Source organism: Psittacula echo (assembly GCF_963264785.1).
Source record: "Psittacula echo genome assembly, chromosome: 4".
NCBI lineage: Eukaryota > Metazoa > Chordata > Aves > Psittaciformes > Psittacidae > Psittacula > Psittacula echo.
In genome coordinates, this window is record NC_137738.1 from 105,194,038 (window position 1) to 105,734,506 (window position 540,469).

The 540,469-nt window shown below is 41.2% G+C and overlaps 4 protein-coding genes across 4 annotated transcripts; 1 reads left to right on the forward strand and 3 right to left on the reverse strand.

Annotated features, from left to right (window-relative positions):
* Positions 1–197,818: 197,818 nt before the first annotated feature.
* On the reverse strand, positions 197,819–449,573 carry PKHD1 (PKHD1 ciliary IPT domain containing fibrocystin/polyductin; the record flags this gene model as incomplete). Its single annotated transcript, XM_080615087.1, has 65 exons — positions 197,819–198,165; positions 202,351–202,470; positions 203,638–203,793; positions 207,671–207,778; positions 211,145–211,232; positions 212,296–212,431; positions 224,058–225,063; positions 260,906–261,066; positions 264,166–264,328; positions 265,459–266,337; positions 266,658–266,810; positions 268,593–268,747; positions 269,586–269,673; positions 271,606–271,719; positions 281,049–281,186; positions 288,572–288,691; positions 290,935–291,000; positions 300,227–300,422; positions 300,887–301,064; positions 311,384–311,630; positions 313,311–313,446; positions 317,638–317,772; positions 319,585–319,684; positions 320,899–321,011; positions 325,338–325,471; positions 327,949–328,074; positions 329,108–329,302; positions 330,892–331,049; positions 331,989–332,196; positions 346,823–347,035; positions 359,980–360,130; positions 383,629–383,779; positions 394,235–394,448; positions 402,149–402,292; positions 402,461–404,074; positions 406,679–406,746; positions 408,116–408,311; positions 412,741–412,876; positions 413,471–413,601; positions 416,700–416,975; positions 417,452–417,557; positions 418,706–418,828; positions 419,807–419,991; positions 421,300–421,454; positions 423,359–423,497; positions 423,794–423,966; positions 424,944–425,074; positions 426,074–426,216; positions 428,265–428,358; positions 429,358–429,447; positions 430,206–430,481; positions 431,339–431,453; positions 432,307–432,442; positions 433,533–433,628; positions 433,912–434,013; positions 435,850–435,920; positions 436,498–436,537; positions 437,543–437,607; positions 438,530–438,604; positions 440,810–440,888; positions 442,245–442,302; positions 444,695–444,794; positions 445,715–445,859; positions 447,818–447,895; positions 449,522–449,573. The coding sequence occupies 65 exons, from the start codon at positions 449,571–449,573 to the stop codon at positions 197,819–197,821; spliced, it is 12,045 nt and encodes a 4,014-aa protein (XP_080471213.1).
* Positions 449,574–496,140: 46,567 nt separating this feature from the next.
* Positions 496,141–498,183, forward strand: IL17A (interleukin 17A; the record flags this gene model as incomplete). The annotated part of the gene is made up of 3 exons (XM_080616375.1): positions 496,141–496,167; positions 496,725–496,969; positions 497,687–498,183. The coding sequence occupies 3 exons, from the start codon at positions 496,141–496,143 to the stop codon at positions 497,922–497,924; spliced, it is 510 nt and encodes a 169-aa protein (XP_080472501.1). The 3' UTR covers positions 497,925–498,183.
* A 6,868-nt stretch (positions 498,184–505,051) lies between these two features.
* LOC308220368 (interleukin-17F-like) lies at positions 505,052–506,856 on the reverse strand (the record flags this gene model as incomplete). Its single annotated transcript, XM_080616292.1, has 3 exons — positions 505,052–505,289; positions 505,860–506,104; positions 506,830–506,856. 3 exons carry the CDS (start codon positions 506,854–506,856, stop codon positions 505,052–505,054), a joined length of 510 nt encoding a protein of 169 aa, XP_080472418.1.
* A 7,755-nt stretch (positions 506,857–514,611) lies between these two features.
* On the reverse strand, positions 514,612–523,061 carry MCM3 (minichromosome maintenance complex component 3). Its single transcript, XM_080614816.1, has 17 exons — positions 522,960–523,061; positions 522,609–522,721; positions 521,915–522,123; positions 521,521–521,651; positions 520,817–521,055; positions 520,322–520,430; positions 519,454–519,607; positions 518,821–518,952; positions 518,167–518,375; positions 517,493–517,667; positions 517,173–517,299; positions 516,710–516,860; positions 516,401–516,541; positions 516,100–516,203; positions 515,662–515,744; positions 515,247–515,322; positions 514,612–515,011 (listed from the first exon to the last, which is right to left on the reverse strand). Exons 1-17 carry the CDS (start codon positions 523,035–523,037, stop codon positions 514,813–514,815), a joined length of 2,430 nt encoding a protein of 809 aa, XP_080470942.1. The 5' UTR covers positions 523,038–523,061; the 3' UTR covers positions 514,612–514,812.
* Between the last annotated feature and the right edge of the window lie 17,408 nt (positions 523,062–540,469).

A 540,469-nucleotide genomic window follows, 5' to 3' on the forward strand; every position in this document is an offset into this window, starting at 1 on the left:
TTATAGCTGAAAATAGGGACTTATAATGAAAATGCTGACACAACCTTAACTATAGAGGTGCTAGCAGACAATGCTATAATAAAGAATGTGGGAAATATTTTATACTTCAAGGGAATTACATGTTCAGCCATCTTTAGGGTTTATGGACCAGGAAGGGTAAGGATTAGGTGTACTTAACAAGTATAAAAGACCCATGACTCACGACTACTAGAAGGTACAAATGAATTACAAAAGCTGAGAGAAAGATTTGTAATCACATAGCATAGGTAAAATATTTTTTATTTGGGGGTAGATAAGGATCAGGTAAATGAAAAGATACACACTCTAGATTCCATTGATTTGTTTTTTGAAGAAATTGTGAAAGTTGAGTTAAATCTATTGTTCTAACTTGCCTGCTATTCATTTGTGCATTTCTTTATGCCATAGAAATATGACTTCAGTATGTGCTGATATAAAAGTTAGCATTTGTAGGAGAGCAGGACCATTTGTAGGAGGATACGACCAATTAGGTCAATGAGTAGACTCTTACTTTTGCAGACACTTCTGCAGGAGATTTCAGGAGAGTTTAGGTTTATAAAGACCCCTAAGAGTACCTTTCCCTACCTTTACCCACCAGAAATGCCTACAATAGCCTCTTTGTTCAGTTAAGTGATGACTAAAACGCCTTGTGCACTGTGAATCATTAGATTCCTCTTTCTGCTCTTGGTTTCTTGATCAATAATGGCTTGTGATTATATGGTCAGACACTGCAGCAGGAACAGCTTCTAAAACCATGGGTCTGCTTGCATTGGCATTATATAGAGCAGAAGATAATGTTCTAGGTTTGAAAAATAACTGAAGTGGGAAATGCTTGCATTGACCCCAGCCCAGAACTTTGAATAAATTGCTGAAGAGAATTTTAACAGGCATACAGACTGTTGAAACAGCTAGTTTTGGACACTTTAAAGGTGAACATCCAAGTCAGAATGGGAGATAATTTTTGATCATCAGGGAGAAATACACACCATTAGAAGAAAACACATTTTACCTTAGATATTACTTCCCAGTGAAGCAAAATACCTTGTGCCTGTTTCTCTCTGTTTATTAGAAAGGAAGGTGGTGATAACACCTTGGATTTGTAGATGCCTAAGGTACAATGGGTTCACCCAGTCCCTTGGTGCCCTAGTTGGTCAACTGTCATTGACAGTTACAATAATATTCATGGCGTCTGTCCCACAAGCTCAGGCTTTGCAGTCAACATCCCACCGCAAACAGCATTTACCTGGGTAGCAATGATGTTGGTAATCCCCACAGGGAGGCCAGAGGAAGGAGGAACTGTCCTGCTCTGCCGTTAACAGCAGGTCCCTCTGGAGCGTTTTTCTAGGGAGAGGGATGAGGGAGATAGCATGGTTATTTATCATGCCTGCTCCTGTCCAAACTCTCTCAAATGTTTCAAAATGCTTATTATTAGGGTTTCCAAGAATCTGTCCTAGTATATGGAGCAGGTGTTTTCAGAGCTCTTTATCTGACATCTGCCTTTCTGAAGCAGACACAATAATTCCTCATACTAAGCAAAACTCAAAACAAAACACCACCCTTCTACCCATTTTATCTTAAACTGTTAACAAACTTTTAAAACTTGGCTAAATCTTAGGTTCCTAAGATCATTCATGAGTCCACCTGGAGCCTTACTTCAAATATATACGACATCAAGTCTGGCAGAATGTTCACCCCCTCTTTCTTATCTGTTTCCACCATCTTATTTCTTACTTTCATCAGTCTTGGCTATAAGAAATGTGGTAGATCATGAGGAACAAACTTCAAGCTATCAAGAAAAGAGACTTAATGCATTGCTTTTTCCACAGAAAAGACAGAAGTCTATTCAGAGCCTGTTGTTTAGGGAACTCTCACAATGAAGGAGGCAATCAAGTAGGACCACAGATTTGACTGTAAAATGGATCTTGGCCTCTGAAAGCCAACAAAGAACAGTGTCATCAAATATAATGCATCTAGAATTTTATTTAAGTATTTTATTCTTTCTAATTTCTGTGATATTTAGGGAATCCTATTGCCATTCAATATTTTTTAGCCTTACTCCTTTCATCTCCAAATGATTAAAAGCTCCTTCACTCTCATAGTAAAACAGCTACAGTGCAAAATGATGAATATTCACTTTCATATCAGAAGTCCGTATGAGTACTGAGATAAATAAATACTTTTCAGTATGTATTGGTGTTAGGTAATAGCACGACATCTTAAGACACTTAAAATAATGTGACACCAATTTATTACCATTAGAAATAAAGCCTTTGGAAAAGACCTTAAGCATTATGTTAGCATTGATATGTCAATCCCTTATTTGAAGGATGGCAAGTCTGAATCCCAGCACAGCCTTAATTAACAGAAAATAATTAGCATCATTTTCCCAGCTGTGAATTTGAGATTTTTTTTTTTTCCAAGAGAATCCATTGATTGATAATTAAGGAGGAGTTAGTTGTAATAAAACTCCCAATATTGCAATTTCTAATTGGCCTTTAAGGACATTTTACAGTTACAGTTACTTTGTTCCAGGCATTTTCTGGCTTTTTTTTTTTTTAACCAGCTTTAATAAGGAATCCTTTCTCAGTGAAGTAAAAAGGATGCAGATGAGTATAAAAAGCCACCATAATGTTCCATCTATGAATTTAAAACTTCACATATAATGCAGTCCATTTGATTTGTTTGGGTAATAATTAGTGTTAAGTGAACGTAAAAAGCTTTGAAGTTTGCTTTGAATAACCTAAGATTTATCCAAGCACTTGAGTCTTTGATTAAACTACATTATCACAGAGATTTATGTAAATACTTAACTTGATGAACAGTAAATGCTCCTCTTGGCTTTAGTGGGATGGATCATCATATGTATAGTTAAGCAGATATATGTATATCCTTCAAGGAATGCTGCCCTAGGCTGGAAATCTTATAGGAATGGATTCAGTTCAGGACATGTCTGCTTGTTTCATATTTCCAGCCAGTCCCCAACTACTGCTAGTACAACGTCCCCCAAGGCACTAAAATTTTCTTTTAGTAATCCTACAAGTAGAATTGATTTAAAAGCATACATTTAATGATTTTGTAATATTTGTACATTGACATAATTTTTAATTCTTATCCTGAGCTATCTTAAAATTTCAAATGTTGGATGAAAACAATATGAAGCCTTTTTATCATTTTGTCCATTTCTTTCCTTTCCCTCATTTCTCTTCATTCTCCTACATGCAAAGAAAGCTGGAACAACTGATGTAAGAGAAAAGAAAAAAAGAGGAGGAAAAAAAAACCTTATCTATTTAAATACAAAACAATTATAAAAAATAGATTTACTTTTATACAAAGACTATTTCCCAAGAAAAATATTTGTGAATAAGGTGTTTCAAAGGTCTTTATGTACCAGCAAATCAGTAAGTTCAATTGAACATGCAAGTGCAATGCTTTTCATAAAAGAAACTTTCATATTTGACAGCATAGCTGAGATCAAAACTGGTCATTAATGTTGTGAAAGTAGGTATGAATAATCAAGCATGGACCTGCATTGGTGTCATTAGTGATAACTACACAATGATGTAAGCTTGTCCAGGCTCAGGGAAATAATAAATAGTTTGTTAATTTTGTTATTATTATTGGCAAAAAAGCCCCATAACAAGGACTTCTGCTGTTGTTTCCACTGGTTATTGCCTGTCCCTTTCTTGTCATGTTCATGTGTAATTTTTTTTGTATGTCTGTGGCAGTGAAGAAATGTTCCTGTGTGATCAAAATGTCCTGATAAACAGACCAGCTCAGTTTCTCCATCTTGGGAACACTATGAGGCTGTGTTTCTGCTACTGTGAGGAGGATGACAGATCACTTAGCTGTGACTGCCTTGCATCTTGGCTGGACTAATGTGGTTTTCTCTCTTTGGAGATCATCCAGCAAAGCTATATGCTGATGACAAATTTATTTCCAGTGCCTCCACCACATTTTGTTAACACTAGCTGAAATGTCCTTTCCCATTTCATTCATACAGGTCACTGAACTGATTTGCAGTGCAAAACAACCTGGAGAGTTTCACACTGTTACTGCTTGTGCTCAAGACAACTTGGTTCTCCCTATCTCACCATGCTTAACCATCACTTCAGCCACTAGGAGTACAAGAGTTACCAGAAGTCCATGGGCCACCTTAACCAGTAGTTAAGCTGCTATACTTGCTGACACCAAATAATTCAAAATAATGGTGTATATAGACGTGAAAAACATAACGTATGTTTACAGATTATTTACACACATATAATAGGGACATTTATTCCTGGCACTTGCATTATTCCCTAAAACTGGAAAGATTGTATCTCTTATGGGGTTTTGTTTCATGTCTAAGATAGTCATATTGATATGCAGTATACTTGACTGCCTAGGCCATCAGACTGCTGGAAATAGCAAAACCTTGAGCTCCACATCCTATTTTGGCCAGTGGCACCATCTTTGAAAGCCTGACTGGCTACTGCCACCACCAAGGTGGGGGCAGGGGGGGAGATGAGGGAGCAGGAGGCTGCAGCTACTGCTTATAGAGAGGGCTCACACTGAAACAGCAGTGTCCACCTTTCTCCTCACATCTCCCTGGAGGCAACACAGGCATCAGCTGAAGGCATATGTACATTTGCATTCACATGCATGCATCGTCTGGGCACACAGCTGGGATAAATCAGTGTATCACTATGGATGGTAATAGAGTGTGGCTGCCTTTTGCTGCTAAGTAGATGGATCTGTAAGTATCACACAGGGATTCTTGTGGATCTTTTAGGAGAGAAGTCATTTCAGCTGATCTCAGCCTTCTAAGACAGAACTGTCAGGTCTGAGCTAGCCTCGACTCCTCAAGTCAAAGAGGGAGCTGAGCATGCTGTTGAGCTATTTGTTGTACTTATTTTAAACCTATTTTAAAATCAAACCAAAAAACTCTATCACAATTTTCTGAGCTAAAATTTCCCACATATTGGGAAATATTTTGAAAAATATTTTCAATTATGTCTCAGAATTCCTTTCTTCAGTAGATTTAGCACTTACTCTTTTCCCAATACATTTACATTTTCTCTAACCTTAACCAAATCACCATTAGCCTCCCTAGGTCATATTAAATCCTGTAGTAAGGGAAACTTAAACCTGACTATCAGCAACTCTAAGAATCACTTTTATCAGCCCATTTATGATTTCTGTCCAGTGTAGAAAGACTTCTTAAAATGTATAGTTTCAGTGAAATCAGGGTGGGAGGAAATTTCAGCATATTGCTTAGGTCATTCTCTTGCCCCAAAATAGGATCAGCTACAATTAAATGATTCTTGTTAGATGCTCATCAAACTTGTTCTTAAAAACTTGTTAAGCTTCAGCCATCCCTCCAGAAAATCTGTTTCAGGCCCTATTGATGCTGCAGTTCGCATACTTTATCTGAGACCTTTTCCAAAACTTCCTGGCTGTTTTTTCTCTTAGTTTCCCACTCCCCAGAAAATATGTACTACATTTCATTTCCCTCATTTGCAACAATCCTTTTACACATTTAAAGACTGTTGCCATATCTCTTCATAAATTTGTAGTTTATTTTAGACTAAATAAATTGAATGAATAACTTCCCATAAAAGAATAGCACTGCCTGCAGTGGAGAGATTGATAAGGAATGGACAAACAGAAGTGTGTACAAGGTGCTGCATACCAAAGGAGAAGAGCCATTTAGGATCCAAAACATATACTGGCTGGGGTGACCTTATTGATTCTGAAAAGACAGCATCAGCTTTTACAGGGAGCTGCTCAGAAAAAGGAGTAAGATCTTGGATAATTTGGATATGATGTTTGGAATCTGTCTATATTGACATATTACATTTTAATATATTATACATGCCAGTAGATTTCATACTGAGAGGGGTAGGAAAGAAACCTACTATAGGAAAACTGATACATTAGCATGAGGTATAATTAAAATTCTGAAGCTTTCATCTTAATGACATTTCTCAAAATATGATCAACACTTGCAAGCATAGGTGCCAAAAATTAGGCTCTGATGTTAATATTTAGACAATAAATATGAGGCTTGGCTTCTGAAAGAGGATATTTTTTGACAGTTCCATTCAAATGAGCTGGGAATCATTTTTTAAATCAGTCCATAGGCTAAGGAAGCCAAATACAAGCTGAAGCGGTAGATCCTACTTTTAAGAATCTTGTTTTTGAGTAGTAGAATATGGGCTGCCTAGATGGAAGTGTGTAACCTTTGACAGCAGTACCCTTTCAACACATTTAAGTATAGATTTTTTAAGCATTAAGAATTTATTTTTTTACTTAAACCACACTGAAAAAAATGAGCATAAGTAGGTATATTCAGGCATTCCTTCTTTCTTTATATATAATTCTTTTTAGTATGTTGTACAATGGAAACGGCTGAGTGAGATCAAATAACATCTTACAGATTTAAACAGCGTCTCATTCCTCCACTCTGTTCTTCTGTTTTCATGCCAATGTTGCTGTCCTGAACTGAAATCATGTATGTGAATGGAGGGCTAGATGTCAGGGTGTTAGCTCAGAGCCATTTCACTTGACTGTGTAGTGATGCTGCATGTACCATTCATAAAGCAGTTGCATCTTATTCTGAGAAACTCCAAGAATATGAAAATAAGGAGCTTCAACTCTGTGGGCTGAAGGAGTAATGAATCTCACCTGGGGTCACTGCTCTGCTGGAACCCAGAGTAAGTTCAAATAACAACTGATCAGCACAAACCAAAGCACATCATAGGCCAAGGAAAGAGAAAGGTTCACAAGAAGAACAGGGCTCTGCAAATTATGTCTTTCTTACAGAATTAGTTGGAAACTCGAAGCCTAATAAAAATGGCACATTTGCTCTGTGGCTTTTTGGCTTGTGGAGGAAATTTTGCTAGCTGATCCACTAGCATTAAAATGAGGGATGGGCTATAGCCCTCATCTCCTTTATTCCATGCCTGGATTTTACTAAGTAGTATTGTTTAAAATCTTGGGAAAATCCTGATGTCAAAAACAAATTTTCCATTAGCCTTAGTCTTCTTGAGATTTTTAAGTAGATCTTTATTTTCCCCTTACAGAAAATTCTTGCTTTTTGCTGGCCAGCTGTTCAGGAGATTGTGATTTAAAATCCTACTTGGTAGCAGGATCATAGGAGTAAGCCAAAGTACATTTGTTTTTCAGATATTTTTTTCCCCATGGAGTGTTCCTCTGTCGTGGGGTTGTGCAGCTTTGAGACCTTCAGTTGCTGCAGAGGTAAGGTCCATGCAGAAATATAAACCTTACTTGGCAAATGCAAATATTGCTGGAGCAGAAAATATGGTCATTCATTTAACTTTATGCTGCATGATGGCTCAGATTTAGTAATGATGCTGTGAAATGCAAATATGGGTAGCAAAGGACAATGGATTGTTACATGACCTTAGTGAGGAGTGATATGAAAATTTGTAAGAAGCAAAGCCCAAAACTTTGTCTTCAGCAAATATGCTGTTTTACAGCCATTAAGGAATTGAACCCTAAAAAAAATATATTAATTACATGAACCCACATAAATAAATTGTAGTAAAAAAGGCAGTGAACCCATAGGGGTGGACCCTTAGACACTGATTAAATATAACAATTAAGCCTGAACCTATTGCCAAAATAAAAAGGTTCAGATGTCATTTTGAAGAAGTTTAAACGATTTTTATTAATGATCCCCTCACTGCTTACCCTTCAGGTTTCCAACAGCAATTTCTTTTAATCATGTACTTAATATACTCCAAGGTGTTGAATTCCGTGTCAGCTGTAAACATACAGCTAAACATTTACATGTAGGCTTTCTTCAGCTCCTCACAATCAATTCAAGGAGTGAACAATGAAGCAGCACTACTGTGCAAGATCCAAATTGTGCTGCTGGCAAGAAGATTCTCAAATAACTGTGGATCTCCTGGGAGAAGGAATATTATACTATGGAATAGAGAGTATTTGCCAAAGAGCAAGCTGGTCTGTAGGCTTTTTTAGCTCTTTCATTCTATTTATTTATTTGTTTTTACTGTCACTGATGTCATCTGAAGCCAAGAAATACAATAAGGTTAAATCTATTGCAGGAAATTATTTTGATCCACCAATTAAATGAACAAGTTCACCTTGCCTGTCATATGCCATCAAACATCGGTATGAGCATTTGGTGCAATCAATCTATTACACATCAATTTTATGGCTGTATAATGAGGTTTAATTGCTGCTTTATTAGTCTGACTAATATTAAGTGTCAGTAATTGCTTTGCATTCGGCTTGGATTTCTCATTTAAATTACGCATCCAATATTTAACCATAAATGTAGACCTTCTTTTTGTCTAATTATATTTTGCTTTAATCTTTGTGGTACAAGAAAAGCCCATTTGGAGTGATTTTCCTCCTTTTTATGAGTTCTCTGGCCCTGAGGAACAGAGGCTGCAAAAAAAAAATGTTGTTCTTGGTAAATGCACAGGCTTTTGGCATTTGGAAAATGAACTTTGAATTTCCTTCTGACAGAAATATAATATTGTTTCTGTGTACTAATGAGTGAATTGCTAAGGTGTATAAACTCATTTGTAGTCACACTGAAGTCTACTGGACTAGTCATACACTTTAAGTTATGCATATCTTTGGGTGAATGGTAGGGCTAATGCATGCTACCCCGGAGCACACATGTGAAACAAGACTGGCAAGATGCAGGGTGCATTTTGACTGGCAAGCCACAGACCAAATGTTATTGCTATCTGGGATTTTAGTGCACTATTAAAGTCATAGGCTCAGATGCTCAGACACAGAGCTTTAGGAGGCAAGAACTGAGGCTGAATAAATTACTTGGTGCAATCAATGAGGAAACCTTTTGCAGAGCCAGTCTTGTTCGGTGACTTCCTTGCATTCACAAGGACTATATTCAGGTGATGAGTTGCTGGATTGTTCAAGTAGGTAGCAGTTTTATCATTTCACTTGGCTTCTTCTGATTTCCCTTTTTTGTTTGAAACAGACTCTGTCTGATTTTGCAGGGTTGAGCTCAGCTCACTGAATAGACATGCCAGTTGCCATTAATATCATCTGATGCTCCAGTGACAGCTGGCTAATATCACCCTGCGAGCACCTCATGAGCTAAAACCAATCTGTATTTTGGGAAAAAAAGTGTGGTGCTGGGGTGTGTCATGTGTCTGGTTCGTGTAACATTGGGCTGCTGAAATTCTGATTAGAAAAACATAGCAAATGATTCAGTAATATTTTATTACAGTTCTCTTCCTGGATCCATGAAAGAGACAATATATCTAGAGACCCTGTGAGAGTCAAATATCCATCACTGTACATCTACTGGACATCAAACAAATGACTGAAAACATCATAAAATCCTAAAATCATTTAGGTTGGAAAGGACTTTAAAGATCATCTATTTCTAAGCCCTCTGACATGTGCAAGGACACCTTCTACTACACCAGGTTGCTCCAAGCCCATCCAACCTGGCCTTGAACTCTTGGATTGAGCATCCACAGCTTCTCTGGGCAATCTGTTCCAGTGCCTCCCAGGAAAGAACTTCTTCCTTACATCTAATCTAAATCTACTGTATTTCAGTATAAAGCCATTCCCCTTGGACTTATCCCTACATGCCCTTGTAGGAAGTCCCTCTCCAGATTTCTTGAAGGCCCACTTTAGGTACTGGAAGGCTGCTTTAAGGTATTCTTTGGTGGTTAGTTTGGTGGTGGTAACTCCTTTTTTTTTTTTTTCTTGTCAAGAACAATAATTTTGGGCATAATAAAAAAAATTATCTAGCACAGAATAGGTTTTAGAAGAGATTTCTTTCTGGAAGAGACTTCACTCATGTTGTCTATTCAGTTTTTCTTGAGTAATGTACTCATTACAGTTAAGAAGAGGTAAGAACATGGAGACTTTCTGAAGCTGCGACTCAAACCTACCACCTACCTGGCAGGAATCCAGGCCACAGCCTTTCAGCACTATTAATATTAGTGTCAACCCTCAGCTGAACATGAGATCAGAAATGCCTATTCTATGAAAAAAGCAGCCAATCAAAGCTCTCATACCTTGCCTGACTCTCTAACCCAGGCCCTGAAGTACCTTTCTATCAAACAGGGTCCTTACTCTGTAATGATGGGGCCACCCACATTTGCCATCATAATGTAATATTTTACTATATGCATGAAGAAGCAAGAGACCTGGGCTTTGGAACAGCTTTAGCCTGAATAGTTGGAAGCAATCTATTTGCACATCCCAAGAGAATACTATATCTACTATCTTACAGGGCATTTTGTGTGAGTGTACAGTCAAGAATGTAAGATCATGGAACCAGGCAGACAACAGGCAAGAGAGAACCTGCCTTGTGCCTTTTCTACAGCATTTGCTTAGGTGAGGGGACACCTGGTGTTTTTATCCCCAGCCCAGAGACTGTTTATTTTCCTTATTCAAAGACTGATATAAGGTAAAACACATCCATATTCCAGGGAGCAGGTGGGACCTTGTGTGTGAGATCTGGTAGCTAAAGAAACTGGAGGCTAAGAAGGGGCAAGGACTTTGGTTTTTTACCGAGGGAAGTCATCTAACCTCTAGGTCTTGGTACTAAAAAAGATGGATGCTGCCATTGCAATATTTTTTTTCCTAATTTGCTATAAATAACCAATACTTTTTCATTAGATATGGTTCTAAGAAGGCATGATTTTGAGCAGCCATTGGCACCTCCTCACTTCTACTGGTTTCCTATGCAGTCATGACAAACATGGTTATCTTGAGGAGCCTTGAAATTTTCCAAGATTTCAGAGGCACTTTCTTCTCCCCAGCTGACATCATAAAAACCACAGACACTTAGCCCTGCATTCCCTTCCTTCCCCTTTCCCTCTCATCCATTAGTGGAAATGGTAATTACTGTACACTATGATGTTCACCTGCACCAGCAGCCTTGACAGCAGTGTTTCAGAGCTGTGTGGGACTGTTTGCATCATTTTGTGCTCAGTTACCTAATATTGAAAGGCTTCACCACAACAATGAAGAATTACAGTGTACAGCTGAGTTGACCTGAAAATTACGGAATAGTGTTTCAACAGGGCTGACACAAGTAAAATCTACATTTTTCTTACTGTTTCTGAGTGGTAGGGCAGCCGATCAGGCTTGACCTGCTGAGAGAGAAAATGCGATTTTTACACATCACTGTTCAGAGCCAAACTGCATTTTTAAGTGTGGCTGTCAGTCTTTTCATTGTGTTAAATCCTTGCCCGTGATGATTCTTTCTCATCCACACTGACTCTCAGTGCTGAGGTCAGGAGTGAGGTCCCCCTCCTCCCTGGCAAGTTGGCAGGACGTATACGTGCAAGGAACTAATCTACCTTCCCTGGAAGCAGTGAGCTGAGGTTTTCAGTCAGAAGCAAAAGGTCAAAACAAAGGTCTGAGATTACAGATAGAGAAACATTTTCAGCCCTTTGTTGATTCTGTTGCTGTTTTAATTTTATTTGCTAGGAATTGCCAGACTATTGAAGTCCAGCCCAGGCCAGCTCTATAGCAGTAAAGATCCCTTGTTAGGCAGGTGAGAACCTGCTTCTACCTTAGATCACAGCTGCACCTTGGACTTTGGAGCTTGGACCTCCAACGTTTTTTGCAGGGTTAAACTCTTCTCACACATCCTTCTCAAATTAACCAGGATGATTTTTCTTTTTCCCAAAATGTAGATTATTATTTCTGCTGAAAACCCCAAACATAAGTAAATAAACCTTTGGCTAAGAAGAATCCCTCAACTACCTCACAAAGGCACCATCCTCCAATTAAAATCTCCTATGATGTGCATCACAAAATGTCTAAAGACTGCGTGATGTGTGAAGTCTAAAGACAACAAAAAATCTGTGGCAGGGCTGAGAGACAGCTTCATAGATTATGCTGGAGACCATGTCAAAATCTGCATTTATCTGAGATTAAGGAAAAGAACTTTATGTATATATAAATATATATATATATAATGGGGGCTTATAAGAAACATAGACTTTTTACCAAGGCCTTGTAGGGATAGAACAAGGGGGAATGGCTTCAAACTCAGAGTGTAGATTTAGACTAGATATAAGGCAGAAATTCTTTACTGTGAGGGTTGTGAGGCGTTGGAATAGGTTGCTCAGAGACGCTGTGGATGTCCCAGGATGCCCTTGAAGTGTTCAAGGCCAGGTTAGATGGGGCTTTGAGCAATGTGATCTAGTGGTGGATGTACCTGCCTGTGGCAGGGATGTTGGAACTAGATAAGCTTTAAGGTTCCTTCCAATCCAAACCATTCTACAGTTCTACAGTGGGGGTCTTACAAGAGCAAAGTAGAACGGAACAATCACCTCCACCAGTGTGCAAGCCACAATCCTTCTGGTGAAGCCCATGATATAGTTAGCTTTCTGGGCTGTAAGCACACACTGCCAGATCATGTTGAGCTTGCCAACTGACATCCAACAGTTCTTCCAAACTTCCCCATTCCCAGCCAAGTCTTCAGCCCAGGCCAATTAGCATTTTCCCAAACAGTTCCCAGTCATGGTCTAGAACTAGCAAGAGCCATTCATTCCTTATTCATTCCCATAAATGAATTTGGATATGAACAGCTTGTTTTGGAAGCTAAGAGAACTATGGAAGTGGTCAAACCACATCAGGTGGGTTTACTGCTGGATAACATGCCTGTGCAGTGATTCTGCAACAGCAGCAGATGTAGTTGAAGGAAAAAAGAACTATCTTTGAAATCTAGAGAGGAAAAGCCTCCATGCGCATGGCCAGATTCTCAGATGGTGTAGATTAGTATCAGAGTTGTGCTGGTTTATCTGCATCCTTAGAAACAAACAACTGGACAAATATGGAAAGCTTATTGTTGTCTTAATTTCACCTCTTCTTTTCTTCCTTCCCTTTCCTCCCCTCCATGTCTGAAAGTCTTTACCACTGCACAGTGAAAGCAAATAAACAAGGAAGGTTAAAATCTAAAACCACTCATCCAAGTTAATTAAGTTCAGCCAGCCTCAACTACATCATCTGGTAAGATCTGGCAAGTTATGTGCATGTATATGTGTGTATGTGCGTACATGAATGCCTGTGTATCTCTTCCTCTATTCAGAAAGAATCCTCAAAAAGTGTACCTATTTTAGAATACATTATTTCCATGTCTGGCTGTGAGGGGTTTTGATTTTTTTCTCTTTTTTTATTTTCCTTGTCTGTTTCTGTTCTTACAGCTGCTTTCATATTTTTCTCCAACTTCCCATTATTACATTTTCCTCCTTTTATTTATGATGCCTGATTCCCAGTGTACATTATTGCTGCTGTGTTGTTACTTTATTAAATACCATACAGATACTAGAGTGAGAGTGAGTTTTTATGTCCCACACATGGTGTGTCGTAATTGTGGCATTTTTACTTTCCATTAGGAAATATCTCCAGGAGGGGACGATGGGGACTCAGTTCATTACTTCTATGAACCAAAGAAAAAAACCCAGACAAGGTTGATGAGTTGTTAAGTAGTCTTTAAAGAAGTTCTTAAATCAAGATTAGATGTCTTTCCTAAAAAACGTCCTTTTTTCAACAGAAGTTACAGGCCTGATAGAGGGATCACTGGTGAATCCTGTGTATTGCAGTATGGAAAAAGTCAAACTACATTAAAATAATGTCCTTTCTGGCCTTCAATTTTATGAGAATGTAATTAGAGGATTTAGCCAGAGGTTTAGCTAGCTAGACAAAGACAATGTAAAACTATAAACATTTTCATAATGAAAACCAGTATTTACTTATTAAAATCTTGGTCTAAAAGAAACGACAAAAGACTCAGGACAAAGTGAGCACAGAGAGAACATAAGAAATATTTTTCTAGTCCTGTAGTCTTTCTTCCTAGAATTTGTCCAAGAGATTTTTAAGAACCCCTTCTTCTATGCCATCTTTGAGTATTTTGAAATTTTAAAGTGTTTTATATCCACAATCCCCCTTACCAGGGAAGGATTGCTCCTACCTCACCTCTACTGTCTTTATAGACAATTCCATGCAGTGTTCCTCTGCTCAGCCTAAGTCTAAGCAGTGAGCAGGCTTCAGAGTCTTTCAGCTACACCAGTGCTGGTGTCCCGGCATTACTAGAAAAATAGGAATGGCAATAAACAGGGCTGATTCTTCTCTGGGTATTCATTTTCCCATGATGATAGCTGGACTGAAAAGGCAGATGGGTGCCAGGAGAGCAGACTGTTTCAGGGCATAAAATGGCCATCACCCAGATTATTTCATGTATGCCAGAGCACTGGCAAGGCAGAGCCTCTTCTGGGAAGCAGCTCCTCACTGAGTTTTGACCACTGCCCCTGACCACCTTCCCTCGGGACCAGTTTGTATCTTAAGACTTTTTCATGGGTCTCTGTCCCAACTCTGTCTCTCTCCCTTCTGCAATAGAAAAGTTTCCGCTTTGGTCTGATCTGACTTTTGTCTTTCCTGCTTAAAATTCTGACAGTGCTTGAATACTCATGATATTCATGGCAGGGAACAATACCTATATCTTCTTGTCAAGGTGGGATAGTCCACTGTCTCCCATAAACCCCCAAACTACAATTTCAGAGACATAAGAAATTCTAATACAAATCTTGGAACACATACAAAAAAGCAAAATGAAATAAGCAATAAAAATATTAACTGAGCAATCAGGTTGACCTTTCTGGCTCCAGTGACATGAAATGGATCTGCAATGAGAAAGGAGTGGTACCAGTTGAACAGTTTGCTTAATTTATTTACATTTTTTTCGTATGCATAGAGCCTTCACTGTAATTATTGCTGTCTCTCTGTGTGAGAGATGAAAAAAAAAGGCAGGAAAGGACAGACAATGACAATCAGATATGTGTCTGCTTCCCTTCTTGCTCACCCTATGTTGTGTGATGCCTCTTTATTTAGAGAGGGACAGATAATAATATTGGATATATTTAGAAAGGGAGAGATAATATTGGAGGAAAAACTAACAAGCATACACACACAAAAAGATCAGAAATAAGGATTCAAAACACTGATCTCTAGAGACCAGCTTAGTCTGTTTTGGAGCTATCAACACAATAGACAAGGCAGGATGACGGGAATTTGTGTTTGTGTGTGTGTAGACTGGATTTGCTTGAAACAAGTGAGGTGCTTTGAAGTTCTTCAAGTGATTATTTAACAAAGTGACTTTGTATCTCTCATTTAATGGCTGGAACAACAAGATGAGGTTTTCTACTTTCTTGTAGCAGATTGTAATTTTGATTGACCTAGTAGAATCTCCAAATTTTACACACCTGGCCCAAAGGAAAGAAAGAAGGATACCAAACTTTGGTATTCCCAAAACAGTTCAGAGAGAAAAATAGATCTTTGCATTGCACTGAGAAGGGCCAGAAACCAGAAATGAATATGCAATTGCTAAGTCAAATTGCTTTCAACACCTATGTATCTCTGACGGTCTCCACTGACTCCTATGTGTCAGAATACAATTTCAACTATGCTGTATTTAGCCAATCAAAACCAATCATTTCTTTTTGAACCATTTCAGCCACCCTTATAGAATACTATATGTGCAACTGACTGTAGAATCTCTTTTATTTATTTCATTTCCTTTTTTTTCTCCTTCAGTCTCCCCTCTCCCATAGATACATTCCCTCCAAGTGTAATTCAGGCTTTAAATACTTTAAACACCTCAGAAAGTCACTTTCTACAACCTGTATCAAAACAAAGGACTTCTGTGATTCAGCAGGGGTAACTGAACCAGGGAAAGCTAACATCATCACAATTTCAGTGAAAAACAGGTCCCCTATTTTCCAACTCATATCTTCTATCATTCTGTGTTTCTTGCAATGTCTGTGCTTTTAATAGAGATGCACCTGTGTTTGATGTGTTCCCAGAGCTGTGGGTCTGATAACTGATGCATTTTATGAAAGCCATGGTCTGGTATTTGCTCAAATAGGACAAAATAAAGTTACAGATGCAGGGTCAAGAGATAAGTTTTTTGGTTTAAGCAAAAATCTACCAAAGACCCCAAAGCAGACAACAATGCAAGCCCCAGAGCCCGCTGAAATGATGGAGAACGAATCCAGTCCCTGTAAAATTGTGCAAACTACTTAGAGTGGTGGTAATATTTGCTGTGTTATTGTCAGCCCTTTCGCCAGTTATCAGCACCAGAACTGCAGCTGTCTGCTGAATAACACATTTGTTTATATAGTAGAATACTTGTGTGTGCAGCAAACTCCTTGGGGGTATAAACAATGTGTTTCTGAAGAAGGCCAGTGTCATTAGAATAATCAAGACTTGTAGTATGATAAACAGAGTCACAAACAGAAAGTGCTACATAGACTCTTGAGTGTGGTATCTCATTCAGTGTCAAGTCCCGAGGATGATCTGTTCAAACAGCATTTCCTGTGGCGCAGACACAGGTTGCTACATGCTTTACAGAGGAACCAAGGGGGAGACATAGTCATGGTGCATTTTTGATGAGACCTAATCAGCAGCATGCTGGCGTATAGTAGAAATCTCCTTTTCATTTCAAAAGGCCCAAATCCTTTTATCTGTGCAAACCATGTGAAATCTATGAGAATGGAAGAATGTCCACTTTGTTTACCAGTAAAACCAGACCAAGAACAAATTCCTTTTGTAATATACTGATATTTTCCTCAGAGTCTGTATCAAGGATACTGTCCCCTCTCAGCTACTTTATATGAGTTGTGTCTACAGCAGTCAAGTCTATGACCATCTCGTGTTGGCCAGCCATACTGAAAAGCATTTTCAGCATTGCAAATGTTGTTTCTGTGGTCCTGTGACAGTTATTAATTTTGTGAGTGTCTTTTTGAGTACAAAGGGTGCAAAATAGCATTGCAGCTCTGTGCAGAAGTGTTCTTTTATATTGTAGTTTACTGCCATGAAAAATCGTTGCAGAATACTGAGCTTGTCCTAAAGGCATTTGGAAGTGTTTGACAGTGCAAATCCTCAGGGTGTGGTGTTGGGAAAACTCTCTTGGGTTGGAGCAAAAAAGCAGCAGCTTCTGTAGTGGACCCTGGAAAGCATTTTCTTTTCATCTGTGAATTTACCATGGTTTGCTTAATGAAGGGAGCCTAAGAGTGATGAAGATGCACAAATTCAGTGAACGCAATCTGGAATTGCCCCAATGTAACAGGGCCGTCAAACTCTTAAAGATTTCCATTGGAAAATCAAGTCTTATAGACTTCCCTTGGAGCTGGAGTATGAGGTATATGATGAAATTAGGCATATCCCTGCCCATGATAGGGGGGTTGGAACTAGGTGATCTTAAGGTCCTTTCCAACCCTAACTATTCCATAATTCTATGATTCTATATCCCTGGCAGTGTTCAAAGCCAGGTTGAACAGAGTCTTGGGTGATATGGTTTAGTGTGTGGTGTCCCTGCCCATGGCAGGGGAGTTGGAACTAGATGATCTTAAAGTCTTTTCCAACCCGAACTATTCTATGATTCTATCTTCAGAAGAGACTACATGGGATTTAGCCCTGATGAAAAGCAGAACATATATAGAAATCTCAATGAAAAAATGAAATTTAAAAAAAATGCATGGAATCCTAAGTTGATTCATGAGCAAAAAGAGAGAAACAATGGTAAAAGGAAAGTTACAGTCATGAGAAGGTAGTAAAGTTCCAGTAGAAGGGCAGAGACATATTGAATCTGTGCCTTGGTAACAGCCACAAAGATGAGTTGTGTATCAATTTCAGTCTTATTCTTTCAATACCATAGAGCAAATATTGCTTCCTACTCCACCAACTATATCAAGTGATATTAATTGTTAACATACTGTCATGAAATACTTTCCATGAGAACAGAGAACTGAAAAGGTTAATCATGACAATGTCATTTTATTAATTTATAAATAGTAAGACCCCAGTTGGTCAGCAGAAACCAAGTGTCTGAATTTTACACACACATTTCTTTGGTGCTGATTACTTGGTATGCTGATAAGATTACTGCAACCATAATGAGTGGGCAAAAAGGAAGAAAGGAAGAAAACCAGATATAAAATTAGTAAAATCCTGCCTAGAGCTTTTGACTTCTTGACTTTATTCTCCTTTTCACAACACTATGACCAATGACAGAAGTCCTCCGAAGCCTGATAATTTTGTTTTATTCCTTCTGTCCAGTTTTTCTACTTCACTGAACTGAGGTTCTTCCTTTGAAGGTTAAAGATCTCTCCTTAAGTGTATTGCATCTGTTCACTTGTAGAAACACCATGTTCTCAAAAATCATGTGCAGCTATTTAACTTTTGCCTGTCTCCTGCTCCTAGTCTCTCACTATTCCTTTACTCCTGTCCTTTCCACTGCCCATCCAGAAAACAAAGGCAGCTATCAAAGACTGTAGAAATTCTGGCAGGAATGAGTTCAGATGAATGGGGTAGTTGGTCTGCTGTCTTTAGTAAAAGATATAGCCATACAAAATAGAACAAAAACTTTGTCTAATTCATGATTCCTTCTCCGAAACCATCCAAGACCTGACGCCTGTATAAAAGACACAGAGTCCAGTGGACTGTGCAAAGTATTTGACACTGATTTGCACAACATCCATGTTTTGAAACTGAAGAGACGTTGATTTGATGGGTAGACCACTAGGTGGATAAGGATTTGGCTAGATGGTTGCACTCAAAGAGCTGTGGTCTATGACTCGATGCCAGGTGGGAGACCAGTGACAAGTGGCATTCCTCTGGGGTCAGTGTTGAGATTGGTGCTGTTTAACACCTTTGATGGTGACATGGGCAGTGAGATTGAGTGTGCACTCAGCAAATTTGCTGATGACACCAAGCCATGCGCTTCAGTTGACGGGCTGGAGGGAAAGGAGATGCCATCCAGAGGGCATATGGTAGGCTGGAGAGGCAGGCCAATGCAAACTTAAGAAAGTTCAACAAGGCAAGGTCCTGCACCTGGTTTGGGGTAATCCCAAGCACAAATATAGCTTGGATGGAGAACAGACTCAGACAAATGAAATTGTTTCCTAGTCTTGAAATGTGCAAGCACATGAAACCAAAAGGAACCACCTAATTTGACTTCCCAAAATATGTAGCCTGGGGAATTCCATCTAGTACTTCCTAGAGGGAATGCATCTTGTCAGAAGATGTTTCATTTGGATCTTTGCTCTGCCTGAATAACAAGATTTGCCAGAAATAATGGATAAAATAAGAGTCATTGTGAAGGCATGAGGAGTTTTGGAGTTTTTTCCCATCCTATATATAGCTAGCTTTGTTCTGGACAAAATATATCACCTTGTGCCTTAGATTCCACGTCTCTTAGAACGATATGATATTCATCTGGTTTAAAGTACTCATATCCTCCCCAAATTGTTGTTATGTATGTACAAAGTAGGAAACATGTGTAAGCAAACTCTTATAATAAGTAAGCAATAAAACATAAGAAGAGTTTCAAAGTGACGAATGGGGAAAACAAGGAAAGTTTGGATCCCTCTCATTCACATTAACCAGTGTTAAAACAACTAAACAGACATTTTAGTTGAACAGATGCTGCATCACCTTCTGTCCATTAAAGCTATACAGCCAAATAAGTTTGTGCTGACCTAAATTCCCCTCATCCTGTCACCAGCTCCTTGTATTATTGACACAAGATGGTTCTCACACTTTCCACAACTTCGCTCTTCCCATCTTTCCATCACTGGTGGTAAGTCATTTGCTGCACAGATGTTTCTCCCAAGCCATTGCAAGGTTATTTTTCAAGTGACTTCTTCCAGCAGATGTTCCTCAGTTCCCAGGTGTATGCGTTGCCCTCTCCACTGAGCCGAAACTCAGCAATGCACTTGACATATTGTAGTGCCGCTGTCTCTTTGAGCTGGAGGGTCTGCAACATTGCACATCATTGACATCTCTGCTCATGCCAGGCTGCTTGGTGACAGTTTCCCTCAGCAGCAGGCCGCCTGCTCTTCTCCTTGCTGGTTCTTCATGTTACAAACTCACTACCTGGGTTGCTCAAAGCAGCTTTCTGTGGTGCCTGAAATGAACTTATATAATTGCAGTGGTGTGTGTGCCCAAAACAAGAATTAACTTCACCTATTATTCAAGCAGCCAAGTCCTATTTCTCTGTAGAATCAGAGAGGAAAGCCAGATGTGATTGCTAAAGGACATCTATAAAGTAGCATTTTGAAGACCTTCTTCCCAATACCTGGGGAGTCAAGATCATGTAAGCAGGCACAGGAGGAAAGCTGTTTAAATCATGGAGCTCCTTCCCTCAAAGTCCAGAATTTAAGTCCGCCTTAGGTTCTGTGATAGACGACTGAATACAGGTATTTGGCCCCGTTTTCCCTTGCCATTGCAGCTTTCCTGTACAGTTCAGATGCTTTCCTAGCTTTCATCTTTTGGCATTAATTTAACTTTTTTTTTAAAAAACATCTCAGTGGTGCAGACTGTCTCACAATGATAGCCCTGTTTGGTTCAGCTAATATCTGGGCTAGCTTTAGCCTCAGGCTATGGAACAACTCCTTGGAAGCCTTCTGTGAGACAAAATGATAAGTAGAATCTTTAATTATTATTATTTTTAAATGGATACTATATATTGAACTCAAAGAAACAGCAACCTGTATTTAATTAGAGAGAAAAGGAAACCTGAAAAGACATATCCTCTCTCTACCTCTTCCCTTAATTTCTCCCATCTGAACTTTTTTCCCAGGCTTTCTCATTCAGGTGTCCATGGGCAGAAAAAAAAATGGAGCCAAATCCTCAAAGTGACTCTCTGTAGATGGGCAATATCTGGCCATAATAGGAACATGACTACAGTTAATGGGTGCTGTCTATTAGCACTCAGTTGAAGTAGGTAATCATAGGAACATAGTTTTGCTACTAATTGTATCTAAGTCAGGAAAGACAAACTGATTCCTGCAGATACATAAGGGCAAAGTGCCTGTCTGCTTGGAGTGCTTTACCAAAAGGTGAAGTCCTGTCCCCACCATTCTGCTGTCTTCAGCCGGAACAGCAAGCTGTTTCTTCATGGTCTTTTTCCAGTTCTCTATCTTATATTGCCCCCTTCATTCCTTCTGTTACTGTTGAACATACAGCTCTTTCCTCATTTCTGGACCAACAACATTCAGTATTTTAGCTCCTCACTGCTGAGCCACAGCAGAAGAGAAAGGAACTTGAGAGTTTATTGCCATGCAAGCTTGCAGAAGTGGGACCAAGATAAATCTCCTGCCAGACATCTTGGCTACATTTCTGCTAGTAAGCTAAGCAAGTGTCACGATCAGCTCTGTCCCTGAGGCCAGCTGGCACAGTCTGGCCATTTCCTTAGTATTAAACAACCTTACCTCCAAAATAAAATATCCTGTTCCAACTTGCCTGCTGGGGACACTGCCTGGTGCATGCTGGTTCTGGAGCTGTGTCTGGGAGTTGTCTGGGGCAGCACTAGCTAGCCTGGATAAACAACATGCCAGAAACTCTATGAGTAGTCCAGAGAATGTCAAATTCCAGTGTTTGCTTCTGTGCAATGGTACTGGTTTGTTTACTAGCACAGGCAAAGCCCGTGCATATATGCATATACACAGATATACACATACACATGTGCATGCATGTATGTATTAGCAGGTAAGCATATGTTATTTCCTAAGCAAGTATCTCCATATTATCATCCTCTTCCCACCAGCTTGTTGATGTCACACTGCTTGAATATGGGTGAGAAGCTTCTTTTATAGGCAGGTTTTGCATATTGTTTTATACTTGATTTCATTGACGCTGATAACTTTTTAATTCACAATATTGGTGTCTACTGTTTTACACAGGTCCATTTTACATCTTTATGTATCATCATGGGGGCTAAAAGAATGAATGGGTTTTGGAAGTCAGCAAGAACTAGGATAGCCTGAATACTAGCACTCCACCATGAACTGCAACCTGATCTCTCTGGAGCGAATGCAGGTGAGGAAAGGTAATTAACACCTGAGCAGATATATGCAGGCAGATGCAAGCTTGCATTTTAAGCTGGTTAGACATAAGCCAGCTGCTGCCCATAGTCTGATCTCAGATCATGGTGGTGTCTGATGGACGAAAAACTCAAACTGAGTACAGACATGAGTCTTTACCCCTTATCATCTGTATTGGCACACTTAGCACAGCTGTCATAGCTTTGATCCAAGGTAACCAACACACTCATTGCCTGATCATGCTTCAAGGCCAGCATGAAAGAGGGATTTATACCAGTGAACTACTCTTTTTTGGTGTGGTAAAACACAGGTGCAAACAGTGTCATGTGTCACATTTAAACCCAGCTGGCAACTAAATACCACATAGCTGCTTGCTCACCCCTGCTTCCCCGCCATTCCTTCCTAACCTTCATCCCAAGCAGGATATGAGGAAGAATTGAAGGAATGGACCAAAACCAGGATGTCATGTCATTTAGCTTCAGAACAACTAAGGAATGATTCTACTTATTCATTAGTGTAGATATCCCTTAAATACAGGCATGTACTGTTCTGTTTGGATCTCCCAGTCACATGCTCCTATCCACCTTGAGTCAGGTAATCCAACTGTGTGGTTGGGTGGTCTGGCTGAAAACTATTCCAAGGCAAGAAATTTACCAACTTTTATCAACCAATGACACTTGTTCACTGCCTTTTTTCAGTGCAAGAAGAGAGAGTAGGTCTGTACAAACAGGACTAGAGGAGAGAAGAGTACAGCATCACTCTGTACTTGAATTAGTTTAATCTATCCTGGAGCTGGTGCCTGACTGGAAGAACTGAACCCCCAGAAAGATGCCCTGGGAAGTTGTGTTTACTGAATCAGCCAGTGGTTTTAGGAAGGATAAATCCCCTTTGGACTCTGTGAGAGACTGATCTGAAATCAGACTCCACTGTCCATTGTCTCCAAGACTGGTCTCCAAGATTGGCCTGAGAAGCTGAGATGGAAATCCATCTGTCTTTTGTCTCAGAGATGGGTGGGAGGAGTTGAGAGAAGACTCCAATGTCCATTGCCTGGGAGAAGGGTGTGAGGAGCTGAACTGGGACTCCACCATCCATTGCCTGAGAGATGAGTAGGAAACAGCTGAGATAAGACTCTTCCATCCATTACCTTGAGGATTGGTGTGAGGTATTATCCCAAGAATTGCTGCAGACAAGTGTGTCAAAGAGCTGGCTGCAAGACCATGGAAACTGGTCCACCAGGAACGTGTAATACATGATGTGATGAGCAGAGGTACTCCCCCCGACTCTTTACAAAAGGGGGAAAGATGATCACCAAGAGACACACCACCAAAAGGGACATTGCCAGGGAGCCATTGCCATGAGGATGACTCCAGAAAGACACCTCTGTGAGCACACTCTCTGCCGATGACTATGGACCCTCCGTGAGACATCACCATGAGGGCAACTCCATGAGACACACTCCATGGGGTACCTTCAAGGGGACTCCAGAAGGACACCTCCACGAGGACACCCACTGCTGACGGACTCTTGGGAGCACTCTGCTCAGATACCGACTATAAACCCTGAAGAACTCCCACCACCAATGACAACGACAACCGATCCCCAGAACACTGGTGGATCCACGGTGGTGACTATCTCTTTCTCTCTCTGCACCCCGAATTCTTACTTCATTTTCTACCTTTTTTCCAATCTGTCCTATTGCTATCCCCTTTATTACAATAATTACCCTTTTTTACAATAACTGTCTTTTTGTAATTTGTAATAAACAAATTATCCAATTACAGTACTTGACCTTGTTTATGTCTTAATTTCACTCTTGGGATCATGAATTGAAACAGGGTCTGGCACTGTTTTTTTTTTCCAGTCGGACCGTGACAGACTTTTTCTGTCAGGCCCAATAAAGTCCCATGCATTTGTGTAACCAGATATGCACAGTTCTCTGTCTTAGCTAAACTGCCTTGCCCTTAAACATAAACGGCTTCATTACCGCAAGGATTATATTGTTCCAAGGTTTTAAGATCTAATTGTGTATAACTTCCAACTCTGCTGTACATACAAAGAGAGAGATATAAAAAAATAATAACTTTAGTAACGTATTCAAGTTCTACTCTCACAAATACACCAAAATGTGCCAATTTTAAGATATTTTGATGTTGTATTTAAAAATGTAAATATACATCACAAGTGTTTAAAAAAACAGGGCCAAAATCTTTCTTTAAGCAAACTGTCTGCCACTGAAAAGACGTTAAGAGAATTATGGGCAAATGGGTGTAATTTGAAATGGAGAGTTTGAGTCCTTTGGTTTGTCATATTTTAATGGAAATAATATTAAAATATAGCCAAATGAAAAGCTCTAGGTGTTCTAAGAAAGCATTGTGCTCACTGGAAAAGAAAAAGAAGGGAAAAGAGTAGAACAGATAACTACTAGAAGCAAAGAATGTCATTGCTATTTTACTATCACTATTATTATTATTAATTACAAATCTTATTAGTAATTAATAGCAAACATATACAAATATGAAATCAAGTTAGTGCAGTCAAAATATCACAGCAGGAAAACCAGCCTTATTTTTAAACCATTACACAAATACATCTGTAGTGTCCCCACTTGTTCCCGTGCCAATCACTTTCGGAAATAAATAAATAAATAGATTCATATATTCATAGATTTTTAGAGCCAGAAGAGGCCATTGCAACCATCCTGGTTGAGTCGTTCCTGAAGACAGGCCTTATAATTTTATTCTTATGTCTGGACCATAACTCTTCTGAGCTACACTGTACCTTTCAAGTTGCATGTATTTTCAATTTAAACATTTTTAGACAGTCCATTATATTCCTGGGTGAGTTGATTTGATAGTTAATTACTATCTCTTTTAAGGGTTTTGTTGTTGTTTCCAGACTGAAATCATCTAGATCCAATTCCAGGTCATGGGATTTTGAGTAGCCTTTTTCTGCCAAATCACAGAGCCCCGAGACTTCTATAAATAAGTGATGATGTCCATTTGTAAAAGCTTTGGCCTTCTTCTCTAGTTCATAAATCACAAAAATTTTTTGACCAGGTTCACTCAACCTTTTGATTTTACAACATCCAACACTCTTAGGCATCAAAGAAGTCAACATTCCAAAGCATCTCACCTGTACCTTAGCCCTGAAATCACATGGCGTTTAGTTTGCTGTCTGCCCACAAAGTTTGTTAAGCACTTTGAGAGCTTTGGATGAAAGCCATCTCATAAATGCACATTATAGTGCTGTCATTATTATTGTCTTGTTATTCTGTGTTCTTTACAAAATTGTTTCAGCCTGCTATAGCTCTTGTAGTTTAATTTCTTGTCTTTAAACTAAAAGGCCCATTGAATAAAAGAAGTAAGTATGAGCACATTAAAAATAGTCTGAGTTTTCTGTATTATCACTATTATTACTGAAAGTTCATAGCTTACTCCTTATGACTCCAACTCATCATGAGTGCCAAGAATGTGCAGCAACAACAGACAGCATGTGAGTAAAGCGGGACTTGCAATACCACTCGCTGAGCAAAAATATCATAGAATCATAGAATCATAGAATAGTTAGGGTTGGAAGGGACCTTAAGATCATCTAGTTCCAACTCCCCTGCCATGGGCAGGGACACCTCACACTAAACCATGTCACCCATGCCTCATCCAACCTGGCCTTGAACACCGCCAAGGATGGAGCATTCACAACCTCCCTGGGCAACACATTCCAGTGCCTCACCACCCTCTCAGTAAAGAATTTCTTCCTTAGATCCAATCTAAACTTCCCCTGTTTAAGTTTGAGCCCGTTACCCCTTGTCCTGTCACTACGGTCCCTGATGAATAGTCCATCCCCAGCATCCTTGTGGGCCCCCTTCAGATACTGGAAGGCTGCTAGGAGGTCTCCACGCAGCCTTCTCTTCTCCAGGCTGAACAGCCCCAACTTTCTCAGCCTGTCTTCATACGGGAGGTGCTCCAGTCCCCTGATCATCCTCGTGGTCCACCCATCAAATTTATGTCTCTCCAGTTTAAAGACAAAGATGTCATGTGGGACAGTGTCGAACGCTTTGCACAAGTCCAGGTAGATGACATCAGCTACTCTACCCCTGTCCATCAGTTCCACAGCCCCATCATAGAAGGCCACCAAATTGGTCAGGCAGGATTTCCCCTTAGTGAAGCCATGCTGGCTTTCAGCAACCACCTCCTTGTTTTTCATGTGCCTTAGCATAAAGAAAAAGCAATTGTTAGGTGGTGGCCTGATCGTACTGAGTGGGTTGTTGTACTTCAGAATTTACTAGGTTTTGCACATGTGTGCTTAGGAAAGAGAAACATCCCATCTCCAGTTCTTGCTGACCCCAGAGCTGTAAGGAATAGAGAGCACAAGGTAGAGACATCCACATTAGATCCAGAAGTGCTGCCCTGTGAGAACTGGATGCACCGAGGTTGGCACCACCATGACTGCAAGGGCATACCGCAGGCAGGATCATACTGGGCAGGGTAAACAGGGACTGCAGCTTTTAGCTGATAGCTCTGGCATGACTTCATGAAAGGCAGCAAAGTGTGAAAGGTCTGAGGCATTCCCTGCAGTGTGTAGTTCTTCTCTGGTTACTGTGAACTCAGAAGTTGCACTGTATTCTAACTCTTACAGAAAGGGAAGCCAAGGCAAGATTTTCCTAATCATTGATAGCTGAAGTGCAGGCTCCCCTTCACACATTTCCAGATACTTTTTCAGACCAGCAATACTGCTTGTGCAGTCAAGGTGAAAGCTCTGTTTGGTTTCAAACCCAGCTCTTCTCCAGGCTGGCTCTGATCTAGTTGTCATGCGTCAGAATAAGAGCTAAAAATGAATGTGCATCCATGGCCACAAGACAAACTTTCACCACCAGCTGGTCACAAGGTCAGACCCACGAAGGCACAGGTCCCATATGAGGAGAAAAAGTACTTTTGTTCAAAATAACACAACAACCCAGTGGCAGACATGGGAATAGAGCTTGTGTTTTCTGAACCTTTGCCTAGTACACACAGACCACAAATAGGAAATGTTTAGATATTGAAAAAAAGTTTCTCTCTGAAGGCTCATATGGAAGGAGAAATTCCCTTTACCATCAGTTCTTTTTCATCTTTCCCCTAAAATAAAGGGAAAGCAAATGGTATGTAGCCAGCTTGAGCCTGATCCACACCACATGAATTAAAAAGCATGTATACACTTTTGCAGACTGACAATTGTTGATACGAATTTCAGCACATCTGTAAAATCCACATAGAAGTACAGTTAGCGATGGAAAGATGCTTAAAGCTGCAACCTGAGCCTTACTTGGATGGTCTGATTATATCATAATACCAACAGTTCCTGAGCATGAACAACACTGAAATACACCATTTACACCCCTGAATCAAAATATGGCCCCTCACATAAATTTGCTCTAGGTCACCCAATTCTCAACCAGTTCCCAAAGACTGTGAATTAACGTAGTTCAACAACTTTATTTCAAAGAGTTGGTATCAGGGTCAGTGAATACGGTTTGACAGAGTATAGCTGGTCAGTGGAGGTCTTTTTCTGGCCTTTGTGAGCAAAAATTCCCCAGCATTGCCACCATAGAAAAGATTAATTTTCTCCAACTTTAGTAATTAAAATGTTAGATATTTCATTGAAGTCAGTCATCCGGAGATAAGGTGAACATCCTCACAAGGGTTGTTTGCTCATCCTAAAATAAATTTCTGAAAATGATAAGGTAAAACAGTTTCTGGAGAAACATTTCTTTTGCCTTTTATATAGAAGGAGCCTAATTAAAGAGTCTAATTTAGCCCAAATGGCTAAACTGGCAGAAATGAATCTCATATCTAACTCTGTACCTTCAATGGTTACTTAAATCTCTGTATGCGACCTCACCAAAAGCTTCAGATCAAGCTGATTTCATTCACCAGAGAGGACCAGTAGTATTAATAATCATTAGTGTTATTATTACGTGTTATATAATAATAACAACAGTGATAACAAATTATTAGGGGACCATTGTTAGAAGCTGGTGAAAAAATGTGTTAATAACAATAAAAAAAATACAAGAATTATATTACAGGAGGAAAACTCATTTGAAAAGCAACTCAGTGCAGCTAAACAAAAAAGGCTTAAAAGATTCAGGCTGGCCCCAGTGCAAATTATGTGATAACATCTTATGATTACTTTGTGTCTGACACAGTTTTAGCCTGGGATACAATCTGTCATTCTGGATTGCTACTGTGTGTTCTACACCAGGGAAAAATACATATCAGTAAAATTTACCATCTGTGTAGTTATGTGACTATATAAATTTCAATCTGAGCATATTTGTTAGTTTTAATTCCCAGACACTCTATTTCTCACTAAGGCTGTTATTCATGTTAGCTTTTATTGTATAAGCCATACACTGTCCTTAGGGTTCCTCTTCAGATGTTGGAAAAAAACTGAAACCTGTATTATTCACGAACTTCAGGTCAGGGAGAGCAATGCTTTTACCTAAATGCCTTTCTTAAAGTCCATCCCTACAATTAAAATTGACATGGAGAGGTTAAGAATCACCAGCAGTTATGGTGGGTTAAAGCTTAACTGGTAATCACCCCCTCCCTGCCTCCCTCTCATTTTGTCATACTTTCTGTTGGGTTGCCACTCTGTAAACATAATTTGATTAATCTTACCCATGCTCTAATGCCTACCTGTGAAGATACACAGGCTGCAACATGAGGAATGTGGAAAAGTCAGTGGAGGTTTAATTGAATTAATCTCTGTGTTCTACATACACACTGGCAACTTTCATGACAGCTTAGTTAATACGATAATACACAACAAAGGTATCTGGTATTCAGCAGGGTCCCACACCTTAGCTAGGGGGGATACACCTGGGAAGGCTTCAGTATGCAACAGAATAACAGGCAGCTGACAACAACCCTGCTCTGATATTGTCACAAATTGCTGTATCTGAAGAGCGTTATTTGATGAAACACATACCCCATTTTTAGTGGCTCAAAGGAATGACTTTCAGCTACAGGGTTCTGCCAGACATGAGCTCTGAAGAGCACCTTGTTTCTTTCCCTAGGAAAAGCAAAATCACACTAAGAGATGGTCTGAACGTGTTGGCAAAATTTCTGTGAAAGGAAGGGTGACTGAGGTAAAGAGCAATACTGAACAATGACAGCATGATTCCGCGAAAAACACCTGTCCCACTGGTTCCCAGGGAGCAACATGGATGTGGCTATACTGGATGGAGAAGGGAATCCCTTCAGGACTCAACATGGCCTTTGTTTCTCACTGTCAGACAGGAAGAAAAAAGCCTGGTATATATGTACGTATAATATTTAATTCTGTTCAACAACTTTGTTGGTGACATGGACAGTGGGATTGAGTGTGCCCTCAGCAAGTTTGCTGATGACACCAAGCTGTGTGGTTCGGTTGATATGCCGGAGGGAAGGGCTGCCATCCAGAGGGACCTCGACACGCTTGTGAGGTGGGCTGATGCCAACCTTATGAAGTTTAACCATGCCAAGTGCAAGGTCCTACACCTGGGTGAGAGCAATCCCAGGCACAGCTACAGGTTGGGCAGAGAAAAGATTCAGAGCAGCCCTGCGGAGAAGGACTTGGGGGTGTTGGTCAGTGAGAAAATGAACATGAGCCGGCAGTGTGCGCTTGCAGCCCAGAAAGCCAACCGTATCCTGGGCTGCATCAAAAGGATCGTGACCAGCAGGTTGAAGGAGGTGATCCTGTCCCTCTACTCTGCTCTCGTGAGACCTCACTTGGAGTATTGTGTGCAGTTCTGGTGTCCTCAACATAAAAAGGACATGGAACTGTTGGAACAAGTCCAGAGGAAGCCACAAGGATGATCAGGGGACTGGAGTACCTCCCGTATGAAGATAGGCTGAGAAAGTTGGGTCTGTTCAGCCTGGAGAAGAGAAGGCTGCGTGGAGACCTAGCAGCCTTCCAGTGTCTGAAGGGGGCTTAAAGGGATGCTGGGGAGGGACTCTTCATTACAGGCTGTAGTGATAAGTCAAGGGGTAACGGGTTGAAACAAACAAGGCAAGTTTAGACTGGATCTAAGGAGGAAGTTCTTTACTGAGAGGGTGGTGAGGCACTGGAATGGGTTGCCCAGGGAAGTTGTGAATACTCCATCCTTGGCAGTGCTCAAGGCCAGCTAGGACAGAGCCTTGGGTGACATGGTTTAGTGTGAGGTGTCCCTGCCCATGGCAGGGGAGTTGGAACTAGATGATCTTAAGGTCCTTTCCAACCCTAGCTATTCTATGATTTTATGACTCTATAATATATATATGCACACACATAATATATATACAGTGTTACATATATATGCACACATATATGTATAGTATTACTGTAGACATGAGCTAGGTAGACGGAAGCCCTTGCCACAAGAACAGCTCTGTCCCATGGTGTGACAACAATTGCACTTTATCTTGCTCTTAGGACATCTTAAACTCTGCTATATCCCCCCTTAAAGCCAACTCCTAATGAAAACATATCCATGCTAGCCTTGCCCTTTCCAACACTCATGAGAGTATACCTACACAGTTCAGATTTTCTAAAGTCGTCTCATTTTCTAAAGGCATGGAACTCAATTTCAGATTAAGTCTGCCATTTGACTGATTTAACTGTCTGTCTCTGATCCATTGAAATGGATTGGCTCATTTTATTTTAAAAAGTACTGACTTCATCGAACATAGTGTCCAGTTTTATTCCAGTCCATTTCAGACCTACCTGAAGAGCTTGATATGCAGACTAATATAAGTGACCTGATCTCCTTGTCTCAGATGCATTATAGATTTCAGTTTCTCAGATTCTGATGAAGCTCATGTTCCTCTGTCTTGAAAAGATTCCCTAAATGATTTTGTCTTCTACAGGCACCAGTGATTACAATGCACTACAGCCAGAGAAGCCAGAGAGGTTGAGATTCATCTCACTTCTGGAAATTTAAATATTGCATATATAGAGAGCAATTATGGTCTTTCTATTTGTTCAACAATCATTTGGATGCGTTAGAACATCTGCTGTCAACTATAGGATGAGACTATGGGAGACTTCATGCTTCTGGACCAGGCACTGGAGGCTAGATGTTGTACCACCTTCTAGAGGTACCTGTCTTCCTCCTTTGATTATAGTCTAAGATGCACAGCCAAGCTGTGCAACTTTAATTCCTTTCTGTTACCTTTTGTACCTGAATGAGGCAATTATCTCTTGATACTAGTTCCCACAACCCAGAAGCATTCCCACAGTGGGTACTACAATGAAAGTAAAATCTCCTATTTTAATTTCCAATACCATCAGTTCTGGTGGCCAGTGATCCAGACAGTAGCTATAAAAAGAGTTGAAATACAATTAATATCTAAGCACAGCTGTGTCTTTATGATGTTGTGTAAGCACTTTCTTAAAGATGAATGAGGAAAAAAACCTACATTAAAATCAGACCTCTCTCTGTTTCTGGGCCATGTTCCTCTCTCAGAATCAGTGAAACTGATTGGGTACTTTAATGGGAAATTAACTCACAAGTTAACCAGTGTCAGGACCAGTTCTTTGGCCCTGAATACACCTGTTAGCTCTTTGCCGTACATACCATTGATTTCTCTTGATCTCTCAAAGAAGATGATCACATGCATACACTTGCCAAAAAAAGAGTACCTTTCTTGCGTTAATTCCCAGACAGTGTCCAGAAATGGTTTAGAAGAAGGTCAATAGCATGGGCCAAAAGCAGAATAGGCACTGTACTCCAGTTTAACAACAAGAATGACTAAGATCCTTTTCACATGTTTATTTAGTAACATGTTTTTACTTCCTAGTGTAGACGTGGCTGTACATTCACTATCGTAATCAGACCTATTTATTACTATGTGGCATGACTGCATATAATTGGCAGGTCATGTAGGTCTCAACCTCATCAGAGCAGTTGTTATAACACTACTTAAGTGCAGGTTGTCATACCCTGTAAGGCAACAAATATCTTCTAGCCCAGAAAAGACATCAACCTTCTTTCAACCCTGGGCCCTTTCTACTTTCTCAGCTTTTGTGAACCTCTTGTGGTCTCTGGTTTCATGTCCTTTGGGATTTTCTTAATCTTTTCTCTAGCAGTTCTCCAGTTCCTGCCTCAGAGGTTTCTGTAATAACTTCTTACCTGAGATTGCTTGTTTTGTTGTTGTTGCTGTTGAACGCAAACCAATACAGACTAAACCAGAGAGTTGTGCTATCAGCATAATGTAACCCAGGTAGAATATCAATCATAAATTTATAACAATTTAGATTGGAAGTAAATTCTGGATATCATATAGTCCAACAAATCATCAAAACAAGTCTAACCAGTTCAGGTTGTTCTGGGTCATGACCACTTCTTGTGTCTCAGCTAGTTTTTTACCCAGACTAATTCTGGTAGGTATTCTGTCTTTGAGTTTCAACACAAGGGCACGTGAGGCATTTGCTCTATGACAGGAATTTGATAAAGTTGCTGAATTAGTAACTGTCATGGTTTAAGCCCAGGCCGTAAATTAGAACCACGCAGTCTACTTTCCCCCCACACACCCTTTCTTCTCCTTCCTGGAGGGATGGGGAGGAGAATCGAAAGAATGCAGCTCCCACGGATTGAGATAAAAACAGTCCAGTAAGTAAGGTATAACACAAATCACTACTGCTACCACCAATAATAATAATGATAAGAGAAATAACAAGGGAAGAGAATACGATACCACCCGCCAAAAATGAGCCCGACAGAGAAGAGAACGTGCATTTCCGGGTAACTCCCAGTTACATCCCCGGGCATGACGTACTGTGGTATGGAATACCTCTTTGGCTAGTTTGGGTCAGGTGTCCTGTCCCTGCTTCCTCCCAGCTTCCTCTCCTCCCTGGCAGAACACGAGACTCACAAAGTCCTTGATCAGAGTAAACATTCTGACCAGCAACTGAAAACATCAGTTTTATCAGTATTATTCCCAGGCCAAAAGTCAAAATCACAGCGCTGCACCAGCTACTAAGAAGGAAAAAAAGTGACTGCTGCTGCTGAACCCAGGACAGTAACACTGATCAACTTTCAGACAGAGGACAGCATTTGCTGACCAGTGAATCACAATTAGTTTGAGATTGCCTATTAATCTTACATATAAATTTGAATATATGTGGTTTGGAAGACAGCTTTACTGCACTGTGAATCAAGGCTGCACCTACAATTTAGAAAAGGGGCAGTGGTGTGTAGAAAATGGCTGGCAACAGGCTTCAGAGCATGAGACAACCACTTTCAGCACCTGCATTCCCAGGCCTGGGTCTCTATTAACCCAAGGGTTTTGATCTTCTGAGCATGACAGGAGGTGTCCATTTTCACTCTTCCCCTGAAGAAAACTGACTCAAGAACACTGGTTTTATACGGGTGAATGAGGGGTATTTTGTTGTATTTTGTTGGGGTTTTTTTTTATTTGTTTGGTTGTGGGGTTTTTTTTATTGACCTCTTAACCTGTACACTAATTGCAGGGGCAGAGAGACAAATTTCATAGAAACGTGACTTTGGATAGAAATCCTAAACCAAACTACAGAAGAAGTAATAACTTTGAGTTTACAGACAACCAGAAATTATGTGCACATTGCACTTTTGGAAAATATATTACATGTGGGATAGCTTGTGTCCCTAGGGTGAGCGTTCTGCTGCTTTCGTGACCCATAACTCAAGAGTGTGGCAGGCATTAGCACTTTACAAAACATCTTCATTCTTCAAGGCTGAAACAGAACCCGCAGCACACAGAGTATCTTACTTATTCAGCACTGATTTGAGTCATTGTATTTTAAACACTAACTTTATGTGGTCAGTATCCCAGATAGATGAAGGGGAAAAAAAAGAGGCAGAGAAAGTGTATCTAATTTTTTATTAAATACATTACTGTTGCTGTCTGACTTGTTGTACTGTAACGGGAAATTACACACCATAAAACAGTGAGAAGAATGGATCTGATGCATAATACAGGAGCCTGCCTGGAGAAGAATGCATATCGCATGAAACTGTAAATACATGCATACAAATTCATACACGTTTGCACTTTGGGAAAACAGATTTTTGCACCATGTCTCTTGAATCATAGAATCATAGAATCATAGAATAGTTAGGGTTGGAAAGGACCTTAAGATCATCTAGTTCCAACCCCCCTGCCAGGGGCAGGGACACCTCACACTAAACCATGTCACCCAAGGCCTCATCCAACCTGGCCTTGAACACCGCCAAGGATGGAGCATTCACAACCTCCCTGGGCAACCCATTCCAGTGCCTCACCACCCTCTCAGTAAAGAATTTCTTCCTTAGATCCAGTCTAAACTTCCCCTGTTTAAGTTTGAACCCGTTACCCCGTGTCCTGTCACTACAGTCCCTGATGAAGAGTCCATCCCCAGCATCCTTGTGGGCCCCCTTCAGATACTGGAAGGCTGCTAGGTCTCCACGCAGCCTTCTCTTCTCCAGGCTGAACAGACCCAACTTTCTCAGCCTGTCTTCATACGGGAGGTGCTCCAGTCCCCTGATCATCCTTGTGGCCCTCCTCTGGACTTGTTCCAACAGTTCCATGTCCTTTTCATGTTGAGGACACCAGAACTGCACACAGTACTCCAAGGGAGTCTCAGGAGAGCAGAGTAGAGGGACAGGATCACCTCCTTCGACCTGCTGATCACGATCCTTTTGATGCAGCCCAGGATACGGTTGGCTTTCTGGGCTGCGAGCGCACACTTAATCTGGCTCATGTTCATTTTTTCATCGACCAACACCCCCAAGTCCTTCTCTGCAGGGCTGCTCTGAATCTCTTCTCTGCCCAACCTGTAGCCGTGCCTGGGATTGCTCTGACCCAGGTGTAGGACCTTGCACTTGGCATGGTTAAACTTCATAAGGTTGGCATCAGCCCACCTCACAAGCGTGTCGAGGTCCCTCTGGATGGCATCCCTTCCCTCCAGCGTATCAACCGAACCACACAGCTTGGTGTCGTTGGCAAACTTGCTGAGGGCGCACTCAATCCCATGTCCATGTCACCGACAAAGATGTTGAACAAGACCTGCCCCAACACCAATCCCTGAGGGACACCAGTCATTACCGGTCTCCAGCCGGACATAGAGCCATTGACCACAACTCTTTGCGTGCGGCCATCCAGCCAGTTCTTTATCCAGTGAGTGGTCCACCCATCAAATTGATGTCTCTCCAGTTTAGAGACAAGGATGTCATGTGGGACAGTGTTGAAGGCTTTGCACAAGTCCAGGTAGATGACGTCAACTGCTTTGCCCCTGTCCATCAGTTTCGTAGCTCCATCATAGAAGGCCACCAAATTGGTCAGGCAGGATTTCCCCTTAGTGAAGCCATGCTGGCTGTCACCAAGCACCCTGTTGCTTTTTATGTGCCTTAGCATGTGTTCTGGAGAATCTGCTCCAAGAGTCTGCCAGGCACAGAGGTGAGACTGACTCATCTGTAATTCCCCGGGTCATCCATTTTCCCCTTCTTGAAAATGGGGGTTATATTTCCCTTCTTCCAGTTGTTGGGAACTTCACCCAACTGCCATGATTTTTCAAATATGAATCAAAAGAGGGAAATGCATTGATATGTCTTTTTTTATTTGCCCTATTCTCTCCTTTGCCAATATCAGAGGGCATCCCCTAGTCTTTTTTATCACAGTCACTAAAACATTAAAAAAGAACTGGTTTCTGTTGATACATAGAAATACCCTGAAACTTCTCTTGTTCCAGGGAAATAAGTAGGTTGGGCTTTAGCATCTAATGCTACTTCCCTGACATTTCTGTTTTAGGCCAAGATGCCAGAAAAACAACAGTACTTCAAAGAAACTCTGTATTAGTTTAAGTTCTGAGCGAAAGTAAGTCATTTTTGGTTCAAACATCAAACAGTCTTAGGATGATCACTCTCTATAAAACATAAATGATAGCTTTCCTCAGAATTTTCAGAATTGGACCTGGAAGAAAGTTTTTAATCAAAACTTCTTTGAAAAAAATGAAGACTCTCAGTGAATAATGAAATATTTCATACTTTTGTTTTGTTTGTTTTTCACACTGGTAAGGCAGAAATCTTACCTTTCAGATACACTGAAAATATATGACCCTTATTCATTTATTTATTCTTTATTTAGAAGACTCTTCAATTTAAGATAATACATATTTTATTTTTTTACAATTTTAAAATGAATATAATTTTCAGAAGTGAAATTAAAGCTTTCTTATTTGAGTTGAACAATTCAGTTTATTCAACTTCACTTAAAGTGAATCTTCCCTTTTTATTTTGCCAGAATGTTATTTTCCTCAGGTAACACCCTTTATACATATATCAGCAAACTGCAAAAATCCACTGCTTGTCCACTCCTAAACTATTTGCCACTTTAGACTTTATATATTTGCTTTTCTACTTTTCAATACCTTTCAATTATTGAATCATTTATCAAATTATTTCCATTATTGAATTGTTGGATTCTTTTAAATTCTTTTCCATTATTAAATTTAATCCTGTACACTTGAAGACCCTGTGACTTCCCTGACACGACTAGGAAATGTAAGAAAATTCAGTGTTTTGGTACTTGAAATGTCCTTTTGCATAGGTGCATCATAGTTTATCTAGCAAATCAAGGTATCTCAGATTGGTGTCAGCAATGAACACCAAGGTGTCTGCAAATGACAAAAGGCTGCTTTTTTTTCCCTTGTGAATTTTTTAAAAGGATTTTTACTTCTTAAGTGTTATCAGGTTTTAGATAAAAAAAAAAACCAAAATAAACCAAAGCAAAAACAACAAAAGAGAAACAACAAAACAAGCTTGTTTTGACAGTGGAAAACAACACTTTTTTTTTTATTCAATGAGGTGCATATTTTCCATAAATATTCTCACTTTGAACAAGGAGCTGATTTCCATTCAAAGCTGTTTAAAGGGAAAACGTTCAGAGCAGTCTAAGCAGCTTTAGATGACTGCGTTTCACTGATGGTTGAAGTGAAAGCTTAAGAGACATCATGTTCATAAAGCTTTACAGGATCCTTTGCTAAGGCAGCTGCTTGCTAAATATTAGATGCTAATGTTTAACATTATTTTGTCTTTGCTTTTTTCCTTTCTTTGTTATAAATCAGAACCATATACAAGAAATGCACTCATATATTTGCAAACTGCTTGGTTTAATTCATGCTGGGATTGTGCAGCAATAGAATAGCTCAGTTTAGCTATTAAGAGATATACATGAGCTGAATATATCAGTTATGACATTGTCATATCAACAACAATCAAGGGACAGCAGGGTAAAGGATTTTTAATTTTAACTGATTAATTTTAATAGTGTGCAGAGTCCCATTATTCCTTATACTACCTGTCTTCCCTGCCCTTAATCCCACAAGCACTAAAGTTCGTATCTAGCTTCACTCACAGAGGCAGAATAGCTGGGACTAAGAAGAGAGAGCAGGGTTTCCTGCCCAGAAAAGCTTAGCACAAGCTCAAATGGTTTGTTGAAGAAAAGTCAAACAGCCTTATTCTTAATTTTCTGTTCTGGTAGAATAAATTTGCTGGGATATAGATTTTTAGAATAATTTCGTAGTCACAGTGTCAATGCCTCCTGGATTCTACATTGATATCACTAATCATAATGATAATTTTATTGCAGTGAAATTAACTGTCTAGCATTGCAAAAGAACAAGCTACAGTAAATCGTATGTAAGGTATAAATGAAGTGTAAGAAGTATGTTATCACATTCTCTCCACTAATAGCTCTGGATGGATGCATTATGCTGAATCCTATTAAAACTTCAGTTTTCAAAACCTGAACTGAGAGAAAAACCCACATTTTTTGCTCCTGTACTCTTCTTTAGCACCAGTTTCTGGAACCGGCTTGTTTTACCAATGAACCATTTTGTCTGTCAGCTTAGATTAGGTCAAATTAGTTCTCATTTCAATAACTGACAAAGATCATCTTTGACAACACCAGTGATCTCACATGTCCTGGCAAGGGCACATATTCAAAGTATATTAAAAAGAAAGAAAAATTTTATAAATTGCAAGGAATGTAATTATCAAGGTAACAGTTTGGTTCTTTTTCGGATATACGAAGTCCTGAATGAGATTTTTTTTGTTTTCATCTATACTTTATAATTGGTCTTGAAAATAGATAGATAGACAGACTGATGGACAGAAAAAGCAGGTAGGCAGGCAAGCAATAAAGTAAACAGGAAAACAAGTAATAAATTCATTAACTTCTGTCTCAATTGTCCTATATGTTAAGGACTGGAACTGCTTTAAAATCTGCTCTCACTTTTACTAACACAACATTCAGGCATTGTTTTCATGAGAAAATCTGTCTCTTTAGGCACCTCCAAACTCAATCCCACCACATGGTGGAACAAGACACAGCCTGGAAGTTACGTATGTATATAGGTATTTTCCTTTCTTGGGAAATTTATTATTGATAGAATACACATTCTTTAAGTTGAGCACCTGATTTTCTTTACTGAACCAGAACTGTGAGAGGTTTTTGCAAGGTGAAGCCCATTCTTATGTACATGAGAAATTCCCTGCTGGAGAGCTCCAAAGAAGTTTGTGTCATGTCTGTGGTACAAAAGCCTTTGTACAGGACCCATTCATGAGGGGTAAATGTCATTTCCAATAGAGTAAATTGTTCAAGAAGGCAGAGGAATGCCTATCATTTCTGTTTCTCCTGACTAGAGCTGACATTCATCTGGTGGTGTCAGGGATGGTTTAAGGATAGTGAAATGCATCTTCTGTTCTCCCATCATTCAAACAATCAAAATGCCTGTTAATCCTTTAACCAAGAAGATACTTCATAGCGAACATGATAGAAGCCCTCAAAAATACGAGATTTTAAGATGGATATACTTATCTCTCAATAAAAATCCACTTTTGTTTGTTTTCACTACTGAAAAAACTTACATCTCCAAAATTTTTAATGACTGGTAACGTTCAATTCCTTATCTTTTTGTGTCCCTACACCCACATACCCCATCTCATTGTTTAAGGATATGTGATGGGATTGCTACTTTCACCACTAGGACATGGCTATCTCGGGGTGTTCAACAAACTCTTTAACATGTACAAATCTGCCAGAGAAAGAAATTATATCTAACAAGCTTCAGATTCAGTTATATATAAGTACTTTTTGGGGAGTTATCTTCTCTTGGTTTTCTCTGAAATCTGGAAATGGAATTATGAAATATTTTAAATATAGCTCAGAAATGTTGTTACGTTGATTAAAGGCTAATTATTTTTAAAGGAGAATTAAAGATATGGATCTACTTGCATGAATGTATGTAAGCTTTATAGTAGTTTTGTACTAGGCAGTGCATAATGCAAAATGTAATAAAAGTCCAGAATGGCTGTGAAGAGATTAGTCCACTTTGCGCAGAAGATCAGGTTTGCATGGGTTGATTTAGCAGTGCCTTTCTAGTTTAATCATGTCATTTATTCCTGGCACCCCAGACTAATAATCTCCTGTGTCTGATCTCTAGTTCACATATAATTGTCATATATCCAAGCATGCAGCTTGACAATTCTCTGCTCATGAGCTTGGATCTTTAATATTCCAGAACTGGGTATAAAGATATCATGTACTCTGCTCAGTACATAGCATAGCTCATGCTGATGGAGATTTTGTTTCTCACAATGTTGGAACAAGCATGCAAGACAAAGGTACAAGATGCTTTACCACCTCACACATGCCATTCATTATTACAAGAACAATTCTGTAAAAACCCTGCAGAAGGGGTTGCAGTGTAAGGGGTTTCACATTCTTTTTAATCTTTGTTCGCTTGCCACTTGCATGGCATGTGAGCATTGTCATGCATCTGGAGCATCAAATTGTGACTGCACACCCAGCCTAACTCCCAGTGAACATATTAGTAGTACTTGAGGAAGAGATTAAATAGAAATCCTACCATTGATTTCAGCTACAGCATGGCCATGTCAGTGATGCGTGGGGTGGAAAATTTCACCCTATAGATGTCAGCTATATGTCTAGTCTAGATGAGTTGCATAATCTTCATCTACAGCTAATGGAGAAGGATGGGTAACTCCTGGAATACTTAGTCCCTCCTGTCTTAGATATTTGTCATAAGAATGAGTTGACTCACCCTCTGAAAGTGCCAATATTGATAGTGTAAGGATGATCTATAAAGAACATGTAAATGCTGCATGAGTAATACCAAGTCAGGTGAATCCACTCTTCCAAATCTTATTCTACATCCCCAGCCTCAATTTCTTCAACAAAAAATGCAATATCATCTTCACGTGAAAAATGAGGCTAAGAATAAAAAAATTGCATTAATAAAAGTCACCAGGTGAGGCTTAGCAGATGGTGATGGGAACTGGAAAGAATGAATAAACTTTGTGTTCAATGTAAGTAGTGAGAAAGAAATTTTGATTTCTGGTGTCACAGCTGTTCACTGGATTTCTCGAATCCATATCTATAATAAAACAAAACCAGTCTTAATTAAAAATGTCTAGTGATGAATTCATCATAACACTTGCTATGTTATTGCAGTGATTAACTACTTCATCTCTTACAAGTAACATCTTGTAACATCTCTTTAAATTTACTATGAATTTACCTAGGTTTGGCTTTTTATTATTTATACCTGTATCTTCCAATATTGCATGTTGTCTTGACATGTAAATTATTAATTAGGCTAAATGACTTATCAGAGTTTGATACATTTGAAGATCCATTTCCTTTCCCCAATTAACCCATTAACCCCTCAACTATCATTTCATTAAGTAAATAGGAGAGCTGTGTAAACCGGTTAATATTTATTAACAGTTTTATGCCAATTAGTAAGGAATGTATTTTTCCTAGGCAAGGGCCAAACAGCCCTCCAGTCTTTTTTGTATACACTTGTTTTCTTTTAATTTGGCTAAGTGAAAGTAGCAGGTGTTGAAGGCTAAGTGCTGTATGCAATCTGAGGTTGTTCAAGTTTACTTATTAGGTGAGCACTTTAGATGAAAATTCTCACTGGAAGGCAGAATTCCTTCATTTTGGTCAGTCTATAAGATGTCTCTTTGCTAATAATATACTTGCTGAACTTTGCTGCAGAAGTGCATATCAACAACATATTTTTATCCCACATGGGCACACTTTGAAACAACAATCTTCACAATAAAGGCACGTACACAAAATATTGCATTAAAAGGCTCACTGCCTCAGACAAAGATCAAATAAAACTTGGTTGGTTGATCTGTCCATGCCTATAGGGTATTAGTGATTATAATATTGAGCTTTAATGGACTATGGACCCAATTTACATAACATTTACATGTTATCTACATACTCTTTATGGAATGAAACCCAGTGATTCAGACACAAAAAATATCTAAGACATGCAGATGCACTCTTCAGACTGATTTCTTTTTTGCTCTCCAACTTGAAGCTTAAAGTTTTGACTTTACCTGTTCCCACTGGAACCCAAAAGCAGAGTATAATGATCACTGCTGCACCACTGCCAGTACTCACCATGGAAAAATGGCCATTAAATACTCAGTGAATCAAAAAAGCATTACAATTTCAAGAAAATTACTTTTCAAGTAAAGATGTAAATTCAATACAACAGTCCCTTTTTTCAGAAATTTCTACTTTTCTGTGTTTTCTACCTGGAAAATCCATAGCATGGCCAGAAACAGAGGGTTTTTAAGTCTGTTCACAATGCTCCTGCACTTTTGTTCTGCATTTAGGGAAAGTGGAGGATTGAACTGTGGTACAACCACAGTGCAAAACAACAGGCTTTCTGCATGGTAGCTGCTAATCAAAGCTAATATTTAGGATTTTCTGTTCAAGAAAGAAATGCAAGGAAACCCTTTATTAATTGGAAGAAAATGCCCAGATCTTCTAAAGTGAGAAGATGCTCCAGTAATGTCTCAGTGGTTGTTGAGTTGGCTGTCCTGGCCCCTGGAGGCCTGAACCATGAAAGGAATCCACAGAAGCCACACAGAAGCTATGCAAGGTTATTGTGACTCCTTTGAGCTAAAAATACAATGGGGCAGTGACCTCGGGGCAGTGACCTCAGGGCAGTGACTGATTTTTATGTTTTAATCAACCTGTGTATCCATCATAGCTCTGGTAATAATTGTAAAGTAAAATTTTCAAGGCCACAGGGATACAATATTAAGCAGGACACCTCTTATGCCAAGGATGAAGGTTCATTTATTATACAATAAACACAAAATCAAAATAATTTTAGAATTCAGATAGGAACTGTGAGATTTGGATTCTAGGTCTTCCTGATCTGTGTTTGGGACTAGTACATTTTATATACTACCTGAAACACTGCATGACTTCTTTTGGAAAAGGAAGAAAAGAGAAAAGAGAAAGTAAACAGGAAAAAAAAATATAAAAGAAGAAAAAGATAGAAAAGAAGGGAAAAGAACAAAAAAACCATAAAAAAAAAAAAATTAGAACCAGTGGTTTGGACCTTCTGCTAGTCCTAGACAAGAAGCTAAGGAAGAGAGTCAAAAGCACAGCATATAAAGACTTCTTGCAAAACACCCACGAGGCACCAAGTACAAGACAGTGGTTTCAGACTCCAGCGCAGGTGTGACTCAGACTGACATAAACCTGAATGCCAGAAGTCACTCTAAGGTTTGCAGTTTTTTTTCCACAATAACTAACTTCTCACTCAACTCAGCCTTGTGACTTTCTATCCTAAATCTGGGAGAGAAGTAGTTTGATGCAGAGCTGAGATCTGGTTTTGTGCAATAGACATTAGCAGAATTAAGACTATGAAGAGAGCAAGCATGTTAAGAGCCCTGATTATGTAGAGGAGGTAGTGCTGACAGATTGCCCTGTTCTCCTATGATGCCTCACAAAAAAGACAGAAGAATAGGCTAGATGGGTTTTTGGTCTGACCATGTACAGCAGATTTTTGTTCTGATATTCTTATGACAATTTAAAGGAAGGAAGGCAAAGCAATACCTTGGATGTGAAGCAAAATCCACCATTTGCCTCAGAGAGTTGGCCAGATATTCTCCTTCCATATTTTATAGCAATAGTTGGCACAGGATGTCTGTCCAGTTCTAAACCCAAAGTTTTGGGTTGTATTCCTAGTTTTGCTCTCTCTCACTCTGAAAGCTAAAGACAAACTTGGCGCATTCTGTTGACTGAAGGTCACTATACGAGACTACTCCAATTCATTTGAGACATCTGTGACACTGCAGGAAATCTGCCTGCAAGTCAAGGTTCCCTTGTGAGCTGTGGTGAAACCCCAATTTTGACAACAAAAGATCTATGAAAAGTAATCTCAGTGTTGTATTATACAGGTAAGAGTATATCCATCTATTATGGATATTACTTCATATACCTTCATATATATGCTCAATTAATATCATATATTTCTTCATATATCTTTCGTCATGGTTCCTGTAATGGTTTATGTCAGGGAAGTAAAACACAGCTCCAAGCTTGAGAACATACAGCAGGAAAAAAGACCTCTTTATAAAACCAAGCATGCAGGAACATCTTTGAGGAGAGGAGGCCGTCATCAGAGGAGCAGGGGTATTTGAGGAAGTTGTAGTAGTTACACATGGCATAGCTTCTTGGGAAAAGGACAGCTGTGACTTGAAAACATGCTGAGAGAGGATTGTAACAGACAAGTCAAAAGCTAGCTGAGTTCTAGGAGCCAGATCAGCCTAAGCAGTCTGGATCATCTCTAGCACAACTATAGAAAAGAGGTGAAAACAAAAGAAGACGAAGATGAGAACTGCTTGTGTAAGCAAATGGCAATTGATTCCATTCCATGTTATCAGGGCTTCATCTTACAGTCTTCTGGAAGTGAAACAGGAGCATTTTATCTGTGTAATGGGACCAGCAGAGCAGAGGAGCCTAATACTTCACTACCAGGATAGCAACAACATGCACACCTAGTGCAGCTGTCATGGGTATGGCTCATAGTGCGACAAGAGTGGGAAGATGCCAGAGGCTCCTGGGAGTTTGGAGCTTGGATTTTAGCTGGTGTTGCTGTTTAAGCCCTGTTGGCAAGTCAGCCATGCAGTTTCTACTCCCCCCCCCGCCATCCGGGGGGATGGGGAGGAGAATCGAAAGAATGTAACTCCCACGGGCTGAGATAAGAACAGTCCAGTAACTAAGGTATAACACAAATCACTACTGCTACCACCAATAATAATAATGATAAGAGAAATAACAAGGGAAGAGAATACGATACCACCCGCCGAAACGAGCCCGACCAAGCAGAGAATGTCCTTCTGGGGACCTCCCAGTTACATCCCAGGCATGACGTGCTGTGGTATGGAATACCTCTTTGGGATCAGGTGTTCTGTCCCTGCTTCCTCCCGGCTTCCCCTCCTCCCTGGCAGAGCATGAGACTCACAAAGTCCTTGGTCAGACCAAACATCGGTGTTATCAGCTCTGTTCCCAGGCCAAAAGTCAAAAACAAAGCGCTGCACCAGCTACTACGAAGGAGAAAAAACGACTGCTACTGCTAAACCCAGGACATCTGGGAAGGCATGCTGTTAAGAAGAAGAGCATACACAATGCTCTCTGCATTTAATCTTGGAAATGTAGTTATATTGTCTGCAGGAAGATGGGAAAAGGATGGAGTTTGGTGAATCAACTTGGAAGACCCATATGGCCTGCTTCTTTATGATGGGTATCTTTGTATTGCAGGAATGTGTTTATATCTTCCAGTCAGCTGTCATGAATTAACACATTCATTAGGCTGTCAAATGACACAGATGGATAATTCGCCTCACATCTACTCTTTCCACAAACACATGGATAGCAGGATACGGCATCTATACAGACAGAATTGAGTTGGTGGTGTATATATGTAGGATCTACAGACCTGTGCATAAACATAGCATGCAGATCTCTGCATGAACACAAATCCTTTCAAGTGAAGGGTCTGCATTATTTGTATTCTGTGTTATACATGGTGGAAGTTTATCTGCAGTCATAATGACAAAAAAAAAAAACCAAACAACTACAAACCCAAACCCCAAAAACCTACAACAGAACTGATCAAATAAATAACCAGTCTTAAATGCTGCAGGTTAGTGCATTAGAATGATGGACATAGCATACTATACAGCATCTGGGAGGGTCAAATGAGCTGCATGGGAGCTGAAATGGGGTAAAAGAGGTTTCAGCACATCTAAGAAGCAGTCCTAGCAGAAGAATAGGCTGGCTTGAGCCAAAGATGCATGGAGCAAGCAGCTTTTGACTAGATGAGTTTATAAGACGAGGATCAACTCAAGGGGAATAAGGAGAGTCTTACTAAAAACTAAGACATTTGAGGAAAGTGATCATACTTCATACTTTACAGTTAGGACAACAAAGATAAAGTGATAACTAATGATGCAACCTTGACCCAAACTATCACACAGAATGTCAGTGACAAGAGAGGCCACTGAAAGCAAAAGCTGTTGGATATGGTCTCCTTTTACACATATTGACACTAGATTTAGGTAGAAAGTATTTTGTTCATAGAGTTCATAGCTGAGAAGATGGGCAGAAAGATGGTGCTGAATCATAAGATGAGTTCAGACAGGGATGGTGGAAGAGACAAGATTTGTGGGTAATTCAGGATGTTTTGATAACCACTAAACAAGAGGAGTGCAAGAGGCTGGGCAGATGCCTGTGAAACTATAAAAACAAGGTAAAAGAAGAGATTCTTTGTTGGAAAAGTGAGTTGAAAAACAAGTCTTCTGAACAAGAGAACCGTGGAAAGAAACGGTCTGAACAACAGGTGGAAATCAAAAATAAAGAGAACAATTCTGCCTTACAAAAGAAGATTATGAGACACTGGAAAAAATCCTAAGAAGAAATGAAGCTGGTGTGCAGCTGGTTGTGAGAGAACAGAAAATGGAAAGTTCTACAGACAGAAGGAGAAACAGAAAAGACAGAATGAGGTTCACAGAGTTCATGTAGCTCTGCAAAGATGTGTTTTGCTGTGCATGTTTGCTGGGGAGAACTGTAAGACCTATCACAGGAATGAGTAGAGAGAAAAAACCCTGTGTCTTCTGCCAGGAAAAAAGCACACAACGTGTAAAAAATAAACTGTATGAGACGAGTAACTCAGTTATCTCTTCCCCAGTGAGTTCCTGGGCATTCTGCTTTTCCCAGCTGGGGAAAATGAGGCACATTAGTTAATGTGTGGCTGGTCTTGCAGTAGACTAGGGACAGAAGTATGAGTAAAACAACCCTCGTCTAACTTTGGGCAAATAACTCTCTCCAATGACTGTCGAATAGACCATGCTTTCTATGACAAATGTTTGAGTTCTGTCATGTTTTGAATACTGATGCCAACGCTCTATTACTGCTATTGATGTATGGTGGGGTTATTTTGGCAACACAGCCACAAGTTGTTAACTCTGAAAACCTGATTGACATATTCATCTAAATAATTTGCACACCAATAAACCTTTGTACTTTTTTGGAGGGAGAATATAAATTATCCCCTGTACTGTGAACAGCAGATCTGCAAAGATGTTCACTGCTGCTAACAGACTTGTTTCGCTTTAAAAACCAGACCCCTTGATGCAGATTTCAAAGAGCTTTCTTGTAAAATCCTGCTTGACCTTGTTGCATTGTCAACAGCAAACAACTTTTATGTACAATCTCTGGTGACTTCCTTTTTATTTATTTATTTTTTTTTTTTAACATCAGTAAGTAATGATACAAAAGGATTTCTGATAACATAATTTTTTTGACTGGCAGCAAAATAGCTGCCACTTCACTCCACTGTCTATATAATGGGTTTATTTTCTTGTAATATTTTTCTTTCTTTTCTTCTTTATAGAAAGGGTTGGTTTTAATCTTCTTTTAACTGGGAAACATACTCAACCCCTTTTTGCATTTGCTTAGCCTCCACTTAATAATTCTTCTGTTAGCAGGCAAGCAAGAGAGGAATAAAAAGGCTGCTATGGTTCTTCCTATAAAGAAAGAATGTGTGTTTAGTAGTTAGAGCAGGAATTTAAAAGAGCAGGCTCTTGGGGTCCAATCCATTCTACTGTGAGTTAGGGGACTTCTTTTCATTCACTTTGATTATGATTAGAGCTGAGCATTTGTATTTCTGTGATGACTAGCAACACCAACCCATTCAGTTTGGTGTCTTTCAAGAGAAAAGAAATGCAGTGCATGAATCAAATCCCTTACTCCACCAGTGCTTAATGTATGGGTCTGTCAGGTACAGCAGTGAAGTGCAGAGTATTTAAGCTGAACTAAGATCAGTGAAATTGTACATGTGGGACTCTGCTTAGGTGAGCTGCACATCTGTTCCTCTATCTTGTGCTACCTTGCAATTACTTGGTTAAAAATCTGTCTTCTCTTTTCCCCTTCAAATTAAGACAGATTCTTCTCTGTTCATTTCGTTACTGTGCTGTCTAGCCATAGCAAGTCTCCTCATATACCTTCACGTAGCACTTTGCCTTAGTGGTGCAAGTTTGGTAAATAACTCCACTGCATCTGAAGATATCTGCTATCTCCCCCCAAAGAGGTAAAGAAGTTAGACAAAGAGGTGTTAGAGGTGTTAAGTGCAGAAAATTCCTCATGTAGGAATTGTTCTTTATAACACAACACCTGTGATAGGTCAAATTGAAGGTCCAGCCAATATATTCTCCTGCCTCTGACAGTAGCATAAAATATATGCCTGTGGAGGAATAATAGCACTGAACATACCTGATAATTCCTTCCCATATTTCCCTAATTTCTGGCATTTCCAAGTCACCTGACAATCAGTCTATAACAACTTCAAGAGTCAGTTTGTAGTTTCCATATATTTATTAATTTTCAATGCCTTTGTTCTCCATAGGCATTTCTGATCTCCCCTTGTAGTTCCAGTGAGTTGGGATAAGCCTTGTCACTTGTTCCTCAAATGAGAAATCCTGATGCAATTGAGGTTCGAGAGTCCTGTGAAGTCTGAGAAAAGCTCTTCTATGAAATTTCCAGTCTTGGTTTGACTTGCCATTCTTCTCTAGAGGGTACTGCACCCAGGATTGAAATATATAGATGCAGAATCAATACTTCCACCATTCTCTGTCATGACTTCTTTAATTTTCCTTCCTTTCCTAACTGTCTTCTTGCCCAAGCCCTTCTCTCAATGAAGTGGCTTCATTTTTAGGGTAACTTATTACACATTTTTGGTGGTGACAGTTTGTTTTCTATAATGCAGAGCACTATTAACACTCAATTTTCAAGCCTGTCCACAACAGTGATTTCTGTATTCCCCTGAAAAAGTAGACAACAATGGTTCAAAATTCCTAAAGCCATAAACAGCCAAAGGATTGAACCTAGATCTTGGTACATCAGTTCCAAGGATTAAATTCCTCTGGTCATCTACCGAGTAGAAGAACTAGACCCTAAGCAGGGTATGCCCTTGCAGGGATGTAGATGGACAGTGATTTTGATTTAAAAGTCATGATTTGGCTTAGTGTAGGATGTTGATGCAACTGCTTTCATCCCTTTCCTGTTTTTCCCAAACAGGGAGCAAATACTGCCCAGCCAAGATCCACCACTACAAGAATCTGCTGAAGGTCTTTTCCTTTGTGCCATAAATGCTATTAAATGTTTCTTTTTACATATTCTACACTTTTTAAAGCAACTCATCATTAAAACAATATGATTTGGAGGGGAGGGGACAACTGACCCCAAATGACGAATCATTCCATGTAGAAAGGGCCACAGTCCTGTTAATTCAAATGACATTTTGACAGTAGCATGCTGTCAGCCCAATGATTTGACCTATACAACAACCTCTAATTATTACTAATTAAAGAATTAATTATTCATGGCAGCACGTGCTATTAGCATAGCAGAGATGTGTTGGAATATGAGTTATGTGCGGTTTATGAATCTTCAGAAAATAGATTCTTTAATAAATTAATAAAGGGGCTCTGGGGTTTCATTAAAAGGTGGCTGGAGGGGTTGCAAGCCAGTTTCCAAGGAGACCACAGGTGGTTTGCTTGGATTTTTTTTTAGTTAAACTTGTTTGGGCCAGATGATTTCCCTTCCCCCCTCCCCCTCTCGCCCTGTCCTCACTGCTCTTTCCTCAGGCAGAGAAGAGAACATTTTAATGAAACCCCTGTTGTCCTCATATCGCTTTGATCCCCGTGTGGTCTCCAGTCTCCACGTTGGCCAGTTGGAGGATGATGTGGTTGGTTTTTTTCTGTTCTTTTTTTTTCCCTTTCCTTTTTTTGATTGAAAGCTCCAACCAGCTTTGCCATGAATAAACAACAGAAAGGATAAAAGCACATGGTTAAAGGAAAACAGAACAAACAAAGGAGGAAATAAAGGAAAATGCATAAATTCAGATGAGACCATCAGGATGTGAGCGGAGTTAATTACCCTGTTCTCTGTCTTAAGAGCAGATTTGGTAGTTGTTCTTATTACTATTTTTATATCCATGTTTGTTTCTAATATGATATTTCTTATTCTTTAGATTGTTCATAGATTTTATTTTTATAAAAAAATTAAGGGGGAGAAAATTCTTCATTTTTTTAATTCTTTTTTCCTTCTGTCTTGACTAATGTTTCGCAACATTTGTTTACTCTAATAATGCAGAGGGTGATATTAATACCTTCTAGTACTGCTAACTTAACAGTGATATAAATAGCAATAACAATGTTTCCAAGTTTGTGCTCCAACTTCCATATCACATAAAAATTCCATTTTAGGTTAAGGGAAACCTCAACAAAATAGCAGCTACATTAAAAAAATAAAATTAAATGTCCCTGCTTCATTTTCTGAGGGATTGCCTTCCAGCCAGTCTCACCAGTGAAGGGCATACCCACCAAGTGGAATGCTCCTTGCTCTTACACAAATTTCACCAGAATCACACTGCAGTCAGGGGCCAAACACATCCATTGTCTTGAAGGGATCAAGGATCCATAAGGATGATAGTGAGGAAGGATTAATTTCCTCTGTTGCTGCTCACCTCAGTGACAGGAGGAGGACACACTGCTGGAGGTAATCCTTTCTACCTATCTGAGACATTGATGTTACCAGAGGACTTACCTCCATAGGCTATGGGGGAAGCCTGGTCTTGGGTACACAACCTTTCAACCAGATGCAAGAGGATCCTCACACCTTGCACCTTCAGATTCTTGCAGGAAGCCCATCTCTTCTCATTAAGTTACAATACAGCTTTCAGAAAGACACATACATATTTTACTTTCAGATCTCGATGATGAGTTTATTTGAATTCTTGGCAAGCTGTTCTAATGACTGGTTACTGGGGGTGTTATGTGTTCATGTGTTAATTTATGTTGATGTATCTTTTGGGGCAGTGACTACATAGTACATCTATATACAGCATCTAAAGCAATAAGGATTCTATCTCAGGTGAAGTGGTTGCTCTAATGATACATCTGTTGACTTTGTGAGCATTTTTACTTATTTTACCATAGCACTTAGAGACTCTAATAAGGAACAGAGGTTTCACTTTGCTATGTGTGGTATGTACATATAAATGGTATCACATTACAACATTGAAGCAGTTGTACAAACTTGATCTGTCTGTGTCTGTCTTGCAAATTGACAAGCAGAGCCCATTCCTGTTGAAGACAGATCTTTCAAAGACTGGATGATACCAAGCAGTTAGCCTAGTACATCAGAAAATGTCAGCTTCACGAGCCTAAAAGTCTAGATAAATTTTTGTGCTTGGAAAAAGCTGATTATCAAAAATAATTTCCCACAGAAATATATCATACGTCATGCTGCATATTTTCAGACAACTTGTCTAGCAACGAGTTCTGTGGTCAAATTAGACAGTCAGAATGTATTCAGGTTATGGTATCAATATCACAGTAATAATAACAATACCAATAATACCAATATCACAGTAATAATACCAATAACCCAAATCATCTGGGACATTCTGGTTTAATTGAATAAGAACAAAAGCATTCATCTACTGCCCACTTCCCAGATGAGCATATGAGGCATTAGAGAATTTTCCCCTGAGAAAAAAAAAAAAAAAAAGTAAAAACTTTTGATTTCAAATGAAAACACATGCTGAAATTTCCATTTTAAAATATGCAGGATAATTCTTGTTTTCCTATATGGATTAAGTCCCTGTCCTGAACAAGATATCTGCCTGGGATGCTTTATAGTAATTTTGCTCTTGGCAAGTTTAGAAATAAGCTCAGGACATAATTCAGAATTAAGTTGCTAATCCAAATTGGGATTTAAAATATAAAAAATCTCAGTTTAACTCAGACATGGAAGATGCTGCTACACTGATCACTGAAAGTTTTAATGAAGTCTAAGGAAAATTGACTCAGAAGATTCACAGAAAATCTAGCCAATTTTATTTAAATACCTGAAAAATAATTTATATGCTTAACTTCAGGCTCAAAGGTTTGAAAACCTAATTGGCTTAGCCAATATTACACAGAAAACTAGCATTGCTCCTTTCTGTCTGTAACACTTAACTAGAGCCAAAGCATGGGGTGATATACTTTTGCTATAGATTTTAATTGTTGGCCAGCTCTGCTGCTTCAGGACAGAGAACCAGCCCTGGGTCCCTCTAGTTCATTGACTTACCTCTAAACACAAAGTTCAGCATGCTGCATGCCAATAAGAGATTCCTGCAATACCTTTACGTAGTGTCATTCTTCATCTTTATGTAGACAGAAACAAATTGATTGAAACAAAACTTTTTGACTGAAGAAGGTGATTTAAAAATGTATTTTTTTGAAGGAAAGTGATTTGAATGATTCTAACTTTTATTTTACATGAATGAGATATTTAAAGAATTTCACAATTTTGCAAATATTATTCCATAAAAAAGTATTTATAGGAAATTTTTTTTTATACCAAACCTGAGAATAAATGGGGTTTAATTCCATTAAAGCAATACACATACAGTTCTGTACTTCTGCGTAAATATGCGCACACAACAAACCTATACATGGGGATATAGGCATATGAATAGGTATATGTATGCTCATATTTTGACATGTCAAAAAATAATATCAAAAATTATTTTGAAGAGTAATACCAAAATTTTTTTCCTCAGTCATTGGACCAGTGAAGCATTTCAGCTTTTTCTGAGTGACTGAACAATATTCCTTTCCTTCATTAATTTCTTCACTTGCCTTTGAAATACCTTAACCACCTGCCAATGAACCTCTTACAAACTCTTGGGAGTAAATTCCGTGTTGTATGATGGTTGTTCTGCTCCAGATGTTTCCTAATCTTTTCAACCTTTGCGGCTGAGAAGGATCTCAGGAATTTTCAGGCCAATATTTGGAATTTTCACAGTGATATTTACTCCCTCAGTATATTTTCCTGTATCCTCCAGATTTGTGCCCTAGCAGTATTTATTTCTGGTTTCACCAGATATTTTTGATCAAGTTTCTTTAACGGAATGCTTCCTTGTGCCTCTCATGCTTTGCTGATCAGTTTGCAGTTAAAGGTTTGCATATTAGGAGCCTTTTCCCCTGTGTTTTGAACATTTTTCCCTGAAATTGTTCATTTTTATTTTGTATTTTTATTTTAATTTTACTTTTTATTTTAAATGCTATTACAGCCGGATGAAAGCTCTATTTTTATTTACTGAAGAGATTTGATATTCTGATATTTGGCTTCACTAGCCTTGACATCTCAAAACTTTTTATAGAATTTTTCTCTGTCCAATTCATCTGCCCCAAAGGTCTCAAGTGATCTGCAGGTTCAGCTGTGGAGAGAGATCAGCTATGTCTTAGCTTTGACTGAAAAACAATTGTCCAGGCAGTTCTATCAATGTTATTATGGTGGTACTCATTTAACAATGATCTGGACCGGAACATAAAATCAGGAGAAATAAATGGATATCCAAACACTGAAGTTAATTACTAGCAGAAATGAATGTTTACTAATATATATTATAGGAGCAGTTTTCACTCTAGGAAAATATTATCAGACCCTATGGGCATCCATTCCCTGCTTTTTTTTTTTTTTTTTTTTTTTTTTTTTAATGAGCTCAGGAAAGATTAAAGCCCTAATTAAACACATATTTTATTTCTGTATTTAGGGTTTTGTTTTGTTTTTTAAACTGCATCCTTTTAATGTAAAACCGACATTCTGGCATTGCTCATATGCCCAGAAGAATTAGATAATCAACAACAGTTTATAATAACAGTGTGCCAGAACAGAGTATGAAGTTCAATAAAGACGGTGTATTTTCCTTCACATGCTTAGGAGAGATCAGATTTTCTTCTGGGTTTGAAACTTTATTTTGCAAGCCAGGCTCAGTACTGAAAATGTGCTACAATTCAAATCCATTTATTTGAACTGCAGTCAAAGTTGGGGGCTGTTGTGCCAGAAGGTGACAGACACAAATTAAAATAAAAAATAAAAAATAATTAATGTCTCTAATTTGGGCAGGATAGTGACTCCACATATAGAAAACTATATTCAAACTAATTATTGAACTGAGACTCAACTCTCCTAACTCCCGACATCTGCAGTTTCGGTGCTGACCTGGTGTCGTGGTTTAAGCCAGTCGACAAGTCAGCCACGCAGTTTCTACTCCCCTCCCTCCCCACCCCAAGAGTGATGGGGAGGAGAATTGAAAGAATGTAACTCCCACGGGTTGGGATAAAAAGAGTCCAGTAACTAAGGTATAACACAAATCACTACTGCTACCACCAATAATAATAATGATAAGAGAAATAACAAGGGAAGAGAATACGATACCACCCGCCAAAAACGAGCCCGACAGAGAAGAGAACGTGCATTTCCGGGTAACTCCCAGTTACCTCCCTGGGCATGACGTGCTGTGGTATGGAATACGTCTTTGGCTAGTTTGGGTCAGGTGTCCTGTCCCTGCTTCCTCCCGGCTTCTCCCTGGCAGAGCATGAGACTCACAAAGTCCTTGATCAGAGTAAACATTCTGACCAGCAACTGAAAACATCAGTTTTATCAGTATTATTCCCAGGCCGAAAGTCAAAACCACAGTGCTGCACCAGCTACTAAGAAGGAAAAAACCTGACTGCTGCTGCTGAACCCAGGACACATGGGTATTTTAGATCCCAGGTTTAGTATAAGAGTGAATTAATTCAGTCAACAAGGTGTGAAAAGTGATGTGATAAATCCTGAAAGAATATGCTTTTGAACAGCTGAGTTGCTCTTCAGAACCTGCAAAATCTGTTACCTCAGTCTCCACTTGCAGCAGTTGGGTACCCAGCATGCATTGAAACACTTGTAGTTAATTAGAATTACGATACTAGTAACCAACACCTTCAGCGCAGACTTGGTACTTGAAGTGAGTTAAAAGGAGACTGTGGTAAATAGCTGAGAAATAAAAGCCTATTTCTGTGGTTGATGGAGTTAGCTAAAGTTCATCACATTCTTCCTATCCCAAATACCATTGTATCGTATTCACACGTAGGTAGAATAGATGTCAGGAATTAATGGCATACTTATACCATTAAAACGATGGATAAATGTGTTTGGTCTATGTATAAGGAATAGAAAAGTTGCCTGTAAATATGCAACAGTGAGGAATAAGATCTTCTTAACTGAAATAATCATACTGTCACCAAAACAATACTGTTTACCCTAGTGATGTATGTTTCTAAAATTTAGTGGGGTGAGATTCTGGAGCAGCCTGACCTTACACAGAAATCCAGTGGACCACACATGAAAATGCTGCCCAGCAGTAGCAGTGGATGAAATGTGATGAACAGCATGGTCTGTTCTGGGTATGTGAGCCTAAATAAGAGTTGGTGCTAATAATGTGTCCTGGGGTGAACTACTACTGTTTATTATGCATATTATTCCTAGTGGTGTGGTGACTGATCAAGAAAGGGTCCTTTTTTCTCCTTGCTATGTGTAAAAAAAAAAATTACCGCAACTTTCCCAAAGACTTTCCAACCTACAAAGTTTTAACTCCCATTATCTGCAGTGGATGACCTTGTTTGTAATTAAGAAAGCCAAACAATCTCTTTCTATAAATTAAGGCAGCGCACAGTATATATTTGAAAGAACATCAATGCATGGAAATTATCTACCCTGCAATTCAAATGTGGTAGTTTTTAAGAGGGTCTCAGAATTTCTGTAAGGAATTTCCAGAAAGGTGACAAGACCCCACCTTTTCATTGAATTATTATGAAAGAATACAGAATTTATACCTGTATAAAATTATACAGGAGAGATCCATGAGGTTATAAAATAATTCTTCAATGGACCCCTCCTTACTAGTACATTATGCAGACAATGTCACAGGCAAGAGATCTAAACCACAAAAAGTACTTTTACTAAAACTAAAAGTTTTACTGAAAGATAAAAGTATTGAAAGTAATCAGAAATATTTCCCTATCTCTGCAAATAATTTAAACTGCTGTTAGTGGAAGCACCTTTGTCGCTGAATCAGCAGACCAGCTACATCACACAGTAATAATCCAGTCTTCTGTGTAGAGCACTAAAACCACTGGGGACACAGATCACCAGGTTTATATTAGGATAGCTCAACTGACCCTAGTGCTGTGCATAGGTGACACACTAGATGAACATTCAGAGCCTTATACCTGGTAACAAGGATCCGAGACTGTTCTTGCTGACTTGACTGCAAATCCTGTCTAATTCAGCAGGTTTAAATCTAGATTAGCTCTGTGTAAAATGAGATCCAAATTGACTGTGACTGAGGGATTTACTTCATGTTCCAATTGAGTTGGATTTAACCACAATGCCTCTGGTTTTTAAGATATTAATGAAAATGAAAAGAACAGATTCTTGCTGTTCTTAACTGCAGCCACTAATGATAACTGCTATGTAGAGATGTGCCAGGACTGAGCTTCTGTGATGTAACATGACAGTTATTTTTAATCTACTTAATATTTGTGGTTTATTCCTGTTGCTACAGGACAAGGATGCTTAAGGTTTTCTTTGTACTTCATTGCCTTACTGACAACCTCCTTCGCCAGGATACAAGTTAATTTAGTTCACCTGGATCACAAATATTGTCCTCAACAGGTACAAGACTGAATGGAAACTCATCTGAAAGTTGACATTGTGACTATCATTGCATTGAGGATACTATTTCTACATGAAAATTATCTGTCCAGACCTTTGTCTTTCCATCCATAGGGATGACCCACGGAATTACAGACCAGTCAGTCTCACCACCATGCCTGGCAAAATCTTGGAGCAGATTCTCCTGGAAGGCATGCTAAGGCACATGAAAATCAACAAGGTGCTTGGTGGTGTTGGTAGATGAGAAAATGAAAACGAACCGGATTCAGTGTGCGCTCGCAGCCCAGAAAGCCAACTGTATCCTGGGCTGCATCAAAAGGAGCGTGACCAGCAGGTTGAAGGAGGTGATCCTGCCTCCCTACTCTGCTCTCGTGAGACCTCACTTGGAGTATTATGTACAGTTCTTGTGTCCTCAACATAAAAGGGACATGGAACTGATGGAACAAGTCCAGAGGAGGGCCACGAGGATGATCAGGGGACTGGAGCGCATCCTGTATGAAGATAGGCTGAGAAAGTTGGGTCTGTTCAGCCTGGAGAAGAGAAGGCTGTGTGAAGACCTCCTAGCAGTCTTCCAGTATCTGAAGGGGGCCTACAAGGATGCTGGGGAGGGACTCTTCATTATGGACTGTAGGAATAGGACAAGAGGTAATGGGTTAAAACTTAAACAGGCAAGTTTAGACTGGATCTAAGGAGGAAGTTCTTTACTGAGAGGGTGGTGAGGCACTGGAATGGGTTGCCCAGGGAAGTTGTGAATACTCCATCCTTGGCAGTGCTCAAGGCCAGCTAGGACAGAGCCTTGGGTGACATGGTTTAGTGTGAGGTGTCCCTGCCCATGGCAGGGGAGTTGGAACTAGATGATCTTAATGTCCTTTCCAACCCTAACTATTCTATGATCCATATGATGTTTTTTCCTATCCAGAGCAATTTCCTCAGAGCAACCCAAGCATGTGCTGCTCATTGGTGGTCAAAACTTCAAAAGGTCTTGACTCTCTGTAGAAGGTACTGGTGATGTTCAGTCAAAAAAGGAATTTTAAGTCAAATACCTTGCTTTTCTTTTTAAATTAAAATAAAGCTTGTAGCCTGTTAACTATGAGCTTCCCTATGAGATCCTACAGAGGAAGTTCAGGGAGTTTGAAACAACTGAGAGTTTATTTAATTTGTCTCTCTGTGGCTACCTTTCACCTGAACCCAGTGAACTCTGTAGGCAGAGAACATAGTAGCATGAGTGCTTGGCTGGGCATGTGTGAAAGAAATGGGAAAGGCAAAGGACAAGGGCAAAGAGAACAACATAGCAAGAAGATCAGAGGAATGCAAATACAAAAGAAAACAGTTGGAATTTACTTTGGTGCTGCACAGAAATGAACATAACTTACTGAAAAGACTTTGTTGCCTTTGCTGTTAGATATATGAAGGAACATATGCAAACTGTACCTCAGTCTCCTGAACTAGTAACTGAAGGTAAGAACTTTTTTTATTTATTGTTTGTTTTTTTTTTTAAATAAAGTGACTTTTAAGGTTACAGGTGTAAATCATTATTACTATTCCCATTAATAAACCATAAGGAAGACTGTTTAAGCCTCAGACATGCAGAATATCTCTAGACACAAAGTGAGATGACCCAGAGACATTTGCCCTGATTCTTAGAAAGCTTCCTTGGGTCCTGGAACTGGATGAGATGGATTCTGATCAAGCTATTTATTTCAGATGAAGAGGATGAAATATTTTTCTAGACAGATTATAATACTAAGAGGGTGATGCTGTTGGTGATACCTGAATATGCTCCAGCAGATATCTGCAGGCTTTGTACTGTATGCACAGATTCTCACGGGAGTCAGATCAGAATTAATCTGAGTGTGTCACTTTTCTCTATTCCCATCTTTGCTTTCACACACTCTGCAGTTCTCTTCTGTTCAGACTTAAAGGATTTGACAGCAAATATTTCTCACTTGAGCTGGTGAAATCATAGAATCATAGAATAATTTAAGCTGAAAAAGATCACAGATTCCAAATTCTTGGATTTGTCTCAGATTTTTACTTGCAAACGCTGGGTACTCATAGTAATAATTATTATGATTTTCATTTACTCATCCCTGTGTTATTGTTAGCACTAAGTTTTAGGCGATTTCTCTAATCTCCTGAAATCTTTTTCATGACCACCATTCATTTCACCAAGTGTTCTTGCAGGAAACGGAAGGTATGGATAAGGCAAGAAGTATTTATAAATACTTTTTTTATAATTCTTTCATAACTTAATGGGAAACTCCCCATTCCCACTGAGGGATTTGGATCAGATTTTTAAACCTGACCTTCCTCTATGTTTAATTTTGCTTTCCTTCCATCACCCCCGCACTAATCCTGGTGGCTGATCCCTCCTTTTGTCATGCTGCCATAGGTTTATGGAATCATTAGATATGCCCAAAATACTTCTCTCTCCCACCTTCCAATAATCTTAAACATTGATAGGATTTCACACAAGCTTTTCCAAGAGATGTCTTCAAATGGTGCTGGATTTCAGACATGCTGTGAAGGCTTTTTCCTGCCTTTTAGGGTGGAACACACTCAATCCATCTTATTTTTTATGATGCACTGTTGTCCCTTTCAAATCCTGCTGAAGAATCTCAATGCATTGCACAGCTCCCCTGAATGAGTCTGTTGTCTGAGGGCTAGAGACAATGGGCCTTATTTAATGAGATTAGTTACAATAGGAAAAACAGCTAAGAAAGAGAAAAAGGCAGTTATAGCAATTGGGCTGACTGTTAAACCATGTTAAACCATTCTTTTATGCAAATTTGGCACCAGCCATACCTTTTCCTGGACATTTGCCAATATGCTTGACAGTTTAAACTCTGTCGTTGATTTTTTTGTTACAATTTCCGCTCGACTTTACAGTTGCATGGCCTATGGTGTAATTCATTTCCGCTGTGAAAATGCTCCAGTATATTAACACTTCTTCCTGCTTGTAACTTGATCAAAGACAGCGTATCTGCTTTAATTACTCTGAAGGGCAATTTTTTTTTCTTTTTTAAAGTAATATGGATTTATTTCAAGCTGTGTCCCCATTGAAAATTGGAACCTTGTTTTCAGCAGAGAACCAACAGCAATTCCACTTACAGAATATGTACAGCTCTCACACATCACAAAAATATCCTGGTGTTCTCTTCAAGGACACAAGCACCTTTCAGAAGGTGACTTCTGTTCTGTTACGCCTAAGCAGCTGTCTGTGTTTAGGGTTGGATGGGTAAAGCAATATTTATACATAACAGTCTGGGGATTGGCAATGGGAATGGTTGCAGCTAACCTCTTTCCTTTTCCTCAGTTTTCTTGGTGAAAACAGGCTACAGCTTTTAAGGCACTATGAGAAGCTCAGTAGTCAAGTGCCTATTTTTTGAACCTAGACCTGGACAGACTGAGAACCATAAGCAATGATTTCTGGGTTCATTTGATGTCTCAGGATAGCAGATACTAAATTCAGCTAAAGAAGATGAACCAAACAAAGAATGCTAGATATGAAAAATCCAAATTTTAGCAGTTCCAAGATGTTTGCATATTTCTACAGCTTAAGATAGAGTTTTAATGATAGCATGTTGTAGTTTAATTTCCACAGAAAACAACTTAAATTGTTTCTCAGGCCAGGTAATCACCTAAGGTTTAAACCCTAGAAACAGAAATAAAATCTAAGTCATATCGCTCCACCATATAATTTATCAATGAACCTTGTAGTTTCTTTTTCCTTCCTCCTCTCTGCATAAATCTTTTGTCATCTGCCAGCATAAATCTATCAACAGGATTCAAACCTCAGCTCACATTGACAGAGGTAGCTAATAGCAAGAGTTGGCTAGTATTCTCTAATACCACATCAAAAGCACCCTACTAAGGTGCTCATAAGGTTTTCCCCTGTCTCCATGAACTTTACAGACTGCCAGGCCTAGGCTGCCCAGCTCTGAGACAAGAAACTGTGAAAGGCAGACAAACATCTACAGTTTTCTAGGAGACATGAGGGGCTGAATCATGCTGAGTTCAGACTAAACCACTAGATAATTGCACTGTCTTATTACTGAGCAGTTTCCTAAAACTCGTAGATTGGCCAAATCTGGGAAGTTTTTCACATGAACAGTATCCCTGACCTTGTTTTAGGTGATTCCTCAAGCAGGACTAATGTTGTTTTGACAATTCTTTCATGTTATTCTTTGAAATTGTAAGACCGTTTAGTAGAAACATTTCAAAAGATTAAAAAAAAAAAAAAAAATCAAAACCCACCACCCCTGAAAAAAACCAAACCAAAATGAAAAAAAAAACAAAAACCCAAATGGCTGCATGTAAACTCTGGAAAAAGAATTTTTCTAGCCAAATGGCTCAGTTTGCCAAAATTATAAAGAAGTAGTAGTAGATTTTTATACTAGGAGGCAATCTGATACAATTTGCAGCTATGCTTATCTGACAAAATAAAAACTAATTCTCTGATTCTGACTCACCCACATAGCAGTACCTCACTTCCAAGTATTGGTGTGATTTGAGAGGAGGGGACAGTCAGAATTAGGTCTGACTGGTCATAGGTGGGGAATCTGCCCCCAAAGAAATAAGTATCTTAACCTAAGTCCTTTGGTCAATTAAGCTGTGTTACAGACTTCAGTATGTTGTTTTATTCTTGCTTTTATGGGTGGTATTAAATTGTATGATCACTCTATAACTTGACAACAGCACAATTTAAATCCAGAAATAAAGGAAAAGACCAGATATGTTATAACTGAGAATTAATTCAGAAAAATAAACAAAATGGCAATGTGAAGAATAATTTGCCAAACAGAAAGCCCTGAAAACGTCTGTAATACAGATATGATAACTATTATCTGTGTTAAATAGGCTGCAGCTGATCCTCCAAGCCATACTGCTTTTACAGTGTTTGATAGTAACTCTTAACAGCTATATTAAAACATAGTGTTTCATAGGCATTAATCAGTATTACAGGATCGAAGTTCAAGAGGGGGCAAACAGTAAAGACTACTGCAAGTAGAAAGATTCACATTGGCCATTAGGCATCCTAAGTAAAAATCACAGCTAACTCTTCATTGACTTTATGCAGAATTGACTTCTGGTAGTCCCTGATGGTCAAGGGATGAAATCCTTAACCATCTTTTGAATGCTGGTGCAGTAATAATGCCTGAATAATTGTCAGGTGCTATGGTAGAAATTCTAAATACAGTATTATGTTCCTAACTTGCTTAGACTCTTCTAAAACCTTCTAAAAATTCTCAAACATATTCATTGCAATGTTGTGGGCAAATCTCAATTCAGCAACTGAGTGAAATGCACCTATAATGTAGACACAGAAGTTAGACAGAAGCCTGGGATGACAGCACATTTATGAATTGAATTTAAATCACAGTAAGCCATATTTGCACACTGCAAACTACAGGTTAAACGTGCTGCAGTGAATAAAAGCATCCTGTCACCACTAGAACTGGTCTGATGGTTGATGGTAAGAGTGTGCAGTGACTGAAGGGAAAAAATAGGATTAATGGGATCTAAATATTGAAGGAATTCAGACTTAGGTCAAGGAGGCAAACCTTACGTTGCTTAAGATTTGTGTTAAGGGATGAAATGACTTCAAGAAATAATCAAGAGGACTTCTAAGAGGAAACAATTCACAGGAATTGGTTGTGAAGTATATATAGTCAAGCTCAGGACTGAAAAGGACAAACATTTCACTTCTGGATATAAGGTTTCTAAAACTAAAAATCTCAACATTTTGTTCAAAAAGTGTGCCCCTGAAATGAACTTTGGGACTGGATTCCTCAGCTCTTGCAATGAAGATCAGTCACAGTGGTATCAACAGTTAAGAAGCCTCTTAATGCAGTTTGGTTAGTGTGCATGAATAAGCAGTCCATACTATTATTTGTCAAAGCAGAGATGATGAATCCAAATTTTCCTATTGGAAATAGTTCTTGGCATTTGTTAAGACAAAATTCATATGGAAATCTTTGGAAGAATGTTAGGTGAGAGAACAAAACCAGACATGGCTTAGGCCTATATACAATTGAATTCCATAGCATGGGACTTAACCTGATATTGTCTAGTGCCTTTAGTAAAATTGTAGTCTTGGGGAACTAGTAGATGTCACACAAAATCTGTTCATTTGCAAGACATCCTTATGACTGCAAAGCAGGTGAGACACTGGGTATAAATAAAATTTACCTGTTTTTCTCTGCAGTCATCATGTAAATATGAAAGAGGAGTTAATAGTATAGTTCCATAAGGATATTAATTCTGCGTAGTAAACTTGTTCTATTGCATTGTTATTTTTATTTTATATCTCCCTTTATTGTTTTACAGCATTTTTTGTTGGCAGCTTTAGAAAGCACCCATCAAAGAGGAGTTTGCATTACAGAAAGAGTCACTCTTGTCTTTGATGCAAATAAAGAACTTGCACACACAAAGTGGAAGGTTTTATCAGTGCATCATCATGAGAAATGTACATTTCTGAGCTTGCCCCTGAAATCTCACTTTGCTGCAGGGATAGCAATTTTGGTTAGCTTCAGGGAGATGGGGAGGCAGTTATTTTTCCCACTGCTGTTAAGCATCTGCCTGCGGTCAGGTGAAAGGGAAGAGCATGAATTTACGCTTCCGGTTCATTTCAACAGAAATAATGAAACTGTCAACAAGTAATGAAAATGAAGAAATTCTGAGCAGGGCTATTTGTTCTCATCAAACCTCATCACTTTATTCAATCAGTAAAATAAGAACTGATAGAAAAAGAAGGTGGTTAGAAACAGTTTGAGAGTATATGAAAATACATGAGTGAATCCCAATATGTACTATATTTAGAAATCAAATTTGTGACTACATCCCAAAAATACACAAACTTTGACTTGTGGTGCCTCTTTTCCTCTGTTATATATTTGGCAACTACATTCTGTTTATAATTGTAACTTAAATAATTCTTTACATGATTTAGTTGAGTCTCTAACATAATTCTATTGATCTTCCATTTGCTATTTTTATATATTAACAGAGCAAGCTATTTCATCAGTCATTTGCCAGTTGTGGGGGTTTTTTTATATTTCTTTCATACTTTCAGTACAAGGCACCCAAACCAGCTTTAAGTTTGGTTAATGGGCCTCACCTTTCCTAATATGTTAAACTCAGGGCTTCACTCTCCGTAACTTTACTCAGTCCTGTAAGACAGTTACTGTCTTTTTCTAATTCCCTGTTTGTATTTATTTTCCATTTATTAAATACTCATTTTAAGACCTCAGCATATATTTTACTATGTGCCCATTTGCTCATCCTAGCTTTAGCAGAAGTAATGGTAGACCCCAAAGCTATGCACCTGCACAAATCTACATAAGATTGCCATCTCTACCAGATTTTTAAAACTTCAATAATTATCTGAATTAAGTGATGAACTTTCCAGCTGTGATTCTTTTCAGACTGGACCTCATTAACGCATTTTAATGAGTTCTGAACTCACTCCTCATTTCAAATCTAGATTTTAAGAGAAATCTGAGAGGTTTTATTTTCTTGTAATGCTGAGTCACTGAAGGGAAAGCTGAGAATTACTGAAAAAGAATGCACTCTTCTGAACAACACACAGTTTTGATACACAGACTTTTCAGGAACTAGAACCAGTAAGAATGAGAATAGTTTCAGTGGGATCTGACTTAAACCTTGAGTGTTTGCTTTCCTCTTTTCTTTTTTTTTTTATTCCCCCAGACATAAAATCTTACATTTCAATTCCAAAGCCCCAGTCTTCAGCTTTATCAATACAATTAATTGCTCAGATTCTTTTCCATAAGAAAGTCTCATGTTTCCTGAATTGCTGGAAAAAGAACACATTTTCAAATATATTTGTTCAGAGGCTGCAAAACAAAAGAAGATATAGTAAAAAAAACCCCAACCCAAATGATACTAGTGTCTTTACATTGTGGAGTTGGAAATTACAAGGCTGTGCACTTTTGTCCAGGGTAGCTGTCTGAGCTTTAAAGAGCTAAAATGCTGAATCCTCCATTTTCACGAAGAATGTAAAGCATTCTGAAGCTAAGGCAGGACAGTGGCAGTCATGTCAGCTGCCAGTGCCGTGAGTCTGTGCCTGAAAACCCATTATGGAAATCAGTCCCAGTAAATTATCTGCTTTGACTTTTCCCATTTCATACAAAGTAACTGTTCATTGTCCAACTAATAAAAGAGAAAGATATTTAGAAAGCCCTTAATAACCAGTAATTAGCTTTCTATTTCCTGTTATAAAAATTGAACACACTAAAGAACTGAGTCATTTGTATCATTTTCAAGGAAGGAATTGTCATTTCTCTCATAGATCCTCCCACAGAGTTATACTTAATTTCAGCATCTAGATTCTAACTGATGGCCAGGATTATCATCATGGAAGCGAAGAGGATGAGTTCCATGCAGACCAAAAACCAAAACAAAAGCCAGTCTAAGTAAAATGTGGAAACAAGATAATTCCTCCAAGAGGAATCTATCCACCCTCAACGTTGGCAGGCAAGCAAATCATTAATAACAACAACAAGGGAGCATTCATTGTTGTACAGCAATGTAGTTTAGTGGCTCTGTGCTGCATGGTGGGAGAGACTAATGCTGAAAAAAACAGAACACTTCTAATATTTCCTTTCTGCATAGTAGAAAGCATCTGAAATTAATGAGTCTTATTAATGTAAATTGCGCCACACTGTCAGACATAAATATCCCAATACCAAAGGGGCCCATTACCATTAACATCAGAAATGATCAACAAATAAAACTGTTAATGTCACAATATTTACTGGACAAATTGACTACACTCCAAGATAGGCTTATGATTGTGTCTTGCTGTTCGATTTCATTTCCCTGCAAGATGCACTAATGCATGTTGTTATGTGCAGCTGTGGTCGCTTTCCATGAAAAAATATCTGTTTTCTATTGGGAGGTGTAGAGCTCAACTTAATCACTATTATTTTCTCCCCCTTGTGAAAATTGAGCAGTTTGGTCTCTTCCAAACTGATATAGGAAAGCCTTAGATTTTTATTAGAAAGGATAGAAAAAAGCTTGAAGGTTGGTTCTCAGGAGAAAAAAACCAAAACAAAACACCAGACTAATGATTTAAGTCAATCACAAACAGATGTTCTCCTAGAGAGCTAATAAATTTTTTTCTTTCTTTTTTTTTCCATCAGAAATGCAAAGCACAGCAGCCTTTGAGCAAAATATCAGAATTTTCAGCTGACATTTACTCAAAATTTGAACTTTTAGAAGACACAAGATTTGCAACAAGAATGTTACAGTTTATCACCAGTAAAAAACACAGAAATAATTCACCAAATATGACATGAACAAGACAATGAAAAAGCTCATGCAAATATGTTTCAAATTCTGTGAAAATAAGAAAGGCATCAACTTTAAATTTTAAAAGTTTTGTGTAAATTTTTCTCTCATTTCAAACTGCTGAATTTGAGTATTCAGAATATTCTTCAAAAGTTCAAGATCTAATTCTATCTAACAAGAATGTCATGAGAGAGTAGGGACTGTTTCTGTCTTCAGCGTGTGTATAGCACTTAGTTATGTGGAGTCTTGGTTTATGTCTGAAGACTTTAAGCGCTCCTACTGTAAATATGTTAATGGAGTTTACAGAAGTACCACTGTGATCTGTGTAAGCGATTATGGAAGTGATATGGTAGAAATTAAAGAATGAAGAGGAAAAATATAATTTGTGCGTTCTAGTTAATTCTTTCCAGTGGGTTAACTTTGAAGGGTGATTCTTATTCAAACAATGCAGTCCTCTGATGTTCCCTAAATGGGCCGCTGACTATAAAATAAGGCAAGTGGTACTTGTTCTGCTTTACTGGTAAATTTAGATAGTTTTCCATATGGGGTTCTGACTGACATGAATCAAAATTTACTGCTTAACTATTATCTGGCACCATACAGGGAAACTAAGGTAGTAAATTCCCCTATAAGGCAGACCTTATTGCACTTATGCAGTTTGGTAAGAAGCACTGATCTACCAAAGTCTGGCTTTAGAGACCTAATACCCATTGACTTTCATAGGGCTTTGGATGTTCTAGCCTCCTTTAGCAAGCTCCAAGTCTGTGAATGAGAGTCATACCTTAATTTTATTGTTGAAATGCCAGGCATACAATCTAAGCAAGTCATCTGGGCTCACTTAATGGGTGGCTCCCTGAATTTTCTTCTGAAGCCTGCCTCTCTCTTTTCATTGTAGCAGCTATGAGTTAATATTGCATTAATCCTAAATATAATATCAGTATTGCAGCATCGCTATGGACCCCAAATTTTTGACCTTCTAATTATTTTTAAGAAAAAAATCCAGTTAAAAAATCCCAAGATAAAGGCAGCAGGCAAGCGGAAAACTCATGGTTTTTCTGATCTTCAGGTCAATACATACTTCTTGTTCGTCATAAATTCAAGAAACTTAGTTTTCAACAAGATACATCTGTGTAAAGGGTAAATAGATGCCATAGAACTAATTCAGCCCCATAGACTGCATATTTAAACTGAGCCAGGAACAATTCTTGGATTCAGACTACCGGGCACTGCAGTGCTTTTATCCATACAGCCATTACCTATCACCCTCAAAGTCAAGCTACCTGATTGGGAGTGTTCCAGTGCAGTTGCCCTAATCATTCATGTGAGTTTTTTGAGAAGATATAGCTAGGCACAATCCAGTGGCTGTGTTAATTTAATGGTAGGAACTACACTGTGCCGTTGACCTGCTGTTCCAGGTTTACTAGTTCAAAGACAGCCACAGTGTGTAAGGCAACATCAAATGACTCATCTGTAGCAGCAGAATCAAGGAAGTCATGACACAGTTATTAACACAGTGATCCACAGCCAGGGGTGAAAGGATTGTTTGGCAGACCCTTGCCAAAACAACAAGGTGTTCCCAGACATCATCTTATCCAAGTTTGATTGCACACTACAAATATTGCCTTTTCCAGTCTGTGGGTCTTACTGCAATTCATACTACTAATAATAATAATTATATTTTTCTGGCATTTTTATCCACCTCATCTTAACAACTTAGTCACTTCATTTGTGTGTCTGCTATATGGTGTAATTACTGAAGGTCACAGCAAAAGCCTGAAGCAGAAGAAACAGCTAATTCAACTAGTGGGACCTCCAATTGACATCAGTTGACCTACTTTTCTTGAAGTAAATGAAGCCAGGAACAGTTGAGGGTTTAGCTCAGTTTTCCTAATTATTTTTGCTTTAATCATAACTTTATTCTTCTTTAAGGACCACCACAGCTAGAAGCTGCACAAGAAATAACAATAACTCCTCCAAGCAATGATTGTAATAAAATAGTTGGTACCTGCTCTGCTTATTTATAAGACTACTGACTAACTCATGCAAGAATGACACTATATTGACTTGATCTGGTTGGGGAGTAGGCAGGCATGAATTGATACATGCTGTCCTAAATTTAGCCAGCATAGTAGAAGCACTGGCTTTCTCCAGATAATTCTGCTAGCCAAACTTGATAGCATGAAAGAGTATCAGTACACAAGGCAGATAACTCAGGTTTGGTAGTTCATGACAACATGGCCATTGAGACCAGAGACATAAATACTTTCAAAAGCAGCTAGAAAACCATGAAAGAAAAGTTAATTCCAACTTAAGAAAAATAAAGACACAGGTTGGACTTCTAGCTTGTAAAGTTTTTAAGACTTATGTTCCTGGAAGTTGAAAAGATAAACTCAGGAAATAAATAGAATTTAAGCTTTTACCTGCTTTGTAATTTTCACCTGAGGACCCATTACAGGTACTCCAAAACTGAGCATGCTGTCAATGGACATTTAGCTCTGACTTTATTATTGTTCTTAGTAAAGCACTCTTTACCCTTAACATGAAGAGCGCTGTCTGTGCTTTCTGGCTGGCTTCCATATCTTCAGTTGAACAAGCTCTTTCCGGTTTTTTTTTTGCATTTTTTTTTCCTTCTTTTTTCTTCTTTTTTGACATTTGCCCCACAGAAATACCCATATTCCCATCATAGAATCATAGAATGGTCAGGGTTGGAAAGGATCTTAAGATCATCTAGTTCCAACCCCCCTGCCAGGGGCAGGGACACCTCACACTAAACCATGTCACCCAAGGCCTCATCCAACCTGGCCTTGAACACCGCCAAGGATGGAGCATTCACAACCTCCCTGGGCAACCCATTCCAGTGCCTCACCACCCTCTCAGTAAAGAATTTCTTCCTTATATCCAATCTAAACTTCCCCTGTTTAAGTTTTAACCCATTACCTCTTGTCCTATTCCTACAGTCTGTAATGAAGAGTTCCTCCCCAGCATCCTTGTAGGCCCCCTTCAGATACTGGAAGACTGCTAGGAGGTCTTCATGCAGCCTTCTCTTCTCCAGGCTGAACAGCCCCAACTTTCTCAGCCTCTCTCTTTACTTTTGCTGTATCCTGCTTTCTAGTAAAAGACTAGATATGTTTATGTACATATATATGTGTGCGTGCATACTTATATATACATATATATTTACTGTGCTTAATTCTTTGCAATTAAGCTTGGCGACAATTGTTTTTGTGCATTAGTCATAATCACTTTTTAAGCAGCAAAGCCTATTATTGCTGTAGTGAGTGTTTCAGATGCCCTGCAGATTTGAGTAATTTTGGGTATTGCAGCTGTTTGTGGTAAAAAGATTTTACAATGCCTATAAAATTTTGCCTCATGACATGTTCAGCAAGTGTATCTGTGGCACTGTGTAGCAGTTTCAGTACTTTTATTAAATACTGGATACCATCACTTTACACAGTTTTTAAACAATACCTATTCTTAGAAACAGAGGTTAGAAGGTCTAGAGTCTGGGGTGAGATCTTGTAAGAAACAAATGGTTTCTGCCCAGCTAATCCAGTCAGCACACTTTATCATTTTCTTAGGTTTGGGATATGTGAAATTGGCTCATTTGCCTTCAAATGACTTGTGTGTTCCTGAATACAAAATGTTAATGGTGCAAAAACACCACAGTATTGCATAATGAACTATTTAAGGATATTTGTAAAATTGGTTCAGTTATACAAATACATGTCACTGGAAAATTAGAGGGGAGTGACCTATTTTGCTGAATCCTGGGGTTTCTCTTTCTGTCATGAGACAGGGTTAAAACATTCAAATGTCTTTCTTCTCATCTGTCTGAATATTATTTGCCTGGATGTCAGCTAGGCACTCAAGAGTGCTTTCACAGTCAATAAGAAGAGATCCTCTGAAACAGTGACTTGTCTCATACTAATATAGGTCTCTACAGTGAGACATGTGAAGAGCTCTCAGGAGGTATTAGTTTCTCTCTACAGGTACAAAAAATGTCAACCTTGAAAACACTAGATCTAAGCATCAAATATGTAGCTGTTTAACATGAAAAGGAGATGAATTCTACCATTTTCTATCCTTATCTGAGTCAGCTGGACCAAGAAATAAAGACAGTTGTATCACATATTTTCTTATCTGTCATGCTTCTATTTCCCCCAAAGAAGTCTTTTAAGTAAGTTGGAAAACTGGCCAATATTTTTTTCTTCACGTGCTATTGCTGCAGAAGCCTAGAGGCCTAAAAGGCACCAGTAACTGCTTTTGTAGCAGTATTCAGAGTCATCATCTAATATATTTTTAGCATGTGTTTGTTTTGGTGGGTTTTTTTGGGGGGCAGGGAGGTCTCTTTTCTTTTTTTTCTCATCCAAGGCTTCAGTAACAGGGTTATATAGTTCCTAGATCAATGCTGAGTAACATCACACCAACTCAAGGACTGAACTGAGAGATTTTGCTTTTGTCTGCAAAAAAAGCAATATAATCCTGTCTTCATTCAGCTAATCACAAGAAAAGCACTATTCACATCCTAATCTTTTGTGCAAAAACGCTAGAGGTAAATGCTGTTGTTTCTGTTGCTAAAGTACCTGTTGGCTAAACCAACAAATGAAAATCATGATCCATCCACACAATGTCTCTAAGAAAAAGGAGAAGCTAAATTAGCTGGATGCATTGCTTGGCATGATTTTATCTATCACTTTGAATTGTCATGATACAAAATATCATGTTGCAATTGTGAGCGTACATCACTTTTATACAATCAAAGAAACTTTCCTTCTGTTCACTCCCTATTTGCAGCTCATAGACAAGCCAACTTTAAGATATAAAGGCAGGATTTGCAATAGCAAATTTTGAGTGATTTAGAAGTGATTGAGTTCATGGCTCTTATTAAATCTCCCATCCCTTGGTGAAGACAAGAGATGGCTAACAGAAGCATGCTCTGATCATACCAGATGTGATGAGGACTCTGTTTTTAGAGATCATTCAACATTACATCCTAAATAAACCCACAGGTACAATTATTTAAAAGAAACATGTTACAATCACAGTCAATTTGTTTCAGTTAAGATGGGATAGAAACATTTTCTGCAATGAACTTGAACCTCCACAAGACAGTTCCACTTTCTTCTTCAGAGCACATTCCCTTTGAATATCCTTCTCCACCCCTCACCTCCAACTAGAAGGATTTGGTTTTCTGAAAAGCCCCTCTTCCATTGTACTTTTACAAGCACTTGGGAAGGCATAGATCACAGTATCAGAAAACTTAATTTCCTTCTTTCCTGGCTTCATAATGCCTTGCTGGCTGCTGGAAAAGAGTGAAAACTAACTCCCGTTTCCCAAATCGCAACCAATTTCCCCTATAAGATGAAAAAGTGTTACATAGGTGAAAAAGTGAAAAAGCATTAAAAATAATCTTTTTTTTGTGATAGTTCAAGCTTTGATGAATTTACACTCACCAGTGACAGAGATCACATTAAAAACCTCTCATCTACCACCCATTTCTACATTACCCTAATTTAGATCCCCTGGAGTTTAATGAAAGTTTAAAGATCACTAACTACAAGCTCTGTTTCTTCTTGCTATCAACATATCTTTTCCCTTTTCTGGATCAGTGGTGTTCAAAATGCTAAGGTCTCCGAAAACCAAAAAGGATTAATCGTAAGCCTAATATCCACGTCTCATGGACCCATTCTCTCTCTATCCTGTTGTATGACCCCATGGCTCCTTCCTGCTGCCCTTGAAGATGGGTGACAGAAAATGAGGAAAATTCTCATTCCTGGCCTCAGTGGTAGGGCATGTAGGCATGTTTTGAGGCTCCACCAGCAGCGAGCCAGCAGTGTTATGCAACAAACTTTGCAGACCACTGCTTTGCTGGGGATTTAAGAGAAACAACACCATGTGCAGTGCTGTCAACACCTTGGCAATATCAGCCTTTCCTCAATTACTTTTGCTTACAAATTACTCCTAATTTTGTTCTTTAAAGCTAGTTAAGAACAAGTGCTGGTAGGATTGATGGGGAGCTAACTGCATGATTAAGTAATTACATTTTTAAAGCTTGCCTTACACTATGACTAATGATTTGTCACACAGTAGCAGAAACCCAACATAATGAATGAGAAATGTTTAAAGGTAGTTCTTCCAACTCTTTTATCATACCATGCCTGGTGCCATATAAGCACATGATTCTCAAATAAAGAAAATCTATCATATAATTTCACCATTTCTAAGCAATTTGTTAGACCTTTGATCACAGGTATTCACATTTATTATATGATTTGTCCTATGATCAAAATTCATTTGTTTTAGAAAATAGTGAATTGATTTTGGATAAAATAGTTTTCTGTCAGAAAAGGTGGTTCCACTAAATTCTAAGATGCTGTTGATGCACATTGACTCAATAGAATACAGCATGCCAATAATAATTTGAAACATTATTTTTCAATAATTTCAAAGTTCGCAGTTTTGGTGATCTACTTCAATTTGTCATTCATTTGAAAGGCTTTTCAGGCTGCGTAAATTTGAAGTTTTAATAAGATTGTTTTAATTTTTCTGAAATAAAATGCTTCGGTAATTCTACCTTCTAAGACATTTCTGAAATTCTGGCTTTTTTTCCCCTCAATTGAAACAAATGAATATAAAGTATCAGTGCTTAGATGCAAATTTTTCAGGTTGTGATCAGCCCTAATCATGATCTGATTTGATGGCCAGCTGAATTAATTTGTTGAGATGTTAACTATTATTTACAATGTGGGAACATTTGGATGCTTCAAATGCAATTGTGGCACAACTGAATGAGGCACTGCACAATTGCTATGCAATGAGCCCTAAGAGCCAGAGCCCTAAGAAATTGGTGGCAATACTTTTACAGACTTCTGTAGACTTTGAATCTGACTCACAAGGGAAGTGGATCTCTGACATACAGTGACAGCAGTGAAAGAAGTTAAAGGGATTTACTCAAAGTCAGAAAAATATTCTGGTTGCTATGCCAGTTCTGTCCTTGTTAGAAAATATTAATTCTAATAGTCTCTGCTGTTTTAGTATATGGACCAGTATTATGGACTAATTAAAATTGAGTTTGTTGGTTTGTTTGTTTGTTTTTTTAAACCACATCAAATTATTACAGACATTGTAACTAAGCCAACAGAATAAGCAATTTACTATTAAAGGCTGTCTCTAGTCTGTATTTTCACTCATCAACTGTAATTTGTCCTAGGGGTTGTCTGTTTGCTCAGAAAAGCAATAATAAGTAGCTATTCTTGAAATGAAAGAACAATATGGGAATCTACTTCAGGGCTACTCCAGTCACAGGGAAATGAAAGATTTCAGAATCCACTAAGCTTTAGAGCTTAAAGAAACATATTTGGTGCTGTAGCTAAATCCAGAAGTACGGAAGAGGTTGGAGTCCTGTTTCTTGCATCAAAGATTGTGCATCATGCTCCTCACTTCTCATTATCTTCATGTCAATCCTGTCATCCAACCTGGAACAGAGAAAGACAGTAGTAAGTTCACAATTAGTCTGCAGTCTCTTGATCTCTGGTGTCTTTAGCATCTGTCCAACATCACTACTCTTGGTCATGCTCACTGCTGAATAATTTATGACAACATGAAGAGTTTTATGGCTCTATTGTAATATCAATGTGGTAAAACCATTTCTACTCTACTCTTAGGTTATTTTCATAAAACACAGACCGAAGGTATGTATTTTAGAGGAGATTTGATTCCACTTTGAAAAGTACAAAGAAGAGATTGCTACTGACCCAGAGAGTTGATGAGCTACACAAGCACGTCAGAAAGAGTAACAGATATGAAGTGATTGTACAATGTAACAAGAAGCGATGCAAATCTCAGATGTCTTAGTACATAGGTTTATTTTTTATCCTCAAAAAATTATGCCTTGAAAATATTCACTCCTTGCTGTGAAAAGACAGCTGACTGATCATCCTTGTAGGAGGAGTAATTAGCAATTTGCAGCAGTCATACAGGTCTTCTTTAATGGTGCCAGTAGACTGAATAAAAACTGAGTCTTAAAATAGTTTATTCAACCTAACCATTCTAGCCAGAAGACAGCATGCCAAAAAACCCCTAACAAATAGAATTGCTAATAATATTGCAAAACCCCATAAAAACTGCTTTGGATGTTGAGCCAAAATGGATGTACATGTATTTTGTTTTTGTTTTTTCCCTTGTCTGTTTTAAAAATTTTCTTTTTCCTAATGGTTACTCTTCCAAGCACAAAGGACAACTAAACTGACATCAAGTAAAGTTAGTACTCTCCTGTCATTTCTCTGGACATCATCTGTGACAGTTCTGCTTGCGGTGATTCAGTCCCTCACACGTCACTGTTTTCATGTCAGCTCCTGGTTTCATGTTGCAGAAATCCCTTCTGTCAGCTCCCATTCAGTTTGATAGGTCATGCTTACACCTGCAAGCTGGGGCAGTGCCTCTCTGACAGGATCTGTCACAGCACAGCAGTCACCATGCTCAGCCAAACAGCAACTTCACTCAGCTGCAAGTTTGTTAGGATGACTTTTAGGATTTGAGGATTTCTTTCTTTCTTTTTATTTTATCTTTTTTTTTCCTTTTCCCCCTTTTTTTTTTTTTTTTTTTTTTCCTCTGCCTCCTCTCTGCCAGACACATATTCTGGGAACTACAAGAGAAATGACAGCTCTCATCAATGGGGAGAAACCAGAGACTTTCCTGGCAAAGTCTGGCCCAGATGATGGCTTATTTTCCCTTCCTTGGTTTGCGCTAAGCCTATTATCGGATGTCATGACAGCTAAAGATTCCTTGGGTGTGCGAATCTCATGAATCATTTGAATACATGTCCCTGTATTCCTAAGCTATGCAGCTTAAAGAATCATTAAAATTAGAGATGCCAAAAGCCTTTGAGGTCATCTGTTCCTTGAATTCCTAGCATCTCAGGTTTGCTCTCTCTATGCACTGAACAGGTCCAAAGCTACATAAATTAGAGGAAATGAAAGAGGCCTGAGATCCAGGACTTGTGTAATCTTATGTTCTGTTGCATGACTTTCTATAACCCACTTAGCCTTTTCAACTTTTGTTCATGTAAAGCCATTTTATTAAAGAAAATAATTTGTTTCTTGGTATGTCATGCACTATGACTAGCATATAGTTATTAATTATTGCCCCTTTATGGAGTTAAATCTTTATTTTACCACAAATAAATACATATTTCAGCTTTTCACAGTCAAATGGCCAAGTTGAGCGTGCTCACAGAGGACTTAATAAGCTTTGTCCATCATGCCGCTCAGCTGAGATAAGGCGCACAAGAAGAGCAACACATCTAGGGCTCTTTTCTCTATATCCCCAGCATTAATATGTAACATTAGCAAAACTTGAATGAAGGAACAATGTTTAAATTCCACAGACGAATTTGAAAATTTGAGATGGGCTTTCCTGAAATAAACCAGAGTTTCTTCTTGTATTCTATGGCAGGACAATTTCAGGTAATTTAAGTTGGGCAAAACAGGTACTGAGACTAAAAAGGAGAAAGAGACAGAAGATTTAGAGTTGCAGTTAATCAGTGAAAAAGACACTGGTTTTCTCTAGAAGTTTAAAGACAGTAGTGCTTTTGTAGTAAACAGTTGTGCTTTAAGGTCTAGTAGCCTATTTGTGCTGTGGATACTTGTCTGATAATTTGTGGTGAACTTTCATTGCCAGTGCTGTAATAAACTCTTTCATTAAGGTCAAGCAAATCACCAGAAATATGGTTACATCACATGTGACAGAACATGTAGGTGAATATGAGAAAACTAGAGTAGTCTGTTTCTATAATCTTTAACTGCATGGTCTTGGTATCGTAGAGCTGCACCGAGAATAACTGACTCTAGGAGACACACACTGGTGAGTGTTGTACTTCTAGAGTCAAGGTTAATAATTTTGCATGACCATCACCATGCTCTTATTCAAAGCAAGTGTGAATCTGTCCTCATTCCATATATACCTGTATCTCAAGATACAGAGAGGGCTCTCCAGTTGCGTCCCCAGTAAAGTCTTCTTTCATATTTCTTCTTCCATTCCTCCCCACATTTCTTGAAACACATTTCTTCATCTGTCTCCTTCCATCTCCTCTGCACCTCCTTTGCATATTCATTTTGTTCGTTCTTCCAGTTCATTTCTGGATTGTGAATCATCTGGGGCAAAGATTCTCCCTTTCCTTATACCATCAATGCAGAGATAACTGGGAGAGGTGGTGTGAAGTCTGAACTATAACTATTGCCTGCTTATAAACTGCCTAAAATTGTCATTGCATCCTCCTACCCCAATTGCAAAGACTTTTGAATCAAATTGCTGTGTTCTATGTATGTGTTTGCAATTATTCTGTTTACACATCGTTTTCCAGGGGCTTCACAGCAAATTAGCTCTTTTGCAAACACTCTTCAGTCTATCACAGCACCCTCAGTGCAAAGATTAGCAATAGCAAGCTGAATTAAACTATCTTTTAAATTTTATCTAGTACCCTTACTTAAAACACACAAAAATGTCAGGGAAAATCAATTGCATGTGGGAGATGGGGTAAGGCAAAAAAACTGAACTGAGTTAAACCTCTGTTGCTTCTGCTCAATGAAGACATAGCTTTCCTGTATGTCTCAACATTGCTTGGTAGACTGCAAAGCCACACTTTGTAGGGGAATCTTAGCATTGCAGTATTATAAAAATACAAAACCACATACTAGCTAAACACCTCAAGAAGCGATGCACAGTGAGGGGGAAATAACATTTGCCTTTCACTGGGAATGTTAGCTTCCAGAAAAGAAATAATTCTTTAGGCTTTTACCAAGTGAATTTTCCATTTCAGTGTATAATTTCTTTATTTAGCATTACACCGATTATCCATACTTAGACTAATGATCAAATAGCTCTCAAGTCCAAGATAGTCCGCTAAGGCAGCCCGCAGGATTTTTCTTTTCCTTTTCAGTCCTTTTTTCCCCCCTTTTATTCCAAATTTTTAGGGTGATTATAGGGTGTGTAAGATTGTTAAAGGATTGGCAGCATGCACAAAACTCAAATCCTTTATCCAGAGGCTAGAGGAAATGTGAATTGCCAACATGCAACTCCTTCATTGTCCCACCAATGTCCTGAATTAACGGAGGAACCACGCTCTTGCTCCATTGAGGGAAGAAAACAGGCCCTCTTCTTCTCAAGGACCTTGCCGAACAAAACGCTTACGCAGTATCTCACTCTCAGGATAAGAACAATTAAGCACACATTGAAACTCAAAATATTTGATTAATATTTATCAACCTTAGCGTTAGAGAAGCAAAAAGCTACAGTAAGAAAGGGATTTGGTGGTTTTTTTGGAAAGGATGTGGATATTCCTTATATGCAGACTAAATTGGAAAGAAGGCTGCTACTTATTCATCTGAGAAGTTTCTGAGCTTCAAGTCAAAACACAAATCAGGAACCTTCTGTTCAACACTGTCCCGCACGACATCCTTGTCTCTAAATTGGAGAGACATCAATTTGATGGGTGGACCACTCAGTGGATAAAGAACTGGACAGATGACAGCACGCAAAGAGTTGTGGTCAATGGCTCAATGTCCATCTGGAGACCAGTAACAAGTGATGTCCCTCAGGGATCGGTGTTGGGACCAGTCTTGTTCAACATCTTTGTCGGTGACATGGACAGTGGGATTGAGTGCGCCCGCAGCAAGTTTGCCGATGACACCAAGCTGTGTGGTTCGGTTGATACGCCGGAGGGAAGGGCTGCCATTCAGAGGGACCTTGACACGCTTGTGAGATGGGCAGATGCCAACCTTATGAAGTTTAACCATGCCAAGTGCAAGGTCCTACACCTGGGTCGGAGCAATCCCAAGCACAGCTACAGGTTGGGCAGAGAAGAGATTCAGAGCAGCCCTGCAGAGAAGGACTTGGGGGTGTTGGTCGATGAAAAAATGAACATGAGCTGGATTCAATGTGTGCTTGCAGCCCAGAAATCCAACCGTATCCTGGGCTGCCTCAAAAGGATCGTGACCAGCAGGTTGAAGGAGGTGATCCTGCCCCTCTACTCTGCTCTCATGAGACCTCACTTGGAGTATTGTGTGCAGTTCTGGTGTCCTCAACATAAAAAGGATATGGAACTAATGGAACAAGTCCAGAGGAGGCCACGAGGATGATCAGGGGACTGGAGCACCTCCCGTATGAAGACAGGCTGAGAAAGTTGCGTCTGTTCAGCCTGGAGAAGAGAAGGCTGCATGGAGACCTCCTAGCAGCCTTCCAGTATCTGAAGAGGGCCTACAAGGATGCTGGGGAGGGACTCTTCATCAGGGACTGCAGTGATAGGACAAGGGGTAATGGGTTAAAACTTAAACAGGCAAGTTTAGACTGGATCTAAGGAGAAAGTTCTTTACTGTGACAGTTGTGAGGCACTGGAATGGATTGCCCAGGGAAGCTGCAAATGCTCCATCCCTGGTGATGCTCAAGGCCAGCTAGGACAGAGCCTTGGGTGACATAATTTAATGTGAGGTGTCCCTGCCCATGGCAGGGGCGTTGGAACTAGATGATCTTAAGGTCCTTCCAAACCCTAACTATTCTATGATTCTACGGTTCTATGATCCTGTTTCCTAATAAGAGGTGATATTGAGACAGAGCAGAAGAACCACTGAGAAATTTAGGATTTCTTATTCCTTTCCCCTTAAGACCACATTCACATTTATTTTTCATGGGCAAAGAATCAGGATGACACTAGTTCATTAGTGGTGCTTAAATAAATGCAGCTTGTGCAACTGAAAAACAAGCTTCCTAGAATCACCATGGGAGTGGATTCCACCATCCATTGTCTGGAGACCAAAGAGTTATTTAGTCTCCAGAGTTCCTGAATCTTTTGTCTGCTGGCCACCAAGACAGGTGATAAACAATAGGTTTTATTTTTAATGTGGTGCCCACCCTTAAAAACTTAACAGGTTACAGTCATTTTTATTTTCATTTTTTTACTTATATTTAAATAAAAATGCAAAATCAGGAGAAAGCCCCAAGTTAACTGACTAGAGATCACAGATATACCTGTAGTCTTACACAGCAGAATTATTGCTCTCTATTCAACTTTTCGAAGTCTTCCTTCTCTCATTGATACATCCAGAAGTGACTCTAAATGCCTGAAAAAAATCCTTATAATTGAGGAACCCCTGGGTTTAGGTCTTTATTTTGTAGATTTCTCCTGGCATTTATAATCTCATTCCGTTAGCTCCAAAGATATTTACAAACAGTTTAGCACTCCAGTCACCTATACAAATCCTTAATTGCTCCCCTGAAATATTTTTAGTCACATCTCCAAAAAGGGAAGCCTGAGTGGGTCTGTAAGTAGCTTGAAAATGTTTCTTATGAAGTCTAAATTTTTGTATTTATGACTGAAGAGTCTGAAAATTCAAACTCATGAATACCTGAAGACAGAAAGCAAGGCAATATCTCAGGGAGTTTCCACTTTTTTTTTGGATCATACTGTGTGTAGTTCTGGTTTGTCCATTTTCTTTTCCTGTCACCTTCTATGTCTTCTCCATTTTCAGTTTGAGTGATAACTGAAAGAGAAGAATGGAATGAAAAATTGAAAAATCAGAGAAAATTAATTTTTTTTAGCTAATAGATAAAGACACACATTGAACTTCTCCAAGGAAACCTAAAAATTGGATCAGAAGCAATATTAAGAATTTCAACCAGCAGCCAACTGTTCTGTGCTCTGTCCCCATAAAGCAATCTGAACAGACAGACTAAATTTTAAGCCACTGTTCATTGATGTTTTCAGACTACACAACTTTTCCAAAGCTAATCTGAACTTCCACTCATTTAGATGCAAGGTACCAAATGGAGAAACTTTTTCATAGAGCAGTTAGAATATGTTTGTGCTGAAGCTCTTTTTGGAGAAGAAAGAGTTTTACAAAAGAATGGTGAAAAAAAGGGGTTTTTAAATGAAAACCAAATACTCCAGAGTCATCATTATACTTCAGACTCCTCCTGAGTCATGTAGCTCAGCAGCTGCTCATCTAAGTCATCTACAGCGACTAAGGATGACTCATATGCTACTTTCCCTGAACCACCTGGAAACAGCAATCCATTGCAACCCTAAGCAATACGCCTTAGATGTCTATTTAAAAGCACAGAAATTAGTTCCTCATAGAATCATAGAATAGTTAGGGTTGGAAAGGACCTGAAGATCATCTAGTTCCAACTCCCCTGCCATGGGCAGGGATGCCTTGCATTAGATCATGTTGTCCAAGGCTCTGTTCCACCTGGCCTTGAGCACTGCCTATCCAAACTAATGCCCTAAACTTCCTAGGAATTGGTGCCTCTTGCTCTGACTCACATGAGTATTATTCTCCTTTCCAGTTATTAGATACATGTTTTTTTTTAAAGTGCCCTGTGCTCTTTCTAGGGCACAGTTGCAACACCAACAGTTTTCCTGGCAGTCCTGAATCCTGTACTTTCCTCCCTCAACCCGCTTGCCCCTCCTGGCTTAAGTGCAATAGTGTCAACTGCTCTGTGGATGTGGAGGGAAGCAGGTGGTGCCAGTGGTGACATAGGGAAGCGCCATCCTGTAGGGTTCCTGCTGCTCTGCTTAAAAACCCGTTGTTGCCTGAAAAGTAACCCCTCCAGCAAGGGTCTGATTCCACTTGTGAGCAGGAACCGTGCCATTCTACCAGATGGGCTCCAGCGAAAACAGCCAAGAAAACATGTATATTCATAAAAAAAGAAAAAAAAAAAAGGAAACAAAACTTAAAAAAAATGAGTACTGAGGGCATGAATAGCAGCCAAAAACATCAACATCCCTCCGTGTCTTCTTTTGAATGTACAAATCCATGGTTAAGGAGATGTGTGGGCGCTGAGCTGAATTCATTAAAAGAAATTAAAACAAAATGCCTGGCCACGTAGAAAGAGATTTCAGGGCATCAGGAAATGGGCATGTTGCCCTGAGAGAGAGGAAAAGTGAAAGAGAAAAGTAATATTCTGGAAAAGCTGAGCCAGAAAAACTCATGGAGTCTGTCTGGTAATTCCCACAGTGTGGGACTCATCTGGGTGTTCAGTTCATGTGTTAGATTTGGGGGCTGGGAAGAAGGGTAGGTGCAGTGCCCTGTCTCCTGGACTATTTTTTCCAGTTCAAGCTATTTCTCTTTCAATAGGCCAAAATTGCAAGCAAAATAAAGAAACCCAAGAATTTTAGGCTGGTCTAATGTTTAGGAGTCACTGAGGTATGTCATGTAGCAAGTCAGTGTTGTGTCCTGCAGGTCCCAGGGACATAAGCCCTGGAGGATTTTAGGCAGAGAACTGCAAGAGGTCTCCAGTCAAAAGATCAAGGAGAACTGATGAGGTTGAACTGAGAACATTAAAAAAGGGTGTGAACGTAGATAAGGAACCCATCTCACCTGGAAGACTTGCTGGGAAGCTCTTCCTATCACCATGTAGTCACAACAGGACAGCCAACGGTAGGCCTAGGTACAAGAAAACCAGGAATGTGCTGAGGCTACTGGCATGGAAAACAACCAGGGGAATACTTTACTTAAGTCACAAACCTTGAAAACCAGGCTGATTACTGCTGAGATGAAACCTAAAGAATTTCTCTTGCACATCCAGCAGCAGAAGCAGCAAATGAGCCTACTCCTCTCTTTTCCTTACCAGTTACACATCAAGAACAGGAAACTTTAAACTGGATTTTGGTCTGCCCTTTATCCCCTTGAAAGGGTAAAACCTCTCAGAGGGGTGGTATGTCCCTCATAACCAGCAGACAGAGGTCTCACCTTTGCCTGATTTGGAGCTTGGAACTGCACTCAGCTTTTCTACTTCCTTGAAGACTTCATTCTTCCTGGAACAACAGAATGGGGTGAGATGGGCCTCTGCTTTTGAAGCTCTTCCAGTTCTTACAAAACAGTTAACAAAGGAAGGCCTGCAAGCCAGATCTCTCACAGGACTGTGTTAATGTAAGAGCTGTGGATTTATATTCCTCAGATTAATTCATATTTTATTGCCTTATGAAAAGCTGAACAGCCTCACCCTGAAATAGGAATGAATGCTTCATTATAAGATAACATGGATCAGTTCCGAAAGTGGTAGGATCTAAGCCTTTACATAGGTAAAAGCTTAGAATATAACACCATGTGGTTGTCAAAGGAAATTAGGAGTCAACAGGAAAGTTAGAAGAATATGAGGTGTGTACTGAGCTCATGAGCTCTATGCTAAAGATAGAAATATTTGTTCAGTATGATTTCAAGCTCCTACGAGCTTAAATCTAAAATTAGAATCTATGTTCTCATGAAAACACTACTAGATACTAACAAACTTATCAATACCTCTGAAAATCTCATACTAAAAAACTTGAATAAGATCATATTTGAAATCTCCTTGAAATTATAGTAGAGTATTATGGGTGCAGGCTAATATAGAATCATAGAATAGTTAGGGTTGGAAAGGACCTTAAGATCATCTAGCTCTAACCCCCCTGCCATGGGCAGGGACACCTCATGCTAAACCATGCCACCCAAGGCTCTATCCAATCTGGCCTTGAACACCACCAGGGATGGAGCATTCACAACTTCCTTGGACAACCCATTCCAGTGCCTCACCACCCTTACAGTAAAGAACTTCTTCCTTATATCCAAACTAAACTTCCCCTGTTTAAGTTTTAACCCATTACCACTTGTCCTGTCACTACAGTCCCTAGTGAAGAGTCCCTCTCCAGCCACTTTGGTTTCAAAATCAACTCATAGCATACCTGTAGCATTTTATTTGGCATATCTTTTCTGTACTGCTTTGAAACCATTACAGAAATTAGTATGGAAAGCTATGCAAGGCGATGCTATTCCACCATTTAGCACTGCTGATTATTTGTCACAACCAAGTGACAATGTTGGTACTGCTTTTTGTACCTGTCAAAGCATCAGAAAACCCCATCCAAAATATATGAAATCTGTGAAGATAAATTTGATCAGGTCTTAAGTGTTCAGTGATAATGAACAACTAAAACCACAGGAATATAAACAAAAAATGCCTAGTCGACTGTGAAGCCTCTGGGTTTTTCTGTAGTCATGATCTCTTCCCATGACATTACATGTTACATTAAATCTATCCAACAATTTTGGCACATGTCCTGCTGTGAGGTAAATCACTCTTCCAAAAAGTGGTTTCAGAGAACAAAAATCACACCCACACCTAATCAGCTGGGAGATGCTTTGATGCAGAGAAAACGTGGTGGAAAAAATGTAGGAAAAAGACTTGGTAATAGGGTCTTCCCAGTGCTCTGCTGAGGTTCCAGGCTGTCAAAGCTACTCTGTGTTCAGCAAAAATCTGTTAAGTTCTCCAAGTCTTTGATCTTTAACCTGTGTGCAGCCATATCAGTGCAAATCCTTGTCCTTTTCTCCCAATAAGCCCCAAATCTACTATCATTCACGGTGCCAGAAGTTAATGCAATGCAGCAGCTATTGTTTTTGTTGTTGTTATTATTATCATTATTATTCCTCACATCTTTTCCCACCCTACCTTCACTTCTCCTAATTAATAACAATAATTATAACAACAAAAGTAATAATAATAATAACAATAATAGTGATGATAATAATAATACATAAATTTGGATTCCGCCCTTTCTAATTACAAATCACCACCTGTGGTAAAATTATTGAAAAACAGATGAGCACTTCATTCCAGCAATAGCCTTAAAACAAGCAGCAGTTCCAACTGCCAGTGTGATGTATAGACACAGCGCAGGGCAGATGAGGGATTAATTAGGTCTGTCCCTGCACATTGCCAGGGGAGCACTTCTGTAGAGGTGATTGAAAACTAGAAAGAGTGGCATTAGTCTTCATTGTTGGTTAAAGGCAACAAAAATAAAGATGCAATTGGGTTGACAAAGCTTCCAGGTATGTGGCTGAGTCATTTGGAGGTGTCAAAATGATCAAACTATAATTAATTAGCTAAAATGCTATATTTAATTCCTCAACTTTAATGAAGATTTCTGCAGCCGAAAACAAACACCACCACCATTTGTTTCTGAAGGGAAGGGGTGGAATTCACTAAGGGGATGATGCCAAAGTTTAATGGCGCCTTTATAATCAAGCCCATGTTCTTAATCTTATTGCCATTTTCTGTACATAGAAACCCAATGCTGTTGTTTGAATTCATATTAGGAATGCAATTATGAGCTCAGAAGTGACTGGGATACCAAAATGCTTATTATTTTCAAGGAATAAAACAGAATACAGCCAAGAGACTGTTAATATTTCCTAACATTGGTCTCCCGGGTTGACACGTTAAGGGCACAGGAGACCTCAGTGGCAGATAATCTAAATCTGTATCTCAGGAATTTAATGCAGCTTGTTCCAAAGGAAAGAAATTTGAGATTTATGAGTAAAGAACTGAAAGCATAAAATGTGAGTTTTGATCCGAGTTCTACCACAGTCTCTGAGACTGCGGAGAGTCCCAACCTTGGGATTTAGGCTGAGGAAAGATGTGCATGAAACTCAGACAGTTCTTTCTGAGTACCTGTCCTGGTACTGTAAGTACCAGGATACACCTATCCTGGAGTGTGAGAGGTTTGTTTCTCTTTAGGTTTATCACCTCTCATCACAATCTAAAATGCACCCTAATCCTACCATGTACTTGGACCTGCAGCGACTTACCCCAAATTGTTCCATGGCATATGTCCCATGCCACCACATCAAAGTGGACATCAAGAGCTCTGGAATATGCAATCTCCTATCCCATGCACATTCGAACACATACGCACACATGTGCTGATGCAGCTATGCACTTCTTAAATTGGAAACCACTTTTTCTAAGATACTGTATTGTTCACACACAGGTTTTACACAGGGATGGCTGTTCTCAGATGACTTTATATTGAAAGATGCTTTCTGTTTACCCTTTTTGTTAAACAGGGATGTGTTCTTGGTGGTCCTGTGCATGTAGATGACAAATTTTTCAAGATGGTGAGCGCCTATGTAATAGGCAAACACACATCACCTTTCATGAACAGTTACCAGCAGCTTTTGTAACAACATTGATAGAATCAGAAATAAGAGCTGAAGAAGTTTGTGCTTGGTGCATGTATGATAATAGTACAAATGGCTTTAATCAGTAAAAAACATCACCTAATGATACATATTCTGCACAAAGGCAAAATATGTGTGCATATGTGCATGCATGCTAGCATGTGTGCATAAAATTTCTGATATCTGCAAAAAACTGGTTGTGTTATAGTGTTTTACCCTCTGTTCACACTGTATTGGTAGCTACAGAAGGTGAGGGGCACATGGACAGGAGGACCAAGATAGCCTTATCAGTGTGTTAGGCATTAGAGTGTATTTTAAAATGTCTCCTCTCCAACAGTCTGTGGCTGGGATAAATGGTATTGCACAATCTGCATAACATTGTGATGTCCAACAACCCATTTCTGCTTCTTGGCATTCCCAAACCTTTGTAAACCAGAAGGGTGAGAAGATGCTTTCCCCCACAGAGGAATTTACTGGATTAGCTGACAGTCGAGGTCTTAGCAGGAAGGCCGGTTAATGCATTGTTTCAGCTACAATGTAAAATGTAAGCAATGTTTCACTCTTACTCGACAGCTGTTACCTCTACCATAAGCTGTTAAAACTCTCTCATTATTCCATGCAACCAGGCCAGGCCTATTTCCTGTGCAGTTGTCATCTCCTTAATATATTATGACATTACAAACTTTATTAGTACATTTGCAATGCCTTTTTATTTTTTATTAGCTAATGGGCTGCTTTCATATGCTGTATTTTCTTAGTCTTTCAGAGCTCAGCCTATAAAATGGCCAAACGTGATCCCATCTGGAAGCCATTAAAGATCAATAGACACAGAATATGAAGAAGAAAGAATGGGAAAAAAAAAAATCTACTATGAAAACAATTGTGAACAAAAACCTGTCAGCTTCTGTTTTTAAATTCGAGTATGCTAAAGCACATCACACTTCCAACGTGACAAAAAGGACCATGGTCTTGTTAACAACATGAACAAATAAGTAGTTTAAAAGAATCATAAATATGACTAAAGCTGACAGTTTCCTTGATTCTTCGGGAAAATGGGAACCTTTCTAGCACTCATCATATTCTGTTGATTGCTGGGCTCTTTGTGGGGAAGCAGCTCAGAGGAAGACTGCTTCTGTGCCAGAAATATGAGTTGTCATGACGTGTCCCACTGCAGCTTTCATGGCTGTGTCAAAACATCTGCAGATGTTAGCATGGCAGGATTGTGTCGTAATAAGGAACCTTCATTGTGAAGTGCAGATTATGGCAGCCAGACTTATTAAGCCCTATATGGCCCCAAAGAGTATTAATTTTGCATCTGCTACTAGGAAGAAAATTAACTATCCCAGCTGAAAACAGGACAAGTGCTTAACTATTCTGGCAAATGTGCAGATCTGCAAAGGTTTGAAGTACTCCTGCACCAGATGAGGTGTTTGGCTCCACAGGCACTCCTGAGGCAGGCGCCATACAGAAAGCTACAGAAGATTTGAGGTTTTGCAGGAGCAAAAGGGATTGTGAACACGAGTCCTCTATGTGCTCATCTCTGAGCCAGTGCAAAAGTCAGTTTTAAGTGTGGCACCCAAAAAGAAGATGTGCTCAACAGCTGGCATTTGCCTGTGGCATGGACACAGCGTTTCACCATTCATGACGAAGGCTGTGTTTGTTCTGGGCATGTCTCAATAACTGGTGCCTGGGGTCTTTAAACAGGGAAAGCAGATGCAACCGTGCTTACCTGGTCTGTGCTTGTTCCCCTCTGACTTCAGATGCCTACAGTGTAGACAGCTGTGTCTGCTTTAATCACTTTATAGCTACAGAGAGAAGCAGACACTTCCAGGGCTTGACCCATCTGACCTGCTTTAGCACTGTGCCTCAGGATGAGAGGAACTGCATCCTGGAAGGACCCTTTTCCCTCCTGCATCTCTAAAGGCAATTCAGATGGTTAAGTCAGATGCAAATGTCTGCACCCAGGGCCTGTGTGGTCAGTGGCTACAGCTATACTAGTAAACTAAATGGTGCTAGATTCTGGACCAATGTTCACCATCTAGCTCTGATCACGATTCATTTCTTTTAACTTTTAGAGGAATGTGACTTCTTCCAAACTACCTGTTGGAACTGGTCTTCAGACAGACAGCAGAAGCCTAAATCTGCTCCTAAATCTTTGAGTCTGTGTGAGAGCTAAGAAATTTGCCCAGTTTCGCACTTACTCTCTTGCAGAAATGCTTGCTCTAGAATTTCGTTTTGGTGAAGATTGTGGGGACGTTTAGAGTAATTCATTTCAGCATTGAGAAGAGGAGACTCTGGGGGATTTTGTCTGTGTGTATAGCTACACAATGTGGGTGAATATATCATTCAGTATGTATCAGAATGTATCAGTATCATAGAATCATAGATTCTTAGAATCATAGAATAATAGAATCACAGAATCATAGAATGCCTTTTGGTTGGAAAGGACCTTAAAGCTCATGTAGTTCCACCTCCCTGCCCCGGACAGGGACACCTTCTGCTAGACCAGGTTGCTCCAAGCCTTGTTCAACCTGGCCTTCAACACTGCCAGGGATGGGGCAGCCACAGCTTCTCTGGGCAACTGTACCAGGGCCTCACCACCATCATAGTAAAGATTTTTTTCCTAATGTCTGATTTCTTAGGGTTGCTCTTCCCAACAAAGCCAGACTCTTCTCAGAGGTAGCCAGTGAAAAGACAGGAGACAATGGCCACAAACTGAAATATAGAAAATTTTGCTTAAACATTAAAAACATCCTTTATACTGTTAGGCTGACGAAGCACTGGAACAGGTTGCGTAGAGTGGTTGTGGAGCCTTCATCACTTTAAAAAAATCGGAATCCTGGTCCTGGGAAACCTATTTGAATTGCTGAGGTGAGTAGCTCGAGAGAGGACGCCTTCAACACCGGAGCAGGGAGGAGATCAGTGTCCAGGAGCCTCTACTCAGAGCGGCCAGAGCCACCGAGGGAGCCTCAGGTCCTCGATAGGCCTTGCCCAGGAGCCGGCAGCTCAGCTGACGCGAGCAGCTGACTCACAGGGGGCGGAGCCATGAGGAGCGGCACCAGCCCTGACTGGTTAAAAACCTGCCCCTGGGAGCGGGACGAACAGAGCGGGTCGAGGCCGTTTGTGTAGGCAGGCGAGCGGAATGGTGACTACTCGCCATGTGACCAGGGCCCGGTCTGAGAGCTCTGCTCTGGCTGCCCCGGCAGTGGCCACCGTAGGCACCCAGACAGAGCCCATGAGAGGGGAGGCTGCAGTGCCGTGCTCAGAGTGTAGATAGTGCCTGCACTGGTCTCCTGAGGGAACGATGCCAAATGGGCAGGGCTGCACTCGGTGCTCCCTGGTGGAGGTCCTCCTGCAGCAGGTGGCTGAGCTGCGGGATGCTGTGAATAGGCTGCAAGATGTCAGGGAAGCTGAGAGGCAGCAGGACTGCTTGCTCCAGGCCCAAACTGTGCAGGGGCCTCAGGCGTCCCCTGCAGCTCATGGGGCAGAGGAGGAGGCTGTCAAAACAGGAAGCTGGGAAATAGTAACAACAAAAAACAACAAAAAAAAAGAGGAAGAGGACAATTAAAAGCAAGGGGCTTCCTCCTAAAGCTGTTGTCCCCACCCAGAACCGCTTTGCTGTCCTGCAGGGTGCTAAGAAGGAAGGGCACTTGCACCAGAAACAACCTGATGGTGCACCGGTAAAGAAGATCACTACTGGTGCTGCCAGGAAAAAGCGGCAGGTCATAGTGGTAGGGGACTCAAATTTGAAAGGGACAGAAGCACTCATCTGTCGGCCTGACCAGATCTTGAGGGAGGTGTGTTGCCTACCTGGGGCACGGATCAGGGATGTTGCAGAGAGGCTGCCTGCTCTAGTGAGTCCCACGGACTATTACCCACTTCTGGTGATCCATGTGGGTGCTAGTGATGTAGATAGCAGTAGGCTGGAGAACATAAAGAAGGACTGCAGAGCCCTGGGAGAAGTGGTTAGGGGCTCTGGAGCTCAGATTGTCTTTTTATCAATCCTCCAGGATACAGGGGGATACCTTAAAAAAGCTAGGAGGATTGGCCAGGTTAATAAATGGTTAAAAGGATGGTGTCATAGTCAGGGGTTTGGGTGTTTTGAATACGGGACCCAAGTTAGTAGGCCAGGTCTACTGGGGGCTGGTAGAGCTGCTCTGGCAAAGAAGAGGAAGAGTGGTTTTGGTAGGAGGCTTGCCAGGCTGGTCAAGGTTGCTTTAAACTAGATGTGTTGGAGGAGGGGAGCATTATTCCATTCCAACACACCCAGTCAGTTGCCAGCACCTACAATAAATGCTCAGAGCGATGCAGAGATATTCCAGCTGCTCCAGCCAATGAGCCGGCTTCATTTGGAGCTCGACTCAGATGCCTCTATACAAACGCCCGTAGCATGGGAAGCAAACAAGAGGAATTAGAGATGTGTGCGTGACTACGGCAGTATGATATAGTAGGCATCACAGAAACATGGTGGGATGGCTCCTATGACTAGAGTGTTGGAATGGAAGGTTACAGGCTCTGTAGAAAAGACAGGCCTGGCAGGCGGGGAGGGGGAGTTGCTATTTATGTTAAGGATAGGCTGGAGAGTATGGAACTCTGTCTGGGAACAGGTGAGCAGTCAACAGAGAGTTTGTGGGTCAATGTTAAAGGGAGAACAGCGATGGGGGACATTATTGTGGGGATCTGTTACAGACCACCTGATCAAGAGGAATCTGTGGCTGAAGTGCTCTATAGGCAGATAGGAACAGCCTCATGCTCACAGGCCCTTGTTCTCATGGGGGACTTCAACCACCCTGACATCTGCTGGAGTGAAGGTATGGTCCGGCACAAGCAATCCAGGAGGTTCCTCGATTGTGTGGAAGACAACTTCCTTCTGCAAGTAATGGAGGAGCCGACAAGGAGAGGTGCCATGCTTGACCTCGTGCTCACCAGCAGGGAAGGGCTGGTTGCAAATGTGACGCTCCAGGGCAGCCTTGGTTGCAGTGACCACAAGATGGTCGAAGTTGAGATCTTTGGGACAGTGAGAAGAGCGTGCAGCAAGCTCGCTGCCCTGGACTTCAAGAGAGCAGACTTTGGCCTCTTCAGGAGCCTGCATAGTAAAGTTCCATGGGATATAGCCCTAGAGGGCAGGGGGGCCCAAGACTCTTGGTTGTTATTCAAGGATCACCTTCTCCAAGCTCAGGAGTGTTGCATCCCAACTAGAAGGAAGTGCAGCAAGAGGGCCAGGAGACCTCCTTGGATGGATAAGGAGCTGCTCAGGAAAACTCAAAGGAAAAAAGAGGCTTATAGAAGGTGGAAGCGGGGACAGGTGGCCTGGGAAGAATACAGGGATGCTGTCCGGGAAGCTAGGGACCAGGTGAGGAAGGCTAAGGCCCAGTAAGAATTGAACTTGGCTAGGGATGTTAAGGATAATAGGAAGGGATTCTATAGGTACGTAGCGAGTAAAAGACAGACTGGGGACAACGTAGGCCCCCTTCGGAAGATATCGGGAGAACTGGCTACCCAGAATTTGGAGAAAGCTGAGGTTCTTAACGACTTTTTTGCCTCGGTCTTCCCTGGCAAAGTCTCTGACTGCACCACCCAAGTCTTGGAAGGTGAACGCAGGGACTGTGAGAATGAGGACCCTAGGCCCACTGTAGGAGAGGATCTGGTTTGAGACCATCTTAAAAACCTAAACGTACACAAGCCCATGGGACCTGACGAAACCCATCTGCGGTCCTGAAGGAGCTGATGAATGAAGTTGCTAAGCCACTGGCCATCATATTTGAAAAGTCATGGCAGTTAGGTGAAGTTCCCGATGACTGGAAAAAGGCAAATATAACCCCCATTTTTAAGAAGGGAAAAATGGATGACCCAGGGAATTACAGACCAGTCAGTCTCACCTCTGTGCCTGGCAAACTCTTGAAGCAGATTCTCCAGAAGACATGCTAAGGTACATGAAAAACAAGGAGGTGGTTGGTGACAGCCAGCATGGCTTCACTAAGGGGAAATCCTGCCTGACCAATTTGGTGGCCTTCTATGATGGAGCTACGAAACTGATGGACAGAGGCAGAGCAGTTGACGTCATCTACCTGGACTTGTGCAAAGCGTTCGACACTGTCCCACATGACATCCTTGTCTCTAAATTGGAGAGACATCAATTTGATGGGTGGACCACTCAGTGGATAAAGAACTGGCTGGATGGCCGCACGCAAAGAGTTGTGGTCAATGGCTCTATGTCCGGCTGGAGACTGGTAACGAGTGGTGTCCCTCAGGGATCAGTGTTGGGACCGGTCTTGTTCAACATCTTTGTCGGTGACATGGACAGTGGGATTGAGTGCGCCCGCAGCAAGTTTGCCGATGACACCAAGCTGTGTGATTCAGTTGATATGCCAGAGGGAAGGGCTGCCATCCAGAGGGACCTCGACATGCTTGTGAGGTGGGCTGATGCCAACCTTATGAAGTTTAACCATGCCAAGTGCAAGGTCCTACACCTGGGTCGGAGCAATCCCAGGCACAGCTACAGGTTGGGCAGAGAAGAGATTCAGAGCAGCCCTGCAGAGAAGGACTTGGGGGTGTTGGTCGATGAAAAAATGAACATGAGCTGGATTCAGTGTGCGCTCGCAGACCAGAAAGCCAATGGTATCCTGGGCCGCATCAAAAGGATCGTGACCAGCAGGTTGAAGGAGGTGATCCTGCCCCTCTACTCTGCTCTCGTGAGACCTCACGTGGAGTACTGTGTGCAGTTCTGGTGTCCTCAACATAAAAAGGACATGGAACTGTTGGAACAAGTCCAGAGGAGGGCCACGAGGATGATCAGGGGACTGGAGTACCTCCCGTATGAAGATAGGCTGAGAAAGTTGCGTCTGTTCAGCCTGGAGAAGAGAAGGCTGTGTGGAGACCTCATAGCTGCCTTCCGGTATCTGAAGGGGGCCTACAAGGATGCCTCTTCATCAGGGACTGTAGTGACAGGACACGGGGTAACGGGTTCAAACTTAAACAGGGGAAGTTTAGATTGGATCTAAGGAAGAAATTCTTTACTGAGAGGGTGGTGAGGCACTGGAATGGGTTGCCCAGGGAGGTTGTGAATGCTCCATCCTTGGCTGTGTTCAAGGCCAGGTTGGATGAGGCCTTGGGTGACATGGTTTAGTGTGGGGTGTCCCTGCCCATGTCAGGGGGGTTGGAACTAGATGATCTCAAGGTCCTTTCCAACCCTAACTGTTCTATGATTCTATTCTATGATTCTATTCTAGCTGATCTTGCTCTGAGCAGAAGAGTTGTCCCAGATAATACCCAGAGGTGTGTTCCCACCTCAGACTCTAGTTGTCTCATTTCCTTCTAAAGTGACAAATGGGATCTGATCTCCTAGTGTTGTACTTGAGCTATTGTGCTGTCTGAGGCAGCTTTCTCTCTGCTGTTGCAGCTTGAGCATTTCATTTTCACAGGAGATATGATTCTGTCCAAACAGAGTGTGCAAATAACTCTATTCTTCAGTGTTTGAGGGGTGTACCTGAAGGACAGCTTCAGTCCCAGCACCCAGGAGTACTTAAGTACTTTATATGAAACAAAATAGATTTGATGAAAGCTGTAGTCCGAGCGTCTCCATGGTGTATTCACTAGAGCACCTTGTTAGAGCTGAGAGTTTTCGTTTATATCTCTCTTCTGACTTCATGACATAAGAGAACTAGAACTAGGACCGCAGCATCTTGAATTTATGTTTTCAGAAACTGAATATCCAGATAATATTTTTTAATAGAAACTTTAAACTTTTATTGAAAATGTTTAAAAAGAAATACAATTTTTTAAAATTGGATATCTAGAGAAAAAAATAAATAAAAAAAAGCTTTAGATCAACTTGATACAAGTTTTTCTTTTTTAGTTTTGGTTAGATGGCAAAGCTGAAAAATCAGATTTAAAAGAGTCTTACTCCTGAGTCCTAACCTTGTGCCTTGTCTACTGTGATATAGTATAGAGGAATTTTGTGCTACTGCTGCTGCTATTCATATTGTTCCTCTTTTGATTGACAACTCTGGGGAGAGCTTTCAGCAGTTTTAGATCTACTTTGGGGAAAAAAATACAAACTAATAGAATGCAGCTCATCTTTTCCTCAGGCTTTGGATGCACCCACATGTTCTAAAAAAATTTCACTCTCACTAACTGAAAATATCCCCTTTAAACATATTGCTTAATAATATTAATGATAGCAACAATTCTTATCATAATAAGTAATAATAACAGCAATAATAATAAATAATACCAATAATAGAAGAAAAACCCCCTAAAATTATATATATACAGTTTGATATTTGCAGGAAAAGGGTGCTTTCTATTTTACCATTGCTAGTAAGAAAAAGGAACGAGAGGTCTAAATAACCACCCTGACCAATTCTTCAAGATTTTAGCTAAAGGAAAACCATCTCTGCACTAGACACAGAAGATAACTTAGTTAAGACATTTTGAAATGAGTAAGAAAGACAGAGTGTAGTGTGCATTAAAAATCATACCATCTACTCAGGAAAACCAGAGATTCAAAGGAACATGATATGGCAGAATTATTCAGCAACAGAAAAGAAAAGCGAGAGGTTTTTGTGGTGGTGCTTTGGTACCAAAGCAATGGGCACTATGGCAGGAAAAGCACGTAACTATTGGATTTTGCAGCAGACTGCATGACAGCTGAGGTCACCAAAATGTCAAAGTAAAAGGAATCTTTTGAGAGGATTTGTGATTTGCCAGCACCAGGAGAAGCAATGCACAGTTTAAAAATACTGCCCCTCAATGGGAGAAAATGTATTTCTATTAAGGGACCAGAATTGTGCTACGCCTGTTGGAATTTTTGCTTGTGCACAGGAATTTAGCTCCAGGTTCATGTCTGTCACTAAAATTGACAACTGCCTATGGCTCTCTACAATTGAAACGTAGATCTTAAATTTCACATCATTATCCAAATAAAATATATCTGCCAAGGGGGACTGGTATTACACAGTTAGAGAACTGTGATACCAGTTGTCTGATTAACATATTGAGAGGAATATAAGAATTTCTCACCTATTTTCCAGAGGGAGACTAACTGGGGAGCTTGTGGTAAAGAGACTAATTGAACATCCTCCCTCTGCTAACTATGTAGATGCCCAGAAATATGTCTGCTCTATGCAAGCAGGTTTTCCCTCTGCATATTACATTTGCTTTTTAGGACAGTCAGGAGGAAAATAATTAATTTTTTTTTTTTCCACTTCATTTATTAAGAAGTTAGCCAAATTTTCATGTTCAAAAGTGTATTAATTTCCATGTTCAAAAGTGTATTAGTTTCCATAGAAGGCTTTCTTATGGTTATATAACATATAACATGCAAAGAAACTGTCTTAAACAGAGAAATAGCTTTCGGAAGCAAGAAGCTCTTTTTCAACAGATATCAATGAGGCAGAGGTCAGAGAAAATCTGGTCAAGCTTCATTCAGATCCTGAAATATTAATAGCTGAGTCAGATGTGAATTTACACATTACAGGCAGAGTCCAGTTCAGAACTGCATCCACATGTCATAAGTGACTGAGGTCAGGATTTTGGATCAGTTCATCAAAGCAGCTGCCACTGAGGATGCTCAGAATGAAATCTGTGTCTGAAGTTGTTTCAGGGTTTGTTTCTGAAATGTTTGTGACATATCAGAGATGCTCTTTCATCTCCTTTGTTTTCCCTGGGCTTAAGAAATACCAAATTGGGACTGAGGACTCAGACACAGAACAGTGTTGCTGTAAGTCAGCTGAGCCACAGTAGGAGTTTCTATGCACATTCTTAGCCCATGACATATTTGACCTAACGAGAATCATATTACCTTCCAGTGAAATAAGTTTAAACTGGCATAAATTACCTGCATAATTGCCACAGATGAAGAACGTGCCTACAGTCAGTTGACACTGACAAGTTGATGTGCCATCCCCTGTATCTCACCCTGTGGCCAAATGGACCCATTCCAAGTTTATTCTACCTATGACAGTAAATAGAATTTGACCTATATCCAGGTCTGTGCAGGTATAACTCATCTGCCTGCAGCCATCTAAAAAGTACACTTGCAGCCACAGACAGACTGTAGCCAGTAGGTCAAAAGAAAGGATTATTTCCCACCACTTGGCTCTCATGCACTGCATCTAAATAGTATGTCCAAAGACTGAAAACTGAAGAAAGTCCAAGAAAGGCTGTTAATGCGGTTAACAGAGCTGGAACATGCAAAGATGTTTGAAGAGATGCTGAGGGAACTGTGTTCAGCTTGGATAGCAGAAAGCTAAATGGGACTCTAAGTGATGTTTTCAACTACCTGATGTGGAGTTTTCAAGGAATTAGGACCTTCACACACACCCCACACCCCAACCCCCCCTTCGAGGTGCATAAGATTTTCCTTCTTCCCTTTTTTTGAAGACAGGAGTGACATTTGCTTGGTCCTCAGGAACCTTTCCCAGCCGCTGCCACCTTTCAAAGGTAAATGCAAGTGTCCTTGAAATTACCTTGTCCAACTACACTCATGGATGCATCTCACCAGGTCTTACGGGTGTGCTTGACCAGTCCGTTTAAATGGTCCCTAACCCTCTCCTCTTCTGCCAAAGGTGAGCCTTCCTTGCTATGGAATTTTCCCCTGGTGTTGGAGACCTGGGATTCATGAAGGCCAGTCTTTGTAGTAAAGACAAATTAAGAAGGTATTGAGTACCTCATCTTTTCCTGTGTTGTCACCAGGTCCCCTGCCCCATTCATCATCAAACCAACATTCTCCCTGGTCTTCCTTTTGCTGCGTATGTGCTTGTAGAAATTTTTCTTTCACTTCACATCATACATGACATTCAACTCTAGGTAGGGTTTTGCTTTATTATCCCTGAGCTTGCACTTGGATAGTGTCTCTTGTCCTGAGTTGCCTGACTCTGCTTCCATCTCTTGCATGCTTGTTTTTCGTGCTTGAGTTTTCAGAAGCTCCTCGATCATCCATGCATGCCTCTTTCCACCTTTAGAATAGAATAGACTATTTCAGTTGGAAGGGACCTTCAAAGGTCATCTGGTCCACCTGCCTGGCCACTTTCAGGGCTGCCCAAACTTACAGCATGCTGTTAAGGGCATTGCCTCTCAAACACTGACAGGCTTGAGATATCATCCACCTCTCTAGGAAGCCTGTTCCAGACTTTGACCACCCTCTTGATAAAGAAATGCTTCCTAATATCCATTTTAAACCTCCTGTAGCACAACATTGAACCATTCTCACATGGATCCCAGACAGAAGAGCTCAGCACCTTCTTCCTCACTTCCCCTCATCACAAAGCTGTAGAAAGCAATGAGGTCATCCCTCAGCCGTTTTTAGATTAGACAAACCCAAAGTCTGTAGCTGCTCCTCACAGAACATTACACTGTCTGCCTTTTAGAGAGATGCTACAAATTGGACATGGTTCAGTGAAAAGTCTTACAATGAGATATTTAAGAGGCTCATTTTGTCTAATTGTCCGCAAAGAAGTTTGCAATGATTTTCTTTTAGAATCTGTGTTTCTTAAATAAAATATTAAGTATTAACCAAACCTTTTATTTAACTAAGAAAAATACTAGAGGGATCTGGTAGTAAGATACTGGAGTTAGACAAGGGAAAAGAAAAAAAGAGAGCACCAGTGCTTAACACAGCCAAGACACAACACCAAACATCAAAAAGGGGGCATGAATGCCTCCATTTTTGATATTTTCATATAGAGAAAGAATGGCTTACCAAGGGATATGGTTTAGCCAGAAATAGATAATTAGCTCAAAACAGATGTTAATAGGTAAAACTTTATCACCTGTTTTACACAGAAAATTAGATTCAACAATCAAATGGTTTTTTCCTGGCTATAAAAATATGTGATTACTTCCAGAGTCAGAGCATTGTTTATATAAGAGGAATTTCATGTTGTTTGCAGTGGAAAAAATGGAAAAGGAGCAGCCACAGGAAAATCTGCCATTAGAGAATCTTCAATAAAGAGCTACTCATGTCCTGCAGGAGGCCATGAATACTCTGGGAAATGGAATCTCTGTTATTATATACCTAAGCAGCACCTATCACCATGTTTCCTGAGACCTTGCAGATCTCAAAAATAAACATAATTCCTAATTTCTAGTGATGCCAGAAGTCCTTGTCAGGCCCTTGTGTTATTCTCATTTGGTTACTTTCCACGGAAATATTTCATTTCAAACACACAAGAAGATGTGAATGTCTTGCAGATTTGTGGAAAAAAAGAGTTTAGTAGTGTGATGTATTCTGCACATTAATGCTATAAATGACAGCTTTGTGATTTCTATTGGTCGTTTGGGTCTTGCTTATTTTTTTAAGCCCTCACTAGAAAAAGAAAGGGGAAAGAAGAGAAGATAAAAAAAAAGGCAAAAAGCAAAGAAAGAAAATGTTCTGTTATGCTAAACCCTTTTTCATGATAATTTAGTCTCAGAAAGAGCCATTTCCAGTCACAGGCACAGCAAATACTGAATCACTATCAGATCTTGATTCAATGCCATTTATCTTCTGCACCAGAAGGAGATGACTTTGGTTAGACACGTACAGTGTCAAAATCCTTAACAAATTATTCTGATCTTTTTTATCTCTTGAATAGCTTATTCTGCAGACATGAATGAGGATTTTTTCCCCTCAGTTGTAAGAATGAAATGATTTTCAACCTGCAAATTATTTCAGGCTTGGTAAAGGCACAGAGACTGTGATGTGCTGTTAATGTGCCAATATTTGACATCTCCCCTCATTTTAGAGTACTTTACAGCAGATATTTTCTTTTTTTTTTTTTTTAACTGCAGAATGGAATCACAGAAGAGATTTAGATTAGATAGAAGAAAGAACTTCTTTACTGTGAGACACTGGAACAGTTTATCTGAAGAAGCTGTGGCTGCCCCATCCCTGGAAGTGTTGAAAGCCAGGTTGCACAGGGATTTGAACAGCCTGGTGTAATGGAAGGTGTCCCTGCCCACGGTAGGGGGGTTTGAATTAGACGAGCTTTAAGTTCCTTTCCAACCCAAGCCATTCTATGATTCTATGAATATGGGCTTGCAATTAGTAACAAAATTATGTAGTTGATAGATCAGAGATTCATAATGTATAGTATGTAACAAAAATGTGTAGTAGCATACAAACATCCATAAAGGAGAAAAATGACATCCTGAAAAAATGTGGATTCTGTGCCACATCACAGGCCAACAACATGCCAAGACCAGAAAGTAAAGCTTAGACTTTTCTAGTTTTAGGTATCTATCTCCAATGTAGATGTGCATCTTCTACATATAAGTGAAACATCACTGATTCCCATTGTAATTAAAGCAGAAAACCAGACTGCAACTATACCTCATGTGAAAGTATATATCTGAAATAGGTTTTGCTTTTTGTCTACTGTCTTTCAACTTTGTATGGTAGTATCTTCTTGAGTGTATGCAGAAATGCAGCATAGCTTCACCAGTGTTCTGATCTGTGGCTCACATGGAAACTCAGAAACCCCAGAATCAACATTTACATTTACCAGATGATGGTAATCTGGCCCATTTCCTTCCTTGCCTGTTCTCTCTCTGAGGCATCGCTACATTCCAGCACAGACCAGTGCATTTCAGGCGTTGAACTTTCCCAGGAAAGTAAGAAGCACCTCATTGCCCTTCATAGGAGATACCTGAAAATTACATAGCATTTTCGCATTTGCAGGTGAAAACTATTCCATGCCACTTATGTGGTAAATTCTTACCATTTTTAGTCCCAGTGATTAGTTTTCCAAAGGTTTTTAGATCTGGTCTTCAAAAGATCAGTCAGCCAGGGTGGAGAAAAACTTACGAACGACATGAGCAATCATGCCAATCAGAGCAAAGAGGCTACAAATGATTATCAGGAAGAATTGTAGTTGGCAAATACTGAATGTTTTATCTTTTTCTGAGAAACCAGGATCAGTGTGAGACTGATGCATGAGCAGCAATGTTCGATGCTTTTTCCCATTTCCCTTGTGTAATCCAGTCTTCTGGAAGTTGGCTTCTATTGAAATGACAGGGGAAAAGTATCCTGCAACTCAGATGCTGCATTATATTACCTCTTACTTTAGAAAGAAAATGAATTTGCTGTTAGGGGCCAAAATGTTTATCTCAGCTAGAAAACACTTTTTCTTAGATTTTCCTCTAAGCCAGGTTCTCAGCTGGTATAAATCTGAGCAGCTCTGTTTAAATTAATAGAGTTACACAGATTTACATGATCCAGCTGCTTGATTTCAGCTAAATGGCTCCTGTCAGAAGGCAGTTTTCGGTATAAGAGCATAAATCCTTGACCCACACTGAGTCAAGTAGAGAAAAATCAATAGCAATCATCCTTCTTTTTATTTTTCTTTTCTTTTTTTTTTTTTTCTCATTTCATAAACCAGGAAGTCAGAAAAAAAGAATCAAATAAGATCTGCAATTAAACATATATAGTCCACAAGGAGATTTACAAAAAGAAATGAGTGAAATGGATAGAAAGAGAAACAAAGCACGTATTGAAAGTGTCCTCTATTTGCTGAATGCAGCCTTTGTGGAGACTGATGGATCAGAAAAAAACCTGGAAGCTGCAGTGTTCTGTTTATCCAAAAATAAAATATTGCATAGGTCAAGCAAGCACAATGCAATCCTCTCTCTCTTTCACTGTGTATCAGCTCTGACCTGAAAAGACAACTCTCTAATATGCTGAAAGCTTTTCAGGTTCCCATTCCGGGCAGGGACTGACAGCTTTCCCAAGCTATGCCAGAAATAAGACAGATTTACAAAAATTAATCAAGATCCAATTTAGCAGGAGCTTGAGCACACATGTAGCTCCTTTTATCCTTAAAGCTAGACACTCACTTATATAGCTTACTAAATTAGTGTGAATTGAAAAAAATGAAAAATAAAATAAAATCCCAAACTGAGAGACATCCTGTGGGAGAAACTTTCCAGTTACATTATGCAGAAATGTACCCAAAATTAATCCGAACCATTTTCATTTTCTCCCTTCCCTTTTATTATTCTATAAAAATTAGGAAAATTGCACCTTCAATAGTGTAGAAAAAGCTCAAACTGAAGTTTAAAGCCACTGACAACCAGCACAGTGATCATTTTCATTAAGAAAGATGTATGTGTATGTATGTATTTGGTGAAACATAGCAAACGTTGGCACCAAACAAAATCATTTTTAACTCATAACAAATTTCCAAGTAATTTATAACTTTCTGATGGCAAAAATCACATTGCTCAGGAAAGCTTGCTGAGACGATCATACTAATTTTTCTTGGATATGTTTACAGTTATCTTGCCAGAACATACGGTTTTTCATTCATTCTTGTGTGATCAAACTCAGTTTCAATCTGACCTTCAAAATAACAGGCTAATATCCTTTTCATTCAGAAGTGTAAAACCTCTGATCTTCCTGAAAACTGGCAAGCATACAGAATACTACCAACAGGTGAATCTCAAAAGTTTCTGAAGCTCTTTTGGGTAAATGTTCAAAAAATATATGATTCATATAAAAATTAAATACAAACCCACTGGTGAGCTCAACAGTGCCAATATATCAGTGTAGGGGCTAACTGTGGGAAGAGGGACATGGCTGATATTATCCCAGCTATCCAAGCTGTTCTCTTGGGTTTGAAAAATGACCCACTGGGTTGTAAAAGGGCCTGAGGTCCTTACTAGCTTCTTGTACTTATGTATCTGCTGCTCTGATTTAAAAAAAAAAACAAGCACAAAACCAGAAAGCACGTGAAAATAACAAAAATAACAAGAATAGATTGGTTGTGTTTACCTTGCACCGTGTTTTATTAAAGAATAAAGGTTAAAAAAAAAAAGCAGTGTTGTTGAAGTAATTTCTATACTTATTTTGGTTTTCTTTTGACCAACTTTATACAGACCTTACACTTGTCTCAGTTCTTCTTCCACTAGGCAAATCTCAAATATCTTCACACAGATTGAAAAAAAACCCCAAACCAACAACCAAACCAAACTATATGTTTAAGTAACAAAAAAAGCTTGGCTAGTTCTTAGTATTTTTAATTTAATTGTCTGGGATTGCTCTTTTCTCTCTGGCAATGTGGGTGCATCCTCTAATGCATGCTATGGCTCTGAGGCACATTTGCATATTCTTGATCTGTGTTTTACAAAAGATATTGTGATATGGTCAATGCTTCAGCTGGAGTAGTGAACCCCCCAAAACATACAAGAATCTTCATAAAATGCATTTCTGAAATAATTGCAAGAAGAAAAACAAAGAAAAAAAGAGGGAAACCTAAACCATAAGGAACATAAATCTTCAGCTAATTTTCTCCCCAGAGCGTCCCAGCTTCCTTCATGTCCAAGTTTTCTGTTTCTTTGAATGGGAGCTGCTTCACACCGTGCATTGTTGCATTTTGACAGGTACTAAGAAACCCAGGTGCCAAAACACTTATTGAAATATTCAAATTAATTACCATAAAATATCAGATTAACATCTCTATGGGTGCCTGATCTTGAACAGAAAGGATTTTTCCTACTTAAGCTTTTGAATGTTGAACTTGCATCCCACAGCCATGAAGAGTAGCCCAGAGACAGCTCTACAACAGGACAAAGGCATCATCCTCTGTCCCACAAACATTTAAAATGAGAATAATGCATCTATTCTTGGTTTTGTGTTCCCTAAAATACATAGACAGAAATTGCAAAATAAACAAAGCAAAGCAAAAAAATTCAGTAATAAAAGGAAGATTTATATATATATATATATATATATATATAAAAAGGTCAAAACTTCGTGGGTGCAAAATGATGAACTCTAAGATCTCTCTACCACCTCAGATTGCCCCAGAAAACAAGACGCAGAGATGTGCACTCATGCACAAAGGATGGAAACTCTTTGGATTTGATCCCGCTCCTAATGACTGGAGTTTCTTTCCTCTGACCGCACAGGATGGGGCCCCTTCATTATGTTTCAACCAGCCGATAATTAGCAAGTTTTGCAACAATCATGTCAGATGAGCAGCCTGGGGAAGGGAAAGGAATCTATTATGTAGCTGGGGCCTTCTGTCTGCCCGATCTTTTAAGCAGATTGAAGTGGGGCGGCCGTCTCACACAACCGCCCCAGGTAAACTGGCGCGGGGCTCCTGGGGGTTATCAAACCGGCCAGGGCTTTCAGGCAGAGCAAAGCCTTCCGCTGGGGAAGGTCCTCCCAAGTGCTGGCACCGCATCTCCAGGATTATCCCCACTGCACTAACATATCATCTGGCTTTAAACTTCACCCCCTCTGGCAAAGTATATACTCAAAATGCTGCTTCCCCCTCCCTATCTCCTCCCCAACCCTCCTTATCCTTTAGTCCCGTCTTCCCTCTGTTCCCAAGCAGCCACAGGCTGCGGCCGGCACCGCTGCCAAGCACCGGGCTGGATTAGCTGCAAGCCAATAGCTGGGGGTCAGGATTAAGAGGCCAGCATGCACTTTAATACAAGCTGCCTATAATTAATGGCATTATTAATAGCTTGACTGAAAAATTCATTAAAAAATCCATTAAAAATAAATACCCTTTTACAAAAGGCATTGCCTTGGGTAAGAAAAACAGAAAAAAAGATAAAGGAAAATTGATTGGTGGTTTTCAGTTCACAGAAAGACAGACCATAGTTCAAGCTGATTAAAAATGAACATTTTAGATTAAGCACCATTGCCAAAATATTCTCTGTAGTTACCCAATATGAAAATATTATGAGATGTCACGTTTTACATTTTTTATATGTGAAAGTTTCAGCATTAGACACATCCACCATGCACACACGCACTCAGATGCACATACGTATATCTGCCCAAGCTCATACTTGCAGGTAACTTCTTTCCCAAGATATTTTTTTTCCCTCAGGAGCAGCAGGACTCTTCCTGCATCAGAGGTCAACTGTAAGTGATATACTCCAAGACTGTACTGCAGAGTGTTTTCAAATGCTGCAGAGCTCCCCACCAGCATATATCTTCACCTCTCCCTTTCCAGGACTAATTGTTGCACCTAAAAAAAAAACCGAGGAAAAAGATATCAAACATATAAAATATAAATTGGGTGTCCTTTTCATCCAGGTGTGGGCTTCTTTTCAGTGCTCATCAGCGTTTTGAGTATACAGACCAAGGAAGAAAAAAAGTAGATAAAACTGATTCTCATTTGTCCTAAGGCCTTTTGACACCTCTCTGGTAGTGCAAAAGGCCATTATAGTGGGCAAAAGCATAATTTATCCCATTTTTAAACTCCACTTTACACTGTCTTAGTGGTGTAAAGCAGACTCAGACTTAAATGAGGGATGGATCCAGAAAAGCCTTGAACTTTGCTTCCAAAACCTCCTTCTCTGAAGTTCTGGGTGAGACTACAGAATGACCATTATCCTGCATTATTTTTGTTACCACCAGCACTGAAACTTGACATCTTGTATATAGTCTCAGTGCAGACAATCTAGCTCTTCACCTATATAGGTGAAGACCATGCTTGGAAATCAACATGGATCATTTTTAAAATACTGGCTTCTCTGCCTTTTTATAACCTTCAGTTTATTTACACTGTTAAAAACAGCAGGATAATGTGCAAAGGCTTATACCAGAGTTAGGATCCAAATAGTAATTGACAGTCATCAAGTGAAAAAAGTGTGAAAAAAAGAGTGAAAAAAGAAGCTCTGACAAATTAGCCTACTAATCCCTAAGAACCACAGCTTTGTTTAAAATGACCAAATCATCACAAGGTACAGCAGGGTCCCCTTTCCTTCTCCCTAAATAGGAGCTGGTTCAGGATGTAAAACCCAATTATTCTTCTTCTGCTAACCTTGCTGATGCTCCCAGCATCACTGCTCCGCAGTTGGCATTACTTCTGCCAGCTGATAACACAAAAAGCTCACTTTCCATCACTGTTACACCGAAGACACAGACAGTGACTCTATTAGTGTCTCAGTTGCTGATGCTATCTGTTGGATATCCAGTGTGGAGTATCAGTGAACTCTCTCACACTTCATCCCAGGAAGGCAGAAATATTACTCCTTGGCTCCACATTCCTTCTTGGCTCCTTGTGTTGCCAGCTGTTATGTTTAATGGCCATCAAACTGTTTGTGCCTCTGAATTAAAAGTCTCCTGGAGGCTATGTTAGAGCCCGCCTTTTCTCTAGAGAAACATAACGATTCTGGCTTAGATTGCCTTTGCACTGTCTAACGAATATGGCTAAGTTGTTTTTGAGGCTGCAGCAGTGTCTTGCCCTTAACTACATGTAACAAGCAGCAAAAATTTCATTTGAGGACTAAACTTTCCCAGAAGATATTGTAACAGATATATGTTTTAAGATCCCATAACTGGTCTACTGTTTGTGGTTGAGTCAGTTTGGTTCTTTGATAGATGCTGGTTTTTACACTACTAGAGATATGTGAGAACAGCATGGAGTGGTGACTGGCAAAATCCCTGCCTTCCACACATCCCTCCCTCCCCCAATTATATTTTTAGCATTATTAAATGCATTAGGTGGAATCCCTCAGAAACGGGTGCTCAGGAACTATGGCCACACTCCTCATTCCTAAGCAAGAAAAAAAAAAGAAAGTCACAAAATGGAATGCTTTCCATGTTTTGCGTGCAACTTTGCACATTTGAAATCACAAAACTTTCATAAACAATTCATTAAAGAGGAAAAAAAGGTGAGGAAATCTATTGAAATCTGAATGTTTGACAAGAATGAATCTATTTATTTTAGAAATTTTGTTTTTCAAAATAAAAAATACTCAAGTCAACTTTAAAATTACCAATGTTAAACCTTTCCAATTTCAATTTTCACATTGTATTTTCTAGTGAACTAAAAGAGATTGTCTATTTTTTCATCTAAATATTGGAAACTAATCTATAACTTAGAATTGCCATCCCTTGTTTTTTAACATAAATGTTTCAAAAACCTACCTATCAGTTACCTGTTGTTATATTTGGTTTCATTTAACATATTGGTCTCCCAGGTAATTTAGAAAGTGAACTTAACCTGAGGATGAAATTCTCCTTTCTGCAACAGACCAACACAAATCCTGTTCATTCCCAGTAGAAGGTGATCAAGCTGATTTTGTTTTGGTAGTACAAACTAAACAAAAAACTTCTCTTGGCAGTGAGGTGCAACCTCCTCTAATAGTAGATAATTAGGCACCTGCTAAAAGGCCATGACCACATCATGCAGTTTTAGAGAAGAGAATGGCACTTAGCAAAAGGACAGTGCTAATTTAAAATCAGTTCTGTACACTGACATCAGTAAAACCTGGTAGCAATTCTTTTATCCTAAAAAGGGGTACTGGATATTTTCTAAATCAAAAAGTTGCAGACCAATAGTCTGCCTAAAAGCTACCTTTCAGAAATCATAAGCTCCTAATTCATTACGGGCATATGACGAAGAGTGTTTCCACTGAACCATGCCTATGCTGATCGATGTTCCTCTGTCATCTCAGTACATCTGTGCTTACTGAATCCAGTCACATTTAAAACTAGCTCCAGTACTGCATGATGTTGCAGATCTTCTGGATTTTGCCCATAATCTTTCACTCATTCTGGCAACCTTATTTTATCAGACGTTAGGTGTGAGATTCATTTGGCTGAAGGGGAATATTTGCAGTTTAAATTTCTATAGTAAGATTAGTCACAGAAAGCCTGCCACACTGTCAAAAGGGGAAAAAAATACTCCAGGATTGTGAATTATATAATCCTGAAGTAGATATCTAAAATTACAAAGTTAATTACCTTCTGAAGGAGGCTATTTCTACCCATTAAACATAGCAAGATTTCAGAGTGATTAGCTCTGATCAGCTGAATGTAGTGTTACATCTTAAATTAAATTAATCCAACTTTACCTAAAAAAAAATTAAAAATATCTGTATTACGAGAATTAATCTAAATTATGGTTGATTGTATGGAGGGAAACATATAGTTATATACCTTTACATGGAGATTTTTCATAAACTAGAAATTATCACTGGTAGAAATTAAATGTCATTAGAAGGTTTGCCTTGTATTTGCATTAATTTTTGTGCTGTGTGATATGAGATTAAGGGGAGTAACACAAATGCCTATATTTAGGCCATCAATTCAGTTAGCAGTCCAGTAAAGTATCTGCAACATCGACACAATCTCAGGTCTCTAGTACAGGCTTTATCACAGAAGGATGTAGGATGTACTAGAGACCTGAGTCTAGAAACCGGCCTGTCACCAAAGTGCTGAAGCATTTACACACAAGCCTGAATATCATAATTCAGTTAGGGTTCATATGAAAAAAATATCTCTGAAGAAGTGTGATTTAGACAATGAAAATGAGTGGGCAGAATTCCAAGTTTGGGTAACTATCATATCCAGTATATCTCAGGCTGTGAGTGTCTTAGAAGTGATCATCTCACAGAAGGCACCACTAAAATTAGCCTCATTGGCAAAAGGATACATCATATACACAACCAAAGGTGAAGCATTTGCTTCATTGCTGTTAGGGCCTGAGGGCACAATCCAATAAAAAGTGTGTAACCGTGAAAAGCGCTAGGTACCGGAAGAGATTATTACTGATAATATGGAAAGCAAATAATATCTAAGTTTCAAGACAGGATTTGAAAAGTTTTCAAGAGGGGTCATCTGGCACGGGTAATCTCTATGCAGCAGTCTGAACATGACAGCCAGGAAACTCTTCTCAGGTCTATGTCCATGATGAGCGCTTGAAATTACATCTTGAAGTAAGAGGGAGAAACTTGATCTCCTTTGTTTATCACAAAGAAATGATTTAATAAGGATCTGTGAGCTCATACAAAGGAAAATGGGCCATGTTTCATCTGCCACCAGGAAGAAGAGCAAAATAAAAATTATACCTAAGGGAGATTGTTACCGACAAAGACTACATAAGATGGAACTTAGCAAAATGAGGCCAATTGGTGCAGCACCTGCTAGACTGAGTTTTGGCTAAAGTTTCACGCCTTTGCTTTTCTTTAGCAGCCTGTGTCTGGCTAAGCCCCTCACTGAAGTAAATATGACAAAGGTTTCTCCAAACAAACTGGTGCTCATTTCTCTATCTCATACTCCAGTACAACTGGTAGAAAGAAGCCGGAGAAAAGGGATTGCTACAGGTCAGGTCCATGCCAGAGGAGAGAGTCAGGCTGTAGAGCTCGGCTACTCTTTCTAGCCCTTCCTAGCACTTCACAAGATAGCTTCATCCCATGCTGCTACAAAGAACATGACCCAGACAAAAAGACGCTATTGGTTCTGTATAGAGCAGAAGTCACTGAAAAAAATTCTGCAGCCCATATAATAGACAGGCTGGTGAAGAATTTGGTGTGATGTCTTGTCTCTCGACTTTAACATTTTGTGAAAATCTGTCATATCACTTCTCTCTGATCAAGGTGTACTGTACATGAACTAAATCACCCTCATCCACAAAATGACAGAATAGATCCCAGTCTGGCTGATTTTCAGGTGATTTTTCTCAAGACAGGATAATTCCCCAAATTGAATTTTTAATTTTTTTAGAAGGAACAAGAAACATGTTGACTCTTGTTAACACTTATTTTGACCCAGACAAGAGCATTTCATTCCTGTCTTCTTTTTCTGGTTAGTTAACATGTACTAAAAATATTCTTTCTTTATTTATTTTAATCTAGAAACCAAATTGCCTTTCCAAAGCTATATTTCTTGATGCTTTGAAAATATAATAATAAAATATAACTCCACTAACATAATTACTGATTTACATGTGTATTTGTAAATTGCCCCATGACACCAAACTGAACTTTCTCAGATTCCTGATTACCACAGAAAGTTAGAACCATAGAATAATAGAACAGTGAGGGTTGGAAAGGGCCTTAAGGTCATCTAATTCCAACCCCCCTGCCATGGGCAGCTCTGACCATTATGTGTTGGCAATGTTCTTCACTGGATGTTATATGAAGAGGAGTTGAAAAAACACATTTTAAGCAATGTTCCTCATATGTACCAATTCATAAAGATATTTTGTCCCATGCTCTCCACTTAAGCGAGTTGTGATATGCATGTCCCTTCTCTCATCACCAAAGACCGTTCTTAGACTGAGACATTAAATTATCTTACTACTGGAAGCTAATTCATACATTGTTCCCACTTCATCCTCCTCCAACAAGTACATTTTGTGTTTTACCCTTTCAGGGCACACCTAAGTGTTTGAGAAACATCACACTAAGCAGAAGTCCAAGTTCACATTAGCTCCTTCTTCAAGCCTAGAGATGTAATGAGTAAGGTGGGGACTCTCATAGTGTTACCCACTGGCTATATAACTTTCAGTTTGCGCACACAAGTTTGATATTTTTCCAGAGTCAGATAGCATCTCAAAAAGGTTTCTTTTATCTTTAACCTTGTTAAAACAAGATGTCTGGGTGGTAATATTTCCGTTCTCTCTCAGCCCACAGACTCTGAACAATAATACACTTCACATGGGTTAATTGAACTGAGATAACTGTGTCATAACTAAGCCAAAATTCTGGAAAACACATAAATCAGCAAGAGGATCATCAGCTCATCAAAGCTTTTCCTTTGCCAATGCAACAAATACAGTTGCAGTATATAACCATGTAGACACTATGAGCAGGGTTTCCTTGCAGGGAAGTGCTTCTGAACTATTTTTATGATAATCAGCTTTTTTTTTTTTTTTCAAAACAAAGCACTACTCCCGTGTACTGAGAAAAAATGGGTAATTTGATTAACCTGTACTTTAAAACTCCTCTGCTTAAAAATTCCCCTGCTTTAAAATTCCCATTAACTGGAGCATTCACTACTTTTGCCTGGGAATTATTGCACAGCTGTGTAGTTCTCCAGTTAAATGCTATTTCAATTCTTCAGCTTCACTTGTTATCCTAGTGCATCTCAAGAAAACTTCTTGTCATTTCCTAAATATTCACTGTTCAAGCCTTGACATTTACACTCTTCAAATATTTGCATACTGTTATTATGCTTCTGTTAACCATCTATGAGCAAAGCTATATTTATTCTACCCTTGTACTCAGTTCTAATAATTCAACCCTCCCCATCTTTGATCTTTTTGTTCTTCTTCTTGGACTAATTCTTGCATATTGTCAGCACCTTTTTATTTTAATGATGTCAACAATAAAAAGTTATCCTGGGTGAACTTAGTAGAATTGATCTAGAGGTATGTACTGCCTTCCTAAACTGTGATATAACATGCTCCTGAATGCAAACTTTAGGATTGCATCAAATTCCTTCATATTTCTGTCTTCCAACACAGTAGTATTCTGGTTTGCAAAACACAGAACTTCTTCACAGGGCAGTTGAGTAATATAAGGTTGCTTAGAGCTGGGGCTAAATGCACAAATCCTGAGCTATTTATCACTCAGCTGGTTTTCCTATGTGTTGGACTTTTCTCTATGTAGATAGCAGCTCTGTGAATTCTGAAAATATGACATTTCATTGCAAAATAAAAAGAATGCAAGGAAGAAAATGCAAGGTTGCTTATGGAGGATATGCTTCATTTAATCTAGTGGTGTTAGCAGAAATGTCCATCGTGTTAAGATATTAGCTAGAACATGGAAATGAAAGTCATGTCAATGCCTTATTTTTCCATTATACAATCTCTCTTGGATATTAACAGGACACCTTTCCTCTTTATGGCTAGGTCTATGACATTTGAGGATTCCTATATGGCTATGCTAAATTCATGACTTTTCTAATTAGAACAATAGAAATTTAACTAAGCACATTATTTCCGTAAGTAACAACATTTTTATTCCAAGATGAATATTCCTCTCAGCTATTTGCCCAACCACTTTGTAGTCTGCTCTATTCAGACCTACTTCAGCAACTGAGACACATTAGTGTAACTGCATGTGTGCTATTCTTTATGCAAAAGATATCTATGAGTATTAACTAAATTTGCAAGAGGAATTAGGATCTGTAATAAATGCTTTAGCAAAGAGGCTTTTGGGAATAAAAAATATATCTTCAGGCAAAATTCTCATAAACTAGACATCATCTTTGATTTACAGTTTATGGTATTTTCTTCCCTGCATCCAATATTCCCAGCTTCAGGGCTCCTGTTCTGTTTGTTGTGATTGACTGTATAGGGTAAAGGGGGCAGTTCTGTAGGCTAAAGTTAAGTCAATGCAATCATGAACTTTGGAAAATAAAGAACATGTTCAACTTCAGTTTGTACAAGCTAGGTCACTCAGGCTGAAATTCCTTGGATTTGCTCGCTTGTAAGGAGCTTCCAGTTCTTAATACACAAATAGTGCTCTAGCTATGACTGATTCAGTGGCAGAATATAGTAATTGGGTTGAAAAAGCAAAATGTGGCCATATGTGGGCAGAGTGAGAACGACCACTCCTGAAGTTCTTGTCCATCTCTGCTTTCATAGATTCATAGTGTAAGAGGCCAGAGGGACCATTATAATTCTCTTGAATTACTTCCTGCATAATAAGTTGAATATTATGATCTCCTCTGTCCTTAAAGTCTTTAGATCATTTTGTCCTATACCTTGGCTGTTGAAGAATTATCCCCAACAGGACTTTTTCCTTTTTCTTTTACTCAGCTTGAAATGACCATATTAATGGAGATTCCACCAGTGACAGGTTGTTTGAAAGTTACTTTAGAACTCTTTTTTCCTTTCTGATAGTCAGCTTATACGTTCTTTTAGTTAATTTAATTCCATTGCTCATGGCAATGTCCACACCCTAAATAATTCTTCACCCTTCTTGGCGTTTAAACCCTTCAAATTACTGTAGGCAATCTTTCTGTTTCTTTTTAATCATTTCTTAGTGAAGCTACATGGATATTAGTTTTTTGGATCTGTCCTTATAAGTCAGTCCTCCTCAGCTTCTTGATTATGTCTTAGCCTTGGTCTTCACTATTATACTGGAACAGCATCAGTTCTCTTCCTGCATTAACCCATCCAGACCAAGCAGAGTGTAGGCAAAATCCTAAACTTGCCAAGTCTGTAAAAACTGCCACTAACTTTACTAGATGTTGGAGCAGGACTTACAATACGTGTGGTTCCTTTTAGTGAATGATGAATAAGAATGAAATCTCTTTAAAGATATCTTTTGCTATGTTCTGACATAAGCAACTCACGACCACATGGATCTCAAGCAGTTTTGCCTTCTGAGTCTCACTTTCCACACAATCTTTGTGCATTATTTGATTGTTTCTGAGTACTTTATGTTGAGTTTTTCAGATTGAATTTTATTTCACATTCTTGACAGTGCAATTCTCTGTGTGCACCTCTGTATTATTTCTTTTTCCCCTAAGGTGGCTTATACATTCCTGGTATGGTCTCACTAAGATGGGTCTTTATTGTGTCCCTCAGTTTTTAATGAAGTGTCCTCATTTCAAAGAGATAGCAGTTGAGTATATATTGCAAATGCAATTATAGTATGCTATTTACAATAGCCTTCTTCCAGGGCATTAATGAGAACTTCCAACTTTTATTTTGCTATGTGGTAAAAGCAAATGGATCTCACTGGGACAGCTACGCAGTCCTCCACATTATTCAAAGAATCTCCAGTTTTCATTAACTTCTTGCTGTGGATTTTCATTACATTTTCAGTCAATGCAATAGTGTTATTATTCAAGTCAGTGTAAATTAATGCATTGAACTAGATTTTGAGTCTAACACTTTCCAATTACATATACTACACTGATATATAAAATACATGTTACGGTCACATCATTGTATTTCTGTACCTTACCATCCACACACGGCATACATATACCTGGATATAAAAATATATTATTTCTATCTTAGGAAATGAACATATGTGTTTATGTATGTATGTGTAAGGTTAAACCACTCTCCATGCTTGGGTAGATCTACACAGAGTAGGGCAATAAGTAGAGCTGTTAAATAGCCTGTTGCCTGGAGAATGTGTATAAAGAACTTCAACTTTAGTCATTCAATATAAAAAGGAGATTAAAAATCAAGTTGGCAAACTCAAAACCAGTGAAAAGGTGTATAATTATATCATTGAATTTATGTCCAAGAGAACTCTCAAAACTAAAATCTTAACTAATTTAGAAACGTCGTTACTGGATGCAATGTTGAGTATTCAGAGGTAAAATACTGATTGTGAACAGACTTTTGCAAGGGTAGAAAATTACATCAGTTAGGGCTTAAACACTGTTTCTGTAAAAATGAGGATACAGAAGGGATACATGGTTGCCATTGCCAGCTCATCATCAATTTAAGTGCCCAAAAATTCATAGATACTGTCATCTGAAATTTTGTCCTCTATCAAAGAGATTCTTAAGAGAGTGGTAAATATAGGATCAATGGAAACACTGTGTTCCTATGGAGTGGAATTGCTCCTTCAATTGTAAGAATTTATTTGTTGTACTGGAATACGCATCCCCAAAATAACCTTTGTTATTGCACCATTGTAAGGTAAGATATTACCATCTCTCTTCCTTTACATTGGTTCCTTCAGATTGGTGTCCTCAGGAAATGAAGCTCCTGTGAAGCATCTACCAATGTGTATTAAAATTCAAACTTTATCTAGGTACCTACCTGTCTGTCTGTGCATTTCCTAATTACCCTCACAAGATACAAATCTGTAAAAGCAGACTTGACTGTGGCTGCTTGCCCCTTGTTTTTTGTAGATAAGGAGGAACTGTTGTACAGGATTAGCTAATTTGTCCAAAATCAGAGAGGAAGTCTGTGCTGGAGCTTGAAACAGCTTGCAGGTCAAAACCAATTTTCTCTCCCTGTGTGGACAGAGAGAAATTAAGTCAGAGGGAAGAAAAATTACGGTAATGCAGCAAAGTTAAGTTGAAATAAAACTTTAACCCTTGCTGCCTTTGGCTACTAATCACTAGACAAGGACCATTTGCCAGGAGTAGGCATAGCTGCATTTCTTTGTGTTTTAATGAACATATGCAGGGAGCTGAGAGAATTACAGGATGAAAAACAGTTTAACATTTTAATACATGCGAGATGGATATTGCTAATTATGACAGCACACAAAGCTCCCCAAATAATCTTTGGTACTGCCTACACTCCAAACAGTTTTCTAGCACAGAGGCCAGATGGCATGGAAAATCTTGCACCAAAAATATTTAATCCTCTGACCCTGTGAAACAGGGTGACCACAGCCAGAATTCCCATGGGAAGGGTCCATGACCAGTTTCACTTCCTGAGTCAGGCCCAGAAGTTCTGGGGGCAGTTCTAGATGTCTAGGAGATACTCTAAAGATTTAACAGTATAGAAAACTAAGTTCCAGTGTCAGGCGGTGTTATTAAGTGCTTGATTTACCAGTGTAGTTCTGATCTCCTGCGTCTAGGCTGGGTTGTTTTTTTCCTAAAGAGTAATCTTATTCATAGCACAAAGCTTGATTATATATTTTTAAGGGTAATTATATTGGTTATAAATTATAGTTTTGTAAAAAAAGACGAAAAAACAGAGAAACTGAAGAAGTGATGACAAAATGTGTCAAAACATGCTATTTTAACATTAGTGAAGGCAAATGTGTGTTTTCCTGTTCAAAGCAAGTCCTCATTTTAAAGTGGACTTAATTTAATATAAAACAGGAGACATAAACTTAAATGCAAAATTATTTGCATTTGTGAAAACCTGATTGTTAGGCTTTGATTTAATTTGATTGAATGCTAGTCTGATTTTTCTGTTGTTTTGTGAAAAAATAGAGGGAAGATTGTCCTATAAGAAGGTAAGATAACATGGTGTGTTGTTCCCCCATCTCTCCCCCCCCACAATCCTTTCTCTGAAATGCTTTTAGAACAGAATGTGACACATAAAAAATACCCCTGTAAGGAAATCAAATATTACTTTAAATGATTGTGGAAATTAATAACAAAGATGTGAAGGTGGGATTTTCAGAAACACCTATGTGTCTTGGGAGCACAAGTCTCAAGTAAAGTCATGTGTTTTTATCTATGAACGTGTATTGCCCAAAGTTACTTAACAGAAGAGTGAAATATTAGGACTCCAGTGTACATATAGCTTTATATTGTCTTTAATCTATCATTTCTCTGACCTGCTGTCTCTTAATGTTCTTGTACACCAGCTTTGTTCTTATTCAGGGGAATTTATATTTCTATTTATGTTTCTGCATAATCTGCTTGCCACCCACTGCAAACCCATCACAGACCACAGACTCTACACACTGACCTGGCATTTACTTCAGCCCACAGATTCTTAATGTGATCCATAAAAGACATTTGGCATTGCTCTGCCTTGCCAAATCCACCTCAGGGTTAAGCTTCATATGTTCTCTTTTGCATCAGTTCCTTTAAAGATGGTACTTTCTTTAATGAGCTGTCAGAGCTAAGCATTTCTCTGCACTTAAACGGTACTACACTTTCCTTGAATATTTTTGTGCTAATAATTACTGAACAGCTAGGCACACCACAACACTGTCCCCATCTGCAAACTGTGAGTTAATGAAAGGTAAGGTGCTTGGGAAGCTCAGAGTACCAGAGACATCGGGTCATCTTTAACGTGACCGTTTAATGCAGAGCACATAAAAGTGAGGATTTGTTATACCACATTGAACCGACGACCCCTCAAGTACCTCTGGCAACACTCTGGTTTTGATCATTAGGTAAAAGGCAAGGAAAGCCGTAAAGATGTCCTACATGTTGAATACCCACATTAAGTTAGCATTTCTTTCACCCTTGCCCAAGGAAAGGAAACAAAGAGAATTTTTCATATTTTCTTTTGTTGTTAGTTTTATTATCTTACTGGGGGTGAGACGTGATTTTTAGAGCTTCCAAGTAAACTTGGATGCCAGTTCATGAACCAAAGTTCCTACTTCAGTGCCTGATTTTAGCTATGCAGAATGCTATGCATTCACTTGATTTTGAAGCAAGTCAGTTTCCAAGTTCTTGTATTCCTTCAAACCAAAAATTCAGACAAAAACCAGGTTCTTAAGAAAGTATGACTTCATTGTCCTGAATACTTTGCTTACTTAAAGGATTTGGTCTGAAAAGTACAAAAACATGTGACTGAGAAGTAAGAATTGATAAAAAGTTACAGAAAGAAACCCACACACTTTAAACTGGCCTGATGCTGTACTACTCTGTTCTGCAAAATGTCTGACTCCTCTGCTAGATTAAAAAAGAAAAAGTGTCTTCATACAGGTCTAATATATAGGAACATCTCAATCCAAAAGTAGACTCAGCAGTGACATTCCAATCCAGTCCACAGCAAATTCCACAAAACAATATATTGCTAATGATGAAACGTATTCATGAATCATTCCAAATGTGAAAACATAGCACCTTAATACCTTCCTTTAGTGAAAAAAGGGCAAATATGTTGTTAAAAAATAAGTTATAATTTCATGAGCTTATGTTTCATTTAAGTTCTTTTATCAGCCTTCATATTTGGTTGTCAGTGTGTTCTCTTACAGCTTTTTTGAAATATCAGTCTTCAGTCAGCCAGTTCTACCTTGCACTACTCTCTGGTTTGTTCTTAAAATATGTAAAAACAGAACTCAGAAATATCAATATTATGAGACAAAAAAACCTCAAACAAAACCAAATTATGTAATGAAGTTAACAATGACTTCTTTAGAAGAGCATTCTGCTTTTTTTTCTTTTTAAAAAAGGCAGCAAACTCTATGCTGCTACTGGCTCTGATGAATCTTGTAGAAAACTAGCCATCTTCAACTGTGTCATTGCTCTTGAATAAAACCACCTGGGAATCTCTGTTGCATTGGCACCACATAGCTCATGTTGATGCAGCTGAATTGTCTTGCCCTCACAAAACATGGATCACCACATGCAAACTCCTCCTTGGAAATGGTCTTTAGCACTCCCTAACCCTCCAAAAGCTGCACTCGATAATTCTGTGACTGGTAATGGGTATCCCAACTCCAAACAAAGGGGAAATGCTGCTCCATGCCATGTCCTTGTGTCCTGGGTTCAGTAGCAGTAGTCAGTTTTTCTCCTTCTTAGTAGCTTTTGCAGCACTGTGTTTTTGACTTTCGGCCTGGGAACAGAGCTGATAACACTGATGTTTAGACTGACCAAGGACTTTGTGAGTCTCATGCTCTGCCAGGGAGGAGGAGAAGCTGGGAGGAAGCAGGGACAGGACACCTGACCCAAACTAGCCAAAGAGGTATTCCATACCACAGCACGTCATGCCCAGGAGGTAGAACTGAGAGTCCCCGGAAGGGCTGGATCATGGCAGGGTGGGGGCGAGGTACCGGTTGGTGAGCGGTTGTATTCTCTTGCTTGTTATTTCCTTTATCATTATTACTATTAGTGGTAGCAGTAGTGATTTGTGTTATACCTTAGTTATTAAAGTGTTCTTATCTCAACCCGTGGGAGCTGCATTCTTTTGATTCTCCTCCCCGTCCCTCCAGGAGTGGGGGGAAGAAAGGTGGGGGGGGGGAGGGGAAGTGGACTGCGTGGTTCTGATTTACGGCCTGGGCTTAAACCACGACACCTTGTCAGAGGGTCAAAAGGATTATATTAGAAGAAGAGGGGCTTACAGACAGATGAATAAAGAGACAATGCAATTACTTCATCCTTGTTTCCTTAGGAAGCCAGAGCAGTAACTAGTTTTTCCAAGTTAATAAAAGAGAATATACTTCTAAAAAAGTCTAGACTAATTTTTTTCACAATGGCATAAGGAACGGGCAGCAGATTATTCACAACTTTCCTTGATCAATACCAGATATCTCTCAAATTTTACCAAAGAATAAGATTTCTGAAAGTTTGAATTCAGTGAAAGGTTTGGCTTTGAAGTTAACTCAGGCAATTCACAGCTTAGAACTTGTGTTTAAAATACAGCTCTAATATAATTTTTTCCTCAAGTTCCTAAAGTGTTCACCATCAGATAGTATCTCATTTGGCTAGGGTGTTGTGAGGCCAGAATTACATCAAGCACCCAGGAGAGCTGTAAGACCTACTAGAATAAAAAACACCCCAAACATGAAAACACCTTTCCTAAAAATTTACTCCAACTTCTTTTAACACTGTCACATTTTTGGGGTCTTCCAAATCAGGTTTCTGTCATTTAACTGCCTTCTTAAGGCTGTCTCCAAATGTCTTCATGGTTTTCCTTCCCATATGGGATCTCAAGGCTCCACAACAGGGATTTTGTACAAGACATTTTATGTTTCTCTGTGCTTCAGTTCCCTGTTATCCAAATACCAGCTTTAGTTGTACATTGTAACTTTTTCTTTCTTCAAAAGGTACAGAAAAAAAAATCCCTTAAAGTTGCTTTACAATATGCAACAGATTTCATAAACTATTCGGATAATACCATCCATGAGGATTTCAATAAGATTGCTACTACAAGTCAGCAATTTAAGAAGAAGGTAGCTTTTGATATCAAGGTTTGTTTATATTTCAGGAAAAAAAAAGAGAACCAGCTCTAATCATACTTTATCTGCTTTTTCTTTTTAAGCTGCTGTCTTTTGCTTAGAGAGATCATTTTTACAAAGAGTTTTTACAGTAGACCCACTAGGCATTATTAGAATCAAACAGATGATATTCCTCCTTAGGGCTAAAGAAATGGAGATAAGAGAAGTAAATACAATATTCAAGGTAATTTTTAATAAAACTGAAAGTGGAAAAAAAAAAAAAAAGTCTGTGCTTTCTTTAAATTTAGATGATTCTCTTGATCCTGAGAATAAATGTAACAATTTTCCAACCAAACTAATTTTCCAAAGCAGGGAGGATAGAAACAGTAGTTTTATAATAGCATATGTTTGCAAGTTTAACCACAAAGAAATAGCCATTTTCTTTTTCATGCAGAAGTTGATATGAAAAGAGGGTAGATATTACGAATTATTATGGTTGGTTGAAGAATTTATTTTGAAAATGCTTCAGAGTGAAGATTAGTGTTTTTGAGTAGGTGAGCATTTTTTCCAAGAAGTGTTTACTTTTTTTCAGAGCAGTGGATTGAATGATGCAAAGTATCCTTATTTTTTAATATACAAATACAGTTATTTTCTTTTTGCCCAAGTTGGTGCATACTTACACAGGTATGTACATGTATCTGTTAAGATCTCAAAAATATTAACTAAGACAAAAAATATAATAATTCAGTCTGCTGAATTGCTTTAATACATAGATCTATCCCAGCTCCTAACTTATGTGGTTATTGATCAAAATGTAGGCCAAATCTTCTCCTACATATTCAGAATGCTAAATAAAATCATAAGTCTTCAACCCCTCTAAAACTAACTGTGAGAAATAAAAATACTAAGGTTTCCAGGAATGAATATGTATGGATCAGTTAGTTGAACTTTTCACTTTAGGAGCTTCAAATTATTTCTTCTTTCCTTTAACATAAATTATTTCAAAGGTAAAACCTGAAAATCTCTGCTGACCAAAACACCTTTTTTTTTTTTTTTTAAATAATATCCAAGTAGGTTATTTTTGTGCTTCCTGACATCTCCACTTTCTTTTCCTTTTCCCTTTAATATTAAACTAGCTTAAATATGTTCTTTCTTGAGAAAACCTGTGGCTTCAAAAACTGTCATCTTCTAGCCAACCCTTTCCAAATACTTCATTGAAAAATTTCAAAACTCTTCTGTTTTTTCATTGCTCTGCTATGCTAATGCCTCACTCCGCTGTAATCATGACACAGAGTCAGTTTTTCTCAGTATAGGCACAAAGCCTACGGGAATGTGCACGTGTTAGGTCCTTGCAGCCTTTTTAAGCTGCAAGTGGCACCATTAACCTCAATAAGACTATTCACTGGCATGTGCCACAGTACCCACTGCTTCTGGCCCTGTTTTCCAGCCTAATCTTTTCCTAGTAAGAGAAAAATTTTGCTAATAATTTCACTAATATAGGAGCCAACATCAAAAAACCCTCTCCCTGCCTAAAGTTTGGCATGTACATGCCAGCTGAGTAGCCTGAGATCACTATTTCTCTTACCTTAATAATCAGCTGTGAGAACGAGAGCTACTTCTGAGGGCCATTCAACCTGCTCCCTGCTATACCTTTACTTTCTGTGACTATAGAGAACAGCTAGCTTAGATTGGATATTTAACTTCTGTCTAGCTAACACTAAAAGGATTAATCCTGCATTCCTTTTTTATCCCGGTTTGAGTCTGAACTCAAGCTTGGAGAAGCCAACAGAGCTCTTCCGCTGACACCCACAGGCTTTGCCTTGCATTTTCCCACAGCAGTCACCATTAAAACAAAAGATCAATACTTAAAAAGCTTCTTTATTTGCCACTGTCACTTTAGATGCAGCTTTCCCTGTATAAAAAGAGGAAATGCCAAAACTGTCACAGTAAATGTAATTACCAAGGTCTGGTAAATGTTTGTGGCTTGGGCTTTTTTCTGTTTGTTTGTTTTCTTTGACAAGCAGCATGCAGCTTTCAAATCTACTCCTCCAGTGAAAGCTTTATGTATTAGAAGAATCATGAGTGAGAAGACCCCTTAAAAAGAGATGATCTGACAATAAAGGAGAAGTTAAGTGACACCAAACTCTCCTTGTCTCACATGCACATTCACACACGGAGTCCCATCTGCTTGCTCCCGATAACTCATTTGCACAGGGCACGACGAATGGCTCGTTTTTGAGCAGTCAGAATCAGCTGCAGCACACGTGCCTCTTCCCCTCTAATTCCTTATTGTTATTCCATGAACTCCGGTGGCCCCAAGCAGCAGGAGACAGGGACACATGTAACAGCTCTCACCCTCTGGCCCAGATACCAATCCCCTTTTTGTTAGGCTACAAGCACTTCCCTGGACTCTCATTCACTACTGCAGAGCTGTTTGGAGCATTCGACTGACACTCACATGGAGCTCATTTTCTGTCCCTTTTAGCAATGCCCCTACTCAGGAGGATAAAACATTCACAGACCATCCAGGCTTTCAATGAATAAACCTGTAGCAAAGCTCCCCCAAAACCAAAAAAACCCCTAGCAAATCCTTCTTTGTACTAGAGGTGCAGCAATGGGGAGCCAAGCAAGCATTTTTTCCCAAGTAACAAGGAGGTACTACCCACACTTGGCTTATCTGTGCAGTGATTTGCATATATAACTCTCCGTGAAGAAGAGGTATCCGCTCTCCTTGACCTCAGTAAATCAAAAGCAGACAGGTCACAACTTTAACTTATTTCTTTGGATACCAATCCACCAACATACAGAATTGTATAAAACACATGCATAATACATAATACAGATCTGGTGCAGACCATCTGACTTCTTTTAACCCCCTGGTTCTGTATTTTAATGGTACTGAATTTAGACCTGTCATTTCATTTTCTTTTCGTGTCTGTTCAATATATTTGGCTAGAGTTTGTTCTTTGCATTTCCAATGAGGTCAGTAAGTAACTCAATGTTTACACAGATGTTTTACGGAGTAGAATCTGTCATTAATATTCAAATTGCATATGTGCGTCTGCTGTGGTGTATATATTTATAGCTGGATTGGTATAGGTATATGGAGGTATATGGAAATATACATATTATATGCACATAGACACACAGATGTAAGATTTGAGGTGATTGGGAAGGTATCCTTCTCCTTATCATGTATGGTTACTATAATTTACTATAAATAGTCATATGGTGATATGATGTTTCTTCTGCTCAAATAGGTGTAAATATCCTTGAGCAGCTCCAGACTTCTGAGTTAGTTGAGACCAGAGCTGGTTTTGAGTGTCAGCATTAGGAACCTGCTTTCTCGTCTGACTGAAGTCAAGTGCAGCTTGGCACAAAGTAAATTTAATAATTTTTTTCAAATTACTTTGACCGTGTTTACCAAATCTGCAAACAGATCAAAGATGAAGAACCAATGGTGTGACTGCATATGTCATACCTTTGTAATATGTTTTTGGAAAGCCTGAAAGAAAAAACCCGCATTTCTTTAAAGCAAATCTTTCAGGTTTTGACATTTTATTTTGGGATATCTTGGAATATCTTGGAATCCAGTCATCAGTTTCAGGTGTCTAGAATATGAAAGAGGTAGGGTGTCCTCACATCTGTGTGAAATGCAATTAGCCCTAAACCCACCTGAAGAAAAAGCTAAAATGAAATATTTAAGCCTCATATTTTTGCACAGAAATGATGTTCTGAAGAGATATACATCAGGGCTATGTCTATGGTCATAGATAAGGTATGTGTGAATCTCGTTTTACCAGATTGCATACATGCTGGCTGTTCTCCACAGATTCATGGATTCACAGAGTCACAGAATGGTTGAAGGGACCACAGGAACTCATCTAGTCCAACCTCCTTGCTCAAGCAGGGCCACCTAGTGCCCATTACTCAGGATTGTGTCTAGATGGTTCTTCAAAATCTCCAGGGAAGGAGACTCCACAACTTCTCTGGGCAAACACTTTCCCCCTCACTTTGCCTCACTCCTCCTCCCCAGAAGACCCCACAGGAAGGCACTGTACATCCTGGCTGTATAGCTCCTAGCCCATGCAATCCTATCTAGCTTTTATCTTGCTAACTCAGGAGTGCAGACGGAAGAAAAGTTTTTATGCTGAGGATAGAACATTTTCAGCATGAATGTCTTAGCTCCAGCCCTTGCTTCCAGCATTGTTTCTCTGTTACGTGAAATAACTTGTTTACTGCAAAATAAAGTCCTTTGAACAGAGACTGGGGCCCACACTCACCTCATGTGAGTACTAACTGCTAAACTCATGAGATTGTACTTCTCTGCATGGAAGTCTGCATTTTACTATTTCTATCCTTCAGCACTATCATGAAGCTTTACCAAACTTATTGCAGGTGGATGATGCTAAATTAATTAATGAACTAAAACTGATGGTTGCTAAGATGCACATGGCTTCATGACCTAATTCTGCATGCAGCTTGCAAGCAGGATGTATTGCTGGCTACTAATGCATATACTGTTTGTGTGGAGAAAGACTGATTTCCCTAAGCTTAAACCAACCAGGAGAAAAACTGTGTGGGAGAGAGAAAAGTGATCTTCTGGCATCTCTCAATGTTGTTTACTAAACATGCCACAAAATTAAGCACTCTCAAAGTCACAAAATAAATCTTATTCAGGCGAAAATAGTAAATGAACCCTGGTTTAAAGACAAGAGAAAATGGTTATCTTTAATATTTAAAGACAAGAAACAAGGTAGAGTAAATGCAGAGCTGGGAAAACTGTTAGCGGGGAGGGAGAACAAGAAGATAGGAAATTGCTTGTATCAATATAGTACCCATGGCCAATGGGACTAAAGAAGATCACAATTATTTAAAATTATCAACAACAAAATAAAGAACCCAATCAATGAAAACCTTTGCTAATGAAGAAGCTGCTAAAATGTGACTGCTACCTACGTAAGATAAGGAGAGAGCATAGCCCTGCAAATTTGGCATGGCTGTAAGAATCCACAGCACTCCTTCATCTTCAGCTGAATGTTTGGTTTTAATCCCTGTCTCAGGAAAAATAAAGCAGAACAGAAAGGTTATAAACAGAGCAAACAAATATAGCTACAAATTAAAATATATATATATATTTGGTATATAAGGGAGGTAAATCAGATGCTTATATTTATCTTCTCCTTTAGAAGAAAAAAAGCCGAACTGAGACTTTCCAAGGGATTTTAAAGGCAAAATTGTTTAATTGCCAAAAGAAGGCATTTTATATGCAATTAATTCATGGCATTTGATGTCGCGTTTTATTACAGCAGCAAAATGCCTATCAATATCTTAACATATGTAAGGATAAAATGAGGATATTCTGTGTTAAATAGAAGCTCAAAAGGTATTGAGATGCAGTTTGACTTCACTCACATGAACACTGCTTATGTCAGGTTTGTATTGACAGCAATCCCAACAGCCATTATCAGCTTTATTCACCAGTAATTAGATGATTAGGATGAATTCTTAATACTTACTATTTACTTGGCTATCACAATCCTATTTTTCTTTTTTTCATTTTTTTTTCCCCAAGTGCCTACCATATTAAAAATGTACACATCCTTTCTTTGTTTTCAACTTGCATGTTTTAATTTAAAAATGTCACTTATACATTGTTCTACACAGAATAATCTCTGCAAAGTGCTGTGTGATGGTGTTCAAGCTAGATCTTCCATGGCATCTCCTTCATTAAAGGCCCTTGCAAACAGGTTAGAGGATCACCTCTGAGAAACAACATAGGTAAAGCTGATCCTGCCCTAGGGCTGGGGCATGGAAGAGGTGACCTTTTGAGGTCCCCTTCAGCCTTACAAGTCTATGTTTCATTATTCTGATACAGCAAATTGCTGTGCCCCATTAAAATGAATGCACTGATATAAAACACATTTATGGAAGTCCCAGGAGAGCTCATTAGAGTGAGGTGAGATTGTGTTCTAACCCTCTATTTTTTTCTAAATGTAGAAACCAACCAAAAAGTAACATGTAACCAAGAGGCAAATAAACAAATAGCCCATACTTATTGGAATTAAATCACCTTAAAATCATCTACTTTGGGATATCCTTCTGAACCATCTTACTTTGGCTTCAGTTGGAGTCTGGCCATTGGAGAAGATGTACCTGATGTGGCTGAGTTTCTAATTGACATTGGAGTTTTACTTCTACAACTCAGAGCTCATTCTCCGTTTCTGTAGGATCAAATTCTGAAAACCTAATGTGTGTTTGTAGTTTAAACTACCTGTTAGAATGCAAATGAGACAAGCCAGGCTACCACATTCTTAGTACTTTACCTGGAGGGATTCCTGCAAAGTAACAGCAGAACTGAACTTTGAGCATCCACAGAGAAGTGGGGAGAGTTGGGATTGAGCATGGGAGTAGAAGAGTCAGTGGAGGAAGGGTCTGAGTCCACCACAAACTACGCAGCCTGGGGAAATTAAAATTAGTTAAGTTCTACTATAACTGCACATTCAAAAGGAAAAAAACAGAAAGGCTGTGTTATATTCACTGTGTAGTTTTAGTTTCAGCAGGGGGCTGAAGTAAGCCTCTCAATGAAAGAGATGGCTGGGTTTAGTTACAAGAGCCCTTTGAAGTTTAAGGATGATCATATTTTCTAAACTTTTTTTTCCTAGACACTGATAAAAACTATAGAGAGCAAACCTCCAGCACTGCTCTGTGTAGCTAGTAGCTAGATAAAGACACATAGATCAGTGAATGTGGGTCAAAAATAAAGAAAACTGTCCAGACTGACTGGACATGCACTGAGGAAGGCTCATTGCTGCAGGCAGTCACCAGGAAGGGGTTACTAGGAGAGGAAATATGGATTGATCATTTACAGAATTGTCAGTTTGCAGCTAAAATTGTAGGGAAAGAACAGTTTCTCTTTGTGACTGGAAAAGAAAAGTTATATGAATACTTTGTGTAAGTAATGAAAAAATATTTAAAAGTTACTGTCTAATTTAAAATGCCATATGTATGTACACATGCATGTATGTATGTGTTTCATTTCTCAGACCAAGCTCAGATCAATTAGCTGTTACCAGGTGTTGGTGGTGCTAATTTGATTCAATCTATTGCAGCTAATGGGACTGTTCATGATACTAAGCTTCTCATCAACAGGTAGGGTCATATTTTCCAGCAGCCTCAGGCATAGCTAACAACTAATAAGATACCTATTTTCTTCACATTTTTTTATACATTAAAATGAATAAATGTTTCAATTACAAAATAGAGAGTGGCTTTTCCCTCCTCTGTTAGCAATTATTTTTTCAGCCTTCAGTCTTTCTTTCTTTTCCCCATTATTTTTCCCCAGTTCTATAACTGCTCTATAGTTCAAATGTGATATTATGGGTGGACTTGCTTCTCTTTCATTAGTGGCATCCAGCAGGTGTTCTAGGAGGTGACCTATAATCCTTTGGGAATGAAAGACTAATTCTTGAAGATTTGTGAAAGCAACAGAAGATTTCAACTTCTGCTAGTAGGCTTACTTTCACTGTGCAAGAATTGCATGTCCACCATAGAAATTCTAGGTGCCCACAAACTTACACAGGAATGCTGAAATCCTTCTCTTTAGATAAATATTTAGCTGTGGATGTTGTAGAGTTCATTTGTCCTCTGTTCCCTGCCCCACAGAATAGACACTTCAACACTTCTTTGTTCAGCAACAGTTGGGTCATAATACCCAAATAGTTTCAAACCAGGTAGGATATGACATGTAGAGACTAACAGTGGAAAATGATCCAGGTTATAGAGGCTAAAATTTAAAATTTCTAGCTAAAGCTAAAGGCCCAAACAAGAAGACCTCAGAAAAACTATTATCTCTTAGGCAAGGTAGAGGTCTTGGCTGTGCAATGACTGGACCTAGACACCAGTATCATTTATTTTCCTGGGACAGAGACAGCAAGTGAGCAAACCTCAAAACTGTTCCTCACCAGAACATCAGTTCATTTTTACAATGATTTCATTCTTTGTCCCACTGCCTAAGATCTGCATATGAGCCCTCTGAGCAGCTTTGACTTCACCTTTTGATTAAAATATTGCTTCTCCAATGGCAATGTTCTCTTGAAAAATGCAGCCAGTACTTGGTGGGAAGGAAAGGAGAGCATGTTGGGGAAAACCTGGATAAAAGGAATCTGATCATTTATGAATTTCTCGATCACAAAAATCTCCTACTAATTATCTGCTACCCATTTTAATACACTAGAGAGGACAACTGTACTTTTGGGAAGCAGTCTTAGCTGCGCAGATAGTGACCCTGAATCCTCACCTACCTCACTCATCCTGCATAAGGATCATTTCTTCCAGCGCCAAATACAAGATTAGGCCCAAAGTTAATGAAATTGCCAAGCAAAATCTAGAAATGGAGTATAAGAGATGAACAGCATAAGACAAAACAGAAGAGAATTACATTTAGATGATATGTGAAGTGAAATAAGAGGGTATTTGAGAAGAAAGAAGGACAAAGTGCCATCACAAATACAGAAACTGAGGAAAAGAAAAAACATATCAAAGTTAGGACAGGGCAAAACCAGAAAGGAAAAGATCAGGAAGCTTTTCTCTGTTTCAGATCCACTTCTTTTATTTGTCAGAGGGACTTCTGATTTCCATTGACATGAAAAGCAAAGCCTGGGAGATTCATTCCATCTCATTACAAGCACAATTAGATACTTCTCTCATATTAACCTCATATTTTCTATAGTCATGGATCATTCTAAGAAGACTTTATGCCATTCATACAGTAGAATTAGAAATATGTAATTTGAATAATGGAGAGTCAAGCTTGCCTTTCAAGCATCTCCCATTATTTTGGAATAAGAATTCATGAGCATTGTAATTTCTCTTAATAATATTATTCAGAACCTATTTTTGTTTTCTTATCAAAGCTATTTAAAATCATGAACTTCACTGCATAATAATTTACTTCATAGCACTTTTATTTCACCTTTAAGGTTTTTATTATTAATGAGAATGTATTTTTTTATAGCACAGAATGCGGATACTTATAAAGATTGTAGGAAAGTGTCATTTGATCATCTAATGACCTCTGGTGGATGAATCTAATTGACTCAAAAACACATAATGTTTCACACTGTTTTTAACTTGTACTGATTGCTTTACTACTGGGCTGTGCAGAGACAGCTTCTCCATGCTGAAGAAATATTCAGACTTTAAAAATAATCCTGTCCCAAGCCAGGAAGGAAAGTCACATGTCTCAAAGTGTCTCAGGAGCTGAAAACAATAAAGCCCTCTAATAATAAATACACATCAATTCTAATTTTGTGATCTTCTTGTGATCCCAAGGGCTCTTTCTTTTGTGCGTTTGGTACAACGCACACAAAAAGCAGATTTCTGGCCTATGTTGCTGATCCTTTTTGTTTCCCATGCACACCTCTCTAGCTCTAATTTTACACTACACACTGAGAAGCTGAATACCTATCCACCTTCCCCTACTAGAAACATTCTAAGTACCTCTTTTCAGAATACAATCAGTTGAATTTCACTCAAATGAAAGCATGCTTTTCCTGCAAACTCTGGATGGTCTCTGTTTCCCCTGGAAGGCAAAAACTTGCTAAACAAAGTAAAGGGTACCTCAGTGATGTTAAATCTTCACGAGAAATATTTTTAGGTGAGATGCATGGATGAGAGTGAAATAGTTAAATAAGTCTTAGCCTGTAAATCAGTATGCAGAATAAGACCCTGTTTATGAGACATGCACTTGGACTGAGGTTTTAGAAGCAAAACCTAGTAAGAATTAATGCTCTGCTGATGGAGTGTCTTCAGGTCTTTTCACAGACCTTTTTTATCTCTAATTCTTGTGGGGGACACAAGATATAATTTCCATTAAAATAGTATAAATCCAGAGAAGAGTGTGAATTTACACCAGTGTAATGGGGATTACAGTCAGACCCATGGTTATGTGGTTACTTCCATGTGGGCACAAGAGAGAGAACAGTTTAGCAGTGCGTATTGGTTACACCATGGGATAATAAGGAAACCCATGAGAGAGATTCTTGCAAAACTACACTACAAAACATGTGAGCACCTATCACTACTCAAAAGGAAGCAAATTAATGAAAGAAAAATAAATCAAGAAGAAATCCTTCCCAGTTACACTTTGTTTGCCACATATTTGTGGAGGCTGCAAAAGCTTTTTGATAGTCTCAGGTGTTCCTAAAAAGTAGTGATATAAACAATAAGAAAATTAAAAAAAAAAAAGAAAGGCAAAAGTGTGGTCCTGCTTTGTGTTTATAACAAGATTCCTTTATTTCATTCAGTCTGTCAGAGTTTCTTAAAAGGCTATAAAAATAAATCACTAACTTAAATGAGTTTTTATTTTTAACCGCGAAAGCATGTAAAGTGAGACTGTACCCATCTCTTCCAGTAGTCATGTTTTATTAATCTTTATTCCCTTCTGTGTTTCTATGAAATACATTTTTTTACCTGAGTGTCAGTTATGCTTACAAGAGGTGTTGTTAAGGTGCAAATACTGGTAGATGCTGTGTAAGTTTGCTGCTCATGTTGCAACCTAGAGGGTAACAGAACAGATGGGCCTGAAAAGCTTCTGTATCTTCTAGAGAGCTTCTTCACTTAATGCAGAGACCTTTCGTTCAAGGACTCCATATAAGTCAGTACCCAAAAGCCATGTAGAATGATCTGAAGTATGGGTGTCTGTTCTGCTAGCTCTGCCATTAAAGGTCTTCTTAAATGCTATTTTCACTTCTCTTTAATCCCTAGTATAAACCTGGACTTATCAGCCTGAACTGCAAAGGCAATGGAGGTTTTTACTCTGCCTGAGCTGCACTTTCCCTCTATTCTCTGGGTCTGTTATAGTCATTCTACAAACTGAGATTCATTCTAGCTATATCTGTCTCTAAATAGACGGACATCCTGCGCAGAGCAAATCTTTCCCTCATCTAAATTACTTGTCTCCCTTTTGCCTCTGTTCCTTATTTTTATTCCCACACGCAACCCTGGCACCAGCATAAGACTCTCTTGGACAGAAAACAAAATCCTTTAACAATTCCCCACCCTAGAAGCCTTGCTGGGGAGGAAATGGGAAACCTCTTCCCCTTCACTCTTGCTACTAGTAGCTGAATCAATGGAGGTCATTATATTCCTTGCTCAAGAAGTCAAGGGGTCATGAAAGAGCAGCTTTGTTGAGGAGTTGCTCCAGCCTGATATTATGGATTTGAACAATGAAAACAGACCTGAATTGTGAGAACCCATGTGAGATTATTTAAGGCAAGATAAAGTCATTTCAATAATTGCTATTGCAAGTGGGATTTGGATCATGAAGGGCACCCCTCTACTTAGAACTCTGGATAGGATTAGTGTGCTGAGCAGGAGGAGAGAGAAGAAGGAGCAGAAACCAGACTAAAACAGAGCTGCCAGAGCTCTGGGTGATGAAAATTGACCTCTGTGGGTCTAGATGAATCACCAGGTGACAGAGTTTGGGTCCTCCAAAAGTCCCCTCATATCAAACGCCAAGACTGATGAGAAAGAGAAGACTTAAGATGAGTTTTTTACTGACTCCAGGAAACTTCTAACTTGTCCTGGGGAAATGCTGATCCCTTACACCAGGGCAGTCACTCTTGGGGCATTAGAAGAAATTGTGGTTCCTTCCTGCCTTCTTTCCTGCCTTCCTGCCTACTTTCCTGCCTTCCTGCCTTCCTCTTCCTTCCTGCCTTCCTGCCTTCCTGCCTGCCTTCCTGCCTTCCTTCCTGCCTTCCTGCCTTCCTCTTCCTTCCTGCCTTTTTGCCTGCCTTAATTTTTTTTCAATTCTGTCTTTTATTAAAATTAGAATCAGCTTAAACTCCAAGCCAGGAAGGGGAAATATTTTCTTCCTTCCATTTGAACCCTCAGAACTGAACATTTAGAAAATTTGGGGGTTTTGCAAGTTTCAGTGGGAAAAGTAAGCATGTTGAAAGGAATCTTCCCAGGTATAGCTCCAGATTGAGTCACTGACATCTTCATCTGGAAAACAAGTGGATTCATTCTCATAACTTTCTTTTTGTTTCCGTTATACAGAGGAAGGCACGCCTGGATTCATCCCATATTTCTTTTGGTATCAAACAAAATCAACCTTCACCATGGAGCCCATGTTGGTGCCTTATTCTCTCCGTTTACTAACATTTGAGTTGTTAAGTTTCTGTTTAATATGACCACTTAAGATGCTCAAAATTAAATTATACAACCCAAACCAGGGAAGGAGGAAGGGTGCACTCTCCTCTTTAGACATAGAGCAGCAGCTTGTCAGATATGTGTGTCACAGACGAACCTTGGTGTGTGACCACAACCTGGGGCAGATGCAAAGCAAAGCATTGCTAGACCGTGATGGTGTAGCACACATGCTTTCAGTTCCTGACATTTAGCTGAAAAATAGGGATCCATTTGGCCATGGCAAGCCCGGTCGTATGGCAAAGCCCTGTGTCAACATGTGACCAAATAGTTTTAATAGATCTAAGACATTTTCTACATGACCTAGAGGAAGTTACCTTGATTTTGTTAAAGTGATTGCTAAACTCATGAGGGAAACATCAAATTATGAAGGTGTTTGATGAGGGTATCCTTCCACTATTTGGTTTTTGTAATGGGATGTTGTACAGTGGTTAGGTATATATAAAATTATTTGGAAGCTCTGGACAGATTTTGTTATACAAGATATTCAAGCACCCAAAATCATAAATTAGTCACTGAGATACTTTGAAAATCCCATTAGATCTCTGATTTAAATCTTTAGGCATCTCATTACCTTTAAAAATGTTGTCCCTTGTGCCAGTGAGAATTGGATCTTTTGCATATTAGCCTCTGTTCCACAAAATGTGCAAAAGTTGCACTCATTTTATTGTATTGAGGGGATAAAATACATAAAATTTGAAAGACATCAGCTGTCAATTCAATCTCAATCACAAAACAACAACACAATCACTGTCCTTTTGTTTGCTTGTTTCACTTTCTAAAATTCCTGTAGTTATATGCAATTACCTATTATGCTGGAAATTGGCTCTCCTAGACAAAGAATCTGATTTTTTTTTTTAACTTTACAAAATCTGCAATTTAAAAAAGTGAGCAGTTTGAGTGTGGAGAAAAATGAGGCTACAGCTGTAGGATTTTGTTATGCTTTTAGTATCAAATCACAAAACCCATTACATTATTTATCCTACAGGCAGGCCTTGTGCTGCAAACACTGAATACAATTGCATATCCTAGGAAAAGCAATGTGTGCTTTTTAATTACCCTGATTTAAACAACCCTTAATTTCATTAGCTTTTTTTTAATATGGGAAATCAAAACAGTTTATTTTAAAGCATGGATATGAACCACCGATTTTTTAAAAATCCTAAAGACTGTGCATTACGCTATACATGTACATATGCCTATGCATATGCATACACGCACACACACATAAACCAAAAGTGTATGATTTATATTAAACATGCACGTGAACATGTGCACACACACAAACAGGAAAATAGCTTTTTTTTTCCTATCACTGTAGCATCCAAACCTCAAAAAACAGGGGTCCATATGAATCAAGGGCTTTCAAAAACTAAATCCCAGTAAAGTCATACTTCTGTCCTGTGTTTGAAATATCTTGGTTTTGTCATAAGCTATAATTCAAACTACTGAGTCGTAAAATTAATCCTTTTTTTTCAGCGATTTTTTTTTAATGTTGCTTTACTTCAGCTATTAAAAAACTGAGCAAGCTGTAGGCGGGAGGATAAGTTTCAGTGTGCATCTGTGGGATGTAGAAGAGCACACATTTCATTCTCATTAACTTCAGGTTTATCACAAGAAAAATATCTTTGTATAATGGTATTATACCATGTTGCATATTCAGAACTCTTAAACCTGAACTGTATTTAGGAGCAAACAGCCAAGCCGGGAGATAAATTCTTTAATATGTGCATGGCTATGCGTATGAAACTGGTGTGTGGTTAGTGTGCCTTGCCTGTCGAACATGTGTAAGGATGTGTATAGGATACTGTTGTAGCTACAACACTATGGTTGCATGTCCTTCATATTATCTACCATTAAGCTCTAACCTGTATATCTTTTGGAAAGAAAACATGCATTCTCAGACACGGACACTGAAACATATAAAATACTGAGGAAGAAAAGTTGCTGATGATGGCTGTGATCGATGACAAACAGATTATTTAGTTGATATAAGCCACTTCAAGGTTTGATCCTACACAAAGCAGGTTTGGCCATTGCTTTCAGCAGAGCCTAAGTTAAGTATCTGCTTATTTAAGCCAGCTTTCCCCATAGTGCTGGGCCACTTCAGAATTGCTCTCCTTTGTGGAAGACTCTCCTAATTTGAGATCCCCTGTAGTCAAAACATTAAATACTAGCGGCACTTGTCGGAGACATACAAGTCTTGTCAGTTTTGCAGAAAGGAAAAAAAGCCAGGTAGAGTATTTTGTATGTTTTAGCCTGGTTTAATCTCACTCAGATAATCTGACCTCTCAGGATGTTTATTTTGTTTTAACACAACAGTGTGTTTGTCCAGGATTCTAGGTAATATGGAAGCTATTGGCAGGGCAAACATAGGTTGCAACAGAGATGTGAGCTTTGTCCTTCATGCTTTCAAAGGGTTAAAACTGGAAAAAAAAAAAAAAAAAAGAGAAAAAGGCAAAAAAGGGGGAGAGGAAAAGAAAAAATAAAAGGTTAGTGTTTTCTGTCCATTAAAGAGAGTATTCTGCTCTGAAACCAAATTGGTCATGCATTCTTCCTGTGTTTCCTGGCAGAGAGGAGACTGACTGCAGCACCTGCCTTCCCTGAGCACCCGTCCCACTCCCTCACTGCCCTTACCCTGCTGGATCTGTCACTTATTACCCCACTCACTTACGGGACCAAAGGACCTTTGAGACGCTGATTTTCCTTAGTTAGCTCCATATGAAATTCCTCCTGGAGCGTAGCTGGAAGTTGTTGGTTCTATTTTTTTTTCTCCTTTTTCTTTTTTTCCTGTCTTGCTTTTTTTTTTTTTTTTTTTTTTTTTGGTGCTCATTTTGGGTGAAGGATCTGGATACCATACAATTTTTAAGGGGGAAATGGACAGTGCTCTGTTTTATTTTTCTCCCTCACATTCTCTTTCAGTAAATGCTATCAAAATTTTTAAAAAGAATTGTTTTCCTTTGCTGAAGAGGTGTGCTTGAATTTTTTTTCTTAAATGCCATTAAAAAATTCTCTCTAGCAGTTTCTCTTTAACACTTTGGATTACCTGGTTTTCAGCTTCCTTCCACAGATTTATCTCCAGTTTTAATTTCTTAGCTCAGCCATTGCATCTGGGAAGTGAAAGGTTAACAGAATTATCCATTTTCTTACACAGGAGAAGACACTTCCACTAAAAATGGTATTTCTTTAATTTGGTCTCAAATTTAAGGAGGAAAAAAACCCTGTTAACATCAAAAATTTCTGTCTGATATATGCACTGGCAGGAATATTTTAGAAAGCCAATGATTTTCTCCAAAACAAATGTACCAAAAACTTCCACTTCAAAATGAAAGTGTTTCCTTTTCTGTGATTTTCCTTACTGAATTGTTACAATCTGCAAAACAAAAAGAAAAAGGCAACTTCTAAAACATTTTTTAGAAATCATTGATTCATTTATGAAACCTTAGTATGTTTTATTCCCTTTCACTTTTATGCAGAAGCAATTTATTGGGACTGAATCCATTCCCCAAGCATCTATCCAATGAAAGATCCACATTCCATGGACTGAACGCTCCTATAATGCAGCAGAAGAAAGATGAAAGGTCTCAGCTGGCAGTAGGTGTCCTATTTTTCCCATGCCACTGATCACTCTAGGACAGTTTTTAGGGAAGTAGGCTGTAAGATCTGAAAGTGACATGGATTAGGTGGTATGGATTGCATGGTAAAAGGATTTCAAGAATACAAAACCCAGTGTGACCCATCCTGGTGTGCTTGTGCCATGCGAGTGGCCAGACTAACAAGTGGGAATGGCTCTGAGCAATGATGTCAGCTCAGAGAAAAATGATTACCAACAAAACCAGGCTGGACTGACTGTCCCTTGTTTCCTATTCCTGCTAAAGACACTCTCATCCTTTCCTTACCCCAGTCTATTCTCATTGCAACAGGACTAGATTAATCCATCTCCTAGCAGAGGCAGGTGGGTTTATGCACATTTATGGACAACTTGTGGAAAAAAACCCATATGCCATTTCCTCTAAATGATGAAAACTCTTTTTATGTCAATGGCCATGTAAAGTTGAAAGGAAAGAAACCAGGAAGAGGCTCTGACCACATTAGTATTGATGGCACATTTCAATGTTGCTTTTTCTTCTTTTAAAATGGGAAAAAAAGCACATTTTCAAATTCAACTTAAGCATGTCAGAAATAACTGAAAGAAGTGTAATAAATCAAGGCAATTTGGATAATTTTAATGAAAGATAAGTGAAAGGACAGATTTATCCCATTCTCATAATATTTGTGGTCTATTAGGGCTAGCAAAATGTTTTTGACACCAATAGCTGAAAAGTACTGCAGGAGTATTTTTTGGTGTCTCAGTGGAAGAGGGCTGAAGGATTTCAGCTCTTTACCAGGAGAAACAGGGGAATCGAAAGCTGGCTGCAGGTGGATCCTATTAACCTTGTAATAACACATGTCAACAAGCAGTGATTCTGAGAATTTTGAAGATTTATCCAGTGTCTCAGCTTCCATTTTGCACTGCGTACACGTGCTGTGGTTGTATCTCCTGAGCAATGAAAGCAGCTTGGGACAGGCATTCTCTCTATATCAAGTTGTTACATCCTCTTATACATAAAATTGCCAGGTCTCTGACAGGCTCATATTGTAGTGAAACAAAAGAAAAAAGTTAAATCATTAATTTAAATTTTCCTCTTAATAAGTGACTTAAAAGGAAAACATGGTTTTGTTGTCCTCTGGAATATAACTCTTCGGGTATCACCTATGGCCTTTTATCTGCATGCATTTTCTTGGTTATTTTTTTCCAATGAAGCATGAGTGCACACATGCCACGAACCCTACCAAAGTTATTTAATTTGAGGGCTTGAGGGGCACTTTCTCTGAGACCCAGTTGTGTCCAGTTTGGTGCTGCCAAGCCTTGGCAATCTGTTTAGATCAATGAAAGGTGCTCCTTGTAACCAAATCCTCTTTCCTGGCAGTAACTCATTCTCCACCTCCAGAACCATCTCCAGGAACACACTGAAAGATAGATGGTTCTTAAATAATTTTGTCCTTGCTGCTCAGATTGATATCTATGAATAGATGTTCATTATAAGGAAAGCATTATAAGGAAAGTTGAAATGCAGATGGTATAGAAAAAGCCTGTGCAGGTTCAGTCTGGGTTGCCTTTTATAATACTTAACACTGTTTTCACTGAAATGCTGGGTCTATAGGAATACACTGTAAGGTTTTAAACAGAACACCCCTACCCCCTTGTGGCACAATGATATTTCTGGAATGGAAATAAACCCATGTAAAAATTGTTATCAAAAACACCTTAATCAGGTGACGAAGCAACTCTGGACAGCTGTTTCATTCCCTGTTCACACTGAGCTCTTTAGGGCTTAGCCCAACTATTCATGCAGTGTCCTACAGTAAGAATTTAGAACTATGCTAAAGAAATCAAATCAGCAAAAACAATAGATGAAAACTGAAGAGCTGGTACTATTTTGTCTTTTGTCCACTTGTTTGTTTTCCTCTCTATTGTGTTTTAAATGTCAATCCTTGACACTGAACCAGCTCAGCTTTTGCCCATGTATTATGCAGAGGGTTATGGTGCATCATGTTTCCAGGGCATGACATGTGGTGGAAGGTTGGTTCAGGATGAATTCAGATGGCTGACACTTTCACACACAGCAAGGTCAATAAAAAATCGTCTCAAACAGATTTCAGCACAGATGCCAAAACTGGCCAGATTAGAGTACTCCTTTCTTTATGCAATGGCAGAGTTACTTTATCTGCTTGTAAGTGAAGCAGCACTATTCCATTAGTAGCATAAACACAGTGGAGTAAAGATACTATTAAACATGAAGAAGTATCTCAAAAAAAAAAAAGTCTGATCACAAATTTTTATTCTCAGTTGTTACTTGACTACACACATTGAATAAGAAGCTCATGGAGAGAACTTTTTTATGAGTTTGAAACTAGTTAGAGGCGCTTTTCTTATATCCACCGATATCGATACAAGAAAATTATTAGATTAGAGCTGAATACATCCATTGTCAAGACTGAACTCAACAGTAACAAATAATTTAGGACACCTCCATGGCTTGTTTCTGATTTTATAGAGGTACTTTTGACTTTCAGAGCAGTATAAATCTGTATTTCATCAGCTACAGGGGAAGCTGTGGATGGGTTCTCTGAACTTGTGGAAATGATCACCCAAAACACTAACTCTTATCATTCACATGCTTTTGTACAATATTTCCTTATCAAAGAATTTGATGCTTGTCGGTTTGGTTTCTGGTTTGGTTTGGGTTTTTTGTTTATTTAAACATCACCTAATGTGTATTTGGTACTAATGAGAGCCTGGGAGTAAGCTCAAATAGCAATTAGATAACAGTCTTGGCAGCTCTGGTTCATTTCCAGATTTCATGCTATACGTGTGCAGTGTCTTTCAAAATCCCCCTGTCCAAAGTATCATGGAAACTCAGTCATATTTTATAAGAATAAATTGTTTGGCTTTTTCATTTGCAGATAAAAGATTGAAGACATAATTTTTACATGGAGTACCCTAAAGGCTCAGAAACCAGAAGGCAAATAGAATGAACCTAGAATGTACTCCTTTATTAAGGATCATGTTTGCTAAAATAGTCTCATGCTTTTTGAGGCCTGACTCATAAGAATGCTTGAACTTCAAGATATTGCAGTCTACTTGCCATCCTCAAGGCCTTCTTTCAAGAAGGATGATTTTTGATTTTGCGATGCATCTGTTTATACAAGTAACAGCCGCTGCATATATGGTACTTTGCCCGAGTGAACACAGCTTGGAGGAATTGATATGAACAGCAACTTTGACTTCTTCATCTTTCTTATTTTAATGTCCAGGAGTTAAGAATAAATGTAGGTCTCACTGGGAACAGTAATATCCTTCTATTCTCGTAGAATACAGCATACATCAAAACATCATCTGAGATATTTTTCTTTCCTGTCTTATTACTAACCCATGACAGTCATTTTTGGGTACTTTCAGTCATGCAATTAAAGCATTAGTTAGATTTTTTTCATTTTCTTTAAAATTACACAAAGAACATTTAAATCTTCCTTCAAAAAGCTATCTGAAAATTGAATAAGAGAAAAAAACAGATTTTCTGCTTATGCAGGTATGTTGGGATTGTTTAGATAGGTAAATGTTGTTTATTCCAAGAATATGGATGAAAAACCAGTCACAGGTAGTGATTGGGGTATCTGATGGCATTTTCTCATACAGTTGCTGGTCCCATGTACTGCAAAGCTCTATGTGCAGTTGCAGCACACATAAAACTATTCCCTTTCTGGGGAGAAAAAAGAAACAAACACCAAATGTCATTGCACAGTTTTTGAGCCTGCACATCATGTAGGACAAGAATAGATGGTTTCCACAATAGGGCAGAGCTGGAACATCAGCAGTCATTCATTCCTGATTTCTGGATGGGTGAGGTAGTTTTCTGGCGTTTGAAGTCCCATCAGACGCATTGCACTGTTAGAGTACTGTCAGCACTGTCACATCCCAGCCTTGGAGACCAAGCCTGTCTTGGGTTTGGATTAAACAGGACAGCAGAAAAGAGAGAAAACAAAGCAAATCTATTTCTTGTAACATTTATTCTTTTCATATGCACATAAATAAAAATAACACCTAGAAAAGGCAGATGCATTCTTTCTTTCTTGCCTGAATAGGTGACTGGAGAGGTGACAGAGGTGTGAAGAGGTTTATCATAAATGTACACAAATGACTAAGCATATTTGTGCTTTCCTTCAGAACAGAATTACTAAAATATAAGCAAACTCTTATTTAACTTGTGGGCACCTCTCCAAGCTGACTTACCCGCATTATGTTACCTCCTTTACGCTGCTATGTAACACAGCTCATTACTTTTCAAAGCTGGAATCACTCTGACTTCTGCTGGACTTATTTGGTGGCTTCAGATACATAAGATATATGCAGTATATAGAATCAGAATGAATGTTAACATGGGCTCTAAACCATTAAGCTAATGTTAAAAAATCCCTTCAAAGAGAAGACATTAAACCACAAGTTCTGTTTGTTAAGATCCCTGGTCTTGCCCACCTAATCCCTGAGATTTTCAGCATGTCAATCTTTTCAAAACCTGTTTCACCCCATTCAGGTAACTTCATTTGTCTTGTTTTCACTGCTCAGAATCTGAGCAGCCAAAGTAGGTACCAGAGCCATGTGCTTTCAGCTTAAATAGTCATGCTTATTTCCTAAATGCTCAATGGCTGTTTAAAGGGAATAGCCTAAAGTCCAGCTATGTTATTCTTTAAATCCTTATGAGGCAGCAGCATGCAAGCATGCAACTTTGTTATTAATTTTCAGAAAAAGAAAAGGGTTAATTTAATGCAATAATTTATTTTATTTGGATCTAGTTAACATGTCGCTATTTGAAACATTGCACTGCACTATTAAACAGATACTCCAGAGGTGATTGAATTGCACTGATGAATGACTTGACATTTTAATATATTGGGTAAAAAGCTTTCCTTTTCTTTTTTTTAGTATGAGAGATGCGATGGCAAAGTAAACACAAGAATCTGGTTCAGTGATGAGGATGTAGGTAAATCAAAATTTTCTAATATTGTTTGAGAGCATGTCTCTCACTAATTTAAAAAAAAAAATCTCTAGGTGTAGTTTCTTAAATTAAACTTAATGATAGTATGCATCAGTTAAGATCTATTAGATCCAGAAGACATTAAAACATTTATTAAAATGATGGGTTTCATGCTTGCACTGCTTATAAAGTTTAAACATAATTTTTCCAATTAACCTGTCCCCTTTCTTAGCAACACAGAAGCATTTAATAACAAAGATAATGAGAAGTTTCTTTGAAGTAGTCACAGGAATGTTCACATCAGTTATTTTGACATGTAAATAGCACCTCCTGTTCCTCTTCATACCCTGTGTGACCCATAGTCATGATGTCTGGGACTGTGAAGTTGTCATATCCACTGATTCAACCCCAATGAGTGGAAGGGCCATAAGAAAAGACAAAAAAAAGATTTCAGACAGTACTCCTGCCTCTTCATTTGCTAGAAATGCTCTGCCACTCCTTCATTTAAGTAGTAGTATGCTGGCAAAGGACTTAATGTGTTAAATGAGTGTAAGCTGCTCATGACAGAGCTTCACTTTCACTGCAGGTTGCTCAAAGAGCATTTGGTGTAATGGATCCCAACCTTAGTCTGGGCTTCACAATCTGCCAAAAAAACCAAAAAACAGCATGAGCTGAGATCCTTGGCACTTCTGACAAGTGGTGTGAGAAGCTAAACACCAGAACCCTGACCAAATTACAGCTGCTTGTATTAACATCCTTCCAGCCTCTGTGAGGTGGGAGAGTTGCAAGTTTTATCACTGTCTTGGGTTCTGTATTTCCTAGCCAAGCCTTTAAGAGAAATCCCCCCTGAGCTCACATCAGCAGTTCAGTAGCAAACAAGAGTTAGTTTGCAAAAAAGAAAAGAAAAGAAAACAAAACAAAAACAAACAAGCAAAAAAAAAAAAAAAAAAAAAAAAAAGAAAAAATCTGGAAGGTTTGAAAACGTTTTAACTTTTTTAGGGCATAAACCAACTTCTAGTTCATTAGATTTCATCCATTGAGGCACAACAGTGAGAAAGTATGTATATGGAAAGCACTGTTCACATAGCACTATGTATTTGTATATATACATGCAGTATGTAGAATCAGAATGAATGCTAACAAGGAGTAGGTTTGAGGAGAGATGCAAGAGAGAGCAAAACATGGTTGTTGAAAGGTGGAGAAAAATGTGGAGAGGAAGCTTGAGAAGGCAGAAAGCAAGCTGCAAGGTCTGGACAAATAGTCAAAGAAGAAGCTGAACATTGCGGAGCTGAGGATGTGGAGAAAACAGGATTAATTCAAGGAAGGAAAGTGTAGTGGGCAGAAAAGGTGGCAGCAGTTATAAGGTATTGAGGCAGGGACATGGGGGTAGGACATGGGGAAAGGTTAGGACCAGGTGAGGTAGGGGAATGCAAAGGGAGCAATGCAGGTGTGGAAAAACCAGCAAGATCTGAGGAAGAGGAATAGTTAATGAAAGACAAGGAAGAAGAGAGAAGAAGCTGTAGAGATATCAGCAATGAGGCTTTTTCTGCAGAAGATGGGACTACTCATGCTGCCTGATCAGTTTCTTCACTTTCCTTCTCTAAAAGGTCCAATTTAAGCCACAGTTGTTTAATAGATACAGAGAAAGCAGACTGTAGTCTTATCTAGTATATCATAATTGCAAACTTTGCTTCAATCAAAGCAATATCCAAAGAGTACCTCATCTAATTCAAACACGGCAATGAACAAAGAATCTCAGGAGAACCAAGACTGCAGTACCTAAAATTAAGTCTAACTGCAGTTGAATAGAAGACCATTGTACGTCTAGTCTAATCTAGTCTAATCTAGTCTGTTCTGTATTTCATATGCCTCACACAGGTCACTCATACTCACCCAATTTAAAAAGTTGCAGATTGGAAGAGATGGAAAGGGGCTATTGTAGCTAATAAGGAGAATGGAAACTCTGACACATGTGAAGAGATAAGAAGAGCAGGACTCTATTAGTTTTACACAAAAGGCTTTGAAGGAATAAGTTTACAGAGGAGGCAAGATAATAAGCAGGCAGAAAGGAGAAAAGCTTTTTAAACTTCAGAAAGCTGGCAAAGCAACAACTGCTTGCAAACAAGTGAATAGTAATTTTAAGCTGGAAATTAGGTTTCCAACCACCAGAGAAATTAAACTCTGGAACAGCATTTCAATAAGATCACTAGGACACAACAAATCTAGCCAGCTTAAAGATGAGACTTGATAAATTTAGAAAAGGCACCTTATGGTATGCTTGTCTATGTTAGAGGGTGACCTAGACTCAGTGATCCAAGCAATCCATTCCAATCCTATGTTCTCTTTATTTACACTTTTTCTGTCTTGACAGAAAAAATAGCAGCGAGTGAATACATACAATTATATCAAAAGGAACCGAATGCATAAGTCAAAGGAACCAAATGCATAAGTCAAAGTTGCCCTGAGGTGGTTTTAACTTGAGCAACTAACTTTTGAAGGGCCCAGCTCTTCTGTTGTTGCTGTTGCGGAATTCTTGCTGACATCCTTAGGAGGCCCATGTGTGGACAGATTGCTGAGTATGAAGTGGAAATTGGCAGAATGGATCAGAGAGGAGAATATAGCCCTCAGCAAATCTCTTTGCATCTTGCTGACCTTGGCAAGTGTACAGCTATTTTTCCCAAGTAAGATAAGATGCTTTTTAACCATCTTCTTCAGTAAAAAAGGCAGAAAGATGGGAACATGTCTTCAGAGACTTCCAATCTCTTCATTGCTTGCACATATTTATAGACTATTTTCATTTAAGACAGCACAGAAAACAGAAAAAAGGATTCTATTCTTGGCTCTGGGTGGCTGTGGGTAAGATATTTTGTGATGTAAATACTAGAAAGGACAATTAAGGTCAGTGTTCTGCTAGCCCTGCTGCTCATCAACAGGGAAGAACTGGTGGTGAGTATGGCCATAGATGGTAGTTTAGACATGGTGAGGCTGCAGGATCTGGAGGAAGGCTTGAGAGTTAGAACAGAGAGTTCCTGAGTTAGAACAGTGGACTTCAGGAGAACAGACTAGGTCAGTAGAAAGTGCTATGCAGACTCCCCTGAAAACAGCTAGGAAAGGGGGAGGTGCTGTGCAGAGCTGACATACTTTTAAAGAAAACTTACCAAAGAGCAGCAGAATAAATGTTGTTTGTGCAAAAACCAGCAAGAACTCCACCAGGTCTGCTTGTCTAATCAAGAAACTTCTTGATGAACTAAAATGTTGAAAGGGAGCATACACAAATTGAAAATAAGGAAGAGAAACAAAGGAAGAGCATAAAAGCTTTGCTTATGCTCTAAGGATGAAAGAAAAAGACCAAAGCTTAGCTGGCACTAAGAGAAGAATAATAGCAGCAAGAAGGGAATTCACAGGTGTGCCAGTAGTAGAAGGAAGTTCAGAGAAAATGCAAGTCTACTGCTGGAAGCAACCTAAACAACTGGAAACAACTCCAGGCAACAGATGACTTCCATCAGAAGCGTGGAAAAGGCTGAAGTGCACAATGCCTCCTCTGTATCAGCTTTCACAAGCAAAGACTTCAGACAACTGTGTATTGACATGGCTTGGAAGGGAGAAGGGGAGCCAGGAGTGAGGAAGAAGTATCAAAGAGTGATACAAGGTGCTACTTAGAAGACCTTGATGCTATCAAATCCAGTGGGCCAGATAGGATACACTTGAGCATATAAAAAGTGTTAGCTGATGTGGCTGAGTAAGGCCTCTGTCTCACATTTATGAATAATTGTGACTATTAAGAGGAGGTGTTGGTGACTGAAAAAGGCTAATGTTTTCCCCATCCTCAGGAAAGGCACAAAGGAGGAGCTGAAGAACCATGAGCTAGTCAGGCCAGTCAGGTTGTAGGCTGATATGAACTGGAGTAATCTGAAGGTCAGTACTAGAATTTATATTACTCTCTACAGCTTGCTGAGGAGAGGACATGGAGAGGGAGGTGGTATCTGATGATAGGATGCTTAGGAGTAGTTCAAAGCTGAATATTGCAAAGCATTTATTTACCAAGAAACACTGGAACTACAGTTGATGACCCAAGCCTGTCAGTTTTTAAGTAGCATTTAGACAGTGCCCTTAATAACATTCTCAAACTTTTGATCAGCCATGAAGTCGTCAAGCACTTGAACTAGATGATCATTGCAGATCCCTTCCAACTGAAATATTCTATTCTGTTCTGTTCCATTCTGATCTCGTCTGGTCTGGTCTCATCTGGTCTAGACTAGTCTCGTCTAGTCTAGTCTAGTGTTTGCAATATTGCGCTTCTGGTGAGAGTATGGACCTCCAGACATCTCTGCCAGTCATCTCCTCTGTGATTCTGAGATCCCTCTGTACCACAGTTTCCATGTCTCTAAAATAGTGATAAAATGCTTATCTTCTTTGGAAAATAGTTCAATAGCTACTAATGGGAAAAGACAAGTAAGTGGAAGACATTAATATTAAAATAACCAGCTACATGTATCAATATAGCTAAACTCAATGACAATTTTTAATTCAATATATACCTGTATTTTTTTCACCATAAAATGTGTTTTTAATGAAAATGTTTCAGGCTGAAATGTGGAAATTTAGACTTAAAGGGTGGGAAACATGATATCTTGGCGATTTCAACCCCAGCAGATTTTAAATGGGAAATTTGTCCAAAATAATAGCAATTAAAAGAGGTCCATCCTAGATTTCCTTTACATTCAGTAAAGAAAGAGATTCTGCTAGGGTGTAATTCATCTGACCTATTTTAGACATCTACTCTAAGCTGAGATGAATCACTTCTACTAATGCCAATTGCTTTACAATGACTATAAAAGGAGTCAAGGGTGATCAGCTCCTGTGAAGAAGTCTACATTTAGCTGCTTACATCTTACCAAAACAGAAACATTCTAACTCATTACTAATGGTTGTTTCCATTTTGGCTATTATATATAGCAAAGTATTGTTAAGTTTTATGGAATATGAGTCCTGACATTTGCTTCGTGGCGCTCTGAAAACTGGACATTGTTCCAAAATCATTAAAGCATGCAACCACTGAGATTTGGGGCTGCCTCAAGTAATCACCACATACTGAAGAAGAACAAGAATATTACAGAAGCCATGCAGACCTTACTTTGAGGAAAGGATTGGATCAGATGACTTCCAGAGACCCTTTCTAATCTAGATTATTCATTATTCCATGATTCTGTGATTAGCCTTCATGAATTTGTTTTTTTTGGGTGGGCTTTGTTTGTTTGTTATAAATTATTTATACTTTAAGCTTCCACAATATTGCAATGCAATGACTTATGCAATGTGATTATGTTTTATGAAAAGCAAACAAAAGAAACCAAAAGAAGTGCAATGTTCTGTTTATTTTAAATCTGTTGTCTGACCATTTAATTGAACTCCTGCTGTCTGAGTTGGTTACTGCACCGCTTCAACGATGAGGTAGGTTATACAGTATATGCTAGTGTTGCTGGCATTGACTGTTGCTAGGGAAGTTAGTTTGGCACAGTTTTCTTAAACAAGAAAATACTTAGTTTTCTGAACTTTTCTTGCACTGTATTTACAGAAAAGGACAAAAATCTCAACAACAGCAAGAAAAATAATAGAATAAGAAAAAATAGTTTCCCCAAAAGTGGTTTGGATCAACCAAAGTAGTTTACTTAAATTTCACATTTTTTACAGTACATACACTATTTTAATGGATATTTCTAAACGACACCTGGAACTTTCTTTTAAAGCACTTTGAAACAGGAGGAATTTGCAATCAGAAAGGTAGAATCAACAATTTTTGGAAATTGAAACTTTGTCGAAAACGTAATATTCTTATCTTAAGGAATTTATGTTATATAATAAAAAACCAAAGCAAAACAAAACCAAACAAAACCTAACAAATGCAAATAATAATAATAATAGTAATAATAATAAATAAACTGTCCAGAAATTGCTAGTTTGCTCTAGTTGCTAGGTATAAAAATCCAGCACAATTCATTAAGATATTTCTCCTTACTAAAGTCTTCACGCAGTTTAGATTTCATTTTGGTGTGCAGAAAATCCATTTTAAAAAATACTTAAAAAAAAAAGAAAAAAAAATAAAGAATTGTCTTATCAAAACTAGAGGAAACATATCCCTAATGAAGATCTTATTACATTGAGAAAAGTCTTCTGGAGGAGAGTGGCTGAGCAGGGAGCTGTGCAGCAGCCAGCTACAGAGAAACCAAATTAACGCTAATTATATTACAGCTTGCTGTTGTGCGATCAGTGTGACTTCATCAAAGGAACTAGGCAGCGGTGTCACTAGGTGGCACAGTTCTGACACATTTACAGATCATTACCCAGCGCTAATGTTACTTCGCAGGGCGCAGGGCTGGGGGAACAAGGAGGTCTCTGAACATCGCTCAGCTATATGTGATCTGTGAATGGAAACTGCTTATCGCCTCCTGACGAGTAAGAGATCCAAGCTGAGCTCTGTCAGCCGGGCTTGAAATTAACAGCAAGAAGTTGAGCGTTTTGGTGGTTAAATCTAAACGCAGCTGGGAGATAAAGGGGGAAAAAAGGTATAGTATTCAGTAAACACTTGATGACTTTCTAAGTCCTCAACGGTCAGCTTGAGTCAGGTGGTCTGTTGGACAGTTATGGCTCGGAAACGTTGATTTCTTCAGACAGCAAAAGGGTGGACCTCTGCCATCCGTCTTTGACTTGAAAACCCATTTGTCAAAGTCAACTATTACACCTCATTCATCAGATAACAAGCAAAGTGTGAGCTCCCACTTCTGGCTCCATCACCTACCCTTCTCCTTGGTGCTACCACATCACCCAAACCCCGCTGCCAGATATAAAACAGAAGGATAGGAGGTGGCTGCTCCTGAAGGCTCTACAGCCACTTCAGATTTCCTGACAGCCCTGCTTGAAAAACAGCCTGAATGCAGTTTCAGTTACTCATAATTATTTACACCAACCTTGCAAGAAAATACTTCTTGCCCTCCTCCCCACATTTTCTTTGTTTGCTTGCAGACCTTCCATACAGAACTGAGTCTCAAGAGCCTCAATTTTTCTATTTTTGACAGCTTGAGTACATAACATGCTTGAATGTATTCAGTACCAGGATGAAGTTATAATAAATATGTTTTTAAAAGATTGAAAAGGGACAGATAAAAATAACAGAACACTAAAATGGTTTTCCAGTCACCACACCTGATTTACCAATCTGTTGGCCACTCTTTATGTAAAAGGATAAGTTTCTCAAGATTTTATCAAAGTCTGATGAATGATTAATAGCAGGAATAAGTGTTCTATGGATTTAAGACTTCTGAGTTATAAATGGCTATAAGTGCACTAATAGAGGATAATAGAGAGAATGGTATGCCCATTGTTTACCCACTGGGCATGGCAAAGATGGGTTAATCTTTAATAAAGGTGATCTATAATTAGCGGTGACCCTTTACAAAGGATGTGTCTTTGACATGAAGGTATTTCTATGGAAATCTGTGCAGTTACCTTCTAGAATCCTCTCAAGAAACGAGGGGATATTTCTCCCAAGTACTGACATAGTTGCAGATAGCAAATTCTATTTCCAGCAGCAAGAAAACCATTGTAGTGCTTTGGCTCTCAGCCAGGACTGCCAGCAAAAACAGGAACATGTTTGGGTTTTGGTTTTTTTTCCTAAAGAAACCATATTTTTGTTAAATAACTTTCCAGGAGGTGACTGGCAGATTTTAAGGGGCTGATGGCTCCAGCTGCCAACTTACTTTTAAAGTTCCTTAATAACTGGTGCTTTGCCCAGGGCTGTTATCCAGTTAACAGGAATTTATACTGAAGGTTTGTTATGTAATGACTATGCTCATGACCATTATATGGTATCAAACCTACAACCTGGAGACCTAAAGGCATAAAGGGAAAAAAACTTCAGGATTTGATTCCACAAGAGTGCCTAATTTAGGGCTGTATATTTCCCATATGGATGCTCAGATGCCTCCAAATGGCAACCCAGAAAGCATTTATGCTTAGTATGTGAGATATGAACTGCAGGTGAGGGTGTGTTTTACTCCAGAGACTAAAGGTCAGTTCATCTTCAGATTGGTATTATTCAAACCACATCTCCTGTGAATGTGCTGTAATCTGGAGGCCCTTGAATACTCTTTTAGGGAATATAAATCATCCCACCAATTGAAACTAGACCAAAGTATGGCCAAGAGACAGTGTGTCATGGATGAAGTTCATCTGTTTACACTTGGGTTTGTTGCAGACAGAGCTCTACATATGTCTGTCTGTTGAGAGGTGTAATAATTCTGGGGTATGTTCTTCTGAAGAAGAAAGGGTCATCTGAAGAAGAAAGAAATGCACCTGAAGAGTAGCCACTCTTCTCCAAAGACAGTCTAGACAACAAGCTCGAATGCAGATGTCTTCTCCAGAGTTAGAGGTGATGACATTTATATAGAAACGTAGCTGGATGTGATGATAAATCCATGTATACACGTTGTGTTAGATAGTCCTGAGAATGCAAATAATTTGTGGGGCAGAATTAAAGGATCGTCTGTACCACCTGAATGCTCTAACTATGGCCTGATACTCTGGTGTTGATTGTGGGTGCCAGCCATAAATCACTCATGTGGCCTTAAGCTACTACACAGGTTCATTTCTCTAGTGCTGCTAATTCAGGGTTTGACAGTGAATGGAGAATGTCTGGGTATTTTTTCTTAGCTTTGGGAGATCAATAACTGCATGAGAAATCATGGATCAGCAGCCAAGTTTGGAAACAGAAATCTCAAAATTAACCCCTATCCCAAATCTCTGACAGATTTTTAACGAGATTTCATTATTATAATGTAAATGTGTGCTCTATATACATACACATGTTACTTACTCTGTGTGTGTGTGTGCTTGCTCACGCATATGCAGGCATGCGTCTATGTATATTAAATACATAAAAATAGATTATAAAAATACATAGAAATTTATATATAAATTTGAGGTCGGACCCATCTGTTTCATTTATTCTGATGCAGCTCCAAGCACAACAGGGTTTCAGGTCATTAGCGTTTACATATGATCACAGTACAAATATTAAATACTAATAATGACTGAGTCTTTCAGACAACTGAACAGTGTTAATATCAGAACCTTTTATTTAAACATTCAAAGTAATTGTTTTTATCCTTTACACAAGCACAAGGATTTGTTTTAATTCAGGTCTCTCTTGTAACTGGCTCTCTCTTCACATTCTTCCCTACCTGTCTTCGAGTTGTTTTTTTTTTTTTTTTTGTTCTCTCTTCTCTTAATCAAAATTAGAAAGAGATTGTGTGCGTCTGTTAAAAAAAGAGGGGTTTGGCTAAAAATAGTTCCCCAATCCAGGATATATTACAGCAAACTGCTTTTGCCTCTGGATGTTAGTGGAGTTTCCTTTGTTGTCTTCTTTGATTGTTTCATTTATATGGCAGGTTAGACAACAGCAGACTCCTGTTATTGCCTTTTCTCAGCGGTGATTCTCTCTTTCTTTATTTTTTTTTAAGGCTTGGAGCCCCTGAGGACAGTCACTCCCTAACCACAGCTGGTGACAGGAGGAGGGTTTTTGTGCGTTCAATACTTAGAGCTGAGAGCTGACTGGTGAGAAGATTAACAGCAACGCTATTAAGTGGGATACACTGCCTCCATTTTTAAATTGCCTAGGCCTTTAATAAAAGGAGAGAGAGGGAAAGGGAGACAGAGAGAAGTCTTAACAGTATAACATCTTCTGTATGTTCACAATCCATTTCGCCAGATGCTAAATTACTTTCTTTCCCTTCCCCCCTCCATGCACCCGCCCCACTTTCTCTGCGTCTGGTGTCTAATGCAGCGTCTTATTGCTCGGAAAGGAGTCCTTGGATCAAATTGCAGAAGTGCTCCGTTACAAGGGAAGATTAGTGACCCAGGCTTCTGCAATAGAGTGTGCCTACGTGAATCCCAATTTCTCAGTCCTTGGGCTGTTTTTGAAAGTTTTTTTTCCAGGAACTTTGCATCATTAGCTACTTTCTGACCTTCCATTAGTCTTCTGGCTAGTAATGTCAGAGCAGGAAATGAGGATGAGCAGATCTCTTAAGATGGAAAGGAAGAATTTGAGAAACTAAATTTTTTCAGGGCAGTCAAATAAATTACTCAGGAATATAGATGGGAAGCTGGCTCCCAAGACTCAAGTTAGAATATGGAAAGGACTGGAAAAGGTCACTTCTCTTTTACTGGGCACAGAGTAGTGATCTATGCCTCTGAACACTTGTGTTTTCTAAATCTAACATTTGCCTTTATGCATCTGCTATTCTGACAGGGTTATGCGCTATTTTTGAGTTGGTCAGATGCCTAGAAATCAGGAATTCTGGTGTTAAGGAAATCTGGGGAAAGAGGAGCTGATTCCCCGCCCTGCCACAGGCTCTGTGAGCAACCTTAGAGGTCGAATATCAAGAGATGCATGACTCTCACCTTGGTACAGGTCATTTCTGGTTTTTAAATTCTGGAATACCATGAATAATCTTCCGACTACATTCATACTAAATGGTTCCTGAGCATTCCCCTGTACACTAGACCTTGGTCAGTTGTATTGCTAAATTGTTATGCTTCCTCCAGTATGCCTCTGAATGCTCAGGCACAGCTTGGAGGTTATCACAAATCTGGGACAATTTCCAGAAGGCAGTCTGATGATAGTCATCTTCCACCACTTCAAGCTTTCAAAATCTACTTTACTGCCTAAGAAATTAAAACTTTTGTAATGTAAATCCTTACTGACTGCATAGGTAAAGCTAGCAGTGAAGCTCAGATTATCTGCAACAAGACCTTAGGAATTATAACTTGCCTGGCACAGACTGTCAGACATAACTAGCTTTTAGGTGAGAGGAAAAACCCAAGTCATGCCTAACACCTGCTGCTCCTTTTCTGTGTGACTGTGTTGTATTAGAAGCAAGAACTAAGCTGTTGATTAGACTTAATAATGACAACAGCAATCCAGAAAGTAATTTTGCTCATATTGTCCATCATTTAATACTGTCCAATTTGGATGCCTTTTCTCATACTTTTCTCAGGCTTCCCAGCCCTTGGATCATCTTTGGAGCCCTTTCCCAGTCTGTACATGTTATTTTTGTAGAGTAGAGACCAAAACTGAACACATTATTCCAAGTGTGACTAGCACTGAGTAAAGCGGGATAATGACATCTTTACCTCTACTGCCTTGTTGATGTTCCATCAGCATCCTGTTGGTTTTATTTACCACAGGCGCACACTGTTCACTCCTATTGAGCTTATGTCCTCCAGGACCCTGAGGTCCCTTTCCATGGAGGCTCTCCCCAGTCGGGTAGATCCCAGCCTGTGTTGCCCTCCTGGACTATGTTTTTCTAGGTGCAAGACCTTACACTTGTTTTTGTTAGCCCATTCTATGGTTGAACTCCATAAGATTCTTGTTAGCCCACTCTTCCAGCCTGTCCAGGTCTTTCTGCAGGGTGTCTCTGCCTTCCAAAGTGTCCACTTCCCCAATCAGTTTGGTATCATCAGCAAATTTTATCAGGGTAAGCTTGATCCCATCATCCATATCACTTATGAAGACATCAAACAGCACTGGGACAAATGTCAGTCTGTGGGGGACCCCATAAGTGACTGGTTGCCAGTTCATGAGTTCTCTTGTCCACTGCACAAACCACTCATCAAGACTGCAACATGACAGTTTCTCTAGTAGGAGGTTGTGGGAAACTGTATCAAAAGCCTTGAAGAAATCCAGGTAGACTAGATATACCTATATTTTCTCACTTGTTTTATCCATTATTTTCAGTGATGGATATTCCACAGCTTCACCAGGTGCTCTCTTCCATTCAGAACGATTTTGAGTTTGTTTTTCGAAGGACGAAGGGAGGTCACTGTTAAATGTAAGTTTCCTCGTAAAACATTGAGTGCGCAATTTCTTTCTCATGGCCTATAGAATAAAACAAACTACTTTTTAAAAATTACGGAGCTGTTAAAAAAAAAAAAAAAGTTCTAAGTAAAATTAATGTTTTTGAAGGAAGCATATAGATTTTTCTTGGTGTTACTCCATTTCAGAATGTTTCCACCACAAAAATTTGAATGAAAAAGGTTTATTTTGTTTTCTTCATCTTCATTGTTTTAATGACAACTGGAAAATGGAAAGAGAGATTACTATACTTATATATATACCAGCATTTGCACACAGGAAAAAAAACTCAACCAACCAACCAACCAAAACAAAAATAACAAAAAACCCCAAACAACCAAAAAAGAAGAAACAAAACAATAACAACCCAAAAAAAACCCCAAACCACACAGGATATCTGAAGTGAAAATTTCAAAGGGGGATATTCCATAAAAACCCATTCCTCTTTTCTTGCTGTTTTTACTACAAACCAATGTGCAGTCACACCCCAGCCCTGCAAGTACTGACATATATACCTGGTTTCAGAAAAGATGGAGATCTTGTTCTTGAAAAGGATGACTCAGGCATGCAATAAAGTAAGTTCAAAAGTCTAAGCAGCATCAAAACCCCAAGCAGTTACATTCTGGCATCTCTTTAGGACCAAATTTCATCATATTCACTTCCATTTATTAAGTGCTTTGCTCAGGAAGAAATATTACAGGTATTCTAGTCAAGTCTAGTCTTATCATGGTGTATTTGAAAGCCTTCCAGTACTCCTTAGTGCAATATGAATAACATCAATCAATTTTTAGTCTCTCAGCATGCCTCTTTTGGAAGAAACATGAGTGTGGAGTGTGTTTTGTTTTGTAATTTTCAAATAACACTACACACATGTGCATGTGCACATACGTACAGGTTTGTGTTAGAGAACATAAAGCAGAGACCTGCAGTGCTGATCTGAATGGAAGAAAGTGAAGTTTAGGGTGACCCTGGGTATCTTTGGGAGTCCAGTCCAGATTTTGAGGGCTGCACCCTTAGAGCTCAGCTTCCACTAGAGTAAATATAATCTTTAAAGAAGATACAAAGAAAAGCTCTTATGTTATAGTAGCTGATGTGATAGTAGAAGGAATTAAGACGCTAGATTCAAACCACAACCCATGACTGTGCTGAGCCATTTTTATGCTGTTGGACATCACTTTGCTCAAAGTGGGGAATAGCAAGGAGCTTCACAGAAGATTTTTGTAAAATGATGCCATGGTATCAAGGATTACCCTGTGAAGTATTATAAAAATAGTCTGATTTAGAAATACTTTGATGACTTTAATTTCACTGTTTCCTTGCTTAGGTGCCTCATTTTGCAGCCTGTAAATATGACGCCTTATGTCTCTTTGTGTTCTCTTATGTGAAGAGGGTTTGGTATTCAGTACCAACGTGATTGTGTGTCTGTGTCTATTTAGAAGAGAAAGGAAGAGAGCAAAACAGTAGTTAATTTTAAAAAGAAGTCTATTTTTTTTCCTGAATCTGATCCCGTATTTTCTGCAGGAAGAATCAAAAACTATTCCTACCGGCAATAATGACCAACATAAAGCATAACGCTGTTCAGGTCTTGGTTCAGGAGATGGATAATTGCCAAATTCTATCCTGGGTCAAGCAGCAGCCCAAGGTCTAATGTCAGAGTCTATGTACTGGAGAGCCAGCCTTGTCTCAAGACTAAGTTTAGAGAAAGTTTTTAACACATGGGGGAAATTAAAAGGAACCACTGAGATCACTGAGTTTACTTCTGTGAAACTACAAAAGGAGTATGGAAAGCTAAATGATCCATTTATTGTTCTTCCCACTTGACAGACATAAAACACTTTACAGAAAGCCTGTAAGAAACTATAACTTTCTACAGTACAGAAAAAAAAGCAGGAGACAAGTCATGGCTGATAGCCTGAAGTATCAGTTCATTTCTTAGCTGAGATTTCAAATGGCAGTAAGCTTGAGGGGAAGTTCTCCAAGGAGCACAGACATATACACACACTGTCTCACAGAAATGGCCACATCAAGTGACCAGATGAAGAGCTGCAACCAACCAAACTTTCTTTCAACATCATCTTTCTTTGAAGGTTTCTGATATGTAGATATACAGTTCTACTGCAGTTTGCTGGAACGTGGTGCCTGGGGATAAAATTCACACAGACCACTGCTGAATGCACTGTTGATATTGTGAAAACAGGTGGAAAATTTGGGACCTCCTGGGAATTATATGGGTGACCCTTTGCATCTAAGTGTGGGTCCTGGTAACCTGTGGCCAGCCTGCAGTGGAAAGAAGTCAAATCCTTGTGTGTAAAGAGCTGCAGTAGAGAACAGCATGGACAGAAGCAGGCCACTACAGGCTAGAACAGTCCTGGGAGAGTGATCTAATAAAGCTGTACTGTCTTGGCACCTATATCTTAATATGAAAGGGGTAGGAGACCCCTTTTCCCACCATAAGTGCAAATACTGTCAGAAAAAGGAAGACTTACTCAGGTATCCAAGACAATTTGTAGGATACATCGTTTCATATGGTAGATGCTGGGATATTGCCCCTGAGCACCATCTTTTAGTCCATGTCTGAAGTTAAAATCTGGACCATAATAGCAAGTTTATATCTTTAAAGCATCATGTATCATTAGTGAAAACGAACAGCATAGCTTTAAAAAACAAAGGGAAAAAGGGAAAAGAGTCTTCTGACAAAGTCACTTCTCAGAGGACTCAGCAGGATCTGATGAAGCCCTGCTTGTTTTAAATGACAAAAGTTGGGGGAGCTATCAGCCAGAAACACTCCTCACACTGGCAACCAGGTTCAAGCCTGTTACCCCTTCCTCATTGCAGAGCCTTTGTCCTCTTCCCAGAAGCCTGCCTGCAGGCAACATTCAGCTTTCTAATAAAGCAGCTCCTTTGTCAATGACAGTAATGATTATCTCCTACAGCTGCCCGTGGTGTTGCATTTTGTAACACAATTTGGCCGCCTTTGGCCCCGGTTAGTTCTATTTAACGTACTGCAGGGGGTTCACTGTTTGATCTCTAATTGATATAATTGACTGGGAATAATCAGGCCAGCTTTATAGATTTTTATTGATAGCTAATTTTCCTTCATCCATTGTTTAATTTGATAAGACTATAACCTAATTTATTGCCACTCTGATAGGGATCCATTACCCTTTTGACAAATGCTTCTGGGGCCCACTTGTCAGCAACTGATTTGAAAGAGCTGTTAAGCCTACAGAGCCCATCATTAGTTAATGGCAGTTTAGAAAGCTAATGGCATTATAAATTAAGATCTATAAGTACATGGAAATTACAGTTGTTCAGCAAGACACCACTATATTATTAAACAAACATAATGCTGTACCTTTGGTTAATGCACACAGAGGGAGCTTCCAAGTGAGTTACAGAGCTGAATAAAGCCAGGTGATTAGCAAAGGAAGAGCCCTTCTCTGGTGCTGGAATTGCCAGACTAATTCCTAAAGGATCTTTGCAAGAAAAGAAAGAAGCCAGCACTGCTTTATTTTGCTGTATAAGCAACCCGAGGCTCCAGAACACCCCTGCACAAAACAATACCCCTCTCGCTTCCTTGGGTTTTGATCTGCTCCAACAACACTTTCAAATGCATAATACAAAATCAGCAAAGGAGAGGCTCCTGGATTTATCCCAAAGAAAAAGAAAAACAAATATAGTATCTCTCGATACTTCTGCATAGCTTCTTCTTAATTCCTCACAAGGCTTGATTGGCACTGAGTGATGTTTGATCACTTTGGGCCAAAGCAGGCTGATGTGCATGTTGACGTTTTTCCCACTGAGGCATTGTGATCTAATGAATACAGCAAAGAACAGGATGTCAGAAAGCCTGGAGTCAGCTTTGGCTTCACGACTGACTAGGTATAGGACATCGAAATAATGACTTAATCTCCTATACCTTTTTGCAAGTTCTCTCTCTCACAGTTGCCTAGGTTGAGGGTTAGGCAGTTGGGAGCAAGTCTGTCTTATTCTGGGTTTACTACAGATCAACCTCAGTCATTTGTCTATACCTTGATGCAAAATAAATAACTAGTGCTGGCGCAAGCATGGGGCAGAAGGGATAATACAGATGAAGAACCATAACAAATTCAGCAATAATCTAAGATCTGAGTGAATTGCAGAACATACTCACCTTCCCACTGATCACCGAGGATGTCTATGCCAAATGCATTGCTCACTTAGGTGAGTCACTGAGTGTTCTCATGAACTCTGTTTATCCAGACTTTGGTGTCCAGTGGATAGTTTGTCTACTCAGAGTAGAAATGGACAGCTGAGGATGTCACATACCTAAAAAGCTTCCTGCCTTCTGACAGGGTTTGAGCTTTTCACCATGGGTATATCTGATCTTGTCTTGAAGTAGACCCTCCCTTGAAGTTGATCCTGGATGACTTTAGTTTTTATCCCAGTGTATTCATCTTAACTAACACCAGCTTTACTTTGCTTAATATGTGTGATGTAAACAGTAGAAGCTCATGAATGAATCCAATGTCCTTTCTTTGGGGAGAGCAACCTCTGTCAAATGAACGGGATAGACAGCTGAAGGCTGCTAGCAGCTTCTACCATTCACTTTCAATCTGCAACTGTGATGACTGCAGAGGAGCTACACCAGCAGGGGACTGGTCCCAAGACCTGCTGCTTAAGTCCCACTTTGGTGCTAATTGGATGCAGTGGGCTTTTTTAAGTCTTAAATCTCTTTTCACGCTAGCTCAATTCTGATGAAAGTCTAACGACCTATTTAGAATAACCCTCTAATTTTCAGAAAGAACCAGGATCTGTTGCTTCAGCACAATTCTTGCACTGATCACCCTTGCCTTCTGTCATTACAACCTCATTCAGACATGACTGGTAGGTAAATCCTGGTGATCTAAATACTAACTTCTGATGTATTGAGGCCCTTATGACTATATAATTTCATTTTTAAGACAACGAAGACAAGACAAACTACTAAACTTGTCAACAGCTCGTCCATATTGACACCAAGTTTGGCTGATTTACAGATAATCAGCTTATTGGGTAGAAAGACTATTGGGAATTTTAGTTGTTTCCTTAATGAAACAACAGCTCTTCAACCAGAAGTTATTTACAGTGGACATACTCCTAGCAATAAGGATGAAATATTCTGATTCTCTTTGTCTTTGCACAAGGTTGTGTTATGTCGAAGTGCTGACCCAGAAATAAAATTTATTTCCAAAGTTCAGCTTACATTACTCAAAATTAAGAGTAAACTCTAGAGGCGGAAGGAAAACAGGCAATGTTAGTAATTAATTAGTAATTAATCTGGACAAACATGATTGCATTTGTAGATTGAAACAATCCATGCTGTAGTCCTACCACCCATGATGTAGCCCTGTCAAGAAGGATTTCACTTTGGCCTAGTTTGTTCCCATTCCTATGCATAGTTAGAAAATATCAGGTGCAATTGTAAAGTTTATCTTCTGGTTTAATTTCATTTGAAAGTAATCCTGTTTGTATGCTCTGAGACCAAATAAACCAACAAATTGTGTTGAACTGGAGTGCATTAAATGGAGATGATCAAGAGAGTCACAGCAAAAGGGCACTCCAAATTCCCAGACAAAAATTTCTAATATATGTTGTAATTTTAGGCTCTGCCAGATAGTCATCTGATTTAAAATTACCCTCTTGAAGAGGTTTATTTTTTCCCATTGACTATAGGAAGAGCTTAGATAACTGAATCAGGCTTAGGCATGTAATTCTTTGACACTTGTATTGTAGCAGATAAATGTTCTGATTTATCTGGTAGCAACAATAGACTCAGAGGACTGCAGCACCTCTGTTATGGAGACAAGCTGAGAGAGCTGGGCTTATTCAGCCTGGAGAAGAGAAGGCTCCCAAGAGACCTTAGAGCAACCTTACAGTATCTAAAGGGGGCAGCAAGTAGAAACGGGCAGGTTGAGACAAGGCTTCGGGAAACCTGATCTAGCTCATTGAAGGGGGGGTGGACTAGACGATCTTTAAAGGTCCCTTCCAAACACACTATTCTATGATTCCACGATTCTGTGATAATTGCTTCTCTTATTAATGCCACCACAGTAAAGTACAAACCCAAGGAACCTCCACCTCTTTGCTTCTCCTGGACTTGAGACAATGAATTTGGCCCCAAGACAGTGAAAATGTGACTGTCTATTTGTTCCCCACTGAAACAGAGTGAAGGCAAGAGCCACAGGGAGAAGCAGGGAATGGCAGTGGAAAGAGGAACTAAACTGCCTGTTCAATTGAAATAAAGCAGGCAAGATTATGAGACTCATGTACAATTCTCCATGGTCCCTAAAGTCTCTTGCGAAAAGGTAGAAATGAACTAATTTATTAGTAAAATCACATCAGGGGCAGTAATTTCATGTTAGTGAATTTACATGTAATAACATTAGATTTCCAGCCCTCCATATCAGCACACTGTGGCCCTCTTGGATGATGAATTAGCTGCCTAAAGAAAGATGATGGTTTGATTGTTTTCACAGTGAACGGATCAGCATTTTAATTTCTTGCTTCTGTGTTTATTGCTTATTTGGCCCCTTGCTCAGCTTGTAAAAACTTGGCTAAATGGAAATGAATAAATGTAATTACTGCGGGTGACAGTGGTAATCTGTGTGGGTTTTTCATATTGCCTTTGCCAACGTTAATCTAATCACTAGAGAATATGTGTCACTGCACAAATACACTGACAGAAAGCAGAGTCCTCCATCAGTGCCAAAGATATGGAGACTTGAAGGAGTTTCTGCTCCTGGAGGTCTGATGCTGGGACAATGCCTTAGTGCACTGTCTTATAGATGATGCTTATCGTCACCTTTATATACTATATAAACTGCCCAGGAGAAACAGCAGAGATACAAACCAGTGCTGGAACTGAATGCAAGTTTTTCCCAAGCATTATTGTCTTTCGGATATCTTTAAGAGTCTTGACAGTGGCTATGTGTGTTATGGTCAACCCTCAGATGATATATGTCCCCTACTCCTCTGCCCCTAAGCTCTGCCAGGTGTAAGCCTGTCTTATCCTATGTATGGGTGGCATAGGCTTTGATGGAGCTGTATCTCTAAGAATGGACCACTAGGGTTTTTTTCACTGCAGCATGTAAAAAAATGTACATCAAAATAACAGACATGTGGCCTGAGGGTTTTTTGGGCAGTGCTCTGAAGAAACAGATCCGCTGCCTGCCAAAGTGTGTAGATGTGAATTTGAGGAGATATCATCTCTGTGTTATTAATGGGCAACAGAAATTCAGAGGGTTTATTTGATTTTCCAGATATCACACGAAGTAGGATTCAGCTCCAGGTCCAAACACATACATTTGAATACATATCCACTTGAATAGGTGTATAGATATGAATCTTCCATTCTAGTCAATGAAAATCACAGAGGATTCAGCTGCCTGTATAGTCACTTATATAGATACTTACTCTTAGTGCTATTTAAATGTCCAAGAGGTTTCTTCACGGGCCTGGCAGACATAACACAAGACTTCAGGAATACTTACACTCTTCTGATGAGACAGCTAGAAGTCAGGAATGACAACCCCCACCTACACTTAAGCAACAAAGACCAGAGGGTTATTTAGCTTCCCAAAAGTAGATGTCTATTTTGGGATAAGCTGAAGTGCTCTCTCAGTTTCACAACTTGGATCCCCATTGACTATAATGAGTGCATACACGTCAGCTGTCCCCCGTTGGCCATTTGAGATACCTCAGAGTACTCCAGCTGGCCTCTAGCTGACAGTCCTAAGTTGCTGAGGGCTCCTATAATTTTATTCCCAGGTGGATATCTTTTATGTTCCAGGCAGTCTCAAATGGCATCAGATGTCTAGATTTGGGCAACTGCGTCTATCAGTGCTTCTATCAATACTTTAATTTCTAATACCTTCACTGGATCTGAATCATGCCTAATAAGTCTAGATTGAAACTGAGATACAAAAGATGTCCTGACTCCCAGCCATGAACTCTAACTGAGTTAGGGTTAAACTTTACTCTCTTGATTGCCAATAATCTTTATTCCTGAGCCTCCTGAGTTGATTGTGCTTACATTAGGTGGAGTCAGAAACATCATAAACAGGAAATCTTTATCTAAGCTAAACCAAAAAAGTCTGAAGATTTTGTTCATATGCTGCTGAAACTGCATCTGGAGAAAATTCATATATGTACAGAAACTTACACTTGGGAGTATGCAAGAACTCATGTACTTGAACATGTGCAGGTTACCGTACAAATGTGTGTCAGGTCTGGTGTGCTTCAAGGGCTGCTAAAGAGATCTCTAATTCCACAGTTTAATAATTTTGCTGAAACTTTAGTACTACCCCACAAAATAAAAAAATACCAAAAGAAAAAGAAAAAGAAAAGAAAAAGAAAGAAAAAGAAAAAGAAAAAAAGTTGGAAAAGGCATTTGCACAGAAATCCGCAGGTCTCTTAGGCATACTTTTCACCAGCTGATTGGAGTTTTTATTTATTATTGGATGTTTGAGGCAACTCAGAGTCAATTCCTGAGGGAGAAGATAAGCGAGAAGAGGAGAATACCAGGCCCATGAATCCTCCATAAATTGTTATTTTAGCTGTTCATATATTTTATTCATGTTGCACAGGGGAAGTAAGGAAGGCTGAAGAAGATCCCACATTAATTTATTCCTCAGTGGCAAACCTTTGTGAAGGTTTCATGGCCTGAGGGTTGAACTAGGATCCAGCATGGCTAAAAGGAAAAGTTGAACAGCTTAAGTTAATGCTTTGGTTTAATCCTGGTAGGCAGCTAAGCCCCACACAGCTGCACGCTCACTCACACTCAGTGGGATGAGAAAACTAGTTGAGACAGAGACAGTCAAAAGCGAAGACTGTGCTTGCAACCAAAGCAAAACAAGGAATTCATTCACTGCTTCCCATCAGCAGGTAGATGTTCAGCCATTGCCATGAAAACAGGGCTCCATGGTGTGCAAAGTTTACTTGGAAAGACAAACATTGTAACTGAACATCCCCCAGCTCTCCAGCTTTTATTGCTGAGCATGACTATATGCGGTATGGAATGTCTCTTTGGTCTGTTGGTCTCAGCTGTGAAAGTTGTCTTCCCTCTCATCTCCTTGTGCACCCTCAGCCGACTAACTCGTGGGGCAGTCTGAGAAGCAGAAAAGGCCTTGATGCTGTGTAAGCGCTGCTCAGCAGTAACTAAAACATCCAAAACATGGTACCACACTAGTTACTATGAAGATACTAGTTACTATGAAGATACTAGTTACTATGAAGATAATTAACCCTATGTCAGCCAAACCCAGTACAGCTAAGAAGCTATCCTGTCTGAATGCTAACAAACTCATGTCACTTCATCTCTGAGGATTTCTCAGGTGCATGTTAAGTCACCTGAGAAGCTTTGGTTACCTGTCAGCTGTAGGAAGCGGCTGAATGTCCAAACAGCAAGTGCTTTCGTCTGTGGTTATTTTTTGGATAGACTTAACACTCTGTGTGTCCAATAGAGAAGTAGATGGAAGGAAGGTCTCTTGCACGGAAAAGAGAAAGACCCAAATATGTTCATGGGCATTTGCAGTGTGCCAACCAGAGGATTTATGGGGGTTGAACGGAAAAGAAACAGTATTGGTCGTGTGAATGCAACCTCAAAACCTTTTTCCTGAGCAAAAAAATGCTCAGGAAGCATCAGGAAGTTTCATGCTATGCATAATTCCTCTGTCCCATCATCATAAATGCTGATAATGTCTTCAGTGTTGTCCAAAAAATTGTATGAAAACGGGGTGTGTGACCAGGGAGATTATAATTAGTAAAGTCACAAAAAGAAAGAGAATTCTGGCACTTATTGCAAGTGTAATACCAATTCAAAACCCAAGAGTGGTTTGGTGAAGCAGTTCTGTGAGTTAATGATACACGATGTTCTTAATAACTCTTTCATCTCACTTAAGCAAGATGAATAATACGTTATTAAAACTCATTCATAGGAACATGAACTGTGACTGGTCCTTCCCTTGGTGCAAGAGGAGGCAGGGAGTCAAACTTAAATGTAATAAGTCTTTGACATCCCTAATATATACAATTTGCTATTCCATCTCCTATTCTCTGAATTGTACACACATATACAAAACACAAACAAAATAATACTCCATCTCAATCTCAGTTGGAGAACTGAGGCACAAATGCCGTATCTGTACCAGTAAATTAAACATTTCCTGGACACACTCTGCCCTGAACCCATCTGGCATTGCCCGGATGTGACTCTGCAATTAAACTCTCTTAGCCTTCAGAATAAGGTCATCACAGCCAAACTGCCCACTGGGAATGGTCGATAGCTCATGGTGACTCCTAAAATACATCCAGGAATTGGCTAGGAAGGGCCCAGTTCACTTGCCTAAGCTACACTAACAGCAGTTCCAATACCACCATGGTGATGGCCACTACCGATGAATTCAGGTATATGAGATGATTTCTTCACTGCCAAATAAGAGGAATCAACAACAGTTCTAGGAACTCTTCAGGAATAGTTTTATCCATTAGACTACCTACTTTTACTAAAGTTCAGTCTTCTTGTCTTTACCTCTTCTCTGTTGCACCTGATATCTACAACTATGCGTCCCCTAACCACCCTTTCTAAATACAGCCATTTGTACACTTCTGCCACTCTCTTGGTTTGTTTTCTCTAGGTCAGCGCTGGCTGGAAGAAGCTCCAAATACAGAAGCTGTCTTCAGTATCACCACTTTGGACCTTTCTGAACATATTACTCAGATTCCCAGGCTGCACTTTCTAGTGCTTTAAGACCATCAAGTGGTGCTTCAGCTGTGCTCAAGATCATTCCATATAACCGCTAAGGGTTATACTGCCACTTAATCTCTTCCCCAGATCTTTTGCTGTACCTTTTATACTCACTTGGATTTGTTTGACTTACTTAGACTCTTGTGCTTACTTCTTGCTGTTCTACACACAGTCTATGCACTAATTTAAGTAAATCAATTAGAAACCAATTTAGTTAAATCAGCACTAACCTCTTTGGTAGAACCAGATGGAGAATACCTTTAATTGATTTAATGTGAGTCAGGGTTTTTTAAGTTGATATGCCTTATTTTCTTGTTGAAGTGTCTCAGTAATACCTCTCCATCAACATGAGCATGGTCTCTTACATCTATGAAAGGGGGAATTTGCCCATGAAAATATGGGTCCTTTCATGTTCCCAAGGTATTTGAGTAAGGCTTTGGTTATCTCTTTTGCTCTTCCCACTTCTGGTAAGTAGCTGCCTTCTATGTTTAAAATAGTCCATTTTTTTTTTTTAATATAATAATTCATTTGATGAGGTGAGAGCAGCAGAAGGCTCTGGAGAATTGTAGTGGAATAGAAAGCCAACACTACAAATACAGTGCATGTCACTGGTGACTTGGAAGCTGTAACTATCCTTTGAAGAAAAAAGGCTTGGAAAATGAGTCCACTTCACACTTCCACATTTTACAGATCCTTAGATTAGCCAGGTGGAAAAGAAACCCTAACACTGAATATACAGCAAGGTTGAGATGTTCTCCTGAGCAGAAGCTGAGAGATACTGGCGTGGAAAAGGAATCCACCACGCTGCTCATGTCCCATTTGTGGGCAGAGATCTTTGTATTCCATGGTCTGTCCTTCATGGATACAATATTAGTGTTTACAAAAAGACAGTCAACAAAATAACCTCAAATTAATTGAAGGTGGTGCTTTAAACTGCATTCAGTTGGACATAATCTAAAGGAGCCTAAACTCTGTCTTGTTTCATCCAGTGTTATACTGAATGAAGCAAAACTGAATTAAAGCTGCTTTAATTCTGAATGGGAGAGTCCATACGGCTTTTTAATTTAGTTGAACTAATCCACTTCAAAAATTAATTCAGATTAATTTTCCTCAGTATCCCTGAGCAGATCTGCAAAACTGCCTGAGGGATTTGGGAGCAATTTCCCTGTATATGGAAATTGAACGAAATCGGCTCCAGTCCAATGGCAACTCCACAATAGTTCCTTGTGTGAGAACTGTTGTTCTAGAATTAAATAAAGACTCATTTAAGATTATCTGTTGTGCTCTATGCTCTCATCCTGTCTTCCTTCACAATAATTTCCTTAATCCCAACGACATGAGAACTGAACCATGAGATATTTAAATCCCATCCTGAATTCTCATCCACAAAATTAAACTACAACATGGAATAGCAATTTAGGTTCTATTTATTTTTATGGGAAGCATTCCTTTCAAAATGAAAATAGATACACCTTCACCTTATTCTGAAGAGCTTTGAATTGCAGTATATCTGAGGCTAATTGGAACCCTTTAAACCAGCCAGAGTCAAACTGAAACCCTTCAGTTTAGCGAACATTGAACTAAATGTAGTAAGGTAAATATGTGTTAAAAAAAATAGAAAGAAATCAAACTGACTTGTAGAAGTTGGAGTACTCTGTTTTTTATTAGTGCGAGAGAGAATTTGGACATATTCTCCAAAGAAGTAGTTAATTGAAGCATCATTTTCTTTGTATATAAAGTTGCAGTTAAGTCCATGTTTTTATGTCAATTACATTTCTTCCTGATTTCTTGAACTTTTTATTTTTTTTTTATTTTTTTTCTGTTTTTAGAGATAATGATTAGGAACTCTGGAAACTTCTGTGCCTTTTTTGAATCTTAAAGTGGCAAAAGGTTTCCGCTTCATTTTACTCAGGATATAAAGAATTGATTCTTTTTGAGAAAACACAGCTATTTAAACTTTTGGGGATAGACTTAGACAGTGGCCTATAAAAATCCTACAGCATGTGGAAAACAACGTTCAGTATTTTGTATAACATGGTACTGTAACTTATGAACTCATGATAGCATTCTCACTTTGAGGCAGCCAGTTTCAGAAAATCAATAATCATGCAGTAGCTCTTGCAGAAGAACTTGCAGGCACAAACCAGACTTTTTGCCAAGGGGGAAACAGATTTTACTGCTGAATTTCTTCATTAAAAACAGTGACTTTGGGTTATAGTCTTTAGTGAATGAGGTGAAAGTATTTCTGCATTTTCTTAGTTTTTCCTTTCTCTTAGCATCTTTATATTTCTTTGTGCATTGTATATAATGCTCATATGTAAAATATACAGGTTTCAGATACCTCTTGCAAGCTGGCTAAGAAAAAGCAGCAAGTTCTACTTAGATCGTATGGACGGGCAGTTGTGAGAGAGACTGTGCAGAAGGGAGCTTGTTACAGCAAATAAGCAGATATTAGAATATAAATTCTTCTAATCTATTAATTATCTCTTTTTGAGATCTAGCTGCTAAAGCTGTGGGTGGAAAAATGTCCCATTTTTGTTTAATGTCCTGTTTGTGGCAGCAGTTACAGTACATTTAATACATCAAAATACAGCAAAAGGGCCTGTTCTGGCCAGGTAGCTACATCATGTTATGTACAGGCAGAGAGGTGATCTTGGGTGATGATCTCCCAAAGGGTGATGCCTTGGCTGTGGCTTCATCAGTTCAGTTTACACAGTAAAACAGGGAAAGGAGGGAAAAAACAAACACCAAAAACTGTGTCCCAAGAGCACTGTGAGACAAAACTGTGTATGAGAGCAAGAGCTGGCAAAGCTGTGCAAATAAAAAATAAAGTTGAGAGACCAGTCTGGTCTATGTGGCTGGGGAAAGTGGCAGTGAAAATGCAGAGAGAGAAAGGGAGGGAGGCACAGATGGGGACAGGGATCGCTGGGTTTAGTGATTAAAGAGGAAAACTGAAAGTTTGCTGCTTCCTAAGTCATTTGCTGTTGGATGCCTCTTGAGGATGAAGAGGAAGAGAACAGAGAAAAGAGACTGGAGGAGAACAAGAACATCTGAGGAGGAATGGCACAGTTTTCCAATAAGAACCGAATCATTAAATACTCTTCTTTTATCTCTATTTCAGGCAGAAAAAAGGAACTCACCAAGCATAAGTAAAAGCTCCCTTCCTCCTCCCTGTTTTTCTTGAGAGGTCATTCTAGAATTCATACTTAGCTGTAGATTTCAGGTGTTTCCGGTTTTAGGTGTCCAACTCAGGATCACTCTCAAGAATGGTTACCTTTTCTAGGATTTTTTGTGGACACCCACTCTAGAAATGCAGCATCTTTAAGTTAGATATGCATATATTTACTGAACCTGAGGAAGTTCCTGAAAATAATGAAGAGGGGGAGAGAAACATTTTACTAGGGCCTGTAGTCATAGGGATACTGGCTTTAAACTGAAAGATGCTAGTTTTATATTGGACATAAAGAAGACATTCTCTATGATGAGGTTAGACACTGGTACAGATTTCCCAGAGAAGCTGTGGCTGTTCCATCCCTGGCAGTGTTCAAGGCCAGGTTGCTTTTAGCAACTTCGTTTAGTAGAAGGTGCCCCTGCCTGTGGCAGGGGGTTGGAACTAGATGAGCTTTAAAGGTCCCTTCCAAGCTAAGCCGTTCTGTGATTCTATGATCTATAATATAGACTTAACACAATTTGACTTAAAAGAAGTAATTAGTTACTGCATGTCCCTCCTACTAAATTTAGAGTCAGACATTTCACTATTTCCTTTTGATTTATTGGCCTCGTTCATTTTTAAAGGAGACTAGCAGTCCAGTTATTTTTATTTTTTTTTTTCTGGTATAAAGGGATCTTTCATCAGTATCTCCTCTCTGAGACCTGCGACTTTCCTATCCACGAGCTATACTGGATGGAGTGGGGATGAAGAGGGAATGTGGAGGAACAAACAGATAATCTTGTACTGCAGGCACAATTACGAGAAAGTCTACCCCATTTTATGGATTAGGACTGGATCCTGATGCTTAATTGTACTGCTGATAAAACTTCCTGTACGGTAATGGTTTCAAACTGAAAAAGGGTACATATAGATTAGATATCAGGAAAAAAATTCTTCACTGTGAGGGTGGTGAGATATTGGAACAAGTTTCCCAGAGAAGCTCTAGATGCCCCATTCCTGGAAGTGTTGAAAGCCAAGTTGGATGGGGTTTGAGGAACCTGATCTAGTGGAAGGTGTCCCTGCCCATGGCAGGAGCGTTGGAACCAGATGATCTTTAAGGTCCCTTCCAAACTATTCTAGGATTTTGTGATTCTATAATGTTTAAACGATGTCTAATGACAGTTTCTGCCTTGTAGGGGTAAGAGTTTGTATGCTGAGGGAATTACTGGAGCTCTGGAAGAGAGAATGGGAAGGTATTTTGTATCTGCGAGTTGCAAATCCTTTTGCATAGCAAACACTCAGCACAAGCTGTGTAAACGCACTTTTCTTAAACAAACATTCTGGAAAGCAAAGAGTTTCCAACATTTTCAGGAAGCCCCCAAGCTCTCATTGCCAGCTAGCAAAGCTGGATTGTCTCCCTTACAGGCAGCAGTAAAGTTCCTTGGAAGAAAAGGAGTAGAGAAGTAAACAAAACAGACAAACCCCAAAGTCCCCAAGGGAATGAACAGAAATAAACATAGTCAATGTGGAAATCTGTGTTGATTCCTGCCATCAGATTCTCACTCTATTTGACCTCAGGAACAGCACTGACATGTACCAGAGGGCAGAGAGCAGGAAAAAAAGGTAGGGCACGTGACGTGCAGCAGGGACAACTGATGTGTTTTTAAGAATCACTGTGCCTTGAAGTTGTTAATATAAACCACCTTCTAGTAGTTATACTTAGCTATTATTTAGATAAGCAATAGGAGTGGAATTTCTTCCAGTTTGTAAAGCTTCTAGTAAACCAAGAGCTTAAGGGAGCATTCACACTTTTTTATTCAGTGACTTTAACTACCCCTATTAAATTGCTAGACAACTATGGCCCCAGATTGCAGATTATTCCCGAACTTTGATAGAACCAACAAATTAAGACTCAGAATAATGTCATCAAACTTTGTCTGACTTAAACTCAGAAATCTGATCCAGGTTAGTTCCCAAAGGGGACAGAGATATCTCCAGGCAGTTTATCACCTGTGACTGGCATTTGTCTTGGGAGAGGAAGCTTGGTATCAGAAGCAACTGTAGTTGCCATTATCTGCTTTTTATCTGATTGCATGGAGCTATTCTTCCCCACCATCCCTTTCCCTCTTCCCTTCCCAGCTATTTCACTTTGTACAGCCTCATTAATACATGTCATCATTGCTTATTGAATTCAGATTGCTCTCTCCTCCCTCTCTTATTCCATGTGGCATCTCCCACATTTGCAGATGATGGACTGCCATTTGCCACCCCTTTGCTTTTCCAGGAAAGGAGTTTGCAGTGCAATTAGAGATGCAGCTAGTCCTGTAATTTCCAGTGAAAGAGAGGAAAGGACATCTAACTTCATTTTGAAAGCTAGCATGTCTGTAGTTGCAAACCAAAATACTTATTTTTTCTAGATTTTTGTTATCCAAAGGTCAGGAAATGTGTCTGTCCAGCTTTACCAAGAACATATATGAAAGTTTCCAATGCCAAAGTGTGGGTCAAGGCACATAGGCATTCTCGGGTCTTAAACAAGCAGCTAAATGGATGAACTGAGAAGAAGAGCATCATCTGTCCCATTAGCCATCAGCTGCTTATTGCCCTAGGCAAAGACAACATACTGGGGGACTTTGTTATATTTTCTTTTTCACTTGGCTAGTTCTGTTTGAGTCAGTGGTTCAGACTAATTGCTAGAAAATAAATAATAAAATATGTAAGAACCTCAGCAGGACTGAATCTTTTTTTGCATAGAGAAAGAACCAGTTCAGATCTCACCGCAGAGCCAGGAAATTTAGCGATAAAGTTAACAAGAATTACAAAAAATGCACTTAACTTCGCTCTGTTTTTATTCACTTGCTCAATGTCTGGACATCCTGACAATTCTAACTTCAATTTCAAAGCACACAAGGTGATCGTGGTTGGTGTGCTGGCTTAAGCTTCATTTCTTTTTTTTTCCACAAGTGGTAGGGCATTACTGAGATGGTAAAAGAACTAAAGATATTCAGACCTAAATTATCCCCACTGGAATGAGCAATGGCTTTAAACTTGACTAGGTTTAGTTTGTGCTTAAAATAAGACCAAATTTCTCTTTCAGCATCCCCTTACGGTCAATGGAAAGAACCAGTCTAACCTATCTTTGATATGTATTTTAAAAGGGGCTCAGTCATCTTCTCCAGTACCTTTACTTCTCATTATTGATTTTAGAAGAAACCTCAGAGATTAAAATTCTACCACCACAATTATCCGGTTTTAAATTAGGTAAAGAAATCTATGTGTTCAGAATTTAAGGAGGACAATGTTCTAAAGTAATATTTTAATGCTTGAGGCATTGTTTTGAGCCTGATGCCCATTAACATCTGAAACAGTGGGACTCACTTACCATCACTCTAATGCAGGCAGCTATGGCTGAGCAGGGCAGCCAAGGCTCTCTTCATACTCATTGCAGAAAAAATGTGTGGTTCATCTGATGTATTTTAGAAGTATTTTAGTATAGAACAAAATGTAAACTCGTCCTTCTCTCCATTGACTTTCAAGACAGTTGGGATATAGCTACAAATGTCCAATATGCAGAAACATACCTTGTAGGTAGATGAATTCCACCTAATGGCATTGTTTATGACTTAGTTTCTTTCTACCTTAAAGCTTGTGGTGGAACTCCAAGAGTGGGAATTCAGGTTGAATTCACGTTTGATCTTCTGTTCCCCAGAAGTTAGGAAAAATCTTTATTGCTGTCTATGATGCACCCATAAAAGTATCATTAGAACAGAAAAAAAACAAAAAAAAAGCCCCAAAAAACCAAAGTTCTTCTCCACTGTTCCAACTAGCTCCAATTAAAGTATTATTTGAACTTCTTTTTTTTTTTTTTTTTTTTTTTTTTGACAGCTGCCACATTTGACTTGTATCTGAAATACCATTAAATAAGATGCTCTTGGCACCATTACGGTAGTTTCAAAGATATTGCTATAAGAGCTCCTGAGTTTGTCTGGTAAACGTCATAGCACAACGTCTCTCTGTTTTCATCCCTGTTCAAACTTTCTAGAAGTCTGTAATGAATAGGCAATGGAATAAGTTCAGGCAAATGCTGGTTATTGAAGTTTCTGGAGAAGTTAGCAATGGTGTTATAGAAAGTGTCAGAAATAAGAGCTTTGGGAAATTTTCACCAGGACATATTTATCATTTGATGTGTGGAAAAGGAGCTTAATCTATATGTTGGGGTAGGTTTTTTGTTTTTTTTTGTTTTTTTTCTTTTTTTTTTCACAGAATGCGACATATTTAAGAGAAAATATAATTAAATAAAAGTTCAGTAAATAATGAAGTAACTAATGTTATTTTCCTTTCACTTTATGATGTTGGGCTACATTCAGTACCTGTTGTTTTTGCTGAGCACCTAAAATGTGTAGGTGGATGTTCAACGTTGCTTAAATAATGAAAGTAACTCTTTTACTTGTGCCTGTGCTAGATCTCTCTCAGCAGAATCTTATGCTTCTCCTCAATTACCCTTGATTTCTAAGCATGGAATAAGTAGCTTATATTGCTATAGACATCAGTTCTAGAGACTAAATTAAAAATTGAATGTTTGTGATATCTCATTGCTTACCTGACTGATACAAAAGTAGGCAGTATACCAGTATGTACCTGAAGCTGTTGATCTCTTTCAAGCATAGGTGTAATTAAGGGCTAGACCCTACCATGATAAAAGCAGCAAGAATAAGAATAATGAGGGTGTTGATTTGGGTGTCTAAGACAAGCACCACCTGATTACCAGTCTCTGTTTTACTAAATGTGTTAGTATCAAGCTGCTTACCAAGAAATGGCTGATGTTTTCAGCAGGAATATTACATGAAGGAAGATTAACAGACATTTGAGGGAATTAACAATATCATTGGAAATTGGTCATTAAATGGAACTGAGAGCTAGTAATGAAAGTTTACTTTCCAGAACTTGCTTATGAGGATGTCAACATTGGTTTTGCTTTATTAATGACTGTATTTAGCATCCTTTCATTCCTGGAACTAGAATTTTTTTTTTTGTTTTTGGCATTCATATCCAGGACAATATTCATAACATTGGTAGGCTAATTTATTTCTTTTTCCCATTGTATTAAACCAATTAAAAGTCTATTTTATTTTTTCCCAGAAACACAATTTAAGTGAACAGTTTTTCAACACTCCCTCACATCAAAACTATTCAGTACCCAGAAATGAGTAGATTAAAAAAACTGCAAACCAAGATTCTAGCTTTGGAAAAAAATTGCATATGGCCTGAATGCCATGAGTAGTATATATTTTGGGTCATGAGAGCTGAAAATAAGGCAAATAAATCTCTCTTCCCAAACTAAGAATGGTTTGTCAGTCTTATCTGAATCAGAATTGTTTTATTACTCAAATATGATGGACTTCAGATAATGATATTAACAACTTCAAAAAATGTTTATGGGAGTCTCATGATACTCAGTAAATGTATATTCTCCATGACTTTTTAACTCAATTTATTTTGTTTCTTAATCTTATTTGCATGCTCCTGAATCAAAATTAGATCATACTTAGAGGGCTAGAGACTAGCAAGTGTTGCCTTTACACAAAGCTCCTCTCCAATAGAGACCAAAGTTCATTATATTTCCATTAATATATATTTCAATGAAAAATTAAAATCTTTAAAATGTATATTCATTTTCTTTAAGAATAAGAAAGATATATGTAAAAAATATAAATATGGGGGAAAGGTGGGGAGAAGGATGCAGAGAGAGGTGAACATCCACATGTAGATCATTCATTTTTTAAAATGGGTGATTCCACTTTTAACATCTTTTTAATCATCTCATTTGAGGTCCAATTTTCAGCTGAATCATTCAAATCTGGATTTATACATGAGAAGACAATGCACTGGAGATGAGGATGATTGTAAAAGTTGCAAGCCCTTGTATTTGACCACAACTCCATTTTCTGAAGCCACGAGTTATCAAAAAACCCACAGAATTGTCTGATCAGCAAAGCTTTTCATCCATGTTTGGTACAAGAGAGCTTCAAGTGGAGACAGGGAAGTGTCAAGAGACAGTGAGACATTTTTTGGCTATTGAGGCTGTATTTCCACTAGTAAACTAGTTTAGTTGTTTGACTGGTATCCCATGTAGTCACCCTAGATTCCAGTTATAGTCACTGACAGAAGTGCTGTCAGATAGCAATTTAGCCCAGGCTAGGTGTGCATCACTCTCCAGAGAAACCTATCTCTTTCTATGGATTATGGAGAGAGCCTAGGGCAACTACACATCTAACACAGGAGCCGCAGTTAAGCTAAATGAGGACCATGATAGCTTTGCATGCCAGCAAGCTACAGTCTTTGAGGGCTTAGTCCTGCCACTGTCATCAGAATCAATTATATTCCTGAATAAATCAATTAAATGCTGCTTAACCCCAACACAAAGAAAGAAAAAGGTCCTTTGTGAGAAAGAGACTGGAATTAAATTTTTTGCTATAGGAAAATCATGGCTGAACTCCAAGACAGTTTAGAAGTCTGATTTGTTTTTCCTCGCATGTACTTCTGGTACATTTATCTGCTTATTTGTCTAACTAATGTGGTGTCAGTGAGAGATGCTGGATTGATGCCTTGGGGAGAACAAAGTCTTTTATTTGTCCCCAGGCATGCTATACCCGTGATCCACAATCACATGTCTTCCCTCTGACCTGAAAGGACCACCTTTAAGGGTGAAAACATAGTTTAGTTTCCCGGGCCTCTAAAGCTTGCCCTTACCTCTGGATCTACCAGCAAGGGACAGGGGTCATTAACGCTTATTTTTATAGACAAGGGCACACTGTCAAGAGTTTCATTTCACATCCAAAGCTTGCTCATAAATTTTGTTGGCCTTGAAATCTCACAACATGAGGCTTGCTGTTTTTTTTCTTTAAGGCAACTTCTGGCTAAGCTAGCAGTAGTGTTTCTCTGAGTCTTTTCTGACCCTATTTCAATTCAGGAAATTATAAAGGTCATGAAAATAATAATAAAAACCCCATAAAATATTAATGTCAAGAATGCTAATACTCACTCCACATCTCTCTCTAGATCTTATTTCCTCCTACAATTGAGTGCAGACCTCAGTCAAAAAGTTATTATATGCTGTACTTTGCTTTTATCTAGACTCATTCTAGAAGAGCTTTATTTTTCTCCCCAGTTCACTGTCTGAAAGGTGGTTGGCTAAAGCTACCCACTTCTGAGTGTTTACCCTCATCCTCTCTATCACTTGTGGTAGTGGAAATCTCATGTAACATTCTTTAACTTCAACAGATTATTTTCAGGCAAAGTTTAACTCTTTACAAACCCCATGGTTCCCTACCAAGGCCTTGAAAAGGCTTCTGCAAGAAAGAGAGAGAGCAAGGGTGGAGAAAGAGAAGGGAAGAAAGGCAAAGCAAGGAGGAGAAAGAGAGAAAGGAAGATAAACAAGCTTCTCAAACCATGTTTGATGAATTTTAAGATTGTTTTTTCCTTTTTAATTTTCTTCATCATTGGCTAAAGATGTTTGAAACATGAAATATTGAATTAGTCTGAAGTACCTATGGTTACAATGCTCTTCTGAAAGTGGATCCCAGGCTCTTCTTTATAAATTGGCTTGATAGAGGGCTTTGATCCTGAGATTTTGAGAGTCCCCATTTCATCTGAAGAACAAACTCCCAACAGTTGGAAGCAGGAGCAGAGCCATGTTTTTTCTTGAATGAAAACAGCCTATGCTCCACCAGTGTGGATTACCCTCTTCTGGCACGTCTTCTTCAAAGGAGGGGAGGCTGCTTTGAAAACAGTATCCCAAATGTCATGCTGGTTAAGAGACAAACACATTCACTATGGGTCTTTTTCAGTAGTTTGGGTTTCTGAGGAATTTTGGATTTTAAACTTGTGCTAGTTCCAGCTCTCTCTGTATGAACGGGTCAGAGGGTTTAGATATCTAGATCTGCTGGAGCAGTCTCAGCAGCATCTCATTATTAAAACTGCAAAAGCAGAGCTGCTGTGCTTTCCCCTCTTCATGTACTCCTTTATTGAATGTGTCAGTAAGCATCTCCCACTTTAATATTTGATAAATATAAAGAGATAGGAGTGCTACAAAATACTCACTACCACACATTAACAAGTCTGGGGCATCATCCTCAAATTATCACAGTGTGCCCTCCCTCCACCTTTTCTCTTTCCACTCCCTTCCCAAAAAATGAACCAGGATATTTGTTACAGGAAATTGATGTTATTGCAGTTGTTATTATTATTGTTATTTCTTCCCCCCTCCCTCCACCCAATCAGAAGTGCACAGCAAAACGATGTTGAATGTTTTCCTGGAAAGACAACATTTAGGGTGCTCTGACACCAGTGCTGCATTTTTAATACCCAACCCTCTGAAAGTGTTATCATTAAAACTTCATGGCTATAATTTTATTTATTTATTTATTTATTTATTTATTAGTAGCAACACCACCTCTCCACTTGGCAGCGCTTCCTGCCTTTCCGACTTCAGCAGCGCCTGACCCCATTTCAGTCAATTTTCCATATCCTGCCTGTCTTGTATCCTCTGAGGGAACACACTGATGCTGTGTTTATGCTAATTTTATGCTCTCTGAGTTGTGTCTGTTATTCAAAGCAGTTGAAGCAGTTATTGCCAGTAATCTTATTTCTGCGAGAGCCCCCGGGGCAAAGCAAGCCTTGGAGCCGGTCCTGCAGACCGTGTCAGAGCCATCACAGCCTGCTGGTAAATGGCAGCTCTTTCCTGCAGAATCTGATATCGGTTACTTCACAAACACAGTAATAAAATGAAACAAATCAGATTTTCAAGTAAATAAACCAGACTTCAATGGCAGCAACAATGGTCAGGACAAGAGGATTTTAATAAGTGATGCTATACAGGGGAAAATATTGGAGTGCTGTATCCCTTCTTCTTCCTGCTCTTCCCCTGCTGCAACCCAAAATTAACTGCCTCAACCCTTCACAGACTGAAAGCAAAATAACAACAAAAATACTACCAGGATGGGGTCTGCTTTCCTGGTTGGTATAAAAGGGCATTCACTGATGGCATGTATGGAAATTCCCCCGTGAAGGTGCTCTAAGCTATTGCGTTGACTACAGAAGGAGGACATGAATTGTTATTCCTGTTCTACTCTGTAATATCCATGAGAAATTACACAAAAAAATCTGGGTTAAGGGACGGGCAGATGGTAAGCACCAAGAGAAGGGTGCTGATCTTTTGTTTGGAAGAGCTGAGCCTGATTCACAGTTTTGCCATCATTTTCTTGAACACCTTAGACAGTGTAATTAAAAGATGAAGTGATCATCACCTCTTCAGTAAGTCTTTAAAGCAAACTCACCTCCTTCCTTGGTGTCCTCCTAAAAAACAAATATTCAGAAGACAGAAAAGGTGTTTTATCCCAAAATAGCATTTAGAGAAAAACCTGAATTTCTGCATTTTAAAATAGTTTTCCCTTGGAAAGTATTTAAAATTTTGTCAGAAAGCCAACAGTTAAAAAAAAAATACTGAATTTTGGCCAATTTTCAGTTGCTAAAAATGCAAACCATTTTTCTCATAAGAAACATTTCCTACAGAAAACTCCAATTTAAGACACATTTTTCAACAAGTAGACATTTCAAATGGTACATTTTCATGTTTTTTCTACTGCCATCAACAGCACTCAGCTTTTATTGTGATGCTTAAGGCCATGTTTTCAGCATACTGTGCTCTTTAAAAACTTGCCCAGTTACATTGAGTCTTCTATAGCAGCAGGAGCTCCCATATATAAATTTATATATGTATATATACATGTTCATAAATAAAATATAAAATCCTAGATTTAGTCTCTCTGTACTGTAGTTTCTTGTCTGTCAAAACCAATTAATAATGCTTCTATTTTATTACTCAAATTATTTTAAAACTTTTCTAAAAGTCTCTGTCTTCTATTCTGTATGCTGAATTTCCTGAACAGCAGAAGTTTTCCTGTGATACCACTTTCCTCATATTTTGTAAACCTGATATAAGGATCTGGAACTTTACTTCTTTCTTTGAAATCATACAAGACCAATGGAACCATCCAGATCACCCACACCCTCCTGGAACAAGCTTAGTGATATATCTAATGGTAAATTAAATATGACCTGACCGTTTACTGTCCCTGAAGCCAATACACAATGTTTGGCAACATCCATTATAAAAGTTCTTGGATTCCAAAGCAGAGTGTGGCCCCACACAAAGTGTATGTTGGAAATGACTCCTGGTCCAGGAATTGTTGCTATCATCTCTTGTGAGCCAAAACCACTCTAACAATTTACTATTACCACCAGTGGTGTAGGTCTGGGAATGTTTTTCTGGAACAATTTTATTTTATAACACACACATAGCCTATGCTTTTTGGTCTTCTCTGATCCAAAGATGCGCAGAATTTACAAGGGTATTTTTTCTCATTTCAATTATATTTGGCATGGTTTAGTGTGGGGTGTCCCTGCCCATGGCAGGGGGTTGGAACTAGATGATCTGAAGGTCCTTTCCAACCCTAACTATTCTATGATTCTATGATATTTGGATCTAGCTCCAATGAAGGCAATAAGCTTCAGCAGTGGCAGTGCAACCCAAAGTGGAAATCAGAAGAGTTACTCAGAGCAGTGACACTGAGGGCAGATTCAGCTCAACTTCTGTAAGTTCTGTTCATCCGTATATTAAACTAGTTAAAGTTCAAGACCTTGATTTAGCACTAATCTAAATAGACTAGAAAAAAAACCCAAAAGACTTTGGCCAAATGCCTAAAACAGGTGAAGTCCAGGAGAGCTTTTTCTTCACTTCTCTGTCCAGGATTTCACCACCACTCCCCTAAGTTGCCTATTTAGCTGCCTCGTGAGTCTGACACCATTGCCAGTGTGGTACAGTTGCACTAGAAAACCTGACAGACCCAATGAATGCTACGTACTTTCCTCCTAGGGGAAAGGCTAGTTTGTACAATGTGCCACAGAGATGCCAAAACTAGCACCGGAATTAAACACACTGTTGGTATTCACATTCTAAAGCAGATTGCAGGACAAATTGCAACATATTAATAGAGCCACACTATCTGCTAAAAACATATATTTGCTGCTAACATGGACAGCACTGTTTCATTCAGGAGACAAAATTTTTTTATCCGTAAGCTGTTCCTATCGTAAATGGCAAATAAGTAAAAGCAATAGAACATTTCTTACAGGGGTTGAAATAAGTGGGATTTTTTTTCCCACTGAATTATTTTCTGTGCAGGCTTTCTATTTTTATCCCACACTCATTTTACATCTCTCCCAGTGGAAGGCTGATGACCTCAAAAAAGAAGAACTTTCTATAATATGTTGAATTTTCTTACACTTTTTTAAAGCATGAACATCAACTGAGTTTTATTCCTTAAGAACAAAAATGTTTAGAAAAATGGTTTTTTTTGAAAACATTGCCAAATGAAAATCATATCACTCCTTTAAGGTGAAAAGAGATGCAGACAGTATTCTGCCTAAATCTGGACAGGTGATCCTTGCAATAGTTGCAGTTGGCATGGAGGTTTTTCTGCATTCATGAAAAAAGGTCAATTGATTGGATTGTTCTATAGACTTCTTACTTCAGGAAAGTATTCAGAATATATGTATGTATAGATAAATCTATATTAAAAGTAATATATTTGACTCCATCAATGTTATTCCTTTTGAGGTAAAATAAAAAAGTTATCCTGACTTTGATAATAGCAGAATCAGGTCACATTTTTACATTAATCTCCTTCACATCATTCTGGAAGGAGGAGATGTCTGAGAATGGAATGCAGAAAAGAAGAAAAAGCCTTCCAATTTTTTTTTCTTTAATAACATCTACATATGTAAATACAAATGTAAATACAAATACAGTCTAGGCATGTAAAGCTTTGACAACATTTTCAAGTATCCATTGGCAGGAAACTACCTTTTAGTATTAACAGCAACTCACTAGATTTATGATTTCCAAAGAAACAAGATTTTCTGTTTCTTTACATGTTTGTTTTACGTGCTTGGAAGCATTTTAGGCTAGGAAGATGAGTGCATGTTGTGTATTTGATCCATCAGGCTGCAGTTTCCAGGTGTGTATCTTTCTTCTACTAATTGCAACTAAGGTGTCCTGTTGTGCAGTATTGAGGAGGATGGTGACTGGGCACCTGTCAGGTGATAACAGCACAAGAGGTTGTTTTGAAAAGTTGGCATCAAAGCTGAAGGAAGTATCTGCAAATATCTGAAGAGCTATATATGAGATACACTATATCATGAAGCTATAGAATGGAACTGAAGGGTTTTTTTCTGCTAACAAACTGAACACGGTAGAGCTGGACTTCATTGAATTTATTTTCTAGAAGGTGAAAATCCAAGACTGTGGAAACTATCTGACGATGTGTGTTAAATTTAGCATTTTTTTACAAACAGTTAAAAGGGGAGAAACAGTATTCCACAGTGATTTTTTATTATTATTTTTACGTTTTTCAGAATAGATTTAGAGATTTAGGCATTCTAAACAAAAAAAAAAAAAAGAGGGAACTACAAGGATGGAGCATTCACAACCTCCCTGGGCAACCCATTCCAATGCCTCACCACTCTTACAGTAAAGAATTTCTTCCTTATATCCAATCTAAACTTCCCCTGTTTAAGTTTTAACCCGTTACCCCTTGTCCTGTCACTACAATCCCTGATGAATAGTCCATCCCCAGCATCCTTGTAAGCTCCCTTCAGATGCTGGAAGGCTGCTATGAGGTCTCCATGCAGCCTTCTCTTCTTCAGGCTGAACAGCCCCAACTTTCTCAGCCTATCTTCATAAGGGAGGTGCTCCAGTCCCCTGATCATCCTTGTGGCCCTCCTCTGGACTTGTTCCAACAGTTCCGTGTCCTTTTTATGTTGAGGACACCAGAACTGCACACAATACTCCAAGTGAGGTCTCAGGAGAGAAGAGTAGAGGGGCAGGATCGCCTCCTTCAACCTGCTGGTCATGATCCTTTTGATGTAGCCCAGGATACAGTTGGCTTTCTGGGCTGCGAGCGCACACTGAAGCCAGCTCATGTTCATTTTCTCATCGACCAACACCCCCAAGTCCTTCTCTGCAGGGCTGCTCTGAATCTCCTCTCTGCCCAACCTGTAGCCGTGCCTGGGATTGCTCCGACCCAGGTGTAGGACCTTGCACTTGGCATGGTTAAACTTCATAAGGTTGGCATCAGCTCACCTCACAAGCGTGTCAAGGTCCCTCTGGATAGCAGCCCTTCCCTCTACCGTATCAACCGAACCACACAGCTTGGTGTCATCGGCAAACTTGCTGAGGGCGCACTCAATCCCACTGTCCCTGTCACCAACAAAGATGTTGAACAAGACCGGTCCCAACACCAATCCCTGAGGGACACCACTCATTACCAGTCTCCAGACGGACATTGAGCCATTGACCACAACTCTTTGCGTGCGGCCATCCAGCCAGTTCTTTATCCACCGAGTGGTCCACCCATCAAATTGATGTCTCTCCAATTTAGAGACAAGGATGTCATGTGGGACAGTGTCGAACGCTTTGCACAAGTCCAGGTAGATGACGTCAACTGCTCTGCCTCTGTCCATCAGTTTCGTAGCTCCATCATAGAAGGCCACCAAATTGGTCAGGCAGGATTTCCCCTTAGTGAAGCCATGCTGGCTGTCACCAACCACCTCCTTGTTTTTCATGTACCTTAGCATGTCTTCTGGAGAATCTGCTTCAAGAGTTTGCCAGGCACAGAGGTGAGACTGACTGGTCTGTAATTCCCTGGGTCATCCATTTTTCCCTTCTTAAAAATGGGGGTTATATTTGCCTTTTTCCAGTCATCGGGAACTTCACCCGACTGCCATGATTTTTCAAATATGATGGCCAGTGGCTTAGCAACTTCATCAGCCAGCTCCTTCAGGACCCACGGATGGATTTCATCAGGTCCCATGGGCTTGTGTACGTTTAGGTTTTTAAGATGGTCTCAAACCAGATCCTCTCCTACAGTGGGCCTAGGGTCCTCATTCTCACAGTCCCTGCATTCGCCTTCCAAGACTTCGGTGGTGCAGTCAGAGACTTTGCCAGTGAAGACCGAGGCAAAGAAGTCGTTAAGAACCTCAGCCTTCTCCAAATCCTGGGTAGCCAGTTCTCCCGATATGTTCCGGAGGGGGCCTACATTGTCCCTACTCTGTCTTTTATTCACTATGAACCTATAGAATCCCTTCCTGCTATCCTTAACATCCCTAGCCAAGTTCAATTCTTACTGGGCCTTAGCCTTCCTCACCTGGTCCCTAGCTTCCCGGACAACATCCCTGTATTCTTCCCACACCACCTGTCCCTGCTTCCACCTTCTATAAGCTTCTTTTTTCCTTTGAGTTTTCCTGAGCAGCTCCTTATCCATCCAAGGAGGTCTCCTGGCCCTCTTGCCTCACTTCCTTCTAGTTGGGATGCAACACTCCTCAGCTTGGAGAAGGTGATCCTTGAATAACAACCTTGGGTCTTGGGCCCCCCTGCCCTCTAGGGCTGTATCCCATGGAACCCTACTAAGCAGGCTCCTGAAGAGGCCAAAGTCTGCTCTCTTGAAGTCCAGGGCAGCGAGCTTGCTGCACGCTCTTCTCACTGTCCTGAGGATCTCGAATTCGACCATCTCGTGATCACTGCAACCAAGGCTGACCTGGAGCATCACATTTGCAACCAGCCCTTTCCGGCTGATGAGCACAAGGTCAAGCATGGCACCTCTCCTTGTCAGCTCCCCTATTACTTGCAGAAGGAAGTTGTCTTCCACACAATCGAGGAACTTCCTGGATTGCTTGTGCCGGGCCATACCTTCACTCCAGCAGATGTCAGGGTGGTTGAAGTCCCCCATGAGAACAAGGGCCTGCAAGCGTGAGGCTGTTCCTATCTGCCTATAGAGCACTTCATCCATCGATTCCTCTTGATCAGGCGGTGTGTAACAGATCCCCACAGTAATGTCCCCCATCGCTGTTCTCCCTTTAACTTTGTCCCACAAACTCTCTGTTGACTGCTCACCTGTCCGCAGACAGAGTTCCATACTCTCCAGCCTATCCTTAACATAAATAGCAACTCCCACTCCCCGCCTGCCAGGCCTGTCTTTTCTACAGAGCCTGTAACCTTCCATTCCAACACTCTAGTCATAGGAGCCATCCCACCATGTTTCTGTGATGCCTACTATATCATACTGCCGTAGTCGTGCACACATCTCTAATTCCTCTTGTTTGTTTCCCATGCTACGGGCGTTTGTATAGAGGCATCTGAGCCAAGCTCCAAATGAAGCCGGCTCATTGGCTGGAGCGGCTGGAATATCTCTGCATCGCTCCGAGCATTTATTGTAGGTGCTGGCAACTGACTGGGTGTGTTGGAATGGAACGATGCCTCCCTCCCCCAACATATCTAGTTTAAAGCAACCTTGACCAGCCTGGCAAGCCTCCTACCAAAACCACCCTTCCTCTTCTTTGCCAGAGCAGCTCTACCAGCCCCCAGTAGACCTGGCCTACTAACTTGGGTGCCATGTTCAAGACACCCAAACCCCTGACTATGACACCACCCTTTTAACCATTTATTAACTTGGCCAATCCTCCTAGCTTTTTTAAGGTCTCCTCCTGTATCCTGGAGAATTGATGAAAAGACAATCTGAGGTCCAGAGCCCCTAACCACCTCTCCCAGGGCTCTGTAGTCCTTCTTTATGTTCTCCAGCCTACTGCTATCTACATCACTAGCACCCACATGGATCACCAGAAGTGGGTAATAGTCTATGGGTCTCACTAGAGCAGACAGCCTCTCTGCAGCATCCCTGATCCGTGCCCCAGGTAGGCAACACACCTCCCTCGAGATCTGGTCAGGCCGACAGATGAGTGCTTCTGTCCCTTTCAAAGTAGAGTCCCCTACCACTATGACCTGCCGCTTTTTCCTGGCAGCACCAGTAGAGATCTTTACTGGCGCACCAGCCGGTTGTTTCTGGTGCAAGTGCCCTTCCTTCTTAGCACCCTGCAGGACAGCAAAGTGGTTCTGGGTGGGGACAACAGCTTTAGGAGGAAGCCCCTTGCTTTTAATTGTCCTCTTCCTCTTTTTTTTTGTTGTTTTTTGTTGTTACTATTTCCCAGCTTCCTGGGTTGACAGCCTCCTCCTCTGCCCCATGAGCTGCAGGGGACGCCTGAGGCCCCTGCACAGTTTGGGCCTGGAGGAGGCAGTCCTACTTCCTCTCAGCTTCCCTGACATCTTGCAGCCTATTCACAGCATCCCGCAGCTCAGCCACCTGCTGCAAGAGGACCTCCACCAGGGAGCACCGAGTGCAGCCCTGCCCATTTGGCACCGTTCCCTCAGGAGACCAGTGCAGGCACTCTCTACACTCTGAGCACGGCACTGCAGCCTCCCCTCTCATCGGCTCTGTCTGGGTGCCTACGGTGGCCACTGCCGGGGCAGCCAGAGCAGAGCTCCCAGACCGGGCCCTGGTCACATGGCGAGTAGTCACCATTCCGCTCGCCTGCCTACACAAACTGCCTCGACCCGCCCTGTTCGTCCCGCTCCCAGGGGCAGGTTTTTAACCAGTCAGGGCTGGTGCCGCTCCTCGTGGCTCCGCCCCCTGTGAGTCAGCTGCTCGCGTCAGCTGAGCTGCCGGCTCCTGGGCAAGGCCTGTCGAGGACCTGAGGCTCCCTCGGTGAAGCTAGATGATCTTAAGGTCCTTTCCAACCCTAACTATTCTATGATTCTATAATTCTAATTGATTTTAATTTTTTTTTGCTACATGTCGCTTATAGAGCATTCACCCAAGAATTCAGTAGGTCAAAACTGCAGTTGTAACACAAAGCTTGGGAAGGATCCATATAACCTAGAAAAGCGCTCCAACCAGCACCAGGGAATAAATCTCAATGAACCAGGGTTAACTGGGCCACATCCAACAGCTGTTGGGATAGTGTCTAAGCCATAAGGCTACTCAGGATTTCTCTTTTTTTGTTCCAAATAGTGCTTAACAGCACCAAGAAAGAGAAATGAAAAGATGAAGTCATATTTAGAAGTTTAGCATCCCTAAATTTCCTCTGTAGCTAATGGAGAGAAATAGGTATCACTTCAGCTCCAGTGTAAAATAAGCAAGGTGGGATATGAAATCTCCTGGGGACCTCCTATGTAGCATCTTCATGCTTCAACCCCAACTTGGGATGTGGAATAATGCAATCTGTCCTCTGCTTGATGCTAACCCAAACCTCCCTTTTCCTTTCAAGACAAAAAATGAGCTTTGTCATTTCAAAGAAAAATAGTCTAATTTTCATATTACTGCTCAGTTCCTTGTTGCATCAAAGATATTACCTTATTTAAAACAGATTATTTAAATTACATATTTTCCTTTTTTCATTTAACTCCTTTTATTGCATTATTTATTTCCATAGCAGAAAGGAGGGTTTTGAATGTATCAGTTATTTCTCATTACAGAGAATTATATGCTACATAACACAGTGAAAGGCCAGTCAGCTTCACTACTTTCAAGAATTAGTCTCTTTAGAGCATAGATTCCTTGTTCTGAAGATATTAAAGCCAGTGTTCTTTCACAAACTTTCTCTTCCATCCATTGTGCATGTCCTGTCTTAACCTAAGGTTTTACAATCAGAACAAAGAGGTTGAATTTTACCTCCAATGCAACCAATATTACAATAAAAGAGAGGTAAAAAATAATACCCTGGAAATCTTATCTCATCCTTTCACATAGAGTCTGGATGAATGTTCCTAGGTTACTCTAAGGGCCTCAATTCTTCCCATTGCAGAGACATCAGCAAGACTATTGTTTATTTATGAATGAACATGGGAGTTTTAAAAATCAGCTTTCACCTGATTTGTTGATCCAAATAGCACCATATCCTCACTCAGCAACAAGAAGAAAATGAAAAATGCAAAAGATAAACAACCCACTCCTATGCTGGACTATTGCTAATGTTAAGACATGTTAATTACAAAGAAGGTCAGAGATATTTTTATAGCCAAATATAATGAAGATAGATGCACCATTTTTCACACTGTCCTCCTCTCCAAAGCATTTGGTTTTTGCCCTAGACTAAACGCTACTAGTTATATGATTTTCAAATATTGTTTCCTTCCTGTTTCTCTTAATTTTGCTGGAGGTGCAGTGTTCCAAGTGGAGGGCTGAATTCTTAAAAAGAAATCACATCATTTATTTCGTTCTGATGAAGCAGAGTACACACATGCACACACACACACATATGCACATGTGCACATAGACACACTATTTTAAGTCCCAAATATTGTATTGAAGCACTTCTCCCTCACATATAGGCTTGGGAAGAATTTAGTGCTAAATAAATGCTGCCTCAAACCAGGCAAGATAAAACATAAATCATTGCATTAAAACCCTCTAACAAGTCTATCTGCTTTTTGAAATGACTGGGAGATGAAAGAGAGGAGTCTCATTTAAGAAGGCCCAGCGGAACAGTTCTGCATTTATATAGCTGTTATCAAAAGCAATTCATTTGGAGATCAAATAGACTGACAGATAGGACAAGCAGGGGATCACTACTGCCTTCAGGCAGCCAAAAGCAAGGATGGTTTCCCAGTACCATCGCTAATATTGGGTCTAGTCAATGCTCATGTCTATTATGGCTCGCAGTAACAGCCAGCTGAATGTTAATATACACTTCTTAGACTACAATTCAATGCCAAGTTGTAGCTGAGGGAGTAAATAGTGCACATCCCTTTCTCTTTTTTTTTTTTTCTGTTTTCTTTTTATTGTAGGAATATCTCCTTTTGTAATCATTGTGTGTCTGATATGTATTTACTTCTTAAAAAGTCAATACTGTTGAAGACAAAAGGAAGGAAAGAAAATGGACTTTCCAGTGTCCTGTTAGCAATATGCTGTGGCATCTGCATCAACAGTACCTCTTTTGTGTGCTGGAGACATGCTGCTGCATGTTCAGATAAAGCTCAATGCTGTTTGCTCCTTTCAAAATAAAAAGCAATGCATCAGCCCATGGCTGGCTGCAATTTCTCCAGTGCAAACAATTCAGATTTTTCATAAGGAAAACTTATTTTTTGCTCTTCAGAAACACTCTCCAATACCACTGGGATAAACCTAAAGACTTATTCTGACCTTAACCATGTAAAATATGTTTGTAGTGCTAAATAAGAGTGATCCCTTCTTTTGAGATCAGGTAGCCCAAAACTGGCTTGTGTTTTCGCAGATTAGGACAAAACTTCTCAAAATGAAACTATTTAATCCACACTACATCACAGTTATGACTTCTCAGAATCCCTTGAGATATCTCTATACCCCTAAAATATGATTATTATTTTCAGGGGTGGGGTTCTATGGGGGTTTGTTTATGTGAGGTCTGCCTTATGGCCAGAGTGATTTTTTTATTGCATCACACTGAGAATATATGCCTTGAGGTGTAGCGTGGCAGAAATTTAGGATGCTGCAGAGTTTAAATTCCACTAAAGATACTGTTAGCAGATTCTTCCCAAACAAAATTGACCATAATTCTACCCTAAGCATAGAATCATAGAATGAACTAGGTCGGAAAACATCTTGAAGATCATCAAGTCCAACCTCTACCCCAGGACTACCAAGACCACCACTAAACCATGTCACTTAGGGCCTCATCTACATAGTTTTTGAACACTTCCAGGGATGGTGATTTCACCACTTCCCTGGGCAGCCTCTTCCAATGCCTGACCACCCTTTCGGTGAATAAATTTTTACTAATATCTAGTCTAAATCTCCCCTGGCTCAGATTGAGGCCATTTCCTCTTGTCCTATCACTTGTTACCTGGGAGAAGAGACCAGCCACCTGCTCACTCCATTATGATATATCTGAACAAAGGATTTAGGAACCACATGAACTGGACTTCTTAATGCTTATAGAAATTAGTACTCTGGGATGCAATTACTTGACTGAGTAAAATAACAGATCAGCACAAATGCAAAAATTTGAAGTCTGGCATGAGAATGAATAGAGAATATAGGGCTGACACAATCCTTTTCTATATTTTATGATTTGTTTTGTTTTAATTTTACAGTCAGATGCAGCCATCACTGTATGGAAAGCACTGGAGACTTGTTCAAGTGGTAATTCAATGGGTGTTGTATGAGGAAAGCAAGAAAGAGTAAGCTAGACAATTTTTCTAAGTCAAAAGGTTACTTGGAATTGTGGAAGGAGAAGGAGAAGACCAATTAATCAAAAGTAAGATAAAAAGGTGGGGTTGAAAATATGTGAAATGGAGTACAACAGGTAAAAGCAGAAGGTAACACACCAATGCAGGATTTAGGGCTTGGTATTAAAGTTTATACACATTCCTTACAGGCACTGAACCACCATTAAAAATTTGTCTCTTAAGTCTTACAAAATATCCTGCTTCTAGTGTGTAGTCCGCTTTTCTTCAGTGCAGAACTACAAACTGAGTAAATGAACTTACCCTGGAAAGGGATGCACAGAGGGCGAAGGAGGAACAAGGTCCACAGGGAATGACCATTCACTATCTCTTCAAGTAAAAAGACTAAGAGGCATAAAATAAACAGCTCAAGAGAAAGATTTAAATATTCAAAAGGATTCTTTCTTCAAAGAATACATCAGTGAACTGATGTATTCATTGCTGCATGATGATAAGAAGACATTTAAAACCTACATGGATTAAAACAAAAAATTAAATAAATTAGGAAAAATAAATGGCAAGAAATCATCAAGGAATGCTAAATAGAAATGGGCTTCCTCTGAGCTGCAAGTTACAGAAGAGCAGGAGAATATGCCAGGGAAATATCAATCTTTGTTCTCCTGCTTCTCCTGTTATGTCCTTGGCTCTCAGGCCACTAATAGTCATTAAGCTAAATGGATCTTTGATGTGAAACAGCCAAGTTTTTCTTATGTCCTCATCACATCACAAGACATCTCTTTCCAGTTCTCTGTTGGGTCTTACTCTTTGTTTCATAGCCCAGCGGCCCTGCAGATAGTTTTCCTGCAGAGTTCTTTATCTGATGACCTGAGAACCTATTCACGGGTTAGGAAAAAACCCACTGCCAAAAAAACAAAGCCATGGTTCTTCCAGCTCCATCATAAGGAAATGCAGCACAACACTTAAACACCAAACAAGATGGGATGAAACACTAATTATAGTAAGACTTTACAAAAAAGGCTATCTACAGCTGTGAGAATCCAGGCCTCAAAGCTAGTCTCTCATGGAACAAAAGTAAGTTGTCAGATTTGAATAATTTCTCTGCGTATAGATAAATCTTCGCATTTCTGTGTCTACCTACCCCCCCTCTTCCTCCTCCCCCTCTCTTCAGTTTTGCAAACAAGAAAAGAAACACTAGGAGCTATTTCACTGGATAACCATGCAAATGAAACAGGAGATTTAAATGTCTTAGCAAGGAGATCAGAGACACAGTCGGAAACAGCTGTAAGGGGTATTGGAATGATTATAAGGGAATAGGATGGGTGCATTATTTGGCTTGGTGACTTCATTAGTGATATTTGGCATCAGATGCTCAGCTGGTGTAAATCAGAAGAGCTCCTCTGTGCCTGCTTACCCCTCTGAGGGTTCACTTATTTGTCCTGAATATGGATTTCTGTATTCTTCTATTTTATTTTGCTCCACTGCAGTGGTCTCCAGGCAGCAGGTTGAAAATACGAATTTAAACCATGAGAAGATATGGGGGGTTGGAACTACATGATCTTAAGGTCCTTTCCAACACTAACTATTCTATGATTCTATGATATTTTGTTAGAACAAAACTCAGGTTGTATCTGTTGCATTGAAGATTTTGAGGTCTTATTAGACACAAAATCTTTAGTTTTGATTCTGCTTCTCACCAATAGATGAAGTTTAGAGATACAGGACCTGTACATAGAGTAAATCCTCAAAAAATCCAGTCTCTTGTCACTTCAAATAATTCTTGAAAATCTATCAATTTTTCTTTATTTTTATCTTTTTAGATATATTTTTAGATATTTTTATAACAGACATGGATGTATTGCTCTGCACCAGAAGCTCAAGACTTGTCTGTACTTTCACTGTTTTAAAATGGAAGAATCTCTTGCAAAAAGTAGAAACATGATTCCTCCTGAAAGAAATTCTCCTTTGATGTATTGTTTGTACAATTCACAAAGTCCCCCTTGCTTTTGAAACTATACCATTGAGTCCTTTTTGGGGGGGGTGGGGGGGTGGAGAAGTGAAGAGGGGGAAGATGGGGAGAAATAAGCAATCATTTAAGATATCACGCCTGACAATATGTCAAGAAATTCAATCGTTTCTGTGGTTGGAGGTGTATCTACAGGTGGAATGGATAAGGAAGAAAGATAAACCACTTCTTTTCATTCACCCAGTGGACACACAAACTTAAGACTAATTAGTGAAAGCAATAGCACCTGCATTCAGTAGAAAAGATGTCAGTGGGAAGGCTTCTAGCAATAGCAGCAAACTTCTAATACTTTTTGTAAAGGCAGATGTCCCCATCTTTCCCAGTCAAGCCAAGAGTCTGTGTACCAGACAGTCCATTGATTCCTCTCCCTACTCGTTTGAGTGGAAAGCTATCTAACAGAGAGTAAAAAATGTTGTTAATAAAGTCCTGGAAAACAAACATTAGCTATTTAATTTTCCATAAAAGAAAGAAAAGAAAAAAAAAGAAAAAACAAAACCCCAGGAACAATTTTGGTCATCCTCATTTGGGATTCTGTCATGGAACACCAGTATCTTCCATAATTATTCTGGTTATCAGGGCAAAGTCAGAAAGGAAAGGTCATAGAATAATAGAATGTTTAGGTTGAAAAGACCTTTCAGATCATCAAGCCCAATCGTTAACTGAGCACTGCCAAGTCCACCGCTAAACCATGTCCCCAAGTCCCTCATCTACAAATCTTTTAAATGCATACAGAGATGGTGATTCCACCACTTCCTTGCACAGCCTGTTCTGGTGCTTGACAACCCTTTCAGTGAAAAAAGTTTTCCTAATGTCCAGTCTAAACCTTCCCTCACACAACTTGAGGCCATTTCCTTTCATCTTATCACTTGTTACTTGGGAGAAGGGACTGACATTCACCCTAATGTCTACAACCTCCTTCTACAACCTCAGTTCTCTCAGCTGCTCATCATAAGATTAGTTCTCTAGACCCCTCACTAGCTATATAGAAAGAAAAATAACTGCAAACCTTTCTCCTAAAGGGAGTTTTAAACAATGTGGATGCTAATCAGAAAGACAAAAACTCTGGTTAATGCCCTGAAACCCATAACTGCTGGGTTTTTTCTGCCCCTCTTCTGTGTGCCTATGAGCAAACTGATGCACTTCATCTCTGCTTGCATTACCGACACCAAACCATGGGGCTGTCTTGATTTTTATCTGTGAAGTAATGTGGATATTCTTGTTTGGAAAACACTTTAGAAAAGCAGAGTTGTGCTGTCAGCACAGAGAGATTGTACAGGGCAGCGTTAAAGCTGTTTGTGGCCAGCAGAACTTAGTACAGACAGCAGAAGGTTTGGCTGTATGGGATGAATGGTCTTGTTCCTGGTGAACTTTCAAAGTCATGAGTTCATGGAGGTGCAAGTTCAAGAAGCATCACTGCAAAGGTCAATATAATTGCACACCAAATGGGGCAAAACCCTGACCAGAATGTGTAAGCAAAAGGTATATAAAGCATGCAGTCCTCAGAATGATGGTGTTATTAGAAGATCTTTCATGGATAAAATGTAGGAACTCTCATTAGTCCAAACTGAACCTACATTCACTGTTGCAAAGTGCAGAGGAGTCTTTCATGTGGTGCCAGAAAAGCAAAATTTTATCTCTGTAAATACTTTGGTCAGCCACCCCATGAGCACATACCAGTAAGTCCTTTTAATGAACCAGTGTCCATTGTGTGTACAGAAAATGTCCACATTTTAAGCCCTCAGTGCTTTCGTTTCACAAAACACTGTTCACAAGATAACCGCAGGCTGGAGCCATGAATCCATTTTGCCTTATTTACATGAATTTTCCACAGCGTCCTTCACTAGGTATCATATTCAGCACTTCCCAAAGGAAATTATGTGTATAAAATTCATGAGAAATCCTGCTTTCTCTAGAGTATCAGTAGACATCTCTCTATTATGCAACCCAGGAACATTATAAAACAATAAATAAACCTTGAGATGAAGGATATTTGCCTCACTGAACCAAACATCCTGAGAGGTGTGGAATGTATATATGCAGTGGTATTAAAGGAGAGTCTTGGGGATTTTATTTGTGAAATATCCATGGTGATTAATATCAGAGCAGTATTGGCTTAGCCTCTGCAGCAATCTTAATGCAAGAATATGATTCTAATCTGTAATCATCCTTGTAATATGCCTATTTTATTAAGCAATATTAATGAGCATTATATATGTCATATCTTGGTAGAGCATAGGAGGAATTTGATGCCTTAATGCAATGAGTATTTCCAATTTTTGTGCATTTGAACAGAGTAGGGATGAAGCTCATCTGAAAAGTAATTTTATGTCTGAGCTCGGGCTTTCCAGTCTGCCCATTATAATACTCAGTGCAGAGTACATAGTTCTTATAAACTTTACAAAAGTGAAAGGTTGTTTGAAGCTGCATTTTTTGAGTTACTAAAGTGTGTTTGGTATCACAGGTTTTATTTCACAACTGTTTGTACTCCATAGATCTGGGAAGGAGCTAACCTAATGGATGGTGTTGAAAGAGAGCTTGTATAAACATAAGCAATATATTAACCACATTTACGTTTCAGACCTTGTCTAAACCTGCATGTCCAGAGAATGGACTTGGATGGGCTTTGAAGTCAGCCCAAAAGACACAGGTGGCTACTGCTACACCCATTACTTATCATTTCTTCAGAGACAGCACTGAAAAATGCACTGAAAACATTTCTCACATTGAGAGGAACAATGTGAGGAGCAAGCCCTAAGATTCATAAGAAAAACATGCCTTAGCTTCCTAATAAATCATTCAGAACTTTCCAAGATTGTTTACCAGAGCTTTGTAAGATGACATAATCAGGCAGGAAGGACTTGATTATATGGGAATCTTCTTAGTATTAGAGGGTTGGAAGATCTCTGCGTAGATAAAAAGGACTGGAAAGTGCTATCAGAAGTGGTCCTTGCTACCCTGCTTTCTTTCCTGGGCTCTCTTCAGGGATCACATTGTTCTCTTCTGTCAAGGTTAATGGTGAGTGCAAAGATGAGTTCAGAGACCTTTGGAGAGTGTTTCCAAAGGAGGGAAGGACATTTTTAAACAAAAGCATTTAGTCTTCTAGTCAAAAACTGTGGCAAAGATCTCCCACAATCACTAAACTATTTGCTGATATCCCCACTTTTAACATCCCAGCATTTCCACTCTAAATTTGCCCAGCTTTTGTATTTTGTCTACGCAATAAAAATGCTGTTTTCAAAATTCTGTTTTACCTACAGGTATTTTTGCACTCTGACCATGTCATAAGAGTAGCACTTGCAGAGGTGTTTTATTCCACTGTAAGACTAAGATAAAAGTAGCAGATGCAAGGTGGACCGTCTTTTCACATACCCATTAGTGGCTACAGAGAAAGACTGGATGACCAGTTTACGCTGTTCTCTAAATTTTCAGCTGGCTTTAAATACCAGCTTTTTTTGCTAGACGAAATGCTTTCCCTGTTTGTGTTTACTTTGTGATCCCTCTACAAAATTATAAACAGCTTCTTGAACTGTAGAGATCAAAAACAGAAGCAGTAACAGTACTAGAATAAAAGCAAATTCTTCTTATTTAAAAGCTTTATGTCTATGCAGCAAAATAGCATTAGCTCTTTTGTAAAGGCCTTTATCCTGACAAAAATCATCTTTAGTTGTTATCTATCATGACGACAAGCTGTTTTCAGTCACCAGCTGTCAGAATATACACTCTGCCTTGTAAATACAGCCATATCCTTAAGTATATTTTTTCTGTTGTTGCAATAAAATGTACCTCGTTTGTCTGAATATGGTTGATCCACTGATCACACAACATAAAGGATCTGTCCTCTGAATCATCCACTGAATCTCCATCTCATTAACCAATTGGCTGAATAGCAAGTTTTAGGTGATCTTTGTGTTTATAGATAGAACACCGATAAAATGGCATCAGGACAAAACCTGATCCCTCTGTGACCAGACTAGAAACAGTCCTGCTCAGCAGTGACCTCTATAAATGCATTTTGAGGCTTTCAGCCTGTTTTTAATCCACTTAAGGTGCACCACATTAATTTTGTGCTTTTTTTTTTCTAGTTTTATAATCCAAGTATCCTGATGTACCAAGTCAACATGCCTTACAGATACCTATTGCTTGAATACTGCTATCTTTATTAACTGAATTTGTAATCTCATCAGAAAAAAAAAGCTATCAGTTTAGTTTGACAGGAACTATTTTCCATAAGCCTGTGTTGACTGTCATTCACTAGATGTCCCTTCTTTATTTCTGAGGATGGAGGACTCTAGGGTACAAGGCAAAACAGTTTGCAACAGAGTATACATCAGCAGCTTCAAATTCAAGCACCAATTGTCAGCTTGTCTCCCGCAGACTACGGCAGTCTGAAATGGCCCTGAAGTTATTTTATGCTTTGCTCTCTCCAGATCATGACTGTCCTGTCTAGAAATCCAAGGAGGCCTTTCTCAGTTTCTATATAAATAATTCTTTCATACAGCCAACATTATTAGTCATAGTGTGCAATTGGTTCTGTATTAGAATAGTAAAGAAGCCCACTGGCAGTGTGAAATGACTGATCTCCGATGTGGATGTATCTAGAGCGCCAAGTCCCAACAGCCATCTACCTTGAGGCATGGGAGAATTTAAGTTGGTGAGGCGGAGGAGGGATTGGTGATATTAGAGAAGCTGACAATTTGTGTGACATGACAGCTCTTCGGCATGGACTGCACTTTTCCTTTTTTTCTTTAACACTCAGCACCTTGCAAGTGAAACCATTTTAAGTGTACTTCTATTTCTATTTCTATATCTATTTCTATTTCTAATTTCTAATTCTAATTCTATCTCTATATTCCTAACACTATCACTATTACTATTATTACTATTATTACTTTTTTGTTTCAAGGGTGGTTTCAATGGCTAGGATTGAACTGCGCTTGGAAAATAATTAATTAGAAACAGCCTCAGTACTGAGGACCCTGAAGCCTGAGTGGGCAAAGGGGACTGAGGTATGGAGAAAAGCTATATTAGTATTCTCATTTTACACGTGGGGAGCTGAGGGGCAGAGACATTAAATGAGCGGCCTAAGGTCAGACAGGGGAATTCGTGGCAGGATGCAGATTTGAACTGAGGACAGCTGATATCCAACCCAATGCATAAGCTGAAAGTCTTGCCCTGAATTACTGTTTCAGTGTTGCCTGTCTCCATTTTCCTCTCTGAAACAGGCTTAGATAACAAAAATGGCGTAGTGAATTTATCCAAGGACAGATAACCAAGGGAAATGGGTGGTTTTTTCTGATTTCTTTTCCTCTTGTTTCTAGTGTAAGCTTTAGTGAGTTGCTTAACTCTTCCCTGCTTCGTGTCCTCTATCCCAGATTCATGGACAATGGCATGGTTTTTTCCTCCAGAAGGGGTTAGGAAAAACAGTAATTGGGGCTGGCAGGAGTCTACGATTTCTTTTTAAAGGGAAAACCTGAATTAAAAAAAAAAAAAAAAAGAAAAATTATGAAAGCATTTTTTTTTTAATTATTACTTCTTTTTATTTTTTTTCCCCCCAGAGTTTTCAGGGACTGCACAGACTCTCGGCCTCATTGAAATGAAGCGGTGAAGACAATTCTTGTGGGACCTGCAAGATGGGAGCTTTGACTGACCTTGCAGTTAACTCCCAACACTATGAAACGCCGAAGCCCTGAATCTTTGTAACCTTTTACAGGCTGCCTCAGGTGGGGAAACCAGGCAACCCCAGTACCCATACCTCCAAGCTAAGCTGTTACTGGATGAATTAGTGCTAAAAGGAGTAATTATAGAGCAGTGAACTACTTTCAGAAGGAAAAATTGCCACAGAACTTCTACTTTTGCAGTATTTGCACATTCCATGGTATTTTTTCTTTCAGAAAAAGACTCACGATGAGTTGGGAACTGGCCAGTTAAAGACACCACTGGAAGTAGGAAGTGCATAGCCAGATTAAGCTGAAATGCCTTCTTGATGAGGCTAGAAGTCAGTCGTCTCATCTAAGTTATTCAGGTAACACCTGCAGAGAGACAGGCTTTTCCACAAGGTGATTCAGCCTGTCCTGTGACAGCTATATATGAAAAGCGAAGGATAGAACACTTCTGAGTGTGTATTAACTCCAAGCAAGGGAGAATTAGATTAGACTAGATACCTAAAATTTAATAATTGGGGGTAATGAGTGAAGATGAAAGGTAGGCAGTCTGGGTTTTTCTCCTCCATTGAGCATCTCAGAGAGAAATGTTCCAGTGCTTGCAGTATTACACATAAAGATGAAGAGTTTGTGAACCAGTGACTGATAAAAATATTCTCCGGAACCACCTCTTAGGAGTAAAGGAAAATCTGTCTTGTGTTCAGGGTTTATCTTTTATATGTTTTATCTCCATCCTAATTTCGACCTCTACACAGCCTGGATAAAGAGATATTAATTTCTTCACATGTTTACCAAAAGAAACAGATTATTTTATTCTCTCTCTGTGAAGATTAGTGAAGTCAAATCAACCATAATTGTTCTCAGCAACAAGAATTCTTGATTTAAAAGCTTCATTTTCTGACAATTTAACCTCTCACAGTGGACCAAGACTCACATCCTTACAGAAAGAGAGGCATTGGAACCCACAGCAAAGAACTTCCGATGCCATTCGCTTGGGAATCATGTTTCAGGCTTCAGCTCATCATATAATTTACCATGCAATTTTAGATTAAACAAGTGGACACTGAATCGTCATTGGACTAGTAAGCTACTAAGCCCAGTGGTGGACATGAAGATAAAAAGTCCCGATGGGCAAGTCTTAAAAGGGAGTCACAATTTATGCTTCAGCTAATCATTGCTGTGTCTGAAAACAAGAAGAAAGCATGAGGCATAACAGAATGAAATGTAGCATCCTTCTCCCTGCAAAGCACATCTTTTCTCTGGGATTAAAATAGGGTTTGCATTTTAAATTTTCATTTACTAAACAGAAAAATATTTTACTAGGAGGGAATGGTATTAAGGAGAAATGATTCTTTGTGTGCCCTCAGGCCTGGTGAAGACAGGATTTGATTTGCTGTGTTAGGCTGGAATCTGGATTGATACACAGAGATGAGAAGGTGTTTAATAAAATTTACATTTCATTTTCTCACTTGACACCAGTCTCCTGTCACTCACTGAATGAAGGGAATAAGACAAATAACTTTTGTCAGCACCTAGACATGGAGAGACAGTCGAGAGGGGGAGGGAGAGCAAGGGTGGGATATTTTTAGCATCATTCCCTTTGACGGCTGTGAGACTTGGCGTGTCGAGCATCAGCTTCATCTTTAATGTACATCAGAACAGAGAGGTTTGTCAGGAGGGAAAGCACAAATTAATCCAACCAAGCCTAGCCTGTCCCTGAGTATGGACAAATGACCTGCTGTAAAATGAATGCGATGACCTACACCCTAAGCAGCAGAGCATTTCAACGCATTCTCCGTGCTCGGCTTGCATGTAGCTCCTATCTCTGACAAACAGCCTGATCTGGCTTGAGTCGACCTTCCATGGTGCTGCTGCAGAGATTCTTTTACACACCACTCTCCTGGCTATGTCACTTGTTTCTGTTCTTCTTTTGTTAGTGATCCGAAATTAAAGTGGCTGGGTTTAGCATTAAACCTTTTCATCCCTCATTTTTTGCACCTGAATTTGGTTTCTAATCAAGGACCAAAGGTCACTGTCCCAGTCAGCGTCTACTTGCAGAAGGTTTAAGAGCAAAAATCCAAAGACAGGAAGGTCTTTTGCAGGAGGACTGAGAATATATTCTCCTTCTCTTCTTTTCCTGTAGGGTATTATCGCTTACCTGTTCAGCTGAATTTTAAGTCAGATCCCTGCATCCCACAGGACTCCACAGAACCTGAAAAGTGATAAATAATATGTGGGACATCTGTAAAAGCAAGGTGAATAAGCATTACTCTGTATTTGTCATGCAAAAAAACCTGGAAAATATCAGACAGAGAACTTTAAGTAAAAGCAGAAGTAACTTATATTTTCGCATAGTATATAGATTATTCAGTATAACATAGTATTAATGTTCAGGATTGACACATCCATCCAATGGCCATTAGGAGCAATCACCATTCCCAGAAGTCTCTCTTAAAATAAATTCCAGGAAAGGATCATTTCATATTTGCCTTTTCCTTATATTCTTCCCAAAGTATCCAGCATCACGGCCTTCAGTATGAGGGTCTGGTCTAACACAACATGAAAGCTATTCAGAGGTTTAGCTGGCTTATGTGCAATCTTCTGCCATGGCCTTTGTTCATAACTGCAAATTGAACCAGGTTCATCAGTAGTAGGGAATATTTTTCATTTAAGAGCAAAAAGCTTTGAATTGAAACTTCTGAGGCAAAGCTGACACTATGCTGGGAGTGTTTTAGGAGAAAATGATTCACTGAGCTGGAGACCAAGAGATAGGAACAGAAGCTCAAATAAGTGTCAGATTTTTCTTTAACATTGTCTTCTAGTATTGTTTTTGTGTTGTTCCAGAATGTTCACCTTGAGCATAAAGCTAAGGACAAAGAACAATGTATAATGTTTTATTTTTCAATCATTTGAGGAGTGTTCTATTTGTTGGGGTTTTTTTCTTCTTTCCTTCTTCCCTGCTCTTTTTCTCCTCTTTTTTGTTCAGAATGTGAGAGAAAAGAGGAGAGCATGAATACATCCCGAAACAATCCTCATTAAAATGACACTTCCAGTTTAAAAAATAATACTTTCTCTCTTTCTGTTTTCCTTATTGTAAAACTCACTAATGGAATGATTACCTTTGCTCCCTTTTGTTCTTTGGAAATTGAAAATTTTGAAATGCCTTGGTGAGAGAGTAGCAGACTGTTGGTAGCTTCTTGGCATCTCCAGACCTGCAGACACACAGAGGTCTGAGCTAGTGAAGGCTCAAAGGTGCTTCCTAAGTTGACCTCAGGTTGTTCCTCACTGCAGCCTATGGCGTCACATATGTGAAACCTTGTATTTCAAATAGCACTGCCTCCTGTCTCTACACCACAAAAGCACACCATATGTACCATAGAAATTCCTGTGCAGACACCATGAGCTGGTGTGTCGTGGAATCTTGGAATGATCCTGTTGTGTATCTGGCTTTTACTCTTACAATCGCCTTAGTAATGTTGATCAAAAAATCATCACCCAACACTTCCTACATTTTAGTAGGTACAAAGCTGGAATAATTGAAAGTCCTAGAAAATGCATAATGCAAAATGCATAATGCACGATGAAAAAAAACCCAAAACTAATCTGAAATCCCTATGAATCTGTATAATAAGTAACCATAATCACCTTTGGAGTGTTGCATCAAGCAGCTTTCCTTATCCAGTGAGGGTTTTCTCTCAGTCCCTAGTCCACTGAAGATTTTTTTGGAGTGTAATTTCTCTCTCAATAAGGCTATTCGTTGCAGAATCAGAAGCTCAGAGAAAAGCTTTCTGACCGGACACTTGCCTCCTTTATTTGCCATTTATACCTCTTATCTTAAAGAAATAAATGCCATAATAAACGTCATAATAAATAGGGATTGGGAGTTATACCATATAGAGATGATGAAAGGGTTTATAATCTCATTGCTGTTATTTGGTTTTTCTTTTTTTTTTTTTTTTTTTTTTTTAATTTTGTCTTAGGCACACAATTCCTTCAGCCCAGACTGTAATTAATTTTTCTACACCACCAGTTATCTCTGCTCCCTAACCAGGCTTGTCATTTTAATTTTTCACAGGCTTTCTTTTTTTCTATCCATGTGCCTGTTCCTGTATCTTCTTGAAGTCTCATCAACTCTGGCCCAAAGCCTTAGGCAAATTTGTCTGTAATGCACTCCTCTACTTCAGACATTAGAGAAAAAAAATACCACTTCCACAAAATGGTGGGGGAAAAAAAACAAAAAGAAAGAGGAATAATTCTGACCATATGTTGTGCAGGAATTCAGACAAGCCTGGACAGGTTGGTTAAAAATAAGGTATCCTTTCTGCGACACATTTATATCAATAAAGAAACCCAAGAGCTATTGGAGGGCAGGTCACAGAAAAAAGTTAGCATGTGGAAACCCCAAATCCAGCAGACAATGAAATTTTTGCCAAACTTGTTAAATTTCTCTGACATTTAACATGACTGTCAAGAAAGACTTTGGGTCTCAGAGGATGGATCTACACAAGCAGATGCAGAGATTTTCCATTAGTTTTGCCTGCACTTTGAAAGCTTCCTTGATATTCCATGTGGGGAAGTTAGCACTTTGCTAAGCCCAAGTAAATTTGCTGAAAGGGCTTCATGTCCCCCAAAGAGCTACCCTGAGCGTGGGCTGCGCTAGAGCATGAGTCTATGCTACAACACGCTTATAGGCTCCTTGAAAAAAACTGAGCTGAAATCCTGCTGCTGTCTTTTTATGTGTCCTTGCAGAAGCTAAACTTTGACAGTATTAAAAAGTGAACTCTATTCAGCTGACTGCTCTGCTGCTGAGCCAGAATTCAGGCTGCTCAAGTCTACCAAGGTACACCATCCCTCATGGGTAACCCACACATCACTATGTGAGTTCTTAGAATAGAATTGTTTAAGTTGCAAAAGATCTTTGAGATTATCGAGTCCAATTGTTAACTCAGCCCAACCCTAAATTGTTAACAAGCCCAACCCTAAATCGTGTCCCAAAATGCCACTTCTACAAGTTTTTTAAATACCTTCAGTGATGGTGACTCCACCACTTCCCTGGGAATCTTTGTTCTAGTGCTTGACTACCCATTTGGTGAAGAAATTTTTCATAATATCTGATCTAAAACTCTCTTGGCACAACTGGTGGCCATTTCGTCTTGTCTTATTGCTTGTTACTTGGGAAAAGAGACCAACAACCACCTTAGCTCCTTTCAGGTAGTTGTACAGAGTGATAGGGTCTCTTCTGAGCCTCCTGTTCACCGGGCTAAACAACTCCAGTTCCTCTGGCTTCCTCTTGCTCCTTCCACTCCATCCCTACCTGCCCTTAATCTGACTTTTGGAATGTGTAATGTCTTCCTGTCAAGGAGTATTTCAGTGTACAAATTTACCCATGAAACACCCATGTATAGCTAGAAACCACTGTTGTCCTAATTGTAGTGCAGGGATTAAGGAGAACTCAACAATACAAAGACTAAGGGTCTTGACTTGGGCTTGGATGTGATAGTTTCACTTACTAGGAGTAGAACTACTGAAGGGGAGATCAGGGGATGGAGGAATTGTATTTATTCAGAAAGGAAAAGGTCTTCTACCATGTGAAAGCATCTAAATTTGGATATCAGCTGTGGAGGAAAGGAAGGGTCTCCAAATCATTTAACCAAACCTGGATGTGTCTGAAAGGTATATCTATTTATTTGGACCCTGAATCATGAGCCTTAGGGATGATTGACATAATAGAGTATTTTGGCCTCCGCAGAAAATACTGTAAGAAATTGTTTTTCCGTATGATGGAAGAGGTCAGGAAGGCTGATCTCTTGCACTTCTTAATAATATAAGACCCTTATCCTCAACTATCTGAAGCCAGAAAAGCTCCTCTGCCATCAGCCAGAAGCCCATCTAAGCATGGAATCAGTCTGATTTCACCTGAATATGATGATTAGAAATGCAATATAGTGCAGGAACTAATGCTGATGAATCTATTTTTGTGCCTAAAAAACTCTATAGCTCACTGACCAGAATCTGCACCTTAGTTCCTTCAGCTTGAAGTGAACTGGTTTATGGTTGTTTCTTCGTTCTTGTTTTCTTTCTTTAAAAAATAAATAATAAATAAGAATAAAAATCAAAGTTTCTTACCTTCTCTTCCACTGCTGATCTGGCCAGAAACCTCATTTTTCTGCTTAACTATTTTTAATGTAGAGGGGTGTAAATTTTATGTTGTGCCACCAGGACACCTTGCAACCAGAATTTTATGGTACACTGAGGGCATAATAAAGTTCCTCATCTTCCAGCTCAGTAAAACAGAGCACAGAGGAATTCTCTGAGCAACTCAAAAACATCAGCATTATTAATATAATTCATAAAAAAGTAGTGTTCATAACAAACCAGTGATATAAGGGTGCTAGAAAAGAATGCCATGGTGAAGATTTAACTCGTCAAAATGCTTTAATTAAAAAACAAAGAAAAAACCAACAAACAACACATTTAACTAGGGAGGAATGAAAGGCACTTAAATCATAATGAAATGGAAGTTGATGTTTCTGAGTTTTTTTCTCAGAAAAAGGAAAATATTTATGGACATAATAAGGCTCTTCAACTGAAACTAAAGGCATGACTGAAAAAATGGGAAAATTCCTATGTATTTGTTTATATGCATGCATACCAATCAGCATTGCTTTAGACACTAAGACTACAGTAGTGCTAATATATAAAAGTATCAGAAATCTGATCATCTGCACTGTTGAATTGTTTAGGCTAATCCTTGGATGCTTTTGAATGTAATTTTGAAGCTGACCTAGATAACCAGCTAGCACTCCCCAGAAAACTCTTGGAGAGCATTGTAGAGGTGTCAAAAGGCCTCTTCTCAACAGACAGTTTGGATAGACACACACTGTTTCGGAAACTAAGAAAGGTAAACATCATAGATATGGCCAGAGTCTCCCAGTTGGCTGCAGATCCAGGTAAACCGTTCATTTGTACGTGTGGCCATCTGGCTCCCCATGCTAATATGTGTATGTTTGATTGTGACTACAGAGACAAAAGACTCAGCTTCATATTTACTGCAAGCCAGGCAAAACTTGCCTTGTCAGTGGCCCACCACCTCACGCCACTTCTCTTACACCTCCGCTGCTACTACAGTAACATGTTCTCCAATATCATTCTGACATTCGGGCATCCTTTCAGACACCTCCCTTTTGTTGTAACCAGCTGAAGTCTGGAGAACATCCTTCTGGCTGGAGCATCCCAGGACAGTTGTCTGTGGAATTTCCAGACAGTCACCAGATGTTACTCCACACAGCTGCTGGCAACTGTCACTTTTCCTGTCTGAAGAAAAGGTATCCTTGTCCACTGTCTTACACTGGACAGTGCTCATCTTTCTCACTGGCTTGGCTTCACAGGGCTGCAGGTTCAGCTCCTTCAGTTGTCCTGTGGCATGTCCCACTGCTCCAGTTCCTTCCATATCTGTGAAGGCAAGCTTGTTTAAAATTTGCTTTACAATAATTGTAAGATGTTACTTTCATGTTCCTTCTATGTCTTTACTGTGTGTTAAAGACATGAATGATAAAGCAGTCATTGCTGGACAAATAATTGTAACTGTTCACAAATTTTGGTTTGACAGAAATAAGTTGGTAAAACCAAACAACCATCAGCTGTTTCCACAAATAAATATAGAGCAACCAAAACATCTGATTTGTTCTTATTGACACAATCTTATTGATACACTAACAGTTCCTAGAGCACATTCCAATGGTCAAAAAATATGTCAGAAAATGCTTAGTAATAAAGTATATAGAATACATCTGGTTAATAAGCTATGTATTGCTAAAACTGATAATAATTTTGATATTAAGCTGTAAAAAAAATACTACCTATAAAATACATCAACCCTCTATGAATCAGGCTGTAATATAAAGTAGAACTTTTAATTTCCAACATTTAAATCCTACTCAAGGCAGAGCCTGTAACTTGCAATGCTGTTTAAAAAATGATGTTGAAAAAAATGCAGAAAAGGCAAAATATATGCTATACATTTTTCATGTGGGAACAAAAAATGTTTACATCTTAATAAACCAAACAGTTATCAGCCACACTTGTGGTGTAACAGCAGATGGCTTCTGAGTTGACAGGGTGAGCTATCACTTCAGTGCAAGATTGGCAGCCTACTTCATCTGGATGCTGAATACGTTTGTAAAATTCTTGCAAATCTCTCCCTTCCCCCTCAAAATAAAATGAAATCAGATCAGACCCAAACTTTTTATACTGGTTCCAAATCCAGAACTAGTCCTAGTCCATGTATCTCATTGTGAACATCATTTTTTCTAGTCTATTCAACGGCATATATCACAGATCCTTAGCACAAATGATCCCAGAAAATGTGCTGTTACCACTCCTGATTTTTTGTGTTTGTCCTTGAATTTTGACCCCTAGCAATCTGTGACATTCAACCCCGTAATTGCTGAGACTGTCTGCTTAGAGTCATTCTCTTCTCCCTTTTCTGAAATCTTTAACTGGAACTCTATTTGCTGGAATAATTTTCATAGAATCATAGAATACCTTAAACTGGAAGGGACTCAGTGGATCCCAGTGGATCATGGAGTCCAACTCCCTGCATCTCACAAAAGATACCTAAAATTAAATCATATGACTAAGAGCATCATCCAGATGCTCCTTGAACTCCTTGAACCCTGACAGGCATGTCAATGGCTTCATGCTTGCACTCAATTTTCCTGTTAAGGAGTGTTAGCTTTTTTTCAACTTGTACACTCACTGCTTTCAATTTCAGGATTGTACCTCTTGAAAATCCACTGGAAAGCTGTCAGTAAATTTTCAGGGGTCACACATGTTTCTGCATGTAATAGTTTTCCTTCTTAATATTGCTTTAACATTAGGTAGTTGGCTGTTTTAAAGTACAAATTACATACATCAGTAGGTTCAATTTTCTTCTTTATACACATAAATAAGATAATCAGGTCATGACCCCTATACCAAAGCTTCATGTTAGTTCTTGATATATACTGATACCCTCTTCATCTTCAAAGGTGCCATTTTCAACTGTGAAAATAGGTCTTTTCAAGCCAGTTTGAAATAATGGAGGAGGCTAAAAGTTTTCTGGATATAAGCAGTTTAAAGGATGAAATACTGCCTTAAGATTTATATGACATAGTAATCTAAAATATCCTGATTTTTAAAAAATTTAATACAAGCTACTCAATATCATTGAGGCAAACAATTAACTGGATTAAGTGCCAGCTAGCAGACAGAGCTGAGGCAGTAATTATATATGTGAAATAATTCTCAGAGGTGGCGATATGTGGCAGTACCAGACACTACTACTGAAATGGAAGTTATGCAGTGTTTCCATCAGTGGAATTTTTTGGAATTAAAATTAAAATTGATTCTGTTGAAATTTTGTAAAAGGTAGAAAAAATGGCAAGCCTGTAGAAAGGAAAAAGGAGGAGATGCTCTGAGCAACATAGGAGCAAGGGCCGCGGACCTTATTTGCAGAGTAGGTGAATCTCTTCAGAAATACAACAGTGATTTCTTGGTGGTGGTGGCCTAGGAGTTCAGGATAAGATCAATCAGGTAGAGTACCTGAAACGACTAGAGATTAAAGGTAGGAAACTTAAGCTGTTAGTGAATACAACTTTTAAATAGTGAAGGTGATGAACCATCAGAATAAATTTCAGAAAGAAAAAGAAACAGTGTGTTCCTCCACCTCCAGGTGCCATTCTGTTAACCATGAGTTAGTTAATCAAAAGTTATTTAATTCAAGAGGGAGATAATTGTATATAGCTGAGGAGTTTTTTTTTATTACAGGAAGGTCAGACAAGGCAGTATCTTGACCCCTTCTCACATGCAATACTGTAAATCTACACATGCAGCTTTCTTCCTCAACTCTATCCCCAGCTACTTGTTCTGGGACAACAGCCAGGGCCCCTACATCCGTTGGACTTCATACTGTATAAGCACTACCAAGCAGAAAATCCTTCTAGCAAGTCTGGCTGTGGTGATTAATAATAACAACTCCAAACACTTAATTGTATTAGAAAAGTGGAATTTCTTTGGGGGTGAACTGCTATAAAGCATAAACTAAACAAAAAGACTGCAGCTTTGATTTCCTCTCTCTCTCTCTCCAAAACCAACAGCACTTTAAATAAGAATAAATCAAACATTAGACTTTTCCAAGTCATATGTATTAAATTCACTTAAGATATTGTTACCCTTGTTTAGATTTGAACATATAGGGAGAATCTTTTTGTCTTGCAAATATTCCTAGAAGACTTTAAGTGGCTGGATTGCCTTTTCTGACAAAAAAAATCTTTCTATGAATTATTTACATGACGGCTCCAATCAACGCTATACCTGTCAGCCTCCCCAGCCAAAATGAAAGTTCACTATGTAAAGGTGCCAAGGGAGAATGGCAGCCTCCCACTGCGAGTTTATAGACAGAACTAAGTCAGCGCGCATTATGTGTCAGAGCCGACATCAGACAGAATCAGATCCTTTGATCTCAGACCTCCACAGGAAGCTTAGATCTCAGACAAATTAGATAAAAAATGAATTTATAGCAGATATGTATCCTAAGGCACACAGCTGAATGCTGTGTTTTGGAGAAGTACAGCAAATATCAAAACACATAAACTGCAGAATTTCCTCTCTCATTCTCCCTCTCCTTCTGCTTTTGTGATAGATGCTAATTAAAAGGAGATAAAAACTCCAGCTTGCCTCTTCCTGCCTCTTATGTAATCCACAGGTTTCGAGAAGGAGGAGGGAAAAGGAATTCCCAAAACAGAGTAAATGGGTGGTTCAGTGGGGTTATCTGAATGCCCTTAGATCTGTGCTGCTGGCAGGTGAGACAAAAAACCCCAACTACTATAAGAACATTTCACATTTGCAGAAATGGAAGCCAGTGCTTTCTGCTGCCAGTCACAGAGCCCCGATGCTGTCTGCTTTTCCGTGACCTCAGAAGAAGTCATGTTTGATCATCACATGATGAAAAGACAAGTCTCGAGGAGGTATACTGAAGAGAGGAGTTTCTGGCAGGACCCTGGGGAGTATAGGGTGACAGGGAGCAAGGTGGGTAGGAATGGAGTTGCTTTGAGATGCTGGCATGGACTCACTGCTCAGAAAGGATGACATGACAGTCCAGGGAGTGGTGGAGGTAACAGATATAGTACAAATGAGCCCTGAGTGTTTTGTTCTACCTCCATCGCAGTCCTGCTGAAGTCCTCCACAGCCTGCAAACTTGTGCAGAGTTTTTTGAGCACTGCACAGGTATTGCTGCAGCACTCGGAGACCTGGGCAGGAAGGAACACTGTTGCTCCAGGTATTTGGGGACACTTTGTGAACGTTGGTCCCTGCCTTGCTCCAATGCCACTAGGTGAAATCACTGACTCTTTAAAACTAAGGGGGATTGTGCAACTGCCTTCAATGGAGCTAGAATTTCACACAATATATATAAAAAAAGAGGTAAAATGGCAAATAGAAAAATACCAGGGAGGAGAAGGAGAAGGCAATAAAATGACAGATCTTCTGAAAACTGTGCCATTGGTCCTGTACAAACCTATAATTTGGTAAGAGACCTAAACCAGTTCTTTGTAAACTCAACGTTCATGAATTTGGATTACAGTCAAACTGCAGTCTCACCTGCTGCTACAGGCACACCAGTTTTATTTTCTCCTTGATTGCAGCAGGTCTGGATGTGACCTGCATGAGTCTGTGCCTGTTTATGGGGTCCCTTGGTCCTGGCCTGTTCAATCCTTGTTTCTGTAATGAAATATACAGTCACATGACTCAATCCATCCTCTGCTCAGCAGCAATTATTAATTCAAGCAACAATATATTGTTGGTGAATTAAAAGATAATCTAGAAGTATTCTTTCTACCCAAAAGAAGTGGTGAGTGCTGTTCTATGTTCATACCACCTTCTGTTTTGCCATCAGGGTCCCACCTCTTTTCTTCAGTTAGAACGTTTCCTTATGTTGTCACCATGTTCAGTAATGCTGAAAATTCAGACCTTGTTTCAGCTAGTGCTTATGGTGCAGTTCAGGAGAAAGACCCTTTAGCCTGGATTTGCAAAAGTACTTAAAAGCAAAAGTTTGGAGAAACTAATGAGAAGGTCTTGAAAGAAGTGGGAGATATCTTATTAACCAAGATGTGCATTTACTCCTCCACTGCGGGTTACCTGTGTATTTGGCTAGGTCCTGACTTCAGATACTGTATCTGAAAGGCAAATTTATTGGTAACTTTCAACATATCTAGCAGTTTCAGGTGACTGTTTGTCAATCAAGCCACCAAGTTATGGTCACATCCTTTTATCTTCAGTTGTTCTCTTACACAAATAGCTTTTTGTCTTCCGTAGTGGGAAAGCCTTCTTGAGGTAGCTTTGTTTGGTTTAAGATCAATGCTAAAAAGAAATCAACCTTAAGGTAAATTAGTAGCACTGAGGATTTGCTGGGGTGAGAACTCCAGAGAAGCCGTAGCTCTCCCATTACCATTTTGACTCACATGATGCTTGATAGTCTCATGTGAACATGGCTGTGCTGCAGTGTCTGTGGCATTCTCACTGCATCTGTGCCTGGTCCTTGGTCAGCACCAAGGCTGCATAACCTAACCACAGTTATATTTTGCTATGTCATCCTTCATCAGGAAAATGCAGTGGTTGAATAGATCATTGAAATCATAGCAATTGCTTGTCTGCACTATGGAAATCAGATTTTCATCAGGTTTCACATACCACTGAATTTTTTTCCAGCCAGGACTCAGGCATCTGTTGTAGGCACAAAACTGTATAACCGTGAACTACAAACTATTCTGCTAATTACTGTACTTCTCAGAGCTTTCTCTGAATGCCATTGTCTGAATACTGTTGTGGATTTTTAAAATAAAATAGGGGGTCTACAAGTATAAGTTTTAGCAGGTATTTCCAACTTACTGTTGCCTTTGCTCTTCTTGAACCAGCAGAATGCAATAGTGAGGATGAATGCAGATGCTGCTGAACTCAGTATGACAACGAGGATCATGCTGGCCTTCACTCCCATGGGGACCGGGAAGATGGTAAATGGCTGAGACAGCACAGTAAACTTAGCCCCTGAGAATTTAAAGCAGTCAGAGTTTATTGAGTTTATTACAAAGGTAAGACCACTGGTTTAATGGCTAACGCACCAGATTATAGACTTTCAACAGTGATGCTGCTGTTAAAAATTCATGCAGGAACAACCCATAAGCCCATCTATCTCCACATCAACATTAGCTAACATTTATTTAGGACTGAGCACCAAGACAAACCAAATATGTAACAATACTTCTCCAATGCAACTTTCAAGCTTTCAGTGCTTCCTGAAACAGAGGCAGCCTCTTTGTGTTTAACAATCCTCAATATTTCTTTCATGAATCTGTATAGCTGACTACAAAACCTAGAAGATACAGTCACAAAACATTTATTTCTGAGGCCAAACAGATCAGGCCCAGAAAGAAAACATGCACATTCTGCATAACAAGACAGAAAAATTGGTTGTGACAAGAAATGTGGTAAGTCATACAGTTTTTACAGGATGTACCCAATTCTTATCAATGTAGGTATGGGAGACTTAGAAACATTCATTAACATTAACCTTAAGTCCATGATGCAGAAAACTCCCAGTGGTGTTACTAATATTTTCCACCAAGTCAATAATGAGCATTATAAATAAAAGATGTCAGTGTCCTTGCTGTTACTATGGCAAATATTTAGCCTCTTGATGAGCACAAACTTGCTCTTCACCCAGAGATTCTAAAGTTTTCTGTAAATGAAGTCAGAATTAAGCCAGCCACCCCTCACAGTTTTTGTTGCTGAGTTCATTTGGTCTCAGCACCTGAGCATCAAGGACTGGAAGATGTATAATATTGCCCTTTTTTAAATGAGAAATATGGATAGTGTTTTTCCTTGAATCTCTTTCAAAACACATTTTTAATGGAGATGTGCCTGGGAAGGACAGGAGTTTAACAAAACTGGCCCTGGCACTCTCTATAAACCAGTTTGAAAGACGTGGATTAGCACAACAACTCATTGCCTGTCTTAAAACCTGACTCATTACAGGTCTTAACCCCACGATTCTAATAATTTTGCTGGATGAGTTTTAAATAATTAAAAATTTAAATTTAAATTTAAATTTAAAAAAATTTAAAATATTTAAAAATAAACAACTTTTACTTGTTTCAGTTCCACTTTTAATAAAAATCTAAAAGCTTTTTTTTTTCGTCAATTTATTAAAATAATCAGAAACAAGGTCAGATGGAGGCTTGGTGACTAGGGTAAGTACCTGTAAGTACTTTTATCTGAAACTAATTAGATTTGTGTCAATGTTGTCCACTTGAACAAAGCAGAGCTTCATCAGGACAATGTGGGAGGCATGTTCCAATTGGGAAAAATTTGCCTGCTGGTACAAACACATTCGAACTTCAGCTGAGAGAAGTAATCTCGCAGATATCAAAGATTCTACACAGACAGGTGCTTAAAGGTGCTTTGCACTACTCTAATATTTTGTGAGTAGACTGCTGTTGGCTTAAATGGAAAGCGGATGTATCGAGCCCATTGGGATCCATATCAGTTGTGTGAATATTACTCTAACAAGATGCAAGACTATGCAGCGGTGCTATGAATAGTTTACTCCCCCTAATAACTACCAGTAAAACATGGGATTATTGCTTTCAATGTCAACTGGATCTTCTGAGCTGCCTTCAAATAGCAAACTATGGCAGGGTACACAAAGAAACCTGGTAATGAAGACATATCCCAAACATTTATTATCTGATTATTTAATTATTATTTATCTCAAACAATAAGCAAGTATCTTTGGTAAGAGTCTAGCAGTATAAAACCTTTTATACTGTCTCCAGTATGGTTCCAATTACAAACAATCAAAAGGTGTACTTTTGTAGTGCATATCAAAAGTGTACGATACTCTTTTTTACACAGGTGATACCTGCACAGATGCATTAGCCATCCATATTGCTAGGTGTAAACATCTCTTTCCAATACTCTGACTAAATGTTTCAGAAAAGGGACCTCCATTTTACCTTTTTTCAGAGGAAAAATTTTGTGACTTCCCTGAAATAGCTTTCAAAACACATTTCATTATGCTATACTTCCCACTAGAGAGTCAGATCTCATGAGGCGCTGACTTTCCGTCACTCTCACTGAAGTGAAGGCAATGGGAGCTACAGGTGTTTGTCAGTACACACTCTAAAAGTAGACATATGTGTCCCCTTTAAAGGCCTACCTTCAAGTACTCCCTGCACCCTCATTCTCTCTTTGAAAAGCCATTGGCAACACTTCATATCGATTATCCACTTTTGACTAAGAGGAGCAAAAGTTTCTCACCAAAAATTCCCTGGATCTTCATTTAATCCTGTGATAGGAAGGGATTTCTTGTGTTATAAATCCTATCCCATGCTATTATGTGTACCATTCTGTACAATATCCATACATTCATAAATATATTGATTTCCATCCAAACTCAGTTTTAGCTGTTCTCAGTATTTCCTATTATTAAGATAGGTTGTTCAGAAAAATGTAGTCTAAAAGTTAGTAACCTTTTAAATTTTTTGCTTAGATGTTTTCATTAGCTGTTTCAGCTTGGCCACTTCATCAGTCGGATGTATTTGTACTCTTGTTTTTTTCCTGGCTGAAACAAGCCATGCTATCTTGCAGTTTTCATATTAAAAATGGTCAGGCTATACCTACTCCATTTTGAGATCGTCTCTGGAAGCGCATAAACAAAATTATGTTCAATGCTGCAAAGGAGTACTTATCAGGGCTTTATGCAGTGGCACACATGCTGCCTTACTTGGAAATATTTCTATCTGTCCTTCCTAAGCTTCTTTCCACCTGGTGGATCTCAATTTATATATATATGAAGATATCATCTCTATCTCAATCTATATCTATCTATATCTGTATCTATAGCTCTATCTATTTATACCTATGTCTACATCTATGTGTATACCTATATATATCATCTATATCCATACATATATCCATATATGTATGTATGCATGTATGCAATACCAGAATAGTGACTTTAAACATCATTTAACAATAGCTATATCTTAATTTGTCTTTGGACTACATGCCAGACAGCAAATACCTGCTTCTCCTTTGACTTGCCTCAGTAGTCATTCTGAAACAAGAAAACAATAATTGAACACCTACGTCGCTTCAGAGCCAGATTTGTAGATAAATTCAGGCCCCCAAACAGTTGTGCAGGTGCTTCTCTTGGGCAGATGCCCGGAGGCTTTTGCAAGCCAGACTTCACATGGTGCCTTATCCCCAAGGTGCTGTGCCCCCTCAGCTGGTATTTCTAAGAGGTTATAAGCATACCTGCCTCTTCACTACTACTGGGGTTGCCCACAGAACTCATGCAAACTGCATGATCCTGGAGGTTCCAATGTCTTCTCTGTAAACTGACAGGATACCCATAGCAGAGCCCAGTCCTGAAGGTGTGCTCTGAGTGTATGCATGTAATCTGTTGCACCCATAAAAATGACCAGGTGCAGATAAACAGCTGGTGAAAGGAACTATGAAAATAACTGGAGCACAGATGGAGCATTTCTGAATACAAACAGGGAAAAAAGGACTCGATAGGAAAAAGTTTGCTCTGGTGGCTTAGCAGACCTTAAGTACCTGATTCCTACATGGTATACACAGCTAAGGAATCCAGAGAGAATGAGGCACCTTTCTTTAACACTACTCTGTGCTAACTCATCTTGATTTTAGGAATCTTGCATGAATAGCTCAGGAGCCACTCAGCTCTCTTGCTGCCTAGGTAATGACAGCTTGGGTGCGTGAGTGAAATCAGGGTGTTTAGAGGATTGGCATTGTGCCACTCATTCAAACAAAGCCTAACTCTCTTTTTATACATTCAGATGACCTGTAAGGTTTTGGGTTTAGTTACCAAACCTAAAAACATGCAGAAAATGGCGCTTACCTGGGGGTGATGTGACAGTGAACACCAGTTTCCAGTTTGTTCCTGAGCTGGAGACAGCCAGACTGGAAAAGCTTGCACATCCATCTATGACCTCCACTTCAGTGAGTCCTGTAGAGCAAGAAAAATTTTACATCCAGATAAGTACCACCTGAGCCCCTCTGAGAATCCCTGTGACTTTAAGGGGACTTTGGAAAACCTAAATATAGTGTCTTTCCTAATTGTAAATATTTGTTTAACCCCAGAAATTTTCCATAGGATCAGGTCTTCACAGGTACTTGGACATCAAATCCGTGATGAGTTGGAGAAGTTTGGCTTCTGAATCTTGCTGAATCTTCATGCTCATTGTGAAACGGCATTTACTGTAAAATGAATATGGATGTTAAGCGAATCAAGCATAGGTAAAAGGAGCTACACAGATGCACTAGGAAGTTCCAGATGCTCATCATTTTGATTTAACTCATGTCTTGTGTGACTGAGTTGCTAAGGTTAGGAGGGTATTAGTGAGAGACTGAGTATTTTCTGTCCTAAAGGGATGGTCTCAAGGAGACAGACACTGCAGCTAAGGGAAAAGAACTGACTGGTTTAACTAGTTTATGATTTGTAGGTGTTTCACTTCATCATTTGGGCATATTCCTTCCTGTCCTACTGTTAAATTGTTTTGAACTTTTCTACAGCTTTGTCAGACAATTTGAAAGGGATTTGGCCATGAAAAAGGTCTGGTGGCTACCCTGTGATTGTACAGGAAACACTTTCAGATAGAAACCTGGCAGGAGAAAGCCTCATGAGGAGGATTAAGATGAAACTTGGGAGAGCTAGTTTCTCTATTACTTTACCTCTAGTTTCTCTATCAGTTTACCTCCTTCTCTAAGGTATCAGGGAATGCATTGTGACCCAACATTTACGCCTGTTATAGTTGCTATCCTTGTAGGATTTTTTGTTGTTGTTGTTTTTAATTTATTATTTTCTTTGCAATTGGATCTCCATTTTAGTGTGTGTATCTGTGAGAACCAGCCAAGTCCTGGCCTTGGAGCAACACTGACAAGGTCTGGACTTCATTCAGGCTCTTGGGGTGAGAGAGGTAAAATCCTGAAGACTGACAAATTTCAAAATGTTGGTTCAGGTGGGGGTGAAAAGTCAAAACTTCCTTAGGATGCTGGACTTGCTGCTGTGATCACAAGCACAGACTTTCACCTGCTCAAACACAACAAGTAATAACTGTATGCTTTATGAAGCAGGTGGGTTTACATTTTATTGCAATTAAGCAGCACAGGTAAAAATACATAATGTCTGAATGTGAGGAGAACATTACCACTCTGCCATTCCTGTGTCCAGTATATTGAGCAAGGTGTTGTAGTAGCAAACATCTTTGTGAGACATTTTGCAATCACAGATGCGTAGAAGTGCTCAGCAAGCGGGGACAAGGATTTTGATGGTAGGCATACTGCAGGACAATTTTTCTCTGCTTGTATCCCATTTCTCCTACCAACACCCATATGATACATACTAAACCGTGCCAGGGTCAGTTCTTTGGCATTGAAGAACTACGTGCCCTGGCCAAACCTCTTAAACTCTTACAGACTCCAAACAGAGATGCTGCAGTGCAAACTGCCTACTGAGATTACTTCCTTGTTGTGTTGGTTTCTGAACTGTGGCCAGAGACAAGGTCCTGGGCAAAAGCTTGTCACATTTTAAAGATTTGGCAACAGTAATAATAAAGCTTCCCAACTCCATGATTGGATACTATTGAGTTTACTAATATCCCAGTTAGTTTTGACTACATATATATGTTCTATTTTTGTTCAGCTTCTAGCACACCAAATCCCCAACTTCATTGTGAGTCTCCAGGACCAGCTGTGATGTGTAAGTAAGCTGTAATTTATCTTGTGAATAGACTTGGTGGAGATGTGGCAATCTAGATTTCTTTAATTGCTCTAGCCTGATCCTGGCTCATCTACTTACCTACTATTTTTATGATCCTCCTTATGACACAGTCTGCCCAGACTACCAAGAGTTTTCTTGGCTCTGATTCTCACTGTAACACTGCTTTTACAGAGGGTCTTGTGAGCTGTGTTTGAATACTTTATAATTGCCATTTCTAGTCTATGATGAAGCCTGGAGTACTGTACTGTACTTCTCAACAGAGTCTATCTCAGCTTTCGGTCACATATGCTTTAAAGCTCAGAATATTATAGATATATATGGGAGCCTTCAAAAAGATCTCTCAGGCAAGCTGGTATTTAACATAGAAGCAAGCTAATTTGGAGCTAAACTACTTTCCATGAGGCAGTTTGGCTGCTGTCAGATGAAGCAGCCTTAGTGTGCTAGACAGGACCCATTTCGATTAAATGCTGCTTTCATGTGCTTCAAAAGACGAGTGCAATAAGGACGTTTGTCAAAGGAAAAACTGCAAGAAACTATTACATAGAGAACATCTGTACTGCATAGTTCTTTCTTGCTGGAGTTTATTGACTATTAATTTGATGCATGTATCTTTTAAAGAACGTGAAGTGCATTTCTCTTCTGTGACTTTTCTTTCTCACCCCCTTCCTTTTTGTCCTTCTCCTTTTCTTTCCCTTCCTTCCTTCCTTCCTTCCTTCCTTCCTTCCTTCCTTCCTTCCTTCCTTCCTTCCTTCCTTCCTTCCTTCCTTCCTTCCTTCCTTCCTTCCTTCCTTCCTTCCTTCCTTTCTTCCTTCCTTCCCTCCCTCCCTTCCTCCTTCTTTCCTTCCTTCCTTCCCTCCCTCCCTCCCTCCTTCCTTCCTTCCTTCCTTCCTTCCTTCCTTCCTTCCTTCCTTCCTTCATTCATTCCTTCCTTCCTTTTAGCAATGAAAATTAAGATTATATAATTGATATAATTTCCATTTTCTAGTTTACAAGCTTATGATCATCCACAGGTTTTTTGGTTCAGCACTGAACTTAAACAAGGTTCTGTACCTAAGCATGTTCATAGCCTCAATAACCTTAAGGGAAATACTCACATGCTTAGAGTTAGAGTTCAGGTCTTTTGATAAATGAGGACCAGAATGGAAATATTTAGATCCCTTGTGAAAAACATTTCCATTTTAAAGTATGCTAATTACAAACAATAGGCAGTTGTTTGTCTGTACTTGGCCAGATCCTTTGCTAGCACAAAGAGGTTGTCATTGACACTAAGGAAATTGCCCCAGTTAACATAGCTGAAAATCATGTATTAGGTTTTCTAATTCTTCATTCTTTTCTTTTTTGACCCAAGACATGTATTTTCAAGATAAACTACTGGATATACTCCCTTTAAGTTGCCAGAGCATGAAAATACTTTGCATAAGCTGCTCTCTCTCTAATTTATGACTGTTCACCAAACTCCTACTGCAACCTTTTTTTCAGCCTGAAGACTAGCTTTCAAACCCAGTATTTCCCAGAGAGAACTCTTAAATATATCACCACCATTCTGCATATCTGCTTTGCCATAAAACTTTCTATAAGAAAACACATCCAAACCTCTTAGCACAGCTTTGGAGAAGCCCTTGAGGTGAGCTGATACAACCCAGGGTTCTGAGGGAGGTCCCAGTTTGTCAACTTTTAGACCCTGGAAGGAAAAACAGAAGAATTAAGGTCTAGTAGAAAACACAAGACATGTCTGAGAAAGCGTATGAAAGTCAAAGGAAGATTCAATTGCCTAAATTTAAGTTTCGTATGACATCCAGCAGAGTTGGCTTGTGGAAAGGTCTTATCTTTCTACAGGAGCTGGAGGCCAACTAGCGTATTCCTCACCCTACAACACAGCAAGATGCCTGTGTGTAGGGAACTGAAGTGAAATAGAAAGAAACTGAAAGTCTTATGCCTCACAGTTGTAAAATCAGTCTCATGACTAATGGATATATAGAGCTGTTTTTATTGTAAAGAAACATTGCACCCAGTAATAGCATGCATGAAGCTGTCCATGCTTGGATTTGACACCAGGCTTCTGAGTCACAACTGGAAAAATATTGTATCTGGGGCTAGTTATTCTGTGGCTATGCATTTGCCTGTCCAGCAAAATGGGAATGATTCCATTATAGAAAATAGTTGGAAAACAGGAAAGAGGACATGAAAATATAAAGAAAATAGAACCATAGCATGAAGACATGCTATGCAGATTTCACCTTACTCTGGTGACTAAATCTAGTCCAACAACCCATCACAATCTAAAGACTCACTAGACCTAGTCTGCTGCTTCCAGGACTCATGTTAGTGCCTCTGGCAGTGCTAGATCACATTACATTGAAGTCCGAGCTTGTTTTAAACATGGTGATCTCTACACAGCACTGCTCTACATGGTGCGGACTTGTCAGAGCAGACCAGGATACCCCATTATATCTGACATTGACAGCCTTCGTGATTGTGTTGCTGTTCCCATATTCCTCAGTTATATCCTCTAACCTTTAGGAGCAGAAATCAAAAAACTGCACATAATTTTTTCTACAACACAGATACAGCATTCACAGATAAAAGCTGAAAAATGCAAACAGTGTCCATCCTGGAAGATGCCAATAGCTAGTTATTTATAAAACTATCTCCCACCGTATTTAGGTCCATCTCATAGCTTTGGGATTGCTTGGAAATGGCAAAATCATACTGAATTAAGAGAATCACAGAGGAGCAAATCCTACCTTCCTATCCAGGAAAATGATTTTTGGCTGTACAGGAAGCTGCTTCTCTACTTCTCCATCTGAGGGCTGCACCTGAACAGAGATGTTGTAAGGTCTCACGTACAAGCATGTTTCCGGATGCTGTCTGCTGCCATTTCTTTACATGCAAAGGAATGTGGAAAAAACACAAAATCAGAAAATTAATGCTATGAAAACACCCAATGCTAGTCCCAGAGGTAATTCATATCTTACCTAGGAACAACATGCTACTTTCTGTTCACAGGATTTTCTACCTTAGCAATGCAACTTAGTGTTTGTTATGAATAGGAAGGAGCACTATACTGAAGGACTGTTGATTTACCTTATAACAGCATTTTGATTCCTTGGGTGAGCACAGTATGCATGGAATTATGAAACAAGCATCACTTCTAAGCAGAGACCAGGACCAAAGTAATAAAAAATAGTTTTGTTTTAATCCACAGTTTACAAATGGAAAAGTGAGAAATTAACATAATGAATTATGTCCCTGGTGTCATATTGAGTATGTATGTGTCAGAGAAAGGGATTTAATGGATACATAAATCCAATGCTATACCCCCAAAGTCTTCATTGCAGTGAACTAATAACAGTGGAAGCTACAAATGCTTCCTGTTCAGCAGAAAGATTTCCAATTGAACACCTTTGAGCTCCTCTAAGAAATTCAGTTCCTCTACACAACCACAGCCCTTACAGGGCTTTATTGCATTTCCTTATCCTGCCATATCTGGGTTCTTACCATTAATTATCTGCAAAGTCTGCGTACTGAAATATAGAAATGCATAGACACTCCATTTAAAGACATCAGGTTTTCCAAGACTGAAATTTAAATTAGAACAACCCCTGGAGAGGGGTTTTGCATTTGAATCAAGAACCAACACTTTATTCTGAGCCACTATAATTTCATTACCTCTCACAGTGCTTTGTGTCATTTAGTATCTCATATATATATATATATATATATAAAATTTATATATATATAAAAGCCTCTAATCTGCAATTGCGGTGAAGCAGCTGGGGGGTTGGCATTGTGTTGAAATGAAAATAGAAAAGCTATTCGTGCATCTCTAGTCTTAGCTTTAAGGTGTTTACAAGCAAGATATGTGGAGCATAAGTTTACCTTGGTCTAACTCAGTTTTTTGGTTTAAGTTTTGGGTTTGTTGACATTTTTTTATAGATGCTACTATGCATGACAAACCTGAAACTGTTTATACTGCAGCTGCTGGGAAATACTGGTCTGAACCACAGACACTGGGAAGGTCAACTAAGGTTTTAAGGATACCTACAGTCTCAAGAGCTAGCTCAAAGATTTGAGCTTCAGTTCTTATCCTGCTTCTTTTTCTTTTTTGTGAGTGGGAATGTGATGATGATGAAAGGGTGATGAGGGACTGGAGCACCTCCTGTATGAAGACAGGCTAAGAAAACTGGGGCTGTTCAGCCTGGAGAAGAGAAGGCTGCGTGGACTGCATAGCAGCCTTCCAATATCTGAAGGGGGCCTACAAGGCGTCCCTGCCCATGCAGGAGGGCTGGAACTAAATGATATTAAGGTCCTTTCCAATCCTGACCATTCTATGATTCTATGAAAAGGCAGTGTTATGTTTAAAGTTCATGTCAAAGGCATCAATTCATTCATCGGTTCTCTTATCTACCTCCTTCCACAGACGTGCATTCAGCATTGTGATTGAAACTCACTGCAGGAACAACACACCATATCACTCATGTTTTCATGACAGATATCTGCACTTCATGCAAGCTCCACACTCCAGCTGAGTCCAGACAAGTCTGGTGATTCTTGGTATGGCTTCTGAAAACCCAACGTATTTTTTCTTCTATTCCAGCTTATTTAAAACTGACAATAAACAGGAAAAATGTTGACATTGAAATGCCCTAGCTCCACACCCCAAGCTCTTAATGGTAAAACCATGCTCATCTTACACATAAAGGAAGGACAAAATGTGGTTGTAGCAAAACTTAGTTCCCACTCCCTAGAGTGAGTAATAGCAAAGAAAATAAAGCAAAAATACACATGAATGCTTAAAAATTAATGTCTGTTTGCAAGTAATTTGTATCCAGCTAACACAGCACAAGACATGGTGTTTCCCTGCCCATGGCAGGGTGGGTGGAACTAGATGATCTTTAGGTCCTTTCCAACCCTAAGCATTTCTGTGAGCCCGTATCTCACGTGGTCCAACCTGACTCTTGCTGTAAGGGAGTCCCTGCCTTAGGGTACAACCCTGCACACAGTGAGTTATGTTCCTGCAAGTGAGTGTCAGTGTAGAGGAGGAGGAGAAAGGAGCAGCCTGCTGCTCCCCTGATGATTTGTGCTGGAAGGGAAATAGGCTTTCCTGGCGTAGCTTTGCTGCTGGGAGGTGGGGACATTGCCATACCTTTAGCCTAGCAAGGACAGGAGCAAAGAGAGCTGCCTTCCTCCTGATGGGCATGAAGAGCATGCTGTTTTGTCACTACCCTGAAGTCTCATGCTGAGAAGGAGCAGGCTGGTTTGCAATTCCCTGCTGACAGTGCTCAATGGGAAACAGCTCTTTTGCTCAGTGCCTTGCAGCTCTTCTAAATGTGGGCACAGCAGGATGCTCATGATACCTTAGTCAACAGGGACACCAGGGATCCCAGATCCTTTCACCATCAGTGCCAACACATGTCTGCTGAACACACTGAGGCTCTGCAGGAGAACAAGTGTCTGCTCTTTAGTAGCAAGGAAGTCAGTGGTTGTAGAAAGTAAAGGTTTATGGCACGTATTAAGGTGTGATTGAGAAACTAGGTGGAAAGATTTGGGAAGGAAGAAAGTTTCCCTGAAATCAACGAGAGCTTGTCATTTTAAATATAATTAAAATAATATCTATAATAATGACAATAAGAAAAACAAAACTACCACCACCAATAACAATAATAGCAATTATTATGATTTGACTTCGAGTGAAAAGAGAGCAGACTGAGAGCTTGGGTCAAGGGTCTATTAAAGCTGATGGATATGTCTGTACTAGAAAACTAAATGCTGCCAAAAAACAAGCCTTGGCACTGATACTTGATCACTACTACTTGTTAAACTGTCAGCCCATCACAAGCTGTGGTCCAGGACCAGTAGCAAAATATAGGACAGCTCCCAAATGGTCTGGTAACTAACAAGAGTCAGAGAATATTCTCACTTGGCAGTTTCAATGAGGCCCGCCTGAAATGGTGGGTTAGATAATTTAATTTGGACACAGGCTGATTCGTATCAGCTGGTCTTGGTGCCAGAGAACAGTTCTAATTTATTTAAATTCCCAATAAACATAGACAATGAAATTAATTGCACAGTTGTCTGGGTATGTCTGCAATGCTAGTTTTGTAACATCAGTATATCCTCGGAATGGGAAGGAGATTTGGAACAATCTGGGGAACAAATAATAAGTCAAAAAGCATCCTGGTTAAGCTTAAGAGTTTTTTTGTTCGTTCTTGAAAAGGTGGTGATTGCTGGTGAAGAGAAGAAAAACTATAAGAAAGAAGATGCTCTAGTGAAGACAGGAGATAGGTATCGTGAGAACTTGTGTAAGGCAAAGTAGGCACAGATCTACTGAAAGGCTGTGAGGAATTTAACATTTTTGCATATGAAATGCATTTTCATGTCATATGGTGATGAAGTTAGCCAGACACCAGGTATCTGTGCCCTCTCAGCTGCACTGTTAGAGCTTTGTCTCCCTCTGCAGATCTTATCATTAAAGTAATAAAGACAGCGACAGAGAGACATGAACATTGAGAAGATGGTGAGGAGTTTGAAGTCATTCCTACTTTAAGCAAAAAAGCTGTGTGAAGGTTGACTTTCATTGCCCATGTTTTCCTATATTATAGAAAGAAATCAAAACTAGAGGAAATAAACTTCGGCGGAAAATAGACTGCACCTTTCCTTGACAATAGACACACAATAAATACTTAATACTGATCATATCTGTTTATGAGGACTAAACCAATGGACTCAACAGGACCCATGTTGTCAGACATTATTGATGTCTCCCTTCTTTCATATAGGTTGAGTCAATAAGACCAAAATTCAGAAATCTAGGAACCTAAACAAAAATTCTAGCTAGCTTCAGCAGAGAGCTTTGAACGAAGCCGTGCGTCCACTGCCCTGAAGGTATGGTGCCGTGATGGCAGAAAGCTAAGAAGAGAAGACCTAGTAGTGTGGAGAAGTAGCATGGGGGGCCTAGGTTGACTGTGAAGTGAGATAAAAAACAAATAACTAAATTGCCTCTGTGGGCAAGGCTGGATAAGAGGAGTATGCTTCTTTATCTAATCATTGTGAGGATTTCCTTTCATAAAGCAAAGATGCTTTAGTTAGAAGCTGGATATTCTGTGGCTGTTGTGGCATTATGTGAGTTGGTTAGACTGAAAAAGTTCTGAAAAAGGTCCAATTCATACTGTCTTGGAAAATATATTTGCTAAAATAACCAGTCTTTTTGATCGGCTTCTTCTGGCATTAGCTTTTGGGGGTGCTACCACCATCAGATCTCCATTTCTGTCTGCTAGAGACCATCCAAACTCCAAATGGCTTTCAATCTTGCTTTCCCTATTTCTCCCAATACTCCATCATTTTACAAATCAGTAAATATAGCCACAGAGCAGCAACATAGCAGTCCAGGAACACACAGACGTGTCTTCCCCATAAGAGCAGTATTCTCCTCCTGCTTAGACAACCTTTCCTTTTCAGTCCAAGTGGCACCAAAACCTGAAAGCAAGCAGCTGCCTGGTGGGTGCAGCTGGTGGAGTCCAGATTCCTGCAGTCTGGACTGCTAAGACGCCTTTAAAAAGGAGAAACAGGAGACTGGAGGGACTTAATGGATCCACTGAAAAGTGAGGTGGGATCACCAGGAGCCTTTAGAAGGAGAGGGACAGAGTAGATGCATCAGATATGAAACATCCTCTGAATTCATTAGTGATTTCCATTAATTGCTGTAGATGAATGGACATACCCCTACTTACAGAGCTGCCTGCTAGTGGCAAGGAGCTAAGCCAGGCCTCCTCCATAACACACTTCCAAAGTTTACTGTCAGAGAAATGCCTTTTATTAAATGTAAACAGCATCCCGCCGGAGGCCAGAGCTTTGCTGCTGCTGTGTATCCCAAGGTAATACCACTTTAAGCTCCACATAAACTCTTAAACAGTTTCTATCCTAAAACCAGACCGTAGGTGGTACAGTTTTTTACGATATGTTATAATAGTGCAATAAATCTGTTAGCTTAAAATCGAATCTCCGTGGCCTTTTAGAGAAATCATCATTAAATGCAAGGCCCTGTTAATGATGCCATCCCAGTGAAATTGTTTAATCTGCTAGGGGGGTGGAAGGTCACCAAATGAATTTTTTATAATACATCAACTTGACACGCAATAGGGAAAACTGTAATAGATAAAAGCAAAGGAAAAGGGCACTGTCTTCTTCTGATAGGTCAATAGCAGCCAAGAGAGTCACTCATCCACTTTTCCTTCACTACCGTGCTCCTTTTCCATTTAATATGGACACCCAATTAATACCTCAGCACCATAGACAACCTCATTTTAGGTGAATTATAGCAATTTCTTCCCCCTGCTCCGAAATGAAAGTGATCACAATACATCATAGCATTGTGCGAATTAACGTTAATTGATTCGAGTTACCAAGCATTGATGGGCCACTTCTATAATCTGGTCCTTATTGGGAGCTGGAAGGGATGGAGGGAAGATTAGATTGCATCCTCCGTTGCTTTGACGACGGCGGTCACCTGATGGCTTGTTAGACAGTTGTACGCTTCTATTGCCGGCCCCAGTGGGGTCGTCAGTAAACTGGAGTGATGTCCAAACATCATTACACGCTGCTCCGATATTAAAGCAAAGGGATTAGCACCTTATTGCAAGCAACCTGGATTTGTCATTGTGCTGTCGTTATCCAATTTCGAGATGATAATGTGACTGTGGCCTGCGGGCACAAGGTCCTACAGCCAAACCAAGGTGTGTGTGTGTATATATATATGTACACACATACACACATATACATATATATATGTGCACACATCCCCACAAAGACCTGGCACCCCAAGCCTTTTAACTCTTTGCTCACCAAATTCCTGCTAACAGCACATGTGGAAGAATTTTTTTTCCTTTTCCCATCCAACACACAGCAGAGTGTGATGTGACAGCAAAGTGGGCTGACCTGGGAGCTGACATGGCCGTCACTCACTTGAATGTGACGCTTGACAAGCAGTGCTGATAGAGGTGACACAGCTTACATGTTAAGTAAGGCAGAGTGAGGATCGGTCCCTCGGTGATGTGGCTGTGTCAACTCCACTCTGCTGTGTGCACTCATCGTGCAAATCATCGTTTTCACTGCAGGACCCATTAATTGTTAAGGGGGGAAAAGAATCCATATGTGACATGAGCAAGGCAGGTTTTATTTGACAGCACTGGGACCAGATCTCTTTCCAGTGCCTGAGAAATACGATGGGTACACTCTTGGATTTCCTGCATGTGTTTAAATAGCCATAACTTCTCAGGGAATAACAGAGAATTAGAAAAAGCTCCTCTTAGGCTGATCTTTTTTAATTTTAAACTGAGATTTAGTAGCACAAGCTCTTCAATTTCTAAAACTCACACTGGTGTTGGGAATATATGGCAATATATCCCTCCTTCCTCCCATAGAGACCTGCAAAGTCCCACACTCCTTTTTCCGAGTCTCTCCTACCCTCTCCATCTTCCTCCTCCTCTGTTCTCTCCTGCTATCCTTTCACCTTTGCTACCTCCTGCTCCCTTGTTGTTTCTGGAAGCTGTAGTTTCTACCATGATTACAGCGTGAGTAGGACTTCTAGTTGCCTGAATCTTGTAGTTCATGGTGTCACCTTTAAGTGGGGTTGACAAATTTTTTAGATAGGTTTACCATGTCCAGTAGATACTTACAGAAATTTAGTTCAAATCTAAGGTTCAAAGGTGAAATGTAACTTGGGGGATTGCTAGTTGGTGATAGACTCTTTAACCCCTAAACTGCCAGAAGGATTCCAATACAGGACATCCATGGTGAAAAAATATTATCTGATCTGCGGTGGCAATGTGAAGCTCCACCGCCATTGTCTAGAAGGGTATTTTGGAGATTTGTCTGAAAACTTACAAGGGAAATACTGGTTTCACACAAGGATCATATCTAAAGCAGCATGCTACTTTTTTTGTTAGCTCTGGAGTTTCACCTTTTCCATATGTTCACTTCAGGGGTGTGTGACAGACAAAACACTCATAGAGCCACAAGTGCTGCAAAAACTTCAGCTCTGAAGTCAGGATTCTATCACTCTGCCTTTGTATACCCATTGGAGAAAAATTTTGACCCCTACGCAGGAAGAAAGTTGTCAGCTCCCTTTTTTAAAACCCTGTGCAGTTTCATAGAGCAGCCTGCTTGAAATCTGCACAAAAGTTACCAAACCTTGGGTTTAGGATGTGTCAGAATTAGTCTAATTTGGACCTCTAAACCTGCCTGCCTGTTTATATGCCTTGTGACATAGTGAATTAGTAGTAACTTCTAATTTAGCCCTCTGCATGGGTATTGCTGGCTGTATGAGAAGTTCTTTGAGGATTGGCTTCACTTTTATTGTTTGCTGTGAGTCTCAAACACCATCATTTCCTGTGCACACAGTTTTTCACATGCTATCGTAAACCTAACTTTTAATAAAGAAAGATTAATGCCTACAAATTTTAGATTGTAGCAGGTTAAAGGTCCATCAAGAAGGAGCAAAGTACCCTGCTTTAGTGTGGGGATATGGACTAAATGGCTTCTGGATGATTGTCCAGCTATATATTTCTGATTTTGTATAAAGCCACCTGCACAAACACACAAAAAACATTTGCTGTTGTGATGTCTTGTTCTTTCTCTTTTATATTTATATTGATATTAGGGAAATTTTTCAAACAAGGTATTTCTATCTGTAAATGCATCTCAGTGTATATTAATACACAGACATTCACAGGAAGATAAAACTATGTCATAGTCATCTCTCTGATTCTCCAGCTCTGCAAGACTATAGCAGTCATAGCAATCACCTCCGTCTTTCCTTGACAAACCAATGAGCCATGCTTGAAGTGGCCCTAACAAAGGAGTTCAATTAAAATAATGTAAAAAAGTGTTTCACATTATAACCCACAAGTCATTTCTTTAAAGGTTTGTCAATGTGATATACAGACTTAATGCCTAGTTACCCTACCACAGCAAGGATTCCAAGGCTCCATTCAGCCCCACTGTCCCAGGCTGCAAAGATGAGCACCCAGTCTCTACTGATATAAGATTTTTCAGTTGTTGCCTTGATACAAGTGCAGCCACTAGTCTGAAACCATGGAGAGACTGGCCTGGCAGGAGTGCAGGTTCTGTGTATGTCTGACAGCCTGATTGGATTTTGCGTGACTCTGGGGTGAAAATATTTCTCTCTCCCTTCCACAGAAAAATACACTGGGATACTTAGCCTGACTTGTAATCCCAGCCCCATTATCCTTGCCTGTGCTAGCATGTACTGCCTAAAGAGAGACAGATAGATAGCGGGGATTCTACATGTCCCAACAGGAAAACTCTGATTTCATTTCACAAATTATCTGTGGCCTTATTGCATCAGAAATGTCAGCCATGAGTAATTCCAGAAAAGCTATGACTGATGGGGAGCAATAAATAGCACTGCACAGGAGCCCAGGCAGCCAAGGGTGGGAGCTCTGAGCTGGTCCTATGATCTGGTGATGTTACTATTCTTTCCAATATACATCCCAGGTCTTCCCTACTGAGAAAGTGAATCTACGGCTTTAAGCTAGCGCTGCTCTTGTCCCTACAATAAAGCAGCCTCCTTCCTAGAAACCTCTCCTGATCCCTGCTGTTCTGGTTTCACAAAGCATGCTCAGATGGGAAGACAAACCACAGCTGGGAGAGCAGTCTCCAGTGTGGAGATGTTATTTGTGCCTGAAAAAAAGGCAACCACAAAGTTTCTCCCCTGGCATGCAGAAAAAGGGGGCCCTCTCCTTTAAGTGATCTCTGCTTTTCCCCCTCTGTGATGTGACACTAATGCATTCAGGAATCTATAGGCATTTAGTAGGGTTCTGGTGAACTTACTCTAAAAAATCTATACCTTCTTCCATTCCTGCCATGTAGCTGTTGTTGCTTTGCTTGTTCTGCTCATCAATGATGAACACACTGAATGAGTGGTCTCGTACCTGTCACATTCTGCAGGCTACAGCATATCTTGGGATGGCATACAGAAGGGATAACATTTCCTATTACAGGCTGTAAAACTTACCACAATATTTTTTTGCTGTCCTATTTTGTAGTGTCCTACATTGTAACACAAATACCCCCAACTGGCAATAGCAATGTTAATTGCGCTGGTAAAAAATATTGTATATCTATGTTCAGAGTTTGGATCTTGGAAACAATTTCCCACAGTGCTTAATATAACACCACTTAAAAAAAACCCAAAAAACAAAAAACAATGCCAACAAACCAAAACCAAACAGCAAACCAAATATTCCTATGATCACAGACCAGTGTCCATTTGTGGCTGCTTCACTACGATAAACTACATAGTGCTTAATAAAAAAGTTAAGCGCATGAGTAGTAGTTTGTATAGCTAGCAGCCAACAGACATCAGGATGGTACAGGGGTCAGTGGCAAATGGTAGAGGATATGGTATTAATTAAAGAAAGTAAGTAAGTCTTAGACAAATCCAATTTCTTTCTTGTATAGATGGAATATGCTTATACTTGGGTAATGCCCAGTAGTGCACAACATCAAAAAATAACATTATGTAATATCAAGAGACTACACAATAAGGTTGCCAAACATCAAATCCCTTGTCCCCTATTAAAAACAGATGGGACATTACCTTTTTCATATTTCCCATATGCTTTTAATACAGATTCAGGATCTGAGGCTGAAATACATTGCTGTCTGCTCCCTTCCCAGCCTGGTTCTCACAGCCTTCTCTGCAGATAAGGGCTGTCATCTGGGCCATTGCAGAGTGGCTGCAAGAGGCTGAAAGGAGCAAGATGGGGGCAAAGGAAGAAGGAACAGAAAGGATTGTTGCTGCTGTGGAAGAGAGGAGAAAAATGACCCCTGAAAGGTCAGTCTGGTACGGAATATCAATTTAAAAATAGTATGTACAAAACTGACCAAGAACTAGGTAACTGGCAGAGCTCAAATGCAGCTCCCATTGGGAAATTATTATTAAGTAAAGGAGCGTCCTAAAATTTATAAAGACACTGCTGATAAAATGCATGGAAGGATTGGTGGGCTGATAAATTTTGAAAAGACAGATTGTTATGTGTGTAGGATCTGGGAAAAAAAATTATGTGGATTTGGTCCTAGAAAGCTAAAACTGGAAAGAACTAGGGAATACAGTGAATAAACAGACAACCATGAGATCTATTTCTCTGGAAAAATGGGCTTATGGAATCAATGAATTCTGCCAGTAGAAAACGGGGATTTAATAATACTTTTGTATATAGCACTGATGTAGAATCATATAATCATAGCATACCTTGTTGGAAGGAACCTCAAGGATCATCTGGTCCAATCTTTCTTGGCGAAAGCATGGTCTAGACAAGATAGCCCAACACCCTATCCAGCTGAATCTCAAATGTCTAGTGTTGGGGAATCAACCATGGAGGAAAACTGTGGGCTTTTCAGACATGCACAATTCAAAAAGGATTCCAAAAACAGAGACAGAGGAGGGAAGAAACACTCACCAGAAATTAAACCTTTCAATTTATTAAAAAGCAGACAGCCGTGATTTGATAACTCTGGAGGAGGAGGAAGAGTCAATGCCCAGAAACTTGCTGATGTAACAGTGAAAGAAAGAAGAAACTCTCATGGGAATCTAGAGAGACAGGCTGACAAGAGAAAGCAGGCAAGTACTTGTGACTGCAAAACCAGGGATAGCACCCAAAATCTAGATACACATTCCAGTAGCATTAGATGTGTTGAGATCTCATATAGAATCATAGAATCATAGAATAGTTAGGGTTGGAAAGGACCTTAAGTTCATCAAGTTCCAACCCTCATGCCATGGGCAGGGACACCTCACACTAAACCTTGTTGCCCACTGCTCTGTCCAACCTGGCCTTGAACACCGCCAGGGATGGTGCATTCACAACTTCCCTGGACAACCCCAAGGTCTTCAAAACCAGATGGTTGTCTAGAATTTTAGTCAAAAAAGAAAGGTCAATGCTGAGGTATCAAAGCGAAGAGCAGTGACCCATATCATGTAAGAGATTGAGGTATAAATTAAACAGTCTTTTCTGGCTTTAAATTTTAAAGCAATATAAATCAAGGTTTAGACCTACAAGTTAGTGAAGGCAGCAACCCCTCTTTAATAATGCATCTCTAGTGCTACATCAATTTATAAGCATTCATAGATTTGTTTTAAATATAAAAGTTATAGTCTGAACTTCTTTAGAAACATTGACTTTACCTAATACTTTATAGTTTCAAGATAGACTTCTAGGAACTCTGTTCCTTGTTTAAAGAATCTTGGACATCTCTGCAGCACAGAGGCTCATTGGCACCAATGGAACAACAGGATAATTCACATTCGGGACTCCAGCTAGTACTTGGACATAGCTCTGTCATGGAAACTTTATGTGTTTCAGCATGCTTAGTCATATTTCAATTAATGGAGAACTTACTTCCCATCTTAATAAGCATATCAAGTGGTTATATTGATTCACAACCACTTAAATCTTTATCTTCTGATGCTTCATCTGATACTTGCCTATTGGTAGGTTCTGCTGGAAACAGTAAGGCAGGCTGAGTCACCATTAATGTGTCAATTGGCAAGTCAAGGCCTCTCTGAAGGTCTCCAGTCTGATGAGAGTTGATAATTGTTCTGGCCAAACCCTTTAAGCTGTCACTGGTCAACTCATTTCTCGGATGGGCTGGTGGGTCACCAAGTTCAATGATCAGCACTCTTGATGGACCAGCCTCATCAGATGGCTGCAGATCTTGGGTGCTCATTGGTCTTCTTCCCACTTTCTGTGAGCCATACCTACCATGAAGGGCTGTGCAAAATGCCATGTTAGGGCAGTGATATTTCTTTTTGTTGACATTGGCTGAGATTACCTTCAACATGCTTTCACCTCCCAGGAAATAGTGGATTACTCTGACCTGATAGTGATCAACCTTCAAGAAATCAGCTAATCGATGTATTACATTCGACTCACCCTCTTCCCCAGCAGCCTCGGTTATGGTGAAAGCCAAAAGAAGGGAAAAGCCAGCAACTACTTCTACAGGTTCTTTCTCATGGAGAAGAACATAAAGAAGATTGTCCTCAAAGCTAAAGTAATTGGCTCCTGCTCCTTCATTCAGTGAAAAAGAAGATGGTGTTGGAGAAACGTATTTCCCTTGAACGAAAACACGAAGACTGAGTGGTTCATTGTAGAATATAGCTAGGGGCAGTCTGCTTGCATTTTGGCCACTCAGGAGGTAGAGTCTGAAAGTCAGAGGTTCTAGGTTTGGGAAGCAAACTGTAGTGAGTTTGGTGGATGGCAACACAGAAAAGAAAGTAGAATGATGCTCTGTAGGATAACACAATGTATATGAAGTCACATCACTGAAGGTATCCATAAAGCTGCCAGTCACTGCTACCACTGGAAACAGTCTCTGGCTCACCATTCTTGGGTCCACGTTTTCTAGAATGACAAATGCGTGATCTGCCTGTTTGCAGTAGTAGCTTTGTGCTGAGGATTTGAAGATGCACTTACTGTCATCTCTGTAAATTCCTGGAAGAGAATAGAAGGAGATTATGAATGAAAAAATAGTAATTACTTGTTTCAGACATCATCTCAATATTTTGTGTTATGGCTGCTTATTTTCCCATCCAATGCTCAAGTCATATTTGTTGGTGCTAAAGTGTATAGATGGAAAATAACCCTGGACAATAAGGGACACTAAATAGGTAGAAATTTCATTTACCTCAAGGTGTTCTTAAACAGAAAATAGTTAAAGTCTGCTAACAAATGACAGAGAAGCATCATGTACACTTAACTTGTTCTTTCTAGATATCAAATTATGGCCTCTGTTGAAAAAGCAGGCAGACTAGATTGACCTTTGGTCTGACCCAGAACTATCTTCCTAGTATGCCCTTGTGTCTTCTATATTCTCCTTGTTCTCCACTTATAGCAGGATAATAAATCAAGGCATGATTGTAATTCTTCAGAAAAATAATTTAACTCTACATGAAACCTTCTCATCCCACTCACAGTGATTGTATTTCTAACAAAAAAGCTAGACAGGACCATAACATCATTAATCTACTGCAGCAGTGAACCACCTCACCTAGTTTTAAAACTAGAAGAAGGATCAGATTAAGACACCTGCAAACAGCAAAAACCCTTACTTGAGCTCCAAGTGTCTAGGTTCCCATTGTGATCAGTGAAGATCTGACACAGGCCGGTATGTACTATTGAGATTGAGGTAGGATCCTGTCACTTAAACACACGTACATAATATCACCTGGACTTCTTTGGGTAGCTACAAGGGCTTCAGGTGTAACACACCATTCGTGGGAATGCAAAAGCCACTTTAGATAACGCTTTAGGTATTATCACACTGAATATAATAGGAGCTAAGACACTTCTGTGTATGTGAGAATTTGCTACCAAATCCCATCCCAGGTGTCTGTTGTGAAAAGCCAAGAGGATCCTTTTCTGAAAGGCTCTGTACAGAAGAGGTGTAATCCATACAGTCTTCTGAAGGTATGCTCCATCTGACCAAATATAGGCTTTAAGATGAGAGAAACAGGGCCTTGGGCTGTAATGATGAGATCATCACTGATTATAAAGAGAGAATAAAAGTAAATGAGTTCAGATACAGGCACTAAAAACATTTCTGCCTGGAACATCTTAGGAAAAGGTCTGGGATTCTGTTTTTCCTTCCTCTCTTCAAAATAAAATCAAAGGAGGAATTTGCTGCTGTTGCCAGCTATAATCATTCCCTCACCTAGCCTGCTTTTCCCTAGCTATCTGTGCTCATGAACGTGTTAGGTAGAGTATGGCCAATGTCTAAACTAACTCTGTGTTTTCAGCAGCTTTGGGAATGTGCATGCAGATCAGAAATTCCTGACACTAATGATAAAAAGAGGGACTGCAACATCCTTGAGAGTCACAAACTTTTGGATGAATAAAAGGGTATTCCCCTTTTCAAGGAAACGTGAAACTCACTCCTAGAAGGAAATAACAGACTCCTGGGAAAGAACTATGAGAAATCATTGTGGGCTTTGCTTATAGTTACACCTCAATGCCTGGATCCTGTAGACATTTAATCTATTATTTGAGGGGGATTCCTCATATGTAAACCGTGGTCTGTGAGCATTTCCCAGAATAAGCTTTTGCTCTGCAAGTCACCAAGGAAAGCAATGAAATTAGATAAATGTCAAGCTATGTTCAGGGAGGACATCCAAGTGAGATAGGATCTGTGCAAAAGCCCCTATTTTTAGACACCAGCTTAACATTTTCTTTCCATTTTTCTTGCCTTTCCTTTTTATTTTTGCTTTATCAGTGTACATGTTTTGCTATCGGCATGTGCTCAGGGAAAGGGAGAGAGGGAGAGGGAACTCCATTGAGAAGCAGAAGGGGAAATGCTGCACTTGGAGATGTTCGGTGTTGTCCTGAGGCACTGGGAAGATGCACCCTGCAGCAGGCAGCCAGCCCACAAAGGCTGACAGATCTCATTGTCTGCTCTACCAGAAACTCCCCACAGGCCACCCCCCCCACACCCCCCCGGTGACATTTCCCTTGTCTATAAATGGGATTTGCTGATATTTTGTGGTTTCCCAGGACTTTTTGTGTCCTGCCTGTCTTGCAAGGTGAGTTTCCTTGGTTTCCTGCATGCGCACACGTGCGCGCCCATGCACACACACGCATCGTTGATTCTCTCTTTCCAAATGGCCTTATCTGCCAGTCACAATTTCTGCAGCCTACAATTTCGATCACTTTTAAATGAAACCCATGCTGCCCTTGGTAATCATAATGTCATTTACAATTTACCACAAAACACCTTTATTCAGTTAGTAGCACATTGGAGAAAGAGAACTCCATATGAACTCGCCACTGAAGCCCTAATCTGATTATTTCCTCATGAAAATCCAAGCAGGGGTGCTTGTAAAAGGGGTCTGAGAATAGAAGGAAAAAGTGAGTCCTGGCCACAGCTGACTCTCATAATCAATGCGAATAGATAAGTGACGCGGCGTGTCAGGGCCAGCAGCTAATCTGCCCCAGGGCTTTCCTCTAAAAAAGGCCAGAGTGGACAGGACTTAATAAATACTGAGTGACCACTGAATATTGAGCTGACACGTGCTATTTACATTGGCGATGAACAATAACAGTGATAAATTCCAGAAGCACCCCACTGCAATGGGTGAAATTGGATTAAACAGGTTATATTTATATGTGTGTCTGTGTGTTTGCACATATATGTGTGTGAAAGGAAGAAAAAAATAATGAGGAAAAAAGAAAAAGAAACCTGCATCTGTAGGTCAACCACAGACCCTACAGATGGGTGTGAAAGACAGAGAAGATGTTCATATCTGTAGCAATATGTGCATGATGAGACTGAACATCACCTGAGCAGAAGAAGAGGGCATGTGTGCACTGGGTGCATGCATGGGCAAGCGAGCCATGTGTGTGTGTTCTGCTCAGTGCAAGAAAAGCAGAGAAATAGTATGTGGAGAGTATGTGTATTCACCCTCTACAGCTGTTTCCTCAGCCTCTGAAAGCATACTTTGCTTTCTGCAGATTCCCTTATCACCAAGTCAAGTTTATTATTTAATTATATACATGCACGCACGCACATAGATACACAAACATATATATCTATATGAGATTTTAGCACTCAGGTTGCTTCTAGGGCTCCTGACAAATATTAACTTTGTGTCAATATTTGTCCTTCCTGTCGTGAAATGAGGATTTTCCACCTCATTTCACATTTGAAAAGAAAAATATGCCGAGGGGGTCCTCTTTGCTTACGAAAAAACCCACCAACAACAGCAACATCTCATATCTTTTATTTAGAAAAATGGAGCAGGAGAGAGAAGGAGGGAAGAGTATTTTTAAAATAGATGTTTTGACTTAAAGGCACACAGAGTCCTTTGCAAGTCTCCTGCCTTTTCCCTAGTTCCCTAATGCCAAATAAATAAATAAATAAATAAGAAATAAATTCTACATTTAAAATTGAATGAAATACATCAACATTAATGATTTTCCCCTTCAGGTTAACACCACCATTTGTTTCAATAATTTTTACCCATTTCGTGATAGATTTCACAATTCATGGTACAAGGAAAAATATAGTCTTTTTTTGACAGAAACAAAACGCAATGTCAGTTTTTTATCAAAATAAAATAAATCTCCTGCAATTTTCTTTCCATCCAATTGGATTTGTTTCTCAGTGATTTCTAATTTAACTACAACTATAGTTACAAAAATACAAAAGCAGGTAGGGGAGGAAGGGGGAGTGGAGAGATAAATGGGACACTGTTTGGAAATTGCAATTCGTTGGCCTTGGGCTGGTCAGCACATATCTTTGCTGAGGGGGAAATATTCATCAGCATTAACTGTTCTTTTTGACCTGCTGACATTCAAATGTGGGGGGGGTGGAAAAAAGGCCCAGCAAGGACCTTAGAAATCTAGCAAAGGTAAATTATTCTGAGGTCAGTTGCTTTTTTCTATACAGAAGGTTTTTAATTTCTTGAGTTAAGATTTTCAGCCCTGATTCTCCTGTTTAATGCCTGGCACAGGGTCCTCATGCCAACACACTTGTTCTTTGAAAGCAACAGCTCTGCAGATGCTGATCGTGTAAATCTTTAAGTAGGTAAGTGAAAAGAAGCCCATCAGCTTCAGCAGATGCTGGAACAAGGCATCCCCCATCATTTTGAGAAATCCCACTGACTATAAATTAGGGATATCACTCAGTTGAGTTTATCACTGTTCCCCTGGGGGGAAAAACACACAGGTATGCAATGTCAAGTCATTTGTTTATGTTGGGTTTCTTGCAAGTTATGTGTTGCAAACATGCATAAGAATTCATGGTGGCATGTGTGTTTGCTTGTGTATTTGTGTATGTATGTGCTGGTTTTCTACATAGTAGATGATATGGGACTAAGTTTTGGATTTGTGCTGGAAACTGTTAAATGTTTTAACTGTTGCTGAATAATGCTTACACAGATTCAAGGCCTTTTCTGCTCCTCACATGGCCCCACCAGCAAGTAGTCTAGAGGTGCACAAGGAGGTAGGAGGAGACACAGATGGGACAGATGACCTCAACTGACCAAAGGGATATTCCATAACATGTAGCATCATGCTCCGTATATAAAGCTGGGAGAAGGAGGAGGAAGCAGGGCGGGGAGGATGTTTGGAGTGATGGCATTTGTCTTCCCAAGTAACCGTTACATGTGATGGAGCCCTGCTCTCCTGGAGATGGATGTGATGGCATACTTTGCTTGTGCGTTCAGCCTTTGCTTTACCTGTTAAACAACCTTTATCTCAACCCATGAATTTTCTCATTTTTGCCCTTCAGTTTCCCCCATCCCACTGGGGTGGGGAATGAGCGAGAAGCTGTGTGAGGCTGAGATGCCAGCTGGGATTAAACCACAACAACATACATGTGTGAGGTACACACACATAAATATATCCTCTTAGCGGGGACCACGTAAACAAAAATTGAGTGATTGCTTTAGGCTGTTAATTCTTCTTTTTTTCAAGAAAAAGATTTTAGAAGGAAATGAGTCTCATAATATCACACTGTGTGGGTTTTTATGCTCTCCTGTTTATCGTTCCTTCGTAAAAAATCTTTGAACCCTCTGGCCAATTTCAGTCACATTTGTGGACTCAAAGATACTATGTTCCTACAAGTTTGTAAAAGTAGGTGCCCAAGTAAAGAAACAACAGTTATTAGTTCTTGCACTGAAAGAAAATGTGTGGTATAAGCTCACCCCTACTATGCATCACAGGATCTCCATATGCCCTTTCACATACGAATCCACAGATAAACAGGTGTAGTACTTGAAATATCAGTTCTTCTGTTGTTTACATGCACTGATATAGCCACACACATTGCTAATATTTATTCACTGTGAAATCAAGCATTATTTGCATCTTTCAATTGATTGTATATTTTTATGCTAGCAACAGCCTTTCAGAGCTCCCCCATGCTTAAGAAAGAAGGCACATATTTTACAGATGGTAGTATATTTTTTCAAGTTAGGAACAAAAAATTGCAGATTTCTAGGTCCCAAAGACTATAGTAATTACTCATTCTTGACCTTAATAAATAAGTGCACAAGTAAAGGCTTAACAAGGGAGACCAGAAGCCCTCTGAGACCAGAATACTCTCCAACAATGATCAAAGAGTCATCTAGAAAGAGTATAGGGACAAAGCATACATATAACGATGTTCACCCAAAATGCTGTTCAAGCTTTCAGTGACTCACAGGTCAGGAACCACTTGAGTCAGAGACATCATCTTTGGTCTTTGCTTTTGAGAGAAAATATCAAGCCTGTCGCACAAAACTGTGAAAAACCAGGGAGGAGAATAACCTAACAAGGACAATATACCTTGAGCACTCTCAGAGGAGGTGGGTCAGTAAATCTGAAGTGCCCTTTAGTGAGGCTTCCCAGCCCAGGCCTTTTGTCATGGTTCAATTAAGGGATGATATTTTAGTCAAACTGATATGCAATGTAAAGGGGCAGAGTCTTTCCTGACACAGTTCCAGTCAGTCTCTCTGGCCAAGGAATGATCAAACTACCACTGCCACCCAAAAACAGAACAGCAATTTCATCAGATGCCAGATCTAAAATGAATGTGGCCATGCCATGCACTGCTCTGAGCTGTGGATATAATGAGTTTTGAATGGGAAGTCCCGGACACAATAAATCTGTGCCATATGTGACTATTTCCTGTGTCAGTTCCTTTCTCATAACCAGTGGAGGCTTTGCCCTCCCCCTTACTTTCCCTTTCATGACCCCACACCAGGGCTCTGAAATCTTACAGGGTTGCTTATGGGCCCCAGGCCTTTCCACAGCGGTTGCATAAATAAATGGGTTTGACAGCAAACATCGCAACGGTTAGCAGTAATGTGTGTTCCACACAAGTGGTTGTGCTACTCACTAGAGAAAATGGGGAGGAAAGAGCTTATTTTGTTACCACAAACAAAAGTATGTTCTCTGACAAGTGGTGAAAGAATTAGTCAAATAAACTTGAACTCTATTAAGACCATCACTACCAGGTTTTGTTATGGACGGGAAGGTTCTCAGCTTTTTACCTCCTTGGCCTGCAGTCACTGCAAAGACAAATCATCCTTTTCTTCTGCAAAAATAAAGTCAGGGGACAAAATGAAATGCTCCAAAATAAAATTTGCAAGGAACTTCACTTTACTATTACTATTATTATTATCATTTCTTTCTAGTGAGAACAGTTCTTTGGTCCTGGGAATAGACTAGCAAAGAGACTGAACAATTTTCCATTAGAAGTGCGCCAGAGGAAAATGCCAAATACCTGCAGATTTTAGAAGTATTCATGTTAGAATTAAGCTTAAAAATTACAATCGCTTCCTTTTTTTCTTTTTTTCCTTTATATTCTCTCTCTCTTTCTTTTTCCCTTTTTCTTTCCTTTCTCTTTCTTTCCTTCATCAGGTAAGTTATAAAAAATGTTGAAGTCTTATTTGTACCTGCCTTGGCTGAAGGCACAGGCTTAGAGCCTTTGCTCATGACAGAAAGGTTTGAAAGCATAAGATTCCCTGTGACATTATTAGAGTGATTTTCAGCAATATTAGTCCTGTATGGGCTATGGAGTTGAATCTTAAAGCAGAAGGATTTCATTACAGGTACAGACAGCTATATTATGCCATGACATATTTATGACAATGAACAGTAATGGGAGGCAAGTATTTTAAGCCTTAGAAGTCAAAATTAATCTGAAAGCATAGCGCAGAATCTGAATACCTATGAAAACATATTGAATAGCTAAAATTTGAGATACAAAGGCTACAGTCATTATCTGAGCAGATAGAATGGGATTCATCACATTAATTTTAGCTGCTTAAATGTTAAGCATCTAGTCTAAGCTAATTGTCTAGTCTAAGCTGTTCATCTAGACAATAATCATTAGAGAGAGAGAAGAGACTTTTAGAGGACCATTCATTCCCACATTTCCTTGGATGGATTTTATGACTTCTGGAGGTATCTGTCTCAAGTGGCTATATGGGAAACCTGGAAAGCTAATTTGGATGCAAGGCCTGTATTTAGACAGCTGAAGTTAAGTGAAATGACCCCAACTCCTAATGATGTAGCTAACGAGGATGCAGAACAGCTATGGTAATAGGTGCTTCTATTCTGAAATAAGTGGGAAATGACAGCTCTGAATAAGTGGGAAATGACAGCTCTGTACTCACCTTTCAAGTAACCATCTTGTCCAGCTGTGAACAAGGGGAAAGACCGAAAGAAGGGAGGTGAAGCTACTACCATGTTAATCTAGAAAATAAGAAAGACGATTCCCCTATCCCTGACAGACATGTAAAAAGGCTGCAAAAAAATTTTTAGAAAGACCAAATTCTGCATTTGGCTTTTGTAGCTATGATGGCTAAGCCCCTGGATCCAGATACTCCCAGCTGTGCCTGGTGCAGTGACCCTGCAAACCACAGCTGTCTGCTCCTGAGCAGCACAGCTCTCATACGAAACAGAGGGGACACTGAGCAGAACGCCTTGGAAAGCCAGAAATAAGAAGTTTATTGCAAAAGAGACATATGAGCAAACACAGTGAGAGTCTAAACCTCTAATTTCTAACCTCAGGAACCAACACAGGTGCAGAGATAGAAGTAGGCTGATTTCAAATACCACTTAAAAGAAAATGTGTCTGTAGGCATAGTCCTAAAATACCACACCTACATCAATCTTCAGGAAAAGTAGGTCAGAAGGGATTTCCATATGTCATTTATTCCAACCTCTTGCTCAGAGAAAGGCTAACTACAAAGTTAGATAGAGCTTCTGAGGGCTTTATAAAATATCATAGTATATCTACATTTTACGTTTCTGTATGTTTACTATGACAAAACTCCCAGTTTACAGTACATTTAGAGAAGCTGCCAGGTTGAAAATTACTTGAAGAAGATCTGTGATCCTAATGATATTTCCATACATAACACACTTGGAAGATGGTTTGAAGAATTTTGAGGCTTACTTTTGTAAATAGTTACACTTGTGTGTGCTTGTTTAGTCCATGGCCTGTTTCATTGTCCCATCAAAGTCCTATGGACAACTCCAACAGGGGAGAGTAGGTTTGGAGTTGGTGTATCTCTTGTACTTTACTGGATAGTGCTCTTCATCTTCATATAAACATGAATGAACTCAGGAGTCACACTGATCTTACTTGTGTGGTTTGGTGCCCACAGAGAGAAAGAATAACTACATTGGTGGAACATTGCAAACACCCATGCGATCCAGACTGTCCTGCTCTAACTAATAGGCATCACTCCCTTTGCATTTAACTCAAGACTTATAGTGAGCTGTTTGTTTGAAAATTCAGATAGCCCTTCGAGTCATTTTGATCAGGGAGTATATTTAAAACTCATTGTGCCTAATGTTGTCTTTCTACAATTGAGAAGTAATCAGGAAAGACATGAAAATAAATAGACAAGTGAGAGGCAAAATGAAATATGAAGTGGCTAGAAAGGAGTCTGCTCTCTAATGTATTTTTTCAGCTTATTATTGTAAAAGCCCAGAGCAAAAGAATAGCTTTGAAGAGTCTTTTGTTAATAGTGGAAAGGTTGTCTTTTTATTTTTCTTAACTTTTTATTTATTAACCATGCTGCACAGGCTACTTCCATAAATGATGGCTGGGTTTCAGGTTACAGGGACTTGTTTAGTCTGAAAACATCCCATCCTGCAATGGGAAACAGAAAAGAGAAGTAGAGGCCCATCATATGGTGCTTGAAGGGACTAAAACCAAAGCCTATTTGTTCTCTGCTTTTCTCTGTAATTTCTGGTGGTTGAGCTTGCAAAGGTTTGAATGTCTCAGTTTGGATGGTTAAAATGCATTCCCAGCAGGCCACTTCCTCAGGTGGTCTATTTGATGACAGCTTGCTGCTTAGACCAATATAAAACAGCTGATGCTTTGACCTTATCTGAGAATAAGATTATAAAGTTGCATTCCTACATGGGGCAGTCCTCCAGACTGATGTGAAAAAATTAAAGAAAAAGAGTTCTTGAGGGTTCATACCTTATACTCAAGCCCTAAAACATGACATTCAATAACATTTTTGAGATTCCTAATTTTGGGGTACTATGCGTCTATTAATCATTGCCCTGAATATGTGCTTAAGTATACAAATACTCAACTGTTACAAAACTTCATTCAAAGCTGTCATGTGGGAGTACACTAGCTGTGCTTGGGAAACCAGACAGGTGCATTAAACAGATTTGTTTTTCTGAGACTTTTTAGTATTTTATCACAAGGATAAAAAAGTACTGGAACAGAATTAAGATAGGCAGAGCAATATAGTATTTCCAAAGGCTGCTTAACATAGGCATCCACAATATTAAAGGGTGTCCTTCACTCATAATAGTCTATATTATCCAACTTTTATGAAGAGAATTGCCAATATGGATAATTTGGGGTCTGGTTGTTTTGGAATAACACCAGCATTGCGAGAGAGATACATTAGAGTACAAGCACAATTTTTAGTTGTTTATTCCATGGCATCAAAAATATCAGAATTTATTTCATTTAGCAGGCATACTAATAGAAAAGCTTAGCTGACGGCCTTTCAGAAGGAACCTGCACGAGCCTTTCTGCTGGTCTGGGCCATCAGAGAACAACTTCCAGCTCCCAGGATGCCATGAAGAGTCATGGCAGTTTGAAGATCCTACAAAGAGCCCATCTGGCAGGGTCTGCTCAGTTTCCCCATGCTTTATCTGGCAGTCGAAGGGGACACCAGGCTGAAGCCTTGTAGGTCGTGTTTGTATCCCACTAACATGGAAAGGCTAATTCCAAAGTCAAAGTACTCTAAGTACTGAGTACTAAGTAGTAAATATTAAGCACTAGGGCTAATCCAGCAGGTAGAAAATTGGTCCAGTTCTAAATTTAAGTGGCCTCATCAAGACATCTGGATTATGGCCATTCTCCAAGAAAGCCACATAAATTCTGTTTATGTATGACTTCCCAGGTGAAGAGCTTTCAGCAGAGATCTCACTTTCTAACCCTCATCTGCCCAAAAAGGCAGTACGTTATGTCAAGCACATGATGTAGGTTGTCAAAAATTCATTCACCTTTTCTTGAATGTTTCCCTGAGATCCCAAAAGAGTTAATAATCCTGTCTGCACTGCAGGCAGCAACCTGAATATCCAACCAGAAGGATGTGTTGTGGAAAGGATCCCTGTACTGCCAAGGACACTGAGGGGAGGAGAAACAGGAGGGAATCTTGACATATTGGTTAATTTTGCTCTCAGTGGCTCACAAGGAACAGGACCTCAGACACAGAGGCTTCAGAAAGTAAAGATCTGAATTTAATAAAGCTGTCTGGAGGGGTAGGAGACAGAGAAAAGAAGATCATGGAGATAAGAGAGGCAGAGATAGGAAGAGAGGAAAAGAAAGACTGTTATAGCTGACTGGAAAAGAAAGACTGTTATAGCTGACTGGTGATGGCTGTGCCCTTTCAGACTCAAGTGGGGAGGAGTGAAATATTTGTTAAAGAGGTGGGACACTGGCTCATTATGAAAGTAATAAGAAAATAAGAATATTTTATGCTTAGAACTTATAAGTCCATGCCACTGTAATGAGGATAGGCAAGAAGAGAGGAAAGACAACGATAACGGCAAGTTGCTGCAAGGCAATTAATACAGCTGCTTGATTTCATTGCAATTTCGGGGGATATTGGAGTGACCCTTTAAATTCAGACCAGCTACACCTATGTAAGCAGAATTAGGCACCTGCATAGGAAAATAGCTCTTTCAAGGTGACAATAAATTCCACATATTAGCAAAATGAGACGGTCTGTTTCATTCACCACTTTTGCAACCTTTCTCCCATTTCTGCTTGGAGAATAAAAGTTAATTGAGGGTCAATAGGGAGGAGGAGGCTCATCTAATTACCACTGACACTGATAGCCATCTCTGCCAAGCTACCAAGTTGACTTCTTTATGGAGAGCAAATGCACTCCCGAAGTGCCCATCTAAGGATGTTGGGTTTTTTTCTTTACTTTTCTTCAGATTCTGATTTTTTAGGAAAAACAAAACAAAACAAAACAATAAAAACAACTCAAAAGACACTAGAGGGAAAATAAATGCAGATACATTTTTAATGAATACTTTTCATTTTCAGATCATGGTGGACACTTCAGTGCCAGGCACTGGTATTGCAAGGGGAATTTATCTAATCAGTCCTCCATGTCCCTGCTTCATTGACATAATGTGGTCCTGCCGATTAAAGGACTGGAATCATAGCTCTGCATTTTCCTTCTCTTTCATACTGAAATTATTGATGTGCTTTGTACAATGTGTAATTGCCATTATTGTACATGTGCCTAGAGCATGTGCAGAGCTGAAATTGAAATAAATAAGGAAACAAAAATCATACATTAGGATGTCTCTGATGGTGTGGGTGGGTGGGGGTTGGTGCCATGACATCACAAGCTTAAAACAGGATTTGATACTGCTGTGACTGGTTTTGATAGAGTGAGATTCGATAAGAATAGAAGAAAGGCTGCTGTGATGCTCTGGTCTGACCTCTTCTTTTTATATAGCACAGACCTTCAGTAAATACCCAAATCAAAGTATACCTCTTTCAGCATCCTGGGTCCAAGTGTCACCATCCAGGGACTTTAGAGAGCAGTCCTGATTTACATCACCTGAGGATCTTGCCTCATATCACACATTCTCTTCTGCTCTCTCTCTTTCTGTTTCTTTCATACACATGCAGTAGATTTGTTCTTTACATTTAATTTATGCAAGTGAGGCACAGAATACATTTCACTAACACCAATTAGATACGCACTAATTTCTTCTCTGTGAAATAGCAGTAAGTAATTAATCAGAATTTTGATCACAACTCAGTTGGCAATTCTAATTGCACTTGCCATTTTCACAGCAAATGCAGAATCATTATCTTTTTCGCTTAGGCTTCTCTTCCTAATCATCCCTGGTGCTAGAAGCAAAACATTTCCAAGAACTAGATATTGTATCTATCAGCCAGCAGCCTTAATACCTTTGGACTGAGAGTTAGTGGGTTCAGTCCATGGCTGTGTTTTATTTCAAGCTTCATCATAATTTTAAAGTGAAAAGCTAGTGGCAGGCTGGCTCCTTGCCTGGGGGAGGGGGGATTCTGCCTCATAAAATTATGAGAAAGGATAAAAGTGAGCAGCTCTCTCCATTAAAAACCTTCTGGGAGAGCACTAAAGATGCCTGACCTTTGCACAAGCATCCAGCAGGCATCTATGGGATGTATGGACGTTGATCAGATCTGTATCATCAAAGCCTGCATCTCATCTCTGTGGCACCACACCCACATTTTAACTCCAGGCATTACCAGCCACCTGGGTACTGAATAGGATAACCAGGGGAGATCAGTACCGTGTTTGACTGAAACAGTGTTTACATGACCATTTAGTGATCATTCTGCTGATCCATGCAAACTGGCAGTGCTGGTCTGGAGCAAGAATGGCTTAAGACCATCTGCCTGGAAAGTGTTACGGATAAGGGTCTATAGAGACTGGACTTCCCTTTGCTGTGCTCTGAAACAGCTGACAGTGAGATACTCCTCAGATGGCTTTGAGTTGAAAGAGAACAGGAAGAGGAAAGGAGAATTACCATTTAGGAACTGAACCCCGTGGGGAGCTGAGGATGTACCTACACTAGGTCCAGCCTTCAAATCCAGAGTGACGCGTCACCTTCCCATGCTGCTGGAAGAAAGGTTTCCAAGGACCTGATAGCTACAGTCTGGTTTAATAATCAGATTCTTCATATAATTCAGGCCCAGATGGTTAATATTTTCCTAGGTAATCTGAAACCACAGACAGTAAGTTTGGGAATAAGCACCAAACTGAAATATCAAATCTGTCCACTTAATATCTAGTGAAAAGAGGTTTACAAGTGATAATATGCTCCACTTTATGTAAAAAATCTCTGCACAGAATATGGTGTGAACTTGAATATCTCTAATTCTACCCTTACATACAATTTGAGCAAGCAGTATCAATGAAGACTTATTTTAACAGCTTTTCAAGCATCTCCTGTACTCCCCAAATCTGTTTCTTCCTTGTCCTAACCAACAGAAATCAGGATAAGAACAGGAAGGCATCACTCAACCCTTTCTTTTGTTTTGTTTTGTTTTGCTTTGCTTTTGGTTAGTGCTCTCATTTTTAGACCATATCTGTGAGATCAATAGCAAGGATTTGAGGGGAACTGCAACTGCAACCTGTCAGACTCCTACTCGCAGATGCCAAACCTCTCCCATTAGGAACGGACAATCACTCTCAACATCAGTGATGCCAATGGGGACTGAAGAGGAATAAAACATCTCAAAACCTAGCTATGAATATTACAGCCAGGAGCAACAATGTCTGAGATTTTTGGTGGGTTGGCTTGCTTTCTTTCATAGAAAACTGAAAAATACATGCAGAATGAAGGTCTGAACTGCCATAAAGACATTTCTTCTTATGAGGTCGTGGTAGGAATGGCATGTTAAGCATGCTACTCATGCTGGAAACTCTCAGAAGCTTTAACCATATATTTTCCAGTCTCACCCCTATTTTCTGGGACACAAATGCTTTCCATTAGCCTTAAAAAGAGGTACAATGAGGCTATGTCTACACTTGTGAAGCCTTATGCCTTAGCCCTAGTACTCAGTCATACATATTTTATATTCCTAGAACAATGCTTGGCATGTTTTTTTTGTCTAGGTCAACTAACTGACTGAAACAGTGTCTAGGAGCTGTGTGAGGGTTAGGGTGATTTGTGACCATCCCCGTTTGGATGCAACCAGTCTGGTCTGGAGGATAAGGGATTTTTAATAATTATGCATGTGGCCATACTGAGAGTGAGCTCCAGGGCCTTAAAACTGGTTCTGATTCTTTGCAGTTCACCAGCACAAAGGTAGTCAGAAGGTTTGAGGTCTTTGCAGCAGCATAGTGCAGAACATTGCCACCATACTCCCCACTGTTTTTATAAGACATAGAACCACTGAATCATAGAATGGTTTGAGTAGGAAGGGCACTTAAAGACCATCTTGTTCCACCCTTCTGCTATGGGACAACTTCCAATAGACCAGGTTACTCAAAGTGCCATCCCTATCCTTGAACGCTGCCAGGGATGGGGCAGCCACAGCTTCTCTGGGAAACCTGTGCCAGTGCCTCACCAGCCTCACATTAAAGAACTTATGCCTCCAAGAACAATTTCTTGCTAGTATCTAATCTAAATCTACCCTCTTTCACATATCCCACTTCAAGCAGCTCAGGAGCATAGGAGGCGCTGGTAGAGTTAAAAATGAGGTAGCCACCAGCAGGTTTTTCCTAACCAACTATCCATATTCCTATGGAGTCAGAAATTGCTGTGCTATCTAAACATATCAGACAGAGCCTAAAAGGCAGAAAAAAAAAAAAAATCAAAAAATTAACACATAAGCTGCAAAAGAGAAAGATGCCTTTTAATTGACTACAATCAGGTCGCTTAATCGTCTCAAAGTGGGAAAAAAAATCCCCAAGCTAACCAGCAGCTCTTGGAATCTGAGTATCTTTGAAGATCGAGAAAACTGACACAGCACAGATTTATGAAGACAGCATATCATGTCCCAGATCAGCTACAGCAGCCAAAAGAAAAATAAGAGTTTTAAAACCAGAGGCAGTGGGATGCAATCAGACTAGTACAAAAATCATTGACTTCAACACAGATATATAAGTAATGGATGGTCCTGAAGAAACATTCTGGCTACATCTTCACTAGTAAATTGAATGTGCCCAGGAGGATTCCCAGACACCGAGGCCAACTGACATGGTCTGACTGCATTCATCTATTAAACTATCTCAGCTTTCAAAACAGGATGGATTTATCCAACAGACCAACTGGGAATGTTCCTTGGCACACATTAACTCCCAAACTGCGCCCAAGAATTGTTTGGGAGAGCATTAATTGGCCCAGAACAAAAGCATGCCAGGGGCTGTTGCAACCATTTTTGCAGAGCAGAGGATTGTGTTTCCATGTCTGTGCCCTGGCACCACTTTATTTATTTTAACATGGGCATAAACACCTATCCACATTAACATCTGCCCCTGGGGATGCTGCCTTGACCACAAATTTAGCTGTGAAATTTAACAGAGGACACAGACCATGTAAGTTAAGGAGATATCTCGAGTATAAGTAAATGAGCAAGGAAACCTGCAGCCAGTATTAATTCTGGGTCCCTCTGAGAGAAGAGTTCACAACCAGAGGCAAAGATCAAGCAGACATTGTTCGAAATATTTGGCCTTCTTCTGGCACTGTTGGAGGTTGCCGATTTTTTTTCACATTTAGATCTTTTTAATTTCTTATGTGGTTGTGGCAAACAAACTATTACCATTCACTTAGCAGTTTACATGACTGGAGATGACATTTTCTTGCACTAGAAAAATACTTTAAGTGGAGAAAAGCAATTCAAGGTGATTATTAAAACTGTTATTAGTGAGGCAGGAAATAAAATTGAGGGGAAGAGAAAGAAGGGGGAATCTTGTCACCTCCTAGTTGTTATCTCCCTGCTGGAAATGAGCAATAGATTGACAGCAGCTAAAAAGAGACAAGCTTACCTACTGCACCTTAATTAATACAGGGAGGGTGGATTTGGGAGGATTGGAGTCACCATGGAAGCAAACCTGGGAATAATTTCCTGTGTCTACTCAGCTAGTGTCTCTTTGGGTTGATGCAGCTGGAGTCAGCTCTGGTCTTCAATAATCAGTTGTAATCTTTGAGTTCAATGAGGTTAAGGTCTCATATAAGTATGGGAAATACTCTGATGCATGGAGACATCAAACAAGCCCCCTCCTCAACTCATCATGCATGGACATCCCTCTAATCAAGATGCTCTGGGAATCAGTGGGTGAAACGTGTATGCGTAAATTCTCACAAAACCAAAATAGCTGTGGAAATGCTTACAGACATGTTGAGTAAATACAGGAGCAAGAGTCGGATGAGGTGAGGAGCTGCTATAGCACCAGGATCCTGCCACTACTGGGTTTTGGAGGGAACAGTATGTTGCTTACCCTTACCTTGGATGAGAACTATGAACCTCACTAAAACATCTTGCTCTTTCTTTTAACTATATGGCATGGTGTGCACAGAAAAATTTGCTCTGAGTACAGGCTCAGAGACATTCTGAGCTGATCCACAGCAGCCATCAATGCCAGGAGGAATTAGAAGACTCACTGGGGCTGTTTGTAAATGCACCTACAGAAAGCAAGAACAAGATCCTTAAGTCAGCCTTTTTAGTAGGACCATGAACACCACCTCAGCCAACATACATCTGTGCATGACAACACAAGGGACAGGGCAGGAACACATCTCCCAGTCAAGATGGAGACAGAGATGATGGAAGAGACAGACTCTGCTGCCCAGCCTGAGATATGCCCTTTCAAGGACCAGGGACACATCTTGGCCCTTGAAACACAGGGACATATCTTGGCCCTGTGTTTCAATCTCCCTTCCTCTTGAGATGCTCCACTGGTGGCTATTTTGCTGCTGTACATAGGAACCTATTGCACATACACAACTGAAAAGACTGAAATTATTGTGACCTTTCATTTGAGACTTCATTTGCATCTTCTGCCTGCTTCCATGGTGCTCATGGACTTGCCTTTTGAGGGACAGTCACCTAGATCAGGCTGATCAGGTGATAATCCATTTTCAGGTGACTTGGGAGCAATACTTACATCTGAAAAGTGAGTGGAGGGCTGAGCAGATGCTTCATAGCCTGAAGATACTAGGAAATGCAGGAGAATAGCCAGCATCAGACAGGGTTACTCCTGAATGGGGTGTTGTTACAAATAGCAATTTGCCTGGAGGCCCATCCAGTTGAATTAGGGAAAAAAAGAACCCTTAATGAACTTAAGAGAGGGCTGATGTAGGGCAATGTGACCTTTTCTCTATGTCACATGCCACACGGATTTTAGCCTCCTTCTGATGCTTTGTCACCGCCAGTCTTTTTTAGATCACTGGATTGCAGAGAGCTGATGGTGACCAAAGGGACTGTGGCAGTAGAAGAAAAGAAAGAGATGGCTTGACTATTTCAGTGGTCTGTACACCAAAGACAGCAGAATCCCATCATGCCTCTACCATCTATTACCTTGGAATGTAAACATATATATATGTATGCGTACTTTAATTCAGATATTACAAAGGCATGACATCTTGTGTGCATTCAGTTAAAACACACGCTTAAAGTAATTTTGGCAATATTTCACAGAAAAACTAAGAATGGTATCAGTTTAGAAAATGGCAAATGGAATTATTTAATGCTGCTGAATTTCTGCATAGATGTGATTGATAGCAACAGAAGGAGCTTTCTGCAGTTTCCACCAATCAACTCAACGCATTGATGCAGTTTCACAATTTACTTAAAATTTGTCATTGAATAAGCCTGCCTCAGTGATGGGAGGGAAACTGTAGTTAACAGCCTCAGTGAAGGCTGATGACAGTAAAAAGACATTGGGTGAATAAAATAAAGGCTTACAGCAAGGAACCTCCGTTCCCTTTGCATGCAGTCCATATGCATACTCCCTGATACAGACGACCTCTTACTGGGAGTCCTGCAGATTCAGGAAGACATAACTAAACTTACATGCCTCTAACCCACTATGAGATTTCCCTCTCATATGTATAGAGTTAAGACAGTCATATTGCTGGGACTGCTAGACTCTCTGTAGTTTGGAACAGGCTGAAAACCTCCTGCTCCAGCTGAGAGAAATCAACACCTTGCAAGGGAAATTTATGCATCTTAGATACCTCTTCCAATGCCTGACTACCCTTTCAGTGAAAACTTTTTCCTAAATCCAACCTAAACCTCCCCTGGTGCAGCTTGTGGCCATTACCTCTTGTCCTATCACTTGTTGCGGGAAGAGACTGATCCCCACCTGATTACAGCCTCCTTTTAAGTAGTTGTAGAGAGCAATAAGGTCCCACCTGAGCCTTCTCTTCTCCAGGCTAAACAACCCCAGTTCCCTCAGCTGTTTGTCATAAGATTTGTTCTCCAAACCCTTCACTGGCTTCATTGCCTTTGTCTGGACCTGCTCCAGCACCTCAATATCTCTCTTGCAGTGAAGGACCCAAAACTGAACACAGTATTCGAGATGAGGCTTCACCAGTGCCAAGTACAGGAGGATTATTATTTTCCTGTACTACCAAACTATTTCTGATACAGGCCAGGATGCTGTTGGCCTTCTTGGCTGCCTGGATACACTGCTGGTTCACATAGCTCTGTAGCTTTTCATGGGGTTGTTGTGGCCTAGCTGCAGGATCCAGCATTTTGCCTTGTTGAACCTTATACCACTGGCCACAGCCCATTGATCAGCCTGTCCAGATCCCTCCGCAGAGCCTTCCTACTTGTTGTCAACTGCAAACGTACTGAGGGTGCACAGGATACATCTTTTTAGCATGCCACAAGGTCTCCCTCAAGACCTAACCCATAGCCCACACCAACAGTGAACTGGAAATTACAGATCCCAGAAACAAGGGGAAAACAACTTTCATAGCACACATGCTGCAGTGAGCCTTGGTCTGCCTGAAAGGAGGTGGACACCTGAACTGGCTGTCCATGGGTGACTGCAGATATTTCTACACTGCCATCATCTGCCTGTGTGGTCTTTGTGAGGTTGAAGTTTGGATGGATCTGGGAGCTCACCAGGCTCTGAGTTTCTCCACAGGTCCTTCTTTGAGAGCTGTGTCAACACAGACATTGAGTTCAGAGGTGCAGGGTTTCATCTCTGAATTAGAGAATTTTTTTGACTCTGCTGTTGAAAAAGAAAATACGTGGAAAAAACACTTCTCACATGCCACTGGATAACATTGGTAAAGAAAGACATGTTAGTGTTATACCCACATATAGCTTATGTAGAGCTAAAACCTCAGAACGGCTTGAAAAATGCTTGTCCGTGTTCCATTAAATCACTGTGGTTTAAAGTATTAAAGGTTGGTTTTGAAACTTCTTTCAATGAAATCTATGTTTTTATCTCAGTGAAAACACTTCCATCTTACTAAACAAACACAATGTGATCATCAGTGTACCTCAGAAAATCCTCTTACATCTCTATCCCACAGTTTAGATTAAAGCTTTTATAGCTTGACTTCAGAATTCAACCACAAGATCAGCTCTGTTTACCTCTGCCTGAGCCTTTGCAGTGCTAATATATTATTTCTGTAACATGAAGAGCAAAGAAAAGGAATATAACATGTTCTTGCAGCAACACGTTAATTTTTATTTAACCTTCTGGTGCTTGACATTGCAGGCACTAACACTTTGGCTGTTTAAAGAGAAAAAACAAGTAAGCAAGCAACAAACCCTTAATCAAGCCAAAAGCCTCCTGAAAGTGCTGGCTGCATTTTTTTCTTGCAACACAAAACATTCCCTTGTCAGTCCTGTTGGCAAGGTAGGGTTGTGCCCTGTCAATGCCAAGATGAGCCCTATTGGAACCTATTAATCGTGAAACAGCTAACCTGTGAAAGGGGTCTGAAGCTGAATTATGAGGATTTTTATGCTGAGAGCACTAGAGGGTGGAAAGGAAAGCCCTATGTCCAAGACCAGACCATCCACAGTAAGGTTTTTGTCTCTCATGGGCTTACTTGAAACCTACAGACCTGGCTGTGCCTCGCTTCCCCTCCCACCCTTTGTTTTACCCATTTAGGGCTGTAAAATCTTTGCAAAAGGATAATCTCTGATTGTTTGGTGGTGCCTAGGATCTCCAGTCCCATTTGCTACAGTATGATATGTCTTAAACATCTGCAAATACACAGAGACTGCTGGTGGTAGTAAGATAAGGAGGAACTTGCTCTTGCAGTTCAAGCAATCCAGCATTAAGTTTGTTCATCTGGTGATACAATCCACTTTTATTTCTCACTTCAAAGTTTTTTTTTTCTCCTAGACCCTCCATCACACTTCCACTAACATGTTCAAGCACTCAGACACATTTAACTTGTGGGAGCAAGCTTCTTTGCACAGAAAACTCTCAGACACAATGGTGATAGCAGAAACCTCATGAACTAAACCAAACTATGTATTGCCATTTAATCTTAGGCCTCATCTTTTTCCTTTGCAGATCCCAGACACCTTCCCCAGACACTCCAAGTCAGAGACGGAGTTTTCTAGAGAGACACAAAGATTGGGTGTCTGGTGTCCAGCTCCTAACAAAGTTATTTAAGATTTAGACATATCCTTTCCAAGGGAACAATCATACAGTCTTTTGCCAGCAGACCCAAGGTCACCCTGGTTTCACTTCTAGATGACCACAACTGAAGCAACTGAGCTTAGCCTGGCACCAATTCCTAGTGAATAGGTCACACTGAGATAAAGTCACGAAATAGCTGAGAAGGCCTGTCCTAATGCTCACTGTAGACTCAGAGCACAGGCAAAGCCACCACGTGCTCCTTGCAAAAGGTCACAATGACAACTTTGAGGGGGAATCTTGGCTGCCTTTCAGTTAGCTCTGTTGGGTTATTTTGGATTTTTTAATTATTTTTTTTTCCTTCTCCTCCAAACTCTAGAAACTCCTAAAGAAAGGCACCTGAAAAAAGAGACTTTGCTTTTTGAAAGACCTTCAGCACATCTGCCTCGCACTGGAGCTACACGAAAGGCAATATTATTTTCCTAAGTAGCCCCCAAACTGTGAATATAAAAGCATGCAAATTCAACACCCACAAAAAAGAGGAATAAGATAATAACCCCGGACAATGAGAAAATTACACAAGTTCACTTTCCATGTCAGCATGCATTTCCCTTTAAGAATTTCCATTTCCCTTTAAGCAATTCTATTATTCACACATAGCATTTCTAATCATTCTTTCAAGTGTTTCTATGTAAGTTATCAGGGTTTAATGAATGCCAGAATAAGCACTAGAGGGAAAATCCACATAACTGGACAGTAACCCAAAGGTTTTAACAAGACCTCTACATTTTTCTTTTCTTATACAATTTTTATTCAAGCATTTTCTGCTTTGATCAGAAAGATGGCTTTTTTATTGGTATTATTATTGACTTTTTCCCACCCACCCTCTTCTATAACCCACCTTCCCATAACTTGTGAGCCCTCCAGGGTTGCAGTGAAGCATTATTAGTTACAAAGGGCTTCTCTGGAAATATAATCTACAAGTAAAATCGGTCAAAGTAAACAAGTTAGCTTCTATTCTGCCTTCTACTGAACCCATACTCAGTTTGCAGAGAGAACAGTAAAAACCCCCTGCAAACATCCAATATTAATACATGAATATGTTAGAGAACAAGACTGGCTTGTTTAGTCTGCCATTCATAGAGGTATTATTCACTATTAATAGCAATTCTCAAGAATGACCTTGTGCCTACAAGCTGTCAATCACACAGATTCTGGGACTCCTTGTTACTAGGGGTTAGAATGGCTAAAGGAGTGGATGAGACAAGATACATCAACAAATAGCACAGGAATTGGATCTACTTTTAGGTCAAACTGTCCTTGAATTGCTGCTTTGGAAGATGTGGATAAGAGAAAAAAATGCCCCGTCCCTGGAAGGCCAGGTTGGAGAGGGCTATGAGCAACCTGGTCTAGTAGAAAGTGACCCAGCCTGTGGCAGGGAGGTTGGAACTGGGTGAGCTTTAAGGTCCCTTCCAACCCAAACCATTCTGTGACTCTATGATTCTATAATAAATGCTTAATATCATTTCCAAAGCAACCACCACCTTCAACAAGACACTAGAACATGCTAAAATTTGATCCTGATTTTGAAGCCAGTCTTGGAGTTTTGTAGGACTCCTGTTTGCACGACACTTGTAAGCAGCACTGCACTTGTACTTGAGCTCTGGCTGGTTTTGGGTTCTTTTTTGTGGAGTGCTATACAGGGATTCACATAGTCAGAGCATTTCTCCAGAGACCTTTAGACTTCTAAAGAGCAAGGAATGCTTTATGTGTGGTCACTGACTTTCTCTGAGCTTCCTTCTTACTTCAGACACAAATTTGAGTGACTGACAAAGATATTGACTCCTTAAGCCCTAAAGAGTCAAAAGAGAAAGCAGGTGGCCCTCACTGCATGAAAATGCAAATCTGCCACCTGAAGCAGGCTGCACATGGAGCTGGACAAAGTAGTTTCTCTAAAGCTGACTTGGATGTCATACACTGTGGTTTTGAACAGTAAGGGAGACATCACAGAATTTTCCTGCACTTAAAAAATGTATCTTATTGGTTCTACTTACACCTCTAATGATTTATAATAACTTGTAACATTTAGAGTCAGAAGGCTGGAAAAGTCCCCAACAAGTGACACAGCCTATTCGTCTGCCCCACAGCAAACTATGCTCTACCAGGTTTCATTCCTGACAGGTCCTGCTGTTGTGTTGTATCTCGCTTCTCATCTCCCTTTCCAGAGATGGAAAGAAGACAGCTGTGCCCATCTCCTAAGGCACAGAGATGTTACAGCCCAGCCCTGCTCCAGTGTGGGGTATGTTTTTAACTTTGGTCACTCCTCAGAGTGATTTGTCACAAGGTGCACCAAATCAGTATCAGAGGTCCAAGAAGAGCGAAGAACTCTCCTCAGGTATTAAGGAAATTATTTTTACTAAGTATATTCTCCAACTGAATATTTATCCAGTAGAGCTGTACCCTCTGCTTCTTTCACTTTTATTTTGGTACCACCTTGAACCCATTTGGCACCTTTGATCAGCTAGCGCTATAATCTAAGGGAAAAATATAGTGTTCTTGCAATATGGACCTTATAGGGATGAAACTTCATTTTCAGTCCAGTAACTGTTGTATCTTCAGTGAGCATGGGAAAAAACCAATAAGGCAGCAGACTTACTCTAGTTTTGCAATGTGTTTATTAATTTCAGAGAAAACACCGCAGGAACAAAGTTTATTAGTGAGTAGGAGGATGTTTCATGAACAGAGCCCAACTGAAAATAATCAGCTCCCTTTAATTAATTGCATACAGTTTTATTGCATAACTGATGGTTTTAAATGTTGGCCAATTAGCTTGTCAAACACCAAAGTTAAATTTTCTGTTGGTTTCTCAAGTAAGGTCTATGCCAAAGTTTTAATTCAACTTGCCTTACCCAAGCAACCAGAAAATAGGGCCTCTTGAAACTGAAATTAATGGCAGTTACCCAGAACTGTAAAAAAGAATAGAAAAGACAAAGGAAAAAACAGGGACTCAGAAATGCCGGAGAGGGCCAACATCTGACTCAGGTCTATGACTGCCATTCTGGGGTAGATTACAGTTGCAAGTTTACCTGGTCTTGACAACCTGTTTTCTAAGACAGGTTAAGTTACTGCTGCGAATTTAATGTGCCTACAACATATAAGAAAGAAGGATAAAAAGCCAACAACATACCTTTGAAAAAAAATATTGTTCCAGAACAGCTTATGAGGCTTCAGTATGACAGTTGCCTCACTAGCTGTGTGTCTCTTTTCCCAGCAACTGGAGAATGCAGGACAATTTTTTAATATATATATTTATATATGAAAATGAATATAAAGTTTCATATGGTAAGTTAACAACAATGTTCTTGGTATAATCTTAGACTAAGTATTCAACGTATCTATCCCAGATACAAATCTTTATTTTCCAGTCTCTTAAATGCAATGCCAGTGAGTTGACTTTTTTCCAAAGCACTGATCTATTTCTACAAAAATGCATTAGAAAATTAATATGTTCTTTTACCTAATTATTTATCTAATAATTATATTAATAGTCATGATACATACCCTGAGAACCCCAAGGTGTTAATTGTGTCAGCTACATGTGCTTTGAACTTGGTAATGACATTCATAAATATCAAATATATGCTTTACAAATGAAGATCATGCATGTTTTGGCTCAGTAATTGCTTTTGGATGTACCAAACTCTTGGTCCAAGCATAGTCAACATTTGCAGTTTCATTAGGTAAAATACTCTGTCCTGAGTGCACTATAGATGAAACTGAGATTAATGGTTTCTGCACTTACTACTATTTTTGGTGTGCATATCACCCAGACCACATCTACACCAGTAATCCAAATAGTGTTAGAGTGGGATCTCACACACTGGGTCATGATCACCCATAGACTTTAACCATTAGTTTAACAGTTAACTTTGTATTTCCCGGAGAAGTTTTGATCGCTGCAACAAACACTTTCCAGCACGGTGCTCAGGCATGGCTGGATCCAGGCAAGAGGGAAGATACTATGGGGACATGAACAAAGTCATAGGGCAAATGCTTTAGTTTAAAAGACTTGGTTAGAGTTGCTCTGTTACTCAGATGGGTTTCAGTAACAAGCTGTGATACAAGGCCTTCCTTTCTTCTCCTCTAGTCCTTTTTCATCCCACACGTTTCAGTTTCTCTAGGAGATAAGATGGAGCTTTTTTATATAAACATGTGGTACTACACAGCCCTGAGCCATCTCTGGAGCACTTATATTTTGGGCCAAATGAATCAAACCTGCTTGCTTGTTGGTATGATCATGTACTGCAAGATTGTAAGAAACGAAAAGCACAAATAAGAGAGAAAGGATAACTAAGGTCATGCAGGCAGACATCTAAGTAAGCGTTTGCCTACTTTAGTAATACTACATGGACACTGTTAATTACTGCTATGTATTTTTTGCCAGTGTTTCATATGAGCCTCACACTAGTTTGGGATCACATAATACAAGATGCTACATAGAGACTTCTTTAGTCCCAACACTGAAACATCAAGAGCCATCACAGACCAATGAATGGAGGAAAGCAAAAATAATTAACCTCGTTTCACAGGATAATCAAGTGACTTCTTCAAAGTCACAGGAGAAGGTTTTAGCAGAGTTCTGCAGTCACACCTGCTGAGTGATTCTGCAGCAGCAGCCTATGTTTCCCTGTCTCTCACAATAAATCACTTGTCACATGCTGATGGGCAAACCTTCTGGCTCCTGTGATGCAAGTCTGCCAGCAGTAAAACCTCTAGCACAGCATGTTGTAAACTAAGAGGACACTTAAACTGCCCTAAACAGTTAGACCTGAGATTGCTCTGCCCACAGTTCAGACTAGAAGGACTACGACTAACTTGAAGCGCAACCACATTAGTATGGAAAAGTGCCCATCCTGGCCAGTCCTACCCTTATGTGTTTCTGTGACACAGCTTCAGGTTCAGAGCTGGCTCATGTCCTGCCAGTCCAGACCACTGACAAAGTGTGAGTTTGCTTGGAAGATGTCATGTCAACACAGCAATGTCCCCATGAGAACTCGCCTTTCAGTCGTGCTTTCACATCACCGTCTGCAAGCCACAAGTCGATAGTTTCCCGCATTTCTCATGGTTCTGTTACAGCACTGAACCAGCATGGTAAAAATAAAGATGCTTTATCTGAAACATCCACGAAGGAAATCCTGTGTCTCTGATGAACCTGACTTCCTCAACTTCCTGTTTGCTGCACAGCTGTCTGCATTGGACGGGTCTCAGGGACATTTTTTTGGCATATTTGTGTGCCTCAGTTGGAAGCCAGGCTCCTTGAGTTAGAACATAAGGGTCTATAATCTTCGAAAAAAAAAGAAACCACAGTGAAAGCAGAAAGAATGAAAAGAAAACAAACCAATAAAGAATCTATCCTGTCATAACATTTGAGGTTCTGGTATTTGCTGCCCTTGGAGTAGGTTCAAAATAAATGAGGGAAATGTGTATTTCATTAGATGTTAATATTTTGAAGATAAGAGGCAAAAATGATGAAATGCTTCCAAGCAGAGTTGTGAGGACAGGGCCTGCATGTGTGTGTATAAACACACATGCTTGCAGACACACAAACATACAGTCATGATTCTCTCTGATTCAGAATCCTGGTACTACATAGGAAGAATTACAGTAGAAGGTTAAAAAAAAGGACTTATTTTTCCAGACCATTACTCATCATGTGCATGATAAGGGCTTTTGCTCTTCTCATTCTCCATCTCTTTCCAAAACTGCAATTGAATCCTTTGATAAGGTTTTTGGGTGTGTTTTTCAGCAAATGAGACTTGATCTTGTAAGTGATTGATCTTGTAAGTGATTGATCTTGATTGATTGATCAAGTGATCTTGAGACTTGATCTTGTAAGTCATTGAGACATATACAGGCATGTATAAAAAATATCTCAATCCTACACAAAGTAAACTGGGCTAGGTGCCTTAATAAGAAAACCCTGGTTAATCAAAAATCTAACCAACATGTTTCCAGTTGACGGCATACTTGTTGATGGTTAAACTTTGAGGTCTCTTTTCCATTCACCACAGATGACTGTGTAATCACTTGGCTCCTAACTGACCTAGCCTGTAAAGTTAGGACATAACACGTTTGCCTCCTAGGCACACAGCGCCTTGGGGAGCAACAGTCATGAAGTGCCCAGAATTCTTTTGCTAATTAGCAGATGCAATGCAAGGGAACTAAAAGATGGGATTTAGGGATCCAAATATTCAAGTATTTTGAAGACAGCTGAAAGGAGGAGAGCATTTGATGTCTGTGCTTCAAACAACATTGCAGAACAGGCACTGAAATTTTCACAAGCGATAGCCAAAGCTATCTTTTACAGCACATCAGAAGATGAGTCTCTGCAGTTTATTCTAATAGGCAGTTCTGCTCACAGTTTTTCATGGGGGCTGTGGATAGAAACATTTCACTGGCCTTAGAGTTGTTTCCCAGCTAACCTTCAATACTTTACTACAAGCCCACAGGTTCTAGAGTTGAGAGATTTCTTTTCTAGCACACACCAATTTAAAAGCTTAATTTTGTTCTTTGCAGCTGGACCTTATCTGAGCAAAGTTGCAGACAAAATCTTACCCCAGACATAAATCTAGCACAGGAAAAGAAATGCACCAAATGTAGCAAATAACATAAAATAATACAGTAGTAAATATATATATGTGTGTTTTTATATATATATGTAAAAGTAGAAGCAAGTGAAAACCAAGGATGATGATGTAACATGTTACAATACAAGCCATCAGACTGTGGCTTGCATGAAATTCAGTAGTATATGTAGATAAAAGCCACTGATCAAAGGTAACCTCTTGCTAGGTGGGCAACACCTGCCAAAGAATTGATTAAATGCCATGTTCTATGTTTCAGGTGGGGCTATAAGGCAGCAAGGAGGCAGTGTGACTGCTGAGTGGGAAAACTGTGGAGATAAGAGGCCTGTCATTAGACCCCTGATTTGTGGAGAATGTGGTAAATTGTATCAGAAAGGAAGAAGGAAGTGACAGTGTCAGAGTTTTAGTTTGGAGACAGAAGGATCTTGGAGGTTCTGGGAGATAGAGGAGATAAGGGGTCCTGGCTTGTGGAATTAGAAATGTGCCTGTTTGGGCTGGGGATCTTGGACAGGTCAGGCAGAATGAAAAAGTAGAGAAGGAACAGAGATGAGGTTGTGGATCTTGGGGACCACTGATGATGTGAAGGCTAACTTAGTGTCAAGCGATTTTGACCTTCTTGTGCTAGACCTTGGGCTTCATTGGAACTGTCCCCACTTCTATCCCCTCTTTTTGTGAAGTATGTAACACACTACTTGACATGCAAATCCATGCAAATATGCTGGATTCAAGGAGAATCAGTGTGTTGTGTGAAGCAAGCATTACCAAAGCCACCCTTTCAGCATCGGATATCTTCAACACAACATCCTACCTAAGTGTCTCCTCTTTTCCTTATACTGGAGATTATTAATCGATAAATCCCTCACCTTCAGAAATACTGTCCGCTCAGTATCAACATCTAATGAATGAACAGAAAATGTTATAATCCCACTTTTATAACATCAGATAGAATGGGAGACTATCAGATTTATGTCAGTATAATTTGTCATAAATATTTCTCAATTATTCACAGTGGTTGAAGCTAACAGAAAATTTATTCTGGAAGTTGGGTTTCTATGTTGTTATTGAAAGAAAACTGGGCTTTGCTTAAAATCAGGCTGTGTACACCCACCCCCTCCATCCCCCAAAAAAAGAGGAAAACAAAAATTGTTTTGGATTAAATATTTTAAGCCTTTAACACTTCTTTCTATTTCTTTTTTCTTTTTTTTTTTTTTTTTTTTTTTTTTTCCCCATGGAAAAAAAGTATTCCCAGGAAACTCTAGTAGGAAAGCAGGTTCTGTCTGCTTTTATTCACCAATATTTTCCAGAAGAAAAGAAGCATTTATCATTCACATGGCTTGCTAGTTTTCTTCCTCAAGTTAGACCTCTGATTAAGGAAAAAAAAAACCAAACCCTTGGGTTTTTGGGGTTTTGATCTGATATCATCAGAGAAAATCTGAACATCTTAAATGTTCTAATTCTATATTTTCGTGGTTTTGTAGTTACTCAGTAATGTAGAATCATAGAATCTTAAGATCATCAAGTCCAACCTTAAACCTAATCCTGCTAAGTGCCACTAAACCATGTCTCTAAGTAAGTGACACATCTACAAGTCTTAATGCTACAGCAGAGGACAACCAGGAGCTGGAGAAACCAGTTTCAGGCAAAGTGGAACCAGAGCTATCCTACAGAGCTGTGGCTGGATTTCCCGGTGCATACCAATGCGCAAAAGTTTTTCCTTTAGTTGGGAAAAAAAGTTGGAGTTTCTCTCCAGGGAGCATTTCTTGGTATCCAAGAAATGGATACCAAGGGGTATCCCCCTTTTGTGGGGTAGTGTTTTCTTCCCAAACCCCATTTTTTTTTAACCTGTAGGAGTCTATTATCTTCAAGGACTTATCCATCTACTAGTTTTGATTGAAAGTGAAAATGGGTTAAAAGTTACTGGCACACACATACATACACACATACATTGCATGACTACATGAATCTCATGCTTAGAGAAAGCCAACTTTTCTTTAGAAAGAGAGAAAAAAATGATATATTAACATTGCCTGTGTTTGCCAGGTTAGCTGATACCCTCTTCTGAAAAACTCAGGAATGTGATCCAGTTATGCCAATCCAGTAGATCTCTGTGGTGTTCATTCAGAATTTTGGCCCCAGGCTGTCCAACACACTCTAAAATGGATAAGAAAGATGCTTTGCTATCCACAGGCCTTGATCAATCCCACAAAGAGAGGAAAAAGAGAGAGATATCCCTTGGTGTTGTGCCTGCTTCTCTTTCAAATGGAATTAATGGTGGTTTAATGGGGTATGAAAGGATGTTTTACTGGAAACAATGAGGAACAATTGTCTAGCTCACGTTTCATTTCACAGGTCATTATTGCATTAAGAAGTAAATCGACCAAGTCCGGTAAATAACAGTCTGTGTTTTGCCCAGAGCTTCAAACCAACAATCTTAGCAGTCACCAACTAATATCTTTGTCGTTTTTAACCCTTGCAGGGATCTGCTGGGGGCTAAACAATTACAGTCTTCACCCACCCCTAGCAGGTAAGCATTATTCATTTTATTTCTCATCCTTTCTTCCTGCAAACCCCACGAGGCTGGGTTTTTGCATCGTTGTTTTGTTTATTAGCCAACCTAGCCAACTGTGTGTCTGGTGGCCTTGAAAAACAACACATATTTTAGTGACTGCTGCAGGCGTCTTTAAACAGGCTGCTTCCTCTGCAAAACTAATTGTTGCAAAATGCAGCGCTTCCCCTGTAAAGCTCTGCAAACTAACACTCAGCAGTTTGGTTGGCTTATGGATATGCCTCTCAGATCTAAGGAAAATAATATAGTTATACTTGCAGGATGCAATTCACATATTCTATGATTCTATGATTTCTTTTTTTAATTGCATAAACACAGCCGTCTTGCCTCCTTAAAGGTACCAGCCATCAAGCTTAGAGAGGCTGTATGTCATATGCTGCTCTCCTCAGCTGTCCCTGACTCTTTTTGAAGCAGCTGCAAACTTTTTTTCCCGTTTCTTCTGAAGCCTTCTGGGTTGACTATTAATATCAGCAGTTTCTTTTAGAAGGTACCAGAAAGGTTTCTGGATGGTATCTAGTAATAATAAAAACCAGCTACTGACTCAGATTTGTGGGCATCACTGAAGCAGGAATGATAAATAAGACTAATACAGTCCCCAGGAGAAAAAGGCATGTTGTCTGAGCTACTGAGCTGTAATGAGAGGTTCCAGGCAAAGAACCTGTCTCAGTTTTTGTTCCTTGGTGCTGTAAACTCCACTCAGACCCTGTACACTGTTTTCTGTGGGATTAGCCTCTACATACTGCACAACCTTTCAAGTGCTCTAGTAATCCAGAAGAACAGGCACACTGGCTGAGAGTGATCAAGTGCATGGGTTGGGAAAGAATCTCCCTGCACTAATTACCTCCCTAGTAGTCACTCTTTGTCTTCATCAGCAGTATTTAGAAAGTCCTAATTACCAGACCTTCCTACCACATCATCCAAAACTTTGAATCCACAAATCACTGTCAGACCTCAAAGATTCCTTCAGATCACTGAGCATCCTTACAGAATTTTGAAAATGGGTCCAGAAAAGGCCTTCTGAACTTATTTGATCTGTTCCCTCCCTCACCTTGGGAAAAGACCAGCTCCATCTGGATCAGCTAAGGATGTTTGCATAACTTTTACTGATAATGACACTACAACCCACTCAGGCAAGTTATTACAGTGTTTTGTTTTCTTTATTGTAACCTTTCCTCCCTTAATTTAAAATTATCTTGATGACATTTTAGTCTATTTTTTTTTGATCCTATAGACTTTGGGAGTGATTTATTTTTATCTTCTCCAAAGCAGTTTTCCTTATTTTGAAGGTAGTTCTTAATTCTCTCATCCATTTCTTCTCTTCAAAACCGAGCCGCCCAAGTTTCAGCCGTTTTTCATAGCTCCAGTTTTCCAGATGCCTAATAATTCTTCTCACCTTTAACTGTCAGACTACTAAATCAATCCATGAGTCATGTGTGCATTGGTTATTCAGACTATATGTACCACCAATGGCTTATAAATCACAACTTCAGAACCACCACCCTGAAATACTAACCTCATCATGTCAATGATAAAAAAGCTGATGTTCAAGTCACAGACAATATTTATATACAGAAAGGTAGACAGGTGGATATCAGATCCATAACTAAACTCCTAAATGAAGATGATGTGGTGTTTGGGGGCTTCTGAGCTATTTTTTAACTCACAGGGAAACAAATGGACTCTCTGAGACATCACAAACTCTAAAAATGGTGTCATTTTCCAAAATAACTTTTTAAATATAACAGTTTGGTTTTGAAAGTGACAGGCATCAAAAAAATCATCCCAACTTTGTTCTTGGCTTTGGCCTCAGTTAAGGTCTGCTGAAACCTTTATCAGGGATGTGTTTTCAGGAAATTTAAATAAAAGTTACAGGCATTTTCTGATCATATTACGTTTGAGTTTTATAAAACAATAACTTGGTAACAGTTCTTTTAATGTTCTCCATTGTACCTTTAACTCATTTTACATGGAACATTTATTGCAGAAAAAGCAAATTTTTATCTGCGAACAAACACAACAACAAACTTCAGAGGAAAACAATAAATGTTTCATGCCAATATTGCATCTGTTTTATTCCTTGCAAATCTACCAAACCTGAATTCTCTTCTCAATCAGCTTTAATTACTACACAGTTATACATAGCAGGTGTGGTTAATCATAGTCCTTGAAATATTAAATATATATGGTGCAACATTTTTAAACAGCTTACTGCTAAATTATTCTCACAGCTTGTGTGTCAACACTGTACACTTCCACAACTATTAATTGCTAAGTTTATTCAATAATAAAAATTATCAGAAGAAAGCAGATTGCACAAATATCTGTGATCCACATCCCTGGGAATTTAAAACTATTTAGACTTAGATATGACAGGTTATTGTTCTGGCCAATTTGAAGCCATTCTTAAAGAGAAAGAAAAAGAATGTGAATGACTCACTTCTGGATTTGCACACTGGGGGTTGGATCTCTGACTTCATGAATATAAACACGCAAAGGTACCTATCCTGAAGAATTTAATATTGACTGGGATGCCAGCCTGCTTTCATGCTCTAATACCTTGCTATATGTAATTCTCATAGTCTAATGCTTAGCTACAAATATCAGCTGAGATTAAAGGCCTATATAGAAAGTTGCAACATTTTGGGTTTGCTTGGAAAGTGAGTCATATTCTCCCCTCTAACAAGGGGAAAAACAGTTCTGCAAGTATAGATACTGACAGACAGATTTTTCTGATGGCCATTTCCTTTCTTCATTCCCCTCCCCAAGTTCCCATTTCTCTGGCTATAGCTCCATTGTAATATCTCTCCTACAAGGCAGGATAAAAGAAGAAAAATGTTCTTAAGTTACTGGTCCTCTGCTACATGTCCTCCAAGGGAAGACAATAAACTTCAATGTCTCTGGGAGCTGGCTGTTGTCAGATTACAGACATGAGGCAGTATGATAACAGTCCTATAAATATTGCAGATAGCCAGCAAATGGTTGGAATTTTAACTACAGCATCATGGTTGTATCAGCTTTTCTTTGTGGAGAAGGGATTTTAAACTGGACACACATCAACTGAGCACACAAACTTCTGACTTACCCGTCATTCCTCAGCTAGAAATGCTCATGTTTATAGTTAATTCTGCTGTATAGCTTGTGGTGCTGGTGTTTCCTGTATCATGGTACCATTTAATGCTTCAGGCCTGGCCCCAAGCTCTTTTGTAGGAGGTTTGGTGTAGAGATGAGTTTTGGGAGAAAAACATTTTGTCATCCAAAAATGGCAGCTCAAAGAGATTAAAATAATTACAAAATCATGTTAAACTCATTAAATTGTTTTGGATAATTTGAAAAATGATACTGTAAAAGCGTCTCATAAATTATTTAGGGGGGTTGTTGGAAAACACTTCACTCTAAACTTTTGCAGTATTAGATTTAAAACAAAAAAAAAAGGAAAAAACACTCTTGGATTAAAAAAATAATTATGCTTTGTTTGACTCAAAACAACTGTTGTTGTTACTCCTTTTAATTTTACCAGAAATAATGACAACAAAAATCTTGGATCAGTTCCCTCCTGGTTTTGTTTTTTTTTTTTTTTTTTTTTTTTTTGTTTTCTGAATTCTGTGGTTTATCCAGAAAACTAAAACTACAAGTTTTACATTAACAACTCTGCTTCTACAGAAAGCCACAATAAAAAAAAAACCAGGGCTATGACCCAAAGAGCTAACACAGCAGGTGAAAGATCAGGTACACAGAAAAACAAAAGAAAACAAAAGGGAGTACATGGTTAAATATACATTGCCTGTCTCACTACTGGCCATCTACAATGGGCAGAACTCAGGAAGCCAAATGGTCTTTCCTTGCTTTCTGCATACACGCACACTTATATCTACACAAATTAGTTATTATATATGTTCTATATTGATTGCATCTTCAATAAAAGACATCAGGAGAATTAATATCATACTGACTGATCCCTTGTGCTCCAGTTATGGCTCTCACAGCCTCTTCCTTATAGCATTCTTCTGAGGAAACATCTTCCTGGCTTTTGTGTCCCTGAAGTATATTGAGTGTTTCTGTTTGCTCCCCCTTGAAGTCGCTAAGATATCTGGAAATGGCTGAGAGTCAATAATTTCAAGCTGATTGTCTCAACTGAAAGCTCAAAGGGAATGCATATATGCATCTGGATAAAAGTGCAATTAAGAGGATGTGGAAAGCCAGAGCTTTTGACTTGAAGAAACTTGTGCCCCTGAACTGGGGAAGTGGCAAGGATATTGTGTAGCTACCTGAAAAGTCTGTCTCCTGTTTCTGTGGTTACTCAGGCTAGCAAAACACTAAACAGTGCATTGCAGTGCTCTGACAAAGCTGCTGGAAGCAGTTAGAATTACTCAGGTTTAATAAGGTATCAGGTGAATATGTGGATGTGAGGCTCAGTGGGTGGGTCTTGACCACCCAGATAATTTAAGTACTGAATGTTCATCTGGATTCAGGAAAACCAGAACTTCAAGGGTCAAATTCTGCTCAATAGCATCATAACACCACCATCTTCATTAGCCTTGGAACACTGTTGCACCAAAGGGAAATCTGGCCCCACAGGAGACCTGTGGGTGCAGGTAAGTAGAGCATTTTCTCTTATTCATCTAGCATGGGAGCCTGTATTGAGTTGTGCAAAATAGTGCTACAACCTTCATGAAGGAGAAGGAGGGGGTAGAGAATAGAAGATGACGACCATGAATTCACCTCAGCATCAAGCTGTGCCTTTCCAAATGTCAACCTTGAGAGGAACGGAACCGTAAGTCAAAATGCGAAATACAGAGGAATTTAACACATCATTGTGAAGGGAGGGGGAAAATATCCCCATTCATATTTGGGCATCAAGAAGAAAACACAGCAATTTTGTTATAGCCTCAGAGGTAGGCAGCATTTACCATATGCTGTTGCCTCCATTACACAAGGAGATAAACCTTGCGGAGTGCAGGTTGATCTGTCAGTGACTTTAGATGGTGGAGATTCCTGGTGTGCCTATGACTGTGTACCAGGGCGTGCTTAAAGTTGTGCAGATCTAAATAAAACCCAGATTCTGTATGCAAAAGTAAGCATGCATTAATATGGAGGTGCTAAGTGGTAATACTGATGGGGTATATGCGCTTGCATGTGGTTCATAATCGGGGGAGAAAAGGTAGAGTAAAACTGAGTGTGTTTGTATCTAGACAACACATTAATCAGCCCTGTAAGCAGCCAGTTAGAGTGGGATCCTTAGAGGAAAAGCCTTACACATTAGACATTTTGTTTAAAGATTAAAGAAGTTCTCATGTTTAATCAGTTTTACAGCGGGATGGAAAACAGGATTAATTACAGTCCCTTCCATCAGTCTCCCATACCACTGGAGTCACAAATGATGCACCTTTTCAGCAAAATGGCCACAATCAGCAGCAGGCACGGGAAAAGCTAATTGTAATTAAAGAGTTTATTTGGAATCAGAGAGCAGAGTTTTAATCAGGATGAGAACGGAGCCTTGCTGTGTGAACCTTCAGAAAGTGGTTGCTGAGCAGAATGGGCCTTTTTAAAACAGAGAGAGGGGCCTTTAAACTTCTGGAGTGGGTTTTCAGCTTGATTATCTCCTCAGTGGGATATGGATGAAAATCCTTGCTGAGCAAATTATTGTTATAATTTTGCATTTATGTAGCATTTACGCGTCACGTCTTAATGCTCTCAGAGGACTTTGCAAAGGGCAGGTAAGTTCTATTCTGGTCTTAAAATGAATTAATTAAACTGTAAAGAGGCAAAGGAGGTTGGGATGATGCCAGGTGACATGATTCTGCAAGAAGGCAGAAAGGCATTATTGGATACAGAACTGTGCAATGAGGTCTCCCAAACTTCTAGACTGTAATTCTCTACACCCATCCTGGAAAGGCATCACACAATCTGGGACCACCATCTTCTCGACCTCAATTGTAAAAAAAGGTCTTAGTGAAAGGCTGGGGTAAAATCACATCTCATGGGTGAAATGTATGCCTGACTTTGCAAGCACTCCAGAGAACACAGACACTTACCAGCTTGCAAGTAGAACTGTGTCCATTCAAATTCTGAGGTTGGGAAAACAGCAACAGGTGGTTCTAGATTCAGGACACTTCCATCTAAATCTTTGAAAAGGGCTTTCCTTGAGCCTCTGCATCTTTTTTCAGGGAACATGGTATCTTCAGAGGTCTGTACACTGACAAGTAGGAGAAGTAATGTTATTATGAAGAGAGTAAGGGAAAAATATTGCGCTGTTGTTTGCAATTTATTTATGCTGGCAACAAACACTTCCACAATATATTGATATTTACAAGGTGAATTCACCTGCCCGAGAAAAGAAAAAAATGGAAAATAAGTGAAAATAGCTGAAACTTAAGCATATCAGTTGAGATCTAGCAAGGTCTGTAAAGAAATTCTGTAGCAATATTTACATTTTGGCATGTTTGTATCCGAACTGACAAAACCCCCCTCCAAACAAATTAACATCATCTTTCTCCAAATGTTGTCTGAATTTGAACAGAAAAAAATCATCTCTTCCCAGTATAACTTCTATCCACAAATCTCCTCCTTCCTGGGGTTTGTCTTGGCCAGCATGGACTGTCTTGGTCCTTAGAGCCAGCTATACTGTAGCAGTTTGAGTACCTTTAGTTCCTTCTTGGCTTTCTTGATTCTAGGAACTGCAGTTATGCATCCATCAATATCCGTATGCCATTAATTTTTTACCTGTAGCAGATGAAACCTGTAGTTGCTGACTGAAGCAGAAATGTCTATTGGCTGCTGTCTCACCAAGTGACCAGAAATATCTCTGCTGCAGTATGTAGTACTGATATGGCACAGGCATTGCTCTTCACATCCACAAGGTGATAGATAGTTTACTTTGACAGAATGGTTTGTACATAGTATTTTGTTAAAAAGCATTGGCTACTCAGCAGTACCTGTTTGTCTTGTTCCTACCACTGCACTCCAGAACAAGGGAGCCCTCTAAAGGGCTAGAAAATTGCACCTTCCGATGGGCAGCTAATCTTATGCAGGAGAAAGCATGAAGCAAGGTGAAATGGCAGACAGTATAAGAGAAGGAGCCGGCAGGAAAGGCACAAATTAAGGCTTGGAGACTCCTGGAACAAGCAGGAAGATTTACAGTCAGGCCGCAGAGGGCCCATCTATCCAAATTAAACAGTTTCAGAGCCCATTCTTTTCCTACATCAACTTGTACAGTCTGTCCATGTCTATAGAGCTAAATTCCCTTAACATTCAAAACAGGATGGTCACATCTGTGACCATCAGTTTGGAAAAGTTCTTGAGCTGAGTTCCCAAACTATGGCATTAATTGGGTCCATGCTAGCTGGCTCATGACAAAGCCAAGCCAAAGGCCATGCTAAGAGTTAAACAGGTTTGTTAGAGGGGAACTCACCTTACCTGAGACATATATATGACAGTTGAAATGAATCATTTCCTAGTCGATGGTCTCTATCAACTACAGAATAAGTTTAGTGTCTTTAGATTACTTGCCTAATTTTTGGATCACTGAAGTTTATTGATCTGAATCACTTGTTGGAGATCTCAAGTACTTTTAACTATATTTTGACTAAAAGTTTAACACAGCTTAAAGGAATTTGCCAACTGATCATATCACTTTTATCACAAAATATAATGAGATAAGATGGCTTGCAATCCAGCAAAGTCCATGGACAAGTTTAAATCTTGAAGAAAACTTAGAATTTCTTGGGCTTCAGTTGGAAAACACCAATTATTGGTATTTTGAATACAGCAAACAGATATAGGCAGAGATTTACAGCTACCGCAGAGAAACAAATGGGCTAATGCCCCAAATCAACACAACTCAAAAGAGGCAGAGAACAAAGATAGATCCTCTAATCCTGACAGCCAATTCTTGAACATCTCTCAGAAGATCCAGCATTTCAGAAGTTTAGGTCTACCAATGGGACAAGCAAAGTATTTCATGGTCCTGCTATATTCCCTGATGTTTCTATTTCGCCTCTTGCTCTAAGGCAATCCTCATCTTCTCTTTGACAAGATATATCCATCAAGGTATCCCTTCAGGATGTGGAAGCAGAACAATGTAGCCCCAGTCTGGATCAAGCTCAGCAGTTGCAAAGGTGGATTAAATAAATGCATGCAGATAATGCATGAGGAGCACCAAGAGGTGTAACCACCCTCAGAGGTTTACCAGACTACGGAGAAAACATTCAGTAATTCATGTGCATTCATCATGTTTGAAAATCACCAGCTCTTGCAATGGACTGCGTATTCAGCAGCTCACTAATAGCATAATATCGTGGGATGGATACAAGAGTGAAACATAATGGGAGCTGACAAGCTGGACAGGTCTCAGAAATCTACACACAAACTAATGCCCAGAGCAAAAAGCAAAAATATAGAATAAAATAAAAAATCTGGCAGAAGGCTGGAGGGGCTCTAAACATTGCATTGTGGGACACCTCCAATTATTTTTGACTGGCAAGTGGAGTCCTTGCTGGATTTTTTTATACTTCAAGGCTTTCCTGACATAGCCTCTCTATTGGGTTCAGTAGTTGTAATAAATAAATAGGCATGTGGTTTCCATTGTATGTGGTATGTTTAAACTGCTGCAACCAGCAGTGACTTAAGGTAACAGATGAAGCTCTCCCCTCCCTCCTCCATGTTCCTCCACACACAGATGATATTCTCTCTAGGCATGAGCAGTTCTGGCAGTCTTTTGACATCTCACAGCCTGCCTGGTACTGATCAACATTTCTGATGTGATATTGCAGGCAAAAATCAAGTTCCAATGCCCCAATCAAAAGGACATTCCCTGTCTCAGGGTTTTTTGCTGGAGGTCCTGACATTTTCTGAAGCCTAAAGCTGAGAAGTCAGAGATGCTCAGGATGTCGTTTTAAGAAATGGGATGTGTGAGCGTTTTTTTGCCAGACAAATGTCAGTAAAAGAGGAAATCCAAGAGGAATAGTCTGGAGATGCACCTTGATGGAATCTGAACCTCAATTTTAAAAAAAAAAAAAAAAAAAAAAAAGCCCTAAAATAAGCGAGGGACTTGTTTGTTTGTTGTCTGGATTCAAGTTTTTCTGTATGTGTTTGTTTGATGTCTGAGCTTGTTCATTTTTGCCAGACAGGAGCAGAGACAAAGAATGGGACTGCTCTGCTGCTAGGCATCCAGTCTAAACAAATTGCTTATACTCTTTTTAAAACAATACAAAAACAGATGTTAGGGTAGTCCCAAAACTGTTGGTGATTTTTTGCATAAACCATTGAAAAAATAATTAAAAATTAAGCATGTTACCTTGTTGGATGAAAGTAAAACTTGTCCTTCTCATTGACATGTAACATCTTTGATGTCTCTGCAGTGATAAGCGGCATGATGCCTAAATGGTCAGCACTTGACATGATGCAGACATCCCTGTCTTCACTGTAGCAGCTCTTTGTAAAACCAGTAAAGGTGACTTCTGCAGGGATTAAGAGAAAATCAAGTAAGGAAAATGGTTACAGGAGTGCCAGAACTAGAGAGAGAAAGGCTTTTTTCTGTTACATTTTCCATGTTAAGTTGCTCCCATGTGTATGCCTTTGTACAAATAATTTTAAATCAGACTAATTGCATTCATCATAGATCTTCAGTTAGCTTTAAAATATTACATAGCTAAGGTATATTTTAAATTAACACAAACCAAGTCATGCCAATATGAATTTAAATCAAAGGAAATAGTAACTGAGAAAGTAAAAAAAGCAAGGGCTGAATTAGTAAGAACCAGCTTACTTGGATGGTTTATCCACTTGCCAGATCTTAATATAAAGATGAGCTGGTGACATGTGCTTGGATCTGTCACTGAACTCTTCTGCAGCTACAAAATCCATGTTTTGCCACAAATTTTCTATGAGACCCTGAGCAAGTCTATTTGTCTTTCCTGTCTCTCTTATTCTTCAGCAAAAAGAGGATAATGTATTTTCTTACAAAAATATGTAACAGGGATAAATAAACCTGTAAGTTATTTAGATCCCACCACAGCAAACAGCTATCTAGGTTCTAAGTGCAAAAATTATTCTGGGGACTGTAAAATTCATTTGAACTAAAGATGCGGAATACATACATAACTAACTTTTATTCCTCTTGTGCAATGCCTTATAACAATAAAAGCCATAACTGTTTCTGTGCAGCTGTAGTCATTATGTTCTACGCAAATTCTATACAAAGTGTGCTATTCACATCTCAAGCTCAGTATCTTCATTTAGCTAGAGGTAACTGTAGATCAGAGAGATGAATCAAGTGGAAAAATAGCACAGAAGGCAGGCGTGTTTGAGGTAGAATATTACACATTATTTTATACATTAATAGAAATACATTAGCAAATGACATAATTATACTGCAGTAGATTCAGGAAGTCAAAAAACCAAACAATACATTTTGTTGTTGTTGAACTGTATAAAAGTGAAGAACAATTCAGTTATAAATGTCACTGAATCTTGGATTTCCCCACTTTCCCGTTTGTGGGTGTGGAAGCTGCAACTTCAATTGGAAAAATGTAATTAGTCAGGAAAAACAGTGACAGAATAATCTGGCCAGTGGATACAGAAGACCAACCTTCCAGCTTCATGAGTCCCAGGACTTTTGTACAATTCCCAGTTTTGTGCCATGGGTTATCTGGCCTTTGGCTAGGAACAGTGGTGAATGTAGGCCATAAAATCCCAACACGGCCTCTTAGAGGGTAAGATGGTGGTCGATCTTTGGCTGTTTGAATGGCTGAATGAGGTTTGATCCTGTCTCTGATGCAGTCAAAAGTTGAGCTTGTTGCGACAATGATGGAGTTTCTGAGTTCTATGAATCTTTTTCCTGTCTGGCATTGCTTGGCGTACAGACAATACACTACTGCCATGAGTCCCACAGTGTTGTCCACCAGCACTATATTGTCAATGATGACGCTGCTTCCAAGGTGGAACATGATACCGTAGTCATAATTCTTATAGGATAGAAAACCTGTGATTCTAGTGCAGGTCTGAAATCCATCTCCTTGGTACAGATGAATGCCATGGAGACTTGAATGGGCCACATTTTCACTGTAATACCCTCCATCTAGCAAACACTCTTGCCCCCTAATATGGAAGCCAATTCTCTCAGATCCTGCCACAACATTGCCACAGAGGGAGACACCAATGGCAAGGTTCGTCTTGATGCCAGCAACCCAGTTTAATGAGTCTTCTGGCTGCCTGCTCAGAATGACAAGGTTTCTGATAAGAGAATGATTTTGCCCTTCCAAATCGATGCCAGGTCCAACTGTGTTAAACACCGTATTATCACGTAACAAGATCCAGTTGCTCATAACTGCTTTAATGCCAGCTCCGCAGCTACCATTAATGCTGGATGACATGACCGAGGACTCTTGGGATATATTCCTGAATTCAATAGCAGAAAGTTGAGGAGGCCCAAAGTTCAAAAATTCAATATTTAAGAGCTGAAGGATACCTGAAATGAGATAACTATAATGAAATAAAAGCTTATAAAATCACATAAGAACCAGCAAGAATGACACCCATTTAATCAGCTTTCAGGCATATAATAACAGGCAATATTTGTCAGTGTATTGCTAGCAATTAGTGGGGTTTTTTTATAAATATGTATAAATCTATAGTAAAAAACAACTACGCACAGAACCTAAAATAAATATTTAATTACTTATGCTTAAAACTACTGCATAGCAGATGCAAATGGATACACCTGTTTCTAGACCATACTTTCTTGGGCAGAACTGATCTGGTCAATGAGGGCAGATGAATCTCAACTACCTTCAAACTCTGTCCCACTGGAGTCTGTAAAACGTCCCACCAGAATCCTCCCCGTGCAAGCCACATCAGACTTGATCTGTACATTCCGTGTTAGGAGTCCAACCTCTGCAGCCAAAGGGATGCGTCTACTGTCTTCTGTGTCATGGGAATGCCCTGGGGAGTTTCAAGAAAGGAAATGTGACAAGTGTCTATCATACCTATAAACCAGTGCTTTGAGGGACATAAAGCCTGACAGCTTATGCACAGCTTCTATGCAGAATCTGCACTGACATTCAGGTGTGTTTTTCTTCCAGCAGAATTTACATGCATCAACACAAAAACAGAAAGGCCACCTGCCCATCAAATATTCACTATGCACTTATATTTTACCAACATATTTCATTTTTAGAAAAAGAAGGTGCTAAACATTTTCCCTGCAGTATGCCAAATCAACGAACAGCTTCACACTTCATTTTTTTCTAAGTTATATGTGCTGGAGCTATTCTTCAGTACACTGTAGAGTTGGTTTCCGTGAATGACAATGCTTAAACCCAATTTGCTACAGAGTCTTGGTTGTGTGTGTTTTCTAAATAAAGGCTTTCTAAATGAGACTTTTGAGAAGGTTTACGCAGATGTCTAGATTTGAATCAATTTCAGGTGACTTTAGATTTCTACAGCCATGATTTAGCTACCCAAACTGGTTTTATGTACAATGGAGAGCATTAGGCAATTCTCAAGTGTAATTTGTTATCTATTTTATACATCTGCTTAGGGGGAGATGAAATAGAAGTGAACTGTATGTATTTTTCTGCTTTAATTACCAAGGGAGCTGAGAATGACTAGCTCATGTGCAAACACATACTGTAGATATCACATTTGCCCAGGTGAATTGCAGTAATTTATGTAGCTCTTAATTCTCCCATCAGATCTTTTCTATGCAGTTACATCTAACAACTGGTGCAGTAATTAATGTTATGCAGTCGTTTCATCTCAGGATACACTTATATCTGTTCTCTGGCTCCAAGACTGACTGGCAGGTTTCATTCTTTCCTTTCTATCTTTTTTATTTTTTTTTTTTAATGCAATTTTCATACAAAACTGTGAAAAGGAGGCTACTATCAACTAAAACTATGGATAACTGCAGAATAGTGCTCAGTGCCAAGTGAACTTTCATTTGCAGGTAAAGCCATTTAAAATACACGATAGCTCTGAACTTGTTTATCCATCATACTAAATTCTGTGCTACTACCTTGAATAAAGACTAAATGAAAAAAAAAATTGCTATGCATAACAAAAATCCTGAGTTTTGAGCTTCTGAATTTGACCTGTTAATAAAATTCTTCTATTTTTTTTAATAGATGGTAAGAGATTTACTTTATAGGTTTAAATAAAATTAAATAAATTATCAACAGTGCATCTCTCTTTCCACTGAAACACAGATTCCGTGTAATCTACAGAGGAAATAAAGCTATATACAAATTTTATGTTTAGTTATATATTAGATTACAGATACATTAGTTTCATGCCATGGAACTGAAACTCACTGAATTTAATTATTTTGATTTTTTTTTAAAAAAAGGATTTGTTTCAGTTTTTCAGTTTTTGCCACAGAACAAAAAATATGCAAATGGCCTAAGAAAACCTGCACTTTCTTCCCCCTTTAAAATCTGTGACATTCTCTCTATGTTAATCAGTTTACTTAAAACATGAAACACCAGGACGTTTTCCAAAAATATTCAGCACTATATTCATTCTATTTCCAGAAATTCATGTTAACATCAGCCATTCGGTGAAATTTTGAACATCATGTTTTCAGTATCAAAATGATGAGAAAAAGGCATACGGAGAAAGAAATTTAGAGACCTCAATAAAGTAAAATTGATCTTGTTGCAATATGAAATGGAAAGTAAATGCTTCAGAAAAAAGCTCTTTCAAATGGAAAGAAAGATTCCTTACCTATATGTCTGTGTAGAAGGCGTTCATTAATTTTTATGTTATGACCATTTACTTCTTTAAGTGTAACGACTTCAGCTTGGTGGGCTTCGTAGGAGGAAGAACTGATCACAATAGCTCCACCATGACTCCAGTCTACTTTGTCCTCCACAAAAATTCTGTAATGCCAAATTACTAAGTTAATGTAATTACATTTCTGAGAGTTATGTTAGATTTCCTTGAAAAACTTCACAACAGCATTGCCTAGGCAGATCTCAGATAGAATCCACAGACTATGCTCTAAGAAAAACAGCTTTAGGGCTTTCTTCAAAAGCAGATGTCTAACATATGTGGGAGGAAATTAATCCTGAAATGTCTATTTCACACCATTGATTAACAAGGTATACAGTCCCAGTACAGAGTTGCATGGCCCAAGTAAGTTGCATACCAGAGATGTGTCAGACCATTTTTGGTGCTAGGAATATCCTACAGAGCTGAAAGTCAGCTTTGGACTTTCTTTGGACAACAAAATGTAAGTGTTCACTTGTAGGGTTTTGTGTGTGTATGTGTGCCCTTGGCATTTAAGCTTCCACTATAGTTTATCGGTACAGCTAGTAGTGGGTGGAAGGCAATTCATCTCTCTCCGAATTTGGCACGTAGAGCAATATTTGATTCCCTAAAGAAAAGTACCTCTTGCTATGTAAAGTGTTCCAGGATATCTAAGACATTACTTTGTAGACGTGATAGGAAGGAAGAAGGAGGGAGAAAGGGAGAGAAAAAATGAGGGGAGGGAGGAAGGGAGGAAGGAACGGAGAGAGGCAGTCAGGCAGGCAGGAAATCTCAAATTAATTCTTCTTTAGAATTAAAGTTAATCTAAAAATAGTATTATTTTCTTGCAAGAAGTAATATAGCTGTTCTTTTAAAAAGAAAAGAGTAATGCAACTCATAGGAACATGCTAGTAATACGGTCAGGAGCCAAAACTTAATATTTGGAGGTATATTTGGGAAAAATACCACCTTTCATTGCCAGGAGCAACATTAGTTCCAAGATGTGTCCAAGATGTCTTAGGATAAGCACTATAAATTTGCACCTGTCCATAAACCCCTGGAAAAAGCAGAAGCAGAAGTTCAAATTTTAGGGGAGAGACTTGAGAAGAACTGAACTAATAATTAAATACAAGGGAATCTTTATATTTATTAAAGCATGCTTCTATATTTTATGAAAAGTGTAAGAACAGCACATAGCCTCCACCTGAAAAATAAAGTGAACTAGAAATGAACCATTAATAAAATAAAATTACCATCACATGTAAAAACAAGAAAGAGGATTGTACCATAGAAATCTCATTAACTCAAATTAGAATTACAAAGGTATCAACCTGAAAAAAATCTACAGAATTAGAAAAATTCAGTAAAAACTCCAGGAACAAAAGATACCAAAATTTACTCATTTATATTTCTTATCTGTGGAAAAAACCAAACAAACAAAAAAAAAACCAACCAAAAAAACCCCACCATTTTTTTCTGGAAAGGAAATCCAAAACCATGGCAAAAAGTTAAGGTACATAAAATTTTCATACAGATACTCCAAGAAGATTACATTTGAAACATAAAAAAAATCTGATTTCCTGCATTGAAATGTTTTGTTCCAATTTGCTGACCTGATCTGAAATCTTTTCATTTGTGTCAGTTCAGCATTTGTCCTACATCTCTAATAGTAGAGGAGTTGTGCTTCAAATGTTTAGCGAACCTGTTTTACTGCTTGGGCTAATCTCCGCAGACAGCTTTTTTCCATGATGTACTGTGCAACTATATTCCAAAAAAAGACTGCAGCAAGCACAGGTAATGCAACCCTGACTATCCCACCAAAACAGACTTTCAAAATAGCTTCCATGATATTGCATTTGCTGTGGTTTAAAATGATAGCATGAATAGTTGTGAAGTCTCACATGATAGTATGATAAGCTGCAGCAATGCATCTATTTTCTTTTCTAGACACTAAAATCATAGGAAGTTAAATAGCTAGCCACTGTTATACTTGAACTCCTCAGTAATCTAGACTTTAAAACCCCTTCAAAATCCATTTCCTCTGTCAGTTAGGTGTCTGTCTTGCTTTCCAAACATTACGCTTAGTTATTTGCTAGAAGTTTGTAATTGTTTGATCAATGTGTGCAATAGTTTCTCAATGTCATCATCAGAAATTAATTTGGAATTTTTAATTATTTATTCATATTTTTCTCTAAATTTCTTTAATATTCTACAAATCTTGCCCAGGCAATTTCTCTTGCTAGAATTCTGAGTTTCTACTGTCTTTACAAGAGTTCCTCAGTGAATAAAACCCTGCAATACTCACCTAGTGTTTAAAACATTTTAAAACATGCAAACCCAAAAAAGTTAACTTATTTCTTTAACCTTAACTATATAAGAACAAGTACAAGTTAACATAAACCTTCTTCTGCCAGTTTTTCTGTGTGTTTAAGTGCTTGGAAATATTTAAATGTGTACATTTGGGTCCATGTGGTAGGTCTTGGATGCAATTACTCTCACTTAAGACAGGCATTTAAAAACAGTTATGTAAGTTTAAGCTCATCATGCTAGCCTTGAAATTTGAGGGTAATTTTTTTCATCCTAAGAGAGACCAAAGATGACTGAGATCAAAGCAATATGCATTTCTCTCCACTTAGCAAGGTCATCTTAGTTTTAATACTTTCAACTTTGACAGCTATCTTCTACAAATCTCAAGTCTCCAACCAACAAAAACCCTTGCACATGCGTCTTTTAAGTCATCTCCAGTTTCTTATATAAAGACCTCAGGATTTGACATCTAGTTTCTCACTTCTGTCAAATTTTGCCTAAACAAAGTCCTCCACAGAAAATCCAGGACTTGACCTGGTGAAAGTTAAAATTTTTAGATCAAAAAAAGTGTGTACTTTTATTAGATGTTTTCCTATATGACACTGCAACAGGCTTAACAGTGGTAGATTTGGCTGTTGCCTAAGACTGGTTTCCTGTGAAAAGCTGAACTCATGTTACATACCAATACTCCCCGGGTGGACATTTATTTCCTCTAGCTGATCACAGTAAATCCCTTCAGATGCTCGAAGAAGGACCAGCAGCTTTAAATCCCTTTCTAAGGGATGATGAATAGAACCTGCAACAAAGACAGAACAGCAACAACTCACCAGAAAGATATCAATGTCTTTTGTAATGCTGAAATTCAGAGGTAACTGGGGTGCATGAATCCAAATGTAGGGGTCTAAATTTCTCTCCTCAGCCTATTTTTGCCTTTCTGGTCCTTTACCATTTCACCAGGTCCCATGTAATGTGTTCTTCAACCAGGCTGAATAAAACAGTTGTTCCTACCAATTGAAATATTGAGGGAAAAGAGTAAGGGAGAAGAAAATGCCCAAGAATTTTTGGTGTGTGATGGTGTGCTCTTATCTTGTGGTGGCAAGTCTGTATAGTGAACTGTATTCCAAATTTGACTTTATTTGTTTCACCAAGAGTAGTTTACAGCTTCAGGAGAAAATGTCCCAGCACTAAACAGACACTAAGGAGGATAAAGTAGGACAGCTTTTGCCCTGGAGAAATGTATGTGGAGTCCAGTAAAAGAGTTCAGCGTTCCTTTAAAATTAGAGATTAAATCAATTATGCAACAGAAAACTGCAGCAGATGTAGAACTAAAAAATATATACATATCTCTACAAAATTAGTTGGCCTGTCACATTCTTTTACTATTTAAAAATTACTAGTTTGGAAAGGAAAGCTGATTTTGTATCCTAAAGAAATATTTCTCTTTAAAAGCATTTTTAAATAAGTGAAATAAGTAAAAAATGTACTGTTCCCCACCAGTGTCTGACAATATCTGTGGATATTTAGATTCTCTTTACAGCTTTTTAAATGGGTAAAAGACAAGCAGTACAGGATTTGCATACTCTCCATTTAATATATCTCACACCAGTGAGCTCATATCTTCTCTGGGGACATGAAGGGAATTCAGTCTTGCAGTGTCCATCATCCATCCAAACCATGTTTGACTTTCTTTTTTAAACTCTCATAACTGTGGTTTGAACACAAAAAAAACAGGAACTGGGCTGTCACCAAATACTGCTTTCACAAAGCAAAACTAGTAATAAGCACTTTCACCACTGATGCACTAGGTTAAACAAATATCCACTGAAAGTAACAGAACTATGTAGACATTTGTGTCTATTTTTGTGTATAGAGTGACTGTTTTCCTCCTTCACTGTCACAGCAAGTTATGATTTAAAATATTCAGCCTGAATATACCTTTCACAATCCTTGGGTCAACCTTCTCCCCTAAGATAAAGTTATTAGCTACAGTGAAGACTAAAGAAAGACAACAAAAAACTCTGGAGACCTTTATACTGAATTTACAATGTTATTCACAATTACCAGTTCCTAATCATGATGATGTCTCTTCCAGTATCTGAAGGGGGCCTACAAGGATGCTGGGGATGGACTCTTCATCAGGGACTGTAGTGACAGGACAAAGGGTAACGGGTTAAAACTTAAACAGGGTAAGTTTAGATTGGATATAAGGAAAAAGTTCTTTACTGTAAGGGTGGTGAGGCACTGGAATGGGTTGCCCAGGGAGGTTATGAATGCTCCATCCCTGGTGGTGTTCAAGGCCAGGTTGGATGAGGCCTTGGGTGTCATGGTTTAGTGTGAGGTGTCCCTGCCCATGGCAGGGGGGTTGGAACTAGATGATCTTAAGGTCCTTTCCAACCCTAACTATTCTATGATTCTATGATTATTATTAATTATCATTATGAATTACTGTTGGTGTTATTATTGGTATTATTGTTCTACTCCTGGTTACAAAGCATTTACTGTTTCTTCTAGTTAAATCAATTATAAATAGTTATGTGGTTTATTGAATTCTCAGCTCATTTTTAAAACCATTTTTAAGTAGGTTTTCAGGCGTAACAGTCACAGACAATTGCTTGGAAATGTGAATTCTAAAGGTTTGAACTGGACACCATCACTCTTTTAAGAGACTTATATCTGCAATTAGATAAAAATTTGTGATTTTTAATGATAAAAAGCATGATAATAGGTTAAGGAATATTACCCTCATTAAAGAAAAAACAAACACACAAACACAAAATGCAATCAGAGTGACAAAAAAAAAGAAATTATAATAAAACTGTTCTTAATATCTCATCACCATATTAAATTTTTACAAAAGAAATAAAAAAGTGGGAAGATAATGCTCACAGAAATGTTTCAGTGGCTGGAAAATGCAAATGGTATATGACACAAAAGAACATGGGAGGTATCTATAAGCAAAAAAAATTGACTTGTTTGAAGTATATTTAGAACAAAAATAATCTGAATACCTGCGTATTTCCATAAATAGTTCCATGGATTTAAATCAATAGATTTCAGTAGCTTCAACACAACCGCTACAAAAGAAGTGGCCCAGAAAATCATTGGACTATTAAGGTGGACTTTTCAGCAAGTTTGAGATTGCTCACGATGTCTCAGAGCACTTGAAGTAAGCTAATATTGTGCCAATATTTCAAACAAAGATAAAAGTAAAAGCCCCAGGTAATCACAGGCCTGTCAAATTGACACTGATTCTAGGGGAAAAATAAATAAAAATTGAATGTCCAACTCTGAACATAATTAATAAATCATTAAAGGTGGATGATATAATTAATGCCAATCAACCTGGATTTATAGAAAAAAAGGTCCTGTGAAACTTTCTTGTTATCATCTTCTAATGAGATTACAGGTTTAGTTTATAAAGATAATAGCTTTGATATAATATAATTGGCTTCTCCAAGGCACTTGACTTAGTAGCACCAAACTTTCTGATTAATGAACTACACTGGTACAGCACGAACATGGCACACATTAATTTACAGACTGACTTATTAAAATGGGGGCATTGATTCATATAGGTCTGGTCTTGGAAGCTCCGTGGTATGCAACATTTTATGAATGACCCAAAGCAGTGTAAAGATACTGAAAGTAATTGAGAAGCTGACAGAAATGGGCAAAAACCAATTAAAGTCATGGGCCAGCAAAATCAGAAATGATTTGAATGTGAAGAATTAGGAAAGAAAGTGAAGAATATTCAAAATATAAGATGGCAGGTCTTGAGAAGGTATTGTGATTGGATGGAGAGCAAAGGGATAGAAAGGGAAAAGCAAAGTAAGGTCTGAGATACACACTTTGGCTTACTCTAAATACAACCCTACAGAACGGTTCATCAGAACTGAGCATGGTTTAAGCCCAGGCTGTAAATTAGAACCACACAGTCCACTTCCTCCCCCACCTTTTCTTCCCCCCGCTCCTGGAGGGATGGGTAGGAGAATCAAAAGAATGCAACTCCCACGGGTTGAGATAAGAACAGTTTAGTAACTAAGGTATAACACAAATCACTACTGCTACCACCAATAATAATAATGATAAAGGAAATAACAAGGGAAGAGAATACAACACCTCACCAACTGATACCTTGCCCCCACCCAGCAGTGATCTAGCCCTTCCGGGAGCTCTCAGTTCTACATCCTGGGCATGACGTGCTGTGGTATGGAATACCTCTTTGGTTAGTTTTGGTCAGGTGTCCTGTCTCTGCTTCCTCCCAGCTTCCCCTCCTCCCTGGCAGAACATGAGGCTCACAAAGTCCTTGGTCAGAGTAAACATTCTGACCAGCAACTGGAAACATCGGTTTTATCAGTACTGTCCCCAGGCTGAAAGTCAAAAAACACAGCACTGCACCAGCTACTAAGTAGAAAAAATGACTGCTGCTGTTAAACCAGGACAAAGATATGGAAATGACAGCTACCTCAGCTTACTCATAGAGAAATCCAAAATAGTTAATGTACCCAAGTCACTGCGGCTGGATAAGTTTTATCACCTTACAAAGTAACTGGTATATAAAATCACAGCTCTTGCAATAAGCAGTTTTGTTTAAACTACTAAGTTGCCATAAACACTGGAATAATAATCCCTGCAACACATATGTGAAGAATATGGGCTTTAAGTGCCTGTCTTTGAACTTCAGATGTGAAAACTTCAGGTTATTTGCCTCACTTTATTGAGCTGAACAGTCCTACATAAGATCACATCAAACTGTCCAGTCACCGATCCTTCATGGGACATGCAGAAATGGAACCCAGTTCATACTCCTACTGCAACTGGAAAGCTTATCAAATTGATGAGCAACTTGGTTGATCATAAGGTGAGATAATACAGCGCTGCTGGTGGAGAACCAGAAAATAAAAAGTAATTGCAGCTAGTAAACTAGAAGCTGGCACAAGAGTCTGGTGAGATGTGCAGAAAATAGAAACAGCTTCCTCAAACGCATGTTCTTCCAACTGGAAAGTTTATCTGGAATTTGAAGGACCTGCTTATTTATCCAGATACAACACGTATCTGCCAGTCTGAGCACTGCTCCTGAGCAGTGGTTTGCCCACTCTGGGTATTTCAGGGGTTCCTTCAGTGCACACACAGGTCAACCTGTTGGTGCATATGCAGCAACTCTGTAACTTCGTACAAGCTGGGCTCTCTGCACAGGCACTGCACAGTCAGTTTGTGCCTTCACTGTCTGTCTGATGATATATGTCACATCAAATAGCCTCACTGCAGATGCATGACCTTCTACAAGGGATATCTAAAGCTGGTCTTCTTCCAGGGAGTGCTGGCACCACAACAAATGCACTACACAGTGCAAAAAAAAAAAAAAAAAAATTATAACCTCATGCATAAGAAACAACCTGTGCTATTAGTATAAGTCACCACTGATTACATACTTTACTGAAGAAGTGTGAGGTCCAGCTCTCTGGACTGAAACACATCTGTTAGCATAGTGGTTGCAACTGGTTCATAATCCTTCATCAGGTCTAAGCTCTGGGAAGCATAAACCCTACTGTGCAAAAATAGGAAAATAAAAACAAGGGAGAGAACAGAGAGGTATTATTTTTTCTATCCAGATTTTCACTTGTTCTGTACTACAGGCTATTTTACTGTTTCCATTGTTTTCATATTTTAGTTTTATTCCAGATGTCCTTCCTCACAGATTTTTGTTATGTTTTATTTTTCCATAGCAAAACTCATTCATTTTTTTTCCTAGAATAGTGGGTGTTTACTCCCTTCTAGCCTTTCCTTTCTTTACAACATGACACTGCAACAGCTATTGCATATAAGAGTAAGGATAAGATCCCTTTCCTTCAGTTGTCAAATAGACTTTGCTAAGTATCTTGTCATGACCACGTCCAATATCAGCTCTGTGTTTTCTGCATCCAAGATTATTTTGAAAACCGTGGTATATTGTCACCAGAAAGTCTGAGGAGTTTTTATTCGTGTCTATACACAGCTTGATAGTCACTTCGTGTTGGTTCTCCTTCCTGAGCTTTTCCTTCAGGTATTCAGACTGCACTCTGCAAAGAAGCCTGTAAAAGCAGCTTGTAAACAAGGAGACATCACATGGGTTGCTCCTTACAGGTGATGCTGCCAAATGAACAGAAGAGATGACAGACAGATAGCTGTGGAGTAGGAACCAGCAGCCAGAAGGGAATCAGCAGCCAGAAGTGAAAGATGAATATCCAAGGAATAAGAAGGAAGACACACAGGATAGGATTCAGCTGCCTAAATATAGATGTCTAATGCCATCTAAGAGTCGTAATGCCCTCAAAACCACTATGTGAAGTTGGCAGATATAACGAAGTGATCAATGACAGAAGAGGGGCTTTTGAAGCAGAAGCTGGAGACCAGGTGGGACACCTGAGGATGCCCAAAAGTGATGCAAAATCCTTATACTGACACAACTGAACCATGTTTCCAGGGAGATTCATATCCTTACTTTTAGATTTCTTAATGCAGATGTTTCCATGTTCTCTGGCTGTCTGAGTTAACAGAAACCAGACTGTAATTTGCTCTAGATCCCTGTATTGGCAAGTCCCACTTACTGCAATGACTCCACTGACTGTACTAACTAGATCTCTACCAAAATATCTAACTCATAAGCCAATGACCACATATTACACCTAAATCTGAGTGTCTTAAACATGTGAATCCCTTCCTTAAATAGTACAATCAATTCAAAGATAAGTAGCTTGGAAAAGGTAAAAGTAGAGCAGACAGAGGCTGAGTGATTTACTGAAGAGGAAGCAGATGGTGCAATGAACTTTTCCAACCACTTTTTCTGTGATGAGGGATGAAAAATTGATCTCAATACATAAACAGTACTCCATCTTCATACAGGTTGAATAGCTGTGAAGGGGTGCTATGTGACTGCAAGAACAGACTCAGCTCAGAGCTGAAGAAGATGGGATTCACACAATAGATGTACTGGAGAAGCTGGAAAAGATAGTTCATGAAACTCACTTGTGCCCTAGTTGTTGTTTAAGGCTGAGCACTAATCATCTTTAACACACAGCCATTTTATGAAGTACAGTGATTTATCCTTTGGGAAGCCAATATGGGGGTTCTTACTAGTACTGAGAAGAAGGGGACTGAATGTATTAAATGTATCTTACCACCAGCAACATAAGAGACATCAGAAATATCTGGGGTTTCATCTTCAGACAATCAAGCCTTGAGCTAATGAAGACCTTAGGCGTCTTGCCTCAAATGAGTGACACGACTGACAAGCAGCCATCACAAGATATGTAAAAGTAAAAAAAAAAGAATGTGACAAGTTGAGACTAAAAAGAGAAATCCTATCTGGATAATTACTGGATGAGTTCTATATAAAAAGCAAAAAGAGCCTGCCAGTAGAGACAAGCTGAGTACAGTGAAGTTCAGGATGAATCCAACAGAACAATTTGTGTAAAACAAACTTCAGCGTATTCTGCAGACTTATCAGGAGCTGAGGACTTTGTCCAACATTGGAACAGACACTTTTTGTGCATATCATCTGCGTTTTAATGCTGACTTATGGGTTAAAATGAATGGAACCATCCTAACTGAGAAGTGAAAAAAAACTCTTGAGATGTTGATCTCAAAATTTCTTTTCTTATTCTGACACAGGTGTGCTAGTGATATTTAACAAATCACTTAATCTTCCTGAACCTCAATCTTTCCCCTACAAATTGGAAAAATAGCTAATTTTTTTTTACAGCATAGTAACACATGGAGGTAGAAGTACATGGATTCTAAAATGCTATTGCAAATATCACCATCAAAGAACAGACTTTGAAATTTTAAGTGAAAAAGAGAAGGTTCTTATCTGGAAGCTAAGATTACCAGAGAAGAAGTAATCAGAAAGTCTTCCTGGGTCCAAAAACACTGAAGTGCTAGATGCACCTGGACAAATTACTGTGGGGATAGACTCATACATTTTACTCCTGGGTTGTCCAAAGGCTCTGACAGAGTTCTTGCAACCCTCTTTAATCATCTCACATCTTCCAGTGATTCTGTTGATCTCAACTCACACTAGTTTGTGATCATACTTTAAAACAGAAAGTGATGACAAGCCCTGGAGGATCAGAGGTGTCCCAAGAATTCTGGCCTCCCAACAGTCACTTCATTTTTTCATTTCAGTTTCCCTGCAAATTATTATTTTAATAAAAATTATTTAGGTTCTTGTTGATGTTTCATAACTCAAATTTTACACGGATTTTTCCCCCCATTGTTATGTGTTTCTCATCATCACTCAGTTCCTATATACTTATAGTCTTCTTTAACTATCTGACTTTTTTCTTCAGGTAAGATACAAGTGTTATGAAGGACACCAAAGTCCAAGTAAGATTTGTTTCTAAAACTTATTATTGTTCTCTAGCAGTTTAAATGAACAAAATACCCAGGTCAACCAGAAAGTTTTGGAACTCGGCCACTAAATTAGAAGCAACAGCATTTGACCAAAGATTACTATGCTGAAAACAAGGCATGGAAAACTTAAACAAAGCAGGACCTGGGGATTTGTCTCACATGATATCAACCTCAGATCCTGCTCAGGCAATGTTGAGTACTGATGTCCACATTTATTAAATCTGTTTACTAAACTGTCTCATTATCTATTTTGTGTCAGGATTTCTTTGGGGTGTGGTAGAATTGGACAGATGGGCTTCAAAACCTTCCTTCAGGCACAGAACAGTCAGGATTGGACAGATGGGCTCCAAGAAGTTACCTTTAGGCCTTGAACACATGGGAAGAGAAAGAGGAAGGGAAAAAAGGCATGCGCTCCATGTTTTATAAGCAAGCATAGAAACCAGTATAAGATATGGGAAACTTGCAGAGTCTTCCCCCACCTATCATCTCACAGCTGAAACAAGAGCAAGAATAGCTCTCCAGAAGATGCTGGACTAAAATCCAACAGCTGCAAATACCTGTTTAGCTTTTAATATCATTACTACTCACAGATGTGCTGGAGGGGAATTTGTACAGCAAAGAAGTGCCTCAATGTTTTTTTAATAAGTGTTTTTAGCAATGAACACATGCTTTTTCTTAAAACTAATATGAAACCATATTTAAACTACAAAAGAGTGTAAGAAAGAAATGACTGACTCTTTTAAGTATATATATAAACCTCCTAGATTAGGGCTTTTTTTTCAAGGAAAAACACAAGACAGAAAAATAACTCTTTTGGCCAGTACTGTATTAACTAAACAGTCCCCTGAGATTAACAACAAACAAATATTGGAGCAGACTTCCTCAGGAGGTGATTACACAAACAAATTCTCTTTTTAAAGTTCATGAAACCAATCTCGAGAAAGGTCAAGCAGTGATCAACAATGTGATCCCAGTGTCCTAAGAATTCCTGTAAGTAAATACAATGCTTGGCTTTAGGAACCTTGGTATTTAAGGGGAATTATGTGAGTAATTACTTCTGTGTGGAAAAACACTGATCCTATCCTTTGCAAATAATGTGGAACAGCCCCAGTGACACTGGGGACTCCAAAACCACTAGAAACAGCGGCAAGGCAGCATCTCCCTGAAGTCTTGGTGCTCATCTGTATGGAGGGATGGGAGGAACAAATGTGCTGAATCCAGCTGTGCTAGTTCCATGCCACAGCGGGATTTCCAGGCACTCTAGAGGTTCTTCATGACTCTGTTTATGTTGGCTTTAAATACTTCTGTGTCACCTAGAAAGTGTCTTACCAATGCCCACAGACACCAGGCACTGCCTTGAACACTAAGGTAGATCCTGCCTTGAGGAATTTCTGTCTCATAAAGCAACCCTACATGAAGTAGGGAGGACTTTTATACGTATCACATACAATCTCAGTTGCAATGAAATCAGGATTACTGCCATTAGCTTCAGTGGGGTGAAGATAGCAGTATTTGCAATATGTTGCTATTAAATTAACAGATAATTAACTCCAGTGGATAATCACTGTGCTTAATATGGATTCCAGGTGTCCACATTGCAGATATCCAAATAGCTATAGGACGTTAGATGGCCAACTTGTTTATAATAATAACACCACACAGTCTTTCTTCCCAGTTTTGCTGTCTATCAAGAACAGAGATAAACCCCAATCATCTGAAAGACAAGCAACTCACCCACTTTCAGTGTTCCTCCAGCCACCACGATACAGGCTGCACTCAGGACATTGCTGGAGTTGCTGGGGAACTCAAGAGTTCCCAGGATGTAGAGGCCTCTCAGAGGAGGAAGAGCCATATCCACCAGGATGGTCCGGTCTGAGAAACAAAGCAAAAGGTTGTTTAGAATGATGGCAGCCTAACAACACTACCTGCCATAAAGTGTGTCATTAAAGGTGAAGAATGTTAGGTTTGCTTGAGTTTTGCTTTATTTAGATTGCTTTTGCTTAGAACTCCTGGAGCAGGGCTTGTGTGTTTGTGCAGAACCCACAACCAGAGATTCATCTACAGCTGAGGCTCCATAGTGCAGCTGTGATCTGATAAATTAATAATAACATCATATTTACAATATCATTGCATGCTTAGGCCTCATCAAATGTTGCTTAAACCTTTAAGCATGCATGTGAAAGACAGCATGTTAGAGATGTGTTAATCTTGCTAGGTGAATCTGGCTCTGTTTGTGAAAGTAAATCTTGATCACCCATTGTAATGGACTAGGACTAAGTTAAGCTGTGTCCAGACAGCATTTTACCCTCATGGCACTGAAGAGAACAAGACTGATGAAAGAGAAAAATATCCAACAGTATAAAATAGGTGCTCTATGGCATAAAGAGCCTGCAAGTCCCCACCTTGTTAACAGCAGCGATCAGGGTGACAAGCTGAATAAGCCAGGGTGATAACCTACCTTCAATGGCATCCAGTCACTGCTCGTCCTTCTCTCTAATTTGGCTTTACTCTCTCAGATCTTGAGCATAAAAGGTATAAAAGCCCACCTTTTCCTCACCAACCAAGGAGAAAGCTTTCCTTACATCAACACAAACTGCAGGAAGCCAGACTTTTTCAATTCTGTATTCATGAAACTACTCAGTCCCTACTAATAAATTATTAGTTAAAATGATCAGGAAAGCACCATTCCCTCAGATCCTTAAGGACAAAACAAAGAGCATATTTTTACATTGCAGAGCAGTAGGGACTGATGTTGACTGAGACAATGACAGTGTCACTGCCACCTCCTAAAGCTGCAAGTCCTGTGAACCTTTTAAACACCACTTAAGCTTTCCAAGTAGGACATGAGCAAGGATGTAAATGGTGTATCCTTTAGAGGCTGGCCACTGAGCAGAGATGAATTCCACCCTGAGGGCCCATCTAATGTTCTTTGATGTCACTAGGAGCTTTTCAGTTGATTGCACTGGAAAGCATCTCAAGCCCTTAAATTGTGGTTTCCACCTCCTTTCACTATTGACAAGAGTAACGATTTCCAAGTATAATTCATCTCTGAGTCAATGAATGTCCCTGGAAGAAGAAAAACCAAGGTATTTCTTTGACAAGGGGTTCAATGAGATGATCTAATTGTGACTTTCATAGAAGTATCTTGCAGAAAATAAGTCTTCAACATAATGACAGCTGCCAAATCCTACCCAGAGATTTGCTGTGACTTTCATTGATCTTATGTGCATTCCATCCCTGGGAGTGTTCAAGGCCAAGTTGGACAGGGCTTTGAGCAACCTGGTCTAGTGGAAGGTGTTCCTGCCCATGGCAGGGCTTCAGAACTAGATGAGCTTTAAGTTCCCTTCCAACCCAAACCATCCTATGATTCTATGATTCATTGAGAGGCATAGATATTCAAAACAGGAGAGATTAAGGAACAGACATATTTTCCAATGGATTTTGACAAAGTGATTATAATGAGCCACTTGGTGTGGAACACAGGAAGAGGCAAGAAGTGTCTTGAGAAGTGGACCAGCTTCTTCACAGTTTCACTTCTGCATATAACCATTAGCAACTGCTTTGGATGAAGACACAAATGACCATAAAATAGGTAGCACAGGGAAATCCCTTTCCCCAAAACATGCAATTAGGGGCAGACTTAAACCTTTTAGCACAAAGGTTGAAGAATTTTTCCAAGCCCTGTTTTCAGGAAACATAACCAAAACCTGCATGAAGTACACTCAGAAGCGGACTGCAAAAAGTGTGAATAGGCTTTCTGTAATAATAGTATTTCCTAGTTTTTGGCCCTTTGGTTTTGCAGCCCTGAAGTTGCACAGCTTCAAGAGGGAAGAAACTTCTATAGGATGTGGGGTCCCAGGTCTGTTTGCAGATTTGTTTGTCTCTTCTACATGCAAGTTCCCACTCTATCCCTTTTATTCAATCCTCCCACCTCTTCCTTTCCCATTTTTGTTTTCTTCTTTCACTTTGGATATCAGCAAGGGACACCCTGAAAACCTCTGTTCTCAATGATTACATTAAATACTGCATAAGTCCATCATTATTCTGAACACCTCATCTTAAAAGAAATTCCCTGCTTCCTTGGACTGAACATCTTTCAAGCATGCAAAATTTTCATGGCATTCAGATGTAATAAGTCTCTACAAAACAAGTGCAGTATTTTTTCTGCCTAAATCTTAGACTGTTAGCACTTGATACATTTCTACAGGAATGAAGAAACTCTTGTCTATAATCTTTTTACAGGGCAGGTATAGTCCTATGCCCTGCAGAGCTGAGAAGTGAAAGCACAGTGTGTGAGGATATGAAACAGAGAAGAGAATAAGGGGGAAGATGTTGTTAAAATGATATCTCTCCAACAGAAGGGGAATCTAGTTTGTGAAATCACAGCTCAAGAATGTGGCAAAAAGCTGCAGTTGACAAAGGCCATAAGTATATTCATCAAACACAGACTGAAACATTTTTACAAGGAAAAGAAGTGCTCCTAGGCATACCATTTATATGTCAAGTTTCAGTCTAGAACAGATATTTTTGCTGAGTTACACATCTTTCTAAAGAAGGTTTTATAAGGGAAATGCTGACTGCTCTATAACTGTAGCATCATGTATGTGAGCCTTGAAACACAGGAGTGAAAAATTCCCCCATTCAGAGGTATCTCTGCAAACCTATACGTTCCTCAGTTTAAAAGAACACCACTCTGGGGTGTGATGCTTGGGGTGGAAAGTCCTTGGAGGGTAAAATGTTGCTCTGTAGAAATAACAGAGCGCTCACTTTGAGATAAAAAACATCCTTCCACACTTGAGGAGAAAAGCAAACAGATTCAAAGGAGACTAACTTACACGGTCCTTACAGAATACACTTATTTATGTAGTAGAGGGAGATGACGACTAAGTGGTTAAAATCATAAACTTTAGGTCACTGAGCTCAAGGGATCTACCTTCAGAGAAAGACAAACTGGAGTTGTTTTCTCCCATGAAGACATTAATAAAATGGTAAGAAACTGCTTTCAGCAAGCCATAGTTTGAGCCTGAAAACAGGGCTATGTTTCATTATATGTATACTTTTTTCAGACAAAAGCTCACAGGTATGCCACAGTCGTAATGTTCAGATGTACAATACTGAGAAGTCGCTAATGACTCCAGCAATGACACAAAATGCCTTTGATCAACTGCATCACTATATAAAACACCATAGCATGCCATTGAATGGAAATCAGGCACAACAGAAGAGCTATTATACAAGATACAGTACTCCAGCATTCATCTCTTCAAACAGAAAAAGTTCAAAGAAAATCAAAATCAGAAAATGGATAACAGAGTGAATTCCACCACTGAGAGGAAAAAAAAGAAAGAAAAAAAAAGAAGAGAGAAATTGCCAGAGGCTACATGATATCATATCAATACCCTTCAAAACAGCATTCCATTGCCTGGAATTATAACACATTCTCCTTCCATGCAGAGCACGCTGCATCAGAAGTGTGTCACACTGAAAACCATAAACCAAAGCCCTGAAAATCTGAGGGCTTGGGAAGCTAATGCCAGTGCTGGCCCCCAGAACAGCATGACTAAACTCATCCAGCTTGTTTTTCAAGGTGGTATGACTACTGAAGCCTGGTGCATGTGAGAGGTCCTTGTGGACCTGTGGCTGTGGCTGTGGCTGCGGAGGATGAATCTCCAGAGTTAAAAGCACAGCTTGCTGCAGCCTGATCTAAAGATTTCCAGCTGGGGCTGGAAGAGACATATCTGCTCACTGAGGGGACTTGTAACACACCAACACTAAAAGTCACTCTAACATGAGGGACCCACCTTTGTTGCAAGTGAAATTAATTCTTGTACAAAGAAGCTTATGAACTCCTGAAGTCTCACCAATGCTTTCAAAACAGGGCAAAAAATGGAATAACTTAGTACACAACCCCATTTTTCAGGCCCTCAAAAATGTACCCTCTAGACGTCAAGCAGACACCAAGCAGCGATACAAAAACCTGATTTTTAATATGAATATTTTGCTAATAGAGATGTTTTCTAGATTTTCCCAAGTCCAAACAATAATGAAGCCAATAAGTGATGCAAATTTGCAAAATACTTTGTTAAGTAAGCACAATGAAGACTTCATTAGCTAAGTTTAGGCAGTGCCCTTGTTCTTCAGTGGAGTCTAGGAATCTTGTTTGTTCAGAGACTTCAACAGTGTCAGGCCTGGAAAAAGTCTTGCCCTGCACTTCGTCATACTAGAAATGAATATTAAACATTTATTGTTTGGGTTTTTATAACACTCTAAACATGGTTTTTAAGATCTGAAAGGACTTACCTAGTAATGCACAGCATACCAGAAAGAGGTCCATGGGTTAGCTTTCAACCTGAAAATCATCATGGCTGGCTCCCAGGGGAGAGTTGTAAGTAATCAAAGGATAGTGAAACGTGGGACACAGCAGCATCTTGCCAGGGGTGAATGACAAAAACTTATTTGGGTGTGTACAGCAGCACAATTTGGGGTGCTTTGGAGAATGTTTGTTCTCATGAGAGCAAACTCTCACTTCTCTGTAGCCATATGGGTTCATTCTGAGTTTAGCAGGATATGCACATCCAGTGGAAATGGGAAGGGAAACATCTATAAAATGGTACAATTAAATGTGAATTTAAAAAATGCTGATTTCATTTTAGATTTGGGGGGTTGACTTTCCTGTAACTGAAAACTCACAAATACACTTGTGGCAGCAAAGCAAAGTATGACAAATGTACAGAAAATTCATCTTGCCTAACTATATTTTAAGTGCCTTCATTTGAGCAACAAATCCAGTGCCATTATCACACCAATGATAACTGACTCCAATTTAAGACCCTGCATTCTGTTGACTCCCTCTGCCAATAAGTGTTTCAACACCTTCAAGCCAGCACAAATGAAGAAGGAAAGTAAAAAGCAAGCAGAGGGGCAATGATCAGAAAAGAAAGGCATGCAACAGAGCAGTGCTCACAAAACAGATTTGGTGATAGATTATTTGTGTTCATATTCTTAGGCTAAAATTGAAGGGGAATTCCAGAAATACACTGAAGAGGTGAACAGTTTCTGCACACCAACTAAACACATGTATCTACTCTAGTGATGGGACTGAAGAGATTTTTACCATTGATAGGAAAAAGACATTCACAGAGTACAGCTCTCCATCTGTCCTAGCAGGCAGTGCCTTTTCACTTATCATTTGCCTCTTTTCTTTTCACCCATTAAGTATTTTGTTGTGGTTGTGCTATTCAGTAAATATCCCCTGAAGAGTAGAGACAGGTCTTTTTGTACACTGGGGAGCACCTTGTTCTATGCAGCTGAACATGGTGATTTATTGTGAGGGTGGTGAGGCCCTGGCACAGGTTGCCCAGAGAAGCTGTGGTTGCCCCATCCCTGACAGTGTTCAAGGCCAGGTTGTATGGGGCTTTGAGCAACCTGGTCTGGGGAACATACCCCTGTCAATGGCAGGGGGTTGGAACTAGATGAGCTTTAAGGTCCCTTCCAACTCAAGCTGTTCTATAATTCAGGACTGGGAAATCCCAGGGTTTCATTCTGCTACTCAGGTGCCAACTTGAGTTCTAGTTTTGGGCCAGCTTTATTGTTCTGGCCTCTCAATTCCTTATAGGCAGAGAACATTCCTGTCCATGGTAAAACACAGATTATGTCTAATGTTTAACCAGTAGGCACCAGCATGCTAGAGAGAATCCCTATACCACACCCAGCAGCACAGTGCAGACATTCCCCAGTTAGCTGACCAAACTAGCACTGCTTTAAGCTTGTGAGATGTTAGTTCTGACCGCAAAGGCTGTGAGGTTATGTTGCACAGTGCCAGGCCTGAGCTAATGAGTTTTGCCTCTCAGGAGAACTAATTAGTTCTGGTATACCAGCATGCTTCTGCAGCTGTATTGTTTCTTGTTGTAGAACTAGATCACCTGGGCTGGGCTGTGAGCAGCAATATGCAATAGTTCAGGCACAGTTTACTCATGTATGTAGTATGCCCTGGAACTCTACGTAATACCACCAGTGAAGAGCAACCCAGTTAATATTAGATGGCCACATTTGGTCAACTCAGTAACTCTTCCAGCTCTACTAAGTGTAATGGTGTGCAACAGGTTAAGATGCCTAAAGGTACGTGCTTATTGTTACTTCAGATACTCATAGGACACAGGAAATACAGAAGATAAGCAAACTCCTGGAGAGACATTTCTGTGCCTTCTCTGGCCTCTGAATGTGCTAACACTTAAGCACGTTTATGAATTATATCTTGTGAGATGGTGAAACTGGAATTCTTAATTTAAAATGAAATTATACATATATATTACTTTTAATGACAGGACAGAGAAGTCCTACCCCTGACTGAGACTCCATGCCTAAATGCCAACACAAAGCAACAGAAACTTCCTTCCACAAAGCCAAAAACATGTGGAAAAGAGACAGACAGGGAGCAGCATTATCGACATATCCAGAAGCAGAGCTGTAGTAGGTAGAGAGGTTTACTTGGTTTCAAACAAATTAAAAGGAGCCAGCACGAGGTCCTAGAGAAAGTGAGGTACATACCACATGGTATTCATAAGGTCATAAAATAATTATGCCTAGAAGGGACCCGTTGCAGTCCAGCTTCATGATCAGAGCAGGGTCAGCTATTACATAAAATGCTTACCACAAGTTTTCTACTCATCGCAAGTTGCCTAATATATTTTCTAGAATTCAGAAGGCTGTTCACGCAATAAGGTCATAAGCTGAGCTAGGATTTAAATCTATATAGCTCAAGTCTGAGGTTGAAATACAGGCATAGGCTAAAATATCTAGGAGGCATCCATGGCAAATGGCTTTGAGAGATTACCATTGATAGCTGGAATTGCAACAGGAAAATAAAATGGAAGGTACAATTGTGGAAATGTAAAATATGGCTCTTGCACTAAACACACAGAGGTGGGTCAAGAGATGAGCTCTTTGTGAGCTGTGATTCTGGGTCTTGCAGATTCTCTGCTCCTGGAATAAAGTCCCTGCATATCCTTAATCTTGAATATCAGCATGAGTGTGTGTGTTTGTATGTATATGTAAATGGAATGATTATTCTCCTTCAAAAATCACACTTTTGTACTGCAGTCAATATTGCAATGTGGCAAGGAACAAATGTGGTGTCCTGCACACACTGGAATGGACACTAGTGCCAAGAAGCCCATGTTGCAAAACAAATGTCTATTCTAATGTAGACAGGCCCCAGCACCTCTACAGAAATTAAACACCTTTCCTTCCTTTCTTACTAGGTAAGATGATGACATCTTCCCCAGGGCCTGGGATGCTATAGTTGGATCCACCCCAGCCTTTTTTCACATCATTCCATGTCTCTGGGTGTGACCATTTCAAGACAGCATCAGAAGGAACTACAAAACAGGACATAAATAAAGAGAATTATCATTTTCAGTAGCTAGAAGAATTACCATTTCTTTGATAGTCAAGCATCTGTGACATTAACATCCTCCTTTTGTCACTGATGAAGCAACACTAACTGCTCTTTGTTATCTTCCATGCTTAAAGAATCTGCCTGATGGGAAAAAAAGGTCTCTCTCAGGACCACATTTTCAGAGTTAAAGCACAGTGAGATAACTGAAAAAGAGATTCAAACTCTTTGGGACCCATTGTCCTGGGTTCAGCAGCAGCAGTCAGTTTTTCTTCTTCTTAGTAGCTGGTGCAGCGCTGTGGTTTTGACTTTCGGCTTGGGAAAAATATTGATAAAGCTGATGTTTTCAGTTGCTGGTCAGAATGTTTACCCTGAGCAAGGACTTTGTGAGTCTCATGCTCTGCCAGGGAGGAGGAGAAGCTGGGAGGAAGCAGGGACAGGACACCTGACCCAAACTAGCCAAAGAGGTATTCCATACCACAGCATGTCATGCCCAGGATGTAGAACTGAGAGTCCCCGGAAGGGCTGGATCATGGCAGGGTGGGGGTGAGGTACCGGTTGGTGAGCGGTTGTATTCTCTTGCTTGTTATTTCCTTTATCATTATTACTATTAGTGGTAGCAGTAGTGATTTGTGTTATACCTTAGTTATTAAACTGTTCTTATCTCAACCCGTGGGAGTTGCATTCTTTTGATTCTCCTCCCTGTCCCTCCAGAAGCGGAGGGAAGAAAGGTGGGGGGGGAAGTGGACTGCGTGGTTCTGATTTACGGCCTGGGCTTAAACCACTACACCCATCAAAAGCAAAGCAGATCTTCAGGTTTCTCATACTTAGCTTATGTTATGCTTTGTGAATATGTTTGACAAGCAACTGCTTAATGATTTTTATTTATGCTATAGAAAACTCTGAGCACTTCAGGCACAAAATTAAGATGAACAAATGAAAATAAAAGCCAGTCACCTGTGCTTGGTAACTGACTTTTATGATCACCTGGCAAAATGGCAACTGACCATACCAGAAAGTGCCAACTTTTCTCATGCATTTTTTTTCCCCTTCAGTGCTCTGGAAAGCAAGATTCCCAGGGTATGGGAATTTCCATGCTTTCCTGAAGTATGAAAGCCTTTAAAAAATGAGTGGTCAACTCTTACAAGCAAGTTAGCCCTCAGAAAAGCAGAAGTCTTCCCATTGCAAGGGTTAATTAAGACATGTTGGAAAAGCAGCTTGACACATGGCAACTCCTGGTCATTCTCCAAAGATTCATTTTTCAGCTCAATCCAAAAAGAAAATTCTGAGCCTTAACATCAGAAAAATATTGGGAGAAATTTAGTTTCAAAAATGTAGGTGTTTAACTTGCAGTTGTATTTTAGACAGGTAATGACCTGGTCTTCATAAACCGATTGCTTAAGTTTGTTCTGCTACCAAGAGTGGAAGAAAAGCCTTCAAGAGGAAATCCTGTTCACTAAGTTTAGTAAGCTCAAAACTAATGCAGGCAGGGCCTCCCTCTGGAGGCCTCTACAAGCACCTACTTCTGTCCTACTACTAAAGGAAATTCTGGCATTTCTTTTCTTGAGGAGGGCTTCATTAGGTATTGAAAACACAGGAGCAAGCTCATGCCTAAGTGTTAGGGACTAGAGTCAGCTCAGTACCATTGTGGAGCAGAAAAACCCTCCATTGCCAGCACAGGAAAACACAGAGATAAAAAACCCAAGTGTAGCTTAAGGATGGGTCTGTCTTTTCGTTATGTGTTTGTTCAGTGGAAACACTCTGCAAAAGGTACGTAAACCCTATTGACACATGAATTATTATTGTTGTTCATATGCAGCAAGGCAGGTATAAAACTAAGACCAAACATTGGAGATCTCCCTTGTTTTTGGTGTATTTTTCTTCCTGATTCGCCATGTAACTGTGCAGTAATGTCAGACTATTACACTAAGATCACTATAGAGCACTAAACTACACAATAGTCTTACATTCTCCATGACCTTTCTGATCTGCTATGGTATTTCTTAGCAAAAGTTTATAGTCTTTTATACTGTGGAATCACACATTTATCTTGAGCAATGGTAGGTATTGCTCAATGAAATGCTTACATGAATGACAAGAACCTGTGCTGGGTTGATAGATGTATGAAATATGAAGTGAAAAATAACAATCTATTTCTGAAAAAGTAATAAAAAAGAAATGGTGTGAGTCCCAGACCAAGCCTTTCAGACACAGACTGTCACGCACCTGGGGTAGGTAAAGCCACACTTTCCTTCTGTTTCAGTGTGACCTGAATTAAGTCAGCTCCTGTAACTGAACACAGAGAATTTTAGGGAGTTAGAGCAAGGCCTTACAAATAAACATACACACAAAAAATCATAGTAAATCAATTGCTACACATGATTTTCTAATGACATTTTACATTTCTAATAAGCGTATTTTTTAAGAACAACTATACATGGTTTCTAAGCATTTTTGTCTTTTTTGTACTTTGAGAAAGGATTAAGCAAACCTACTTTAATTTACAGATATGGAGGGTCTCAAGACAACTCATTAGAAACAGCTAAAAGAAAACATTCAACAATCAGAAATTCTAGGCTGGAACACAAATCTCATTTATCCCACTATAAATCCACAGCAGTTCTACTAAAACAAGTGATATCACACCATTGAATGCATAATGTATTAACTGGCTCAAACAGCAAATTACTGCTTTTGTTTTGTAGTTTGGTTCTGATTTTTTTTCCCAAAAAGATCTGGTATCTGAAAGAGATGCTTTAATTAGTCAGACTTATAGACTGAAGACAGGGACCCTGTGTTCTCCACTGTGAAAAGAGGTCAGAAGCAATTATCACAGTTGTAACCTTTGTGCCAATATATTGTCAGCAGGAGAAGGGCCAGCATAATGCAAATCTAAGAGGAGCAGGAAAAAACTGCTTCAGACCCAGCTAAAAGGCAACTCCTCTTCCTCTCCAGTGGCATATAAAGGCACTTCCTTTCAGTCACCAGACTGGAACAACAGTAGGTTAAAATAGAAACACTCTGACAAACAAACAAATCTGTCCACTGGTGAACCCCTTATGATGATCCAAAAATGTAACTGGAATATGTTTTGGGTGTATAGGAATAGTATAAATGAAGCCATTGTCAGAACTTTCCTGAGTTCCAGAACATGCCAGGAACTTTCCCACATGTGTATCAACCCACTGATGGGATTTCATGCCATATTATAATTTACTTACTTTATCTTTAAACAAGTCTCTGTACTTTTAAATTGTGAAACCATCCTTCCCTACCTCCCTTTTTTTCTCCCAGTGCAACTGAGCAAATTTAAAATAACTGAGGTTCATTAATTTTAAGTGTTCAATAAATTAGTATGAATAATCAAAAAACTTGATTCTTTCTGATAATTACTATTTGATGTCAGTTAAAAGCACTCGATTGAGTTAGCAGCATATGCTCCTATGCCAAATGAGGTTTCCATAATTAAAGAGAAACTGATTCCATGAGGTTTTTCTTATGTCTGATTAATTAGTCATCAGGTGTCTCAGCCCTGTTCTTCAGCGGCACCTTCTCTCCCAACGGTAGCTGCGGTCTGATACATATATCAGTCAAGCCAATATGCCCCAAATCATCCCATAGAGCTCAAACTGAACAGCATCATGTCTTTGAATGGCCGCAAGGTGAACCTCTGAGGAGAAAGAATGACATGAAGATGCTATTTTAAAGTCTTTGACACAGAGTTCATGTGGCTTTTAGACAATACTCTTGTATGGGTACTTTATGATTATGGTGGCCTTCCTTCTCACTTATGGCAGGGCAAAACAGGAGTCAAAGGTGTCACATCAGTCTAGGAAAAGTGAGAGAATGGAGCCCTGACACTGACCTTTTTCCTAATAAATATATTTTGTCAGGTTTGTGGGGTTTTTTTGCAGGCACTACAGAGCAATCATCTAATTAAGAATGTTTGTATTGTTCAGAGAACAGCTATTCTAATTAAATCCTGAAGAGACATAAAAATTGATCAATATGCTATATAGACCTCATAAAGGGGTTCAGTCCCCTTACAGAGTGAAGAAAGGAAACATTAGGACTTAACTTAGTACAGTCATGTCCAGAGTCAGGGTAAGGATAAAAGTTTTTCATATCTGAAGTGTCAAATAATTGCCAGAGCATGGCAATTCAAACCATTATAAGTAATTTATACTCTCCAACAAGTGCAGGAATTGGGGCCTGAATTCTCCACAGCCCTGCAACTTTCACAATTATTTATTTCCATGAGTGTAAAGTTAAACGGTTTTGAATCAGTAGCATTTGGTTGCAATTTCCCAGAAATACTCCAAAAAGCTGATCAAAGCAGGAGGGTTAGAGGCCTTGAGAATAATCAAGATTACAGAGACATAGTCCTTCTGATTTTTTTGTTTTGCTGCCGAGTATGTTATCATTGTTTCCGTACAGGACAGGAAGAGATATAGGCAATACAGACAAAGGATGTCATTAGTAAACATTGAATTAAGGTGACTCTTCACAAAACGTAGTTACAAGGCTCCAGGGTTTAGTTGTATAAAACCTTTTATAAGGCTCATCAATTTTCTGTCTTATTACAGCTCTTGCTGGATGTTTGGGCTGTGAATCATAAATATCAGACTTCTTGACAATAGTACTGGTAACTTTCTTCTGATTCAGGGCTCCTTGAGTGAACATGAAGGAGGAGCAACTTAATCTTTTATCAGCTTTGCAGTGACTGGGAATTTTGCCTGTGGATATTAGGAAGGGCTGAAACTAGGATAAATGGCTCCAATAGCCTGACATACAAATAACAAGCAACTCCATGCTATTTAACATCAATTGGGCTAACATACATCACAGGGAAATCAAAACTTTTAGACAGCACAATCAACAACACAGTGAGATACACCTCTGGAAACTTGGAGAACCTAGGGTAGGTTATTTTGTCATCCTCTACCAGAATCTGTTACAGGTGCTACCAAGAAATAAGGTATTATGGGGACACTGCAGTGAGAAGAGATGTAAAAAGAAAAAGATTTGAGCTAATAGACACAGATTCTTGCTTACAGCTGATTAATATTTGCAGAAGCAGAGGTGAAGGCATGAAATTCTTCCTGCAGAGATCACATAGTTGAAAGACCATTGCTGACAGGATTTTAAGGTTATTTATAGAATCATAGAATACTTAGGGTTGGAAAGGACCTAAGATCATCTAGTTTCAATCCCCCTGCCATGGGCAGGGACACCTCACACTAAACCATGTCACCCAAGGCTCTGTCCAACCTGGCCTTGAACACTGCCAGGGATGGAGCATTCACAACTTTCCTGGGCAAACCATTCCAATGCCTCACCACCCTAACAGGAAAGAACTGCTTCCTTATATCCAATCTAAACTTCCCCTGTTTAAGTTTTAACCTGTTACCCCTTGTCCTATCACTACAGTCCCTAATGAAGAGTGCCTCCACAGCATCCTTGTAGGCCCCCTTCAGATACTGGAAGGCTGCTATGAGGTCTCCACGCAGCCGTCTCTTCTCCAGGCTGAACAGTCCCAACTTTCTCAGCCTGTCTTCATACGGGAGGTGCTCCAGTCCCCTGATCATCCTCGTGGCCTCCTCTGGACTTGTTCCAACAGTTCCATGTCCTTTTCATGTTGAGGACACCAGAACTGCACACAATACTCCAAGTGAGTCTCACAAGAACAGACTAGAGGGGCAGGATCACCTCCTTCGACCTGCTGGTCACGCTCCTCTTGATGCAGCCCAGGATATCGTTGGCTTTCTGGGCTGCGAGCGCACACTGAAGCCAGCTCATGTTCATTTTCTCATCGACCAACACCCCCAAGTCCTTCTCTGCAGGGCTGCTCTGAATCTCTTCTCTGCCCAACCTGTAGCTGTACCTGGGATTGCTCTGACCCAGGTGTAGGACTTTGCACTTGGCATGGTTAAACTTCATAAGGTTGGCATCAGCCCACCTCACAAGCGTGTCAAGGTCCCTCTGGATGGCAGCCCTTCCCTCCAGCGTATCAACCGAACCACACAGCTTGGTGTCATCGGCAAACTTGCTGAGGGCGCACTCAATCCCACTGTCCATGTCACCGACAAAGATGTTGAACAAAACCGGTCCCAGCACCGATCCCTGAGGGACACCACTCGTTGCTGGTCTCCAGCTGGACATCAAGCCATTGACCACAACATTTTGCGTGCAGCCATCCAGCCAGTTCTTTATCCACCGAGTGGCCCACCCATCAAATTGATGTCTCTCCAATTTAGAAACAGGGATGTCATGTGGAACAATTTCAAACGCTTTGCAGAAGTCCAGGTAGATGATGTCAACTGCTCTACCCCTGTCCATTAGTTCCATAGCCTCATCATAGAAGGCCACCAAATTGGTCAGGCAGGATTTCCCCTTAGTGAAGCCATGCTGGCTGTCACCAAGCACCTTATTTCATCACCTTATTTCTGTAACTGCTACTCTCTCTGCTGCTATGCCAGAAGGACAGGAGCACATCCACTAGGAGAAGGTTGATTTTTCTCTTTGTGACTGTTACAAAGGACACCTTTTTGCTAAGAACTGACATTTCATTTCATGGAGGACACTGAGCAACCCACATCTGGTCAACTAGGTTTAGTTGAGGTTTAGCTAGCTGGAAGAAGAGACTCATGCCTGTACAACCAGACCCCTGTATCAAATTAACTCCATTCTTTAGGTCTTCCTCCCAGGATTCTCCTTTCCCCCTTAGCAATAAGGCTGGAGAAAATATCTTTGTTTATTTATTTTGCGTATTTTAATATTAGAAACAAACATTCTTAAGGGCCTGTTTTTTCTGCTATACAAAGCAATTACAGAAAAACACAGACTGTAATGGAAGTAAGATCATTCTTTAGGAATTTAGAAAAGACAATAAATGTAATAAATTTTTTATTTTTTTTAAGAACTATGGAAACTGTAAACTGGCTTCTGGCACAGGAGTAATATGAGGTTGAGCCTCAGGCCCTCTTAACAACTCACACATGAGCAGCCTGAGCAAAGTCAGCAGGATGACCCATCTCCATAAAAGTATTGTCTACTGAAAAATGTGTTTGGGATAAATAGAAAGTTTGATAATCCTTTCAGTGATGTTTTCAATAATGTTTGTGTCCCACACTTCAGTTTCAGAAAAAAAACACCAAGAGAAATCTGGAAATGAAGCAAGCCAACACTTCGTTTCATTCCAAAAGAAAATGGTTTAAACATTTCAAAAATGAACAAAAAGGAAACGTCTTTCTGGTTTTTAGCCAACTCTACTATTGCCCAGAGACCTTAACCAAGAAGCAGTACCATGCTGTGGCACCATATGCTCATATTTGTAACAGACTTAAAAAGCTCATAATGTTATTATTGTAATTTACACAGGATATTTTTCCTAAAAACATCCCAGATGTCCCAGTGTGACTTTTTTTCCACCTCCCTTGTTACAATAAATTGGGTTTTTTTGATTCAGGATGGTCATATCATGTGAGGACCACTCTCCTGAAACATGTTCTAGCCGTGTTTCAGTGTTTTACAGAGCCACGCAGCAATCTCAGGCCCCATCCTGTGACCTTTGAGGAATGCTTCTCTCAAGACATAGGGTGCCCCAGAGAAAATCAGGATGATGCTATGAAGACTGAATAATGTCAAAACAAAGTTGATGATATGGAAATGACTGGCATGGGATGCCTCAAGCTTCCTCATCTCCTCTTCACACACCATCCAGCAGGGACATGGAGTTATCTGTCCTTCAATGCCAATTCCTTTAAAAAGGTCTGAGAAGATTATTTTCAAAGGGTTGATTAATAGGGTTTCATGTATGTAGGTAACTGTGAGTATCTGTGTTAACAGAATCATTGCTTAGGTAAAGACACATTCTCCATCACAATTACTTCTCTCCATTCAGCATCCCCTGCATTGTGCCATGCTGAAGCCCAATTTACAAAACTGCAAGCATGAAAAGCATCAGGGCAACTTAACTCCTTTAATCCCCTCCATACGGTACATTTTCTAGCCTTTTGTGTTAGACAAACTTTTTTCCTCCTGCAAAGATAAACAAACAATTGCGTGATGCTAGGCTGTTCTGTATGGAAGGGGGGATGAAGAAAACCTGAGCCTGGCTCAAACTGCTAGCCAAGGTGGCTTCATTCAGCTGCCTTCTTCATTTGAATAACAGTATCTTCTCAGTCATGCGGTTTTCCCTCCCCTTCTCCCCCTTTTTGCCCCTATGCAGGCCTGAGCAAAAGGCTGTGTGAATTCGGGAGCCTGTTTGTGAATGAGCTGGCATCTGATACGTATTTACTGATGTTAATTTTGGATGTAATGCACCCCTGCCACTTCCCCACAGTTTGCCCTAAAAGGCTTTCTGATGGGCACAAAAGCAGGAGGTCAAAAGTAAGTTGACCCCGCCAGAATGTACAATTATAGGAAAGAGGTGGTACACCAGCAGCTGTCGAAACCCCACCGGCAGGGCGAAGTGCTTCCAAAAGTTGAAGGATGACTAATACGCTCGAGCTCTCCCCTCCACCCTGCAAGAGCCGGCTACTTTCTGAAGGAAGAATTATGGCCCTCCCGAGCAGCTGCAATAATTGTCTCCCCATTGTCCCCCAGCCCTCCCTCTGCCACCCCCTACAAGTGCCCATTGTCGGCACGGAGTCAAATGATTATATGCTTGGGCTGATGCTGTTTGCGCCCAGCTGCCTGACTGCTGACACACGAGCAAGGAGAGGGGGGACCCGCGTCTGCTAGACGGGACTCCGACATACCAGACCTTTTACATAAGTCAAACAGGAACAAATGACTCTTTATCAGCTCCTTCTCCCTTTGAAGTGGTGGCTGTTTATAGGCCCTTACAGCTTTTCCTCCTCAGCCCAAGCAAACATCCTCCTTTTGATATGCTACATGCTCATTATCTCTGCCCCATTTAATGATTTTTGATTGAAGGATGGCAGCACAGTTGCCAAGAGGGTAGTTAAAGAGACTCCATGCAGTCAGGACAACAAGAAAGGCTTTCCTTGTGCAGCAGCCTAAATTTGGAGTTTCTTAACAGTGTGTTCTTGTTCTTAGCAGCAGATAAGGGCTGAGCGTGAAATTCTTAATTAAGCAGTAAATAGAGAGTGGGGTGTCAGCAGATGCAGCCTGTAGTCATGGAGACCAAGTCAGATGAAGGAGGGAGCTGAGACTTAGCACTGGCTCCGGGCTTGGGCATGACTGACAGCTGAAGAACCCGACAAAGCTTGTAAATGGGATTAATTAGTTGGGTAATTATTTCATATAGTTAAATGTAAATAAAAAATAATACTAAAAAAACCAGCTTGCAGAGCTAGATAGGAACACATTCTGAAGGCCAAACCTTCAAGCATTGTCCTCTCCAGGTTGGTGGGTGGACTGGTGGGTTTTTAAGGCCAGAGGGACTATTGTGGCAGCTTTCTCTGACCTCCTATGGAGCGTGAATCTAACCTCATGAGGTTTCTAATAGCTTCTTGTAGAGCTGGAGAATATTTCTCTGAAAAGGTGGTCAAACGTCATCTAAGGACTCTGAGTGATGGAAACTCCACCACATGCTATGAGTCTGCTCTGATGGCTAATTATCCTCACCCTCTCAGCCTGCACAGAGGAGATTAGGAGAGAAATTAACTGGCACACCACGGCTAGGAATCTACTTGCTTTGTTTCAGACTTTTAACGCACCAACAGCGTCAGATATTTGGTACCAGACACCGACTTATTGATCTCATTGTGATGAAATTCCTTGCTGAAAATGTTCACAGTATGAATTATACATGATAAATGTTTTTATAAATATCCCCTCATGTACTTTGGATGATTATTTCTGTATTAAAATGAGAAACAATGACCTCTTCATGTAATAAAAATCAAGATGAAAGGAAAGCAAGAAAAGGACAAGAAACCATCCGCGTAGCAAGAGTGACATATGCTGGCCAGATCACTTCCTCCCAGTCCTTCCAAGAATGTCATCTCCTCTACTTTCAACAATAGTAAGAGATCAAGATATAGGTGTCATATTCTTAGCTTTCCCATGCTGCTTTATATATGAAAGTGCAATTCAGGATACACAAACTGAAAAACAGACGACTTTTATATTCAAAAGTACAAATTTACACTGTTATTTGTAAATAACTCATGATCTTGGGTGAGGCTTAGGTACAGCAGCTAGGTTTATACTAGCCAGTCTATTCCTATAACAGAGCCAGGACATGGAACTAAGACAAGGAACCCAATAATCTACATAGCTATATCGCTGGTCAAGTTTCCGTCACAGCTTTGGCCCAGATCAATGGATTGTCCCAGATGGTGACCATTATAGTTTGGGAGTTAACACAGGGCAGGGACGTTTCCTAATCTGAAGCCCGGGTGCATCCAGCTTGTTTTGAGAATAAAATGTTCAGCTGTACAGGCACAAGCTGTGCAATTCATGTTACCTGCAGGACTGGGGATGAATGCAGCAAGTGTGACCCTTAGACTGTAAGGTATGGGCTTCCTTGTTTCTCCTCAGATGTACACTGGGTGATTTTCACAGTTGTCAGACTAAACTCAGTGGGTTGCCTGCCCTCATTTTAGCCATGTTTTTCTCTCCACTGTCCCACTGATTGTTCTAGTTGTTAATTCCTACAGATATCCTACATGAGAAAGTCATTTGTATGCCATCTCATCAGTGCAAATCAAGAGAAATTCATTAAAACTAATGGATTAGATCAGTGACTAAATTTTCTGTTACTGTGAAAATCAGCATCTTTATATTTCAACTTCCCCATATGACAGTCATGAAGAATAAGCTATGCTTCTCAAAGACACTGAAATGTTTCTGTGATTCCTGATTTGATTATTATTAATAATGGTAACAATCATTACCTTGCCTTTTACCTATAGAATTTAAACCCTTATAAAATTATTTGTTTGATAGTGAAAATTGTGGAAAATGTTCTAAATTTAAAAAAATAAATGAAACTTGAATAGATATCAATAAATATCAGATCTTCTTTAAAAAAATTATCATCACACTTCATGATTTAGTGTACAAAGCCAACATTCTCAAATATAAAGACCTATGTCATCTTTGAAAGCTTACAGTCAAATGAAAAATTCTCACCCAGTAATTCTATTGTCTTCAGTGGGCCCAGCCTAGATAGATTGCACATGATTTATTAATGATACATGCGATGTGGGGCCAGCTGACAACAGAGATCATTAGTGGAATTTAATGCCTTTATCTCTCCAAAACACCAATTCAAATTCAACTGATGTCACCCCAACCACTATTTATGAAACAATCCTTTTGTTGATAGATCAGGCACCAAATAGGCCAGATAGAGATGGACCTGATGTGCATACATTTTCCATTTGCTTGATCTTTTTGAAGGACTTCTCACTATTGAAAGGCTATTGAAAGACGGCCTTGTGTCTAAGGCCTTATGTAGTTTAGAGGTTTAGATTTAAAAGACATCAGCTCTGCCAAAGTTCTTGAACAGAAAGGTACATTGCATTCCTTGCATTGCACTTACCCAGATAGGTTAGCTTTCTCAGTCTGCTGTCAAGATACCAGTCACAGCTCCTGTGATGTCCATACGAAGGCAGAGATTGCAGTGGCTGTCCAGTCCTTGTCCCACAGAACACCACAACCTCAGGATTTGCAGGAAGATCTTTGTGTTCCACCAGCACATAATTCCCAGTCATGAAGTTGCTAAATGTCACTGAATACTAGAGAAGAGGGAAATAAAATAAACATGCCTTTGTCTGTGATTGGAGTGCACTCCATGGAGTGGCTTATGAAGGGGTAAAGAGATGGTGCTGCTCACAGTCAACACACTCTTTTGCAAAATGCATGTTGGAAACATGGAAGAAAAATGCAAAATTAAGCAGAAGGCGATAGTGAATGTAGAAAAAATCAGCTCCCCTCATCACCTTTAAAATGTGCAGAATAACAATGTCTTCTGAAAAAACATGATTCCATATGTTTTAATGTAGGAAAACTTTTTTTGGGATTCCTAAGCACCACACTGAACCTTCATCTAAGATGTCCAAAATTCTTTTCCTGATCCAAGTTACTACTGAGACCTTCAGGAACTAGGTCATCATATCTAAGTCTTGACAATATTTTCTCAGTGCATTATTATCTTTTCCAAACATAATTTTTAAATTAAAAATAAAAGTTCCCATGTTACCTGGAGCTGTTTGCTGAGCAAAGGGTTGTCAAATGCCAGTGTGTAAGTCTCTTTATCCAAGAGAAGAACCATCCAGCCATATAGGTTTGATAAAGTATCAGGGACATAATTGACTGTGGTTGTCTTATTCCTACTGTTGATCACAGTTAAATTATAGGGAACGTCTGGAGCTTCTTTTCTAGAAGAAAAAAATATAATCACATCTTTGCACTGAACTGTGTCATTTTCAAATTTTACAGTTCTGTTTTTATTTGAATTACAGTAGTATATGCTGACTTTTCTCAGACTATGATTTCATTTGTGTGGTTCTTTACAAAGAAACAATCTCTGCCTGAAGTACCAAAAAAGAGAGACAAAGGCTGGAGGATTAAAGGTACAGAGGAGCAAAGCTTGTGAAAACAAGAACAACGGCACCAGCCAGGATATCATCTTCTACACTGTCAGAGTATTTTACCATACACCGGACTCATGAGCCTCAGGTTCAACCTTTAGGATCTTTATCCTCATGAAATTTGACAGTTTTCTGATTACTCCGTTACATTTGAGCAGTCAAAAGTTTCATCAAGGCTGAAGGTGCATATCTAAAATGATATTTCTAAATACTAGAATATTACCTTACAGGTAGACATCTAAGCATATTACGAAACCCTTCAAACTCCATATGGCTTACTTACCCAAGACAGACAGTGATAAAACTCATGTCATCCTGTTAATGTGCCTTTTTGCATTTGCAATTTTTAGTTGTTTTTTTCCCTTGCTGGTTTGAAGACAATGCACAATTACAATAGGAATTTTCTTGGAGGAGAATTGCTTGAACACATTTTTTAGTTTTTTACAATCAGTTCTGGGTTGGGGTTTTGGAGGCTGTTACTTTGGAAAAGGACTTTCTGGTTACCCAGAAACATTCAGCCGAGAAACAGCAACAGCAAACAGAAGTGTGAATCAGCAACAAATTACTCAAGCAAAAGATATTGGCAGACCAATGAATCTGACTGGAAGAGTTTATAAAGCTTAAACAGCTTTCATACTACTAATAAACCTTCTCTTATAGGCATTAACTGGACCAGGATATTAGGCTGCTAATTAGGTAAGTAAATGACAACAAGCACATTATTGACACACTTATCAGCACCTGCACAGGTATGCGGGAAAACATTTCTAGCAGCAGAAGCATACCACACATTATGTGGTATAACATAAAACTCTCCTGCACATCAGAAATTGCCTTATTATGTTACAAAGGTGCACATCGCCATGGCAAGTGTTAGAGACCCAAACCCATTTTCTGTGCTAAGTAAATCCATGTGGGGTTTCGGGGATGAGTTCTTTACTCGTTTTATTCTTCGTCACTGGAGAAGTCTGATGAGACACTTTGAATCACTTTTCTCAGGGACTTCTTCCAAGAAGTTTTAAAGACACTTCCTTAATCCTGCCGGCCACACTTGCTGATACAAGCCAGGATGCTACTGGCCTTCTAGGCCTCCTCTTTGATTTAACCTTGGTGACAGGTCCGTACTAGATGAACCATCATGCTTATGAACATTTGGTTCCATCTGCACAGGTTCATACCTATTGTGCAAGGGTACCTCAGAAGGTGGGGTAGTTACAGAGATGCGCCTGCTGTACTGGGCAGGATCTTGTTGCCACTGCCCCACATCCTTTCAGTCACTGTGCTCAGCCAGGTGGAGAAAGGATAGAGAATCCTCTGCATCATGTCCTCTTTCCCTAGGCTTCAAAGCTAAGATAGACTTTTGACAGCTTCAGATGCTATAAGTTAATTGTTGTCAGTCTTTGGGATAGGCAGGGAGTCTTCACTTGAGATTTTTTTGTTTGAAAATGCCATTTATTTAACACCAGAAAGTCTTTCTGAGGAAGGAGTCTTTGCATGTTTTTGTACCATGATAGTCTGGATTCTTTGACCTTCACTTGGAAGTTTGTTCATGACCCAGGAAAGAAACAGAGCAGGAGGTATCATATAGCCTGAAATGTCTTAACCAGAAATGCTGTGTGCTTGCCTTTTACATGCTTTGTTTGAGGTGCTGCCACCCACAAACACACCATACTCCTGGTAGAGTGCCAGCACACCAAAACAAACATTTGGGGAACCTGAAAAACTTTCATATCGTTGTAGAAGTTAACTGGCAACAATGAGCCTCAGACTACATTGAAAGAATGTCAAAGTGCTTTTTTCTTTCACCTCTATGCCAAACAGCCACCAAAATGCAAGTACCCTACAAATGGAATTATCAGCCACAATTAGCACCATTTCCATTTGCCCTAAATAGCCAGTGATTTCACTGTGCCCTAAATAGCCACCAATCTACCTCTCTTTAATGTTAATGAAGCAGAGTAGTGCTTGCACATGCCTATTTCTAATTCAGAGGATCTGAGGGAGCCTGCATGCATCATTAACATGGAGAGCTTCATTATCAGAGGAAAAAGCCTTCCCCTGAACTTCCCCTGGCTTTATTTGAAAGAAACTAGGAGGCAATGGTCTTTATGCAAAATTAACCCTCACTTTAAACTGCTGGAAGCCTTTACAAACTGTAAAGGTAAAAAAAAGGATGACTCACTGAAAAGGCTGTATTTTTATATTGAAGCAGGTTTCAATTAAGGAGCAATTTGCTTTAGAAATATGGCAGGATTACTGGATAGGACTTTACAGTCTGAGCCGCAGTTTACCAATTGTGATTGTATAAACTGTTATGTAATTAAGCTCGAGTGCATTGTGCAGAACTGCACAACATAGACGGGCCACAAAGGATTTGTTAAACCAATCAACAACAGCAAGTAGAACAAATATTAACTCTCCTGTTTATGTTTACCATTAACTTACTTATTCTAAGGGTCCATATCTCTGTGTATGAAGGCAGCTATGTTTAGCTCTAAATGAATCCTATTTGATACATTTGTGTAGTAATCAATCACAATTATCCTTCTTCTAAAACAGGAAACAATATAATATGGAACTTCAAATGGGACACCAAATGTTTATATCAGCAATCCTATTTATTTTTGGCCAAATGGAGGTTAATTCCAAATTACAACCATACCAAACACTTTACAGGTATGATGCTGGGCCCAAACCCAGTTTATTTTATTTTAATTGCCAACAATTAAGAACTTTCAGCTGTTTTCAGTAAATGTGTGTATCTTTGTTGAGAGACCAAAGACATAATTCAAATCTGCCTTGTATTATGAACCCTTACCACCTGAGGGGAAAGGCTTGGGGAAACATCTTGCATACTACTCATAAGCCTGTGCAGCATCTGGCTTGGCTGCCAATACTCCAGGTTGCAGGGTAAATGGAAAGGGGTCCTCCACAGGGAACTAAATCTCTCTTGGCTGCTTTGGTGGGATGTCACAAATGACAGCAATATAGAACAGCAAGAGCTGAACCTCAGAAGTTTATCTGATGTGCTGGTTAACTGGACAGTCAACAGCCAGTGATTTAATATTTGCCTTCCACGTTATGCCACAGGAGCCCTGAGAGGGCTGGGTTATGAGGCCAAGTGAATGTGTAAGTTGCCCGATGTGTGAATACAGTCATATACACAGGAAGGATACACAACCAAAGAGCTCAGAAAGCAACTGAGTATGTACAAATTGAGAGAAGAAGAGCAATTTTAAGGGTGTTTCACAGCAGGTGGATGTTCATCAGAAGGCACTACAGTAAGTAAATATCAAAGGAAAAGCAAAACTAGAGTAACCATTTGAACTCTCTTCAAGACTCAAAGACACAGAGGTAGGGGGTATGCTATTCTTTTCACAGTAACCCATAAGCAGCGGCTGGGTTTGCAGCAACTGAATGCATGCACTACAGGAGAGGATATTAGACCAGATTTAAGAACTAAGGCTATAAAGAAGAAAGTTAATCTTTTCCTCTGCAGCAGACTAGAGAAGAAGGAAGCCATAAAAGGCTTTAGTCAAGACTGGTGCTGAGCAAGTCCTAGGTTTCCACAGTGAGAAGAGGAAAGCAAATGAAAGAGAGCAAGAGGCAAACTTCCTTCTGGTGTGCGCAGCTGCAAAGTGTTTGGAGTCCCCTTTGCCGCAAGGTGCTGCCTGGCTGCCAATTATTCTAATGCTCTCCTCTTGTAAAAATTATGCATAATGTGAAGAAACTTTTAAAGTCACTTAATCATGTTATGACAATTTTTTAATGAAAATTTGTTTTAATATTAATAGAGATTCATAGTTTCATGATAATATGGGTAGCAGTGGCATTTTGAGCAGCCGTATCTAGCCTGCAGCCATGCTATGCAGTGCCATGGCATAAGCTGTTCTTCAGACTACTCAATAACTTTCTCACATATTAATTTATAAAGACTTTTATAAGCTTCAATTACATCTTTAAAAGACATAAAAACCCTCTTTAAAGGGTGCTTACGTGACACATTAGTTTAACTTTCAACTGGACTATATGAAGAAGGCTTTCATTACAGAAATGCAAGCTTAGAAATGGATCTTCATTTTCCATTTCCCAGAAAATGGAGATCCCTATCTCAGATCCAGACAGGGGATCCTTCCTAAAGGTTAGCAATGATGCAACTTCCCTGACGTTTTGTAGGCTAAGAAAGTTAATAATGTGGCTATGGCTAAGCCTTGTCAGTTGCTCTCAGGGTCAGGGAATGACTCCCCTCTCAAAATCCATTACTTGCTCAGCTTTTAAGACTTGTGGACCTTAAATCCATACCTGAAAACTCAAGGTGAAGTGAAAAACCTACCATCTCAGGCGACTCACACTTTTTATTGAGAAGCACGGAGAATGTAACACTCTAGACCAAGAGAGGTCACAGGATACGAGACTGTCTTACTGCTCTTGCCTGAAATCTTGTACAGTGTGACTTCAAACCAGAATGAGGATGTTCTTGTTCTATCACTTTGATGACTACCAAATGTGGGTTCAGTGTTTAAGGCTTGGTCTCAGAGGCTTGTAATCTGTTTTTCACCCCTGGTTTTGATAGCACTCCTGTTTTACCGACTACAGAGCTTTCCACGAGTGGAAAGTACAACTAGCAAGTTGCAGATCTGACAGGTCATATACTCAAGTGCCTGGTAGAGCACAATAGAAAGATTTCTTCCAGAGTAATTTTTAATTCTTTGCTCTACCAGAAACTAAAGAAAGGCAAGTAACAGCACATTCACCTTTTTACTGAGATTAGATGAGTCCAAGAGAATTAGGAAATTGTTCCTGTCACCTGCCTATCTTTATTGTCTCTGCTCAGCCTCTGCCAATTGCTCCTAGTCATGTATTGTTGTTTTAAACTTAAATTATTCCCTTTTTATTGTCTTCAACAGTCTTCAAATACATCTGGACAAAATTCATCCTTTCTTATTTCTCCCCCACCCCTTCATCTTCTAGTTGAGCTATAAATCTTTTATTAATTGATTTTCATTCCTCATCCCCTCCAGCTACCTTCATTCCTCTACCAGGTCCATTCTGAAACTCTGTCCATATGACAGAAACCTCCCTGACCCACAGCATTTACCAGCTGCATGGTGACAGCTTTTCAACTTAACATGATGGTGATTTGGCTGGTAGGAGCTATTCAGGAGAGAGGATCTGGAAGCAGCACAGAGAGGATGCTCATGGTCTCTTGGGTTACCCTGTTAAGTACATAGTCCTCAAGAGGATAGGCTAACAGCTGTTTTCTGCTACTTGGATTGCCAAGTGTCTTTGATGTAAGTTGACTCCCAGCTCATGCAGATGAATAATAAAGAAGGGAAAGAGGGTACTTCTTTGATATAAAAGGTTCGTTGAGAAGTAATTGGTATGACTAATCTAAAACTCTTAAGCAATTTACTGGGAAGACGAAACTTAGGCCAGGGCTCAAACATTTACAGCCTTAAAAGCAATGGTGAAGATGAACTATTTGTACTCCATACTTAACCACCTTTTGATGCAAGGAGGAACAAGATGTATTGAATACCATAGCTATCATGAATTATTATATCACAATTTTGAAAATTGATAATTTAACTGTATGATAATTGATAATTATATGATAACTGATAATTGAATCATATAACAATTTACATTGTGGTAATATCTAAAGGGACTCAAATCACACTACAGGCAATGTTGTGAGAAGCTGCATCCACTCTCATAGCATCAACCTAAAGACCTGGTAGTCCATATATAATCAAGGTAAACATAGACTAGAAAGGGAATGGATTTGCCCGAACATCAAGGATAACTGGTCCAGAAGGACATTTAGCACAGTTGTATTTTGTTCTACCAAGTACCCTTTTTGTTATCACAGCCTTTTGTTTTCATTATGAGAAAAAATAATCACATGCAAAGCCTGCAGGTAGCTGAAATTTTGTAGTTTTCCCCTTCAATGGAACAAGTGATTATTTTTTTAAATTATTGTTCGGGAAGATTTGGGGGTTTTCCCCTCTTTTTTCTAAAGCACACATTATAAGACAGACATGAGGTATTAACAGCTCTCCGAAAGGGCACTTTAGGATTTCTACCTAACCTGAAACAGAAAGAATTGATAATAGTTCAGACTTGTATTTCAAAAAGAATGAGAAATACTGAGCAGGGCACAGGAAGAAAAGCAGGAGTGTTTCTTAGAGCACTAAAAGCCTTTTTCACTTCTGTTCTTTTTGTGCCAGGAAATGCAAGTGTCCTCCCTGGGTAACAGAAGTGGTGACAGTACTTGGCTGAACAGTGGATCCCTTCATCTGACAGCTGCTCAAAGGCAGGAACAAGCCCAGGTTAGGGAGGCAAGAACAGTAACAGAAGTGGGCTGAGACAGCAACTGGGAACTGCACAACCGTCAAAGCTGCTGGGAAAGACCCATCTGCATTCCAAGACTGGATTATTACAAATGTGGCATATGACGAAGCGCCAATAAGAGAATGAACTCTCCAAAGCCATTTTCTATCCCTCTGGGGGAAAAAAAAATAAAAAATAAAAATTCAAAACTGACATTCTGTTGCAAACTTGCAGGAAACATGATTTACTGGGAGTCTGAAGAGATACCATGAAGGAGGACATGTACCCTAAAGCGTTTATATCCATCAAAACAGACAGATCTTCTCCAACAAAAACTGTGTCTTCTCCACTCATGAAGTGTGCGGCTACACCTCTTCTGATATGGTAGCCATTGTCATTACCTGTCTTCCAGCCTTGAGGCTACCTGGCATGGCTTTGCCACATCCATACAATCAAACTCCTTCAGCCTCCAAAACAGCATGAGGACGTCTAAGCTGCCTTAGAAGAAAGGATTTCTCGGGTCCTGTTTACCTCTAACTTGTGCTCATGAGTTGCTTGGGTGTGGGATAGCTGTCCTGGACCAAAACCATGCCAGGGACCATTATGAGCCTTTAACAGTATAAACAGCTGAAAATAGGATGCCTTCATTCTGAAAGAGAGACAGACTTGAATATATGTGTAGATGTTTATGTACAGAAGTGCAAACACTCCCTTTGCTTACAGAAGTCTTATTTCCCCAGTGTAGAAGACAGGTAGAATTAGAACTTGTCATTCATTTCAGGGTTAAAAGACATAAATGCCTACAGATGTTTAAATATGCGTTAAGTGCACAAGTCCCAACTAGAAGGAAGTGCAGCAGGAGAGCCAGGAGACCTTCTTTGATGGATAAGGAGCTGCTCAGGAAAATTTGAAAGAAAAAGGAGGCTTAATAAAAGGTGGAAGCAAGGACAGGCGGCCTGGGAAGAATACAGGGATGCTGTCTGGGAAGCTAGGGACCAGGTTAGGAAAGCTAAGGCCCAGTTAGAATTGAACTTGGCTAGGGATGTTAAGGGTAACAGGAAGGGATTCTATAGGTACGTAGCGAGTAAAAGACAGACTGGGGACAACGTAAGCCCCCTCCGGAAGATATCAGAAGAACTGGCTACCCTGGATTTGGAGAAGGCTGAGGTTCTTAATGACTTCTTTGCCTCGGTCTTCACTGGCAAAGGCTCTGACTGCACCACCGAAGTCTTGGAAGGCGAACACAGGGACTGTGAGAATGAGGACCCTAGGCCCACTGTAGGAGAGGATCTGGTTCGAGACCATCTTAAAAAACCTAAACGTACACAAGTCCATGGGATCTGATGAAATCCATCCGTGGGTCCTGAAGGAGCTGGTGAATGAAGTTGCTAAGCCACTGGCCATCATATTTGAAAAATCATGGCAGTTGGGTGAAGTTCCCAATGACTGGAAAAAGGGAAATATAACCCCCATTTTCAAGAAGGGGAAAATGGATGACCCAGGGAATTACAGACCAGTCAGTCTCACCTCTGTGCCTGGCAAAATCTTAGAGCACATTCTCCTGGAAGGCATGCTAAGGCACATGAAAAACAAGGAGGTGGTTGGTGACAGCCAGCATGGCTTCACTAAGGGGAAATCCTGCCTGACCAATTTGGTGGCCTTCTATGATGGGGCTACAGAACTGATGGGCAGGGGTAGAGTAGCTGATGTCATCTACCTGGACTTCTGCAAAGCGTTCGAAACAGTCCCACAAGACATCCTTGTCTCTAAATTGGACAGACATCAATTTGATATGTGGACCACTCGGTGGATAAAGAACTGGCTGGATGGCCGCACGCAAAGAGTTGTGGTCAATGGCTTGAGGTCTGGCTGGAGACCAGTAACGAGTGGTGTCCCTCAGGGATCGGTGTTGGGACCGGTCTTGTTCAACATCTTTGTCGGTGACATGGACAGTGGGATTGAGTGCGCCCTCAGCAAGTTTGCCAATGACACCAAGCTGTGTGGTTCAGTTGATACGCCGGAGGGAAGGGCTGCCATCCAGAGGGACCTTGACACGCTTGTGAGGTGGGCTGATGCCAACCTTATGAAGTTTAACCATGCCAAGTGCAAGGTCCTACACCTGGGTCAGAGCAATCCCAGGCACAGCTACAGGTTGGGCAGAGAAGAGATTCAGAGCAGCCCTGCAGAGAAGGACTTGGGGGTGTTGGTCGATGAGAAAATGAACATGAGCTGGCTTCAGTGTGCGCTCGCAGCCCAGAAAGCCAACCGTATCCTGGGCTGCATCAAAAGGAGCGTGACCAGCAGGTCGAAGGAGGTGATCCTGCCCCTCTAGTCTGCTCTTGTGAGACCTCACTTGGAGTATTGTGTGCAGTTCTGGTGTCCTCAACATAAAAAGGACATGGAACTGTTGGAACAAGTCCAGAGGAGGCCACGAGGATGATCAGGGGACTGGAGCACCTCCCGTATGAAGATAGGCTGAGAAAGTTGGGACTGTTCAGCCTGGAGAAGAGAAGGCTGCATGGAGACCTCATAGCAGCCTTCCAGTATTTGAAGGGGGGCTATAAGGGTGCTGGGGATGGACTATTCATCAGGGACTGTAGTGAAAGGACAAGGGGTAACAGGTTAAAACTTAAACAGGGGAAGTTTAGATTGGATATAAGGAAGAAGTTCTTTACTGTAAGGGAGGTGAAGCACTGGAATGGGTTGCCCAGGGAGGGTGTGAATGCTCCATTCCTGGCGGTGTTCAAGGCCAGGTTGGACAGAGCCTTGAGTGGCATGGTTTAGTGTGAGGTGTTCCTGCCCCTGGCAGGGGGGCTGGAACTAGATGATCTTAAGGTCCTTTCCAACCCTAACTATTCTATGATTCTATAATTCTATGATTCTAAGTGACTAAATGCCTGTTAGAATCATTAGAATCGTAGTAAGTACCATCAGTAGAAGCCTAAAAATTCAGCTGACTTACACCTAAGAGAAAGATCAGAGAAACAGAGAGATAGCTGCTTCAGCTGTCCCAAGCAATCAAAAACTTTGGTGTGAGATGTTAGATCTAACACAGCATCTCCAGGAGATCCTTGCCCTTCTGCAAAGTTTGCAATTTGCCCAGTAAATCTCTGATTGTTTGGGGCTTGGTCATCAACCTCACTTTGAGCATCAGTGTCTACCTTGAGCTGGACTCTTTTTTGCAAAGGCCAGTTTATATACCCCTGGTAATTCAGAGAGCGTCAAAACAGCAACACACTACAGCCTTCACTTCAAGGTCCTCCTAACACAGGCAGAATTACCTATGGTCAGGAATCAAGACTATAGATAATATATCAAGATAAGAAAGATAAGTAGCTTGCTGAGAATATCAGAAAAAGATTGAACTTGGTAAGTTGTATCTAAATTAATAAATAAAATAAGTCAAAGACTGTTCTCTGGCCTGGAGGCCAACTGGCATGCATAATTCTCATAGCTGTCTATGCAACTAAGTTCATTCCTAAAACCATGATGCCTACATCCAAATTGACAGCTGGGGGTGGTCCTCCTGCTATGTCTGAAACCATGCCTGAGAACTATCTGGGTGAGAAAAACGTAGCCAGAATAAAACCAGCTCCAGAGAACATATGGACAACAACATGAGCTGATGTATGCCAGTGCTCAGGCTTTTAACTTGGTTTAGGATCCAGCAGAGAGGCAGGAGTCCTGGGACTGTGTCCAGAGGTAGCAGCTCAATACATAACATTAGCAAGGAACACCCATGCCGACTTTTTGTAAGTGGAATGGTTACTTACAAATGAAGAGACATACGGTGGAAAACAAGGTCACTGCCACAAACACTGCCGCCAGAGGCTTGACTGAAGTTGGCACTGGCTGTGCAAGATACCGCAAGGACATCTGTGGAAGGGAGGAGATGACTTCCTTTCTGCCCCGTGACAGAGCCATCCAGATCCTCAAGGATGGCAGAATGAGGAAAGGGAAAGGACACTTGGAAAGGTGAGTTGATGAAGGTCAGACGTTCCGCTCTGACTGTAAACCCACCTGGAAGGAACAAGCAGCATTTCAGAAACAGACTGACCTCCTCAAGACGTCAAGTTACCTCTGGAGAAAAAGAAATCAGCTTCATTTCACCTTCACTTTGGAAAAATGTCTGCTGAGTCAACAAGAAGGGGACATTCAGGAAAATAAACAGATAAATAGAGATATTTGCAGGAATTGTCATTACTATGGACAGGTCCAACCTGTTGTGACAGTAATTGTGGTTACATATTCTCTGATCCAGGTGCTGGTCCTGGTCCTACCGGCATCTCCCCAGTGACTCCAAACACTTCTTCACAAGTCCCATTGCCAAAAGTTAACAGTCTCCAAAACAGCCAAAACAGTGATTCTTATAGATCCTTTCTGCTTTGTTTATAAGATAAGTTCTTTAGAGATAAAGACTGTTTCTGTGTGTGTAAATATACTTGTGTGCACATGTACAGTACCTGACACAACAAAGCTTGGCTGAAAAGTATGGTTGAAGGATCTTTCCATTACCGTGACACAGACAGCTACAAAAAGGAGGAATATTCATGGGGGTTAAAGCACAGGAAGTTTTTGAACACATTAATATTTCCAGAAATGTCAGAAAATCATTGCCCCATGGACCATAACAAGGCAGCTTTGGCATGAATGTTCATGCACCACACTGATTCCTATTCGATTATCCTATTCTCAGTTGTAGCCTCTGTAAGTCAGATTTTACTATTCTTCCTGTCCTTTGATCTCTCCTCCTGAAGTCTTTTTCTCTGTCATGCTTTGTAGGGCAGTATTCATTTATATAAAAATATATTTAAGAGGTAATTGCAATTGGAACATTCTTCAAAGACCTTTCGGATAACTCTTCTTCAAAGCTCAAAAGGATGCTTAGCTTACACATTATCTTAGGCAAATTCACCTAAGGTTTATGCTGGCCTGAGGTAGCAGCTTGGTGAAATTCTGTGAGGTTGTGTCATAGCTATTAAAGAAATCATCACTCTAGAAATTCTACTTCCCAAAATGAAGAAGCAAAAATAAGTCAGTGTATAAAACTACCTTCTGCTGAGAAAATTAAATCAGTGAAAAAATAAGGCTACCTTTGTCTTAAAAATATATGTGATATGTGGCTTCAACTAAGTGATAAAGCTAATTCCAAGAAAAGCAGCTCTGGTTCAGCCCACCAGCAATATCAATAAAATGCACATGCTAAAGAAGGTGAGTATCGTTGAAAACTGCTTGTTACGCATCTCTCTACAAGCCTAGCTCAGGAATTTTCTCAGTTCATCTGAGCTACACACATAGCACAGCATTTATCTTACATCTACATATCATCGTCTCATGCCCCACCTCCCTGTGAATGGGGAAGAACTATTAATCATCTGTCCCTGTTGGGGAAGTGAACCATAGAGAGTGACACTTCTGAAAACTATTAATACAGTGAAACCTAAGGAGAGCAGGTATGCAAATACCTCCAAACCTAGCTCTTGATAATTCATTTACAGCAAATGTTGTGACAAGACTACAGAAGCAAAACTATGCTAGTTTTATGCCAGTACTCTTTGTCATTATATGGTGCTTTTTGTAAGATTCAGCTGAAATATCAGTGGTTGTCTGTGAAAATTATGAACTTCTAAACATCTGAATCTGAAATATGATGAAGCTGGGGACTGTGGAAACCCTGCTAAATAAGTATGTCAGACTCACCCTGCCCTAGGTAGCAGCCAGAACAAGTCTTGATCGCTGTGCAAGTGTTCGCATCAAAGTTCCTGAAAGCTGTGTTGGAGATGAATAGCTGGTATCTTTTGGGAGTTTGTAGTCCTGCTGACATACAGGTCCTATCCTGCAATGAAGAAATGAAGAGCACTGGGAAACACCACCATGTGAATCTCCAAGTCTAATGAGTTCAGGATGCAGCAGCTGGGACACAATTATGTGACTGTACTCAAGACCATGGTTGTGGGGCAATGTATGCTGTTTGAAGGACAAATCTGAGCTATTGCTTTGCAAATCCTGACAAGTAACATCTGTTTAACTCACCATTTGCAGTATGTGGTAGTATTACATTCAGAACAGTGATTGCCTTATTTGCTTTGTCCAGGTTGTTGTGTAGTAATTACAGTTGGACATTTGAAGGGAAAGGAAATTGCACGTTCCCTGGGAGGAAAGGAAGAATCTGCCTGGTAGGCACAGTGAGCAGATTTGCTTACAGCCCTCTTTACCTAGTCTTGTCCAGCAGGAAGGAAATTTCCCTTCTCTGCAAAGATAATTGTTCTAATTTCTATTCTAAGAAAAAACTGACTGCTGATATTCAAAGCCCTCTTGTGTGATTTAGGATGGGGGGAAAGCATTTAAGCTAGGCTCTCTTCAAAGCTGTAGTTGACTTCAGGGTCTATCAGAGCAAGAAGTAGAAAGTTTCCCAACAAGGGAGGTTGTGAATGCTCCATCCTTGGCGGTGTTCAAGGCCAGGTTGGATGAGGCCTTGGGTGACACGGTTTAGTGTGAGGTGTCCCTGCCCATGGCAGGGGTTTGGAACTAGATGATCTTAAGGTCCTTTCCAACCCTAACTGTTCTATGATTCTATGATTCTAACATCAAGGTATCCTAAAGTTTAAGTGATTGCAAACACAATGGAAAAACTAGCTTTTGTGGTGATTGTAGGCCATGACACAGGGAAAGTGCATGTCACTGCTAATTTGCAGATTATTTCTTCAGTGTCATTCAGAGACAGTAGCTCCATCACTTTTTTCACTCAGAGGCCTAAACATCTGGTCCTTGCCCTTAGGACATCTTCGAAGTCACTGTTAAGGAGAAATTCCTGGCTTCTGCTAACAAATTAGTCAGAAAATCTCTATTATGTTTTTGCTTACACTTGCCTGTTTTTTACACCCCACCCCCTCTCTCTTTTATTATTATTATTTTAATTATTTTATTTTATTTTATTTTATTTAAATGGCAAATAGGAAAAGGGTGTGAAATAATAGCTCCTTCCTGTGGTATGCCACCTGTGTCAGACCTACTGCTTTTTCAGGAAGGAATGCCTCTCCTCAAAAGGCTCCACAAGGACGAGCTGCTTTATGAAAGCATGGAGAAGGCTGCTGAATGTCTAGGAAGCTAACAAAAGTCTTTCGCTTCATTTTACAGGCCCTGAAATATAACCCTGCCACTAAAAATTTAAGTGATCAAAGCCCCAGTTTTTAAATGCCCTGATATTTTCAGTAAACAATCTTGGTTTAAAGTGTTTCTTTCAGAAACTGGAAGGGCTAGAAGAGAAGAACATCCAAGGTTCCCCTTAAATTAATGTAATAAAGTTTTAATTGATATTAAAGAGACATCATTATTAAAGGGAGAATTACATAAATTAAGATGTAAATTATGACAAGGAGGCTCTTATCATGAGATAATCAAAGATAATCACCCCCCTGGGGTACCGTAAGAAACAAGGCACAGCTGAGCGCCTCTAAATCTCTTAACAAGTACAACATTGGAGCCCTTCCATGGATCCTGCAAAGCAAAAACAAAGACATCCACCCTTTGGTGTCTGACAGAAATTCATTGTGTCACTGGGATGCTGCAAGGTTGGACTGGTGAAACCAGGATTTGATCTGAGATACATACTTTCAATAGACATACTACAGATGTTTCATCTGTGAGCTTCTAAAGAAAACTCATTTAAAACTCTTTTTCTGTCAGTCAGAGAGAAAATTAATTTCATAAACAACAACAGAAAACTGAACAGGGCAAAAAAAAAGACCTCAAAATCATGAACAAGCAGCTGTGGCTAGTTGTAAGTAAAATTCCATTGTTATCCACGTTATTAATCTGTTAACAACCAGGTAGCACCCAAAGGACTTTGTCTAGCTGCCTAAAGAAATAATGAAAGATCATATTTACTGCATAAAGATGCTACATTTTGATGACATTTTTTCTTCTCAAGTAAAAAAGAAACACTTTGTCTTCCAAGTGGACTGATGATGGTATGAGAGAGCAGAGGAAAGTGAAGTGTTAAATAGGATACAAATCAAATCTGTTGCTCCCCATGATTATTCTCAAATCACTAAACTAAACCTAGTTAAGTATGGTTAAATGGTGCCTGTTTATTATAGTAAAAGTTATATAGGAATTTATGTTAGAAAATCTTGTTTAAAAAAAAAAATTCTCTCAGAAATTCAGGTTCTGTAAAATTCCAAGGTTTTTCGGAGACCATGTCACTGACAGTGGGATTGAGTGCACCCTCAGCAAGTTTGCTGATGACACCAAACTGTGTGGTTCTCTTGATACGCTGGAGGGAAGGAATGCCAACCAGAGGGACCTCGACACACTTGTGAGGTGGGCTGATGCCAACCTTATGAAGTTTAACCATGCCAAGTGCAAGGTCCTACACCTGGGTCAGAACAATCCCAGGCACAGCTACAGGTTGGGCAGAGAAGAGATTCAGAGCAGCCCTGCAGAGAAGGACTTGGGGGTGTTGGTCGATGAGAAAATGAACATGAGCTGGCTTCAGTGTGCGCTCGCAGCCCAGAAAGCCAACCGTATCCTGGGCTGCATCAAGAGGAGCGTGACCAGCAGGTCGAAGGAGGTGATCCTGCCCCTCTAGTCTGCTCTCGTGAGACCTCACTTGGAGTATTGTGTGCAGTTCTGGTGTCCTCAACATAAACAGGACATGGAACTGTTGGAACAAGTCCAGAGGAGGCCACGAGGATGATCAGGGGACTGGAGCACCTCCTGTATGAAGATAGGCTGAGAAAGTTGTGTCTGTTCAGCCTGGAGAAGAGAAGGCTGCGTGGAGACCTCATAGCAGCCTTCCAGTATCTGAAGGGGGCCGACAAGGATGCTGGGGATGGACTATTCATCAGGGACTGTAGTGATAGGACAAGGGGTAACAGGTTAAAACTTAAACAGGGGAAGTTTAGATTGGATATAAGGAAGAAGTTCTTTACTGTAAGGGTGGTGAAGCACTGGAATGGGTTGCCCAGGGAGGGTGTGAATGCTCCATCCCTGGCGGTGTTCAAGGCCAGGTTGGAGAGAGCCTTGAGTGGCATGGTTTAGTGTGAGGTGTTCCTGCCCCTGGCAGGGGGGTTGGAACTAGATGATCTTAAGGTCCTTTCCAACCCTAACTATTCTATGATTCTACATCAATCTTGTAAAAACACACGTGTACGGAAAAAAATTAACAATTGTCTAACTACAGTCCCTCAGCTCCCAAGTTGAAGAGAAGTGTGATTTTCTTTCTACTTTTGAATGATGTTTTATAAAGAATATACATGAATCTGTAGTATAATATATAACCTTTTAATAGTTCTAAATTCAAATAGAAAAAAATCAGAGTTCTTGTTTCAAATTTGTTTTTAAAAAAGTCATCAAAATTTTCATATTGAAATTAAAAGGTATTTGGAAAAAAATGCTGGATTTTTTGTGCTGAATGTAATCTCTGGTTTCTCAGTGACTGATATTTTTCAACTCAACCATCAGCTGGTATGAATGAAGCATCTGAAAAATTATGCAGGATCCAGGTTATCAAATGCGTTTTCTCTTCTGCTGCTGCCAGCAGAAGCAACAAAATCGTTTGTTCTAGAAGGTTACGAGAGAGGTGCCAATGCTCCAAGTTTCTCTGCTTCATCACCAAATTAATGTCCCTTGCAGGTGTTGCTGCTGAATCATAGAATCACAGAATCACATTCCAGTCATAGGGTTGGAAGAGACCTTAGAGCTCATCCAGTTCCATCCACCTGCTAAAGTCACGGACACCTTCCTCTAGACCAGGTTGCTCAAAGTCCCATTCAAGCTGGCACTGAATGCTTCAAAGCATCACTGAAGGCATCATTTTTCCAAGGCGTGGAAGACAGCTGAGGGCAAGCCAAACAGATCAGTGCCCAAACCTCATCTTGGAGCTGGGCTTATTTACCTTTACACACAAACCAGCTGCCATGGAGAAGCGGCTGTTCTTCAGGTTGCTTGCTTTTTTCTCCAAATTCCTGTTTCAAGGGTCACTGTGCAACTTAAGAGACATTGAAATAATTCCTGTAGTGCTTACCTTTTTCCCAATGTGTCCAGCTAAAACACTATCAGCTACAGAAGTGTTTCCCAAGCTTTCTACAATGTCAATGCCAAAGTCTTTGCAAGCATAAATCTGGAACTTTTGGAGTTCAAGGTTGCTGCTACTGAAAATCTATATAAAAACATAATAAAAGAACAATAGTTAGAAAAATAAGTATGATTTATAATTATGATTTACTTATAATATAATAGGGAAAGTGCAAAAACACATGAAAGTGTTGAATGTGTATTCAGTATTTGAGCATCTCCCCTTAATTTCTTATTTCTGCTTTTAATTAAAAATCATAGAATCACAGAATCATAGAATAGTTAGGGTTGCAAAGGACCTTAAGGTCATCTAGTTCCAACCCTCCTGCCATGGGCAGGGACACCTCACACTAAACCATGCTACCCAAGGCTCTGTCCAACCTGGCTTTGAACACCGCCAGGGATGGAGCATTCACAACCTCCCTGGGCAACCCATTCCAGTGCCTCACCACCCTCTCAGTAAAGAATTTCTTCCTTATATCCAATCTACACTTCCCCTGTTTAAGTTTGAACCCGTTACCCCTTGTCCTATCACTACAAAATTCTTTATATACTGTCAACTTATTTTTGTGTTAAAAGAGAAAAGGAATAGTATGCAAGAAAAATCAAAACTGAGATTCAGTAATAGGGTACAAGTGCTTTAAATATTTTAGGATTTATTACTGGAAAGAATAGAAAGGTAAAGATGTTAATGTTTGTAGCAGAAAGATGCTTTGAAAATAACCAGAGGTATTGCTTTCAGTGATCTAACAGCGAGAAGACTGTTCCTAGAGGGTGTCCATGGAAAGAAGCAGAAAAAACTGTTATTCATGTATGCTAGGTCAGTAACAAAGAAAGAAATTGCAAGCTAAACTAAGAAAAACACAAAAACAAAACTGCAAAGCATCCTTTCATTTTACTTCTTTTCATAGAAATAAGCTTTTCCAGAAAGACAATGCACCAGCTTGAAAAGAAAGCCCACACTGAACAATTAGACACCTTCAAAAGAAGAGCTGTAAAATGGGTTAGACTATAGAACACGCCTTACAGAGAAACACATACAATCAGTTCAGGTCATCAAACAGGTGTTAAAAGGATCAGATCCTCCAAGCACTGGGAAGAAAATATCAGATAATAAAGCCTGGTGTGGGTTTTTTAATCAGTGATAGGCAAAAAATCTTCCCTGTGAGGGTGGTGAGGCCCTGGCACAGGTTGCCCAGAGAAGCTGTGGCTGCCCCATCCCTGGCAGTGTTCAAGGCCAGGTTGGACGGGACTTGGAACAACCTGGTCTAGTGGAAGGTGCCCCTGCCTATGGCAGGGGGTTGGAACTGAATGAGCTTTAAGGTCCCTTTCAACCAAAACCATTCTATGGTTCTATGATTCTGTGATGGTAGGCTACAATTGCTGTGAAATGAAGCTGTAAAAATTAAAATAACAACAACAACAAAGAAAAAAGGAGCAAATTTTTAACATGGGTGAAAAAAATCCTGTGGAAACCATTAGCTATATGAAGGCAACAGATCCTCTATCAAGTGCAATCTCTAAGAAGAGCTCAGATGCACTGAGAGGATATTTTTGGCTGTATGATTTAGTAGAAGGTGTCTGTGTCCATGGCAGGGAGGTTGGAACTAGATGATTGTTAAAGTCCCTTCTAACCCGAACCATTCTATGATTCTGTGTTTATAGTGGCAGAAAGATGCTAGCTGCTTACAGAGGACACTGGCTGCTGATGAAAGCAGCACTGATTCTGCACTGAAGCAGGAAGAACTCACAGAAATTGTGTTTCTGGCTTAATCACCAAACTAGAAGCCTTCATCTGAGGGACATGGACATACAGATACAAAAGCTGACGTCAATGTAGAGGTCATATACTTCTAAAGATCCTGAGCATTGCAGAGGTCAGTCAGGACAAACGCACCTGTGCTCCACCTTGGCAGCTCCAGGCTCTGAAGCTGTTGAACTGAACAGGTCTGTTTGGGCTGTCTGGCAAATACTCTGGATATACCAGCAACCCATACCTGTTTAAGAAAGAACGCAAAGGAGACTGTTTCTTTACAGTACCTGTATTCATGAGCAGATTTTCTTATTAATCATTTCAATATCCAGAATCTTACATCTGTAACAGTTCTCTGACTGAGACTTTACCATTTAATCCAAAATCAAAACCTGGTGGATAGCAATATTTATTTTAGAGGTCTAAGCATGCCAGAGAAGCTTATGAGCTTTCAATCACCATCACCTTCAGATAAGCCTGACATGAATTTGGACAGATAAGGTTTTTCCATACCTTGGATTCCTTCAACTTGGTGTGCATCCTAAAGGTGCACTTCCCTGAACGCAGCCCCTTGGTTTGACCTTCTCTGAGATTAATATCCAAATTTCCTGAAATTTTGGTGATTCTGTCCATTGACTTTAAATACAACGTATATTTTTACTATCGTTCCTCTTTTATGGAAGTACAGGAAAAAGCTCTAGTAAATTGCCATTCCTGGATGCTGCAGGAACAACTGTTCTATATAACATTTGACATCCAAACAGCACTTTTTATGCCATTGGACTACAAAGTGATTAGTCGCTTCAATCTACTTAATTAGAGGCCAAATTCTAATAGCTGAGTGTTCATGCTGCTATGATATGAAGCATCTTGAGGTAAGAAATACCACTCCAGGTTGTATAAGCCAGTGTCAAGTCTCAAATGGTGGCATGAAGGAGATGTTCAAAGAGGAGTGTAAGAAAGAAATCATGTGCCTGTTCTTCTGAATGCCACCCTCTTCAGATCAAAACGTCTGGTATACTTTAAAATGAGCTTTCAATTCAACACATGAGCACATGCTTCAGTGCTTTGCTGTTAAATGGTTGATGAGGAAACGTGTTAAATGTGGCACCTTAAACTACATCAGGATCATTTAAACGAGGTGCTAAATTGGAGGAGCTTATTAACAGCACAGGGAAATAGTGAAAGTTAACAAACTGGGCTTGTGCACTGAATATTCTAGGAAACCATTCGTGATCAGGCCCTGAAAAACAGCCGAGCTATATGCTATCAAACACTGATTCTGCTCTGCTGTGGAGAACTTTGCTTACAAGAGAGCAAGCCCTAAAATCGCGCAAAATTAGGGAAAAAAGAAAATCCTGAAAGGAGGGGAAAAGCCTTTTATGGTCACCACTGCAGTCAACATTAACATTACTATGCACTGAAGGAAAATCTCTTTAACCAGAAATCCCCAAGTACCTTGTGCAGGAATGAGCTACATTCTTACTGAAGGACAGGAGAGGCATTTTGGATGGTCCCTCAGGGGAAAGATGAAACAAAAAGCCATACCCAGCAGCACACACTGTGTTACCCTGCAGAGAAACATATGTGACTATGAAAAAAGTTTACCACAGATTTCTGGAAATTAAAATAAATTTAAGAAAAACCCATATTAAAATTGCAGCTGAAATCCATTCAAAGTCTGATAAGTCTGGCTGGTAGAAACTGGTATCTTGCTTCTGTGTCCTCAGTCTTGTCCTGTTTTACTCTGTTCCTGCGCCAGTCTTCAAAAAAACTGTTCTCAAGAATAGAAGCAATAGACAATTTGTTTCAATAGAAACAAATGACAGAAAATTTCACTGTGAGGGTGGTGAGGCCCTGGCACAGGTTGCCCAGAGAAGCTGTGGCTCCCCATCCCTGGCAGCGTTCAAGGCCAGGTTGGACAGGACTTGAAGCAACCCAGTCTAGTGCAAGTGAGTTATTTGAGTTATATACAGTGGGTTAGGAGCTTTTCTACTCTAGGGAAATAAACTTCTCTTACCTGATTCATTTGGACAGCAGCCAAACCTAGATGGTTTTGGATGGTGCCCGTGTAGCAATGTTTTCACATGCACATCTAAGCACAATCCCTCTCACCTACCTTAGATGTGTAAAAATTTTATGCTAAAGTCCAGACTGGTAAACTTAGGCTCCCTTTCCAGGAAAAAAATAAGGCACATGCAATTCTTCTGCATGAGGCAGAGGGCAATTCTTCTGGTCTATCCTTAGATAAGATCAATTGTTCTCTGGAGCTATTCAGTTCTCCAAGGGGACTCTAAGATGATCTTTCTTTCAGCTGTAAGAAAAGCTTGTTCTCTAAGATCAGGACTAACACCCACCACTGCCATTCATAGTCACTGGACAGTGTTAAAACACTAATGACTTTTTGGTCTCTTATGGTCCAAATCAAAGCTGAGCCTGGTGACCTAGAGGTGAAAGCCTTCATATACGAATTACTTTCTTCTGACCCATCCAAGTGTGTTCCCTGCAGTTGTGATCTCTGACATCTGTCAAGTAACAAACTATCAATATCCAAAGCACTGCTTTGTCTATCCGCTGGTAAAACTGCTGCTTTTTCTGAAAGCACAGCCACAGACCCTTTTCCTTTAACAAAATACTTCTGCAGTCCAGTCACATTATTTGCAGGATCTTTTACTTGTGATTCCAATCCCGTGTTCTACAGATGATTCATAAGGAAAAACCTGCATATTTATTCAGCCAGCTAGTGGCTGGAGGGCAGGGGTTTTAGGCAAGCAAGGAATTTTGTGTGGAAATCAATTCTTTGTGGAAGGTAGTGTATTACGAAAGTCCATGCAACCAAAATTCCAGAGAGAAATTACCTTCCTGAACATGCCAAATACCTGCAGGTGTTCACTGCAAGTCAGTAAAATAAAGTGGCTGACATTTTAAGTGTCTCTTAACTGTACAATACTGCTAATGTAAATATTTTGTGAATTTCTTTTAGATAGCCAGAACTCAAACTGTTGACATTAAAGATGACATAAAAGCTCTAGAGAGTGCACCCAGCACCTCTCCCCTAGTTTCAAAACCTGGCAGGATGCAAGAGGTACCCCCAATGGGCTCTCTTCAATGTGTGCTCACCTTGCAGATGGTTTTAGAAAAGATCTCAGTAGGGATGAAATGCTGAGAAAAAATTGACATGGAACAGATGCAGCTTCCCCTCTTTAGTACTGTGGAAAATGGCTAGGTTGAGTGATACTGGGAGACAAACTCATTTGTCAACAGCGTGACCATCAGTGACTCCTCTGACATGGAAACACAGGCTGGTCTCCACCCTATTAATTCATTTAAGCTGTTTCCTGGTCCTCAACACCACAGCAAGAAAGGAAAGGGAGGATGTTTGTCGAATTTCTTAAACCCAGTCTGTATGTTGTTATATGCGTGCTGGCTCTGGGATTTAAAGTCATTGAATGTTTATGAATAGGAAGCTATATGAAAGGTCCAAGACCCAGTGGGTCCAAGGGAGCCAAGAGGAAAAGATAAAAAAACGTTTTCTATTCCTGCACACAAAAAGAAAACCAGGGCTATATGGCACGCATTTCAGTGACAAAAGAGCCAATATCAAAGAGCAGCATCTTCTGTTCTTCATGCTGCTAACATTTAAAAGTCAAGAAACCAGTCTACTAATGAAATTGTATTAAGACACTAAAAATTAATAACCAGGGCTTCCATACTTTACTAAAAAAAAACCCTAACACAAACTAATCTTGTAATAACTATTTTCCACTTATACTATATGAGTATAAAATTTTATCTAACAGCCTTTTTCACAAATGCACTTGAGAGCTTAAGTCAAATGGAAACCAGTGGGAACTGGGTCTCCGAATGTCTTTGCAGGCTCAGGTTTGAATGACTGCTGTTCCAGTTTCAATGCTGCTTAGGAGACCACCAATTTTCAAGCAAATTTTAGCTCTTCAGTCACCCATGCAAATTTAGGCTCCCAAGTAAATTGAGTAGTTATGAAAATATTATTGAAGGACTCACCAAACAAACACAAAACCTATCACTTAACATTAAAATCTAGAGGAGGAAAATTCTATGTTCCATTTCATGGCCTGGAAACCAGGGAATGAGAAGATGAGCCTTTCCCATTCAGACCTCCTTATTAAATTACCTAGAAAGCAATGTCCAGTTCTTGAGCCATTCAACCAGTTAAAAGGTGCTGAAACTCTGTAACATCATGTTGCTGGCCTTGGACCAATATCCCTTGCATTTAATGATTAATACTGTACTAAGAAAAAGTCCACAAGACACAAGTGTCTTGCCTGGAAGAAGTGTGAATTTTTCTCTTAATATCCATGTCCTTTCACGTCTTTTGTTGAGCACTGCTAGATGCTGTAGAAGAGTAAGTGCAGCTAAAAACAATTTTAAGCTAGGTAACATCCTCATATTTTTCTTTTGCTGCTGAAACGCCTCAAATAGCCCACTCTGAGAGACCGATGACAATGAGGTTTATCAGCAACCCTTCAAGGGCCATCTGTTATTCTGCCTTGAGTAGCACACCTCTGGAGAGCAGACTTAACGCCAGTGTTCAGGTACGCAGCCACAGATGCTGCTTTGGGGTTATCTGTGAAGACATGTGAACCGAGAGAGCTAAACAAATGTGCTAAAAACCAACCACAGTCATTTCACACGTACTCACAGAGATAATTGAAGCAAACCTTTTCAAAAACTGAGCCAATGGCAATCAAGTAGACAGCTCCAGGGTAAGTCAGTGCATGATAGTACAAAAGTCTGTGTTTAGCAGAGCTGAAATTCATGTGATTCTGCCTAGTTGTTGTTTTTTTTAACCATATTTGATGGTCTTAAAAATGATAAATATGCCCTTGAGGGAATTGCAGAAAGTTCTCTCCTGCTTCCTAAGTAATATCGTCTTCATTCTAACACACGAAATGTGTTGGTCTCTTTTTCACCTTCAAATTTATGTGCAATTCTTTCTTCTTGGAGCAGAAGCCCAGGGGCAACCAGGTCTTCACATACAGTTAATAACTGATTTGGTTTCGGTGGGTTAGTAATAGAACAGGTTCGGATTTATTTTTTTAATGAAAATCTGCATTTTTCACAACTGAAACTGTGTTAAGAAAGGTCAGTTTCAATGAAATTCCAGATTTAAAATAGTTGAGAAGGATTAATGGTTTGAAATCATATTTTTTTCCGTGAAACACTTACAAGTAACTCTTTATTCTAAAATGTAAGCGACTTGAACAAGACAAAAAAGTATGAACTAAAAGAAAGCATCAGAGAATTAGTGAATAAAAAGATTTTTACTGCACTTAACTTTTTGATGTGAGGGCTTTTTGAGAGTTCAATGCTTTATCACTATTTAGAAAACAGAAGCTTAGTTTCTTTTAAAATCAATGTCATTTTCATAGAACAAGGAACACATTCGCCTTCTCACCCTGAAATGTAAATCTTGGACTGTACAGAAGTTGTCATTTTATATTCAGACAGGGGCACATTTGATATAGCTGAATGCTCATGTGCTTGTCATCAGTCCATTAAAATTGAGATTATTTTGGTGGGGTTTTTTTTAATTCTAAAGAAGCTGAGCCTAAGCATTTTCCCAGTTTTTCTGAATCCATGAGTATTAAAAAACAAAGTATCCCAGGATGAAGGATATCACTGCAATATTTTGTCCCACTCAAGTGTGGTAAAATTTTCAGTATTAAATTTGCCTGTGAATATAATTTATTTTGTAATATGCACTTGTTTTAATATCCCACCACAAGCACAGTTTCTGACAGCTCAGCCAAGAATGAAATGCTGTGTATATGATCTCCCAGATAAATGAATCTCCTTATCTTCCTAATATCTTTGATTAGAAAGGAAATGTTTCTTTTTATACCTGTAGTCCTTACCTTGATGTGGTTGGCAGGAGCCCTGATGTAGATCCCTGCTGGTGACAGTGTCTCAATGTTGGATAAGCCATCGGTTCCAGAAAGGCTAATCACTATGTTGTTATTGACACTGTTCCCCTCTTCCAGTCCCTCTCCTTTAAGAAAGAAATTAAAAAACAGCTCACCACAGTGGTGCCCAGCATGGAAAAGGAAAGGCTGTGCTCTTCAGAAATGTCAGAAGCCACAATCAAGAGCTGATCAACATTGTAAACATGATAAAAGCCAGTTTCCGACACAAAAAGCTTAGACTTTAACAAGATAAAAACAATCAGGGAAAGTAATACTATAACACATTCTACAAGGAAGCAACAGAGACAGTGATTCCACAATTCAGTATGCACAAGACCCTGTACCAGGTGCTATATATGAATACAACACCAGACATACTGTACCACAGGTTTATGGAGAAATTGATAAAAAGGATACTATAAAGCACATTTACAATTGGAAAAAGAGAGATTCATAATGGAGAAGCAGCTCACCTATGCACAGCACATGCAGGTCTGCTTCTGGCAGTACTAGAATTAAAAGTCCTGTCTGTCTATCTGTCTATCTATCTCTCTATCTATCTATCTATCTATCTCATCTCTTGTGTCTCCATCCACTATATTGCTTACCTGTTAGAAAATTTCTAGATAGACTTAAAAGCACCTGGTACAGCTCTGCACACAAGTGGGAGGTTTCCCCCCCTAAACAATGAAATATGAGAAGATAAAGGAAAAATCAATCAACCAATTGATCATACAACTCAGAGTCATGGTGGTGCCCCAGATCTAGTAACAGTCTTAAAGTAAGAAATAATAATAATAACTGAAACCAGAAATATCTGTTTAAATTACAGCATAAAGAAATGTGCCACCAAACAGCAAAAAGTGAACGGTCCCATACAAATCAAGTCCAAACCAGGAGACATGAACACAACTCCCACTACTCTAGTGTTTTGGAAGCAGTGTACAAAGTGGAACATCTCTGTTTGTCCCACACTAGGAGCAAGCAAAACCTGTTTAGTTTTGTTTACCAAATATAAATTATTATCTGCAAATATACCTGCTCAAGTTCTAATCCAAGTATAGATCCCTTCTCCAATCATTATTACCCTAAATGTAAGCTACAACACAAGAAACCCTATGTCCTTTGGTTTTGTGGGTGTCACTTATTATTTTTAGCCTTCTTCTCTGTCTTCTGAGCCTTTCTTCAGTTTTGGAACAAGATCCATTTAGGAAGTATTTTCTTTCCAGGCTGTATTTACTACAAACACTGCCACTACCAAAGCATGAACAGGATCCTAAAGCAGTCCTTTTGATAGCGATATAGGCTTTCGAGGTGACATAAAAGGTCTTGGCTTCCAAGCTGAGACCTGGTGTGTCAATTAATTTTAAGCCCAGAGCAACTTTTTATGACTGTCTTGCAAACCTCCTGAAAATAAGGGTTTTAGATGAAATCACTGAAGGAGTCCAATTCTGGTGCTGCAAATAGTCAGCTATAATAAATATTCCTTCACAGGCAACAAAATGATATATAAATTCATCCATCAGACCCTCTGGAGCTGCTGGCAGTGAAGCCATTAAAGACATCTGGGGATAAGGTGTATTCAGGCTAAAACCTCAGTGGAAACATTTAGTTCAGCCCACAGTCCTTTAACTCAGACACATGTCCTAGCACGAGTAAACCAAGGCATGCTGGCATGTTGGAGATCTTGTTCTGCTTCCCCAGGGCCACAAGGGCTCTCTGCATCACCTTGGGCAAGTAGTTGCAGCTCTCTGAGACAGCTCTCTTAATCTGCAAGATGTGTACGATCTCTCTCATTTTATAGTCTCCGCTGTTTAAATCATAATCTATCACCTCTCATTACGTTTATGCACAGGACCTAGCATAGGGACTCGCTGCATGTGTAGAACTGCAGGATCAAGACTGAAGGCTTTTTTCCCCCCCTCTGTTTATCTTAAAATTGGTCATTTTTATTCCATCTCTGATGGAAAACAAAAATTGAGCTATATCTTTAGGTATTCAGGCAACATGAGATCCCAGCAGAAGATGTTGCAAGTCAGTCTCCTGATGGTTAGTTAGGAGAAATATTTTGTTGTTTAACATTTTTGTTGCTCCAAGCTCCCATTTATTTAAGCTCTAAATCCTCTGCTTAACTTTTAACATATGCTTTCACTCCATTATCTTCTATGTCAAATGACTGAAGCTAAAGGTAAGTATGTTCTTAAATGCTTCACTGAACTGGGGTCTTAAATATTGTGTAATGGTGCTCTTCCAAAGGCAGATAAATCAATCCACTGAAAAAAAATCATCTTTCACTTGTACACTTTAAAAAAAGGATCCAGATGAAGTAAAGACTGACCTGAGGAAACAGAGTGGATGGTTGAATGGAAATAGCTGCAAGAAGTTGCCTGTGGAATCATGGCAGCTTTATTCCAGATTCACCGATACGAGAAAATGCTGATGATCTGATTAAAGTTCTCAGGGTGCAGTTAAGGATCTGCTGTTCTTTCCTCCAAAAGCATTTCATGAAAATGGCAATCAGTGCATGTTGTTACATGTATTAATATTTTCCTACTTCACTTACCCAGCAGAAGCCCATGGCCTGAAATGTTATAGAAAACATTACTGTCCACACTAAGGTTTGAGATCCCAGTCAGATGGAGTCCTTGTCCAAAGGAGTCCAAAACACAACAGCCGCGTATGTAAGAGTCTGGAAAGAAATGAGTGTTGTGAGCAAAAAGCACAGTGTAGACTGAGGGTTGAGAGAATTTTATAGTAGCTTGTCATTGATGATGTGTAATTAATCCTTTTGGCTTCAGCTGCCCACCTGTACTCATTCCAGCAATTCCAACAGGCAGGAATTGGTGAGATGAGCACAGTAGGGGAATGGGACCTTGAGTGCAGAAATAGGTTAATGGAGAAGGCCCACTATTCTGAGGAAGGAGGAGGGGATCCAGTGAAAGGAGAGAGTAGGTTCCCACAGTCAAAGTATGTTATGAGTTGATTGAAGTTATGGGTGATTGAAGTGGGATTGAAGGAGAAGAAGGATATCTCAGAAAGGCAATGAGCACAAGGCAGCTATTTTGTACACCTTTTCTAGCCAGGAATGACGACATGCCCACTATACTCCAGGCTTATGGCCAGTGCTGCCTTCTGACACCAGGAAGCCAAGATTCTCAGACAGTAACAAACATGGCATAGGAAAGGCAAAAGGGTGGCTTAGCTGGAGGCAGAAGCCCCATACAGTATCCTTAAAACATTATTTGAGCCCACCTAATTTGATCCTATAACCACCAGTCTTCAGAGCCCTCATTGCCACATCCACAGGGATGAATTTTGCACTTACCACAGACAAAATCAAAAGAACTTAATCTGTTCCTTAATCTTCAGGTGACAGAATTAAATTTTGGTCTATGGAACCACACAGCCCTGAGCCACCTCTGGGCTCTCTCACAATATATTAGCTCGTTCATTTCCAGAGCTAGAAGTAGTATGCCAACTCAGAGGTGTGGAATAAAAATGAAATATTATTTTAGGAAGAAGCTGGCCAGAGATGCAAAGGAGCTAAAGTACCTTTAAGCACTCTATCAAGTTTCACTTGGGCTTAGACTACAGATGAATTTTTCTCATGTTTACTAGTCCACTTTGTCATCTAACCAGAGAGCTGAGCAGGTTTTGAGGACATCTGCTCCAGCTTCGGGCAGGAAAAGGTGAACACATGAGATCATTCAGGCCCGACTCACCTGCCATCTTTGCGCTGCCGGCAACAGTGAGGGCACTGCGGTGCTGTCGAAACGCTTGGCCCATGTGGCGGAATTGGACCCCTTCCACCTGAAGCCGACTTGCCTCCCCTTGGAAGGCCTCTACAACCAGGATGGCCCCCAGGTCCCGAGCTCCCAGATGCCTCTCGCTTCGCTTGTACTGACACCTGGAGCCACCTAGAATACAACCAGGTGTGAGCTGTCAGTGTTACTTCTCTGTGGTGACCACAGGATGTGCAGGGTGACTCAACAAACATCATGGGACCCACCACATTGGCTCAGTAAGATGTTCAGCAGTGATCTAAAACATGGGACCAAAGACAAATAGCCACAGGCAAGCATATTAGATACTCCCTTTAAATATCCTCATGGTTCCTTTCCTAAGAGTCTAGACATTTTTAGAGGAACATATATTAAAACCAGCAGGAAGCTGTGGTAGTTTTATGCCTTGGAAAGTTTCTTGTGTTCAATTTTAAATAGTCCTATGCATGGGAAAGATGGATTTGACATTGATTTACTGTGGGTGAGGTTCCAGAAAAGGGGATTTGGCACGGATGTACTGAACTAAACTGAAATGAGAACATTTTGAAATTTCTTTAAAACTCTCACTCTACTGACTCTCCCTGCAGATGGATATGGAGCTTTTATTAACGCTTTCCTAAAGACAAGGAAACTAAGTCACAGGGCTAGGGAAGGCATCAACGTTCCTCAAAGACATCCTTCCACAGATGTGTGCTTGGGATATTTTAGTATGAGGGGATTCAGGCTATGAATGAGCACCTTGGGCTTGTTCAGTGGAAGCTCAGAGGGGATCTCAAATTCCAGCACTGCCTGCTTATGCTCAGTAATGTTCATTTTTCTTTCAAAGAAGGTAAATTAACCACAAAAAACACTGCTCACTCATCTTCTGGTGACTCCTCTGAAAAATCCCCCTATCCTTTAACTCAAATAAAACCCTCAAACACTTAGCATATTTCAGAATATATTTATGAGTTCCACAGAAAATGGACCATAAATCCATGAGTAATATAAGCAGTTGGCTGCTGGATATCAAATGAAGTCTGGTGTCACAGTCTGAAAGTCCAAGGCATTTTATTTTAAAGGAAACCTTACACCTGGGTTGCCAGATAACCTAACTCTCCTTAAATTATAATTGCTGTGTCTGATTCTGCTTTTTCATCAGCTGGTGTAAATCAGGAAGCCACCTGTCAAATTTCATGGTGTATCATACAGGTAAAACTAAAGGAGAACCAAAATACCTGACATTTGTTACTATATGCTACAAGAAACCATCACCTGTTATTTTTTATTGGTATCCCTAAATACGAAACAACATCTCAATATTTTACACTGAAGAGTACAAACAGCATAGGGCTGGTTTGTTTTTCCTTCTTTTTAAAGTGACTTAACAGTAAACACAATTAAAAATTTAATGTATTATGTACACTGAAACATGTTTTCAGAAGGTACTTTCTTTTCTACACCCTTAGGCTCAGGCAAAATTAAAGGGTCTTTCCCAAGATGGCTTGAAACAACAGTGTGAAAATAATACATCTGAGATATTACCATGAAAGGGAGTTCAGCTCTCGAGATTTCACACTTCAATGTCAAACAATGTTTGGAACGATAAACTCACTTTGCTGGCATTGGTATGTCTCAATGTTATGTTATCACGAAAGAGTTCTAATACACAGTAGCACCACAATGTGATTTTAATGGAACTATTCTACTTCTCAGTACATTTATGTGAGAAAAGACCTCCTCACCTATTGTAACACCTGCTTTTACACACTGCCTGAGATGTGACATCCTCTCCATCGTGACATTTCCTTGAACAACAACCCTTCTGCTAATCAGTGCCACCAGAGCACTCAAAGGCAGACCTTGGCCATTCACCCATCCTTCTCCAACACTGTGGGAGTATCTAAGGAAAAACACAAAAAAGACACAAAAACATCTGCACCTGTCAGGTGACAATAATGATGTTTATCTTAAGTTTATAACTGCAATTGCCCAAATTCAGAGCTTGTTTCAGTCCTTTTTTTTTCTATGGACTGTGGTCAGATCCACTGTGTTTGCATATATAGGCTAAGCATATTTTTCTTGGCCGATGTTTACTTTCATCTTTTTGTCTTTCAAGCTCGCAAATTTTCCTTAGATTATGTATGTTTACAGCAAAATATTTCAGCATTCAAATTTTCTTCCTAGAACATATTTGTGTGAAAACCATCAATACTTTTTTCCTCAAGCCCCAAATATTCCTGAAAATGATACCATTAATCTTCCTGAGCATTTGAGTTGGTTTGCTTGCAAAGAGCAACACATTTCAACACCAATAATGAGATGAAATACAGTTTGTCCAAGATCTCCATGCACAGAAGACAATGAGAACATAAGGCAGTGAAACTACCACTCACTGGAAACTTGGAAGGAGTATTTCCAAACTGAAGTCATTCACTTTGAGTGTGTTGTTAATCAGCTTAAGAAAATCAGTAAAGAAGGGATGATTTTTTTTAAAAAAATAAGACATTTTTGTGAAAAAAATTACACTTTCTCAAGAAATGACAAAGAAATTTCTTTGTCAACCCTATGCTGAGGCCACTGGACTTTACTCATCATCAGTGTTTTCTGCTTCAAAGGTTTTCTGAGTTCATGGTAATGATAAGGAATTTAACTATAGTCAGAAACAGTCAGGATTGAGAATCCGCTAGCTTTAGGGGGAGGAAGAAACCAAAATATGTCTGACCACTTTTGTTAAAGGGATTTATATAGTTATTATGTCCCACAGGAAACAGCAAATCTACACTTTGATCATATTTTCCCCGGTTTAGTGTAGAAATCCCCTTGGCCCTTGAAAGAATACCTGAGTGGTGATCTAAGGTACAGCTCCGTGTTGTTTACAGACTCAATAACAGCCATTTCTTCTTGCTGCTGCACATCTCCAAGGCCTGTCCTTCCCACCACTATTTCATCACCAGGCTGCCAGTCAACAGGTTCCTGGAGCACTAATCGTGTGTCATTAGCATGAGCTGATGATTTCAAGTGTGTGAAGGATACTTGGGGCATCCAGCCTCAAAAAAGAAAGAAAGAAAAAAAGAAATTAATGCAAGTCAATCAACATCAAAAACCAGGAGCATCATGCTTAGAAATCACTGCCTCATTTGGATCATCCTATAGTTATTCATTTATTTCTGATGCTGTGTAAAAGAAACAGATTAATGCTATGAAAGAGGGTTTGTGCACATCTGCTTGGATCAGAAATGCAGTGTTTTCCAAATGACATCTTCATTTCATATCTTTTGCCTTTATTGGTCCCCAAAAAAAGCTGAAAAAACATGCTTGAAATAAGTTTGCTCAGCTGACTGTTGCTCATGTGAGGAACATCCTCTTCTTAAGAATCCTCTACGACCGACAGAAAAAAACACTCTCTGCAGGGACCATCATCCATCTCTGAATGCAAAAAGCACTTTGAATTATCAGCTTCTACAGTCAAGTGTCCAAAATGACATGAATCTAGACCTACAAGTAATTTGCGTTCACAAAACCAAACGTTTCTGTTAGCAACATTTAGGTAACACGTGCATAGATAAATATCACTACTTTTAAAAACTTTAAGAGTGACTACAGATTGCTCATCTAGCAGCATGTGGTGTTCTTAACACTGTCTTCACTGGAGGATACAAAATAAGGGGTCAATTTTTGAAATCTTGGGTTAAGAGAAAAAAAAGATATTTTTATCAAATCTTGGCCAATGCATTATTCAAAAAAATTGTTAGTAAGGGAACTAAAAAAACTCCCTCATTTTTTTCCATATCAGTTTTCCTTTTAAAAATAAGAAAGGTAAAAATGTAAAAACTCCAATATCTTCCTTAAAAATAAAAAAAAAAAAAAAGAAAAAAAAAGTAGGTGTTTCATGTGAAAAGAATTTCCTTCAGCCTATTTCATCCAAAAGTGGAAATAACAAAATAACAACACATGCTATTTTAAATGTTTTAACTCTGGGGAATTTTCCCAGAAAACTTGAATCTCAGAAAACCCTGCTAAACCATATTTTTGGTGAGGCCTTGATCTGGCCAGACTACAAAACACGTTTTCAACCTTAAGGTGAAGGACCCTGGGGATGAGATACAGGTTTGGCAAGCAGTGTGGATAAGATCAGCAGGATGAAGAAGAGCCCCTCCATCGCAACCTTAGGCCACCACTGGAAGACAATAGCAAGGTTACAACTGCGGTTTTCCAAATTTGCTCTTCTTCAGTGGACATACTACCAAGCCTGTGTACAACAAGCCCCAGATATGAAACATTTCACTCTCCCTTTTACACTTCTTTCCTTTACCCTTACTGAAGTTTGTTTTAACTCCTGACATTGCTTGTTCCCTAACGGGCTTTGGAAGAGATTGGTCCAGTGAGATCCAACACAATGAACACCATCGGGGGAAAGTATGTGCCTCATACACCCACCTTTAGTATATTTTTCCTTCTATCCTTTGCAATAGATCATAATTTACCTTTAGCCCACAGCAAGTTACTGTCCTCCCTGGCTGTACTATAGAAAAGTAATAACACCAGAAATCACTGAGGGTAGAGGTTGCATCCAATAAATCATTTTCAAATTATTTTAAGCAAGCTTCTCTCCCTCCATATCCTGTTTCACTTTCTTGTTGCTTATAGTCTGGTATTCCAATTCATTCCTTAATGAAGATGGAAATAAGGAGTGGCACCTACAATTCAGTAAATTCACCACAGGATACAGAAGGAAGAATCAAGTCTTTAGAATCTGTCATCTTGAAGTACATTTGAGCATCTGCTCTGTGTGTCATGATTGTCACCTAAACCTAGCTGAGATAATTCTGACTTGTTATCTTTTCTTTTTTCTTAAATCAGACTTGAAATTTCTCAACCTACAGCTAAGCAAATCTCCCAGACATCCTTCACTTAATGTGCTGTAGCTCATATCATGGAACTGGTTTGGAATGCATCATATGGATTTCCTTCAGATGAAACTAATGCAGAAGCTGTAATACAGTAGGACATATAATACACTTCATGTGCTAATGGAACAAGACTGGAATGACTCTACAGTAGCCCCCAAAATACATAGAGTGTGGACCCTACATCCTCAGCACCTAGATCATTTGCTCTACAGATCTGCTTTTATTGGGACACACTGTTTTTTAATGTAGACATAGCAGAAGCCCACCTTGCAATGTTCATGAGCACAAACATCAAAGATTTTCCCTGTGAGATCTCATCCTCAACACAGCTTTAGCCTGCTCAAAGAAACCCTCTCTTAATGTCAGCCTATGTGCATTCTTCTACTAGCAGCAGTCTCATCATCTTTATTCATTTACCTTCTTTCACTGAGTGATCCTTGTGAATTTTTAGGACTCACATAAAAGCGAAAATGTGACAGCAGCCATCTGCATGTTGAGCAGCAGACAATTTTTCTCCATCTCTGGACATTTTGTTTATAGTACTGATTTGTGTGCATATGTTAATGTGTGTTTGCGTGCATCTGTGGCCAGACACACAACTGACTCCCGTTGTGTACATCTGTCACACATATACTACAGCAACACTGCTGGGCAACAATTCTTGTCATTAAGAGGTGCAAACCATCATTCTGCATTCAAAATATGCTCAAATAGAAAAGGCTTGTTTCAGGCTGTTCTCCAAGCTGTGAAACAAAATTTTTTTTAAGAAAACATTCTCAAGATTGTTTGTGGGTTTTTTTTATTTCTCCTAAAAGAAGAGTATTCAAGGACCCAAGCACACACTTTTTTTGTTTTCCTTCTTTTCTTTTTTTTTTTTGTTGGTTTGTTTTGATTTTTTACTGTGCTCCGTCTCTCCCATTTCACAGTTTGTTTTATCTATTTTCCTGATGATTCATGTGGGGTCATGCACAGGTTTTGGTCAGTGATACTTTTCTTGTCAAGTCACCAATGAGAGAGCATAAGGGAGGCTTCTTTGCCTTTACTATAACATATTCCTAGCCCTGTTTTGGTGGCATCGTTTCATATACCCAAACAGAAATGTACTACACTGTTCCTCGAGCAGTTATTATCCATTGATGTTTAAATCGCTCATTCCTCTTTCTAGGAAAAAAAAAAATACATCTGGTAAACATAAAAATTCACTTTTTTAAAGATAAAAAAGTATACATAGCAACCTATATCTCACATGATTCAAATTATGGGAAAACATACAACCCCTTCTTCTTCAACTTTGATATCAAACAGGCTTAAACAAAGGTAGCTTGAAAAAGAGCACAACACACACCAAGCCCCTCAGTTATATCACTGGTGTCTGCAGTTGACTTGATTTAGTTTGAAGACTGTGGATTGGTATCAGGTCCTTAAACATGTCATTTTGTGTGTACAACTGGTCTCTAGCTGCTGTTGCAGAATGACATTGGTTTGACTACAGTCTCATGTCATATCTGCCACACCTTCATAGATAACTTGGGGTACCAACACAGGTATGAAATGGTCCTTGTATTAACACTCAGGTAACTGAACAGCCAAACATCTAACAGATAGTCAAATCAAACTGCTTCTTCTCGAAGAAGTTTCCAGGTCTCTGCTCACCTACCAGGGATGGGCTACCCAGATGGGATACACCACTTTTCAGGGACACTCATACACCCAGCTTTTAAATGGGGAGGTGAAATGTGATGATGAACATCCTGGGAGAGAATGAGCTCCAGCTGGGAGATAATTTTCATTTCCCATAGGTCTTTTGCAGATTCTTTCCTTTAAGAAACCAACAAACTCTCTACAAAGACCATGAACTGCTAAAAATGATTCCTGGAACAAAACCCCCTGTCCCTGTGGTCTGTCTCCAAGACCACTTTCTGGAGGCTCAGAGACCTCTTTCTTGTTTCCCCTTGAAAACAGAGTCTATTTCAGATAAAACATGCAGGATTCATAAAGTAACTTTCAGTGATTAGGACTGGGCTGTGCAGTAGGTAAATAAATGACTTGTTTGAGAATAGAAGGTTTAAAAGACCAAGAGCTGTGGTATATTTAAATTATTTCTTAAAAAAAAGAAAAGTACTGCAAGCAGAAACACTCAAAAGTGCTGAAAAATAGATGAATCTGTATGAGTCCTTAATTATTGAGCTCATTTTTAATAATTAACTGTGCTCAGATTGGAAAAAACCCACAGTTTTAGACCTAAAGCAGAAGTGCCTTCATGTTCAAGGGACAGAACAGAGCCTTTAGACTTGAAATGCTATTGCTGGTAAAGCAAGAACTGAACATTTTACTAAATGACTTGACAGAAACACTCTTAAATACTGAGCAGAGCAGACCTGTGCTATCAAATTGCAAGGGACTAGAAATGCAAGGGACTTGGAAGGAAATTCCAAACTGAATTAATCACAAATTGCAGCACAAGGAACATATTGGAACCAGGACCTTGGTATATGCTTCTTGTTAAAAGAATTATGTGAAGATGCAATCTTGTACATGCTGGCAAAATTATTAAGAACAAGGCAATTCTGATGTGTACAATGCATTCTCTTTTCCATGTTAAATAGAGAAAAAAAAATAGTGTAAATCAAATTCCTTATAGCACCTACAGCAAAATATTTTCTAAACCTATGTAGGATATTATGCGGCTTCACTAACTGATTTCATACAGTCCTAGATAGTTCAACTGGAGATGAGAATTTGACCTCTGTCAAATTAATGTGATTCCTCTCAGAATCACATCAAACTCAGCAAGGTATGTCAGGGCTTACTTTTCTCCAGGGTTACAAGAAAGTTTGTCTACAGTAAGAAAAGTGTGGATTGTACAGAGCGTTGTAGGTTTCTCTATCCCATTATAGGCATGGGAGAGGTGTCTCCTAATTCAGGCAAGAGGATTAGGCAAGTCCCTAAAGGGACTCAGAAGCTCTTCGGTGGCCAAGGAGACTTGGAAACCCCAGCCACCGTGACTAGCGGCTTCACTCACAAATCTACAAGTTTCTTGGGACCTGAAATAACACACAGACTTGTGCTACCCTGATCATCAATCCTGTCCTCCCATTTACAAACCTAAGCACATGTCCAGCTTTTCTGTCAGCTTCTCAGCACTCCAGAGCAGAAAGGGAGAGTAAGAGAGAGAAAAACAAAAAAGCAGTGGTATTGATCTCACATGAGAAAGGATGCTCTAGATCCCACTTTTCATCCCAGTGGGAAATTTTACTTCAGACAAGGCATCTCCTTTAAAGACTCTGTTTTCAGTTAATTTTACCCATTCCTTGTGTATTTATGGAAAAAAAAACAACTCTTGTGCAATGCCATAAAATGTTTTCCACCAGAAGAGAAACTTGTATTGACACTGGTCACCAAAGGACGTGCACAGTTTGTAATCAATTATTTAGAATCATAATTACAGAATCATAATCATAATTGTTTGTATTAAGTAAAGTCTGCCATGCTAGATGCTCTGCACATGCAGATAGCTATAGGCAGACTTAATAGGAGTCTACAACAGGACAATTTACAACACATCAATCCAATGGTGACACATCTAGTCTTCTCATTCTCCAACTCAGCCTCTGCCATAAGTCTGTCCTGTGGTGCTGATGATTTTTCCAGTGTTTTCACATTTACTCGCCATAATATTCCAGCTTTGTTTGTTGCCAGAACATACTGCTTCAAGATACTACAGTCCTTCCCCGGAGTGCATTGAGCATAGTCACTCTTCTGTATCTGATTTATCCTTTTGTAGTCTGCATCCGCAAACATCTCCATGTTCTTACTCCAGTGGCAAACAGAAGACATTTGAAACCTCAGATCTCACTAATGATTTCCCTAACCACCAGTTTGCTCTGAAAGGAACTTTTGCCTTTTATAAATTCCTATTCAGTTAGACGAATTCTACCTCAAATCTTTCAGATGGTCTAGGTCTAAGAATTTATGTCATTAAATGACACATTGCTTAGATGGAAAACAGATACCCCTGACCCGAAACAAGACTTTTTTGAGTATATATTGCCAACTAATTTTAAACATCCAGGGAAAATCCTGACCAAGCCTGACAGCAACCAGTGCGAACCACATCCAGAGTTAGGCAGAGGTGGAGAGTCTGGCTTATACATGGGTGTATTGGTAGAAACTAGACTCCTTAGCTCAGTGTTAGGAGGGCTGGTTCCAGTCCTAGGCCTGCCATGGGACTGTGTCTCTTTCTCCCAAAAACTTAAGTGTTTTAAACAATCTTCCTTTTCCTGGCATTCCCGTCTGACAAACAGTGCCAGGATCCTGCTGCATCTCATTGTCACTCCTATTTGAAACAAATTAACTCAGCTAGGAACACACAGTTTGTTTGTAGTGTTGACAAACTATGAAGCTCTTTTACACCTTTTGACAGTTTATTGGTGCTTTAAAGTTGAGGTAATGAGATCCCTTTATACCACAAAAGGAATTTACAAGAACTGCAGGGCTCAGACACACCATCTACTTACTGGCACTATACAAGTTATACTGCAGATAATCTGTCAATCTGTTGCAGCTACATTGTAAATCTTTAGTGTAAATAAGATCTTTCATTTTTCATGAACAAAGCAAAAAGAAACAAGCAGTTTATGCTCCCCAAAAATCTAAAAGAACTTAGCAAGAGACAGAGTTAAAAATATAATTCAACATATTATAGCTATGCTAAAAAAAAAAAGTAAAAAACACCCACCATCATATAGTCTCCAGCAATAAGACACAACACAATTTACTACAGCATTGCAGGTGTCAGAGTGTTTAAGGAATCCAACTTCCTCTCCACCATCATAATCCCCTAATTTTCCCCTATCCAAAATGCACTCCTTAAACTTAGCTTGGCCATTTCCAAAATTTCCAAATGTTAAAGTGATAAATGGCAATACAGCCATTGGAAATGTGTACTTCAGAAAAGAGATTTTTTTTTTATGTATATATTTTTAGAACCATGACAGAGACTTTCTGCTGCTGCTACAGCTTCAGTTAATAAAACAAACCATAAAAATAACAATATCTAAAATTCCTTAAGTTAAAAGAAATATAAACCTTTTCCAGAAAGTCTCTTTACTCAGGATAGGATATAGGTGTGCTGCTACAGCTCTTTATAGTCAAATAGACCTTAAAGCCCCATCAGATTTGGATTTGATGATGACTTTTACAAACAAAAATGTCACAGCTACCTCGACCCTTGCAGTGACCAGTTCAGTCACTGGGCTTTCACTTTTCAGCCACGGTCACTTTCACTAAAGTGTAGGGAATCAGAAAAAGAAGAATGAGAGATGCTTCCGTCTATTTTCACAGGAAAAACTATGAGCCCTCAGTCCTCTGGACTTCAATGTTTCCAGCTTGGTTTTGCTGACTGTTAATTTCAGTCCTATGAATATTTCCTAAGCATTTCAACAACATTTCTAGTTTGTTTTGCAATATGAGGAGTTTGGGATTTTTTCCCACTATGCGTCATAAGAGACAGGGATGTCTCTGCCTAAAACTGGGAGATGTCTTTCCACCCCCGTACAGTAGCTTCCGGGGAGATGCAGACAGCTTTCCTCCTACTTCCTGACACAGTCAATGCAGAAAGCTTTTCATTCATGCCCTGAGGTAAAATAGGAGGTCCTTTCTAATTTGCAATTGCTCATTAACCCTTCAGACACCCGAGAGTTTATCAGCTTTCTGGCTACTGCACAGGCAGGATAAAGCAGCCTCAGTGATGGGCACTCAGGAGCACACTGGGTATTTTATATTGGATTTGAGCATGGGCTCAAACTATAGCTTGTCTGGTCTTCCCATTGTGTGGGAGCAAACCCAGCATCAGGCACAAGCTTTACGTCAGCAATGGGCACACTGAGACTGGAAATCTGGGCCTACTCAGTCCCCTCAGCTAGGTCCCTATGCACAAATCCATCACATGCCACCTCACTTCTGGCACAGTTATGTTCCTGGCTCTGGGCAGAAGTCCTTTGTGGAGAGCCTCTGATGTTGCAGACTGCTAAGGCAGGGGTGCTACTCTAGGTTGAGGTTGCCACTGCAGCATGAGGACATGCCACATTTTCTAGCGTATTTTCTCTGTTCATGCACTGGGAATGTACAGAGATCATGGCTCAGCTTTTAACATCAGGTTTTAACCTGCTTGGTGGCCCACTTATCCAAGGCCCAACAGCTTCAATATCTCCATGACATCTCATGCAAAATAAGGGCGATGCTCTCCCGTTATAAGATCTGGAGAATGAAATCTACAACTAGCCAGATGTGATTTCACTCCAAATTCAAATGAGACCAAATATTCAGCAGCTTTGAGAGAAGAAAAATTCCACAATCAAGTTACCTTTGGAACCATTACACTTTTTTTCACTAATGGCACTTTGGATCCTATGGGGTTTTGATTTTTATTCTGCAAAACACTGCATCTCACTACTGTAGAAATGCTGATATGAAACAGATATAACATTAAAAACAATATTCTGTGAAAGTCCAGGTGAAAGAAAAATGTCAGAGTTAAACACCTTTTTCTTCTCCCGTTGGGCAGAAAAAAGTCTAGCATCATCCGAACAAGACGGCAAAGTGAATAACTTTTATTTTCTCCGGTAGCAAATATCCTTGAAAGTGACCTCATCCTGCTGAATGTTTACCTTTTGTGAAAGTACAGTTTGCACCTAAACGATTTCCACCTAAACGTTTTTGAAGGGCACTCTCAAGAAAGCGAAAAGTGTCTTACTAAGGTGGAAAGAGCTATGTGATTAAACAGGTCTATAGAAACTCTCGTTGCTCTTTTCTGACACATTACGCTGCAGACAAAGTACCTTCCCTGTGTATGCTGTCCCATAAATGCAAACGTTCCCAAACATTTGCTTTAACCAGAGATTACCCAGTCACTTTAAGTCACATCCGTCCAGAAAGGGTTTCCAGAAAGGAATCCATGCTCCGTGCCTAAAAATGGCTCACAACCAAAGGTGCTACTCAGGAATGCCTCTTTAAACTGACACCAGGAACAAACAGCTTCAAACACAGCAGCCAACTGCTGCGCAATCCCCTTGTGAGCGGCACACAGCTGTTAAAATTTTGCATTATTGTTAGTTAATCTCCTGCGCTGCTGCTGAATGAGACAGGGAATGTCTGCCTGCAGGAGAGCGTACGCAGGGCGGCATGGCCATTTAAATGCTAAGATCAATTCACTACGTCCCTGGCATGACATGAAAGGGAATGAGACACTCAGGGAAAGTGAAGATGAGCCCAAATGGAGGTTCCATGCCTGGCTCAGCCTGCAGACATGTGGAAACACAGATCTGGGTCCAGGCTTCTCAGCTTGCCAGACTTTCCAGGCTTTTTCACATCTGGGGGTCAAAATTCATGCTGGTTTTGTTGTTGGTTGCTTCTCTTCCTCCAGACAGTCTGCTAGTTGTAGCTGGGGCCAGAATTGGAAGGGATATTTCAGCGCTACACTCGAGGGTTTATAAGAGGTGATTATTTCGTCCCACAAAAGGCCTCCACATTTATAGCAATCCACGAACTTCCCCCCTGTCAAGAAACACAAGCTAACATATTAGCTATAGTCTATATCTATTCTATTTACTCTATTCCATTCTATCCTATCCTGTCCTATCCTATATATTAGCGCCCAGCTCCTAGTCCCCTTTACTTCCCACTTTTCCTTCATTAAGATCAAAACACAGAGCAACTGATTAAAGTTTAAATCAAAGGTGATAGATGCATTGCTGTTAGAAAGAAGGGCAAGCTATGAAAGACACAGCAGCTTTCTCTGAACCCAGCTCTCTGGGTATCTTTTTCCCCCATCTGTGAGGTCTTTAAAATCCAATGGTCATCTTGTATTTGTGAGCAAGAAAGTGAAGGAACAAGTCATTGTACATTAGTTACTCCACGGGAAGTGCCTAAGTGCAGTTTCCTACCCCCAGTAAATACAAGGGGATTCAAGACAGCTTAGCCTTCTGTTCAAGAGCCATCTGCTTTAATACATCATGTTAAAGTCAAGGTCTTGAAAGGAAAAGCACTGTCACAGAAGGCAAAAAGGCCTCATGCAGCCATCACACAGAACAACTAGCATCTAAGGAAAAACAACCTATGGAAGCCACCCTAGAAAGGGAGAAAGGACCTGAACTCACAGTTTAACAGGGGTGTGCAGACCAATGGTTTCAGTTAGTGGAAAATAACATGTATTGAATGAACAAACATTTCAGTAAGGTAAAAAACCACATCTTATCTCTAGCAGATCTCTGCACCCTATCTTGAATCCCTCTGTTACACTATTTCTTTTTCCCCTGTGAAGCTTTTCTTTTTAATGTGGGAGTAAAGCACAACAAATTCTCTCATGTTGTCTATGATCTCTTAATCTCAAACTCAGCACAGAAACATCATACTGCTTAATGGAGAAAAAGCAAAAAACATTTGATTACATGTTTGATCTTTTGAGGAATGCAAAACCTCCACAGAGCACAGTGCACAGCTCACAAATATTTCGTAGTTTATCATTGATTAAAAGTGATTAAAATTAATAATTGGTTCAACTGATAAAAAAGACTTTTTTCCTCAGCTAACCCTGAATGCATAAAATTGTTCAGATTGCAGAGAATTCTGGAACTGAAGTGCAGAACTGACTGTATAATGTCGTCTTCCACAATCAGCATGAATTGCAAGTGCAGGGACGTTCTTTGCAGCAGGACTTGCCATGATTTTAGAGGACTGAAATGACCACTGGTACCTCTGTTTTAATTATGCTGATTATAAAGAGGTACGATACTAAACCAAAAGTCTCTGGACATTGTTTTTTCTTTATCATGCAGTTTTCACAGCCTGGACAAAGTGAATGTAGCACATTATTAAACCTAAAGCATAGCATCTTCCATCTAGTTGGAGAGGTATATGTTATTAGTCAAGATTCAGGGAACAGGCTCATATGTTCATGACCTAATACCATCACCGTATTGACACTGACAAAGTTTCAGCTAAATGCACAGCAAAAATGCTGGTTTTCTTTCAGGAACAGACACAGACTGCTTCAAGGGGACACAATAGAACAATGAGCTCATCTAAACAGGGCTGCAGAATAGAAACAGGGAGCAGAATAGAAACGGCCTTAAAATTTTTTCCATCTATTGTAATAAGAGTGTTGGATCCTCGAAATCAGGCTGCCACAAAGGAAGAGTAGGTGTTCTCAGCTATTGATGCAGTACCTCCACTTATGCTGCCTCCTCACCAAGTCCCTGACCTCCACTCAGCCTCTGCTCATGTCTCCGGTCCAGTTTCTCTGGGAAGGACAAAGGTGCAAGAACAGCCAAGGCCACCATGTTAAACTTCTCTCCTGAAGCTTGTCAGGAATGTTTCTCAGGGAATAAAGCACAAAAAGAACTGGAGACAGTGATAAATTTCCCTTCTGAACAATCAATATAATTGCTTCAGCCCCGCTCAGGCCCCTACTGTGGATGCAAGAGCCATAATTACATTGTCAAAAAGTCGAGTTGCCCTGGCTGACTGAAACCCCCTTTAAAACTGACGTGTGATTGACAGGCAGTTTATGGGTGGCACGCTCTGACTGGCAGGAGAGTTGGCTAAAGCCAAAGGCAACAGTGAAATTTCCCAGTCTGCTACAACTACCAGAGCAAAGGACTGCCACTCACAAGGGAATTGTGGGAAACCCTTAGTCATATTAACATATCAAAGTGAGGAACTGACAGCGCTTACTAAACAATCTGAACTCAACCATGGCTGCACAGCATCCGCCAAACTTCCCAGTCTGAAAGAGGAAAGAAATTAAAATGTGATCAGTCCTGTCTTCACTAAGACAGCTAAGAATTTGGAAGCCTGCTTATTTAATGATTTTGATCTGAGATAACATATATACGTGTGTATATATATGTATCTCAAAAACGTATATCGCTGAACATGTCAGCTTCTTTCGTATTTATATAAAAAAGGCTGTCACGCTCAACAATTTGTTCTATACCACAGGCCAGACTGGCATGAAATTGGAGACAGAACAGCATATTTCTTGCTTCATGTAAGCAATATGTACAAAAAAGAACATGCTCTTTTGGTCTTGTTTTCCAGCAGGATTCCACTGGTTCAATACTAAATTTCAGATTGCATGGTTTGAATGAGCCTTAAATGCAGCCATGCACTGGGACTGTATGTAGTGCACAAAGCTCAAAAGCTTCATAGCTAGTCTGGATTTCTTGAATAAGAATTAATAAGAAATTGAAACCAAGACATGTTTCCTCTAATGGACCAAGCCACCTTTTGCTCCTAAGTATCTTCATCCAGGTAATGCTTGCGTTGCAGATCTCATCTGCTTGGTTTCCTCCGGCATAAAGAATTGCTGGGAATTATGGCACTGAGTAAAATGTAAGAAATATTGGTGAGAAATGCCTTAAAGGTAATGACATAGAACCTGGGTTCACTTCCCTCCATTGTATTGCCAAGTTAACACTGTCAAAAGTACTTCTGCCCTGTTTGTCTCCATAATTCTGTGGGTTGTCTGTGAGGATGGAGTCAACAAGCAGCATGATAAAGGCTCAGAATGGAAAGGAGAAGCAGCACAGGGGACAGCTGCAAGGAGATGTTACTGACTTTTTCTACATTGCTATGAAACAAAACAGCATGAAGAAGACAAGGCTTTTGTTATGAAGTGCTAATAATTTAAGGAGATAATCTTGACTTACAGAGGTCAAACCAAGACTGGAAGGATACTTTCAAGTAGCAGAAAACACAGAAAGCGAAGCAGCAAAAGCTGTTATCAGGCAAATTCAAATCAGACATTTTAATACTTTTCTTAAAAAAAAAAAAAAATAAAAACATGGATGGTTAACCAAATTAATCCCCTGGAACAAGCTTCTACAGAAAATACTGGTTTCCGTTTCTCTTGATGTCCTCAAAGACCAAGCCTTTCTGGAAGGCATGCTTTAATCTAATGTTAGTTACTGAACTTAAGGCTGGGATAACTGTGTGAAACTCAATGGTCAGAAACAGGCAGTCAATTCAGCCTAGATGATCTAATAGCCCTTCTTCACAGAGCTTCTGTAGGAAATGGGATAGAAACGTTCTGCCCTTTTGCAAAGCTAGTTTACTGAAATTATTAAAGCCATTTGCAAGCATTAATATTTTAACCTTGCTGTGCCTTAACAAGGTGGTCAAGAGCACCCGACATGGCATTCAAGAGTAATGCAGCCAACCTCACCTGCCACTGCCAGGACCACCTTCCCCAGCCTCTGCAGATCCCTTCTGATTCAGAAAAGCATCTGTTCACTGACTCCCTTCCAACAGTCAACCTCCCCGACTTTGCTGAGCTCCTGTGAACTGAGAGGAGCACTGCACAGTGGTACAGCTCACTTCATGTCTGTGCTCAGACTGTACCCTTTAGTGTCTGACAACATTTTTGAATAAGAGCCATACGTGTCAGCGACACTCAGACAGAAACGTTTCTGCCTGAAGGCCAGGAGGGTGTAAGTTCAAGCCCTGCTGCAGGGTACAAACTCCTACCAATATGAAGGCTGACATGCAAGAACATAAGGGAGGGAGATGAAGAAATCAGATATGTTGGCTTCTTTTTTCTCCTCTATGACACTAACATTCTGATTCATGCTGAGTTTGGACACAAATTCAATCACTGCATCAACAAATGGTCATTTTATACCTGTATTTTATGGCTTTCCATAAAAGCTCTGTAACTAAATTCTTCTATGCCACATCTGCAAACCTACAGCCATTTTCTGTCCTTCAGGTTCTTTGTCTCTTTCATTTAGTGGGAATGTAGAGCTCTGGCTCTGCAGGACTTCCCATTAAGGGAAAAGCCCAGTGGCTAGACTAGAGGACTGGGCATCTAGGCCTGAACTTTATGGCATTGCCACAGTTTTTTTGCATAGATCTGGACTTACCATTTACGACAGCAACCTGTGGTGAGCAGGTGTAGCTGTGTGGTACACCAGGAAAAACAGATGCTAGCTGTGCTCCTAATGCTAGAGAAAGACCGCTGGCACTGGGATACCAGCACAGCACAGGGAGATGGAGCTGGAGAGGAAAACACACTGCCAGCAGCACTTCACTGGTGCTTTGAGAGTTATCATCCCCACTCCAGCTGGCACAGGTTACTAACTGCAGTATGCTTAACGTTGGCATCACCAGGGGACCTACCTGGCAGACTATTCTCTCCTGGAAACCACAAAAGCCATACCTTTTTTGGGGATGAAATTTCCCAATTGTTATGGAGAAAGATAAGGGGAAAAGGATGCTCCATTTTAGTAGCAAAGCAATCCCCCATGGTTCACAACAGAGATCAGAGGTTCAGTTTCCAAAGGCAGAGACTTTCATTTATGGACAGACATGCGGAAGCTCAAACATCTTTTAGGCACCTCAATGACTGCCAGGGTATCACAGCTATTTGATACCATCTATCTTCTTGGGGTACAGATTTTCAAATTACTCATCTCCCAGTATAGGAGTTTTTATGGAGATAAAACTCTGAGATTTCATGTATATGACAGTACAGAACTAGGAGTCTGATGGTGAATGCAAAGATACGAAATTCTAGCTAAAAAACCTGATTTCAACAAGTACTTAACTGTAATTAGAAATCCAAGTTCATGGCCAAAGTTGCTTCTTTGTTTTTGTGTGGTTTTTTGTTTGGTTGATTTTTTTCCTCCAAAAACTTTTCTGCTTTATTTTGTTTTCTTTTATTCATTTGTACTTTGCTTTTGCAGAGAATAAAAAATATACTCACCATGAATGGAAAGAGTCCCATTCCTCACTGCCAGGAACTTGACCCCATATGGAAATAACGCTGGAGAATGGAGGCTTCCGTAGAGATAGATGTGTGCTTTGTGATGGAAAGGGACCTCAGGGGATCCCACCCGGAGCTCTCCTCCATCAGATATCAGAATGTAATGAGCATGTAGTTCTACAGGTCCTGGACCAGTGATCAAGAGTTTGCCACCTGAAGACAACAGAAGAACAAAACAGAACCATAGATCTAATAGCAGTCATTATATCACAGCCAAAGGACCTGTAAGAGATGGGTAAACAAATGGGTTTGCAATAAAATTATGAGATTAAGAGTAAAATATTATTGTGTCCTGCAATATTTCCACCTTGCTCTGTATTCCCTCCCTGTGGATTTGTCAGCTGTTTTCAAACATTATTAATTCAGCCCATTTTTCAGTTCTACCATAGACTGCCTTTTTAGACTTGAACAGGGCCATTCAGACTGGGCAGACATCCCATCCTAGTCTCTCAGATTCCAGTGCAAGGGACCTATGTTTGGAAAATCACAGTTTTAACCTATTCACTCTCAATGTTATAAAAGGATATTATTACTTAATTTTTATGTTACTTTTCAGATTATAATCTACTTGTGACAGGGAGAGGGGAGGGGAAGACAGTTTTGGAACATGAACTGGCAACTTGTTTAGATCAGCAGCTGATTTAATACTGTATACTCTTCCAGCTGTTGTTTAAAACCAGATGTTTCCAAATACATTATAAGAAACTTCTCACTGTTAGCAGGATGTGAGATGATCTCCCCATCCCATGAAAGCCTCATTTTAATCCCAAATTAGAGGTTAGCTTTGCCTGAAAGCACAACATTTCATCTCCTTACATACATTTTCTTTTTACCATCTATTAGTATAACTGGATAAGATTTTTTAGCAATGTAGATCTAATCCTTCAAATCTTTTTGATATATAGTCACAGTGATTTCTTGAAGCAATGAATTCTGTGGTCTAAGTACATTGTGCATGACAAGGCATTTCCATCTCTTGGTTTTAACTCAGTCTTCAGTTCTGTCAAATGACTCCTTTATTCTTGCCCTGTATGAGCTGGCAACCCCAGTCTATTATCTCAGGATGGTTTCTCCTTTATCTCCTTTCATACTTTGTCTCCTATGAAGAGCACTGTTATCTTTACAGTGTATTTGAATAGAGTGGACTCTCAGACATCTAATGCACATGGGATATGTCTTCCTAGGTCAAGCCTAGGAGCTAGTAGGGGATACCTCAAAACTTGGCAACCTCAGACCTCTTTACAAAGGGTCTGTCACCCTCACAACATTTCCCTTTATATGCCATCTCATATGATGGCCAGCTTTCTACTGCTGTTAACAGTTTTTACTAGTGACCTCTATATCTACCAGTTGGCTTTTCTTCCTCACAAGATACAAACAATCCTTAGCAAGAAGGATAAGGGAGATCAGACCTCTGCTTTAATTTCACTATTGCGATGAAAAGGGAGGGAAGAATTTTTGATATAAAAACTATCTTGATCATTGCTCACCTTTGATGAGGTCTCGCTGCTGCCTGTGATAAGGGAGATGCACAGCCCTTTTGTGCCTTTCCCACCAGTTGCATCCAATCCTGATGAACACATTCTGCTTATCCTAATCTCTTATTTGTTCTTGCATTATTGTTTCATTGATTTCTTAGTCTTATAACAAAGCCTTATAACTTAGTCTTGGTTCTAATTTCTTAGGATTATAACAAAGCTGATATTTGAATAAGGGCTACCCATTAAATATTGTCTTTCCAGTCTTCAGTAGATTCTGCATAATTTTTTTACAGAATATGCTTAACAGCTGAAAAAGAGAAATCTCTCATTTTCTTGCTTATAACCACTGGGAGCCATGGGAGTCCTCTAACAAACTCCCTTTTGATTAAATTGTATTTTTCCCCAGACGTATTTTTCTATATACAAGTGTATTTCTGTTAAACTTGCTATACAGCATTTTTAGATATTATACTGGATATGCTCTGATAAAACAGCACAAATTTCAGCTTGTTTCATTCAAAACAACAGAAGATATTCGCGTTTCCAAGATACATCTGAGACTTTTAGAAAAATTACATGTTCTTTATACAAAACTTGCTATGCTGAAATCGAGATAATACTTGAAATGGTATTTATTTGCAGACTGAAGGGACCATTAGATCATATCGCCTGATGGTCTGTGCACATCCTGCTCTTGAAAAACTGAAGGAAGTCAAGTCGTCTGTGTTTGACTGCTACATACCCTCCAGAAAGGCAATCAATTAAGTGACTTGAGGACATCACTCTACCATTTTCTATTATCATCTCTTCCAACAGCTTATTTCTCCTACTGTTCATAATTTCTGCTTTATTTCTAATCATAACTTGTCAAGGATGAGCTTTCAGGCAGTGGTTCTCTTTGTACCCTCCTGCATTGCACTGAAGAGAGGTATAGAAAACAGCATTATCTGTCGAAGTCCTTACAGGTAAAATCAGATCTCAGGCTCATTCATGCTGGTTGATGGGGTTTTTAAGATTCTCTCTGTGAGGAATCATCTCCAATTCAATATTTAACTCCATCCAGTTTTCTCTTCTGACCTGTGGTTGATATCAGACTAAGCATGCAGTATTTTCCCCTTTTACCTGCCTGGATCCTGACACAATATCAGAACTTCTACAGCCCTCTGTAATTTCCCATGTACTCTGAAATTAATATTTGTGGTCTAAAGAAAGCCTCTACCAGAAGTTTTAAGGCTCTTGAAGGAGACTGGACCTGTTGATTTAAGAATGTACATTCTTGAAAGATACTATTTAACATCTTCATTATATTAACATTCTTTAGTAATAAATGGACTGCTGGTCATTCTTCCTTTTGCAATATAATTTACCATCCTTCCCACACTGAGAACAGAAATATTTATTAAATACATTTGCCTTATAGCAGCAGTGTTGATAACTTTATCACCACAATCTAGAAATGGAACTGCAAATCACTGTGATTTATTTTATTCCTAACATAAAAAGGACATCTTCCCCATGGTCCTTATTGACTTCCCATGCTCTGTTCCCACTGAAATATAATCATTTCTGTTTCCACTTCTCTTCGTCCAATTTTTAATGAGTATTCTGATCTCTGCCATGCTGTACCACTGAACCAGGAAAGCTGATAACCAACTATCCTCTCTTTTGCTTACAGAATCATAGTTCTGTCTCAAACAGCACACCCAAAAGTTTTCCCAAGTCTCAGGCACATTTTGTCCATCCAGAATTTTCAAGCTGTCTACAAGACAGGTTAGCAATATTAAATTTCTCCCACAAACCTTTCTATCCCCTCCCCATGGGATGACTGGGATGGGGGAATGTAAGATTCCTGAGTCCTTTTTGCAGCCATTCCAATGCCCCTCAAGGCAGCCATGGGAAGATGCCTGTTTCCCATAAGTGCATGGGATTTGTCTCCTGCCCTGCCCCAGAGTGTCTGTAGTAAAGCAGTAGCACATGTTCTTTCATCCTCCCTTCATGAGCAGTGCTGAGACACAATGGATCACATACGGGAGCTGTGCTTTGCTATCAGTACTGCAGACACCTGCCTCTCTGTAAAACTAGCAAGGAGTGAGAAGACATCTTTTCACTTTAGATGTAGTCCCTCTTCTTGCAAAAACAGAAGCAGCTTGACCAGCAAGAGTTAATGCTTTTGGGATGGATGTTAATACCAGTTCTGCACTGTCTCTTGTGAACCTTTCTGCACAAGGTGACTTTGGTATGTCAGGAGTATCTCACCCTCATATAGCTCCTAAAGATCACTGTCTATCTCCTTACATATGAGCAGTCCTCTATCTCCCTTTTGTTTCCTTTATTTTTTTAAAATCCCCTCTTCCTCAAGTAATAGGCTAACTGCATGTCAGTTGTCCTGAATGATTTTTCCTCTGTCAATTCAAATATTTTCCGTATCTTTTATGGATCTCTGTGTGTCTAATAAGCTTGACTGCTCTGCACTGGGCACAAGTATTAGCACCATGTTTCAGTAGCAGCAGACATGCAGGTACTACGTGTGCAACACCTGGCCTGAAAGTTTGACCCTTTCTGGGGGAAATCCTACATAGAAGCAAGGTTTTCCTGCCCCCAAGGTGAAGATTTGTATGTGAAGGGATAATAATAATAATCAGACTTGGGGCATGGGGGTGGCTGTTGCCTGGTTATTGGTTTTCTCTGTCCTTAGGTGCAATGGCAACCCAAGAACACTTGGCAATGGTGCAAATACCACCAAGAAGGCATTTGCTGTACATGACGTTTTCGTTGTCCCTTATAAGCGGCATTCAGACCCAACATGCAATCCTAGGGAACCGATATATCAGGTACACTTATGGTCGCACCATAATGCTGTTGTCCCCTGGCTATTTGCAAAGCTTCTGAGCTTCTCCCAGAAGAAAGCAAAAAGACATTCAGTCTTCAGGATAAAATAAAGTGTAAAAAGAAAAGTTCAATTGCTGAAGATAAAAGAGGAGCAGCACCACAGAAAAGAAAGGGGGAAAAAAAAAAAAGAAAAAGGCATTAGCAAGGATTCATTTAACCATTTACCAAATCTAAATGTAAAACAAACTCTAACCAAGCTTACAAATATTTATGTCAAAAAAATTGCATATTGTTGCTCTCACTCTCAGTTCTCTGTATCTCTGTGTTTTCAACTGGGTCAGAATAAATATACAGCTCCTGCTTTACAAGATTGTCTTCCCCTTTTTTTAAAAGGAAAATAAAACTTATGCTTCCTTCTTTTATTGCACTTGACCTCTTCTCTGAAAGCAGAAAGCAAGAATATTGCTCAACTGAGCCTTTGGCTGTGACCCTCAAATTGTTTGTTATGGCTGCACAGGAAAGCAAAGTCCTACATATGACCTTGAGGGTGATTTTATAAAAATCAATCAACTACTGTTATGATGGCTTCCCCACCAAGCAAAATAAATACAATTAAGCTATAATCACTTCTGTACAGTAATGTGCAAATTCAATGGGTCTCTTTAGGTGGAGTGAGGGAGAGCAGGGAGAAATATGTTGAGGCTATTTGATACTTTGTGAGAACATCAGAAGCACTATTCTTCTCAATTAACCCAGCAATTAGCCTCCACCTCTCTGCCTAGAAAAGAGATCTTTCTTTATCTGTCTTTACAAAAAAAAAAAGGTAAAAGAAGGAGAGAAAAACTAGGCAACTCTGTCTGTCCCACAGGAGAGAAACAGCCAGATCAAATAATGGGGAAAAAAAGGGAATATTAAGGAAAACAAACCTGATCATAAGATGGAGGTTGTACCGCTGTGTGGATAAGTACAGCACCATAGTGTCATTGGCAGAAGTGGTTTTGTGAAAAGATTTACCTTCAAAAATAGTGGAGAGTGCACACAAAAGGAAAGGATTTAAAAAGATGATGTATTAACTTCACTTCGTCAGGGGTCCTGGACTGGCTCATGCAGTGCCACAGCCCAGGTATCCAGAACACTATGGAAAGAGGTTTCTGGAAAAAAAAGAGCAAATCATGATGGTGTAGATGATTGTGAGGATTGCTGTGGGAAGTTTAACCTTGCCTGCCATGAAGATATGTGCTTTCAGACATAGCAGTTTATACTCCTTCTTAAAACCCTAATTATTTAAAAAATACTTTTAACATAGATATTCTCATAACATATAAAAAAGTGTTGTTATTTTTCATTTGTGTTATGATATAGAGCGCTCTAAAGATTTCCCAAACTCAGAGGGAAGCAAAGTCCCCATTACAGAGTGCATCTTCTACAGAGAGGGCTTTTTTATTATCTTCTTTTGAGAACACGTTTTGCCTTCTCTATCGACATCAGATTTGTTTTTTCTTGAAGCAGAGCTTATTAGGGAGCTAGGACAAAAGTGAATGTCGCCAGATTTAATTATATTTTTTACATAAAGCTGAACGAAGTGGTAAAGCAAGCAACCTACAAGAAAGGTGCTGGATAGTCTCAAGATTTTTTGTTTATAATCAACAATAGAAGGTGTTAGAAAAGTAACAACAGAATTATTTTATATATTATTACTGTGTCGCACCCCCCAAGTAACAGAAATCCTCCTCTGCATGGAAGAGGATTTGCAGATTCAGAGGCCACCTTTTCAGCTGGACTACTTCTTCCAATCACTGTGCAGGGAAGATCTGCTTCTGGTTGTGCTGTGGGCACACCTCAGCCATGTATAACTTAACATACCCACAGCCTTCAGCTTGCTCTTACCCGTTCCTCTCGCTTGCTGTTTCATACAACAAAGCCACAGAATCCCCCATGAGACAGGCGTAAGCTCAGAAGCTATATTCCTGGCAAGCATCCCTGAATGGCAAACAGCAGGAGGCAACTGCCAGAGCTCTGCTTAAACAGCTGATCCCATTCAACAAGGCTGCAGTGTGCTGGCAGTACCCTTGTTGCTCATTACCAGGCTCCAAGGATATGCCTGGTGGCACCCCCAAGAGGAAAAAAAACAACCAAAATCAACCAAACCAAACAAAATAACAGTCAAACAAACAAAAACAAACACCAAAACAAACAAACAAAAAGATCTTCCTTTATATGGGAAAAGGAATACAGTTCATGAGCCTTAAATAAGGACAACTGATTATTTCATGGACTTGTCACCTGCACCCAGTTGACATGCTCACACAACATTCTCATGGGCCATAAAAGCTTATCGTAGGCTGGGGCACTGCCAAGCAAGACACAAAGGATAAAAGAAGTTTGTTATATTGGCTTCATCCCAAAGGCTGCCTGAACCAAGAGTCCAAAACACATTTCTCCACCTCCCTATGTTCCTTCACATTCACAATACACTCCTAGACTAGCTGTGAATCCAAATGTCTGTGTACTACCAGGAGGACATCACTAACATATTAAAATGTTAAGCTTATATTCCAGCATTTTGTTGGACGGGGCCCTTAATCTGTCCCTGGTTGAGGAACCAGCAGCTGCTTGAGTACTCTCAGACAGAAATTGTCTCCCAAGCCCGACAAGCCTGTGCTTTCTGGCTTGCTGTGCTCACAGCCATCTGTTCAGATGGCATATGCTGCTTTGTAACAGGAGATAGGCAAAGGCAATTCAGGTCAGCCACCAAGAAGATGCTGCCATAGGTATATCACCTTCGAAGAAGTCCTACTTCGTCAATGGTTAGGTAGCCTCCAAGATACTTAGCAACATTTTTGATGCATTTGAAAGGGGAGAGATAACTTGTTGGGAAGAGGTGTGGACACTCCTAGATGGCTTCTAGCGTATACTATATCATCTAGGATATAATGAAGGAAGCTTGCAGATCAGTCTTGTGAAGGCATCAGGGTAAAAAGCACACATAGAGGTGTGATGAAAAAATAGGTTCATGGGCTATTATTTCAAGTCCCCATGGGACAGACATGAATTAAATGCTTCACCCTGAGCAAGTGAGGGGTGTGCTGGGGAAGGCACAGGAGCTCTGTTTTAAGGAGCAGGATTATGTTTCTGCTCACTTACAGCCTGCCTGGGTGACCAGTAGACCAGAGTGTTTCTATTTGCTGAGCCTTTCCACACCCAGCTATCTCATTTCAAGCTGATATCTGCCATTTGATTTTAAAGATATTGAAGACATTGCTCATCTCCTCATGTCTAATGCAGTAGGTCTTAGACGACAGCCTGTTCCTACAGAAAACTATCCTAATGCGTGGTCTGCCAAACCATCAGAGGAAGAGTGGATACTTCAAAACCTGAACCTGTGTGCATTCATGTTACACGATATGCTTCCTCTGTAGTCCTGTACTCATGATACAGAATGTAGCTTGCGGGGAGATTCTGACTGGACATAAGAAGAAAATTTTTCACAATGAGAATAATCAGTCACTGGGATAATCTGCCCAGGGTAGTGGTGAAATCCCCAGAGTTGGACACTGTTAAGATTTGTCTGGACAGGGTGCTGGGACATCTAGTCTAGGTCATGCTTTGCCAAGAAAGGTTGAACAAGATGACCCTTTAAGTCCCTTCCTGCCCAATATTGTATCAGTCTATGATTTAAAATCCTTAGGAAGACCTGGATCTCAGCTCCCAGTCTACACAGGTCACAAATGTATTTCTGTACCACATAAAATTGAGAGAAGACAGATCTACCAGTGGTACAAATCTGCTCCTGTAATGAGGGCCTGATTAGTGCCCAGGACAGGTGGAGACAAGCTCAGCAGATCTTTCTATCCCATGGTTAGAGGCGGCATCTGCTTCCCTTGTAAGGGGCACATCCACTCCTTCCATAACAGCAAATGGAGGAAGGAGATGATGCTCCTCAGGTTTCAGCACAGCTTCTGTGGGAGCTGAATGTGGCTTTTTATCTGGGATTAGCTTCTACTGATCTGCTCAGCCTGTAATACCCTGGAGGAGTTTCGAGAGCTACTGAAGTTGAAGAAAACTAATTTCATTGGCAAGCAAGACTCTAATGAGGCATATGTGCAAGCTATAAACCCATCCAAAACATCATGGGAAAGAAAAACCTGAAGCCCGTACCCAAACATGAACCACGATTTACAGCTGGTAAAATGCATTTAAACCCTTTCTGTAGGGTTGCTCAGCCCTGTGAGTGGTACTCTACTGAATAACACTGAATCCCTACAAAAAAATACACTAAGAAATTTAAAAACTGATGCCTTTCCTTTTTTTCCATAAAACCAGCCAAGACTTTGAGTCTCTGAGACTGTAATTGTTGCAGACTTGGTACACCTCACTGTAAGAACATAAGGAAATATCACACAGAGACAGAGAGAAATAGGGCTGATTTTTCTTCCTTTTAAATCTCAATTAAAAAATACATTGGATGAAATTTCCCATTAACTGGTACTATTTGTACATCCCATGTTCTTTCTTTAATTAAAAAACATGCTTATTGCAATAGTGCCAGAATCGTTTTTACGGTATTTTAATTGTAATGTCTCTGCCTGATTAAAAAAAGAAAATATGAACCAGAAACTGCCTGCAAAAAGTATCACAATGCACATCCCAAATGGGCTGAGCAAAGTGGCACAGAAAACACGGCAGCACAAGCAGTTTCCAACTGTGCCTACTGACAAGGGATTTTAAAATGGGTTTAAGGACTGGTTGATGCCACAGACAGAAGGAAAAGCTTTTTCTTTCCATCAGGAAATTCAGACCCAGTCTTTATCAGCAACAACTGAAGTACTAGTTATTTGAAAACTGCTTACGCAGGTGTATTAGTCAATATTTGATACCTTTTGCTAATAACATCAAAGCCGAGGAAAAAGTCAAGCAAAATCAATATCTGAACTTCTCTCCTCCCTGGATCCACTCACAGGACCCATTTTAGCCACAGTCTGGTCTGAGCAAGGATTACAAGAAATTCAAAACATTGATGTTCAAATATTGTTCTTGTGAAGTATTTTAAAATTGGGCAATAATCGACAAAATTATGAGTATCTTTGGGACTGATCCACTCTATTTTTTTTCCTTGTGACCTAATGGTTTTGGAAAAAAAAAATAAATAAATCAGAATATCTGAGGTATTTTGGAAACTGCACAATTTTTAGAGGCAGAAATCACAGATGAGGTGAGTCAGACCTTTCTGCAAACCTCAGCCTTGAGTCCGAGTGTGGAAGAGAGAACAGAAATGCTGCAATGATACAAACAGTAGGGGAAAGGAAGAGCTGTGGCAAGTGACACGGAGGCTTTTGTAAAAGAAGGACAGAAGAAATCTTCTCCCTTTTGCCAAGGATGGCCATCTCAATATTGCCATTGCAAATGCAACTGGTCAGTTGGAGATCTTCAACCCCACCAGGGAATCATAGAATCATAGAATAGTTAGGGTTGGAAAAGATCATCTAGTTCCAAACCCCCTGCCATGGGCAGCGACACCTCACACTGAACCATGTCACCCAAGGCTCTGTCCAACCTGGCCTTGAACACAGCCAGGGATGAAGCATTCACAACTTTCCTGGGCAATCCATTCCAGTGCCTCACCACCCTTACAGTAAAGAACTTCTTCCTTATATCTAAGCTAAACTTCCTCTGTTTAAGTTTTAACCCATTACACCTTGTCCTATCTCTACAGTCCCTGACGAATAGTCCCTCCCCAGCATCCTTATAGCCCCTCTTCAGATACTGGAAGGCTGCTATGAGGTCTCCACGCAGCCTTCTCTTCTCAGGCTGAACAGCTCCAACTTTCTCAGCCTATCTTCATAAGGGAGGTGCTCCAGTCCCGTGATCATCTTTGTGGCCCTCCTCTGGAATACTAGCAAAGTCACCCCAGAATTCATCCCCAAGGTCCTCCTTAAACATCAGACAGTTCTTTTGGTCTCCAGACATCCCTAGAGCACTATAAATTCAGACAAAGGCAATAGCACATGTCTGAGATATCAACCTACCAAACACAAAGGAGTTACTTCAGTGTAAACTCTGTGCAAACGAAATTTCCATCTGTCCTTTGTTATCATAAATATTTCCATACTTGTGATGTTGGGATTACAAAAATAACTGCAGTCTGCTGAATATACAGTTATCTACAATCTGTCTATCTTGTATCTCTTCCCCAATCAGTATTGTCTGAGCAGTTTCAGAGGCTGGCTATTAAACTTTCCACTGCTGATAACCATGTGTTCATGCTCTGCTTGTTGAGGAGGAGGTAGAAACTGCTGAGCCCTCATGGCAGTGAGCAAGACCCAGCTGCTTAATCCTGTTTCTCTATTGCTTTGGCCTCCAGATCTTCTGCCCAGGCAGTCTTGTCATTGCCAGAACCACTACATGCATTTGGTTATACAACCAAAGCAGGGTCACTTTAAGGCTGCACATGAAGTTGGCATCCTTGTTAGAATAGTCTTTAAACAATTTCTACAATGTTGAAATCATCATAACAAGACAACACGGGGGAAGTACTCAGAATCCTTATGGTGTCCTAAAAAGGGAGAATTTCAGAAAATGGGCCTGTAAGCATGTGTTGGGTTTGCTGAATTCAACAACTGAAAACGCGCAGTACAGCATCTTCACAACAGAGTGGACTCAGTAGCATTACAGCAGTTTTTCATATGTAAAGTCTCTTATATTTTGGCTGTGCACAGAGAGCCTGACACTGAATCATGAAAGCCAAAGGGAACAGAACTACAATTTAATCCCATTCTCCAACTCCAACTGAGAAAAATTCTCCAGCTAGAATAGGAATAGGATGTGTCAATCGGAGCACATATCTACACCTGCCTACAGGTTAGGGGCTTGTCATGCCTGTCTTGCAGAGGGCGAAAGTTGTCAATTATTTGACATGCTTACAGACTCAGTAGTTGCTGCTCCAAGGGGATCACCTAACTGTGATTCATCTTAAAACAGGTATCTATAATACCTAAGATGAACAAGTTTTTGGTGGTGTATGTTTCTCTCTCAATACAGGAGCCTAAACAACTCCTCTGAGCTGGACAACTTAAAGAAAGATAAGTTTAGGAAAGATAAAATCTCAGTCTTATATAAGTCTCAGCATGTCTTGAGTCCAAATCTAACAATGGCCAAACAGCTAGCAACACCCATGTAAGTGGGGGTGCATGTAACAAGGAAACTTCAGCAAAGGTGAAGCTTATAAATGATTACCACGTAGGTTTCTGCTTTTAAAATGTTTGGTCCCTATGTTTGGCATATAGCAATGCAGAAAATAATGACATCAAGACTATTTTATTGCTGCTTTCCTAAGTGAATCTACATTATAAACCAAGCTTCTTGGAAAACATGATAAAGGAGAGAAATTATTTGAATGTCAGATGAGCCAAAGCCATAAAGATACTGCTCCAGACTTCATTAAATTCAATCAGACCTCCGTTTGCTTCATGAGTGCTGACTCATAGATCAAATGTGCCCTTGAGTAGGCCCAAAGTTCAAAGCGTTTCTGCTGCAAATATTGTACCCCAATTCTTCACAGAGCCAGAGACTAGCCCCAAAATCCTCAGCCAGATTTGCAGCCAAATGACTCAGAAATCTGAGGCTCTGACCTACCTCCTCTACTGAAGAACCTGGCATTGCACAGATTTAGGATTTTCACTGTGGAAGACAGGGAAAAAGATTGTAATAAAACTTTTCACTTTTTTTTAATCTCAGATTCTTTTTTTTTTTTTTTTTTTTCCAAACGGGAATGATGCCTGATATTGGAATTCTTGAAAATCTCTGAACGTAGATGGAACAAGTTCAATCTGTTCTCGCAATTCAGATAAACTTGCAAAGTTTTTTTCTGTATAGAATGATCATTCAAAGTTAGATTAAAATGTAATTGTCAACTATTTTTCGTCATAATCTCAACGAAAAACTAGCACCTTAACAACCTTGTCATGTAAAATGATTTTCACCAGAAAAGAAGATCCAGTTCCTCAAATATATAAAAAACTCTTCTTTCAATTTTTTGAGCACCATTTCAACAGAGGCTTACACATAGGCTTAACTTCGAGCAAGCAATTTCACCAGAACAACTCATTCACTTGATACTAATAATGTGCACAACAGTTTTCACAATTGGGCCCTAATTTTGAGGCACAAGGAATATTTCTGACACCAAATTGCAAGCAATTTAAATTCTTACTTTGACACCCACTGAGGTATACCCCCTGACACTTATGCTGAATCTACTCCAGCGTATGTGAACCCTGCAAATCCAATGTTTCCCCCCATAACCGTGCTCAGTTATTTACTGTCCACCAGCCATGCTCTAGGATCTTGGATTCTTTATTACATTCAGTAGCTGTGGCCTGTAATTCTGTAACATCATTAATTTTATAAATGGTTTTGCAACATGCTTGCCTCAAAGATGCCAAACAAACCCAAGCTGATTATTGTTATCAGCACTGCCATTATCACTGAACGCCACTCAGGAAAGCAGTGATCTCAGTAGCTGAAGGAAAGGGGAAAAAAGAGGAAAAGCCTTCCTACTTGTATTGTCATTATGCCTCAAACAACATAAATGATGCTTTCTGCATACATAATAATTAAATGCTTCCCCTGTCGCCCATCCCCGTCCTGTTGTATCTACAGAGATCAGACTCAGCCTGCCTGACCAGGTGTCTCCTTAGATGCCAGAGCTGCGAAATGGAAAGGGAGATCACAGACATTAAAAACTCCAGCCCTGTAGGAACAAGAGCACTGAACCCCCCTTTTGCAGACCTTTGAGATGCAGCAGGTTGAGATTGCTGGTCGTGGTTCCCAGCAGCAGGGTCCGGCCTTCTTCTATCGTGACGTTATCGCCATCTCGCGGCTGGTGTCCGGCAGGCCAGCTGGAGTCCTTGTCCCACTGGCCACAAAACTGCAGGGCAAGCTGGAAAGGAGAAGACCCAGAGAAGTTCAAAGCTCACCACTTCCACTTTTCAGAAAGCCAGCTTGCAGAGAGCACGGCGGAGGAGATGCCAACGCCACTACTGAATACGGATTACTTTCCCCATGCGAGCCCATGTAGAGCAAAGGGATAGAGGGACACTGGGGTCAGAAACGTTTCTGGCCTTTGGGAATGCCTGTCACAATTTGGAGGTTGCCCATTGTCTTGTTCTGATCTGGGTAACAAGGCACTCGCTGCACATCTGGCTGCAGAAAGTCTGCGGGTTTCCTGGTGTGTGTCTCTCTCTGCCTCCCAGAAAGCAGAACTGCATGTTAATTTCTGGAAATGTCATAAAAATAGACTGAATAGTTTAGAATTAAAACATGCTGCTAGATGGGCAATATTTTTCTTTACAGGCTTTTTCAAAGGCTCTCCTATCACTTCTGCATGCCTCTTTTCAAATACCTTTTTAGCTTTCTCAACTTTATTATTAACATTGTTATTATTATTATTATCTCTCCTTTGATGGTTTGGACATCAGTTCCAAATAAAGCCCTGATTAACTTGAAAACAGCAAATAGACTGACTCGTGATGACCAAGGACAAAATGACACCTGCCTGGTTCGAGTCATGGTTCCTCCTCACCTCTAGACTTCAAGCATGCTCTTCGCAGTGAAAGGTTTGACTGGTTTCTTGAGGAATATGCACACATTTCCATGGACATATTTGCACAACTGTGAGCATAGGCATTCATAATGGGTTCTTTTGGACTCACACGTGAACTAGCAAAAGCAACCTCAAGGGATCTGAGGACAGCAGGGGGAAACAAAACATGGCAATATTTGTGGTCATCACTGGGGTGTGTTAATCCAGAACAGCAGTAGAAAAAATAACCTCGATACAAAAGCAAAATATAGTTTTTAATCAGAGCACAACACATGCATTACAGCTTTTGCTCTGGAGCTGTAGTTTAGGTGAATCGATACTGGTGGTGTTACGATAGTTATTCCTTCAACTGCGCTATTGTCAATTTTAGCACATGCCTGATGTTTTATACGACATTTCCCATAGCACCCAGAAACTATTACATGGTGACTACTATTCTAATTATTTACACCAAGGAATGGGTGTTGGCTCCAAAGCTGAATGATACAACTGGCTTTTGTCCATTATGTTTGTAAGGTATGGATTTAAGTTAACATTTTCTATCCTCTGCCTCTATGATATTGTTATCTCTCCTTTGATGGTTTGGACATCAGTTCCAAATAAAGCCCTGATTAACTTGAAAACAGCAAACAGACTGACTCGTGATGACCAAGGACAAAATGATGCCTGCCTGGTTTGAGTCATGGTTCCTCCTCACCTCTAGACTTCAAGCATGCTCTTTGCAGTATAAAGGAAATTACTTGGTTCAATTTAGACTGAAGTCTGGGACTGTATTAACACACATGAGGTGAAAACATCTGGGGAGCTATATCTCAGGCATCAGAAGGAGTGAACTACATCATCGTTAGAGATAACAAACCTTCGTATCTGTACATAACAGTTACAGAGAACACAATTTCTCCATGGTCACTAAACGAAATAGGACAAGTTTCATCTTCATTACTTGCGAACATATATTCATGTATTTCAGAGATTTAGGACAAAATTCCATCTGAAAAGATAGATATCTTTATCCACTGTCTTTCCAGAGAGGCTGTGAATTACTTTTCACTGATATGCTTTGAAGCAAACTATATACGACATACAAGGGTATACAATAGATCCACTTGAAAAAGCAGTTAATTAAACTTTTTTTAATCTCACAACAGGGGATATAGGAGGAGGTAGTTCATGGCAAGGCAAATATTTCCCAGATACAATGTATATCAAGCCAACTGTAGCAGAGAATTACAAATTCCATAAATTCCTGTCTGGCACAAACACAACCAATGCTGCCAGCCAAATACTGCATGATGCAGTTGGGAAATGGTGGGATTTGTCAGAACATTTTACTGAGAAGGTTTGTTAAATGGTTTAAAGTCACTCTGACATCACTCTAACCCTCTGAAGTCACTTAGAAACCTCCAGTTAACTCTAATAGGAAAGCAAGAGTGTAAGGAATATACCAGATTGCTCTTACTAGCAGCAAGAACTTAGTAAGTTGTTGACTGAAGTCTTGCAAGACTTACAAAGAATAAACTATTTTTTGTTTAAGATGGTTCTCCTTTCTAACTAGAAAACACCCTAATTATTTAAGGTTCTCTCTATATAACATTAATGCTTAAGCTATTCTGGTTCAGTTTCTGCTGTTACCTCTTAAAAGACTCTTAGAAGATCCATCCAGTTCTACCAGAACCCTCTAGCATAAAAGCCAGCAGCTCATATGTGCCAGTGTAATAAGGCACAAGAAATTGTCAAAATCGTCAAAATCATCTTTGAAACTAAGAACCATTCACCATCTTCAGAATGCGACTCGGAAAAGTTACAGATATGCTGAAACTAAGCGCTCTGTTATCTAGCTGATATGTTTGGCCACATAAGGGAACAAGTAAGAAGCAGTCTCTACACCATCAACCTAAACAAAGACAGATTTTATTGCTCAAAATAAAGTTTACTACCCAGGAGCAGAAAATGGCTTGTCCAAGTTGATAAAAATCTCTATTGCTCCATCCAGTTGTACCTGAATGTTTCCAGTGAGAAGATGCCTAGCTTAGTCTGCTGCCAGGTGTATCACTTGCATGTGCATCATTCAAGTGATTTCTGACTTGTATTCTTTTTTCCCTTTTTCCTTTTTTGGGTTTTGTTTTTGGTTTTGGTTTGTTTTTTTTTAATAAAAGTAAACAAATAAACAGCAATTAATAATACAGGCCAAGTGCTGTTTAGAATCACTTGTACCATCCTTGCATTATCATGAGGAGAATATATCTAAACAATCTGTCTGAAGAGAGAGATAATAAAGGGGGTTTGCTCAAAGAAAGTACTTTTTCGTACAGAGGGAATTGTTAGAGGGAGAGCAGCTTTGTAGGAATTGAGAGAAGTCACTGACCTGATGTAAGGAAATGAGATAGCAGATTTTATTTGGTGACCCTTCTCTTTTAGTCTTACACCATTTCTTAACATGAAAGAGCACCTTCTTGTGATCTCTGAAAGAAGCTGTGGTCTAGTGCAAGGCTAGTAAAATAGCCAACTGCCCTGCATTGCAAGTACAGTTTGCCTGGACCTTGTGAATCCCATACAGTTACCCTCTCCCTGTTTTCTGGGAGAAAAGCACAGCGCAATCTCCAACTGTATGTTTAAATTTCCTTTGCTGAATGGTGGTGGCTGTGTCCAGTTTTTATTATACAGCCCATGGTAAATTAACATGGACTAATATACACAAACTCGTCGCACATCCCTCATCAAACTGACAGACTCACAGCTCTAGAAATCCACATGCTCATCTGGCCCTTCTGGTTTCTCTTCATGTGATCTTCAGGTCTAGCTGCCCTATGATCAATATGGGACATGTTGCAGCCCACATACCAGATACCATCATCTCTGCATGCTAAGGGCAGCATGGGGGACTTTTCTGCCTTGCAAGATGAACATGCTTTTACAACCACTGTGATGGAAAAAGGCACTTGAGGCCCAAGAAAAAAACAGTGCAACAGACAACTTATCTAGCAAGAGGCCGCATGGCCATTTCCTGAACATCATCATGCAGAGCCTCCAGCTCCTTTCCCTTAGCTTCAGCTGAGCAGGATAAGAACATCCCCCTCACTGTTTTTTCATAGAAGCAAAACTCTTCCCTTTTTCATTTTTTTTCCTCTTCTTGGCACCCAGCATTTGACCTATATTGTTTAATATAAACACTTCTCAGTACGACTGAAGAGCAGCAGCAGCTGCAAGCACCAGAGTCATGGCTGAGTGCCCGTCCCATGCGTGCTTGTTGAACGAACCAGGAGGAACCTGCAGACCAAGGAAAGCTGCACATCAGTGGCTGGCAGTGGGCAATTTCCTCCTGTGCTTTTTCCAGCTTCAGCACAGGACACAGCAAATGGCAGGGAGAATGAAAGTCAGGATGAGGACAAGAGGAGGTGGCATAAAACAAGTCCTGAATGATGAAGTTGAAGCTGGGTGGCTGCAGCTGCTGCAGTGAGATGGCAGCTTCGCACTCTGACTTCAGTGTGTACCAGACAGTTGGAAAGATGATTAAGAGGAAATGGAGCTTATGAGACCATAACATCTCTGTATCCATCTGTGACACTGTCAGAGCTCATACTTCAACACAGCCAAGTTCAACTAGGAGTGAGACCACCGAGATCATAGAATGGTTTGGGCTGAAAGGGACCTTAAAAGTCATCTAGCTCCAATGGGAAGGGATATCTTCCACTAGACCAGGTTGCTCAAAGCCCTATTCCTGCAAGGTTCCTGAAAATCAATAGAGATTGAGGCAAGAGACTCTTCTGGTGTTTTCCCCCAGGGCACAAGTGTAGCACTTGTGTCCAAACTTAAAATGATCACCCAAACTTTTGCAGGACATGCCCTCTCACAAGACATCCACAGAAAACCCACCCTGGCAACACTTCACATCTTGAACCAGTAGAGATTACACTGAGTAGGGAACCAAACCTGCAAAATACGTGCAGAAACTCCAGGTGGGTGAGAAATCACAAGCACTGGGACTCCCTAAGGACCCAGTTATTCTTTCTGGGACACCAAAGAGCATGAGGACCAGGGAGGGATCTGACATGAAAATTCAATGAGCAGAGCCCAGCAATATCTTCTCACCCCTGACACCCATCTGGTGTGTGTCATGCACAGCTCATTTCAAGCCCACACCTATGCATGAAGCTCATAGCTTGTACATAACACAGGTTAATTTTGAGGGGTATCAACTCCTTCCCCATTACAGCTCCTAAACAATGAATGAATTATGTAAAGATAAAATAATGTCTTAATAGTGTACAATAAAAGATGCACAAGCTCCTTATAATTCAGCACATTAGCCCTTTCCTCCCTGCTGTACCTTCTTTTTTCCATTTCCAGGCAGATTTCTTTCCATTTTATGTTTTTAGCTGCTGCTGTTGTCAGCCAGCCTGGGGTTGCCTTTATGTCAGCCTTTGGGGACATGATCTCTCAGTACCACTTTCTCAGCTTGTGCCTGTGACTATCAGGGCTCAGAAACAGCAGCAACAACTGCAGAAAATGAATAAATAACAGCGCTATACTTGCATTCCCACACAGGCTGGCAAGCAAGTCACAAAGGGAAGGGATTGTAAGTGAGTATTCGTTCAATGTTTGGTCTAAATTTTTGTAAGTAACAATCATTCTGCCAACACGTTTATCCAGTGATTTTTAACTCTCCCAGCATGCAAGACCTGGGCTTTAAAAGGTTGAGAAACTGCTGTTTAGACATAGTATAAATAATCTGATCTCACTTTGTGGTGACTTTATAGTTTGTTTGGGTAGGTGTGGGGATTTTTTCAGAGTACAGTCCTGAAATGTGGAATGCAGCAACTGTTATAAGAACAAGAGCACTCATTCTTTGATCAGAAAAAGACAGGAGTTTTAAAGCAAGTGGTGTAGTCAAAAGCACAGGCTCTGCTTGCCACTGTGCTCCACACTCTTCTGGGCTGTGGGTTTCAGCTGAGGGTTATCTGAGACATGGCCACAGACAGGAATCCAAAGTCAGGAGAGTTTTCCCACCAGCTCCCCTCCCCTGAAGCCAGCTTTCTCCTTTCCCCCATTCACATCCAATAAGACACGGAGCACAATACTGCTCCTGCACATGCAAAAACTCTCCTAGTTGCTTCCTATGATCTCTAGCAGGAAGAAGGTGCACCCCTCCTGGTGTGCGCGGCCACAAATAAGCAAACGTTTCCCATGTTGCAGACACAGCAGAGATTGACACCCACAAGGTAGCCTTTTCCATGGTGCTGACAGATTGCCATTTAACCAGAGAGTACAGAGAGCAAGTGTTCCTGTCCTCAGTCACCACAGAGAGACAAGGTTAACATTTTAAGTGATGGAGTACAGTGTATATTTCCCCACCCTGTAGACCCAGGACTCCATGCCACATTTGAAAACACTTTAATTTCAGTGATGGATACAGGGAGCTCACTTTCCAGGCTGTGAACTCTTGACAGATTCGCAGCTTAATACAGCAGGAAAAGATTTACACCCCTCACCCAACTCCCATCCACCTGAAGGAAAGAAAAACATATATTTGGAGGAGACAAAAAGGGAGGGGAGGTATTTTAGTACACTAGATATCTTTTACAAGGGAAGCATTTTCAGCCATCTGCTCTAATTATTCCTCCTGTATTGGCCACCATCTTCATGCAGCAATAGAAATAATTATCTCCTCAAGGGCAAAAAAAAAAATATATTTACAGAAACAAACAAAAGTTGATTATTTTTAGCTGCTAGGGAAAAAGGAAAAAACAGGCTACTTCTTCATGAAGGAGCAATTAGGAAGGTGGGCAGAACATCTATAATTAAAACAGACAAATTGGTGCAGGCTCCTCCTTCCTACACATACTTGAAAAGGATGCAAGTACCTGTTATTTCTACAGTCAGTGGAGCTAACATGCAGAACGTTGCCCAGTGCCCGAAGAAACTGAACCTGTCTCTTGACGTCATTCCCTGCCTCTCTTGCTTGTAGGGCCTCTAACCCTTTGCCAAATTAACTGAAAATCACTCACCACAATTATAAAGTTATAGAATTCCAATTCGTGTGGATAGTTCTTATAGTCTGTATAACCAGCATCCCTGAGACAAGGACACTCTTTCATCCTGCTGTTGTAAGAACAGCTTCCTGCATGCACTTCATCACTCAGTGTAAAAAGTATCCTTTTCTCTAGATGAACTAAAACCAAAAGAGGACTTTTGCAGTCATTTTTTCATTCCCAGCAGCATATAAGGAATTTGCTAACAGAGAGAACAAAGGCTTTTAATACACAGCTTCATGGGAAAGGCAAAACAGGGTTGTCCCAAAGAGAACAGAATATACCTTACATTGTGTAAAAACAAGTGTAAGACAAGAAAAAAAAAAAATCTCCATCAACAGCACAGTGCAGCACCTTACTTTGTAGACAAATATATGGATTTACATTCCACACAGAAATAAGTACAATTTAGTTGGCTGTGCTATGAAACAAAACAATGGCCAAACTCAAATAGTCAAAGCTAATAATGAATGCAGAAGTTCATGAGGCTTCTGCAAGCTGTCTCAGGACAGAGGGTAGCATCTAACACTCATTACAGGAGAGCAGCGAACAAACATCAACTAGCAGGGAAGAGCAGCAAACCAGCATGCTATGCACCATTCTCCACTCTTTCCTTCTAGAAAGGCCAATTTTCACCATGGAGAAGGAAACAAGACAGAGATTAAGAATTACCAGTTTTTGCAGGGTTACTCTTGCCCATGCACCAATTTCAGAGAAGATGCCTCCAAATATTAAAGTAGCCTGTACTGAGTTTCTTTGGAAATTAGAGTGCCAAAGCTGTCTAGTAGATCTTACAATGTGATCAACAACCCCTTAAAGGACTTCATGTGCACTTCATTACAGTACTCCAACTTTGCCATTGATTAAGACATTTTCAAAGACCTTTCTAGGCTGGATGTGTGGGAATAAAAAGTAATGAATGGAGAGTCTCTGCAGAACTTTGTAATAGGCAGTCTATTTCCATCCTCTTAGTAAAAGCATCACATTCACCTCTATCACTTCCATTTAATCTGGTTCCATTTGGAAAGTCTTTTGAAAGAAGAACATGGCAAAACAGCGAGTATATTTCAACTTCTCTAATTTCCTCCAGCCTTACCTCAAAGAAAAGACAACCTCTTGGCTCCTAGGAACTCATGAGCTTTGGACCTTGAGAAATTTCTCACCCAGTTCAATTCTATGGGATGATGATCTTGAAAATAACATGATCTGACCACTGAGGTCCTTCTCATAGTGTCAGTGTTAAGACAGTCCCTGGTGCCAGTTTAGCAATGAATAATAAGGTGGTAGTTTTTAGATGCCGACAAAACAATTAAGAATTTTACTGACAGTCCGGACGCATGAACAGAAGTTCCCCTCAAATTCCTATCATGGCAGAGACCAACTGAGCAAACACTGGTAAGCAATATGAGCAACAAACGTAGTTAGATGATGGGACTGTCTTCTCCAGGTTTCTGAAAGAAATTATACAAAAAATTGTAGGAATGGTTGTGCTTGAGTCACAAATCATTAAGGAAGCAGCCTTATGCACATTAAGAAACAGAAAGAAGGAAAGATAGCCAAAGTATACAACAGGAAAAATGAATCATTTATACCAAAAGACAACATTATCCCCAAGAAGACTGGAAGTAACCATAGCTGTGAATATACTAATGATGGAAATGAGCAGAATGCTTCTGACTGTCTATGCATTGAGAATCTGTATCAGGTTTCCACAGTATGTAGGAGACCAGACTGGGTTTTCCCTTATGAATTGGCATGCTTGGCACTATTGCTTGTGATAAAACAAGCCTGGAACCTAACCCAACAAACCCTTTCCAAGGCCATGAGATGATATTTCAATATCTACATCATTTGATGTAACTTCTCTTTAACCTTTACTCCAGCTTTAAAATGTAAGTAGCATCATCCTACCGAAGCAGTTCCTTCATTAATGACTCCCGTAAGCACTGATACAAGGATCAGGGCTGGGCTCATGGCTGGACATGTGACGCACATCTTATACCTTTATTTTCAATTGATACTGCCTGTACCCTGAGTTAAAAAGAAATGACTATTTTTGTTTGGTTTTGGGTCGTTTTCCCCTCCTTTTTTATTTATTTTATCTGTCCTGCAGGAATCTTTCTGATTTCTGTTAAACTGCACAGGCACAAGAAAGGAAGAATCTGGCTGGGCATGTTCTCTATGGGACTGATGAATGGCCCTACTGTCTCTCCAACTATTACAGGATAAATCTGTTTACACACAAAAAATTGACCTGGGCTGGTGAGGTGGGACTAGAACCAGGAAACTTGCATGTCCCAGAGGTAAAAATGCATTTGCAGCCAACAGCATTAGTAACTCAAGACTATAAACAAGCCACACTGTCATTAATTACTCAGACAAGGGCAGCCACAAAAGCAGTGAGAAGACCCAAAAGCCAACTGTAAATAGTTCATCTAGTTGATTAGTTCTTCTAAAAAAATGAGTGGGCAGTTTCAGAGGTCAGAGCCCTTGGCACAAGTCGGTCTGAGGCCAATTTGCAACTGGACAATGGCATAAGAAACAGCTTAATTCCTGTTAAAAGAATAAAATAAGGTCCCAAACAATTAAACCAACAAAACCACTCAAAAAACAACTACCAAAAATAAGAATTTTCCAGCAGGGGAGTAATCACTGCAATTTCCAAGCACAGAAGGTAAGGCTCTTTGCACCAGAGGTATTTAATTAAGGACATGGAGTGTTAGTTAGGTCTAATGGTGCTTTCACAGGGAGGGCACTGAAAAGACATCGGTGTTATTAGGGGGTATACGTCCCAGATATAGCACAAGCCAGCTTCCTATACACAGGCAACAAAGCTCACCCAAGACATTATACCATGTAATGGGGGATTATGAGCAGTATTAAGCCACTCTATAATGAAACAAACCAGGAGATCCATGGGAAGGACCAGGTCTATTTACTGCACTGATGTGAGTCCCGAAGTGTTGTTTTTGGGTCTTTCAGAGTCTTTTGAGGGTTATGGTGGGAGGTTGACCTTATGATCAGAAAACTTTAAATATTAAGAAAAACACACTAGAAGCAGAGGAAACGCCTTGAAGCACATTAAGAGCCCTGTTTCACAAAATGCAAGTTTTCTCTACAGTAGCTCATTGCTAATTCACAAGAATCTTCCTAATTTTCATGTATGGCCTGATATTAAGAAACAGCTTATTTTAGTGGAAACTATCCCAGTGCAGAGTTTTAATTGTAAGCTCAACTTGCATGAAAATCTGGTGTATGGAAACACATTGGGGAATTCAACGCAATCTTCCAGTTTAGATACAACACAACCGGTTTTTCCTTTCCAGAGCACAGTCAAAGGGCACACATAATTTACACATCTCTCTAAACCAATGATTTCTCAGAGGATGAAGGCTTCTGAGACAAATTAAATATGTCAATTTAATGGTAATGAGAAAATTGCAACATCAAGTTGTTTACACAAGCAGAATAACCAAGCCTGGTGACTGTGTTAGCCTTTGCACTATGCGTTGTGCAAATATTGTCTCACAATTGTATGATCTTGACTTACTTTAACTAATCTGAGAGCAAATACTGCAAATACAAAGATTAGCTGAACAATTTTCCAACCACCTGCAGGAAAAGGAATCAAATTACATGCCTACGTGTCAACAGAAAGGATTTCTGAATGGGCAGTACAGTCAATGGGGCAGAAGAAATGAGGCTGATCCACCCCAGCAGTGGAGATCTGGTGATGATGAGCTTTTGGGATCAGGCAGGAGGAAAAAAAAAAGTTGTGCATCCCAAATCTGCTGAGAGGATGGGCTGGAGGTCAAAAGCACTGATGTGGTTTCCAGCCCCTGACTTCCACACAGCTATTGTAGAGATGTAGGGAATACAAGTGAACTGATATACAGACAATCTCCACCACAAATTCAGTTCACAAGGTGTTTCAGTGATATACCAGGCAAAGACTGAAAAATGTTTAGAAGAGGGGAAGTGCTGCATATAGGCTACAACTCGATATGTCTTATGCGCAAAGCAAAGTATATAGACAGCAAACCCACACAGATCAAAGACAAACACTGACACTGCCATTTATGCATCCAAGTCTCTTCAGCCAAAGTGGCAGGGCCATTCAAGTGACTATAACTGGACATCTCATGATGAAAGAAGAGACCTGCTAGGAAAACAAGTTGCAATGCCTGTTTTGTTGAAAGGAAAACTGATGCGCTTGCTGATACCTTGTGAAGCAGGAGGCCATTGCTTTAGTATCCCACAAGGAAAACTCATGTTTGACTGCACAAAGTTTGGTTTCTGCTTAATCACTGCAGCAGCTTCATCAAAACATTTTGCCTGATGATTTCCACCTGTTTAAAACGTATTTTTTAAGTAAATCCCACTTTGAGAGAGAGGACCTGAACAGGCACAAAGAAATTTCTTCAGGCTATAGAACTTTTCTGCCTTCCAGGATAAGAGCTGATACAAACTAGCAGTGTTGAAAGTTATTGCTTTCTGAAATCTGCCCCCTTGCTCCAGTACAATGCCCTGCATAGAGGTAGGGAAGTTTCTAAAGTCTTCATTTTTTCTGTCAGAAGTGGAATCCTAAAGGAAGTTAATTAACCACCTTACTGCAATTTAGTAGCACATATCACCCTCAGCATTTGGAGCCAGGTTCTGCCATCCAGCTACTGAGCACCAGCTGAAACAACCCAGCTAACTTCACTCATGCAGCAGAGACACAGGCAGTTGTCCAAGCTGTATCATTGCTTCCCGCTTAGGTTGTGCTATAGGGGTGCAGGATTTGGGACTTCTAGCAGCCACTGAGACAATCCCGCTCCTGCAGAAGTGAGTGGCTGCACCCAGGAGTGCTCATGTCAAACTTCTGGGATGGAACCAAAGGGCAATGTTGGGGAAGCCTGCACTGCCCTTCCAATCCTGTACCTGCTCAGCAGAGAGAGGGTTTCATCCTGCACTCTATTATTTCATAGAATCATAGAACAGTTTGGATTGGAAGGGACCTTAAAGCTCATCCATTCCAAACCACTGCCATGGGCAGGGACACTTTCCACTAGACCAGGTTGCTCAAATCCCTGTCCAACCTGGCTTGAACATTTCCAGGGATGCAAGCTTTTTAAACAGCTCTGCCTAATCTGCGAGCTTTCAGAGTCCACTTTCAAATGCAATGTCCTGTTTAGTTTTAGCACATCAACAACATGCTTTCTTAGCCTATCTGTATGCATTATCTACTGCTGTAATGTATCATGTACTGAACTACAGCACCATTACAGGTAAGTGCTCAGGTTTAAATGCAAACATAATTGCATAATGTGTACAGCCAGGAAGAATAATGCAGGAAATAGAGCCAGCTCCATCTGATAGTGCAATCTGACTGGAACGCCGACCGCTTGGATCCAAACACACAGCCTAGATGGGGCAACCAAGAATAAAAGTGCTTTGCGGTATCTTTATTGTCATCATCAAAAACACTTATCTGTAAGAAAGGTAAAAAGGTGAAGATGGGACTCTTACAGAAAAGGTCACATAAGCAATAGGGTAACACCGAGTTATGGTGGAAAGGAAGATGTCACTGCCTTTGCACTGTCACTATGAGCTGAATTTGCCAAATCCTAATAGGAATCCAAGCATTATGTGACATTTAGAAGACTGGGAACACCCATGCTATTTCCCTGAAGTCAAGGGTATATATTTAATTGCAATAAATTCAGATAAAGCCTCAGATCTTCCTGTGCAAGGAGCTGCACACACAGAGAAAGAACATTCCTGATGCAAGACACCTTCCAAATGAGGACATGTCTATGGCAAATATGTACATTTCAATACTTTTATTTTAGATAGTTAAAATTAGAACTTTTTCTCAACAAAATGGCTCTTCCATTTAATTTTCTTTCTTTTTCCCAGTACTTTTTGCTCACAGTTGCACACGATAGGCAATTTCAGCAGGGGTGCAGACAGCACTGCAACATAAGCCAGAAGGCAGCTGAAGATAATTTAGTGCACTTTGTGCTGAACAGCCATGCCATGAACAAGTACGCCTCCACTGAAAAACAGCATCACACACGTTATGGGACAGAAACCACTCTTGTCATTTCAAGTGATTTTAGGCCAAACTTCTTTTAAATCAGACAAGATGAGAGACTGGCGTGAGAGAGAACCTCTCGACCAACACACTGCCCTCTGAAATGAGAGGCCTTTGAGTTGAAAGCACAAACTTCTGCTGTTTGAACTATAAAGCCATGCCTCTCTGTTTGCACGGCTGTAACAGCCCATCTTTGTCGGGAATGCAGATTCCCTGAAATAATGTACACTCCATGACTTTCACTATCTGTGCTCCCACATACGCGTTTGTCTGCCTGGTAATCGTCTGGTAGGACATAAAATCCATGGTCCCTTTATCCAAGGATCTTTGCTGGCACATTCTTGCCCCAGAATATGAATATGTTCAAGTACTTAAAGTGCAGAAGGGTGCCCAGTAGCATTTTCCAAAGGCAGATTTGATTTCAGGAAGAGATGGGCATCATACTAGGGTATATACTCAAATGGGGATATGTGTACTGGAGGTGGAAGTACCTTGGTCCAAATCCAAAAAGCCCTATCCACTGCCAGATATCACCACCTGGAGGAACTTAGCCAAAAGTGTCACCCCATGGTACCTGCCTTCAAGTCCCTCAGGTACCTGGCAATCAAAAAACCATTTCTTCCAGACCTGAAAATGAGCACTGGCCTGGGGCCATGCCAGTGACCAGTGACTGCAGTCCTTCCTGCATGGAGAGCCTCAACTTCTGCAGCGTTCCCTGGGCATCTCAGCTTTGAAGCCATATTTTTACCTCCAGTGGCTCTATTTCATGATGCATCCCTGTGCTGACCGCAGTAGGGCTCACAAAAAGGCACTATAGAATAACACCAACTGCCCAACAACTTTCTCTGCACCAATTCATTTGACACAGAGGGATTCAAGAAAACAAGGAGCTATGCTCTAAGTCCAGGAAAACATACACAGACCAACCTTGGGTGAGTTATCCCTACAATTAATCCAGAATTGCTTCATATATCTCTCTCTACCCAGCTTTGCATAGGTCAGTCTGGACATCTAAACCCATGCTGCTTTCATGCCTACACATGCTTGCTTTCATGCCTACATGAGCTTGCTGACAAGCTCAGGGAAAAGCTTTCCTCAAAACTGAAAGCACAAACTGTGTCTTCTGCTCACCAAGAACAGGTTAAGGCAGGAGGAAAAAAGACAAATAAGTGAGGATTAGACAGTGAAAGAGCAAGACTGTGTGTGAAAGAGGGAGAACCATGATCCCTAAGCGGCTGAAGCTGAGCCTGACCCTTGATCAGAATCACAGACCCAAAGAAGATGTGTGAAAGCAGAAAAATAAATCAATAAGCAAAACAGCAATCTCTTTCCTCAATTTTATTTGAGGAAGTCAAGTTTACCGAGATCCTCACAACCTGTCTTTGGCTAAAATCACTGCTAATGAGCTCTGACATTTGAAATTAACTGAATATGAGCTAACAGCTCCCAGCCCCACACCACCCATGAAGTTAACTAAGAATATTTTGTTAAAGCCATAGAAGAGCTAAACTGACGCTTTATTGAGAAGACACAGTGTTCACGAGAAAGTGTTTATAACATCCACTTCACCTGATGCTTCCCTGCTCTGGGATGTCTGCTTTTCTTCATGGGGACCACAGAGCACTCAGTCCTCTTCGCTCCTTCCCATTGCCATCGTAATTATTTGCTAGTTTTTACGAGGTAGCCTTACGATCCCTTAATGAAGTCCTTTGCTCTGCAGCTATTCACAAGGACAGATTGGACACGAGGGGCTTCCACTTATGGAGCTGCCAATCAGGGGAAGGTACCCAGCATTTAGCAAGCAGTTGTTAAACCAGTCTATCACCCGGCTATTACAGACTCATCATGAAAACAGCTTGCTTTTACTGGCAGTCACATAAAATTAACCCTTTCCTGAAAGGCAGAACCAAGGCCCTATTAGATTTATTGTGATACAGTGATTGAACATGTCGGGTTTTCCTCCTGTTACAGCTTTTTTTTAATCAAACTTTAAAAAGAACAATGAAATAAATACTCCTTATTTTTACTCTGCTCCTTACTTTAAAGGCTCAGAAGAAATCACAATGCAAGAGGATTATCTTTCTGTCATTACTGGTAGCTTATTACAAGACCAAACTTTTCAGGTTTTTGTTATCCTCAGGATTTACCTATTTTTTTTCCAAATGAAACAAAACCCAGCTGTCCCACAAACACAGTCTATTCAAGGCTTCTTCTCACTTCTTGTGAATTGGATGGGAAGCCTCACCCTGCACTTTTCGCTATAGGATAACCAGGGTACCAAACTCAGCTCTTTAAAGCTATCCCTATAGAAGGGGTAACCCAATACCCACCTTACACAATGCCATGAATGACAGAGGTATTACAGTGGGTCCAGGTACAGTCTACAACCTAGCTGAAACTTTGCAGAGACAGAAAGAGAAGGAGGTCCTCCTCCTCTGCAACCCATGGGTAATAAGAACCAGCCCACCTGAGGTACTGGCCCATATCCTGCCAAAGCTTATCCAAACAAGCAAACGTCTAGAGAATTCTGTGGTTCTGTATATAAGTTTTTTCTCCTGTATAAATGCCTCTGAATAAACCACTGGTAATTAGGAGTGACTTGCAGGAACATAGAGACACCTGACATACCAACACCCATGTAGGCTCAGCATTTTGGAAGATTAGATCCAATCAATTTTGATGTGGACGAGGGAACAAGATCATTAAGGGGAAGGTTTAAAGTTCAGAACAGGGCATTCATATGTCAGGGTCTCAGTATGGATTTAGGTGCCTAAAATGAAACACCAACAAAACATAAAGTTGGGAAGTAGTGTAGGTCAGGCAACACCTTTGTTGCTCCCATGTGGAGCATCAAGTACACAGTATTGCTCTGTTTGGGATTGAGGAGAGGACACAAAGTCAGATGGTGACACAGGATCCTATTTTAGTGATGCAAGTGTCTGAAAACATCTTCAGCCTACACCACACCTAAGGAGATGTAAGATGTTCACATACATTAAGCCACGCCTCAGTGCAGAAGAACAAATCTGGGTTATGATAACTATTCTATGTGTGTCTCCAAGGAGGTCAGCCTTTTCCAATTGAATCCCCAAAACAGGGAGATGGAGAAGGCTTCCTGCTGACTTCAGCCAGAGCTCAAGGCCAAGCACTCCATCATGGACCCAGCCATCAAATACTCACATCCCCTTCCCCCAAATTAAGAGTGAGTCACACAGATGGAGAACCAGAGTCATGCTTTCAAACCACAGACAATAATTCCCCCTCCAAAACTGCCTAAACACTGAAGCCAATTAGGGTTTGTCATAATTAAAGAAGAAAGTGGCTGCAAGACTGTGCAAGAGCCTGGGAGCAAGCAGAGAGAAAATGTGCCCGCACTCCTTCAGGAAGGCTTCCCCACACCCTCCTGACCTTAATTCAAGCCTTCTCTTTGTGCAGGAAGGGAAAGATTTGCTTTCTGTCCCCCAGAGGAGCATCTCCAAAATGATACTTTTCACTCTGAATCTGTGTTTCTCTTAAAGGTGAGGAACAGGAATAAATAGAGGGGAGAGAAAGAAAACAATTCTCATTAAACTAAGCCATGCTTAGTTCTGATTTCACACAGGTATGTTTAAATAAAAGTGGAAAGGCTTTGATATGTTGTAGGTTGACAAGGGACTGGCATCCCATCCAGGGCATAACAGCATCTTATCCTGGGGGTAACTTCCACTTTGCCTTTCATGCAACAATATAAGTGATGGGGAGAAGAGGGCTCCTTGGAAAGATACAAACAATTTGGTAAGCAATCTCCTCAGAGATATTAGAAAGATGGTGGAATAAGAAAAAATAAAAAAACAAAAACAGAACAAGAGGTTGTTAACAATGGTGGGGGAAAAAAGCTACAGTTCAGTCTTTCATTTTTGATGTGACAGCAGGAGAAGAAAGAGTTAAACCTTAAATCAAGAAGCAAAAAGTTAAAGGAAAAGAGAACAATCCACACCACAAACAGATCGCCTAAATTTCCCATTGCAGCCCAAGGACAATTCCATTAAAAAAAAAAAAAAAGGTAAAAAGGAAAGAAAAAAAGGGAAAAAGGGGAAAAATAGAAAAAGAAAAAGCAGCAATTTTGATTATCCTTTGCTCACGCACCTAGCAGCTACTTTATTTATTTATTTATTTACATATACCTCCTTACAGAGCAATGCCTTTATTTTCTCATTTAGTCCAACTGAGATTGTTCTCCTGGAATGACCTTTTTTTCCTTTCTCTCTCTCCTCCCACTCTCCTTCTTCCTCCCCCCTCCTCCTCACTGCCTCCAGGCCATTGCCCTCATGCCAGTAACTAGATAACACACTCTATCAGAGATTTCTTAAAAAAATCATTGCAAAGGCACTAGGGCTGATAGTGGCATCAATCCTAGCCTGACACGAGCTCGGGTCAACCATTTATCTCTTCACATTGCCTGTGGTTACTGCGGAGACCTTCTTGGTTCTCTACATCTTAACAACCTTGCAGATGGTACCTCTCTGCTTTGATAGCATCCGCACCCCAGACTGACTTTGTGGTTTTATTTTTATGAAGACTATTATGGACTCTTCCATTTCCTTTCTGTGAAGCTTTCAAATCCTGGTTGGTTTCTTTGCATTCCCCACCCTTTTCTTAAAATAACACTGGGATCAAGCTAACAGGTTAAGAAAGTAGGGAATATGGAGATGCAAGGGTGAGCTTGCTGGGCTGTTGAGAATATGTATTTATTAAAAATATACACATAATATTGTAGGAGAGTTTCATCCTGACATCCCATCCTGTGTAACATAGTTGGGTTTGGCTATTTGCACTGCCATAGCACCCAGGAGCTCTACTCAAAGCCCAAGATCGTAACGCCAGGTCCTATCTGGATGTTTCCTCATAAGCTCTAGTTGAAAGAAACTGTTCCCTAGTCTCTGCAAGATGTGATCACTACGGCCAAATAAAGGGATCTGGTGTTTTACAGTATCTAAATTGATATAGGGGAATGAAATATCATATTTTGCTATAATTCTCCCTCAAGTTTAGAAGAAGGGAACTGTTTTTTTAACCCCTTACAAACAAACTACTTATCAAGCTGGAATCTGTTCTGTGGCTTCCCCTGTAAACTTCTGCACCATGGTAAGGAGGCTGAAGAGGAAAGACCACTCCTGAAGCACCCTTTCGCATCCATCTTCATGATAAGTTGACACAGGGCAGGTGGCACTGCTTCCCTTGTACCAAGTGGGAGGAAACAAAAACCAGATTGCTCCATCTCTGCTAGCACATGGTGCCAGGACTCATTCACAGGCTCACATTCAGACCATGATGCATTCATCCTTGCAGGCAGTATGTTTTATCCGTACCCTGCTTATCTACTTTCAGACTGATATAGTAGATTTTCTCATGGGCATTATAGCAAAGGGAAGCACAGGATAAAGCAGAGAGAGGATTGTTGTTGTATTCTTTGGTGCACCAGAAAAAAGGGCAATACAGGAGATCGAGGGTAGATGAAGAGAGATAGCTAAAGGGTACCAAAGAGAGACAGTGTAGGAATGACAGTGTGCCGGGGCCCTGAAGGCAAAGAAGCCTCGAAGAGAATACCTCATGTTCACCCTTAGGCACTGATACCCTAATGACATTGCTGAAATTTTTCATTTTGTGTTTTAAACAGAAGATGACGACCATAAACTGGAAACCCATACATGCCTGCAAGCAGTGGCAACTAACTATGAGCCCTTCACCCTCAAAAATGCACCCAACAGACATCCATGCAACATGAGGGCTGCACTAACACAAGAATGAAAGAGTGTTGCACATCTATCCCACAGAGCACAAAGAGCCTACTGGACCTGCAAGGCAAGATGCACCTTCCAGCATTTGTAACCCTCACAGGTGGACACGGTCAAGAGATTTGGCCACCTTTAAAAAAGTACAAAATATCTTCAGTGGGCAAAGATATCTCACCTTCTTCTCCACCTCCAAATACTGCGTCATCCAGAGAAACAGTAAATGTAGAAAATGAGGACAAAAAAAGAAGGACAGAATGAGTGATTCTAAGATCTAGACAGGAATCCAGGGGATTTGGAGAGCTAGTCCTGATTACATTAAATTAAACAGCAAGGGTCTTCTAGTATGTATCTCAGACACAGCCTTTGTGGGGTTCTTTTTTTTCTTCTTTTCTGGTTGAGAAGTGAACAAAACAGTTATCCTGGTATCAACCACCAAGCTAAGAATTCACAGATCCTCAATACTCTAAGGTACTTCTTAAATCTCAAGGCCTTCCCTTAACGCCCTATTTAAAAACAAACTAAAGGCAGCACAGCATACCCAAGCAGAGCCATAATCCAGGATGGAGCTTTTTATCTAGCAAGTTATTTTTTATTAGCCTTCTATTTCTTAATACGGACCCCTTGAGGGCTAGGTTGTAGAGAATTCGTGAGTATACCAGTTCAGTTTCCCTACGACTGTCTTAATATACATGGCATCTGCCCTCCAACAAACATTATATGACCCATCTGGGCCAGAGAAGGAGGGGGAGTCAGAGGAGGGAAACACTGCTCAAACAGCATGCTTGCATGATAATTAGGCCTGGTCCAGTGATCCGGAATAATAATCTGAAGGCTCACTAAGCATAATGGGTTCAGAGACATCCGAGCCTGGTCAAACCTTCCCATGAGCATCCTTTACGTGTGTTATCAGTGTGTTTTGCAAGTCTCATCAGTGTCACAGTAGCTGACATCTCATTATGCAGCCAAGGTGGAAGTGGACAGGTACTGAGTGAGCATTAGAAATTTTCTCTTCCCTTTTATTATTTAATTCATATCTTCCATTATCCAGTGTATCATGGAAATATGAACTAATTAAGTCCTGTGGGATATACAATCAGTGCTGAATTTTTTCCTTTCTCCTTTCGGTAGGCTAAATTGTGTTACACACCAATACAAAAATAATTCTGCAACTCTTCCTTAGATAATAATGAAGCAAGTTACAAACACTAATGATGCTGAATGCAACAATGGGGCAGAAGCCTGCTGCCTACTTCATGTGACCCAATTAAGTCATATGGGGTAAAATACTTCACTTATAAAGTGAGGCAAGAGCCTAAGTCAGTTTCTTAAGAAAACTATAAAAGCTGTTCTCTGGGGGATGGTAGGACACAGACCAGACATCAGGAAAAGTCCGATTTTATGAAGTCTGGCATGTAACTCGCAGATCTCCAGACAGCAACTTGAAAATCCCACAAATTTTGGAGGTCTTCTAGATTCACAGCTGAGCCCAGCTCAGACTGTAACCATTCAAGCAACAGCTCACAGACCAGATTTGTAGGGACAAAATTTAAATGAGGATTATTGCATCACCTACTAGAAAATACAGCTGTTTTCCTGAGCATTCTGCCCAAAAGTTTTCAGAAGGATTAAACTAGGATAGTAAACTTAAGTGCCTGACTCAAGGGAGCAGCACGCATAACATGAAGAAGAGAGCCAGCATTTTCAGCAAATAACCCTCTAATTTTTTATGATAGCTACAGCCCAGTTTTCAAGCAAAGTTTTGGTGAAATCAGAGGTGGAAAAGTTCTCTTTCCTGCAGAATTGAGCTTAGTCATCTGATGCAGATCAGCAAAAAATTAAAATATCTAGAGTTAAGATAAGAGTTTGGATAGCTGGGGTGAAGATTTTTGTATGTATCTATTAGGGGAAAGAGGGAATCAAAGAAAGGGGAAAATATGCACCTATAAAGAGTTTCTATCTAGGTACAAAGCTTTTCTAGTACTTTAAGTTTCTGTATAGCCAGAGTTAGGCAAGAGAAAAACAGACTATTTCCAGTGTGAGGCTCCTGCTGGTCAAATAAGGCTGATCTAGCTCTTGGACATGCCTTTGCCAATCACTGTACACCAGGACACTTATACATGGCTTTCTCTTCGATGTTGCCAGGTCACATCTGGGAGCTACTAGGAACAGGGCTGCTAAAAGCATCATAGAAACTCAAACCTGGAAAAGATCACTATCTTATTCGAGTTCAGTTCCCTGCTGCTGGGGTATCATGTCTCTTAGCCTTTCTCATACACCCACTATGCTCCTACTCAGGCACCTCTGGAGCCTTCTGTCCAGCATTCCCCCACCAGAAGAATGCTGCAAAACCTTGACACATTCACAGTCTATGTTCCCCTCAAACAGAGGCAACCTACCAAATCCTAACTAAACACATGAATCCCTTATTTTAAGAATTATGGACAGGTCTTGTTAGGTACCTTATAAAGACTGAATTAAAAATTACTTCACTCTAAAGCTTGTATCCCTTAGTCTCAAACTCCCAGAACCAACCTTTTATGGTTTTGATTTGTTGGGTTTATTTTCTGTGTAAAACAAAGGTTCTGAACCGAGGTTGCTCTCTTCTTCCCAATGCCCATTCATTCCACCCTCTTGATAATATAAGCCTCTGTTAGCCTTTCTGCAATGCCTCTTTTTACTTCTAGTACCATATTGGAGCTAATCCTGCTCCATCATCATCTAATTACCTCTGCCGCCACCCTCTCACAAAGCCCAGCTGTGCTAATACACTGCTGAGTTATCAGCCTGCCCAGGCATCGTTCAGCTGGCAAAGGAGTAAGCAGAAAACAAAGCACTGAGCACTGTAGCTACACTGAGAACAACTATAGATGAGGCCCATTTTTTTATGAAGTGCTTTCAGATCCTTGCATAAGAGTGCAATAGAAGTGCCAGATGTTATTATAAAGAGATGCAGCCCCATTACTTGTACACAGAGTTGTGCTGCCTGCTAATAGCACCATTATCCTAAGGCACGTGGTGCTATTAATGCATTTCACTGCTTAGTGCTGAACCTGGGGACCATTATTTCCACTGGAAAGGTAAGGCCAGTTCACATGACATGATTTAAACCTCTACAGTGAAGCATGCATATGCTGCACCAGGTCGTAAATCTTAAGTGGATGCTGTCAGCTAGAAAGGGACCAAAATTGAAACCATTTATCTGAAATCCCCACCCATCCACCTCTGCTCACCCTGGCCAGTTTTGGGAAGAGGGATAAAATGATTCCAAATGCCCACTGGGTTCATTAAGCAGCAGCAAATCCCAGATCTAAAAGCACTACTGGTTTCGTTCCGCTCTCCCTGAATGAATTTGTTCATTCAGGACGCTTAGGACTTCCTCCATTTTCCCCAATCTGAGCAGAAAAACTATAGAGGGGACAAACCTCACTACTTCCTCCTGGTTTTGCTCCCATTTGAGTCAGAAGTCAACCTGTCGTCATCTAATTACTGAGACTACAGGACTCGTGACACAGCTGAGCTTTTCAGATCACAGTTAGTAGGTAAGAGCTCCTCTATGCTGCAGCCCAGGCTTTAGGGCTGTAGAAGTGCCCTTATCACATTTGGGAAGGAAAATATGAATAAAAGGAGTACTTACCATTTGATCTGATACTTCCCTGAGCACTTCCCTTTGATGGCTTCCTGCAGTTACCAACTAGCAATTTATTTTTTGGCTTGGTTTTCTCCTTAGCGGGGCATGTTTCTGGTAGCATAACTAGCAAGGCTGACTAGCAAATGAGCACTGATAGGTAAAAGCCTACATGTCACATTCCTTCACAGACCAAGGAAGAATTAACAGAAAGAAGAAAAGCAATTGTATTTCTGGATACTCAGCTGCAATAGTAACATACACCTAAGCTAGATTTGCAGGGCAAATATTCAGAGACTCTCAGTAAAGGATCTAGAACCTGATGCTAAAAACATGCCAAAATTACTCTGTCAGGACAGTGCAGCTACTTCTGGGATAGGGTGGTAAAGGATATACCATCGCAGATAGCAGAGTTAAAAATTATTGTGGTAGGGTTAACATCAATGTTGAGCAAATGAACTCCAATTTCCTAGGTTTCGACCATACTAAGAAGACTGCATGATAATTTAATTTAATAGATACAAACCAACTTTTTTTTTAACCATAATCCGGGTGTGTAACTCTTCCCATTTGCACTGCCCCCATGTAGTAGGACTCCACTTTTCAGGTGCTTCTCATTTAGGAAAGGACTGTGACAAAATGATATTTGATGTTCACTAAATATCCAACCCATCTGAATTCTTTTTTCATGGGTGATACAACCTGGTATTCAACTGAGTACTCCCCAAAAATTCTTCAACACTGTGAGGACTCTTAAAGGATGTTTAAGGTTTGCAATGGACGTTTTTAGACATAGAGCGTTACAATGATGTTAGTTCAAAGTCCTAAATTTTTGTCATGAACTCTAGATATGTCTTTCTATACCCACACATAGCCCTGGAAAGACTGTCCCATTTTACTTCAGGTGCTGAAGAGGAGCAAAACCCAAATACCACCAGAGCTGCACAAATGCTGAATGCTAAGTCTCTGCCAGAGAGCTGAAACTCTGTGTCTCATGGCTAACATTCTGCTCTAGTAAGAGAAAATAACACTTTAAGAACAGACTTCAAATTTATGTAAAAAAACAGGAGAGTATTAAAAAAGATATGCATTGCCCAGAAAATAAAGCTCATTTTTGTCTCATAAAATACATGATTAACCATAGTTAACCATTAATACACTTGCACTGCATTAGAACTGCTATTCAAAGTTGGAAAGCATTTAATATTATATATTGCTGCTGCTCAGCCTAAATTGTTTTTTTTTTTTGCCCCCCTTTAAATGTACACAATATTACAAATTTAATTTTAAGCTGTTTGAATCAGTCTGTAAAAAAGATTTGATTATACCTGAGTGTTCTGGCCCCAGTTTTTCCATATCTCAGTAATCTTGGCAGTAATTGGCTGATTAGCTCCCTCACACTCCATCTCTGCCTCAGTTTCCATGGTAATGTTACAGGAGCTATTATAGATGAGAACTTCATCTCTTTCCACTTTAGGGCTGAAACGAGAAGGGAGGTTAAATGGGGTGTCATCAATCTTAATGAAATGCAATTATTTTTACTCTTATTAATCATTGCAAGCCATTAGCTTGTGGCAACTCCTGGCCACCATTTGTCAAACTTTGCAAATTTCTGTAATTTTGTTTCCATTCTTTTATTGTTTATTTGGTTTTCCCCCCCTTTATCTGCACACACTCAGGATGAAAATACATGCAGTAAATATCTCTCAGTGATGCCTTTCTGCTTCCCCAAACTATTACAAATAGTAGGAAATGCCATTCTAGGACCAAGGCATGAAGATAAGTGCAGACAACAGCTAGGGAATCAGCAGTGTCAGGATCAAAGATGGACTCCTACATGGAGTAGGGTTTGTTCATGTCTCCCCCCTCCCCATCTTGCTCACACTTAGCAATAGGGAATGAATAACTTGCAACTCCCCTAGGGCAAGTGGAGAAATTGGAAAAGCCACACAACTGGCTAACTGGTCCCTAATTCCAACTGTGAAAAAATGAGCTCATTTAGGGGTTCCAATTCCTGCTACCCAGCTGATTGCAATGATGCTTTGTTGCTAGCATTGGAACATTAACTTAGTAAATTAATTAAACTTACTTAACAGCCCAGACTAAGCAGATTCGATATATGTGCCAGTTATACCAACAGACATTTGCTCTAAAGCCTCCCCTTGCATTGGGGGAAGAAGTGACAGAAAAGGTGGTGTGGAAGAAACATTTTTTTTCCCTTGGTCTTGCTGCTAACAGGAGCTGACTTTGGTAGCATTTCATTACAGAGAGCTACAGGATGCAGCATCACTTAAAATGAGGGGGAAACTTCTACATTTGCTTCTACAGGCTTAGGGTCAGAAAGGGATAATCCAACATCACTTCTCATTCCTCCCCTGGCCATTGCTTCTTCTTCCTCCTCTCCCCACCAAGCTGCAGAAGGTACACACCTGCAGCTTGTGGGAAGGAGAGCAGAAAGGAGATGAGTTACAGCAACACCCATAGCTCAGAAATTATACCACTTTTCTGAATTATTCTGATAAATTCTGAGAAAGGACAGAGTTCATAATATGATTTACTTAACAAAATAGAGAATCAGAAATGTAGGACTAGGATTTTCAGAGGTCTCCAGGCTCTTAAAAGGCCCATCTAATGGGGCTTTCTGAAGTGCCAAATTTAAGAGATTAAGTTCTACCAAAATCAATCCAATTGGAAAATCAACACTCAGACCTTTGTCAGGAGGGTGATGATCACAATGCTTTGATGAACCTGAAGTTTTCAAACCATGCAGGATGTGGCAGCTCACTGTACAAATAAAGAGCTGCTCTGACAGAGCAGTCAGGGGGTATTTGTTTTGTTGCCCTTTTTCAGTGTCGGTACAAAAACATCAACAGCAAAAAAAAAGCCTTCTGCAAGTAACTGAATCTTTTTAACAAAGAATTTTTATTTCTATATTTAAATGAATCTTTCCGTCTGCTGTATCAATAATCCAAAGCCAGCCATAGGCAACTACACTTGCTTTTGATAGCAACACTTTGAGAACTGCTCTTGTCCTGTACAATAATTCAATGGACTGGGCTATCTTTCAAGACTGCATAGCACTTCTTTTTAATGCTACAAGAAAAAGCTGCATCTTTTAAATAAGCATCTGTTTTAAAGGCAAAAGGGGGTTGTTGTTGGCTGGATGCAGGGCATGGGCCCAATTTGCCAGGCACTGAAGTCAATACAAGAACCTTTGAGTGGCTGTTCACATCTTTTTACAAAAGTTAACAAGCTTTGCTTGCAGGCAAAGAGCCAATTCCTCCCTGTCCTCTCGTAACTGCATTCCAAAACCTTGATGCTGGAAACTGTTAACAAATTGCAGTGGTTAAAGGAAATGCAGGAAAAGAAGGGGTGACTTATTAAAAGGGAATTTATGGAGGTATTTGGTACCATATTTGGTACCAGTGTTGTCAATGGCAAGACTTGCACCTCTTCTAAGGAATATGCATTGGGCATTACGTGTTCTTAAAGTACAGACTAGATCAGGAGAAGCTTTGTTTAAACCGCTGTAAAACTAGTAAGACAGATTTCATGTGCAGTTAGGCCAGGAGTGATTTCAGCAATTTTAAACCATCCTGGAAGGAATGCTTTAATTTTTGAACATTTGCAGAGAACTCAAATAAATATATTTTTTGTTATTGTTACTATTGGTTACTATTATTAATTACAGCAACCAATGTGTATTATTTTAGGAATTGCCAAAATCACTCTTTTCTGGTCTTAATATTTTAATTTTCTAACACTTCACTCCAAATTCCATTAATATTTTGAAATGAAATTTTTTTCTGAACTGATGTTTGAAAAAAAAAACCTCTTTTCAAAAGTTCTGAAATAGGTCATTTTGCGTGACTTTAAACTCTTTCTCCCTCCTCTTGTCCCCAGATTTTTCAGATCAGGAAACTCACTTGAAAATGGACAATCATCTTTTCCCCATCTCCTTTTCAGCAGGAACCAGCTTAGAAATAAATTCACCAGAAAAAAACATCAGTAATCCGGAAAATTTCTCAGCAGCCCAAGTTTTAATTTCTAACAACTAGACACATATGAGCACAAAATGGAGAAAAGTTAATGACAATAACAAGAAAGTTGAAAAAGCTGGAAGGATAGGTAAGAATAATTTGATTGATTTGATTCAGAAATATCTCCCTGCTAGGATTCCCTGGAGGAATAATAAACCCTGTCTCTGGGACATTCACAAATAAATTGAACAAAAGCACAGTGAAAAACAATACGGAAGCAGCAAATGGACTGTATGATTTTTCCTTTCACAGTAGCAGCCCAGACCACAAAAAGGAGCAAAAAGAAAAATAATCATAAGAATAGACTCATTGCAGGTGCATCTTTTTAATCAGTAAAGAGCTGAGCGCAGTTTTAATACCCAGAGAAAAGGAAACAAAAGTACAAGGAGTGAGATATTGGATTGCCCTATTGCTCTCAAGGTTGTAGGTTACTTGTTTTGTGGTTACACTGATGTGAGCAAAAGCAGAGTTCAGTTAGACAAAGCAAGGATTTTAGAGTTTCTTGTTTTGAAACAAGTCACTCTTGGAGCAATAGAACTGACTAATTTAATTTCAGGATTTTTCTTACCCCCCTCTAGGACTCTCTACTCTTGTCTTTGCAACAAAACTGTCTTCATCCCCTAGGACGTTACACATGCATGAAGTGACTTTGGACACATCAGTTGGCCAGTTGCACATATATAGAATTATAGAATCATAGAATAGTTAGGGTTGGAAAAGACTTAAGATCATCTAGTTCCAATCCCCCTACCATGGGCAGGGACACCTCACACTAAACCAAGTCACCCAAGGCTCTGTCCAACCTGGCCTTGAACACTGCCAGGGATAGAGCAGTCACAACTTCCCTGGCAACCCATTCCAGTGCCTCACCACCCTCTCAGTAAAGAACTTCTTCCTTACATCAAATCTAAACTTCCTCTGTTTAAGTTTGAACCCGTTACCCCTTGTCCTGTCACTACAGTCCCTGATGAAGAGTCCAGCATCCTTGTAGGCCCCCTTCAGATGCTGGAAGGCTGCTATGAGGTCTCCACGCAGCCTTCTCTTCTCCAGGCTGAACAGACCCAGCTTTCTCAGCCTGTCTCCATATGGAAGATGCTCCAGTCCCCTGATCATCCTCGTGGCCCTCCTCTGGACTTGTTCCAACAGTTCCATGTCCTTTTTATGTTGAGGACACCAGAACTGCACACAATACTCCAAGTGAGGTCTCACAAGAGCAGACTAGAGGGGCAGGATCACCTCCTTCGACCTGCTGGTCATGCTCCTTTTCAGAGTATCACAGTATGCTAGAGATTGGAAAGGACCTCAAAAGATCATCTAGTCCAATCCCCCTGCCGGAGCAGGAACACCTAGATGAGGTTACATAGGAATGTGTCCAGGCGGGTTTTGAATGTCTCCAGAGGAGACTCCACAACCCCCCTGGGCAGCCTGTTCCAGTGTTCCGTCACCCTCACTGAGAAGAAGTTTCTTCTCAAGTTTAAGTGGAACCTCTTGTGTTCCAATTTGTACCCGTTACCCCTTGTCCTATCATTGTTTGCCACTGAGAAGAGCCTGGCTCCATCCTCCTGACATCCTTTTGATGCAGCCCAGGATACAGTTGGCTTTCTGGGCTGCGAGCGCACACTGAAGCCGGCTCATGTTCATTTTCTCATCGACCAACACCCCCAAGTCCTTCTCTGCAGGGCTGCTCTGAATCTCTTCTCTGCCCAACCTGTAGCTGTGCCTGGGATTGCTCCGACCCAGGTGTAGGACCTTGCACTTGGCATGGTTAAACTTCATCAGGTTGGCATCAGCCCACCTCACAAGCGTGTCAAGGTCCCTCTGGATGGCATCCCTTCCCTCCGGCGTATCAACCGAACCACACAGCTTGGTGTCATTGGCAAACTTGCTGAGGGCGCACTCAATCCCACTGTCCATGTCACCGACAAAGATGTTGAACAAGACCAGTCTGAGCACCAATCCCTGAGGGACACCACTCGTTACTGGTCTCCAGCCAGACCTCAAGCCATTGACCACAACTCTTTGCCAGTTCTGGAGCCATTCAGCCAGTTCTTTATCCACCAAGGGCTTCACCCATCAAATTGATGTCTCTCCAATTTAGAGACAAGGATGTCGTGTGGGACAGTGTCGAGCGCTTTACACAAGTCCAGGTAGATGACGTCAACTGCTCTACCCCTGTCCACCAGTTCCCTAGCCCCATCATAGAAGGCCACCAAATTGGTCAGGCAGGATTTCCCCTTAGTGAAGCCATGCTGGCTGTCACCAACCACCTCCTTGTTTTTCATGTGCCTTAGCATGCCTTCCAGGAGAATGTGCTCCAAGATTTTGCCAGGCACAGAGGTGAGACTGACTCATCTGTAATTCCCTGGGTCATCCATTTTCCCCTTCTTGAAAATGGGGGTTATATTTCCCTTTTTCCAGTCATCGGGAACTTCACCCGACTGCCATGATTTTTCAAATATGATGGCCAGTGGCTTAGCAACTTCATTCATCAGCTCCTTCAGGACCCACAGATGGATTTTATCAGGTCCCATGGACTTGTGTACGTTCAGGTTCTTAAGATGGTTTCGAACCAGATCCTCTCCTACAGTGGGCCTAGGGTCTTCATTCTCACAGTCCCTGAGTCTGCTTTCCAAATGACATCAACTGCTCTACCTCTGTACATCAGTTCCGTAGCCCCGTCATGGAAGGCCACCAAAATGGTCAGGCAGGATTTCCCCTTAGTGAAGCCATGCTGGCTGTCACCAAGCACCTTGTTGTGCTGTCTGGCCTACAGTTTGCTGGCAAACAACAGATCAGGGCAGAATTCTCCCTTCCTCTCCACTGACAGGAAAATAATTACTTTCTGCCTAACACAGATTTTCTCAAAACTGACAAGAACTTGATAATTCTTAAGATTTTCATCCATTGTGGAGCCCAGGTCAAACTAAAAAACTTGTGTAAAGGATATGACAGGCTGAAAGGTAAATGCTGTATCTGTGTGTATATATATATAAAACTGCATGTAAATATATATATATTTAGTAACAAAAGTTTAGGGGTTCTTTGGTATCACAGTATCACAGTATCACAGTATGTTAGAGATTGGAAGGGACCTCAAAAGATCATCTAGTCCAATCCCCCTGCCAGAGCAGGAACACCTAGATAAGGTTACACAGGAATGTGTCCAGGCGGGTTTTGAATGTCTCCAGAGAAGGAGACTCCACAACCTCCCTGGGCAGCCTGTTCCAGTGTTCTTGTCACCCTCACTGAGAAGAAGTTTCTTCTCAAGTTTAAGTGGAACCTCTTGTGTTCCAGTTTATACCCATTACCCCTTGTCTTATCATTGTTTGCCATTGAGAAGAGCCTGGCTCCATCCTCATGACACTCCCCCTTTATATATTTATATACACTAATAAGGTCAGCCCGCAGTCTCCTCTTCTCCAAACTATAGAGACCCAGCTCCCTCAGCCTTTCCTCATAAGGGAGATGCTCCACTCCCTTAATCATCTTTGTCGCCCTGCGCTGGACTCTCTCCAGCAGGTCCCTGTCCTTCTTGAACTGAGGGGCTCAGAACTGGACACAATATTCCAGATGCAGTCTCACCAGGGCAGAGTAGAGGGGAAGGAGGACCTCTCTCGACCTACTGACCACCCCCCTTCTAATACACCCCAGGATGCCATTGGCCTTCTTGGCCACAAGGGCACAGTGTTGGCTCATGGTCATCCTGCCGTCCACTAGGACCCCCAGGTCCCTCTCCCCTATACTACTCTCTAACAGGTCGTTCCCCAACCTATACTGGAACCTGGGGTTGTTCCTGCCCAGATGCAGGACTCTACACTTTCCCTTGTTATATTTCATCAAGTTTCTCCCTGCCCAACTCTCCAGCATGTCCAGGTCCCACTGGATGGCAGCACAGCCTTCTGGCGTGTCAGCTACTCCTCCCAGCTTAGTGTCATCAGCAAACTTGCTGACAGTACACTCAATTCCCTCATCTAAATCATTGATGAATATATTAAATAATACTGGTCCCAATACTGACCCTTGAGGCACTCCACTAGATACAGGCCTCCAACTGGACTCCGCCCCATAGACTACAACTCTCTGGCTTCTGTCCTTCAGCCAGTTTGCAGTCCATCTCACTACCTGATCATCCAGGCCACACTTCCTCAATTTAGCTATGAGGATGCTGTGGGAGACTGTGTCAAATGCTTTGCTGAAGTCAAGGTAGACCACATCCACCGCTCTGCCATCATCCATCCACAATGTTATTTCCTCATAAAAGGCTAGGAGGTTGGTCAAGCATGACTTCCCCTTGGTAAAGCCATGTTGACTGCCCCTCATAACCCTCTTATCCTTGACATGCCTTAAGATGGCATCAAGGATAAGGTGTTCCATCACTTTCCCAGGGATGGAGGTGAGGCTGACCGGTCTATAGTTACCCGGGTCCTCCTTCTTGCCCTTTTTGAAGACTGGAGTGACATTTGCTTTCCTCCAGTCCTCAGGCACCTCTCCTGTTTCCCAAGACTTGGTAAAGATGATGGAGAGTGGTCTAGCAATGACTTCCTCCAGTTCCCTCAGCACCCGCGGGTGCATCCCATCTGGACCCATGGATTTATGGATGTCCAGATTGCTCAACTGGTCCCTAACCCATTCCTCATGGACTAAGGCAAACTGCTCCAGTGACCTGACTTCATCTGAGGTCTCAGGAGTACAGGGTTCTTCAGGACTGCCTCCGGCAGAGTAGACTGAGACAAAGAAGGCATTCAATAACTCTGCCATCTCAGTATCTTCTGTCACCAGGGCACCCATCCCATTCACCAGTGGGCCAACCTTGCCTCTGGTGTTAGTTTTATCAGCTATGTATTTGAAAAAGCTCTTTCTGCTGTCCTTGACCCCTCTGGCCAGATTTAATTCTAAGGAGGCCTTAGCCATCCTAGCTGCCTTCCTACATCCCCTAGCAGCAGCCTTATATTCCTCCCGAGTGGCCAGCCCCTCCTTCCATGACCTATAAACTCTGCTCTTCCACTTGAGCATACCCAGCAGTTCCTTATTCAGCCACGCAGGTCTCCTGGCCCTCTTCCTTGACTTCCTACGTGTCGGGATGCTCTGCTCTGGAGCTCGGAATAAGCAATTCTTGAATGTCAACCAACTATCTTGGGCCCCTTTACCTTCAAGCAGCCTTGCCCATGGGACTTCCCCTAGCAATTGCTTGAAAAGGCCAAAGTTTGCCCTGCTGAAGTCCAGGGTTGCAATTCTACTTGCTATTGTACTGGTCCTACCACACAAGATCCTGAATTCCACCATCTCGTGGTCGCTGCAACCAAGGCAGCCCTCAACCTTTACTGCTTCGACCAGACCCTCCTTGTTAGTGAGGATGAGATCCAGCAGCGCTCCTCTCCTGGTTGGCTGATCCACCATTTGCATGAGGAAGTTATCATCCATACACTGGAGGAACCTCCTGGACTGTGGCTGGGTTGCTGTGTAGTCCTTCCAGCAAACATCAGGGAAATTAAAATCCCCCACGACGACCACGTCCTGTGACTGTGAGGCCGCTCTCAGCTGCTTGTAGAAGGCCTCGTCAACTTCCTCACCCTGATCTGGTGGCCTGTAACAGACGCCCACAACAGTATCACCCCTGCCAGCCTGCCCCTTAATTCTCACCCACAGACTCTCAACTCGCTCGTCCTCTGTCCCTGGACAGAACTCAGTACATTGCAGCTGCTCTCGCACATAAAGAGCAACCCCACCACCCCGCCTGGCTGGCCTGTCTTTCCTGAAAAGGACATAGCCCTCCATGAGTATATTCCAGTCATGCGAGCTGTCCCACCATGTCTCTGTAATTGCCACCAGATCATAATCTCCTGACTTAACACAGGTCTCCAACTCCTCTTGCTTATTTCCCATGCTGCACGCATTGGTGTATAGGCATTTCAAGGAGGGAGCTGAGCTCACCGATTCCACCCTAGGATTATAGGAGGCCTCCCAGTCTTCATCAATCCTAGAGTGCTGCCCCACTGGGGCAAGCCCAGTTACAACCCCATCCCCCTTCGAATCTAGTTTAAAGCTCTCCAAATGAGCCCTGCTAATTCATGCCCCAGCATCCTTTTGCCTCTGTGAGTTAAACCTTTCCCACGTGCCATCATCCGGACTGGAGCCTTATAAAACCAGCTATTATCAAAGAACCCAAAGCCCTGCCTAAAGCACCAGTCTCATAGCCAATTGTTTACGGACTGAATTTTCCCATTCAATCCCACATCATCACCGGAAGATGGAAGAAGTGAGGAGAAGATCACTTGAGCCCCAGACTCTTTCACCATCCGCCCCAAGGCCCTGTAGTCTTTCTTCATCCCCCTCAGACTGCGGGAAGCAGCTTCCCCCCCACCTGTCTGGAAGACCAGTAGCGGGTAGTAGTCTGTCGGGTGCACCAGGCTGGGGAGCACCTTGGTGATATCCCTGATCCGGGCTCCAGGCAGACTACACACTTCCCTTTGATGAGGGTCAACTCTGCATTTCGGGCCCTCTGTTCCTCTCAGAAGGGAATCGCCTACGACAATGACTTTTCTTTCTTTCTTGTCAGAGGCAGCCTTGAGGTGCGAAGTCGACCGCCTTTTCCTATGTGACCTTATAGTCTGGCCTTGCACCACATCCTCACTTACCTCTCCATCAAGATCCAGGGCCTCAAACCTATTACGGAGGGGCACCTGGGGAAGCAGGGCAGGAAGGGAGGAAGGTTGCCCACGGTTCCGAACTGGAACTCGCTTCCAGCCCTCATCGTCTTTTTGGTCCCTTACCTCTGCACGACAGCTACAGGGCAGTGGCTGTCTCGGGTCATCCCCCTCTGTCTGAGAGGACAGGGGGTCCATCCCCTTTTGGGGGGTATCTCCCTGGAACCGTTCCTGCTGGGTTTTTTTGTTGGTTTTTTTTTTTTTTTAACAAGTTAAAAAAATTGTGCTATTCGTGTCTTGCTGTCTTTGTTCAGTATATGCTAATTGTTTTTCTTCCCTCAACACAGAGTATCAAGAACTACTTCCGGTTACTCACAACACCAGCTGTGACATAAGGATCAGCGAGGGATGAGGACTAAGTCTCCGCAACTCAATTGAAATACCCAGAATGCAACATCATGCACCAGCCAGGAATGGCTTTACCATGTACGGCAAATCATGGGCAAAGCATTACAGAGATATTCTAATTCTTGTTTAGTATTCTTTCAAAAGTTTTGTTCATCTATTTATTCCTTAATTCAGACCTCAATCTGAATCTTGGAAGTAAATGCAGGTATATATCCTCACCACTCTATTAAAGGAAACAGTACCAATTTATATTCCTGGGCAACTTGACCTTGGATTTGCAAAGCCTAAGCCTTGAATAAGTAAGTGCCTGAGCACCCTTGCTGAGTAAATATATCGCACAGCCTGCTGAATTTTCTCAGTGACTTTTTGCTCATGAAAATGCTTGGAGAGAAGAAGGGGGGATGTGGGAAAGGAGGAAAAAAGAAAAAACCCGAACCAACAAAAACTTCTGCTTTTCATAATGCCTAATCTTTTTCCCCATTGGCATCCACCAGATGTTGCTTTGGATCGGAAGATAAATATTAAAACCTAAGAAGGAACAAAGCAGGCTGTTTACAAGATGGGTTTTCTGATGTCTCTCGAACACTTTAAAAAGAAGAAAGGGAAGGAGGGGGGAGGACTAGAGATGCTTTGATAGACAAAAAGAATTAATTTCACAACCCAGCGGAGCTCTCTAGTGGTCTCAAGGCTAAATTGCTCTATTGACATCAACGTAAGGATCAGAAATCTGTTTGTTCAGTCCATCATTTGGCAGAGACCAATTCTGCAAAAGGTTGAATGCCATCCTGGGGATGTTATTCATGGATGGGCCCACTCAGCTGTTGGAGAGACACAGCACTAACCTGACAAAGAGTCCAGCAAAATACCTCTGGGGTGGGTTGACATCCTTCTGGTGCCGCTGAGGTGGGCTGTCCTCACAAACATACAGGTAAGACACAGATTCTCTCTGGTGATAGGAACCCACTGTGACTTGGACATCACATTCAATAAAAGTGACTCTGTCTTCTTGGCAGTTGACAGAAGAATGTGTCAGGCCACAGAGAACAGCCAAAGAAGCTGCAAAGACAGGAGAGAAAGAAAATAACCCAAAGCAGCCTACACACCACTGATATTAAGCATATTTTAGCAGTGACAGTTGTCATTGTAGATTCCTGATGTGCATGTTCCAACCCTTCTTTTGATGCATTGTTTCTGGGGATGAGTAGATGTCCATGCAACTCCTTCAACCTTTTGCTTAGTCTGAACAAGCATATAACCTCCCTTGTGCACTAAGCATCAGGATGGTCCTTGGCATCAAATTGTTCTGTCCAGGAGGAGATGACATCAGTGACAAAGTATGAGCATGGACATTTCTTCTAGGGAAGATAGACCATGGTTTACAGATCAGGCATAAGGCACACATCTTTTACAAGGGAGATGTGACAACATATATGGCAACTTTGAAATACAAAAAAAGGCTTTGTGAAAACATTGCTACATCTTGGAGGGCTTCTGGAGCAGTTGTGTGAAATGGGATCTCCCCACCTTGCTTTGTACCTGAGTGTGACTAGGGAGTTAGTTCAACTTTGATTCCATGGATGTGGTAGGAAGTATAATGGGAGCAGCTGCTTTGCTTTGAGGTGTATTTAAGGAGCAAGTGGTGTGAAGAGAAATGAGGTTTTCTTATTCAGAACTCAGACAAAAAAAATATATATGAACTGTCACCGAAGTTCAGCTCAGTTGAAATGTTTGGTTTTAATAATTTAAAACAGGAATCCTTTAAGCATTAAACCATGCCAGAGATCAAAACTGCTCTCAAAACCCTGAGCATGTAAAGACTTTTGGAGAATTTTCATTAATCCTGAACTAATAAAATAGTTGTATTGAATTCCTGGAAAGCTCTGTGGACAGTATTACAGTTTGCACTGTAGTATCCAACAGTGTCCCTCAAGTATCATAAATCAAACCAACAGGAATTTATCAAGAAAAGATTTTTTTTTGTTAGCCTTTTTTGGTTTTAGTTTTTCAAAAGGTACCTTGTTTGTTGGGAAAGTGTCATTGTCAATGAATGTCTTAGTTCCTAAGCAATGGAACTAAGAAAATGGTTTTTGAAATGGTAAAAATATGAAAATGCTATATTTTCTACATTAAAAGATGTAGTACTTTCTTGCTAAAAATTATTAATTCATATAGGGTATTTCTGAAAAGTTTATAACTTTAATGTTTAAGGTGGTTTTTTTAAATGTTAAAACCTATCATTTCATCTGCTCTGAACTTCAGAGAGAAAGTTCACAATTTTTCTGTATTTTTCTTCTTTGGATTTAGAATAAGGAAAAGGTTACCACATCCTCACAAATTTTGCAGTACGCTTAATCCCTCTCCTTCCCCAAATCCAGTGACAATTCTATTGCTCAGGATCCATTCAAACACAGCCAGACACAATCCCTGTCCTGATGATCAACATAAAAACATGAAAGACAGAAGACAGAGAAGCCTAAAGGAATGATGGCACCATGCCTATATTTTGCTTTTATTGTCCAGAAATTATGTCTAGAGCCACTTCAGGTATTCTACTGTTCCCACAGCTTCTTCCTTGAGGATAGGCTGCCATTCCAAGGACATTTTAAGTGGTGCTAGATATCTGTGTTTTGGAAATGCTTATCATCTAAGAGGACTAAATAGTACAAATAACTTGCTTTTGCAACAGCTGCAGCAGAACCAAATCATTACATGATTCTCCAAAAGAGAGGGGCATGTATGCTTGCTTTTCTTGAGAACTTCTCAAAACTAGTAAAGATGAAGGATATCCAAGCAGCAATGGCACTGCCCTTTCTTTTCTCCATAAACCCACAACTTTCCTGCAGACAGAAGTTGTAATAGAGTATAACAGCTCCTTCTGTTTTACTTTTCTATTCTACTAGTGATATGAAAGGCTGTAATAAGCTCAGATGTTGTAATGAAGAATAAGAAGCTACCTTAGATGAATAACCAACTAGAGCAATACTACCACAAATGGAAAGGAATAGAATATTTTCAGTTGGAAGGGATCTACCATAACCATCTAGTCCAACCACTTCAGGGTTGACCAAAAGTTAAGCCATACTTTTAAGGGCACTGGCCAAACACCTTTAACAGTGACAGGCTTAAGGCATTGACCACCTTTCTAGGAAGCCTGTTCCAGTGTTTGACCACCCTCTGAAGGTGAGTGGTCAAAGGAAGATTAAATTCACATTCCATAGTTTAAGAAAAAACAGCAGGTTGCTATAAGCTAACTAAAAGAGGCTTTGGTTTTCTTTCTGGTCTTGAAAAGAACATGTCATTGTTTTCCTGCGTAGAGAAACGGCTAAGCCCTATTTTAAGATGAATGTTAGAAACTGATCCCAGAATCTCAAGACATAAATATTTTCCTTGATATCTTGCTGCTGTCACAGAACTTGCCTGGCTAATGTAGGTCACCAGAAACTATTTCCAGCACAGCTCTTAGAGATCAGCAAAAGAATAGCCTGTCTCTTTGGATACTTCTGGAGCATCACATGGAAATCAGGTGTTTCTAATGTGGTCCAGTGCCCTCATTTTAATGTTACCATGTCTTTAGAAACATGAGGCCTTGTATCCTGCCAACTGCTGAAATAATTTTTAACTCAAACCAGGCAAACAAAGGTACTAATTATAAAATCTAAGCCAAAAACATGGTTACAAAGGGTTGTAGAGAGATAGGTAGAAGTAAAATCCAAGAAAACCCTGCTTAATCTATACACCTATATGCCTATATACATGTAGATGATTTTCAGAATCAAACCTAGGACTGCTTTTGCTCTCTCAGGGGGAAGGAAGGAGGGGTCTCATCTCCACACTCTACAGGTCCTGTCCATCTGATGGAGATACCACTCTTCAAGGAGACATGCAGTTCTCAACCCTTCTTTGGGGATCTCTGAGGTCCTGCTATTGACTGTTCCCAGATTTAATATTTTTCTCAGGTTGGGGGAAGCCTTGGCTTTTCATCCCACTTCTTCTCACCATTAAGTGCAAGTATTATTGGTGCTATTATCTTCTGCCACAACAGCAACAAAAAATGCCAACTGAAGATTGCTACACACTCAGTATGTTCTAAGAGGATATTCTATGCGTTCTAGGACACAATTCTTCTTCCTGCTTAATTGGTTAGTGTTCAAGCCCCAGAATAAAGCTTTTTTATGTTTTACATTCTCTATAAAGATAAAACCTGCTAATCAAGTGTAATACAACCCCATCATTGAGATGAATGCATTCATCCCATTACGGCTTCTCTTTTGAGATCAGACACAACGGCAGCCAATTCTCTGCATGTTGGCAGGCAATTCTCTGCATGTTGGCAGGCAATTCTCTGCATGTTGGCAATGGATTAGGGACCGAGTGCCCCCAACCTTGTCTTTGAGGGATAGTCCGTTTTAAGCCAGGATCCTGGGCTGTTCAGCAGAAGGGCTTTTTTCTGGGTCACTGTTTAATAACAACTGCTCGACATGTGATGAGGCTAAAACCTACAGGAGTTACAAGGGCAGCTGCAGACTGATTGAACAACTGCCCAAGGAGTCCTCATGCCAAATCACACATCCCCAGTCATCCACCGCTCACAAAATGTACTAGAGAACATAAACTCAACATGTGCTTAGCAGGGAAGACAAAGGTTAAAAAAGAAAAGGTGGATGGAGAGAGGAAAAAGGAGACCTGCTAAGGTCATCAAGTCCAACCTCTGCCTAAGAAGAATTGCTCCCTAGGAAACATTCATTTTGCACAGCCAAGTTTCAGAAGTCCCAAGAGATGACTTTGCTTCTATTTCAGCACCTGATAGATCTCACTGTCAGAACATGCCTGCCATGTAATCAATATGCTTTTTTTTATTATTATTTTTCTCTCTTTCTTAATTTTATTTCTGGATTTAAAAGAGAGAAGGGACCATTTGGATCCTTTGGCTTGATCTCCACAACAGGCCCTGGCTTCTATTGACGTCTCAATTGCAACATCCTCTTCATTTCTTCTTCATTTACTTGTACAAATCACCCTACTTACCTGACTATAGTTCCGCTTGGTCCTAGCCCAGTGCTTCTCCTTGGTACATCTGCACTGCTGCAACCAAAATTCATGCCTCTCTTTTCTCTAGCCCCATGCAAAGAGCTCCATCAAGCCATGTCTCTCTTCCTTTTAAACTTCCTTGAGCTTCGTTTCATTTCTGGCTTTTAATCTAAACCCTCTTCCCTAAACATCCAGTTTTACCAATGCAATCTGGTCCATTCCAGGACTCACTAACAAAGATCCCAGGAGCTGTTACATCAGGACCCTAAAGCTAAACATGTTATTCCAAGCACTTCAGTGAAACCAGACAAATCAGTCTCAGCTTTTTCCCTGATGGATTTTCTTATCAGTTCACCCCTTTTTAAAGGTGCCTTATTTACCCTCACCCCAATATCAAACAGATAATGTCAGATACTGGCTTACTGTGAAAATTCATATATAGTACCTACCCTAATATTACCTATTAGGTACATTCAGTTATTTTCTCACCTGCCTTAAGCTTCCTGCCAGTCTCCCCACCTTTCACAGGAGCACAATTCAATCCCACAGACTTTAACCACGTGCTCTGTAAATGTAACCTGAGCTGAACAGAACCTATAGCTGTATTTGCATTCATCAACAGCACTGTGACATGAGTAAGAAAGCAAGAACAAGACAACAGGAGAGCTCTCAGGATCAATCCAGTATCTCTTTAATAGACCTTTAAAGACTTGTGGGTGTGTTTGAGGTATTTTTTTGTTTGGCTTTGTTTTCCTTGCCAGGAGTGCAGTTTTGTTAACCACTTAATTTTGTTAATTTTCCTCAGATTTAAAGGTAAAACTCAAATTTACTTCTGTTGTGAGATTTGATTTTCCTACATCTTCCAGCAGACAAGTGTTTATTAAAGAGTCTAGGCTTGCATTCCTATTCCTTTAGCTCTAGACTGAGCATGTTCCAGTACTCAGTGTGCCCAGCTCTTGTCAATGATCAAACCAGAACTTTGCTGCAACACTCATTCCTAAGGAAGACCCTGTAGGGGAGGCTTATGGATGAATCCTGCTGAGATCAACACACACCTTGTGTCTTAGAAAACTGCCTTTTAAAAGGGAAAGAAGTCACATTTCCCACATGCAGAGCCTTGCCCTACTGATTTGATCACGAGTAAGCTAGATGGACCGGCTGGGGTTTCCCACAGGAACATTTTAATCAGGTCAGACACAACATGACCTAGCACTGGAATGAAACCCCAGGGCAGTAAGCTGCCACCTGACATCATGCACTGCTGGAGGGGAGGTGTTTCTGCTTCACCAGCGTACTGTAACAGAAGAAACACAGCTTAAACTCTTCACTTCTCATCATCTGGTCCATGAGCAGCAGTGGAAAATGTTAGATAAGCATCCAACCTAGGCTCACCAGCCTCTGCACCAAAGGGGCCCTGAGGCACCATAGACCCATCCCTCTATCCATCTCCTTCACAGCTCGTGGTCCTGCATCCCCAAACTCTTCGCCACCTCTCCCTTGTGGATGAGGCTGTGAAACGAAGGTCTGAGCACTGAATGTGTGAATGCCATGTGGCAAACTTCCCCAGGCAAGCAGCAGCATGTAGACCATGAGGTGAGACTGGATTAACTGCCCTTAATCAGTCCACTCATGCCCTGACAGGTGGGGAGTGTAATCCCTTAAATATTAGGAGGAGCTCTACCTGGAAAGCATCTTGCTCTATACGCAGATTAACCACCACCACGTCTAGATGTGCACAGGCTGAATACAACTGTCCTAGGGAGCACAAATTGCCTGGCAAGCACTCACAGATTTAAGCTGCCTGCAAAGGAATTTAATGCAAGAAAAATAGCATTTTCTTGTAAAAACTTCATTGACAAAAATACATTTTTGCAACTTGACTGATGAGATTTTCAAGGCTGCACACTGCAAAAAGCACAGCAGGGGAGAAACAGGTTGTCTTGTAACTGGCCTCAAAGCCATAGCGCCTGTGTGGCTTTGGTTGATGACCCTTTGCATCGTCTCTCCCGAAACATAGCCAGCAAAGCAGACAACAATCAGCATTCGCTTGCTGACATCTAGTGTCGGTAATAAGCATTGTGGTCCTGCCTCTGAAATGGCTTTCCCCAGGCTCCCTCTGCCGCCTACCACGCAGTGAATTTTGAACACAGTTACTAATGTTTCACAGTTTCAATCAGTTTGATGATTACATTTTATTCTGCTATTCTTCCTACAATAACCAGACTTCTCCTTTTTGTGCTCTGGGTTTTTCCAGCACTCCAGCACCATGTGTGTTTTCTTGCTTAAGAAAATAACACAGTTTTGTAGACTGTGCCTGGATATTGTTTAGAACAAGGAAAATTGAGCCTTTACAACCTCTTCGTGCCTCCTTTTGAGTGCTTGTGGTTGGATTTAAAAACCCCCTCCATTTCTCATTTTCTCAGCACTCCTTAGGGCTGAGGAAAGGAACCATTAAGAATGATAAGAGCAAATTCAGAGTTTTGGTATAACTGAGACTGAAAAGGACCCCTGGATGCCTCTTGTCCCAATCCTTGCTCAAAATTTCATGTTGGCCTGCTTTTTCAGTAACTATCTAGTCAACTTCTATTTGGAGAACAGAGATTCCATACACCTTTGAGCAAAACCCTGGCAATTTACCATCACTGTTACCTTTCTTCCAGGTCCACAAAGAATAAGAGCCCATGGAAGTTTGGTGACTTGAAAGATGGAACTCTGGATGGCCACAGAACAGCAAAGATTTCTGTAGAGATCAGGATGTTCTCCTAGCACCAGAGCTAGGAAGTGCTAAAGTGTTATGCTAGCAAGTGCTGGAATGCTGCAGCACTAAGGTAGGTACTTTAATGCTTAGAGTTTGGAGAGGAGCGTATGTCTCAGGGTGAGATTTAAAAGTCTTAAATCCTGCTTTTTGCAGATCTTAGGAGTCTAATTCTGTGCTGCCAGTAGGAGAGAGAGGAAACACAACTTGTTCCAGGAAATTCCCATTTCAAAGAGTTTCCTCCAAAATCAAGGCAGGGTTATCTCTCTCTTTGGGAAAGCTGGAGATCATTACAACATACCCTTGCTGCCTTTCTCCATTTAAGGAGAATGCATCCACTCTGGAGAGGGATGATCCCATCTTCCCACTCAAAGAAATTAAATCCTCATTCCAGCTGCCCAAAGGTATGAACTTGGTCATAGTACATAATATTTCACCCTCACAGTCATTCGCCCTTTTCCTCCCACCTCATTACCCCCTGAAGCTGTCCCACCATGCAGCCAAAACACAAATGTATGGGGCCACAGAATAAAAGGCCTTTAAGGGAGCTCAGCTCACTAAGACAGTCATGATGGCCAAGGGGTTCTTGTGTACACAAGCTTACAGCACTCATTCACGTTTTATGTGAGACTGTTTTCCTGTGAAATAGCTGCCACAAGGACCTGCTGACATTGTGCACATCTCATCCACAACCACAAAACATGTGTGGCCATAGGCACATGGTGGATCTAGTCCGGAGCCCATGGCTATTGACATAAAACCTCCCCCTGACAGCAGCTGCCTTTGGACTGAGCTCAAAAACCTGAAGCCAATGTTATGTTGGTTCTTCTGCTTTCTCCAGGGCTGCTGCTGCTTTTTATTCCAGTTGGATGAGATATACTGGGACTAACATACACACACATGCACCTTCGGGTCAAAATAGAGCTTTAGGCAACATTTCTAACAAAATACCAGGTTTTGTGTCTTAGCTGACCTTGTAGGCGTGGGGCAAGGCAGGTCAGGTCAGTCATCGTTGTGTTGCCCAGCAATTCACAGTTGGTGCCACAGACTGTGACCAAAGTCTTCCCTGGGGAAAACCCAATTCCACGCAGGTAAATTGCTCCTCCATTCAAACCACCTTGGAAAAGAACAGAAAACGGGAATTAAGACACGGCCTGATAGCCAGCTGTCAACAAGGGTATTCTTTTTAATTCATCATTTTTGTGTTCATGCAAAAAAACCCCACTCGCTGCAGTCCCTCACAGTGCACCCCATAGAGAAGCTGCAACAAGCCTTCATGACTTACCCCAGTTGTGATGCACAGCTGTCACCATCAGCTCAGAGGTGAATGTCAGGTTGGAGGAAGCCCAGCCCCTGGGGACATCCAGGCCCAACACACTGTAATGGCCAACAGGGAGCAGAGGAGCTGAGCACTGCAAAGTAGAGCTAGTGATGGTGACACCGCTACAAGCAAAGTCTCCAACAAATACATAGATGGTGTCCATCTCTGTGACCCGTGATACTCTCATCGTTAAAAGGAGACCAGTTGCAGCAAGTGAAAGCAAAGCTGGGGTAAAATCCTCATTGTAACTTATTCTTCCGAGGTAAAAGGTGATGCCATCTACTTTTAGAGTCAAAGACCTATTCCCATTACCTGGAGGCACTGTACACTGGATAGCTGCACAGGTGACACTGAGAATGAGGCAAGGGTGATGATCAATGAGAACAGAAGTCATTCTCTTTCCTTTCAGTGCCAAGCCTACTAAGGTGAGCAGGCCTCCACCATTGGTACTGAAGTTTTGTGGATAAAACCGGTGCACTTGGGGCAGGAGGGTAAGAACAGGGGCTGCCTTTCTGAAGCAAACTTGCCCGCTTTTCCTGTTGAATATGGAAATGTTGTGCTCCCCTGGGGAAATGCAGTCCATCTGGCACTTAATGCTGGTCTTATTCCAGAAAGTTACCTTGCAGACAGCCTGGTTATTCACGTGTACCATGGGCCTATCATTTGGCCATGCCAACCTCTGTCCTTTGATTGCCACATATGTGAACTTCCCATCAGTTTCCCAAGTCACTGAATCTACAAGAGGGGTCCACTGCTCATGAAGATGGAATGTGCAGTCTCCAAGGCAGACACTGCTGATGCCATTGACAATTGCAGTGACATTAAGAGCCCAGGATGCTCCAGACAGCCACTGATAATGGAAAGGATGGGCCCCTGGAAGGACAATACAACTAATGGCATTATCGTCAGAGTTCTGGACCTCACAGGAATAATTACTCTGCAGACTGACCTGTACCAAATTCCTCCTGGATTTTAAAGCAATACCAGATATAGTGAGTAACGTCCCACCACAGATTGATCCTTGTGATGGGAATATGGAGGTTATCCGTGGAGTTATTTTAAGGGTCTGCAGCCTTGCTGTTACATGAGCATATCCCAGCTGCCTCTGCATAACCTGGACAGGGAAAATCCCAGGTTCCAGGCTGTTCAGAGGCAAAGAGCACTGATAAAACATTGCAGAATCATTGCCATGTTGAAATTCAAGTTCACATTCAGTATGTCCAAGCTTAGCAACAGATCCGGTGATGTTTATCCCTTGGATGCTCAACAGCAGACTGCTTTCTGTGATTTCCATTTTAACAAAGGTAATCAGAGGAGTCAAAGCTCTTTGGTAAGTAAAGGTGGTGGTGCTTTTTGCAAAAAGAACATGTTGAATTGACCTATTGCTGATGACTACGTTTACTCTGACAGAGATTTCTTGTGAATCTTCATTAGATAAATTAGCAGCTGAGGGGGTCAGGCACCAAATTGTATCTTCTGTCAAGTAAGTAACCTTACAGGTTTTCCTGTTCATTGAAACAGAAACCAGGGCAGGATTTTGGCTAAAGCCCACCCCAGAGATTGTGAGCAGTGTTCCACCTAGGAGTAAAACAAAATAAGGAAGGACTTTATATGAAGGAAAGGAATTAAGTTATGTGAACAATCACAAACCATGATAAAACTGATAAGCACAGCAGACAGTCTTAGCTAAGCTGAACAGAAGAAAATAAGTTCTTTTTTTGGAACAAGACAGCTAGAGATAACAGCAATCATATCAGGATAATCCTACGTGGACAGGAGGCTAAGGTATTAGATAGCCAGGGACCTTCATGGCAGTAAATGACATTAGAAAGCCACCACAAAACTGGAGGAAGCTGCTGTGAGAAGACCCATGAGAGCACACAGAGACTGAACTCTTCAGGGAACAGGAGGGTCTGCACAGGCACATGGGGAGATGCCAGGTGTGGTTTGGTCCTGCAGCATGCATGGAAGCAGGATATGGTATGACTACTTTGAAACAAAAAGTCAAACCCACAGACCTTCCTTCAATCTTCAGTTCTGCCTGGCTGCTCAGGCAGAGCGCCAGATTTGCCATGCACTGATGTTCACTTGCCCTTGAGGAGTTCACTGACCAGAAAAACTGACGCATTGATCAATACATCCAGCTTCAAACCCTCCCTTACTAATATGCTCCCAGTCTACACCATTTAAAATGGGTAAAACAGGAAAAAGAAGAGAAAAGCAGTTCCCCTTCCACTATCAAAGGCGACTCCGACCAGAGCTCTCAATGCATGAGCTGGAGGAACATGTCTGCTTTCCCCTGTGGTTATCTGTGTGTTTTTATTTCCTGGGTGTCTATTTAAGGCCATAGAAGGTGACAGCAAAAGGGTAGTGCAAATTGATAGGATAGTTCATACGGAAAAGCAATTCAGAGTTAGACACAAAGGTACAGCCTCTAAATGAGGCTATTCTTGTGTCTAGTGTTGGAAGCTGGAAAAGAAATATTATCATACACTGCTCCACTCATATACTCTTCCTAAGTCATTCTGTATTTGAGTCACTCTTGGGAGACAGGCTATATTTGGTCTGATCCAGCACAGTTGTTTTACAACATGTCATTGTAATCCCTCTCCATGTTGGCAGGAGAAGGAGCCTTGGGAGCCTCTGCTACCACCCTTGCCACTGAGAGTAGGTGCTAATTATCTGAAATAAGCATGAAACCCAACGTCTGAATTTACATAGCTGCAACACAGCTGTATCTGCATTGCCTCACAGGGTGCTGAGAATAAGGGCAGCATCAAAGAAGCAGCAGCCTGGATTTTAGGTAACAATAATAAAAATATAAACCCTCCAGCATTCCCAGCCTAATCCCACACTTCCAATCCCAGAGCCCAGCTGAAGCCTCTCTCCATTTTCCTTTAGTCTGCAGTACTAGTACTCCCAGGGCCCTGTCTTGCTTCAACCTCTTTATCCATTAAACACATGCCCTTCCTTTTCCCATGATCTGCCTGAAAAATAAGTTGGTTTATAATGGGGTTCCTTTTGAGTGAGCTCCAATCCTTGATCCAGTTGGCCACACAAGTGTCATAGAAAACAAAAGACCGGAGATAATGGAGGGGGGAGGACTGGTGATTTTTCCAGTGATGAGATTCTCTGTCAACTTAAGCCATTCATAAAACTACAGCTAAAGTTTTAATTGGTTCTTATTTAAGCTTCAGTTTACCCTTAAATATGAAAACAAGGGTGTAATAATTTTTTTTTTTGCCTTTTTTTACTATAGCTTAATCTTCAAAACTGACAGGCTTTGCTTTCCAAGCTCTATCCCCACTCTCATCTTTCAAGGTTTGGGGACTTCACAAAGTATTGAAGCAATCATGTAACACAAAGTCCCTGAGTTTCTGTATCTTTAAGTATGTTGTGAGCCTAGGAGAACAATCTGTGGAGGACCTGAAGTTGCATCACAAGAATCCCTCTGTCTCTTATAAAAGCATTTCGAAGGGCTCATGTAAAAATTATTACATTTTGAGGGGATTCAACTGTCCCCCACTCCCAGCAAAATGACAAAATAAATTAACTACACCAAATATGATTTTTTCGATTTAAAGTTAAACTTTCTTTTTCATTCAGTAATATCTGTCTCTGAAACACAATTTATTTCCAATGTTTAAAAGCTTGGAATGGGACTAATAAATACTTCATTTTTTATTAAGGTTAACATTGAAAAATTACTTTTGTTTCTTTTCAACTTAACAAAAAGGAGTATCTCCTTTGGGATCACTTGAAATTATTGTTTGTTTCAAACCACACTTGTACCCTGCTTGCCACCTAACTTTCAGATAGAAAGCCTTGAAAGATGGAGGTGTAATGACTGAAAGAAACAACACAGATGAGTCAGATGTGGGCACACTTTGTTTTCCCAATGGGAGCATGCAAGGATACACGAGCAAACACTTGAGGATGTGAAATTGAAAGCACAGAGAGCCCTGAGCCAGCCAATCAGATTGAGGGATGCTCACTACAATCCCACATTTCCAGACTGCTGCTGTCTGCCAGTTGATGTCTGCATAATAAAGGGTCACAGATTTAAAACACCCTCATTTAAGCTGATGTGAAATGGGATGCCCTTTTCATTCCTGCAGGAAAACTGTGCCCTTGATCCCTTTAACCTCCATAAGTAGCTGCAGATGTACCGACGCTGTTTACCCAGAAAGGAGCCACAACACGGCTCTATGCTGAAGATCTCTGACAAGTACTGGATTAACGGCTCAACCCTGGAAAACACAAGCAACATAGAAAGGGGGGTTGGAGGTTTAAGGGGTTTTCTATATATGTTTCTCTCCTGCTGCAGTACTCTTCTTTCTTATAACTCCTTCTAGGTTGGAAGGCCAGACACCCAGTTGGCACATACTCTTTGTTCAATGCCACAGTGACAAGACCACACCACAAACCAAATCTGCGCATATGATTTGAGCCACATGTACTGCAAACACCTTCTTATCAAGTGGCAACCTGCTGGTCAAATTTAGTTCATGAGATGCATCTGAATTGCTCATCAAAGGAGGAAAGAATGAGGGAGCATTTTGCCATACAGATCCCACTGTAGCTATGCCCACAGAAAGAAGATTCAAGTGCATGGAAATCCCAGCTGCCTTCTCTCCTTACATTCTCCAACTATACCTGAAGCGCACACAGATAAAGGGGTAGCTCCAGTTCTCTCCCACCTACATCTGTTCATCCTCATCACCCCCCTTCCTTTCAAAAAAGACGAGTTAGAGAAGCAGACCTTCCCAAGCCTGCAATCCATTCCACCAGAGATCAGAGTTGTCTCCTAATATGACCCATCTCCCTCCACTTTCTGTCCCTGGAGACAAAGTAATGGTGCTGCTAACAGATCAGTTATCAGTATCAGATGGAACCCCTGCGTGTCGTTCCACTGACCATAGGTGTTCTCCTTCCAAAGTTCATTAATGAAACAAGCAGCTTAGGGTGGTTTGTGAGCAATAAAAGCAGCTGCCTTCTTCTCACTACCATTGCTTCAGGATCATTCCTAGCAGCTGCCATGGATGAGCGCTGCATGGCTGAGAAGCAAAACTGTGTTGCTTGTGAATGTATTGTTGCATCCCACTTTCAGGTCAGTTTTCTCCCAAATTTTAGTTCATTTATACATTTATCTAGGCTTGATGTGTCACCTTAAAAGATAGAAATAGCTTCATTTAAAAATTCTCCAAACAAAGCATTTTCTTGTTTTTCAAACTAGCTTTTGTTTTTCTCAGGAAGTGTTTCTTTTCTTCTGCTGTTTTCCTACAGCAGAATTTATCTGCATTTGACCTGAATCTGTGAATACCTTTGATTGCCTGAATATTCATTTTTCATCAAATCAACTGTTTTTTCTAAAATGTTTCTCTCCTGCCTCTTACTGATCCAAGGGGAGTTAATTGACTCGCATTAGCAGTTTGCTGACTTGGGGTCCACAGATCAATAAATGCCTTGATAATTATTCATAATTTTATACCACACTGCAGATTTCACTTTTAGGTATAGAACTTGTGAAAACTCTTACCTTCTTTTTCAGATTAACCCTGAAATACCAAACAGAAGGTAGAATGAAATGTATATCTTAAAGTGCACATGTTCACATACCCGTTTGAAGAGACAGCAACACCATCGATGGTAACGGAAACATTGTACCATCCTGCAGCCAAGGCTGGAAGCATCACATTAATGCTATGATCTGTCTGTGCCTGGATCTGTGGCCATGAGTCCCCAATTTGAACCTTGATATCTGAATCTCGATAGCTGGCAAACTGGGATATTCCAATCTGAAGCTCCTGACCCCCTACAAACAGAAGAATGGATAAAACCACCTCAGTGTTGCTGGTAGCATGCACAACCATTGCACAAGGAAGAACATGGAGTTCCATCATGTTAGAACAGGTCCAGTCACATCCATCAGCCCAAAACAAAAAATTGAAGAGCACAGTGATTCTGCATCCTACTCAACCCCTCCATGATAAGGTCACAAGCCACAAGTGAGACTTTAGTGCAGCGAACTTGGTTATGATCACCTATAGACACCCTCAGGGTAAGGTCCATGCCCCCTTACCATAAATGTCTACCATATAAATATCTGCAGCCGATAAAAGCCAAATCCAGTTTTCTAAGCCTCACATAAACAGAAATTGAGGAGTTCTGGGATTTTCCTTAATCCCTGACAAATTATCCAGACCATTTTTCAGCACTAAGGAGCTAGTTAACAGGAACCTCTCATAGCTACATGAAAATTTCCTTGGCTATGTAAAGTCAGATGCCTACATATGTCCTGCTGTGGTTTAACACCAGCAATCAACTAAGCCCCACACAGCTGCTCACTCACTCTCTGGTGGGGCTGGGGATAGAATTAAGGGTAAAAGTGAGAAAACACGTGGATTAAGAATAAAGGCAGTTTAACAGGTAAAGCAAAAGCTGTGTACACAACCAGAACAAACCAAGGAATTAATTCATTCTCCATCACAAGCAGGTATTCAGCCATCTCCAGGAAAACAGGGCTCCATCACATGTAATGGTTACTTGGGAAGACAAAATGATATCATTCTGAACACCCCTCCCCTTCTTTTTCCTTCCTCTTCCCCCAGCTTTATGTGCTGAGCATAACATCATATCGCGTGGGATATCCCTTGAGTCAGTTGGGATCAGCAGCACTGGCTGTGTCCTTTCCTGGTTCCTTGTGAATCCTCAGCCTACTCACTGGTGGGATGGTGTGAGGAACAGAAAAGGTCTTGGCTCTGTGTAAGCGCTGCTCAGCAATAGAGTGAAAACATAGAATCATAGAATAGTTAGGGTTGGAAAGGACCTTAAGGTCATCTAGTTCCAACCCCCCTGCCATGGGTATCCCTGTGTTATCAGGGGTTTAGGTTTGTCTCCAGCACAAACCCAAAACATAGCCCCATACCAGCTACTATGCAGGAAATTGAATCTATCCCAGACAAAACCATCACAGGAACAAAGCACCATTTTTTCAGGAAACACGGTGCTCTCCCCCATTTAAGCCCTGTGTGAGGCAAATTATAGTCAGATGATAAAGAATACTTCCTTCTCTTTCTGCATAATACAGTAATAGAAAATGACAAGAGCAGCACAGAAGAGAATTTCATAACCTAAATTCCTCCAGAAATAACTTAAAAATTAGGGTCGTATGAATCAGTCCAGGTAAAGACATTTTCACTGAGATAGCTCTATCTGTAGTCAATGAAGAGAAGCAGAGTCTTTATGGCATGAATCATCTTATTGTAAGGAAGGCATATAAAAGAGCTGTGGTGAATCCCACCACAGAACTGTCTATTTCTCTTCACTGTGTATGCAAGATATCTAAACAAGTACAGAAACGTCTTTAAGATGTTAATCTCGTCCTCCTGTCTCCCCTGAAGGGTGTGGGTTCAATTGCACAGAAGCAGGAATAAACAGGATGAGAAGGGGTCTTGAAGTCGAACTTCCTGCTGTCATAGACTACTGTGTTACATAAATCCCTTTCCTAAATTAATCAAACTAAAGGTGTTAATATTTCCTTACCATCTCCTGAACTGGCCAGCCTGAAACACTTGTCTACTCACAGAGTTCTCCAGAACAGCTTTATTTTTTCCTATTCTTCTTCTTCATTGAGCACATGGCACTGTTACCCCAACCACAAGAGAAGGTAATCATAGAATCACAGAATGGTTTGTGTTAGAAAAGACCTTAAAACCACTTCTTCCAACCCCCCCTGCCACGGGCCGGGACACCTTCCACTAGACCAGGTTGCTCCAAGCCCCATCCAACCTGGCCTTGAACACTGCCAGGGATGGGGCAGCCACAGCTTCTCTGGGCAACCTGTGCCAGGGCCTCAGCACCCTCACAGGGAAGAACTTCTTCCTAACATGTAATCTCAATCTCCCCTCTTTCAGTTTAAAGCCATTCCCCCTTGCCCCTTGCACTACTTGCTCTTATAAGAAGTCTGGAGCAGCTCATCTGCTTTACTTTCTCACCTTGTCTTAATCAAAATTAACATTTATAGGTTAATGCATCTTTACTAGAGATTTAGATCTGGGTAGCAATTTTGTCTCCCAAGCAGACACCTGGGTCACTTGGCTTTAGCACCACTCCCCAGCAGGCACTATTACCATTCAGCTCCACAGTCTCAGCTCTGGAGATGTCTTTGCTTCCCATGAAGCAGGAGAGTCCGCACAACGCTCTCCTCATCTAACAGCTCCCCTGAGCAGGTCTTGAGGCCAGTACTTTTCAATTCTGCATGTGCAGAGTCAAATAAAGTTTGAAAGCCTGCAAAGTTGAATATGTTAATAGCATGAACTCTTTGGACTCTTGGTCAATTGTCAGCTTAATCCTAGATGCCTGGAAGGCATCGGTGTAATTTATTTATTCTTTTTATTATATAGGAGGAAAATTATATTAAAAGACGAAGCCATGGAGGTTCTGAATAAGAGATTGAACTCAGCCACACCACCACTCACAAGACACTATAACATTAAGGAATTCCTTGCACCTGGGCTGCCTGCGGCTAGAAAAATCTCCCCTTGGTTCTATGATATCTGAATAATATTTAGGTGATAAAGGGCATTTTCTCTTATTTATGCATTCTGGAGTAATAGAAAATGACAAGGGCATTTGAGGAAAGGAATAGAAATGTCAGGCATGCAGCAAGAAGCTTATTTTGTCACTGGCAGTCACTAACTCCTTGCATCCCCATGAAGTCCAGCCAAACTGTTGAGCAAGGGGGAGCTTTGTTAAGGTGTGCACTGGAGAGGCTGTAGAAAGGGAGGGGGATGAACCAAGCAAACAGTCAGATTATTGCATCCTTGGAGGAATGGGAACGGAGTGAATAGGAAAGCAGGAATATTTTCAGCTTCCTTTTATCTTCCTTCTCTTTCAGAAATCAGGAATCTGGTGTCTGGTTGTGTCCTGGGTTCAGCAGTAGCAGTCATTTTTTTCTCCTTAGTAGCTGGTGCAGTGCTGTGGTTTTGATTTTCAGCCTCGGAACAGCACTGATAACACCGATGGATTTAGTTGCTGGTCAGAATGTTTAGTCTGACCAAGGACTTTCTGAGTCTCCTGCTCTGCCAGGGAGGAAGGGAAGCCAGGAGGAAGCAGAGACAGGACACCTGACCCAAACTAGCCAAAGAGGTATTCCATACCACAGCATGTCATGCCCAGGATGTAGAACTGAGGGCAGTTACCCAGAAGGGCTAGATCACTGCTCGGTCGGGCTGGGTATTGGTCAGCGGGTGGTGAGCAGTTGTATTCTCTTCACTTGTTATTTCCCTTATCATTATTATTATTGGTGATAGCAATAGTGGTTTGTGTTATACCTTAGTTACTGGACTGTTCTTATCTCAACCCATGGGAGTTACATTCTTTCGATTCTCCTCCCAATCCGTCCGGGAGCAGGGAGGGGAGAAAGGGGGGGAGCGAGCAAGCGAGCTGCGTGGCTATGCTTAAACCACGACAGGTTGCCACACAGAAATGTAGTAAACTTTCTTCCTCAAAGGCTTGTTTGTAAGTGGACACCACTCATCATTAATGCCTTCTACTCCCAATGCCAAAACATTGTGAGGAAAAAAATAAAAATAAAAGAGAAATGATAAAAGAAGAGCCAAAGCTAACCTCAATTAGAAACTTTAAAAAAACAGGAATGATACATGCTTCATGAAATCTACTTGTGATTTTGCCCCCACAAAATCCGTGAAATATAAACTCTATGATTCTATATTCTAAACTAATGGATCACATGGCCCAAGGGCAAACTGGAAGAGTTTGTCTTGGAAATGGGAACTAGCAAGGTGCTGCCTCGCTTCTGATTTCAGCAACCCAAAATGCACAAGATGCATTTCAAGATCAACTCCTTTGGATTCTGAAGGACATTCTCTTGTCATGGCTGAACCTGTTACCGAGAATGAATAGGTGAATAATTTCAGAGCAGAATTAGAGAAACATGACACAAAAGAAGCACTATACCACACCTGGCATCCTGTGGGCATCATCCATCCTGGCCTATAACAAGCAACTCATTAGCTTATGTATGCTACAGTAAAACCAATGTAAAACAACGATGACTGATCGGGACTAGCCCAAAACATGGGGAGTTAAGAGAAAAACAACTAAAACCAGTGTTGGATCACCTAATTTCATAGACCTAAATTCCTCTCTGCTCCACCACCATCAGCAATATAGTAACACTTCTACACATGATGCCCACTACACGTCTGCAGCCTTTTCACCTGCTATGCCACTTGTGTTTCTGCTCAATGATACAACAGCTGGGTTTAAGGAAGGATCATATTGGAACAAGTTGGTTACTGTTATAGACTGGTACCCAGAAATCAGTGTCACACGAACTGTAGTGTCTTCTGTCCCCTAGAAACAGAAATGAAGAAAATGTCAGAGATAAGAATACACAAATAAAAAAAAAAAAAAAAAAGAAATTATTCCCTATATTCCTGCATCTCCCATGAGTCAGACAGATGGCTCTGATGAAATTTGAATATACCCCTGATTCTATTTAAATGTGTATAGCTACATTGTCTGTAAAGGGACATCTATGAAGAGTTAGAAACCTTAAAACAATCTCAGACTATGCAGATTTTCATTTGCTATATCCATATTAGTAAATTAAACAGTGATAAGTTGCAGGCATAGACAGCTATCCTTATGCTTAAACTATTAACACAGTCCTGGGTATAAATTTGCCAAGTAGCAAAGAGCACTGCTGGTAACAATCCCTAGGCATGTATTTTGCATTACATGCAGATTATGTTCAAATGAGGTCTGCACGTAAAGTAGAAGATTTGGAGCTGAAGTAGCTTCAAAAATGTGAGCAAGAGCAATTGTACCAGGCATGTTTAACCTACTACTATTGCTGTTTCCTCTTCCCCTAACATAGCTCAGGCCTGGAAAACATAGAAAGGGTGACAGGCTGTTGACTGTTCCCCAGAAAATGTAGTTTCTTACCTGAGAGGGAACTGTACATTCAATCCTTGTTGAATTCCTGTTATTCTCCAGAATAGGGCAGGGCTGAGATCCAAACAACACCAAGTTTACCCCTTCCAGATTGGACCCACTGAGAGCCACTCTCAGTCCTCCTACAAAACCAATTATTCTGTTACATTCAAGATGTAGAATGATATTTTTATACACAAAGGACTCTTTATTAACAGGTCACTACAAAAGGCAGTTGTCTCTCAGTTGATATGATGATCTGCTTCCACCTTGCTGTGTCTAACTTCCTCTCTTTCACCAGAGATCCTTCTGCCTATTATTTGAATTGTCCACAATACAGGAGGACTGGGTTTGTTTCTCGGTGTATTTTTTAATGACATACTCATTTAAGCTGGTAAGACCTGGCCTGCAACCTCACCCTTCAAAAGATCTCCAGCCCAAGAATAAAGTAAGGAAGGAAGAAGCACTAAGAATGGCAAATGAGCTTAACACAGCAGGTGCTTTCACAGTTCAAATAGCTGCCAAGCACCCTGCTGTCAAAAAGGCCTGTGGCATGTGTCTTAGGAAGCTCAGGTTAGAAAGGGGACTTGGCAGGGCTTGAGACTTAGCAGAGTTGTGAGGAAAGTCACAGAGGGCTTGATTCTATGAAGCACTAAGCAACCTCAGCTCTTCTTTGTGCAAGTCGGAGCTGAGCCTCTTCAATCACATGCGGGATCATACTCAACCCAAGTCAGACTTGTGCTTGATCTTTCTGCAGCACCCAACTCAATGCAAACAGTCAAGGTGCCCGTCTGCTTTTCCAAGTGACTGGAAGATTCAGAAGCATTTCAAAGAGAAATAGGAAAGAGAACAGGAATGGACATTAATAGCAATTCTAACCTGGACTTCTCTTTGATGCGGTTCAAAAGCAAATAAAAAAATAATTATATTTTCTTGACACTTCCAGCTCTTTGCTTTAGTTATCAGTATTGCAGAGTTTTAGGGCTACAGCTAGAGAGATGGACTGCTTAGACAGGAACTTTATCAATGCAGTGTTTATATGTATGTGTTATTATGGCTATATTACAAACCAACTGAGTTTTTATGATGTTTTTCATGTGATATAAGAAAAGCTTTTATGGTAAAGGCATTATACATTGATGGCAACCTCTTTTCCTCAATTTTTCATCAAAGTATCTTTTCCTGCTAATTTTTTAAACCACCAGAGGACTATATCTTAATTTAAAGTTATATCTTAAAGTTTAATCTTTTCTATTTTCTCTAGCTAGCAGCATAACCAAGCAAACAACAGCAATCAGATATGTTAGCAGCAGGCTGCTTCTATCCACTGGAGCATGGTAGTATCTTTAGAAATGCATCCCATGCTTATAGAATTAGGTCACAGGTATCTCCCACCATGGCACCACTAAGACTGGTGATATTTTGATTAAGAGGGAGCTGATGCAGCAAAGGACAAGATGCTTCCTGGCTTTTCCTCCTGTAGCATTAAGTTTGCAGAGTCAGAAACAGCAAGAAGTCAAAACTGAAGCCACTTGTCTAATGTAGTTGTCAGATAAGGAGCCTCAGATTTAAAGTACAAAATCCATGTGTGTTGTGTAAACACTGATGCTCTTAAGTTTTGATATCTACACTTATATCCATATGCAGTGAAATATTGCATATGTGCACTTTACGATAAGATTGAAGAGAGGTATTTTAAACGGAAGAAATTAAAAACACAGATGGAAGCTGTAATTCTTTCCAATTATAAATGTTCAAGGCATATGTAATGTAAGATAGCATTATACTTGCTTTCTTTTTAATGAGTGACAGATCACTGTAATTGGGAGAACTGGATTGCCAGCGAAGGAAATGAGAAGCAAGACCCAAACACTAAAACTTGCCATATTTACCTTTTTTTAGGGTATTTGGGGAATATTTGGGGTTTGTGTGTTTGGGTTTCCTATGAATCAAAAGTGAATTTTAACTTTAATGTAATATATGACCCTCTCATTAGGGGGGGAAAAAAAAAAAAGAAAAGGTTAGAAGGGGTAGAATAGCTTTCTTATTTCCTCCCATGCACTCCAACAAACCATAAAATAAATAGCTTCTTGCTTATCAGCTCAGGAACCCTACATTAGTCCAATTCTATTCTATAGCTCATATAGAGAGATGTTTACACCCCATCATTCCCTTCCTTTACCTGTTCCAAGGAGGCCAAGCATGCCACAATCAGTTCTCCAAGCCACATGGCTGGGTTAGTTTTATGCTGCACATAGGCCAGTACTCCTGCTTTCGGTGATGTTTGCTATCATGAACTCAAATCACCTCAATAACGAAACTAGGGGGTTTCCAGACAAAAGCTGGGTAACTTCCACTGTCAGTGTAGGTCTGGGTCATGTTGTTTCTAGGTGCATTCCTAGCTGCTTGAAAATAAGTCATATGCTAAGACTGTTGGTCCTTACTACACAACCCAGGTGTGCCAAGATTGTTCTCCACATTTCTCATTGGGTTAGGGAGACTTCTTTCTCCCAAACAAGAGAGGGTAACTTTTTGCAGCATTTGGTTTGGCTTAGCTGCGGTTTTCTAGGCATCTTGCTGGAACTTCCAGATGAAGTCCCCTCATTTGTGTCACATAGAGGGCATATGAGAGAATCATAATAGTCCTTTGGCTCCAGAATCCCTGTGGAAAGTCTTTCAGGTTCTTGGTTTTACCTTTTGTTTCCAATTCTGTTTCAAGGAGAGTAGGGGTAATGGGAATGGAAGGAGATTCAGTTTAGTTTGCACTCTTCTAGGCTTCTCAGTTTTGTAGCTAAACACAGATGAGTTTTCCATTTTATCGCTCAGAATATTAATTAATTTTAATAGGACTGGGATGAACCAAAGTGTAGCCATTTAATAATTAGGCTAGATTAATTTAAATACTACAAAGCTATGTGTTAAATGGGTATGGGAAGATAAGTTCTGAAACACTAATACCCATCTGATCTGCTGGAATTAATATACCTGCACTTGAATTTACTATTCCCAAACAAAACTAGTCAAGAAACTGGTGGCCTCCACAAAGAACCAAGGAAAGTCTGTCACTCTAAGAAACTTGCCCCAGTGCTTTGGGGTACACATAGTGTGTCCAGCCACACTATGCCTTTTTTATCAGGTGAAGACCTTGGTAGTGGAAGTACAGAAGAACCAAAACACGCCATAAAAATCAAGAAGCAGAGAGCAGACGTCTCCTTTGAGGCAATCTGGCATTCAGACCTACCAATCTCTGAAGCTGAAGGAGGCTCAATGGCTACCAGCTTTGGCTGCACTCTTAGGAAGATGCTTTCTCCTGTGCTGCTATTGAGTGCGAAGCCATAAGGTCTCATCAGTAACATCATTTGGTAGACTCCGACTGGCAACGTCTCCATCTGGCAAATCACTTCAGTTTGATTCAATGTTATGACATGGCAGGTGGTGGTGTTCACCTTCACCTGCAAAGCTGACTTCTCGGTGAAGCCAACTCCCCTGATAACTACTGTGGCCTGGGATCCATCATCTGAAGAAATATAATCAACAAGATCTCTTGTAAATTTTGGTGTAACAAGGCTCAGGGTTTGCTTTCAACGAACAGTTAAATTTTTTAGCGTCTTCATGAGGACATCCTAAAATCTACACCAGCAATGATCTCTTAATGCCCCCGTAATACCTTTTCCTGAATGCCCCTGTCCAACTATTATGTTTTTCCTTAAATTTTTATTAAAATTAACTTGAACCAAGAGCCACCTTTCACTTTAAGCACCGACCCCACCACTGTTTCTCTCCCCTTTATGCCTCTACCATCTTCACGCTGCTGTAAAAATATGCTTATGCTACATACACGAGCTGATCATAAGTGCCCCACTAGAAAGTGCAGTTTCCATAAAATTAGAAATTTCCAAAAGAATCCACAGGCACAAATCATCAGCAGCATCTGGCAGATATTTTTCACAGGGCAGTGTTTTACCATGTTGTTCAGACACAAAGCCCCATTACCTGATGAATACTCCACATCACTGACTAAAGGTGTAATTTCCTGACTGAACTGGAAAGAGCATGAACCGGAACAGTTTGCAAGGACATCATTCACCACCACCACCACCTGGAGACAGAAAAGAGCATTACTCTGAAGCTGGGAAGGGAGCAGAGGTGTTTTCTATAGCCAGATCTATCTGATAGAGCTTCAGAGTGATCCTGGTAGGCACAGCTGCCGAGAGCACCCAGAGTGTGCCAGAGTAGAGCACAGTCAGACATCTGGTTATTCTGCCGCAGTCTCATTACAAATTCAAGTGCAAGGCTTGCTAAGGCTCATCTTTGGCAATGCAGAGCACAGCTTTGGAAGCTGTACCACCAGTCTTGCTCAGTGTCTGAAGGATCCTATCTCCTATCTTGCTGGGACCCACAGCTCTTCCCAACTCCTGTTATGTAGTTATCCATTGAAGACCCTGCTTGCCATGCCTCAGTTCTTCCCACTGCACCTTGGGAACAAGTTTATTATGTTTAAAGCCTGTAAGACTAATTAGAATGAATCCCAGAATGTGTCTTTTCAGCATGCAGCTTTCAATTTTATGTTTTTTTATCCCTTGTGGTTTATGCTGAAACAAGAAAGCTGTGACCTTGATTATCTAAGCAAGAGACTCAGAGATACCTCCTCTGAGATCTGCACAGATGGGCTTTAAGCACATCCAGCCTCACCCTGTTACCTCTACAGTACCCAGTGGTCTTTGCTGGAAGCAAAGCCAGCAATGTGCACTGCTCTGCAACATCTGAGAACAGAGTTTGCCACACATTTGTCCTTCCAGCAGGCTCATTTATACAGGAAACATTCCTTACTCCCTTTCAACAGTTGAAGAATTGAGATCCATAAAGACTAAGGGACTTACAGACTAGTACCACAAACCACCATCTCGCTTATTCTGCCCATCAGTATGGAAGCAGATAGGCTGGAGATGACCAGTGTCATTCCAAAGTCTGGTGGCCAGCACCATAGTACCCGCCTAGGGTGTGAGTCTAGAAATATCAGCCCTTGGCCACTTCCTCAAAATGAATCAATTGCCTTCCCTCACCAAGATGATCATTCTTCCCATCTGCAATAGCTCTTGGAGGAAACTCCTGCTCCACAAACCAAGTAGCAGAATCTGACCAATTCTGTGCAAGGCACATAACAGATTAATTTAGTAGCAGAAGTAGGTAACCTGAATACCTGTGAGACTCCTGAATCTACACTACTCAGGTGATACATTAACTCACCTGTGTTTTGTTATTGAAGGTAGCAAGCATATCCCCAAATATTGGTCCAATAAACACACCCCCATCATAAATCACACGACTAGAAACAGTTGGTTCCAGACCAGTGAGGTTTTCAGCAGAGACCTGGCAAAGAACAAATAATTTGAGTTTCTCATTCCTTTCTGTCCTGTGATTTTTAATTAAAACCATTCAAACAGAATTCACACAGAGTCTTTACCAGGCAGGTCTAAATCTTCATTATCCAAGAGTTCACAACACCTCTCTGTTCCCAACCTCACCTTGCAGACAAAAAGACTGCAAACTAAGGTGAAGAGATCCAGGAGCCAGATTTGAAAATAAACTTCTAATAGTCAATAATAATATTTGGCATTAGGCCTGGAAAGAGCTTTGAACATCTGCTCTCAAAGACATTACTCTGGGTGAAACAAGGGTCTGTGCTACAGCTGAAGATGCAGCTCAAGACTTTTTCACCCTTCAGGCTAATGTCTTGAGCATGGGAACTCATTGTTTTGCTGAAAATAATTTTACAATTTCAGAAGCTCAATACAGAAAGAAATAGTTCATTTTTAAGGGAGGAAGCAGCTTAGTCTGAGTCTTTATTCAAAAAAAAGAAACTTCTACTTGAAGCAAAACTTAAACATGACAAATATTAGGAGAGTATGAACTGAATATTCTTCTGAGACTTATAAGGAACAGATATGAACACATACAGAAAGTTCTCAGAAAAAGACCTCCTTGGCCCATAAATGATGCCAGAAACCTGAACTGAACTTTGATTACTGTACTGAAATATAAATGTGATTATAATAGATTTCATTTCAGTATAGCAGTCTTTTCATAGCGTAGAACTGCAACAAAGCACATTCTAGCCTCCTCATTTTGAAGCACAGACTCTGAAGATATAATTTCTCCTTGTGCAACTGCAATTGTTTTTTTAATCATCTAATCTGAAATTTGCTAAACTGATGTTCCTAATAGGCAGACAGATTGCTTAAGGTCCCACAAGTGTCTTCATAAAAACTAACACTGAGGGAATGAATCAAATGGCCAAAGACATTGAATGGGGTTCAAAGTGGGTGTTAGTGAAAGACATTACTGTACACTGATAACATTGGGCAAATCCCCAGCTTTTGTTTTCCAAGTCAGTGTCCAGATGCTTTCATAGCAAGAATCCGAGTCTTTGGTCACAATGAAGTCACTGGTGTTGAAGTATGGGGCTGTAGAATTATCTGTGTTTTCTTGCAAAAGCTTGCGGAGATGGCTGGAGGAGGCGTGGACTGAAACATCTGAAAAAGACATTAGAAAGCAGTAGATATCATCATCTCTAGGAGAGCACATCTACCTGGTCCTGGAAAATATGTTTCGTTATTAGTGCAAGCCTGCAACTGCCAAAAAGCAGCAGAGGGAAATTTACTAGACCTCAAATGCCAAAAGATCATGGAATCAGAGAACAGTCACAGAGCAGTTTAGGTTGGAATGGATCTTTTAAGGTCACCTAGTCCAAAACCCTGCAATGAACAGGGATACCTTGCAGTAGATCAGGTTGTTCAGACCAACCCATTCCCATGTTTCAACACCTTCAGCATAAAAAAATTCTTCATTCTATCTGGTATGAGGATCTTCACTATTTAATAGCTAAGAAAACCTAGAAACTTCTTTTCAGTTGGGACCATCAGAAATCTTAAGTAATACTTTCACACAATATGCACACATGAAATTTCAGCATGCAAGTAATTTTCCTTCAAAATGGAAAGTTTGGAAGCTTCTTAGATGAGATGGGTAGGGAGTCAGTCTACCCAGAAGATTTTGTTTTCTTGGGTCCAATCCCAAATAAATGCAAATATTTTTTTATTTCTTTTAACATAAAGAGTCATTCAAAGCTGCAGATAAAACAAATCTGTCTAAATCAATTCTTAAGGAAGAGGGGAAAGCACAGAGAAAAGAGATATTTCACAAATATTCTAAGGCTGCCTGTACTATTTTTATTTGACTTAATAACTGAATCAACAGTTCCTCAGTCAAGAACTTTATTGTTGGCTTTGTTCAGATTAATCTGCTCATTTTCATTCTAAGTTTTTTTGATTATTTAAATCAAACACAAGAAATCCTAGCACATCCAAAGGGTGACTAAACTCAAGTCAAGCAACTCTATGCACAAAAGCCTTTATGGTATCTGCAAGCCAATTAACAACCCAGTAATCCTAGAAAAGAATTAATTTCCTGGCAACCTGCACAAGTCTTGTCATACGAGATGACCAGAAGTACACATGCTGGAGAAATATTAGCTTAATGAACCTTGGGATGCAAAATCCCAGTTCAGGATCTGATCCAAAGATCTTTAACATTAAGGCAAATACTTCATAGTGGCTGTATGCATTTTGGAATGACCCCACACTGAACATCTAGAAATACTGCCTTGTCTATAATCTTTAACTCCCGACTTAAAAGACATTATATGCAAATATCTAGCAACTATCACAATGAGTTTAACCTGCCAGCCTGTACCCCAAGCATTTCTGAGGGTCAGCATCATCCCTTCTTCACTTGGTTTCCTGCAAAGAAAATCTAAGACCTGTACTTGCATCCTCTCTTACCTGATATCACTGTATCGGCCAAGTGGATGCGGAAGGTCCCTCCAAGAGGTAGGGATGACTTCTGCAGTCTCTGAATGGTGAGGCTGACTCTCACATCCTCCGTGGAGACATAGAGATAGCCATAATCTTTAGAGCCCTCCCCAAGCAAAGCACCTCTGTGTTACAGAGAAAGTTCACACGAAGGCATTAGCGGTCAAGACCTCCATTCCTGACAGCCCCCCCATGTCATCTGCAGGAGAGGGACACCTATGGAAACAACACTCTTGAAGGACCTAAGGAAAACATATTCAGAGCTCATGGAATTGAATACTCCCAAGTTATACCTACATAACGTAGCCAATGAACATAATATAAAATGATGGAAAAACACTTATTTAGATTATGATAGAAGAAATAGCTCATACATCACTAACCACAAGCAAGCCCTACCCCAGTACTGGTATTTTAGAAGAACCAGTCCAATGCAGCTACAACAGCAAAGCAAAAAGCTTTCCTACTTCATCCTGTTGTCTCCTATAGTCTACCAAAATCTTATCTCGCCTGAATTACAGAGATATTTCGTATCAGAATTCACCCAAAGCCCAATTTCTAAACTTAAAATGAGTTATTTCTTGCCACTAAAATTCTCCTTCTTCAAAAGTAAAAGACTCTCTACGGTACAATGATGCCACCATGCGGTTAAATGTCTGGCCATCAGCTAAATGTCAGCTCAGCCGCATTTTCTGCAGGGTAAATTTCGGGAATACAGAGCCAAAAGAATCCCTGAGCTCTCTCAAATGATGTACATCCGGTACAGCAGATTTTAACTGATATTCCCGTCCTGACCACAGCGAGTTGTATTAGAATAAATGTGCTAAGATAAAGAGCCAAGTTTGTCCTGAACATGTCCAAAGACAGTGATCAGCCCACAGGTTTTTAAAACATGCACCGATTTCTTCTTTTCAGTGTTCCTGGCTTCAGCATCACACGCTGGTTTCTCTTAAATCTTCCTCTACAAGGTGGAGAAGCCCGCCAGTGCAAAGCATTTCTTAATTTCTTCAGCTCTTAGTCATCTCTTAAAGGAGAATCTAGTTGTCTTAGGAGTACTCAAAATTAATGACAGGTTGCTTTGCATTTTCTTGAAAGAAGAGAGACCACAAGGTGAGAAACTAAATTAAGTTACAGCAGGCTGAGGTTAGCCTTCTTAAAGGAGGTTTCCTATGGATTCCTGGGCAAGTCACCGAGTGAAATAACTGAGCCAGACTAACAGCTGGCTGCTGGAAAGAAGAGGCTGCATTGTATCAGTGGCTTCCTTGCCTGGCTCTATTCCCATCAGGACCTTGTTGAATTCACTGGATACAACCCGACTTTTACAGGATTTATTCTCTGCCAGTATAGCCCTTTAATATTGCACACTTCGATCCAGTCAGCCTATGGCTCTGCCACCTCTTTCACTGTCGGGACTTCTAAAATAGGAAACAACTCACAACTCAGCAAATAAGGACACATAAGGTGGACTTCCATTGCCTAACATGGTAACTGATGTCATTAAAGGTGTTCAAGAGTATCTCTGGCTGATCTTCATCCACTGTTCCGGAAGGGCTTAGATCTCCTTCTAGTCCTACATCATACCTTGTTGGCCCACATATATCTTACACCCCAGTTTAGATGAAACATCTTAAGCATCTCTGGTTCAGCAACTGAATCCCACTCATACAAGAGAACTTCAATACCAGAATCAGATAGCTTCACTAAGGTGGCTTCAATATATGTTCAAGATTCTATACAGTGCAGAAAGCTCAAGACACTCATGCTGAGAGTGAAAGTCAGTACTGTAATTTAGAACTGTAGCCCATCTACTGAGTACAGACATCTGTGCAGGATTCACAGTAAACAGTCTGAACACAGCCTATTGGCAATGCCTAGAGGAAAAGACTCCAATGAAAGCACACGGATTGCCAAACTGCAGTCTTACCCTCCACTGCCTCTCATGTCCTGCCTTAGATGACAACCAGCTCCAGACAGAGAGGAACTAACGAGCTATTACAGTGTATTGAGATGATCTACTCGCTATCCCTACCTTAAAGAGAGAAGGGGCAGACTTGAACCGCAGCCAGAAACCATCCAAGACACATTGTAAGTGGGAAAAGACCCCACCACAGATACTGCTTCAACAATCCTCCCATCTGGCTGAGGTGGTTTGGGATCTCGCTGAGAAACTAAAAGAAAAATGGCACATGCATTTATTAAGGCAAGGAGAACAGCTGGACTATGCCTAGGTTATTTTCATTTCATAACTGAAAACATATCTGCTTCGGGGTTTTTTTGTCTGGACAAGACCATCCAAGAGTTACATCTGTAGAAACACATTTTAAATAAATCAAGAATATCGACATTTGTGCCTGTTGTGAAAGACCCTTCCCCTTTGAAAAAGTTTCAACCAGCCCTATCATTAAAGATTTTAATGGAGTATCCTGGACAGTCAGTAACAGGAAAGAAAACCAGGTTCCTTTACCAGTCACGGTTCTGTCTACAATGATCACTTCATCAAGGTAAAATGACCCAGATGTTTCCTTTTGCAGCAAGTCTATCTGATGCACAAACACCGGCGAATTGGCAGGGAGGTCCTGGAGAAGCATGGAGAGATTCACACACCCATTCCAGAGATCAGTGCAAGTAAATGTCCAGCTGGAAGACAGTAAGATTGTGCAAAGTCACTTTTGCTGTGAGGTATTGGCAATAACCAACTTTCAAGGTGCTTTGTGAAGGTCCAGGTAACAGTAATAATAACAGTAGTACCTGATGTTATTTACTCATACATAATAAATTTGCTTGATGGCTTTCCCATAGTGAGAAACAAAGCTTTAGATCTCTGATTAGGTGTCCTCCTTGAATCACAAGAGTGGGATGTAGGAATAACAGCCACTGTTTTATTTTTGGCGAAACACTATGATAGCATCAGTGACTTCCACAGAGGTTAATCCAGAGTTCAGGCCTCTTGGAACACCAGATGATTGCTCAAGGCTCCCAGCTCTCTCCACCATGTAGTAATTTAATCCCTACTCCTTCTCCCCCTTCCAGGCATGCACACATGCCTCTCTCACAATCTTACAGATACCCAAGCTGCCAGCTTCAATTCCTGAAGTTCTTCAGACACTCCTGATTTTTTAAGTCTGCCTGCCCCAAGCTTTACATCTAACACCAAATGTTTTCTACTCATGTACGCCTAAATGAATAAAGAAAAAACAAAGACTACATCGATTTTTGAAATCTTTATGTACCAATGGTATCATGAGATTCCAGGGGTGGGGGGGAGGAAATCAATTCATCTCTGTCTCACTGCAGAAAATCCACTGATTGTTGCCAAAGAAACTGGGAAATTAATGCCCTCATAAACCTTCTGATGTGCTTATCAGAGACAGAACAAACTCCATCTGTGTAATGCTAAGGTGAGACAGTGCATATAACAAGAAACATACAAATTTGCTCAGTAAACCTTCAAAAAGAATAGAAGCATATTCCAGGAATGCCTCTGTAGGGACATAGCATGTCATCTTACCCCAGCTGACAATTTGTTCCTATACAAATAAGAACTTCTCTCAGTTTTCGTAGTACACCTTCATACTATGGGAGAAGTGTAATCTTTGGAAACTGTGTCTGAGTACCTCTTAGAGTCAGTTTTATTGAAATCCCACAGGCAGATGAGTTTCCTCTTCACTGAACATAAAGAGACATTGGTGTAGGACACCAAGATATGAAGGATATTGCTCATATGGCCTTTATGTGCAAAACACACCTGCAAAAATATGGGAAAAAGATCACAAATCAAGCCACAGGTAATTTATATGTAATGCATGTAAAAGATACTATATTCTGTTTCAATCCCAGTTTAACATTAAACAGGGAAATGTGTTGTTCAAGGTCAGCAGTAAAGTCCACCTCTTCAGGCCAAATTGCTTTCAGTAGCACCCTATAGAAGGCAGCGCATGGCATCTGGGTGACCTGTGTACCACCACATTGAGTGAAATTGATTCCTTTTGCTTCAGTGGGGTTTTGGGGCAAAATGTAGCTGGGAAGTGCCAGTGGGTATTTCAGATATCTGGAAGGGAGGAAAGGAGATTGGAGGAGTTGGTTTGACTTGCAGGGTACAAGGTGTGGGATGCATGTTAGATGGGGAAATAGGACTGGAAGAGGTCTGTGAAGGGGAATTGGAAGGAGTCTGGAAAGACTGCAGAAGGCTTTGAGGATGACTTTTTCCCTCCTGTCTCCTTCTTTTCAAACCCCAACTATTTCCCTTCCCCCAGGTAACAAAGAAAGGGTGACAACTGAAATCAAGACCTTATTCTTATTAAAAGTAGATGTAGACAAGGAGCAGAAAAGTAAGAAAGTGGACCTCCAGATAACAAGTTTCAGGGTTTGTGTTTTTTTTTTCCTTTTGTCAAAAACTGATCATAGAATGTTAAGGGTTGGAAAGAACATTAAAGATCATCTAGATCATCTCTACATCTTCCATCTTTTCTCAACACCATCCCACCTTTTCCTTTCCCTCAGCAAGGCTTGCATCCTCAGGAGCAGATAGCAGCTGGATGTGTTAAACAATATCTACATCTCATGGACATCAAATTACCCACCTAGTCAATAAAACACACACTGCTCTGTCCACAGGCATACTCCAAAGACATGATCCTTTGTAGATTTGGAGGAAGTCTAAGCAGACCTGATGATTTTATGCTGCTGATTGGGCTCTAAGTAGTCAACCTCGAGTGCAACCTACTCATCAAGAGCAGCCACTTACATGTGTGTATTCAGTAAGATCATATCTTGGTAGAGTTAATGGGAAAGTTTTCACCAGCTGGCTTTGTCTGTGAACACTGAACCTTCCACAGAAAGACTCCATTACACTGTCAGCACGTCCTGGGGTAAAGATGTCCTTCATGTCTGACAGAGATAAAAAAATAAGAGGGGATGAGAGGCTTGAAAATGATTCAGAAGAAACCACTGCAGTCAAGAGATTCATGAAAATGCAGAAATTGAGTATCCAGAATTTGTCAGTCCTACTCTTAAGTATTGCCCTGCCCAGATACATGGTGAACATCAGCAGGGCAATTGTTTTCCAGCTTAAAGGTGCTGAAAGACAGGAGGAGGGAGCATTAGATTACTGTTCTGACCATAAACATCATGGCAAATAATACTGTCTTCATCCATATAGAATATGCTTGACCAAATCCATACATCCTTTCCAGAAAATACTCAGGCAAAGATGGAAATTCACGTAAAGCATGTAAAGCAACAGGGAATCCACCTTCCCTTTTGGGATGTTTGTTGCATTGGTCTATCAAAAGTGCTGCTGAAAAATTGCTAGGATTTCTTTTTTTCTACACATAAAAGCCTTTCTTCTGTCATTACATACTGACAGTTCACTTTTTCTTCCAATAAGAAAAATAAAGTCTGCAAAATGAACTTAATAGCAGAGTTTAAAGGAAAGAAGAAATTATGAATGCAGTAGTTAAGTTGTGTTCTAGGAGAGATTATGTAAATACAGGGAAGGGAAAGCCATTGAAAGTAATTAAATTAAAAACATATTACACTCGGGAAATTAATTGAGCTGAAAATACTTTATATTTGGAAAGAATTAATGATGAATTACTATATGTAATCATCCAATTTTTACTCTTGCCTAGGAATCTACTTGGTTTCTGCTGAACACAGGACACTGGGATAGATAACCCTAGTTCTGAATGTGTGTGGTTGTTCTTTTATTTTTCTGGCATCCATTCACCACAATTTCACTATTGTTTTGTCATTTTTTAACATTATCTACATTTTATAACCATCAATGAAAATACAAGTTGTCATTCTTTGTGCTATTTGTTACACATTTATTTTTATTCCCACTGTACTGCTGAACTATTATTGGCTTTCAGCTTGTTTTTCTCTCTTTCACTGGCAGAATTGTAGATTTGAGATCATAATAAAAGGTCCAGTTGCTACTTTCATTTTTCTGCATAAAGCTTCCTTCCCTCCCCAATTAAAATTAATTATTATCCTCCAATAGATAAATCAGTCACAAAATGTAAATATTACTGACTGGGACCTGTTCTCTCCATACCAAATGCAAGAACATGATATAAAGTCTCTAGGCAATCATTTGCTTTTTGGTAGGATAAATATACTGTTATTGCTGTCAGACATAGAATGCTAGAATGATTTGCGTTGCAAGGGACCTTTAAAGGCCATCTAATCCAACCCCCCTGCAATGGGCAGGGACATCTTCAACTAGATCAGGTTGCTCAGAGCCCCACCAACCTGGCCTTGAATGTTTCCAGGGATAGCGTACCTAAGACCTCTCTGGGCAGCCTGTGACAATATTACTGGAGTCCCTTTCTACTAGCATAGCTTTCTGATGTGAGCAACACCTTCAATGTTAAAAAACTATTCTTGATAATTTAATTATGTTGGGTATTTTTACAAAAGCAATTGATATTTTACACCTTGCCTGGCCAGCCAAGTATACCACGGATATTTGCACTGTTTCACTTTCAGTCATCAAGAAACACCAAAAGGAAAGACCTCCAGAGTCAGAATCAGCAGTTTCCACAGCCTGAGCTATAGCTATGGGCTACACCAGATTTGCTTCCCCAGGAGACATACTGAAAAATGAATAATTTCACATGCCCCAGAACTTGCTTATTTTGTTTCTACCTAATGTTTCTAATAACTAAAAATATCACCTGCTTTGATAAGTGTGTTGCAATATAAGTTATAAAATATATTACAGAAAAGATCTCTCATTATTAATTATGTTGGTTTTAATACTAGTTCCATAAACTCTCCCACCAGAACACATACAGATGATGAATAGCTGAGAAACATATGTATGCATTTAAACCTATTAAAAAATGTAAATTTACTGTCATTAAAAGTTTAATTCACAAAAAGAAACAAATTCCCACAGTAAATAATGATTATTTGTCATGGATTGGTACCTTCTTTCTCAAAGCCATCACGGAAAAGGATTTTAGCAGAAGTTGGCTCAGTTTCGCATCCTATTGAAAGAAGTTCCTCTATTGCTGTTTGCACCTTTAAAAAAAAATTAAGAAAGTGAAAAGCAGTCATAGTACCAGGGTATCTGGATCATTTCAGCAGACAGCTGCATCATACATATCACTACATTTTTCATAAGTTAGGGTCTGGTGGCAAGGCAGCTCTGAACAAGTATGTAGTCAAATGGTACAGAATAAAATTCAGCTCGGAGTATGAACTTCCATGTCTGATACCCTTCAGGGGTGTGAGTCATCCTTTAGGTGTCTAGCAGCCTCCTGGTGCAGATGTCTTACATGAGCACCTACATGCATCTACATCTACATGCCTCTCCAGGCTATGTCAACTGCGTTGAGTAGATGTCTAATGACTATCATAGAGCTATCCCCCAGCAGGGCCAGGGCAGTGATCATCTTCCTGTAGTCACTGGTGATGCCTCACTTCAAATACTGTGTTCAGTTCTGGGTCTCTTGCTGCAAGAGAGACATTGAGGTGCTGGAACAGGTCCAGAGAAAGGAGGCAGAGCTGATGAAGGGTCTGGAACACAAGCCTGATGAGGAGTGGCTGAGGGAACTGGGGTTGTTTAGTCTGGAGAAGAGAAGGCTCAGGGGGGACGTTATCGCTCTCTACAACTGCCTGAAAGGAGGTCGTAGTGAGGTGGGGTTCAGTCTCTTCTCCCAAGTAACAAGCAATAGGACAAGAGGTAACAGCCTCAAGCTGCATCGGGGGAGGTTTAGATTGGATATTAGGAAAAATTTCTTCACAGAGAGGGTGATCAGGTATTGGAACAGGCTGCCCAGGGCAGTGATGGAATCACCATCCTTGGAAGTGTTCAGGAAACCTGTAGATGAGGCCCTCAGTGATGTGGTTTAATGATAGTCCTGGGGTAATGGTTTGACTTGATGATCTTAAATTTCTTGCAAAAGACCTTTACCTCAGGTCCTGGGCCAAACGCTTAACAGTGATCAAGAACCAGAGCTCCATCAATGACACCCCCCCCCAGTAGATTACTGGGTGTCTGTGTTTAATGATGCCTACCTGGCAAGCCGTAGCATTTGTGGGGATCAATCTGCTCAATGTGTTATTCCAGGAGATACTGAAATACCCTGTACCAGACAAGGTCAGCATCTGGCAAGCAAATAAGCAAATGAGGAAACAAATAAATGAAAACAAATACAAACTGCATGAGACTCACAGATTTCAAACCTGGTACTTTCTACTGAGGAGGTTTTATGGCCAGTAATTTGATTTTTTAAGCCTCTATACATAAAGAGTCCCTTCTGCTCTTAAACTGCTCTTATCCTCCACGGTCTATTCTGACACAGGCCTTGGGGTCCTGCTCTTATATTAACATGAGCACAGGGGATATATGACCTGTGCAAACATGCTGAGAGCCACAAATGGTCCCTAAAGCTTTGACCTGAATCTTTAGGGTTTAAGTTAAAAAAAAACTTCCATCCCTCATTGTTGAGCATTTCATCATGCTGTAAGTTTCAATCATCTGATTGCAATATAGGTTGACCAGGTAACACAAACCAACAAGGTTTCTCACTAACAAGGGGAAATAAAAACTATCCCAAACTTGCATTAATTAGAAACAGTTAACAAGGTAAGATGTTAATGAGCGAGATAAAATCTGAGGAAATTCAGCATTGCTTACACTTCAACATACGAGCTGATTATAATCAGCCATAGGGTTTACATATGCCCACCAGTGTTTGTAAAAACTACAAACACTTTCAGCTCAATGTTATTCTCATCAACTATCTCAGCAGTTTAGAAACAAATCCAGCACTAACAAGGCCTTTACAATTAGGATTTGCCGCCATCCACATCAGCTGAATGAAGGCTATTTCAGCTCTCAGGGTCAAGCACACAGCACTAACCTGCACTTCTGGAAGAAGCAAGGCACGAGCACGAATTTCATGTTTCTCAATGTAGTAGTTGTTCACCACATGGGGATTCAGCCATGTGTTATGTATTTGGACTCCAACTCTCATCCCATTGCTGGGTGCCTTTCCATGATGCAGCGCTTCCAGGTAGTACCTTGTTTGAGCAGTTAGCTCAAATTTCTTGGATTTGGGCTGCCAATGCTCACTCCAGTTCTTCACCCAGTTCTCAGACCACTCTGAATTGCCAGCAGGGAGAGAAGCTATTTTCACCTGTGTCCAGAACAACCAAATCAATCTGTTAGAAACATTTCTCCAGCCCTAAAAGACACTATGACCAATACCACAGCTCCAAAAAAACACAGTCTTGTGCTTATAGCTGATAGGAGTGGCTTGGTGATTAATACATTTTTCCTATTCTATGGGAAAAAGCCATCATCTCAAAAGAGCTTTGGTTTAATATTCAATACCATAGAGAATATAATTGTTATGGCTGACCCTAGCCCTAATAACAGTTCCCTATGCAGCTTGTAATGGATTACTTCAGTTATACATCACTTGCCTTTCAAATACAAAAGAAAGAACTATGTCTACAGCCTTCTGAGATGTAGTATGAACCATTAATAAGACCAGTAATGCTACTTTTTTTTCTAATAGATAACTCCTTTATAGTTCTTCTAGCCCTGTTCAGTTAGTAGGCTTAAAAATAGCCCACAAAAAATAGTTCACCTTCATTTATAGCAACATCTCAGCTCTACAAAGGGACGGACCAATGTTTTCAGAGGGCAAAATTTCAACAAGCAAAAAAGGATGCAAGCTGAGTAAAGTCAGACAACAAGTTTCCTGGTTTCCTTGCACAGACCGTTAGCAACGGTGATGTGCTCAATTAAGGAAAGGGTCTTCCAGAAAAGATATTCAAAGGCTCTGGATGCAAGAATGAGTTTTTAGTAAACTGAGAGGCTGATAGGGCCAATGTAAAACCCCAAATTTAACCATACAGATTTCACTCTGAAACAGACTTAGAATAAGGGATAATTAGCAAATTCACACTGGGAAAACGCCTACTTATGATTCTAATTAAAACTATTTCATAGCCTGATCTCATTTTTTTTCTCTGCCAAGAGTAATACCTTATGTTCTGGATCTTGGGACAAACTGAAATAGAGAGATGCCTGACCATCTGCCTGAATCCAGAAGGTGTAATTGTTGGTCTCAGGAGCCACAAAAAATCCACGAAGCCTAGAGCTAAGTAGAAGCAGAATACACAAAATATTATAATATACATAATATACAAAAGAGTTACTGCAAAGAAAAGCCAGCCTCACACCCCACTTCCACACATACACCAAATAACAAGAGAAGACTGCAAGACCAACTTATAACAAAACAAACTCAGAGACTGTAAAACTGAAGAAAGCCCAAAATGACCCATTTTCACAATAAATGTTGTTTATGCTCTACAGAAGTTCTAAAAAAGGAAAAAAAAAAATGTAACAGTTCCATGAAAATAAGTATGGTTTTCTTGTTGGTCATTTTTTTGTGCAATTCTTCTCAAGCAAAGTCTTAACCCTGAACAGGCAGGAAAATGCTCAACATCACGCACAAGTTGAACTGAGAAAAACACAGAAAAGACAGAAAAATGAAAACATTCATGCGTATTGCACAGCTTCTCAAGAGTATATCTGAAGAGGCAATGGGCACCAACATGGTTCATATACTTTTGCAGCTTGGGGAAAAGCTTATTTCCATCAACTCTGCCTGCGCTACAGCTGAGGATCTGGTCCTCTACATCTGTCTGGAGCTCCAGTCAAAGCAGTCTTTATCTGGAGCTCCTTCTACCTCTGCAGCCATTTCTTTTGTGGTATTTGAGCACATCTAGGCCAGGTAGAACAGAAATACTGAGTGAAAGCAAGAGGAGGAAATGAAAGCAGTTCATTGCATATTTTGAGTTTTGAAAGGACCTTGGAGCAGAAGGTTTGCTTCGATTTATAGGAGCCATGCAGTAATGCTCAGCTATAGAGAGCTGTCAGGTGTTATCACCTTAGCACTGCTAAAGGCAACTTCCATGGCTTCATCTCTTTTTAAGATCACTGAGTACCTGAAGGACTTCTTTGCCCCAGTCAGAAATCCTAGTGGGGAGCTAGCATTATGTACAAACTGCCATCTATACCCAGGACCTGCTTCTGTCAGATCAGAGGCGTCATCCCAGACTTCAAAGAGGAGCCCTCTGTTTCCTAGAAAGTTAAAACAAAAGCATTCTCAGGAGCAGCCAACAAAAATCCCAGAGCACATTCTAGAACCAGTAGTGTAAGAAGACAGCCCAGAACAGAATATTTCAATAATAAATTGGCTCTGTTTGAGGGTCAATTTTGCAGTCAAAGTCAAAGCACACATCTTACTTTAAGGAACTTGCCCTACCTTGAAATCCTCCACCCAAATGAACAAAAATCTGCAGAAAGCAGAGCATCCAACTGAACTCACATCTGCTTTTGCAGGAAAAGGCTCTGAGGTGATCCAGAGCCAAAATGCCTCATTTCATGCACAATAATTTCCGATTGCAATGCTCCATTCAAGTGGTGTCCACAGAAGCTTCTACAGTAGCTCTAGTTCAGCTATCCTTCCTCTAAATATCACCCATACTTTTTACGCATCATTTTCCACAGCCCTGCGCAACAGGCTGATCTTCCTCCCACCATCACCCACCTATAAGTGACAGGCTGAGCTCTCCACCTTGCCTTTCTTTGCCACAGAATCATAGAATATTTAGGTTAGAAGGGACCTAATCTAGTCACCTAGTCATCTAGTCCACCCAACCTGCAATGAGCAGAGACATGTTCAACTGTATCAGGCTGCTCAGAGCCCTGTCCAACCTGTCCTTGAATATTTCTAGGGAAAGGATATCTACCACCTCTCTGAGTGACATGTGCCAGTGTTTCATCACCCTCACCAACAGTTTCTTCCTTGCATCTAGTCTGAATCTACCCTCTTTCAGTTCAAAAGCATTATGTCTTGTCCTAGGCCTTGTTAAAAAGTCTGTCCCCGTCTTTCTTAAAAGCCACCATTAGGCACTGTTCTAAGTTTTTCTCCAGTCTGAACAACCCCAAATCTCTCATCAGTCTTTCCTCATAGAAGAGGTGTGTCACCCCCCAAACCACTTTTGTGGCCCTCCTCCCCATCATACCTCGGAGAAACTGGTTTCATGTTGAAGCAGACAGTGTTTTGGAAAACCCCGTCTCTTGGCTGCACTCGTCACCAAATGATTTCTGTTCTCCATTTCTATGTGTGTTTGTCTGTTGGGACCCTTTTGTTGTTTGAATACTGTACCTGGCTGGGGGGCACCAAGCCTCTTGTCCTTGCCAACAGGCTCAGTGGTGCATCTGATTTGCTTGGGAGAGACGTGCTTGACTTTACAGGGGACACCTGGCAGCAGGAAAAGGAGACAAAGGTGCTTTGTGAGGCTTGGAACACAGCTGAGCTGTGGCATAAAGCCATCTCATTGCCAAAAGGAGTCAATATTTCACTAAAAGCCTGGGCTTGTACTATCATGCAAGAAAGTGGCCCATGTCCACAGTCAGAATAGCTGGACCTTCTGGATGATGAGTCCTAAAACTCCTGCACTGGTATTCATGAACATCAGTTGAGTTTTGTGACCAGGACCATGGCCACTGTATTAAAAAGAAATCTCACACATTTCCCCTCTTACCTCCAGCAGTGACCTGCACCGGCTCCTCAAAGAAATCCCCTGTGACAGTGAGATCAGTCCCTCCTCCAAGACTCCCACCAGCTGGGAACACAGAGGCTATCTCTACAGAGGAAGTAAAAAGGGAATCTGAAAACAAGCACTGAAAAGGTTAATCCCAGCCCTATTTCTGTAAATGCCAGCAGTGCACTTGCACTGTTTCCAGCCAAAGCAGGCTCCTGTGAATGAAGCAGGCATCTCGCTGCTCCTTCACGGGTTTTTTGGCAGCGGCTGAGATTACACTAGGAATGAACAGCATGGATAACTTGGCTGCATGACAGGAGAAACACTGCAATGCTTGGTTCGTTACTTAGCAGTGGCTGTATGTGTCATGCTTAGTTTGCAGAATTCTATATTCTGTGTTGTGGAGGAGCCCTGCAAAAAAACCCTGGAAAACTGTTTTAATCCTTTTGACCTTCTCTGACTCGCTTCCCAATTTAGCCTATAGCTTTATATGTCACAACACTTTCCAATTGTCCCTTGGGCTTCAGAGACATAAGGAAGGAGCTGAACATCTGACATCTGAGTGTCCTCACCATGACAGTCTTTCAGAATTTATCCATTATAGTCATGCCCTTCTGCACTAGAAATCTTTTTTTCTCTTTGATGGCACTACTCACTTTGCACTCTGATGTTCTATTGTAGCCACCCAATCATACTTGTATAGTTCTGAAACAAAAACTAATACAAAAGATGAGTGACCTTGGTCTATATCTGTCTTTTTTTGTTTATTAGTTTATCTGGTATTTAAACTTTACTTTTACAACATTGACCACTGGCCAGCACAGTAGTCAACTGGATAGATCTGGCAGATCTTGTTTCTGATACTGTTCTGCCAACAGAAAGCTTCATGCAGGGTTATTTCATTTTACTGTGCCTCAATTGGCAAATAGGGACATAAAATTACCCCTCCTTACAAAACGGCTTTACATTTATTGGCAAAACAAGCTGTAAGCTATAAAGAATATGGAAAACACAGACATGCATTGGCTATTTTTTTTTAAAGCTTTTGAACAAAGCTTCTCAGATACAGACCATAGGGGACTAGTGCACTCATTATGTTAATTTCAGCCAGTCTTGATGGGACCTTGCTGTAGACCACGTTGTCTTTCACCTTTATGTAACCTGACTAAGGGCAAAGGCTGCCCTGTGCTCTGCAGTCCCCTATCCTCTACTTCTGCTTTGGCTGTTGGACGTAAGCCTTGCTGAATCTTAGACACTATTTGCATGATCATAGTCTTGACTGGGTGCTCAGGATTTCATTGTCTGCTATCAATAATAAAGATAAAAATGCCATGTGGATATTACCACTGTTGATGTACAATAATTATATTTTTTAATTAATGGATGCAGTAACTTGCCTAAACCATTTATCTAGAACTCAATTCTTGGAATGGCTGAACAACACCTCCTCCTTATAGCTGATGTAGGATCTATCTTATCTTAGGGTCTGCATTTCTAAAATCTCAACCTTACCAAACACAGCGTGTTTTAAAGGGAGAAGTTTCTCTCGATGCAAGATCTCAAGTCTATAACTGATCTGACATGCAAAGGAACAATAAAGCAACGTTATTCCAAACCCTGCCATACTGTTGTTCTCTGACTGACTGTCTCAGGTTAGGCTGACCTAACCTGAGAGTTCAAAGGTGTCCCTGTCTGAAAGGAATACTAATTCACTGGGGATGCAGGATACAGCCCATGACAGCATGCCCAACTTTAGCACATAAATCTGGCCTTGAATTTTTTATCTGTAGCATTTTGTGTAGTCAAGCCCACAACACAGGAGTGTCACACCCAAAGTGAGGACACAACAGGATTACTTAGGAAAAGGAGCAGTGAGAGGTCTTTTCTCAGACCATTGCCAAAAGACATAGCAGTCAGTTGCGTGGATCAGTGCAATACCTGAATGTGTTTGATACAAGAAGAGCTCCTGTTTGGCACTGATGAGCCAAGCACCTTTGTGTACTGCTGACCTGCAAGAAAGAGAAAATGCCTGAGGGACCTTTGGCCATTTAAGTTAAAGTGGACCTTCTTTCAGCAGAGCAGGACACTCACTTTCCAAAGAAACAGTGGAACATTTCTGCAAAGTCTAGCACACCTTTCACCAGCACATTAAGGCATGGATTCAAAAGACTCCATTAGATAACTGAAACTCTTTATTAGAAGTACTGTCCCACTTGTAAAGTATGGTCCTGACACTGTCAAAACCCATTCTCATCACATCCTTTTATGGCTAAATTATCTTCTATTTGGATGAATATTTAAAAGTGAGGTGAGAAGGTTTTATTCAACTAGGCTTAGCAGATAACTTATGTTTTGGGCACTGAAACTAATGTATTAAAAACCAAAGCAGAGATGCTTTGGGAGAGATGGCTTTTTTCTCCTTTTTCATTCCCAATCGGATGATCATCTTAAGGTAGCAAAACCTCATTTCTAAGCAATGAAACTCAAGATTCAGTAAAAACATCATGGACTTATTCTAGATCAAACGCAGCTGTGTCCCCATGCAAAACCACAGAAAGAGAGGAAAAAAAAAATTCTTTTACTCACTTTCCTTTGTTAAACACAGAGAAGCTCACATTGTGGGACCCTGGAGGAAAGAAAAGTAATATGTTTTATGGCAGAAGTGTGTAGGGCTTCATAAAGACTGCATCCTACCAAACCTTGCCCAGGTGTCCTGGGCCTGATTATCCTCTTCCTCACACTTCCTTACAACAGTATAATTGCATTAATTTCAGCAGAGGATGTATGCAGAAACTGAACCAAATAACAGCTTTGGGATCTTAGAGCCTTAGACCTCAGGTAGGCACTATACTGTAGGACTACATATCTGAACCTACAAACTGAATGTCAGGAACAGGATTTGTTTACCTAAACATGGAGTGCTTCATGTCATCTTAGACCCTCTGTGTCCCAACTGACCTCATTTGCCATGCTAGGAAGATTCAGATCTCTTTCAGGACCTCCATTAACACTGACATCCCACTGGAGAGCTCCTAGATACCCAAAGATATCTCAAAACTTCAGAGCCTCAGGCTGTTGATGTGTGCCATCAGTGCCTACATGAGAGCTAGGTATCAATTTCTGTTTCAAATATTTGAACTCAGATAATCTTTCCCAAGCAGGAAGCTTGTTGCTCAAAGCCTCCAAAAGAAATCAGAATCTTCTTTAGAGTGCTTAGAAGCAAAGAAAAATGAAAGGGATCCAACCTGTTACCAGAGAGACCATGAATAATACCAAATTTATTCCTCTAATAAAATGGAAAAGGTAAGGTCTACCACATACAAAAAAGATTAAAGTGAAAGTAATAAACAGCAAAGACAACAAATCACACTGCTGCTGTTGTTCACATCATGACATGGTTTCACTTGAGCACTGCGCTTCATGTTCTCCAAGGCTGTGAAGAGGATGCAAATCATGGCAGTGACTATGACGAAGACTTGTAAGCCTTGATGTAAAGCAGCTATTGTAGTCTCAGCCCTGAGCCACACTCTTAACACTGGAAACAGAAGAAACTCATGACTGACACCCTTCCTCTACCCTCTGGAGTTGCAGGAACAGTAGAAACCCATGATTTTGTCTCCTTGCCACCAACCTATGTGGTTCCCTTCCACCCGGCACCGCAGGGTTCCCAGTCCATCTTCTGCCTGAATAGGGTAGCTGTGGAGACAAAGGATTTTGCTGAGCCTTGGGAGGAAAAGAGAGCAAAATACAGTAAGAATCATCTAACCAAGAAAATATGTGGGCTAGATCTAAACTAGTAAGACTTGGCTCCCTTTAGAAGCAAGAAACAGGTGAGATGGGAGAGGAACAGCCCATCTCCCCAGTGGCAATCAAGAGGTCAGCAGCTTAGGAGGGTACCTCCCAGCTGGACATAATGCTTCATCTTTACCCTTTTACCCTTGTTTCCAGTAGCTGATCCTCTTGGTGACCTTCAGAACAACCATATGAAATAAAAGCTGAGCAAAGACAAGACCAGGCACAGGTGAGGGTGAAAAGGAGGACAATTTTTTCCCCTCTACTTGCTCCTCTGCATGTCCCTCATCCGAAGGGGAGCAGACAGCAATTAAAACAGATATGCTTGCATTAGATCAACCTTCTGGAGCCAAGAAATTATACAAGTCCCATCATAAACTCACATTCTCATTGAAGTCCCCCTCCTGAGAGCCAGGAATAATTTTACAGAGCAATAAGAGGTCCACTGAGGACCCCAGGAGCCTTAGCACTGACTTCTGTGGGAGCAGATTTTCTCCTGGTTCCCTGTATAAGCAGCCTCCCCTTTTCTGTGGAAATGACTACCCTGTTTTGGAGTCTAAACAGTTGAATGGAACAGATGTGGCCAGGGCATAGTGTATCATCTCCACGCCAGAAAACAGGCCCTGACCATGCCTGGTTATGTATGGTTAGAGCCACAGAGGGCCAGCAACCCTCGCCCACCGCTGTCACAGATCATAAGATCAGCTCCCCATGATCTCTCTCCACCTTAACCCAAAAAGCTTCTTCAAAAGTGAAGAATTTATTTGTGCACAAGATGTGCTGAACCCTTGTATCAACACAAAGCAAAGGTAAGTGAATAACTGACATGCTTCCAGTTTGCCTGTCCGCAAAAGAGCAGAGGCTGGTCCATCCATCTCCTTCCGCTACAAGGATAGCTGGCCTGGGAAAAAAAAAACAGGAAAGATGAGATATAAGGTGCCATAGATAAAGCTTCACAGATAAAAATCTGATCCTGCTAGTATGGGAGCAAATATTTTCAAATAGGAAGGAATTTCTCCTTACTTTTATCTAACATCTATTAATCTTCTAGAAAACTGGACAAGCCCTAATCTCTTCTCTATTCACCTGCAAAATGTATTCCCCAAATACTATGAGAACTGCACCTCTGTAAAGGTGGCAAGGCCATCTTCTAGACATCCATGACAGTCCTGAATGATCCAATACCTCCTTCCTGTAGGGAAGGGTTGGAAGTCTGACCTCCAGGGGGGCTATATTCACTCCACCTTCCAGAAGAAGCAGGCAGCACAAGTACAGAATCGTGCTTGTACAGCCATACTGCTTCAACATGCAGCTCAGTCATTCCTTGATTTCAAGGAGGAAAAATGCAACAAACAACCTCTTCTGAAATCCCCCAAGCTCCTAATAGCACTTCAAGCAAATCCCCACCTTACAGAACCAATATAGTAAGGCACAACTTCCACTAGACAGGAGGAATCAAGTGGGAGCAATAAATTCACCATAATTAGCATAATAAGCAAAGGTTGGCAACATTTCCTTGAGAATTAACAGACAATTAAGGAAAATATGTCATTAAAACCTGTAATGCAAGCCCATGCTTCAAAGTGTAGTTTTATGAAGTTTCAATAAAAAGAGTTTGCTTTTATTAACACAGCTTGCTGATAGTGAGATATCTTTCAAACATGAATAGAGAAAACCATCAGTGCTATGAAATGTCTGGTTCAGCATCATGGGACCATTGCATCCCATACAGAGTGTGGAAAAGGGTGCAGAGCACACTCAAAAGTACAAAAACTATTGGGGTTTGCTCCAAATCCTGAATCACTGGAACTGAGCAACAGACTGCTCTGGTCACATGCAAGTCCCCACCTGGTACGTATTTACTGGCACACCAAAAACGGGCAAAGTATTCATGTGAATCTACAGTGTGAATGTCTGGTATGTGAAGACTTTGAGGCCATTTCCTCTTTGGTGATAGTGATGTTAAACTGTAAATTAGTAATCTAGCAATGGAGCATGCAGGCACGTCCAGCCTGCAGTCAAACAGACCAGCCTTTCATCGCACTGATCAAAGGTTTCACAGTGCCACTAGAGCCAGGTGAAACAATAACTAATATCTAACAAAGGATGCTAATGTGCATCCAGTGAGAAAAAGTGTAGGGCTGACAAATGAGTGCAGCTGGTAAGGCAGGAATCTGCACTAGACTCTCATTCGTGGTGGCAGACAATTTAATTACTTGACAAGCGACATTTCCATTCAAACTCAGAAGTAGTTAAAAAGCATCTAGTGGTCAAATATCTGCTGCTGCAACTAATATTTCTAACTACTGAGAATATACATCTTCCCTGGCTACTGAAATGTTTGTTAAAATGCCAGCACAGTAACTATAGATTAACAGTTTATTTTTAAATACTCACTTGGGGTTAGTTCTTCACTGCCATTGACACTCATGCAAGGAAACCACAACTCAGGAGTGAGAACACTTCCATACACATGGAAACACACATGACAGACAGCGGGGTCAGTGTTCATGCTCATTCTAGATCCACTGTGCTTAAAGTGTTTCTGTCCTGAAGTAAATATTTTAAATCTATCTGCTTTGTTCTGTTGCATGTAACTACAGAAGCAGTAGAAAATGAAAACCTTTGAGAACAAGGAAATGACCAGAGAGGTTTTAAAGCAGTGAACAACAAAGCCTTTGTCTCAAAATATTTCTGCTTTGTCTTTGGAATCACCAAAGCATCTGCTTCAAGCTAACAGTTTTTCTAAAAATGCAAATGGAAGGGAAAATTTATTTAACTTTTAGCTTCTGACATTATTTTAATTAGTTAAATTTTAATTTGCTAGCCAAAGTAAAATCTACAGCAACAAGACGCAATTACAGTACAATTCACACTGAGCTGTGATTGACTGTGCTGCCAGTAAACAAACCAACTAGCTTAATGGACCAGTTGCAATTAGATTAACAAAGTTTGCTGGAGCCCAACTCATGAGCAGCAATAAACCGCAAAGGAAGTAAATGGCAATTGTGGGCCAACTGGTTGCAATTTATTGCTGTCAAGGAGATTGATATAAGAAATGCCAATTTACAGGAACTGGGTCAGAAAGCTGCCTATGTGTAATTACCCATCAATATAATCCACATTGAAGTCCAGGGTCTCATATCTTGCAGCAATTGTCTTCCCATAAATCTCCATTAAATTTCCTGTTTAAAAGAAAATGGAAATTGAAGAGAGTCTTAAAAGCAGATAACTTATTTGCAGAGTTTCTGAGCTGAACAAAGGGAATTCTTGGTTTTTACTGATTTTGCAGAGAGGTGCCTAACTGGCTGAACTGATGGCTACTCTGAGCTTCTACCATAGTTCAAGGTGAATTTCCACTTAATTCAGTTTTCCCAAAACACACATCTTTGTTTCCCACAAAAAACTCCATTCCTGATTTTTAAGCAGATCTAGTATTTATTTTCCTCAACTCTTTTGTTAACTAAACTCCACATTCTAACCTCATTCTATGGTAGAACCTCGTGAGGCAACCAAAATTACGTCATCTGTACACTAGATAGGGTCAAGATCTAACAAAGGACCTCACCATATACATGGCCAAGCTGAATCACTCACAACACTCCTTTGGCCACATTGGGTGACAGTTCAGTTCAGTTGCCTGCGTAGGGGTACCTTTAAACCATTTGAGGCATTCTGTTCTCCCACTGTGGCTCCAAAAAGGAATGAGTCTTTGTAGTTGTGTTGCATCTACCTCCTCCAGGCAGGTCGCTTATTCTCCAGGACACCTCAAATAGCACTAGACACTTAGTGTTACTCTAGTGTTCTTCACTTACTACCCTGGGAGGTCAAACACCCAGCTATCACAGAGAAACTTCCATACAGACACCCTAAAGCACGGCATGAGAATCTGGAGCTGAACTGCCCCTGAAAATCACTGGAAACAAGGGATGGACTTAGATTGAGGAACATCTATATCAGCTGCAGGATCACTGCACTTTTAGGAGACCAGAATGTTTTGATTGAGCTTAACTTGGGAAACCAGCATTTCAATATTTCTCTAAAGCAGCCTGCAAACACAAACAGAATAGAAATAGGAGAAAAAAGGTCTTCTATACACCAGTTAATTGTGCAGACCAAAACCAGTGACCATCTTCTCATGTAACTTTAAAGTCTGATCTAAAGCCCCATTAACCAAAAGGTCTGTATGGCATTACAATATCACCTAATAGCTAATTCTTCTTAAGACTTGCTAAATAAGGTCAGATTACTCAGTTTAAACTGGTTAGACCCATCCATCTGCTGAACATCTCTCAGGCAGAACTGGGCTGCCAAATGTACCAAATAAGCTGGTCACTGTGTGCTGCTCACTTCTTTTGTACCCAGTGCTGCATACTCTCTACCCTTGTGCAAACCCATTTTTGTGTTCAGCATGAGCTTAGACATTAAGTTCCGGAGGTGCCCATTTTAATCCCCAGCAAGACAGACCCCTTATAAGGAGAAAGACAGTATAGAAGCTCAGATAATTAAAGTGGGCTCCAGCTTAAAGAGAGGTCCCGTACCTGGGATGCCAGATGGTGGACTAATTTGGTAAACCACAGGTGTCTGAGCAGCAGAGAACTGCAAAGAGAAATTTGTAGTTAAATGGCAGTCATTTTCGCAGCAGTCCAACAAGATCTGATTACACATTGCTCAACAGAGTCAGCAACCACATTTCAGAGACTTCAGATTTGATCTTTGAAGCAGAGTCCTGCTCTGGAAAGAGAGTAAAGAGCAAATATCTCCTTCTTACTCCCCTCTGCAATCAGAGTATGGCTTACTGCTATTTTAGCATCCTCTTTTGCACACAAATTGTCCACCCTGGCTTGAGTAAATTCCAGATGATACAGTTTAATACACCATAAATCTAAGCCATGCTTTATCTGAAGTCAAGACCTCCATTTCATCTTACATTATGGCACCCTTTTTCTTCCCAATAGTATAATCTTGAAAGCTATTTCAACATCATATAAAGTGAAATACTTCAGCTAGCCTTTAGCAAGCTTATTGCAGCTTAGCAAAGAAAATGTTTATCTTGGCCCATCTTAATGAAGTAGAATACATCAGAGGTGTTTTCCTGAAAGCACTACCTTGACCTCTGAAGGAACAGCAAGGAAATATTGGAAATCTGCTACGGGATACTATTTCTGACTTAGAGTTCAAGAAGCGGCAGAAAGATTGTGCTTTGAAGCAAGCCTCTCAGAAGATAGGGAGCACATAGGAATGTTTTCAAGTGGAATAAGGTCATCATCAACCTCCCAAAGTAGCTGAGACACATAGATACCTGACCCAGCACATGCTTTGGCTGCATTTTCAACAAGTAGAGCCCCTTTTCTCCAGTTGACTCTTGACTTACAGATGCTGCTGTTAGCCCAATAAATAGCATAAAGAACTCATTTGCTAAATCAAAGACACATTTGCACATATTGTTAGGGGTTTTTTTAAGAGCTTTCTTTGAACTTCGTTCCCTTTCAAAGCTCAGTCTTTGCCTTCCCTCCTCCTCATGGTCATATAAAAAATGAATGAGTAGCCATAAACTCCCTATGGTGATGGCCACTTCTGAGAAGCAAAGGCAGCATCACACCGTACCCTGGGCTGAAGCTGATGTGGAGAAGCAGCCAAAAGCAGCATGAAAGCTAGGGCCACTGGCTGACACAAGTCTTCCGAGCTGTTCAGACTTGTTGCTGCCTGCAGCGGGCTTTTTCAATCTAATGTGGAAGCAAAATTAATTTTTAATACGCATAGCTCCAAGGTCGCAGCCCGAAAACAAAGACACACATTGTGTTTTATTTAGCTTGGAATGCGTCTCATTAACAGCATCCCCTGGTGATTTTTCATCAACTCTTTAAGCTAGCTGAACCACCCAATGACTCTTCAGCTTTAATGTGCAATTTTCTCAACGCGCTGGGTTTTCTCGCTTGATACTCAAAGTTAGCACAGAGGTGGGACGTGACTTCCAGACACACCAGGCTTTGTCCCAAAGCACACAGCCATGGTTAAGGATTCTGCCCGGCAAGAAACCCTGACACTATTGTCATTAATTGGTCTAATACCACCATATGCCACAACCTCTTGAGACAATGTGCCTTTACACTGAGAGCCAAAGGAAATACTGTTTGATGTGGGGGAGGAAGGGTGTAAGGGTAGCAAGCTCTCAAAGTAACTGAGCAGCAGATATGAAATCACAGCTGAGGTCTGAGCTTCTGAAATCTTGCTCATCTTACATGTGGAAAGCTGTCCTACACCTGAAGAGATAAAATAGAATGGTCTGGGTTGGGAAGGACCTTAAGATCATCTAGTTCCAACCTCCCTGCCAGGGATGCCTCACACTAGACCATGTTGCCCAAGGCTCTGTCCAGCCTGGCCTTCAACACTGCCAGAGATGCAGCATTTACTACTTTCTCTGGGCAACCCATTCCAGTGCCTCACCACCCTCACAGTTAAGAATTTCTTCTTTATATCTAACCTGAACTTCCCCTGTTTCAGTTTGAACCCATTATCCCTTGTCCTATCACTATAGTTCCTGATGAAGAGTTCCTCTCCAGATGTCCTTTCCTGTAACAAGCTGTGCCCATGGGATTTATTCTTGCCTATGGTTACCTGCCAATGCAGACTGTTAGCTGCCACCCTGCAGCTTGGAGGGTAACACCAGAAGAAGCCAGCATAGCGTCTGCTGACACAATAGGGTCTTCTGAGTGTGTGGCTTAAGTGCAGAGACAGATTAACGTGGACCCAGATTTTTGATTCAGAAAGACCTCTTAGGTCACCTGTTCCACCCAGTGCCATTGAAGAGTGCCTCAGTGCACTTAATTTTTTAAGGGACAGAAGGAGCATCCTGACTTCTTGTCCTGACATTCAGACACACAATAAATGAGAGAGAATATTTCAACACATTCCCTGTGACACTAGGTCTCAAGTTTAACTCCAACACCTTCAATTAGTTATCTTCATTTCATGCTGTCTTGGTGGTTACCTTGAAAGTAAGGTTTTCTTTCTCTGCCTCAGTCAGATTGTTAATCACACGTCCTTTCGAGATCACCTCCACGTGGTACAAACCTTCCTGGGGTGAAGGCCTAGGTGCAAGAAAATATGTTGTGTTGTGTTATTTTTATACAGATTTGGTTTATGTTTTTTAGGAAATGTCAGCCCTTTCACAGGGTCTCCATTCTTTGCAGGTCCGCTGAGGCTTCAGTAGAGCAAAGCAAATTTACACAGTGAACCCAACCTTAACACATGTGAACCTGAACTCTAAAGCTACAATTTAAAAGAAACTACAACTAAGAGCAGGTGACAGGACTGCAGAACTCTATCTAAATTGTACATTAATGCAAAAAAGACAAGCTCATTAGACATGCTCAGACAATAATTGTTATTCATTAGTACTAAACTAACCCAGGGTTGCCTGGATCCACAGGGCATCTTGATCCTGGTTTGTAAACTAATGTTGCATCATTAATGCACACATTTTCACAGCACAGCATTCAGCAGAATTAACTCCCAGCCAAATCATAGCAGCAAGAGATGGAAGAGCCCCATTAAGGTCACTTTTACAGCCTCTTGAGACACTCAATCTTCCAGTCAAAGAATCTTCTTTAAAGTTATGACAAGATAGAAAACAGGCAGCTTAGATTGCCCACCTGAAACCATTTGTTTCCTGCTATACTCACAACTTCTCTGTACGATCTTGGACAGGTCAGGGACATCAAAAGCTGGCAAAATTCCTGACAAGACTTTGCTTGACACTTTGCATCTAAGAATCAGATGTCTACAAACCACTGATGATCTGAGTGTAGCCTCTCCAAGAAGACTCAGTCTCACACTAGGTTGCCTCATGCATCATTAAGTTGAAACAAGAATAAATGCAACACAGCTTGGGGGGCACCCACAAGAATTCCTTCAACTCCCATACGGCCTGTACAGACACTGAAAGAAGATGAGGATCCTACAGGACAAATGGTAAGGTCTCACCCCACACTAAGGTTGTAGATCATACCTTGTTCTGCATCTTATAGTGCATAATTCAAAATACAAAGGGGAGACATCACAGGGCAACCTGGGCAGGTCTAGATTCACCAAAAACACCTGCAGATGGGATGTGCCGGTTGAAGAGACACATTCTAGCTGGTCAGATCTTGAGCCTAAACAATCAAAGTCAATTAGAAGAGCTCTGTGAGAACAGGATAAATCACATTTAGTTATACAACAAACATTTTTTAATGTGCAACCTAGCTTCTCTTTAAGGTCTCTGAGCATCGCTCCTAATCTTTTTCTGTTTTAAATCACATTTGGGTAATTTCACACTGTTGTGGTTTAACCCCAGCCAGCAACTAAGCCCCACACAGCTGCTCACTCACTCCCTACCCCAGTGGGATGGGAGAGTGAGGGTAAAAGTGAGAAAATGTGTGGGTTAAGAATAAAAATAGGTTAATAATTAAAGAGAAATTATAAAAATAATATGTGAGGAAAAGAGAAAAAATAGAGAAGAAAATAAAATCCAAGACAGACAAGTGATGTGAATGAAAATAATTGCTTACCACCAACTAAGCAGTGGCCCCACTTCGCCAACCTTCCCCACTAGTTTTATTTCTAAATGTGATGTCGTATGCTATGGAATATCCCTTTAGTCAGATGGATCACCTGTCCCAGCTATGTCTCCTCACAAATTGTTGTGCACCTCCAACTTACTTATTGGCAGGGTGGTATGAGGAGCAGAAAACACCTTGATGCTGTATAAGCACTGCTCAGCAATAACTAAAGCATCTGTGTGTTATCAACACTGTTTTCAGCACAAATCCAAAACATGGCACCATACAAGCTACTGTGAAGAAATGTAACTCTATCCCAGCCAAAACCAGTGCACACATAAACCCAAGTTCATACCACAATGCAGCTGCGCGGGGTTTTGTCTCTAATACAGTATTTGGTCTCTTTCACGTGTATTCTGCTGCAGAGATTGACAGATACTGGGAGCTGGAATTGCCTCAGCAATCTACACTGGAACATACATAGATACTTAAACCACCCACAAAATCAGTATCACTTGCCACAGTCTTTGCAGTTGCCAGTGCCTTGCATAGCTTTGCTGACAGAACCTGAAGTTGGTCCGTGCTGTATGGTGGATCTGCTTAACCTATTTCTTTAGAGTGAGTTATCCAAAGGATCAAATACTTTGACTCTTCAGAAAGTCAAGCTTTATGTGAACATAAACTAGTAAGCCTAACTTTTGTAGCATAATCAAATTTAACTAGAAATGAAAAAGGCTTACAAACAACACTATATTTGCACACAATCTTCACTGGTGGTTCCCAGCCCACAGACTCACTTTCAGTGACATCAGCAGTTTCTCAACTTGCAGCAAGTATTTCTCCATGGTCCCAGGAAAGTTCTTTCCCCTTCTCCCAAGGCCTGGCTATCTATTCCCCCCACCAAAATAAGATAACTCTGCTTGAACTATAAGATCCCAGCTATGACTGTCTCTGCCAGCCATACAGTGTTGTTGGGGAAACAGCTCCCTTGAAGACCTGAGCTTCCTTTCTGCCCTCTATTTTATCATCTCTGTAAGAATTCACAATATTCAAATAAGACCGATACCACTCATCATCATTATCAATGGCCGAGTATCAGAACTTGAGCATATTGAACATACAGCTGGCTCAGAAACCAACTCTTTTCCCAATGAATCAATGTTCATCACTGCAGAAAATCAGACTTAGATTTGTACAGCTGGTTTGGGACCCAAACAAGTGTGACATATCAATTTCTGTGATTTTTACTCTGATCTCATGTTTATCATTAGTGTTTTTACAGCTCCAGCATCACAGGACCTATGAACAGAGATTTTCTTCAAAGAAATGGATAGCAGGGAAGAAATTTCTAGCTATATGTCTGCAAAAAAAAAGTAAAAATCTGACCAGTAGTTTAGAAAGAACTTAAAAACAAGCAACCATCCGCAATAACATATGAAATAATAATTTCAAGCTGATTTCATGTTATGGGTGCCACAGGATCTGTTTCTTAGGGTTTGTCAGTCTAACCACACATGGCAGAATTGAACCAATTCCGTTTGACACATGCTTCATAAGAGTTTAAAACTCACCATCCAGTGTAATAGTAATCCATGTTCCTCCAGCGACACTGCCCTCTTGGGGCTTAATGAGCAATCCCGTGGCTGTCACTGCAAAAAAAACCCAGCTACATCAGGCTGACGTGTAATGCAAGCATCATTCAAGATGAGACAGTGTTCAGCCAGCAGTCCTCCTGTGATCCCACCCTTCATCTCATTTCTGCTCAGTTATCCCTATTCATCATATAGCTCATCCTTCTTTTTTCCCGTCTCCCACATGTAATAGTCCTGCTTTCCTTCGGGGGGTTTGATGCCTTCAGGACTTGGTGAACCAAGCTACAGTTTGAGCCTCCTGTCCTCCTCAAGAATTAAAACAAAGATGGTAAGCCTCATGTTTATTTCTCCAAGAAACGAGTTTGCTGACTTCCATACATTGTCCTTAACTTAGGCCTGCCCACAAAACATATCCTCTTCTGACTCCAAGACAGACTGTCTAGCTCTTTCTTATCAAAGCCTTTATAAACAAATCACAGGCCTGGAAAGGAAATCCTGCTTCATGAAATTAAGTCACATGTAACTTCCTATTCAATGCTTTTCCCAAAGACATCATATTCTTAAGATAATTTAGGATCTATTTTGGGGACCCTCATCTTCCGAAACTAATAAAGATGAACCAGTGGCTGGTTTGTTGGGCTTTTTCTTATAGCAATGATCAGAATTTTCCAGAAGTCTTTTTACAAGGATAGCCAGTTTCCTGCTTAGCATTTCAGGAAATTTCCAGCTTCTTGTCTGCATGTGAATGCAATTTCACTGAATACAAGTATAGAATCATAGAATAGTTAGGGTTGGAAAGGACCTTAAGATCAGCTAGTTCCAACACCCCTGTCATGGGCAGGGGCACCCCACACTAAACCATGTCACCCAAGGCCTCATCCAACCTGGCCTTGAAAACCGCCAAGGATGGAGCATTCACAGCCTCCCTGGGCAACCCATTCCAGTGCCTCACCACCCTAACAGTAAAGAATTTCTTCCTTATATCCAATCTAAACTTCCCCTGTTTAAGTTTGAACCCGTTACCCCTTGTCCTGTCACTACAGTCCCTGATGAAGAGTCCATCCCCAGCATCCTTGTAGGCCCCCTTCAAATACTGGAAGGCTGCTATGAGGTCTCCACGCAGCCTTCTCTTCTCCAGGCTGAACAGCCCCAACTTTCTCAGCCTGTCTCCATACGGGAGGTGCTCCAGTCCCCTGATCATCCTTGTGGCCCTCCTCTGGACTTGTTCCAACACTTCCATGTCCTTTTTATGTTGAGGACACCAGAACTGCACACAGTACTCCAAGCGAGGTCTCACAAGAGCAGAGTAGAGAGAGTATTGTTCATTGAAGCCAAATATTAGGGGTGCTTGCATCATGAACCCTTAATATCAAAATGCAAACAGTGATACGACTGTCATTAAGTGAATGAAAATCAACTTTTGAGGCATGAGATGAACCCACATAGAACAAGGAAAATTAAGAATGAATCCAGAAATCCTCACTATGGAAATAATACCGTGAAAAAACATGGATAAGGGTGGACAACGTCCAGTATGCTTCAGTCAATACCTCATGGTATTCAAAACCTTCAAAAGATGCTTCTCCATGTCTCACAATCAGCCTGTATTCAGCTCAGTGGCACTGAATTTTGTTGGTGCTGTATGTCCAGCGTGATTGGAGAGAACACATCTCTATCACCCACCTGCAAAGAATATCAGCTCAGCACCCAGAAAAGCTGATCTCCGAGGGTTCATCTTGAACTTTGGATGGGAATTTCAGAAGAGTCTGGCCACAGGATCATGCCTTAGGACCTCCCTGTAATATTAAAACAAACCCCAACTGTATTTTCTTCACACTGAAAGCCTGTGGGAGCAATGGTCTGTACTATAGCAGACAACATGGACCACAATGTCAAACCACAAAGAAAACACTGATTCAGCTCTCGCACAGGAAAAAAAAATCAATATATAGCAAACCATATTGTTTTTCCTCACACCCAACAGATCTATATAGAACATATGCCCCTGTTAGCCGGCCGATTTCCAGCCAAGCTCAGGATGAGCTTTCCCCCAATGGGGCCATGTTTTAGGAGACTGACTCTAATTAAACATAAGTGAATTAGTGAAAGCAATTGCAGAATTTAAAGTTGGTGGTGTTAAACTCTCCTAGCTTTGTGCTACTTCATGCAAAAATTGTTGCATTTATTACAGTAAACTTCATGATGCCATGGTCATTCTCCAGTTCCAAATCCAAATAACAGGATTTGACTATATTATTAAGCTCTCTAGCCTTAAACAGCTAGCCTTAAACTGGGAATGGCCCATGCTGGCTCCTCAGGTGTGCCTAGTTATTGTTTAGAACATTGCAGGTAGACTTGATCACAACAGTTGCGAACTGTTCTAATAATCTAAGGAAACAAACTTTTGAGTCCTTGTAGACTAGGACATGCCCTGGTCTTGCTTGCTATCACAGCCAGATATATCACACATTCCCTTTACAAAGTCCATTCCAGGAACTGTTGTAACATTTAAAAATATAGACCATCAGTTTCTACTGCCTTCAACCTGGGTTTTGCACTCATATGGGAAAAAAAAAAAAAAGTCACTGTATGAGGCACTGTATAATGGAAAAGGGATGAAATGAATGGAGAATGGGAATAACTGCTCAGTACTGGGCAGCAAAGCATTTGATGATGACAGAAAAGGACAAAATCCAAAACAAAGTCATGTCCACATTTGTTGCACAATCCAGTAGAAGCAGATGTGTAGAGCAAAACAACCCATGCTGCAAGCATTTAGGGGTGTTACACATGGCACTAACTCTAGCCTAGTACCAAGGAGTGAACATTCATTAATGGCTGGAGCATTGTCTGGAGCATATCTTTGATTTCATCCAGAAGGATTAGCATCTGTTCACTGAGACAATTCTGTGGTGTGAAACATAGCACCTTATCTGAAGATGACAAGACTTGCTTCAAAAGTGCACTCCTGGTCTAAAACAGATGCGAAAGTAAACACTGTGCAGCCTCTAAAGCAACTCTCCCTCCCTTAGGAGTGGGGACTTTGCAAGATTAGAGTGAAATCAATGCATCCATAGCAGGTGTTAAAGAAACACTGCCAGTTTCTCCTCTAGGAAAGGCAAACCTGCTATTGTTTTTCACATGCTTCCTCCCCAGTTGCTGTTACCATAAACATGGTTTTAAGATCATCCAAATACTATACATCATGGTCATGAAATCTTATATAAAAAGCCTCCACAGAGCTGCTGGGTAAGAGGAGGGATGCACAGTGGAAGAAGTGTGGGTTAGCACCCTAGAAAAAATACAACAGGAAAGTAACAGAAGTGAGTTAGACAAAAGCTTTACTTACCCCATAATTATGGCAAATACACATCCCCATGAAGCCAACATATAAGCTTCATAGAATAGTTTGAGTTGGAAGGTCATCCAGTCCAACCCCAAGCTTCTATTGCTTACTATACCACAAGACTTACTGTAACTCTTCTCCCTATATTTCTTGCACATTTGAACATAACTAATTTTTAAGAGTCAGATGGAGCCCTGATGCATGTGAAACTTGCATTTAAAAGCAGGTGCCTAAAAGATCATTTAGGTTTACTTTTTCTGGTATTACCTTATTCAAGTTGACATTCTTCCATTCCTCCAGAGGCTCCAATATCAGCATATCTGCTCCATACCTTTGATGCCAGCTCTACCACAGCTTTCAGTCTAAGGTTGTGTTGTCACTCAGTTAAGTAGGCAACTGAGTCACAGTGTGCAGAAACCCACCAGACTAGTTTCTCAAAAGGCTCAATACCTGTCACAGACAGCTCAGAGCCCTCCATTGGGCATGCTTAATTATTAACCTAAGCTACTTGCTGCTATTAACTGTTTTGTTCCAAGTCTTTAATGACCATAGACAGAGTAACCTGGAATTGTTCTTTTATTGGTATATGACTAGCTTCTCCAAGAGGAGGACAACAAATCCATCACAACATGACAGAAAAACTGATTGAATTGTTTCTTGCTCTGCTGATACCCAATCTGGCAATGGCTTTCATAGCCAGTGGATTTCAAGGTTTCCTTACATGCTCTTAATCCAATTTTTCCATGGCATTCCCAACAGTGTCTGCATTTGGCAGGAAGTCTGCCCAAAGGGTGCTCAGACCTTGTACCACATCTCAAGTACTCACATGCCTGCAGGTCATTATAGAGTCAGTAGCGGAAAAGAGTGCAGTGGACTTAGTGTTATCATTCACCCCAAGAGAACCATGCACCTCCACTGGCAGCACGGAAGACCCAACTCAGCCTACACTGGGTACTGAATTACTGACCATCACCCTGACTGCCGCCTCTGCACTCATCTATTTGAAGACCAGATTTTTTGTTTTTGGTGGAGCCACCAAAAACATAATGGGTCATTGAGCCCCTGTACTGGTATGGATGCCCTCATGGAAGTTTCCACTGGAATCCAGAGGAAGTTTTCAGATACCACAGCATAACTACAGTTTAATGAGTTACTATGCACTAGTATGTATGCATGTTCTTACCTCATCCCCAAAGGGAGGTGAAACAGGCTTGCTTGTTCTTACTTAGCCTCAATTCAGAGACACAGAGGCACAAACTCACAGGCAATCAACCTTCAGGGAAGTTCTGGAGCTTTGCCCAGCAGTGGAACCAGTTGTGTTTGGTTTATTCTTAGGCCAATGTCTCAACCCCAGTGTCTCAGCTGCATATAGCCCATGGTTGCAGGAACCTAATGGAAGTTAACCCTATCCTGCTCAGTAGTCTACACTGTTTACTTATTAGCTGGAATTACACTGGCAACATGGTTAGAAGAAAGAATACATTTGAAAGAATTCTCAAACAAAAAAGTATTGCCAAATCAGAAAGAGTTAAAAGATAATAAGTTGAACAGGACAGAGAGAGCCAATACTTGCTAGTACCAGGGTCCACTGACAGCCCCAAAGAAGAGTATGGATGAGGTCCAGGTCCCTCTAAGAAGTCCTCTCTGGAGCAAGATGGGGCAGGGCTGAAGGGTCAACTACAACATGGACCAAGGACCCAGACAGAAGGCAGGACTAGACACGAAACTGAAGACCAGCATTCAGAAAGAGCCTACAGGCCTAAAACTAAGGTTAAATCGGGCTCCTGGCCCATAGGTGGGGTGTGAATGAGGGTCTCAGGTGAGGCTGATCGAGGTTGTTAAAGCTTATGGCTGCTTTCAGGGCTCTGACATTTCTGCTCCCAGCATCACTCAAACTCTAAATCATAATGAGCAAAAAAATGAGTATTCATCTCTGTCATTCTGTGTACAATTTATGATCCATTCCTAAGGAAATGCTTTACATAGGAAAAACTCAACAAAATGTTTGATTTGCAGATCCAAAGAATTTGACTGGGACAAGGGTTTTATTCTTCGCACCAAGTCACAGATTAGGTAAGACACTGCATAAAGAACCATTCCCCTGAAAGAATTGAACCATGAAAAGAAAGAGGTAAGCTGGTGAAGAACACTGATTTTAATAGGCTAAGTTGGATGTCCAAGGCAAGGTTGAGTAACCCGATCTAGTGGACGGTGTCCCTGCCTGTAGCAGGGGGCTGGAACTAGATGAGCTTTAAGGTCCCTTCCAACCCAAACCACTCTGTGATTCTGTGAAACTATGAATAGCCAGAAACGCAAGCCACAAATCAGGAAGGAATGGCCAAGTCACACAGGAGCCTTGTTATATGAAGTGTAAATTCTTCTACTACAAGCTGGTGACCGTGTTTTGGTATGATTACCCACCAAAGAGGAAAGCAATGCAGTTTGATGAATGAGTGAATGTATATGCTTGCAAGCAATCTTTTTCCTGCTGAAGGAAAGTTCTGCTCAAAAGCATTGCCCCAGGCAGTCTGGTTTTGTTTGTTTGCTGTTAATTATTTGGAGGTTTCAGATTTTAGGCGTGTGAGTGGAAATAGCGTCATGGACAGCCTCAGCTTTGGGAATCTGAGAAACATTGCGTCATCGCAACCAGACAGGGCGCACGGCAGGAGGTGTGAGCAACAGCATTTCGTCGCTAGGTGGAAGTATGGAGCCGTTGAAGACCAGCCGACTACTTGAAACTGCAGAAGGGCGGCCGAGTTGTCACTGCTCTCTCTTGACACAGATCCAGAACCGATTTCTGTTAACCCTTTGTGCCTGAGGGAAAAGCCACGATCGAGCAGATAGAGCACGGGAGAAGTTGTGGTACTTTTTCCCAGCTCTTTCTCTCACTAACACATGATTTGTGCCAAACAAACAGCTTCATCTTCTGTGAAAAGGATGTGGAGCCTTTGGAGCAGGACCAGAGGAGGCAATGAAGATGCTCTGAGGGCTGGAGCAGCTCTGCTATGGAAACAGGCTGAGAGAGCTGGGCTTGTTCAGCCTGGAGAAAGGAAGGCTCCGGGGAGACCTTAGAGCAGCTTCCAGTGCCTAAAGGGGTGACAAGAAATCTGGAGAGGGGCTTTTGACAAGGGCCTGTAGGGACAGGACAAGGGGGAATGGCTTTAACCTGACAGAGGGGAGATTGAGATGAGATCTTAGGCAGAAGTTCTTCCCTGTGAGGGTGCTGAGGCCCTGGCACAGGTTGCCCAGAGAAGCTGTGGCTGCCCCATCCCTGGCAGTGTTCAAGGCCAGGTTGGACGGGGCTTGGAGCAACCTGGTCTGGTGGAAGGTGTCCCTGCCTGTGACAGGGGGTTGGAACTGGATGAGCTTAAGGCGCCTTCCAACTCAAATCAGTCTGAGATTCTGTGATCTTCAAGTCATTTGCCTCTAAAATGAGGGCAGCAGGGCACTGCCCAGGAGGTCTTTTGCAGGGCAGGTGCTCTCACTAAGTTTCCCCAGGACTTGCAGCACTTCTGCAACGGAAAAACTTTGCAGAAGCCAAGCAAAGACTCCCCTTGCATTCCCCTCCAAGCCTTCTCGCCATGGCCACCTTGTGAGAGGAACACTGCAGTTGTTAAACACCAAATGGCATCTCCCAGGGGAACAGCTGAGGGGAAGATAATGAGGGATAAGGTTAGATTTAGCAATATTGTCCACAGCTTCCATCCTCTTTCCCAGCCTTGCTGTTGCATTCACCACCCCATGTCAAGGGCACCAGGTTTTCCTGCCTGCTGCTTCCCAAAGTAAGACATCAGCAGCAGGGAATGATGTGGGAACACTGCCTGCACTCACAGTACCTACACCTACACCTGTAAATAGAGCATAAAACACCTCAGAGGAAAGAAGCCTAATGGACAGGCAGTATTATGTTTCTCTTGCACATGGCTTTTTATAAACAACTTCCCCTCCAGTGCAAGGTGTGCCATACTGGACACACAGTGGGGAGAAACAGCATGAACTGCTTGAAATTAGGGACTTATACCAAACATAGTTCTTGGAGACAGATCCATGCTTTCCAGCTTGGCATTGTCAGACATTAGTGTTCTCTACCTGTTGCATTTGTCATCTACCCAAGCAACCTGTAAATCTTGTGTGCGTAAGAAGATATGGGTTACCCACTCACATCATAAGCCTCCTGCCAAAATCTTAACAGGACTTTTGCAAATACTGAGGATCTAAATCAAAGCTTCCAGGCTTGGAATGTCTCTCAAGAAGGCTTCAGCACTGCCCACTGTGCAACCTGTGCCTCAAACTTTGTGGACACATCTCTGAGTGGAATAAAACGATAGAGGGCTTGGACATTGCATCTCTGTGGATCACAAATTGCAGACATGATCCTCTCTGTGGTTTTGACCCAGACCAGCTCACATAGCCTGGAAGACTTTGCAAGCTAGCATGTCCTGCAAGGGCAGCCCTTGCACTGTCCGTGCTACTCTGTGCAGAGCTCTCACAGCTGCTCTTTCTTTCTATTAATACTTCACTTCTATGTATTGACACAGATTTCCTAGCAACCAAGGTCACAAGAGAAGGTGTTAAGAAGCTGGACTGATTAATAATAAATCCTGGGGTTTGATGTCTTTTTTCTTGAGAGGCTCGTTAGACACCAGCAGGCAGGGTGCTGAGCTGGAATACCCAAGGGAACCTAGGGGATTTGGAAACCCCTCTCTGATTGCATTTCCCTCTTTGAACCCCAGCCTTCCTCATCCTGGCCCTCAGCATCCAGTGATGAAGCTACCCATGGGAAGGTGATTTGAGACCAAGTGCAGTAATGCTAAGCAGGGATCTGGCCTCTATCAGCCATGGTCAAAGTTGTTCCCTGGGGATCCACAGGGGCTGGGTTTCTTTAGTTGCAACCAGGATCGCATGGTTTCCATAGACCAGGTAAATACCTGTCAGTGCTGTCAAGTCCCACCATGTAGGGCGGACTGCACCTACTGCCTCCCCACTTTCTACGGCCCTGAGCATCCTTCAGATGGGACCAGCATCTCAGCCTTAAATCTACGTCCTCACCAAGCCACTGTGCTCATTCCTAGATTTGCTGGAAAAGGCTGTGCTGCCTACTGTGTCCTTTACATCATGGTCCTGGCCACAGGAGTCTGGCTGATATAGACTGGCTTGAGATTTTAGGTGCATCTTGTATTGTAAAATACAAGTCCCATCTTTCCTTCTCAGTTTCAAGGTACTTAAGTCACAAAACACTTATATCTGGAAGCTCACAAGTGGGGCAAGAACAGTCAGCCAGGGATGGGCAGGGAGATTTCAAAAACGGTGTCTAGTTTTGGCATAGTCAATTCCTCATTGAACACCTTAGCACAAAAATCAGAGTATGAGAAAACCAGTACAGCTAGTTCATGAACATTTCCCAAATCAGGACAAGAGCCCCTGGTAGGGCAGGAATGGCACTCAGATCTCGTTATCGTTACTCTGGTGTTTCAAGCATCAGGCCATAACCTCCCCAGACGAGCTGCTCCCTTGTCTGCCACTATTTACACAAGGTGGGGTGGTGAAGACAGAGATCTTAACATGAATGCTTCATGAGCTGATCTAGGGAAGGAAATAAGAATTTTACAAACGGGGATTGAAAGTCAGCTGTATTTATCAGGCAGTACCAATATCTTCACATTTCCCCTTATTCCTGCTCCCTAATACCGAAGTTCCTGTAGTGCTTTACACTAAGTAAAAGCATTTTGTTTTCTGAAAATCTTAACATTCATATAATTAATAATTAACATTAATAATGTTAACATTTTAGATTTTAAAACATTTTATTACCACTACTTCTACTTACATTTGCAGCCTGTAACTGAGCTGCCTGACTTGCCAAATTCATCTTTCTAACTGACTTGCAACAGGCTTCACTCTTTCCTTTGAGAAGAAAAATGTTGATTCTTCCGGGAGCCGTTCTGCACGTCTTTACAGGGTCACTTTTCAGCATGATGAAACTCTGTTGAATTTGTTACCATAGCTACTCTCACTGCATTTTAAACAGGCAATGAACTTCTTTAAATACTAAATTTATTGCCAGTGCAGCTGCTTTAATGACAGGTTTAAGGCTTCTTTGGTTTCAAGGTTGAGTGTGTTTCAGCTCGTCTCCCCTGTGGTCGCATGGGTCGCAGAGAGGATGCGAGTCACCCAGCCGCCTGCCTGCAGCAGATGCTGGAGCCTGTGGATGCATAAGCAATGGGGTAAGGAGAAACCAGCATCTTGCAGGGGATTTGTCTGCTGCAGCTTTGGTCTTCTTACCGGCATGTAGAGGATGCTCCCTTGCTCCTGTGGGGAAAACAAAGGTTAAGGTTGGCTTCCGGACAGACCATGGCATAGGAATCCTCCCAAATAAAAACAGCCAAAACAGAAAAAACGCAGCTGCAAATAAAGCACTAAACTGTGCCTGTACTTTGTAAAAACATCCTGGTTATTGAGATCTTTACAGAGATTTTCCTCTGCTGGGCTGCTCACAGACACCATCTCATTCACACTTCCCATCAAGCAAGGCTCAGTTTCAGTGTGATGGACCATCCTTCCTTCAGTCTCTGTGATACAGGGCTTTTTCATCATGCTAACAATAGTATCCCAGAAAGGCTACAGCTCTTTTGTGTTGATGCTCTGTAACCACACAATACCAGAGAGTGTCTGCCCTAACAAAGCTTTCCATTTAAAGAGGGGCACAGAAACACAATAAGACATGACTGTGGGAAAAAGATGCCTGCTGCAGACTTTGCAAACTATGTGATAACATCCTTGCAAAAGAACTGCACAGGTTGGACCGCAGACCCCAGAGGCAGCATCACTGGTTCAAATCAAGAGGTGTCGCTTTGATGGAGGAAATCTCCCAGGGAAGTTCAGGCAGGCACTAGTGCAGACTGAAGCCATGGCATTTAAATAAATTAATTACCAGTTAAATAAACAGCTGGTAGTGGATTGGGTTTCTGAATCAAACTGCAACCCAGCACCTACTGAGATTCATCTGTCATTAGTCTTTCATTCAGAAACTTGTTCTTGGCCTGGTCCCCAGTTCTCAGAGGAGTGATTCAGGCAAATACCAACCCCGCCTCTGTGTCCAGAAGTCTCTTTTCTTCTGCCTGTCCGTACCCTTGTGGCAAGGCAAATGCCCACTTGTTTCTCATTTTAATACTAAATTCCTTCTGTTCAATGAGTTTTCATTTTAGAGGCTGCCACTGCCCATCCCCTCCATCCTTGCTACCCATGTCTAAGCAGGGGGAACAGGTGGGACAGCTGACCCTGGTGAATGAAAGGAGAGCACAGTTTCACTCCCTTCACCCCTTTCTCACAGCCTGCCACTGCTGTCAGCGATCCCTGAGCCCCCGGGGGCTGGGGATTTGGGTGTATTAGTCACATGAAAGAAAAGAGCCTGCAGCAGGCTGCTCCTGGGCTTTGCTTCACCTCCAGGCGAGGGGATGGCTTGCCACTGTGCTCCTCAGGGCTGGAATCAAGTGACACTCGTTTTGGGGTTTTTTTTATTTGCACAAATTGGCTTCTATGTAAGATGTGCCACAGCCCAGATTAAATAAATAAATAAATAAAAGGAACAACTGACAATGATTCCAGTTGTGCAAGGAAATGTGCAAATCCAGCCACTTGATAGAAAATAAGATCTTTTTCTGTCAAAAGATCTTTGGGGTGGGATTTGGTCTCATTCATGCTATGGGAAGCTCCACAGCCTGTCATTGCATGGCAGGCTCCAGCAGAACATGGACGGTCTCTCTCAATCCTAACTCTATTAATCTGATAGATTAATATCAATCATGCACAACAAACTCCCAGGCATACTCATGTAAGATGGACTCATGTGAACATACTGATTACTGAGCTGCATCTTGGGGATATTGTCTTCTCAGGAATAAAAGCCACAAACTCATGGATATCACTCAGATGAACACCAAACCTATTCCACCACAAGAAAGCAGTGCAGGTACCTAAATAACCTTAAATCTGCTTTGTAGTGCCAATGTCAAAAACCAAGTCTCACCATAGGCTTGATCAACCTAGATTTTTATGGACACACTGATTGCCTGCCCTAACACCAACAGGTAGGAGCAGTATTTCCATCGCTCTCAGCAATCTCTGGTTGCTGGAAGTCACAGAGCCCCCATGTCAGCTCAACAACAGCAGTTACACTATAAGCAAACAGTTTTACACTCCATCCATCCAGCAAGGACAAAGCCTTTTTCTCAAGTATTACAGGTGCTTGCACACACAACGAGTTCTGCTTATGTATCACCATAGCCAGTCCCATAACCATCTTTAGGCAGAAATATAGGTCCCTGAAAACAGAGAAAAGGATTTAGTCCCACGAGGCTGGGGCAATAACATGCATATGTGGATGGGACACTAAAGATAAAAAACACTTGACTGTTGGCAAACTATCTTGACCATTGGTACAACTGCAAGACAAATGTGGTAACTGCACATGGCTTTTCTCTTTAATTAAGGCATCAGTGATGTTTTAGGGCTCAGTTCAGACCCCTGATGGGTTGGTCACACCTACCATTATTACTGCTTTGAATCTTAATTTGTTTTTCCTACTCACAACAACTTCTTTCATATTTCCATCTGGTTTTCGCTTTATCTTCATAGAGTCTTTATAAACTGCCTGAACCCAACAAGAAACCATTTTCTACCAGGTCTTAAAAAACTCCTTCTGTTAAACCACAACAAGATTCTTTTCCCTCCAGCTTTTCAATACCACCAGAGATCTGAATAAGTGGTTATTCACAGAGCCCTAATCAAGATATCCTTGTGCCTGCTGCTGCACAGGCCCATTGACCCAACCATGAAGCAAAAAATAGAAAGAGAAGGACAAAAGCACGCAGGTGGAATGAGGAAGACTTGATCACAGCCTGCTCACTTAAATACATGTGTTAATGTTTTAATTTAGAAGGTGTGCATGGGTTAAAATGTAAACTGAATTTCAGTTCAATCCCCAAAAGCAAGACGATGCCCTTGTTTTAGGGAGAGGGCTCATTCAGCCCAGCCAGACTCATTTCATACAGCTTTTTCCAGCACCATTGTGCACGTACAGGGGGAAGGGCCATTAATAACAGTGTTCCTGCTGTCAGTCCTTTACCCACCTGTTCCTCTTATAGCCCAAACACGTCCACCTCTGACCCCACTGCGGGACCGAAGCGTTTGCGAGGCTGTACCACCACCCTTTGCTCCCTTGCTCCCCATGGCAGCTGTGTAAACCTCCAGGGTAACAGCTGGGAACCAGGGATGATGCTGGGTGTAAGTACAGAAAAGGGCATCAGTGAGGGCTCCAAATCACCACCCTGATGGTGGGGACTCTGTTTAAGTTGCACAAAGTTTGGCTCTACCCCTGTTTGAACCCAGTGCCCATAAATCGAGCTCAATTAGCTCTCAGGTGGAGTTCTTGCCATAAGGTGCTAATTTGGTAATTGGCTGCCCTTAGGGACCCCAGGTTGGGGTTTGGGTTAGAGATCTGCTCAGTGGTGCTGCAGTCAGAAAGGGCTTCCAAAGAACACTGGCCGTTTGTTTGTAGCCGCAAGGATGGAGAGGGGAGAAAAGGATGAGATAAACTCTTCTCCTGAGTGCTGGATGAAGCCCTGAAATTACCTGGTAATTGCAGTAAGGATTTTTCCATCTTATGGCAGTCAGGGGAAGTAAATTCCACATCTTGAGTTCATGAAAACAAAGATGCACAGGTTGATGCAACCCATGTGTGTGCCTGCTATTTTCCAAAAGCCTGACATGGAATTGGGCCTTGATGAGATCCTCCTTAATCTGCTTAATTGTAAGAACACCAATGGGATAATATCAAAACACTACCCTAAGGCATCACTTATTTCTATCTCGTCTAATTACACGCCAGAACTCAACAATGCTTCTCCAGAATCCTTTTTCCTGTCTTGAAGGCAGATGGAGCTGTTCTGCATGGGAAGATAACCCTATACAAAGAAAAGGTGGCAGGAATCCACAGTGCCTATTCTAATGCCAATAAATAAAGATACTCACAAGCTGTCCAACTAGGCAGGTCAGGTTTCCAACGACGACAGTGGCTTTCTGGCTTGGCAATAGCTAGAAAAAGCAGTCCTGCTACTGCAATGAGTCTATGGCCATGCATCAAGGAATCCTCCTTGGTTCTCCTGACCTTCATCGGGTAAGAGGAGCAAAGAAATGAAGACCATGACCTTCCCAGCAGTCTTACCTGACCAACCTTTACTACTGAATGGCCTCAGAAATCTCTCTCCCATCTTCCTCGCTTTCAGAAAGTATCTGAAGATCTAAAGAGGCAACTCCATAACTGAGACTGGATGTCCTAAAAGTGGATCTACCTGGAGCCCAGGTTCATTTGCCAGCTTTATTCTAGACTTACAGGGGACCCTGGGGAATTCATTCAAGGTCTTCAGGTCTTCACTTAAGGTCTTCTTATCTATCAGTAAGGAAAACAGCAGGAATAAGATGACATCTTTGATCCTCAGACAACAAGTTTGTGAAGAGAATACATGTCTCATTAGCCATTTTCCTCTCAATAGTCCAACACCAAAAGCAGATAACATCCTTGTTGTGTTCTACATCATCATCATTATTATTACTATTATTATTATCAAGCTCCTTTACCACATCAGTGCTCACAGCTGGACAGCACTATATTGTTTGCATAGCTCATTACCATCTTCATATATATGAACCTTGATTTCACAGGAACTATATGGTCCGAAAGGCATCATAATAAGATATCAACCTGATGAAGCAAGGAATAAGAATTCAGATCCATTCGACTGGGGAATCCTTAATACAGGAGCAAAGAGCACTAGATACATGAGTTACCGGAATTGCTGGGAGGAGCTGGGGACTTCTGAAGTCTTTGTTCTGTTCAAACCCATTCAGTGGACTCAGATGCTTTCAAACCAAACATGTTGCCAAGCAAAACTCAAAAACAGCCAGTTCAGAAAATGTCAAGGTTCAGGAGGCTTTGTTGGGAGATTCATTGAATATTTGGTGCAAACCAGGCTGCTTCTTGGTCTTTTTCTTGAGATGATTGTCTCCTCCCATGCTTGCTGACACTTAATAATAGTGCAAGGGACTGCTGGAGTTGAAGATCAGATTGCTGGAATCGGACTGGTGATACCTGTTGGCAGTCACTGTATCAGGCCAACTCTGAAGAGGTCAGCAACCTGATCTTCCCATCAACTAACCCAGAAAGCACATTCAAAATGAAGCAGAGGCTCTAAGACTGGGTGTCTCCCAAGGGGAGAGGACTTAATTTCTGCATTCAGGCCATAAGCATTCCATGTTCAAACAGCCTTTTTCATTCTGGAGTCTATGCCAACTTTCCTCCTCCTTTCCCCATCACCTACTCTCGCAGGCAGCATGCAGGCATGCTCCCCCACCCAAACCCTCTCCTGCTCAATCAGCTGTCACAGGCCCCGCATTCCTGCAGGACTCCCATAATTGGCAGCTCTGGACACATGCTCTTTTCCACCCCCACAAATATGTAAGCAGGTGTGAGGCACCACAACTTTCCTTGTTCCTAGCCACTTCTACCCAGGCAGCGTGAATGAAGGCACAGCCAGAATTGCAGATTATCTATTCCCCTCCATCCTCTTTCCATCCCTCTGGGGAATGTACAGAAGCAAAAATCAATCTCTTCACCATCACTGAAGCAGCAAGAAAAGATGAATCTTGTGTGTCTGAATATATAATTCCTCTCTGCCTCACTCTAACAGGGACTTCATATCAAGGGTGAAAATGAGGGAAGTCCATGTCTCCCGGTGCATCACAGCATGCAGTTAGAAATGAGTATCTGGGGCATGTGTGCTACCTAGATCAATAAAGCTACTGAATACTGTGCAAAATAAATGGCACCTGTGTTGCCCTCACGCCGAAAGGACCCTCAGTGAAGGGATTTTGAAAAAGAAACCTAACAGTTGCTATTGAAGACCAAGAGAAAAAAATATCCAAGTTTTTCACTAGTCACTAAAAAGCAACCTCTGCTCATTGCTTTCATCCAACCAGCCAAGCTATAAGGTGATGGTAGGTACTACAAAGTTACAAAGGCAAAGAAAATACAGTGGCAATGCAAGATTACTCTATTCACATCAGCCAGGAATACCAGAACTACCGCAACAAAATGTCAGGAGATCCACATTTTAGATGTCCATCATCGGATCAGACTGAGCCCCCTCCTCAGTGCTCTCATCCAGCCTCTGGCAGCAGGGATGCTGTCACGTCCTGTGCAGGAGAAACACAGGTGTGTCTCCATTCAGTTTATCAGATCAAGCACAGCCACATCAGAGAACATTTTCACTCAGGGTCTAAGCATCTGTTCATTGACCTGCCACAGCAGAAGCTGACATCACTACAACTTTTTATCTCACATAGCCTGTACTTGCCTTCCCATGTACTTACATGTACCTGTAGCATGTACGTGCCTCTTCTGTCTGAACTCACTTGTGAAAAGGTCCAATATTTACAAACCCTTTCACTGACCAGATTTGCAGTGCCAACCACCTATTACTGCATAAATGTCCTACACTGAGAGGAGAACTCAAGAGAAGAGGTTTTTGGACATTAAAGAAACAACTAGGTGCAATCCCCATATAGGTTTAGGAGGGTATTTTGCATTAATCATACAATAATATGCTTTTCATTACTGACAGTTACCCTTTTCTCACCTTACACAGAAATTATTATCTTCTTGGTTAATGTTAAGTGGTTCAACTGCTACAAAAGGAACAGTTGCCTGGCAAGTTTACAATTATCCATCATATCAATTACTTCATCACTGATAACCAGCATGGAACACTGTAGGGGACTGGTTTTATCCATATCCCAATGAATCCTTAAGTATTGAATAAAAATAAAATAAAAATTTGGCGAATGTAGTTTGGTCAGTTCATGCCCCATATTATTCATGCCCCATAATATTACCTATTATACAAAAAAGCCCTTAAGCACATTCAACCTTTTTCTTCCAAACAAATTAAATAAAAGAAGATCATCCATTTTGTGCTGAAAGATTCAGCTCACAAGCATGTGCAATGGACCAAAGTGGTGGGTTTACAGGGACAGCCATCTTTCTTTCCATAAGGAATGGTCTGATACCTTATAGGAAATTCAGGCCACCCGGCATTAATCTCATGGCTGCATGGGACCATGTGGAGTCCCTGAGCTAAACTTCTGCTCTTGGCATTGCTATAAGGTGCATCAGTAGCCCTAAATAGAAAACAACCAGGTTTTACAGCTTCCATGTGGCCACAAAAAAAGTCACTGCCTGTGAGCATCAGCGTGCACCAGTGACACCAAACCAAACTCAGCTTCATCTTGCTGCCAGGCATCTACTCAGGGTGCTACACGACAGAATCAGCCCCTAGCAACTAAAACATAATCTTTTGCAGCTGGATAAACTGAGGCATGAGGATCTCCTCTGCCTGTTATGTCCTCCACCCTTCAACCCCATATTGCTGCCATGCTTAAGATGCATTGTTGCTCCTTTTCCTTCTGTTCCATGGTGACCTTGCACCCATGCTCCCATCAAGCTGATTCAGCCACAAGTTTAGGAGATATAGTGATGCTGTCTCCAGCACCCCAATGAGATCATCATGCTCTTCCAGCTGTGCTGCCTAGGAGCAAGTTGTCTATGTTGTAACATTAACCCACACAGCTGTTTCAAACTGTTGAATGAAAGGATCATAGACACACAGGCTGGTTTGGGTTGGAATGGACCTTAAAGCTCATCCAGTTCCAACCGCTGCCACAGGCAGGGACACCTTCCACTAGACCAGGTTGCTCCAAGCTCCATCCAACCTGGCCTTGAACACTGCCAGGGATGGGGCAGCCACAGCTTCTCTGGGCAACCTGTGCCAGGGCCTCACAGGGAAGAACTTGTGCCTAAGATCTCGTCTCAATCTCCCCTCTGTCAGGTTAAAGCCATTCCCCCTTGTCCTGTCCCTACAGGCCCTTGTCAAAAGCTCCTCTCCAGCTTTCTTGTCACCCCTTCAGGCACTGGAAGCTGTTCTAAGGTCTCCCTGGAGCCTTCTCTTCTCCAGGCTGAACAAGCCCAGCTCTCTCAGCCTGTCTGCATAGCAGAGCTGCTCCAGCCCTTGGAGCATCCTCGTGGCCTCCTCTGGACTTGCTCCAACAACTCCATGTCCCTCTTGTTCTGTTTCTTCAGAGCTGGACTCAGAACTGCAGGGGGGTCTCACCAGAGTGGAGCAGAGGGGGGCAATCCCCTCTCTTGACCTTCTGGTCACACTCCTGGTGATGCAGCCCAGGATGCCAAGCGCACGTGAAAGCCTATGCCAGGGGCTATGTTGTAAAGATGAGGTGCTCAGATTTGTTCTCCCATTTCTTCTGCCCTGTTTGACCACAGACAGCTTTTGCAGCGCTCTGAGGCAGAGGGCAACTTGCATGTGCACAGCACCCTCACCACTTCGGCTCACACAGTGGGGGCACCCACCTGTTCTGCAAAGCACGCCAGCTATGAAGGGTGTTCTGGAGGGGTCACACAGCCCCCAGGCTGTGTGCTGCACCCTTCCAGGCTTGAACTCTGCTTCAAAGGAGCAAATGCGCATAGGAAAGAACCCTGAGCACCATTCATGTAATATCATGGGTAAGCAACTCTTGGAATACGTTGTGTTGAATGGCAGGAGCTTTGGGGGTTTAGGTAATCTATTTGTGTTGCTTTGGTGGAAGGGGAAATGCTCCTTCCCAAACTATTACCTTTCACAAATGGATCAAAAAGGCATTTCTTCCCTACTATCCCAAACGTTCTGAGCACTAGAAAAAATGTTTAAAGACAAAAATATCCTTTTCAAGTTGCACAGTTATCTATAACTGTGAATTACATCAAAAAAACAGGTTACATCCTTTTTTAAAATTAATACTGCTGTTTACACGGAGCAAGGGGCCAGGGTTGTACCAAATATGACAGGACCAGTACAAGGCATCTCCCTAAGTGACTTATATCAAGTTTACAGTTTTTTCCCATTTTTTCTTTTTTTTTTTTTTCTTTCTTACATTGGAATTTGGAAGCATCCTCGGTTTCCTCAGAGTTAAAGACACAAACTGAAAAGTAAACCGGCCACTCTGTTTCTTACCAGGCTTCCACAAGACCTAAACCAAATTACGCTTTGTAAGTGTATACTATTTTCCTCCCATATTCTGCCAAAACATCCATGTTTACTGACATTTTATTCTGTATGGAAAAATGCTTTTGAATTGCACTCAGCTTTTTTAGCAAGGAAACTTTTCCATGTTAAAAGCAGAGTGACCAAATAACCCTGCAGTAACTTCCAGAGGTTTGAACACTCACCTAGGATAAAGGAAGGAGTAAGATGAGGACAAAAACCAGGAAGCAGGCCCTGTGGTGAAAGACAGCCTGTAATAAGACTGCCCTATAGTAAATGAATCAGGACCGGGCAATGCTGCTGGGTGCAGGAACTTGATCATCCTTACTGCTGGAACATACTCAACATAGTTTTAGCTGACACAAACTCAGCCTACTCTCTCCCACCATTTTCCAGGCACAGCTCAGGAGTTTGCACAGGATAATGTACATCCTGACAGGCAGTCAGATGCAGCCTTCTTGTTTTGGAGCTTAAAAAGCTTTGATAATACCAGTGTGCGCTCTTTGGCATCAGCGATATGGAACTGTGCCAATTATATTTAATTTACTAGTTAAGGCACAGAGTAAAGGGCACGATTTCTTAAGTACTTGCTGTGCCATAAACTCCTTCCAAGAACTTGATCATGTCATCCTGTGTTTCAGTTTCCCAACTGTAAACAATATTTTTTTGTTTACTAAACAGAGCACTGCCCTCTACCAGAGTAGAGTGAGGACCTAAGAGGCACTCTGAAACACCCTATTAATATTATCTTCAGGACAAGAGACTGGTCAAAATCTCTCTGTAAACATTCACCCATATAAATGGATTCATTTCCAGTCTCCCAGGGATGCTATTTTTTAAAGACCTCTGATGGAGAAGAGAAGAAAAGGCAATTATGGTTAATGGGTATTTCTAAAGAGACCAAGTTGGGGAGGACCTGGGTTATGGTTTATATTCGTGGCTGTATCAGTGTGACCTGTGGAGCTGGTTGGGCTCAGCCCATTGTCTAACTCTATGCTTGCAAAAGCCCACCTTGTCTTGCCTGACCATCTCCACTAACCAAAGAGCCCCATCAGGATTTCAGACCGGATCCAGCTCCCTGGTCCTTCTGCAGCAGCCATCTTGCCATTTAAATATTAAACTGATGCATCTGGAAGAAATGCCTCTATTCTCTGGAACCGTAGATGGGGGATTTTTGATGGGACCTAGCTGCAGCATCGGAAAAAGGGATAAAATGAAGAAATGCCCTCCCAGCACGGGACAGCTGAAGCGGTGTCACTCAACATGCCGCTGTCAGCAGGGTGATTGAGATGGACAGGAGGGACGGGAATGGCCGCAGGCTGTAAAGGACACAGGCAGGTGGGAGGACGGGGTGACAGAGTGGGCTGGCTTGAAGGATAGGAGATACAAAAGGGACGGTGACAGCCTGCCAGGGCAGGGACCACGCAGGGATGGCAGGCAAGCATCTCAAGGCAGAGCAAGGCAGGGAGGGAAGATACGTGTGGAGAGCCAATGGACAACTCAATGCCAGGGTGGCAGAAGGCTTTTTTGCCCTCCGTGGGGTGAGAGGCATACTGGAGGAAAAGAATTTAGCAATAAACCTAGCAAGAGAGTTGAGAGGACGCTGATACAAGGTGGGGGAAATGAGCCCAGATAGTAGAAAGCTGAGTAGGGGGAGTGGAGTTTAACACGGTTGTCACTAGGGAGAGGGAAAAAACAGAGAGTAGTATAGAGGAGAGTGGGAGAGGGAGAAATGCCCACTTATCATTACACACTTAAACACACACAGAGGGGCCAGTAGTATAAGCTTCTTGAAGTGCTTTTTTAGCCTCAGCCTTTGCAAAGAGACTCTTCGGCACCCCCAGGCTGCTTGCTGGACAGTATTTCCTACCACACCAGCTCCTGCTTCCTTGGGGAAACCTTGAAGTGGAGGAAAACACCCCTCAGTGAAGATGCCAGCCTAAATGACAACCGTGGGGTGCTATGAAGCAACAAAAGACCCAAGAGATGAGGATGAAGAGACCAACTGCTTCTTTGCTGAAGGTAATATCTGAGATTTACTTTTTTTTTAATGAAATACCTCCTGCAGTGTGGAAATTGCTGATAATTATGGCCAAGCCTAGAGAGCACAAGCAAGAGCATCCAGGGTGACATAACAGGAAGCATCGTAAGGGAATGTAAGGAACTCTGGACAAGGCAAAAGATTCTGAGGATGGAAAAGGGAAGGGTGATGAGGTGATGTCCTCAATGTCTAAACAGAACCCCAAACTCGCTACCAATTTCCCAGGGACCAGACCACACTGCCTGGATATGGCCCACGGCTTTGACTTTGACGCATCCCTTCAAAGAACGTGTGTTCAGGCTCATAGCTATTGAGAGACAAAACCAAGGGGTAAATGTGATTTTTCAGGAACATCTTCAAAAAAAATCAAAGGGTTTGGTTCACAAGGGTGGAAGAGTTGGTGTTCAGTGCCCTGTTGGCTAGCTCTCCTAGCTCACAAGGCAAACCCTCACTGACCCAGGGGAAACAGGGACTCTTGAGGAGGGACTGTAGGATCTTAGATGGTCAGCATAGGCTGGAGGGCCAGTGTCATCTCCTGGGAAGCTCTACAATCTCAAATGGCCCCCTAGGAGTCTCCTTGACTGCAAAGAGTACCCAGGTGTGAATAACACCTTCCATGGGAAGAAGTAACATTCTGGTATTAATTCTTATCTTTTAACAAGTGGTCACCAGCAATTTTCCCTGTCCACCAAAGCCAGCTGTTAGACTTTGTCTTCTCCGTGCTGTTTTTGATATATTTATCATTCAAAAATCCTTATTAGACAATTAAATGCTTCCTCCATTTCACAGATGGAAAGCAGGGGTGCAGACACTCATAGATACAAATTTGTCCTCATTACCCTTATACTCTTCAGTAAGGAGTCTAAGTGAAGATCATAGTCAACCCTGGCTCTTTCTGGAGTAAACAGAGAGTGATGGCCCCTTCTTGACATACTCCTGTGCCTTCTATATAGGTCTTTGGTGACTGTTCCTTGTATTTCCAACCTGTTAGCAGTATTGGTTATTTTAATTGGGAATGCATGACTGAAGCTGTCAGGAGGCCAGGATGGATTTACCCTCCTCCTGGCTCACAGCATCCATCCAGCTCCCTGCACTTGGACCACATGTCAAGGAACCAACCAAAAAAGAAACTGGAGGAAAAGGGCACTTTCCTCTTCCCCAAGGCTGTGCCTTTCGCACCCACTCCCAGACCATACCATTTGAAAGCTCCAGGCTGGGGAAGGGTTCATGACATGAGGTGATCCAAAAATCCCCAGTTAAATAGTGTTAAATGCAGAAAGAATTAAAGGGAGATTCCCCACCTTTTCAAGACAGTGGCAAAAATCCTACCAGCTTCTCAAGGGACTTCACTTGCACTCAAGATATAGCAAAACGAAAGCTAAGGGATAAGGGAGGCCATGCTGAACCCGTATGGGCACTTGCTGATCATACAACTGGCTCTTTGTCCCAAGCAAAGTATTTCACCTCCATGCCTCAGTTTCCCCACCCATAATCTGGGAATACTGGTGAGCAGGCTTTGCTCAAGGGCAGTTATTTTGCTCTGGTGCAAAGGATGAGACTAGATAAATATAATAGGATGTAACTAAACAGAGCCAAGATGTCAGTTTAAAAGCACTATATATTAGACCAGACAAGCATAAAATAAAACTTAAAGAGCCTTAATGTGAACACCTTTTTATACTGAGTTAAAAGTGGTAGAAAATCAAGCAAGGAGGCTAACAGGATGAACAGACACATTGCCAGGACTGCTGGTGAGTCTGATGCTGCTTTTCCAGATAACCTCTGGCAACTCACTTATTTTCTCCAGCTTTGTACTTTGCTTGATGCATCCCTTTCACAAGACATTAAATATTGGCACTAGAACTGGATGTTTCAGAGCTGCTTATTGAGGCCATATTCCCACTGACTGCAGGCAGAGAGGCCATTACCATAGTTTATAGAGCAAACTCAATAAACTCTATGAAACCCAGGCGTACAAAGCACCTCCAAACCCCAAGTGCCTAAATATAGTCTCTGGCTAGACATAGGCAATGCTTTGCAGACAGATGTAAACTTGCTTTGCTGAATTTTAAGCTTCCTGGAAGCTGTAGTTAGGACAGTGTTTAGATGAAACTAATTAGCCCTACTGCACAAATATACCCTCAGACAACTAATTTGGCTCCCAAGGCTAAAATGTTAACCTAAGTGATTTGCCCACAATCACACAGCAAATTTGCACGAGAGGCAAGAAAAGGCTCTGCATGAGTTTCTACTTCATGCAAGGTGCCTTTTGATGTAAGTGGGGGAAAAATGAAGTGGTAAATTCCAACCGTGCAAAGGTTTGGGATCAAATTCTTCCTGCAGAAGACTAATCAGAAAGATTAGGGAGAAAACTGCAACACCTCTTAGATCCCTTCCTTGTAAGTCAATTGGATGACTTTCAGTTACCCATTCCCTTCTCTGCACTGCTGTCAGATCAATGCACCTCACTATGCATGTACATGTAGACAGGCAAATGAAAGGCTAAGCAGCCTCCATCCTTCCAGTAACAACTGCTCCTTGGAAAGCATTCATCTTGCAATCAAGGGTGGAAAAAGAAACTTGACAAAGAGCCCAGATGAGTGAGTGCCTGAATGCCAGGCATATTAGAGAGCCTCTTCCAGCAGTATCACCTCCCTTCTCGTCTTCAGTGGCAAACCATCCCAATCACAGTGACCCTTGAAGGACAACTGCTCCATTCTTTCCTCCTCTTCCTCATGCCAGGCAGGGACAGATGTGGCTCTGGATATGCCTGAGATGGTTGGGTTACTCTCAGTGGCTTAAAAAGGCATTATCTGTTGGCTTAGTTAGCATAAGTGCTGTTCACAATGAATATAGTGTTCCGTGTAATCAGGAAGAAAGATGCTGACTCTAAATAGGTGCATTTATATCCTATTGGCTTCCTTTATTCCACACTTTTATTGCCATTCTTGTCAATCTTTTATGCTCAAGTATGTATCCCTTTCAGCTCCTTAACTTTTAGTAACTTAGCTGTAAATTCCCAATCCATGTTTCCTCATTCTACCTGTTTTCTAAACCTTGAAACAGTTGGGTCTGGAAACCCAACCTAGTGAGCCTTTACTGCAACAGCCCCAGTTCATTCAAGTAATCAGATTTAATAGAAATCTTACTCAAGTTCAATTTTAGCATCACCAATAAATTTCCATTTATATATAAGAGTTTAAAATCATAGTCCACAAATTGCACCAGAATAATATAGATAAACTTGAGAACAGTAAGTAGCTATAAATATCCCATACAATTTGTTGAAGGATGATACATTTTCTATATATATTAAACAAGTCTAGAAATGCATCTATGCAAAATTTCTTTGCTGTAGAACTCTTCAGCTTATTTCAGAATAAAGCAACAAGGAAAACCTTCAGAAAGTACCAATCTTGGATAAGGGCTGTTAGTTTTACTATAAGGACACAGGAGTTTAGAAAGTTTAGCAGAAGTCAGGAACCAAAATGAAAAGTTTGCTAAAGAGGACTGCTGCTCATATCTAAATGACGATTATACTCCCTTATCTTCAGTCTTTTTTAATCCCCCCACCTTTAGGCAGATATTTTATTAAACACATTAATTTTGTTGATGCTGTTATTTCCTTCCCAATTTTCCAGGTAGCAAATTTCCATTTTTCCTATTGGAGGAATGGGATTCCTGTCTCCTGCCCTCAGTCTCCCCTAGGTTAAGCTTCTGGCCTCCCACTGCCAGTCCATCATGGTGTGTATCCCTGTCAAAGCTGCCAAAAGCCCAGCCCCAGTGAGATTGGACATAATTCCCTGTGTCCAATACTTAATGAGGTGAATCTGCCCTCCTTGAGCTCCTGTCATGCTCAATAGCCATGTGGCTGAAGGCACAGTAAGGTACTTGATAGCAAAAGGGGTGGGGATTCTGGAGACCTGGTGCTGGTCCCGTTTGTCCATTTCCCTCTTCTGGGCTTCAGTTTCCCTGCCTGACACCTACAAGTTTGCAACGAAAAACTTTTGTGCAACTGGAATAAGAAGCAAGGAATCTGGGGTCAAAGCTTAGGTGGCAACCCTAAACTGAATTTAATTGGCAAAGTTATCCTTTTTCCTTAGTGGAGAAAACCTCTTGCAATAATACATGGCTGTTGCAGAAGTCTTGTTCATTACCTTAAATGTAGCACAGAGATGAAACAAGGTTAGTCCTATCTATCTGATTGACTGCTTATAATCACGAATAACAAAAATCATGCAGACCCACATGAGGGCTAACTGGGAAGAGAAGAAACATATATATTTATTCATGATTGTTGATAATGCATGTAAACAGATTTCTGCATTCAAAAGAGTGGGAACCCACCTGGCTCTGCTGAAATCCCTGGGAGTTTTACCCTGATGTCAGCAAGACTCAGCTTCCTCACCACTACAGAGACAAAAGCCTTGGTGAAACTGGGTAGTAAACATTACCTTGAGTTCTCAAATCAAATCTCAAATCAAAATGTAGCAAATGCTCCCACAATATTGATCTGACTCACATTTAAAGAAAAATGCTGGAGGTCTTTTTAATGCCTGTGTTGCACTTCATGTAAAAATCTCTGTGCAATCCAAATGAAGACACCACTCCTGATCCTATGGACTTTCAAACAATATCCTCTACTGGGTCACTGCATGACTCATCCTTCTCTAAATTTTGCATTCATTTGTTTTATCAGTTACTGACATTAATGAAATAATGACTGAGAGTGTGAAACTCCCTGCCACAAATTATTCTAGAAATGACAAAGGTGTTTATCTTGTTTTAAAACAAGCAAGCAACTTCCCCCAGAAGCCACTCATCTCTTCACTGCAATCAGTAAGTCTTTGCATGTGAGCAAAATTGCTTAAGGCAGCATGTATAATATCAGAATCACGAAGTTTTTTATGTGAAAACAAATTTGAGCCTTTCCTAGACTCATCAGCCTCTAAATCCATAGAAAAGAGAACCTGCTAATGTTGTATGAGCTATGAGTTTATATTTGTAATTACCCCAGGTTTTCCTACTTCTGCCTGCAGAAATCTGCTGGATTGCTGTTAGTTGAAGGATGCAGCTATTACCTGTCCCAGGATGTCAAGTGTAATGATAACTGAGGATTGAAACACTGCTTAAGCAAAATGCAAGCAAATCATTTCTATTACAAATATCTGTAACAACTCTGGCTGCTTTTTCACTGTCAGCAGATACAGGAGGGTCCAAGCTCAGGAAAGAAGTATGGCTCTCTCTTCTGCTGTGAGCTTTCCATGCATCCCAGGCTAGCCCTGTATGTCTACTGACATATACAGAGCATATGAATCCCCTTCCATGTCCTGTCATACCCAGAAACTATTTAGTACTTCAAGTTTGGCTTTAAGTAAAAGCATGGGTTATTGACCCATTCAGCCTGAGTGTTGCAATGAGCAATGCCATGGGACAAACTTTCACCCTAAACCCTTTTGTAGACATACATCATATAATGACAGATTTACTGAGTAGCTGACTAGGACAAAAAGCAGAGGCAATAAAAACAAGGTGTTTGCATGTGAGCTATGAAAAAATGAGTAATGTCTGATATTGGGGGAAGTTACAAGAGAGACATTTTCTGAAGAAGCATCATGCAGGGGAACACCTCTGCCACGGGGAAGAATTGAGAACCCCGTAAGCATGGAGAAAGACTCTGAGCCAACTTCCTGAACACGCAATAAAATGCCTGGAGGGTGACAGCAGAGCTAGGGAGAGGCTTCAGTGTTCCAAGGAGACCTGAAGCCTCTGAGGAGTGCTTGTGGTGCTGCTTTGCAGTCTGGAGTCCATACCTGGCCAGCAACCTCTCACTAGGGTTTGTCTTAAAAGAGGTCTTGTGTTTTCTGCAAAGCTTGGGGTATTCCTACCTTGGGTTTAGTGTTTTTCATTGACTGAGTTCATTCCTTAGTCTTTTGGCTCTTTTGGAAGAGAAAACATGGGTGAAAAGCTTGTTTTCTTTTTCTGCTCTGTATACTTGTATGAACTAGTTGCGTATCACTAGCCTTGTTTGCTTACCCCCCTTTTCCCATCCTCAGACATGCTTCCACTTCAAAATAAATCATCTTTGTGAATCAGGTACATGAACAAATTGACTCCAATGAGCTGTTTCCCAAATACAGCCATAACTCCCCTTGAGTGTGACCAGCATAGTCGAGCACACCTGCCCCACAAGGATGACAGCGTGCAGCAGCCCCAAATCGAGAGTGGGCACCAGGGTACCCTTCATTTCACTTCTGATGGTCATTTCTAACATCAAATACAAAAACCTCTACATACGTCCTGGCCTTTGTGTCATGGACTCTCAAAGGTGCACCACGACATGACACAAGTTGGAACACAGGGAATTCCAACTAGATACCAGCAAACAGATTTTTCACCATGAGGGTGGACAAACTCTGGGCCAGAGATCTAAAGAGGCCAAGATATGTCCATCTTTGGACAGATTCAAACTTAAATATGGTGCTGACCTAAGCTGGCCCTGATTTGAGACAGGAGATGCACAAAAAGCCTCTAGATATCCCTTCTGATCTAAATGACTGTAACTGTACAGATTTTAAGCTTGTTTATGAAGAAGCAGAGGCCAGGCTCCAGTGAGATGCTGTCTGGTTTTGAATGCGTTTACTTGGCTCTCCTGGGCAGGGACTATCACCCTGTATCAGCAGTTCCATTTCTTAGCCAGGTCAAGGCTCTGTCTCGATACCAATAATAACAATAATAATAAAGTGAAAGGAAAGAACATTATCACCTCTCACTCATGTGACTTGTTTTTTTACAGCAAACTCTAGTTTTTCAGGATTTTGGGGCTATCAGATCAAGTCCAAGACATGAGTTTCCAGCTTTCAGCACTATGCAATGGCCCATCCAGGAATGCTTTCAAATGAGCGCTGGAAAATCTGAACCATCTGAAATTTACCTCCAAAACATCCCAAACTAACCAAGGGCACCAATGAAGTTACAGGGGTTTGTGCTGCCACTGCTTTTCCAAGGAGGAAGCACATGTGAGGAACATCCTCTTCAGGAGTGGAGGATGGACAGTTGTCCTGCGGCCCAGAGGTCACAATCCAGACTTCTCTTATGAGATGACATGCTTCTTTATATCCCCATATGGATTAGGCTGCTATGGAATGTAAGGAAGTGTGTGGTTTCAGGGAGACATCACCAGTGTCCTCTGCTTCCAGCTACTGCAAGGAGTCAAATGCTTTTCTGCAACTGCATTTAGTTGAATCTGAGTTTGTCAAATATAGTCAGGCAGCTTACATTCACTCTACAGTGCACTCAGTGACTGTGGAGAGCACATAGGGATCTGCAAATCTGAAAAAGTTGTGGACTCCTAAATCCATGCAAATTTGGTAACAGAGATATGTTCTGCACATCTTTCTCTGGAAAAATCTTATCCCATATGACTATAGGTTTCAGCTAAACAAAGTAATACTTACACAATATAAATAATATTTGCACAATACAAAATCATATTTTATCTTGAAAGTGATTTTTAGGGGCATTCTGAATGCCTGAAAACCTCAATAGCTCTCATCCATTCTCAGTTGGTGGAAAATACTTGGGATCTAGTGACATGGAGAAAGAACTAAACAGCACTGGGTAGGAATGACTCGCGAGGAACAAGACTCGATATGATCTAGACCTTACATCAGCTACAAAACTCTCTTCTTTACTCTCAGTGACTCATAACAAGATCTTCTTTAAGGGGATTAAAATGAATGCTACAGATACAGAAACTGCTGTAGTGGATTGATCAAGTTTAATTCAATACACTGTCTCAGTACAGTAATAGAACAGGCTGCAGAAAGTTGCCTTCTATTTATGTGACACTGTGGAGCAAAGCAAGCACACAGCCTTTTCAAAAACAATAGGCTTTACTTTATTAATAAAGCTCAGGATAGTCTTGCCATACACACAAATATCCCTTCTTCTTCTGCTTAATTCTTTGTTCTAATAACACTGTGTAGCAATGACTTCAGGATATTGTTTTGCAAACTGCAAGACTGTGGAGCAGTTGCCTTTCACTCATGTTAACACAGCCTGGATATATCCTGGATATCTTCAGGGTATCCTGAATATCCCGTTCCATGGAGCTGAAGAACTCAAACCATTTCTCACACATTACCTTCTTCCACTATAGACCAAATATTCGAAACTTTAGTCAGCTTTCAATCAGTCGTATTTAAAGAAAGCATTTAGGAAATCTTTTGAAGCTATGCAGTGATGGGGACTGTTGTTAGTGTTATAGCCTATAACACTATATGTATATATATAGTGTTATAGGTAACACTATATATATACACTATATACACACTATATGTATAACACTGTGTATATATATATTTATGTAATGTTATAGGTATTGAAAGGTTTTCAGACCCTCATTTCCCTGGGAAATTCAGACCCTCATTTCCACCCAAAATAGCCTCAAAAAACCTGATCTAGTTAATTTAAAGACATCTTTATGCTACAGTGATTAATGTTCAAACTCAATTTTAACCTGGCTATGAGAGGTACTGCTAGCAGATAGACCTCATAATTATGAATATTTATACCCCTGTATTTGCCCAATCTTCAAGCCAGTTGTGTAGTTCAGGCTGGCAACACTCTGCTGTAGGCAACACTGGAGCCAACTAGCTGTTATCACTGCAGCTTATATTCCTTGGCCTCATACTCCAAAGAGGCTTTGGCATCTAGGAGTCCAAGTTTCATTGTCTACACCACTATTAGTTCACTCAATAGTGCCAGAGCCTCTGTTCTTGGGCAAAAAATGACTATTCAGCTCTCCCAACTTCTTCAATAGATGGTCATCTTCAAACTGCCTATTGGAATGGTTCTCGACCTGTCCTAATTCCCAAGCTGAGCTTGGGAAATGTTAGAGTCAAAACAGCAACTGTGCTAAACACAGCACAAACCACTGAGTTCCTGTGCTTGTATCTCAGCGCTATGTAATATACCAATATAGACCTTGAAACCATGACATTTATGTTCCTCAGTCACCAAGATGCTTTGCAAAATTTCGGTCTGAATCAAAACCAGAGCTTCTGCATCTGACTCAAACATTGTGGTCTCCTAAATGTAATTCAGAAAGGTGCTTGTCAAACATTATTTCATCCTGTCCTTCTTCTACAGATCTAACTCTTGGGTTATGGAGAACTAATTCTGAACAGAAACAGAGTAGAGGAAAATGATCTTTTTTTCTTTAATCATAACAACTACACCAGATAAAAGGGAACCCAACAGAAAGAGCAGGCAGGGATTTGAATCCTGACCTCTGTTCTCTCCCTCGCTTTGCTGACCAATCCATTGCCCATGTCTCAGACACAACACTTCCTTCCTGCAGCTGGTGGTCTCTTTATCTCTAACACACTGAAGACATGTAGCCTGTGGAGATCTGGACTTTATTTAGTTGTCTAAAAAAAGGTTCCTAGTAACTTTGGAGACACCCTAAGAATAGTCCACTGGCTTCTAGGTATGTCTTTTTCAGATACGTCCTGTGCCATACCTGCACGTCTCATAGAATCATAGAATCAACTAGGTTGGAAAAGACCTTTAAGATCATCAAGTCCAACCTTCACCCCAGGACTACCAAGTCCACCACTAAACCATGTCACTGAGGCCCTCATCTACATGTTTTTTGAGCAGTTCCGGGGACGGTGATTCCACCACTTCCCTATGGCTCCTCAGATGGTGCCAGCATCTTACGTGTTGGCAAAAGAAGCCAACCATTCTGGCTGGTCAAAACCTGTCCCTAGTCTTGACAGACTGTATAAATCTGGGGTTTAAACCTGGAGCGGAATCCCACCCCTTCTTTACTTTCTGCAGCTGTCCCTAGCTGGCAAACGCCTGTTCCACTGGAGCCTGCAATCAGCATTAACTCTTGCCGCACAGCATGGGCCAGGATTAAGTTACGAGCACACACTTGCAAGGACACACGAGAAGAAATAATGCAGACTACTCATGCAGACATGGGGCTAAAGAAAACTTACAGCATTGCTGAGGGTCAAGGCCACTGTTTTAACTCTGCTCCTCCCTCCATTCTCTGGCTGGGTATCAGGCCCTGACTGAAGGTAAAATGATCACACAGTTTAAGGACAGGTCTAACTCTTCCTCACTTTCATCAACTTTGCAACAGTCTCATGCTGATGGGAGAATGAATGTAGTGACTGTTGCAGCTGAGAACTCCCCTGCACTGGGCTGTTGTCAGCAATTCAGATGTGTCCATAGGGAATACGGAGTTTGTGCTGCTGAAGCTTTCCTTGTAGTGAATAGCCCTCAGAAAGCAAAGACAAGATATGAATCAAGCAGATGATTCCCGAGTTTACTCAACTTAATATTCCTCCCAATGCTGCACACTGAGAGGACAAAGGGGAAAAAAAAATGGAGAGGAAAAAATCCATTTTTCCAGAGAAAGCTGTATCAGGTCCTGAAAAACCACACACAAATGGAAAGTGGCCTCTGCACAAGCTTGGAAAAATGCTGCTTTTGTCCTGTTTGGAGGCTGCCCTGTGCCCCACTGCTCATGGTCTCCAGCAGCTGTCTCCTCAATGGGGTTTCCAGGTACAGCTGGAGGGCTTGAGTGGTTCTGAGCAGTGATTCCTGACTGACAGCTGACAGGTGACTTCCCTTCAATTGACAAAGGAGACGTCTTTCCTCCCTTCCTCCCCCCTGTTTTTCCTTTTTGTATTGTTCAAATATTTAAAAAAAAAAAATAAAAAAATAAGGAGAGAGAAAGCAGCAGGAAGTAAAGAGCTGTATGAAGATAAATCCTCAGACATATGTTGATGTGGCTCAGGGTGGGTAAATGCCAGTCCTTCAAGCTCCAGCAAACTTTCCTCATTACCCATGTCCTGGTTTGTGAACTGAGACAAGATTCCAAAAAAACCCCCTAGACTCTATGAAACATCTAGACAGAGACCCAGAATTTGCCTTCGGAGGCTTCTCCCCATGCTTAAATACTGTTGACTTATGCATTAGTAAGAAATTTATCTTAGTCCCCAATTACCACTTAGAAACCAGGGCAACATATAGATTTGGTGCATGGACCAGTTCTTATCCAAAATGAGTGTAACCAGAAGTCATCTAAGATGAAAAGCAGTGAGGTATCATCAGCTGCTGTCCTAAGTGCTGCATTATAGAACCATAGAATAGTTAGGGTTGGAAAGGACCTTAAAACCATACAGTTCCAATCCCCCTGCCATGGGCAGAGTGGCTCACACTAGACCATGTCACCCAAGACAACCTGGCCTTGGAACACTGCTGGGGATAAAGCATTTACCACTTCTTTGGGCAAGCTGTTCCAATGTCTCACCACCCTCACAGTAAAGAATTTCCTCCTTATATCTAACCGGAACTTCTTCTGTTTTAGTTTGAACCCATTACCTCTTGTCCTGTCGCTACAGTGCCTGATGATCATCCTTCTTTCCCTTTAAGCAGTGCTTCTGTCTAATCTATCTAATTCCCCTTACAGGTAAGGCGCAGCGAAGCCAATCCAGTTACGTGGTCAGGAGCTATGCTCTGCTCTGGCTGGTCAAACGGAACCAAGCCCTTCTTCCTTGGAGGTTTGGTCCCCTTCAACCAGCTATAGCAGTGTTGAAAACATCGATCCCGGAAGGTGTGCCACTTCCACCTCAGCTCAAGCCCACCAGCCCCTTCTCCTGGATGGACCCGCTCCCCCTCCAAACATCTCCAGAGGTGCATATGGGGATGAGCCACCTGGAAAGGTTTGGGACAGGTTTTGGGGTTTAAAAAGCATCACTGCCAGGGTCTTGCCTGTGTAAGGACACACACATGTACCTGCTCTGGCATTAAAACAGGCCCAAATTATCACTTACAAGGCTTTCTGGCTCTGCAACATTCAGCAGATTTCTAAGTCAGTGTGGATCTGTGGGGTCCTAATATAGAGCCTTCTGTATCTCCCTTTCCTACCAAGCATGCTTCCATAAACCCCCTTTTGCTAAGCTCTGCCAATCCAAGTAATTTGCTTTTAAGATTAGAAATATGTATATCATAAAGAACAAGGGTAACATATCCTTGAAAACACACTGTGTGCATGTGTCTTTTCTCATTCATTTAATGCAAAAAGGAGCTATAAACAGCCATAGTCCACAAGGTAAAGTTTTGTGACCCACAGGAAACAATACATCAGTTATCCCATAGCCGCTTAGCTCACAACACACACACCACCTCACATCGTTGTGCAAGGTATTTTCTGAGTCTTCCCATCCACACGACACTGCAGCAAATGAAGAAAACAGCAAAATGACTTAAAAATGGCTTTGCTGACTTCTCTGAGCCAGGCAATGCATTTAGACTCCAAACTTCAGACATCCAACTCTGCAAGTTGTTCCCTGCCTTCACCCCACCAAAAAATAAATGCAAAGTAATCAGTAAATAAATATCCAAATGTGTATCAACATAAGTTGGTCGATATGGAGGAGAGAGCATGGATGCAGCTTGCATGGAATAAGGACTGGCAGCAGTCTGTCCCAAGCAGCTTGAGTCTCTGCTACAGGACAGCAACACTCCATGGAGTGCCACATCCTCCCAGTCCCTGCATTTTCCCTGTGGGGATGCATTGGAGAAGAAATTCATTTCCGCCAGGTCTCCATAGCCAGTGTCCTTTAGAAGACCCAGACACACAGGGGTGACACTGCACAGTGGGACAGTCTGGCCAGAATCACAAGTGTATGACACACTGAGCAAAGGACCACAGCTTTTCGGTCCCATCACATGTTGTGAGGGGTTTGTGAGAGGCAAGAAGGAGTACACACATTGTATGGGTCTGCTGACACTATTGAATATGAAAGGTTTAGTAAATTTAGGTCAAAGACAAATTGTTCCAAGATACCCAGGTTTTCCTCTCATGCCAGATACACAATTCATCATGAACAAGGGCTGTGTCATCACTGACAGCTCATCAATCTCAACCACCAAGCAGACAGACACCACATTTCACTACCCTAAATCCCTGGAGGTTTCTTAGCACTTCAGGCAAACTGCTCCTGGTTTGAAACAGTTCCTCAACATGAGTCAAGAGGGGATTTTTCTGACATCTTATTTCTTAATGCACCTCTGCTCCAAACAGCCTGGGCTTGCCCAACCTCAGCACTGCCCTGAAGTAACACCACATCTATGAAGGTACACCTGCAGGGTGCAGCACTAGGTTATGCAGTAGATACCCAAAGCCTCCTAAAGTGAACAATAGAATCATAGAATCCAAGCAGACATTAGTCATGGACCAAGTCCTTCATGGGAGACCCAGGGCATCCTTTAGGCACCAACAAGTAGTGAATCCTACAGCAATTGCAAAACAGGCACTTGGCAGCTAATGTTCAGCCAGCACCCATTGCACCCTGAAAACTTTTTGCCATGCAATGAGCTGGCTTTTGGCATTATCCATGAGCATGTCTTTACCTGCAAACCCTTCCCTGCTGCTCTCCAGAACCAGCATCAGTCTCTGATGGGTCCATCTCTGGAACAGAGCTGTGTTGGACAGGGAAGCAAACTTAAATTAATTGAATTTCCCTTAGCTGAGACTCTTTTGTGTGCCATAGCATGGGTTTGAACACATTACCTCACAATGCCATTGACAGACCAGTACTACTTCAGGGCATGGTGTGGCGTGTCCCAGCACATCCCTGCATTGCATCTGCTCATGCTTGGCCTCCCTTACACCAGCACAAGTTGGGTTGGGGTTAACCCAGGTCACAGCAGTTCTGGACAGTCCTGGGGCCGCCCTTCCTTGCAGGCACATCCTGATCCTTGCTCAGAGGCACAGAGAGGTCAGTGCTGTGGTGAACTCAGTCACTTTTGGTGCTGGGGAAAAATGTGTTGCCCTGAGCCCTGGATTCTCATCCACCCACATCCCTAAAGGAGCTGTTCCTCCAGGGGCACGCATTGCAGCCTGCTGGGTGATGGGTGCTGAAAACCTCCTTATGTTTGGGATGAGGCTTCCTCAGGCTGAGCCTGTCTCTGCTCAGCCTCTTCCTCCCAAAATCTGCTGCACACCTCAGAAGTTTCTGCACAAAGGCTTTCAGCCAGAGGTTCCTTCACCATTGAGAACATGACCTCCTCTCGTCTGACCTCCTTTCCTGAAGTTCCTCAAAGGCTACAGAAGACATAGCCATCAGAGATGGATTCTGTGCTGCTCAGTGACTCTGTTACCTGGGTGGAGGGGGAAGCATAACCTTGTGCCCTTGCATGGTTCTTCTTGTGGGACTTCTGTACTGAACTCTGTTCCCAAGCAAGGAGAGTGTTTCCCTCCCCTACACCTTCACTCAGGTTTCTCAGGCATGTAAAAAGCATCAATAATCAATTTTTACAGAATATCCTCTGAACCCCTTTTCACGTTGATTTTGCTGACAAGCAGAAGCCAAAACCTTTGTCTAGAGCAATAACATACAGCAGAAAGCAAGGCTGGAAAAGTCATCCAACCAATCTTGCTTGTCCCCGGACTGAGTGCAACACATGCTTAAATCCAGTCCCGCTTTACGAAGAGGTTTGTGCTGATATCCCATTTAAACGGATGCCTGAAACAAGATAAGTGCTTGAAGGCTTTCCAAGCAACCAAAAAATGAGAGTAACAACCAGGGACTCCTTGTTATACACAGTTCACCCAAAAGAAAGGGTTTTGGGCATCTCACATCCCTCCTCTGAAACACGCAGTAGCACCGAAAATCAGTATTGTCAGTCAATGCTGACCTGCCCCTCAAATACTGTACTTTTCTTTCTGCTTTTTCTTTTTTGGCGTAGGGGTACCTTTTTGGGTTTCAGTTTTCCCTTTCAGTAGCTCAGACCACTTTAGAAGCACCCTTTGACAGTTCTGCTTTAAGTAAACTCCCTGCTCATAATAAAAGACAGCATTGTGCAAATCCACCTTGAGAACATTCTGCAAAATATTTATGCAATTATTTCAGCATTAATTTGCACAAATGACAGTTTTCAGGAAGCCCCTATCCCAAAGGCTGTTTTTCAGAGGAAATCAATAAATATATCTTGATATTCACTGAAGAATTTAAAAGGGAAGACTTCTGTAAGCTTCTTGTAATCTACTTCATTACCTCAGTTTTTCAAAAACACTCAAAAGCTTTTGAGCATTATTCTCATAGAGGATCACTGTTGGTACTTTCTTTCCAAGAGGAAGAGCTTCACCGTGCTCCCCTCCCTCTTTATAGTTCCTTCATGAGGAGAAGGACCTCTTGACCAACTACCATTGATCTGCTCTTCCACCAGCCATGTCCAGGCTCTGCCAGGATGTGAAACCATTTAATCCAGATTCAATTGTCCTTTGCTCTTCTCTGAGGGAACAAAGATTCCCTGTGCACATGCAGAAAGCCTCTGACAATCCCTCCTTTGCTAAAAAAAGATAGATAGAAAGAAAAAAAAAAAAAAACACAAAAGAAAATAAGGCAGATAAAAAATCACCCCAGCATCTGATTAACATTTTACTTTGCCTGATGCAACTTTATATGGTAAAACCCTGCTTGAATCCTTCACAAACAAACTTCAGACAGGGATGATGAGACATTTGGGTACTTTGCTGATTATCTCCTTCCTCTTGTCTCATAAAAGTTGCCTATCAGTCATCAGCTCTTGTTCACCGCAGAACTCTTGCAATATCTGGCATCTCCCACACTGCTGCTATAAGACCTAAATCTCATCTCCTGAGCCAGCCCGGAGGAATCTACTGAGCATCAGGGAAGGCAGCAGAGGTGATGGCAGTGGGGACGTGTCTCTGCAGCGTTGTGCCAAAGCTCTTTTCCCAAGCTTTGCAGGCTGGTTGTAAGCCTCGAGAGGATTTCTTTCCTTGGCTAGAAGTGTAGGGACATTTCATTTTAATATTTCAATCTTCCCAGTAACAAAAGTAAAAGCAGAGGGGGAAAAAAGGAGAGTAAATTCAGTTACTATTTTGTAATAACTTTTATCAAACCCTTAACTGATTACTTGAAACAAATCAGAGTTTTCTTACAGCTGTGCATGCAAATCCTGTATGTTTATACAACCTTCCCACTGCTCGGCACAGTGTGGTTTACACATATAATGTGAAGAGCAATCAGAAAATCAGTCTGTAATCACTCCTATCTTTTATTTTCTCTCCACAAAAGCTCATTGCTCCTACCCTGTTCAGCTTGTTCCCTCTAATGCAACGGCTTCCTCTGAGTGCATGTATCTGATTTCAAGGTTTGGTGTGACTAAAGAGACTTAGTTTAAAGTATTGGTACTTTTAAAAGGGTGCAGATCTTCTGAAATGAAAGTTGGACACAAAGATGATCGTTTCTGGACTGTTACCATGATAATAATGTGGTCATAATTATGTGTATAACCCCTTTTAGTCTGTAGATGACAATGTCCTATTTTTATTACTTGTGGGGTAGTTATAGATGGATAAAATTGCTATTTTCATTCTGTGTCAAAGAACTGTGTCCAAATAAATGTGCAACCAGCCTGCACAACCAAATCTGCTATTACAAATGAAAAGTTAAAATAATACACAGATTTATATTATGGTGTTTATGAAAGTCAAAAGTGTGTTTAGACTCTAGTTTGTTATTAGACAATCTTTTTTATATATCAGATTATTTAGTTCAATTTGTGGTCCTCATAAGTTATTTCTGGTCCTTATTAGTTATTTCTCCCCACAGACAAAACCCAAAATCCTCACTTGGGTGACTGCAAGTGTATTGCATTAAATACTGAATCAGACTTCTCTTAAGCTCTTCACTACTTTTAACATGGAGAATTCAATCTTAAAAAGGACTGAAAATTATGCAAGTAATTCTCTTGAAGATCGGTTTCAAACAAGAATGCTTCTATTACTTTTGAGACGGAGAACAGACTCCTTCATGAATGTGTAGGTTTTGGGCAGATGAGGGAAGATGTGGTTGGAAACACTGGAGTGAAAATGCAAAGAAACACCTTTATACTTTGGCTGCTCCTATCACTAGTCTGGAATCACAAGGGAGCAGCTACTCTACTGCAAGTTCATGGTGTCCCATTAGAGTTCCTTATGTGCTGCTGTTTTGCCACCCACACATTTCCACCATTATCTATAATCCATCACTACTTCCCAAAGTTTCTGTGGTGGAGAAAACAGACATTGCTTAACTCCCAGAGGAGCAACAGGGAAGCAAAGACCTAATAATGGTTATTACAATCCCTCTGTGATCCATGTGACACCTGTGTGATGCTTCATAACATCTTCTACCAAATTAGACTGGCCCATTAGCAATGAGGGTTTGTAAACAACCTGTGAGAGCTATGGCCACACATCTCCTTGGCTGGGAGGCTTATGAGCTGCAGCTACAAATAACACTCTGCTCTGGGAGAGCTATTTGAATTATCTTTTGCAAAGAAATTATCTCATGGAACAAATAAGTTATCTGATCAAGTCTTTTGCAAGAAAATAATTCACATCTGTCATGGTTTAAACCCAGTCAGCCACGCAGTCTCTCTCACACTCCCCCCCTTCTTTCCCTCACCCTGCTCCCAGAGGGATGGGAAGGAGAATCAAAAGAATGTAATTCCCACAGGTTGAGATAAGAACAGTCCAGTAACTAAGGTATAACACAAACCACTACTGCTACCACCAATAATAATAATGGTAAAGGAAATAACAAGGGAAGAGAATACAACACCTCACCACCCGCCAACCAACAGCGATACCTCCCCCCCCCCCCCAGCAGTGAACCAGCCCTTCTGCGTAACTCTCAGTTACAGCCCCGGGCATGACATGCTGTGGTATGGAATACCTCTTTGGCTAGTTTGGGTCAGGTGTCCTGTCCCTGCTTCCTCCCAGCTTGCCCTTCTCCCTGGCAGAACATGAGGCTCACAAAGTCCTTGGTCAGAGTAAACATTCTGACCAGCAACTAAAAACATTGGTTTTTATCAGCCCTGTTCCCAGGCTGAAAGTCAAAACCACAGTGCTGCACCAGCTACTAAGAAGGAGAAAAAATGGCTGCTACTGCTGAACCCAGGACAGTATCCACCCCTTATTCCATACCATTCACGTCATGCTCAGATCACACATTTTCAATATACCCTCACTCTCATCTCAGTGCACTCTTATCTTAGTGCACGAACCAATCCCTATGAAGCTGCTGAGTCCATTCGGTCCATGATGTTCGGCTCCATCTCTTGTAACAGTCTTTCAGAGCAGGAGAGGCCGTGTGCAGTGTTCACACTCGTGAATAACCTGGGCAATAGTGTCTATTGCTAAGTCTACCCCTCAATCACGAGTCCATCTCTATGTTGCATCTCTGCCTTGATGGCCTGAAGTGTCATGGGCCCACCAGGCTCAAAATAATTCACCTTCCCATTCAGCAGTTTCTGCAACTTGTCGCTGGGGACTCCATACAGCTGCCTTCCATCTCCGATGCTTCCAAAGCACTGGAGGGGCCCAGTGGACTAGATACACGAACATACTGTCCCACACACCCTGACACTCATGACCGTCCAGCCTTGGGGAAAACCTCTTGGTCCTCCTATATCATCGTCTAACCCCAGACAAGACCCAAACCTGACTCTGCTTAACTTTTGAGATCAGACAAAATGGTCGTGGGTAGAACACACTCTGTGTGTGTGCCAACATGGTGATCCCCATCACAATCAGCAGGCAGGTCCCAAGGGTACCCAAAGGCCATTCAAAACCTTCAGAACTCTCAAATGCTGCTGCTGTACTTGTCACTGGGGCTGATGTAGCTGCTGTGCTTGCCAGCTCTATCACCACCAGCTTCTCTTTTCCTAAGTCCAGATCTTCCTCCTCTGCCTTGATGGGAAATGCTGCGTGGTCTCTTGCATCCTCCACTTGTCCCGGGTGCCCGAGGCTGGACACAGCTGAGGATCCCAAAGGTGGTATCTTGCTCTCCGCATCCTCCTGGGGCTCAGGCTCACAGGGCTCAGCGGGCGGCTGCCGGGGGATGCTCTTGGCCGCCGCAGGGCTCGGCTCGGCCGCGGGGCTCGGCTCCTCCGCCGCCTCCTCTCGCTGCTCGGCAGCCGCTTCCTTCCCGGCCTCCGGCCCCGCTCCCGCCGCCGCTTGGTCCCCGGGGCTGCACTTCCGGGCCGCTTCGGCAGCCGCCGACTCCCGGGGCCGCTCCCCCTCGGCTCCCCGCAGCCTCACGAAGACGGAGGAGAGGACCAGGGCCCGGACGCTGCACCAGCTACTAAGAAGGAGAAAAAACGACTGCTACTGCTGAACCCAGGACAACATCCTTATTTGCTCTGTGACTATCTATCTGCAATGGTTATAAATTAGATGAACCATTTATCTGTTAAGGTTTTGGCCATATCTTCGGACTTTAGCATGGTATAGATACCATTTGCTTAAAGCAGTGCTCCAATACTGGATGGGCAATAGTTTGGCCACAGAAATATTAAAAGAATCACAAGTATCAAAGACACGACTCTTTCATGCGATGGCGCTGCTGTCACTATGGATAGTGTGATGTGTACCTGTTCTGCAGTGGCTGGGAGCATGAGACAGATGCACAGTGTATATGGGGCTGTGGGCGCTGTCCTTTACAGGTTCAGACTCTACAAACAAGATCGATCACGTAATTTCATGCTCCCCAAGTCAGAGGGTAAACTGCAGTACTCTTGTCTTCACAAAAACATCCTGTCTGGCCCAGGATGGGATGACCTGGCCATTGGTTACATGCTTAGAACCACAGACTTCATTCCTCCAGACCTTTGCTTCTTTCTCCTGATCTGAAACAATGAATGCTCTTGTGGTCCCATCTACTTTAGGATCAAGGGGAACTGAAGAAAGGAAAGACCCCAACCCTTCTGGTTTGCTAAGCTTTGATACCAGCCCTTCTCATCTCTGCATCCAGCTTGATGGCTATCATTCCTTGCCTGCTCTTTGCAGTGGAAAATTAAGAGAGTAAGACCTGCAAACCAGCACTGGGGAATGGATGGTGGTCTCCAGCATTGATGGAGAAGCTGTTATAGAAAGAATAAGTTACACGTTGATCGAAATGCAGGCAGGACTACAACTCTTTTTTCTAGTGCTGGTTGAGTGCAGCACAGTCAGTTCACCCAGAATAAAGAGCTGTTAAAAGCAGCAGCGATGGTCCATTTCAACAGAGAAATTACTCAAAAGCTCTGCCTGATGTCCATCTATTTGCTCTTGCAGCCATGGCATCAGCATAGAAAGGACCAGGTCTGGTTAAAAGGCATCATTCAGGTTAAAACAGCACAGCAGCCTTCTGTTGCCCATCTACTGCCCCCACCCCACTGCTGCGAGGCCACTCATATCTGAGAGGGAGACCTTCTGCAGTGGTTATTCTCTGAAATCTCTGTCTAGGATAGTACTGGAAACAGCACTTCACAGTGGTCAGAATTTGCATACGTTTGGAAAAATGATTGATTTCCTTTTCTTACTTAAAAAAAAAAGAGTCAAGTCAAGCCTCAGCGAGGTGAAAGGGCTTGAAAATTAGGATCCCCATTGCGCATTTGCAACTCTCATCAAAACCACTGTGAGTCACTTATTCTCTAATACTTTTCAATGCTGACACTTTCTTACACACAAAATGTTGTGGTCAGGAGCCATTTCTCTGTCAGAGAAAGAAAAGGAGCGTTACAAGATGAGGAATGACCGAGTTGTTTCAGATTCCCAGCAGCGGGCAAACAGCAGCAGTGGAAATTATTTCTGCAGCCTGAATATTCAAACCTCCCTGGCACTCCTAAGTATAAGCCCTGGGATACAGGTACAGCAAGGGTGATAACACTAGCTTTCTGAACTCAGTTTGGTTTGAAAGCAGTGGGCAGAGGAGCACAAGCTGGTGGCCAGCTAAGGGCTGGTGTTTTGGCACTCAGCACTGACCTCTCAGTGCTCCATGTGAGTGAGCCCCTTTCCTGCAGCATCACCTTGCTCCACCACCAAAATCACGAGCCAGTTTCACAGGTGCTGTGTGGTGCCCTGCACGGCAAGGACTGCTTCCTCTTGAATCTCACCAGCATCACCGCAGCCCAGGGCTGCAGGGAGTGCCTCTTGCAGATGAGAACTGAGATTGTGGGGACACTGCTCCTATCTAATGATGTTGTCTCATCTTTCCTCTGCTTTGGTCCCCATCCAGATGCAACGGAAGGTTTCAGGGTCAGATTCTCATTTGTATTGTGTTTTTTTGTAAGTTTTCCCAAAGAAGTAAGCTTCATCACACTGGGGGCCAAGCTACAGAGCTAAATCTCACCCTCATGAGGCATTTGACAGCATGAAGTGAGGAATTTCAGCATCCCATACTCTGGTATCTCTCCTCTCTTGCAGCAGCCAGGAGAGGATACATAAATGTAAGATAACCTTTTGCAATGCTGCATTCCTTTTTTTGTTGTCCTGTTGAAGCCAGGGGTGATACACAAATGTAAAGCCACAAGCTGTGCCCATGCATGAGAAACTTGTGTTAGCAAATTTTTACAGCTGAAAATGAAAAAACTGGAACTAAAAATTATACAAGGATAATTTTCTTTTTTTTTTTTTTTTGTTTTTCCCCAATGGATAGTGCAAAGAACTGAATCTGAGATGTTTTCCTGACAAATCTGTGAAACGTTTTTCTCCCTGTTTGCCGCAGATTTTCAGGTTTGGGAACTCTTAAGATCTCCAGTGCAGCTACTCCTAATTTACTGCAGAAAAAAGCAAGTGTAGCTGGAGGCGAAAGAGACTGATGAATCTACAGCTGGTAGCTGGTTTTGAGATAAGGATGAAGACACCAAGGACTTCCTGGCAACCTGCAGAACTTCCAGAATTTACCTTGTTTCAGATAAATTTTATCACAGAATCACAGAATGGTTCGGGTAGACCATCTGGTTCCTTCCCCCACCACCATGGACAGGGACACCTTCCACCAGACTGGGTTGCTCAAAGCCCCATCCAGCCTGGCCTTGAACACTGCCAGGGAGTGGAATTTTGATTCCAATGGTCCCAAAAAGGAACATAAAATTTTCCAAAGGGTAGGACACAGCCTGCCTGGAAATCTGACACCAATTCTGTGGAAACAGGAATGTTTCTCAGTGCTGTGATTATGAAGAGGTGCTATGTACCAGTTCCCTGCCTCTCAGAGCATCTCTGAGCATCAGGATGGTGAAGCACTACACAAATGATTTGTCCTGAGCTTGGAGCAACACTCTGCAAGGAATGAATGAGTCAAATGGAGATCCTTTTAAGCCGAGTAAGGAATAAAATAAGGTGCAAATGTCTTGAATGCATAACCCAAGATGGAAGTGGGATAGGAAAAGCTTGTCCTTGTCACTGTACCCAGTAGGGACGGGAAATAAATGTCTTAACCTGAAGCAAATGAAATCTCAGATTGACTTTTGGAAAGTGCTGTGGGCAGGAGCTCCTGAGTGTAAGGCAACAGCAGGGACCCCAGGTTCTTCTCCCCCTGCTTCCTGCCATTCACTGGGGCCAAGATGTGGGCAAGACACAGGATGCAAGCAGATAGCACAGCAAACAGAGAATTTCAAGATGAGTTAACTGTTTGTATAAACCATTCTACCAGCTCGAATATGAGCCAATTTTATACATAAAGGGTTTCTTCTTGTACAGCTTATAAATGGCTATGAAAGGTATTGCTACAGGACCACAGCATCACAGAATCATAGAATGGCTGAGACACTAACCAGCAGGTTAGACCCCCAACTGTACTGGCGAATGAGGCTATTCCTCCTCAAATGCAGAACCCTGCATTTCCCTTTGTTGTATTTTAGAAGGTTCCTCTCTGCCCATCTCTCCAGCCTGTCTAGATCCCTCTGAATGACTGCACAGCACCTTCCAGTTTTATATCATCAGAAAACTTGTTGAGGAGGCACTCAATCCCTTCGTCCAAGTCAGTGATGAATAAGTTGAACAATACTAAACAATATCAGACCCAGTATTGACCCTTGTGGAACACAGCTAATTACAGGTCTCCAACTTAAACTCCATGCCACTGACCACAACCTTCTGAGAACTGCCATTCAGCCAGTTCTCAGTCCACCTAACTGTCCATTCATCCATCCTGCAATTCCTGAGGTTGCCTATGAGGATGTAGTGGGAAACAGTGCCTAAAGCTTTGCTGAATTCCAGGTAGACAACATCCACTGGACATCTTCGAAGCCATGAAAACAAAGCATCATCAGAGAGATCTTCAATAGATAACAAACCCATTTAGTCATTAGCATCACTGATAACAACAAAAATAAATAAATGAAGAGAAGCATTTAATCATCTGTTCTCAAAGATCTTTACCCCCTCTGATAATCTGGTTTCAGCCTAGATCCCCGCTCCTCAGTCATTGCTCTTCTCAAATTTTCATCTACATGCAGACAAGTATCTTATGTTAGCCAGCAGATAGTGTCCCTTCCATTTGGTGTTAGGTCCTGCTTTGGCCCAACTGTGCAATGAACCCTTGGCACTACAATACACAAGTAGCAATGTTGCTGCCAGTTGGGATATGGCTGCAATCTGAGCAGTCGTATCCTGAACCCACCTCCTGGTCACATAAAGCCCTTCTTCACTTACTCAGACTACCTTACGGTTACATAGTAATCAACTATTAATTACCACAGAGCAGGCATCAAATTCCTGTTTCTCATAAGGTCCAACTCATATATCTGGGAGCCCTCTTTCTCCCCTGTACCTCCAAATACCAGTCAAAAAGGGTAATTGAGTGATGAACTTCCTTTATGCTGACTTCCCAGTTACTAGGCATCTATTAGATATTAGTCATTCAACAGACGTGTCAATCACTGACAGAAACCACAGTTGATGAATTACTGTGATATCGATTTAGTTGTGTTTGGAAAATTTACACATGCAGTAGGACATTATAATTTCTACTACAGCTTCTGGGAAGGAGGAGAAGTAGAGGTGTTTAATAGACAAAAAAGTTTATTTTACCTGTTTTGTCGTGTCTCCTGTACAGCAGTCAAGGCGTGAGAGATGGGTGCAGTGATTTAACGAGTTTTAAGGGGACCTCTGGATGTGTCTGATCCCACCATCTACTCAAAGCAGGATTAAACTAAACTAAACTAAATTTATCATAAAGCTCAGTATTTAATCAGGATGCTCAGAGCCTTGCCCTGACAAGTTCTGAGTTTCTGTCAGAAAACCACTGGCCTCAGCCTCAGTTTAATCATTAAGCTCCTAGAAATTACCTCTACAGTGCACACTGGGTCATGTAATGCTTGTATGTAGGAGGAAGAGTGTTGCCTTATTTATAGGGATTTATAGAGATACGTACTCAAGAGGAAGAAAATGCATTCACTCCAACAAGAAAAAATAAGTAAATATCTTCCTACCTGTAAATAGAAAAGCTCCTTGTTTTCCAGAAGTAGCATAAACTTTACTGATAGTGACTGAAAAAAAAGAAAAAAATGTATAAATAAAGTATTTGAAGGTATCTGTCATCTCTCATTTAATTTACAACAAGCTCAGTAAGGACACCAGAGCTCTGACACTGACCCACACTCTGATGGGAGAAAGTATCATCAAAGCCAACACACTCAGATTTGGGTGCCTGAAAGATCTCAGCTGGTAAAGGACTTGACTTAAGCAGCTATTTAATCTCAAGCAAGCTTTCACTAGAGCCAAGAGAAGGGCTTGGTTTGATTTCAAAAGGCTTTAGATAATACTTAATATCTTTTTTGTTTCAGTAAGCATTTGGTAGTGCCCCAGCTTTCAGATCTCTAGCTAAGAGAGAGCTCAACGTCAGAATAAAACAAATCTCATGGGGTAAATTCTAATCTCATGGGGAAAAATCATGTTCAGTATTTGTTTTCACTTCAGACCAGGAAGAATTGGAAAATAATTATTTGGAACTTGGAAAAATCTTGGAATCAAAAATATGAAAGTTTCATTTGTATAATTCAAACCTGGTGGAAGCATTTCAAAAGGTGTATTTCCCTCCAAGACCCTCTCATCTTGCCTATGACAATTGCAAATGAATGTGTTCCATAACTATGGAAAGTATTTTTATCATGATTGCAATGCTGTGCTGCAGTAGCCGTGTTTGAATGCTTAACTAATCACCTTTACACTGATGAGGTAACCTAAACCACTGACACAGTTAGAGTAGATGAGCCTGGATTTAGGGTCACCCTGGTTGAACCTGACTTTCTGCTACCCTGTGGGCTTTCGAAATACTTTTTCTTCTAAGCTTGGAAATTTAAGTGACCCACTTTGAATGGATATTTCAGTAAATGGCATTAGAGAAAACCCCTTCTAAGGGAACCATTTCCTTTAGCCTGTACATCTCTAAGAGGGAAACTGAATTATACATTTAGCTTTTCAAGCCTCAGCATCTTTTAAACAAGCTGATTTAGTTTGTGGCTCTCCCAGAAACTGCAAGCTAAATTCTACCCTTATTTGCATCCTCCTTTGGGTGACAAAAGGTGAGTAAAATTTGGACTTACACATAAATATTAAGCAACCGTAAAAAACACATATGCATCATTTTAATCTGTAAACATCACCAAAATTAGACCTGAGAAAAGGTGTGCATCATCAGATCAAGGGTATTACACTGAGTGTTACTTTAAGGTGCACATCCTAGCTACTTGTAACCCACTGTCAAAGTGACCAGAGTGATTTCCTAAGACAGAAATGTTAGAGAAAGATGGACTGAATTAACCCCCTCCATTTTAAAATGTAAGCCCCTTTGTCAAGAATCTCTCTGAAATTCAGCCTGCTAGCAGCATCAACACCCTTGTGTCTGTCCATCACCCACCTACTTTATCAGAGAAGGCAGTAGCTGCTTTATTATATCTCATAGTTCATTATGATCAGCAGGATGAAGCCTTGGGAGGCATGGTTTAGTGTGAGGTGTCCCTGCCCATGGCAGGGGGGTTGGAACTAGATGATCTTAAGGTCCTTTCCAACCCTAACTATTCTATGATTCTATGATTCTATGATCGTTACCTAGGAAGCTGCAGCCTGAGAGGTTTACGCCTACCGCTTTCTTTGTGTACCAGGTTTTATAGCACCCTGGGTCTTTCCCTGGGAGATTCTGTTTGGACATTCATCTGGGAGAGCCATCAAGTTTCTAGTTCCTGGTTCAGTTTCTGCCTTATCCAAAATTTTCCCATTCCTACTTTGCTGCTGACCGGTGTAACTGTGGAGCTCTGAGCTCCCAACAAAGGATATTGAATGATGTCACAGAAGCACCCTGTCCCAGAACACCCTATAAAATGACTAAAATACTTATTAGAGAGCTACTGATTTAAATCCCTAAAAGCAAACGGCGGAGTGAATGCAACCATCCTTCCTTGCAGGCAAAGTCTCTTTCAGGGTCAATCCAGCAGCTTTTAAAGAGCATCCAGGGCTCATCAAGACATCTGCCATGAAAAATCAAAACCCAAGGCAGTTGCTTTCAGGTAAAGCAACAACAGCGACCCAAAGTCACAAGGGGGCACAGCCCTGAAGCAGACCAACATCTCCAGGTCTGCAACCGCCTTACAATTTCTTAGTGAACATCTAGAAAAATACCTGCAAATGCTAGAAAGGGATCTCAAGTGTCACCATGTCAAATAGAGCAATAGATTTAAATATTGCCTATTTAAATACTTACATGGCAGGGTACATCACAACTGCATTATATTGGTCTCACAAGGATGGAGAGACAGTGGAGTGGGATCAGGAGCTACTTGGAATCACTGATAACGACCATTCAGGACACAGGGCTGGGACACAGGGAGTTGTAATGCCTTGTGGCTACATAATTCAAGGTATTTTAGCTCCAAATACTTGCAAGAGCAGCATGCTATCACCTATATGCCATGCAGAAAGTGTCTGTGGTTCCATCCAGTTTTCCTGACTACAAGAGGAGACATTTTGCATCTCAAAGCCTTCACAAGGTTTCTCTTGAACCACTCTGTTCTCTCCCTAACTTAGGAACTGAAGGTTTAACTACATCCATCACAGTTCCTAGAGCCCTTCCCACAGGATCAAAGCCCTGTGTCACAGGACAAGGGCCTGAAGTGAAATTAAGAGGTGGTAAGCTCAAAATGAATGGTCAAGGGTTTTTTTTCCTTGATGGAGAATGACTGAATTTGGGACCTCAGTATCACAAAGCATTCTGATCAAAAGTGACACATCATACCTGAGGTGTAGACTGAATGAAAATAGTGTGACCTAGACTAGGAAATCTGAGAAAAAATAAGGAAGCTTGAGAAGGAGCCTGATTCCTCAGACATCAAGACAAGTGACAGCACATGACAAGTATCAGAGAGCAATGGGATGGGGGCCAGCAGTGCAAAATCTGCCCAATTCAGGGTGAAAAGACATCAGACTGACCTAGGAGCAAATGGATCTAATCTGGCAGTGCCAGTGATCCTAGTGGCTTTGATATCTACAGCATCCCAAGTCAAGATTATGGAGCACATCAACTTATGTTTGACGAGAGGACAGCTCTGGCCCTAGTTTAATATTGTGCACTTTGCACCCACTCACTGCAGTGAGTGCAGAATTTTTGGTGGTTTTCTAATATCATCGAGTTTTGTTACTACTTGAGTGACATGGCTAAAGTAATGACATCACCTACTGATCTAAGAAAGAGTGAGCCCATATCCTGTCTTCCACCTGCGTTAATGGAATATATATACATACACTTTGTAAGTTAAGTTATGGTCAGAAACCACAGTTAAGGTTGGGAAAAAACACCTACTCCAGATTAACTAGGACAGGACAGAAGCCCTTATAAAAACTCCAGCAGCAAACATGCCCAAACACCATCAGTTAACAGAGCTCAGCACAAGCATCAGCTACAGTAAGAGAAGGAAGATGTCTCCGATTCTTCGTGCTTCTCTGGTAAGAACTTGCTTTCAGGTTTTTCACCCCCCTTTTTGACAGAGACATATTTAAATTGTAATAAACGACTGTCAGGAATGAGGATCTGCACCTATCTTTAAAATGCTTGCTTAAACCATTAATAATCGAAAATAACTAAAAGGGGGGACCGCTGAACAGCACCAGCATGGGGCAACAATGAGACTGTATGGGTATACTAGTGAATGGGGCTGCTGCAACATACTCTGACTCAAGAAAAACATTGAAAACTCAACCTTAGAGCGTCTTTTTGTTGTTATACCATTTCTGGTATCTGTTGTATTGTATTATTTCCTGTAATTTAAACATTTTTATTACCAAATTACAACGGAATGTGTATAACATACCTGTCAACACTGTGAGAATTAGCTAATGAAAGCAAGAGTGGATGTGATATATTGCATGTTTTTCCATAATTCCAACCTGTAGTTTAGGCTTTAACTGTGGATGAATTTCTGAGCTGCACAAGGAGTTGTTAGGGTGTGTTGTGCTACAGTAGCTGTACTGCGCTGTGTCTTAAATGCACCTATTGTTTTCAGTTCAGATCAGTGCTCTTACTGCTGCTGGCCATGCTGTCAGCCAGCAGTTCTGCCTATGGGAAGGTGATACAGCCTGGACTCAAGCCAGAAAGCCTCTTCAAGCAGGCATATGCTGGATGCCTGACCCCAAGAGACTCAAAATTCCCTCAGACTGTGAGAGTCAACTTAAGCATCAGCACCACGAACCAGGAGACCAAAGTGATTCCTGATGTCAGCAGCCGCTCCCTGTCTCCATGGGATTACAGGTATGGTCTCTGTCCCTGTGGTCTAGAAATACACTGGCTGCCCTGGCTGTCACAATAATGCCAGGGCTTGCCCATAGCTTTATGTCAGTGCTTCACTGTTGAGAGATTTTGGAAATATGAGGGTGTCCACAGTCCATATAATCCTCTTTAAAAGATAACTGATACAGAAAGGATTACAGAGCAAAATCATGATTTAGACCAACATACAGAAAGCAAAGCCTTTTGGTTTTGTAATGTAATTTATTTGTATATTAGGGAAAACTTTATCATCAAAAGCATACTTTACCTAAGACAACAAGAGAGCTAACATTGCACCAAGTTCAGTGGTGATTTAATAACATAATAACATAAGCATTAGGCCCTAAGAATATTTCATTTAGGGGAGCTGAAGGTCTTTGGGTCCATTAGTCAATCTGACATGTTGGGAAGCTCCAATCAGTCTTTCAAAGTCAGTGCCTATTTGAAGCAAGTTCTTTGCAAAGGCAGTTGCATGCAGTCCTGGAATGTTTGTCTACACTTAAAACCCTGCAGTATTTACTTACTTACACCTTTTTTCTTAAGAACCTACAGCAGTGGAGGGTCTACTGCTCCTTCATAGGCAATCTCCCAGGAGGTACCCATTCCTGAGCTAGGAACCCGTAGTGATTCAGACTATCGTGCCTCCAGAGATGCAGCAGCAGTTCCATTTCAAATACTTCCTTTCATGTCAACTTACAGGATAGATGAGGACCACAACCGTTTCCCCCATGTGATTGCTGATGCCACGTGCCGACACTCCCGGTGCATGAATTTGGATGGGCAGCTGGACCACAGCCTCAACTCCATCCCCATCCAACAGGAGATCCTTGTCCTACAGAGAGAGCAGAAGGGCTGCCACCAAACATACCGGCTGGAGAAGAAAACAATCACTGTAGGATGCACATGTGTCACCCCCTTGATCCGACACCAGGCTTAAAGGCAGCCAGTAGTGTAAGAGCAGGGAGCTACGGAGAACAACTTCTTTTCCTAACAGCACTGAAGTGAAGCAGCCTGATTCAGTCTCTGAAAAACTGAATCAAGATCTAATGATTAATCTATCAGAATATATTAAAATTTTGAAAAGTCTCAGTAAAAAAAAAAAAGAAATCTTTCCTCAAAAATCTTGAACTCTATGAATTTGGAATTCAGACACCCTAACGTGCCAGACTGAAAAAGTAATGGGTACTCTCTACATATCTTTAGTTTACCCTTTTAAACATCTATTTATGTAATTCTATTTATGCTGGTGGAAAAGTTAGCAATAATGTATTTGTTTATTTATCTTTGTGTAATAAAAAGACAAATAAAATACTCTGTGCTATTCTTCTTTCTTTCTAAAGAAGCCTTTTTTATGAGGCAAGAAACCACCCAATTCAATTATGACCATATAAGAGATTTGCATGGTGCTAAAACCTAAAATTCTCTTCAAAACCTCTAGCTCTGCTGCAGCAGAATGTAAGCCCCATAGGAAAGCTAGAGCTTGTATCATTAACACCCTTTTACTGATAGAGAAACTAAGCCGTCTGGAGGAAAATTATTCACCAAGTGACACCCAGTAGTTTCACATTTTAAAGAGACTAGGATAAAAACAGTGGGTAACTACCCAGTTTTCCACCTGCGTATTTGATTGGAAAGGAATTTGTAAAGATAGGCTCAGCACAACACTTTCAATGCTTCTTTGGGAGGAAAGAAACTCCCTCCACTAAAACAGCATTTTCCACTGCCGAGTTTCAACTTTGTTCCAATGCTATGTGTTGAATTTCATTCCAGCCCACTTCAACACATTTTCCATGGAGCTGGGTCACTACCTGGGTACACAAGCACATGAGTATGTTAGGTGGATAACTGAAGCAATTAACCACATATTGCTAACTGCAATCATTTTCTCCATGCTTGTGTCCTTCCAAGAAGTTCATTGCCAGAAGTTAATGCTTCAAATGTAAAGCAAACTGACACAGCACTTCTACCATGGCTGCAATAGGACTCAGGTAGGTGGATGTCTAGCACTGAGGTGGTTTATTTAAAGCACTCTGGGGTTAAAAGTGCTCAGATTAAAATCTTCCACATTTAAGAAGGCAAGCTGCTTTGTGAAGATGTGGGTGTTTTGTTTGCTGCCATCTTAGAGAGGTGTGACCCTGCTCAGGCACTGACAAAATGCCATTGGCAAATGCAACAGCAAATAATGCATTTCTAGAGACGCAGAGCTCAGAGGTGCAAGTCTCTAATGAGGAGCAAGGTCCCTTCAGGTGAATGCCTCTTCTTCAGATCCAGCTGTGCTAAATAAAGATGTGATCATCTCACCTTTTGAGCTGGGGTTATTCCCCTCCAGCTGTGCCATAAGCCTAAACCCTCCATAATCGACACCAGTCAAAATCAGGTGGGTCAGTCTGTAACCTAAACTTACACTAGAGACACGGGTTTCACCCCATACCTGACCTAGCAGATAGATAATGGTCAGACAAATCATTCGTTAGCTCTGAGTGATCACAGTACCTGCAATCACAACAATAGACTCCTATCCACACCTGTAGTTACCTTCAAACACTGACATAACTTTACCCATATGCAGGAATCTAGCAGTATATGTGATACTAACTTAGCTTGGTTCCTACCTAATCTCCAGCTATTCTTCCCTAAGGTCTCTTCCAGGTCCTGAAGTTCACCCCAGCTGACTGTTGCGGGAATATTAAGCATGGGAACAGACTGTCAATAAAACCCCAAAACATCAAGGAACCTCATCCTCTGAGGTTTTCAATGAGTTATATAAATATCAGTGTGGGCAGATTGAAATAGAGCTGGGTGTCTTGCCCATTAGATGATCTCTCAACATCCTACCACTTCCTATAGATGGAGCTTTGGCAAAATGTCTGCAGCAGCCCAAGTAACTTCTATCAGTTAAAATTACGGTAAGCCCCATGCTTTATTACCTGGTAGTCATGTGCCGTTAGCTGGAGTTGGCACAGGAGTAATGGAGACTGGTTAGAAATGCTGAGAGAGAGCTACTATATGGAAAAAGTCAGAACCAGGTCAGCAAGAGATGATGCAGTTGGAGTACCAAAATGCCGACAGCTTTCTGCTTACGGGCTGCAAAGATATTCTGGTCCCACTTTCAGCAGCATCATTCTCCCTTGGACCATTTACAAACCTAGTTAAATCCTTGCCCCAGGAAACAACCCGTTTTTCATTTACTTGGCCTTATGCCAACTTCATGCTCACCTCCACAAACTGATTCCATTTTGTACATGCTCCTGCAGAAGCATTTAATGATACAACCACCTGGATTCTTTTGGCCTAAAGACTATTTTATTTCCTGCTGTGAGTTCTCTTGTAACTCCTGGCATCATGAGCTAAGAGGTTTTCCTTCCTTCACTTTGTTGTGCTCAGTTGGAAAAGCGCAGAATAATTCTAAATCAATGCAACGTTGCCATGAAGTCACCTAATCAGTGTCTTTGTTTATCTGGGCAAATGTCGATGACTAACAGTTAATAATGATCGTAATAGGAGACCAAAGAGAGTAGGACCTCTCTTTCACTCTGTCTCAGCTCTTACCAGTTTGAGATTCAACAGATAAAGCTTGCTCTTTCTTATTTTGGAAAGTTTGAGTGCAAATTCCTGCTTATTTTATGTCCTTTAACGATATCATTATGGGGGGCAGGGGAGAATTGCTGCAAAACCCTCTTCAACGCAAAGGTTTCCATTCCAGCCCTGCTCCCTGTCTCAGTTTCATGTCAGTTTGCTAAATCTGAGCAGCAGTGGCTTAGCAGCCAGGTTGCTGGGCAACCTGTGAGTAGAACCCAGCAGAAAGGGAAGTTTGAGATTGCATTTGTATAGCAAACTGTCAGATAACCATGCTCATCATTGGCAGTTTATCAAAGCAAGCTGGACAGACACCAGACACTTGTAAAAGATGATAGAGATTCAGCTGTCTGACAAGCCTTAAAACATGAAGGAAGCCAGTATGACAGATTTCTGAAGTCTGAAATAAAAGCAAACCCCCCAAAAAATAGGGGCAGGTTAGAGAGAAGATAAACAATCTCTATTCATTTACGGGAACAGGGAACCTTGATCATGATACAAACATATTGTGCTTACTAAGAATGCAGATAAAACAGAAACATGACAGTTTATACTGATAAAACCACTAAAACTCATCCGTAGATATTTCTATGCCCAGAAAACAGTATTTTTTTCAGTCCACAACCCCCAAAGAACAGCAAGCTTAATTTTAATTTTAATCTTTTGTTACAGTTCCAGAAAAAGGTGGAAAACTTGAGCTAGTTTTCTGAGGAAATAATAAATAAATAGAAGCAAAAGTTAGAAAGACAGCAGGAATGGATTTATCTGAAGAGCTGAGGACTTGAAGCTACTACCACTATCCAGCTCTGGAAGTATGGAGAATAATTAGCAAAGATAGAAAATGCTTTTGTGAGTAGCAAAGGCAGAAAGCGCAGTTTGTTTCTTGTGCTGAGCCTGGCTGGCATCTTCTCAGCTCCTGAAAACCAGCACCGGCACACAGTCGCATCACCATCAACAGCCCTGAGTCTGACAAGCAGCGTCAGTCAATCACACATTGTGAGCAGGTTTTTTTCTTGTCACCACCTTGTAACTGTGTTGTAGAAGACGCAAGTTTGGACCACTCACCTAGATTCTCATTAAGAACAGCATTAAAAATCATAACACAGAACAAAGAAGAGGAAGAAGGGGAAGGAGACAGAAGAAGGAGATCAAGGCAAGTCTCACAGTTTACCCTGTGACGGTGATGTGGGAACAGGTTTCTGGTCTGGTCTGTCAGTCTGGTCCAAGGACAGCCAGAACTCACACCTGACATGGAAACTCATCCCATCATCTATACCCATCATGTTGGCACCAAACCGCTGACCCCACAGGACTGACCTCCAAATCATTCATCCCCTTAGAGCTGTGTCTGTTAGGTCTAGCTCCCAACCATCCGTGTTGACTTCTGGATTTTCAAGCCATTGCCCCTCTGTCTTACCAAACACAAATAGTTCTTGGGTTAATTCAAACTTTTAGGTTGAAACCTTCGCATTCTTTACATTATTTCTGTGCGCTTTCAAAAGCAATGGTTTTGTAGAACAGTCTGACCTGGTCTGTAGTCCCTTTGAGCACCCCCAGGAGCATCTGCCTATTGCCAAGGGTCCAAAGAAGCCTGGCTCACATCTTCAGGCCAATAAATACATATCCAGGTCACGGCACAGGTCTGGCAGTAGACATCTGCCCGGGCTGACATCACTGCTGTGCCTCTCAGCCCATGCTGAGGCAGGGGTCTCTACAGTCTGCTCCTCCAACATCCCATGGGAGCTGCTACACAACAGGATCCCTGCTTCAGGCACAGCCAAGGAGAGGAGTGAGCAAGGGGACGGAGAAAGGAGGCTAGTGAGAGGCAAGCAGAAGAGTAAAGGGATTGGAAAGACCACAAGGCTCATATACCAACCTGTGACTGTTGTTTGCTCAGCCCAGCACTTTATAAGAAGACACTGTGGAACTGCTACTAAACCTACAGATATGTCTTCTCTTGGTGAAACAACTGAGCCCCTGAAGACTACTCTAAGATACTTTTCAAAGCCAGAGATGCCCAGCTGGGCATCCAGGAGCTGGATCTGTTGCTGCAAGGGGAACAAAACCAAGAAGAGCCTTTAGCAAAGGCTGTTCCTCAGCTATGAACTGTATTTGCTCTTGGTGGCGATATGACTGTGCTGTTTACAAGAAACAGACTCTTTTGCCCTGTTCTTAGATTGCTGGGAATGAAAGCCAACCACCCACTTCATTGCAAAAGACAGCACCTAAAAAATAACCATCCTCATATTTACAACCAACTGCACTCTAAGAATGGTGCCATTGGAAGGAAATAACTCTAGCTGCTTTTTCTATTTAGAAACAATCCCTATGCCTTCCTGAGAGGTGTGTGGGTTGCAGTTGGTAGTGCTGGCTGCAGAACCTCATGACCCATGGGTGAGACTTCCTTTATTATCTACCTTTGCATTTTCTTGATTGGCTACTTCATAATTCATCCGGTTAGAACAACTCTTAGGGTAAGCTGATGGGTGGTTAAGATCATCAGTACAAAAGCATGCACTCATTTAGCTGCCACAAACCCAATGCTAATCATGACTGAAGAGAGGAAAGTAGGCTTGTTTTCTGCCCACAAAACAAGTGAGGACAACCCCACGGGCTAGGTTTATCAAGATGGAGAGAAATAGGTCAGGAGTAAGAACTGGTGTGTGCAGGGTGCAATTTCCTGGTCAGTGGTTATTGTAAAGGAGAGTTAGTGTTAAGCAAGAGTGAGTAGAAGACGCCTCCATGGGTTTGCGCTCCACCACATGAAGGGCTTGGTGGTCATAATGAAACAGCCACTGCCACAAATGAGTACAAATGCTTGTAACTGAATGAGATGGTTTCCCCACCTTGTTACCCATGGCTTGTTGAACTGGCGGCCAGTGACTCCAGGACAGGGAATACACCGTACTTGACAAACAAGTACCAACTCATCCAACCTATTCGGAAGGAGAAAATCCAGGTCTAACTGCACCAGATGGATCTAATTTGAAGTGGCTTCTATGCAGCTAAAATGCAATACAAGTATGGTTGCGCACACATTTACCCTTCTTTAAATGCAGGTGAACAAGGAAATACAGGCATAAAAACTCCATCAGCAGAAACCAAAGTCAGAGGTCTGAGAATCTGGCTCAGTTCTGGGTGAAAGATGAGTAATGTCAAAAAAAACAACACTGCAGCAATCTGATAAAATAATAAACAGTGTGTTTATGTGGGCTGTGCTCCTTGTGTAGCTAAGGGAAAGAAAGGGCACCTCAGCTCAGCAGGCAATCCTGCCCTGGAGGTACAATTCCTTGATGTTCCCTTTATGAGGAGGGATCCTTACCCCCCACTTCCTGCACAACACCTAGTATTTGGCTGGTTAAAAACCAGTGAGATGAAGCCATCATTGCACATTTCCCTGCATTCCTGCTCAGCCAACCGTCCAGCTGGTGGAGGAGAGCATTGCTTATAAGGATGCCATCTTGTCTGGAAGAGGATAGGACAGGCCTTTCCCAGTTCATATGAAGCAGGATAGACTCCCATCCCAAATTTTGGCTGCAGCCCTGCAATGCGATGTCTGCCATAATCCCTAGGGACCATTCCTAAGGTGTAGAGAACCTGGTTCCATTACCAACTCCTTCAGTGCTGCCTGTACAACCTCATCCCACTTTCAGCCCCTTTTTACATCTTTTCATCTGTTTAGGTTGCAAGTTCTCTTCCACTCCCTCTTACTCATATCACTGCACCGGAAAAAGCCTGCTCTTTCCTGAAATCTCTCAGTGTTACTGCCGCACAAACCCATTCTCTGCATATGCTTTCATTTTGAGCTACCATAAAACAACATTCTTTTAAATAAAACACAATTTTTATTCAGTGGATAAGTTACTGAATAAATACAGATAAACAGTCATCTTTTTTTTTGATGCTGTAGGTACGTACAAAGCCATAAATACAATCATAAATAGAAAATATAAATAGAAATATAAACATTCATTAGTTCTTTGCTGTTTTAACACTCAATGCAAGTGGACTCAATTCTCTCCCAAAATGTTCTGAAATAAGTCAGCCACTGCTTCCCATGGGGCAGCAGTGGCACGAACCCAGAGTGCAATGAAAATCTGTAAATCAGGCCAGATTTACTAGTAATATACTAGTGTGCAAGGATGGCCAGAGAAGGAAAAGGAGCTAGGAGATGAGGAAGGGAGAGAGAAAGTGCAGGAGAAGGATTTTTGTAGCAGTGCTGGTTGGTAGGTATACATTAGGGCAATTTACTGCCAAGGACAACATTTCCACCATCTCTCTCCCTCCCTCACAAGTTACCAGTGCTTCCTGTTCTAAAATCCATAACAGCAAGGATCACTACTTTCAGAATGCAATCTGCTCAGATTTGGAAAGGAGATGTCATGTTAAATGCTTGGGATGCAAGGTGAGCTACTGTGGGATTTCTCCAGAGGGATATTCATAGGAAATACTTCTTCTTCCCAGTGTTGCCTCCCCTACTAATTCTTCCTAGGACTGGTGATGGATGACTGGAGCAACGCATGTGCAGCCCACAGTGATGACTTTCTTCTCCAGCCAGTAGGTGGGCTGGCAGCCCTGCTGCTCCCGCCGGAGGACAAGGATCTCCTGTTGGATGGGGACGGAGTTGAGGCTGTGGTCCTCCTGCCCCAGTGGGTTCACACAGCTAGAGAGGCGGCACTTGGCATCAGCAATCACCTGAGGGAAGCGGTTAGGGTCCTCATCAAGCCTGGGGATAGGGACACAGAAGTGTTTTATGCACTTGCACAACATGGTTTGGCAGGGTCTTCTTGCTTATCTGCATGAAAGCACCATATTATTTACCTGTATACCCTCACTATGACACACAGCCAAAGAATTCCCCTACCCTCAGATTGAATATCAGGAAAAAATTCTTCACCGAAAGGATTGTCAAGCATTGGAAGAAGCTACCCAGGGAAGTCGTGGAGTCACCATCCCCAGAGGTATTTAAAAGACACGTACATGTGGTGCTTAGGGACATGGGTTAGCAGTGGACTTGGCAGTGCTGGGTTAAAATTGGACTTGGTGACTTTAAAAGCCATTTCAACCCAAACAATTCTATGATTGGCAAAGATTGACAAGATGATTAGAAACCACTCCAATTCACACTACATGCAGTTTCTCTTGGAGAAATCTCACCCAACCTCAAAATGTAAGCGCACATCAAGAAGCATTTGCAACATTCACAGGACTCCAGGCATATGTTGAAAACCAGTCACTATTCACCACAAAGAAATATCTGTGAAGCACAGCTCCTGCAATTTAGATAACAACTTACCTGTAATCCCAAGGAGAGAGAGACCGGTTCCTGACATCATGGACCACCCCAAAGGCATGATCTGAATTGCTGATACGAACGTCAACTTTCACCATGGTAGGAAACTTGAGATTCTTTTGGTTCAGGCAACCTTCACTAAGCCTCACAGAGCCACTGTTCTTGCTAGGTCGAGGATGAGCTACCCTGCCATGGGGTGAGCTCCCTACGGTGAGTACTAGAACCAGCACCAAAACCAGTGATCTGATCTGGGAGAGAAAGGTGTTGTTAGCTCTGTCCAGCCAAGACAGAAACAGCACAAAGAGAAAGTCTTTACTAGACTGAACCATCAATAGACCATCTTATATTTGGGTGAGACAGGCCAGCATAAGCAAATAGCAAATGATGCTAATGATACTAAATTCTGGTTCATAGTTGGCTCTTCACCAAGAAGAGCTTCTCTCCAACAAGTTATGAAAGGTCCACCTCTGCAGTCAAACAGCAATGATCTTACGATCTGCAAGGTGGAGTAACAACTCAGCTGACCTAAGCTTACAAACCTAGTAAGCCGTATGCTTTCTCAGAAGAGGAAAGGTTGACCACCTAGCAAAAGCTTTTAAGAAAATCACAGCAGTTCGCAGTGCTGCAAATATTACCCAGGTTGAAATTTAAGTAGACAGACATTCACTTTACAGTGAAATTTCAGCAATTTTGATAGCATGTTGTCTGAGAAAAAGACTGTCTCTCCCAATCCCACAGCAGCAGCGCTGCACTTACGGATAATTATGGATAGTCCATTGCCTTCTTTGTCACTCGAGCACCAATCTGTTTCCAAAAGCTCAGGACAGAAGGCTGTATGAGGCAGATTTAGCATCCCATTTATCTCCCACTAAGACCAAAAGTGTTGTTTGTAGATAGCATCTTGGGATCTGCATTCTGCTTTTTCTCTAGCAGCAAATGCATCTCAGCAGTTACAGCAAATGTAAGTACTCACCACTGCAGCATCGCTGGCAAAAGCCATGGCACCGTTTTCACTGTTTAGGTGTATGCACGCAGTGACAGAGCACAAGAGTTCTTCTCCAAGACCTCTTCCACTCTCTTGTGTCTCAAAGCCAACTGTGGTCTCCTTTTTATAGTGACGCTCAACCACTACCATCCTTTCCATTGCAGCATATAACTGGCTTACCTGACCCGAGGTTAGGAGCTGATATTTCATTTTCTACCCCACTTCCTTCCGTCTAGCTCCAGAAAGGGAGGGCAGATACTGTGTCATCAGAATCCCAAATCAGCCAATACAGTTTATAGAGGCAGAAAAAGAGATAATGGAAGAAAATGAGGGGAAAAAAGCCCAGGCAGACTTTTTTTTCCCTTCTCACCCCCTCTTTCAAATATTAATGTTCTCTCACCACAAACACATCAGTGGATGCATTTTTATGTGCCCCACACAAACCAAACAGCAGAGATCAGCAAGCTGCAAACAAGGGTTTCAAAATGAGGACAGTACATGGAACTTCATGGTTTAACCTCCCTTTGCTTCAATTGCACAATCTACACACACCTCAGCTCGAGGATCCCTGTGTCCTTCCATGACCTGCCAAGGGACGAATAGATGCTGGGGGAATTCTTCCCAGGGTATCTCAGGGCATCAGGAGCTGGCATGCCTTCCTCACTCATTGCTGAAATCCCATGGAGGCACATTCTAGAGAGCGCTTTGAAAAACTCATGCACACCCTGCAAGGGTCTTCAGGGCACTAACTGGCCTTACTGGCTTTTACCAGTATCACTATCGATTTCCCTGCACAGCCCATTACAAGAAGCACCTTATTAGTTCAGCTTTGGGCCCCCAGTCCCTGCCTGAGCTATGCTGTAGGAGTGCTGGTTTCCTACCCCTTCTCTGGCCTTATCTACTGGGTGGACCTTGGAGTAGCATTTCTCCTGGATGAACTCCTCAGACATACGTGGTATACCATCTCCCATGACCATACTGTACTGCAATTTGCTTACATCTTCTCTGAATGCCAGAGGGGTGGATAAAACGTAAAGTTTTATTTTTTTAAAAAATAGGTTTTTTAACAGTTTTTTTTAAACAGCTTTTTTCTTATTCTCACAGTGACTGTAGATGATGATGATGGCACAGTAATGTGTTATGTCTCTCCAGTAGCTGGACTAGACCTCCCAGTATCACCAGTAGCGAACTTGCAGACCCTCTGGTCTCTCCAGCATCCTGCCCAGACTTATGGCTGCTCCAACACCTGGAGCTAGGCCAGCTTGATGTCTTTCCATGCTGACATACAAAGGCAAACATTATGCACATACTGGACCCCCGGCTGCTGGCCCTTAGACCTTGCAGCGCTAGCATTTAGGATGGAGAGTGGATTTACGCCTAAAAAAAGGAGAAGAAAATCATTTAATAGGAAGACAGGACACGCTGGGGTCAGCATACTGACCACAACCCCACTTACACGTAATCAGTCCCTATCGTCCCTCCTCTCATTTTCCAGTTTGCTCCTCACTGATCCGCCCTGATCCTTTCCTTTCCCTAAATTTGCCCCTTCTCTTAAACATCCCATAGTAAGTCTTGCACAGTCCCAAAATGCTCTTCCCAGGGCATCACCAGAAGTCCAATAGTCCTGTAGCCATCAAGGTGATCTGGGGGAAGCTTCCCTCTTTGACTTGTCTAAGGTTGACAATCTTCCTTGGACAGCCCCAAAAGAGCTGGGTCAGGGGCTCCATTGGCACTGTGTTATTTTGGTTCCTCCACCTGGTACTGCTCCAGTACTCCTTTGTGTTCATGGAAAATGATGGTTTTTAATTGAACATGCTAATAATTCCCATTTTACCATTAAGGAAGAGAAGCATGAAAATAAAAGGAAAAGGAGAAGCTCATGTGCTGGCTTTCCAGAAACACCAGCACCTTTCTTTGGAAGTAAAAGCTATTGTTATTGCAGAAAAAGACCATGGCCAGTTTATCATAGAATCACAGAATGGTTTGGGTTGGAGAGGACCTTAAGACCTTAAGTTCCAACCCCCCTGCTGTGGGCAGGGATGCTGCACAATAGACCATGTCACCTAAGACTCCATCCAACCTGGCCTTCAACACTGTCAGGGATGGAGCACTCACAACTTCTCTGGGCAACCCTTTCCAGTGCCTCACCACCCTCACAGTAAAGAACTTCTTCCTTATATCTAACCTCAACTTCCCCATTTAAGTTTAAGCGCATCACCCCTTGTCCTATCGCTACAGTCCCTGATGAAGAGTCCTTGTCCAGCACCCTTGTAGACCCCCTTCAGGTACTGATCAGCTTCTGTGTGGAGAAAAGCCCCATGAGAAGCCTCTCCCAAAGCCATATAGCCAAGCTAGAAAAGGAGGACTGAAAAGTAGGACTTTTCACACACATTCACCTTCAGTCCTCGGGAAAATCGAGAGCTTCTTACAAATTCATGGCATTTTCAAATGAGAAGGGACTAACCCAGTCCCTGCTTTATCAGCTTTCTTGAATAGTACCTGCAGAAATCTCCACTGACTGATGCTGTATGTCACTGCAGGATGTTGTCATGTTGTTGCGGTCTGATTCAACTGATGGTTCAGGGACCAGCAACTCATGTCACATAAACCTTTGGTGCTTCAGGTTACCAAGTTCACCTGAGGTAACATCAATTTTGTGACATGTGTTCCTATTCTGACAAATGCATCTACTAAAACACAGGGAGTGGAAGACTGCAAGAGGGTAGAATTACCAGAAACCCACTTCCGTACCCCAGAAACTGACCCCACTTTTTCCCCTGAGCAATGGCAGTGAAAGGAAAAGGGCAACGAAAATGGGCGATGAAAAAGGGCCATGAAAATGGGTTGGATTTTGCAGGTACAGTGTTAAGCGGAAACTGTTACATGAGATGAAGCAATGACGTTACCACACCAAATAGTGGGTTATTAGCCCTGACCACCACTTTCCATTCACACCTTCCATCCTCAGTGGTTTATAACTTCAGCGAGGATTCCCTCTTTGACCTGAAATTTCCTATGACTCAATTTGTGTTGAAGTTCACCGAAAATCTGATTTAAAAGAGGTCACCTGCACCACCTTCAAGGAAACATAGAACTACAACTCCTGAGCAGACAGAAACCAAAAGTACCCAAATGTCTTTGAACATAGATGTATGAACACCAGGCACAGAGCTGTGACCTGCATTTCACTGACTCTGCTACTGGGCAAAGCAAGCTCTGTTTCTCAGCTGCATCTGTGCAAATAAATATTCATAGCTGGTACTCATGTTTCAATGAGACGATCATTTTCTGCTCTGGAAGCAGGTGCCCGGCCATGCAGGAAGGACTTGGGAAAATAGATACGGCTGGAATCCTAATAGATTAATAGGATATATCTTGAAGTAATGCTTCTGCAGCACCCTCTGCCCCACCACCACCCCATCACATGGATAGAGTCCATGGGTGTCTACATCGCAGCAAGCTGCTAGGAGAATAGGCAGCATTTTCGTGGTAGGTGTCTCAGCCAGCTCAACTGAAGAAGAGCAGAGGACTTTCTGTAGCCTGCACCAGAAAAGGAGATAATGGGGGTGAAATTGCAACCTCTGAGATCTCCAGACACTGGGGCCAAATAAACATTTCAGAACTGAGCTAAAGCACAAGGCAGGACTCCAATCTCCAGCAGCTTACTCCTGACAACCCTAGCTATACCCCTTCATGATGCGTGACGCAGTAAAATCACCTACCTTCTGATTTCGAGAGCTGACTGTACATATCCATGCTTACCACTGCAAGGTTTGCTGATGGCACTTTATCACATCAAGACTCCAGACCAAGCTGTTGATCACAGTCGAGAGATGTGAACTGCAAACAGTAAATTTTCAGAGTAAACATGGCTACAATGGGCAAAACCTCACTTCTGGCTGCTGCCTTGGCTCAGCTTCACACTTTGGCCGGAGCTGTGGGTTGGGTGGTAAAGCAGGGATTAGGTGATGCTGATGGTCCTGGCATGGGGATTTCACCCCTAGCCCCTGCAGTCTGGGTGCTCACCCATCCTGCAGCAGGCAGGTAAATAGGACATTTAATTTGTAGCATCAATAGGCCCATAGAGAGTCGGGGGGATAAAGGATTTGAGAAACATAATACTAAGGTGCAGTGTGCTAAATAAAGCACCAGGGAAACATCTCTGCCATCCATCTCTTCCATTCACACCTCTGGGCATGGCCAAGTCCTGGTGGCACAACAGATGAGCTGGGCAATGGGTGATGCACAAGGACAGGCTTTCTGTGTTGGGTCACACAACCCAAACAAGGCTTGGGCCAGAACTGGGGGCTCCTGTTCTCACTTACATGCAGCAGGGATGAAACCTGGTAAACTATTAGGGGCACATGATTTGAGAGGGGGTAACAGGCAACATAGAATCATAGAATAGAATCATAAAACAGTCAGGCTTGGAAAGGACCTTCAGATCATCCAGTTCCAACCCCCCTGCCATGGGCAGGGACACCTCACACTAAACCATGCCACCCAAGGCCTCATCCAACCTGGCCTTGAACACCGCCAGGGATGGAGCATTCACAACCTCCCTGGGCAACCAATTCCAGTGCCTCACCACCCTCTCAGTAAAGAATTTCTTCCTTAGATCCAATCTAAACTTCCCCTGTTTAAGTTTGAACCCATTACCCCTTGTCCTATCACTACAGTCCCTAATGAATAGTCCCTCCCCAGCATCCTTATAAGCCCCCTTCAGATACTGGAAGGCTGCTATGAGGTCTCCACATAGCCTTCTCTTCTCAAGGCTAAACATATAAGAACAAACACTTAGCTTGCCAATATCAGATTCCCCAAATCATTATTTTTATTACCCGTGATTTTTAACCTCAAAAGGAGCAAGATGTCCCTCAAGAGAGGTTGCACACTCACCATTTCCCAGTGGGAGCTGAAGCTTATCATAGAATCATAGAATGGTTCCAACCCCCCTCCCACAGCAGGGACACCTTCCACTAGACCAGGTTGTCCTGACTTCTTAGATAAATCCTGCAAAATAGGTAAGAGCATAAAGAAGGGACTGTTTACATGTGGGGAACAGGACAAGGGGGAATGGCTTTAAACACACAGAGGGGGGATTGAGATGAGCTCTTAGGCAGAAGTTCTTCCCTGTGAGGGTGCTGAGGCCCTGGCACAGGTTGCCCAGAGAAGCTGTGGCTGCCCCATCCCGGGCAGTGTTCAAGGCCAGGTTGGATGGGGCTTGGAGCAACCTGATCTAGTGGAAGGTGTCCCTGACCGTGGCAGGGGTTGGAACTGGATGAGCTTTAAGGTTCCTTCCAACACAAACCGTTCTGTGATTCTATATACTGAGGTTGCCACCGGCTCACAGGAAATGTACAGAGCTACCTATGCTGTAGCATGGTAAAATAAACCAGATTTATCTGCCCTAGAGCTCCTCCTGGTGTCTTATCATGGGAAAATACAACATTAGCAGTGCCCCAGCTGTAAGGACAGGGAAAACAGATGAGATGGCTCCAAAAACTGTCAAATGCCTTCGCCACTTCCTGCTGTGACCTGCGAGAGGAACAACCTCCGAAAGGCAGAGAAGTGGAGAGAGAGAAGGAGATTATTACAGTGTCCTCACTCCTACAGCAAGGCAATGTCAGAGCTGCAGCTATTACCAGGGAGCTTTCTACAAGCACCCAGGCACCTTTCCAGAAGAAAAAGGTTGGTTCCTTTGCCCATGAATGAGTTGATAAGAAAACACCACCTACAAGGATGCTGGGGATGGACTCTTCATCAGGGACTGTAGTGACAGGACAAGGGGTAATGGGTTAAAACTTAAACAGGGGAAGTTTAGATTGGATCTAAGGAAGAAATTCTTTACTGAGAGGGTGGTGAGGCACTGGAATGGGTTGCCCAGGCAGGTTGTGAATGCTCCATCCCTGGCGGTGTTCAAGGCCAGGTTGGATGAGGCCTTGGGTGACTTGGTTTAGTGTGGGGTGTCCCTGCCCCTGGCAGGGGTGTTGGAACTAGATGATCTTAAGGTCCTTTCCAACCCTAACTGTTTTATGATTCTACATCTTGCAAAAGGCACCCAGGGGCTCTGCAGCATGGAGCCAGCACAGTGGTGGCCACACAGGAGCAGAGCCTGCTGGCGCAGCTTCCTGCCCAGTCCCACCAAGCTCAGACTAGAGCTGCATAATAAAACCGCTGACCCAGAACAACTCTGACCTTGTGTGCTCAACTCACCTTCACCAGTCTTGGCAGTTTTATGAGCCACGCACTGGCCATAGGCCTGAGGTCACTGTATTAGTTCAATGAGCTCTTTAGAAGGCTGTAAACAAGTAAAATCCCCTCCAAGCCTGAAAATGTGATGTCACAGCTGCGTTGGATGAGGGGAGGTCAGAGATCAGGCTTTTGTAATTCGGAGAAGACAAATGAAGGTTCTCCCCATGCCCTGTGCAATAAGATGCTACCAAGTCTTCCTCTAGGCACCAGAACGCGTAGCTGCAGTGGGAGAGGCAGGAGCTGCCCATGTTTATTACCCATTATTACTTTTGCAAGTGCCTGGTCCACCAAGTCAAAGGCACAGTGGTGGATGTGCCAACACAGTCCCTGAGCCCAAAGGGGCAGCTGGCTGAAGGCTTTCCACAGCAGCCCAGGTCCCCAAAAGACTATATTTATATCCCTAGAAGTGGGAACAGCTTAAATCAAAGTAAGCAGCAAGTCATGGGACAAACACTAGACACTTTTATTATTCAAATCAGTTATTTAAGTCATCCAGAAATAAGAGCACATGAACTGTGCAGATACCCAGAGACGGGCAGTGACAACAGCAAACAGCCTGTGCAGTTTGGGGATCTCCTCCAAAGCTTGACCTCAAACTCACCAGGATAGGAAAATAAAAGCAATAAAAGGGCAACTGAAAGATAACCCCAGACCTTCAGCAGCTCTGGCACCACAAGCAGCCAACATTGGTCTGTGTGTTCAGCTTTTCCTAAAAACCATCCCAGCCATGGGAACCTGTTGGTTTCTAGGACAGCCTTTTCCCAAGCAGCGGTCACTTCTGTGTTCCCAGAGAGCAAGACAGTTCAGCAAATCCCCTAAGGGCAAGGGAAAGCTTTTACTGTCTTCAGTGGTTTCTGGTTACCTTCCATAGGATGAAGATTTGCAGCAGCTCAGCCATAAGGACACAGAGGATGCAGGACTCAGGTCCCATAGCTTTGGCCTTTTTTTGCTACAGAAGGTTTCCATTGGTGGTGTTCCCATTATATTCATAGGGGCACAATCCCAGACTGAAGGCTGGAAGCCAAACTCATCAGTACTAGGGATATGGCTCATGGGCAGCTCTGAGCATTCGAGGTCCTTCCCACCCACTTGGAGCCAAAACGCCCAAGCAGGGCTGTGAAACAGCAGGTCAGATTATACTTGATCCCTCCAATGCCAGAAATCACCCTCCACAAGATGGGTAGGAAGAGCGGGGAAAGAGGCTGGTCACAGCCAATGGGACAGGCATCAGGCATCTCTGCTTGCGAGACAAGCAGGTCTGGGCTATACAACTGGTGAAAAAAGAGGAAAAAAAGGGGAAAAATAAAAGCTTCACTACTAATAGTGGAGCTCTCATGCTGCTTCTTACCACCACTGGTATTCAATGTTGGATTCCTAAATCCTTATTTTTTTATTCAAAGGCTGGAACTATTACCACCGAAGATAAACACAATACATTAAAAACACTGATACTTTGCATCTAAGTTTTTCCTCTTGGCTCCTTGTAGAAACAAACCTCTTCCCAAATAAGCCGGTTTGAAGACAGCAACAGCAAGAGAGCTTCCAGAGCTCCTGACTTCTTTTGGTGCCAGCAACGATGGAGGACTGTAAAGTGCACAGACTTGAGCTCCCCAACGTTCAGCTCAGCCAGAGGAAGCATTCAGGAGAGAGTTAAAGGCAAGCACAAAGTCTCCAGACTAACAGTCCATAAGAATTTGGGCTCTTCCATCCAGATGCTCAGATTAAGAAGATAATGTCATCAGACACCATGATCTGGTTGTCATCTTGCATGTGGGTCAACGCCACCTTCACCTCATCCTGCGAGAAGGGCTCAGGGTTGTCGCGGTTGATGGACTCCATCATGTTCTTCAGACCCACGGACTGGGCATGGGAAGCCTTGAAAACCTCCAGGAGATGAGCCTTGAATGCCTTCAACCTGGTCAGGGAAGGTGAAGAGTAATAACCCTTCGAGACACACACAAGTCCTTCCCCTTCATTCCCTCAGGGATGCCTCAGCCCCTCCCCATTCCAGAAGCAGCACCCAGCAGGAAAGCCAAGAACAGAGCCAGAAGCACCCAGAACAGATGCATCCCCATCACTGGGCAACAGCTTGGACCCACCAGGTGGGGTGGAACATGCAGAGACAGGTACCTCCTCCAGCCCCTACTCACCTCGGCTCAGCCAGCTCTGGCTTCTTGGCTTCGCCAGCGGCTGAGGCTTCAGGTGCCTTTGGAGTGTGTGCCTGAACTGGAGGAGAAGGAAGAGTTACCTTCAACCTGCCTGGAGTCCAAGCACCCACAGAGCAAAAGCACTTGGCCTTAGGATGGGGTGGGTAATGCTGAACTCCCTCCAAACGTTGTTCCTTCTGCAGCAGTTTGGAAGTGGACATCAAATTAACCAGCAACACCAACTCTCCTGTCCCACATGGCCATGGATGGTTTAAAACAAAGACCCATCTTCATCTGTGGGGCTGGATGGTGCCACACCATGGACCATGAATGACCCCCAGGATGTGCAGACCAGCAGGGTAGAAGGCAGCAGCATCCTCAAGACGCGGGTGCCACCTGAGAAACCCGAAGGACTCACCTTCTGGCATCTCCTCCTCGGCGTCACTGAAATCGTATGGGTCATAGGAGTCCCCCTCGTCCCCTGTGCGTGCCTTCTTTCTCCTGGGTAGTGGAAGAAGATGTCTCCCCTGCACTGGTACTGGGGATCACCCCAACCCAGGTGCAGGCCTGGCACTTGGCCTTGCTGAACTTCAGGAGGTTTGCACAGGTATTAAATAGTACAGGTCCCAGCACCAACCCCTGCAGGACCACTCATTCCTGATGTCCATTGACCGCAACTCTTTGGACATGGCCATCCAGCCAGTTCCTTATCAATAAGGATGTCCCTCTGTTACAAACTGGGGGTGATCCACTAGACAGTGGAGTATTTCCCCGAGGCCAGCACTGCCTGCTGCAACATCAGAAGAGGCTGGTGCCCCCTCTTGCATGACACCCCTTCCCTTGCTCTGGCTCCTACCTCCTCGTCCTGCGCTCCTCCTTGGGCTGTGACTCCTCATCTTCCTTCTCGGTCTCCGAGTCGTCCTCTGTCTGCTTTTTGCGCTTCTTCTCCTTCTCCAGTACCTGTGTGGCACAGGCAGGATGGACTCAGCCCCCTTTTCCACTCAAGCTGCTTGTAGGGGACCAACCCCCAAGATCAAACTATGGTGGCCTCATCCCAGACTATCACCAGGAAAGGACCTCACCAGCAGCCCACCAAACCCAGCCTTTACAATGACAATTTCAGGACCCTGAAGAGCCAAGGGACACCTTCCCCCCACCTTTTTGAAGTAGGCAAACTGCACCAGCTCCAAAGCTGCCTCAGCATCCTGCAGATCAACAGTCTTGTTCATCCTGGCCTTGGCATGGGCCGTGGAGAGGCGGATAAGGGTCTCCAGGGTACGAGCCGTGACAGGGGAGGTCTGGGGAGAGACAGAGAGAGGTGTTTCTGCAGGGCTGACCCCACCTCAGCATCCCACTTTACTGAGATGCATCGTGTCCAGGGTGGAAAACACCCGTAATGAGAGAGGGGAGCCTGTGCATCTGTCTCCCTTCTCCTGGTCTGAGGGGGAGATGCTCTCAGGGCTCACCATGGCAATGTCTGAGTTCATCTGGTCCTGGCTGCGCAGACGGGAGTACTCCTCTGCTATATAGCTCGCTGACTCCTCGGTCAAGACGGGCTTAATCATCTTTGCTACGTGGATGTACTTCCTCATGAACTCCATGCTGACAACCTTCTCCCTGCAGGGAATGACCTCCATAGTGAGGATGGGCAAAGGGTGTTTGTGGAAGTGGGCTTCCCAATGTTTACCATTCACAGGCATCTATGTGTGTGGGGAATTACCTCCAGGAGATGTTTGCCACCTGCCTGGCATGAGATCAAGCCTAGAGCAGGGCTCCCTTGGTATCCTGCCTGTGTACCTCCCCACTGGCCATTTGGAGCATCTCTGGCACCAGCTACAAGCCACTGCCTGGATACCCAAGCCAAAAGCATCAATTCACAGTGCTGGAAGCCACCAAAGCGCTTTAGGGAATGTGGGATGAAGGACTCACTTGCGGCGATGGGGACCGTGCAGGAGGTCATTGTGTTTCTCATACACTTGGAGTTCCTGTTCCTCCTCCTGCGCAAAGTCGGGGTCCTCTGTAGCCAGGATCTCCACAGCACTGCCTAGGGGCATGGCTGGAGAGGGGAGAGTCACAGAGAATGGGCTTTTATCCTCTGAAGCGGCTTCCAAGAGCCACCAAAAGCAGTGCTCAATAAACCAGGGATGCTGAACCTTAAGAGTGGCCACCAAGGGGTGACCGCAAGGTGTTCTTCCAGCAAGGAAGTACAGGACTGAGCAGCAAGGAGATTGCAGTTACAAACAACTCACCATCCCCGTCCTGCTCGTTGGGTTTGCGGTAGCGGTGCATCCGCAGGACATGGTCCGAGATCTCCCTGTCCTGCTCAGAGTCCATCTGGTCCAGCACAATGAAGAGCAGGTCAAAGCGGGAGAGCAAGGAGTCCTGCAGGCCGATGTTCTCCATAGGTGTCTTGTATTGGTCATACTGCAATAGGACAGTATGAGGTGTTACAGGAGACCTTCATGGATCAATCTTGACTGTCAGCAAGGCTGGGAAGAGCTCCTCAGGCCAGGCCTTAAAGGATGGATGTCCAGGCAGTTGAACACACTAAACCCAGCCTGCCGCAGCAGTAAGACCTCTTTTCCCCACCCTTGAAGGAAAACATGTATTTCTTGTGATCACAGATCAGACACCAAGACTAGGGCTCATCACCAGGATGAGGGTCCACTTGGCTGCCCTGAGACACATAGGCAGAATTGAGCTGGGGTGACAAACGTCATAAGCCAGTCTTTCCTCCAGGAGAGCCACGAGCAGCAAGAGACCAAACCAACCACATCTTCACTGCCCGCATGGATCGCACTCCCAGCAAGAACCAAGTCACTGGTTTTGGCTGAACCTTTTGGCTTTTACCAACTGTCTCCTCCATCGAGATGGCTCCCAGCACCTTTTCCCATGGAGGGGACCGGCAAACACCAGCACTCACCCGGCCGTAGACAGGGTTGGCTGCCGCCAGGACACTGCAGCGGGAGTTGAGGCGGGCATGGATGCCTGCCTTGGCAATGGTGACGCGGCCCTGCTCCATCACCTCATGGATGGCCGTGCGGTCAATATCGGACATCTTGTCGAACTCATCGATGCATACCACCCCCCGGTCAGCCAGCACCATGGCCCCTGCTTCCAGGCGCCGTTCACCTGGGGTGGAGGAGGAGAGAGGGTCATCACCATTCAGCAGCCCCGCACATCTCCTGCCCCGCTGTCCCCTCCGCCACAGCTCTAACCCTGTGACCGGGCTAAGCCCCAAAGAGCAGCAGCACCCTTCAGGTCTGCCCATCTCCTAAACAACTGGACAGCAGGAGCAGAACACTTAGGATGAAGAGTAAACACATGAGGAAGAAGATGATCCAGGGTGTTGCTAGCCCTCACAGAGGGTGCACCAAGTAGGAGCAGAGAAGACCACCACTTAACAGAGGTAGAGAAAATACCTCCAAACACCATGAACATTGCCATAAAGCTTCTGGATGGAGCAAATCCTTCTGTGACATAGCTACAGAACAGCAGCCATGGATCTCAGAGTCCTTCCCAGGTATTAACAACCATCCCTCTGACGGCTCCCACCAGGAACCAGCCCATTCCTCACCAGTTTCCTGGTCTGTGGTGACAGCAGCAGTCAGGCCAACACCAGAGGAGCCTCTGCCGGTGGTGGCGATGGCACGGGGTGCGGTGCAGAGCACGTACCGCAGCAGCTGAGACTTGGCAACAGAAGGGTCTCCTGAAATGGAGAAGTTCACGTTTAATAACCACACAGTGTCTGGATACCGTGTCCAGCCTGGGGCTGGTGGGGAGGGAAGAGGACAGAAGGAAGCTTGTTCAGCCTTCAGAAAACAAGGTGATCAGATGATCTTCTTGCCTTCTGAATGACCCAGTGGAAGGAAAGAGAGAAGATGGTGCTAGAGTTGAAAGGTGCATGGTGATAGGACCAGAGACACTGGGCACAATTTGGAACACAGGAAATCTCAATTGGATAGTAGAAGAAAAAGAGATCTCCTTGACGGTGGTCAAACCCTGGGACAGTGGCCCACAGAAGACATGGGATCCCATCCCTGGTGAAGTTCAAAATCAGCTGGACAAGTCCCAAAGCATTCGAACCTACCAGTGACACCACCTCTGCCCTGTGCATGTGAGACCTCCAGAAGTTCCATCTAACCTCAATTACTCTATGGAACTCTCCCACACCACCATCCAAGGGTGCCTCTGCCTCGCCCTTCCAGACCTATCAGCAAGATGTTGATGTCTCCTCGGATGCGGCTCCCATTCTCCAGGACCTTCTCCACCCCTCCGAGCAGCATGCAGAGAAGGGCCTTCTTGATGTACTCATGCCCATGGATGCTGGGAGCCAGGGATTTCGCCAGCTGGTTAAAGATATCCTAAAGGCAAAAAAGGCAAAGCACGGCCCTTCACATGGACTGCAGCAAATAAGAACAAGGAGCAATACTCCGCAAGTTCATTTCCGCACAAAAATGGTGCTTATTCCTAACCTTAGAACCATGGGGACGAAAATTACTTAGAAAGGAGAAGACCACTGGCCAGAGTTTTGTTTCACTGGGGCTCTGAAGCTCTAGAGCATCCTGACTGTCACAGTCACCCGAGCAAGAACTAGAAGCAGCAATCTCTGTGAAAGCAAGGCTCTCTTCTCTCCATGATACAAAGCAAAGGTCTGAGCATAGGGCCAGGCTGGAGCAGACCTCCTTATCTCATTCCGGTTTGGGGTTTGAAGAGCAAAGAGGGAAATGTTTCTCCTACGGAGGAAATTCCCTGGCAACAAGCTGATGGGGTCAGGACACGCACAACACAGACAGATCTCTGTCTCTACAGCTATGCACAGCAGTGCTGCCAGCAAGCATCAAGGATACTTTGTTAGCAGCACAGAAGCAACAACAAAACAGCTCCAGGACCTGATCAAAGCCTAAGCAGAAATTGCAAAGAAAGTGAATAGAAAATCCAGCAAGTTACCAGGGTTGACGAGTTACTTGCAGCCCAGTAAGGCATCTCCTTAGCCACATGACAAGCCTTAAAGCTGCTCCTAACTGAAACCTCATGCTCCAATACAAGCCTGACTTCTAGATGTAAGGCTTAAATACCTTGGAGTGACTCTTGCTGAATCTCTTGATCTTGGCCACATCAGCAGCAGAGTAGAGAGGCCGGACATCTTTGTTCATCTGTTTCACGTGGCAGGCAATGAGGATAGTCCTGGAGAAGGGACACAGCCATGATCAGGTCTGCAAACCTCACAGAGCCTATGGGTCACAGCAACAACACAGTAGAAACTTCCACAGGGTCATCATTTACTCTAGGAAGTTCTGGAGGAGGGTGGAAAGCTTCAAGAGCTGTAGCTTCTTTTATCTGATTGCATCAGGCCATCAATGGAGCATCTTTAAGAGCATCCAAACCCCTCTGCGTACAGCTGGAGCTCACAGCTACATACTGATGCTAGGGAGCAAATCACTGCCAAGTGATTTAAGCCAGTGTTTGACCCAGCTCCGTGATGGCTACACACCTGTGCTAGATCTGCTTCCAGGGATGTAACCCAACTAGAAAGGGTGGCAGGGCTGAAGCCAAGACAGACGAAGGCTCACCTGAAAGTCCCTGATGTGTAACCCCCTTTCTTTCCTGGCAGGCAGCGGTACGTCCCCACCACTTGGATGCGGTCTCCAGGCTTCACCTTGTCCACCAGGTCATCATCCAGAACAACATCCACTGAGCGTGGCAGCTGACCTGCTGGTGCCTTCTCAGGCATCTCCTGGATGGTGATGGTCTGATGGTCCTTGTAGACCGAGAGGCCAAACTCTGTCTCCAAGGGGTTATTCTCTTCATCCTAGAAGAGGAATCCAAACAAAGAGACTAGCACCAGTTTTCAGGAACACATCCAACGGTGCAGACAAAGCTCAGGTCAACCTTCCTCCATTCCCAAATACATGGCAAATCCTCCACCCAAGGTGTATACACCCTCCAGGACAGCACAGGCATGCCCATACTGACTTGGGTCTCAAGAACCACAAATCTGGCTGACAACCCCCCAAGAAGCCACACTACAGCAGAATGATGATCATAAGTAACACTGAACTATTAGGACTGGTGGCCTTGTGTCCCACAGAGACTTTCCTCTCATGTTCCTAGTAGCTCTCTGGGACTTTCACACATTTGATGTGTTTTCTTTCTACTTTCTATGCCATGGGCTATGTTGGCAGAGGGAGAAGGGATGCATAGGATTTGAGCCCTGACACATTCTCTCTCCCCAGAGGAACCTGCTGATGCTTCCCACAAGGCTACTTCACCTCACCTTCGTAGGGTAGACAGAGCTGGATGGGAAAGCATCCAGGGAGGTCATATCCGTGTATCGGCGCTCAATAGTCTTCTTGGTAGCTGGGCAATAATGGACACTACGGACGATCTTTGGACGAACCAGAGAGCCTGAGGTTGAGAGAATGAGGAGTCAGGAGCAGGGATACCCCAGCCCTCTGTCAGCAGACAGTCCCCAACACTAAACTGCCAACCATGGCCAGCATCTGCTCAAGCCCAAACATCACCTCAACACTCAAGACCTCCTGCCAAGCCCCCTGTTCCCTTCACTCAGGTTGCCAGGATGTACCCCAGCTCTTAGTGGTCTCCAGCCCCTCCACAGCGAACACCAGGACCCAGAACCCCCAAAGCCCCTGGGTCTCCCCCAGTCTCACATTTGGTCACGATGCCCTCCACGCAGACAATGCAGCTAAGGAAACAGGCTGTCAGCGTCCGCGGAGACACGTGCTTGGAGCCGAAGCTGCCCTCCAGCCCGATGTAGAAGTCCTCGAACTGCTTGGCATAAGTGGCATCAACAGAGGCGACAAAATCCTTTAAGGCACGCTGGAAAGCGACCAGCTCCCCAAAGGCATTGTTCAAGAGCCTGCAACAGAGGGAGGCAATGATGCAGACTGATCAGCCCTGTCTGCTGTCCTTCTCAACGCTTATCCCATGCCTCCATGGGCTCCAAAAGTTTAAAGGAGCATGAGGTGAAAAAACCCAAAGCCCATTATAGCTCTGTGTCAGATCTGCCGCCACCAGCAGCCAGGACCTGAACAAACCCAACCACATATGAAAAATCTCACATGTTCCCAAACAAATTGGCAAGCATGCTCCAAAATATCCCCAAGCATCCTCACAAAGGAGATGACTGATATCATACAATAAAACCCCAAGTTACTGCAAAAGATGAGTACTGAGTCATGGGCTTGCAAGCTTGAAAAGGAACGGGGAAAAGAGCATGAGACCTGGTGCACAGAGCAGGGTTTGGCCCTTCCTTGACACAAAAGACCTGCAAAACCAGGGCTCGATCTCTGAAAGTGGGCCTAGGGCAGGGTGCTGAAGGGAAGCCCGGTGCCCCACACCAACCGGTTGGCCCTCTTCTCGTTCTTCCGCCGCAGATCGTTGATGCTCACGAGGAGGCGGTACCGGTTGTCGCTGATCATTTCCCGGACCTTGCTAGAGTAAATCCCTTGGTCTTCCTGCAAGAGGGGTGGGGAGAAAACACCCAAAAACCAGCTTACTTTGCATCACCGCCTGTCAGAGACACCCCGCAGGAGGCGATTCCTACGGAGCGCGATTCGCTTTAGCCCCACGGAACAAACCCGGGGGGGGGGGGGGGGGGGGGGGGGCGAGGGAGGGGGAAGGAGCATAGGGCCCAGATGCTCCCCAATCCCTGGGAATGGGGGGACTCCCAGCGCAGCCCTCTCCCGAGCTCACCTCATCGTCCAGGAAATCGAGGTAGTCCCGCTGCGCTTCCCGCAGCTCCGCGTCCTCCAGCACGTCCGCCGCCGCCATGATGCCGACCGCTCCGGGACGCCGGGGGTGCCGCGGAGATCTGGCCGCTGCTGTGAGGAGGGAAACCGAGAGGAGCCGGGGGAAGCCGGACCGGCCCCGGCAGCGCCCGCGATGCCGTTAACGTGACCCGACTCCCCCACGCAGCCCCCGCACTCCCGGTTGGCGCCAAACACAGACGCCTCTCCCGCCACCGAACTGGAGCTCCACCTCCCTCCCGCCCCGCGGAGCTTCTCATTGGCCTTCGCAACCCAGAGCCAGCCAATGGGACGGCGATAGAGTTGGCGGGAGTGACGTGCAAGAGCTCCAGCCTATCAGTGCGCGGAGGGGCGGGGTGAGGGGGAGGTAGGAGGGGTGGATTCGGTATTCAGTGCGCTGGCGCCGGCAGGGGCCGGCGTAGGGATCGGGGCTGTGGTCCCCGAGGAGGCGGTCGCGTTCCCAGCTCCGACCCTTAGAAGTCACCAGCCGGGTGAAAATACCATTTCGTTAAAAACCAACAACAACGAAAGGAAAAACATTCTCACACACACACGCCTTTTTAATTTTGCCGTTTCCCACTCTATCTAGGCGTTTGTCAGGCAATGCTTGGAATAGTGTGTTCAGGTTTGGTCCCTGCTGTATAAAAAAGATGTGGCCATGCCACATCTCCAGAGGGTCCAGAGAAGGGCCACAAAGATGATCCAAGTACTGGGCAGCCATGTGAGGAAAGGCTGAGATAGCTGGGCTTGTTCAGCCTGAAGAAAAGAAGGCTCAGGGGAGACCTTATCCCCATGTCCCAGTATTTAAAGGGTGGCTACAAGGAAGATGGAGGCTCCCTTTTTACCAGGAGTTACATGGAAAACAAGAGGGGTGATGGGTATTAAGTTACTGCTGGGGAGATTCCAAGTGGAAAATTTTTCACAACGAGAACAATCAGCCACTGCAATAATCTCCCCAGGCAACTGGTGGACTCCCCAGCATTGGGCACTGCTAAGATTTGGCTGGTCAGGGTGCTGGGCCATCCAGTCTAGGTCATGCTTTGCCTTGAAAAGTTGGACCAGATGATCCTTGAGGTCCCTTCCAACCTGGGATTCTATGATTCTATGATTGATTCTATATTGCATTTGGGGAGCCCCTTTCTGTGTGTTTTCACCCCAAAGCATACAGGCTGGGTGTCACTTTTCTCTTTTATGTGATCCAGAGCAAGTCCAGGAATTTGGGGCTGAAGATACAAAAGCAGCAGGTCCTGTGGTGTTTGCAATAAAAAGGAGGATTTGGGATGTGTCTTCCGAGAGGTGTTGCAGGCCCAAATCAAAGGAAAGCAGAGTACAGCAATGGTGTCTGGGAAACAGCCGCTCCCCCTTAAAAAGGATTTTGGTATTCCTTAAAAATCTTTCTCTAAACCTTGTTTAAAAATAGAAAAAATAAACAGCTAGAGAAAACTTTTGTTTTGTTGCTTTTGCTTGTTTGTTTGGAGACTTTTTTAATCTCCCAGATTGTTCTGCTGGCACCAGAGACGGTCCCTGCAGCCAGAAGAGGCTCTGCACTCTCAGCAGCACCCATTCAACTTCAGAAGCCCCCCAAATCCACCCCTTCCCCTCATTTTCTGGAGAATTCCCATTTTCACTGCAGCTGGCACGAGTGGGGGCAGAACAAGAAGGAGTGAATGGAGAAAGGCTTTGGTGTGCCCATGCCGCACTCACTGGGGTCGCGGCAAGATATTTAAGTGGGCACACCAGCTGTGAGGGTATAAATCATAGACTCACAGCCTGGTTCAGGTTGGAAAGGACCTTAAGAACATCCAGTTCCAACCCCCTGCCATGGGCAGGGACACCTTCCACCAGACCAGGTTGCTCCAAGCCCCATCCAGCCTGGCCTTGAACGCTGCCAGGGATGGGGCAGCCACAGCTTCTCTGGACAACCTGTGCTAGGGCCTCACAGGTTAGATCTCATCTCAATCTCCCCTCTGTCAGGTTAAAGCCATTCCGCCTTGTCCTGTCCCTAAAAGCCCGTGTCAAAAGCCCCTCTCCTGCTTTTTTGTTGGCCCCTTTAGGTACTGGAAGGATAAACTGGCTGGAGGAGTCAGTCTTTGTGAGTTCCAATAGGAAATGTAATGTATCCTATATAAATTGTCAGAACCCACCATGAGACTTCACCTCTAGAACATTTTTCCTCTCTCTGCAGTAGGCAGACTATTAAATCTAGCAATGAACACAGTCTACATGCTTTATGGCATATAAAATATAGATGGAAAGAAAAATGGGTTTTGAAAAAATAAAATATGGATGCAAAGCAACTTGTGAGTGCAGTTCGCAGTGCAGGGAGTGGTACCAGGGTGGGATTCAGACAGATAGATCTCACCTATATTTAGGCGGTCAGAATGAATCCCAGCCCATAAAGACACTATACATTGCCGCAGTGTTCCTCCTGACAAAGACAGTGAGCTCTGTGTGAGGAGAGCTGGCAGGGACCCATTGCTCCTGACTGCAAGGTAACAAGAGTTAGGGATAAAAATAGCTGCCTGTTGTTATTCATGTCAGCACCCTATAGCAACTGCTGGTGTGCTGTGGCTCTTGTCTGAATAATTAATAGGAGCAGATCAGGACAGGGAGGACAGAGCTATGGAGAGCTGGGCTTGTTCAGCCTGGAGAGGAGAAGGCTCCGGGGAGACCTTAGAGCAGCTTCCAGTGCCCTTTAGCCCCTTTAGGGCTGACAAATCTGGAGAGGGGCTTTGGACAAGGGCCTGTAGGGACAGGACAAGGGGGAATGGCTTTAACCTGACAGAGGGGAGATTGAGATGAGCTCTTAGGCACAAGTTCTTCCCTGTGAGGGTGCTGAGGCCCTGGCACAGGTTGCCCAGAGAAGCTGTGGCTGCCCCATCCCTGGCAGCGTTCAAGGCCAGGTTGGACGGGGCTTGGAGCAACCTTAGCAGAAGGCATCCCTGCCTGTTGCAGGGCTGTTGGAACTGGATGAGCTTTAATGTCCCTTTCAACCCAAACCATTCCATGATTCTGTGAGAGAGATGGAGAAGGCCAGAACAACAGTGACAAGGCAGATTTCTTCCCTGCTGCTTGGGTCTCCCTAGGAGGTGCCCAGGATCTCCAGGCATTCACTTCCTGCCACATGCCAGTGCTTGGAGATTGCAGCACAGGCTCACAGAGTCATTTAGCACCTCCTATGCACTGGAAAAACACCCAAGTGAATTGGGCACCTAAATACACAGCAGGCTACAGAGCTCACAGAGAAACAGGAGAATCACAGGTGAACACAGGAGTAATTTCCAGGGGTGAATTGTGCTGCAGGGTGCTAGCCATAACACCCCGGCTCTTCATAGGGTGCATTTTCTCCTCCATTCCTCACATCTCTGTTTGTCAGCATCTGCATGTGTGCTTGGTGTCTGAGATCCCTTTGTGGGTACCCTGTGATCCCTCCAAGGCTCTGTTTTGTTGTGGGCTTTTCCCTTTAGTTCAACTAAAAGTCACCCTTCAAGCCACAGCTGAATTCTCAAGTTGCCATCTATCAGCTTTCCTGTATGCTGAACAACCTCATCTCACCCATGGAGGGCAGAGGAGAGGCTTGTGGCTGATTTGCAGCTCCGAAAATGGGGGGAGAGTGCCCCAAATTCCATGGAGGGTCCACTTATCATCCAGCAACACATTGGAGTTGAGGTTTCCAATATATTTGTAATAAGATGGAAAGATAATAACATTGAATGAGATGTTTTGAATGAAAAAATATCAATTTTTATAATTGACACAATGTGGAGAAGCAAGACTTGATTACGGGATGTTTTTATTAGTTTTCCAAGGGATAAAAGAGTTTGTCCTTGCTGGTGTCTCCTACAGCTGCAGTTGCAGGAACTGAACCCCAGCCAAGGAATACACTCTCGCAAGAGGAGAGTTGTCCTGACTCTCACCACTTCAGGACCACATGTGGAAGACATAGAATTTAATGCTGAAGGAACCTCCTTTAATCCTTTAATCTGACCTTTTCCCTAACATAGGCTGGAGCATTTCACCCAATCGCATCTGCACCCAGCATGGGCATTTCTGACGTCGTTTTATTGAAGTATTTGCTGTTCCCAGGCACTCTGGTAAATCTTTAAACTGATCTAATTGTGGAGAATTAAAACACAGAAAACAGCCATCAGTGTGTATGAATGGAACTTCTTCACATAAACGCATGGGGAGCTGCTTTAATCTCACCAGGAGAGCACAGGGAAGTGGGTAAGAAGTTCATACTCTGACCTTCAGCGTGTTAGGATGGATTGTGGCCACTTCCTTGCTTCCAGAGCAGTAGCCCGGCACACATAGATCTGCCTTCCCTCCCAGATGCTGCTCACATGGGGATGGGAGCATGGATTCTTCCTGTGGTCCTGCTTCTGATGCACAGCTTCCCCAGATCCCACGGGTAATTCATTCTCTTCCCCTACTGCAGGGAAGAAAAACACAGCAATTAATTAAAACCACAACAAACCCACACAGGCCGTGCTCCCCGGCATAATGAAGAATGAATTCCCCCGGCAAACAAAACTGGAGGAGTGGCTCAATCAACAAAGCTCTGGAGAGCACAGCTGGGAGCGTGGCTCCATAATGGGGCAACCCGATGTTCCCAGGGAAGCCTGAAGGGCTCAGATATAGATCGCCTGAGGTCTGGTGATGCTATTTTGGTCTGCTCATCTGCTCTCATGAGCTCTGGCTGTTACTAAAGGCAGTGACAGCTAGTTCCTTTTTTAGTTCTTTTTCTCCACCTCCAAGCCTGGAAATGATCCACCTATATGCAGAGCATCATTGCCACTGCATCAGGATGTGTATGATCTGCTTTCAGCCACAGGGCAGGATTCACTGGTCACTTCAGTGAGTGATGTCCAGCTTTCGAAGATGGGAAGCTGCAGCAATTTGTGTAAGCCACATTAGCAATCATCATCTGACTGTCACGATGGGCTCCCTGCCCCATGCAAACCACTAAGAGGCTGGAAAGTCGTAACCCCAAATTGCCACTGACCCCTTGAGCAACATGGGGGAAGCGGTGGAAAGTGGCAGATTTAGCTGTCTCAAGTGCTTCTCTGTGATTGCAAGAGTCGGACTTGGTAAGGGGATGTTTAGGGATGTTTTTCTTCTGATTCTTGGTTAAAGAAAGCATATAAGCAGGATTCAACACAATTGCAAAGGATTGAAGTAACCCAGCACTCTGAAAGTCACCAGTGTGTGTCATTATGGAGGAAGATAAAAAAACCCAGCCTGCATAAAAGTTAGGGATCACAAAGAACTTTCCCTCCTGAGCCCTGTTAGCTGGAGATATTGTTCTGAAGCAAGAAGGTTTATATCCTCTCCAAAACTGACATTTTTAATGCCATCTTCAGTGTTATTCAGCTTCACAGCCTTTACTAAAACTTGCCAAACCATGAGCATCAGTTCTTGTCCAACAGAAAGGAGTTCAATTGACACCAATGCATGGTGCAGAAAAATTCTCATTTTACCCAATTATGATAACAAGATGCCAATATTCTTTTTTACAAGCAAATACAGGGAAAAGGTAACGCGTCCTACTGTCTGTATCCTGTTTGGTGTTTTGAATCTCAGTTATCTTCGGTGCAAAGCTGTGTGTCCCTCCTGAGCAGCACAGTGTGGATACTGTGTGTTTGAATGCATCCTGGTGAAGAGAGACACCAATGCCCAAAATGAGCTTGACTTTTGGGGTGATAATTCAAAGCACCCAAAATAAGACGATGGCATGTTTGCAGCCTGGAAGAATAGGGCTCGTGTTGCATGTCCTCCATGGGCTGCAGGGGGATATTTGCGTGAATGTGGGCCTCCATGGGCTGTGGGGCACAATCTGTCTCACCATGGGCTGCACCACAGGCTGCAGGAGAATCTCTGCTCTGGCGCCTGGAGCAGAGATTCCCTTCCTTCTGCACTGACCCTTATGTCTGCAGGGCTGCAGCTCTCACATATTCTTACTCATCTCTTCCAGCTGCTGTTGCACAGCATAATTTCGTTCCCCTTCTTAACATGTTATCCCAGAGGTGCTTCCAACATCACTGATGGGCTCAGCCTTGGCCAGCAATGGGTCTGCCTTGGAGCCAGCTGCATTGGCTCTGTCGGCATGGGGGAAGCTTCTGGCAGCATCTCATAGAAGCCATCCGTGTAGCACCCCTGGTACCAAAACCTTGCCACGCAAACCCAAAACACCTTTAAAGTTCCCTTCCAACACAAGCCATTCTGTGATTCTCTGATGTATATTGTGTGGGGAATCAAAGCATGCAGGATATGTTTGAGGGCACAAAGCCTGCTTGGCTTATATCAGATGGCTGTAAAGGGTAGGGAGAGCCAAGCCTGGTACAAGCTAGTCTTAACTGCCTGCTGGGAGTAACCTGGGCAAACACAACCACACCTGGGTTTTGCCTTGAAGGTAACTGGGTGATTCATTTCAGTGTGTAAAGCATCAAAGATAGGGAGTAACAGGCACTGCAGAGCAGCAGGATAGGTCTGAGATTACCTATAGGGTACAGTTTGGAAGGTACAGGTCACCTAACAGCAGGCCATAGAGCCAGTGATCAGAAAGGTGCAGCATCCACCAAGCTTGGTGTGCAGAACAAGCTCTCAGCACCCACCCAAGAGAGCAGTTACCCCATACCCTTTGGCTTTCTCCAGCATGCCCTGGGGCATGCCGTGAAGATACATGTGGGAAAAACCTTTCATAGGAGCAAAACAGAAGGGCAGGCAACCCAGCCGTGTTGCAATGGGCATGTAGCAGGAGGGATGTCCCACCCCACCACCTCCTTCTGCTTGGGTTGTATTTTTCTTTCCCACCTCATCTCCCGCCTTGCTGTGGCCATCACCAGCACACAGCTTCTCTCATGTGAGTCATTTCTCCAATATGAACAGTGACGGTAAAAGGGGTGGAAGAGGAAAAGCCATGCCTTGACCTCCATCTCACAGCCACTGAGCACCCCTGGAGATTTCACTGAATCACAGAATGGTTTGGGTTGGAAGGGACCTTAAAACTCACCCAGTTCCAACTCCCACCATGGGCAGGGACACCTTCCACTAGACCAGGTTGCTCCAAGCCCCGTCCAACCTGGCCTTGAACACTGCCAGGGATGGGGCAGCCACAGCTTCTGTCTTATTGGAGCCAGAAAGTCGCATTCCTGGGCTGCCTGTCCTGCGATCTTCTCCCTGCAGACCAAGCAGTGCTTCTGTTTGCCTCGTAAACCCATCAAAAAATATAACCATTCTGACAGGCTGGAGAAGCAAAACCCACATAAACAAGCTGATACAGAGACTGGAGAGGGGAAATAGGTAGTCCGTACTCATAAATTAGCCCACTCTTGGGAACTTGGTGACTTCACAGCTGAACCTTTTGCTGTGATTTTAGCATAGCTCAGTCCAGGGTGCATAAAACTCTCACAGACATGTTCCAGGCATAGCTTAAGGACTCAGAGACCACTCCTGAAAGGACACGTGGGTGTAAATGCCTCTTTTCTGAAACGCACAGATTTTGGTGCTAGCAGTTAACTCAAGGCTGTACTGCCTTTAGGTGCAGATCTTGGGGAAACTCATTCTCTCCTCCATGTTTGTATGTCTCCAGCAGCCAGATCAAGGGATTTGCCCCAAACAGGAGCCCAGGAAATGGGCAGTCGGCAGCAGCACTTTTATTTTCCCTCCCATATCCCTAATTTTTAACCTTATTGGGTCAGCTTGGGGGTAGCATGAGAACAGCTCTCTGGACTAGGAATTGTCTTATCTGACAGCACTGTCCTAGGAGTCTCAGGTGGAAACCATGAGCTCCAGCAATCACTGCCCGCCACAGCACAGAGTCCTCCCTAGCCTCTGCTGCGTTGTGAGCTCCTTGGCTCAGAATCGCAGCATGGTTGGGGTGGGAGGGGACCTCTGGAGGTCATCTGGTCCAACCAACTGCTCAAGCAGGGCCACCTAGGGCCAATTACCGAGGATCACATCCAGATGGCTGTAGAAGACCTCCAAGGATGGAGACTCCATCACCTCTTTGGGCAACTTGTGCCAAGTGCTTGGGCACCCTCACAGTAAAGAAGTCAGAGGAAACTCCTGTGTTTCAGTGTGTGCCTATGGTCCTATCTTTTCTACTCTGAAGGTAGAATCACTGACAGAGATCTCCATCCATGGATCCCCACCCATGTGACCTCCATCCCTGAACATCTTCAAACCCCACTCGGACATGGTCCTGTGCAACCATCTCTGGGTGGCCCTGCTTGAGCCGGGGGTTGTCCCAGGCCACCTCCGGAGGTCCTTTCCCACACCAGCCACCCTGCAATGACTTCATGTCCCTCTCCTGATGTCTCCCCAGGAGTTGCCCCCTCCAGCTCTGCAGCTGCGCAGGAACACCGGGGGTGACCGGGTGTGGGCGATCCCCTGGTTTATCCTGGTCGGGCTGCTTGGGCTAGGTTGGGCTCGGCTGGCGGCTTGGCTGGGGCTTGCCTGGGGGCTCGCCTGGGGGCTCGGCTGGGCTTGGCTCAGCCCGGCTCGGCTCGGCTCGGCTCGGCTCCGCTCCGCGGGGCCACCCCGGGGCGGGTCGCGCATGCGCTGGGTTGGCCGGTGGCGGCGGCGCTGCCGGAGGCGGCGGCCGCGGGAGTCGGTATCTGCGGCAGGAGAGCGCGGCGGTGAGTGCGTGAGTGCGTGTGTGAGTGTGTGTGTGAGTGCGTGTGTGAGTGCGGGCACGGCCGCCGCTCCCCTCCCCAGGGCACCTCCCCTCCCCGGGGACACCCCGCCGAGCGCCCGTGCGGGACCGGCGCGGCGCTTTTCCATCCGCGGTGAGCTCCGCGCGGGTACCGCACCGCATCGCATCCCGCCGCGGCAGGAGCATCCTTCCCCGCGGGGAGCGGGTCTGCAGGCGCCGGTGCATGGGGAACACCCGCAGGGCGGAGGGTGGACCACGAGTGGACCTTGAGGTGCGGGGTGATGTGTGATCTCCCCATGCACACACCCCGCACACAACCGGGGTTCATGGGGCTGGGATCGGAGCCCGGGTAAGAGGGTCCGGAGGGGAGGAGTGTGCGGAGACAAATTGCCTGTTGCCGTCAGTTCCCTGCAGGCCGCCGTGACCTGCATCTCCAGGGCTTCCCAAAGGAGAGAGGTGGGCAGTGATTCTCCTCCGCTGTTTGTTTTTCATGGCTGTGGGTTGTTTTCCTTGAGTGACTTTGACCCCTGGATGTTGTGGAGGCCGTGGCAAGGAGACACATAGTTTAGCTGTGAGCTGGGTGAAGAACCAGCTCCTGCTGTTTGCTTTGGAGCTGCTACCTGCCCATTCTGCTTGACGCACCCCAGCTCGTGTCCCAAAAGGGTCAGTGCAGGGTTGTTCTCTGTTTACCTTCTCCAAGACGTTTTGGGTGTCCATGGTCATGTTCCCCTCTTTATCCCATGTGGATTTTGTCTGGGCTGAAAGCATCATAAACATCTTATTTGTTTTGGTGAAAAAAACCCTGTCAACAGTCTTGAACTGTTCTGGTTTTCATTGACAGCAGTATCTATCTATATATGTTTGGGTAAACATTTAACAGTTGTTTGTTCAATGTCAAACTGACTCATGTTCGGCATGAGCAGTGTCGCATACAGAGCTTCCCAGTAGCTGTGCTGAGCTGGGAAGTGTCACGGATGCGATGGTCCTGTGCCCAGTGCTCATTTGATAACTCTGGACCTCCAGCGGTGCATCTCAGGCTGCTTTGGCCAGAGCCATGTGCTCTAGATTTAGGTGAGCTTTTAGGCACAAGTTTTTCCCTGTGAGGGTGCTGAGGCCCTGGCACAGGTTGCCCAGAGAAGCTGTGGCTGCCCCATCCCTGGCAATGTTCAAGGTCAGGTTGGACGGGGCTTGGAGCAACCTGGTCTAGTGGAAGGTGTCCCTGCCTGTGGCAGGGGGTTGGGACTGGGTGAGTGTTAAGGTCCGTTCCAAACCAAACCATTCTGTGATTCTCTGAGATGTGTGTTGCAGATGCTGTGGGAGCATCACTTCAAAGCTGGGAAATGCCCCAGTGTGCTTTAGGTGCAGTTAGTTGGGGGATTGCCAGCCACGGGGGGCTCATAGGAGGTTCTGATGAAGGGGGATGTGGTGCTGCCCTGGTCACTGAAAAAGAGTGAAGTCATGAAAAGGGCATAAAGAAGGTTGGAGGATGGATCACGTATGCAATGCTCTGCTGGAGTGAAAACTAGCAGGTCTGAAGTCTCATCTTGCTCTCTGCTGTGGCAGGGAGAGGATGGGCAGCAGTGAATTATACTGGCAGACCGTGCTCCTGCCTTCATGTTGTGGTGCTGGGGAGGGGTGTTACATGCAAACAGTTCCTAGAAACCCATGGGCTCGTTGAGCCAAACCACAAGCCATTATACATTTCCTGCCGCTCAGCCTGCAAAGGTGTGGGTTACCAGCCCCTGCGTTGCAGGATTCCCTGTTTTCAGGGCATCATCGCTTTCATTTATTTACACTAAAGCCTCTGGCTGAGGTTGCATCCTGCTGGATGCAGGGAGGGATGGCCTGTGTGAGCGACATGCCAGCAGTATGACAGAGTCTGAGGACATCATCGGGTCACATGCGTGCACTTGCAGCTACTTGCACGTCTTGAGTCATTCACCAGCTCAATTTTTAGCTGCCAGTGTATGTGACAGCCCTGCTCCTGGGGTCAGTTCAGTGGCCCTTTGATCGCAGTATCCGTTTATGCTGAAAAAATGCCTCCAGAGGAATAAATTCCCAGGAAGCCTCCTTGAGTCTATAAGGAGGAAGTTCTTTACTGTGAGGGTGGTGAGGCACTGGGATGGGTTGCGCAAGGAAGTTGTGAATGCGCCAGGTTCGCCAAAGCCTTGGGTGAGATGATTTAGTGTGAGGTGTCCCTGCCCATGGCGGCAGGGTTGGAACTAGATGATCTTAAGGTCCCTTCCAACCCTAACTATTCTATGATTCTATGATTTGGCCTGCCGCTGTACGTATGTGGCCATACCTTATAGCCTCCATCCTTCAGGCACAGGCAGTAGTAAATGGAAGCTTGCTTCTAGTTGCTTTTTTTTACCCCCTAGCAAATCTTTGCGATCAAGTAGGGATGTAAGCATGTGGATGCAACATAGCCTGCATCCCTCCTTTTGGAGGGGAATCTGGCCTCTGGTCACTGCTGGCCCTTGCTCAGGGCTTTATACCCCCCTGGACAGGCAGTACGCTGCCATTGCAAACATAAAAGCTTGCTGGGAGAGTCCATGGGGTTAAATAGGAGATCTGGGGTGGGGACAAAGACTCCTAGCTGTGAGCTCCAGGGGGTTGGCAGGGAGCTGTGGTCTCTCCCAGGCAGCCTGCCCTCTGCCCGCAGCGCCAGCAGTGGTGTGCATGATTTATATACATTTTTGTCTAATGACGGAAGCTCTAAAATCCACAACCTTAAGACAATGTTTTTGTACAAGAGGCTTTTGCGGATGACAGCAAAGTTCAGAGCAGCCTCAGCCTCTAGGCTCTGGGGGATATTCTGGCAACTGTGCGGGCCCCCAGACAGGGCACAGCCAGTTTGGTTTGATTGCTCTGCCTGCAGCAGATGGGTCCTGGGATGTCCCATCTGCAGATAGATGTGAGCAGGGAGGGATTTGCTGGCTTGTTGAGGTCTCCCTGTGCTTTCAGGATTCTCATCTCCAGCAGATCCGCACTGAAAAACTTGTACCATCAGCTGGTGCTGATCCTGTGGCTTTGTGGAAAGCTCATGGCAGTGACCTCTTATGTAGGCAAATTGGCTGCAGAAATGCTGTGCTTGCAGGGTGTGCGTGCAGCTACTTGGCGTGGAAGGGAAGGATAACGTATCCCACAGACCTTGCAGGACGAAATTTAGGAGGTGGAAGTGGGATGCTGCTACAACAAATCATAGAATCACAGAATGGTTTGCGTTGGAAGGGACCTTAAGATCATCCAGTTCCAACCCCCTGCCATAGGCAGGGGCACCTTCCACCAGACCAGGTTGCTCCAAGCCCTGTCCAACCTGGCCTTGAACACTGCCAGGGATGGGGCAGCCACAGCTTCTCTGGGCAACCTGTGCCAGGGCCTCAGCACCCTCACAGGGAACAACTTCTGCCTAAGAGCTCATCTCAGTCTCCCCTCTTTCATTATAAAGCCATTTCCCCTTGCCCTATCCAGGCTCTTTTTTCAGTCAACGGTGGAGGGAGGGAGAGAGGGAAAAAAAAACAGGCACTTCTCTGGCACAAATCCACCTTTGGCATCTGAAATGAGGCAGTCATCCCACTCTGTCGGTGGTCCCTGCATGACTGAATACAGCAGGCAGGGACTGCTGTGGGTGGCTGGACCAAAACCGTGCCCCAGAGTGTGCTAACACTTCAGCAGCCTGATGGTGCAGGTCATTGATTGGGACTGCATCCTGGACTTGTTTAATTACATGCACTCAAAGACTGTAAATGTGGGTGCTCCAGCCAGGGATCTCACACCCACCTGAAATGGAGCCCCAAAGCACTGGGGGCTGTGTTAGTTGTGTGCGGGAAAAGAAAGTAGTGAGCCAGTCTGGGATGTGCAAACAGCAAAGATTTAGTGAGATCAGGGAGAAAAGCTGCAGAGTATTATGCTGATCTTGAGCAATTTTTGATACAGGAGGGATGGATTTGCCAGAGGAGGTAATTCTCAGCCAGGGTCTATGGGTAGAAGTAAAGAATATTAACATTTTTGCATCTGCCTAGTGCTCCAGATGCTTTTCTTTTTTCACACGTTTTGTGTGTTGGCTGTGTTATATCAGTAGCATCACCAAGCTTTAACCCTGGTTAGGCATAAAGAAACTGCAGCTGTGTTTATGGCAGCAAATCAGCAATGTGCCATGGTGACCCACACTGTTCCCCAGCATGGTTTGGGAGTTAGCACAGTCCAGGAGTTGTTCCCAGCAGACAGTTCATGTGTAGCCACCTGTTTCAAAGGTGTAGCATCACTGGAGTGACCAAGCCAGGCTGACTGATCTCAGAACCGAGGGCTCAACGCTGTTAAAATCAGACCTCTGCACATGATGCCTGGCTTGAGGTTTGGGCTCTCATAATAAAGCCAGCAGCCTCATCAAGCTTTTGGTTTCCTAACTTTGGCTTTCCACTGTCCTTCTTTCCTCTCACAAACACCACAGGACTCAGGGGCTCCTCCTCCTTATTGGGATGCTGTGGACCCCCTCAGCTTTGCTGCAGGCACACTGTGCTTGCTAGCAGCTTTGTTTTGCTCTGTCCCCTCGGAGCACAGCGTTCATTGTGCTGGCTCCGCTGCTCTCATCCCCTGGACCAGTCCCAATGCGCAGGCAACGCTGAGCCCATGTCAAGAGGCACTTGCTGCTCAGCACGGCTGAGCTGGCTGCTGAGCTGGCTTGTTTCCCGGCCAGAAATCGCAGGGGAGCTGACACTGCCATGGCTTCAATGGGGGATCCTGCCATCTCCAGCCAGCTTCAATGGCTCATCTCCCAGCATCACGAGACATTCGATTCCTGATTAATACATGCTTGGACAAACCCTGCTTTGCTACACGCTGTGCATGTGTATATGTGTATTCAGAAAGGTAGAGTTTGAGCCATTTTCTGTTGTTTGAAATTTCCCATAAGGTTATTTTGACCATTTTTCTTAACAGATGAGGCTGTTTTAATGCTTGCCCTTCAATGTCTCCAGTAAATCACATCACCTTTTACCTTCCAGAGCATTGTCACCTATGCAGGTCCCTGCTGGATGAGTCCTTGTAATACACCCCTTGGGCTGATGTAGGTGTAACTGGGTATGGAAGTGTGCGAAGGGAAATAAAAAACTCTGTGCAAGGCACTGTTAAGTAGTCCCAGCACTGCCTCTGGTGTATTACAGTGGTGTGTTAAGAGCACAATATCTAGTTCTTATGAGGCAGATGAGGATTGGTATCCACATTTAATAGACAGGGAGGTCCAATTTATGTAAGTCCCGAGCACCTGACCCCTCTCTGGTTGTGGGGATTTCCACTTCTTCAGTGCTGGAGTGTAGTTATGTCAGTCCTTCATATCCTGCTCCCTGCTTGGGCAAGGCTTGTCCCTGGCACAGACCATCAAATGCCACCTCTTCCAGTTTCTGACCCCTGTGATATATAAATCCCAGTAACACCCTGCAGAGGGGATCTGAATGCTATGTGCATCTGGTGCAGTTAGGAGGAAGGTTAGTACCTAAACCCACGGCAGGAGAAGGAAGCATACTACCAGTATGAAGACTAGACAGGAGTTGCTGCTTGAGCCCCTCTCTTATTTTCTCTTCTGTGGTAGAGCCTTTTCAAAATGCCAGGCAGAATGGGATGGAGAAGCGAGGAGTTGGCACTGTACTCCCAAGCTGGTCTCTCGAAGTTTGCCCTGAGCCCTCCTCAAGTGGTTTAATTATGGAAGGGGATGTTTGAGCTCAGGGAGAACCAGTTTGCAGGCAGCAGGCTTTGGGATGGGGCTTACCCACTGCATCACTGAGCTGAGTGTAGCCTTGGTGCAGCCTCTCCCAGCCCAGGAGATGAGAGCTGAACTGCTGTCTATCATCCTGCAACATCAGAGCTGGCTCTGTGCAGGAAGACGTCAGAATAAAATTCCACGCTTCAAAATGACCTGGAATCCCTCCAGGGACTTTTGCTCAACTCCCAGGAATTAATCACCTGCAGCTCTGAAACCCACTCTGTTGCCCACTGGTGCACCATCACTACTATTATTTTCATCCTGTCCACAACCACTGTTTCTTTTTTTCTGTTTCAAATGCAATGCATTTATTAAAGACTTCCCCACAGCTGAGTTCCATGGTCCTCTCTGCTTTGTTTACCAGGAATTATTGCCTTTCTGGAAGCTCATGTCAAACTCTCATGCCTGAATACTAGTCTGCAAGCAAATACATCACGCTGGTACAGCCGTGGTCCCAGACAGTTGATGCTGAGGCCAGCCCAGTGGGAAAATCAGGCGTCCTCTGTAGGAAATATTCTAATTCAATCCCCTCCATCAGACTGTGACCAAAAGGCAAAAGAGCTGGGAAAAAGCTCAGGTTCCAATTACTCCCTTCAAAAGGGAGAGGAAAAATTGGAGCAGGATCATTCTCCTCCTGTGCCATGGTTCTTATTGTGGCTGTAATGATCCAGCCTGGACGTCATCCACTCCCTCCTCCTTGCCTCGCAGCTCCCTCCCTGAACAAACGATACTTGGTTGCTGTTCATTGGGAGCAGCCAAAATAACTGAATCCCCCGGAGATGGGGGGTGAGGACAGAATCTCAACGAGACGCTCTGCCGATGAATGTGGCTTTCAGCCGCTCCTACGCCCCTGTGAAGGGAAAAGAATAGGGGCTCTGTGAAAGTGAAACAGCCAGTGCTGACCTTGGGTTTCTGGGTTGGGGTTTTTTTTTCCCTTTCTTTCGTTCTCTTTTCTAACGTTAATTGCTCGTAGCTTTGTCCATCACATGATCACTGGGAATTGCCAACTTGTTCTCACTGGTTATTGTCACCAGTCTGGTTTGAAATAAGCACTCTACCAGGTTCGTGATTCAGTGCTGTTTATCCGAGTGTCAGATGTGTTTCTTGTGATTCTGGACAATGAATTGGAATATCTCGCACCCTCACTCGGTCTGTTACAAACTGGCATTTGCCAGCTATGAAAGCCAGCCTGGGAGAATCAATCCCGCCTGCTGCTGGCAGGAGGATGTGCAGCACCTAACCTTTCCCTAGCTCTGCTCAGGGGCAGTGCTCCCTGTATACACTGAGTGCTTGGCATGAGGGATCATGGCAAAATCCTAGCCCTAGCACACACCATACATGCTGGAGCCAGCCTGTGCCTGGTACAAGCTGCCTGTCTCTCTTGTATCCTTGTCAGCATGCAGAGCAGGCAGGCCATGGATGGTGGAAGGGGCCAATGCACCCCTCACATTGGCATATATCCATATGCCCAGGCTTGATTGCCGTCTTCCCACGTCTTCTGTTGCCTTTGCTCTTTATAGGCAGGTTTCAGTGTATTGCTGCCTCTGTGCAGATGGGCTCTCCAGTGCTGCTCCTGTGATGCTCAGTTACCCTGTCTGTCCCATATCTGAGCTGGTTTTCGTTTTCTGATGTCCTGGAGTCCACACTGGTATTAGTCTGTGTTCTCCAAGAGGTGGGGAGCTTCAGCATGCTCTTTCTCCTTGTGCCTTGCTACCATGATCCTTATCTCCAACAGCAGTGCCTGAATACCTTTCTGGATAGTTTTCCAGCATCCTGCTGGGATAAACTGGGACAAAGATTCATCACTGAGCCCCTGGGACAAAGATTCAGCACTGAGCCCCCTTTAGTGGGCCCAAATCCTTGAACTGTGCTTAGTTAAAGGGAAGCTGGAAGATGGTGAATGGAGGTCCAAGCCCTTTTGTTTGGGTTATATCAGAGCAAATGCTGGGAGAGGTGTGAAACACATGATGGCAGGCTAACAGACATGGCAGAGTAGCTTAGACACCCAAAGCACTTCAGAGTCTGTGCTCATACCTCTTCATAGGGCAAAACCTGTTTATAAGGCCTGGATATCATCAGCTGGAAAATGTATAGGTCTTGATGCAGCGAAAGAGATGCAGTCAGCATGGGAACAGAGCTCTTGTGTGCACATCTAGACTAGGAAATCAAACACTGTCTTAGTACAGACATCCGTAGAATCTCCCTGTCCTTCCCACCCCAACGTGCTCAGCCTCCAGCCAGTTTCTGGTCAGATCTTAGGCTCATAGAATCACAGAGTGGTTTGGGTTGGAAGGGACCTTAAAGCTCATCCAGTTCCAACCCCCTGCCATGGGCAGGGACACCTTCCACTAGACCAGGTTGCTCAAAGCCCCGTCCAACCTGGCCTTGAACACTGCCAGGGATGGGGCACAACATCAACCCTCCCCAGCAAGGATGCTGTCTTCAGTCTTACTCATTTGTGAAACTGAAATACCATTTGCAGGGCCCGTTTTGCCTTCTCTGGCTATGGCAGCTCCATCAGCTGCTGGCAAACAAGGAAAAAACCTCAAGCAAAACTAGCCCTGAGAGATGCTAAGGGAGAAAACCTGGAAAGTGCAGGGAGAGAAAAAATTGGCTGGAAAATGTAACTTGATTATGACAACTCCTGTCTGCTAGAATATGTGGAAGCAATGTGAAAATATGTTGTCTGTCATCAAAGGCTTTGGGTTGCAAGAGGAAGTGGAACTTGCAACCTGCTTCAGTGCCTGCTCTGACTTAGCTCTTCGTGCTGTCTTGCCAGCCTATCCTGGGTCTCCCATCGTGTGCCCATGCAAACTATTCCTCTGTCCCACCTCTAGCAGCAGCTGGTACCTGGTGCAACAGAAGAAAAATACACCGTTTCCCACACTCAGGCAAAATAGTTTGCATTTACTCAGTATTGGCCATCTCCATCCATTGCAGCTCTGGTTGGGTGCATGTAAGCTTAGGGGTCAGGGTCCACTCGTGCAAATACGTATGTGTTGGCTGCACAGGAGTAACCACAGCCCTTACAGAGTCTGGT

Excerpts from the sequence above, each read along its gene's own strand:
- MCM3 (XM_080614816.1), bottom strand. The coding sequence starts at position 523,037 with ATGGCGGCGGCGGACGTGCTGGAGGACGCGGAGCTGCGGGAAGCGCAG. Across the intron at positions 522,722-522,959 it reads TCGATTTCCTGGACGATGAG|GAAGACCAAGGGATTTACTC; the intron begins GTGAGCTCGGGA and ends CCCCTCTTGCAG. Across the intron at positions 520,431-520,816 it reads TACACATCAGGGACTTTCAG|GACTATCCTCATTGCCTGCC; the intron begins GTGAGCCTTCGT and ends TCCCTTCTCCAG.